Genomic DNA, 528,960 nt, shown 5'->3' on the forward strand with positions numbered 1-528,960 from the left:
TCCTCAAACCAGACCAGCCTGGTGCCTGTCACTTGTCAGCTTTATTGTTGTTGTGGATGCGTGCCGTATTTCACAGCAGTATATGTTTACCTGGCTCTCTCCTGAGAGCCATTTCACGAGGATTGCCTGAGAGGCAGAGCAGTCTCACCGCTCAGACAGGTTTTATGTAAACTTGGAATGGCAGAGCAGAGATAGAGATAACGTGGGAACACCTCTGATGAAATTACAGAAGGGAGAAGAGTTACTGTATGCAGGCCAGCTCTTCATTATCAAGAGAATTAATAGGTCGCCCCTCCCTTATTGCAAAAGAAGCTTTGCTCATTATGAATATTAATTGATATTTGTTGAATGTCTGAATCCTGTCTCATTTTGCTACACCAGAATTAATAATCTGGTGTCCATGTGATTATTTTTTTCACCCAAGCAAACCCTTGCAGGTAACTATGTGGTGGTGATGTTTATTTCTTATGATAATTTCCTTGTCCAGGTTTCAGAAGAAATTGGTTGATGATTAAAAGGAACTTTACTCAGTAGTTACATTTTGTATCAAGTTTTGTCAATAGAGAAGAGACACATGTGAACAGTATGACGGAACTTGCTTGTGAATTTGCTGCTCAAACAGGAGCCGCCCTACTCAGAACAACATCAATCTCTTCATTCTAACCTGTTCAGGGACTTTCCCCTGTCTTTAGAGGAGCAATTAAGCCAGGTTAGTTTCACCAAGTGAGTCAGAAGCAAAATCAGATAAGCCCAATACAGAACACAGATGATACTGTATATTTTAAAAACTTTAAAGAGATAAAAAAAAAAAAAGGTTTGTGCTGCTCACCCACAAACTCCACCCACAGTCAAGATGTTTGAGACAAACAAGGACATTTTAATTTTACTGTGGGGTAAAATCCATGTTTTTTCTGGTGTTGCACCCATGCTTTGTCTCTAGAGACAAAGCACTTGTATTATTTTGTCATGGATCTGTAGTGTGTCTGTGTTAAAGTTTAGTGATCTCATTGCTTTGCTGGTATTTCTCTGTGGTGTATTTTAAATGGTGTAATAGCCTATCAGGGCTGGATGAACTCACCAGGGGACAAAATAAGCCGTGGGCCTCTATTTGTAGTAATTTAGCTAAACAAAAAGGAATACGCATCATGTACACTTTGACACAAGCAGGCATTCCCAAACAAATGTACATAGCCTAATATAGCCTACATATTGTGTATATTATTATTGAAATAGCCTAGTAAGTATAGCCTTACTTTATGAAACTGTTCACTTTAGTTTAATCACAGTGGTACCAGCTGGGTTTTAAAAGTGAACAAAACAGTTACTTTGAACACATGTACTATTACATCTACATCTTCATTATATACCTACTATGTACTACTGTATGTACTGTACAGTCCTTGAAATGCATGGAAATCACATGAGGGGCTCAATATTCCCTGATGACTAAATGCAACATCACGGACTACTCGTAAACCCCATGACTCAAAATTGTAGCCTAGATACGACTTTCTGTGCTCGTTTTTACTATCATTGTTTTTAAATATATACTATATATTTCAATATGTAAACTGATCTGTAGACATAGCCTATGTCTGATGTTTGAATCTCGATATTAAAATACATAGTTCCTCAGTCTTTTTTCTTCCGGGGTGGTGCATTTGTCTTCCACTTGGTATCTCAATATTTCCAACAGTGCTTGAAGGCACCATTAGTTTCTCCTCCCTCCGGCGCGAGCTGCCGCGGCTGCGCTGTGCGTCGGTGCAGTAGCTGGAAAGTTTGTATCACTCTATAATATTTTGGCGAAGATATCACTCGATAATGTCGCATCCAGCTGAGGACAGGCTGCTTCGGAAATATTGCTGGTAGCAGGGAGAGGAAACAGAGCGGACATGGCCGTAGAAGTCGCTCATCTCCACCGAGCTGCCGTGCCGCGGGTCCGGGGTCAGTTTGTACCGAAGCTGAACGGAGTTTCTGCCGTTGGACACTGCGTACTGGCCTAGCTAACTGCCACCAGTAAAAACAACTCGGCCGGAGAGACGGTTCAACATGATGTTCAACATGATGCCCCCACTTTAGAGGACATTTCTCATAGTATCTGGGTTGGCTTTATCGGTCGCCACCATGTCTGATCAAAATTATTATTGGACTGTGTTGCCGAGCTACAAAACTAGTTTTGTGACTGGGGCCATGATGAAAAGATCAAAAAGGTAAAGACAACGCAGCCTGTTTTTTTTTTCTTTTTTAACAGCAGACTAGCTATGTGAAGGTATAGACAGAGCCATACAGTTGACATAATTGCCGCAAAGGGAAAACGTCTGCTCTGCTTGTAGTTGTCATCTGCTCCCTGCTGAGCTGTGCCATTCAGTGTGTGACAAACAGCAATTTGTTGAACGTTTATGTTGAGCTATTTGATTCACCAGCACGCAAACGTAACCCCTACTGTGTTTGCTAACATTATCAGCGTATAGCTCAGATTGATAATGCTGTTGTGGTGTCTGTGATAGTCTACAGTACGACACTGTATATGTCGGTTACATCCGCCCTAGTTTTTGTTTCCGACAGAGAAACGTGGCCATTGTAGACTGTTGTGTGTGTGTGTGTGAGTGTGTGTATGGTGTTTGTGTGTGGGCAGACTGCATTGTCTGCTGCCAGCTGTCGCATAAAGCGACACAAAGTCCCAGTGCTGATCGATACACTGATGTGGTTAGTGGGACTGTACTGTTGTAGACGTGGTTTTTATCTGTGAGATAAATTAAATCAGCTCTCCCAAAGCAGAGCAGTATATTTTGCCTTTCATGCCCTATGTCATTGGTACTCGGGGAGTTCATAGTCATCTTATCATAGTTTATGGCGTGTTTATCTCCCGTCATAACCACAATATTTCTATAATGAAGTGTATTTTTGCTGGTGCAGTGTGCATTTGTTGAAGCAGCTTTTAGTCAAGGGCATATAATACAAGCTCCATTACTGATGAGTGAAATCCTGGAAGAAAACCTATACCCTCATCTTATAAATCCATATAATCTAGTTTTCCCTGCTACCATAGGCACTTTTTCTATATAGGTTGGGCTTATGCACCAGTCATGTTACCCACTTAAACATAACATGGCTTTGAATGGAGCTCAGTGAGTAAATGCAGCTCCTCACCATCAGCAGACATGTGAAACATGCAGTCCTGCGTGGCTGTGGCCCATATTCATCATGCTACATGGCTGCCTGCAAAGTCCTTACAAGCCACTATTGTTAGTCCAAAATATGAGTAGCCTTATCACTCCTAACTGTTGATAAAACCCTCACATGGTCATGGTGCGATACGGTGATGCTTTCATGTAATTTTTTTTTTTTGGCCACTGGAAAAAAGGGTGTTTGTTTATTTATTTTCCTCTGATAAGAGTAAAATGGTGCACACTCAAGAATGTCATTCTGTGGTTGGAGCATTTTCATAGATGCTTTCAAGCAAAAGTCAAGCATGTATTGGCTCTCTCTTCTCTCTGTTGCTGTGCCGTCTCTTGCCAGTTTTAGTCTTTTTGGTTTGGGGGGCCATACAGCTGTGTGAATCTGCCTCAGCATCGACCCAGAAATGTCAGGTTCTGTTGTCGTCTCAGCCCCTCAGTTATTTTAGGTCACTGCCAGAGAGAAAGGGAGATGCCATCGACATCTCCAGGATGAAACAGAGAGTTGATAGGATTACACCCGGCTTCTTTTGGGAATGCAAAAACAAACTAAACAGGAGCCCTAATTATATTATAAAATGAGCGCCAGGTATACACAGGTACCACAAAAACATCCAGGAAGTGGACAAAATAATGTGAATGTAAAAGTAACAGCATCACAATGCTTAATCACATCACACTGGCGTCTGTGTGGGCAAGTCATTCTAAGAGAAATTATATTAGTAGTACCTGTCAGCCCTAAAAGAGCTCTGCTAGTTTCCACTTCCACCACAATAGCTTGTGGTCAACTGTTTTTGCATTTATCAGAAATACTGCACTGTCACAGTCTGGTAAACTATATTAAAATATAGAAACAGTTTGAATAAAATGGTACCAGAAAAGGCAAAGGCTGGTTTCAAATGAAGTCAAGCAGCAGGTCAGAAAGACATATGTTTTAAATCAAAACAATACAAACAATAAGTTTCAAATATAAAAGCTGTAAAAGGTCGCTTTATAAGTTAAAAGTTTGCATCCAAAGTTAGATGCACCAAACTTATTTATGTGTGGATAAAGATCCTGTTCGTCCATAGTGCGGGGTCTGTAACAGTACAGACAGTGTGTTATGGTGAGCACAGTTATGTCATAGGAGTCATTGGGTCCAGTGATTTCTTTGAATATATATTGATGTAGGCTATTTTATAGGATCAGGTGCTCTCAGGGGTACAAGAAGTCATACTTCCAGATGTTTTTCATAGTTTCACATGAAAATGCTTCCAGACACAAGAGATATCACAAGAAATATTCCCTACGACATAGTTCACACAGCTCAGAACTTGGTATGGAAATAGAAGACAGAGCATAAGTCTTCATTATGTTCTAGATATCCATTTATTCAGGTGTTTTCATTATTTTAGTATCTTCTGTACTCAAAAGCACACACGCAGATTATGAGAACACAAGAAAAGTGATATTCTCCAAACATTAACTCAAAGTTATATACAGTAACTGCTTTCTTCATGACTGTGTGTGTGTTCTTTATATTTACATACACACATGTTTGTATCTATGCATGTATGTGTACATATAAACACCGTTACCAGTGTCGTTACAGTTGCCTTCTTTATCATGATCAACAGGCCGAGTTTCATAGGTTGACCTTTATTTTTATTTACTGTACTGTTTACTGCACTGATAACACACTGATAATGTTTGTAATTGCATTACATAAGCAAATGTTTTTCTCTCTCCTGTTTGTTTTCCTCCTCTCACAGTTCCCGTAACAACAAGAGAAGGAGTTTGGCGGTCGGTACCCCGTCGCCCACACTCTCACGACCGCTTTCGCCTCTCCCATTGGCCACAGGTACTTGTGTGTTGTTTTTTAGTTGCGTGTCTGCTCAGCTCAGCGTGTGATACTGTTTGGCAACTTGACTGGAGGCTAATTAGACATACTGCACATAGCTATGATCACATGGAAAACAGACAAGTGGGTGAAGATGGACTGATGAGATGAAGGGGTTCATCTGTAGCAGCAGACCACTACTTTAGCTTTCTGTCTCGTATATGTGCCTTCAGAGTTGTTTGTTTTGATGCTGTAAGTCACAAGACTTGCACTGATTTCCCTCTGGTGTTATGATTAAGGTTTTCTTGCAGTTGGAACATAATGTGCCCACAGTATAGTGCATAAGACATTTAATATTTGTCCTCTTCAGTGTTTGTTTTTTAAGATATTTTTCATCTAGCTTCCTCTAGGCTAGCCATTCCTTCATCCAGCTGCCTGAATTGCCATATGGAGACTCATTCATTCTCAAAACCCATTTTTTAAAGTAGCTCAGGATGTGGCAGTGCCTTGCCCTCAGGGGCTGGCATAGAAACCCTTTAGTGAACCTTTCATGAGTATGTGGTGTGTTGTGATCAACAACAGGAGTCCTTGCTGTCTGCAGGACTGAGATTCTTTGATTAAGCCGGGAAAAGGCCTCATTATCCTCTATATGCCTTTTACTATAAACTTATCAAGTAAAACAAGGAAATAATTTAACACATAAACAGTCATATAGATACGGTACTTTCCTGATTTTCCAATGTTTGTAACTGATTGCGTGTTTCTTCAGCTGGCAGCAGTCCTTCAGAAAGCCCCAGAAATGTCTCTGCCAGCACCTCTGCCAACTTCCAGTTTGCCCGCAGGTAAGAACGAACTTAGATGTTTTTTAATATGGATGTGGTCTAAGGTAGACTAGTTCTTCAACATTACTACAGTAGTATTTTCCCTAATACTTACACTGGAAAAAAGTGTAACTGATAAAACTCCAAAACCCGGCAGATTATATACATCTTAACATTAATTTAGGTCCGTCTTTCTTCCTGCAAAGATGTGATCTGACATTTGCAGTTCAAAACATGAAGAAATAAAAGCTAGTGGAAATACGAATTGACTTTTCCGTTCATGATTCATTTAACAGTAGTAACAAGAACCTGCAGTGAGAGGTAGAGAAAGCCAAGCTGCTTCATTAGTGACTTTTTTTTCCAGCAGGGCTAGTAAATGCCAGACCAAGCCAATATGAACTCATGTGGAATTAAACAGAGCATCACCTTTGTTCACTTATTTCAAGCTGTAGCCTCCTAAAAAAAAAAAAAAAACATGCAAAATAACCTAAGAAACTTGGTTTTGTGGAGAAAACTGAGTAGCATGAATAATGAGCATGCCCTGACTTGTTCCCTTTTGCCCCTTTAGTAGAAATGAGGCAATGGAGAAGCAAGTCCAACCAGCTGAAAGGCCCCAGGGCCACTTGCTGGACATGGGTCTTGGCGTTTGTCAAGCCAATTAAGACGTTGAGTTGGTGCACACAGTCATTACTCAGGGCTGTTGTGATTATGGGCAGAATTGCAGGGCTTGCCCTCTTATCACGCTTCTTACAACTCAGTGGAATTTTAGAGGAACTGGCATCCTCATCCAGCAGTAAAAAATAGTGTGTTATTGACTGGCTAGCAAGGAGATTGTAGGCAAAACAGTATGCATACAAGTGTTTAGAATATGCTGCTTCTGTAGTTTTAAACGTATATGCCACTTATCTCCAAATATCATGTGTTGTGAATTAGCATTTTATGTTGCAGTGCAGTATGGCATATTGCACCATAAGCTCAAGGATAGAGAGGGGATGTCTCCTGATAGAATCACCTCACACGAGCCTGCATGACTCATCTAAATTTATTGAGACTTTTTAAGCTGCCAGCGCGGAGACAGATGCTGTGACTGCACTTTCGAGAGCTCCGCTGGGTTTATTTGTTATTCACACAAGCTGTATAGCCCTGCTGTTTGTGCAATTATTTTGTCATGTAAACATGGAATAGCCAGACACACAATAGTTGGCATTCAGGCGAAAGGGATAAAAAAAATTTAAAAAAAAAGAAAAAGTTTTTTAAATGCAAATGAGGGAATAACGAGATAAGGAGCCGTGCCCAAGGGGTGGGCATAATCGTTTAGCTGCAGCTCCCTCTTCACCATTAAAGATGCTTGTTTTTAACCTTGGGGTGTGAGTACTGCCAACGCACCGGCCCCTAATAGATTCTTTTCCCTTTATACCCCAGGCATTTATTCAAACACTGATTTAAAGCCTTGTTTTTAATCTTAGCCTCTATCCCCTTAAGCCTTGCAGGACCTTAATACAAGAGCCTAGTATCAGTTTAATAACAGATAGAGGGTGGCATACATATCCCAACCAGATGAGAAAACACACACGTATATAATACACCTCACTAATCCTAAATCACACTCAGAGCAGAACCATCACATTTCTTTGTGTCACCCTTTTGATTTAGCTACAAATTCCCCCAAGAGCTGGTTTCAGCAAGAAAACATATGACCATCATTTTTCATCACAGATTCGGGGGGGGGGGGGGTGTACTGTCATAAGTGGAAATTTTACACATAAAGGTTGCGGTTTCTGTTTGTTGCAGTTCTGGTCGTGTGTTGCATAGTGTAACTGTAGGCACTGTGTATGTGTGTTCTGTTTGTGTGTGTGTTACTATAATGAGTCACGAACTAAATGTCTGTGGGTCTCAGTGCTGCAGTATGATAGCAGCTTGGCAGGTGTTCAGCAGCAGACCGCCACTGGCTGCGTGCCGTGACAGACAAACAGGACTATGACTATGACAGCCAGACTTTCTCTGTCACTATCATTAAACAGTGTTTATTTCCTTTCTCACTTTTGTGTCTCCGCCTGCCCCTCCTCTTCTTCACCTCCCTCCTGCTCCGTTCGCATCTTCTCCTTTTTTCGCATCTGGGTAGCCAACTGGCCCGCACTGAGAGGTAAGAAAATGAGAAACTGGTGTTTCTTCTTTTCATCTGCACAGTTTCAAGCATCAGATCAGTTATCTCTCTTGGCCTTGCATGGTAAAATGTTTTATTGAGTTGAGATTTTGCAGGTGTAAAAAAAGCTTTTGAAGATTGGAGTCAACAGGATGTGTAGGTGACGTAAACGATGAGTAGATAACCAATGAGATGTCTGTTACTATTTTGTTTATGCAGAGCGGATGGCCGAAGGTGGTCTGTGGCGTCTGTTCCCTCTTCTGGATACTGCACCAATGCACCCAGTTCTTCAGTATCTGTAAGTTAAGTCTACGTCTCTGTTTCTCTCTGTGCCTTTGTTCTCATCTCACTGCAATCGTCAATGTCAGCAAGGTCTCTCTCTCTCTCTCTCTGTCTCTCTGTCTCTCTGTCTCTTTCCTCTATCAGATATTTAATCTCTGTCTAAACCACTGCCATGGGACCATTTACTGTAGCTCCCTGTGTTACTTATCCTCTGTATTAATCTGTTTACAGGGCATTGGTGTCTTGTAAATTTATGGTGCTGACGGACTGAACTGTAAATCCCATCAGATTATACACAGTGTAGGTGTTAGAAGGAAATACTAAATCTGCCTGTAAATGGTTCTTGATTTACAGTTACCTCATTTTAAAGTGAGTTCCTGTATAGAAAGCCTCTGCACCTGGACCATATTTTAGATGAACCGTGAAAGGCCCCGATCAGACAGAGCGCTTTTTGCAGGTAGCAAAACGCGAGGCGCACCGCACTGCCTTTTTTTTGTTGAAGCATACAATTCAAAAAAAGAGGAGCTGCGTCTTTTTTTTTAATTGCTGCTAGACAACCACCAAATCACCTGTCCTCAGCCTAACTGTTATTTTTGCTGTGAAATAAACTCACAGATCTGTATCTTTTTTAATTTTTTTTAGATTGTATTTCATCATGGTAACTACAGTTGCCACCACTTGTTTGTCTCTCATGATTGTTATCTCCACTTGTTGTTGTCACCGTCACAGAAGGCCCGCATCTCAATTCATCTGATTGGGAAACGGAGGAAAAAACGCAAACGACGTCAGGTGTTTTTCTGCTCTGACTTGAAGTTTTTTCAACTTGAGGCGTTCAGGGCACTCCTGTAAAAACGTGAGGCGCTCAGCAACACAAAAGCAGCGAGCAAAAAGCTTCACTCATTGAAAACGATTACAAAAAGCCGCCTCAGGCTGATAAAAAGTGCTCTGTTTGATCCGGGCCAAAGTGTGAGTTATACCACCTGACCCTGAACATACGTTACTTACAGAACTATAACAGTTTAAAGTGATATTTCACCCAAAATATATTTTTGAATATGAAACGCTCACCCCCTTGCATACTTGAAATAGCGTTGTGAAAAGTTTATAGTTTGCTCAGCAGGGGCACGATGTTACTGATCACAAGCTCAGCAGGATCACGTGAGAGGACTGAGACAAAAACAGTGTAATTAGCCATATCCTGGCATAAATATGTGTGCTTTAAACACACTTAGCATACAACGGACAACAGAAGTGGATCATGCTGCAAGAGAATTTTGAGAAATGTATTTGTTTTGATTTGTTTTTTCCTGCCATAAGAACCTGACTTTGTTGAAATCAATTGTAAATGTCACAAATCTGAGCTCAGTCTCTGTTCTCAGTGAAGAAACAAACTGCAAACATTTTTATAACCACTTTTCAAGTTTACTGCTGATGACAGATTTATATTCAAAAGACAGACCTGTGACATCTGTAGAGTATGTAAACCTAAATATGTCAGTACTGTTGAAATCATTTTTATAACCAATGCAAGTAAAGACACTGTAAGTACATTGTCAGAGGCCGGCAGGGAACTTTACACCATGTCAACATTTTAATATGACCGTCCGGTTGACCATCCTTTTTTGAGAAGCAAGTTGATTTATACAAAACAGCTGACAGGAGATGGATGTAATATCAATAATGACTCAGCGATAATAACAGGATGTGTCCAATGGTGATGCGTCCCTGCATCATTGGCCTTTTATCACGCTTTCCACTGCAGAGAGGAAATGGGAATGAATCCTCAAATACCTTCCCAGAGTTTTCCTGGAATGATTTTTACAGTAATAGTTATGATTGAAGATGAAGCGTTTTATACATACAGTACATGACAATTCAAATACACAAAATTTAACTCCTCTTGGTGTATTTTTCTGGCAACATTGTATTTTTAGTGGAAACAGAAAGTGATAGAAATTTTGCAGTAGTTGGAAAGTTAATATTTTACTCTATTGACAATCCTTATTAAATAAATGACTTCATACCACAATAATTTGAGCTGTACTCTGTGAAGCCCCTTTTGGCCGAAGGAAAGTACAGGAATAATCAGGCTAATCACTAAAATAACACAGGTCTTGTTGAAACGCACGGTTGCTTTTTCCTGGATGACATCATAAATGAAAAGGGACTGCACACCATTCCACATTTCCTCAATCAACTTTTCCTTTTGGGAAAAGCCAAACGAAGAGATTTGAGCTGCGTCGGCCAGCTACACCCATCAGATCTTTGATGACCGTTTCTGTGGTGATTATCTTGAGATTTGGTCTTAAAACTTGTTACTGAAACTGCAGTTAGCCATTAAAAACAATAGCCGGCTCCTCTGTCACGGCTGTAATTTTGTACGGCCAACCACATGGCTCGGAGATGGTGAGGTCAGCCCTTGCTACACAATGCCCCTTTCAGGGTTGCTGTCAGTGAGGTCTTTATGCTTGCTTTCGCTCGGTTCTGACACGTCTCTAGTTTCCTCCTCAGGGTGTCTTTCTCCCCCTCTCTCTATCACTTATTTTCTGTCTCTTCCTTGCTCTTTCGTTTTCTCCATCTGTCTCTTTTTTCTCTCTGCTTTCCTTTCACTTTTTCTCTCTTCTTCTTCTTCCTCCAGTCAGATGAGCCACTCTTCCCTTTGCTCTTCCTCCAGTGAAACACAAGATACCAGCCAGATGGGAGTTCTCATAAATTCCAGGCTGTGTGTCACACATTTTGGCCTGGAAAGAAAAAATGAATGCATGCATGGCCAGCACAACAGCCGTGCTGCCTGCCTCAGGGCATGCTGCAGCAGGAAAGACAAAAATCCTGCTTCAGGAGAGCAGAACACTAAAGCTCACAGACTCATTTTTTTTAAAAACTGGGATTTATGATGTTTGGCTTTATTGCTGCTTTCCTCAGCATGTCCTTGTCAAGTGTTAAATCTAATTCAGATCTCTAGTGGAACATGAAAGCTTTTAAGGCCCTGAGTATTAACAGGATAATGAGTGAATCTGAAAGAGCAGTGGTGCGAGTCTCTTATCAGAGGAAGCCTTTTAACACAGGATGTTATATCATCAAAGCTGTGGAAGCAAAACCTGACATTTATACAAATGTGCAAATAAAAGAAGACAAAAGTAGGAAATTGAGGCTTCGTGAATTTATTGTTTTTACATATTTACAGTTTTATTCCAGTACACTGACATCTGTAAAATATCTTTTCCCGCTTTCTACTTCTCTCTGCACATGCCCCCTTTCTCTTTATCCCCTCTTTACTTTTCTTTCCCAGTCCTCTTCTTCCCAGGAGTTATTGCACCAGTTGCCCTTAAAGCCCACGCAAGATGATCTCCATTTCCTGTTCAAACATTTCCGGAGCACAGAGAGCGTGGCAGACGAAGAAGGATCACATCCCTCGCCCCCTGTCAGGCTCCGCTCACGCAGTCTCAGGTATCCTTTTGAATCATACAGTAACCACAAACATTTCTGTAATGCAGCATTGCACAGGGGGGGAGATAATCTCATTAGTTGGGAACCAAATAATCAGACGTTTCCTGGCTGTTATCAGTTCATTTCAATACAACTTTCTTTAACCCTGCAAAGGCAAGCGTATGCAGCTTGTCACCAAGGTCAACACATACACACACAATGAATGGGTGAAGAAAGCTAAAACAATAAAAAGCTGTAATTTTAAAATTATGTTTGGAATTGTCAATAAATGCACTAATAAATAACGTTAATAATCCGAAATATCTAAAAATACACACAAAGACATGAAGCAGTACAAAAGGATAAAAAGACCTTCGAAGAACTGAGTAGACAGATAGCAGAGGAGATAAAGGACTTGGAAAAGCAATTACTTTTACAGGCAGGTAGAGCATAGTGGAGTCATAAATGCAGCGTGGAGAATGTACTGGTACCTGCCAAGATGTGGTCAAGTAGGTTCTATATGCTCGATTTTCTATATATAATACTGCTGAGCCTGTGATCTGTCCTTCCCTCATGAAACCTGGCACTGACTGAAGCCCACTGCTGACATTACTAATATTACTTTCTGAAACAAAACTGTTTCCCATACAACATCCTAACTGTAACTGTTTTTGTAATATAAGGCAAGGCAAGTTTATTCATATAGCACGTTTAAACCACAAGGGTAATTCAAGGTGCTTCACATAATGCAGTATGTAGCATATTCATACTGAAAAAGTTGCAAAAAGGAAATACTCAAAGATGTCAGGATGCATGCAAAATGTTTTTTTCTTTCTTTTTTTTTAAGTGTGATGTTTATGGACACTATATTTCCCACGATAACAATAGTAATGGAACAACTGGTAAAATTAGAATTTGAACCTCACGCTAGTGTGGCTAAACGGCAGCCAAATCCTACTTGTGTTAGCTTGGTTGTGTTAGCTAGTTAGCCAAGCTAACCTTCCAAGTTTAAACAACTCATCTAAGTCTTTAGTTCAGTAGGTAACTGAATCTCTAATCTGCTGACCATCAGAGCCATGACTGCTATTTGTATTTTTAGTTGTTTAATTCTTCCTTCTCTCCCAGTAGACTTTTTAGCTAACATTTACATGTCTTTTTTTGGCCCAGCTAAGGGGTATGTCTAACTAAAACTGCAATTTAATGCTACACTGTTCTTGGAAAATTCTGCTGCACTAATTGAAGATGCTAAGTGTGGAGCTCATATAAACCTAACCACATACAGGAGCTTAAGGCGTGCAATGAGCAAAAGTGACAGGCTCCTGTACACTTTCTCTCTATTGCACAGCTGCTTACCTAAACAGAACCCATTATAAACTAAATATCAATATAAAATTATTAAATGACAGAAAATGAACAATTACTAGTATTACAGCAATAAAAAAATCTACAGTTAGCATCAATGTGCTACGCAGTAGCAGAGCTGTAATCAGAAATGCAAACAAACAATTTTACATTTGGTCAGATTGTTGTTCAGCTTCAAATCAACAAACGTAGGCCTGATGTTCTATAACGTCTTTCATTTATAATTATAAATAATGAAATACTGGCTGGAAGGATTTGACTGTTGTTTGATAATTATTTTATGTGGTTCCGGATGAAAGCCTCTTTACTGGTTACTAGTGATCCCCTGGATTACACTATATTATTTCTTCATCATTTAGCATTGCTGTTCTCATGAAAACTTAAACAAGCCTTCTAAATAGTTCTAGCAGCGGAAAGTTTTGAGATTGCTGGAGGATTGGGCTGTGAAGGGTGTTGGCAGTGTTTTGATGTAGTTGTTCTCTCTGTGACGTGTCCCTGCATGTGCTACATATACATACAGGCCTTCCTGTGGTTGGCAGAAAAGCCTCTAGATGCGTGTTAAGTGTTCTAGGTTTGCAGAAGTGATCACTTAAAGGGGACAGATCACAGTCAAGGCTTGTGGACAAGAAGTTCATAATTATTTATGGATCTTAACATTTTAGTACTTAAAGTTGAAAATGTTCCAAATGGTTACATTTACTATGATGTAGGCTTGCTAGTGTTATGTGCTACAAAGAAGATGAGATTTTACACATAGTCTTTTGTATGGTTTGTAAATTTAACTGCTGACTGATCAGCTGTTTACTGATTTAACATGAGATTCCACAAACCCTCTAACAACTACAGACGTGTGACAAAGTAAAGCAAAAACCTGAATAAAGGAGCGGAGAAACTGTATAAAAATGCTGAGTGGGTCCAGTTGATCCTGACTTTGTATCAAGATGGCAAGAGGAAAGGGTGACTTTGAAAAAGGGTTCAGTGTTGGGGCATGAATGGCAGGAGCTTCAGTCACAAAAACTGCTCAACTGGCTGGTGTTTCAATAGGAACAGTGACTAAAATGATATCTGCAGATCTATGGGAAAGACATCAGTAAATAGAGTTGGAAATTGTGGTCGAGAGCGCACATTTGATGACTGTGATACTTGTGCATTAGTGCGATATGTAAGGAAAAACAGAAGAGCAACTCTTCCTCAGGTGACTGAGAATGTCAATGCAGGACATGATCAGACTGTGTCAGCAAGAACAGTCCGTCGACAATTACATAGAGAGGAATATTATAGTAGGGTTGCAATGCAAAAACCCCTCATTACAAAGATGAATGCATCTGAGAGTTCAGTGGTGCAAAAACCATAAGCAATGGTCTAGAAGGAGATGTGGCAAAAAGTGATGTAACTCATCCTTCACTATATTCTTGACATGTGGACGAGTGCATGTGTGGCGTTCACCAAGAGAACGGTACAGGCCTGAATGTTTGACCCCTACACTGAGGGGATCTGGTGGCTCTGTTATGCTGTGGGGGGCATTTTGCTGGCATGGTTTGGGTCCACTTGTCCCCTTAGAGGGAAGAGTCACTGTAAATCAATACAAAGTTGTTCTGAGTCATCATCTTTATCCTATGATGAAACATTTCTATCCTGATGGGAGTGGTCTCTTCCAGCATGACAATGCCCCAATTCATAGGGCACAAGGGGTCAATGAAAAGTTTGAAGAATATGAAAATGATGTGAATCATGTGCTATGGCCTGCGCAGTCACCAGATCTCAACCCAATTGCACACCCATGGGAGATTTTGGACTGACGTGTTAGACAGCGATCTCCACCACCACCATCATCAAATAATCCCTCCAGCAGAGTTCAGAGACTTGTAGAATCAATGCCAAGGCACGTTGAAGCTGTTCTGGCAACACGTGGTGGATCAACACCTTACTAAGATACTTTTTTTTTTTTGGCTTTTCCTTTAATTTGTCACCCGTCTACATTAAAAAGAAAACATCACCAGAGGTTTGCTCAGCTAGACTGTTGAGTTACGTAACTTATTCAATTAATGTGACAGAATTTTGCAGTGCTATTTAAAAACACATCTATATTACTCCCATGTATTTCCAATTGAAATAGATGACTGACAAGTGTCAATGTTGCTCTAAAATAGCTCCAGGGGGTGTGTGAAGAATTTCTTATTGCCCTCAAATAGTTCCTAAGAGGTTAACCGTTGAGGTTGCCCTCACATTAAACCACACTGCATGTACAACTGTTGTGGTAATCCAGAAATAGTAGAGTGCATGTCACATGTTGATATTGTTATTTGTAGTATGTGATGTATAGGGGCACCCGGGGCTGCTATTTTTAGTATTGTTGATGACAGTGCATTGATTTGTAACATGTATGGACAGTTTAAAAGGTGCCCTCTTGTAACTGAATCCATTTGCAGACAACAGATGTGGTCACGAATGCTGCAGATAAGAAACTGATCTGAATCACGTTAAGGTCGTTTTCAAACACGCTGTGTTTATGACCCGGGGTAGCAGTAAACGCTTTCAGTTAAGCATTTACTATGAATTCTTACAAGCAAGATTTATAATTCATAGATTTTTTTTGTAGCTTGAATAAAACAGTTGTGATTGATATTGTTTATTGGCTGGTTTGTTGAAAAACTGTCTGTTGATTTAGAAGGAAGGGAGTTAACTAAACATGCTTCTGTAATGTAAGCCTCTCCTCCATCAGTTGTCAAATCACTTTTATTGTTTTTTTTTTATTATTATTTGAGTTTGGCATCTGTAAATGTTTAATTTTATCTCTGCAAAAATACCATATGATATTTCTCAGATTGTATTTCATATCTGTTCCAACATTTTTCTTTTCCCTGTTTCTCATCCAGCCCTGGACGGACGTGTGGAACATTTGACAATGAGATTGTCATGATGAATCATGTCTACAAAGAACGCTTTCCCAAGGTATAGTGAATACATCTTGACTTCTTTCTGTCTGCTTTTCTCTCTGAGCTCTATTAGCTGAACATCATTAGTAAATAATCATTTATCATGGAAACCAGGACAGCAGATTTTAATGCTCCTGGCAAAGTCAAAATCTGGAGTCAAGTTTAAAGAAATTCTTAACACAGCACCGCTGTCAGGGTTATAAATGAAGTCTTCCATCTTGGTTGGTTCCCAGGCGACAGCCCAGATGGAGGGTCGGCTGCTGGACATCATTGCAGAGTGTTCCCCAGGCACTGCTCTGCCCCTGGCTGATGGTGTGCTAGGATTCATTCAGCACCAGCTGGTGGAGCTCGCCAGAGACTGTCTGGACAAGTCCCAGAAAGCCTTGGTCACCTCCAGGTACTTTGTGGAGCTGCAGGAGAAACTGGAGAAGCTGCTGCATGAGGTGGGTGTTTCCCACCTTCAAGAAATGTTTTTTCCATCTGATTCTAAGAAAGCACACATATAATTGTGTTCTCTTTTTTGTTCGTTATGCAGCCATTCAACAGCTCAGCCAGTGTTTTTTTTTCCCTTCTAAGGCACAGCCAGTAGATTTCTGATGGTTGGTAGCTCAGATTGCCCTCTGGGACATTGCATGTTATACTGTAGCTCTACTGAGAACATTGAATTGGAATTGCCTGTTTGATTGGTTCTCATTCGGTGCTGATTCCAGTTCACTGGCCAGTAATGGTGTTGTCATTTTACATTATTACATAGATTTGGGAAGTGGTCAAGTGTTTGATTATGTAATGATTTATTACATAACCTTTCCAGTACCATTTTTGCAACAGCAAATGCTGCCTTCTGCTAAATAGATTACAGCTTCTGCTGCAGACCCCGAATGACTTTTTTTTTTTTAACTCAGAAAGTTGGGTAATTTAACATCGAGTTCATTTATAATGTTGCCACAGATAGCACAGTTCATGCAGTGCTTTCTTGTCTTCATCCAGTCTCCTAGTAGCTTAGTTTATGCTACAGTACAACAGGGATAGCCATTATTGTGTCTATAATTTCCACTAAAACCACATTTCTGTAAGTATTTTTTCATCTTGGCCACAAAAATGATTTTCCAGCCTAGAAAGACTTTATTTTAGGTAAACGGTTCCTTCTGTCACACATCAGATTTGTCAGATTTTTCCTTGTGCTAGCTCATACTTCTCTGGAATTATGGCTTTTGTTTCATGCAGTAGTCCTGTTGTTGCTTTGTCATGGGTGATGCTTTAAAATTAACAATATGAGCAATATTAGGATATCCCAAAAACATTGTCCTGTACACTGGTTCAGTGTGCTTGAAGGACTTTTAGGAAAAATCTTAACCGGCTTGAGCAGCTTTATGGTGAGTGCTGCCGTTTTTTCCAACAGCTGTTGGAAGATGACACCTTTTACTACACATTTTGTTACAGGTTGGAAAGGGTAAGAGAAGGAGCCTTTAACCAGCTGACTAACTTGAACTCTGTTAGACATCGCTCTTTCACCACCTCTGAAATACAGTCTCTGAACCCGCTGTTTGATCAAGGCAAGGCAATGTTGGACTAAGATAAAGAGACAATGAGCGTTAATAAAAGCACATTTGGAAATCTTTTCTATTATTCATAAAACTGACGGCAGAACACAGAAATAAGTTACTGCTTCGCCGCAATTGATGCAAGATGTTGAAATACCTGCCACGATCCCTTAAATCACCAACAGATAATGTAAGAAGATGAAATGGATGCTAAAAATATGTGCCAGAGCAAAGTTCAGACAGCCTCTGTGGAAGAGCTGCGCTGCCTCATGGCTTGTGCCAATTAGATTACGTCACAATAATAATCCGTCATCCTTTGTCCTTCCCTGATCAGGCGTATGAGCGATCAGAGAGCGAGGAGGTGACCGTCATCATCAAACTGGTGAAGAAGATTCTCATCATCATCTCCAGGCCTGCCAGGCTCCTGGAGTGTCTGGTAAGACTCACTGGCAGTCGCAGTAGTGATCATAGCTTCAAGAGTGACATGATATCAACGTGATGCTCGCCAGCTCAGAGCCTTGAACAAAATATCAATCCTTTGAAATGCAGATGTCACGCTGTAGTAATTATAGTTTCTTCAGTAATAACACAGTCGGCTGTTGTGAGAAGCCAACAGCAGGTTTACCTTGCTGGACAGGATTATGTTTTAAATTGCAGTCACATAAGTTCACGAGTTCTTTAAAATTGCCGGTAAGCGTGTAGCAAGTCTTGAAATTAGCCCAGATATTCGTCACATTCTGACACGTTCTAACTCTTTCATGAGAACTGTATGTCTGTTGCAATTACAGTAACATTCATACTGCACGGTGCATGTAATTTTGTTAGTTTTATTAAATTTCACAGGAAAAACATTGTTCCAGATGTTGCAATATGTGTTTCCTGTCTCTTTCCTGGCATGGAGTTTGTAGCTTTTCTATCAAAGTATTTCTCTTGCAACACTTTTTTATTTGTTTTTTGCTTCAAAAGTCAAAGCCAAATAAATAATGTGTAAAATCCAATGAAACCACAACAAGTCCTTTCTTTCTTTCTTTCTTTCCTCCAGGAGTTTGATCCAGAAGAGTTTTACCAGCGTTTGGAAGCTGCAGAGGGTCATGCCAAGGTGGGCCAGGGCATCAAGACTGATATTCCTAGATACATCATCAGCCAGCTCGGCCTCACCAGGGATCCCCTTGAAGGTGCTGCATTGATTCCTCATTTAGATTTTTATCATTTTATACAATTTCAGGTGTATGTTTGTACTACAGTATTATCTCTATTGAGCTGTTACAATAATTACTTTATTCATTTTTTGCCTTTACTGCAGGCAAACCTTTGTCTTTGGTAATATAAGAATGATGATAAGAGAAGATCACTGATGATGGCAGGACTGCATATCAGCAGTTTTACATAATATCTTGCAGTAGAGTAGTATTAATACTGAATTTGAAACCCTTAATCACTAAACTGAACTGAAACCCTCTAAATTAATGACATAACAAAATGTTATGTTGAGTTAGTTTTATTGAGCATCATTAGACAGTCAGGCAGTTGATATAAGCACTAATTGTCCTCGCTGGTGTTCATTTAAGCTGAATTGAATTTGATCTGGTGTGTCTGCTGCTGTTACAGAGATGGTCCATCTGGAACAAACAAGCCCAAGTCACAGGGCGGCCAGCAGAGAGTCTGATGACACTGGAGAGGCAACACTTATACAGGTAGAAGCTTGCACGAAGTAGATAAAACGAATTGTAGTGTGACTCTGAAGGTCGATTTATGGTTGCTCAGAGACGTTTTTTTTAATTAAATCAAATGTGTTTATAGTCATTCAGAACGGCTTCACTCAAGGGCGGAGTGAAAAGCCGAGGGGAGGGGGGTGGGGGAGACTTGATATCGTTTAAATACGGGGATAACGGTGCATATTTTAAGAAAGTCTCTCCTGGAAGGCAGTCATAGTGTTGCACTCAGCTGTTCACATGAAAAGTGACATAAATAGTTTTTGTCAAGAATGAAAAAGGAGAGCTAGAGAGAGAAGTTCAAACCCTGACTCCTTTCTCACCTCCGGCCAGCTGGCCAATCACTGCGTGAAGTAGGTATGAATGTTGGCTCACCACCTTGAATGTGACAGAATTATCAGTAGTAGGTGTAAGACTGTTGAAGGCAGTCGCATTTGGTCATGGTGTTGAGCTAAACAACACTGTGTGCAACACAACTGAAGGGGTTGTCTGGTTAGATACAGTATAAAGGTTACATGGAGCTGTTGTTTATACAGAGACAAAAATACTTCATATTATCATAATAAAGTTATAAAGTGCACAAATTAATGCCTTTCAGAAGCAACTAAGTTCCTGTTATTCTCCTTCTCTCTTTTTGGCCTGTGTTTATATGTATGATTCAGAGCCGAGCAGCCTGTACCCCTCCGCGTAGGAAACCACTGGAGAGTGACTTTGAGACTATCAAGCTCATTAGTAATGGCGCCTATGGGTGAGTAAGACAGACTTCTTTGTTTGTGTTTGACTGACTCAGTTTCTTGCGGACACTGCAGAAAGCCCAATAAAAGCGGAAAAGAAACTAAAATGAGGATGTGCTGTTGTTGTATTTTTGTCTTTTGCACCGCAAATTTGTCCAGTCAATTTCATTTCATGTCTGAGCTGATGATCAGTAGTGATGCTAATGTTTCCTCCTCCCTTCTCCTGCCTTATTTTTCTTTCTGTTTTCTCTCTCCTATTCCTGTCTGACCTGTAATTTTCTCTCTTTCTCTACTTTTTTTTCCCCCCTTCACCCCCTCTTTACTGCCATGCAGGGCTGTGTTTCTCGTGCGCCACAAGGAAACCCGTCAACGCTTTGCCATGAAGAAGATAAACCGGCAGAACCTGATTTTAAGAAACCAGATCCAGCAGGTGTTTGTGGAGCGAGACATCCTCACCTTTGCTGAAAACCCATTTGTGGTTTCTATGTTCTGTTCTTTTGAGACACGGAGGCACCTCTGCATGGTCATGGAGTATGTGGAAGGTAAGATTGGTTTGGACTGTACATGGACACACATTTAGGTCTGTGTGTCCATTCTGCTTTATGAAGCACACTTATAATTTTCTATTTCAGTCTTCAGAAGCCTGTCCACTGCACGCTCTCCGTCTCACAGTCTCACACCAACTAAGAAAGCCAAATAAAGAATCTGACCTGATTCCTTTATACTTAAAGGTGGAGATTGTGCCAACCTGTTGAAGAACATCGGTCCTCTGCCTGTGGACATGGCCCGGATGTATTTTGCAGAGACGGTCCTGGCTTTAGAGTACCTTCACAACTACGGCATTGTACACAGAGACCTCAAACCAGACAAGTGAGTCCTCAGCCAGTTGCATAATGAGAATATTCCCACATATTGCACATTTTTCACTTTTCTTATCTCTGCTTTCAAGCAGCACCTAATTACTTTAAAGCTTTCATCATTTATAGACTTGCCATCATCTTTGAAAAACTTGCAATCTTTTTGAAGTTCGAGCAGAATCGTTTGAAATGTTCAGTCTTTGATATTTTTAGCTCAATCTGAGATTTTATGTTTTTGGGTTAGCGTTTGATGTAATATGAAACATTTCTGCGTTTCGTTCCTTTTGTAGTTTGTTAATCACCTCCATGGGACACATTAAGCTGACAGACTTTGGGCTGTCCAAGATCGGCCTTATGAACATGACCACCAACTTGTATGAAGGTCACATTGAGAAAGATACCAGAGAGTTCATCGACAAACAGGTTTGTCTCTTCACATCTCGTCTTCTCTTCATCTCGTCTGTTTGTGACTTCGGCTGACATCAGTGTTCTCTCATCCTCCTCTGCAGGTGTGTGGTACTCCGGAGTACATTGCTCCAGAGGTGATCCTGAGGCAGGGTTATGGGAAGCCTGTGGACTGGTGGGCCATGGGCATCATCCTTTATGAGTTTCTAGTGGGCTGTGTTCCTTTCTTTGGAGACACACCAGAACAGCTGTTTGGTCAGGTGGTCAACGGTAAGAGATCCTTTACTTTAATCCATCCATTCATCCATCTGTTTTCCACCACTTATCCAGGACCAAATCGTGGTGGCATCAGACTGAGTAAGGAAAGCCAGATATCCTTCTTCCTGGCAACACCCTCCAGCTCCTCCTGGTGGAACCCTGGCCTGGGAACGCTTTGGGATCCCCCAGGAGGAGCTGGAGGGCGTTGCCGGGGAGAAGGATGTCTGGATTTGCTTTACTTTAATGCATTATTGTAATTTATCTACACATACAACTTCCATTTAATCTTTTTTTAATATCTTTTAGTTTTGGGTTTTGAGTCGCCACCTTACGTTTATTCAGTGTTTCTGTTCAATCACGTCAGTCACCTTTAGATACATTTGATTCCCTTCATTGGGTCACTGATATGTGCTTCTTTGTCTAGATGACATCATCTGGCCAGATGGGGAGGATGCTCTGCCTGCTGATGCCCAGGATCTTATCACCAGACTGCTGAGACAGAGCCCTCTGGAGCGTCTGGGAACAGGTTGGTCCCACAGTGACTGATGATGGATGAGCGTATAGATGCATGCTGTGTCCCAGGTCGGACAAGAATAGGCACACACCGATTTTCTTGTCACCTTTACCCTTTCAGTTTTGTGGCCAGCTGAGACACGTCTCACTAGAGGGGAACAGTCAGTACGATTTAGATGTGTAGAAATGCTGGCAGTGTGAGCCAGTTTTGAGGCTTTATTCGGCAATCGCCTATACGCACATACGGTAGACCTGTCACCTGACTACATCCTACATCTGTGTTTTGTGTTCCCCTTTGACTGAAATTGAGCAACCAATGTGCATTTTTATGTTGACTTTGAAGTTGTGATCATGACAGTATTATAATGGCAACATTTTGAGCATGGAAGGGCTATTTTAAACCAGATAGAGGTCACGACGACCGATGAGAGAAGAGTATGGATGTTCTTCCAACAACGGAATATATTAGTTCTTAAATTGGCATAGGAGTAGCTGTACACCAGGCCCTAGATGGGCAGATATACAAACCCATGTATGTTTGTTTTTCTCCAGGTGGAACCACTGAGGTGAAGATGCACATGTTCTTCCTGGGTCTGGACTGGAACGGCCTCCTGAGGCAGAAAGCTGAATTCATACCTCAACTAGAGACGGAGGAGGACACCAGTTATTTTGACAGTAGGTGGATTTACTGACTGATACACATACAAAGCCATTTGTGAGGTAGTAGGAACTCATCTAACTACAATGCAAATATAAATCCATCCGCACACTCACAGACAAAACTAGACACACCTCTGTTAGAACCACAGGAGGACACACTCCAGTGAGAGTCAGATGTCAGGATTTTGATGTTTGTTTGTGGGGCAGAAAACTAATTTGGTGGTTATTTTGATTGGGGTAAAAAAAACTATGTCACCAGTTCTTCATTTTTTAATGCATCATGGCTGTCGCTGTGTTCCCTACAGCCCGATCAGAGCGCTACTGTCACATGGGCTCAGATGATGATGATGAAACCAACGATGATGAATCTTCTCTGGAGCTCCGACAGTTTTCCTCCGTGGCCCATCGCTTCAGCAAGGTACTTGTTCTGGTTCTGCTCACTTCACACAACCTCCATCGTTGGTCATGAATGGTATTTTAGATTTGAAAGACATATATACTGTAACTTAAAGTTATACGTAGATACAGCCTGGTGAATTCTTAGTAAAACACATCTATGTATGATAAATAGAAACCAAATACTCACTTTCCTCTTCAACTGTAGGTGTACAGCAGCACAGAACACCTGTCCACCTCCACGCCGTCCAACCAGAGCTTGTCGTCATCAGAGCGAAGCCACAGCGAGGAGAAGGAAGAGCGATGGGAGGGCAGAGGAATCCTTTCCCCCAGCGATGGACACAAACACTTGGCTAGTGGAGACAAAAGAGCAGATGGACACAGGGGAAGGTGAGAGCCCTGAGAGAGAAAAAAGTTACATCTTTGGTGTATGAAAGGAAAACATTAAAAGCCTTGTTAGTGATAGATTTTATGAAAAATGTGACTTGGGTGTGTGTGTGTTTCCTCAGTATGCTCTGGCATTCTTCCACAGTGCAAAGACATGCAGACTGATCAGGTGGACACATTTAAGTTGCTCATAGGTGTCCTTCCATTCAGTGCATTCTGGGAAATGCTCCAGTTCCCCCTGTTACCCTGAATAAAATTAACTGTGAAGTCAGGAATAGCTGACTTGACTTTTACCTAGAAGTTGTGATAAAATCAGTATTTCCATGTGATGATTCATGACCACAAGCTCATGTTTTTCCACAAAATGAATGTAATCTATTCTCTACGGAACAAGATACGTCATACCAGAGCTCATTTACTCGCACATATGGAAATGAAATACAAACTGAGAGAAATTAGGGTAAATCTTTGAATTTTGTCTCCTGTTGGTTTTTTTCGCCATAGTTGCTGTTTTCACTGATCACCCAAATTTGAAAAGAGACTCTTCTGGTGTATTTATTGTGTCCGGTGTATTACCTTGCAGTCTGCGTCCCCGTGCTTCATCCAGTTCCTCCCAGTCAGAGCGCAGCGCCAGCCCGCTGGTGATGAACAGCACCCAGAGCCTCGACGTCATGCCTCGCTTTGCCATTTCTGCCGAGGAGGAAGGTGAGACTGACAAACACGGACCTCTTTGCATTCTCTCCTTTTGTTATTTTGCATTCGTGAAAAGCCAGTGGTCTCACTCCTTTGCTTCCTGATCCTAGATGGGATGGTCTCCAACCTGCGGCGCATTCGTCTCCGGAGCAACAGCACAGGCACCAGGCCGTCATTCCGGAGAGGGGCGTCCCGACGCATCGCCCACCAGCTGGAGACCCCAGAGAAACCCAGATCGCCAGCTGGCAAAGTCCCCAAGTCTGCCTCAGTCTCTGGCCTGTCCCTCATTATTACCCCAGGTACACAGATAATAGTAATAATGTCTATAAAATGTAAAAAGGAGGGTGAGACAAATATTGTAAATAAAAGAATTAAATAATAAAAGAAGATAAGTACACTCACCCCATTGAATCTGGGATGAATACAACGTCATAAGCATGTTTTTTAACATAATCTTTTAGTAAGACGACTATAATCTCTTTCTGTTTGCTAAGACTATTCATGTGTTTACAGTGCCCTCTACAGCCCAAACACAAACCATAAATCCATACCTTACTGTTGTCAAGATAACAATAATGTTGCTTGAGCTCTTTGCTCATGATGTTTTCTCTTTTTACTGATTCAACTGAGAATCATACATAGAAAATCAACCACCATTTTAAAGATATTATCATTTTGGTATTTTTGTAGAAGCTGTTTTGTCAAATAACTTATGAATGGCACAAAATGTTAAAAAAAAAAAAAAAAAGTAGCAGTCAGAGTTACATATTATCCATAAAGTCTCTACTCATCTCTACTCACCTTGCTGATCATATTCTTCTCCCCATCCAGACGACTCGGCATGTCCTCCTACCAGCCCCAAATCATCTTTGTCCCTGTCCTCCAACCCCTCGTCCAGAGACTCGTCCCCCAGCCGGGACCTCTCTGTTAGCGTCAGCTGCCTCAGGCCTCCTGTGGTCATCCACAGCTCTGGGAAGAGGTTTGGCTTTGCGCTGCGAGCTATCAGAGTCTACATGGGAGACACTGACGTCTACACTGTGCACCACATGGTCTGGGTATGTGTCCTTATCCAAAGAGGAGCTTGTGCTGAGGGGATAATTATGTGTGAACTTCTCCACAGATTTAGAGTTTTGTGATGAGACGTGTACATTTAATTCTAGAAATTGTTTATTTTAAAAAATCTTGACGTGGCCTCATGTGGGCCATTTTTCATCATATTAGAACAATTTTGAATTCTTATAAATTTTAAGCTCCTGTAGGTAGTATCCAAGCTTCAGAGAAACTGAAAGACAACCTTTTAAAAGTTTTGGTGCCACCACTTCTGTACAGCCAGTGAATTAGACAGTTAACAACCTGTATGAGAAAATGTTTGTGCTGAAGCCTGGTTCATCTCAACTCTGTAGTTTCTGCAGATGCATTTTGACTCCTCTAAGGAGCTGCATAAATGCATCTGTTTTTTGGTTACTGAAAACATTGGTTACAATAATTGCATAGCTGAAACGTTGTTGGTCTTAGTAACAGCTGATTAGATTGTTGCTTGACCAGTAATTTTGATCTGAGGTTGTGTGTGTGTGTTTGCATCCACAGTGTGTTGAGGAGGGCAGTCCAGCACACGAGGCAGGATTGAGGGCTGGTGACCTCATCACTCACGTCAACGGGGAGTCTGTCCAGGGACTCGTCCACACTGAGGTGGTGGAGCTTCTGCTCAAGGTACAAAGATAATTCAAATATGATATAATTTTTCTGTACACACATTTATTTTGATGATCCTCAGTGCAGCCAAATGCTCTGCTGAGTTTTTTTTTTCTAAAACATTTTGTCATTCTTGTCTTAACTCTGTATCAGAAACAGAGAAAGCCTTGAAAATGGGTGTTTATGTCAATGATCTGTTTTCAACAGAGTGGCAACAGGGTGACCCTGCAGACGACTGCACTGGAGAACACCTCGATCAAGGTGGGCCCTGCCAGGAAGGCGAGCTACAAGGCCAAGATGGCTCGGCGCAGCAAAAAGAGCAAGAGGAAGGACGGACAGGACAGGTACATGAGGGGAGGATGCAGAATTTCTGTTGTGTTATTCCTGTCTGACGTTGTTTAACTGTAAGTCAAGTGATGGATTTCAGACAGACAACTTTCACTTCAATTGCCAGTGGCTTTAAGGAACAGCCATACAGTGCCGTTCTCCAAGTTTCTTACTTTTTAGGTGGTCTAAGGAACCACATTTGGACTAAAATCACACCTACCTGTAGCTTGACCATAGATATCTTGTCAGACATTCATGACACAAAACAGAGATGCATGTTGTAGTGAAGCGCTGATCAAAATTTCAGTAAAAATCTAATTGATATTAGTTTATAGAAGTTGTCTTTTTCTTTGGGCTTTGTTTCACCTCTATCATTTAATTTTGTCTCACTAAGTTAGTAGTCTTTGTTCTCTAATAAGCGTGGACTAAAGACATCTGACACCTTATTTTTTCTTTTGCAGCAGACGACGTAGCATCTTGAAGAAGCTGTCTAAGCATACGCCTCCTCCGCCCATGCAGAGCAGTCGCAGCTTCTCTTCAGGCTTCCACCAGTCATCTAGCGACAGCCTCTCTGGCTCCCCCACACAGAGTCTCTCTCCTGGCCCTTCCACACCCTGCCGCTCCCCTGCCCCCGACCACTCTGGAGGTGAGACAGGATGCTTCGTACCACTTGCATCCCAAAAAATTATGCAGTTGATTTCCTTGTGTGTTCTTGGTTGGAGGAAATATATTCATGCTAAACTGTTTTCCGTCTTTCTCTTTCTGTCCACACAGATTCAAGCTCTTCACCTTGCTCCAGCTCCCCTAACTCGCCTGTACCTCAGGCCCGTCCCAGTTCCCTTCATGTTTTGGGTCGCTACACCAAGGCCGGCCGCTGCAAGTCCACCAGCAGTATCCCCCCTTCTCCGCTGGCCTGCATCCCACCTCCTCAGCCCCTCTCTCCTCAGTGCTCTCCATCCTGCCTTCCCAGTCACCCCAAGTCCCTACATGGTTTCCATGGCAAGACACTGTCCCCTCCCACCATCGCCCGCCATTCTGTGCGTCCCCGCAGTGCAGAACCGCCACGCTCGCCGCTCCTCAAGAGGGTCCAGTCAGCAGAGAAACTGACGGGAGACAAGTCAACAGGCGGGTACCATGGAGATAGGAAGGCCTATAGCACCCGCCGCCACACCATGGAGGTGCCTCTGTCTGAGGGCGAGGGGCTGGAGGACATGGAGGGGGACACCGCAACCGGGTTCGTCTGTGTCGGCGAGCATGGCCGTCAGGGGCTGTACATAGGTGGGCAAAGAGGCCACCAGGACTTGGTTGGCGGAGGCAGCGAGCACCACCGCTCCTCCACCTCCTCACCACAACACCGCGGTGGCAACCACCACTCCAAAGAGGTGGTGGTGATGAGGAAGCTGGCTCTGTCGGAGCGGAGGGACTCCTTCAAGAAACAGGAGGCAGTGCAGGAAGTGTGTTTCGACGATTTGGAGGAGAGAGAGGCCACGCCGAGTCCCCCCATTCCCATCACGCAACCAAAGGCGTTCAAGGCGTCCTGGATCAACTCGGCCCAGTCGGAATCCAGTCTGAAGCCGGAAGGACGAGGATCACAGGGTACGACAGCACAGCAGAGAGCCAAGTCAAGAGAGAAAGAAGGGTTTTAGTTCTCTCACTTTGCCTGGGATAATAATCCTGCGGGAGACTCAGAAGTTAAGAGAAGTCTCTGACCTGCCACTGTACTTACATTCGAAGGCCTTGCATGTGTGTCCAGAAAACTGTGACCAAGTCCCAAATCAACACAAGCAACTGCGTAAAGACGGAAGAACAAATCAAATCGATGTTTCTCAGTAATATATGCATCCTGCTACACTGTTAACAGAATAACGACAACGCCAAAACGTTTACTTCCTAGTTGCTTGTTTTCTCTCTTGGTTCTCAAATCACTGTGGCACCTGTGACCGATGTATTTTGTAAATATCTTTTTTGTTTTAAATGAAGAAACTTATTTATGACTTTTTACACTCATCCTGTTTTTGGTTGCTGAAAATGCCTTCGGATGCTTTAGCAGTTCTTATTTCAGGAACGCAGCTGCCAGAAAGCCACGTGTGGTTTTACAGTAGGTGCAGAAAAGGGGGAAGTAACATCAGTCGTTATCGTACCATATTTCATTTTTTTTAATGCTGCAATGCCTGTCTAGAAGTGGGTTTTGTTTCGTGCTCAGACTGGGTCTCGGAAACAAACTTAGCGTTTGTCCCGTGTTAATGTATTATAGAATTTCAGAAGATATTCTGTGCTGCCTCTGAAAAGATTGTGGCGGTGACAATTCGGACTCATCGTTACCCGAACACGGCCCTGTATAAAATTTTTAACGGACAAATATTTCAACATCACAATACTTGGAAGCCTAGTGCTGGTGCCAAAGCATGGTTTAGCCATATGAACCATTTCAAAGAGGTACTGTAGTTGTACATAAGAAGCTTCACGCATGCCGGTTCGACCGCCACTCGCTGTCTGTCTGTCCTGTAGAAAAGTGCGTCTGCGCTGACACTCCTCCAGCAGTGGTTTAAATCATAGCGTAATCACCTTTGGAAACCAGACTGTTGTCTCTGTCCTCTAAATACCGTATACTGTCACCTACCCGCTCATCGAGTCGATCCTCCGTCCAGCTCCTAACAAACGTAGTCGTAGCAGAAAGTGTTTGCACAAGTCGTCGTAGCCGTGTTACAGTTAGAGCACTCTCATGTTTCAGGACGATCTCTTTCTTTGGGATTTAACAACTGTACAGTAGATGCAACAAGCAGACTGGCTCCCTTGGCTGTTTTTTTTTTTTTTTTAATAAATGTGTATTATGAATGAATGTTTACATTTTAGTGCAAATATGTGTACGTGTGTGGACTTGTCATGGTTTTTGTTAAATTATTCTGAAAAAAATTGAATGACAGGGAACGGCAGAATTCAACCAGAAGCCCTGAATGGATGAAGGAATAAGTAGAAGGTGATCTCCTTTTTGTATATTTTGATATGGAAACAGTCTTGTTGCAGTACTAATAACCTATGCTGTTGATGTATATTGTATAAACAATGGTGGACCTTATAACAGCTGTCGGTGGTGTTTTTTTGAAAGTGACCTTGTAAGGGTAGTTGGACTCCAAAATAATGTGTAATGCCATTTAAGTGGCAGGGTCTTAATCTCCTATTTCAATCAACCTCAAAGGATTGTGCATGCATCACATCCCAGTATAATATTCCCACTTTTTTTTTTTGCTTATTTGGGGATTTTTTTTAATTTTAGAATGAGTTTTGTGAGGAGATGTAAACATGTGGGATTTTGTTTTTCACATATGTATCCTTTCATTTGTATTTTTGTTCCCAATTTGATTTTTTTTTTATTTTTTATGGTTTTCATTCAGGAACTGTTTGGATCAGCAGCCAAACATGCTTCCCCTTTTATTTCAGATGAATTGTTACGCAGAATAAAATCTCCCTTGTGTTCTTAGTTTTATGACGGCACACATGTTTGTGTTTTGCAGAGTTTAGAGGACTGTTAATGTGGGAATTTATAATGGACGTTTAGCATATACTAAGCCTTGAACAGTGGTTATAGATTGTTGGGGTTCAAATTAGAAGTTAGAAGTTTGTTCATTGTACTCTGGGGAGAAATGTGTGTCTGTTGGGAATTGTCACTGGATTTCTGATGCAATATACACCGTGGTGTGTTTTTAGGATCTGTTTTTGTACCCCTACCAAACCATTATAGTATCTCTAGTGCCCTAAGTTGTATCATACTTTTTTTGAATGAAGACTTCATTTTTCAGATGTAGAAACAAAAAGAGATGTCAGCAGCAGTTCAGACCAGCGGTTTGGCATCACATGTCAAAATGAAGCATCACAAAAACTCCTCATCTCTATTTTTGCCTGTGTGTGTGTGTGTGATACACTCCATGTCTTTACACGGGTGCTCAACTGTCATTCTCCATATTTCCCTCACTTGTGTGAGTGTGTTTGTGTGTTAAAAGTTGTTGCTCCTCACTCCCCCCATATGACAAACTGGCCTTTGTGAAATTCCTACCATGTGGGTATCTGGTGCAGACTGGTGTGACATTGTCTGTTTTTCTATTGTCTTAACAGTGCTTGAAATAAATGAATTGCAAAAGGACTACAAAGTCCAGGACTACAACGTGTGGGTGTTTGTCATCTGTCCGTGTAACAGGAATATTTGCAGTTTAGTAGCACATTTAGATCAGATATTGATTATCTGATAGAGTAATAATCTTTCTTCAGCGTAGAAGCAACTATAGCAGTTTGTACACCAACCAACACAAATCAATACAACAATATTGATCAGACTGTGTAATGATAATACACATGTATACATATCTAATTAGACTGACAAAACTGCACTGATGAAACACTGGTTTATCCACGACACTATTAAAGCTAAACCAGTCACAAAGCTTGAAATGTAGGTTGAGAAAAGAGAGATGTGGACTTGAACTCGGTATGGAGATGTCCCCACGAAACCCAGCATGGGATTAGACACGGATTGCATGTGGTTGAGCACGTTTCCTTTTCCATACGAACAGGATTCTTTGTAATAAAAGAGAGCTTAAAGTTTTTTCGGGGGGAAAAAGCCTTACAGCTTAAGATTGTACGGTTCAAATTTCTATTATGAGCCGAGGCCATTCGGTGACCCCCTCCTTCTCCTCCTCCTCCTCCTCCTCCTCCTCTCCCTCCTCATCCTCTCTAAGCGTTCGGGTTTTTCCGGCCAGTTTCGTCTCTTTCCGCTCTCTTCACATTAGTTCCCACGCACTCTCCTTCTCTGCGCCGTGCTGAGCTGGAAAATGGCTGTGTAGGGGAGCAGGGAGTTAGTTATGAACGGGAAAAGAAAGCCAGAGCGAGAGAAAGAAGACGAAGCAAGAAGTTGAACGGAAGGGGTTTTCTACAAGTTTGCCGCACATTTGAGAAGCTGTCGTCCGCAGATAAAAAACACCGCACGGAGTCTTGTCTGCTAACTTGGAAGTGTTGAAAGCGCCGCAGTCAAAAGTGAGAGGAGTCAAGAAATATCCTCGGGTGAGTTTTTCCAAGTTATTGCACATTTCCAGTACAGCAAGGCAGCCACTGTACTGGAAAATGGTGGAAGCGCTGCTGCAAGTGTGCTGTGCGCACAACAGCTCCATGCTGCTGACTTGTGTCCTACTTTTAAAGTTTCAGCACGCGATTCTTCTCGTGTTTGTTTGTTGTTGTTTTTTCTTTAACTTATTGCACTAAAATCTGATGTTTATTCTCGCTGCGTGTTGCTCGGCGCTCGTCCACAGTTGACGTGTATGAAATGTTGGCAGAGTCCGTTATTGTAACATTTTGTTGTGCTTTAAAAAAAAGTTTGTTGCAGGACTTTGTTGTTCTCGAGGTTTTTTGTTTGTTTATTCCTGGTATGTCCACAAATTATGGAAAGTCTTTATTAGGAATAAACCCCTTGAGATGTACTATGTCGTTTTCAATAAGACAAAACATTTAACAAAAAACAAAAATAAGAAGAAGATCATTGGACGATACCAAATGTGACAAAAGACAAACAAAAAACAATAAATAACAATCATATAATAAGGCATACAAAATCAGAGCATGAAAATGGATCATTCATTCATATATTATAGAAAAGTATTCATGTCAGTGATAGCATTAAGTAATAAAAGTATAAAACATAATTATAGAGGTGTTATTATGGACTTGTACAAGTGATCCTGTCATAAGAAGACACAGAAACTCCTCATGTTGTCAGTTTATGCAGAAATTACAAACCAGAGTTCAGAGTTTTCAGCTAATTTAAGTGCTTGAAGTCAAAAGTTTGAAATGTCATCAGGATTGAGGACTGCAAGACTTAAACACAACAACAACAACAACAAACAAAATAAACCTTGCAGTATATTCTCTATCACATTGGTAATAAAGCCTTTACATTGACTGCAGACTGTAGGAGGCCTGTAGTGTGGAGGCCTGACAGAGCTGAAGGCCTGACATGATGTGTGTGTTACATCCCTGCTTTGAGGAGTTGGCATGCATCAAGGACTTAATGGAAATTGTGCCACTTGCATAATAAGACAGACCACTCAACTGTGTGGAGACCCCCCCCCCCCCCCCCCTTCTCTTTCTCTTGTAATTACTGAATCCAGCATTATGCAACCAAATGTCAATCCTCCATTATACTGCTTTATCAATGTGAAGCATGACTCGTGGCAAAGCCCTCATTCTTCTTCTAAATGTCTTAAAATGCTCTGAATGACTGGCAGCGCTTGTGTCATTAAAAAAAAAACTTCCAAAAAAGAAAGTGAAGCTTCTCAAAAAATGCCAAGTGTCACTTCTCAAGAGGGGTTTGGTGGAACAAAAAAAAAAAACAGGAGTTAGCTAAACTTCAAATTTCGCCAGACGCGGTACAGCTGTGTGTTATTTTTGTTATACGTCCTTCAGCTGGGGGGGACCCAGTTAAACTGAAATGGTGTTATTTGATCAAAATAGCAACAGAATACAACTTTAAGGCCAGTTGAAGCTCCACTGGAAATGCTGCAGACTCTGGATTGGGATTCGTACCCAAACATCTGTTCATTTAGCCAAAGTGTGATTTTCTTAACTCTACAGGCGAGATTTATACGAGGAAGGGTTTCGACATACAGAAGCATTTTTATGACATCATAATGTAACAAGACTGAAAGCCGGACAAGTGCAACCGTTAATTGACTAGTTCAATTGATTTGCTGTAGGTGCCACTTATTATTGCATCACCAACCAAGTATAACCGGCTCCTTATTAATCTCAGTATGTCACAATGGGATTAGTATTTCATTAGCCTGTCATTGCTGTGTGTTGTAATGGAGACCACCTTATGTTACCTGCTATATATATAAAATATATGCTCTATATAAATAGTTATGGTTGGGCTCGAGTGCAGAAAATATGTGTTTTCTCTATAATCAAGAGGAATCATTTGAGTGGATGTCATTACTCCTTTAATCGTGGAATAGAGCAACAAGTCTGGAAGCTGACTAACCACTTACTACATGCTAACTACGCAGCAAAAAAGGCTTGTGGCATTTTTCAACTCCTGCAGACTGGCTTTATCAGATTTTCTGTCTGTGTTGCCTTGAAAAATGTTGAGATTTAACAACGCGGTCACGTGGATTTCAGGAAACGTTTTATACTAACGGAGGCACGAGCCGCCTGCATCTTATATTTTCTGATAAATACAGCGAGTCCTCTTTAAATGTGGAGCCTTGTGGCACAGTTGACTTTTCAGAACAGTGCCGTCTCAGTGCTGCATAATCTTCGTAGCAGATGTTTCTATTTAGCAAAGTAAGCTTTTCGGCTTCATTAAGGACAGATAGAGTTCAGGTGAAGCAAAGTTAAATCATAAAACGCCTAAGCCCCCCCATTTTAGGCTGAAAAATAAGTCCTCACAGGCTCCTGTGTTGTTGGCCTGTCCTCCCTGCCTGTGGCGCAGTAGATTTTTCAGTTCCATGTGGACAGATGGCCCGAGGCCAGGCTGCATGCGTGGTGGCTCTGTAGTCAGGCTCCTCACCAGCAGGGCCGTAAAGGGCCAACACATACACACGAACTTTAAAGAAATAGCTGTGTGTTCATGTGAGGGTCAGTATTTTACACAATGCATTTATTTGTCCAAATGAAAAGTCATGTAAGGACAACAGAATACAGTGTTTTTTTCTTTGAGACATGGAGCAACTGTATCCATTTTTATCATATGACAAAGTCCACCTGAGCTACATGTTACGTTATTTTACTCGTCAGCTCTTTTTTTAACAATCATTACAGACTACCTCGGGGTAAACCGCTGCTGATATGTGGATTGGATATGCCGAGGCTCATTTTCCTTCAAACCCTTGAAGATATGGTAGAAATGATGGGTTCACCTCATTTTACGATGACCTACATAGATGTAACTGTCAATGAAACGCACACAAAAAAAAAAAAGTCACGACTGATGATGCGGTGCGGTGAAAAGTAAAAGAAGATGTGCAGCACAGCCTCAGGTCTACAGAGAAACCTGTTCATCTTCATTAGTTGCTGATAACTTGGTGATAGAGTGACAGGAGAAATGAATCGGTACATAGCCGACGTTCAGGTATTTTTATCTAGGTTTTGAACTGTTAGACATGATATATAGGCCTGTTGATTATTTTCTCAATCAATAAAGCGTTTAATCTATAAAATGTCAGAAAATAGTGTGAAAAATGCCTGTCATGATTTCCTGAAACCTAAAGTGTCCAACTAACACGTCAAAAAACCTGAAGATTTCCAGTTTACTGTCATTATAAGACAATGAAAAGCTGCAAATCCTCACAACATAGAAGCTGAAACAAGGACATGTTTGGCATGTTTGCTTGGAAAATTAATTAACAGTTAATCAAGGGTCAAAATAGTTACTAATTGTTCAATTAACATATAGTTTCAGCTCTAATAATATATAATAATAAATTGTAGGGTTGGGCAGTATGACCATATGTACTGTCAGATGACATGTTTGTTTATCTTGTATAGATTTTCATGTTTATACTGTTGTATCCATCATTTAAACATCAGGCTGTTGTGAATCAGTGGACGGGACTGATTAATGTTTTGGATGTTTATATGATTTTTCGTCTCCTTGCATCAACGTGATGAAGTACTTAGATTTCTTAGTGTCATGTCTGTAATAGAGATGGATTTCACAAAGAGAAGACCATCTTTAAGAGTTTTATCTGGAATCACACACGTCTGCGTACGGACTCGGTGTCTGTGTTACACAAAGAGCCCCCCGACTGTACCGGCAAGCCGAGCCCGACACAGTTATAGAGTTACAGAGCGCTCCGTCATCCTTAGAAGATTCGACCTTGGCAATTAATTGGTACATCAGTTGCCCCTTTTTTCATCAGTTATCAGTGTTTCTTTCCCGGAGGAGTCCCGCCTCTGCGTGTCTCGGCTGAGGACTGGAAGTCGAAGGTCGAATCGCACGGCTTCGTTTCTGATGACATTTCTACACCTGCTGGGAACACGAGGTTGAACACTTCGTCACACGAGAGTTATTAGTAAAAAAAAAAGTTTCACACACATGTACATGATCATAAAACAGTATAATATAAGTGTATACATTTCCATTACAGCTGGTATTTCATTTGCTGAATAAGCCAAAAACAGATATTCCTGTCTGGTTATTTTATCTGTAAACAGTCTATCAATTGATTTGACATCTTCTTTGACCAAGAATCCAAAGATATTGATTTTGCAATGATACTAAACACAGAAAAGCATCAAATCCTCACAATTGAGAAGCTGGAGACGGTTATTTTTTGTATTTTTGGGTTTAAAAAACAATGAATCAATTATAGATATAATTAGAGCTGCAACTAATGATTATTTTCACTATCAAATAATGTGCTGATTGTTTTCTCTTAATCAATTAACCATTTTGTCTATAAAATCTCAAAAGACTGTGAATAATACCTGTTATTTCTGTCATTTCTGAGAGCCCGTGGTGACGTCTTCAGATGTCTTGTTTTGTCTGATCAAATGCAAAGAAATTCAGTTTCTATCATGTATGACACAGAAAAGCTTCAGATCAACAACATTTGAGAAGCTGCAACCAGCTAACGTTTAGCATTTTTGCTTAATAAATGACTAAAATGATTATTGAATTATCAAACTAGTTGCTGATTAATTTTCTGTTGATCAACTTACCAATTAATCGACTAATCGTTGCAGCTCCAGATATAATTGCTGATAAATTCCTAATCTATAGTAACATATATATACAATACATATAGTGCAGATCTTTTTGAATATCATTTATTTGGAATATTTAATCATCTATAGTTGAAATCATTTCTATTGACATACAATAAATTCAGTTACAGCAACATGAGAGATGAACATATAGAAATGATGTTGGTTTTCAGCAGTGGCTCTCAGGTCACTTGAATGTGTTAGTGATGCTCTGAATATCTTATTTGCCGTTTTACATTATGCACACTGGTGTATAATGAACAGGTCAGAGCTACGCCGGCCGACTAAACACGTCAAGAATCATCTGACGTCTGTAGACAGCAGAGTTAAATCTAGATGCCATTTTGAGTTCAGTCGAGGTCTCGTTTCCCCCACAGTCAAACAAAATGTCTGTGAAATAAATAACAAGGATGAAAACACTGAAAACAACCTACAGTGACTGGAAACAGGTTCCCGTCTCACATATTTCCAGATTACTGTGTTATATTATAACACACAGGTTGTTCATATTTACTGGATCCTGCATTTCTTTACTAATATATCAGCAGCTTGTCACAACGTTCATGTTTTCTAAAGGCTATCATGTATTTCTCTTCTTTTTGTGCTTATAATCACGACATTATTCATCCTCTGTTTACTCTAAAAAACAAAAACATCTCTTTTCACCCCATTGCACGACTTGAGCATGACTCATGGAAATCTCTCCAATCACAAGCAGCCTCCAGTTTTTTCCATGTTATGTTCTTCATCATCTTCCTGTGGCAGTTTCAATTTAATCTAAATCATCATTTTCGTCAAAAGATGATGAGCAATGGTCCAGGATGCAAAGATGAAAAAAAAATCAAGTGTGTGGGGAAAAGGTGGAGTTGTTTGGGTCAGATGTTTGATCACTGCCTAGATACATTTTCTAATATTAGAACATTTCCTTGATTTGCCCGGCTTCTCTGGTGACTGGGTAGCACATGGCCAGAGCAGCAGCCAATCAGAGCGCGGGATTAGCTTTCCCTCTCTCTAGCAACAGTGAGTTACTTGCTGCCTATTCATTAATTATTTTCCTGTGGTCTCCCTCAGCCGTTTGGACTCTGCTGATAGCAAAGTGCTCCGTCTCTCTCTGTTTCACTCTGGTTTTTTTGTTGTTTTTTTTTTTGCACTGCTTTCTGTCGCCCTCTCCTCTGACTGAATAAAAAGTCTTTTAAAAAAAAAAAGGGACGGATCCAGTGACGGTGAGCTCGCCAGCTGCTGCTGCTGCTGCCCTGAACTGTGAGCTACTACAACACTATCAGACCAGGACTGTAACAGAGATGACTCCTCTCTCACCTCGTACGAGTTGCACCACTTTTTCTGCTCTGGAACTAAATAATAAAACAGGATTACTGAGTGAGAGCTCTCACTGCGCACTGCTTTTTCTTCTTCTTGGTCTTCGACTTGTTTTTGCTTCTTTTCTGCAGCAGCGGTCTGACTGTAAACAAATAAAACATGGCAACTGGAAAAACGACTGGACTTTTTCGCTGGCTGAGGATTGTGGAGAAGGAGGAGGGGGGGGGGGGGGGAGCGGTTGTCAGTTGGAGGCAGGACTCTGTGTGTGTTTTTGGGGGGGGGGGGTGGTTTGAAGAGCAGGTGGAGAAAGGACGGAGGGGAGGGGGGGGGGTTAGGGTTGGGGGGTGGGGTGGGTTGGGGGGGGGGGGTATGGTGGTGTGAGGATTGCGGGCTGTGGTTGGGTATGCCAGTGCCACGTGTCTAGCCTGGCACCTCTTGCTTCTCGACTGGAAGGATGTTGGACCGAGAGTCTGGCTGAGCCTGTCCGGCTTCTCTCTGAACCAAAAGTGGGGTGAGTGTTGCACTCTGCTGCATCCTGTTATCACGATTACTCTTAAACCTTTCTTTTTTAAAAAAAGATGATATTTTAACTCACGAAGGTTTGCAGTTAATGTACGTTCGCTTTCCGAAATGTCGTGGTGGGGGGAGAGAGGATAATCTAGAATAAGGTTCGAATAAAGCATGCACTTTCGGTATTCAAAGATGCAAACCAGAGGTTTATTTTATGCTCTCACCTCCTTTTATTTCGGCGTCTGCAATGCATCAGTCAAAACATTGTCCATTCATGAACGTTTATGAAATGATTGCACAACATTGGGCCTTGCAAACCAGGCCTATGGTTATTTGGATTTGGACGTTTTGGGAAAATCGCCCCAAATAGCTCATTACTCCTGGCATAGAAGAACTTCCTTCCTTTCCTCCCCTGTCACCTTCCCTCTCTACCTGCCTCATTTCCTCATCCTGACATCCTTTCATCCCGTCCAGAGAGGTTAACAGGACCATTGTCCTTGGTTGGTCCATAGACCACAGATGTCGTACTTAATCTGGAAACCCTAATCTCTCTCTCTCTTCCTCGCTCTCTGTCTCATCTCTCACTATAGTTGCCATTTTGAAATTAAACTTTCAAGCATTTTTATTTTTATTTTTTTTTTGCCCCGCTCAAATCTGAGATGGCAAAAGAAAGAATTTTTCCATATTTTGTTGATATTTTAGTCTAGTGTGTCCAACATTTTCATTTTCAAACTGAGTGTCTGATGGATTTGGTTACATGATTTGCTTACAATAACATTTTATATTGATAAAATCTGGCCTTTTGAAGCTGTTATGTTGCGGTAATAATTGGGCTCTTGTGTTTCGAATTTTATTGGGCCTTGCAATCATCTTCATCAGAGAATATTTGTTCTGGGTCCATGGATTGACCTTTTCTTTGTATATAGATACCATGATATGATTGAGGAGACGGAGTGTGATTTTATGCATGAAAACATTTGCTTTTAAGTGGTGTTTTAAGATATTGTGCCAGGCTTTGGGTTTTTCAGTTGACTGTTCATCCGGTATTCTTATCTGGCGTAGACTTCGTACAGTATGATTTAGCTATTTTGACAGAATGAAGCCGAAAATATTTCTGAGGCAACACAGAGCTGCCTTTTTTCTCTCCTGCGGAGAGGGAACTGTTGCAAGTGGTTCTGCATGTTTCAGAAAATTCTAGTTGCTCTACAGTCATGATGCAGGTCTTAGTTTCCTTCGTATGCTCGTTCTGCGAAAAAACCTTTCCTTCGCCATTTTGCATGAATTTCTTCGCCTACTGCTAATCGTACATATTGTGTAAGTTGAAGGGACGTTTATTTCACAGTGAAAGTTCTCGTTCCTGTGGAAACTGTGATGCATCAGTTCAGGCTGAGTGTGTGAATGTAGAGTGGAGGGAATGGAGGCTCCTGTCCAGGGACCCAGTCTGCTGTTGGTTATGACGCAGCAGCATCATCCGATCTCTCTGTCCTAACCGAAGACTGCACAAATGCATGAAGCTGCCGCAGTTCGCCATTTTCATGCACCGCTTTTAAGCTTCATTTCATTAGATATGTGCCGCTTTACTTATGAGTGTTTATCGAATAGAGGCTACACTTAAAGACGTTCACTTTTTATTTTTCACAAATTTTGTTTTCATCTTTGTTATTTTCAAGACTAATTTTGAACCTCTTTGGGGGGGTTTGTGTCGTGCAGGTGGGTCATAATCCGTGTCCAGAACATGTGGGCGCTTGAGAGAACCGAAGAGGATTAAAGACCTTCCCACTCTGCCACTCGTCCTCCAATCAGACCACTTCATTTGACCGTGGAGAGCCGACGACGCAGGGCCCTCGGCCGGCTAAATCTTTTACCAGGCTGCTCCAATAGCACCCAGCCAGCAGGTTTTCGCTGCTTGAAAGAGCATGTTGCCAACGCTCTCCCTCTGCTCCATCATCTGGCTCAACCGGGGTATCAAGCTGAGGAAAGTGCACCAGCCCACCAACACCGGTCAGGTCTGAAACCGCTGCCGCCGCAGTCATAACAGCAGCAGAAACGCCACCCTGTCGACTTTTGAAAATGCTTCTAAGCTTCGGGTGACTGCCCCCTTCTCCCCTCACCTCCCACCCCCCCCACGCCACAGGTACCAACACCAGACATTAGTGACTCAACAACCTTTTTGATTTCTGAGGAGGATTTCTGTACAGCTGAACCCTGTTGTCGCAGAGGGACTCAGGCTGCACCATCTAATCCTCTGTTCGGTGGCCATTTTGATTTTTCCTTCCCCCTAACAAAATGGCAGCGGAAGGTTTCCAGTACCGTGCCCTCTACGCATTTACCAAGGACCAGGAAGAAGACTTGGATCTGCAGCCAGGGGACCTCCTGACTGTGAGCAAGGCCTCTCTGCTGTCCATGGAGAACTACCAGGAGGGCTGCGTGGAGCAGCCTGAGTGCCTGGGCTGGCTCCTCGGGTACAACGAGCGCACCAAGCAGAGAGGTGACTTCCCAGGGACGTACGTCGAGTACGTGGGCCCCATCAAGATGGCGCTTCCATCCAGTCAACCGAGGTCCCAGCGGCCCCTCCCTGCCGCTCCCAGACCAGAGTCATCTCAAGGTAAGGGTCCTTTTCAGATATAGAAGTCTGTCACATGGGTTTTCTCAGCAGTGTAGATCCGCCATTTTAATTATGTGTTGTAGAAGTTCATATTATGCACATTACTATTGCTAATTAAAAAGGTGACCAAACAATATAAGGTTGCAATATTATAAAGTTAAATTATCCTATGAGAGAAATACATAGAAGCAGTAGTAAGTTGATTTGATGTATAAGAAGAACACTGGATGCTTTCTGTACATTTTATTATAAAACTATCGCTTTTCACTAAAACTCACCTCATTATTTTAATATTATTTCTCTATTCATATTTTTTTCTGCTCAGTTTAAAGTTATGATTTAAAACTCATATCAACATATCAGATTACAAACAAACATGTTCAATATTTTGTCAGTAAGCATCGAGTACGGAGACGATATCCAAACCAGAAAGCAGGACAGAAACAGTTACGTCAGGTTACTTCTGCACTTTTATTAATATGGATCTTCATTAATAAGAGGAGGTGTGATTTTTTTTTTTTTTTGCAATCAAAATTATTGCTTTTTTGTAGTTTTTTGCACATGATCACTGACAAATGTTCAAACACACGTTTATAAACTGCCCAGCTGTTACTGGCTGTTAGTCCCGTGTAGTCGTGGTGTCGCCGGTCGGCCACCTCGGGAGTTTTGATCGAGCTTCACATTTGGCGGTGACCTCGAGTTGACCTTTTAATCTATACTTAAAAGACGTCATAAGCCTCGCCTCCTTGGAAGCACAGCTAACCAAACTCTCTGCTGAATAATAAAGGGCTAATCCATCTACTTACTGGACTCTCCTGTACAGGTCTGGCATTGATTGTGTCCGTCTGTGTGGCCCCCTTTACATTTAACATTAACATGTGTCTTTGGCATCCAAACTGCTCTGGGCTTATCTGCACAAAAATGCCTGCCTCTCCTTCGCTGTGACTTGTTATTGACCTTCTGCTCAACTCCGGGTAAAGGATCGCACAGGCAGGAGGGGCTGCAAGTACTGTTTCAAACTGCAGTATGACCAAGTTTAGTGAGTTTTGGTGCATGAATTTTGACACTCAGATGTGAAACTTGTTTACTGAGAAAGAAAAAATGTTTTAATAGGTGCGTTTTTTTGTGGGTTTTTTTTTTTTTTTTGCAAATGGAGAGTTATTCAGTGGTTCGGGGAAAAGAATGTCACATTTTTTCCTCAGAGATAAGAGCTCTGTTCTTTCACACCTCGCCTCGCTCCCTTGACTTTGGGAAAATAGGCACATCTCATACTTATTCATAATGGTAACAGCCTTCGTTCAGCCGCATTAGCATCCAACTCAAACATACACTTGGCACGGATTGATCCACCTTAGCGAGCTCAGACTGAAGTTCCTCCACACTCCCAAAGATTTCCATCATTTTCTTCTCATTTGCACTCCCTTGCATTTGGCTTCAACTCGTTAATTTATTACTTCCTCGTATGAGATGCCAGAGACAAAGGTGCATAGTGCCAAAACAGATAAATAAAATCTTTTATATCTTTCTGCATATGAAACGGTGCATTCCTGCTCCGTCAAAAGCTGCATTCTCTGTAATTCCCCCCGCTGCTTTTTTGACAGATGGGCTAAGTACCACTCTGAGCACGTAGGCTGTGAACTCTGCATCACCTCTGGTCGAGCCAATTGGCTATTCATCGTGCACAGCAAACTACACTGGCCCTCATTGGAATTCATTAATTTGAATTCATTTCTCAGTTTTCTTTTCCGAAAAGTCTTCAAAAGCAGAGGATATCGTAACCGAATCGCAAATGTTTCCAAAAACTCTTTATCAGATGAGATTTCTCCGTGCCAGTAATATAATAAAAAACGTGAGAATGAAAGGCGTGTGTTAGTGAACAAGAGCAGGCCTTAACTTTCAAAAGCAAAGGCAGGTGAGGGGGACAACAGTATCCTCATGTTTGACAGACAGTGAGACAAACCAGTTGGGCAGCAGGCGTTTGTGTCTGTGATTTGGAGAGACAGGGGCAGTCGCACCAAGTGAAACCCAGAGAGAGAGAGAGAGAGAGAGAGAAAGAAAGAGTCGGGTGGTGGGAGGGGAGGAGAGGGTGCAGGGCAGCGGCTGAAGGAACGACACCTTGGTTTAGCAGCAAAAGTGCCTCGTAGATTAGAAATGGTCATGCCCAAATTTGTACATCATCATTTCCGTGAGGGAACAGAGGCCCTGGTCGTTTGGTTGAAAGGATCTATTGTTAGTGTGGCCCATTTACTATTCGCAGAGATTGTAACATTCGACGTAGAGCGGCAGCACCGCGGCCGAGTGGATTCAAAGGTCGCAGGTCGTAGCCAAACGTCCGTCCTTCAACGTGTGGATGCACTTTTAAGATTATAAATAATCAGGCGTTATTTCATGTATCAACATTATCTATTAGAGACGTCCCGAGACAATCCTCACTATAGGTGATCCCGGCATATTTTAATGGTATCGGCTAAAATATAGCTTATCAAATGCCGATCCTGTCTTTACTATACTTCACTGTGTTTGGTCCACCTCAGCCTGCTAGTGTTGCAAAGCTGACAGCCAGCACTACTGAGCGAGCGTTCTGCAGCGTATGCAAGTGAAAATTAGAAGGTGTTAATGTAAAAAAAATGATTCGGGCGCAGCGGTGCGAGTGACTCTGACACCCGGATTGGCAAAATACACAGATTGGCCAAGCTCAGCCGCTAACAAATCTTTTATCTCTGTCCCCTCTTTCTTAGCTTGAGCTTTTTATTTCAATATTGAGCATATTTTGAAAATGACAAGTTCTGTACTGACAGTTTTTTTTTCAAAATGTGGAAATGTGACTGTGGAAAACGAATCATTCAGACTAATTTATTTGAGTTTCAGTTTGGGATTTATTTGTTTTGCATACTGCTGCTGCAGAGACACATCTAAAGTCTTTATCATGCAAATGCACTCATGTAAAGTCTCATTAGAAACCCAGTTATGTGTGTATATATATGCAAGAAATTAGGTGAAGCAGGTTTCTCTAAATCCCTCAACCAAATTACACAAAAAAAAAGGTTTCTCATTTGCACTTAAAGAAATCAGGTTAGTGCAGAAACCCGGCTACTTAAGTTCATGTAAATGCACCAATGTTTTTCAGCAGCTGCTGACCAAAAGATGCAAATGTCTCAGCGTTTCTTCTCTCTGAAATAGTAAGAGGAGGACTCTGGTTTGACAGATGACGTCATATTTAGTTTGAATATTTTGTCCCGAAAAACAACAACGGAAGCTGCAGCAGTCACCTACACATGAATGTTTTATGCAGACTTTGAATGCGTCTCTTTGGGGTTTTACATAGAAATTAAATACACAGCGCCCTGATTTCTGACTGTGAATACTACATGGCTCAATCCTGTATGAAATTTATGCAGTGTGATCTTTTCTACTGGGCTTTTTTTATGTTAAGATTTTGTTATTTTGTTTTAGCCGTGAAACAGGCCATACTTGCAACACAACAGTGTCGTTTTCGCACTGAAAACTTGCTTGTAAGAATCTTTAAGTTACAGTTCAAGCTTTGCGGTGCACATATGGCTTTTAGAACAACTTTAATTGATAGGCGTAAGTACACTTTTTGAGACATATTGTGAGTAAAGATCAGTTACAGTCCCCAGACACAGAGGCAAAACGTTTCTCAACTTGCAACAGAAATTATTCTACAAACCCAGAGAGAGTTTTTTTTTTTCTTCTCTCTTTCCCTCCTTTCTCTCTCTCCTCTCCCTGGCCTCACTTTAACTGCCTGCTGAAGTGAACCATGGCTTGGCATTTTCGCAAACTCCTCCCTTCTTCCTCCCTCTCTCCCTCCCTCCCTCCCTCCCTCCTCTGCCTCTCTCCCCGCTTTCTCCCGTCCTCCCTCCCTTTTTTTTTTTTTTTTCTTTTTTTCTTTTTGCAGCCTCTCTCCCTCATTCACATACACGTCTGATACTGTCTCTGGGCAGCTATAAACCATGTAAGCGGGGCCAGTTCTCAGAAAGGAGAGGCCTCCACTCATTCTCCGCTCCCTGCGCCTTACCAGGAAAACACTTTCAAAGAACCAGTGGAGGGAGGGGGGGGTGGAAGAGGGGCTGAGACAGTAGAGAAAGAGAATGGGGAAAGATATGGAGAGGCTGAAAAGGGAGGGAGAGGAGGGCTACAGTGTAAGCCAAGGCCACCCTATCCAACTGCAAATATAGGAACCAGCTGTATTTGGTTTCTCCTCTAACCGTTGTATTATTCTCTTGGAGTTCAGTCAATTTAGCATGTTACAGTTTGCAGAGCTATAGCAAATTTTATTTTCTGGAGCATTTCTTTAGTGCCAGAGCAGTAAATGAGAACTCATTTAGGCGTGAAGTTGTCTTACTGAAAGATTAATGGCTTTAGTAAACCAGAAACAGAACGGAGTACATTTTGTACAGTTGCTTACTGTAGGCAGAAGCGAAAGGAAAACGCAATGCCTGTTTGTTTCTTCTAAATAACAATCGTCAAAAGGATTTTTTTTTTCTGACAAAAATGACAATTAAAAAAAAGAAAATATGAAGGAAATTATGCTGTAAAAGTCTTCTGAGGGCCAAATCTCTAACTTCACATGCTTGAATGAGCTGAAAACTGTGTATTTATGTTGTACTTTAAGACTGTCGAGAGTCAAATAACACAGAGTCCAGTTAGACATAATGCTACGCAGCCATGCATGCGGTTATAGATGACAAATCACATGTTAACATTTTTAAACAGGCCCAAACATTTGAAAACGCATTATCAAATCAAATGTGTTGTATTATGGTAACAACATTATCACGATTTCCCCCTCGGGTACATCACAAAACATCTACATAACAACCACTTTAGCTACATAACCAGCATCATTCACTGCACGAAGGTTTCACGGAAGAGGGAACGGCTGGTTTGCACACTGGTTGGAAAATGTTGACTCTAGGATTATTATTACCTATGGTAAAAAAGAAAGCATCTTGGAAACAGATGGCAATACTCATAAGCAAACATGCAATACACATAAATGACTACACAACTATATATATATACATATGTGGGGTAAACAATAATACTAAGCTCCCGCTGCTAAAACCTCACAGTTGCTTAAAATCAATTTTTAGAAATCAGGGCAAAGTGGTCACAGAAGAACCATCCACCTATTTTTCTAGGTCACCTTACAAGTCGTCACTCCAGTCCAGTGAAACAACTAATAAATCCACTGTGAAGACAAGTTAAGTCTGAGCAATATGGCCAAAAAGCTTGGGGTCAATTCACGATTTAAATTTTTTGTTTGCCTGCAAAATGCAAGATTGAAACATCATATTTTTTTTTTGACAGTTGAGCAAGAATAACAAAAGACCTGCACCACCTGCAAGGCTGTCATCATTACGCATAAAATACAGGTTATACTACACAGCTATTGACTGTCAGCAGCAGATGCTTCAGCTAAGTAGAGCATATCCAGCTGAATAATCAGTTTCTGCACAGACAGAGCAGAAAAAAAGTCTGCTCACTAACTGATCTGCTGCTGTTTGTGTTTCTTTACAAAACATCAGCCTGATATCTACAGATAGCGTCAGGCTACCCGGCAGGTAGTGACAAACCGAACAAAGTAGGATCTGGAGATTGTTCAGTCGACTCATAACTAGAGACGATATGTGTCATTTTCAGTCTGTTCCTCGTAGATGCAGCCGTTAAATTCACCTTTTGGCATAAAATAATCCATGTTTACATCTCTGTATAGACTTTTTAATACAATTGTTGACTACTTCAGAGGGTGTCTCATTGTGCCTGACATGATATTAAAGTGTATTTGCTCTATTTTATGATAAATCTGTAGCCACGTCGCGTTAATCATCTCAATCAACCTGCTATTACAGATTTTATTGCACATTTTTTGCAGTAATGTGTGAGTTGCACCTCAAGGCCTATAAAACCAGATCCACCGTCCTGTGCGGATCACCTGTGTTTGACTCGGGGGCTCATTTGCACACGTGTAGCTTTGACGTGTCTTTCACGTGTAGCTGTAGCATGTTGTGACAGAGGAATGAATGATGCATTGCCTGTCTTACATAGTTGGGATGCAGTGAAGACATGTTGCAGTGAAACTTGACCAGCAGCAGCACACACTGTTACACACCATCGGTGAGCCAGACACCAACTGGCCCTGTCACCACGGTACGCAACAAACACATTCTTGGAGTAACATAAGTTCAGAAGTGTTTTTGCAAATTTTATCCTTATTTGTTGTTTTGGAAAAAGTTGTTTACTTTCATTTTAGCCTCATATGAGTGTATTTGGAGGAAAGTAAAATCTCTACACAAGTACATCTGGTGAAATAATGCAGATAAAAAGGTGGATTAGGAAAAAAAACTGTAGAAATTTTCATGGTAGGCTTTAATAGAAAAGGGGAGGGCTGCAAATCTGATGTAAAATTAATATATATTAACTGTTGAGCGTGAAAGTAACTCACTGTTGACCTTGGAAATAGTTGTATGACAAAAATAATCTCCACTTAACGAGGCTTCTCTCTGCTTTGAACTGTGTGGACTGATAAAGATGAGAAAGATCTGGAAAAAGCTAGAAAGTGTTTCTTGAATTAAAATAATTTGTCAAACTTTTAGTTTTTAGTTTTAAAGCACAAATACATTTCTGATGGTTATTGTATTTTTCAACCACCTCAAAACAATTGAATTATGTTCTCTGAAAACTCAAGTTAGTTTTAAACACACTTTTACATATTCATTATTTCTATTTTTCAAGAGTATCTTTGATCATGATCACTTTGGGAGAGTAAAATGATTATTTTTGTAAATGGTAACATTTTTGTCATCAGTAGCCTAAAACAGGAAGTCAGTGTTTTGTCAAATGAAAGGGTGAATTCTGTATATTTTTTACAACATAACAAATGATGCAGTAATGATACAGTAGTATTGTTAGTGGTAGTTGAACTGCATATCCTGATTTAGTACTGTTTGATGACACAGTCACAAAAAAATCACAATTTTTTGAATGTATGAGTCGCATTGAGGAAATTCCAGAGGTTTAACTCAACCAGTGAAATCCTGTGAATGAATTTGTGCGGTATCTCTGCAACTTGGAGAAGTTTCAGTTCTGACACCGAGCTCAGAGAGGGGAGAATGCAGCAGAGCCAGCTACGTATTACATAAGCATACTGATGGAGAAGATACAGAGCAAATATTTTTGCTCCACATAGCTTTGCCTCATCCAGTCGACTTTTTGCCTCGCACCGAAAAAAAAAAAAACACACAAAGACAGGATCTGCAACATTCATCCGACCTTCACATTTTCAGCTTCATGTGTAGATAGCAGACGTCACACACGACTCTATAGGTCCTCTCACCAACGTAGATGGTGTTGAATGGCTCGGTGTGAATATGACTTTTATCAAAGCCTCTCTGAAGAGAAGCTGAAACACACACAGTCATGAGATTTTCTCTGTAAAAATCTCTTACGATGCATAAAGTAGACGTGTAAGGCCTCGAATGCACCAGAAATCACTTGTTCAAGTGCAAAGCTCCCTGTCATGCTTTTTTCTCTCTCTCTCTCTCTCTCTTTATCTCTCTCTCCCTCTTTTCCTTCTTTTCTCTTGTTTCTCCCACATCAGGGCATGTCAAGTCATATGCCTGTCTCCCAGTGTGCAGTCTGCCAAGGAAGTGGTTATAATTGACTAATGAGATGCTGTTACTTTATCTCTCTCTACTTCAGCCTTTCTCTCTTTTTCCATACTTTTCCAAAACCCTGACAAGGCTCCAGGGCTACAGTCGTTTTTGCGGGTGAAAAAAAAGAAGAGTCTAGTGAAATATACAGTGAACTAAAGGGTTCATGTTTGTTTGCATGTAGGAGTGAGAAAGTTCATTCCTCTTGGGGAAAATATCGTAAGTCATTTCTGCTTCCCGCTCTCCTCCCAAACTATTGGAATACATTCATTTCTTGTTTTATTGCCTTTATTTGTACTTTATTGCCTGCAGCCTGCCTGTACTTAATAATTACATTCTGCTTCCTAAAGCATTTTCATTATGGCATTTTCATGATGCCACATCTGTATTTCATGACAATCCAGTTACACTTAAGCAGTGTTTATTTATTCTGACAATTCTTCCATTCAACAAAGGCAGAGAAATATAACCACCATGAAGATTGAAAATTGGCCCAAACTGTTGTAAAAATGTTTCACGATACATAAAAACCAAGCAGTTGTGGTTTGTGGAGACTGTTCTCATAAGAAAAAATGACAACATCGATTGATTGTCTGCCTTTGTTTACATTTACCTGACAAGGACCTCCAGTGGTCGTGTGAATTATGACACTTTTCTGTCAGGAGCAAAGCCAAAATAGTGTGACGTCAAAACCTCTTAGGCCCTGTTCAGACTGATATTAGCATTTCATGAAAATACACAGCCTCCTCGTTCAGCCATATGAGAGATTTCACTAAAAAATTGTCCGGCAAAAAAGTCGAACACAATGCAACGACATCTGACAACACACCGAGTTAGTTAATTGGTTACATGCAAGCACACGCTTGTTGTTGACTGTTTACTTTGCGATTGTCGAGGTAGAGGATAAAATAATTGTAGCCCTGATATTTCCAGAGCTGAAAATGATGTTTCAAAGTATTATAAACTACTATCCAATGTTTTGGCCTCTCAAACCGGCCTTCCTGGAACGTATTTCATTGTCGTGACAATATCTTAAGCAACACATCCCCAAAAACGCAACCCTATGCGTTGTTTTAACTCAGTGCAGTTTTGGGTTTAAATGCCAGGTTAAGAAGGAGGGCAGGGTCCACAAACTGTTTGACTTTTACACAGGAGGCCACTGTTTTGCATCCAATTTCTTAGCAATGCTAAATGCTTATTTTAACCATGATCACGATCTTTCCTTAAGATTGTGCCTTAACCTAACCAATCCTTAACTGTAGCCTCGGCAGATCAGAAAACAATCCTACACATCTTTATTGTAATGGTCTCAGTCCTTCTGCAAGGCGATGACAAATTACTTTTCTTATAGTTTGGAGAATTTGTCGGGTTTGTAATTTTGTGTAAACAGGTATGTAAAAACTGCTCAAGTAGTGCACATCCAAACAAGCGATACTGTGATGAGAGAGGAGGGGGAGGGGCCTGCCAGCCAAAATGGCCAACAGGGATAAAGAAGAGGCAGAGGTCTGTCTGTGTGCTCGCTACCGGCAGGCATGAAGACAGAGAAAGAGAGAGAGAGAGAGAGAGAGAAGGAAAAGAAAGAAAAGAAAAGAGTGAGCAATTGAATAAAAACTTTAGTAAAAGAGACCAAAAGAGAGAACAAGAAGAAAAAAAAAAGAGTGAGAGAGAGAGAAAGTCCAGAAGAGAGAAGCAAGAGAAAGAATGCAAGAGAGCAAAGGACAGAAAGAGAGAGGGAGGGAGGGCGAGAGACATCCAGAGAAAGAGAGAACAAGAACCAGAGAGAGAGAGAGGGGAACGGAATGTGCTGACGCGGCGTTTCTTGTCTGAACTCCCCAAATTAATAATCAGCAGCGGTTTAGCCGAGCCGTGCCAGGAACAGGAGCCTACTGCCAAGTCCCGGCCAGGCCAGGCCCTCCCTGCTCCCAGCGTTACCCCCACCCCTCACTCCTACCTCCCCCACCCCACCCCCCCCACCCCCCCAACCCCAGCACACAGCCCTGCTCCGGGGCCGAATAGGAGGCGCTGCCTGCCTGCCTGCCTGCCTGTCCTGGCCGGGCCGGGCCGGGCCTGGCATACAGCCACAGGGCTTTTGCTTGTTCAGGAGTTTTGATTAAATCCTTTATTGTGCTCCACTCACGCAAAGAGCTAAGGCGAAACACCGAGCAGGACGGAGTGGAGGGGAAGAGAGAAAGCAAGAGGGGAGAAAAGAAAAGGGAAAAAAAGAGAGGGAGGGGAGGGAGGAAGGGAAATGGATCCCTCTTTTTTCCCCTCTTGCTTTCTACTTTTCTCTTTCTCTCTGACTGAAAAGATGTTTGATTTAGTCTGTGGGGAGTTGTAAAGTAGATAAAGTTTTTGCTCGCCATCAGCAGTTTTTCTTTTTTTTTTTTTTCACCCTTTTTCATTCTTTTGTTCATTTACTAAATTGTTCTGGTCTCACTGTATTATCATATATCTCACCAGCTAGACGACCACAATAACATGTATAACAAACTTTGCTTTACTTGGTGTTTTTAGTTTTTAAAAAATTAGAATAATGTGCAAACAAATGCAAAAGACCAGCTAATCCAGTATTTTTTTTTTTTGTAAAACAGGTGCGTCTCCTGCAAACCTTATCATGTTTTATAGTGTTCTTTATAGATTTTATATATTCTCACAACTTTATACACACTCTATATCCTCCAACTGCTCCTAGTTCACTGTGCTCTTGTCAGTGCCGCAGCACCCCCGTGGCCTTTCGGAGGCTTTGTGCCAGAAGTGTAACAGTGATTTGTGTTGTTGTTTCAGCTGTTTCTGTGCCGGACCTGAGTGAGCAGTTCACACCACCAGAGACGGCTCCCCCATCCCTCGTCAGCCTGATCCAAGCCATAGAGAAGAGAGGTATATCCGTGTCGGCCAGCCAACTCACTCGTCTGTCGTCTCGCTCCCTGCGCGCCTCCCCGTCTCTCTCTCTGTCTATGTGCGAGTGTCTCCCTCCCGCCATCTGCCTCTTGCTCCCGTGCCAGAATTCGCTCACGAGTAGACGTATAGACATGTGGATCCAGTCAGGCCGTCACACACATGTAGAAGTGTACACGCAGGTTCGCGCAGACTCACGGCAGCCACCACAGTTGATTAGTTACTGGAAGAAAGAAAGAATTTCAGTGGCTTTGATTCACACGTAACATTCAGTAGGACTCCATTCACAGTATTTGCCTCTTTTTTTTCTATCTTTCTTTTGTTTTTCTCTCTGTCTTTCACTCTCACACACACACACATGCACACACAGGCATTTGCACAGACAACTATGCTGATTGTAGACAACATTAGGGACACTAAGTCTGTGTCCTAGTTCCATACTTATTAATTACTGTTTACTGTATTAATTTTTTAAATTTTTAAGTCTATAAGATGTCAGACAGTAGAGAAAAATTTCTGACCAACAGTTCAAAACAGAAATATATTGAGTTTAAAATGATATAAAACAGAGAAAAGCAGCAAATCTTCACATAGGAGAAGCTGGAACCAGAAAATTGTTTGTCATTTTCACATAATAATGAACATAATTTACAGATTTTCAATATTCAGGTAGTTGACTAATTGTTTCAGCTCTAATGCACATTATCATACACATAGAGCTTCTCTTATTGTGCCTGTTATCCTTCACGACCTACTGACTTTTCATCTTAGAGATATCCTCTGAAAATGTCTTCCTGCTATTCATTGGGAAAAAATCTCAGTATTGATATCTACCAGAGGGGCGACAGGAGGTCTGTCCCTGAATGTAAATAATATAATGTAGCAGTGGTGTTGAAATACTTGACAGTGTGTGACACACACACACACACACACACGCTCTGACCGCACGGTGTGGTTTTCACAACGACCTGAGAGACTGGCTTGTCTCAAGGAATTGCCTCCTTGATGCAGGCTGTCTAGACCCAGTGTTCCCTAAATGTTGTTTAAACTTGGGAAATGAGTAATGTATTCATCCGGAGTTAAGATGTTTTCTGCACAGACATTTTCAGAGGATGTGTGAAATCTTTAACTCACGGAAAAGCTTAGTTAAATATGTCAGAATGTTGAAAAGCTTCTTCTTAACCACAACATAAAAAAATCATAAATGTAAGATTCTTTTTTCCTGGAGTTTCTCTTACATTAAATCGTCAGGACAGTTTGGCCGTTCTGCCGAAACAATCTGCTTCATCTTCACTGTTATGTTTAAGCATGGTGAGTCTTTCTCAGTGCTGTTTCAGATATTTTCCACCAAGAAAAGAACAAAAAAAAAAAAAAGAGAAACACTTGACACGGGAACATGTGTTGGCTCCGCTCTTGTAAATATTGCTTGTTGGAAAACATTTGAAGCAGCTCTCCTCCAACGGATTGATCACATTCTTTCAGTTGTTGGACGTGAGACTGAATTTAAAACAACACGCAGCTGAAATATTATGTTGGAAATTTGTATTTCCAAAACAAAAATGATCCGGCCAAGTGCTGTGTCACGCACTGGGTTTTGCTTACAAACTGAGATTGTCCAGCCAGTAGCAAAAATCACGTCTGCTGTTTGTTTGTCTGTATTAAATGTCCAATATTTTTATTATGCTCTATTTTCTCTCCTTTCTCTTCATACCATGTGTGTTGTTAGCGTTTCCTTTACTACTTAACAGTGTTTTGTTTTTTTTATACTTGACTAGTTTCTTTCTCTGCTGATCTCTGTGAACTTTCACTTACCAACACTATCTGACTTCCTCAGGTCTGGACTCCAAAACATTGTACAGGACAACTGGTTCCTCACTTTCAGACAGTCCAGTCTACAGCCTGAGTTCTGGTGAGTCTTATCACATACTAAACTGGATTTCATTCAAAGTTTCATTGGTAGGTTTGGGTAGTTTTCTGAGCCTGTGTGCTGCACTGCTCTTCATGTTTTTAAAGTTACAATACGTCCCTTACATCTACATCAATGACAGTAGTCGTCTACTGTTATGTGGTACATGTGACTTGTCTCTTACAATTCAGGAGAGACTGTAACCTGTTCACTGTCCCTGCCCCAGACTTAACCCAGACCTCATGACCTTCACGTCACAGAGCTGCATCTTTAAACCCAGCGTAGTCAAGAGTATAGAGCATCCAGATCGCTCTGTGGTTGATTGATTGATTTTGGTGGATTTTCCTCTCGTCGTACGTTGCCTCTAACTGTCCCAAATGTATATTCTGTGGTCCAGAGAGTGACATCGGTCAGAAAGATGTGGGTTTCCTGTCAGAGTGTGTCTTGCGCTACCTGAGAGACCTCCCGTCACCTGTCATCCCTGCCTGTATCTACCCTCACCTACAAACTGCTGTCACACTGCAGCAGCAGGTCCTGCAGCAGTCAGCAGGTAGGAAACGTTTGACACTTTGACATTTTTATGATTACAGTGGGAGCGCATCTGTATCTCGCTACCATAACGGTATGTTCATGGACATCGGTAGTGGTTTTTGCTGATTTAAACAGCAGATTCTGTAGATTACTGCTGACCATTTACCAAATGATGTCAATATTTTTCGCATTATCTTCTTACCCTCAACTTGCAAGCACATGAATAGGCAATTTATATAGCGGTCGGCTGCAATGTAGGAAAAATGCATTCACTGTATCAATCTAAAAAGTTATTGGATGCTTTGGAAAATATTCTGCAGAAGTGTCAAGTACACACAATCTGCAGTTAATGGGCTAAAACAGGCAAAGTCCAACATATAAAGCCAAACCGAAGTCATATTGCGCTAAACTGACTGTTTTATAGCTAGATGTAGTATCAATAAAATGCATGAAAACACTTCATTCTAGAAAATTCTTGGAACAAATTGATTTGTGAAATATTCTCACCCCGTTGCCATATTTTTTGCTTGTTTTAAGAAAATATTTTTGGACTCAACAGTCTTGCTAAGAAGGGGATTTTGTGCAGTGTAATTGAATAGCACGAGCCCAAAAATGAGCCGTGTGCTGCTGATGATGTTGTTTTAGCGAGCAGAATGGCACCTTTCATTGCTTCAATAACTGTAATTTAAGTAAAAGAATTGCACGAGGCCTAAACTGAACCGTATCTGCTGCTGATCGAGGTCAGCTGCGTGTCAGCGTTGAGAGAATAGAGTCAAGTGTCGGGAAGGGATGAGCTCACTGAGGCATGCTAAAAATGCTTCCGCTGATTCTGCTCTGCACATGGACACCATGATTTAATTTCCAATACAAACTAGACCTACATTATAAAAAAATACCAAGCAATACAGCGGACTTGAGGATCAAAGACACAGTGTTTCCGTTAGGATTTTTTTTCAGCAGTGATGCTTTTGCGCGCACGCAGGGCCCACGACGCCAGGACCCGTATTTGCACACACACCAGCAGTGGAATAACTTAAAATTACCTTAACATTGTTCCAGATATGTTTATCCATGTCCACAGAGTCATGTGTGTGATCATTTACAGCAGCATTTGACACCAGAAGGGCTCCAGAGGTTCAGATAAGTGTCATGGCAATAAATGTCAAAAAATGAAATGGATCAACACAGTCGGGGACTTTTGGGTTTCTCCCTCAAGAAAATGTGATGTTATTTGACTAAAAACGTTGCATTTTCACATCATATTGGAGCATTATCATCACAATATTTATTAAAAACAACACAGGTTGTAGTTTTTCACAGTTTCACTCAGACATTAGCAAGAAGAAAAGTGAAACAAATATGCTTACTGATGAAGTAAGCACTATGTTCTGAAATAATTTATCATTCAAAATCATCAAAATACTGAGCTTAGAAAGTGAAGAAAGAATAAACACAGACATCAGTCAGTATCAGTCATTCCTCCTGTCCTCTGTCCTCCCGCTGCTGCTGATGGGATTCACTGCCAGCAGGTACCCGCTGGTAGAGGGAGGGGGGCTGGGCCAGTAGATAAGTTTACAGGAATTTTACTGGTTTTAATATTCGTGGCAAACTAAGCTAAACATTTACAGCAGCTACATACAGACAGCTTTCATTTTAGCTTGTTCATAACACTTTCCTATTAGCTTAACGAAGGTACCGTGGTTGGCGGTAAAGGCGGTGGATGGGACACTGCAGACAAAGCAGTTAAAAATATTGCATGTTTGTGCTTGTTGAACAGGTGGTTTGATAAATTACTCTTATTGGCTTTTTACTCACAATGGTTTTATTGCACTTACAGTAACGAGTGTAGCTGTCATCAACTCGAGTAAAATGTTACCATTCACTTCACCTGGTTCACTGTCTCCGCTGTGGCCTCTCTGCTCTGCTGTCTGCTCTGAGTGTGTGTGTGTGTTTGTGTGTCTGAACCCCGCCCTCGGTCACACACCGACACACAGAGCAGAAGAGAGGACGTAGAGCTGCTGTGCGATCATACATGATACCAGTTCCCATTCTCTCCCCACTAGCTCCAGTCAGCTGCTGGAAGCGGAGAAAGTGCATGTGGTTTTCGTTCGTCGTGATTATTATGTACAAAGCGAAATTTCAACAGTGGCATTCATCATTTAGCAGTGGCGCTGCGCCGCTGTTGAAAGCATATAGGGGGGATTACTGAAGACAAGATTTCCTCACATGGGAAAACCTGATAAAAACTGCACGATTAAAAGTGAAGTCACAGTAGTAGTTTAAAGTCCGGATCCTCTTCATTCTTATTTGAATCCCTCCTGCAGATGGTGCGGTAGCTGGTAGCTATGACAGAGAGGTAAGCCTGGTCCTTGAGAGCTCCACCACCGTCCCTCTCCATCACCGTCTCACCCTGCAGTACCTCCTCACACACCTATCCAAGGTCACCCAGGCACAGGCCAGCAACGGCCTGGACACACACACGCTGGGACAGATCTTCGGACCGCTGCTGATAAAGACAGGCCCCTCCACCACTTGGTAAGTTTTTGGCTGATTGATATTTTATACAGAAATTGGCGAAACATAATGTATGTATGCAGTGGAGGTGATTATGTACAACAGGGCAACATTTAAGATGATCTACAGTATCACCTGATTGGTTGAATGACCATTTTGGGTTATTTTTCAGCACTATATAAATATGACTTTATTATATAGTGAGATCTTCCACCCTTAGAGGAATGAACATGAGCTAATCTAGAGTTTGTATTTATTTAATTTGTGAACCATTGTTAAATTGTCAATTCATTGCTTGACAGGTTGGATGAGGAGTTACCTGCCCTTGTGGTGGAGAGGCTTCTGATAGAGAGAACCACGGAGCAAGACCTCACTCCTCCAGGTATCTCATTTCTTGTTTTTACACTATAGTAGAGCACTAATTTTATGCAGTAAAACATTGATTAATAACTCTAATAAGCCACAAGGCATTTTAATTATACTTTACCATACAGACAACTTCACACTAGTAGGTTAGCAGTTTCCAGTGAAGTTGTTCTCAATCACAAGTTTATATTCTTACACTTGAGCTGTTCACTGGTTCACAATTTGGAGGATTAGTAGAGGAACTTCAACTTAATGTAATTAAGTGTGTCTATTCCATTAGTATAAAATGGGTTTAATGGTGATGTCTGTGTGTGTGTTTATGTGTGTGTTTGTGTCTGTTTCCAGTTCTTCCGGCAAAGCCAGCGAAGTCAAAAATGGCTCCATCAGCCATGACAGACACAAGCAGCCTGCTGAACGACGCTGAGTGGTACTGGGGAGAAATCTCCAGGTAAATTATGAAAACAGACTATTGTTGTTCAAGGGGAATTTGATCACAGTAAATATTGTGTTTCATAGATTTAAAGTACTGGATAAATACATTGTCAGAAGCACATCATTAGTTACCAGTTACAATATGTAACATCCTCAGGTTGTCCTCGCTATATTTAATAGATAGCGGTAAATTAGGATTATCAATAATTGTGGAAATCATGTTATTATCTTGCTGTTAAAATGCAACTGATCATGTTTAACGTTAATGAAGTGAATATGTTTCTGTATTTGCAGAGAGGAGGTGAATGAGAAGCTGCGAGACACTCCAGACGGCACCTTCCTGGTCCGAGATGCCTCAAGTAAACTGGAGGGCGAGTACACTCTCACTCTCAGGTAAAGCAACACTTCTGGTTTAAAAGTTTCTCAAGAACATCTGCAAAAATGTAGCAGCATTAAATGAAAACAAACCAGCTGATCGCTAAAAGTAAACAGACAATCTGCATACTTGCCCTTATTTTCTTTCCTTCTCATTTGGCTCTTGTCTCCCCCTGCAGGAAAGGAGGGAACAACAAGCTTATAAAGATTTACCACAGAGACGGGCGGTATGGCTTCTCAGAGCCTCTTACCTTCCTGTCTGTAGTTGAGCTCATCAATCACTACCGGCACGAGTCCTTGGCCCAGTACAACGCCAAGCTGGACACCAAGCTTCTGTATCCCATCTCCAAATACCAACAGGTTTGTGCTGATTGTCTAGCAGTTTGTTGATTGTATTTACTGCGCTGAGGGCATTTTTTAATCTGATTATACCAAGGCTTTAGGCTTATATACTTTATATATACTTATATTTTATTGATCTGATGACCTATAACAGCCACTACACTTTTTATTAAAAAACAACATCAGGAAAGCAGGATACGATGTCATACAGAGTAACTGCAGCTCAGTCTTTTCAAGAGGCATTTCCCTTTTAGAAGCTTGCATTTCTTTAGTGGTCGTCTAAGAATCATGTCAATTCATGTCATCTAATTCAAGTTCAAAGCAAAATCTCTCTGCAAGCCTCCTTTGAAATCGCCTGCTAGCCTTCCTAGCAATCTTTAGAAAAGTTTGCCCACAATATTTTTATGAATAACATTAAGTATGGTCTGTTTGATCTGAGTTTCATGGTTTCACTCATCAAAGTGGTGGTTATGCTTTCATCTGCTTTTTGCACGGCTTCAGTTGGTGAAGGAGAACAGTATAGAGGAGGTCGGAGAGCAGTTGAAGGTCTATCACGAGCAGTACCAGGAGAAGAGCCGCGAGTACGACTCTCTATATGAGGAATACACGCGCACCTCACAGGTATGAGTTCAACACACATGGACACACACGCACACACACACACACACGCTGTCCCTCTCACACAAACAGGGGGTGTCTTTATGAATCATCATTTGTATTGTGTTTGTTTTCTTCATATACTGAAGAAATATATAATCATGTACATACCAACATACATAACAACAAATACAGTATTAATTCACAGTATTACACCAAAGAGAGTACAAACAGGAATATGATCAATAACTTGTAAACATATGTATTCATTGACTTAGGGGTTAAGTTGCTGATCATTAACTGCAGTGTCCCTCGTTTCCTCATCATCTTTCCACTATCACTATCTAATAAAGGCATAAAATGCCCAAAAAATTCATACTCTCTGTTAGCTTTGTATAACAGTGTAATAGAGTGTAACTGTATATAGTTTTAACGTAGACAGGGAAAAGTTGTGGTAGTTGTGATTCAGCAGCTACAGACTTAATTAAAAACAATAAAACCTCAAATGGACAGTTACAATCTGTGTCCTTCTTTTCCACAGGAGCTGCAGATGAAGCGCACAGCCATAGAGGCCTTCAACGAGACCATCAAGATCTTCGAGGAGCAGTGTGAGACTCAGGAGCGCTACAGCAGAGAGTCTTTGGAGCGGTTCCAACGCGAGGGCAACGAAAAGGAGATTCAAAAGTAGGTTTTTGTGTTCATGGGATTCTTAATAATCCTAGTTTGAGCATAAACAGCATAAAGTTAAAGCAGGCAGATGCAACGGATGAATAAGATTCATTTTACTGGACCATAAAACTGAACTTAGCTAATACATTGGAAGAGCAATCTGTCAGATTTTCTGTTAAGCATTCACAGTCTTGGACTAATTTTTGTCAATTTGTTAACTCAGGATCCAGAGCAACTCAGAGCGTTTGAAGTCTCGCGTGAAGGAGATCCACGACAGCAAGCGTAAGCTGGAGCAGGACCTGAGAGACCAGGTCTCCGATAACAGAGAGATCGACAAGAAGATGAACAGCCTCAAACCGGATCTCATGCAGCTCCGCAAAATCAGAGACCAGTACTTGATGTAAGGGGAATTGATTAATGCACAGTTGCATTCTAGTCCAGTTTTTAGAGAATATCAGCTGTACATGCACACACCGACACTCACTCCGATTCACTTATATACACTCACTTATCAAAAGTTTCTATCTAAGTAATAAACTGTCTGCTTTCAACCTGTGGTCTTTTTGTTTTGCAGATGGCTCACACAGAAGGGGACGAGGCAGAAGAAGATCAATGAATGGCTGGGCATAAAGAACGATGCTGATGAGTAAGTGTGAGACAAACTAACAGTTCAGCAACTTGTACTTTGATGACCGGGTGCTCTACTATATCCAACTGTAATTTAGACAGTATTGAGCTCAATGTTTGGTTCAGAATATGACGTGTTCTTGAGTGTCTGCTGCTTTATTTCTGTGTCTCCAGCTCCTACTCGCTGGAGGAGGATGAAGGCTCACCCCACCATGATGAGTGTACCTGGTACGTGGGTGACATCAAACGCACCCAGGCCGAGGAAATGCTGAGAGGCAAATGTGATGGAACCTTCCTCATCCGAGAGAGCCAATCACAGAAGGGCTCTTACGCCTGTTCTGTAGTGTAAGTTTGATTTGTGCTCGTTAGGAAAAAATCTACCTAAAAAGTCTTATTTTCAGTCATTTCAGTAGATATAGACAATAAGTAATGTACATATTCTGGACAATATATAGCATCTTCAGACATGATCTTTGTCTTTCTAGTGTGGAAGGTGACACCAAGCACTGCGTCATCTACAAGACAGCCACAGGTTATGGATTCGCTGAGCCGTACAATCTGTATTCGTCCCTCAAAGACCTGGTGCTCCACTACAAAAACGTCTCCTTGGTCCAACACAACGACCAGCTGAATGTAAATCTCGCCTACCCGGTCCTGGCCCGCTCTCAGAATCAGAACCAGCACCCAAGATGAATTATCCACCAGCAGTGTAGGACGCCAACCAGGGTGGGGAAACTAAATCATTCACTCATACGCATTGGAAAAAACAAAACAAAAAGAAAGCTCTGAACAATGTTTGTTCATGTGTTTAAGTGGCGGGTAACATCAACACAACGGCCACGACGGCACGGCTGGAGGCTGGTGCTAATTTCCCTGATTGACCCCAGTCCAGCAAAGAGCACTCCTTGCTAACAGCATGGCTACAAAATAAGCACACTACTACTACCGATAACTAAGCACTGTACAGTTAGCCTGGCTGACGCAGTGAGTTTTAACGTGGGGGAGAGTGTCGCATTAGCCAGCCATGACTGTACAGTGTCAGTTATGGGGGGGGAAAAAAAGTGTGAGAAATTTACAAGAAAATACCTTTGATACAGAAGAGAAAAAAAAAACAGGACTTGATGTGTTAAAAGGAAGACAACATAAGCACACAAAAAAAATTCAAGATGGAGAGAAATCCTGAAGAAGAAGAAAAGAGGAGAGACCAGATGGTGGGATGTTGGGAAAAAATTTCAGGAGGCACTTTTGTTTTGTTTTTTTGCCTTGAACATGTGATCACTGTCCACAGACAAAGGCCCGATCTGTCATCCCCAGACTGCCTGCAAACTCTCCATAGACAAAAGCCTGAGCTGTCATCCACTGAAAGGACTGGCTTGGCTAAACTGGGCTGCTCGCTTCACACCTAAAGGCGGCTGAGAAACCGTGGACCAGGGGGTGTAGTCACTGGAGCCTGGGGGCTGGGGGGCTGGGGGGTTGGTGGGGGTGGGGGGGGGGGAGAGATTTCTTGGGGTAGATTTTTTTTAGGGGGTTTTAAACAGATCGTTTCAATTTAAAGCTTGCGCAAGTGCCATAGTAATAGCTTTGAATGACCACAAGCCTGTGTCACAAGAAGAAAGGGGGCACGTCGAGGTTGAAAGCAAGATGAGAAGGAGGGAGGGAACGAGCGGCTGTCGAAACAGACAAAGCTACAGCTTTAAAAAAATAAAAAATACATACATATAGGTACAGTATATTTTTATGAAATGTTCTTTATTTCCGACTGCTTTGGCTTGTTGCTGTCTCTCAGTGGGCCTCCCTTTGAATTGACGAGGTACAACGTTATTAATACAGAGTAGAAATGCATGGTACATATTTGGTATATTGTGAATACAGAAATACTTTTTAATCACAATACACTAGATGCAGAGGTACATCGATAAATGCAGTTCTTCATGATTCAGGTTTCCTTCTGACTGAAGTTGTGGAAAGACGCCTGCATCAAACTTGTCTTTGTTTCAAACTTCTTCCTTCTTTTATTTCATCCTCTTTAATACTGTAGCACCTGTAGCCATCGACTTAAGGCATAACTGTTAGTGCTCCTCTCATGTGTCTTGTTCCTATATGCTAAAGACACTTGCAGAGCATCAATCTATGTGATTATTGTATCTTCGGTACTGTATTTGCTTTGTCTCTAGTTAGATAGACTGTTTTAGCGCTACAATGTCCTTGCAGATGTTTATTGTCTTTTTTTTTTGTTTTTTTAATGCAGATTCACTGACGGTACTTCCCCTCTTTGCGCTTGACTGTTCATTTCGTCACAAGCTTGACTCACAGAGCTGTAGAACATTGATGTACAAAAAAAAAAAGAGAAATTCTCAAGAGAAGCAGTAATATAACTCGTGTACAGTATATTTCAGACACACATGCAGTCAGTGTATGTGACCTTGTGTTTCTTTATGTTTTCAGATTTTCGCTATGCTCTTAGATTCTGTTTAAGGATGCACAGTATCCAGCTAATGTGAGCCAAATGAAGGATGTCTTTTCATGTAGCAAGAAAGAGAAAAAAAGAACCAGTCCTTTTGCCATTTAGCATGGCCTCTGTGGTCTGAGAGATTATCTAGTACAGTATGCATGGAGTCCTTCGTTTGGGTTGTTGTTTTTTCTTTTTTTTTTTTTTCACCTGGCACCAGTGGTTGATAATTGTGCTTTTTGTAGTGCATATACAGTATGATGTGTGGTAGTACTATGCACAGCACAGTAGTATGTGGATAAGAGTAGGTTTTACATTTACAGACAGTTCTCAGATCAATTCCCGCCCTTCGTTCTGTTCTGTGGCAGTGAATTAATCCTCTTCTCTCATGTTTGAGATTGTACCATCCATGTTCTGTCTCGCTTTCAAAGCACAATTCACTTGTGTAGAGGCAGGGTAATTCACTTCTTTTTCTGTGGTCGATGAAAAGAGGCATCACATGACGCCGCTTTTGAAACTGATTTTCATAGTTGATTTCATGAGATGAATGAATATAAATGATCTCTCAAATTTCTTACATGTACTAGACACTAGATTGCCAAAAAGAAAAAAAAACGGTATTTTTGAAGAAGAGGAGTGTAGAGGAGTTAAAACTCATTGGCATTAGAAAGGGGTTTTTTTTGTAAAAGTTAAAGTGCACTGTTTTTAAAAGTTGCACATTTGGCATTTTGGCTTGTGTTTTATTTCTGTTGAGGAGGGATTGAAATTAAGGTTTTGTTCCAAAATGAGATATTCACCCACTCCTCTGGAAGTCAATTATGAGTTAATAACACAACTTTCTAACATAATATCATTTTTGTTTTTGAAATTTTGATTCACAAATTTCAGGTAGCAACATTTTTCCAAACAGACCGTTTTCAAATGAAACGAGAACCAACTTCAAATACTTTAAATCAAGATTTTGATTTCAGTCAGGAGGACTAATCAATTGTACTGTACTTTGCACAATTCTTGGCCCAAGAATTAAACTAGAGTTGACAGCAGTGCTTCTGATCAGAGGGCTTTAAAAACATGTGAGTGACAAAGATTAGAAGTGCCTTTAGACATTGTGATGAGCTCGTCTTCTCCTCATTGTCATTGGAGCGTTGCTCCACAAGATGGTGCCATCACCACCACATGTTGTGCCCCATGGTTCACACGTTTGCCATTTATCTAAGACTTAAGGCTATCTGGCAAATGAGCATAGTTGTTGTGTGATTGTGTGTGTGTGTGTCTGTATGTGTGTGTAAGAGTAAATCTGAGCATGTTATAGATAGAGAGTGACAGATTTTAGTCGTGCCTCTTTGTTGTTACATCTATAGTTGTTACATATTCCTTCTTTCTATTGGTGGGGGCTGTACAGTAGCTTGGTGCTCTCTCTCTCACTGTGCACCCAAGCTAGCTTTCTTTGATGTTTTTTTTTCTTTGATGGTATATTTTTGAATAAAACACAGATAAGATAGAAATGTGAACCATTACACATCCGTGGCCCAGCCCAGTTGTTTGAAGCTCTTTGGATAAGCTCTCAAGTTAATGCATGCAGCATTTCTCAGTGTTTTGTATTAGTGAGTTCCTTGTGAACTAGCAACCTGGTTGAGTGATCTGCCACTGCTGACGCATCCATTATCCAGTTTGTTGGACCAACACTTTTGTGACTGCACTTTTTTTTTCCTGTTCCACACACTCAGACTAGTGTGTCTAACGCCCAACAACCATAACTAACAGACAGTGGTGAAGCTCAGTTGTCAATAGTGTGTTTAGTTGATAGTTTTTAAGGTCTTTCCATACAGTATATCAGGAGTGATTGACTTTTTCTTTATGATATTTGAGTATACAGTGTACAGTATATGCTGTTGTTGTTTTGCGGTCGACAGCTGTCATGTAATTCTGATGCTTTTGACTGATTGCGATGTTTTTATTATAGAGTTAGTTTGACTTTATGGACTGTATAAATTCTGTAATACTTTTCAAACCAACTTTAAAGAGAGCTGCCGGCTCGTTATGCAATTTTGTCCACACAGCAAAATTGTCCAACTTAACAAGAGGGATAACGTTCATTTTCCTAAAGGGTCATTTCACCCAAACTACAGAAAGGAATTGTGGTATATAAACATGCAGATAGTTTTGGTTTTATCTGCTGAGGTTTTGAGATCTCACTCTTTTTAATTTTCTTTTGAACTACTTTCTACTGAAGAAATAGTCCCTGAGAAATTGTGCACAGTGACGTCTGTGGATTAACATTGTTTCTGTAAAGACACTGCTGTTGACTTTTCCAAATATGATTTTTTTAATGCTTTGAGCAGCAAATGCACCTCAGCACATGAAACTGAAAGGAAACGCATGGCGACATACCACTCAAACAACAGAGCAAGACAGTTTCAGTTTATTCCAAAACAGCTCAACTTTCAAAGATACTCATGAATCAGGCGACTTTGGTTCTGCTTCCATTCAAGCAATTTTTCTTAATGTTTTTTTTTTTTTTAAGTTGCTTCAAGAAATGAAATAGAAATGTAGAACCAAATAGCTTATTACATCACTTGTTAAGATGCACATTTTTGCAGTGTACTTTCATCCGCCATATATGCCGTGTTAATCACAGATGTTTAATAGCTAGAAGCAATGCAACTTTAGTAGCAATGAACCTGGTCGAGCAGTGAGACGGGCAGAGGACGAAGGTGTTATCGTGCTTTGACTTGGAGTTGAGACTTAAGTCCCACTTTCGGTAGACGTAACTCTGAAACAAAGCTTTCATCCTGCTCATCTATTAGAGATGCATTTGTGTCAGAGCTTCTTGAAAACGCATTTTTCTACACGACAAATGATCATTCAAGGAATTAAATATTTTTTCATCAGCTTTGGTACACTGTAAATGATATTTCTTGAAACAGCCTCACACACAAAGCACATCTTTCACTGACTACAAAGAACACGTATATTTGGTATCTATTAAGGTTTGAAGAATGAGAGACATACTAGAGAATAACTATTTTGAAAAATACACTTAGATATCTATATTTTTGGATGATGTAATTCTGATTTGGATTGTGCTTGAAGCAAATCAGAGAGAGGCTTTGATGTATGTGAACACGATCTTTTAAGACTTGCTCCAGGGCTGCTTTGTATTCCACAGGGTGAGCGGTTACTGAAAGCATTTTTACTAATCAGCTGCGGCGAGCTTCGTCGCGATCAGCGACAAACTTTGTGGTCACAGTCACTCGACATAAATGTAAATCTATTAAGCATGATTATCTGGTGCATTCAGAGGATGAAGCAAGCTCATGTACATGTGTTAATATTTACAGAGCTGAGTCTATATGTTAAATGCAGTCTTGGCTGCTTTGCATTTATTAAATATTAGAAAAGATTTTTTTTTTTGTTTGTTTGTTTTTCTCCTGAACGTGAGAATCTTGTTTTGTCATTTGAAAGATTCTGGTTTTGTGAGTAGAGGCAGTGTTAAAGTTGCACCACAAAAGAGACACTTATAAAGAGTGGAGTGAATTTTGTTGGAGGATGCCACAGAGATCCACCAGCAGACTGGACACTGATGTTGTAACAAAGTGAATCATCTTACCACTGTATGTGTTGGTAGATCTCTGTGGTCACGGATTTTTTTCTTTTTTTTTTGTGGCCTGATCTTAAATGCACAAGCAACAAAAAGAAGAAAAAAACAAAAGTTAAACTGACCAAGAATTTACACAATGCTAGAAAAAGGTACATGATTCAACGGTTCATGATCACTCCTTTACGCAGATCTTTGTACACAGAACAATGATGGCATTAGAAAGTGTTCTTTTATGGTGCCTGAGTATTTTTTTTTTGTAATTAAGCTTTTTAAAAAAGCTGATAGATTTGTCTGTCCAAGTGTTGGTTGTTTTTGTTTGTTTATATCTGTTGATGATAACCTTACAGAGCCTATAAAGAAAAAAATAAGCTAGCTTGAATTTTTTTTCCTCCATACAGAAAAAAAAAATACAAATGTTTACAATATGTAATTAACCAAATAGTAAATACGCGTTTGAGAATCAATCTGTCTGTCCCTCAAAGTGGCTGTGATAGATTGATCTATGTTTCTTTATTTCCTCTGTCATTTTAAACTTGAAAATGTTATGACTGCTTGTTCTGGGTTTGTTTTTTGTTTTTTTTCTGTTTCTGTTCGTTTCTCTTTTTTTTATTTTTACATGTGAGAACAGTGCTCCCTCAATATCAAAACAATAACTCAACAATATAGTTCAACAAGATTCTTTTTTTTTTCCATACTAATGCATCATTAGTCTTTGACTTTCTTTACCTGCTGACTACTTACACTGAGCCTTGTATATGCAGGACTGAATCCTAACTTGAGACGCTGTTGCATCTTTTGCCATTTATGGTAGATTTCAGTACGACTCATTTGAATGTTTAGTTCAGAGAGTCTTGTGAATAACAGGAAAAGCTTGTGACTTGGTGAAAAATTCTTGAGCACAGTTTTGGGTTAAGTCAACCGCATAAACAAGGTTTGAAATTCAGGAAAAAACTTGTCAAGAGGCATCATATTCTTGATTTTGCACTACACAGCAAGTGATACTCAAATGAAAAGGTGAATCAATTGCTCGGTTGGTTGGTTAAGACCAAAGGTCCTCCATTATAGTCTCAGCTTGTGCAAGATTTCCATGTAAAATATAATAATGTTGACAGCTGCACTTTCATTTCCCTTTTTCTGCATGTAAATCGCCATCTGCAGTTGTACTACACCCTCACCTCTCAATCCAGACTCTGACCTAAAAGGTTGCCATTTTTTTAATAATTTGATGTGAATGTTGTAGTATTTTTCACTGGTGTATAGTAGTTCATATTCAAGATCCAACATTGCAGACAAGATTGGCTGTGGTTCATTTGGCAACGACACGGGCAATGTTACAGAGCAGCAAGAACTTAAAGACACGCCATCACATTGCAACATCTTGGCTCCACCGTGTTGCCCGACAAGTGAGCTAGTGTATCACCAGCCTCAGCAGCAGCAGTAACAGATACACGGTTCTTAACACATAGTTAATAATGATGTGGTCTACTCTTTCTTTCAAAAATGGTGAATGGAAATGAATGGGGCAGTCAGATAAAGCTACTCTACACCAAAGTGCAATTGAACTCAGAGGGAGCACTGTTGTTTCAGCCAGTAGAGGCCTATTGGTTGTGGTGTGCCCAACCCCTATGCACGAAAAGATGGTTATTCTTCTTCTCTACTCTTGTGTTATCGTCCCTCTGTTGGTCTGTCTTAATTCAGATGCGACATTTCTTTCTTTATCGTGTACAGCTTGCTTCAGAGTTGTGTTTGTCCACAGACAGGTACTCTTTCATCTGTACGGTTCTTTCTTTAGGCTGATGCAATGATTTTAAAAGACAATAAAATATATATAAAATGAAGTCTGTTTCTGTCTGGGTTTTGTCTGCCTGCCCTGCTTTCACACTGCTTGATAATGAAATACTTAATGAGCCAATCACCACATATGTAGATAGGTACCATACTGTATAAAACTCTAAAATGTATCTAAAATCATTTACAGTGCATTTACAGCGCAGTACTCCAAGTGCCAGACTACTGATTTAGGATGAGATATATGCAAAACACAGGGATTTATTCCATTGCCCTTGTTCAGTTTTGAGGGTCAGCTCACCCAAGTTAAAGGTACCTTATGGAGTTTTTGACCACTAGTAGTGCTATGGAGCAGTGTTTTTAGGAGTAGGTCTCTGTTTTGTTTGTATCATTTATGTGCGCAATGAAGCACTTGCATGTGTGCTCTGCTAATAAAAGCACCGACAAAAATAGTGACGCATCAACAAAGGCAGTGAAGAATGATTACTGATTTAAACTTTGCAAATGTTTTAAGAGGAAGTAAATGCATTCAACAAGGAGAGGACTCAAGGATACATACAATGGGTTTTGGTAAAAAAAAAACTCTAAATGTAAACATAACTTTTCTATTGTTTACAAGAAAACTCCACAGGGTGCCTTTAAAGGGAAACTTTGGTATTTTTCAACCTGGACTCTATTTTCCCATCAACAGTTTTTGAAATTGGTCCAGTATTGAACAAGAACGCTTTAGCCAGCAGCCGCAAAACGGGCTGTGATGTAATCCTTGGGGGCAATTGCACCCCTCAATGTACGTCCAGTAAAAGTGCTTGTTTTTGCCACTGACAGGGTCAGATTGTTATTACAAGTGTAAATATTTCGGAATGGATTGCTACAGAAAAATAAAACGCTTTTCTTTACCTTTCACTTTATCCGGTCTGTTTGTTATTGCGTCTAACCAAGTCTCACTCAATGAGAAGTCTTGCTGGTGAGAGTTGAGTTGTTGCAGGAAGAGCTAAATACACTCACTCCTCTTTCCAACTCTCAGGGTGCGTTCCAATACCTATACTACCATGCTACGTAGTATGCCAGAAAAAGATTTAGTATGTCCCAATACAGAGTATGTTAAATGCAGTATGCCAAAAGTATCAGGATGTTCTACTTCCTCTGGTCGCATTTTGCAGTATGCAAGCGAGCATGCTTTTTTTGGCTATTCTGACCCACAATCCTCTGCACAGCAGAAGATATGTCACATCGACTGAGCCACTGAGAGAGCTCAGACCAATGACAGCACAGTAACAGTGCTATGATGGAAGCTAGTGCAATGACAGATGACAGCACATTCAAGCACCGGTCATTTTGTCGACAATATTCAAATTTTGCACTACAGACTGCGACGGATGTATGAGCAAGAGGACCACAGTTCAAGGTGCAATGTTATGACAAAGTAGTATGCCCCAATTGTATATATACTGCATGCAACAGTGTGTACTTTGTAAGGACAGCTACAGTACTAAAAGTAAAAAGTAGAAGCATGTGATTCGGAACAGAGCATCATTCACACATTAGTAAACAGTCCCCATTAGTCACTTAGACACAAAATGATGGGAAAATAGGGCCCAGGTTGAAAAATACTGGAGTTCCCCTTTAAGAAAAAAACTTTTTCTCACTGACTTCAAACAGTAAAAGTTTTTCTTGTTCACTTCCTATCACAACTTTGATAGGAAGCAGTTCTGTTGAAAACTGTTCATAGTGAGGTCTGTGGTGTTAAAAGCGTGACCACAACTTTTTTTCTAGAAGAGATAATGATGCTGACTTTTTAAAATCCTAATTTTAAATGCTGTTTGAACCACAACATTCGCCTCAATCGTTTTGGGGTGAAACTTCAAACCGGTAGGTATCTCAAAACCAGGACTAATAATACCACGTCTATCTGAATGGCTGGAGTCCACTAAAGAGAAGTGAGAAAATAGGTGTTCTGTGATTGAGTGAACTGACACTTTCTGATACAGTATAAACCAAATTAACCACTATAGGTAAATGTGGCAAAGATACACATTTAAAAAGCAGCACAGATGAATTACTGTACTATCTACACATAAAAACTGAAACAGTACACAAGATAGAGTTTCAACATGCTTTCATACTATCTGTTACACCAAGTCCAAACACAGAAGAGCAGACAGGAAGCAGAGTGAGTCATGATGTGTCTTGACTGCTTCGTTGTCTCTGTGACTTTGTTTTGGAGGAAAATAGGGAGAGATCATGTGAGAGTCACCAGGTAAATCTCTCACAATGTTCAAGGGATTATGATGATTTTGCTGTAGTGTGCATTTCTCATGACTCCTCTTGAGCAAGACCTATGGACTGAGGAACTGCTTTGAGACATGCCAGGGCTTTATAATTAGCCAGATGATCTGTCCATGCCACGGAGACTATGCCACAAAATAAGACTAACAACAAATTGAGTTCTGATCACAAGATCACAACACCTCCTAGAGATATTTTTAATTCAATTTCCTCATACTGCTGGATCTGTCCAAAAACAGTTCATCGACCAATTTGTTGACCAGAGTAAAACATATGGCTTTCACAGGTTTGTTAAGCATGTTCAAGGCTGTTTTTCACCAGTACATACTGTACATGACAGGAGAGTTGTGGTTCAGGCCTAAAATCAATTTAACTATCCATATGTTTGCAGTTTATCTGCTGCTGAACATAAAATCTTAAGAGGAAAACATAACTATCACTCTTTGCTTTTTGGGGTAAATGAACAACTGTTGTTTAAAGTTTTTGAAGGTTTTACATCCAGTGCCTCACTAGATTTGTGAAAAAACATGTTTTTGTGTGTTGTCTGTGTACCACATTATTTCGCATGAAATATCAACATTTTAGTCAGCAAAAAACCCCCACTGCAAATAAAATGAAATCTTTATGTTTTTGCAAATCTGTGCCCACACAGATCCGGTGACATTTAGATTAATATCTGTGGAATATCATGCTTCTCCAAAGCAGCAGCGGCGAGGTGTCTCTGCTAGCTACAAGTGACGCTTTCTTGATCATATGATCGAGAGCCAATCAAAATGCAGATAGCCTGCACGGGGAAGCACCGGTGCTGTATTTAAAGTTGTATCATGCAGTAGTTTGTGGGTCATTGTCGTGTTACTGCTAACTTACACTAAGTGTCAAACGTAAATCCTGCACTGCAACTGAAGATGAAGGCATCTCTGCTGCTGATTTTGACTGTTTATTTGCACATTCAGTCCGGCGGCGGCAATCTGTTCTCTTCATGCACCTACCCTCCATCACAGTGGTGCTCATCTCTGGACACATCTATCCAGTGCGGGGTAAGACTTTAAATGCATTTGGAGAGGTTTATACATGTTTTCTTGCTTTATGAACACGGAAAACGCCCTTTCTGAATCTTAGGATACCTCGGACAAACGTTAACTGTTACACAACTTCATATTTCGTGTCGAAATGTGTATCTTGAACCTGAGCCCAGCCTTATCTCCTCTCCTAACCATCGCCGAGCCCCAACGGTGGATGGGGCGCTACGGGAAACGCCATTTAGTTGTTTAACCGCCGTTCTAAATTACTGAAGAAACCATAGCAACAGAACTGATGCTAAGTTAACGTTACCAGATAACTTTGCTAACATACTCTCACTAGTGAAACTGACAACAAACTTCTCAACAGAAATTGTCCTTTTGAATACAGCTTCTGTTGCAGTAGACATGGTACAAAGCGCGATAATTCACACTGAGATGTGCAGATATAGAAAATAATGGTCTAATAGCGTTGTAACCTACGCCTCGTCCAATATATTCGTGACGTCATAACTATATAGTTGTGTATTAACTGTCACTTTGAGAAACGTAGCGGAACAGATATCCAAATGAGCTGTGTGTAGGCTGTAATGTTACACGTTTTGTTTACCGCAGTCATGTAGATAGCAACCGATTGGAGAAGTGGGCAGGGTCTTTTTTTTTTTTAGCTGGAAATACCTATGAAACAATTCAGCATAGGAACGAGGAAGTAAAACCTCAAGAATGTACCTTCCCTTAACATACTCAACATGTCTCCCTCGGTGACTGGTTTTCCTCTAACTCATAGAGAAGCACTCTAGAAATAACTTAACTTATAACTTAACACTATAAGTGACTTTCTATACTTTGTCAGTCTCTTATAGTAGACAAACAGTGCATAACAAAGAGTCCACGTCACAGTTTCATCCAATCAGAAATAAATGTGTGTGCTGGGCATGCTCAGTAGCATTGTATGTTTTGAACAGCTGATTTTTTGTGGCAGTAAGTGATTTGGATTTATTGACAAGAAAATAAATGCCACTTAACACCTACATAAATAATGAAAAAAAAAAAAAATGTCATCCTGGCCCCTCTCCTAGCATTGCCTCCAAATGGAAAATTCAATTCTTCCTCAGCTCTAAATATTGATTTAGACATATTGTGGTCATGAAGTCAACTGTCAAGGGCTATGCAGACACACACATTCAAAGAAAAAAAAACAGAGAGCTGTAACCTTCCCACTTTTGCTCCTTTGCGCAGGTTTTAAAGCAGTGCCTTGAGACTAACTTCACCAGGTCCCATCAGAAAGCAGCCCGTGTCGAGGTGGGGCTTTACTATGAGAGTCTGTGTCCCGGCTGCAGACAGTTTTTCGTTGGGATGCTCTTCCCCACCTGGATCATGCTGGCTGAAATCATGGCCGTGACACTGGTGCCCTATGGGAATGCACAGGTAAGAAGTGAACCAATCATGCAAAGCTATTCTAGTAGAGTCCCAGAATAAAAATATATAGCTGGAAATGAGCATAATAGGTCCCCTTTAACTTACCCCTTGCATTTATCATATTGTTTTTAACCTCCAGGAGAAACCTGACGGACAGAAGTATGTGTTCGAGTGCCAGCATGGAGAACAGGAGTGTCTAGGCAACATGATTGAGGTAAAGTACACAGAGGGTTAACTGCTGAATAATAATAAAACTACAATTTGGTACCATGTAATCTTCCGTAGTTTAGTAAAAATAAATACCATTCATCTTCCAGAGAATGCACTTTGAGTTCTTGTAAATTTGAATGTTTTGAAAGTGCCCTAAGTGCCCAGAGAATGGTTCAGTTGTAAATGATTGTTATTCATGTGTGTTTTCTGGCCCTTTCCCCTCAGACTTGTGTAATGAACATATCTCAGTCTTCCCCCTGGATAATCAACTGTATGGAAAGCTCCAGTGATGTCATCAATTCAGCCAAGACTGTAAGAAACTCTGTGTGTTTGCATGTTTGTGTGTGTGTGTGTGTGTGTGTGTGTGTGTGTGTGTGTGTGTGTGTGTGTGTGTGTGCATTTACTTCGTCAGTTGGCTGATCTGTTCGTCTGCCTGTATCTCTCCAACCATCTCCTTAATCATATTCACTTCCACAGCATATTGCTTCACTATTGAAGTTGATTTGTGATTATTTCATTTTACTGTTGTTTGTAGTGTGCAGAACTCTTCGACCCTAAGTTGAACTGGGACAGCGTCATGAGCTGTGTGAAGGGGGATCTGGGAAACCATCTGATGCATCAGAATGCTTTGATGACCGAAGGCTTGAAACCTGCACACGAATATGTGCCCTGGGTGACCATTAATGGGGTAAAGTTTTAATGCATTTAGCAGCACAACCTATGAACCTCTGTGGCATTCTGTAAAAAAAAAAAAAAAAAAACGTAACTACCTCAGAGAAAACACAGAAGTATAACACTTCAGACCTACAATCTGACTCAGAGGTAAAATACATGTTTGTTTAACTCTCTAGACTTCAGAAACTTCCATCTTTTCATGCTGATTTGTTTTGAAGTCACTTCTTCTGCGGCGCCCGAGTTCTGCCACTGCTGTTGATGCTCATTTTTAAACCAATCGTGTTACATTTACAGTGATCATTTCAACACCTGATCTGCCCCAAAACTCCAGTCTGTAAATGAAAGAGAGCTCAGTTTGTCAAATAAGACTTGAACAGAAAATTAGAAGCAATTTTGAATTGAGTTGCATTAGTCTTCCCCCTTCTGTATTTTCTTTCTCTCTGGTGTTCATAAAATTTTTCTACATTTGCTTAAAAGCAGTTTATGCACCAGTGGGGATCATGGGTGGCCTTACATTTCTTGACCATTGCATCACCATTGAATACATTTTCACATCCAATGACCATAAAATAGCTGTCTATACTAGGACTATACCCTCTACAAAACACTGTCATGAAGTCATGCTTTGGCTCTATCCAAGCATAAATATCTCCAGATCTAGGGAAAAGGTGAGCGATAGTTCATCAGATTATTATACTTTTAATCTCATTGATGATCAGGTACTGTGCTCCATACAGCTGATTTTTCATCTCTGTGTGCGGTCTTGGTGCCAGTCAGCCCTGAATTCACAGACATGTTGATTTATTTGTGATGCCTTAGATTTGTGACGTTAAGCAACCATCTTGTTGCATTCACATAGACCTGCTGACAAGCTTTGACATGCTTGTTTCTTTTTTGCCATTGCAGGCATTTTTATTTGTGCGTGCCACCATATAGATTTTTGAGTCTGCACACAACTTTGCAGTTGTTGTGACCAGTGGAATGTACAAGGATATCAAACGATTTGACCTCTTTGAAACTGTGTCTCAAACCTAGTTGGTGTTATTATTTACCTTTTTTTTATACAGTAAAGTTGGTGATTGTCATATTTCTGTTAAAGCTGACACATACTGCCAACTGACATTTATGTTTACCCTTCCTGTGTAGGTGACATACCAACTAACTTGTTTTTTTCCAAAGACTATTTGGAAAATACTTTTTTCATGTTGTGTTGATTTGTCCACCATTGTAGCTGTAAATTTGTGCCTAAATGCTACTTGTTTCCATCGCCTTTGAGACACTTTTTTATTAATATGCAGGAGCACACAGAGGAGCTGCAGAACAAAGCCATGTCTTCTCTCTTCGTCTTGGTCTGCGACCTGTACAAGGTACATTTAGTGTCAGTCAATTCTGAGTTTGACTCTGTGTGCTGCATTTCTTGATATCATTTTACCGTGTATGTATACACTTGTTGTTTGGTACAGCTTGACCTATGACCTCTAACAAGCTTTTTATTCTTTAAGGGCCCCAAGCCGGAGGTCTGTGGAGGAGAACGCCGGAACCACTACAAAAGCTACTGCCACAATGAGTGAAGGAGCAGTACTGCACATGCCTTTATGGTGCTGTGTTCCAGGTGTGGCCACTGAATAAGGAACACTGAGGAATGTCTTCAAATATTTTTTTAATCTGTGATTTTATAATCTGTTTCTATAAAGGGAAGAATTATGATCATTTCACTTTATAATTTGCAAAATATAAACACAATTTACTTTCTGAAAAATGTGTCATTATTGAAACATTATCTGCTGAAACCATGAAACCATAAGGGCTTATCTTTGAGCATTTTGACTCAAAGATATGCCTACTGGTATTTAAGTGTCCCTGATTGGTGAAAGACTGTGTCCTCATTGTCCTTTAGATGGCGCCATAACTCATACTCTCACTACTCACCCCTTGTTCTGAGAGGTAAAGAAAGATAAACGAACATCAACTTACATGTACATGATGAACTGTTAACCATGCCATACTACGGTCTTAAAATAGTTATTTCAAATTATTTACTAGATTATTAATTATTTACTAGATTCCTTTAGTCTGAATTTAAAATAATCTGCATGATCATCCTGAGAGATGACTTCATGTTCAGCAACATGTTATTAAAAAAAGAATACAGATTCTAAGTGCACTATACAAAAAGTAAAGGTAAATAAGCAAACCAGAGATCATAAGGCATTGAAAAAACACATGAGATTCATGAGTCATAACTGATATGTTGTTGTTTTTTTAATCTGTTTTCATGTGGGTGTGAGGCAGAAGATCAGGGTCATTAAAGTTCACAACATCTCCTGAGGATCATACCAAATGTTAAACATAGACTCATATTAGAACAAATCATATTAGATATAGTAGCTCTTATCCAAAGCTGTGTTTATGTTGTAAAAAAGTTACATGGAAAGACTGTTGACATCAGTTTGATCAAAGCCAGACTCTGGCCTAACCAGAAGGTCTGGATACATGAGGTGCTCTGATTCTACAGTCAGATAGACACACATGAATAATGGCCTGCCACGCAGCAACTCACCTCCAGCTAACACATGCACTCTCAAATATCCTTTCTTGTTCCACAGATGAATTTTTGCCATTTTCAAAAATACTTTTGGGTCTAATCAGGTTATAGTTTGAAAAAGGCAAGAGTAGAAATTTGAGATGCAAACTGAAAAAAGAAAGTTAGCTGTTTATCACTGGACTAAAGACAGCTGGGAGTTCTGAAGAGGCGGGGAAATAGTTGTTTTTAACAAAGTGACAGCCCAAGGAAGTATTGGTGCCACAGAGATCTTCATATCTGATCTTAAATGTGGTTCCTGTATCCTCCTCTCTTGGCATTTCCTTCCCAGTTGTCTTGTTCCCATGATACAGTAGCAGAAAGTATGAGGAGAAATAACTCATCAAAATTTTTCAACTTCACCGAGGTAAGGGTAATTAATGAACCTTTAAGAAATACTGAAGAGAAAAAAAATGTATGACAGTGAAATGGGATTCTGTGTGTGGCCTTGGATTCATAGTCATTATTTATTTTCTGACATCTTTTCAGAGCTCAAAAAACTGTCAGCTGGCTTCACAGTAGCAACAGTAGAGTACCAAAAACAAAGATGGCAGGTTACATGTCATCCATCTCTTGTACATTTTATGTAATTACATTCTTATGTGTTGTTCTGTGATTTTTTACCTTTATCAAACAGTTGTGGAGAAGGTTCCTGGAGCCTTCCGCATGTTAAAATAAGCCCTAATCTAATAGCAAGTTCAGGTTAATGAAAATAAAGTAATTAATCTGTCATGTTTATTGCATTAAACAAAATTAGTTTGTCAGCCATTCAAAGAGCATTTATTATTTATATCCATTCACTAGTAATAAAGTATCTAATTGTGTCACTGAGAAAAGCAATCAATTAATGACAGGAGAAAATCAAACGTCCCTTCATGAGTGAAGTTTGCAATACAGGAAATTAACAACACCGCTCTGTGTCTTGGTCAGCTTGGTCAGATATGGTCAACAATAAAACACGAGAGAGTGTGATGACAATTGTTTATGGAAAGGTGGAACTCCCTAGCAGATGGAGAGATAAGGTCACGGGATGCAGCGGAAAACAAAGACTCTTATCTGTTTTCCCTCAACACTGACGCTGAAAGAGCGATGCCCTAAGAGCTAAATCCCAAACACTATCTCACTGTGAAAACCGTCTATTGTGTCCAAGGTGATAGTGTGTGGGTCTCAGGACCTGAAATCAGATAAAACGTTCCAAAAATAATGCACAAGTGGGCTTTGCGAGGCTCGTCACATTTTCAGCAACAGCACAAAAACAGCCCTGTCTGCAACGTACCTTTAGATCTCTTTGGAAAGTGTTCTTTTTTTTTTCTTTCTTAGTCTTCTTAGAGGGAGTCCTCAAGAAGTTAAACAAAGGCGAAGCTTGACCTTTTTCAGTTTACTTATTTCTGAATCATTTAATTGTATAAATGTGGAAGAGAATATTCACTTTTCACTGTCAATGAAATCCAAGACAAACACGTTAGTAACTTTCTTCTTTGGCTTTTCCTCTTATTATTAATCTACAGTTCACACTTTATGTATTATTGACTTTTTATGTTTGTTATTGCTGTGATGTGAGATATTTAATCTTTTTATAACTCCATATTATTACTGTATGCTGTTTCCATGCTGTGACCCTCTTAGCATTTATTTTTGTTGTCAGAAAAATGCTTTAAATGTATCCGTATTGATGGTGTTAATGTCACTGAGACATAAAACTCAACAAAGCTCTTAACCAACTTTAAAAGAAGATGATCAGTGGTCGACTTTACAAGAAAATATTCACACACAGCAACTCTGTGTCTAAAGTGAAAGAGGTGTGCCGAGTTCTGTTCAAGTAGGTTAGGATATAGTCTTACATTTTACCATCACTGAGCTTCAAAAGGTTGTCAAACATTGCAGTTATGTCATTCATCTGAATAGCAATGAAAAAGACATACAAACCTTTAAAGAGGAAGTAGTGTGAGAGCTCAGACTGAGCTGTGTCAGCAGTGAGTAAACAGGTAATCACTAAAATAAGTACAAACCTTTTTGATTAACAAAGTATCATATTGCGAAAAATCTGGAAAAAAACGAATAAGTAAATAATAATTAAATATAATATTGTAATTATTATCAATCACATACTACAATTTTCTGTCATTGCCTGATTAATGACTTCTTATTTCAGTTTTATTACATTGTAGTCTGTGTAATAAACCAGTTTCCTCTGCCCTCCAGAGACAGTGGGACTCTTCGGAGCAGGCGGTCTGCGTCGAGCCTTTCCAAGATGTCAGATGTGCTGTTAAGAGGCTCTTCTCAGGCACCCTGCAGCTGCCCAGGCTGTCCTGCAGACCCTCCACGCAGGACCAACCCAAGGAGGGCCCAACGTCAGCCCACAAACACTCCTGGAGTCTGGGGACTCTGACCAGCCGCATCTCCAGAGCCTTGTGAGTCGGTGATGCTGAGTGTTATCAGTGTCTTTTCTGTGATACTCCAGCTGTTTATTTTTCATCATTCTCACCAAGAATTTAGAGCAACTGCTCCTACGTACATTCACCTACTGAGGCTCTGTTTCCTCTTCAAAGGGATTTGAGGGTGTTACTTTCAAATATTTCATTTTATTCTCACATTTTTCCCCCATATACTTTAAATGATTAAGTGTCATTAGTGACATCTCGGTGGTCATATTATTGACACATTAACTCAAGTTATTGTTTCTCTTTTTTAAACTTTGAAGTGAGTGAGCGCATGTGTCATGTTGGTTTGAAAACTGCCCACTGGGCACTTTTTCAAGGTTCAATGGTTACTGCTTATTTGTGATCAATCAATCAACTCCTTTAAATACACATTGTTGTGTTTTTGTAAAATGTGTTTGTTCATACACATTTTTACACAACTTTTCAGCACCTTCTTCCAATTATATTACCTATAAAGTCATTTGATGCCTTGGTTTGGCTGGCAAATATTCAGCAGAGCTCGATGATATATTTTTGTTACTGAACTGCTTAAATTAGGTAGAAGAATATTTGCTTTTTAAGCATATGATCCAACAAAGTGTGCTGCTTAAGGCGGTGCTCTCCCTTCTGTCACACTGCTGAACAATTATCACTATAAAAGATCAGACAAACAAGCCTCTTATGATTTTCTCCACAACAACATTCAAGCTGGTGTTGCTTACATGTCTGTTTTTTGCCTTTCTTCATATGTGAATGGGTGTACTGCACCTTTTTTCACATGTCCAAAGAATGCAGACAGACTTGTCTGATTACGTAGGTAGTTCAAGTGCACGTCAGAGGTAAACAGATTTGGATTTATTTTGGACATAGTTGGAGCATGTGTGGGAACAGTGACAGTGCACATTAGTAAACTTACCAGAGTGAAATAGGGTATACAGTAAGCAGACGATTAGCATAAAAGGGAATTTTAATGTTAATAAAATGACATGTTTTATAGAGGTTAACATTATGCTACAATTACAGGTACTACAGTCATAGTTTTAATCAGCTGCATATTGAATGTTGGAAGCTACACACTACTACATGGTAGTGAGATCAAAGAGGTGCAGGTCTTTTTGGATGTATTGTTGTTTGCCAGTATTAGTATTAATCTGTATAATGAGTGGATATAAGTTCTGGGATGTAGCCGGTAATGCCTGAAAGTATAGACAAGATCCAGTGCAGCTCATAGGCATCACGGCCTATGAAGAGAACATGAAGTTTAACTTTTTGTAACAAATAAAAGACAAATCTAAACAATTAAGTTGGCGTTTTCCTGCCACCAAATAATAGCATTGGCAATTTTAAATCCATCATTTTGTCTTTACAAATTTTTATTTAGGTGCAGTAAAGTGTATCACTGAAACCAGTCGACTGCCTTTCTCTTCAATAGGCTACAATGTAAAAAAATTACTTGATATAAATTGTCATCACGTCAGGGCAAACACAACAGCACACAGCTTCATCACTTTTAATGTGCCACGGCTGAAATTCTGCACAAGAAGCATCGGAAAATAGGTTTGTGCATTGTGATGATTAGGCCTTATATATTCTGTCAGTGTTTATACTCCAGCAGGTAAAAAGCAACACTGTCATAGACACAACCCTTGTGATGTTGATGTACTAAAAAGCCTTCCAATGTATTCCTTCTCCAGAAAGAGAGCCATGTGCTCGCCTGTTTACAAGTTGGTAGTGCAGTTTTGATGCAGCGCCAGAGGAATTGTTTATGGAGAGGCATTTAAAGCCACAGGTTGTTTAAACCTGACGATGTCACGTGTGTTAAGAAAATCAAATCAGAATGAATTTATTGTACTAGAATGAATTTGATTCAAGATTTTGTTTTATAAGTTCCGTCATACATGATACATGACCCGTTGTATCACCTTGAAAGATCTTGTAAAGCAAGTTGCTTATGGCTTTCTACCTGAAGAGGAAGATCCCCAGGAGACAAACCTTATTCTCAGCCAGGAGCAGAGCGGTTATTATATATATATATATTAATATCAGGTTATTGCTCACAACAATGACAGTCCGGCTTATCTCTAGGTGCACACACAATGTTTGACATACTCTTCTAGCTGGGAGTTCCTCCTCTGATTTCTTCCTCAGTGGGGTTGTCAGCCCCATTTAGAAAGGGAACTCCAGATGGCTTGGTTGGAGTCTGAGTTGGCATAATGCCCCAAAAGTTCTGTTTTTTCTCTTTGTTTGGCTTGACAAAAATTCAAGGAGATGAATCCAGGAGGGAGGAAAAAGCTTCCTAAAATCACAAGATAAACAAAGGTTCCCATGTTGAGAGTTGTACCATTAAAGGCTGTAGAGACATGACACATGTACAGTCATCAGAGAGGAAGCCTCATATGTGAGTTCTGTCAAGGATATGGCATGTGCCGCTTTAGAAAACTTGTAAACAGACTCTAGGTTGACTGTGCCATTAGAGGGAGGTAGCTCAACATTAAAGCCCACAGGAAAGTATGCTTTATATGCAGTATTTTCCATGGTGACCCAGTGGACGGAGCAGACTATTAGACCTGTCTAGATAAACGTAAACGTGGAACAAGTTATAACAAACGAATGGATCCTGTCTCACATCCCACTAGAACTGCCTCTTGATGAACTTGATCAACCCCACTCAAGGACCTGCGGGAGTGCCGCCACAGGAATGTACACTCTGTTCTGGCCAGGACTGCTCTTGGGCCCAGGATTATCCTCAGATGTGTTGAACTTGGGGAAGAGAGCATCTTTACGGCCTGGGCATTAGAACACAACAAAATAAAAGTGGCTGCAAACACTGGCCCTTGCACAAAGCTAACTTGCTTCATACTCAGGATATATTACATACGTTTGAAGGACTCAAATTGATCTGTAGTGACTGTAATTCAAGAAATCTAATCCACCAGAAAAGTGCCAATATTTATTCTCATTTTAGCTCCTTTTGGTCTCCACTAACTCTTGAGTGAAATATCTGGCTCTTTAGCTGCTAAATGATCCCTAATGTCGCTAACTTTGTGTGTCTGCTGTTTTACAGTGGGCAGGTACTGAACAAAGAGCTTTTTTTGCTGAAAACAGCTGCCTGCTGCTGGAAAGTTGATGAGAGCACTGGGAACTAAAAAAAAAAAAGAGTTGCTGGCTGTAAAACTGAAAAGTTGAAAGATGCTAAAACACTCTGTAGAGCTGAGAATACACAGTCCAAAAACTTCATGATTCATAAACCACTCTACAATTGTTCAAATATTTTGTTGGAGTAGGAATGATATGATGTGCCTAGAGGCCAAATAAAAGAAGCAAACTGCAGGTCAGTGACTCCGGATAGCACTCAAGAGAAAATACGATCCATAAGGGATGTGATGGTGAAGCTGAAGGGTTGAACCTCATGCCTGCAGAGTGTCACGGAAGTGATCAGGCAGGAAGAACAAATCCAAAGTCACATCCAGTGTTACACGCTCATTCGGCAATGGTGACGGCGGGTTATGTAAACAATCTTGACTTGCATTCAACACTCAAATGACAAGTTTATAGTGTTTGTGTTTTGTGTGGATGAGAACACTCTGTCTACAAGTACAGTACTACAGCAATGCTCAAGAATACATAAAGTGCAGTATCTGTGAGTGTATATCCGTAAAAAGCAAAGAATCGTTCTTCACTGCTCTCCCCACCAGCTGTTGGTCATAGGTTCAGTCCTGTGTCAGATGCTCCAGCTCCCTAGGTTATTTCAGTTACTCTAGACAGCACCGGTGTTTAGCTGTGAGTCCTTAATCACAGGAGGACCTTTTCTCACTCCCCGGCGATAAACAAAGAGATTGGGTGGGGGTGAAGCTGATGTTGCCCCTGGTCACAGATAGAGAGCGCCATCGTGACAGCACCCATGCTCTCTATAGCTTTTATCTACCTCTGCTTTTTATAGTCAGAGGCCCTTCATGTGACTCTTCCTGGTACGCTTGGAGCATGTGAAAGGCAAAGAGGCTGTCTCTGAGGAAATAGGCAACTTCACAACAAATGGCACCTCAGGGACCAGAGGAAAAGCCTGAGTATGCAAAGTCAGTTGGAGTGAGAGTAAGACAGCTGAGCTTGAGGGCCAAGCCGGGCGACAGCTTAATGTTTATACTCTGGAGGAACGCAGAGAGGAAGTAATTAGGGAATTATGGAGTACAGTTTAAAGTTGATTAACAATATGCTCAGTATGATTAGGGGTGAGGGAAGGGAGAGGGGCGGGAGGGGGGTTAGAAAGAGGGAAAGAGAAGTAGAAGGAGGTGATCTGTCATGCTTCTCCTCGTTGTAAATCAGACGTCCATATTTAGTTGGAGAGAGGGAAGGCCCAGCAGTAATGTAAACAAAGCCTGGGAGAGGGAGGAAGCAGGGAGAGTACATCAACACTAATGTTTGAGTCCATTGCCCCAGCACGGCATTCAACGTGGTCTTCAGGGAGAGACGAGCAGGACATGAAAGGGGCTGATCAGGTTTCAAATAAAGATAAAGAGTCTAATAGAAAGCCAGCTGTGTTTCTCTTTTTGGATTTTTAAATTTGTTTCAAGAGTCTTAAAGCTCTGATGAGTGCTTATGAGCAGGCCCAGACTTTTTTCAAGTGTGAGGAAGTGAGGATTGGACCAGAGGCACTATAGCTTTACCTGGATTTGGAATATCAAGACACACTGGATCACTGCCATATGTCATGTCACAAAAAAATGCTGTGAAGTTCATTTGAGAAACCAGAGAGAAACAGATCAGAGAAAGTTCCTGGGACCAAAGTCAGCAGACTTAACTATCCGTTCACCATGAGTGATCTGTGCTCTGAGAGCTCTGAGGACGAGCAGGCTGAAGTTGAGGAGAGGCAGCAGGAACGCAAGGTGACCAGGCTGCCAGTCATTCAGCTCATGCCCAGGTCTAGGACGGGCTCCCCGGGAGGATCTCCAAAGAGTTCGCCCAGGGATTCCCCACGTGGGTCTCCCCGAAACTCCCCGTTGCTCTTCAGGAAGCTGATGATGAACCGCAGCATCAACCTGCAGAGGCGCCGCTTCACCTTGGCCCACACACCCAGGTAGAGTCCACAACTCTGAAGATGGCAAAGACGATGGTGCTTTTTGTTTTCACTTAATGAACCACATGAAGCTTTACTCCAGGCAATGGTGCTATTTGTCAAATTTAACAATGCAAAACATTTTCACCCGCACTGGACATGTGAATATTTCTGTTGCTGCTGTCAGTGGTAGTGAATGAGCTGCAAAACCACCACAGTTACACTAAATTACATTCAAATCCCATCATTCAAGCATATTATCAATCATTCTCACATCATGCTGTCATCTTTTGTCAGAAGTGTTAGCAGCATGTGAAACTATCTCAGCAGCCAAAACTCACAACTGACTGTAGTTTTTCTTTTCTCTCCGTCTTGTACTTTTTTCTTATATAGTGCTGCTTAATATCTCAGTGGAATCTGCATGTTGCTGAAGGAGGAGATCGTTCTTGTCTTATAGCTGAGGGTCACTCCACTCAGCTGCACTTGTTGATGTGTTTTTGGTTTATTTTTGTGCAGGCAGCAGCCTTTCACACTACAAAAATGGTTGCCCTTAAGCTCATGTTATGAGATTCATCCCGACCACAAGATGTATTGCTGCGTTTCAGTTAAACACGCTGTCCTCTGCCAGAATCAAATCAGCCATTGTTTGAGGGAAGTTCTGCTAAAGTAATTTCTCATAATGTGAGGATTTCAGAGGTGCTGTTTCATCTTCTATATATGGATCAGCTGATATTTACTAAGAATATTACTGTACACAGCAGATGCAGGATTGTACCCTGTTGGTATTTTGCTGCTGGTTGCAACATTTATTAATTTATGACTGCTTTTTTTTGTTTGTTTGTATTATTAGGTTTGTATTAAGGATTTGGATTTAAAAACACGCTGTCAGTTTTAGTGTTTAATTTCCTACAGGTGTGAGTGTTCAAAGCTTTGTCCACCTTTTGTTTTCCGACAGAGTGGCATCATCTCAGCAAACACGTATCTCTGCTGTCACTGGATCAGCAGTTTGTTGTTCCACTTCTTTGTCAAGCAATCTGTCAGCTACAAAATAACCGTTTTTTAATTGCCGCACGACAATGAAACACACCTCTAACATGTAACCGCGTGTTCCTTGCTTACATATTTCATTTATTCTTCATTTTTCATCTGTTATTGTGTCCATAACTCTTGTTTGCAGAGAGCACAGCTGTCTTGCTGTCAGCAGGCTCTACTATGGTACCTACCTTAGTTTTATGAGCCAATATTGCATCAGGCCTGGCCCACGATTTGGGCGCAAATTAAACATTTGCTTGGTCAACGATGTCAAGGCAAGAGTTGTGTGATTAAACCATACTTGACCTTAATTTCTTGATAAAGGAAGAATAAACAAGGCCTTACACATACATATGTGTGGATGGATACACAAACAGACAGATATCTGTTCTCTTTCGCTTCGAGGAAACAGTATATTTCCTCCTCATGTGCTAAGGACGCCTGTTGTGGAAAATTTTAAGTACTGTAAAACCAACTTTTACGCACATGCCTCCTATCTCTTTGTCAGTGTTTACCCTTCACTCCTCAACATGTATACACTCGCATGTAGGCACCAAGTGTTTCTGGGCTGTGTCTGTACATTGTTGTAGTGATGTCAGATCACATTCACCTCAGTGATACAAAGTTAAAAGCCTTTAAGAAACTCTAGCTAGTGCTGTAAAACCCTGCCTTACTTTTATTGGCAAGAAACAAATATTAAACATTCCTGAAAAAAACGGTGCCTACTAGAAAAGTGTTTACAAGATCATTCACCTCTGTAAACTTCTCGTGGGGCCGGTAGACACGTCTCTTTTCAAAGGTTTACTGTAACTCTGCAGCCAAACTGTTTCATTAATTTTAATGTGTCTGTTGAAAATCTAAATATTAGAGGGCAAGAGTCCAGTCAGGATAAGGAGATTTCAGCCTGATATTCAACATGTCAGAGCTTTTACATTACACAGCTCCGAGGTCAGGCCACTGGAAGTGTCCCTCTGCAGGGTATGTGTAGTGTCCCATAATGTCACAGCTGAAATAAATGGATGGAGAAGAGTTACTGCAGGATGGCTCGCAAGGAGGAGAAATTAAACAAACTGGGGGAAATAAATGTCGCAGGGAGCTCAAATATAGAACATACACGCAAAGTTATTTTCACTTGGTGTCTAAGTTGATTAAGACTCTTTTTCCACTCTTGAGACACCACGTCAAATGGATTTCAATTGTGAAAAATGTTACATGAAAATTGTTTTTGCAAGCTATTCCCGGGGTGACAGTAAGTTCTGCTTCCATTATGTATTGCTTTATTTCAAAGGGTTTCGTAATCTTTTTGGCTCTTTTTTCAGTCAGAAGTATTAATGTCTCCCAAGGTGAATTCAGTAATGTTAACTCTAGCAACTGAACTTCTACTATCATAGCTTATACAGTATAATATTATACGCAGACTACATATAAGAACTGCATACACTGCACACACAACTGTTTATTATATAATAAAGTGTGTTGTCCTACAATCACTATATTTATCAATACATATCACCATATATGACAGTGTAAATGTGTTGCAACAAGCTACATGTTTGTAATACAATGGAAAAAAGGAATACATTTAAAGTGAAATTTTCTACAGCAATAGTGATATTTGTGCGTAGGGATTAGATATTGCTCAATAAATATACTATGATCTATAGGATACCATTTGGTGCTGGAGTATCAGTCACTGTCATTTCTTCATCCAGCTTTTGAAGGTTAAAGGTGATAACACTAATTCATATTATGTTTTATTTCTTTCAAGAATGGTCAGTTTAGTAGTAGCTTGGGGAAACAACATTATGATGAGCCTGAAGAAAACAAAACTTAGATCACTTTCACTTTCACTCTCACTTTCACTCAGGTTCTGTTTATGTTAGCACAACAAAAAAAATATTATTTCCAGGATATTCACAGATTTTCTGGATGAAAATTACTGTTGCATTTCCTGTGTTTTCCACTAGAGGCTACTATGTTGTGCAATGTGGACATGGAGCATCAGGTTGTGTTTAGTGATGGGTCAGAGTAGAGAAAAGAGTATTATTCCTTGGTTGATGTTTTACTGGATATAAACCCCAATATTTAATGAAAAGGTCCTTTTTAAAGGTCCTGGAGGTCTTTTGGCTTGATGCTTTTGAGAAATATTACTAAGTTAACATCAACCTTTTCTCTTAAATGCAATGGGTTGGACTGAATAACATGCTGCTGGTGGTTGAATAATAGTTTAAAAAGTTAAAGGACCGGTGTGTAAGATTTAGAGGCATCTAGCAGAACAGATTTGACAGAAATGGAATATAATATTCATAAGTATGTTTTAATTAGTGTATAATCCCATGAAAATAAGAATTGTTGTGTTTTCGTTAGAATGAGCCCTTTATATCTACATAGGGAGAAGGTCCTCTTCCAAGGAGCCCGCCATGTTGCACTGCCATGTTTCTACAGTAGCCCAGGACAGACAAACTAAGCACTTTGTCTAGAGAGGGTCTTTTGCGTTTTTTGCAAGCTTTGCGGCTTGCGGTTTTATCTCCTACATGCTTGGAAGGGGAGGAGGAGGGGTATTCATTTGGTTGCAATCCACAACCTCACTGCTAGATGCCACTAAATTCCACACACTGGTCCTTTAAATTACTCTCTGGTTATTGAAGGTCATGCAGAAGGTACAGTGTAATCTGTGTATTTTGGCCTAAAATTGTTAAAGTTATGTTTAATATCGGAGCAAGTTTAACTTGCTAGTTATCAGGGATCTGATAATCTCTGATATGTTGTAACAGATACTTCCTGTCCTCCTGCGTCCCTCATGTGATAAAAAAATGAGATGTTTCCATCCTTTACTAATCATGTACTCTCTGCAGTATTTTCATAGTCACGTATTTGATTACAGCAAATATTTGTTTAACACTGAAGAGGATATTGTGCGAATCATATGGATTATATCAAGGCATGAGAAGAGAAGTCAATATTAAAAAGGAAAATTGAACCAACTTTAAAAAAGCCCCCCACCCCAACCCACCCAACCCAACCCACACACTCACACACATAGACATACACATATACACACAATATTGAAGTATTGATTGACCAGTACACTATTGTTACTACTGGCTTGGAGGCAGGCTGGTTACACGAAAAGACAATCTGTATTGAAGCTCTCATTGGAAAAAAAAACAAAACTTGAAAACCTTGTACATGTTTCAGCCTTTTCTAATATTTTAATATAGCACATTGTGGTATGTTTTTCCTCTTTCACCTCACTTCCACTATTATGCTGTAACCCCAGTGCTGCTCACACTGGTCCACTTTCTCATGCAGTGACTGTCATTCTCTCTGCTCTCTCTGTCCTGTTGCTCTCTCTCTCTCTCTCTCTCTCTCTCTCTCTCTCTCTCTCTCTCTCTCTCTCTCTCTCTCTCTCTTCTCTCTCTCAATTTGCTCTCTGGCTGTGTCTCTCTCAACGAACCCAGCACCCCACCCCTTCTCTCTCCCTCCACAGTATCTCTCTCTTTCTCTCACTCTCAGGGGAGATAGTGTTGTTTGTTGTTTTAAGCCTGAGTTTGGTCCCACCACTCTCAGGAGAGAAGAGAAGAAGAGAGCAGAAGTCTGTTATGGCCCGCTGACAGGGACTACTTGGGACGGCCCTCTCCAGGGAGCATCTGATGGGATTATAACACTCTTTCCAGCTCACTTTTTTCCCACTAAGATTAACTCTGCGCAGTCTGTTGGTGTAGTATCACAGAGGCAACCCTTTGTTCAGATGGACAGCTCTGTGTCACGGTTGTTGGACCAGAATTTTAAATACAGAAAATACCTGGGGCCCATTGTTGAGGAATTCCTTTTTGTCATCTTGCAGTATATTTGGAAAAATTCAAGCTTGCTGTTTCCTATTTAGGAGTGCGAGGGGAGAGAAAAAACCAGGAGAGAAGCGTTTATCTTGGCACATCTGTGGTGAGCTGAAAGGAGAACGAGTGAGGAATTAGTCCCAGACGAACACTGACAGCTGATACCATCCTCAATTTCACTTGATTTGATTCAGCCCCATACTTCCACTGTCAGTGAGATGATTCGCTAACTCACTCTGTGATAGGTCTCTAACAGCCAAGACTCTTTGCCTTTTTAGGCTGTCCACACACACACGCTCATACACACGCACACGCACACACACACACGTACACACACACACACACTACTTTTTTGATTACTTCTTTTCCACAAAAACAAATGGACATATCCTTAACGCCGGGACCACAGCCACAATTTGAATTCCCACTTTGATGCACTTTGATTCGTTAATACTACACCGAGCTGGAAGCAGAGAGCTTCTAGCAAATAAGTTTTATGTGATAAATAAAGAGGGGGACTTAGCAGGCCTGACTTACTGTCTAACTGCTCCTATCAGGTGCAGTTGATGAGTCTTGTGTTTCGCTGTTTTACATTTGCCGTTCTTGGACCTGTTTTTCCTGCACCATCCTGTCAAAGGGACCTGTCTCCCAGTGCCATAACTTGTGACCACAGAGAACGTTAAAAGGAATTTGAACAGTTTCTCTTCCGTTTCACAACAGCATGGGGTGTTTTGGTCACGCCACAGAAGTTCACTTTGTTTCTCCCTCGCCTTCCAAAGCTGCTGTTTTGATGCTCCTCTGAACTCAACCAAACTCTTTTTTTTTTTTAACCTGCCTTTAAAATGATGAACAAAGACTCTCGCTTTTCAAGGAAGATGCATGGCAACTTCTCCACACGCAGGCACTCGTGCATTGGGTACGTATCCGCTTGTGTGTTCAGAGTTTTGTGATTGTGTGTGGCAGTGAAAGCGACACAGTACAGGTGTTTGCAGATGTTCAGGTTGAATTTAAAAACCTGATTTCACTTGTTTTATGTGCCTGGCAAGTTTTTCGTCTTATATAATGTGCTGATGGGTAATTATCAGACACTGCTACTCTGTCACTGTGTTAAGTATTGTTTTTTTTTTTATTATTTGGTGTTTTTTGTGGTTCACTCTGACTCTGTTGTGTAGTTGCGACGTTTCTAGCGCAGGTCTGGTTCTACCAGTTATATCACAATATTTAAAAAAGTAATTTTGATTTAAAACAATTTGACATGGCAGCGAATATCTCTGCAAAGTGCTGGTTTGGTTTGTTCCAGTGATAAGAAATACTTAGCGGTGAGATTCCACCTGTCTCCCATTTCAACACTAGATAAACTTATTTAACTCCAAATAAACATCTGCACTGTGGTGAAGCCGGTGGGTGTTGCTGTTGGTACGCCGGGTGCTGTGGATGGCAGTGAGGGCCTCGGGGGGTGACATGGTGGATCGATGGCTCTGTCCACTGATGTCCCTCCTTGGGGTCCATGGACCAGAGCCAAGTCGAGGCGTCCGTGACAGGCACGGTATGACTGTCATGTGGCTCTGGTCTTTTTGGGTTTCATAAGAGGACTGAAGAAATATCACCGCACTGTGGAAAATTATCTGTTAGAGCAACAAAGGGAGCAGATTTCATCTGTGTTTTCTATCTTGTCCTCAAGGAAACAAAACAGACATGAATAAGATAATGTGTTGAATTAACTCTCTTCCAAGAGGTAAATCATGGTAACTGTTGCACTCATCAGTGCTGGTCCCTTGTGTACACACTGATGAGACTGATTGACTTAATTGTAGTTGTAACTAGATACAACAGTGTAATCACCAGGCTGGATTCAAAGCATGAAATCTACTACAGCTGTCATAAGATCCCTGCAGGACTCAATGTTATGTAAGAATACATGAAATACAAGAGTACACATATACACAGCCAGCGAATATATACACAGGAATCTGGAGGCCAGAGTGACTACATATGCATTGTGAAAGGATGTATCATTAAAATAAGCTCTAAACTCTTCACAGATTCATAAAGAATCACCGTCCTCCTCCAGGAAAACTTTGCACTGAAAAAAAAAACCCAACAACATGGGAGAGCTATTGTGGGATTTTTTTTTTTTTAAATGCACTGTGCGGTGCGGCAAACTTTTCTGAACTCTGGGCATAAGGCATGTGCCTCGCGAGTGTCATCCGAACTCCTCCAGCCGTGAGCCTGTTTGGATCATATGAGGAGATCAAAGCAGGAGATTTTAGACCACAGCCAGAAATACAAAAGTGCAGAAGGGAACAGAACAAGCCTCTATTCTCTTATTACCTGATTTGAACATTGAGCTTCCTGGCTGGAAAAAACACACACACACACACACACACACACACACACACACACACACACACACGCACACACACACACACACACACACAGTACTCAAGTGGAGTCACTGTTGAGAGCTTCAGATCAAAAGCTCAAATCATGTTTTTCATTTTTAGTGCCACTAAAGACAGAGATTTATTTATTGTGTGATGATGGACATGATACCATTAATGTGCTTGTGTTTCAGCGGAAGTAGTTCTTAAATTAGTAGAGGTTATACTTAAATTCTTTTGTAAATAAGTAATTTTCTCTGCCCTTGTGCAACACACACGCAGACACACACAGACACCCTGAGACAAAACAGTCTCTTGTAATCCAGATTTGTCCATCACAATAGAGACAGCTCTTATCCTCAGTTGTACTAACAGTACCAGGGCACTATTCATCCTACCCTCTGACTACCACACACACACACACATATACACACTCCCCGTAACTTTCTCAGCAAGGCTTTTTATGGCTTCTCTGGTAGCGTGGGACGCTTGAACACACTGCATTAATTCGAACATGGCTGGAGATGAGAGCTCTTAAGTCGGTATCATGAGAAGATAGTTGGTGCCGGATCCACACTTTACATATTGTGTGTTACAGTTTGAGAAGATGGCGCTTTATCTGAAGTAGAGAATGATGGGAAGAGACTGAGCGAGGTGAGAGCAAAAGAGACAGACGCAAACGGCTGACTGACTGGAAAAAAGAGATAGTTCAGACAAAGAGTGTAAAGGCACAGACGAGAGGGTGGAGAAGACGTGATAGAGAGGACGCGCGTAGAGATAGTGCTGCTTTTAGCGCACAGATAATGACTGGAGGGGGGAGGTGGAGCAAGGGGGGGTTAGAGGGTGAAGAGAGAATAAAAAGATGTTTCTGAAGTAGACAAACAGAGAAGACAGTTTGTGACTAAAACAATAATGAGGAAAACCAACAAAAAAAAAAAGTGTCAAGTGAGGCTATCCAACCAAAGGGCAACAGTGTCAATGTCAGAGGTCCCAATATAGCTGCCAGTCCCCCCCCCCAAACATACACACCCAGATTAGTCAATAGGGCCTGTGTGGCTGTGGCGGGCTGGCTGCTGTGTGCGTCACTGCTGTACTCCATATTTTCAGCATGACTGATTTCCCCAATCGCCTCCAGAGCCTCATTGATTCCTGAGGCCGGCAGCAGCAGCAGCAGCCCGGGACAGCTCTAACACTCCCCAAGTTCAAAACGAGCAGCTCTACTTTATTTCCCACTCACAGTCTGACGGGACATAAAGGCCGTCTTCCCTTTATCAGCCTGTAGCAACAATAAAAAGATTAGAAATTATTAATTGCAAAGGAATCAAAGCTTTGAAGGCTTTGAAATGAGTAGCTATGTGTCCTGAGCGGATGAGCTGCTACTTTAGTCATTAGTCTTAGTAGAAGTTGGGACATTGAACTCTCTCTTCCAAAAGTAATCATTTGGTTAAAAAAAAATGCAAAATACAGTGTCACATCTGATCAAAAATATGTAATGTAGTTTGGCTTAAAAAAAAACTAAAACAAAATTCATTTTAAAACGCCATTCTCAATTCAGTTTTGATGAAAAACAACAAATCTCTTTAGTTTCAGTCATCAGTGTTACTATAGTTTAGCAGCATCAATATGACTGTTCATTGTAACCACTAGAGGGGGAAACTGACTAAGTTATGCTTAGAGACAGTTAAAGAGCAATGACCTGCTGCACACCGCTGCTGTAATAGCTGGATAGAAAAGTACCTGGCTTGTTTGGATTGTTGAATTATATTTCCATTTTTAGGCTGTTGTGTTTGAAAGAAGTTTACTCAAGATGTCAAATTGACCAGTTATGTTGATTTATGTGGTAGAATCAACTGATTATTTTTTTTATCCCTTTTTACTTTTAAAGGTGCAGTAGCGTCAGACTGACTCTTCTACACTCTGAAAAGCTTTAACATATTACACTTAATATTTACTTAGTAACATATGTTCATACTTAATTCACTTAATATTATCATTCTGTTTTTTTGTATTGTAATTCTACTGTTCAGTCTACTCTACTGTATACATTTAGCGTCTATTGAGTCACGTCTGTTCATGCTTGATCCTCCTGTCTGTTGCTCTTCATGTGGTTTCTTCTTTCTTTTGTCTCTGTTAAAAGATTGTTTGGTGCAGTTTTTCCTTTTAATCCAGATTGCAGATCGAAGGATGGAGGGTGTCATATGTTGTTTGCATTTTAAATCTCCCACTTGACTTAACTTGACACTCAATGCTGAGCTCCTCTGCTCTCCTGTTCCACACATTTAACTTGAGTAGTTTGTACATTGGCCACTTGAGGCAACAGTATACAGCAATAGTAAGTATTTCTCCACATAGTTCAAATATTTAGTACAGTGGAAATTACGTAACCAAACTGCCGATAAGTTCAGATACAAATTAATCGTTACGATACAAATGATTCCTAATTTCAGACATGACACCTTGACTTTACAAATAGTCAAATCATCCTTTCAAATTATCAGGTGATATTTTGTGTGACCAACTCATGCTCTGCCAATAATAATTAGATTTTTAAAAATGTATTTTTCAATTATATTTATGATGTTCTCATTCATACATAGAATATATTGCGTAATTCAGGAGGAGGCCAAAATGGAGAATTCATTTATTTTTGTCCCTCAATTTCTGAAAGCTAGAGATTTGTTTACAACTATACTTACTGCTATACCAACACATACAAAAGTATGCACACACATTTACAGTAGGCTCAACAGCCGGCCAGAGTGTATAAGCCGAGTCTTCTGCATTTTTTCTAGAAATGAAACTGAGACGTGACTGCCATGACATGACAGCATTTCATGTCGCTTGTTTTTCTTAAAAACACTTCCCCTCTAGAAGAGTGGCCACCTGCCACCTGGGGGTGCACACAGACCTATGTGCACCTGAATCTGCATTTGTCTACCTTATGTATGACTCTGAGTGAGTTTCCATGTCCCTGTACAAGTGCATGCATTAGTGAACTCCCATGTGCACACGTATCCCATGCCCTGGCCTTTCTGGGCCAGTGTATGTGTGTGTGCGCGTGTGTCTATGAGTTTGAGTGTGTGCGTTCGCATGTGTGCGTACAGGTCTGTCATCCACCCAATCCCCAAATCAGACGAGCCCCAAACCCCGCCGTCATGCTAGCAGATGGCAGCCTAATGAATCATGAGGCGACACACTGATAGCCTTTACTACAGTACATGCTGTAACATGACGTTTGACATCACAGAGACTCAGTTAAATATAGGCCGCTAGCAACAGCCACATGCTGACACCTGGTGCGGCTGCTTTGTTACGTATTTGAGATGACATTTGTACCATGCAGAAATTTGTTTCGGTTGGTTTGCTTTTCTCCTGCCACTGTGGTAATCACCTTTAATGCGAAATCATCAGAACAACTAATTAGTGAATCTAATATTTCTAATCTAGATATACTGCTGTGTCATTTAGTTCTGGGTTTGTACTCAGTTTGGTGCTATTATGATCACTGCCGCATATGAAAAGTCACTGTTTTAGTTAGAAGTACATTTGTTTTTTTTGTTTTTTGTTTTTTTTTAAAGTAGGCGTTCATTTGAGTGACTGCTTCCTTTGAGCAGTCGTGGGAATCAATGTTCATGGAGATCCTGTTACGTACGTAGATAACCATTGTGGAAATATGCCCCACTCATGTGAATATGCATGTGTGCGTGTTTATGTACCATATTCTTCTGCAGCTGCTTTTTTGACCTCTGGAAGTCTGCCGTACCCAACACAGGTCCCCTGACACAAACTCACATTGCGGGGCCAACAGAGAGTTATTTTAATTCTAGTAGAGGTCTGTGCGTTTTTAAAGAGCAAATGTATCACGCTGAATTTAGGAAAATGTGTATAAAAGGATGCTCAGTACATTTAGAATATTTCCACTTGATGCTGTTACGTATTATTTTGGGTTTGAATTATTCAGGGGTTGATTTATTTTTTTATAATACTGTTTTTAGACAAATTAAATAGTTCATATTTACTATGAGACTATGTTACAGGTCCAAGAAATGAGAGGGTTTTTCTAAATCGCTCATCACTTTTTGATATGTTAGAAGAAATTGTGAGAAACTTATGCTTCCAACTCATACCTCATAATCCAGTTATGAGAAATTTTGATGAATCAGTTTTGAATTTAATGCATTATTTAATTGCTTTTTCTTCTCATACACCGTTAATGAAGAGTGCATGATTGTGTTTCTGAAAGTCTACAGGTTTCATAAATATGTCAATGCCAGTTTACTCTTTCTTCTACCCTCTCAAGACATGAGCAGAACATACAGCATAATGTCTCAGCATATCTCTCAATTGTATTCATATTAACTTGATTGTTTCTGTGCCCATTTAAATCATCACTTTTAGTAAAAAAAAAAATCCACTAAATTGTTTTTGTTACATAAACTTTTGCGGCCCAGACAGCAAATTGAGGATTTGTAAATCTGCCTTCCAGTGTCTCATTTTATAGCTTCAATGAAATTTTGGAGAAAGAAGATACCAAATGTCAAACAGTTGTAGGAAAAAATCATTTCTGTGTTTAAAAATATGAAAAAAAACTCCAGGAGAAGTTTAAGAGGACAATAAATTAAAAGAAAATATCACTAAAAAAAAAAAAAGAATCTTAATTACGTTAACGGTACATTAAATATGCAAAATTATGTTTTGGAAAAATGACAGAACATGGACCATATTGCAGTTTCCACATAAGTAGCAACACAAAGTGACTGACCATGAGTTGCATGTCAAAAACACGATATAATCATATAAAATGACATTCAAGGCACTTATTTTCTCTGAGAATGTAAGTCCCTTCTGATTATGCTATTACAATGTTTTTATTTTATTGTACATTTTCTGATAGCTTCGTCTAATACAATTGGCTTTTGGTGGACAATATGACGGTGGAAGTTAATCAGTGTCAGTTAGCTTTACAAACAAACCACAAACAGACAGTATGTCCACTGACATGCAACAGCTCTGACACACAGCGCTCCTCACCAACTTCAAAACAGCTCATTATCCAGGAATGCTCACCATGCCTCTGTGTAGCCAACACATGATGTCATGAGGCCCCTTTGCAAATAATGGACTATTAAAACCGCAACCGAGGGGTTAGCCAGAATTTATGATGCCTCACCGTTTTATGAGTTTCAGAGATTACCTCGCCACATCGTCTCGGCCCGCAACGTCCAGTGTTTAAGAGCATGACTGTTAAGACGAGACGTGAAGATACTGAGCAGAACCAAACATTTCACGTCTGTCTTTCTTCAAACATCCACTCTCTTCCACCACGGTGACGCAGATACATGGAACACTGTGAAATCCTCTGGTATACTGCCAGCCAATGAGTGTGTATGTGTATGTGAATGTCAGTAAGTGAGTGAGCATGTCCACTCTAGATAACAAGGGATAATGCTCTTAAACCGTGTTATTTATGCACTTTTTTTTTTCTTCTAGTTCCACATGAAAACAATTTTCCTGTCATAAAAATGTGTGAGAAGTTTAATTCACAACATCCCTTCATCGGGTTTGCATCAGGACACTGTTCGTCCACTAATAAATTCTTCAGTTTTACAAGTCCAAAGTCAGATCACATGTTAATGTTTGTACAGTATGTCTTCACAAAAGATAGATGTGAGTACAGGGCCAGGAAACTAAACAAATTATTCAGTATATCAAGTTCGACTTGGAGAGTTTCTTTATCAAACCATCAAGGACCTGATTGTGAATCTGCACAGTCGATCCTGCAAAACCTAAATTGCTACCAGTTCAGTTCATTGTAGTCGTGTGATTGGATTTATAAACTGTTGCTGTTCCTGGTTCAGGCTCCAGAAAGCCATAATATACAGTAATATTGTAGGTCTGTTCAGTTTGTGGTTATGATTGGCCCTTTTTCGTGTGCACCTCTTCAGATTTCCTTAAATGGGCAGTTTTTCTTGACTACCGCAGACACAGAACCTTTGTATTATATTAAAGGATTATATTAAATACTCTGGGAGAGCAAACATAGTTAAATGATATGTACTGTATGTTGCAACCAAGGTAAATATAAAATTAAAAAATAAAACTGAGCCATATGAAAAAATATAAGCCAACTTTATCACATGTGCAGTAATAAGACTTTCATATGTAGGTAATGGAGCAGTGGTCCTGTGATGCAGTTTAAACTGCCTGGCGGCTAGAAGGGGTCCTGGCTCATATTAAAATACTACCTATTGACCCTCTGCTGTATTTTTTTTTTTTTTTTGCTTTGTCTTTTCCATTCTCACCTATTGTTGTCTCTCTGCCTAACATTTGTGAATTCCACGGTGATGAGGTGATGCTATTGATTGATTTGCCAATTTAATTGAACCATGTCATACTGCAGACTGTAGTTTGAAGTGCATATCCATTTATGGAGATGTTTTTCGTGTGTGATAGCAAAGTTCGCTAAGCTCCGTCCCCCTTAGTTACTGTTGTCTGTCAAGCTTTCTGTTCTCGCACATAAAGCTCTTGATAACGGTGGCAGGTTTACAAACTCAAAGTACCTTTTGAAACAATGGGTTCTGGATTTTAGACAGGCGGACAATAGCAGGGTTTCCTATTTCTAACTGGTAACTATTTTGCTGAAATGACAAGTAACTAGGAGATTTTCTCAGCTGTGGCTAACTAGCTAACTTTTTAATGTTTGCAGCTGACTAGTTTTAGAATTAGTTTTAGAATTAGTCTTGTTAAAGAGTTCTTAAATATGCACTTGATGGCTACATACTTGATATTGTACTAAAAGCTGAGGCTAAATCTACATGTCCCAGGCAAAAAGTTAGCATCCTCACATTTGTTGATCCATGTAGCCTATAAGACATGGAAGTAAGGAAACAGTGTTGTTCTTGTATTGCAAAGTGGAGCTAGTTAGTCCTAGTACCATTAGTATGATAAGGAAAAATGTAAAATCATGCTGTTATTTCGTTCTAGCATATTGGCTGCTTAGCGGAGGCACTTGTTCATATTCTCATACGGTGTGTTTTCACTTTCACCTTTTCACTTTTAATGTATCACAAGCAAAGGCTGTTCCAGTGAGAACTAACCGATATGTTGAGCAAACTTAACACTATCTTAGGTAACTTTGTCTGCTTAGAACAGACAAACACATGGTTTTTGGAAAGACTACAAAAGACCAGCTTTCAAACTCTTTAAATGTCAAGTATCGCTCTTATGGCCCCAGGCACACTGCTTTGGCGTGGAGAAATCCAAAGCTTGACCGGCCTGTGATGCCTAGTTATGGTTGCTACTCTATGATTGGACATTTGTTGTCCGAGGGAGGGCTTTAGCAAACAGTCAGTCGTTCAAAATAGGTAGTCAATGCACAATGCTGGATCACTGAAATAAACAAACTGTCACAAGGACTTGGCAAAACCAAAGCACCTGCAGTGCAGTCAGTAAACCTTCTTTATTAATACACGGGTCATCCAAATGAAAACTTAGAAAACTCTTCTTCTCTGGTCTAAAACTGCAAAACTGGGTACTGTATAATCTGACTCTGGGAACATAGACCTGTATATTCATGGCTCCTGTCTCATTTTACTGATCTCTTGTCAAATATTTCCTGTTTAAGTTTTCATATGGAGCATACAGAAGGTCGACCAGCTAGGGTTTCATATTTACTTTTCACATTTCTGGTCTTCAAAAATACATTGCCCCCAGCCATGGGTGACCTTGCATGCTCGTGCCTAAGCCTGTGCATGAGCACGTAAGTGTGTGCGTGACATGTTCTTCGTTCTCAGCAAGCTGTGTCCCAAGAGCTACTTACTGTAATACCATATCATACTCATCCTGTCATCAATCTCTTGCCTAACATAGACAAGACAAACCTGCCACACACACACACACACACACATATGAATACACACTCCATCTGGAGAGGATAATGGTACGGTGCCCAAAGGGAGAGTGCTGTCCTGTGATTGTATCAGGATCCTGTGTGTGTGTGTGTGTGTGAGCGAGAGAGAGAGCAGGAAGGGGTTAAAATGGCTAAAACATTTAGAGAAGGCAGGAACCATGCTGGCTCTGATCCCGCCCCCTTTCTCAGCTCTGACCTCACTCTGAAACTTGTTCCCCCATGTGTGTGATGCACACATACACACACACACACACACACACACAGACACTTGCTCAGTCACATGCCTACACACACACACACGCTTGCTCACTGACGCACACGCTCGACTGCTCACACACACGCACACGCACACACACACATGTCCGAGAGATCTGTACGCATTCTGTGGGGCGCTCGGACAAAAAGAAATTACACACACACACACACACACATATGCAGCGCAGGGCTACTGTGACAGACTGGAGCAGTAGAGCAAGTTTGCCCGGGGAAAGGAAAGGTCTCTGTTTGCTCTGTGATTAAAGGTGTAGCAGCCAGAGGGGAGAGGAGGAAGCAGAGACAGAAACAGAAGAAGAGTAAGAGAGAGGGAGAGAGAGGGAGAGAGAGAGAGAGAGAGAGAGAGAGAGAGAGAGAGAGAGAGAGAGCAGACAGGCAGAAAGAGAGAGGGGGGAAGAGGGCAGCAGTGTTCCGCCACATTTAGACCCAAAGCAAAGACAAGATGTATATGGGGGACCGATTAATGGAGCTCTGCTGAGAGTGATGAAAAGCTTTTTCTGCTGGCTGCAGGGCAGACAGACAGGCAGCAGGAAGTGTGCAGCTCTCACAAGAGGAATTCAGGTGCTCAGGAAGGAATACACTCCAAATTCATTCAAATTATTCAAGGAGAGGCAGATTTTGACCGGCATACAATAGCATGGATTGCATCGCCCTGGTCATCCCGGCTGTGCACTGGAGCCGCTGGTCCTAGAGCTGGTGTCCACTCCTGCCAGAGGTAATGAGAACTCCTGGGAAGCCGTGGAGAGCCGGACAGCCCGACAGAGCGAGACAGACGAGGAAGCGGGCCGGTTTTTACAGGGATGAGAGCAGCCACAAGCTGAGGAGAACCAAGAGAGGGAGAGCAGCGGAGCGGCCGAGAAGAGGAGGGTGAGGACGAGTTAAAAGAGAGTAGGCTAAAGAAAGATGAGTGTGCCGACGAACTGTGGGTTCTGTTACTCCGTGGAGCGGAGTATCACTGTGAGGAGTGGGAACATATGGGGATCGCCCTGTGCTGTCAACAGGCCTATTGACATCATACAGAAACGCAGGCGGTAATTAAGAGCTATCTCATTTACTCTCACTCAGTCTTTTGTCTTTCCGTCGTTGTCAGTGTCTCCTTTCATCTCTCTCGCTCTCTCTCTCTCACACACACACACACACACACGCGCGCACAAACACACACACACACACACACACACATACAGCGTGTGACACATGATACAGATCTTACAGTATATCAAGTTAGGAGCATGGATAGGAAAACAGGGCTAGTGTTAATATATAAATTCTTTTTCTTTTTCAAATGTATCCATTACTTTTACTATTAAGTACTAGAAATAGCAGCATTTGTATCAATGACTATCTGTATTAGTATTAATTGTAACAGGACAGTAAAGATGTCTACATGCTATATGCAGCGTATGCTATATTGGACTTACAGCACTATACTGGGACTTATTTTGAGAATGGGAGTCTTTCTTATCTTTTATAAATGAATATCTAAAATCTGTAGACAGCTTTTAGACCGTTTTTATCAGCTGCAATATTTACAAAAACATTCTTCTGCTCTTATCAGTTGTTTTTGGTTCATATCTACATTTCCCAAAATATTTTTTTTTCATCATATTTCCTCTTGACCACTTGTGGTGTGTCCTCATTTGTTAAACTGGACAGTGTTTTTTTTTTTTGACAAAGACCCCAAATTATTAATTTTGAAGGCTTCTTGATGCCGTCAAGAATCAACATGAGAACATGTGTGGAAATAATTTGGATCATTTTCATTTTTTTCACTGCGTCTGGGTAAAAAACCCTCCATGTAACTTAGAAATTAATACTGTAATTTAGTATATTCTGCAAATGAACACTCATGCCAAGTCACAGTTGTGGCTTAAGACAAATGAACTGTGGTTATACTCTATTAAGTAGGACAGCCAAGACTTGAAAATGAAGTAGCAAGCTGCACAGAAGAATAGCTGTAATTGTAAATGGAGTGTGGAAATGTGGTTGGTTGTATCTGCAGTTAACATTTTGTTAAATACCTGCAAACTTCTATCAAAGACAGTAAATAGCAGCAAAAATTTAGTAGATTTACATGCATACTTTTCAGAAATTTTCAGTTTCACTGATGAGCCCACTAGACATTTATGAAACACTCTTTTCACCTTTTGGATGAAGTCAGTCGTTAGTTGCAGTGAATTCACAGATGGATTTTACATGGTGGTTTAATTAAGGTATTGATTTTTGGTGCTGTAACCACCAGTCAGTCTGTTACTTCTCTAAACAGCAACGTTAGAACTTCTCCCTACGCTGTCACTTCGCAGTCAGTCACGACATGTGAACGAACCACATTCATACACACTTAAGACAAACAAAACCAGTGTGTGTGAATGTGTACAGTAGACACATCGTGCACATTTATTATACAGTACTACAAATCCTGTTTGTTCTCTGCGTAATATACACGTCCTCTTTCTCAATAAAGCGTATCTGTCTGCCACGTAGCTTCACTGCAACTGTCCTCTGCACAAATATTCTCACAGGAAAAGTCCACCATAACCATCTAGCTTCACACATAATCCTCAGTGCCAGCAGGGAGGCTGTGAGGGAGGACTCAGAGATAAAGTCGTGTTTACATTACGGTCCTCTGTCCTCTTTCTCAGGCAGGAGCCATGTTTATCAGATGTAATACAAAACATTTGTGAGCTAGGGGGGATTTAAAGGGCAGTTGTCCCTTCAATTACATTCCTCTGAAGAGCCGTGCCAAGAAATGTAATTGACTTCTGCTCTTAAACAAGCAAAAATCTCTCCTTACGCCAGACTTTGAGGGGTAATGTATAAGTATGGAAATGTCACACCACTGCTCAGATTACTTCCACCTGTGGACACTGAACCTAAGACCAATCTAAAAAAGCAGTCCACAATGCTGCAGTTTTAAAAGCAGCAAAAGACGACCAGTTAATGTGCCCATAGAGGGGAATCACAGACTGAGAGTAGGGAGCTTTATTTGGGTCACGGTATTGATCCTCTCGGGTACGCCGGTGATGGTGATGGAAGAGCAGACTGTTAGAGCCAGATTCTCCACCACCATTTTATTCTCTGGAGGAATAGCGAGGGGGGGGGGGGAGCAGTAGCAGGGGGAGCAGAGAAGCACGAGATTAACAGCCTTGTCGGTGACCATTTTGGGAATCTATTAATATCTCATATTTAAGAAGTTGACACTTCTAAAGTGAAAGATGTATTTATGTGTATTAAATCATCAGACAACAGTAAATGATTGATGGTGCTTTGATTGTAAATCTTCCTCACTCTCTCTCTCTCTCTACTCTCTTTATTTCTCCTTCTTTCTTTTAGTCGATCCCCCTCCCTCTATCTATTCACATAAAGCAGACCGCAGTGCTGGTAATAAAGTGACATCCAGAGAGCTGATGTAGGCACTCAGACATGTCGGCTAGAGTTCCTTTTGTATATATAAAATATATTCATGCATCAGTGCATCCTCACGTAGGCATTAGAAAAGCTGACAAGATGAACCTGCAGGGGGAGGAAGGATATAAATCTGCAGCTTTTGACATCAGACTCCAAACCCAGACCGTCTCGTGTGCTTTTGGTGCATGATTTAAAGCCCAATTATCTCAGTTAACTGTAGAAGACAACAGTCAGATAACAGTAAGCCTTTCTCCTTAGATGGATACGTTGGGTATGCATGTTTTTACATGTCTGTGAGCAAACTACACATACTATGTTTGTCTGTTAGAAATCTCTGGATGAGTGGTGATGGTTTATTTTGCCCATTTGGATGGTTATTGGCTTCTTTTCTCAACTTGTGGCTGTAAAGGTAACACTTGCTTTTCCTAAAAGAGGACAGATAAGAGGATCAACAGTGAATTTTCGCGAAAGTAGTAGCTTACTGGCTTTTATGCTGCATTCTTTTATCCTTTGATTGAATTTTATGGACCAGAAATTGGTTTTAAGCCATGAAAGCATAACCTGACGCACCAGATGGTTTGTTACACAGAACCATCTGAGAAGTTGTCCTTGGAAGCTGTTTGGGAAAAGGGCAGGCACCTTCAAAAAATACTTGGCAGGTGATTGGATGAACCATCTGTCTATCAGCGTCTCTCACCGTTTTACCTTGCGAGGCAGCTGGATTGACGAGATCACCCAAGAATCCTCATAGGATGCTGATTGGTCCGAACCCCCGGTGGTTTAAGCGCAAGCGCATAATTTGAAACCTGACAAGATGCATTATCACATGATGTTGTGATCTCGCGAATCCAGCTGCCTCACGAAGTAAATGAAAGCAGTCTGTAAGGAACATTTAATTTGATCTTATTTAGCAGCTAGGAACAGTGTAATGCTTATGTTTTTTTTGTTTGCCCCACACTGGCGTAATTCTGAGGATGACGATGTTGGTCAGGCAGTTGGTTGGTCCACCAGTTTGGTCCAGACTGAAATATCTCAACAATTATTGTAAAGACAATTCAAGGTCCTCAAAGAATGAATCTTTCTAGTGCTAACAGGAAGTTGACATTTTTTATTTTAAATGGCATCTCTCAACAACTATGAGATGGATCGCCATGGCATTTGGTTCAGACATTAAATGTTTAATCAGGATGAATTGTAATAAAGTCGGTGAATCCTCAATGTTTCATCTAGCGCCATCATCAGATCAAATTTTTAATTGGTCCAACATTAAAGGGTGTTCCGTTGTGCCATAGACCTCCATTGTTATCCAAATACTATTAAAAACATGTCAATAAGTCAAACCGCTGCACTGGGTGACATGTTCCTTCACCACAAAGATTATGATCACGGTAGTTTGTCTCCGGAGAGCAGTTAGACGTAAGACAGACGTCATGTTCTGTTTGCACTGCTTCACTAGCTTGTTGTGCTACATATCACAACCCCCTTGACTTTAATCTTTATCAATTTTCAATTAAAAGTATCTAACTTTATTATTTCACTGTTGGTTTGGCTCTGTACACGAGATTTGTTGACAATGAGAAAAACATCTAACCATATCCTTTAATTTTATAACCAAATACCTGCAGAACTGATGATACTCCAATCAGCTGTACTTTATGTTTAGTGCTAATTAGCAAATGTTAACAATTGTTTCACAATTACAAATAACTTTGTTTTAATTTTAGACTGAAAATTAAATGCTGATTAATTAGCTCTATCAATTTGAGCCATGTTACTTCTCTCAACTGCTCTCAAACCTTTTACAGTCTGCTGTATGTCCACAGGTCATTGATCCAATTTCCCTCAATACTTACCTGCTGAGGGCCAAGTATAAAATGAAGTGGCAATGACACGGAGCATTATGCAAGTTATGACAGCCAGGAAAGGAATGGAAAAATTCTACAGAGCCGTAGAGATTATTTCTAAATGAACTCTGACAGCAAATACAAGTATGAGCTTTGTTGGGTGTTTGGGAGTGAGGGAGTGTGATTTATGCACGGAGTAATTTAATATGAATTAAGAGCTTTACAAAGATGACAGTTCTGGCGGGTTGCATGTGAGTGAGGTAACTGACATTGAGCTTTAGAAGTGCATTTCTTAGAAACCAAATATTCTCCCCTGTCAGTTTGACCTGAGAGAAGAGGAGGGGAAAAGAGAAGTCTTCATCCGCTTGATTTATCGAAATCTCCTAGTGTGAATGTTGGACACGATTTGATATTTTAGACGCCAAAGTCTGTCAGGCAGCTTTTTGTTTTATTCTTGTTACAGATAAATTTGTGTACATAAACTCAGAGGTCAATTATTATCTAAATTTGCCGGGTCAATGTGGTCTTTATAAATGATTTCTAGCTCTCAGTCACAGTACGTGAATCTACTCATTTGCAGGCATTATTAAGTCATCTCATGCCCTCCACAGAGCATAACTCTGACTGGTCCTGGCAAAGGGGAGAAGACATCACAGCCAAAAGGCATTTTGTCCTAATGAATGTGTCTGAAAGTGTTTCCAAAGCATTTCTTAAATCATCAGCGGCTTTTAATGGTGGTCTGGCCCACAGGGAGCGTCATGGACCTTCATTTATCTCCCTCACAGACAGGAGGAACAGGTCGCTGGTGTTGGGTTGCAGGCCTCACACACGCAGACACACACAAACTTACACTCTACTAATGCGGGATATGATGTTCGGCTTGAACCTGTGTGTTCGTGCAAAGACAAACGAGTTAAGCCGCGGCTGAGTATTTGCAGTGTGACAGGACTGCTCTCCTAAAAAACCCCACAACTTTACTGTCCAGTGATGAGCTTTCCAGACACAGGAATCACTTTTTTTTTGTAGCACATAATTGTGCAATTACGTGCCTGTGTGTGTGTGTGTGTTTGCATGTGTTCTGTGCAAAGGTGTCTGATGGATTGCCAGCTTTTCTCTTGTGATATCCTGAGGAGTATTTGGCATCAGGGTACTGCAAATTTGTATTGAAGCTTTAAGCGAGAAGTACGTTTTGAAACTTTGCCTTGCATTCGAACCTGTAAATTTAGACCACATGTGTGTTTCATTTCCTAAAGTTGTACGATAAACATTGTTCATGTTCCTTGACTCACCTTGTTCCCTTTACTGACCTTGTATTTCATTTAAGGGTTCAGCATTTTACAGTAATGTCATCATCACACATTTAGTTCCTACTCTCTTCCCACCTGATGTCAGAAAAGTGTTTCTATGTGGCCTCTTCTCACTTTAGGGACTGTTACCATTAATACCTCCCGCTGATCATATTACGACTCTTTTATAGACCAGGTTATGAACTTCTCTCTCTCCCCTCTTTCTCTCTTCCTCTCTTCGTGTCTCTTCTCACCTTCGGACCCACCGCTTGCATTTTCTTTTTCCTCTGATTCTTCTCTTCTCACTTCTATGTTTTCTTTGGTGTGCTATACGATCCTGGAGGATAACAGAGACTGGAGTCCTTGGTGTGTGTGTGTGTGTGTGTGTGTGTTTGTGTGAATGTGTGTGTAGGTAGATGAGGACTCTCTTATGACTCACTGTAAATCTCTCCAGGTCTCCAACTCACTCAGGTTTATTAAAATGACCTCTGCTAGTGCTTCACACTTCACGCTGTTGACTTTTACACAGTGTTATAAGAAGTGTCCTTATTTTAAAGGGGTTTTTTCCCCTGTAATGGCATATTTATTTAAGATATAATATACTGTATGTCTGGCCTACTGTGCACTTCCACCTTAAACAATGGTCTACAGTGTAAAGGAGTACAGTATGTACAATATGTAGGATGTCCTTGGCTAACTGTCCACATATTATTCTACAGTTTGTCTTCCTGCCAGTGAGGCTAATTTTTAAAGTTCATTGAGGTAAAAGCAAACAGCAGTATTTGAACCAAAAGAATGCGTGTACAGTGGAAGATTGGTTATGCAAGCTTAATTTCATACAACAGGGACAAAAATGCAAGAATTTCTCAACAAATTTGACTGCTTGTAATTGTTGGGGTTTTTTTTTGCAACTGATAAGAGCTTATGCAACTAAAAACCAAACTGTAGATTTTTAGGAGTGTGAGAAAAACTCAACTTTCTTATTTAAAATGGACAAATCGCTTTTTTCTCTTGCTCTCTGCTGGAGGGAGATACACAGCACAACTGCAGCTGATACAATTGTCTCCCTGGTCATGATATTGCACCACACTACTGCTTATACTGTATCAATCGATCGATGATTGGGAGAGAGAGAGAGAGAGACTGTTCTCAGCAGCCACTTCATACTTCAAAGTGCATCAGAGGTCAGCGCACGCTCCACGTCCACCAGTGCAGGCGTTGTGACGGCGTTGTGTTGTTTTCCAAAGGAAAAGTCTGAAGTAAGAGGGTTGGGCTCTGAGACGGTGATTACGGCCGCCAGAGAGGGGGACGCTGAGACACTGAGAGTACAGCTCACATATAATAATGATTGCACACACACACACACACACGTACACTCGCTAGTTTTGTCTTTCTTTTTCTGTCTGTCTCTTTCTTTTGGCTGTTCTGAGTTCATAGTAAAATAAACTGTTCTGACTTAATCACAGTGGACTGACTGTATTATACACTCAAGTGCAGTAAGACAGTGACCACACACGTACACACTTGTTTAATTTATAGACCAGCTGCTGCTTTTGAAACAAGTCCGTTAGGTGACTGTCAGTATGAGTGTGTGTCTGTGTCTGTGTGCGCACTAATCTATTTTTGAAAAACAAATATTGCCTGACAAAAATAATTGTTTCTTCTTTTGTTCAGTTATTTTTTTTCAATAATCGATGCAAATATTCACAGAATCATTGTGTTAGTTAAAATAACCAGCTATTACTTAATCAAATTTCCATCCTGTCAGAGGGCAAACACTTCCTGTCCACAAACAAACAGAAACAAAAAGAAACAATGACATCTTTTTCACATCACTGGCTCCATACAAAGTTGTCCCATTATACCGTAAGCCTCATAATTCTGTTCAGCACTGACTTGTTTTATAAAAAGGTCACTGAAGTCATTATGTGTTCCTGCCTTTCTGTTGTGTCAACTACTGTAACACTGGCTCAGATTCTTTTAAAAACATTATTCGCTGCCTGATTCTGAACAATGGACATATATACATTTATGTTGCAGTTGCATAATGTCTAAACTTAGCTGTTATTTGAAAAGGTTGACGTATTTGCTCTGTTTTTGTTTCATACATGTTTTCTGAAATCACAGCAACTAAACTTTTAAATTCATTGTTTCATTGTTGAATGTATTGAGGAGGATATACGTATGTGTATATGTAGTGTGTTTCCTTCTTGTTTTTTAACAAGGGGGGATTAGTCAGTAACAGAGACAAGAGTGCAAACAGGGAAGGCAGGGAGCCACATTTAATGTTTTCTTGCAGGCTGCCACCCATGCATGAGTCGTACCACTGAAATTATATATCTATATATATATACACATATATATATATATATATATATATATATATATAGTAAGTATAGTAAGTAATCAGAGTTCATATTGCATAGTAAAAGTATTCCAAAGATACAACAGTCAAAGACAACCTGTCAGCTGTGCAGCTGTTTGACATCCAACCAAGACTTCATTACAGCTCACCAGCACGTAAGGGGCATAAAGACGGGGTACAGTAAGAAGACTATGGTGAGCTCATGTAGGTATAAACACATAAAAACACACTGGCCTCCATCAAGTTGCAGAGTGTGCAAATATTTTGATGTCACAGGAAAAGAGAGGAAAGGCAAGACAAACAAACAGGGTGGTTTTCCCTCTGTGTGAGGGGCCACAGGAACATTAGAGCAAAAACAACCAAACTACTTTGATCCCACAACGCACACTGCTGACTATTGCATTAAAGTAAACTGGTTAACATAAAAAAAATTTTAAATTTGGCCATATTTAACACCTCTGTAGGTCATCCTCGGTTCACTTTGTTCTGTGTCTTGAGCGTGTTCACTCTCAGCTGAACTCTGTGGTCTCATTAAGCCATTACTAATCCCTGTTTTCTCCAGAACATCTTTAATGTGTCATGCAGCGCAGATATATACAGCCTAGATTACAATGCTTAAACACAGCAGCATGAAAAAAAAAACACTTCTTTGCAGCTCCTCCTTCACTTCTTACTGCTATCAACATGCTCATTGTCACACAATGGTGAATAAGTGCAAATTATTTCAAATTATCGTAGGAAATACAATACTCTCGAGCGTCACAGAATGAGATCCACATTACGTCTAATAAGTGCTCCCTGCCTTCTTTAAATGTCTTTTGAATAAATGGCTGAGCCGGTCCTGCGAGTCTGCTCTGGTGTAACTAATTCTACCTCTGGCTGTGCCACAGCAAAGGCCTGGGAATGATGAATGAAGGTTCAGATGACAGCTTGCCCTGGTTTACAGGCCTATCTCCTCTCTCTCTCTCTCGCTCTGCCCCGTAGCTCCTGTATTTTAATGCTCCCCAGATGGGATTGACGTTGCCGTGACAGGCGGTGACGCAGGCGGGGTGTCGAGTATCAGGGCCACTGACAGGTTACCATCAATCACACTTCTTACCAGTCAGCCACTTAAATAACAAACGCCGTAACACACCTCTCTCTTTAGACTTTTTTTTTTTGTAAAAGGCTTTATGATGCTCAGGAATGCTGGCTCCAGTTTGGTCTTTAGATTAGAGAAGGTTAATCAGGTGTGTGCACCTCTGTCCGTGTGCATGCACAGGTGCCTTTGAGGCAGATTTGTGCAAATGCGGAGGCCAAATTAGGATGAATCTATTTAACCATATTGATCCCGATGAAGGTCTGCTGCATGTGTTTCAGCTTGTTTGTTATCTTTTATATTAGATTCATTCACCTTCTCTGCACATGGAAGCATTTTTAATCTTTCTCACTGATAGAGCCCGGCGATAATTAAATATTATCGTCTATCAACTGTCAGTGAAATTGTATTTGGATGATAAGGTATTGTATCAAATATTGTACTTAGACAGTTGTCTTAGAAAGTTCTGTCGTTCAAATTATTATTGATCCTGAGCAAATTGTGATTGAAAACTAACAAAATTAGTTTTGCTTTACACATGTGAACAGATTTTTTTTTCTGATGTAATGCAGTGCAATAGAATACAATGGCATCTTGTGTTTGTCATATCATATGACAGTTGTCACACTGAGATAAATTTCGATACCAGAAAAATATTCCTACTAATATTGTGATATAAATGTCATCCCAATCATCCAGTCATGCTCACTGATACACTGCTTATTTATTAGGGCTGCAAAGCAGCTATTCTTTTCATTATAGATTAATCTGCTGAATATTTGGTCGATTTATAGATATTTTTTTTGCTTCTTTGTTTTTAATAAAAGGTCAGAAAATAGTGACAAATGTCCATCACAAGTTTCCATAGCCCAAGTGGACATCTTCAAAATATTTAATTTGTCCGAACACAGTTCTAAACCAAAAGACATCATATCATATAAGACAAATAAAAGCAGGAAATCTTTATATTTAAGAAGCTGGAACCAGAATTTTTTTTCTGTAAAAATGACATAAACGGTTAATAAATTATCTGTTCATGTAGATCATTTTTTTACTAATAGATTATTCGACTAATTGTTTCATCTCTACAGTTTATTTCCATTTATCCAGATCAGGCAGCTCCTGCAGTCTTAACAGAGCCCAGTAGAGGGACCCTGTACTCAGAGTAATTGTATAGATTCATTTCAGTTCTCAAGACAGCGCCTACCACACATCAGCCATCACTCACCAACAAGTTTATCTAGTGTATTATTAAACAACACCCTCCCACTCAACAGGGTAATTTTAAAGAATATCCATTCTGTTGTTTTTATTTTTGTCGCTTGTGGCTGAGGCTGAGAAAAAGGGAGAGAGGGAGGGTGTCAGGGAAGGAGAGAAGAGGTGGGTGGGTGGACTGGTGCGACTGGTTGGCATGTGAAAGACACAAAGACAATGGAGTCGTATTTGAAGACCAGCCACTGTGCTTCTGTGGGAGCTTCCTGTCCAGACGACATGCACGCTAAGCCTGAACGCTGACCTTTGACCCCTTAAAAACACAAAATGCTTCGGTTGACATATTTAGTGTACATTTTGTAAACTGTGTGCTTAAAGACAATGGAGGTGTGCAAAACACAATGGAAGATCATGGTTTCACATTAGGAGCATGTTCACTCCGTCACTGCTCCCTGCATCAGAAAATACACTGTTTTTTCAGTATGAATTTAATATGTACAATAGTACAATATGAATTTCACAACTAGAGAAAAATTGGTCCATATTAAAACCGTTAATTTTAATAAGAATGGTCTGTTTTATTTTACAATTTAGCTGCTGTTTTGATGTTAAACTGGTTTAATGGAAAAGGAAATATAATGCAATCCAGCACACCAACAACAATACAAACGCCTTAAAACTGAATCAACACTCTGATACTGAACATTTTCACCTCCACATAGTTTATTTGGAAACCCCACTGGTTGTTACCTTGGCAACAACTACTCTCGTTGTTCATACTACTGTGTATATTGACGCCTTTATCCTTAAATCATATAAACCAAAAGGGAGATCATTTTGACTGTACTCCTGGGAATCATGTGAGGCATACATATTGATGTGTACAATAGTATTTTGTCTGTGCGCGTGTAAGTAAAACAAATAAATAGTCTAGTGTTATGAGTAAGTCGGGACTCTGTGCTGAACTCACAACAGCTGAGTGAGAGAGAAAGCGGAGAAAACTGGAAGTGAAACAGCAGCGAGGGAAAGACGTGGGCGATATTTTGATCTGTGATCTAATTTTAGCCCGGCATCGGCTTCAAATAGAAACCTCTCCATAAATATTCATGAATGGAGGGAAGAATCCGCTGCTCTGTGATGCAGAGGGAGCAGAGAGGGGAGGGTTAGGACTCTGTATTCTACCTGAAACCCTATTTTTAGCTGCATCGCTGCCTCTCTCGGTCTATTCCCCATGCACGGGGGAAGCTAAATTTAGCTGCATAGAGACAGAAGCGTGGCGCAGAAACAAAAATAGAAACGAGTTTGTGGTCAGAGTATGCAGGAACAGCCAGGGGTGCAGCATCATTAGGGAAGACAGAACGAGATAGATGGAGAAAACAGGAAAAGATAAAGAGTGGTGAATCTCTGAGCTACATGTGTACTCGTAGTAACCGTGCGGGCATGATATGAGTGCTGACAGATCAAAACTACACACATTACGGGTGTTGTTACAAGGTTGCGCGTTGCACCGCTGTGGCACATAAATACACCACTGACACATGTTAGACAGGTTGAATCCTTCCTGTCAAAATGATTATTAATCCTGTGATGTTCACACACACACACACACACACACACACACGCTTTCAAAATCCACACTTGCATCCTACAAACTCAAACCAAACTGGCACAGTCGAGACCAAAAGTCCCTCACTTACGTGTCTCAGAACAGGCTGTTCTCTCTTCCTCTTTGAAATTTTATTTACTCTCCCTCTCTCTTTGCCCTATTTTACCTCAGCCTTGCTCTCTTTCCTCACCCCACCACCCCGCTGTCTCTCCCCTCCCTCTGACTCCTCTCCTTGGCTATGTATAGTGCAGTCAGTGTGTCTGAATCTGTCACACGAATGGAGGAACGGGGGCTTCTGTTCAGCTGCTGTTACGTAATAGCCAGTAACACACCAACGTCTTGTCCTCATGCAGCATCCTAGGAGGGCAGCAGGGAGAAAGGAGTGGAAAGAGGAGTGAATGTGATGTTTGCATGCTGCAGTTGTTGTTACTATATAGTTGTTACTATGGAGTGCTGTAGAAATCAGCCTGTATTTTGTTGTAGTATTCAATTTTGGCTCTTAGGATGGCTGGTCAGTCGTCCACCTGACTGAAATATTTTGATAACTACTGAATGAATTGCTGTTAAATACATTTTTCTACAGACATTCATGGTCCCCAGAGGATAAATCCTAATGACTTTGGGGATCCCTTGACTTTTCCTCCTGCATCACCACGAGGCTGGTTTTTAGGGAAATGTCTTGGGTTAGACATTCATGTCCGCTTCAGGATGAATTTTAATAACTTTGCTGCTCTCTTAACTTTTCATCTAGTGCCATCATCAGGTCAGTTTTAAAAATGTGTCCAATACTTCCATTACAAAACTAATCTCCATCTTCCTCAGCTGTACTGTGTGTTTAGTGCTATTTAGCTAATATTAGCATGCTAACGCGCTAAACGAACATTACACCTCATAGCATTGTCATTGTGATCATGTTAGCATGCTGACGTTCGCATTTACCTTAAAGCACTAATGTGTCTCCATTCCTTTAAGTGTCCCAGTAAGCCATGTAGTAATACCAGTAATACCAGAGCCCTGGAACTGGCTTACCTAAATGCAACACAGTCATCATCGATGTTATTAATCCCACTTGTGCTTTTCCTGCTGTGACAAGTCAAATTGTCTGCTGTGAAAAGGATCTATTGATTGGTTTACAGTAATCTGAGTTCAATTAAAACGTGCTCTCATGGTAACACACAGGTGTAATTGATAGCATTAACAATGGCAGCATTACAGTTGTGCCAGTTACATGGCACAACTGTTAATGTTATTAATTACACCTACGCTCAAGTCAAAACATCTGCCTTAGAAAAAGGTCTATTCTGTTGAACAGCGTTGATCAAATAAAATCACAGTTGGCTTGTAATGTAACCTATGAAACTCACACAGCTGCATGTGTATTTAGAGCTGCGTTGTTCAGTACTTTGTGATGTAGCCTACTAGTGACTTTAATGATGTTTTGGTATTGTGTTACATTATTTCCCACACTTATCATCAACAGACATTTCCATCTTAACACTCGTGTTCTCAGTTCCAGTTTGTGTTTGCCTTGGGTTTCAAATATTTTTTATATTTGTCTATCAATTCCCCTGCAGTATTTATTTGAGAAAAGATTGAGTGTATTTCTTTGCATACGCCCGTCCAAAATCCTCCACGTTCTGCTAATGGTTGTTTTGCTAAAGCCTGGGTTTCTTTTCTGGAGATCCTCAGACTGTTTAGAAAAGGAGACGTGTTGCCAAACTGAGCTACAGGCTGACAGAGTCTCTCCAGGTTCACATGTCGGCAGAGTGGCTGTGGGAAAATAGAGATGTGGATCAAGGCAGAAACGTGCCCAGACTGTGAAGAGGGGCCATCGCCGTGCCTTTATTTGGTGTTTTTCTCCATAGTCAGATCATGTTTGATCAGGAGGAACTCCTCCTCACCTGAACGCCGGGCTATTTTTAGACTTACACTCACATGACCCCACGTCAATACTCTGATGCTAATTTTATACCTGCTGTTCACTCTCAGTCCTTCACCACGCACTCATGCAGACCTCCTCTGGATGTTCACACACCTGCATGACACTAGCCACACAGGCTTCACACCTTTAATGAAGCACACATCATGTCGTCCATGTTGTAACTGTTTTTTTTTTCCAGGCTGATCAGTATGTGATTGTTTATTTCAAGAGCGTGCAGACAGGTTGGCTTCCCTTGATTTGCTTAAAATCTTCGGAGGAAACAGAAGAGAGAGAGATATTTTCTGTCATCTACTCTTTGTTTTTTAGCATCAATGGTAGATTTGATTTAAATAGCTCTGTGCGTCATTTATGATCAGCTCAGCTGCAGCAGGAAGATCATTCACATGCAGCCAGCAGAATCAGAAGTGATTTATTGTCTGTGGCTCTCAACACTTCCTCATTGTGTTTTCAGTCTACTTTTGTTGTTTTTTCATATCACCATTGTTGTACAGATTTAAATGCAGTGCTGATTTTAGTCTACTATATCAGTGTGATAACTTGCATTCCCACATGTTTCACACTATCATATCCTTGTGGTGACCCTCTTAAATTATTCATTTTTAGCTCTTATTGTGGTCTTTACTGGTTTATAATGGTAACACTTCCTTCTAAATCAGTTTTTTCCCTGTTTGAGAGATAAACAGCTCAGTTTCTACACAGTGATGAAAGCTTGTGATATTTTTAAATCCAGACTATTGTATGTTCCTTGTTCGTTTTCTCCCTCTCATTGTCCACTGAAGTCGAAACTGGGATCTCTACACTGCTTTGTCTACCTTTTCAAGAGAGCTGCTTCACATGTTAGTCGGACAGTCGACGGCCACATAACGTTTTCATCACCAGATTAAATCTGTAGTCTTATCAACCCTTATTGATCCATTCATTGTCATGCAACTACATGCATAGGAGGAATTGAAACTGATTTGTGGGAAAGGACACCGCAGTCGCAGCTCAAACTGTAACATCCAGTCAGTCTGTGTATATCTTATAACATTGTTGACAGTTGTTAAAAGGTGATGTGCTGTGTTTGTTACGTCCAGAAACAGATTCATACAGGAAAACATGCTTCCTGTTGCATGCATGCACAGACGCTCTACAGGAGATTTGTTCAAACTAGTAGTAGGAATGTCTTGGATGGATGGATGGATGTTTCTTTTCCTTTCCTTCCGTGCTGTAGCATCTACAAGCTTTTTTAACACATTTTTTATATACTCTCTCTCTTTATCTCTTCCTCTTTCTCCACAGTTTTGATGTAGAGAATGGATTGTCGGTGGGGCGCAGTCCCCTGGACCCCCAGGCCAGCCCTGGCTCTGGTGTGGTCATACAGGCCAACTTTCCTCACAGCCAGCGGAGGGAATCCTTCCTTTACCGCTCGGACTCTGACTTTGACCTGTCACCCAAAGGTCCTTCCAGAAACTCCTCCACTGCCAGTGACTTGTAAGTTCATCTCCAACTCATCCGTCCACACTGTCGATGTACTGTATTTCTTTGTGAACGTGAGTCGCTCTCATACATAATGTATGATGTTTTATGTTGTAAACAATAAGTATTTTCCTCAATTTATTTAGGATTATGACAAGCTCTCAGAGTTGCCTCTAAATAGTTCTTGCCTCATACATGCTTTATTTTTATGTTGTGTGCTTGTCTTTCCACAACTTCCAAAAAAGAAATCAGATCTGAGGTCAGACTCTGCAGCCTTAAAATTCCTACTGAAATCATATTCCATTGCCTGATGAAACCCCTGTGATGCGCCAATGAATTTAAAAATTAATCTCACTATGCAGAGGTAAAGGCTTACAGCCTCAATATCAACAGTGCTGCATGTAGTGTGCTTCAGGTCATATACAAAATGAATGAGTGTACTGTATAGATGCAGCCTATACTCAAGTAGCATAAGACATCTCAGAAAGGTGAGATTTAAAGTTCATAATGCTTGGATATGAGTGAAAGACTACATACATGTTTGTTGTCTTTTAAACACCTTTTAAGAAAGGAAAAAATAAGTGTCTGTTTATGTTTTTCCCTTCTTGTCTGTTTTCCTTGTACTGAGAAGTTGCCACATTGGACGATTCATATATATGTATGTGTATATTGGTTTGAGGGTGAGCTCCCTTACAAGCTGCAGCAAACAGTTGTGGTCTCAACTTCATTTGAAAATTTGAAAGCAGTCTTTAAGGCATTTTCTTTGGATTGCCAGAGAGACCTCTGAAACCAGAGGACCTCACTGTTTAGTTGTCTTGCTTTCTCTTTCATGGCTATGTATTTCTATGTTTCAAATCTGCTTAGTTGTCTACCTGAAGCAAATTTTAGTGCATTACTTGTCCCCTTGTTTCAATTTTACTAGCTAAAAGGCAGCATTAAAACATGCAGTGCATTGCGTGTGTCTTAATCTACAGTCTTGAAAAGCCCAACATCGCAACAAACAGCTGTATTTCCTGTTTTTTCCCTAAATGTTTGCACGTCAAGTCTGCTCCACTGGGATTGCAAACAATTGGAAAGAAGGGGCTATTTTTTTTGTCTGTTGTTTAAATTTTTTTCGCTCTTTGTGTTTCCAATATGTCCCTAAACCAGTCCCCCACTTCATAATATAATGTCTAAACACCTTTAAGTTTGTAAAGTAAGCAGTCACAGGTCTCCTCATCGACTCTCGCCTATCTGTTTTTGAAGGGAAGAAAGCTTGAAGCACTGGGAAGTCAACTGGTTGTCATCTCGGTGAGACGAACATGATCCAATAAAAATAAGATAAAAACACTGACTCTGTTCCCCGAAGCCCTCTCCTGCATTCCCTGTAGATGGCTTCATTGCCATTTCCCACTTCCCTTCCTGACAAACGTGACTAAATATCACTTCACCTGTGACCCCCGTTAGACCCCCCCCCCCCCAAAACACCCAGTTCTGTTCTGTTTGTTTCTGCATGTGACGCTTAATACTGTAAGAGACAACCAAGTATAATAACTCACGTTGTGTTTTTATTTACTTGTGAGTATTTATCAGTTCATTTTACCCACCCCATCACCCACCCCAATTTGTTTCCTCACCAGCCTACGCAGTGCATGCCTTATTTGTTTTTGATGTAGCTGCATATTTAAAGAGTGATGACAAACGGAGCGCTAAACAAGGATGTCTGACAAATAATTATGAGAACTTATTAGCTGCCTGGTTAATCAGAGATTGTCCAACACCATATTTGTGATGAACTGCAAATGGAACCTCAGACTAAGGCGCTTTTTATTTTGTCTTAGTAAACATGTTGAGCCTTTTTTAACCAGCAGATAATTATAAATAGATCATTCTAAAAGATTGTGATTAAAATGTCAGATCTTGTACAGCTGATTGGTCCTGTAGTCAGTTTTATTTGTGTTTTATTGAGTGCAAAATTGAGCCATTTTCCTCTGTGTATTCTGTTCTGAATTGCAGACACACAGAAGACATGATAGTCACCCCATTTGCACAGGTGAGTCCTCTGCGTCCATTCTAGAAAAAACTTGTTTATTTTGTGTGCTATTCCAAAATATTTGCCAGATGGTCAAATAAAAAAGAAAAATCAGGTCTTTAAAAACTATAATAAACTCCAGATGGTATGAGACCGGGCTTAACTGCCTCACCGGAACAGCCCTTTAGCATTAAGTTGGCCCTGCGACAGGAGCAGGCATCCCACTGGCGATGCATGGCTCTTGCGTGGTATGTGCGTCACACTTGTGCTCACTTTACACAGAGAAAGAAGCAGTGAATCCAATACTGCTGGATCATGCTGTTTAAATGCGCATTCCGGCTGATAAGGCTCCTGCATGGGTCCGTTTTGGACACCGAATAGTCAGTGGACTCGCTCTGTGTGCTGAGTCAGTGTTTGGCTACAGATGGAGTGACAGACATGACGTAGAGGGGTGTCAGTGATGCCATCAAAACATCAAACAGGGACAGGGGAATGCCTCTGCGTGGCGCTTCGCCTAGGAGGATGAAAGCCACAGTGTCTGGTTTCAAAGGCGTGTCAGATTCATGTGAAGGAGCACTTGATTTAGTTCAAGGTGAATAAAGTGTAAGATATGTGCAAGCATGTAAGGCTGTTACTGAAGTGACATCTGTCGTTTTATTACATCAGAAATGTTATGTCCACCTCATTTGATGAACACATTTTGTATCATTCATCTTATAGGTCCTTGCCAGCCTGAGGACTGTCCGAAATAACTTTGCCGTCATAACTGGCCAGCAAGATCGCACAGCCAGCAAGTAGGTTGTTAGAAAATGTCCTTGGCTGCTCAGTGAATCTTTTAGTGACATCAAAATATAATAATGATATGATTATATTAGGATCTTCACTTGCTCTCACTTTGAATTTTCATGGTCTCTGTCTACAGGACGCGATCCTCAGGCAGCAACCCACCGTCCATGTGCAAGACCAGCCTCGCAGGTTGGTACCGATATATTAGAATGGGCTATTTGCTAATAAATATCCCATAATCAATATTCACCCTGGTCAGAAAGACAGAGAGGCAGAGAGGTTTTTTACGTGATTAAATTTGTAAAATGTGAAATCTGGGTTACTGGTAACACGTCACAGTAAATAATTTGATGATGAATGTCTTTCAAAAATATTGTACATGAAATTTCTATGTGTGCAGTATGTGAACGCTCTTGTCAGAGTTCAGTCCATCTCATAATGTCTTCCTGTGTTCATCTGGTACAGAGGAGCCTCACCAGCAGCTGGCCATAGAGACTCTGGATGAGCTGGATTGGTGTCTAGAACAACTGGAGACGCTGAAAACTCGACACTCTGTCAGCGAGATGGCTTCCAACAAGGTACTCTACCAGTATAACACACAACGCTAACACATTACCCACAGCCTGATGAGCAGAGTAGTTAGATACTCCAGTAAGGCACAGAGTGATTTATCCTGAAAACCACATCTGTCACAGGATAAAAGGTAGATACACCGTTCAGGTTAACATACAGCCAGGCTCAGCGCAGAACATTCACATGATCTGTACTGTGATTCACCTCCCTGAAGGATTTTATTAGTCATGTGTGTCTTGTTGCCATTTTTAAGGTAGTCAGCCAGGTTGAACCCAGCAAATTTTAAGAATACACATAACAATGAAAAGTAATATAAAGCTATTTTGAATCTCATAACACTAAAAACAAACAAGTTAAACATTATAAAAACAAATGCAGAATTTAACCAAAGTTTAATTTTACCCCCTGAATGTTAAAATATTTTTATAAATATCAAGGAATTGTTTCCACCACTGTTGCCACAGCAACAACTGCTTCAGATGATGCCGCAATGGCCAAAATTCAAAATTCGAGTTAAGTTAATTGAATTGTTTGCTTCTCTTTTGAACTGAATTTCATCATTATATTTTTTATTAGAACAGATATTAAATGCAATGCATAAGACATGTTAATAATTTTCATCATTAATGGATGGTAATCTTTGGCCGTGCACAGCTGTTTCCCGCTCAAATTAGAACGGGCTCCAAGTACAACAGTCAACCAGGGGATTGTGTGTGATGTACTGTAAGTGCAGTTAGCCTTCACTGATCCCTAAACAAAACTGAAAGCTCAGTAATACAGAGAATCCATCAGCGTCCATGAAAATATGAATAGAATCTCCCATCCGTCAGCGGATGGGAGAGGGGCTTACTCCATGAATGAGCGGGATGGCTTCATGCATGCAAATAGAGACTAGACACACAGACACACCCTTCCCCCCACTCATGTGCAGAAAAATGTGAATGAGGTAGTGGGAACTAAGGATGAAACGGTTACCCCCCCCCCCCACCACCAACCATCCATCCTTCCTCCATGTATCCCTCTCCTCTCCTCCCCCACCTCCTCCTTCTCTCAGACTGGAGCCCAGCACTCGTGTGATTCCACGATTAGACCGCCCACACAACATACACGTGCTCTTCATGCTAACACACACATACATGTCACACGTATATACTCTTCTTCTACATCACATACATTGGCCGCGTCACATACATTGCCTGCCTAGATACATATACCATTGCACACGCTCACGTGGCGGCGGCCAGAGAGTTTCGTGGGAGGCAAACACCCCCCCCCCCCTCATTGCTGCAGATCAGTCAATGAGCAGCTTCAGTCAATGGGGAAGAATTATCCATGCTGGCACTTGGGAACAAAGGCCAGAGCGAACATTGTTTCTGCATCACTGATGACCTTATAGAACGGTTTCGTTTAAAGTAGATCTCTAATGACCCCTGAAAATGTCTTTAAGGGAGAGTGAGACCTCTGTGGAAATGCTCGTTTAACCCTCTTTGGGACATTTTTCACCAGCTGTTAACAGTCACCGTCACTGATTTGGTGCTAAATTTTAAATCAAGTAAAATGTGACTTTGTGGTCCAGATTGTCATGGTTAAAGTGTATTCCACAAATAAAATGTTGACCAAATTTATGAGGATTAACTTTGAGCCACAGTGTATTTTTTGTCCCCAAATTGTGAGACTGTAATGTGCCATTGAAGTATTCTTTCATTTAGATTGTAACTTTTAATTCTCAGTATTCTGAGGCAGCCTGCTCTGAGCGTATATCTATGTCAACATATTTTCCATTATTTCTGTTCATGATCATCATAATGGTCACTGTTCCCACAAAATTGTGGTACATGGTGTACTGTTTTTATTTTTGGCTACATGAATGAAACCTCCCCTCATCCATTCAAAGCTTTTCCCTCATATCTTCTTCAAACTTGGTGCACATGGTGCATATCACAACCTCCGCCTCCAACACACTCAGCCCTGCCTATTTTCTACGTCTCCTGGCCAATGAGGGACCTCCGTCTCCCCCAGCCTCTGCTGCAGCAGGCGCTCGATTGGCCGCTATTCTTAGGCATTTTTGGAGGGAGGCGTGGATTAGAGTACCTCATTCTCCTTCTGTTTACACACATTCGGGAGCAGGCAGTAACAGAGTGAATGAGGGAGAGTCGGGGGGAGCGAGGGAGTGTGGCTTCTCTGCCTTGCATCCTCGCATCCCGCAGCTATGCTTCCACTCTCTTGTTCTTCCGTGGACCTCTAAACTGTTTTTTTTTCCCCCGACTGTTCAGCTCATACCGATCAAAGCCTCCGCAGCACTGACCAGCGGACTGTCTGCTTGTAGTGGATTTTGCTCAGGCAAGCAGTATAGGAGCACAAAGTGTCCCTGCTGTCTGTTTCTCTGTGAAACAGGCGTCTGTCAGAGGACCAACAGAAAGCCCAGCTCTCTCTTCTCTCTCTCAGTTTTATTTTTGCTCCCATGCTCGATTTCGCGCTGAAATGCCAGAAGTGAGTTATATCATCTCTGTGTCGTGGATGTTCATTCAGGTAAGGAAAGACTGGGGATGAACTGAACTGGGTGGGAGGGGGAGAGACTTCTCGAGGCTCACATGTTGCTCGCTTTGTGAATGAGTGCCAAGAAATGAACAGCTGCTGGTGGAGATGAGAGAGAGGACTTTCTCTGAGACATCTTCACGTTAGATTTGTAGATGTTGTTCGGCATACTTACGAGTAAAGTCATCCATGCATTTCTCTGTGTTCAGTCATTAGGCTCTGCACTGCACACACATGCAAGCTCCAAAGACACAGTCTAGGTGTTGTTGGTGTAGCAGTTCTGATTTATCTGTGGATGTGTTTCTTCTCCAAAGCTAACGGTTGTCTGTATTTAGAGCGACAACTTGTGCCTTTAAGCGCAGGGAAGTCAAGAGTTGTGAATTGCTTTTGTGGTTGAGTAGATATTACAAGTGCATCATTCCTGATGTTCAGCTTTGTCTGTGTAAAGCAATAATGCTCCACATACCATACATGTATATAAAACCCTAAAAGTCCAAGTAAAACCTAAAACAATTCAACAAGTTTGCATGTCTGAGAGAGAGAGAAAGTGACCAATGTGCAAAGTCTTTCTTCATAAGTTTGTATAAGTCATGATAAATGATGAGAACTGAAAGACGTCTGTCAACAGTTTTGCAAAACTATGTTTAATCAAACTCATGGATGCTTGTGTGTGTGCGTGTGTGTGTGTGTTTGTCTCCAGTTCAAGAGGATGCTGAACCGAGAGCTCACCCAGCTGTCAGAAACCAGCCGTTCAGGGAACCAGGTGTCTGAGTTCATCTCTAGCACCTTCCTAGGTAAAATACCTCAACTTTGTGTAATATATAAGCTGTGCATAAGCATATACTTTATATATGTATCAATCATAGGCTAGTGATCAATCCTTAAATTGCTATTTTGAGCTACAGTGTATTACTAGTTACATGTTACACACATAGAAAAAAGGCTCCTCTCTTGAACCTCCCTGAATATGATAAGAAGGAAAGTAAAATTATTTTTTAAAAAAGAGTTAAAACAATATAAAAAACTGGACAGTTATATTTTGTTCACAGAGAGAACGTGGTGTTAATATTTTGTCTTCCTACATCTGACAGAGAAGCCACATGACATGGACATCATGTCTCCCAGCAAGGAGAAGGAAAAGAAGGACGGCAAGAAGAAGCGGCTCATGTCCCAGATCAGCGGTGTAAAGAAGGCCACCCACAGCCCCAGCCTCGCACCCTCCACCATCCCTCGCTTTGGGGTCAACGCAAGCCAGGAAGGTCTCCTAGCCAAGGTACGAAGAGTGCTGTAGTTTAAGTTTGTCATTTTAATGCTGCACATTCTACACAGTACGCTCTCTCTTGTACAGTATGTTGTCGTGATATATATATGTGTGTGCTTATTGTTCACTGTCAGGAGCTGGAGGAGGTTAACAGATGGGGAATTGACATCTTTAAGGTCTCTGAGTATTCTGGGAATCGTCCACTGACAGTCACCATGTACACCATCTTTCAGGTAACACGTCTCAGCATACTTTCTTAAACAGAGTATGACCCTTGCATAACCTCAAATACAGTAAATAAGTGAGCAAGAGAGTAAACCAATGAATGAAACAATAACTTAACAAGCACATGTTAATAAATGATTGACTGACGTGGTGTGTGATGCGTTCTGTCTCACCTGTAGGAGCGTGAGCTGCTCAAGTCTTTCAAGATTCCAGCAGACACTTTCATTACCTTCATGATGACTTTGGAGGATCATTACCACGCTGATGTGGCATACCACAACAACATCCATGCTGCGGACGTGGTCCAGTCCACACATGTCTTGCTGTCCACACCTGCGCTGGAGGTAGACAGACGTTCTAATTCATCCAACAGAAAGAGCAGATATCTAAATTGATCGGTACCAAATGAAAACAACATACTAGACACCACAGACCAGTCTGATATGTACATGTCTTGTCATGTTGTTCTGCCACGTACACACATATATTGACTGTCCCTGCTCTCTTGTGTGTGTGTGTGTGTGTGTGTGTGTGTTGTCCAAGGCTGTGTTTACTGATCTGGAGATCCTCGCCGCTCTGTTTGCCAGCGCCATCCATGATGTGGATCACCCTGGAGTTTCCAATCAGTTTCTCATCAACACCAGTGAGTTTGCATAGCTCCACAGGGATTATGTAAACGTGCGTGGGTGCAGAGTGTATTTAACTATGCGGATGAGGTGTTCATGTGTGTGTGGAGAAGAGGTTACTCTACATTACTCTACAATAACCTTTTTTTTTTGCCTTCAGACTCAGAGCTAGCCCTGATGTACAATGACTCGTCAGTGCTGGAGAATCACCACCTGGCTGTAGGCTTTAAGCTTCTGCAGGAGGACAACTGTGACATCTTCCAGAACCTCAGCAAAAAACAGAGACAGTCGCTGCGCAAAATGGTCATCGATATGGTAAGACACTTTGGTAGTATTCTTAATTTTGATTGTACAAAGTACTGTACTTTTTCTAACTCAGTACCTTTAAACTATTAATCCTAATAGAAATGATCAATCAATTTGGTTGTTTTGCCTGCAGGTGCTAGCCACAGATATGTCCAAACACATGAATCTACTGGCAGACCTGAAAACCATGGTGGAAACCAAGAAAGTCACCAGTTCAGGAGTCCTACTGCTGGACAACTATTCAGACCGCATACAGGTAAGAACCACTTTGCAATTTAATAATCTTAAATTTGATATCTCATACCATTCAGATGGCTTTTATATCGTCCCATTTCACTTCTAAGTGTAATAAAACAACAAAAAAAATGTTTTTTTTTTATTGGAAATCTACAAACTGTACTTCTGTCACCGCAGGTACTTCAGAACATGGTGCACTGTGCAGACCTGAGCAACCCCACCAAGCCTCTTGAGCTGTACCGGCAGTGGACAGACCGCATCATGGTGGAGTTTTTCACCCAGGGGGACAGAGAGAGGGACAAGGGGATGGAGATCAGCCCCATGTGTGACAAACAGAATGCCTCCATAGAGAAGAACCAGGTACAGTATAGAAGCTGCAATACTTAATTCATAATAATCTAGTAAATCATCTATTTGTGTCAATTCTCAAATAAACAAGCAGGGAAAAAATTATGATTTTACAACAAAAAAAAGCGAGTTAAAGAAAATATCAACATCCTGCCTCTCTCTTTCAGGTGGGTTTCATTGACTACATTGTTCATCCTCTTTGGGAGACATGGGCCGATCTCGTTCACCCAGACGCGCAGGAGATCCTGGACACGCTGGAGGATAACAGAGAGTGGTACCAGAGCATGATCCCCCACAGCCCTTCACCCCACCCAGAAGGCCCGGAAGAGGGAGCCCTCTCTGGGGAAGCCTCAGCACTCGGTGGGGGCTCCACCTCCGCCGACAAGTTCCAGTTTGAGCTGACCTTGGAAGAAGAAGGAGAGTCTGACACAGAGAGTCCACCTGAGGAGGAGGAGGGCTACAGCAGTAACAGGGGGCTTGAACTCTCCAGAACTGATTCTGCTACGACTCGCCGACTCCCCAAAATGTTCACTACTGATGCAGGCAGGACGTTTTCTTTAGACTCAGATAAAGATATGGCAGAAGACAGAGAAACAGACCAGGAAGGCGTCTCTGGGGTGCCACGCTTCAGACTCGGCACATAGCACCAGTCAAAAGCTGTTTTTCTTTTGGCCTTTTTTTGTTTATTTTTCTTGATTTCGGTGCCTCATCCTCTGTCACTCCCCTTCTCCCACCCCAACCAAACACCGCCGCCTCTGGTTTCCCCCCGGACAGGGTGACAGCAAGCCTCGGGGTTGGGGAGTACGGTCGTGCGGGTGGGTGTGGGGGGTGTTAAGAAAGTCTGCGGTTTTACACAGCAGTCGCTTGCACTGGAGAGAGACAGATAGACTGAGTCACTGTTCCAGTAGAGGACAGGAAATCAAGTTTCTGAGCGGTCCTTTGTGTTCTGTGTCTTTGAGTCAGACATACTGTGGATAACGTCCTACAGAGACAATGAGAAGTTAAAAAAAAACTTTTTACCAGCCAACCCAAGGTCTACTACAACAAATGACAGAACTGTCTTCCTCTTCTGGAGTATTTGCAAAGAAAGCGAGGAAGTGATGAATGACACAACAAAGTCTTGTAAGACATCTTGCCAAACTTGCAATTTACAGGGACAATGCTGTTTTGCTTGCCTTTTAATTTTTTTTTCTCTCTTTTGTTGTTTATTCATTGTTTTTCATTTAGGGCCATACACACTTCAAAGCAGTGTAAGCAAAGTAAATGCAGAAAAGAGCAGAAAGGAGCTGTGCATGATTTAATGCAGGAAACTTTAAATGTAGCAGACATTTTGAGTGACTCTATCATTATTATTGTAAACAGCATGTAGCACTCCTTTCAGCTAGTGTTGCACAGTCCATGTAATTGTGTTCAACAGGCAAGTTACTTTAGAAGAAGGATATGATTATAATGAACTGGCTGACAGTACATATTTTAAAGTTTTCAGTTGTTTCCAGCTTATTGTTTCCATTTTTGTAATCCTAAACTATTTTATTGTCAGCAACAAAACTGAGCCAGGGTCAGTAGTGTTGGACAGTCAAAGAATTGCATCCAAAGTAATGTGGGCTGTGCACATGGTGCCTCCTGGTGTTGACAAGTGGAACTGAAGGTCTGGCATCAAAGGCAAATGATTTGCAAGGTTTTGCATAGGCCTACATGGAAAATACATTCAAAACGTATTTAACTGTAGGACTACCCAAAATATCAGTTACGTTTCAGTTTTGTTGCTCGTTTTAAATATTTTTCTTTCATTTTTGTAATTTGAAGTCACTAATGTTTTTTGGGTTTTTTTTTTTTGCATCCTTGATATTTTTGGCACCCATTTTTTATCAGTTTGCCTTCAAGTTTAGCACTTTAGAGTTTTGTTCATAGCTAGCCCTCATTGTGATTTTGAAGGGCTTGAGCCAAAACATTAGCACAATGGAGGATGTTGACTGAGAAACAGTTTGTTATTGGCTGTCATGCAACCAGCACGGACATCATGCAAACACTAAATGCTAAAGTACAGCTATCCATTAAAGTCCATTGTTGTTGCTATATAACGTGTCAAACACAACATCCACCCGTATATATTACTGGACTAATAAGGGCGGCCTATTAGACGTACACGAGTTGCAAAGAAGGATGTCAGCATCGTTGTAACTGTAAAAACCCAGAAGGTTACCAAGAGACAGTTTCCTATGCCAGAATTTTTTCATCCTCTTTCCTCTCATTGATCAATATTTCGCTCTTCACAGGGACATAGTCAATGACAAAACAAGTGCCAAGCAAGCATGACACAACCCGTACTGTAATTTCCATTTTGCCACTGGCTACTTTCCATCAGTGACTGATAAAGTTGGTTGATTGTAGCACCCTGTGTGCCAATCTGACCCTAGTGTCTCTGTTCCTTTTTTTTTTTTTTTTTTTTTTTTAAATCTAACTCCTGTTCAAACAGTAACTGAAACTGATATTGTCTTAAAACAGTGATGTGTTTTTGTGTGTGAGTGAATGACTGGGTTGACTTTTTTTTTTTTTTTTTTTTGGATGTATTTGCTAAGAAAAAACCAAAGCACTTTGTATGGTACTTTTACAGTTCTGCACTTCCAGTACAGTTGAACATGTATAACATGACTATTTCACTGTTTTTCTGTTGGCAAAAGGCCTGGTGGATGAGTTGAATTGCACGGGCTGGACCACTACAGCTCTTAAAGGTTGGCTGTCAGAGGGACTGAAGTTTTTTTTTTGTTGTTGTTGTTGTTGTTCTTTTTATAATTGACTGTACGGAAAAAAAAAAATGTTTTGTTGAAATGCATGACATTGGCTGCCAGATTCAAACAATATGAAGAGTATACGGAATACTTATACAAAACTTAGCCTGTGGAGAAACTTGTTTTATTTTATTACCACGATACAGTAAATCATGTTTTAATGTGTGAACGAGAAGGTTTTTTGTTTTTGTTTTTTTTTGGACGCCTTATTTTCTTTGGTCATAGATGTGTTCACTGACATGCTGGAGTAAAACATGTGCAATCCTTTCTGTAGCCATAAACAGCACCAAACAGACCAACACTCAAGGATGCCTTCAACTCTAAGGACTATTTAACAACAGCTTAACCAGCACAACATGCGAAGATTCAGCCTGACTCTCTGCGTGTCACTAATTGTTTTATTTTGTACATTTTCCTCACAGTGCTTCATGTACAGTTTATTTATTATTTCTATATTATCTGTCAGAGACAATGGAACAGTAGACTTTTTTTAGTCTGAGGTTTAGTACATATGTGTAGTTTGATTTGTGCGAATGTCAAACAGGACAGATTTCAATTATTACTCAGCTTTTTTTTTGTTTTTTTTCCTTCTCATTTCATTTCTTTGTGTCTGCAAATAACATTATGCATAAGCAAAAATACTCACTTTCATGTTTTTCTTGGTATAAAAATAGTTGAGTGACAGATTTCCATCTGTGGTTTTCTGGAACATTTCTCCTTTTTCTTGTCTTCCTCTGTTTCCTCTGATCTGGTCAGATCACGTAATCATGAAGGATCTCACAGTACGTGTGCTGATCTGAGACTTCTTTAATTCATAGTGAAGATGATTTAGTCGTACAGCCTCAACACTCATCCTAGATCAGTATTTCTTTTCTTTGAGATTTTATGAACATGGGTCATGAGCTAAGACTCTGCAGCTTTGACAATCCAAACTCTGCTGTTTAACTGCGGCTGTGTTCGCCCTCTCCAACTAGAACTGTATGCCTTGCCAATAAAGGAAAAACTCTTCACTCTTTGATGTCTTGTTCTCTGCTTTTATGAGGATACTAAATCATAAAATTAAAAGAGAAAAATAAAATAATCCTCTGTTTAACTAAGCACATGTTATGATTTTATATTATTATCATTATTTATATTTTCATTCCAACAAATTAATGATTCAACAAGTTCTTATTGTTTACAATTATTACACACAAATCTCTTCACATGCAGCAGCCTGCTGGTTGGCCAGTCAGTCAAACTAACGCTGTGATGACAAACGATGTTTAAACCCCACATAACTTTATTTTAAATTCTAGTTTCCAAAGATACTAAATATATCAGGCTGAATTTGGGGAAAATGTGTATAGAATATGCAAAAGGTGCAACCATGAATACATGGAGTTTTGCAGTTTGAATAGGTCACACAGTGTGAACATTATATAGCAGCTTCACTGAAGAGGAAGATGATACATGATAATGTCAGACAGTTTTAAATGAGGTGATTTTAACAACCTGAGAGGAAATAAAAAGGGAATATTGTATGTTAAGCAGTGGTGGAACATAACTAAATAAATTTACTTAAGTACTGAAATACAGTTTTGAGGTAGATGTATTTGACAGCTGTACTAGTGTTACTAGTTGCTTTGCAGATTTATATTTTACATACAAAACATATTATCAACCCCTTAAATATAATTATTTGTCATAGATGTATCTACCAAACAGTATAAAAGTAAAGTAGTTAGAATAAGCTCCACCTCAACCAGCTATAACATTAAAATGCTGCTGACATGTTAATGCATCTCAACCAATCATATAATACTTATAACAAAACACTGTGATGGTCATTCTACATAACATATACTACTTTGATACTTAAAGTGTATTTTGCTGATGATATTTAATAATTTAAATACTTCTTCCACTACTGATGTTCTGTTCTGCTCTCTAACGGTTCACAAAAACATATTTAACATTGTTTCATCACCTTGAAACTCCATGACTTAGAGTTTGGACTTTTAGATACTTAAAGTATAAAAAAAAATGTCCTGGAGCTCTGATGGAGCTTTATTACTAATAATGTCACTGTATTAACTGCTGTGTCAGGTGCGTAAATGTGCACAGCACTTCTTTTGTTTTGGTGTGGGCAGAAATATGTGTCACTAGAAACTGAATTTGAATCATTTATATTTGAATTTGAATTGTTCAATTTTAACAATTGCATTGAAAAACTGAATCTGAATAGCATAATTTGAAATGGATTTTTTTTAGCTTGGAACTAAATCCCAATAAAGTTGAAACTGAATATGATATATGAAATTGAATTCAGTTGCTCTGAAAGTGTGTATGAATGAAATGAATGAAAATATATGAATATCTATCTGAATTGCAAAACACACAAACATAATCTATATTTAGACTAAATCTCTCGAACATTTATTTTACAGGGTGAATGCGATGTACTAAATGCTAATACTAATGCAATATTTATACACAACTGTCCTTTCAATTTTAATGACATTATGAGTTATGGAGGCCTTTTGTACGTCACAATCGAATCTGGCTTGCTTTCACTTTTCTCAAAGATCACAGGAACAGCAGCACCTTTTTTTCCCCTCTCTGTCAAGCACTGACAACTTCTTTAAGCAACATGCCCATCCTGGCTCTGGGTGGGATTCTGGGCAATTTGGTCACTAAATTTGTGAGGAGACTCCTGGAGCCTTTCCTGCACAGGGAGAGAGAGAGGGTGACAGAGATGATGAGAACACTTCATTCTCTGTCAGACCCACTGACCAAAATCCACCTTATTCAACAACCAGCACCATGTACATCAGATCAGATAAGCACATAAGGACTACGTTACCTTTGAGGTGGGCTACGTCCCACTATGCAGTCTTGATGAGTGAAGGAAATGGGCAGAACATAACCAACCTGTTGTATTCTCAGTCTCACACCATTCAACAGAAGGCTACAAAGAATAGTATCGACAGGTATTTAAAAGGGCTGTATTCATTTATTTATGGAACTAGTACAGCTCAGGTGGAGCGTTTTTGACATGCAGATTTCTAAACTGAAAATATGAGTAAAACCCAATATAAATTGTAGTAATATAATTTTGACTCCAGTAGGGGGACCAGCATGTGTCTGCAACCAGTGGTGTGGCACAAAGCTCTGACCGGGATCCTTGCATATGCAGCCTCACTGGGGTCCCTTCCCAATTTTACTACTATTTTATTACTTTCCCAATCTCCTTCTTGTGACTTGTGACTACCATCTTTGTTCAGCTCAATGATGACTTTCCATTCATTATTTTGTTTCGTGCTGTTTCTTGACACTACAGTAATTGTCAGCCTACTGCTTGAGGCTGTGTCTGAGATTTTTACTCTTTTGAGATTGTCATCAGAATCCTCACATGAACTACTTTATCTTTCAAAGTTAGCCTTTTTTCTCCTTTTCTGGTAGCGGATCTGTTGCCAGTTGATTCCACTATAATCCCAATCATCATCTAAAGTCTCTGCAATGATTTCTACATTCACGACACAATTGTTGCAGATCTGCCAAAACCTTTCAAAATCGCTTATCCTCTGTTCACACCGCTCCACCTTGACTTTCAGATTCCCACCTGTTTTATTCCTCTGAAGATACCTTCTTGTTACTCTGGTTATTTCTCATACAAAAAATAGCAAACATGTCATTTTTTATGTTAGGGTATTAAATATTTACATGTTTTAGTTTATCAGATTTCACACAGCTGCCTCTGCAGACACAAAAGGCTTTATACTGCTTTTTTAGTCACATATAACATGTGGAAACACACACTGAGGTGGAAAATCAGTGGAGTGCATGAAAAATGCATGAAGAATCTGACTTAAGTAAAAATACATAAGTATTAGCAGTTTGATGTAATTAAAGTATTGCAGTAAAAGTAGTGGTTTGGTCCCTCTGACTGACATGATTATTAATACTAAAGCATCAGTGTGTAAGCAGCATGTTACTGTTGTAGCTGCTGGAGGTGGAGCTAGTTTCAACTACTTTATATATAGTTAGCTGGTTTAGTTTAGTGGTTCCCAGCCTAGGAGTTGTGCCCCTTCAAAGGGTCACCAGATAAATCTGAGGGGTCGTGAGATGATTTATTTCTCATACATAAATCTATTTTCAGGTTTTGGAATTATTTTTCAATTTGTGGTCAAGGGAAAGGTTATCTTTTCTGCGTATTGGGTTTTATTAAGGTCAGAAGAATATTTGATAAGGAAAATGTGTGTGATTTTGCAAGTTTTCCACTTTTTTTTTTTCACACATACGGCAGTTGGATGTGTGGGACCCAAACAATGAGGAGGTTAAGCCAATATGAACAGAACAGAACACAAGGGTGTGATTATTAGCTCTTTCTTATCAATAAAAATGATTAAAGCCTCTCAATAATATATAGCAAGGGGCGGGGGCGGGGCTCTGCGCGCTTGAGTGGCCGCTCTTCTCTGATTGGTCAGTTGTCCTGCCAGTCATTCTTACGCCGGGGCTGTCAATCACAAGCAACTGCAGGTGCAAAGCTGGGCTCTGGGCTAGCCGCTGCAGCAAGGCTGAGGACAAAACACACATTTCACGGTAAGACCTGCTCTCTTTTGTCACTGCGGTGCTCTGTGCAGCAGCGACAGATAGCAGGTGGATCATTTGTCGCTTGTGAGATCTGAAGAGACTGAAATTTTAGTGGTAAATAAGGAAGAGTAACCTTCATTTGACATAGCTGGGATGCTTAGCTAGCTCCTGCTGCCACTTATAAATACTGGTAACGGTGCGGTGTGTTAGCATTAAAGGTTGCGATGCCTGGTTGCATTTTTAAAAGGGTGAAAATCTGTTAAACGTATTACGGCCACCTCTTTAACAATCGCTTGATCGTTTATTTTGCGTAATGTAATATACAACAGCACGTATTGTGTTGCATATTCCTGCTCTCTGCTGCTAACATGATGCCAGACTGTCAGTATCAGGCAGCTAATTACACCTTCAGTAGCGAGCTGACGCTGATAAGCTCTGTGTGGATGTGAAGTGTCGTTTAAGCCGTTTAAACTGGGGGCATGTTGTGTTCACAAACAGTCGCTGACAGTTATTCTCTGTCTTTTTGTTTGCTGTGGCCTACAAGGTAAATTCTGGTCAGCCATATGGTCATTCATAATTGGCTGGCTAGCCGTGCTTCCCTGCCTCCCCTGGATGGGAAAAGATAGTCAGTTTAGCTGATGCTTAGCCCGTTAAGCCCCGTTACTTCCGTCCTCTTATCTTTTGTGGGGCTTTCCTTGTCCGACCAGTATTATTGACACACATTGAAACACTGGAGGCTGTGTGTGATTATTGGCTGCTTGTGTTGACACAGCCTCTCGGCGAAACGGTTGCATCATTTTATCCCCTGATTAAGTTATGTAAATGAGGCTGCTTCCTTGGGAACCATATGGAGTAGTCATAGAGCAGACTATGACCTTATTTAACTCTGCCGCTGGTTAAAGTATACATATGTAAGGCTGTTCAACACTAGCATATGAGTTCAGATGGTTTTCTACTTGTCTGGTTGAAGAATGGTGCTGATCTGCGCATAAGTCTCTTGGTATCCTTTGCAGATGTTCTTCATAATGGTAATAAGTGACTGCTAACACAGGGCCTGTCATGATGTGTTTCATGGATGCATATGTGAGTTTGGAAGAGAGCAAACCAGCCAAAATAGTAAAGCAATCAGTCTAGCAAATTCATTTGATATTTGACCTCGCTTGCTACATACTTTCTGCCTTGAAAAAGATGTGAAAATGCTCACATTTGTTTGTCAATTCAGTAAAGAAACACTATTAAATATGTTGTCATAAACAGTCCTTTCCTCAGGCTTGTTTTACATCTTTTAACCCTCTGAAATATGCCAGAAATGTTGCATATATGTGGTATAAGGTAGTTTTGCCTTTTTTTAGATAGTGATAGTAGGAAATGATGAGGAGAGAAAGAGGGATCGGTATGAGATACGTGATGACATACAACAAAGGTCTGTTGGGAGGGGATGAACTGATGTGCAGTAATTAACTGGTCAGCATCTTAAACCCTCAAGCATAATGTTTTTAATCATTATTTCTCATTTTGTCTACACAGTGTTTAAGATATCTGTGACTCAGAGGTGTTGACATTAACTTATAGCTCAGGAAAGTGATACCTAAATCTGCACCGTCTGTCAAAAAATCGCTTCAGAGGGTGTCTAAAAGTCATATCATAGGTTTCATCTTGCTAATCTGGATGTCACACATTTCTTTCTCAAAGGCCTACTGTGTAGTTTGTCTTGAAACACTTCATCCACAGACTAATTGAAATAAACTCTGTATGAACTGACAAGGGATGTGTTGATCTATCTTGTGTTTTATGAAATAGTAAAGAGGCAGGATTGTTCATTTTCTTTATTCTTTTTTACCAGCACTGAACAGGAAATGTTTCAGCTAGTTGCAGAGGAAATGTACTTGTATGACGCGCTCACACCTGCACAATCTAAACACAAATACAACTACTCTGCTATAAATACCACTTTGGTGACGTAAATAGTGTGGAGTTTTTGCTGACACTGATTTTAGATTGCAGTCGTGTTGTATCACCCCCCCCCCCCCCAGTTTCCTCAAGTAACTTCTCTAATTGATATGTGATCTCTATCCCTGTAATAGATGGCGTCTGCAAATGCCACATACGGACAGAAGGAGTCCTCGGACCAGAACTTTGACTACATGTTTAAAATCCTCATCATCGGCAACAGCAGCGTAGGAAAGACCTCCTTCCTCTTCCGCTACGCAGACGACTCGTTCACGCCGGCCTTTGTCAGCACAGTGGGCATCGACTTCAAGGTCAAGACCATCTACAGGAATGACAAGAGGATAAAGCTGCAGATCTGGGTGAGGAAGTGAACACGTTCACACGTTCACACGTTCACACGTACAGATGTGCGGAGGTCATCAGGTGCAGATCATCTAGCATTTTCCCAGAGCAGCTCGAGAGGTGTGTCTCGAGATGACAGTCCCGATCACATCCAGGGTTTTCTCTTCCATAGCTGACACTTAACTCTAAAGTTGGGGAAAGGAAATGAAAATTCACCGCTGTCCTGAACTGTGCAGTCTAGAGTCATTGAAGAAGGAAGGGTGTAGCAGCAGGAGAAGTCTATGGTTACACACTTATTTATTTTACATTACATAATTACAGATGTTGCGATCAGTGTTTAGGATCCGTGTGTCGTGGCAGGAATTTAGTGTACAACTAACAGCACAGACATTCATAATCTATATAATTCAATAATCCTGAATCAGAATTGAGGTAAATTTCCTCTGTAGCTGCAGATCATCTTCAATAGGAGCGCCTGTTTTTCATGCAGCCCCATCACATCTCTTGTTATCACGCATCTGTATTGATTACCAGCTTTTGAAATGACCCGTCCCGTCCCCCAGAATCACTCCATCTGCTGTGTAATGAAAATACCCTTGAAGTGTGCTTAACATGAGCCATAAAGCCTGACCCCGGGACCAACCGCTTATTACATGTGACACCAAAGGAATACCTAATGCTCTCGGGAGTTCGGCTGGATGTTAAATCTAAGCAATCATCAGGAAGGCACAGGCACAGCTATAAATTCTTTGCAGGTGTTTGGTCACAATGATCTGCAAGCAAAAAAAAAAAATACCAACACAATGCTGACTTGTTCCCTATTCTGCTTTTAGTATACATGGATATGGCAGCTTTTTAACTAGAAATAGTCTTCCTCAAGTGTGCAGGGTTTTTTTTATTTTTGTCTGCATGCTAAACCTGTCCTCTTCTAACAATAATAAATACTCCAAAATAACTGTATGTGTGTTTGTGTAGGACACTGCTGGCCAGGAGCGCTACAGGACGATCACCACAGCCTACTACAGGGGAGCCATGGGTTTCATCCTCATGTATGACATCACCAACGAGGAGTCCTTCAACGCTGTGCAGGACTGGTGAGACACACTTGAATATATTATACGACTGTGTGAAGGTGGAAACGTGACAATCCGCATCTGATTTCTTTCATTTTCTTGTAACAGCATGAATAGTCAGACAATCAGACAGGTTTTTAGACAAGTCTTCTGTTTATTCCAGTTAGTGAAAAGACAGATGAAAGCATTAATATTATATGTTATAATCACCTGTTTTTTGTCGTACTGCATGCTTGTATAACAAATACTGTGTAAGCACTTTAGGTTAAAGTTGAACCAGCAGCAGGATAGGTGTTTTCCCCAACAGTTTTTCATTTAAACAATCACCTTTTGTTTAGTTACTCAAATAAGTGGTTTCGATAATTGTGCCAAACTTGACTTGTTCGAAACCTGTCTGTTCGCTTGTGTTATTTGCCTTGTTGACTCTTGTGAAGCTATTTTTAGTAGCCTCAACAATTTTTTCCACACCTCAAAATGAAACTGTTGATTAAAGCATCATTATAACCACTAACGATGATGGTTGTAGGAACTGTTTCATTTTTATATAAGACAAAAATGCAACATGTGTGTACCATCATCCACTGCTTGAATCAGCCTATTAAAAAAAAAACTGCTTCAACATCCAAGAAATGTATTAAATATGCTTGTAAAGTTCAGTCAGTGAACCAGCTGTTTAGTAAATGCTAGTTTGAACACTCTGTATCTTCCAACAGGTCGACTCAGATCAAGACGTACTCGTGGGATAATGCCCAGGTGCTCTTGGTGGGAAACAAGTGTGATATGGATGATGAACGAGTGGTGGCTACAGAGAGGGGCCGGCAGCTGTCAGAGCAGCTGGGTAAGTAGAGTCGTCATGGGGTCTTTAGACGGCGGAATAAAAACTAGATACCATGTCTCCGTTGTTGTTCCACTCTGTGTTTATCTTCTCTCATTAATGATTACATATAATCATGAGCCATAAAGATGTCCTTTTAAAGAGAGATTATGTAGAAAAAAAATAGTGAAGTTCAGAATGTTTAGATTATATTGAAACTTGTCGGCCGTTTTGGAGGTCATAGTTGTTGTAAGCAACTAGTTTAGTATCACTTTATAATGCAGCGTTCTATGTTTAACATACCGTGCTGTATGTCTTCATGATTATACTTTCCAGTGTGCCACTTTAAAAAAATAATTTCACCATGTTTCAAACTGATGCTACAACAAGTCAGGCAGCAATTACTGTAAATAACAGTTAGAGTGCAAATGCAGCTATGCACATGAGTCATATTAACATGAGTCTTAACCAGGCCCATGTGTCAGTTTTAGAAGATAATGAGCGCTTTTAAGTTGCAGAGTTACAAATGGGCCTTTTCCACCACGGAGACATATAATAATAACAATACCTTAAGATGTAGCCATTGTCACAGATTTTGCTGTTTCCACTGAACTCCTTCTGCTTTTAGGGGGAGTTCCTGAACCTAAATTTAACTTTCTGAGCCATTCAGTCAACCTCCCACTGCATGTGTTACTGATGTTTAGAAGTAATCATACGTAAACATGAAAGAAATGAAATACTATTCACATTTGTCTTTATTGTGTATGTATATATAGTCCCTCTCACAACTGCACTTGCCTTCCAAACAACGCATGACAAAATAGGTGCTGCCTTTCAGTGTTGCCATTTCAATGACGTATATTCAAAAAGTTGTGGTTTGTAAAACACTGTGGAAACACAAGACAGAATCCAGAACCAACTCCTCACAGTTTTTATAGGTTTACAAGTTCAGGTTATGTGAAGCTGCAGGTTTTAGACACATTAAGTCTTCGTGGCGCATATGTAATGTCAAATACATGTCACCTGATGTTACTGTGACATATTATCGTTTGGTCAGACTGTAAGTTAGATTGTTACACTGTTATATGCAAGTTGGTTGTAATGTGACTCAATTTCAGGGCAACTTTCAACAAGGTTTGACAGTTAGGTTTGACCTGAAAAGAAAATGTTCTTCAGGCACTCAGAGGTGTAAACGCTGACCGGTTTTGACCTCACGCAGTCTTCATCAGGCTGTAAATAGTAGAAAAACAAGATGTAACATGATCTGAAAAGATACGATTGACTTTTCCAAGACTTTAATAAATGTTGACACTAAAAAAAAAAAGAGAGAGAGAGAGAGAGAGAGAGAGAGAGAGGGGTTACTCACAGTCTTCTTCAGGGCATGTAAAAACAAGTGACAGCTCACAGTTTTTACTTGCCCAGAAGAAGCCTGTGAGTTGAAACACGTAAGCACTCAGCCTATTTATTAAAGGCTTTTTAATTTATGCAAAGCAGCCTCTGTATTTTTGGGCTATGACTTTTTGTTCACAAAGCAAAACACAAGTCTAACCTCTCTCTCTCTCTCTTTTGGTTTCATATGTCCTTTGATCTAAAGAGCGCCTGGTTTTTGATACCGGCATTCATGAACTATCACTCCTCTACGCTGATCTACTGGCATTTGCTCCTTATAGACTTTAATAAATGTTATTTAAAGATATTTTGACATGTGTGATACAGAGGGAGTAATTAAGCATATTTGAGCTGACCGTAGCCTTGATGTGTCCTGACATGATGAGATAAGTGGATTAACTGGATCAGCATTGGAGTGATAGGTGTAACCACAACGCGTCTCTGTTCTGTCATCCTGGCAGGTTTCGAGCACTTTGAAGCGAGCGCTAAAGACAACATTAACGTGAAGCAGACCTTCGAGCGGCTGGTGGACATCATCTGCGAGAGGATGTCGGAGAGTCTGGACAACAACGACCCGACTGTCACCGGGAATAAACAAGGGCCACAACTCAACGAGCAGCCGCAAAGGTCCCATCAGGATTGCGCTTGCTAAACAACGAATGCACACACACACACACACACATACACACACACACACACACTCTGTCCTGCTGTCCTGAAATCCACACACAATTTCAGTTATTTTTCAGTTTGTCTCTCGCTCTCATACGCACATACACGCATTTATTCCACACAACACACAGCCATACAGAGGCACACAAAGCTGGCTGCTGAGATTCTGTACCCCTCTCACTACACCAAGCGCACCATCGTCTCCAGCCAGCTTTTCCCAAAGCTTTGGTGTTTGCAAATTAATATCACCAGGAAATCTCTCTTTTTTTTTTCTTCAGTAATACAGAGAACACATGATTATACTTACTTAGTCAGAGGGGTGACGAATGTTTAACAGAGAAACAATCCCAAGTTCTTTTATACTTGTACGTGTATACACACACACACACAGACACTATGCTGTATCTTAACAGAATTTTAAAAGGCCAGTCAAGGCTAGGACTCTTATCATTCCGCATTGAGGTGTTTGTAATTGGGTTTAATTGTAAAAGGCTGTGAAGGAGGGACATTTCACTGCCCCGTCTTCTGCAACCCTCCAGTCCCCCTCAGCACAAACGCCTCAAACCTAAATGGATATAAATCATATCAGAATTTTTAGTCCCGTTGAAAATCTATGTTTGTTGCTGTGGATAGAGTTGCTGTTTTTTTTTTAAACGTTTTTGAGTTGGTTGGGTGTGGTTTTTGAGCATGTGAAATCACCGGTCCGTCCTAGTGTTGTGACTGAGTTTCTACGAATATTAAGGTCTGAGTTTGACGTCCAAACAGGGTCATTTGAAAGTTAATCTCTCTTTCAATTTTAAAATAAACACAACACTCATGCATATCAGTTTGCTAGTTGAATCACATCGTTGTAGGATTCATGTTAGGCCCTTTCCCAGATTTTAAGTTGTTTTTGTTTTTTTAACTTCTGTATTTGAGAGCAGTCTGGATCACAGTATCAGTCACTTGGCTGATCTGGTCAGTGTGGTTTGGTGTTAGGAGCTGCATAGCCTCTTGGTGCCGCTAAATTTTAAATTTATAGTCTTGTTTTTTTTTTACTTTTTTGTTCAGATTTTTAAGACATACAACTAAATAAAAGGATAAGGGATGATATGAGTGTATAAATGTTTGAAAGTCCATAGATATGCATTTTAAGATGCATATATATTATATATATATATAATTCAAATATACAATAAGGATGTTGGATTCCTACCTGTGCTTTAGTGAGAGGTGCATGTTGTTGATGTTGCTGGTTGACTGGATGGTTATTTGTATGAGCTGTTGACGGCCTATTCCTAGTCTGACTTGCAGTTTGAGTACTTAAAGGTACCAAGTGGAGCTAAAGGTTTCACATGTTAAGCTCATGGCCCCTTCTCATTGTATTAACTTTCATTCTCTGCATACAATGTGCAACATGCGCTCACTAGAAAGGCATGTGATTCAGTATGAGCACTTTGTGCACCAAAGACCCACCATCTCCATCAACTTCCAAAACTTCTCTGTTATCATAGTGGATATTTTCATCTTTTATGTTTGGGGGAACATAATGTTTCAAGCATGTTAAATGTGGAATCTAAAGTTAGGGATTCGTCTGCTCGTGTAAACAGTACAAACCTCCTGTAAGTCCTGCGTTCACTGATGCGCCGAGGCATTCAAAAACACACACACACACGTTATTTTGAAATGTAACTTATTTATTTATTTTATATTATTTATAACGTAATTTATTTTTCAGATGGTGTTCTTCTAGATTATGCGTCGCAATCTGCTCTCTACTTTTTAAAGAGATGTTCAATAGTATTCAATTGCTTAAACTGTCCCAGCTTTTGACTGAAATGTACACGTGTTTACAGTGAATATAAAGCTTAAGATGCCTCCTGAAGAGGAAAGTTAAACATTCCAGTGAACTTCTTATCACGTCCACACGGATTTAGTGGGAAGTTTGTTTGTCTTTTGATATCAGTTATGTAACTTTTAAGACTTGGTAGTGTAACAGCAGACTGTTCTCACAGAGCAATAGCAGTTCTTTCTTCTCCACACCCAAATATCAGCAACACAACCCAGCTGAAGGTTTGAAACACACACACATACTGCGTGTGGGTGTGTGAGTGTACAGTTTGTTTTAAGTTCAAATGCAGTCTCTTAATAATTGTTCTTTCCAAAGAAGTCTCGACATAAAATAAAGAGCCAAAAAAAGAAAAGAGCTTGTTTGACAAACCTGTCTGGTAGTGTTTTTCACTCTGCAGTAGCTTCAGAAAGGGAAAATGTTTTGGGAAGTAAACTGAATACTCTGAACACTTCATTAAAAAAAAAAAAAAAGTTATTCTTACTGCATTTTCACTTTTGACTTTTTGTTGTTGATTTTTGTTACTTTATTTATTGTGTTTTGCTACAGCTGTAAACCTGCAGATGACTTAGGAACAAGCACCAGTCCTGTTCAGCTCTCCTTCTCCTCCTCCTCTTCCTCCCTTTCCCGTCATAAATCTGTAAATAGGAATTTTCTGCCCTGTCGGGTATTTAGTTGTGTGAATTGTGCTGTAATTCTGTAATGCCAGATTTGCTAAAACGAGGAATCAATAAAGAAATTCTACAAGCTGGAGTTGTGTTGAAGTGCGACAGTTATTTCCAAAGATAAGTGATTTACAAAATGTGTGAATATGAGAATTGTTTTATGTTTTCTTTTGCCCACCAGATGGCAGAATACAGCAATAATGTCTTGTTTTCTATCCTCAGAGTTGTTTGACCATCTATGGTTTGGTTCAGCTTCTCTATTGCACTTAATACACCCACAGTGTCAAACTATGCAAGAGAAGATAAATGTAAAGGTTTGAAGTGCATTTAATCCCTCGAAAGTTCCCTCCAAACTGTGTTTCAGTATGAGACAGAACACATCAGCTGTAGTAATGTAGTGAATTTAATAAATGTCAGGTAGAGGCTTGAAAGTCCATCACACATGGATACATGAGGCTTCTCAGCACTTACACATACATTCATGGAAGTTTGGCGCCTGAAGAACTACACAGCAGCCACCATCATGAAAAATACAATGGTTACTGTACACAAAAGCTACAAGACATGCAGTGTTCATGTTTTTTTGCAAAAAAAAAAAAAAAAAAAAAAAAGAACAACAAAGAAATAAGACCATATGTAAAATAAGAAATGTTTCAGTAAATAAAAAATATATATTTGTCATTGCTAAGTGCTTGTAAACAAGTAAGGCATTATATTACACAGTGGATGACAGCACTTGGTGACACCCTGGTGTTTGGTTGCACTCAGTTGAGACTGTCCAGCTTACACACAGATAGATGCTATCCTACACCAGTCCTGGATAGCACTTTGCTACATGGCTTCCCAAAAATTTAGGGCAACAAAAGTCTGTTTGCTGCATAACACTGCCATCATGAAATCAGAGGAGGCTGCAGCTCATACCTGCTGCTATAAACCTGTCATTTTCCAGTCATCGCGGCCTGGTCATTTCTACACAGAGCGGTATGTTTCTCAGGTACAGCTTTTTATCTGGAGGGTGCATTTACATTAAGTCTCTGATACACTTAAGGACAAATGGCTTTTTAGGTTATAAAAGACAAATCCGCCTCACAATACAGGCCTGTATCCTTAGAGCGTATTTGGAGCTGCAAAAGACATCCATGAAGAGCACCATGGCTGGAATTTAGTAAGCCTGGACCTGGTTTGGTAAGAGCTGGCATCCGCTGCTGACATGGTTCATCACCTTCTGCTTCAGCTGGGCCACTTGCTCCCTGAGGACGCTGGCTGTGGAGGCCAGCTCTGTATTCTGCGTTTTCAGGGTCTTGACCTTGTCCTCCAGCCGAGAGATCCTCTCAAGTTTTCTCTTGCGGCATTTGGAGGCGGCTATCCTGTTACGCAGCTTTTTCCTCTCGGCCTTGATGCGCTCCTGGTTGTCCATGTCAATGGGAGACAGAGGAGGGCTGTCCCCGAAGCTCTGCATGTCTGGTACCGTCTGAGGCTCGTCCTTAACCACACCGGCGGACTGGAGACGTGACAGAGCCGCCGCCGCAGCGGCCGCCTGTTGGTGCGCGCTGATGTGAGATGGAGGCGGCGGGAAGGGGATGGTGTCCGTGGAGTAATTGATTGTGGTGGCTCCGAGCGGACTGGCCGCATAGCCGTTCAAAGTGGTGTACACAGGAAGGTCTGACGTCTGAAGTCCTGCGGCGGATCCAACCGGGTTGGACGATCCGAGGAGCTCCAGTCTATCCACCGAGACGCAGCCCGCTTCGCTCAGCTGGTTCTGCTTGTGAAGATCCTCCAGCGCCTTGACGAAACCCTCCGCGAACTCCTGCTCGTCACTGCCTGACTTCGGGTAGAGGAACTGGGAAGTAGGGTTGGTGGTGCCGACCAGACCGTTGGACTGGATGATAAGGCGCTCCAGGTCCGGAGAGGTTAGTTTCAAGAGTCCCAAATCCGGGGAGTTCAGAAGTCCGTCTGTGTCCCGGAGCGGGTTTGATTTGAGCTCGGAGTTCTGGTCGTCCAGGTTCAGATTAATTTCCTTCTTCATCATTGTGCTCTGGGAATAGATGCCGGAGAGCCTCGGAGTATTCACCACGGTGCCTGGGTAGAGGGTTGTTTCCATTCTACACCCTCACATGAGGGAGTGTTGAATGTTACGCATTAACGATTGTTGAACAGTCACATCCAAACATCAGGAAATGAAATGACCCTTCCTTTCTGTGATCTTATTTCCTTATCTCCTTGTTGTGTATCAAACCGTATCCGTCGACCACTTTGAGCCGTGTTGTGCCCGAGGGTCTCTGATGTGTCTCTCCTGCGCGCGGATGATATTGTCTTTTCCCGATGGCACGACTGCTATGCGCAGCGCCAGACCTCGCTCGCTTTCTAGCCCTAAAAATTCCATTATGTCACTCCAGAGCGCGGAGATTGGCCCAAAATGACGTTGGTTTCCGGTTCAATTTGAATAAGGGGCCGAGCCGGTCTTTATTGCCATGGAGACTTTAGGTAAACTACAAACAGTGCAATGCATTGTGGTTTGATGTCATAGCATAAAAAAGCTCAGGGTCGCCAAGAGAGAGCAGAGACTGGGCGGGGAAGGTGTAAGAGGCGAAGGCCAAGGAAAGGAAGAACTGAGGAACAGGCCTTAGCGAAATCTTCCTTAAACTCAGGCAAACCAGTTTGAAAGTAGAATATAATAGATTAGTTTTACATTAGATTCGATTCTACAAGTAAATTCACAAACAAATTAGTGTAATCTGAACTGCTCCATGAGATTATTCTAAAATCTTAATAGAATTTAGAAGTATGGGCTGAAGTTATCTCCACCATTCACACTGCTATTTACTTCTCTATATCAGACTAATGCTATAACACAAACCACTGGATAACACCTCTTCAATGGTTACATTCAAGAGAAGGCTTGAAATGAGGTGTCGCAACTCCTGAAAGTGCTTCTAGGGAAATTGTGAAGTGGAAAAGGGAAGGAAACAGTGACAGTAGAATGAGGAAACCATGTGTTCTCTGTGATTGAAAGTAAAAAAAGCACGCGAAGGTTAAATGTCCGTCAGTGCCTGCTGAAATACAAACACATTAGGTTTCATAGCTTTAGAGGCAGATGTTGAGCTGCCTAAAACCTCTTTAGGCTATACAATCGTTTCCTAAAAATGTGCTCTTTTGTAGTCTAAATGATAGATGCAGAATACCTACTACACCCAGACTACTAGATGTCTGGTAGAATATGATATAATGTGGTGATGACACAATACAATACAATGTAATATAGCATAACACATTAGAACACAACATCCAGTACACTAGTGTACTAAATCTGGACTAGCACGGGGGCTGTGCGGTGGAAACTACAGTAGAATATTGTTATTCTGCCCATACACAGTGAGAACGTCAGCAGACTGTCTGCATCAGCACCACGGAGCAGAGAGGGCATCATTAGTTTCCATGGCAACACTGACATAGCGAGTGACGCAGGCAAGATAGAGAGGGAAAGGTGAATGGGTTGAGGGAGAAGGGAGGGCTGTTAGCGACTGCAGTGCAGGTTGTGTAGGTGGTCAGTGGAGGTGTTATTCAGCGTGTGCGTGTGTGTGTGCAGGGAGAGAGAGAGAGAGAAAGATGTGGTTCAGAGGCATGAATCAGTGTTGATTCTGTATTTTAAATCCTTCTCATATTCATCCAAGAAGAGAGAGAGAGAGAGAGAGAAAAAAAAAAATCCTCCACCCTATGGAGAACATATTTTCTCCACTGTGCCAGTTCGGAGCCACATAGGGAGCAGTGTCCAGAATGTGTGAGTCATTTCGCAACCCAGGGGTGTGGGCCGCAGCGTGCACTGAGAGTGAAAAAAAAAAAAAAAAAGAGCTGTTCCCTGTAAGGCGATATTAGATTAACTCTGCTTTCATGACAACAAACTGAGAAGAAGGTTTTTCCTGTAAACTGCAGGGAGTATGTCGGAGAGGTTGTGTAAGATACAATTTCTCCTCCCCTCAGCCGGAGAAATGTCCTTTGACTTTTAATTCTCTTGGGAGAAGCTAACTGGGCACTGCATGTTCAATTTGCAGCAACGCCCTGTTGTCACACTCACGCCGTCACAGTGCATACATTCACACCTGGGAGCTGCCCAGTAAAAACCACCGAGCGGCTGCACTGGAGCAGCTGGATGGGGGTTAAATGTTCACTCATGTGGGCTTCTCAACCTTTCTCTCTCTCTCTCTCTCCCCCTTTTCTTTTTTTTTTTTTTTTTTTAATTCGCTTTAGCTGCCCAGTCATAAACCTGCTTTCCTAACCTTTAATATGCGAGTGCAGTGCAGATGCTTGGTTTTCATTTTCAGTACACATGTGGCTTGAATTACATCCTATTGCATTACAGCTCTTGGATTAAAAGGATCTGTTTTCATTCTCTCCTCCCCATTATGGGAAACTTGTGGTGTAAATGTGAGGAAATTCATGAGTCTTCTTTTGCTGATCATTCTTATTTCTTAGTGTTGTTTCAAACGCATTATTTGTAAGATGAATTGCTGTGGATTGATTGATGCATGCCAGTGCAGCAGATGGCAGTATTATCCGTTTGACTTTAGTGTGTCATTTCCTTTCAACTCTGAGCCAGAAGAAGACAACAGCGAGCGTAAACAGTCCTGAGAATCTTGTTTGAGGGGGGATTTGATCCCCATATTATAAATATATGACAAATCGTGTCTTAGCAACCAAGGATAATGGCCAATAAGAAGAAAGTAATAGTGACAGGTGAGAGATTTTCATTGGATAAAAGGACTGGAGAGAGTTTTGTGTTAAATGATGTCTTTATTATAACTACAGTGCTGTTACAGCTCAGTTTTCCACTTAAGTCTGAGCCACACAGTTAATTTGTGTCATGTGATTTAACTATTATGTTGATATTCTAATTGTGTAATGACCCTGCTTTAAAACAATGATGTTCTACAGTAATGCTGTCAGGAGAGAAGCTCTGTTTGCGTAATGGAGGAAAAAGAAGAAGCCTGAATGAAAAACTCCTCCACTCTCACCAACAGAGAGAAAGAGAGAATTCATTCTGTGCATCTACTCTGTATCATGTGCTTGTTGGCAGCTAAAATTAATGTTTAACTTGATCCAACCTTTAGACTTTGAGTTAAAGGAACATACTTTACATTCACCCTTATCACTTTTCTCTATAACAGATAAGCATGCTCATTGGCATTGCGTATCATTGCAGCCATTAAAGAACCATCTGTGGTCATTTCTGATACTGTTTGTTTTTCTGCAGGGTTTGAGCCCTTTGGAGAGTATACGGTGAACTCCAGCTGGGTGGCGGTGCAGGTAATCAGTAATTAGCTTGTCCATATTTAACAGAGGTGCCAGTTAATGGCTTGCGTTTCACAAGCTTTAACTAAATATATTGATTTGTTTCATTGAACACACACATTAATACTTTGAATTAAGGCATTCACACTCTCACCGAGTACAATGACAACAGTTACTCAAAAACAAAAATAAAAAAATACCATATAAACAGAGCAGATGGCACACCACTTATAAATATAGCATTTAATAAGGGAAGCGAATTTCCAAATTTGCATTTAAGAGGATTTGCATTTTGAGTTTATTGTATCTAACACAGTAAAAGTGTAACTGATCCTGTTTGACATTACTGTCATTTTCAGTAATGTAGCAATATGATGATTATGATGAAAAAACTCCATGACATGCATCAAAAGTTACAATAAGCATTTCATTTTCCCCTGTGCAGTTTTAAGGATTTAAGGGAGTTATTATTTCATTTATTATTATTGTTGACCTGCAAAGCCCTTTGAGACTGTAACTGCAATAAAAGACTGTATTCAGTGTACTGTATGTTTACTTTGCTCACAGGAACTGCAGCGATTAGGGCTGGGTGAGGCAGTAGACCTTTATGTGTGTGAGGTGCCTGTTGAATACCAGGCTGTTCAGAGTCTACTCCCATCTCTGTGGGAACAGCACCAGCCTCAGGTAATACAGGAAGTATACAATACATACATGTGAAATGTTGCTAAACTCAATTGATCAAGCCAAAATAAAAGCCTTACTAACCTCATCCACCTCCACACATCTGCATCTTTTATCCTTTGAGCAGTTAGTGGTCCATGTTGGTGTTTCTGGGTTAGCTACCACAGTCACTCTGGAGCAATGTGGCCACAACAAGGGCTACAAACGGCTGGACAACCACGGCTTCTGCCCAGCTTCCCAATGCTGCACGGAGAGTGGCCCAGACTGCATAAACTCAGTCCTGGACATGGATACAGTCTGCAAAAAGGTCAATGACTCTGACCTCGGGGTCGCTGTATCAGTGTCTAAGGATGCTGGAAGGTTAGTGATGTCATTCGCAATATTCACACAATTCAATACAATTATTGAATTCAATGTGCATATTGGTCTCAATCTACTCATACGCCTTTTTCACAGCAGTCGTTTTGACTTGTCACAGCAGGAAAACCACAGGTGTTACACATAACATTAACGATGGTTCCGTTCTATTTAAGTGTCCCAGTAAGCCATCGTTAATTTTATTATTTACACCTGTGCTTTTCTTACTGTGACATATCACACTGTCTCTCATAAAAAAGGCCTACTGGTCTCAACCTAATCACTGTGTCTTGACTTGTTTTTAAACCTCTACTATAATATGAAATTCAGTAATAACAAAAGTCATTTTTCGTTAGAGTCATTATTAGTTGAAACTATTGCCACCGTTATTTTATATACAGAAAAATGTATTATTAGTATGCAGTAAGTAATAACATGATTCCCTACAATCAACAGCAGTGTGGTCTGACATGGCCAAAATATATTGGTGATATACAGGTTTATTCATCTTATAATAAAGATATGTTAGCTTTTTCTTCTCCAGTTTGGTCTGTGAGTTTCTGACATTTCTGACATCTTCCTCTCACAAAATATCTACGCCCACACTCACCGCAATTAATTTTAGTTTGTTTAATGACTAATCATGCTTTGTTTTCACAGCCAGAGGCACCTACTGTTTTGACTCACAGCCTTTGTCACATGGATTTCTCTCTGGCTCTCACTAACTTGTTTTCTCTTATCTGTCTGATAACGGTAAAATGTGATAACACAAACTTTACATAACCTAACGTCCATCCTTTGGCCCGCCAGGTATCTGTGTGACTACAGCTACTACTATTCTCTGTACCTGGGACAGCGCCGCGCTGCCTTCGTCCATGTGCCTCCGCTAGGAAAACCCTACAGCAGCCAAGACCTCGGCAGAGCCCTTCAGGCCATCGTGTGGGAGATGCTGAAACTGCTGGAGGTGAAAAATACTGAGGAGGAGGAGGAGGACACACACAACGAGCACTGCAACCACAAGCATCAGTAGCAGCAGCATGCCCACTCATGCCTGACTCACCTCAGTAGACACATCAATGAGCAAGATGGACTGCTGGCTTGTAGTAATGTTTTAGTGTGATTCTTGAGGCAAAAATTATTTTTTATTTAGCTGTGAGACTTATAATGCAGGTAGTTATGAATCGAGATAGTGGACTATTAACTCTGGAAATAAAGGGCATGAATTTCACATTTATTGTCAAGAATTGGGTGCTTTTAAATGCTATTTCAGTGCCAATTTTAAATCACATGGTGTATCTTAAATTTTACAGTTGTACAAGTCTGTTCTGGACACAACACACTGACTACAACATCTGTTTATTGTAGTCTGTGTGTGCAAGTTTGTGTTTGAATGTGTGTATAATGTGCAGGAGTAGCTGGCAACCAGTGAGTGTTTGTCATGTCGGCCTCTGATCTTCCATATAACTGTGAAAATAGATGTCAACACAATAACGTCTATGGACATATTTATGTTGCATCATGTGAAAAGAGGGATGTTTTGACTATATCAACATGTAATTGGTAGTATAAACACAATAGCAGCTGTAACTACAAGCTATATATGGTCACACACTGTGGGATTTCTTTACACTTACACTAACTTGCCACTAACTTGAGTCTGTCCTCACTATTTCAAGTATTTCTGTTTTCTTCAGTCCTGTTTGTAATGTTTGGTTGTTGTCTTGGAAATATGCCGTCATTCCCTTGTGTTGCTTGTTTTGCACCAGAGAAATGTGATGACTTTGAAATGAGCGCAGCTTAAAGTATAATTGAATAATCCACACTTATGATGATTTGTTTATCTCAGGGAAAGTATTGCACATGCAATCAGCATTTGTTATTTTACTAATTAGATGTTTCTGTCTCATGCATGTAGTGCAGCTTTGCAAGGCAAAGCCAGCTCAAAGCTGTGTAAAATTAAAACATTCCACACTGGGTTTTTTTCTGTCCTTTTCAGTCTGAAATCTGCTCTCCATTTGCACATTGCTGAAGCATTTATGCTCTTTTTTGTTACTCACATCCACAAGACAAGCTGATATTCCAATGTCAAACTCTCTCAAGGTTTTGGTCCATAGTGTCAGCAAATCATTTTAATGTTTTGGTGTGATACTGTGTGATATATAACAAAATCCTCTGACAAAATCAAAGCAACATGTGTTCACTAGAATCCTTTAGATTGTCTGTTAGGCTTTGAGTTGTTTTTATTTGATGTGTGTAACATCACTAACACTCCTCTTAGAGACAACATAAAAAATGGTGAAGGGCTTCAGTTGCAACAGAAACATGTTATGGTGTTACTGTACATGAAGTAACAACATTTCTTAGATAAGAGTTAATAATGTTTTTCAGATAGTTTTTGGTATGATTTTTGAAAACCCAAAAATGATTGCTTATGATTGGCAATTTAGTTTTATGGATACTCTCTTTAGGTAACAATTAGTGAATTTAATTAATCATTGCCCTCATTTGGTTTGGTAGGCGTACACATTCAAACAAAGGCAAAAAAAATGTGGTTAAAACATCTTTCAGAGTTCACACATTAGTTCATAAATAGATCACATCAATATGATTTTATAATTAATAATGATATCAGTGACTAATCCTAAAAGACACTTCTTTCACCTTACAAGTGATACATTCTTTAATAAGCAGGCAAATGTTATTTGACTTGACGTGTCATACAGAGAGCCACACCCATGTAATTTCACCTGCTAGGACAACTCTGTTAGTGTTTTTGTATCCTGCCAAAGTATTTATTGATCTGTGATCACAAAATTTCTTTGTGTACTTTGAGTCTGAAAGACATTTTGAAAATCTCCCGCACTTGGATACAGGTGTTACCTTTTTAAGTCAAGTCAGTAAGTTCAGTAACTGTTAGGCCACATGAAAACTGAGGTGAAGACCTGGACCATGACTAAAGACTTGAAACTGGCCATCGTCATGCTAATCCTGAATAGAGGAGAGGGACAGACAACACTGAACGAGCCCTTGACCGTTGTCAAGCAAAGGAAGGAGAGCAGTCAGGTCGAGTTTCAAACTCATCTGACACCAAATCAGAAGAATTATAACTGCAATCTTTAATTTCAGTCAAGAAAACAATACTCTTGTAAAACAAAAATAGCAAAGATGAGAAGTCAAAGCTGATTTATGATTTGCTCTGGTAGACTTTTTTTAATTGACTTTTGAAATGAAAAAGACAGTTAGGTTTCAAATCTGTAACTTGTCCATTGAGATATTTTCTTACAATTTCTCAGTAAGATGTAAAATATAATGTAATCTGCTCAGGAAACCAACCACTGCCTCGTCATGTGTAATGGTCACATCAGTTCTTATTTTACGGAGAAATGCTTTCGATTACTTTGACACCAGGTGATTTACGGTAACACTGGGTGCAGTGGTTTATGGTGTGACAGACCTGTTGAACTTGTTCTGACCTGCCAGATCAGCTGGGACAGAATGAAAGGATCATGATGTTACTGCAGAAGTACTTTACAGCACTTTAAAACGTATTAAGGTCTGCTGGAAATCTTGACATCAAGGCTTGTATTTATCTGGTGTCTCAAAGTGGCAAACTGGTTTTAAATGGCCCAAACATTTCTTACTGATGTTTGAAAGCATTTTATCACCTCTCTTAACTTAGGAAAGCACCAGAATTTAGTAGAAATTCAGAGCTATTTCAACATGTTAGAAGTCCCCAGCAAATGGAAAATTATGATAAAGTTTGAGTTGTGGGCATAAAATATTTTTAAACTGAAAGCAATGAATAGGAAAGTCCCTCAAAGTTACTGTTTGAAAAAAAGAATCACCTAAATAAGCAAAAATTAGCTGAGGTACCTTCACATCTGATTTAAAGCTCTACCACATCTGATTTAAAGCTCTACCGCAGCATTTATATACAGACTTATTTAGTATGAATTGTCTACAGTGTGTTATACTGTGGCATTATTTATTAGTGGATGTGTATTGTATTGATGTATATCTTAATTTTTATAATATATGTCAATTTTGTATTTTAGCATGTGTGTTTGAACATGTGGCTAGGGTCAACAGATGAAAATTAGCCCTCTGAGCTAACTATAACTCATTTACAGTTATTTTTGTTTTGTTTTGTCAAAGAGTTGTGTTCCTGTAAAACAAACAAATAAAAATATGAAAAAGCTGTATACATGCTTCAAATGACATCTTTATTTCTTAAAGATTAGACAAAGTTAAGGGCAGAATATGAGTACTGTTTTTAAGATTTGACCTTGTATATATGCATATACAAAATAAACTTCTTTGTGTTCTTAATAGAGTAATAGACTTTTACTGTACTGTTATCAAACTGGACTTTACATTTCACATCCCTCATTTTTTCCCTGCACTGGTCACTTTTATATATTTCATCAAACTGGACTTTAGATTGTACATTGCATTCAACCTCCACTGTTATATAATTACATTTTTATTGCACATAACACATTTAATTTTTTGCACTTGTCACCATTTCTTCATCTGTAGTTGAGTCCATATTTCCCTCATACAGTCAATATTTCATTTCAAGTTTTATATCCCATTTTAAAACTTTTAAAACTATTATTGCCTCATTCTGTAAATAGTTTTTTTTAATTTTAAATTGTTCATTTAATGTTAGTACTACTTTGCTTATTCTATTTCATTATTATTATTACCTTAGTCTTGTTATATTTGTATTCTTCTATGTTGGACACATTATTTGTATGCTGCATACTTGGCCTTCTGCTCTGCTAAACCGGAGCAGCCTTTCTAAACCGTCTGAGGGCAGCACAGACCCCTGACTCTTAAAAAAATGACTAAAAACCTCTCTGTTCAGGAAGGCTTATTCATCTTAACTCTTATATTATTATCTTCTTTATGTTGTGTGTTTTATGTTATTAATACTGTAGCACTCTGAGTTGAATGAAAAGTGCAGTACAAAAGAATTCAGTTCATTTCAATGGGTTTTATTGGCATAAAGGTTTTGAGAACAATGTTGCCAAATCATCAAAATACAATATATCAAAATGTTTGGACAATACAAAGTAACAATAACATGAACATTAACAAAACATTAAGACTGATAGCCTACATATTAATTATATTAAGATTGATATATTGATAAATACATATTGGTAAGCAAGATATACCCTGTCTCCTAGGAGTATTTTTAATTTTGAGAGGTCATTAAGCTCTGAAATCTGAAATTACAGAGTTGAACCTGTTAAAGTAAATGTTCCTTATTTCACTGAATGTTTTACATTGTAGGATAATGTACAATGAGTGAATGAATTTTACATTGTATTATTTATTTATTATTAATAAACAGATTCTTTTCTTTTTTATGTAAGCAATAAAGTGTCCAATTTCTGTTCAGTGGTGTGTCCTTGTCTCCTTCCCTCACCTCACCTCCTCCAGATTACCTTCCCAGTGGAAGTGAGGGAGGAGAGGGGACGAGCGGGGGGGAGAAGACAAACGGAACGCGGCCGCAGTCGAGGCTCTCTGTAGCTCTCTCTTACCTCCTGTTTCTCGTTTTCCCATTAATACTCTGCCTCCGTTATTCGTTATTTTCTTGAATAGCGACATTTTGTGAAATATTTATTAAAATATCGTTAATAACAAGGCAAAAAAACATGAGTGTCGAGGCGTACGGGCCGAGTTCGCAGACTCTAACGTTCCTGGACACCGAGGAAGCCGAGCTGCTGGGAGCGGACACCCAGGGCTCCGAGTACGACTTCACCGACTTCACCCTGCCGAGCCAGACCCAGACCCAGGGCCAAACCCAGAGTCAGCTGGACAGCCAGGTTCATGAGTCAAAAATATCAACTGTGTTGACAAAATGTGAATTAGCCAACGGTAGCTGGTTAGCATGATGACGCCTTCCATCCGTTGCCATGCTTTTATCCCGCTAATTGGCTAGCATGCTAGCTAGCGAGCTAGCAGAGTTAGCATGCCGAGAATAGCTACCATGTCAAGATTTAGGACTTTATTGCCGTACAAATAAGAGTAGCAGGGATTTGTCAGCGTGCCAGTGCGGTCATGAATGCCCATATTTATACTTACTGGGACTGAAATGTACTAAATACTTACAGTATCCATTACTAATAGCAACAATCACAAAGGTCAGTTAAATACAATCAGCGCTAGCTGTTAGATACATGTACACAGGCTTTGATGTTGCTGTCAGCAACATTGATATGACAGCCAGACTGTCGGACTCCAAGTGAAATATATGACCATGTAAGGCTTTATTTGTAATCCTGAGACAGAACGCTTTCACTCTCTATGGGGTTGACATAAACTTTCAGTTCATTTTCATGATTTTGCACATCTGTCTCCTCAGGTTAATGGTCCTGACGGGGTATTGCAGAATGGAGACGACCCTGTGGTTAAAGCCAGTCAGTTGTTGGCGGAGTTGAACTTTGAGGAGGATGAGGAGGACACCTACTATACTAAGGATCTTCCTGTGCATGCCTGCAGGTAAATGACAAGACTGATGTGACTGGTGCTGTGGCTGTCAACAGAGTGGGAAACTTATTATATAAATAGTCACTTATTAAATCACGTAATTTAATTCAGGGAATATTTACGCTTCTAATGCCATACCACATATCCACACAGACTTTATATTTGGTTTATATTAGATTCATCTTGTCCACTTCACTTCACTTCACTGGTTAAAATGGGATAAAATTGCATGTTCAAACCAGTATCTAAGGTGGTCTCTGTGTCCTTTGGGACTCATTCTCAAATGCTGTCCTTGATGTGCAACACACACAACCCTCCCTATTTTGCAGATGGCACATAATCTTCAGCAGTGCTGTTCTGCTCAAATCACAGTTCATGTACTGCCTAACTCTAAATTAGCTGTTAGTAGTTTGGCTGTGCCATAAAAAGTCCAGTTGGGGATGTCTGGCACGTCAGATACTCCATTTCTCAGCTAGATAAGATAAATACTCAGTGTGAGATAATTTGCTGTGAAAACAAAGTTTGTTGGACAGAATGAGAGCCTCAATTTTGTTTATAATGTTCCACCCTCTTCCTTCCAATGTTTTCATATTTGGAAAACAAATAATCAGGCGGGAACTTTGATACACATCAGCAATTTACAATCCAGACATTGTGATTTAGGCAATTTAGGCATGCAGCTAGTTCACTACTATCTGACAGGCTATGTGACAACTCAGTAAGTGTGTATTTTAGTGAACCAAGTGGCATGTTTATTAAAATTTAGAGGCAATCTGGGTACATTATTTCCTTAGGGAACAAAAGGAAGATTTTCTCAAAAATTGTCAAATTCTTTGTAAAACACTGACAGTTTTTCGAATTGTTTACATTAATATGCATATTCAGTTTCTTAAATTATATTCCAGCAAGTGTAAGTCACTCTGGTTTGTTAAATCCTGAAAATGGGAAATGAAAAATCTGGGAAATGAAGAGTTGCAGCTGTAGTCAGCTATAATGATACTATAAACTGAACTGCTGCACTACTTTAGTTGCACAGATTTGTGGCACCAAAGATTGTGTAGCATAATCTGAAATAAATCCATTTTTAATCAAGCTGGTGACAATTTATCACACATTATTTGTTTATTTTTCTTGTTTTGATCTCTGAAGCATGATATTTTAAACAGGTTCAATTATGACTCTTGTTTATTTTAGTTACTGTGGGATTCATGATCCAGCCTGTGTGGTCTACTGCAACACCAGCAAGAAGTGGTTTTGCAACGGCCGTGGAAACACATCTGGCAGGTAAGATATAGTGACTTCTCCGTTTTTTTATTGACCCTACCTGGTGGTGCACTTAGCTACGTTAACTGGGGAAGAATCATTTTACAGATACCATATCCTTATAGCAGGAGTACAGTGCACTGTTACTGTAATAATGAGTTTCTGCTGTGTTCAGAAGCCTTGGTTATAAATGTGTAGTTATTGTTTGGATATGTTGTTAAAAATATAATTTAATATACTTATGTTTACTGACTTTAAAGAGCCTCCTAGACTAATATAAAGCTACTTAAATCCAAAGTTATGTCTTTGAAATCGTAATTTTAAGTAGCCACATGTTTCTTTAATAGGTAAAACATTACCAAGATATTCTTCTTTTCCCAAATCAGAGAAATGTCATCTATATTCACAAGGTTTCCTCTTCTGTCTGATGGAGTTAATACAGTAGCTGAACTTTCAGGCATCGTTAGAAGGAATCAATCATGTACAGGTTATGCGTGACTGTAGCTGAATAGCTCAAGGCAATAAACACACAATAACACAGTTGACAATGATGTGAACCCATTAACACCACTTAAACTTTTGTTGAACTTGTCTTGCTAGTTGCTATGTGATAGACCTTTGATGGGCCTCTGTATTTAAAACTGTTTTACTAAACACATATTTGACAAAATATCAAAAGCTATCAAAAATGCATTACGTTATATCAGTGTAGCCGATGACTAACATCTTTTGGTTTCTGGGGTCATCAGTTTTCATCGTAACTCCTCAGTGCATCTTAGAAATATTTTTTAATGAATTCTTCTTGCAGTGATGTTTGATTTTGATTGAGTCTGAATAAAATAAAATAAATCAAGACATGTTGATTGTAGGTGAATCAATAGTGTACAGTACATCCTCACTGAACACAGGTCTGTAGTCTTTTTCACTTTCTCCTCCTGGTGCATTCATTGTCATTCTCTTAACTTTTAGCCACATTGTAAACCATCTGGTAAGAGCAAAGTCCAAGGAGGTGACCCTGCATAAAGACGGCCCTCTGGGGGAAACTGTGCTGGAGTGCTACAACTGTGGCTGTCGCAACGTCTTCCTGCTGGGCTTCATCCCTGCAAAGGCCGACTCAGTAGTGGTGTTACTGTGCAGGTAAAGGTGCTTTTATGTAGCTGATCACCCTGATCTCCCTGTTGATGAGGGTAATCAAAATGAATATAGAATTTCCTAGCATTTGCCATTTTTGCTTTTGTCGCACCACAGGCAGCCATGCGCCAGCCAGAGCAGCTTGAAAGACATCAACTGGGACAGCTCGCAGTGGCAGCCTCTCATTCAGGACCGCTGCTTCCTGTCCTGGCTGGTCAAAATCCCGTCAGAGCAGGAGCAGCTCAGGGCCCGCCAGATCACTGCTCAGCAGATCAACAAGCTCGAGGAACTCTGGAAGGTACTTTCAGTGCAGCTGTCAGGTGTTTGCACACACCCATAACTATATGTAAATATTTTGAACCCACATAACTTGAATTTCAGCGAAGGCTTATCTATATTGTTCACCCGATGTATTCATACAGTTGGGTGTGATGCAAATAACTCTACTGCTGGTGTTTTCTGAGCCATTACTCTCCGTTCAGTATCAGTTTCAACGCCTAAGTTCCTATTTTTTTTGAGCATTTTGACAGAAAACACTCAACTCTCATATCACTCTATTTTGTTTTTATAGCTTCATCTTAATCTGTCACTCATTGTTCGTTTGTGTGTTTGTGTTTCTGCTTGGCAGGAAAATCCTACAGCAACCTTGGAGGACCTGGAGAAGCCTGGTGTGGATGAGGAGCCCCAACACGTCCTGCTCCGCTATGAGGATGCCTACCAATACCAGAACATCTTTGGTCCTCTGGTGAAGCTGGAGGCTGACTATGATAAGAAACTCAAAGAGTCCCAGGTCCTTCATTTAAATAATGCCTCATGTTTATTATTTTTACTTGATAAAAAAGTTAAATCATTATTAGTTATCAAAATAGCGATCAATTCTTTTCATGTGGATTAAAATAATGAACAAATCCTTTAAGCTCTAGTTGGGTGTTTTTTATCACACTGCATGTAAAGGGAAGCTGTTACAGTCATGCATGTTGTATTTTAATTATGTAATAAAATTATTTTAAAGTTTTTTTTTATTGTCCATAGTAATTTTGACAACAGGAAATTTCTGTTGACCTTTAAGTGTTAAACATATTTTTATTGTTGCTTCTTAACAGACTCAAGACAACATTACGGTCAGATGGGACTTGGGTCTGAACAAAAAGAGGATTGCTTATTTCACCCTCCCCAAGACAGATTCAGGTATTTATTTGTGGTTCCACTTCAAGTTATTCTTACTTTGCATTCTTCTTGGTGTAAAAAACAAATATTCCAATTTCATGTTCTTTACATTTATTTTGATATTAATTATTCTGAAACTGTTGCTTTGGTATCTTTACACCATGCACTGTTGTATATTTACACAAAGTTATTTTCTTTTGTGTCTGTCTTATGTGCTGTCCTTCAGATATGCGACTGATGCAGGGAGATGAAATTTGCCTGAGGTACAAAGGAGACCTGGCTCCTCCATGGAAAGGCATTGGACATGTCATCAAAGTCCCTGATAGTATCCTTATAACAGTTAAAATACAGATAATATCTAACATGAAACCAAATACCCGTAATGTATATGGGTATTAAAAAAAGTTTGTCACTGGCATGCTGGCCTCTAAATTTGTCGTTTTCTCATGTGCTGTCAGTAAAATATGGATCTTTAACAACATCTAGTGGCAGACGTGTGAAACTACAATAACATCTGCAGACTTGTGTCCTCATCCTAAGTCCCCACTGGTTTTTAAAGCAAGTTCTATATTTAGATTTGGCTTCTACAGCTTACCATCTTTTAGTTAACTGGTAACAGTACTCCAGTAATAAGACACGTGGCTATATATCAGAACTATTGTTAGTGTGTTAACCCACCGTTTATAAATGTTATTCTGAAAAATATCAATAACTCCACCATGAAATACAAAGTAACTGAGATGAGGTGGTGCTACACTGAGCTAGCAGTATAAACGTACATTTGCCTGCCTGATGTTCAAAGATTAATCTGTGTACTTGATTCCTATATAAATTGACAAATGGCTAGTACATTATCTTATGCAGCTAATGTTGGCTTCTTAGGCGCTACATAAGTTGTCTAATAAATTTAATGTCAGCCCTGCGTCTGTGTGGGAAAAGTTTTCAGATTCCAACACTCTCTCCACCTTACAAACGCTGCACAAATGAAGCAAAACCAAATGCAGAGGCTCTTATCTGTTTCTAAAGCTTGAAATGTCAGCAGCCATTTAGGTAACAGATGAGTAACGCTATTGATTGCAATAAAATGTTTCTGACAGCACCTTTTAAATATTTGACTTAAAGGTATGGTTAAATGAAGCAGACTAGAGACTAGGCACATTGTCATAGCAGAATAATTTGTTAGAATAACTACAGTTATATGGTCAAATGTTTTGCCTCTTCCTTCACTCACTGTACCAGACTATGGTGATGAGATCGCCATAGAGCTGAGGAGCAGTGCCGGGGCTCCAGTGGAGATCCCGCACAACTTTCAGGTCGACTTTGTGTGGAAGTCCACTTCCTTTGACAGGTAATCAAAACAGCCACACACTTGTTCTTGTCTCTTGCTTTGATATCTGCCCATTAATTATGAAAAAAACAATCTTTGGCTTTGTACTTTATGTATCTGTTACATAAATGTAATCTTTTTTCATGTCTAAGGGTTAGTTAATGATTTAGTGTAAGCGGGAGCTGAAGTATACTTGAACTGCAAAGTATTCCATTCCACATATTCAGCCAACTTTGAAGAAGTTTTGGTGTTTCACTAAATTGTATGAATGTGTTACTTTAACCTACTGAAACATGAGTCAGATTTAGTGCAGAACATTATCTCAATATTTCTGTCTTCTTCATCCAGGATGCAGAGTGCTCTGAAGACATTTGCTGTGGATGAGACGTCAGTGTCTGGTTACATCTACCACAAACTGCTGGGACATGAGGTAGAGGACGTGGTCATCAAGTGTCAGCTGCCCAAACGCTTCACTGCCCAGGGACTACCTGACCTCAACCACTCCCAGGTAAGTTAGAGAGAAGACAACTCAAACGATGTTATTTATAGACTTTGGTAATACATTATCAGAGAAGTTATACCCTTCATTACAACAACACACACAACATGACAGAGATGACACACAGTGTAAAGATTGAGTTCACTTAAATCACACAAAATCACACATCTTGGGGTAAATCTAAGGGATGTGAACTTATGCTTGTATAGTGACTGCATGAGGCTTCCTAGGACTAGGCCTCCCAGGGTTCACATGGATGGGCTTTGTAATTGTAATTTGTAATGCAGGTGTATGCTGTAAAGACGGTGCTGCAGCGTCCCCTCAGTCTGATCCAGGGTCCTCCTGGCACAGGGAAGACAGTGACTTCTGCCACTATCGTGTATCACCTGGCTAGACAGGGCAACGGGTAAGACACATACAAATATTTTGACTTTTTTGTCAATGTGTGTTTACTTTGTATGTACAGGCTGGGACAATATTTGTGCAACTAAGTTATGATATTTAATTATTGGTATTTAGTTTGAATGTGAGTATTTATTCAATATTAAATGGAACATCTGGCTTTTAGGATATAATTGTAAGTTGTAAGTTTTTCATTGAAAGGTAATTAATTACAACTAACATATTTAAACATGTCTTGATCAACTGATTTTGTTGTTGAAGAATGAATTGGCTACATGTTATTTTGCCTAAGACAGTACTGTAACTTGTGTCCCTCCAGGCCGGTGCTGGTGTGTGCTCCCAGTAACATTGCCGTTGACCAGCTGACAGAGAAGATCCACCAGACTGGACTTAAAGTGGTGAGGCTGTGTGCCAAGAGCAGGGAGGCCATCGACTCTCCTGTGTCCTTCCTGGCTCTGCATAACCAGACCCGCAACATGGACAGGTAACACAAGACCAGCTATTATCAAAAGTAGTTCTTTAAAAGGACAACTTACTTTTGCAGGACATTTTTATGTGTGTGGTGAACTTGTGTTCACTTCTTAAATCAGATGCGTGTTAAAAAACTACAAGGTGCTAGGTTGTCCCAGCACTGATTTATAACTTAAAATTATAAAATAATGTTACTGAGCAGCATTGGCTGGAGTTAACATCATGTAGCAACAAAGGGAAATCCAGGAAGTACAAATATAGTCACTGGTGGAATAAAATGAATCCAGACCCCCCTTAGTAATACAATCTGTTACTGATGAATATTTGCACAACACTGATCTCCAACTGTGTTGAAATGATTTCTGCCCACAGTATGCCAGAACTTCAGAAGCTCCAACAGCTGAAGGACGAGACTGGAGAGCTGTCCTCCTCAGACGAGAAGCGCTACAGGGCTCTGAGACGCACTGCTGAGAGGGAGCTGCTTATGGTATGAAGACTAGTGTCACTGAACCCACAAGTGCTGATAAATGTTTTATTTATTTGTTTCTGACAGTTCTAGTCACAAAGTTGTACATCAACTAAGATATAAAGGTCATTAAACATCTAATGATTTGTTATTCTAAACCATTCAGGCCCACTGAAACTGTGTTATGAAAATGCTTTTATCTATTTTATTTTTTCCCTCTTTTCCAGAATGCAGATGTGATCTGCTGCACTTGTGTCGGGGCAGGGGATCCTCGTCTGGCCAAGATGCAGTTTAGATCAATCCTGATTGATGAGAGCACCCAGGCCACTGAACCCGAGTGCATGGTGCCTGTCGTCCTGGGGGCCAAGCAGGTAAGGGCACAGGGATATTTCTGAAGCCAAGTAAATTGATATAGAAATATTAACAAATTAGTGCATTAATATTAACAACCTTATTAGCACTACTGGTTATTTTTAATGTATTATGGAGATTTTGGTGAGAATTAAAGCAGCTCAGTTCCTTCTTGTTTGAGTTATGTCTTTATGTATCTAAGGAAGCAACTTTTGTCTTTGACGGGGTTAATATCACATTTATGTTCATCCACTTAAGTCTATTATTCCATTAATTATAAGCTTTATCATGATGGAAAAAGTGCTGTTATACCCCAATTTTTTTTGTCTTGATCATTTGTCCTCTTAACCTTTTAAATGATGTATTTTCTTTGTAGCTGATCCTGGTGGGTGACCACTGCCAGCTGGGCCCTGTGGTGATGTGTAAGAAGGCAGCTAAAGCAGGTCTTTCCCAGTCTCTGTTTGAGCGTCTGGTAGTTTTGGGGATCCGGCCAATTCGTTTGCAGGTCCAGTACCGCATGCACCCGGCCCTCAGCGCCTTCCCCTCCAACATCTTCTATGAGGGCTCTCTGCAGAACGGAGTCACTGCCGGTGAGACAAAAAGAAACTTTGTTTGAAATCTAATTTTGTGATGTTCAATTATGGCTTTCCCGTTTTGAAACTGCCCTCTACATTCCTGCAACTTAATAACATGATGCCGCTGCCTTACTTTTCCTTGACTGCTTTCCCCACACAGTTGACAATTTAAAAAAGGACTTTACTGTCCAGTGATCCTGTCAGATCTTGTAAACCGTTATAAATCCATTTTGAAAATTTGGGAAGAACACATGAGACCAAGTTACCTCACATCTCCTGCATGCAGCTCTCTTTCTGTTTTACAGTTTCTTGTTTGTATCACCTTAGTGGTATTTAAAGCACTGTTTGTTGTTGTAGGTTTGGTTTATCTGTATTTCAACCTCTTTTTAAAAATGTATCTGTAATAATTCTTGAAGCAGTCATAATGCACATAGTTGCACAAACAGACAGGTGACAAATTAAAAGAAAAACCGGTACAGGCCTGAATGTTTGACCCCTACAGTGAGGGGATCTGGTGGCTCTGTTATGCTTTGGGGGGCATTTTGCTGGCATGGTTTGGGTCCACTTGTCCCCTTAGAGGGAAGAGTCACTGCAAATCAATACAAAGTTGTTCTGAGTCATCACTTTTATCCTGTGATGAAACATTTCTATCCTGATGGGAGTGGTCTCTTCCAGGATGTCAATGCCCCCATCCACAGGGCATGAGGGGTCACTGAATGGTTTGATGAGTATGAAAATGATGTGAATCATATGCTGTGGCCTTCACAGTCACCACACCTCAACCCAGTTGAACACCTTTGGGAGATTTTGGACCTACGTGTTAGACAGTGCAGTTAAATGAATGGTGTTCATCCCTCCAGGAGAGTTCATAGACTGTAGAATCAATGACAAGGCACATTGAAGCTGTTCTGGTGGCAAGTGGTGACCCAACACCTTACTAAGACACTTCATGTTGGTTTTTCCTTTAATTTGTCACCAGTCTGTAATAGGTAGATAAATGCACATAAAGCCTGTAGCTGATCCAGGCTTATTCCACTTAAGTTGGTCTACTTTTCTATTCATCACCAGTCCTGAGTTATGTTTGTTTTGTCTCTCTGCAGGGGACCGTGTGAAGAAAGGCTTTGACTTCCAGTGGCCGCAGCCTGACAAGCCGATGTTCTTTTATGTCACCCAAGGCCAAGAGGAAATCGCCAGCTCTGGAACATCATATCTCAACAGGTTTCAACTTGCTTTATCATTATGTTGACGTAATATTTATGTTTATCCCTCCATTTCATATTAAGCCATATGCCTGAATGTGGCACTTTGCAGTGACATCACATCAATGTGTGTACTGTCAGTCAAACATAATTAAGTTCTGTAACATGTTAACATAAATAATTGTTCTCTGTCTCATGTCATCCTTCTTGTTTATGCAGAACTGAGGCAGCCAATGTGGAGAAAATAACCACCAGGTTGCTGAAGGCCGGAGCAAAACCCGATCAGATCGGCATCATCACCCCTTATGAGGGACAAAGGTCTTACCTGGTCCAGTACATGCAGTTCAGCGGCTCCCTCCATACCAAACTGTACCAGGTATAGTGACTAATATTTTTTCATTTTAAATGTGCAAATTGTGCACTTAAACAGATCATCATCATTCTTTCATTTCCTGAAATCCATTGAGATGTTAGGTATAGGTATTTTTTTTTTTTTAATTTGTGATGAAAGTACAACCAAAATATTTCTCACAATCAATAAATATATTATCCTAAATGCTGAGTCATCCACAAATTTCTCTTCACTGTTTGTGCAGGAGGTGGAGATCGCCAGTGTGGATGCTTTCCAAGGTAGAGAGAAAGACTTCATCATCTTGTCCTGTGTGAGGGCCAATGAGCACCAGGGCATCGGCTTCCTCAATGATCCACGTCGTCTCAATGTGGCACTCACAAGGGCCAGGTACAACAACACCTTTAATCCTCTGTGGGATTTTTGTCCCTAACATTAGCTTGGTACCATCACTATGGTGACTACTTATAACTTTCAATCATTAAGTCATTGATAATAATTATAATCTTCTTCTATCATGTAGGTATGGTGTGATCATTGTGGGAAACCCCAAGGCCCTGTCCAAGCAGCCCCTGTGGAACCACCTGTTGAACTACTACAAGGAACAGAAGGTCCTGGTCGAAGGCCCCCTGAACAACCTGAGGGAGAGCCTCATGCAATTCAGCAAGCCTCGCAAGCTGGTCAACACCATAAACCCTGTGAGTTTAGTATGTGTGTGTGTGTGTGTGTGTATTTTATACACAGCATACAGATTGCTCAAATCAGCGTGTCTTTACTGGGTTCCGATTATTTTTTTGGGACATGGGAAGGACTTGGGATGCAATTCCAAATGTACTCATGCACCTAGGATGAGGAGTTTACCTAAAACAGGCCTCAATGAATCTGAAGAATAATGACGTCTTGTAAATTAGCGTTACTTGTTTTGTGCTTTTACAGGGGGGTCGATTCATGAGCACAGCCATGTATGATGCCAGGGAGGCCCTCATTCCTGGATCTGTTTACGATCGCAGCAGCAACGGTGAGCGGTTCTTCATACAACACACAAACCTCCCTTAATGTTACACAATTTTTTACTAATAAACCCCCTGAAGGTATTGAATATATTGACTTTGCTAGTTTATTGCAGACAGGTTTTATGTGTTTTCTAAGTTCACCTGTGACAAGACGAGCTCCTCATACAGCCAAACAATTTAAAAGAGAGTATATTTTCTCTGCAGGGCGTACATCCAACATGTATTTCCAGACCCACGACCAGATTGGTATGATTGGCACAGGCCCTAGTCCCATGACTTCCATGAACATCCCTATCCCCTTCAACCTAGTGATGCCCCCTATACCTCCACCTGGGTACATGGGACAGGTCAACGGACCCACAGCAGGTGAGACAGACAGGAAGTTGTAAGAGCCCGGCTAAGAATATAGTTCTTAAAAGCTTACATATTCTTCAGTTAGAGCTGCGGTGAAACACTTTCTAAATTGTGTTACCGAACTCAATTTTTCTGCAGGTCGTGGTGGCGGTATGAAAGGCAAGGCAGGCAGCGGAGGAGGTGGTGGCACTAGAGGTGGCCGTCAAAGAAACCGCGGCAACATGGGGAACCACAGTGGAGGGAATGGAGGACAGCATGGAGGCCATATGAGTGGCAGCCAGGCCAGCCAGGACCTGGGCTCCCAGCCCTTCTCCCAGGGGCCTCTGACCCAGGGCTATATCAACATGAGCCAGCCGTCACAGATGAGCCAGCCTGGGCTCTCCCAGCCTGAACTCTCACAGGTTTGTTCATTGTGCTGTCTCATTGTGTAAACTGTTTGTGGTCTGTTTATTTATAACAGTTACTACCCAACGCCAGGGCTGCTTGCACATATATTCCAAATGTTTGTCCAGCTTTCCTTTTCAAGTACAAACTTCATCTTGTCTTAAAAGGCTTACTCATTTTACGACTGGAAAGGAATGAAGGAATATCTGTTGACTGGTCTCTTCCAATTTTTTGTTTGTCCCATTATAGGACAGTTACCTAGGAGATGAGTTCAAGTCCCAGATTGATGTGGCTTTGTCCCAGGACTCCACCTACCAGGGGGAGCGGGCCTACCAACACGGTGGTGTGACTGGACTGTCCCAGTACTAGACTGTAAGCAATTCCACAGTAGACTAAAGCAAAAATAACAACTGATGAAAAGTATCTTGTAATATTTTGAAAAGACTAATGAATATTTTCTCAAATAACAGTATATATTTGTTTCTTTGTCTTACAGGTTGCCTGAAAGGAGCTAGGCCTGTGTTAAGCTTAGTTCACTGGTATTTTAATCTGGGTAATAACAAAAAAGAACAAACATGGATACCCGTTTTCCACTGCTACAACCGAAGCACCACTGTGTGAAAGTAACAGGAGAGAGACCGTGAGAAACCAACCAATCACAAGAGTGAGAGCAAAAATGGGAGTAGAGCTGGACAGGAAGAGAGCAAGAGAGAAAGAGTGGGAGGCTGGTGGAGGAGCGAAGGCACTGCTGCTCACACGCGAAGACATGGCGAAGGAGAAAGCTGTCGTCGACGGAGCAGCGCAGTTGGAGAGGCGAGACCTTCGACAGGTCAAGGAGGGTGGAAGGTTCAAACGATTCTGGAGAGGGGAAGGGGGGAGGGGGGCAACTGTGTCATCTGGTCCCTAGTATGCCCCTGAACCCTCGGGGATCTCCAGGCAGTATGGTTGGAAATCTTGCTCCAAAAGCTGAGAAAGATGGAGAAGAGGTGTCTCACACATATGTCCTCCAAGCTAACTCAACAGGATGTCTTCTGTGACTTGGAGAGAGAGAGAGAGAGAGAAAACAAACAGGGGACACAACTCTTGAAGCAGTTGATATGGCAACTTTTTAAAACTCAAAGCTTGAATCGAGGCTCTGCGTTTGGTCACATCTAAGCATCTGGGAGAGGAGAGTGTGAACACACTGGCTATTCGAGTGAACTCAAAAGTGCTTGTGGTGTTGTGCCTCAAAGAGATCAAATGAAATTTGAGGATCACATAGGCACAGATCATTCACTTTTTTTCTCAGCTTTGAGTTGGAAAGTTTTCTTTAAAAAAAAAAAAAAAAAAAGGCTGTTTTCATTGAGGTTTTCAGTGATGTAAGCTAGTGTAGTGGGCTGTCTTTCTCAAGGTGGTCTGCAAAGAACAAGTGGTGGAATTAGCTCTTGAAAATATATTTTAAAAAAAAACAAAAAAAAAAAACAGTTTTGTCTCCAGACCTGAGGAGGTGTGCTCCAAGGATCTGCAGCTAGTGAGACAATTTTGTTTTTGCTCTTCTAAATATATCTTTTCAGTAGTTCAAAAGAGTGAAAGATAAGCATCATAACCTGCTTATAACAGAATGAAGCTGTCATTTTTTTTGCCTCATTCCTGATTCACTGTTGACCCTGAGGCCTGTAGAGCTAGCAGAGACGGATCATCATCAGCATAAAGAGCTAAATGCATCTAATAAGCCAAATCAAGAGGGCAGTACTCCCCAAAAAGTCACAAGTCAATAAGCATGTAAACAATGACATCATTTCTTTATGATGAGTTTTTCTGTCAGTTGAGTGTGAAGCACCTGATAAAACCACCCACTACAAAGAATGATGAAAACTTGAAGTGCTTTAGTACAATTTTTCCCATCTTTGAACCAAACTTGGTGATAGATTTCACCGTGTTGGACTGTGGTGAAAGATGCATTTTGGAAAGTCCACTGATTACCAGTTCAGAGGTTATATGGTGTATGTGCACTACATTTAGCACAAAAATATCAAATTATTTAGACACAATGTAATTTTTGTTTAGGCTGTAGATTCTAGAAAATGCCCTTTCACCTTTTCTTCCTCTAGTTTTTGTTCTTTGTTGTCATACAATCTTGAACTTATAGAAAAGAGTAAAACTGTCACAAGTAGTAGTGCGTCACATCAAAGACACAACAGTTAGTTAGTTTCGTAACTTTGGTAAACTTTGTGTTTCTGTACTGTGTGCATGTGTTGTTCTCATCTCACATTCTTTGGAAGGACACTTGTGAAGTTTCCACGCAGCTTGTTTTCATCAGTATTGGATCAGGAAGCAGAAGCTTTCCTTGTGATCCAAACTTTTGACTGAAATATCTAGTCATCATCAAAAAACAGTAGTGGTTGTCAAGAATGCAGCCACCTTCACGCTGACCCTAAAATACTTTAGATATTCCCCTAAAATGTTTGTTTCATCCATCAGTTTCACAGAGCACACCTGCTAAAAGTGCTCAGACTGCCAAAGTCAGAAAGAAGCCACAAGGATTTGAATGTTTATGTAAAACATGTCATAAATTCCATGTTCATCTTCCCACAATAATGAATTACTAGCTGTTATAGGTCATTTTACAGTCAACTCTAACTGTAATAACTGTGCAATAGTTGCATCTCCATCCTTCACAGGACATCAAACTGATATTTATATTCCCTTTCTGTATGAATTACAGTATCTGTAGATATTAGAGTTGTTGAACTTTAACATTGTTTATTTCTGTGCTGTTATTTTATGTAACATCCTGTCTGGATGTGGACACCATTACATGCTATCTGCACCTGATCACTGACATTTTTCAGGTCTAATTATTAAAAATGTCATATTTTAAGGAAACTTATCTTTTACCAACACATATAGTTTTTGCATGTCCTATGACTAGACGGTAACTTTTTGAGTTGGATGTTTTCCTCTATATTTGTTGCTGTGATCATCTTTATTTGGCTTTATCGCTGTTCAGAAGTGAAAATTCTGAAAATAAAGATGAAGAAGTTTTGTGTTGGCCACATGGCTGCTCCATTTTGTTTTTTCTGCCCACTAATTGAGGTTGACAGTTATGAAAATTATGCTCACAAATATTCTCCTGTTAATAATCCTGGAAAATTAAAGTTTGCTTCTTTTTGCTCCTCTAAGTGACTTCACTGTTTTATTTCTCTTGTGGGTGAAAATACTTTTTCTTTACTCATCACGCAGATAGATTGACACACTGCCTATTTATTAATATGTGAAGCTTTATTTTAATCTATGTGAGGGCATGCCAGAACAACTCTTGTTCTATTACAACTATAGTCCCTGAAAAAGCTGCAACATAACTAACTTAAGGCGTCTTTTTCAGGTCATGACTTTTCCTTCGGGACGATATTTCATTAAGCCTTTAAACTGGCAGCAACAAGCAGACCTATAAGATCTAGTTGGCAGTATGCACACATGCAGGCTCATTGGCTGCAGGCAGGTTGACACAGTTTCTCTGCCTCGCTGCCACATACAGCTGCAGCCGGTGCTCGGAGCCCGTAGAGCCAGCAGGTGGTACTCTGCTGCCGGCTGTGTCAGACTGTTGAATGCGAGCAGCCGGCTGGATGAAGAGCTGAAAACTGGAGAGAGGAAAGCTGAGCTCCGACCACCAGGACGGGGTTAGAGAGAGGAAAGAAAGAAAGAAAGAAAGAAGTAGCAGCTGTTTCATCACTGCCGCAAAATGCACACAGACGGGACTGCGGTCACTTCAGTCATCGAGGTCAGCAGCTCTGCCTCCGCCGGGCTTTGACTCTCCGAGCTCCGCAGAGGTGTCCGGCCGGACTCCGGTGACCAGGGCAAGCAGCGCGGTGCTGCAGCAGGCTGTGGTGTGGCGCCTTGCAGTGAACGACCCCCCCTCTGGAGAATAAAGCATCTGGAAGCTCAGAGAAAGAGGAGACAGCGGCACTTTCAGCGCGGAATTCATCTCAGAAACAACACAAGAAGGTTTCACACCGACATGGGGTGAGTGAGGCTGCTTCAGGAGCACAATTAATCAGGCTCAAAGTGAAAATTAAGAGCAAATAGTTTGCTGTTAATGAGCTGAACAAACTCTTCTAACCATTTTTTGTTTGAATTTGGCCCCAGTGCAAATACTTGTTGGGTTAATGGATGCACTGCTTCAACTCTTTCTTTCTTTTTTTTCTTTTTTTTTTTGTAGAAAAGAAGCCTCAGTCTCCTTGTAAGATGTATCCTCACCACAGAGAAAGGTAAGTACATCTTGAACCTGAGCTTGTCCTTGTTATTTCTTTTTTTCCATATGACATTTTCATTTCTTGTACTTGTGACCTTGGGATGCCAAACACCTGCAAATAAAAAACAAACAAACCTTGCTTTCAGAACAAAGGATAGTCAGAAAGTTAGATTAAGGTAACATAAATGAAGCATCACTCCTCTTGTGGGGTTTTTTTGTTTTGTTTTGCTCTGCAGCACATCTGGAGCAATGTTCTGCTTTCCTCTTCAGCTCTGCACTAACACAGATTCATTTCTAGATTTCACACTTGATGAATCTAAGGCAATCATCTTCTGTAATGTTTTTCCTCCCTGTGGCCGTCACATTATTTGATCCATAATTCTTACTAATGCGTTTATAGGATGTTTCTCTTTCAAGTTGTAAGTAAGAAAGGAGGAAGGAGCGATCGTACAATGGAGCATGGCAGGCATTATTAGTGTAATTTCTTTCCAATTATTGTAGAAAATGCACTGTCTGCTTTGTTAAATATGTGTCTAGTCACCAATAGTACCATGTAATCATATTTTTTTATTATTTGGTTAAAAAGGATTTACAATTTGGAGTATTAATCAGTAGTAGGACAGACGTAAACTGCTACAGACAAGCTGAAATCAGATATTGTTGCCTTGTTGTCTTTTTAGGTGGGTTATTTCAAGAGTGAATCGTTTAAAGCAGCCACTTTGTTTCTTTTTAGCATTAGCCAGTATAGAGGATTGGAAGAGTCTTTGCATCAGTTTATAAATCTGTCTTTCTAATGTTTAACAGCTGTGGTATAAAAGATTTAGAAAGATCAGTTGAGAGGGTGACAGGAGAAACCCAGTAAAGCAGATTGTGGATACTGTAGATTGTGGTGGGAATTAGTGGCTCTGTTTATGTGTAGAGACCCCCATTAAGCCCTGCAGGCCACATCCATCTGCTGAGGATGAAGGTCAAGAGACTGAAGATGCTGACCAGTTAACAGAATAATAATTTTCACACACTGGAAAGAGCAAGCGCTGACCGATACACACACACACAAACACACACACTGGCAGCCAATCTGTTCAAACATGTAGTCTTGATTGTGAACCACCAGCGACCCCACCGCAGGAGGTTGCAGGTTTGATTTCTGGTTGGATCGTAGCTCTGGTGGATCCTATTAGAGGCCTGATATTCAGTAGGAGACCACAGACCCTAAACCTCAGGCAAGGTCAAAGACTGACTTCATAACTGAGTGTGGGGACATTTTCCCCGCTGCCCTTCTGGACGGCACGATGAATTGAGTGACGCTTCGTCGTGCATCTTGTTTATCGTTTGGCGTCTCTGTCACTGACCTCATTCTGTGTGATATGGGCTCCACATACATGTATGGGAACAACAAAACACAGTGATACAGTAATAAATAAAAAGCTATGACCTCCAAGCCAAATAACCATCATTGTAAATATAAACAATTTTTAATCTGTAACTATTTTGATAATTAATTAATCATTTAAGAACATAAGCTAGTTCCAGCTTCCCAGTTGTCAAGATTTTATGCTTTTCTTTGCGTCATATGATTATAAAGTGGATATCTTTGGGTTTTCTGTTGTTGGTTGTACAAAACAAGTAATTTGAAGTTATCACCTTGGGCTTCAGGAAATTGTGATCAGCTTTTTTTTTTTTTACTGTTTTCTGACATTTTATTACGATTAATTGAGAAATTAATTGATGATAAAAGCAATTGCTGAAGATCTAATTATAGTCCAAAAAATATGTTGTATTTTTCTGGGAAACCTTGAATTTTCTAGTAAAATACTGTATCTTTACAGTACGTTACGTGATTTTCTCTGATAGTAATATATAGTTTGAATTCAACAGCTGAATTTCTTCTGCGGTTAAAGGGACACGCCACCAATTTAACACATCAAATTCCGTTTACTTGTGGTGAGCGGTAGCACTGTGAACCTGTGAACAGTTGTCTAAATGTCCTCTGTGGCTCTGAGAGGAGCTTTGTAAAGTCTGACCCTGATGATATCATCAGGGTTATTTTGAGGCAGGCTTCAAGTCCAGATGAAACGGCATTTCAAGAGTATCTCATTTCTGCATCATGACGAGTGAAACTGTATAGACAGGCAGGACAAAGCGTTGGGAGGAATTTGATTTGAATGTTGAAAAGTGGGCGTGTCATAATGTATCTTAGCTCTGTGCCGCTAAAAGTTGAAGATTGATTGATGGATGGATGTCATAATATTATTGGTTGAAATTGGTCGGTTCAAGCCTACGTAAGCACCCTCATATTTTGTTTTACAGGAGGAAAACATGATTGGATTTTGTATTTTTTTTGGCATACATTGTAAAATAGTTGCACAATATCACTGGGAATGTGATCTAAAAGGGTTAAAAAGACATTTTTCATTTCATCTCGACTTTAAGACTTCAAATATTTGACAGAAAACCTGAATTATAAACTCCAGCATGGAGTTTGAACGATGAGGGCATTTAACAGACAGGTAGGGTCTAATGAAAGATGCTATTGAGTTGCATCTTGGGAATTGTAGTATCCCACACTTTTGATGCTTGACCCATACTAGGGAGTAAAAGTCAGGATATCTCAGCCTCTGCTGCAATGCACCTTTAAATAGTTAAGATGGCTTTAAGTTGTACTGTGTCCTTGTTTGAGCTTGGAGAATGAATAGTATGTCAGCTCTTCACTAGCATCAGAAGTACTAAGCAGATACTTTATATCTTTATCTTTAATCGTCTGTTCATATACTTTATATATAAACTTTAAATTTAAAATGATCCTAATATGATGGCTGAATTATATCACTAGAAAGCCAGAGCACAAATCTCACTCCCAGCTTCAAACAGACTGCCCTCATCCCAGTGTCGTGTCCCGGTCAGACCTCAGATCAGATCAGTAACAGTGGTTGTAGAAGCTAAGGGAGGATTACTGTGAGATGAGAAGGAGAATTATGGCGCGGGTTATTATCAGACTGGAGTGAGTCGGCCGTTGAAATGCCCTCTGTTCATATCAACATCTTTGTTTTGTAGCCAGTCCTTGAAACACTGTGTATGTGTGTGATTGAAGATTGTATATGAACTCCATATCATGTTGTTTCTTTTTTATATCATGATCTCTTAGAGTGAGAGACACACACTCACAGACCGTTATTGGATTTTTGTGTCACTAATGGGGTCAGATATAAATGTACAATGACTCGCCAAAATAATACAGTTCTATTGGGAACAGCCACAGCAATTTACAATACTGCATAGAAGAAGAAGTGTCCTGGTTTTTTGCCATTTTCATACTTTAACTCAGCACCTCTTTCAGGCGACATTTTGATGAGGCGAGCAGCTAAGATAAGGCTGAAGAACAGCAGCATCTTGTCATAACGCTTCTATTCTTGAGTCTAATCACAGTGACTTTGTGTGTTTGTTGATTCCTGTTGATGATGATGACAATAGTATCTTAATAACTATTTGATAGATTGCCATGAAAAATTGTACAGACATTTTCCTCTAGTGCCACTAAATGCCACATCTAAGTTCACATTTGTGAATTGGAGCAAAATGTCTCGACAACTAGTGAACAGCCATGAAATCTTTTGCAGACAATCATGTCCCCCTCAGGATGAATTGTAATAACTTCATTGATCCTTGAATGTTAATCTAGTATGGCAGCGTATTGCTGTAAAAAATAGAAATAAAAATTTGCTCAGTTTGTCATTATAATGAGAAAAACAGAATCTAATATTATGAAAGTTATGCAGCACATTGCTGCTCTCTATCTGCTGATTTCTTCTCTGGTGTTCAAAAAGCTCATGAAGAAATGATTCATTGTGATATTTTTAATCAAAACTACAACTGGACCTGTAGCGTGTTACGAATAATAACAAACAGGTGGAAACCGCTACGTTTCACTCACTGTTAATGAGAAACTGCTAAAATACACAAACTGCACTGTTTTAACTGCTTTTCACTTTCTGATTGTTTAGGGAAAATCCATGTAACTTACTTGCTGATGCACATGTGTGTTACCATGGTTACGTATATATATACACTGCTTATACAGATCACTTCCTTGACAGTTCATGTCTAGAAGGTGGATTCAATAGTAGTGGTTGGTCTGCTTTGCTTTGGTGTGTTTGTCACAGTAATGGAAACTACTGTTATAATATAATAGTATATTATTATCTTAATATAGAGACACTTTGCATTGGTTTGTATAGGAATTTGTACCAAGAAGAAAACAGGCACTAACAGTTTGACAGCCTGCACTTTAACTTGAGTGACTTTCAGAGTGACATTGACTTTTAGTTTCATATTTTGTCATCTGTACTGTGCTTTACTTTATATCAAAGTGTGGGAATACTCAGCGCTGTCAATGAACAAACTCTGACACCAGCTGAGGAGAAAGAAGGAAGTCTTCTTTTAGCAGCCTTGCTATTCCTACCACATGACAGTGGCTAAACGGTTCCTCAACACTAGTGACTTTGTTGCTTTGATATATTTACCTCGTATCCTGGATACATCTCTGCAAATACTGGCAGGAGCAGAGTGGAGGGTGAGTGACTCGGGAGAAGGTTCAGAGCGTTTTAGTCAACATCATATTCCAGCTAAGTCACAGCTCTGTATGGCTGGTGAATGACGCAGGAAAAAGTGTGGGAGCAAGCCAGAGGATGGTTCCAACATCTGTCCCTGAATGGCAGAGAGAGAGAGAGACAGACGGATGCCCTGTTACGAAAGTAATGAAGGATTTCCTTTTCAAGCAAAAGACGGACACAGTTTAGGCAGGATTGTATAATGATGGATCTGTATGGAAAAAGTTAAGCTACATTCACACAAGGCTGGGTATGAAATGAACTTGGCAGGTTGAATACATGAAATTTAGTTTTTATAGACCATTGTGAGTGGGCCTGCGTGGAAAGTTAGACGCCTTAAAGGCCTTAAAATGATCAAATATTTTCTCAATCTGTTTCTGGTCCCTGGTTTGAAACTCGTTGGAAAAAGTTCATGTCACATACTTTATCAATAATCAATATTTAAATCAAAATCTGATGACAGTTTGTCAATCAAATCTGATCCGACTTAAACTCCTAATAAATAACACACAAGGATGTTTTTTTTTTTCTCTCAAACTTGAACTTTTACAGTTGTTTTCATTTTGAATATTTAATATAAGGCTATAGAGAAATATGCAAGATTTGAAACCAAGTCTTCAGCTGCTTTAAATAAAATCATCTCCTGCAGTTCAGTATCTCACTATCATCTCCCTGCGTTTCTTCCTCCAGGGAGCAGCCGATCTTCAGCGCCCGGGCCCATGTTTTCCAGATCGACCCCACCACCAAGAGGAACTGGATCCCCGCCAGCAAGCATGCAGTCTCCGTGTCCTTCTTTTATGATGCGAACCGCAATGTCTACCGCATCATCAGCGTGGGTGGGACCAAGGTGAGGTGGATGATAAAAACAAAAAAAAAATCATGATGATCATTACAACAGTGACAGTGTACAAAGTTTTGATAATGAAACATTTCATGCTGTGTGATTGGAGTGAAGATGGTGGCCTTGTCATTAAAAGAGGCTATTCAGTATTTGCAGCCACAGCCACAGGCCAAACAAAACAGGACTCACATCAGCATCACATCGATTTTCCTTTTCACCAACCATCCTCCTACCACAAAATCTGTAAGAAATATGCACTTAACAAAGCCATAGTTTGTATCAACAAACCAGCAGCCTGAGCGTGCTTCTGGCTGGCTTGTGGATTTAGATTATGAAGAAGAGGCCACAACAAGCGCTGCGTAGGAGAGGGGAGGTGGGGGGGGTCTATCTGATCTCTTCTTAACACCTCTGGTCTGACCCACATTTCTGCCTCCCAGAAGGCAGTGCGGGGCGGGGTGGCAGTTGTTCGGTCAGCAGCCCAATCCTGCCAGGACTGGTGTCTGGCTTCAGCGTAATCTTCACTGCTGCTGCCGCCACCGTCCAACATGTTATGTCAAACATGTCACCGCAGAAACGCAGACTTCAGGGTTCATGTAATCATTTGTTGGAGGAAAAAAAGCTTCCTCCTAAGCCGCCGCTGCCCTGCAATTCTGGGATTTTAAATCGGCTCCATTATTGTAATACTGGAGATGACGTAAAAAGGTTTACAAATAGGACTGCTGGGAGGGGAGGGGAGAGGTTTCAGCCACTTTCCTGAGAATGAGGTGATGAACCCAGTGGATGTGTATCTTTGCTGCTGCCCGTTCTCTTTGCCAGAATATCTTATAAATGTGCCTCTGCTCTGAATTTACTGCGAACAATAAGTGAGGTGGCAGAGCTGTGGTTTTTGATCATGTTCAACTAAAAAGAGAATAAACATGTCTCAACGGAGAAGCTGCTTGATAAAAGTTGCCAGAAATCCCAGAGGAAAACGAAGGCTTCACAGATGTTTTTCCTGTGTCATATTTCAGCAAACATTGAAGTGCAGTGCAGTTTTCAAATAATCATACAAAATTATTAATAGAAAAATGAATTATTTAAATTCTGATGTGTACTTTCTGTCATTGATTGCTGTGTACCTTTTAAAAGGAGAAATCCATCGTTTGAAAAGGTGAACGTTCTTTAACGATTATCAGTTTAAAAGCTTTATCTACAAAACAGTGGCGTTGTTAGATAACCTTTCATATGTTAAAATGGAAAAATAAGTGTTGTGTAATGCACACTAGGTAGACAGGCGCAAAGGAAAATGAATGAAGAAAAAATGCATGGATGACTAATGAAAGTCCATTACGGAAATGTTGCATCTCTAAATTAAACTTTCTCCTTATATGTTAAAATGGAGAAAAAGTAAAAATCGGTATAGTAGAATCTATAAAACTTTACTTGTACTTGTTTGCACTTTGCATTATTTTATCATCTTTGCACTTTTTTCAGCACAAGAATAAAAAAATAGCATTAAAAATGACACTGTGCAGATGTTGTTATAGGTCTTTAGTGTCTGAAATTAAGTAAAATGTTAATTAAAATGAGGAGTTTAATGAAAAATACTACTAATACTAATTATTCAGTGCAAGTGTTTTGTTTCGTCTGTTTTCATGTGTCTGTTGCTGAAATACAGATACACACCTACAACCTTCAGTTTTGTTCATATGATAAAATCCTGGAGGGACGATCACCTCTGTTGTCTCTGTGTCTGTAGGCGATTATCAACTGCACCGTCACACCCAGCATGACATTTACCAAGACGTCCCAGAAGTTTGGTCAGTGGGCCGACAGCAGGGCCAACACTGTCTACGGTCTGGGCTTTGCTACAGAGCAACAGCTGCACCAGGTAAAATAACCTGAAGTCAAGTGATAAATGCTTCAGGAATTGTGTTTTTATTTAAAAACTTTTCACTCATTGCGCATTTCCAAAGTGCTGCATTGTTTATGTTTCTCTACCTGAAACATTTTTATCATTTGTCCTCTTTTGAAAAGTTTTCAGAGAAGTTTAAGGAGGTGAAAGATGCAGCTCGTCTGGCACGAGAGAAGTCGCAGGATAAAGAACTGGCCAACACAGCCCTAACCATCGCTGCTCCTCAGGTGAGCTCCATCCTGTCAGGGAAAAAAAAAAAAAAAAACTAAAGTAGAGCAAGCCTCTGCAGGTGTCGGGCTCAAAGTGTAATAGTGAAAACTTTGCCATGATCCACTGGCATTTTAGGATTGAGGAGACACAGTGAGCACAGGCCAAGGTTACACGAATGCACCTGTGTTACTCCGCAGCAGTTCAGCTATTAGACACGGCCAATGCGAGTGAATCAAAGGAGGAGAGGAAAGAAAGACGAGAGAAAGATGAGCTGGGTCACTTCTCTCGGAGGGAAGCGAGAGTGAGGGAAAAGTAGGACGATGGTAAAATTATCCCACATGCCACCCAGCAGCGCACCCCATCTGCATTTTCTACTCACTGCTACCCAGAAGCCTCTGGCTCAAACGCTGTAATGATGAAATGTAGTCAGCTCAGGGTTTTTTCGATCAATAGAGAATAATTACCCATCAGTTACATCTGCTTGATCATGACGAACATGCCCATTTCCCTTTAATTCTACGGCTGAACGGATTCCAAGTTGATGTCTCTCACTCCACGTCTTTATCGATCTAATGAACACGTTGGAAAAGCCACAGCTCCAGAAAATTGCCAACTGTGTCAATTAATAGTGCTCAACTCTTGCTAAGTAGCGCTACACTGCACAACTGATCACACAGCTAAGTACTCGTGTGGTTGTGATATTTTGAAAAAGGTCATTATGGATGATGCTCTTTGTGATGACGTGTGTCTTTGTCTGTTTTTTCCTCCTGCTGGATTTCTTCTATAGTTCTCACAGGTGAGTCTTTCATTGTTGTTTTACTTTCTGACTCCTGAAATTCTGAGTTGTTATTTGGCACAAAAATATCTTTATTTTTCTGCCAGTCTGTCTCTGAATTTTGACTGTATTTATACCCGCTGTGATGGGCAGATAGCTCTGAATCTAGAAATTGAGCCTTCAAGTTGGCTAAGCTATTATTTTATCAGACCAAAACAGACACCATAACAATTTAGATATTTATTGAGTCCATCAAGACCTGAAACACCAAAGAGAAAGTGAATATTATTCTTTTTAAAGTAGTTCTGCTGTAAAGTTTTACTTAATTGTGTGTTTTTTAATGTAAACATGGAGCAGTTTTTACGTGGACTCTGTGAATTGGTTATTTCAGGTGTAAAAAGTAGTTTTCATGAAAGAAGCAGCCTCTCTCCTCTCTGAAAATCCATTTTAGCATTGAGATTCTGTCATTCCTAATACTCTGTGCAATATTAGGAAGAGTCCATTTACTGATGTATTTGTTAGGACCTCTCGGACGAACTCCAGTCTCCACCAGTGATGTGTGTGAACGGACCAGAGGATAAGCTTTTCCGCAGCCAAAGCGCAGACATCACCCTGTCTTCTGAGAAGGAGCGCATTAAAAAGATGCTCTCTGAAGGGTAACTGAGTTACACACACACACACACACACTCTTTTTTTCTGAGTCCAATCTCACTTTCTGTTCAAACCTTTAAACACGGTGATAGGAATCCCTTTGTGAAGGGCTTGTTTTGTGTAGGAGGAAAGAATCTCGTCTTAGTTTGGTAATTTTGTTCCTACTTGTTCTTTAAAACTCCTCCATTGTAAACATCCATTCTGCTCTGCTGCAGACAAACTTGACTAATAGAAACAAGAAGAAAAACCTCAGAAGTTATCTCCCACTTTGTTTCTTTGCTCACAAACATGCAAGGTTCATTATTGACCTTGGAAATAGAAGTTTGATATAAAAACATTCTTAGCATAAGGTCCATTTAATGGAACTTATTCTGAGCTTTCAGCCATGTGTCATGGCCTTCATCAGTGGATGGGTTTGCTGAGTTGTCATAGAGATAGTTCATTTGTTATCATACCTAAGTATGGAATTTCAGTCTCATGACAAGTGATAACCATCTCCATGACGACTGAGCAAACTCCATTAACTGATGAAGGCCATGAGGTGTGGCTGAAAGCTCAGAGGGATTTTTTTGGCTTTTGGTACAGAATTCTTTTTAAAGTTAAAAAGAACTTTTGGAAAATATGCGTATTCACCTCCTTGCCAAGAGATAGATGAGAAGATTGATACCTCTCATGTCTGTGCAGTAAACATTAAGCTGGAGCCAGAAGCCAGTTAGCCTAGCTTAGCATAATCACTGGAAGCAAGGGGAAACATAGCCTGGACAAAATCCAAATCAAAAAGTACAAAACTCTAAAGCTTACAAATGTACACGTTATATGTAAATTTGTTTAATCTGATACAAAAATCTAAATATTAAATAGACAGTTTGTGGTCTTACAGCTTTAGAGGTGTTGATCTTTGGAGCTGCTAGTAGGCGGACATTGTGGCCAGAACCATGCTAGCTGTTTCCCACTGTTTCCAGTCGTTATGCTACGCTAAGCTAACAGCTCCTGGCTCCATGTAAGAGTCATTTTCTTTTCATCTAACTCTTGGTGAGAAAGCGAATAAGTGTTTTTTACTTTACTTTAAGTACAGGTCATACTGTCATGTCTCCACTAGCAGGGTCGAAGACAAAGCTTAGACGTCATGTATTACAGTATTTCATCCATTTAATTTAGAAAACAGGAAGTCACATTTGTTGAGACAGAATACATACATCTTTGAAGGAGACTGACATTTTGAGAGATTAGTGGTATTATGCTTAGTAATTATGCAATTTTTTACCAATAGTCAATGTAACAAACAAATGGTATTTAAATTGCAGTTTGGAGAGTATATTATTTTGAACATAGTGATCTTCATGAGGTTATTACAAATGTCAAGTCATCCATCAGATTATACTTGAGCAGGTAATCTGTTACCTTTAAATTTACCTTCCAGGCACAGTCCTCTGAGTATTAACATGGTGTTCATTTCTTGGGTTAATTACAGTTGGACGTCATTCGATTTGTTAAGCTTTCTAGGACATGAAGAGGCCATTATTGAGGTGTTGACTCATAGCATCAAATAAAGCTTGTAAACATCCCTTCATTCAGCCCTTTGAGCCACCCACAATGCTTTTATATCCCGCAGTCCAATTATTACACCAGAAGCTGCTTCTGAATGGTTACCATGGTAAACTGTTGCCATGGGACAACCTCAAGCTTTCTACATGTAGACAGGCAGAAAGAAAGGAGGCCAAAGAATCAAAGATGAAGAGAGAATTTTGTTGATATTTTCTGCCGATTTTAACAAAATTAATTGAATGTGATATAATTTAATTATCTCATATACAGTTTATTGCATATATTTTGTAGAAGTGGCATTTAAGTGCACCCATAACCTGGGAAGAGGTCTGTTTTACTTGTGAATATATACAATGAGTGTATCCTATATTGTGACTGTATATGCAGTCCAATGTAAAATTTAAGCTACCTAGATAATAACACTTTATGCTCACAACATTTTTATTTAGAACCAAGGTCAGCTGAGACAGGGGGAAAAAAATGTTAAAAACAGGAGAGTCTATGATGCCAAATTTACTGGTTTTATTCATGTATTATACCAGTTTTCTAATGCTTACAAATGTCTTGAGTTTAATGATCCAGCATGGTTAAAAAGGCCTTGTCAGTACTCTTAAAGTGGCCTTTGAATGCCACAATCAGCCTCTCAGTGAAGATGACTTTTAAACAGTCATCCCTCTGAGATTAGAGCATGACTGTGGGAACATTTTGGTCTTGTTGTTTGCTCTCTGGGCATTTTAATGAGTGTATATTTGCTTTGTTGTAAGACCTGTGAGATGACCTTCACTCTGGGCAGTAGGTGTGCTGCTGCAGGCTGCAGTAGTGGCTCGGTGCTTGTGTTAACCAGGCTGTGTTTTCATCCAAACTCTAGAGATCATGATCATGTCAATCTCCTCTCTGATCCATCTTTTCAGTCTGCTGCACTCTGAATAAAACAGTTGTGTAAACTGTGTTAGTTAAGTTACACTTAAGGTTGTTGTTATATAACGAGGTAAACGCTGTATAGTATTAGCTACGTATCGTGTATCAATGCTTTCCATATTTATGTGCATGTTTTTCAGGTCTATTTGTGAGATGAACCTGGAGGCTGAGCTCTTCACCCTGCAGGACAGCAACTCCAAGTTGGTGGCAGCTTTGCATGAGGCTAATGCTAACGTGGAGCAGTGGAAGAAACAGCTGGCAGCATATCAGGAGGAGACAGAGAGGCTCAGAGATCAGGTGACACTCTGCTTTATTCAGTCTGACACTCAGGTACAGAAAAGCACAATCAAAGCCAAATATAATTCCAGAGTGAAAATTGATGTACTTATTCACTTTCTGTCATGTTAGCTAACACACCAGTGAAGGTTGTGTGTCTGTATCAAATACAGTGAGATAATTAGCACAGCTTCATGTCAGCCATCACCAAAACAGCTACCAAACAACGACTATAAAGTTACTATGAACATCATATTTCAGTGTTGTGATGCCAAACTACTTAATTAGTACAATCAGATGTGCAATAATTAATATTCCATGTTTAAGAGTGCTGCCCTCATATCTTCCACATACACACCCTCTAAATTTAAAAAGTCATAAAATGCAACTATTTTCACAGAACTAAATGAACTAAACCAGTGTCGTCTTTTTTAGAATGATTCAGTGCTTCGTTTTGTTAAAACAGCAGAATAATGGGGAATGTTGTTTTTAATCAGTTATGTTAATGATATTTTAAATTATTTTTTGGATATGCTTTATATCTAAATGATAAACAAAATGTACTTGGTATGATGCATATTTGTGAATTCAACATTAAGCCAGAATTTTCGTTTTTGGGTGAAGAGGAAACTGAGATTACCCTCAGATTTGGGATTTGTTGGGGTAGTTATAATATATTGTACACTGTAATACTATAGAACCTGTCCTGTAAACACAATGATGGTTGCCTAGGTAACTGAGCATCAGTACAAAACCCAAACTACTACTGCATCAGCAGCTTTGATTGATATTGAACAATTTTGCTTAATAATAGATAGAGTAGAAGACCTGGGTCCTCTGGATTGTCTGGTTTCCTCCAGTGGCCCAAAGACATGCATCTCATGTGAATTACAAACTCTAACTTGCCCGTAGGTGTGTGTCAGATTTGTAATAGACTGATAGACCTGTGCCTCTCATCCAATGCATGCTGGGATATGCTGAAGCCCCCTGCAACCCTGATCAGGATAAGCGGTTTAAAGAATGGATGGATGGATTAGCTGTTACGTGAAAAGCATTTTAGGAAAGTTGACCTCAATACTGTCCATAACATGTAATATAGAGACATATTTGCTAGCACCAGAGGTGACTGTGGAAACAGATCATGGCCCAAAAAAGCTTCATGCATCATGGAGTTATACTGAAAAGTAGTTGTTCTCTCTCATAGCTTCTGAACTCCTTCAGCCTCTTGTGTAGCTCAGTCCTTGTTCATTCTGTAGCAACCTGCGGACAGAAGCTGATGGTTAAGGTCACACCTAATTATCAATGCTGGAGCTGTGAAGCTTTGTAACAGGAGCAGACACACTCAGGTAACTGCTGACGGAAAGCCTTGCTCAAACAAGAACGAAGCGAGGCTGATGTGACGCAGTCTGTCACTCTGTTGCTTTCAGGAACGACCGTGTTGCACGAGAGAGGTCATGCTGGTTTTGATTGGGTCGTTGTTCTCAGACAATTCATTTCCTTCGTTTGAAAGTACTTGTTCAAAAAAAGAAAAAAAGGGGGCAAGTTAGTCAGGCTGGTAACACACTTCATCATTCTTTGACAGGACTTGTGCTGCAGGCATTTTCCCTCAAAAGCTTTAATCAAGGTGTTCTCTGTGCTGGTTGAAATGGTTCACACCCACCACTCTATGTGGTATATTCACATGGCAATGTCACATTTTACCACGAGGGAGTTCAGTCTAAATACACTGAGCCTCGAGAGGGTTTTACACTTGAATTACCTTTCAGGTTCCAGTGGATGCATATGCCCCTGCCCTCCCTACCCCCACTCATCAATAAAAGGTATTTTCAGGTTTGCCGGTAACTGATTCCTTTGGGAACGACCTCGCTTCAGGCTGACAATTACAAACCTCTCTGATTCAACGTTTTAATAGCTTGATCCCATTCTATTATAGCCCTGCTTTACAGTATCGACCACTACGTTTTAATTCTCTCTCATCGGATATTTCAACAGTTTTCACCATTTTGGTTCCCATCAACAAATGAATTCATACAAGTGAGAACTCTATCTCCTTTGGACCGAGCTCGTTCTCTCTATCTCAGGGTGGGGACCAGGTGGCTGAAAATGGTTCACGTCTCTGGGGGGGTGTGAGAGTGAGAGGGGTTTGTAGGACAGCAATATCCTACTTTCAATGCCCCAGTTAGGAAAAAATGAAAAATCACCAGAGGGAGCTGGCATCCACTCATTTCTCTCTCTTTTTTTCCCTTCTTTCTACTGCGCCTCCTAGTCTCAACTATACACGGTTTAAAATAATCCAGCCTGTCTCTTTCAGACACGGGAGCATTTTTAGAGGTGTCCTTCTATTTTTTCTGATTCATGGGGCCCAGATGACACTGCAGTGATAATGTCATTCCTGTTTACCTGATAATGGTATCTCATCTGCCTGTTGACGAATCTTAGCGGTAGATGAAGTTTTTGCATGTTTTAACTTGTAAGTAGAGTAGGGAAAATTGAGTCATGTTGTGCAGATGAAATTGAAAGAGAGGTGAGGCCAAGATTTCTCACCAGGAAATTGAATCCTGGAGGGTGATTAGCTGTTTGGTTGTGTTGAGAGGTCCTGATCTCTACGAAGGGCAGATTAATCTGTTGTTCATGTTCTATGCATACACTAAGATCACCGATATTGTCTTAAAGAAGCTTTGCAGAATTATGGAAATACAATGTTTTAAGCCGTGCTAGTGGTGTGGCTCAAGGAATAGCATTGTTGGTCGGTCCAGACTGAAAAATCTAAACTATTGATGGATTACTGTTTGGTTTTGTACAAACATTCATGTTCCCCAGAGGATGAAGCCTACTGACTTTGGTGATCCCCTGACTTTTCATCTAGCGCCGCCATGAGGTTAATATTTCTACTTTTGAGTTAAATATCTCAACAATTATTGAATAGATTACTTTTAAATTTTGTTCAGACATTCATGTCTGCTTCAGGATGAAGTGTAATAACTGGTGATCCCTCAACATTTCATCTATCATCAAGTCAACATTTTAATTCATCCAATCATGGTTTATGGCCAAATACCCCACAAATCTAATAATAATCCCATCAGCCACAGCTTTGAACAACACTTTGAATTTAGCACTAATTAGCAAATATTTGCAATGCTAACATGCTAAACTAAGACACTAAACATGGTAAACATTATAAACATCCACACATACTGTATATACCATATGGTACAGCCTCACAAAGCAGCTAGCATGGCTGTAGACTCCAAGTCTTAATTACTGATATGTTAATTCATGTTAATTCATGTTTTGCACAAGACTTTTATAATGTGCTATCAACCAGGCTTTAATTTTCACGATATAGAGTGCTGAGGTAGTAGTGGTAGATCATCGAAACTTACCAAAACTTAACAGGACTCTTTAATGTACCATGCCTTATTCATCAGAAGTTTTACTCTATCTTGACATCAGCAGGTTGATTTCTGAGGTTCCAGTTTGACACCACTGTGATGTTGTCAAAAATGTTTGGATGAATAAAACTTATGACAGATGGGGAAATTGAAGCTCACCTTGGTCTGCACCTTTTATGTGGAACAGAAAAAGAAGTTTGAATGGGAAGTGAGAGTTACCAAATTTTTTATGAAGCTGTGTCACATTAAATCTTTCTTTCTCTGTGTGTGTGTGTGTGTGTGTGTGTTTGTGTGTGTGGTAAGGTGGCAGACTTGGAGGCCCACGGAGGCCATGGCCCTAGTGACCTGCTGAAGGATGAGCTGACCCAGTCTCTGGAGGAGCTGGAGGCCCTGTTGAAGGCCAAAGATGAGGTTGGTACTTTAATATTTCATTTTATCATCAGCTTGAGCCAGAAATGGTAAGACGCTGTGAATATCACAAGTGCTGATGAATGATTCAGATATTAGATATCAAGGAGATCATCATACATCAGCAGAACTCTGATGGAGACCTTTCATTCTTTCCAGGAAATTCACATTTTGCAAAGCAAGAAAGCAGAGTACCATGAGATGGAACATGATCGGGACGAGGCCATACACAGACTGCAGGTAGGAGTGAGATTATTACAGAAAACGGACATGCTTTCATACATTTTGGTAACATTTGTTCAGTAATAGTCAAGTAAATCCGTTAACAGTCACATTTTTGTTTGCCTCCCCTTCACTGCAGGAGATGGAGATGCGTAACTCGGATTTAGAGCGGCGCATCCAGAACACAGAGCAAAACTTGAGTAACTCTCTGGAGGACCGAGATCGCACGGACAACGAGATCCAAAGGGCCGTCGAAATACTGGACATCAAGATCTTTGACCTTAATGACCTCCGCCAGAGCCTGGTTAAACTCATCGACAAGTAAAAAGGAAAAACGGAGAAATGCAACCCACGAGAGAGATGGAACAGACTGACAGGGTTGAAGTTGCCATGGCGGACGCAGTGGGGAGTAAACACAACAAGATGGAGCTGGTCCCTGTCCTCTTCAAGCACAAGAACCATCTCAGCTGCAGGAAGGTTACTCCATGTCTGTGCCGCAGCAGTGGCTGTGCCGTACTCAACAACATACTGTAGATGTTGGCCTAAGCAGCGGCTATTGCTTGTCCAATCTAATGTAACGCTTCGTGTTGCTTTCAAGGGTTAACATTCAATGCAATAAGCCAACTTTAAGGTAAGTGCTTAACAGTGCTAGATGTTTAATATTGAGACTTGGTGCTTGTAGTTTTTCATAAGTATGACTTTTGTATTAAAAAAAACACAGTGGAAATACAGTGTCAATATGAATGATAAGAGGCCTTGTTTTTTCAACTGACAGGTGATATTTACAACAAAATGAATCCATGCAAAAAGGGAAAGGAACCATATACTGAGTGAAAAGTGAATTAAAAAGGGACAAAATTACTTAGAATATTTGCCTATTTAATAGCCTGCATACAAGACAATAGTTAATTACTATTAATTCACATTGTAATGTGTGTTTGTAGCCGCTCATTCATAATGTAGCAGCTATAATATCAAACAAATACTGAACATAGTAAGTTGAGTACACTTGTACAAAGTGAAAGACAGAGTGGTTGAGGCCGGCGCTTTTCCACAGGAATAAGTAAGAACATTATGCAAGGTCAGTAAAATAGTCAAAAAAGGCATGGACACACGACTTGAACTTAAGATAGTAGATCTGAATATTGACACCAAAGATCAAATGTGAGAGTCATTGATAAGGTCTTTCAACAGCTATTATCACTTCCTTATTTAATCTCATAAGGAATCTTTAGCACTAAGATAACTCACAATAACTTAAATAATAAGTACGTTAACAGACAAGACATATTAAATAATTACATTTAGAATAAATAAGTGTTTTCCAAATGATATAACTCAATAATGCTATAATGTTATTATGTATTAAGAAGTTTAAGTCATCACTTAGTCTTACAGATAAGTTTAACTGATATTCGGACTGGTTCGGTCTGAATAATTGTCCTGTGTATCATCTCTTAACAAACCACTGACTTAGTAACTTACTTATGATAGCTTCACATCTTAATAAACGTCTTGCTCTGATCGACGTGACGCGCACCAAGGAAATTTAAGATACTTTATGCCTTCTGTCATTTTTCTGCACGTTACCTTTAGCTGTGGACAGTATGCCATAGGCCTTGAGAGTGTGAGTGTACTGTATGAGTAATGAATTTATTTTAAAAAACAACAGAATGTCTACTTCACTGAGTCTTTTTATCACACATACTGAATTTAACATAGTCTATGTGCTGTTTGTATTGTTTTTTTCAAGCCTTACTGTTCTACTTTAACGATTGGTTGTGAATAGTCATGTCGGCTCTATTTCTCAAACATGTTGAGCTGTTGTCATGACAGTTTGGAAATAAACGCAAAGAATACAGTCACTGATTGTAATGTACTTTTTTGTGTACATGATCTTCAATTTCTGCCATAATAGTAACCCAAATGATTTCAGGAAGTCAATGAAATTGATTTGTATTTACTTGTAACTTCAAGGGACACTGAACAGAAAGATTACAGTGTTAGAAACCACCATGAACACCTCATGTCCATTTAAAAGGTTGTAATGTGGTGCAATGTAAGTCCAGTTCATGGGTTTGTTTTGTTTGTCACTTATTTGGTCATGTTCAACAGGTGCTGTCATGGAGAATGACATTTGTACCATAAGGTTAGAGAAGCAGGCTTGTGACCAAAGGTTGACGGTTCAATCCCCGGATCAGCAGGATAAATCTTGGGGGGGGGAAGTTTAAGAGCTTCAACCCCTCTACCTTTACATACACTTTCACACCAGGAAGCTGCACAGTGCAGTCACAAGCTGATATGTTGGCCACTGATTACATTTCAAAGTCAAATTGAATCAAAATTGAAAAAAAAAAAGTATTATTATCACTTCTTTATGAATGAGACCTCCAGACTTTCACATTTGATACATTTCCAAATGAGGTCCAATCACATCATTCAGTTTTATGATGTGAGAGAAAAAAATGTTTAAACTAGACTACAAATTAGCTGACAACTAGAAATAAAAAAATATTATAAATAAATATTCTGAAGACAACTGTAAAAAGAAACCAACTATTATCTGTCTTGCTTGTCAAAGTGTTTATTTACAATATTGATCATTGATTCCAGCTGTCTACTTCAGCTTCTTCTTGGGTCTAATGTTATTGGTGTGTCCGCACTTCTTCTTGCGGCAGTTGACAGCGCATGGATGCAAGCGTGTGTAGCACCTGGTATGGGAGGAATAATCAATTAGACCAAAATACTGACTAGTTGACTATAGTGAGTAGTTGGTTGCTCTTAAAACACACAAAGAAAGTAACATTGGCCAAGACAGTGCTGTGAAGCTAGACACTCAGGATTTTAACCTGGTAGTTCTATCAGGTGTGACAGATGTGTTCCCAGTACACTCCAGTTTGCTTCAGCACAACAACACTCGGCCAACTCAACCATGTCAATCACCCAGCATGTAGCGTTAGTTAGTGTTGCATTATATGCATTACTTCCATCCGCCGTCTCATCACAACATTATGACCAATGTAATACCAATTCACTCTCAACCGACAGCTTGATTGGCTGACGTTAACTACAGCAATGCAATTAATACTGTCAAATTACTGTCTAGCTAACTGCAGAGATTTACATTGAGTTAACATAAAATACTTTTATCAGGTTGACATGACTGCTAAAGTGTCACAAAACCTTTACCTGATATGTGCCACTTGCTATGATCCTAACTATGTTATGTTTCAGCCAAATTCATGTTGTTTTGTTCCACAGTTTTCTCACATTATGAGTCCCCCTGCAATGGCTCTCTGCCCTCCAGGACAGGCCAGCCCCACAGTTTAAGCACCACTGTTTTTGGCGATTAAAATTTTGCATGAAAGTAGAAAAAAAAAAAGCATTAATCTAGATTTTGCATTTTGTTATGCAACACAGGCTGTTGTTTAGGGGTATCACATGCTCCCCGCTTTCTGTGAGAATGAGTTCAGTCGCACTATTACAACGTACCAGATTTGTATACATAATTGCAGCAGACCATCTTGTCACAGTTGTACTTTTGAGCCAGCTGTCTTAGAGAAGGCTCAATTATGCCCCCTCTGAGACGCAGGACCAGATGGAGGGTGGACTCTGAGGGAAAGAAAGGAATGGGCAAATATTCATCATGCAACACTGATGAAAAAGGCTGCAAACAATCACTTCTCTCTACCTTTACACATCAGTGCTGGCTGGAAGTTTCACCTACCCTTCTGGATGTTATAATCCGACAAGGTGCGTCCATCCTCAAGCTGTTTGCCAGCAAAGATGAGGCGCTGCTGATCAGGGGGGGGATACCTCGGGGAAAAAAAGAAAAGTGTGAATAGGTGTCAGGTATGAAGAGTCACTAAATGGTTACACCTGCAACACAAATGACATCCCTTCAAATGAGAGAACATTACCCGTACCTGTAAGTATATAATAGCTTTCCTTACATCGTTGAGATAAATCCTGCTGATAGCAATTGACCTTTGGTTCATGTACAACTACACTACATGCACACTTACACAATTCCTCTTTAATTAAATAGTTCTAGTAATAGCATCCTTAAGATTGGTGATAATGGACAGAACCTTATTACATTGTATTTGGTGTGATAAGGTTTGGGAAACCAATAAAATCTAATATATCTTGTTCTTGATCTTTATTTGAGAGTGAAGAGTATGTTTATTTATATGTGTATAGTACAAAAAAATCACAGATTATCAGATCAACACTGGTGTTGAGGGTAAAATATGGCACACTGTCATTGGAAATAATTACATGTACATTTGAGAAGTAAATTGAATGTTTATGAAGTAATCTGGAAACCATTCAGTCATTTACAAAAACATGGAGATGCAGGAAATCTTCATATATAATTGATGATGTGTTTCCTCTCATGCAACAGGAGATGCTCGGTCTTAATTTAGAAGAGAAATTATTTTATGAATTTAAATATCAAAGGCATGTGTAGGTTGTTATGTCTGTTCGGGGTTGCTCTGTCAGTAATTTGTTGATTGGAGATCATCAGAAGAGTTTCATAGCATCCAACACAACGCTCAATTGTTCTAACGATGTCTTTAACGCAACAAATCTGCCTGGTTAGACTAATGATACTGTCGGTGAGAGCCTTCCCATTTAGAGGATTTTCTTTTCACTCTCTAAATTTAAATCTGAAAGAGCGACGCATGACATTTGGGCAATTATACAGCAGATTTTATCAGGTTAGATCTCGTGTGAGGATAGGATGCTACACTGTTACCAAAATTATATTTAACTCCTGTGAATAAAGCAGGAGAGATTAGTATCCCTTTGAGGTTAATCAATAATGAAGTTACACAGGAATTTGTGCTCGAAAGAAAAAATAAAATGCGCCACACTTGCTGATTATGCAATGATGATAATGAACAACACACACCACCACTCTGTTAATTAGTGGATATCACAGAGGCTAGTTTTATTTTCTCCTGCTTCTTCTCATACTTAAACAGTACCTTCTTTGTCTTGGATTTTGGCTTTGACATTCTCGATAGTGTCACTGGGCTCCACCTCCAGGGTAATGGTTTAACCCATCAGTGTTTTCACAAAAATCTGCATCTTCAATTACTATGAAGAAGACAAGAAATGTGTTAGTCTATGATGGGTCAACAAATATAATAACACAAAAAAGGACAACTGACATATAAACATGTTGGTTGGAGTGTTCTTGTACTTTTAATAACAAGTTACTTCCTCATAATTAGAACAACTATCCAGGTGACTGTATCTGCAATACTCCACTTTTGCCAGAGGGCTGTTTTAAACAACTATTGCTGACTGATAGCTTACATTTACAGTATCATACTAATTTTACACGCATAAATTCTCTTCAAAATTACATTTATGCACATGCATAAAGTGACATACTGATAGTTACACAGTCGAAAACACAACAAATAATCAAATACTGCAGTTAAAACGACATTTCACGTATAATAAATTCCCCAAAATCTAACAAAAACGATTGTTTTAGAGGAAATAAAATCTGCACTTACATCGAGACCATTCACCAGCAGCTTAGAAAAACAGGAACTTAATAGTTTCAAGTCTGTGCTTAAGAGATGAAACAAACTCATCCAGGTTTTTGAATCTGGTAGCTGACGTGCACAGATGGAGAAGAGCTGGTGTGTAGCTCGCAGGTGCTGACAGTAAGATTTAATGATAGAGACGATTTCATGCAGGGAAAGACGACTTCAATTAGACTGATTCAACACTGTAACAATCAAAAGAGGAAAATTATATTTTTCAATTATTATAGTAAGTAAAACACTTATGTTTCTAAGCGTAATCGAACCATCATCTCATGGACCATAGTCAAAAGCGCTAACCGATCCGCCACAATATAGTAATCAATATTGTGTTAAGGGAAGATCAGGAGGGGAAAAAAAGAGAAGGATAGAGGGAAAAGGAGAGAAAAGGAGAAGAAAGGGATTTTCTTTTCATGGCCTAATCCTCCGTCACCTAAGTTTTTAAATGTTGATGTATATAATAAATTATAAAAGCCTTATAACGTTACTTCTATATCTGTAACGTTATAAGTTACATTTATATGAAAGAAAAGTTAAGTGTTAAGTTAAGAAGCGGCGTACATATACTGTACTAACTGTACATATACATTTCATATGAACAATTAAAACATTGTACCATAAGTTACTGTACAGCAGGACCTGCTGGTGCTGCGGTGTCGCCCTCTTGTGGCAGTTACAACGCGCTAACAGCGTTAACGGTTATGAGAGGCTGCAGTTGGCTGATCGTAGGCTACGTATAAAAATCCGTAAATAATTTAAAAAAAACTCGAAGGCACACGAGATATTAGAAGATAGTAGCTAACACGAAGCGAGAAAAGCATGGGTTGGGGTGAGTAACGTTACGTGTGACCTAAACTGTGAACTTTTCAGAGCTAACCAGACTGTCGAAAAGGAGCTAAGCTAATGTTAGCATAAACAAAAACTTAGCATTCAGGTGAGAATGCGACACGTTGATTCTCCGTATTTAACGCTGGCTAAATTAGTAACAGTCAACATAAAAAATGCACTTAAGATACAGTCCACAATGAGCTAAAAGTGAACAGAGAATTGACGGGCAAAATGTTAGTCACATTCATAACCGTAACTACACATATTTATTACTGATTCCTAAAATATGCGGAGTCAGCGGTTCTTCCACAAAATTCAATTTAGCGCTGACTGCGAGTGTTAGGTTTGACTATTAACGTGGAAAGGTGTTCAGTGCATATGTTAATTTGTTTCAAAACTCGTATAACTTATGAAAAATAGTACGAAAGTCACCACTAATGGAGAAGCCAGCAAATTAAATCACAATTGAAGCTGCAAGCAGCGTTGAACGGGCCCTCGCGCCTTTGCGCACGTTGGGTGCGGTGCAGTCCAAGGGCCTCTGTCAAGAGGCATGTAGATGTCTCCAGACCTGGGCTGACAGGTCTGACTTTACAAACATGTAAAGTTTGGTCCGACCGGAGCATGTACAATAAAGTTATAGCAACTTCCTCTGTCCTGGCGAAGCATCAAATCTCAACGGTGTGAGGATGAGAATTTTCTGCAGGGTGAGACATGTCTGTCTTGCTCACACCTGTGGCATCAAAATTATGCAAGTTTTGGGCCCATTCACTTGAATTTCAATTAGTGACATTTACCTTAACATAGTCATTGAGAAACACGAGCATGGATGTGTACACGACACACCCACTTTACTACATGATACGCTCCCCTTACCCCTAACCCTAATCCCACTGCTCATGCCTAAACCTAACCAAGTTGGTGTGTCGTGTACTGTACAGATAGACCTACTCGGAGTCATGTAGCATTAAATGGCCATGAAAAAAATGTCATTAAAGTTATTCAACTAAATTTTATCACATGAATAGTAGCTGTATGTACCTTACCTCTTAATGTTATTTCTATTAGGCTACACAATAAATGAAACTATTATTACATACAGGTTAATATGATGTTACATATCTATGACAGGTAGACATTACACTCAGACTGTGATTGTTCTTTTGGTCGCCACCAGATGGTGCTGTGGCACAGAAGAAGTTATGCAGCATCACCTTACGGTCTGTGATTATTACAACATTTGAATGGAAAGAATGGAAAATGTAAAACAATTAAAAGAGGACAATGATATGAAAAGCAAAATTTATTTTAAGGGTTTATTTACTAGTAGTAAATTGACACTTACAGACTTGTCTAATGATGGACAGTGGTTCAAAATCACACAAGAGCAGTGGATGAAAGAGTAGAATCACATATCAAATATCAATGTCTTCAAGCATCACAAAAGACAGACATAGAAAGAGTAAAATTATGACTTTACTTCCAGCTTTTAATTGTCTACTGCATGAATGTGACTGTTCAATGATTTCAAAATATTTAAACAACCACTTCTGTCTATACTGAGGTGTACATTAGCTACCTAGTTTACATTTTGTGCTATTGTATTATTTCTTATTTTCAACAATTTTGTTTTCAATCATGTGTTCTCTTAAATTGCCGAATGAGAACAGTGTGAAAACAATCTGCAGTTTTATTGGGTAGGCACTGATCATTTTCATGATTCCCTGGTTTTACTTCACATAAAGTCTGTTATTCCTGTCCATAGATAAATGACTTAAAAAGGATTACAGTGTAAACGCACTGAACACTGACTTGTGCACATTGGCCCACTGTTATCTGCAGCTGCCCCAGTGGCCTAATGGATAAGGCACTGGCCTCCTAAGCCAGGGATTGTGGGTTCGAGTCCCATCTGGGGTGTGTAGCAGAGTGGCGCAGCGGAAGCGTGCTGGGCCCATAACCCAGAGGTCGATGGATCGAAACCATCCTCTGCTATATCAGCATTTTTTCATGATTACATTCTCACTCTTTACTTGTCTAATTCCACTCTGAATTAAAAGAGAAGCACAGAGACGCCAGTATGCATGACCTGTAGTTCACAGGGAAATGGATCACATCCATCTTGTATTATTCAATCTGTAAACCATGGCTGTTTTGACCTTTAAATAGCAACACTTAGGCTAAATGTGAAAAAAAACATAACGTCTTTATTGAGCTTTACGCATTCTGTCGGCTACGGAGGCCCTGTGGTTGGTCAAGTTATTAAGGACACAGCTGTTGGTCAGCATGGACAGTTTGGAGTTCAGGGTGTCTTTACTTCTCTCCCAACTATAATCTCCTTCATGATCAGCACTTTCTTCCCCTCCTTTATCCTCCTCTTCTTCCTCGACCTCACTCTCTTCATCACTGCGTTCATCTTTTTCCAGCTGAGGGCAGAAGCAAGCACAAGATTTGAAATATAAGACTATAAACTATTCTAATGTTAGATTTTACATCTAAATGAGGGATAGACTCCATAAATTACTGTATCAAAGTCTCTTTCCTCTTTGAATAGTGTCTTCTATAACCTTCACAGTTGAGGTTAGGGTTTATTTTAGATTATTGTTATACATCATAGAGATAACTGGTTGGGATTTAGGGATAAGACAGGGTTCGGGTTAAGGTGAAGGGAAACACTAATCAATGATGCAGGATGAAACAGACTTCGACAGTATTTCCACATGAAAGCAACTATACAAGGATTGCAGAGAAGCCCCATAGTTAATTTCATCAATACTGCTGAGTCTGACTCTCACCTTTCCTTTCAGGAACTTATAGACCATGCGTAAAATCAATCCAGCCCAAAAGATGTGAAGAGCTTGCAGCACCATTAGCAGCACATTGAAAAAGTAGTAGCCTGCAAAGGGTTCAAAGACCTCCATGGACAGCACAAGGGTGGTGTGGATGATTCTGCACATCAACAAAGAATTGTTTGTAAGTATAAATTGTTCTTTTTTTTGTCAATAGATTTACATGTCACACATGATTTACAAAGTAGTTGTAGTACATGTTATGAGCAAAAATGGAAAAACATCTTACTTGCTGGGGAAAATCACCAGTCGAGTCACAAGGAAGACCACAGCAAACACAACAAAGAGCGTGTCACATGTTTTCCTCCAGCCGGTGCCGTAGTTAAACATCTTGGCAGACTGTAAAAAATAGGTATGATTGAACTGATCAAAGACACAATACACAAGATAATATCTTCAGCCAGGTGAAAATAAACACGAGCAGGGAATGTGTGCTTGATGTCAGCGCGGTTCACAATGACAGTGAGTGTGTAACATGAGCAAACTTCTACACAGTACAGACCAACACTATAACATGTTTGCAATGTTATCAGCATTATTAGTATGTCTTTATTGTTGTCTTTGCCGTGTGTTGTTTGCTTTCAATGTTTTACTAAGTGTACTGTTAAAATATGTTTGAACCTTGTTGTCATGCACAGTCTTTTGTTTGGTGCAGGTAAACAAAGGTGACCTCTGGCTGCTCAAGTCCCTTTAGCTATCAGGACTCAGTCACAGGATCTTCCTGCTGAAATAAAAAGAGCATCCTGTAGGCCGCTACAGAGATCTGCAGGAAGATACTAACTGTCTAAGAACAGCCTCAAGTGCAGCATGACCCTCTGACTGCAGTTTGCAAAATTCAGACGGCCAGCTTTTCTTACTTTGGTTGAGGTAGAAAATGGCTAACGAAGACAAATTATTGAGACTAATTCTACTAAAAGGTCCCATGTGGACTTTAATGGTACACATTATTCTTTAGAGTCCCACCAGTGTTACATTAAAGCAGATAGTGCTTGTCTACACATTCGTGAAAATCATTTTTTGCACAGCATGAAAGTACGTGAGATTCTTTGTTACCTCTAGCAGGATGTCAGAGGAATCGTGAAGCAACATGACCAAGGTGCCGATGCGGATGTAGTTGGCACAGTAGGAGAAACTGAGCAGGAAGATGGTGGCTAAATGGTGGATCACCTGTTCCTTAAAGTCCTGACCAAGAAAGCACATGTAGAGTTGCTACTCAGTAGAACAAAATGACCTTCATATGTGAACAGAAGAATTTAAATTCTTACAGTTACTTATTAACTATGTGTTCAGTGAAGTTACTGTAAGTCATAAAGTAATATATACTGTATGTACACCTTCACTTACTTCTCTAAAGAGAAAATGTGTTGTGTGTTGGAGGGAATCAGCTGTGTTTGATTTATGAATGAACATTGAGGTTCTCACCTTCCTCTTGATGTCCACAGAGATCCGGAGCAGCAGAGAGCCATAAAAGCCCAGCTCCAGCATGTAGTACCAGTAATGAGCTCGCTCCATGGGCTGAGGGAGAAAACGTGATTAAATAGTCAATAAAAAGTGACCTAATAAAGAGATGTTTAAACAATTGTTCAGAATATAGCTACAAATATAGAATAGGAATGACCGTATCATCAAACTTTGTTTATAAAGCACAATAAACGAAAGAGATGAAACAATTAGTCGATTCATCTATTTGATAATTGATTCATCGTTTTTAAATTTTAGTGAAGTAAATCCCTGCTTCAAGCTTCTCAGATATGAATATTTGCAGTTTTTCTTTGTCTTCTCTGACAGTAAACTGAATATCTTTGGGTTTTGGGCTGTTGGTCGGACAAAATGAGACATTTGAAGACCTCACCTTGGGCTTGGGGAAACTGTAATGGGCACTTTTTTCTGTTATTGACCAGATAAGTAGTCTGCAGTGTCAGACAGGCACTGAACACTTTCATGATTGCCTGGTTTTACTTCATATAAAGGCTGTTATTCCTGTTCATAGAAAAATGACTTAACAAGGATTACAGTGTAAACGCACTGAACACTAACTACAGCAGCCCCAGTGGCCTAATGGATAAGGCACTGGCCTCCTAAGCCAGGGATTGTGGGTTCGAGTCCCATCTGGGGTGTGTAGCAGAGTGGCGCAGCGGAAGCGTGCTGGGCCCATAACCCAGAGGTCGATGGATCGAAACCATCCTCTGCTATGTCAGAATTTTACAAAGACACTAAAAATGCACAGTATTTTCAGAAACTGAAACAGCTGTTTTCTGACATTTTTAGAGCAGTATAGAAAAAAAATCAGTAGTTGCAGCCCTAGAATGAGGTTGTAGTGATATATTGTGAGAGCAGAAATAGGCTGAGTTTAAACTAACAGGACAGTCATTGCTCTCTGTAGTATGAATGAGGAAACATTATTTCACCATTATGCTCTTGTTTTAAATTTCCTCTTTAAAACAAATTTAATTTGTTTCCCACAAACTCAGATTTCAGTCAGATCACTTTTAAAAACTGATCACAGGTTCATCATAAACAAACATGCAGCTTAAAGTAGTTTTCACCTGCACTGGGTAATGCCTCCAACATTCACTGCGGTCCCAGAACCAGGGTCTCTGTAGAGAAAATAGAAGAAGAAAAAAAAAACAGTAAAAATGTACAAAAGAATAGCAACGACACTGATTGCTGTAAAATGTTTTTGAAACTCAAACCTACATCAATCAAACATGCCAGTCCAACCATGAAAGCTGTGATGTAGAAAAAGAACCTCCACCTGCAAAAAAAGACAATACATGAGTTCAGAAATATTTAATGTTTAAACAAAGGGCACCACACACATCACCAAAGCTTGGAGGACTTTTTTTTTTTTTTTTTTGCAGTGGTAAATCTGACAAAATTGGTCAAGCTCTGAGTTTTGCAGCAGATGATGAAGGGACGCACTTACGCAGCTTCACCAAACTTCTTGGTTTGACAGGGCCGGTCCTGGTTCCTGCGAAGGCGGAACCAGGTCTCAATCTGCCTCTGGGTTTTGCCACACAGCGACATCAGACTAACAATTTCGCTCTGAAATCAAGGGACAAGGGAGACGTATAAGACGGGGAGGGAAGAAAAGCAGAAAGAGTCGAATGTGAGCGAGAACGGCAGGCGTAAATGTGGAAGTGACAGAAGGAACAAACAGAAGCAGAACATGTTATTATTTCAGATCTTCACAACTTCACCACAAACTAAACAGACCGTTGTGTGAAGTTATAAAACATGAAAATGTCTTAGTGTTAGCTGAACAAATGCTGCTCAAACAGATTAATGATCTTCATGTTTTAAACAAACATCCCTTCTGGGATTAATTAAATTTGGTCATGTGATGTGTGTGACGCTAAATTTCTCTCAATCTTTGGTAGTTTTATTGTATTTTTATGAAGAAAAACGCAAATATGAATCATTTTCTGCAATCACTTCCTGTTTATCCAAAAGCTGAAAGAGAATTATGAGATGTGAGGGTGACATGATGAAGATGAAGAGTTCGCCACACACAATATGATGCCATGTGGTGGTGTGTTTTCCCCCCCGAGGCTTTGTTACCATCACAACACCCATGTTCCTCTGTGCTTTTCACACAGAACAAATCACAGGAGAAAGATACTTAAGATGAACATTTGAGTTTTACAAGCTGATCCTCATCTTGATCAATTTTCAGTGTGCTCATAATAAACACATATGCTGCCATATAACCTGAGCATGTGCGTGAGGCCTTTTCAGACTTACCTGTGTCGGCTGTCTGCTCTGCCGGGTGTAAAACGACTCCAGCTTCGGGGAGGGGGCAGCAGTCACTTGTAATCTATTCTTCACCCCCAAACATCTGCCTATGGGTGGGGCAAAAAACCTGGAGGCGAGGAGAGCAAACAAAAGACAATTCACACACATGATGACATAACCAACGGCGGGAGAGTCAGGGCGACAAAAGCAACGTATATACCACTAAGCTCGACATATATTTGTGTTTCAGATCAAATTTTATTCATCCCCTTGAGAGAGAATATTGGGTAGATATGATATAACAGCAAGATTACACTTGATTACACTGATACTACTGTGAATGTTACAACAACAAACAGTGAAACCAATCAAAAAGCCTGAAGATAGTCTGTGTGTGTGTGTGTGTGTGTGTGTGTGTGTGTGTGTGTGTTTCACTGCACTGTTCACTCCCTCTTTATAGTTCTTCTTTTTTAAGTTGATAACTGGACATGTTTCATTAGATTTTGGAAATAATGTCCAAGTTTAAGGTGAAAATCAACAATGTGCATGTAAACAGGATTATGTCTACAGCTATAATGTAAAATATGTCTCATTGAAATCCTTTGTTTAGACATACACAGTCCCAACGCTCTCTCTCTTTCTCTTTCTCGCTCTGTCTGTCTCTCAGTCCCCAAAGCCTTTTTCTCCCTTATGATAACAAAGCTCGTTCAGCCAGAACACCTGCTCACTGCCCCTCAGCTCATGCGGCTGCAGCGTCCTCCAATAGATACTGGACGCTTGGTCATAATCAGGAAATTGTGTGTGATATTTTGAAACCTAGTCAAATATTACTGTTTTTTTTCAGTGACAATAACCTCAGATGATTGTGTTTCTTAAATAGCTGAATTTATATGTCTTTAAAGAGGGATGTTACAGAGCAAACAGATGAGGTGTGCTGTACCTCTCAAACACACAGCGCAGGGCGACAAAGCCCAGTGCGAGGGGCAGTGCTATAAGAAGGTCCTGGGGTTGTGGTCGATCAGAGTCCGCCAGCTGTTCCATGTCTTTCCAGGTCACACCTGGAGGAAGCCAGTAGTCCTGCCTCCATACATCTGGCAGCAGGTCCATTCTGCTGTGGAAGAGAGTAAAGGTGAAAATTTTGAAGATGACAAAAAAAAACCCAGATATTTCCAAATAGTTAAAGTCCTCCTCCACTCAAAAATGTTTTTTTCTTCTTGGATGTTTGAGCTTCACTGAGCAGAATGATGTATGTGCAGAGTTTGACACTAGAAGGCTGTTTTCACATTCATCTGCTGAAAGTGGAAAGTTTCTCTGAACTCACTGAAAATCCGAGTTACAGGTGTGAACCTACAAGCATGATTTGTGACAACACAACTATTTTGGAGCCATTCACTGGTAAGTATTCAACTAACATAAATGTAATGTGGAAACCTGAAGCCTCCAGTGTTCACACACTGAAAATGGACTTTACAGTGCAGTAGGACACATCTCGTGTCCATCAGTTACACTTTTGAAAACTGCGATAAGGGGAAAAGAGGACATGTCATTTTCAAGGAAGTAATTGAACTTTTTTTGTGGAAAAAACATTAAACACAAATTATTAGTCAAAATAGAGTATTTTTTATGTCTTTAAACATGTCAGGAGGGGATCTTTAAGCCTCAGTCCAACCACTTTATATGGTTTTAACCATGTGAACCAGATGAGCATAAACTATCTGAGGGTTTATATGGACAACATAATGCAGGCAGAATATTTTCCACATTTGATAAGTGTTTCTACTTCAGCTACAAACAAGTTCATCCTGTAAATTATAAGTTACAGCAAAACTAGGAATAATACACTACATTTAACATAATTTCTGGAAAACTAAGTCAATAAATCAGGCAATAAAACAGCCATATATAGTTAACAAAGCTGTAAAAGTCAACAGTGAGTAGCCTACATCAATAAATAGCAGATTTTTTAAATAAAAGCAAACATACAGTTACGACAATGGAGCAATTGTCTCTATAGATAAGAAGACTGAAAACAAACAGACCAGCGCAGACAGAAGCAGCCACATCATTTCCACAATGAAACATACAAAGTTGTGGTTCAAGCAGTTAAAAGAACTCACCTGCTCTGTTGAAATGATGAAGGGATCAATCCTGAAGACAGAAAGATAAAAATCCACCTGAAAGAAACTGCGCATTTGTTTCAGCCTGACTGCTGATGCGCTTTATCCCACCGACCACCGCAGAGAGAAGGTGAAACAGACGCTCAGTGACACAGTTAAAGTGTCGGGCAGTGTTAGACAAGATAAGAGGAAGCTGCGAGTAAAACCTTCAACATAAAACCACAATTTAATCCTGTCGTAACCCTGTGCAACACTTTGCATTTGAAGATTATCTGAACCTGATGTATCAACATCTAAATAATTTGTTTGGAAACTTTTGGGTGTTTTGTTCTCTAAAAGCTCTTTTCACTGAGACACAATACAACACATGTGACACAGTCGACACAAACAGCTGACTGTATAAATGTATTGAATACATGACTCAATCAGAACATATTTACCAAACAAATTAGATGAATAATTGACATCTTTCCATAAAAAACACAATTCTGTATCCAGTCATTTCTCAGTAAGTGTTTCTCAGGTGTACCTTTATTCTGACAGCTTCCGGTATATTCTGCTTTTCTTTGATAAAATGATGCAGCTTGATGTTTGCCAGAGGCGTCTCCTGCTCAAAGCCACGGTTCATAAACCATTTACTCAGCATGAGCAACAAAGAAAACGCTGAGCAGCTTAATTGATTCACTGTGGTGTCAAATAACACATACTGATATGATTTAGGCTACTAACAGGTTTGGAAACAACTTAAAACATATATTATCATCATTTAAAATGCTGAGTAGGCTACTAACAACCTTCGATATTCAGTCAGGAAACACATATTTACATTCAGTTTAACATTTCAGATCTTTTGCTTCACTGATGTTAAAGTCTCCCTCCACTCAAAAATATGTTTCTCCTCTTGTTCCTTCAGTCGGATGGTTGAGCTTCACTGAGCAGAATGATGTATGTGCAGAGTTTGACACCAGAAGGCTGTTTTCACATTCATCTGCTGAAAGTGGAAAGTTTCTCTGAACTCATTGAAAATCCAGTTTTAAGAGACAGGCCTATGAGTGTGATTTGTGACATCACAATTAGTTTGGAAGCCAATCTTGGTTCAATATTTAACTTAGACAAGTGTGATGTGGAAACTTGAAGCCTCCAGTGCATAAAAACACTGAGAATTAAACTTTACAGTGAAGTAGGAGACATTGTGTGACCAGCAGTTAAAAAATGAAATGAACAATATTTGCATATTCATAGATTCTGGATTTTTTTAATGAGGGAGAAGCCATTTTAAGGAATTTAACATATAATTGAACTTTTTTTGTGGAAACAAACATATCAGACACAAATTATTATTCAAAGCAGAGTATTTTATATACATCTTAAAACATGTCTGGAGGGGAACTTTAACATTTCAGGTCTTGTGCTTCACTGATGTTAAGCTGAAAGAGTATGAGCCTGTTGCATGTTCTGTTCCTGTTGACATTAAAGTGATACTATGTAAGTTTCGAAAAAATAAATAACACAGTCTTCCTTTTACAAATAAAAAATGCAAATCATAAGCAAACGCACCCTGTTTCAGTTCAATATGTTCGGGGATTTTGCTGCTGCAGCCTCACTTGGTCTGTTCTGACCAGCAGTGTGCGGTGGCTATTATTAGCAAAGACAAGTTATATCAATGAAATCAAATAATTGTTTGCTGACTTTATGACTTGTGAGCATAATTGGCTGCTGTTCAGAAACTTGGCTTTAAACTTAAGTTCAAATGATCTGCAGTTGGCTTACAGGTGCCTCCCATGTTATTACATTCAAATGATTATAACTGGGAAGAGACTAAACCATGACAGGAAATACACAATATAATATGTCTCATTACATTTCCCTATTTCTAACAGAAGAGGAACTTTACAGTAAACATAAAATACTCGACTCCTCTATGACAGGAAATCGGCATCAGAGACAGGAACAGTTTATCATATATCTCATTACATTTCATTATATTCCACAATAGGTTATATTCATGACATGATTCTCCCAGGTTAGCACTCTCAGCTGATGAGCCCACACCCACTGCAACAATCCAGGACACATCCAGGACTTCAAAGTTTGAAGGTAAACAGACTTCGTCAAGTGTGTGCATATAACCCGGCTTTAGCCTGAACAAATGTGTGTGTCATCATGAGGCCTTTGTGTTTCACTGCTATAACACAAACTCTAATGATGCACGGCCCCTTAAAACACACACACACACACACACAGATACACACACTTCTTCTAAACTAACCAACACACACACACAGAAACACACTCCAGTCCTCCTCACACCATCCTCCTCCTCAGCTAACACTCTCAGCTGATAGTATTGTCATGGGTCGAGATAAGCAGGCTGACAGACTGCTGCCTGTTGATAACATCACTTCTGTTATGCAGATGAGCCATTCTTCCTTTTAGTGTGCGCATCAGCCAGTGACACAGCTTCATTATGTGTGGATCATTTAGTGGTGTGCTATGTTAAATGTCTTATTAGTGTGTGTGTGTGAGAGCGAGAAAGAGAGAGTTTGTTTACATTTTACAACAGACAAACAGGATTTGCATGTGTCTGGGTGTGGGCTGTGCTTAACGTGTGTTTGTATTTGCGTGGGCATGTGTGTGTGTGTGTGTGTGTGTGTGTGTGGTTGAGGGTGTAATGTGTGTATGCAAATGTGTTTCTGTGCATTTCTGTTTGTTGGATAGAATACCGGAAAATTCGATTGTGCATATTCAGGATGTTATTTGCATACTGTACGCACCTGCCTGGACCGTGTGTACACAAACAGAGAAGGAAGACAGTGAGAGATACTGTCATATTTATTCTGCAAGATCAGACGTGAAATATAAGACACCTGAACCTGAAAACCCAGTTTCTAACAGACTTAAAACTTGTGTATTTTTAAACACATCCATTTTTAAACACAATCCCATTTCTGCCATTCATGTCAGGCGTGAGGTCATGTTTTTCCATGATCCAGCCACATTTGCATATCTGGGTGCACATGTGTGTTTGTGTGTGTGTGTGTGTGTGTGTACAGTGTGTGAGAGGGGGTGATGGGAACTGAGCGCCTTTGTTGTAAGTAAATTGTCAGAGCCCACTGAAGCACAAATGTGTCCCGTTAATTGCTGGACTAATGAGATGGCGGCTGTTGCACGGCAATTCAAACCATCTGTTGGAGCCTGATAAACTACAAACTGTAGAGGGCTGTTTTAGTCCAGTTTGCAAAGTGTGGATTTGCATGCCAGGTTTCTGACCACAGTCAGATAAGTAGCCCTCACTGATGGTGGAAAACAATATGCACTCCATAGACGTGTAAGTAAAGGTATAGAGGTAAAGCTTTTAGCAGCTTTAAAAGGTTTGGAGGGAGTTGTGAATACTTTCCTCAGGACTAAATGTGTATGTTAATGTTTCCTTTTGAAATGGACTCTTCATACACTGTGTATTCCATCATTTCAGCATATACAACTTTGAGTAAAGTATTATGTATGTATCCATAATGCACTTTTTCTAGCATTTATAACAACGAACTCATTTTTCCATAGTTCACTCAGACAGGCACATCCGAGCACCACCTGATTCCCACAGTATTTGTGGATATACTGTTGTAGTTGTTAAAGTGTCCAGAAGAGGTCATAGCTAACTTACTGAAAGAGAGCGCTAACAAACTGAAACTACAGGGAACTCTATCAGGAAAGAGATAGCTGAGAAGGGAAGACTAGGGGAAATCCCCAAATACAAATGGATTCAGGAAATACATTTAACTACAGATGAAACCGTGTTTTTAAACCACTGGGAAGCACAAGTACTGTCTTTGATAGTCACCCCATCCCCCTAAATCATAACAAGAACCCCAAAATGTTGTTTTGTATCTTTGCTTTTCTAATTGTGACTGATATGGATCTTTTGAAAAACTCTGCTAGTGAAAGAGCTTATGTATGCTGTTTTTCTCTCATCCAAACAAGCAGAGGGTTTTGATGAGGGTCTAAGTCACTCAACATGAGGATATATTTCATCCAGCGGTGAGCTGTGAGGGCCGATCCTCATGAATTAACTGGCTGTGTCTCTTTACGAGCCTCCGATTGATTATTCGATTGATTTCATTTGCTCTAAAGCTTGCTAATATTGATTTGAGGGCAGCAGTGAGGACAGCCTACTGCTCCAAGTAAAAGTTTATGTGTGTTTGCTTTTGTAGGTGCCATTTGCTGTGCTTGTGTGTGTGTCTTTATTTGTGTGTGTGTGTGTGTGTGTGTGTGTGTGTGTGTGTGTGTGTGTGTGTGTGTGTCTTTATTTGTGTGTGTGTGTTGTGCAGGTCTCTGAAGTAATTAGACTTCCCAAAAGCAAGACCAGACAAAAGCTTTTATTTCATTAAAAAACTGAATGCCACTTTAAAGAGAACATTAGGAAAATATCTAATTTCCTTCCTCATCTAAAAGCAAAAAGTCTACATCCAGGAAGTTGGACCATATACAATAGTTTGGTATTTTATTAAACAGCATTTTGGTCATCGTTATGGAAACAGATCAACTTTTCAGTAAATCAGTAAAATATCAATATTTCACTTTCTTTTTATAAAGAGCCTTTCAGAGCCACATTGCATAGGGCTTTACAGTATAACAAGGGCAGAAACAATATTACAAAAGAAGTGGCAAAAAGGAGCATATCAGCTTTTCTCATATTCCTACAGGCACTGTTGAACAGATTTGGCTGGTGCACTGGACGGGGCCTAAAGGCAAAAAGGATTAGGGGAGGAAATTGGTGTGCATGCATTTCATAATCATAACTTTATATGACACATATTGAGTCGGCGCCGTGACCCTCCGCACTGAGCCTCATAAGCCTCTTAAAGGGAATGGCGACGTCAAATAGCAAAACCCTAAATAAAATGTTCTGTATTATCTGTTATGTATTATAAAGTTTTGCTCTTATAATAGAATAAAACTGGATTTTAGAACACAGAGAAAAAAAGACAAAATCTGTGGATAGAAAAAGCTGCTAAAGCTCAGTTTGTGGAGGCGACTTAATTTAAGCGATTTTCTCAAATTATAGATGCTTTGGTCAATTAAAACCCATTTTACCTGAGGATCATCTTAGAGGTGGTAAGAATACCACATAATATCCAGCATTACTCATATTGAAAATTAAAAATTCAAAAAAGATGCAGAGAAGCTAAAACATCTTCTTAAATCTCATCTTCTTAACTAAAACATTTTTTTGGTTCAGAAAAATGAAACCTGTCAAAGAAAAATGTCATTTTGATATTTTAACAGTAAATCAACATATAAAGTTTAGAGTCTTCTGCACTAACAGAGCGTATTAGTCCTGTCTAAATGACTTCCACGTCCTAAACTCATTTCATTTCTCTTTTATTCAATTAGGTCATGTCCTGCAGTAACTCTGCTCTCTATTTATAATTCAGCCCTGGGATTTGTAAAAACATTACAGAATAGCAAAATGACGTGATAAACAGGAGTCATAATGTGATGCTGATTGTACTGATCGATACTGATCGATCTGACTGATACTGATCGTTGTAAGTCTAAAAGCTACACTATGACGTGCACACCACAAATCTCCAATAACACATTAATTACTGTAAATTAAAATGGATACAGGGCTTCTGGTGTGTCTTTTGTCCATATACAGTTACTGTTCAATGTTTTTGATACTGTATCTCGAAGAGGACAACTTGCATTACTCATTACCCAGACCAAACAACAAACATACTGCAGTTTCTTTCATTATCAGAGGCAAAAAGCTTTCAGAAGGGCAATGACATCATCATCAATCAAAAGTCCCTCAAATAAGAACCTTTCCACATCACCGAATTCAACCCTCGTCTTTACACCAGTGCATAATCAAACTGTCCTCTGTCCAGTCCCTCCTTATGGTCCGTCCACGATGAAGCCGGCATGCTGCTGTAGGGGTCTAACAAGATGCGGACACAGCGAACGAGGAGAAAGAGGAGCAGCAGCACGAGGAGGCCCACGAAACACAGGGCTGTTCCCTGCTCGGGGTGCCCCGCCGTGGGCTGCAGCACCGTCGGGCCCCTGGGGAACCCGGGTGGAGCAGGAGAGGAGAGATCATAGTCCACGACCCAGTAGTTTGTATCGCTCATCTTGGAAGTGGGAGGAATGTTTGGAAGGATGAAATCAATTACTTTACCAGCTTTGTTTTTCAGTCAGAAGCTATGAGGAGTGGCTTGGCTCTGCATGGTCATCTAGTGTAATTTCTAAACCCAGAGGAAGATCACATGGTGAAATATGACAGCTGTCAGTGGAGTCAGCAGATTGAACTTAAGCCCGGTGTTTCCCACAAGCCACAGGGCGAATAAGTTGTTCCAGCAGAAGTAACACGGGGCAATCAGTAGTGCAAATTAATAAGCCCGCTGGTGAGCCGAGCTGCAAGCTGAGGCATGCTCAGTGAGCTCTAATTAGATCAGAGCGGCTAGTGTTTATGTCGCCTTCCTTCTCTCTTTCTCTCTCATACACTCACAACAATACAATAGCGGAGGTCACTACTTCAACTTCAAATCATCTGCATGGTCCTCAGTGGCAGCTGCACATGTTTATTTGTCAATATTTTAAGTGTCATTCAATAGCAGCCCCAGGGGAGCGGGGGGGTTATTGTAATTACAAAATGAAGGTTGAGAGTGAGTATAAATCTCATTCGAGTGGCTGAAGATGTTCCATAGATCAATTGAAGTGCTTGCAGGCTGTAAATGATCCGTGTTGCGATGCTTCGGAGAATGTTTTTGTGTTCAAATTGCTTAAATGGTTTGGCTGCGTTGCACTGATTGGTTGATCTCCAGGGGAACCTCTTCATTTGGGGATAGACTCATCAGGATGCCTGAGAAAAAAAGCAAAGGTAACACACGACATGACATGAGTGAGTTAGTTTCCAGCATGTAGAGGTGCTGCATGGGGGAGAAAATCCTGATTGATTCAGGGGGTTCAGAGCTTGACATGAGCCTTGGAACATGTCACAGATTATAGATTTTTTTGTGTTTCAGGACCCTGAGTGAGGTGTTTTCAGGGGGCCCACAGCTTCTAGCAGTGTCCCCGCCAGCATTTATTATAAACGTTAGAAAAGTGAGAAACATGGTTTCACTTTAAAACTGTTACTACATATCCTGTCTAGTCTTCGAAGTGTTTCTCGTGAGAAAAATAGCTGAGACAAGGCAGAAGTGCTCTCCTGAACTCAGGTACAAGATAAATAAATCAGACACTGATGACGGAAGAGAAAAAATGTGGAGGAGCCCTTGGAGAGTTGCTGCACAGAAACACTCTCTATAGCCTCTTTAATGGGCCATGGAGTGGAGAGACATTTCCTGAGGTAGGTGCACTCCCCCGTCAGCAGATTCTATTCCAGGAGGCTTCGTCTCCCTCCTTACCACCCCGCTGATCCTCACAGAGACACGTTGATAGCTCCCCTGCTCTCCGGATGATGGGACTAAAGGGCCAAGCAAAGCTTTAATAGGAGACTGGAAGACTTAATGAAAGAAACTGCCTGCTTCAATATCAATTATCAAATGGGCCCGTGGATACATCAGACAGCTCAGGTAGCTGCATGTAAGGAGAGCAGAAGCTAAATGAACTCGACAGAATCAATAGACAATAAACAGACATGAAGTGGACATGAAGTTTACACAGCAGGACAACAAAGGAATAATTCAGTAAGCAGAAACCACTTAGAACAAATCTGCTAATGACAATCATTAATTAGTACTTCTGAACAACATATGGTATTGTGCTACATCTACAACTAATAATATCAAACTACCCATAAAAGACGGCATCACCCTGCTTTTCCTGCACAGATGATTTAGTTCCAGGATTTGACAGCTTTTATCAGCTTTTATCAGCTTTGCCAGAAAACAAACAAGTAATTAAAGTTGGATTTAACAGTTAGATCATTTTGAATTTCTGCTGAGTCAAGACATTTTCATGCCGAGTTACACAACACAGCCAAACTTTTTGCTTTTCACTGCAGCTCTACTTGAGCAGGATCCTTAATGTTACATTGTAGACAGAGTAGTTAAATCAATTATACATCTGTCATTTTTTTTAATCCATCATGCACCTTCTTCACAGGTAGGGAATCAAATAAAATGTTCATATTGTTCTTATTCACAAGCAAATCCAGCAGATCTGTTGCCCAGCACATAGCGGTTCACACCTGATCTGAGAAGCTACTGTATGTTCTCAGGTCCCTCAAAAACTCTAGAGGTTATCCAAGGTTATAGTGATATATGTACAAACACCACGCAGCCGAGGACGAGGATGGAAACCCTGTTGCCTTGAGAAGCAAAACAAATACCGATTTAAAGAATATAAAAGAATGAGCACACATCAATTTCATGGCTCATCGATCCTCATTGAAAGACCTGCTTTGGTTCCTAAGCAGCAGATAAATCACACTGTGGAGCTTCACCACACCTGATTTACACAAATTGACTTTTGACAATGCTGGAGACCAGATTGAAAGTAAAACATAGAGGAATGTCCCAGAATCATATCTTCTACAGTCGAAACGGCAACAAAAACACAACATACAAAAAAAAAGTGGATATTCAGCCTTTTATGAAAGCAAGGAGCCGATGAATTCTGACGCCAGAGCACATGCAGTGACATATGGTGCTCCTCGTGGCTGTAATACCTGTAATAACTCTCATATATGTCTGTGGATTATGACAGCAGCTTTGAAAATGTCAAGGACTTCTCCAAATAAAAAGGGTAAAAATGATGCTTATGAAAACTGTAGTAAACCCTGAATGAGGCCAAACAAAGCCAAGCTGATGTGAAGAGCTCAGTCATCTAACTTCTACTGATTGTATGGTATTTAAAAGATGAATAACACTGTGTAACACTTCAGTTTACATAAGGATGTTGCTTCCACCTTCCCTTTACCCTCTACAAAGACTTTCTGTAATCTGCTGTTTTATTCTTCTGGTAACAAGTAATAAAAACATCGTGATCACAGAAATGGTTTAATTTAGTTTAAAAAAAAGTCAATTTTAGATTTTGTCTAACTGCTGCTAGAAGAAAGGAGGAGGAAGCATATGATTATTCATTAATATCTTCCATTTCATCAACTGAAACTTAAACTATTGCACAGTAGGACCTAAAAAATGCCATAACAGCAGTAGTTGAAGCTGCCTTTATATCATTTTAATACATTTATACATACATATATTTTAAAATTTTGGTTATTTTTTGTAGCTTTAAACATGGACATTGGCTGTTTTATTGTGATGCTGTAGATGTTTCCATTGTATGAAATGTCAGTATAAGTAACTGTATAGATAAGGGATGAAAAAAATCTGTCTTTAAAATGTTGATTTTTTCACACAAGTTAATCAATGTTAACTAACCATCCTAACTGAATGTGAAATGAAGTTACACAATTTCACAAAGTTAAAGCACGACAACTTATAAACATGTGATTCATAAAGTGACCCACGCGTGACCTGACACTCACAGCTTCACACTGAGATCTACGTAGAAAAAAAGTTTCAACAAACAGAAGCATCCCTGTCACATCATCCCAACGACAAGCTGGAGGACGATTAGATTAGAGAACTTACTTTCCGGCTCGTGTCACATAGGTGAGGACATCTGATGAAGAACACAGTGATAGGATGATGATGATTATGAGGATGAGGATGATGATCCTCTGCAGCTGTTCAGCACCGCAGACAGCTCCGGGCTCGCTCAGTCTGAACACGGAGCTTCAGGTCTGTCACATCCTGCAGCACCTCCTCTGATCTGTCAGGGGTTTTAAGTCTTCTCAGTTTGCGGGATCCGCCCCACCTCCCTCCCTCCCTCCCTCCCTTTCTGCCTCTCTCCCTGCCCACTTATGACTGTCCCTCTTTGGACTGCACACATAATCTTTTCGTCTGGATGAGTAAAGCGCCCGAGAGCCGTGTTTGGCTTTTGCATTATGTAAGAGGACTGCACGGGGCGCGGACACTGAGGGGCCCTTGTATGGTAACCATGTAGTCAATATGGCACAGACATATCTAGTGCCAATCACTCCTCATCAGTGTTCATTATAGTCTAATAATTCTATCATTTAGGTGGAAGCTCCTATACTGATAAAAAAAAAACCACCTCCGGGCATAAAAAATAATATTGGGTGCATATATACAGAGAGGAAAATAGTTTCTCATTCTTTTTGTCCTGTTTAAGTTTTTTTCTGTGGCTCACCCTCATGCATATCAAGGGTCTAGGATCAGAGGATGTCCTAAGATGAACAAATTGTAAACCCATCTGAGATATAGTTGTGATTTTGGGATATGTAAATAAAATTGACTGGCACTCATATAACTTTAAATGAACTCTAAAAACTTTATACAATGGAGTTTTTACAAGAGAGTATGGACTAAGATGTTTTAGAAGACAAATATGATAATGTCACTGTAAACCTTGTAGGTTCAGGGCAACATTGAGGACATTGAGGCCATGTATTTGTCTGTATTTTGTCTGGAAATTTTGGAGTTTTAGCAACCTTGGGGGAGTTTTTACATTTAGAAAATAATATTAATACTACTACTACTACTAATAATAATAACAATAATAACATTTTCGGCTGACTCCAGTATTTCTAGACTCCATGGGGGTGGTATTGACTCATGACCACATGCCAAAACATGTTGGTCTCATAATAAAGTTATTCTTTATACTACAAGTGTTTCTGGAGTCACGACCCCTTCAGACTTGTGCATATACCCAAATCAATTTAATTCAATCAAATCACCACAAGTATCTTGAACATTAACAGTTTTTCAGAGTTGATGAATTGATTAAGTTTACTTCATATAGGAAGTCTTTGTTTGCATATGCTTGAAGAATTGTTCATTAGGTTGTGTAAGATGGTTTCGTCACAGCTAGAGTCAGGCGGAATTTCAAGTTTTGCTGAACTGCAAGAAAATTACATGATCAGGATGTGGAACAAAACAAGTGGAGCTACCTGATTGTGCTTGAAGCGGAGCCCCAGATACTTGCTGTGAGAAGTAATTAATTGACACAATTAAAACTGTACAAACACTGGGACAGATTGCAGCCCATACACATCCACATCTCCCCTGCCTAAGGCCGCATGGCGTCTCCCTGTAGGTTTAATTAATAGTCAGCGGATTGTAACGCTGTCCTGAAGGGACTCGTAATCAAATCACACTGAGCAGAGCTCCAGCAGGCCGCCCACTGAGGTCATAATTGATAAGAGTCTCCAGCTTGCAAGGTTATGAAATTCAACATTTCCATCACTATACTTACTGTTACATATGGGAGGTCAAGCTGTGGTTCAGGGAACAGAAGTAGGTTGCCACCTCAGGATACCTGGGCCTCATGACAGCAGGTGAGTCAGAAACTGTCTTGTAAGGCACTTGAGCCTTTGCTGATCTGAGTCTCCCTTCTTCAGCAGACTCTTATCACAACCAGGACTCAAACCAACCCTGAACTAAAGCTAAGAATGGCTGATGGAGCTTGTTGGTTGGCTTGTGAAGAAGTAGAGCCTGACAGGTTTAAATGAAGGCAGGTTGTCCCAAACCTCACGAACCACCAATGGTTCAGATCTCTTGCAAATAATTGGAAACTTGTTCTCTCAAACTATTGAATGTTACCTGGTTCATTCGGTCTGAATTTTAGAAGTTTTCTACACATTACTCTCTTAAGTACAAGAATTTCAGAAAAAATATGAAATCATTTGATTCATTCAGATCAGTCATTGCCACAGTGTTTAGAAATGTTATAAATGCACAGAAAGTTACATATGAACTCTTCCTCATTCAAATATTTCCAGTAGTTACCACATTTAAACAGATTACATCATCAAAATGATTGGATTATGATATATTCTATATCATATATCATTTTGATATCGGTACCAATATCAAAACCATATTCTTAAGACGTTTTTGCCTTTTGCTCACTGAATTATTCCTTTGTTGCCTTTACCGGTTGACTAATTTCATCAACCTCTGTTCAGGTTGTTCACTCAAGTTTTTGAGACTTGTGAAAAATGCTTTGCACCAAACTGAACTGATGCTTTATTAAATAAAATGAAAGAAAACCGCAAAGGTAAATATAATGATCAAAATAAGCAATATGAGTTTCAGGATATTTAAATATTGTATAATATCTGTTTACATAATGGTCAGACGTCGCCGCGCACACCACACTGAGAGCCTTTGTGTTATGTAGGCTAGAGCACAGCTTGGTACTGTATGGTAGAGTGCCACCAGGAACATGCTGTAACAACTAAAGAAGTGTATAAAGCAAAGCACTGCACTGCCTCCGAGGCCTTTTCTGCTTCCAGGCTGTTGTGTTGGTGCATCCAGCCTCATTCATTCAGGTACAATAGAAGTGCTCATTGCTCAGAGGGGCAGAACAGGGACATATTCTAGGAAGAAGCTCCCACTAAACCCTGTGATTTACATGGTTTTTACTGTTGCCCTGCATAGCACATTAAAAGAAACTAAACTTCTTGCAGAAAAAGGATATTGCTTAATTGCAATGATAAACTTTTATTACCTTTTCTTTGCTAAAGGGCAAAGAGCACGCGCAGTTGGTTTTAGTCATAGTCAAGAGAACTGAGTAGACTTTGGAGGACTGAAGGAGGCTAGTTAGTATAAGGACGTCCCCAGTCATTCATCACAACAGACAGCTGTGGGATGAGGTCTCCTATATATTGGCCCTGTGTGTGAATCTACAGGCGCGCGTTATTTAAAGCCTGATCTATCATCCCTATACTACCAAATCCATAAGTTTATCAACCAGTGTCAATGGCCAGATCCATGGACATCTATCAAAGCATGTCAGTTTTTAAATGAGAAAACAAAGGACACACACACACACACACATACAGTGTGCAGAGTTTAATTTTCTCTCATGAGCACAAACACGCACAATGCATACAAAGCTGCTGACTCTAAGAAAGCTTGGACGAAACAAGTCATAATACAGCGCTCTTTATTCTGCAGACAGACGTAATACAGGACAAAAATAGAAAAACTCATGATTGTATTTTTTGTTCAACTGAAAGATAAAATCACGAATGTGTACTTCAAAGATGGATGTACCCTTTAAATCTTACTGAAACATTTCAAATATGTATACGCACTGCACAGTACAGAGAGTTTGTGGCACCAATCAAATCATTCTTCCAAGTAAAATTTCTCATTTCCTAAAACTGTTGACATGTGTTATTTAGAAATCCTCACGAGTTTATAGTAAAATTATGTCTTTTTTCCGTGCAATTCAACCTGAAAACTGCTAGACTGTGGCTTTATTTTGTTCAATTAGAAAAAAAAATTGTACACATTGACAGATAGATGGATTCAATCTGGTAAAAGAAAAGTCTTATACAGTTTAATGGTACCTGGGTCATGTTTGTGCCTTGACTTCATACACACAACGGGACATCAAGACTAAAAGTTTAAGTTGAGCGTTATAAGAATTGGGCCAAAAATGAAGTTTCTCTTAAAGTGGAAAGGCTCTGCAGTCATTAAAATCATATTTTATGAGTAAATATTTTTTGATATCTCATGTGTCAATTGGCATTTCTGCCTGATTGTGGCGCAAATGGAAAGGGTTTGAGTAAGCTCAGTAAATTTCAGACAATCTGCCATTTTTATATTTGATATTTCTTGAGGTCTAGACTCAACAAAGATGCTAACTGAACTGTCAAACTGAAGTGCACATCTTATTGCATCTTATTGGTGTGTTTGTTTCCCACAAGAGTGATGCATATTCTACACAAATGTTTCCTCAGGATGTTCAGGAGGTTTCTGTATCACTGGTTGTCGTCTATCTCTTCAATATACAGATATCAAATCATCAGCACACACCAAGGAATCATGACAAAGCGATTTGAGCATTGTATTGATCAGGGATACTCATCAATTCTGGTGTTATTAGTAACAGACCATCTCACATGGTTTGACCATTAATGGCATTTATCACACATAAAAAAAAAACAGGCATAAATTGTGAGCCTCTTCACATTAAATTCTGATGATAATAACTTAAAGACATTCACCAGGATCTCAAAATCTCTTCACAAGTATGGACGTCTTTGTAAGTTAACGAAATAGTCAAGGAAAGTGTTACAGTACAATCACAATACGTTTGGTCTGCAGCGACACGTGAGTGGAGACCCATGTGGTTACACAGAATAAAGGCCAATAACAGTCAACACAGCAGTACAATAATGTACTCAAGTTTTCATCTTCAGCACGAACCCCTTAAACAGCCACATTTATCACAGTAAACAAAACATTTCAATAAGACAAACAGCTGAAGAAAGTGCAACATGAGATGGCAAAATGATCCTCGAACGATGAAGCTGCCTCGATGACATATTTGAATGTGGTCCCACCCAAGCTTACTGAGAAGCAACGCTTGACATTTACTATATTTACAAGGAGTTAAGAGTTTATATTAATATGTAGATACAATACATTTCTTCTTATTAATGAGGTATGTACACCGATTGACTGAGAGCGCCATGCACTGCAACCTGAGATGAAATACAAGCATACACTGTATTTCCTCCACTTGTTTGTTTGTTTTTTCAAGCTGCGGTGCATTGAGCTGTCTTGGCTGTGGTACATATGAACATACAGATCATTACATCCTATATTTTATGCTTCTGTCTTCATCTTACTTATTTTCTTAAGTATTTAGCTTTATGATACATTTCTGATGTGAAAGCCAGCAGGAACCACCATATCTGAATGTTGAAACCAGTGCTGAAGTGACTGAACATCTTCTAACAATCATTAGATGCAGCCTTGAAAAAGAAAACTCCCAACTGTTTTCTTACTAAAAATATAAAGGACACTAGAGTCTAAATGGCTAATTTAATCTCTTCTTACAAGTGCATATTGGGTCATTTTAAAAGTTATTGTGGGGCGCCCCAGTGGATTAGAGGCTGTGATGCTGACCATTAACTGTTAGGAGACCCTAAGTTGCATGCTACTCCCTAGCTTTCTCCCCTCATTTCCAGTCATCTGTGCATACTTTTGCTGGCAAATACAGTCTATGGTTAACATCCATGCTGTTATACATTTTGGGCTGCATGTGGACATGGACAGATGAAAAGATTTACATCAATGTCTTTCACGCTGTCACACTCGGCTGAGTTGGTTGCTGCTGGCTTACACCATCACACATCCAACAAGTCTCCATGCCGCTGCCTCAACTTGAATTTTCTGTTAACAGTATTTGACAAAAACAGAGGTGAGCGTTAAACTTCAGCTTCAGGCTTCAAAACAACCCTCTAAAGACCAACAGGTGACATCATATGGGCTATGTCCATTTTTTTTCCACCACCATGATCTTCTGGGATTTGGCCACCAGGATGGTATGGATGGACTGTACCATCAGATGAAGGAATGGTGGTGGTGGTGAGACTTTCGCCAGTTGGTGTAAACGTTGCTTCCATCCTTTTCAGAATTAAAGTTAATGTTCTATATTCACACCCCGCTCAGTACCTGGAAACCCAAACACTGAGCAAACCAGTGCAAGAGACAACACACACACACACACACACACACACAGTGGATGCACAGATTTCTACAGATATCTCATATCTCCATGTTCGTTTTTATACATCTGCACATGAATCCTCTGGGTAGCGATGGGGAAATGGGAGTGTGTGTGCACAGGAGCATATGTTTACTCTGCCCTCATTAAGTTAATGTATATACTGTATGTGTGTTTGTGAGCGTCAGTACGTGCAGGTATTTTCAGGCACATCCTTGTTTTCTTCTGCTCGGTCTTCTCAGTTTATGTGTCCAAGACGGATCTTTTCACCTGCGTTCCTCCTCCTCCTTCTAGAGAGCCTGCTCGGTGCTGGAGGCGGAGATGTCCAGGAGTCTCCAGGCTGCATTGGGGTTCAGCTCCTCCTGGTCACGACACAACGCCCAAACATACATCATCCTCATCACCTTCTCCTGTTGAGAGGGGGGGAACCAGAGGGTCAGAGACAGTATGGAGAAGTTGGAGGGCTCTTCTAGACTTAAGTTCACATTTCAGAGCAAGAGCAGTATCTTTCTGATTGGTGTTGAGGATGTACGATGCAGTTAGAGTAGATGCAGTTTAAAAACAAATATCAACTTATATCAGTTGACTTATAGTCTATTAGTTGTATGAAGTAAAACAGTCCAGAGTTCTGTTGCTACATCAAACATGAAATTCAAAGGAATTAAGACAGATGCGAATGGAGCATGATCTAATTTCATTTGAGTTGTTTACTTCCACTGAATGACTCTGACTATATCAGATTCACTATACTGGCACAGTAATCATGAGTGTACTGACCGGATCTCCTTCCACTATGTCTCCTTTGGGGCTGCGGATCACCATGACGACCTGAGCCTGGAAGGTGATGATCAGCACGGGGCCCTGGTCCATCATCTTCCCCATCGCTAACTACAACACAGAGAAAGGAAATGAACAAATGAAGTGAGAAGAAAACAACCAAAGAGCAAAGTCACTTTCTGCAGTAACCTGATTTATTAAACATCAAACACTGAAAAGTGACAAAAAGATAACAGTTATTACTTTGGATATTTGAGAGACTATGTGTGTGATGGCTGGTGTACATGTGTGAAACACTTACATCTATGTTATCAATGTCAAGGATTTTGGACTGGAAGAGCAGCCCCAAAGCTCTGGCCTGCTGGATGGGGTGAGCCAGCTGACTGTATGTCTGAAGACAGGAACATAAAAACACATTTGGCATGAAAAGTTATGCTTCACACATACTGTATGCAAATCACACTGGACAGATTTGTGAAGGAATTGATGTAGAGCTGGTTAACCCAAAGTGAAGAACTTGTCAGAAGACTGTGATGTCTAACACAGGAACATTTACTCAAGCTTGATTGATTCTGCAGTCTACTTCTGGAGTATTTAAACCCTTCACCAAATCCTTACTACCTCCAAATAAGGTTATTCTTCTCACATCTATGACTCTATGTTATTGAACTAACTATTAACATTAAGTGAAGTCACGTAGTCTGTATGAAGGTCACTTGCTATCCATTCTAACACCAGTCTGACCGTCTGCACAAAGCACAGCATATCTCCACCTGACCTTGGTTGCCATAGAATACAGCCAGCCTTATCAAGACAGCTGCTTTTCCCAGCCAACCTCAGTAGACAGAGAGATGAACCGCTCTAAAATAGACAGGTCATGACCTGCTGCCCCCAGGATAGAAAATGACCAGAGAATGACCCGGGGGAATAAATATTTCCCCCACCAGATTAACACAGTGGTTCTCTGTCTGTGAGGGTTTCTATTTCTGAAAGATTGATTAATATGCCTGATGTAAATACACTGAAATCTTGACAAAGATATGTCTGAAAAAATGTTAGATATGCAAATATGTTACAAGTTATATAAGGACATAGGGAGATGAAGATGATTAAGGCCTAAAGTTAGAGTTTTATTTAGAACTGATTAGGAACAAAAGTTAAAGGCAGCAGTATATAACTTACAGCTTCATAGCACCAGTCCTTTAATACGTCCAGCTCTCCACGGATCATAGCCTGCAGAAAGGACAGTGACACTGTTTATGATTGTTCACAATATTGCAGAGGTATTTCACAAGTGAGCTTAGGCAGCAAAACTGATTTATTTTAGTAAATTATCTTTATCACAGTGTATGCCAGTTAAATTACTATGGCAACTTATTACTTTAAATCAAACCTGTTCAGATGCAGTTTTAAAAATGGAAACAGACACCACATCACTGTAAAGATGGTAAGGTGTAGTGGGGAGTAATAGTAGTCTTGTGGTCTCATAGACAACAGATGTTCATTCCATTAAACCACAATCAGTGTGATTAGATGCCAACTGACAGCCAGGCTCCATCCCTGGTTTTAAAGCTGCAGTGCGGGACTTTTGTGCAGGACTTTTGTCTCCCTCTTCTGGAATTGTGAGTAATTACAAAAACAGTGTTGACACTGTCTGAGCCTGCATACAGTGGTCCCTAGAGATGATAAGATGACCATAAGGGCAGAGGGGAGAGAAACGTGATGGAGTTGTCAGATGAGGTAATTTGTAGCCTATCTACTGCCACAGAAATGTGTACTTCCAGCACTTCTGGCATGCCAGTGTGGGAAAGTCGCCACAGACATCAGATTTAAAAACTCTGTGTACTGTGAAGTACAGAGAGATTTATGTGGTGGTGATAGGCTTAATCAGCACTGTGTGAACTCGTTTGGGAAGAGCTTGAATGTAACAGACGTTCATTCATATGTACAAGTTCCACACTGCAGGTTTAAATGAAAGCACACATTATCTTTTTTCATTAGTATTATTATATGCTTGCAATTTTCATAAAACTGCATCATCATCTCTTGCTCTGTGACCATGAAGGACACAACACATTGTTTTGTTTCCTGCCATCAGTCATTTGAATTATGTTTTCATCTGTTCAGCTTTCTTTGAAATCTGACATTATTAATCTTAACAGATGAAGTCACGTTCTGCATCTGATCTAAGCTGGAGTATAGAAATCACACTTAATGAAGCAAGACCTTTATCAGTAAGTCTTCTCTCAGCCTCCTTAGTGAAATACCCCTCAGTTATTGAGCAGAAATATGAATGAAACAGGCAGAGTCAAGACAACTCAAAGAGAAAGAGAGAGAGAGAAAAAACAGAGAAAAGCTAGGCAAGAGTCTGTTCACCTCCAGTATGTTAGGGATGATGTCTTTCTCACACTGTTTGAGAAAAGAGTCTTTGTCAAAGTTGGGGTCTGCCTTCACGATCTCTGTCAGCACCTCTGACATTTCCGTCTTAGAGAAAAGACCACCTGGAAATAACAAACAGCGACAACATCAGCAGCAGCAACAAGAAACAGATCAGCTGGTACGAGGCATGGGATGACAAACAATTGTGCTTTTTCAATATCTTCATTTATCTAAAAAAACAGGCTACAACCTAAACATGGAGAATGTCTTTTATTCTCTACCATTGATTTAGAAGACACACTGATAGAGTCAAAGTAGATAGATAGATTGTGCAAGTGGATCAAAACACGTATGTGCCTGAGAACAACATGACACCTTTCTCTGCATTGAAGCAATGCTCTTAAAGGACCAGTGTGTAGGATTAAGTGGCATCTAGCGGTGAGGTTAAAGATTGCAACAAACTGAATCGCCCTCCCCTCACCCTCCCTTTCCAAGCGTGTAGTTCCCTATGTAGCTATAAAGGGCTCATTCTAAGGTAACGAAAACACGATTCTTATTTTCAGGTGTTTATACACTAATGAAAACATACTTCTGCCAATAGTAGTAGTTATTACTGTTAAAGTTATTGCTGAAATGGGAAAACATGTCCATGTTTACCTTTTCTGTTAAAACTTAATATTGAAATGGCCAAAACATTTTCACATATAGTTTATAAGGAAACATGATTTCTGGATAAATCAAAACTGAAAAGCCTAGAGTCAATTTAAAATACACTGGTGTCCAAACTTCTTTAAAAGTCAATCATTATTTAAAAATGAGGTGCCAGTAAGAACTATGTGCAATAATAATATCAACTACAGCAGGGCTTTACCTATGAGGTCAGTGACTCTGTCAGTCACAGCTCTGGATGCTCTGATGAGGGCGTTGTCACTTTCATCATATTTCATCTTCATCTCAAAGAATCCTGCAGGAAACAAAAAAGAAAATAAACAGGGATGAGGAGAAATTGTTTTCATTGTTTTTCAGTGATGATGGTGGATAAATCCTAGACCTGTGATGGCATATGGACCACTGTCAAGATATACAAGGTATACACCTGAAGCCTTAACTGTGTTAAATTGTTATGAAATCTACTGTATCTGGTGCCACCTGCTGCCTCTAGAGGCAATTACACACATCCATACTAAACACAACACTAATTCCTGAGTATCTTAACTAATAAATCCAGGGGATTTTCTTACTGTTAAAAACTACATTTTTGTCCTTGAAGTCCTTCCACTGTTGGTACCACTTTGAATCCTTGTGAAGAACAACACCCATAGCCTCCCTGCATCACAAAAATACAAGAAAATCAGAGATGTTTACAGCAGTTGAAGTTATGATATATCATTACAGGATGCTCCTTTAAGTAGGAGTTAGAGGGTAAACAGATTTGAGTCACTTACTCATTGGCCTCGAACACTCTGGAGTCACTGTCTGCTCCTTTAGATGAGAAATCGCTTCTCTTCCTTAGCTGAGGAGGAGCCCTGTAAGGGCCGGCATCACCAACGTCTATCTCCTTCTTCATGGTCTCCACACTCTGCAGAGATGACACACAGATTTAGTAATGGTACATGTACAGTATTGATACTGAACCGCTCAGTGAAGGACTGAGTTCAGTATGAAGTCTAGGTCTTAGCATGTGTGAAACCCAAAATTCAGAAGTGCAAGTTTGACCCAAAAATCTTTAGCAGTATGTTGGTTGTCGACTGTGTGACTGTAGCAGTCAGGTCAGCCCAGCTGTAGCTAGTTGTGATGGCATGGTGAACCATCCCAGACCTACTGTTTCAGAGAACCATGGCTTCCCAGTAAATTACAGCAACCGTGGACAAAGAGTAAATGGATCCAATGAAAACTCTATATCACTGTGTTATCATTGTTATGTCTCTGGAAACAGCTACATCACACATGCTAACTCATTTGCAACAGCATCACTCAAATATAAACTTAATTAAGCATTAAACTGACTGGCCATAACAATTAAACATATCCTCACAATGCTTGAGTTGAAGTGAAACTGACGTATTGACCTATACAAATATTTCAGTGCCTTCATTTGTACAGCTAGGATTTTGGCCCATGAGCCATTTTTCATAATAGACACAGAGAAACTTAATATTTGGCATTGCTGTATATTGTATTGCTGTATTGAAAACATAACAAATCACACTACATATCAAGCTTTGAATTTTTATAGGCAGCTGGACCACGAGGAAGAAATCAGACGTTCCATCATCAGCGCTGTAATTCAAAAGCAAAAGCGTGGAGTGATATGATCATCAGCTTTAGCCAGAAGGTATTCCTCTCTAACCTGTGAGATGGCTCTGAACGCGCTGGTCCTGCCAAGTTTTCCTCCTCCCTTAGAGACAGACTCAGCCGAGTGCATGGCTGTCTTGGCTGCCTCCTCCACACCTTCCTTGATCTTCTTCCCTATGTCAGTACGACTCATCTCCCCAAGACCCTATGGCAAGAGTGCCAATACACACACACACACAAACAAGAAAAAAGAACATTACTCAGTTAATAAGGGTAATTTGACAGAACATTACTTTTTCTGAATCTGAGAAGGCTTAACTTTATTTTCCCATTCAAGACATAATGTATTTTTTGACGTACACTTAAATATCAAATATGTAGCCATGTAACTGCATCATGAGGATGAACCTCTATTTCAAAATGGAAACTATCTGTCAAAGATGTGATGAATCTAGTATGCCATGGCTGGGTGTATGGATTCTGAGCAACTGAGCCAGTATCTTCGGATGAGTGTTTTCTTACTACTGTGCTCGTAGCTAATAACGTACCTCCTTCATAGTTTCCGACAGGGAGCCTAAAGTCTTCTTAAATACCTCTGAGGTCCGCACCGTCTCTGCCTCTATAGTTTTCTAGTGAAGGAAAAATATAAACCAACATGTAAAGCACCTACTGTTTGATGCAGAAAAATTACAATTGTGCATAAAAACAATTAAAAACAGGATGATATAAATCATTTTCTTACATATTTCCTGCGTGCCTGTTGGAGGGCATCAGACTCCTCGAGCTTCTTGGCCTCTTCTCTGAACTTCTTTATGTTCTCCTTCATCTCCTGATTCTTATTGAACTCCTGACGCAGGTTATCCACAAACTCTCCCAGGAAACCTTTACGCCCAGAAGCATATCGCACCTAATAAAACAAACAGATACCATATAGCATAAGAGTCCACGTACTAATTAGTATGAAATAGACATTTTTAAAAAGGGGACAAAGCAGTCTACTGACACAGATAAGTGAAAATACCCTTTAACTTTCTAACTAAAATGAATTCTTTGAAGTTACAAAAACAAATAATTATTTTCTTTGATGCTATCAACAGTGTCATTTGAAGATGAATGAGAGCTGTCAGTGTCTACCTGCACAGCAGCTGCTGGACTCCTGTGTAACCTGTAGGCATCTCCTCTCCACACCGAGGACACCAGAGACCTGGAGCTGAGGGCCAAGGCACGTTTGCCAACCAGCTGCAATAAGGAGAAACTTTCTGTCAGCTACAAACATCAACTCCCCCAACACTGGTGTGGATGGAGAATATATGACAGGTAGATGATGAAACATGCTCCCTAATAGGCCTAATAAGCAGTAATTCAGAATAATAACATATAAATAACAACATACGGGGAAAAAAAGACTAATTTTGTTGTGTTGCTACTTGGTTTTCTCCTATTTAACATTTGTTTTGGCAATTTACAGGGTGGTAAAACGTGGCTGTACTTCACAAGTTAGTAATGTTAGATTTCATAGCCTTCTAACAGCATATATAGATGGGTGACAAATTAAAGGAAAACCCAATATGAATTGTCTTGGAAAGATTTTGGGCTGCCATGAAACACCAGAACAGCTTCGCTGCTCCATGTCATAGATTCTACAAGTCTGATGAACACCATTTTTCCAAAAGATATTCCCCTCATTTGGTGTTTTGACGATGGTGGTGGAGAGCTCTGCCTAACACGTCGCTTCCAAATCTCCCACAGATATTCACCTAGATTGAGATGTGGGGACTGTGACAGCCACAGCATATTATTTTCGTAGTCTTTAAACCAATAAGTGACCACTTGTGCCCTATGAATAGTAGCATTTTCATCCTTGAAGAAACAACCATCAGAATAGAAATGCTTCATCACAGGATAAACATAGTCACCCATAATCATGTGGGGCACTGACCCTTCCTTCTAAGGATACATGTTGACCACAACACAACCATGCCAGGAAAATGCCACTCAGAGCCACACTGTCGGGGTCAAGCATTCATGCCCATGTATGTATGTATGTATGGATGTATGGATGTATGGATGTATGGATGTATGGAGTACATTATTAATCCCAAAGGGAAATTAAAGTGTTACAACAGCCACTTGACATAAATCAAAATACATAAACAGAGAGGTAGGTAAAAGAAACAAATACAATTAAAAGCTAAAATATATACAATAACTAAATCGACTGACTGTAATATAACAATATATAAAAAATAGAATCAATAAATATAGAATAGAGAGTCTTATAATCACTTTAACCGCTGTTACTAGTCAAACCCTCACCATTTAAATAGTCTTTAAAACTGAACAAGCCATATGTGCCCTGATAATAAACACTTAGTGAAAGTCTCTTCCTCTTACAATCCTGAAATAGGAAGTTCGGCTTTATTTCCACTACTAATGTTTTTCAACATACTTTATTTTGATGGGTGTTAGCCAAAATTTGTGATATATATATTTCATAATAATCAGATATACAGAGTAAGGGTGGGAGTCACCAGAGGCCCCACAATACGATATTATCAAGATACCTGAGTCACAATACGATATTATTGGGATTTTAAACATTTTGCGATATGCTGAGTATTGCAATAACATATATTGTCATTTATTACCTTTTTTCAACTGCAAATTATGTCCCCAAAGGAAAACTTTGTCAACATCTGTTTTATCTAATACTCTGTTCATCGCATTTCTGTAATTTTTATTGCAGCACAAACGGAGACTGTCAAGCAGACAGACTGACCGACACTGTCATAAAAACCTGTCATATAAATGTTACATACACCTGACAAACTGAACTGTATTATGGTCTGCAGAGTCTAACCTCTCTGAATGTAAATCTGTGTAGACTACTGCACTATTACAGGTATTTTGAACAATGCAACTACAAAACAGTTATGCTACCCCTTCAGCAACTGGGGAATTTGATGTTTGAAGTACTGTTAAACTGAAATTAAATTAAATTAAAGAGAGTCATTCATTGTGACAGCTGTGACAGCACAAACTGTATGGTACAGGTCGGTCTGTGTAGCAATAACACCTTAACTGACTACATGTGGTCCACACTTCACCCCTTCATATAGTTCATCCTCTATTACAGAATCTCATGGGTCGCAGATCTTGAAACCGGGTATTAAAAGTTGAGTCCCTTTAAATACTATAGAGGCACCATGTTTGGTAACAGCTGTTATCAACATGAATTATGTGACAAAGTATGATAAGAAAAAGCATTTACGTGCAAGATAAGTTAGCTTAAAGTCCTCAACAGCCCGTAAAGTCTGACTGGTCACAGGATTTTGTGTAACAAAAAGAAGACATTACATAACCTTATTATTAACAGCGAGATGTTGTCTCATAACTGTTCACCGAAACGATGCTTCAGTGCCTAACGTAAAAGACTTTTCTTTAAACACAATAATACTCGTTTTAAACTAACACATACATACATATTTCTACGTACAAATTTAAAACTAAACGTTTACTTAAGACGTGACGTTAAACACGAACACCACCGCGAGCCTGATGGAACACGGCCTGTTTCAAACCGACGTCTCGTGCTCTTGCTGCATTAAATAACGCCCTCCGGAATCTCCTCCACATAACTGGACATTCACAGACGAACACCGAAGCTGTTTATTAGCCGCTTATTAACTGTGATAAATAATCTGCTGGAGACATGAGAGCTGTAATGAAGGACATGAATGATTGTCTCACCTCGTAGCACCGACACACGGAGGCTGCCATCTTGATCTTGAAATGCGCGGAGCAGCCACGTGCATCCTTGCTGCGGCAGCTGACCTTCCGTTCAGCCAATAGGAGCCGAGCTGGTCCTTAGAGGGGCGGGGCCAGCTGTCAGCACGGCTTTAAAGGGAAAATAGCTCGATAGATAGATAGATAGATAAATAGATAGATAGATAGACCTTCATACATTTGTTCTTGTATAGATGCAAACATTTCACCTGCTGTATATAGCCACCAGAGAGGCCCATTAAAAGACCCACTGGACAAAAGTTTTAAATGAAGTATAGTGCAGTTTCTTTCTACCATTTTACTGTCATTTTGATAATACAATAAGTATGATCATGTAAGCAATTGAGCTTGAAGATGCCATACATTACAATAAAAAGCTGAAAGACATAATTCATAAAAATAACAAACAACAAGCTGCAATGATGAGTTGATTAAACGATTAGTTGATAGACAGAAAATTAATTGGCAACCATTTTAAATAAAATAATAATAACAATCAAATTATTTGTTTAGCTTAGTCATTTTTAAAGCCAAATTTCAAACAATTGATTATTCCAGTTTCTCAAATGTGAAGATGTAATGTTTTTCTTTGTTTTAAGTAATTGTAAACTAAATATCTTTGAGCTCTTGACTGTTGGTCAGACAAAACTAGACATTTGAAGATGTCATCTTGGCCTGTGGGTCATCATAGCCTACTGGGCATTTTTACAGTACTTTCTCATGTTTTATAGATTAAATGATTCATCGGTTCATTGACAAAGCAATTGGCAGATTAATCGAAATAATCATTAGTTGCAGCCCTAATCAAACACAAACACACAAAAGAGTTTATTAAAAGATACAAAACACACACAATACAGGATATGCTATTTCTATCCATTAAACAAGTAAAGGCTATTGTATGTTCCTTCTTAAAGTCCCCCTATGCTCAAAAATGTGATTTGCTTGTTATTACTTCACTTGGATGTTTGAGCTTCACTGTGCAGAATAATGTCTGTGCAGAGTTTGACGCTAGAAGGCTGTTTTTACATTCAGCAGCTGAAAGTGGAAAATTTCTCTGTACTCATTGAAAATCTGATTTTAAGGGATGGGCCTACAAGCAGGATTTATGACATCACAACCATTTTGGAGACAAACATGATCCAGTATGCAATTTACATAAGTGTGATGTGGAAACTTAAAGCTTCCAGTGCACAAACACTGAGAATTGAACTTTACAGTGAAGGACAAGACATCTTGGGTCCAGCAGTTAGACTTTTGAAATAAACAATAGTTGCATATTCATAGATTCTGTAGGGCGAAGGAGTAGATCTCATTTTAAGAATTTCTAACCACATGATTGAACTTTTTTTTATGGAAAAAACACATCAGTGACAAACTATTATATATCAAAACAGAGCATTTTCACACATCTTAAAACATTTCTGGAGGGGATTTTGAACTTAAAAGTAATTTTTTCCCACGGTTTTATTTTTAAATTGTTTTCATTTCTTTCCAGCCTTGAAGTGGCAAAAATATCCTCCTTATTTCCATTTATTTACCTTTAAAATAGATTACTTAAAATAACAACTTCACACATACACCATAAAACTTAAACAACTGAATGTTTTGGCACTACTAAGGTTTCCATGTGAAAGTGCGTTGAACTTTAATGATGTTAGTATTCTTTTGTCTCCTGACCTTGTTATTCTCTCCATGTGTTTGACTGTGGTCGCTATCTGTCGGCATGCGTGTAAAGCGCGCCCCCGTCAGGCAGCTATGTGAAGTGCAGGGACTCCTCCCCTCCCTCTGCAGAGTTGGGAGCTCTCCCTTTCTGCAGCCAGCTCGCCTTGACAGCCAACACTGGCGCAGAGTCTCAGCACAAACCCATAGGCTACCATATTTTTTCTGTTTTATAACGATAATTCACCACCTGTACTACTTTTCACACATCCTCTTCCGGAGACAAGCGTCGGAGCGGCCTCGTCTAGAATGGGGAACCGAGACGATGAATACGATTTCTTGTTCAAAGGTAAAAAAAAAAAAAAAAAAAAAAAAAAAAAGATGACTGCATTCCCCCTGTGCACAGGCTCACACCGACAAAGCTATGCTTTATAAATGCCTATAAATCTCTTACTGTGTCATTTTCTGTGGCAAGATTTGAATTTTTTAAGGAATCGGACTAATGTTTTTCATAGAAACTGCTCGGATGGCAGTCGCTCGGTGTTATTACAACATAATGCTGTCATTGTAACACTACAACGCCTGCAGCTATATTTATAGGTAGCTATAGGATGCAACACCCTATCCGTGCTCGGCCTTTTTATTAAACTTTGATCAACTCATAGAGGGGCATTGTTCGCTGGAGCCAGCTGTTTCCTCATCTACTGAATGACATTTGATGTTTTCTACTGCTCCTTCCACCTTATGAGGGTGATTAAAGCCAGGCCTATTAGCCTCTACTTCTCCTGATCAATAATCTTCCTCCTCAGATGCTCAGCCAGTTGTTATTGACATTGAAAAATGCAGCAACCTGTAATGTTGTGTTTTATAGCGTTATTATGACAGTCAGCGGGCCTTGTCGCCGAGACTGAGGCGCACTCAGGTCCATGTTTATCTTTGGTGCTCAGTCTGATCCAGAATGCCTTCCTTTGATCGTGATATCAGCTCCTGTGGCACATTAACATCCTGGGCCTGTAAAAGCCAAAAGGCCATTTAGATGTAACAAAGTATCCTCTGTGGGATGAATAGGGCATCTGCCGGAGGCGAGGGCTCCCTCTCTCCCTCTCTCCCCCTCTCTCTCTGTCTCTCTCTGCCCGAGCCATCGTCCCTGTACCCGGCCCGAAACAGGAAGGGCAAGGCGGCCTGAAACTGTCGATTCAGGTTTTGATGAAGCCTGTTATCAGCTTCCTGCAGCCCGGACCAGCACGATGTCGGCAGGGACAAAGTTCGGCTCTATTTCCTTTGTCTAGGGAAAGAGAAAACAAGAAGGCTCCACCTCTGCTGCTGCTGCTGCTGCTGCTGTGCTGTGAGCAGCAGCCACCTCAGGCCAGTCCTGACACCAGCTCAGCCCCGGTCCACTTCCCTCTAATGACTCATTACCACAGCTTAACACAATCAACAGGGCCTGTTAATGACCAATCTGTGTGGTCAGTTTATCCTGTGGATGCTATTCAGAACCAAATTGGGTCCGGTGACTTGTGGTGAACTTATGAGACTTGCAGATGTTTTTCTTCCTCTATCATTTATGTGCAATCCCCGAATTACACACATAATTGATTCACACAGTTCTTTCTTATTGATGTCTCTTGAATCTCTGAGGAAAGTCTTAAATGAGGGTTGGTAGATAACATCAGGGGTAAGGATCCTACAGTTATCTGTGTGGTCTCCTGAAGATGTTATTTCAACGGGTCATTTATTGAATATCAGCAGCCTCAAGGTGTGAAAAGTCAAAGTAAAACACTCTGTTAAGGATGTAGCGGGGGAAGTGAAACCCTCATTTATTTGGTTAGTTATAATCAGCAAATAACACTCTACCGTCTCGCTGATGTTTTTTCAGCTGGTCTAGACTTGGTGAGGTTCTCAACATTTTTGGTTTTGTGGGCCCCTAAAGGGAAGTCTTTCCACCTTGTGGCCCCCATCATAGGTTGGATATGGGTAGTTTGATAAGTATCAGAGCTGATGTACATTATATAAATATCTGCTATCACTTATATTCATTGAATAACAGAGAGCCACAGACTTTGTTTTTAGTGCCACCACAATCAATTGCCTCATGTTACTGTACGCAGAGGCCAGCACAGATTTTAAAACGGGGAAAAACTGGTATTCGATTAGGTTCTTGGTAACAGCAGATACACTAAGCTGAGTAGAGAAAAAGTAGGATCAGTGCATCCCTAAGTTCAATCAAAGAATGACTTGCAGTTTGTAGATTTGTAATGATCAGATTATTAGATTTTTAATGATCAGATATGACTGAAAAGAAAAGATGTACAGTATCAGATTACAGTTCATCATACTGAATCTGTTAGACAAGGCTGTGCTGTGTTTGCTGAGCTTTTTTCTCACCATGTCACACGCTGTTTTTGATGTAATGTAAAGATTTTGTCTTTTTGATAAACAGCGCTGAGAAACTACACACCAACTAACTAACTAACACACCAATGTTTCTGTCTTAAATATCAAAAATAGGACTTTTCATGAAGCTGAAGTGTATAATAAATTCTAAATGGAAATGTAAGGCACATTCTCAGGCCCTATTGAGTCGTGACACTAAGGTAATGTGTTAAATCAAGCCTTTGTATATGTATTTTGTGAATTGTTACACTACTTTATGGTATAAATGTGTGTTTTTAGTATCCCATAAATCATTTCATACACATACACACACAAAAAAGTGACACCCCTGGGGTTTGCTGAAACCAACATTTAGAGGCACTGCTTTATGCAATATCATCATTTCTTGACTCTATTAATACACGGCCCATCCTCTCACCCTCCCATCACACATACAGCATTTACACACACACACACACACACACTTGTCTAATATCTTTCCTCCCTCTCTCCTTCTCTCTCTCTCTACCACAGTCGTGTTAATTGGGGACTCGGGTGTAGGAAAGAGCAACCTGCTCTCTCGATTCACACGGAATGAGTTCAACCTAGAGAGTAAGAGCACTATCGGGGTGGAGTTCGCCACACGCAGCATCCAGGTGGACGGCAAGACGATAAAGGCTCAGATCTGGGATACAGCGGGACAGGAGCGCTACAGAGCCATCACCTCGGCGTGAGTCCGTCTCTGTGCAGAGCAGATAGTTCTGCCTGACACCTACTGTAAATGGCCTCAGTGTGGAGAAATACTAATGCAGTGCAGTCACAATTGACACTCTATCCTTCAATCTAGGTTGCTTAAGATGAGGCAGATTGTTGTGTATGATCCACAACATCCAGTTTAAGAGGTACATGCGCTTTCTGATCAATGAATAGAGGATCAATGAAGATAGAGGTTTAAATCTTGTTGAGTTAGACACTCACTGTCCTACAGTATACATGAGTACATTTGAAAATGTTAAACATATACAGTACCAGTCAAACGTTTCACCTTCCCATTCCCATGAATGAGGAAGTGTGTCCAAACTTTTGTTGTAAATGTAAGCTTAGATTATTTATATGTTTCACATCACATCATCAGTTTCACATCAGTCTTTCTAATTTCACATTGAACTGAATTTAAGAACAATTAAAAGAAAAAAAAAGTAGAATATGAGCCCACTTTAAAGAAAACATCTCATAACAGTTTTGAAAACCAGAGTTGTTAACATGATAACATGACGTTCACATGTGTTAAGTTAACCCCTTAACATCCACCCTTTTTATAGAATTTTAGCCCATTTGGCATACCCAAATGGAAAAGCTTATAACAGAAGGACTGTAAGGCCATGATGCATGTATTAGGCTTCATTTGACAAGTGACATCTTATAGTTTCTGGAAATGTGTTTGTTTAGCATGCGGCTAAAATACAAACAAAACTACATCAGTTCAAATAAGGCTCAAAAAAGTATTTTTGGTCCTCGTCTACGATGACTCATATTTAAATAACAATAATTAGGACATACTTTATGCCAGAACTATGCAGAACACCATATAACTTCTACATCTTGTCAACCTGTATAAAATTCCAGACCTCTAGGCCTAACTTTATGGGAGGTAGGGAGTTTTTAGTTTGTGGTGTCACTGGAGTCCCCGAACCTCTCCAATCATCTCTAATTGGCCAAATTGTGCCAATTGCTTTGACTCATTACTGTGTGATGCTACTGCTTACAACTGGCTAAAGCGGGTCGCCGGTGACCCGGTGGATGTTAAAAGGTTAAATGCTGCTGTATATTCTGCATTAGTCAGTGTATAAGCAAGAAAAAGAAAGTTGTCATGAGAAATATAACCTCTAATATCTGGAGTTTTTAGAATGATTTTTAAGACTAAACCATAGAAAAATTAGACGCTTTTCCTACTATGTCTAGTCAATGTCTGCTGTGTAAAAGGCCCGTTTCTCACCAGTAAAATGTGTTTGGATCCTAGTTGTCACCATCATCTCTTGGGTCTTTTTTACAGATACTACAGAGGGGCGGTGGGGGCGCTCTTAGTGTACGACATAGCCAAGCACCTGACCTATGAGAATGTGGAGCGCTGGCTGAAGGAGCTGAGGGACCACGCCGACAACAACATTGTCATCATGCTGGTTGGCAACAAAAGTGACCTGCGCCACCTCCGGGCCGTGCCCACAGACGAGGCCCGGGCCTTCGCAGGTACTGGAACTCACAAAGAGACTCGAGGACAGCTAAATTGTCGTATGGGCAGGATTTTATAGACCTTATACATGTTTTTAACTTGTAGCCTTTTGTTTATTGTGTGCACAGTTTACAGATATTTGATATGTATAACAATCTAAATTGTCAGTTGCTTGTGCTGCTGTAACACTTCACAATGAGACCAGGGACCAACAAAGTGTTTTCACTTTCAATGCCTCTTTCTCAGAAATCATTAGACCATCATAGAACCTTTTACCGTACTGTTTAAAACAAGAATCTGTTTAAAACATAACACTACTTGTTTCTCTTGTTGCCATTAGAACAATAAGCTTTTATTGCTGTTAAATGTGTTTTATTTTTACCCTGCAGAGAAGAACAATCTGTCATTCATAGAAACGTCAGCCTTGGACTCAACAAATGTTGAAGAAGCCTTCAAGAATATCCTTACAGGTATGCTTGTGTGCAGGGGTTGGACATCAGAACTACATTGCCGATATTATATTTCAGGAATAAGAAAGGAAAGTACTTTTACATTGTCTTTGTGAACTGAAGTCAGACACTAATACTTCCCAAACCTTGGTCTGATAACATACCGTTACTGTGTGGAAGATTTTACCTCACAAGCTTGTATTAACGCACTTTGTATGATGTGAGAACTGAAAGTTTAGTCTTCTGCAGTTTGTCCTAAAACAAGCTAATATTGAAAAAGTGAAGGAGAGATATTATGTGCAACTGACAAAAACTCATTTCTGGTAATTTGAACTTGTGTAACTTCCTCTCACTATAGGAAGTTCTTTTTATTTGTTGTTTGATCTGTTCCATGTAAAATTTCCTGTGAAGTATCAGCCTTTAAAATAATTCAGCCGTTTCCATCTCTGGATGTTTCTTTAACTTTTTCTGGATGTACTGGTATGCCAACAGATCCACCAGGTTTTTCAGTTCCAGGTATTTAATGTTGTTAGAAAGGTAATCTTGTAAAAGTAATTTTTGCCACCCAGAACAACAAGAGAGTTTTGTTGGGAAAAAGGCTGATTTGTTCCTCTCATCTCTTCAACAACAGAAATCTACCGCATCGTATCGCAGAAACAGATTGCTGAGCGGTCTGCCCATGATGAGTCCCCAGGAAACAACGTGGTGGACATCAGCGTGCCACCGACCACGGACGGCCAGAGGGGGAACAAACTGCAGTGCTGTCAGAACCTGTAACCCATGGCAACCGCCCCTCCTCACCTGGGTCGATTACTAATTGAAATCTACAGTGTTGGTATGCTTCCATCTGCCTGGGGTGCAATATTGTCTGAATGTGCACTTTTTAGATCAACAGAATTGGTTCCATTATGCCACAAAAGATCAATCCCAGAAGGAAGTGTTTGAATGGATTTCAAATTGTAATCCGACCCAGGTTCAGTCTGCTACATTCTAGTGCAAAAACAGGACTGATGGTACCGCGTGAGTAGCTACCACAGTTACCTTTGATAGCGTAGCAGAATAGCTTTGCCTGAGACCTTGTAAGCCTAGACATCTCCCTGATAGATGATTATTGCCACATGTTGGAGCCCTGGGTTTGAATCCTGCCTGTTTCAGCAGTACCAACAGTCCTGTTTTTGGGCTCCACTCCTCCCCGTTCAGTCATCATCTCAAAAGTGGTTGTGACGCTGCTGATGCTTATTTCATTTTTATGTAAAATATCTTTTTTTTTTTGTTGGTTTTGATTTTGATAGCTTGTCTGCTCACATACATTATATTAATGCCATGAAATTAAATTTTACAATATTACATTGCTGTGTCCGCTTTTTCTTTTAGCAAAACATACATAAAATGAAATACTGTACCTGCACATTGATCATACCACTGCACCAAAATATAAAGCAGACAGTGGATTTATAACAGTGGGTGATCTTTAGTGATTGCACAATCCAATGGACCGACCTTTTGATCAGGTCAGACTGTGGTGGCGGTGTGGTGAAGTGGTCATAGTCATAGTGTACACTGGGAGTCAAAATATTAAATGGGAAAGACAACTCTGGAAATGTAGACACCAAGAACATAAAATGGGTATGACCCCATTCACAGTGATTGATAGTCAGTGGTGGAAGATGTATTCAGATCCTTTACTCAAGTAAAAGTACTGCTACAACAATGTTAAAATACTCAACAAAATGTACTTAAAGTATCAAAAGTAAAAGTAATAATTCTTCAGTGTTAAATTACACTAGATTATAAATACTGATGCATCGACGTGCAAGCAGAAATTCACTGTTGTAGCTAGTTGAGTTTTAACTGTTTTATATACAGTTATGTAGTTTAATCCAGTGGTTCGCCCCCTTTTAAGGGTCACAAGATAAATCTTAGGGGCATTTGTGATTTGATAAATGGGGTAGGAAAGAACAAAAAAAAAACAAAAGTCTGCAATTCAAATATGTATTAATCCTTTCAGGACCTTTCTCCAATTGTTCATTTATTGTGAAATATTAGATAATTTCACCTCTTCGAGCCTCAAACTAGTTAAAGCACCAGTGTGTAGAATTCAGTGACATCTAGTGGTGAGGTTGCAGATTGCAACCAAATGAATACATGTCACCCTCCCCCTCTAAGTGTGTAGGAGAAGCTATGGTGGCCACGAAACATGAAAAATGCAAAAGGTATTCTCTAGAGCCAGTTTTTGGTTTGTCCATTCTGGGCTACCGTAGAAACATGGCGGTGCAACATGGTGGGCTCTGTGGAAGAGGACCCGCTCCCTATGTAGATATAAAGGGCTCATTCTAAGGTAACAAAAACACAATGATTCTTATTTTCAGGTGATTATACGCCAATGAAAACATACTTATGAATATTATATTCCGTTTCTGTAAAGTCTGTCCCACTAGATACCACTAAATTCTATACACTGCACCTTTAAGTGAAACCATTCAAGATGTTTAGTGAGGAAATCCTGTGTAAGTAAAATAACCTTAACCTGTCAAGTAACTAGTAGCTATAATTGTTAAATAAATGTATTGGAGTAAAGAGTACAATGTTTGCCTCTGAAATGTAGTGGAGTGGACGTATAAAGTAGCATAATGTGGATTACTCAAGTAAATCATAAGTACCTCAAATATGTACAGTACTTGAGTAAATGTACTTTGTTACATTCCACCACAGTTGATCATTCTATATATTTCCAAACACATGGAGATACAAACAGAATACAGAGGGGAAAAAAAACACAAAAACCCAAAACCACCGGATAAGTCACATTTCACATTGATTTGAGTCCAGGAGTCCCTCGTGTTTTATTGCACAATAACCCAACTTTCCAGGGGATGCAGCAGGAAGACTACAATAACACAAAATACTTTGTTTAGCATATGCTGCATACATTGATTGACATCTCAAAACTTGACACGTTTTTCTTTTGCACCTTTACTGAGTATCAGCCTGCCCTGATACATTTGTGTTTTTATAAGGACAAAAGTCTGTAATCTCACTATTTAGAACACTGTATTTCTTCTATTTAAAATTGCATCTCTTGTGATGTAGGACATTAATACTAAGTCATTGCTATGCAGCTCAATTAATGGATGGTGCATTTACAAGTGGAGCAGAGCCGTTGCTAATGCACTTTTATGACAATAGTAGAAACTTCACCCAATTCGAATGTAAACACTTCAACACCTTCAATACTATTTCCTTTTACATTACTGCACTGCCGTTTTACGGATGCAGTTAAGTGTTTTTTCCAAATACTAGAATCTTCACTGACCCCATGACAAGTGTGATATACGTGTGATGCCTTGACTGTTGTCTAAATAGGAAAATGACTTCATTTTCACCGTCTCGACAGCAATGATAAAGCTTTACCCAGAAAATTTAAAAGGGTTTAGATTATAGACAAGAATGTAGGTATGAGCGACTGTCGCCCTCTACTCGTCAAGAAGGAATATTCACAGATAGACTTTGTCAATCATTTTTTTTAGATTATTATCCTCCGCCGGGCTAATGGCTGCCCATTGTTCAAAAACAGCTAAATACATTGTGAAGGGGCATGGGGGGGAATTATAGGTAGTGAATATGTCTCATATTATACTGTAGTAGCATGCTGAATCAGTTATATCCTGCTACATTAGCTTGTGTCTTAGTATTTCATAAGTTTGTGTCACGGACATACAGTTGGGCTGGTTAGTGCATTATCCATGGTTTCAGTCGTTCACATCCCAGCACTGGCTGTCCGGTGACAACGGTGTATCAACATCAACTGTGACTCTGGAATGAGTTCTTCCCAAAACCACATCTGTGGTCGGCCAATACCGTTGTAGTTTACATCAAGTGCTTCGATAAAAGAAAAAAAAAAACAGAGGGAGGAAGTAGCTCTCCCCTCTCAGAATGGTCCATATGAAGTGCAAAGTTCATTAACATGATTAATTTTGTTTTTAGAGAGTGCTTCAGTGGGCTTTATTTTAAATATTCCTCTCGCCACTGCTCGGCACTCATACGATGGTCTCGTCAGTCATTTTCTTGGTCGACTTGGTCGGCACAGAACGCTGGGTGGTGTGTGCTCCTTTCATGTCAGGCATGAGCAGGCGCACTTTCTGATTGGTCCTCCTCCACTCTGAGTACAACTGACAGTGATACCGAAATGACACCTGAGATTGAATGGAAGAAGAGAAGGGGGGAGGAAGAGGGAGGGGCGAGACACGAGGCGACAAGAGGAAAAGACAGACATCAATAAAACTGACATGAAGATATTTGAGACAGAGTAGTACGGCTGCAGGACAGGAATGATATGCTGACTGAAGCTGTAACGGCTGGACGACAGGCGCTCTGAAGCAGAGCAGAAGGGCTACTCTTTCACAATTTGTCATTTTTAATCATTCTTTTACTGAGGATTACAGGATTAGGTTTCAGATTCATAATACATCCTATTCTTTAAGAACATGATCCTGTTAAGTATGACCTGTTAAGGTAAAATGAGAGTAAAGCTATTGTTACTCAGTTAAATAAAAGCATTAGAGAATCAATACATACATCTGTGTACATGCACACATTTTCTGGCCAACTTTCAAACAAATGATGAATGCTATGTGCTTGAGAATATCAAGTCACACATGCCCTAACGTCTCTGTTTCCTTTGACTTTGTTGACGTGCTATTCAAGGTCATTAAGACCAGAAAACTAATGATTGCAACAATAATTAAGGGAAAAACATACATCTGTGTGTTTTTTTGTTTTTGTTTTGTATTGTGTCTACACCAGTTTACGTTTGTTTTCCACGTCTACATGAGACGCCAAGACAAAGGGGAGAAAAATGTTCACTCACTAGCAGCATCTCAACAGTAGCACAGAAACATGTATGTTTTTAAACACAGCTACAGGACGGTAAATAAATTAATGCACTAGTTACCAGTGTCCAGAGGATGTAGATCGTGAAGAGGGCAATAGTGAGCGCTATGAGGCCAACAGCCTCGAGTCTGCTCTTCAGTTGCAGGTGGTCCTGGGCCCCCCTCAGACACAGCCAGCCAGAGATGGCTGCCAGGGGTGTGATGAGAAGGAAGCAGGCCATGTCGCACAACAGCGTGCGCTTCTCACTGCGGGGGCCGGGGTCCTTCAGCCACTGAGCAAGAAAAGAAAAAATTATAATTAATTATAAATAATTACTGCTGCCTTGCAAGTAGTTCCTCGGTTACACTCTGATTATTGCAATATGGTTATAAAATTCATAGTATCCATAGTAGATCTCCAAAAACACAATGTAATTTAATTCTTATATCATCTTAGCCTCTTAATTTGATTGATTGGTGCATCCTTAGCTTGCAGTAGTGATTACCACAAAATTCTGCCATGTAAAAGAGCATCAAAAAGTGTTAAATGACCTTCAGTCCTTGAACACACCTGCATAAATAACATGAATGCTACAGAAAACTAGTCCTATGAATAAAGTGCTCTTGTTACAAGAACAGGAAACCATCTCATCACTGTGAAGCACATCTCATATCCTGAAGATGCCATCTGTTGGCACATACTCTACATGATTAAAAAGCATCTCACAGATGCTTAAAAAATACTCAGCATTAAATATTCACTTCAGTCTTGCTCATTTCCATCTCCTTTTTGTACAAACAAAAAATACACTCAACACAAACAGTCTCTGTTACTTCCACCCATGTGTCCTCACAGTTAACACTCTCTAACCTGTGTGAGGGGTTGTGGCCGCCGTTCGATGGTGAACTCTGTGTGACAGAGTTCACAGTAGCTGGTGTTGGAGGAGGACAGCCACTTCTCCAAGCAGCTCTTGTGCACTTTACCCAGTGTGCCAGTGCAGTCGCAGGGTGAGAGCAGCGTCTCCCCTCCAGCTCCCTCGTGGCAAATCCGACACATCCCTACATCACTGTGGAGAGAGAGAGAGACAACGGAGCGGTGAGGAGAACAATGAGATGATTAACCAAAGTACAATGTAATTATGGTATATTCCTTTAGGTCCCCATGTGAGTTCCTCCCTCTCTTACCTCTGCAAGCTCACCGCTTTAACAACGGTGGAGAGTGGGCGGCCATCTTTGGCCGTAACCTTGGCAATGTACTGGGCCTGCGCAGTAGAATCAGACTCCTCCGAATCCTTAGAGGCATCAGATTCAGCGTTCCCTGAGTAATCACAAAGGGAGCCGGGTAGGTGGCAGCACCCCGACGAAGACATGGCTCTGTTGAGGGTGCAGGTGACGAAGATGATGGCAGAGGTGACTTCAAAAGACGGTCTGATCCCAAACTCCGATGTTCTTCTCCTCTCCTCTCTTCCTCTTTCAACTTAAAGAGCAAACACCTGATGGATGGTGAACAGGAGAACAAGCATAGGTGACTTAAAATGCGACTACACAACTGCAATATTGCAATAAGTGTAATATGATGTCACTCTTGTAAGAATTAACAGCTTCACCTCCCCATGCTTTATAGCCAGCCAGCACACATTGTTTTATATACATATATAAATCCTTTTTCTCTGCTAAATGAACTTTATTTGAACATACTCTATAATCTTTAATGTCTTAATTAATTTGTTTTAGATGAACCCATACACTTAAGATGTTTTATATTTTTTCTTGACACTTTTATGGTTTGTCTGATGCTTTGTCAGTTTTATACTCTGGTCTTGTCTTTTTTACAGCTGAAATGACAAAGTTAAACTTGAAATTGAACTTGAACAGTGCTCAGCATTGTCTTGTTGATACAAGGGAGGTTAACAGCCTATACATTAGGGGTGATATGGACAAAATCAAATATCACAATATTTTTGGCCAAAAACCTAGATATTGATATTGTGAATATTGTAGGGATGACTATTGGTGCCTTCAAAAAATATTTACACAATGAGATTTTTGATAAATATTCATAAGTAATGTGGAAATAATGACTAAGTGAATGCAGCCTTTAAAACCAACACAACACTTATGCCATATCACAATCTCATATCACAATATACACACTGACTAAGTAAGTTCCAGCACCAGGTCTCAAAAACCTGGATAAATTGTGTCCTGGTTTAAAGCAAAAATTCCTTAAAATTCCCCATGGACCAATTGGGCCCATCAAAACAAAAGCATGTTGTGAGGCAAAGTGCTTGATCACCAAAGAAATCAGTCAAATTCAAGATGTCAAGATTTCCAAAGATGGCAAATATATACTGAAAAATTACCAGGAAGCAAGTACAGACACGTGCACAAGACATCTGTTAATTTGATGCAGTGGTGGCACTGAAAGAAAATGTATCTGCTAAAAATATTAAGCTCAACAGAATAAATAAATACATTTAAGAGTGTGATATAGCTTCAATTAACTGTTGTGGCAAGCAAATGTAGAGTGTCTGCAGCATATTCCTGCGCAGTGTGAAAATGTATTTTGTTCAACATTGACAAAACTTTAAGTCCAAACATTTTGCCCTCCACTCAAAAATGTTTTTCTTCTTGTTACTCCAGTTAATGTTTGAGCTTCACTGTACAGAATGATGTATGTGCCTAATTCGACACTAGAAGGCTGTTTTCACATTCATCTGCTGAAGGGGGAACGTTTCTCTGCGCTGACTGAAAATCCGATTTTTAGGGACGGGCATGTGAGCACGATTTGTGACATCAACTAGTTTTGAAGCCAATTCTTATCCAATATACAACTTATACAAGTGTGATGTGGAAACTTGAAGCCCACAGTACACATTCAATGAGAATGGACTTTTAGGAGACATCTGGTGTCCAGCGGTTAAACTTCTGAGATAAAAAATATCTGCATTTTAATAGATTGTGACATTTTTAAAAGAGGGAGATGGAGTAGATGCCATTTTAAGGATTTAAACATGGTAATTATCCTACTTTTTGAGCAAAAATCATATCAGACACAAATTATTGCTTCAAGCAGAGTATGTTTTAATACATATCTGGAAGGGATTTCTAAAATTTAGATATTTGTAAATATAAACCTGTTGGTTCAGATTGTCCTGCCTGGAACATGCACTCCTGCCAGTCCATGCAACCTGATACTATCAACAACAACTTCCTTTAGAGATAAGGCATTATGACAACACACGAGCATGGCAACTAATCTGTGTATTTAATGTCCCTAACGCTGAAGCAAAATAAACCAATGTAATTCACTTCAAATTAATAATGCATTTTTTAAATAAGGTACCCCTAATGTCACCATATCACACGCTGACGTTAACCGATAAATGTATGTATATGTATGAGCACTTTAAATTCACATTTGACATTTAGACAATTAACAGTTGGTTAAAGGATAAACAGAGACAGCTGTATCGACACAGCTCATTTGGGACCGATATGGATTTACATGACTGACAAAGTGCCATTTAATGTGCAAACCGCCGACAAAAGGCTAAATTTACCTCAATACAAGAAAACCATATCCGGCAGCTGAACAGCAGCCAGCCGACAAGCTGATATGAAATGTTGGTTTATATAAAAACAGGTAAACAAGGTTTAAAAAACAGTCGTTGGTGTAAATTTACTCACCCAACGGCCTCCTTTTCTCGCTTGGCCTTGGCCCTGCGTTAAAACCAGACACAGGCTAGCTGAGCTAACTGGACAGCTCTAGCTACAAATTATGACATTGACATCTAACCAAAAGCTGATGATACGAGGGGAGACAAACGACGAACGGATGCGCTGTATCCTCTCCATGGTCTTGTAGTATATCTCACTCGGGTGGTTTTGTTTTAAAAGGTGGGGGGTGGGGGGAAGCAACGACTGTTTCTCCCAGAATTACTAGACACAGCTAACGCGGCTAACTGGCTAGCAACGGGCAAGCCTACCTCAGCATCCCTCAGCTGTGCACGGGTCATGTGACACAATGCTGCCTTCAAAGTCATCAGTGACATTGGAATAATTACCACATTACACAAATTAAGCAGCAAACAAATTGCAAATACGACTAGTGTGCTTGTGAGAACGACAGGTGATTTTATGTTATGTTAAAGTTGCCAGAATGAGATGTTTAGGTGGTCAGTAAACAGTTTTGTAAGATCTGATGATAAAAGTGGTGTATTTTATGACTTTTGTCCAACGAGTTCATTTACACATTTCATGCAAGAACTCATGAGCATTAAGTACCCTAAAACAAAACAACAATCACAAACTACCTGTCCTATGTTCATTTTACTGACTCCTAATGTTTTGTTGTCTATGATCAATGGCACAAATCCCACTTTCCGACCGTTAGCATCTGCAGATTACAACGAGACCTGAATGCAGCGCATATAACAAACAATACTAACAAAACGTGTAATCCTGCCTGTCTGGATACACTGTGTGGCTAAAATGTTTGAATTTCTTTTCCCTGTCAATACTGATTTGATTTCAATAAGGAAACGACCATTATCTTCCTTTGAGAGAACATCTGGAGTAAGTTATTTCTAAATAAAACCGCTAGGTGACAGTATTTAGTCAACCTTCTCAATGTTTTCTGGTACGTAGAAATAGATTGTTATAATAAATAGTTGGTCCAAAAATGAGACCTTCATGGATGATACCGCACTGACAGGATCATTCCACCTGTGCAATGACTGTTTTAGACTTCTGATACTTTAGTTTCTGTTGATAATCTTTATGGTTTCACATAAATAAGTAAAGGATATGAAAACTTCTTCCACCACTGTTTTACATGATACAGATATGATTGCTTGTCTGGCTGGCATTCACAATTTTCTGTTCTTTGGCCAGAGTAGCTGATGCAGAGGTTCAAGCAACAAATTAGTGAAAAATAGGTCGCTGGTTTGAAAACTAAGCAATAAAACTTTTAAAACTAAAGTCTCACCTGCTCTGGTTTGATTCTTGCAGACATCTGTTGATACTTAAGTGTTGGCAAATGAGGGTTTATTGAAGAGGCCACAACAGTCTTGTTCCTTTTACAAAGTACTATTTTTACTGTCCAGTAGCTCCACTGGTGAATGCTGTATAGCTGCCACCATATACTTTATCATACTGTACAAACAGAACTGATGATCAGCAAAAATAAAAACCCTCAAATGCTTGTTTTTTATTGACTTACTGAGTGAGTTGCGTTTTTGAATTAATGAAATTGGAAGCATGTTTTGATGAGCTGTAGGTCAATGACTTGTCAACATTTCTATTTTTACCAACAGTAGTCCAAAAGTAAACTCAGTGGCACAAAAAAGCCTGCAAAAGCAAACATTTTAAAAAGTCTCCCTGACCTAGCTCTTGACCAACTAATGCAATGCTCAGACAGATCTAGCTTCATTTCAGTCAGCCCATCATGCTTTTGCACCGCCTCCTCTGGACCAAACAGTGGTTCAAAAGTGTGTATTTTGTTAGTAGATGTACAAATATAATATTTAAATTTAATTCTTCTTTCTGTAAAAACATTCAACACCATGAGAAGGTTTTAAAATGTAACCCTTTGTGAAATCTAAAATGTCGATTTTGTGCAACCTAGAATAGCAACCCCCACATGTAATTTTCAACCATTAGTTAAACAGTGTCTATCTATTTTTGTCATATCAGCGTGTCTGACCCTCACTCCATGCCTCCTCCCTTTTATTCCCTTTGAACCCAAACACAGATAAAGACGGGGTCCACTCATGAAGAGTGTGATCTGAGCACAGTACTGAGAACGGGGATCATCTCTCTCTCTCTCTCTCTCTCTCTCTCTCTCTCTCTCTCTCTCTCTCTCTCTCTCGCACACACACATGCATGCACACACACACACACACACACACACCTCAGAGCGTGTTTCTCATTAGTTATCCTACCCGTCTGTTTGGTCAAAGTCCAACAGGAATCATGAGACTCTACCTCTTCACATGTTTGGAATATCATGAGACATGCATTAGTGGACTTTAACATGAACAGACACACAAGTGCACACACAATACATTTACATATCAAACATATTTCAGGTGTTTAAGCAGTTAATTAACTTTATAAATTAAGGTGTTCCTAATTTCAAAATCTAAGGACATTTTTGTTGACATTAAAATGAACTAACATTTCCATGATACAGCATTTCTGAAATATTTAGCATTGTAATTCAGTGAGTGTGTGTGTATGTTGGTCTGTCTTGTGTTTTGGCAATGACTGCATGATTCATGATCTATTGATGCTGTCACAAAGGAAACATGGTTTCTAAGGCTGGTAGAAACAAGGTTTGAAATTTTTGGACGACATAGTAGAGATTCAACAAGTTGTGATTTCGTCCCAATATTAGTTTACATTGTTGAGCTTTTTCCAGCCTGGCCTATACTGCTGCTCTCCTTATCATAAAGCCTGATAATGACCTGACTCAGCTTTCGGAGAAGCCTTCTTCACCTGTGTTGCAGTGTGCAGTAGTGAACATAAATTACATATAGCATCATCACTTTAGTTAACATTTGTTTGCTTTTCTCTTCTTTCAGCTGCAGTGTTGGATACAGAAACTTGAAGAAACTTTCTTGGCTGTGCGTAGTGACTTTCTTGAGTTTTTTCAAGACAGCAGAGACTCCAGGAGGTCACTGCACCTAGTTTAGAAACAGTCCAGCACAGTTAAACCACAATTTTTTTTTTTTTACCCTTCAGTTTTTGTACGAATTAAAGAAATGAAATATAACATGTCAATCAGTGAGCTTTAAAGGATGGATTTTTTTACTTTCAGACAGAGCCAGGCTAGCTGTTTCCCCCTGTTTCCAGTCTTTGTGCTAGCAAACTGTCTGCTGGCTATAGTTTCATATTTAATGGACAAATATAAGAGTGGTATTGATCTTCTCATCTAACTCTTGGAGAGAATTTGCCAAAATGTCAAACTATATCTTAAACCTTCAGCGTCTTGGTCAGATGTACAGACAGACAAAAACAGATGCAAATAAATGATTAATTTACAGTCATTTGTATAGCATTTAAGTACAATGTATTGTAAATTTTTGAAATGGGTCATGTTGACAGACAAATTGCATAACTTATTCACAGCGTTTGGCTTTCAATAACAGTCTAATTCAAGTGCTGCAGTTCCATCTCGTGATCCTTTAAACTGTCAGCAGGAGTCCTCATGAGCACCAGTGGAAGGCAGTAATTCAGTTTTTCTCATTTTCCAATGCCCTCTTGTCCTTGTGTGAAGGACACTAACTTGATCTTGCTGCCTTTCTCACACAACAGTTCAAAATCCAACGGTCCAATAGGTGCCATCAGAATAAAGGTATATTCTTAATTTTTAATGGACTTTGAGTGCACATTCAGCACTCTGCAGCCCTCCAGGTGTCCATTCATTCTCAGACAGTGCTCCAGACATTTTGAGTTATATTCAGCAGACCGTGAGATCAGTTCATATGAATAATACTCTGAATGTAAATCTGGTAAACTCATTCCATTAGTGTCTGTCTTACAATGTTTAGTTTCTGTCCATCAACTATAGAAGGTCATTTTGTGGTGGTTGAGGGTATTTACTTAATTTCACTTCTTATCACTCGTCTGTTCAAGTTGCAGTCAAAAATTAAAAATTCATGGAATTTCATTGAGAAAAATTCTCAGTATTACCCTGTGTTTATCTATCCATCATAGTGTTTATTTTTGATGTTTTGGACTTTCACCTTGTACTGACCGTATTGATCTAAAGATATGAATGGTCCTGCAGCAAAAACAATACATGAAGCAGCTTTGATCATAACATATTTTAAATCTAAACAGCAATCCAAATGACACTGTTCAATAAATACATATATTGATTTGAATTCCCTCTAATTGCTTTTAGTTCATTATATTTTTACAATATTTTTCAATTTTAGAACAACTGAAGCCTGTTTTGCTCTTAAATATTAATGTTTAATTTGAACAGCTAGCAGTTTTAAGACTTTATTCAGAGCAAGTGTTTTATGTTTTATGTTAAAATTTCCATGTGTACACATTAAACAAGGAAGATGATAGTTAGGAATATTATATTTGCATTACATTTTTCTGCATCTTTATTCAAGGGCAACCCTCATTCATTTCACCTTGGTTATAGCACAAGGTATGCTGTCCCTTTTCATCTGACGCCAAATCACTCTTTCAGCATCCATCCATGCGTCATGAGACCCACATAACTTTTCTAACTCAGAACATGCCATTATTGGTTTTGACTTTACAAATGTGAACAGTGAAACCATGCACATGATTCCAAACTTGTCATACTGTGCTCCCAATTACAAAACGGTGTGGATTCGTTCAGCTGCATTATTGAATCACCAACTGACTATTCTGAGTGTGGTCAGCTGATCGTGCAGCAGCTTTCAGGAAAAAAAAATCCAGTAAAGACAGACTCATGAATGAAACTACATCTTCCCTACCATGCAAAGTGCTATCAACGTGCACTTAAACAAAAAAAAAAAACCCACAATGGTTAAATACTGCTGTTGTGGAGCTGCAGCTGGACTGTTAGCTGTTCTGCTGCCTAACATGGCGACTGTTGGATGTGAATGTATTCATGTTTGTAACTCTTAAAACTCATCAGTCTGCCAGTAGAAAAGATGATTTGAATTAAATACTATAGTATTGGTCAGAGGTTTTGGATAGAACATAAAATTGTTCATTCAGATGCCTTTAACCATTTCTAATGCCCATTTTTATCTCTTATTTAGGAAAAATAACTGCATGTTTTTCTACAATCGCCTGAAACAGATCGAGTTTTAAAGTTAAATTTAAAGACTTTGGCCTGAAATCCAGTAGGCTGAGCCTAACTAATGTCTTCTTCAAAGGGAGAAGGTAAGAGCTAGTGTGTTTGGTGCAGCTTAAACACTTTGCTCTGTTATGCTTTTGTGAGTGAGAAGGGTGTGAAGTTGAACATCCTCAGCTTTATGTGTGATCATGTGTGATAGGGGAGGGTGATGTCGGTTACATATACATGATTGAAACATTCAAATGAGAAACCTGTAATAAATCAAATAACCAGAGAGGAATACCTGTTTTTGGCTGATTGAGGGAATTAACTACCTGACAAATCAAAGTACTTCATGATATTGATGATCCTGTAAATCCAATACTGCATCAAGCTGTCTTGCTAATTGATGCAACACTATTGCCAAAGACCCAATTCACATAGTATAAATAATATAGAAAAATATCTTGTCATCTCATGATTTAAAGTATATAATCAAATTACCCAATCCTAATGAATGACAGTGTGGAATAGTAAAGTTTTTGTACATTGCAGGGCTATGAGTAACTTCATTGTTCACTTGATATGAATGTTAACAACCTCAAATTTAAACTTAAGTGGCTGAACACTTCAACTTCATGGTCATTTGTTTTTATTTCACATCATATGTGTTTGCTTACAGAATGAAAATAACAGAAACTTTCCAAATACACACTGACCATGACATGACCCCTTCCTCCACCACTGTTATACACAATACAGATATGATTGCTTGTCTGTTCTTTGACCAGAGGAACTGATGCGGAGGTTCAAGCAACAAATGAGTGAAAAATAGGTCACTGGTTTGAAATCAAAGCAGTCCAACTTATCAAAGTGAACTAAAGTCTCGCCTGCTCTGGTTTGATTCTTGGAGACATCTATCGATATTTAAGCGTTGGCAGATGAGGGCTATAACAGTCTCGTTCCTTTTGCAAACTACTATTTTTACTGTCCAGTAGCTCCACTGGTGACTGCTGTATAGCTGCTACCATATACCATATACTTAATCATACTGTACAAACAGAACTGATGAGCAGCAAAAATAAAAACTCTCAAATGCTTGTTTTTTATTGACTTTATGGGTGAGTTGCACTTTTGTTGAATTAATGAAATTGGAGGCATGTTTTGATGAGCTACATGTCAATGGCTTTTTAACATTTCTATTTTTACCAGCAATCGCCCTAAAGTAAACTTAGTGGCACTTAAAAGCCTGTAAAAGTGTGCCTCGTGTACAATGTAAAGGTCTTCTTTGGCTTTGAGAGATAACAGGAAGGTTTCAGCTTGCACCTGCACAAAACGCACCTCTGATTCATTAACTGTGGAACATGTGAACAGTGCATGATCAGGGCGGCGTTGGCGTGTCGTCACGAGCCCGTCTGACCAATAGCAGCGTGTGTTTTCCAGCCTATGATTGTACAGTAAATACTATCAGCTCTGCCTCCTTCCCTCTTGCTGCAGCGATGAAAGCAGAGGAGAGAATCGAGACTAACCAGTGGATGTGCCACAAAAACGTCCGTTAGAGCTGGGAATAGCTTCTCTGCCCGCCGTCAGCCTTGGTGAGCTCGCAGGTCTCCGGTGGTTTAATCGAAGAGAAGAAGCTAGCTGTGTGTCAGAGAGAGAGAGGAACCAGAGCTAACGGAGACACAGAAAGGGGGTTTGTCGGCCCACTGCAGTCTGAATCACCGAAGACTCGCCCCGCCGCTGGTTCATCATCGACGTGCGCATCCTCACGGAACAAGAAAGCACCGGGAGGGGACGGGACCCGAGCCAGTGTTTGACCCTCTGCCGCAGCCCCGAGGTGCGCTGCTTGGCAGAGCATGCTAAATAATGAGCCAAAGGGACACACTGGTTCATTTGTTCGCTGGAGGGTGAGTTTAGTAACCAACCAACAAGCAACAAACATTTTATTAAGACAAAGGTGGTAGTTTTTATTTTAACAATCGCAACAATGAAACATGACTCGTTTGTCCATTTAGCTAGCTAACAAGAGCTGCGCGTGCATGTGTCACAACCCTGGCAGCGGTGCGCACGTCACTGTCAGAATAGTTCAAACTGAACTTCCGGTTAACACTCTAAAAAATTACAAATTTTCATCGTGAAATATTAAAATAAACGTGTCTAGAGGGCGGGTTTCTGTGTATATGTAGTGTTAATGAGTCCACCGAGGTATTCAACTGGACTTTTGTTTTTGTTTGCTCGTAAATAACCAACAAAGGGCTTCTATTGAAGTGACATTACTTTATGCTTATATTCTGAAGGAGAATGTCATTTTTTCCGGTCTCCGTGTAGTTTTCTCTCCAGCTTGATGTAACTCTACTGCAGTCACACTAGTGATACTCATTTTCTCCACAGACATTAATTAGGTGAATGAGACTGAATGTAGGTTACAGGTCAGTGCAGGTGGAGTGAACAGTGTAATTAAATTCTTTATCTTTATTGCTGCATATTAACAAATCACGTAACCAGGAACGTGGAAACTATTTTCTGGAAGGGAGTGCTGTTGGGGGGGGGGGGGGGGGGGGGGCATGGACTACCTCACCCGTCCACATAGACTACTTTATCCCTCACACCGTTATCACTTCTTTCATGGTACCCCCACCCACAGCAGTGCCGATTAGACTGAGCTATTAGGTTTTAATTTCAAATAATTTCAGAAGTATACAGCTATTAAGAAAACTAGACAGTAATATTTAGATGTTCACAAAGCATTTTTATTGTTATGATAAGAAAAAAGGGTTCATATCAAAGTGGCATAGCCTTTGTCATGCATGCTCATATCAATCATGAAACCTTAATAAAATCCTTTAATAAAAATGCAAAAAGTCATTATGGCAAATCGTATGCGCTTGAAGGTACAAATATTTGTAGCCTACTTGAACGAGAGACCACATCTGAATGAAGGCTTGCTATTCCATATAGTCATATATCTCAAAATAAATAGAGTGAAACAGAACATGAGACCACACGAAAATAGGCGAGAATAGAAAAACAGGTACCTGCAGTTAGGTCAGCTGGTGCGTGGAACCTCGCACATTTGGACACTTCAGAACTGTCAGCTGTTGTTTCTGTCTCTCTCTCAGGCGATTAGCATACTCAGAGGGAGGTTTTGAAAAGAAATCAAATATCCGCTTTTGCGACATTGCCTTGAAGCACTAGCCTAATTTGACCCCACTTGCTAGCTGACCAGGACAACGTGCACACGCATCGAAAGTTCTAACATGTAAAAATTGCTCTGTTTGTTTACGTCTACGTGAATATGTCAGACTGCATATATGTGCACATCATGTTAGTATGTGACATTTACTGACTGCAGACATTTTCATTCATTATTTTGCATTTTATGAATGCCCATATATGCTACAGCATATGTTGTATTAAACTTTTTCAACATGGGTCAACGGTTTTTCCTGCTAGGTTGTTAAGGAGCCCCTCTGGGCTCAAGATAATGCAAACCGCTCCGGCCTGTCTGTTTGTTTACATGGTTAAAAACGTAGAAAGTGCTTTGAGTAGGAGACAGGCTTATCATTTCTGACAATCACATCACTAGGTTATGAAAGCATATATTCTTTATGTTGTAAAGAAATATGAAAGTCAGAAAAAAGTTTGGTGCAGTAAAGGGAAGCTTTCGATGGCAGCCCTACTTCCAACGTCTCTGCATGTAGCTCAGTTTATTTCTTTGTTTCCAACACCTGTTAAAGTTAAGGACTTCCATATACTGCAGATGAGCATTATTGCCCTGCAGAGATTTATTTGATAGCATTTGGTCCCAAAAACCGTCATCTTAAACTGTATTGTGTAACTGTCCAAAATTTAGGTGGGAGTTAATTTTAGGGATTGAAACTCTGGTAAAATTCAAGTTTTCTGCTGTTTCTGAGAGGATCTGTTGTAAACCAGTGACGAATGCCACAAAATAAGGTTAGTATGACTACTATAGTTTAGGGATTTTCGCCCCATACAGTAGGTGAGCAACACTCCTCATTTACCATTCTGTGGACAGGTCTGACAACTTGTTGATCAAAGAAAATGTAAAAACAGACGCAAAATTTAGCAGTTTATTGACGCAGTACGTGTTTCTTGTTTTCTTTTTAATCCTTTGTCTTTAGTTTCTATGCGTCTGTTACCTCTTCTTTCATCTCTGCACCAAACCATTGACATTCAAATATGGTAATCTCACACCACAACTCTGTTATCTCTTTTGTCAGGGATTTCAACTCTGATAACAACACAGGACACATTGCTATCTTGAATAAGCAGAATCTGATTTACTTTCCCCCCAAAACCCTGAGCTGGAGGCCTAGGCACAGTGCTTTCCTCTCACAGCCCACAGCCGTTGAGACACACACACACATGCAGCAGCCGACATAGCCCTGAAAGTAGGCCAAGGGTCACTGCTGCCTGTGAGCATGAATGTGGGTCGGTCTTTTGAAAGGTAAATATAGCTGTTGCTGCTCAAAAGAGACTGCAAATAGAGGAATTTGTTGCAAGCTGCCAGGATGTCAGCATACACCGCTGTAGAGCTGCAACTAATATTAACATAACCTGACACACAGAGTATTTTTATGAGTTGTCTCTGCGATAGTCAACAAGCACTTTCTAATTTTTTGGTGGTTTTACTTTGAAGCTACTAGTCCCATTGTGGAAAGCACCAAGGTTCAACTAACCACAATAAGTGGCGCGGTGAGAGAACATTGTTTTGAGATTACGTCTGGCAGCCCTGGGCTTATAAAACTAGCGTGTATTAGTTTGAGTGAAAATGGATAATAAAGTGACATTTATCTGCGCTTCTTGCATAACGTTTTTAGATAATGAGACTGAAATTTCTAATGACTGGAATTAGTTTGGATTTAGTTTGTTTACATGCTGCTGGGTTCAGTCAGAGTTGAGGTCAAAGTCTAAGCAACGTGATCACGAGTTTCTTCGGTTCATTTGTGAGCAGTCATGTCTTTATTTACTTGTGTGTCTGAGTTCAGCGAGCCACCTGAACAACAGTCGAATATTCATAACACCTTATTTTCGCCCTCTCGGATGGCAAAAATCAATAAACTGGTTCCAGTTACACTGAGCCGTGTTTGTTTTCTGCATCATGAAACCAGTCAGATACTTTTAGCTGGTAGCTCAACACATCTCAGTATCTTGTGAATGACAACACCAGGTCATGTTGTATGGATGTGTGCCTACTTGTAGATAATTTTAGATTAGAATTTTAGCTCAGAGGAATAACAGATTGTGTTTTACTGATAATAGGGCGGTTTAAAAAACAACATCAACAAAAAAACACTGACAAAGGGAATAGGACTAATGACAATAGGATATGACACGGCCCATGTTCATATTAAAAGCTTTTTGTTTTTCATGCAGTTATTTTAATTTCTGTTCTCTTCTAGATGTGGAGGTACAGTGGGTGCTATTTTGACTTGTCCTCTGGAAGTGGTGAAGACCAGACTGCAGTCCTCCTCCATCACTCTCTACATCTCCGAAGTCCAACTCAGCACCGTCAACGGAGCTAGTGTGGCCCGTGTAGCCCCGCCAGGGCCTCTGCATTGTCTCAAGTAAGGAGAATGATGCTGAACATTCATTTTATTTTATTTTATATGCCAGATGACTGTGTGGTTAAAAGAGGAGCATAACCTAGTCTTAACGAAAGGATGAAGAGGTAGGATACTGATGTCATCTTTATTGTAATCAAATCTTAAGATTTTACTTTGACAAATACAGCTGGGTAAAATAGGCTATATTAAATTGTCAATTAGTATTGTTATATAAATATTGTTTGGGATTTTGTAATATTGTGATACAGCTTAATTTCACCCCCCAAACCACTTGTGATTGGTTTTCAAAATGCTTATGTGTAAATTAGGGGTGTATGGGTATGATCAGCTCATGGACAGCTTTATGCAACACAAAGCAATATGTAGAGGCAACTTCAATACATACAGTGTGCAAATAGAGACAAAGGTGATGTCTGATTGAGTTGAAAACGTGTTATCAGCTTGCAAGAAAATGTGTCACTATCTGAGTTTCATTACACATTCAGTGACAGTAAAGACGGGAGCAGAAGGAAGAAGGTCTGAAAGAAACAAGTGAAATTCGTTTTGTAATCAGTCTCTGAACTGTGACACAAGTTCCGAGAATTAGTTTATTAATGGCTACGCTCACGTCACATGTGTAATTTTTTGAAAAATTTTTTTGCCTCCAAGTAACTCAGATCAGATTTTTCATGGAAGGGTGAACAAACCAAGTCAGATTTCTTCATATCAGACCTGGGCCACTTGCATATGTGGTCCTAGATAGATTACAATGTCTCACTTCTCTGTGCATACTGCTCGTTGTCGTCATTCAGTGTGGGCCCCTCACAGCCCAGTAAAAATAAACGTGTCTCCTTCTCGTTCTCATTCCCCTGGTCTGTATTATCTTCTGACTCCCACAACAAATAATCCCGGGCATGTGCGCTAGCACAGCTGTGTCATCCATGTTCATGATTTTACTGTCACCGAAAATGAAATCATCACAGTTATATTTATTCATGCGTGTCAGTTTAGGACCTCAACGGTGTTCACACTGGAGCCGAATACATGTCACTTACAAACATGAATGTGAACCATCAACACAAAAATCGGATCTAATTAAAAAAATTGGAATTGTAGCATTAAGGCCTTAAATGTGAATGTAGCCCAAAAGACACAGACTCAGACAGACTATAATACTCTGAAGTGAACCTGCTTTGAATTGTAAAAGCACAAATAGCCAAAAAATACATTCGCAGTGCATTTAGTCTATACACTACCCCTTGTATTTCTCATTTTGCACGATCCATGAGGTTCCATTGCAGCTACTAACTGGAAAAAGTGTAAAACCCTCCCTGAAGAGCAGGTGACCTTTTAGACCCTTTTTTGGATTTTTTTTGTTTGCCACAGTGTTCTTGGCAGAGCTACTTGTTTGGAGAATCACTAAAAAAAAAACCCAAAATATTTAGATAGTACAACAAATAAAACCCAGAGACAAAATAAATCATTGTAAGCTTCATTTTGACCTCAAAGCTCTGTGCAGGTTTTGGGTGCTTTCTCCAAACAACTACTGGAAAGTCAGTGTTAGATATACATAATAAATTGTTCCTTTTTTTTTTTTGCAACCTCATATGTCGTCTATTATTCATCATATCATAAGACGCAGTGGAAAGTTACCAAAATGATGGGAAGTGAGAATGAAGGGGAGTCCAACATTGGTTTGCCGCTTATTTGGAACCGGCGGTTTTCACCTTCTGTGCCAAGTTGCATGATAAAGTAAATTTGATGCTGATTGAAAACATCAGATCTCAGTCTGATCTGCCTCACATGTTGCCACAGTATTTATGTGATGGTACAGGAAGCCAGTGTGGCTGAAAACCAGCAATCAGTGTTTGTCACTGAGGGTTAAACAGTGTTTAAGTCAATGTTCAACGTAACTATGGTGCTCTACTCTTGTTCTCTGGAAACCTATTTTCATGACTGGCACAGAGCACAGTGTTTAACAAAGTACATAATGTACAAGCTGCTGTGTGTGGAATTTTTCCACTGCCAAATATTTTTGACTAATTATCTTTTATAAATTAAGAATCTTTGACAAACTTGTCACGTTTGACTTCACTTGTGCTGACATAAACCAAGTTCTTGTGGTGCCCTTGAGATAAACAGCTGCTGGCAGAAACTTTACACCGCTATTACAGAGCAGAGTAGGGCAGAAGAGGAAAGAGCGGTATGGCAAGGAAAGGAAAAACATCATACAAGTCGAAGTGGGTCAACATGCAGTGAGGTGAAGGCCTCGTTGCATTTTAGTATGTTGATTAATGATTTGAGGGGAGGGACTGTGGGGAACACTGTCCCTCCTGCCTCTGTGTGATATATAAGTAAACGCAATTACTCTCTATACTCAAAGTGTGTCATACTGTAAATCACCCAAGTACATTTTTGAGTTGAAGTGTGAACTATGAACAGAGCGAGACAACTAGAGTATAAAAGCACAGCCAGAAACCCACAAACTGAACAAAATACAGTCACATAGCTAATCTTAGATCGAGGGCCCTTTTCTTATCTAGACCTAGATTTGCCTTTGAGGCAGGCTGTGTGAAAATGTGCAACTGCGTGGAGGTGATTTGTAGGACATGCTTCCTCTGAATGAGGTTACTGGGTTAGATTGGAGAGAGATGTAGTCTTTGATCTCAGGTGACAAAAGAGAAAATAAACACGTGAGTTGTCTGTATAAACACCACCAGAGCAAGGGCATGTGTCATTTATTTTGGGTCTCTAAATATGTTGATAGTGACCCTGTATTTAATGTCAGGCTGTATTGAGTGTCAGGCCCTGGCAGAATGCACAAGAAGCTAAAATTTACTGGCCCGTCTATTTAGGGGGCCCACATTGGATACAAATGGAGCCGTAAACAGAGATGTTGTGCCCGATGAAATGGCGTCTCTGCTATTTGACCTGGGACCTTGGATTTCCTTTCTATTCCCTATGATACTCTATAAACATCAGTTCTTAACTCTGTACGTTTCCTCTGATCATACAGCATGTGAAGGATTTTCTGCACACTATTATGAGATAAAGAACTGTCGTGTCTGTAATGTAACCTCAGAATGGATCCTGCTTATACGATTTCAGTTGCCTAACATTAAAAATAAAAGTCTTCACATACTTTTGTTGAGCATTTTGGATTAAAAGATTATGAAGCAACTGTTCACATAACAACACCTGCATGCACAGCCAAGACATCTTTGAAGTCTGCCAACTTTAAACTTGTGCAGAGGGTACGAGTTATCCTCCATCCAATCACATGATCATTAACCTAACAATATAATTTCATATAAAGCATATTACATGGATATTGAATGTACTGTATGCTTGTTGTATATTAAAACATGAAGTAAAATGTTTTCTCTCTCTGCAGGTTGATCCTTGAGAAAGAGGGACCCCGTTCACTCTTTAGAGGTCTGGGACCCAACCTTGTGGGTGTGGCACCTTCCAGGTATTTACCCTCTCCTGCTTACTTAAGCCTTTGTGATGTCTTACCACAAATATACAGAATAAAGACAAAAGAAAGAGAGAAGAAAACATCCTGCACTTGTATATCTGATAAGCAACACAGAAGGTCACCACAGTATCAGAATCGAACACAAGCAAGACCAGTTATCAGAGGACAAAAGTGTGTCTGTGTCATTTCCTTCGCACGTTACATCAAACCTGGGTGCACATTTTTGTGCAGTGCATTTGCTTCTGCTAGATCCTCTTAGATTTTCTTTTTTCAAGCTTCCGGCTCACTCAGAGCTTATGTTGGTGGCATAACAGCGAGCCACAAATACAGAAATGAATGGAGTTAAACTCCACAGCACTGCAATGTAAATCTGTGTTTCAAATCCCAGCGGAAATGAGCAGGTTCCTTCAGTCTTAGCTTGGCTGGTTAGAGTTACATAACTCAGTCAATTAAAGTCTGAATGAAACAGCAGCAGCAGCAGGCGGTAGCGGCCAGCTGTGACACCACCATCATGTGACTGCTGTTGTTGTTGTGTTGTGTGTTGTTATATTATCACAATGGAGTTCCTATAGGGAGACAGTTGTGTTTGTGTCTAATCCCCCTCCCTGACCTGTCTAGTTCTCCTTAGCTACAGCTGCATCACATGGCCATTGTCATCCAGTTCAGTCTCTCTGAGTCATCCTTGCCATACTCTCATACTCTCTCTCCCGCCATGTTTGTCATTCTCTTCCTATATTAATTCAGAATTGTTCTATGCTCGCGGTCGCTCGCAGTCTAGGCTGTCTCCCTCTGTCAGACTCAGACTCTCTGAGGGGCAGAAAATGCTCTCGGGTGTGTGTGTGTGTGTGTGTGTGTGTGCGTGTGTTTCAGTCACATGGGCTAGGTGTCCAGCTGTGGAAATGGCAGCTTGTTTCCTGGTCGTGGCAGCTATAGCAAACTGAGCTATAAGAACATATTGTTACGTAAGGAATAAACCAGATGAACTCAATGGCAACACATGATCTTTCTTTTTCTGTCTTATGTGTAGTTTTATGTAGAACTTGCTCTGTTATGTTTTTCTTTTAAAATCCTCCAAATCATATTCAGATCATTTTCCCTGGCTGTGATATTACACATAAAGAATATATCATAACATATCTATATTTTGTACCAAATCATACTTATATTGGGTTCAATTCAAGATGCAGTTAATTATGACCTCACTACTAAATCAAATGTAATTCATTCATTCAGGATACCTTTTTTTTATTATTTTATTCATTATTTTTTATTATTTCCTTTTTAATTCACACTTGTATATTTCTTCTAATTTTATTATCTTTGGATATGTGCAGCATCAAGGCTTTGTAGGTATGAAACGAGGACAAAGGAAATGCACGCACATTGACACAGACAATTTTGAACATCTCTGTGAGGAGAAGAAAGGGAAAACCTCGATGAAATGTCAATATGTTTAGAGACACAATTGTAAAGAACTCCTCCATTGACGTCATGAGTGACATTCTTATTAAACCTTCACACATTAGTCAGAGCACCCATAGTTCAAAGACTGTGACAGGTAATAAAATTTAATTAATTTTTGTAGCAAGTAGTTAAATAAATTGCTAAACTAATGTGGGTCACTGGGTAACGTGTTGCCATTGCGTTCTGAAGGTTTTCTTATTATAGAAGATGTATGAAAATACAACATGCATAGATGCAACATCTCCACTCAGATTAATTACAGTCTAATTTTGGTAATCTAATGCTGTAGATGCGATATAACTGAATTAAATAACAGATTTATTGCTTTTTTTAATCTACCAGGGGAGGTTTGGGTTGCTGGGCTGCAGAGTTATTCTCTCATGTTACAATTTGGAAACAGCACTGCGACTCTGATGCTGGAAAGCTAAAAAAAAAAAATCTTTTGATGCTAATGAGAGCATGGTCCACCGGGCATGCTGCTGGGCTTCATTAGCAACACACACGCATACACACACACACACACACACATGTGCATACAGGACAGTTTGCACCACCAGCATTACTCATTATGTATGAGAGATGCACATACACATTCAGACCTGCTCACATCATTCATCTCTCATACACGGAGCACTATGATTATGTTGTGCATGCATGCTCTCGATCCAGAACGAGGGCAGGGACGGGATGTCATTGGGTTTAATTCCAGTCAGCAGGAATATCGACTAAATCCTGTGATTTTATTTAGTGAGGAGCAGCTAGGATCATGGGAGATAAATCTGCTACTAAAGCTCACCATGAGATTGAGATACATACACACACACACACAGCACAGATAAACTCCTTTCAGTGGCTTGCTTTTATGCTACATATTAGCTGTGCTTAGCTCTATTGCAAGCCTTCATGTACCGTTTAGGCAATGTTTTATCTCAAGGCTCAAGGCTTTGCTATTCTTTTTTATAAATTATGCAGTTATTTAAAAAAAAATTCTGTTTCCCCTTTACTTAACTCATGGTCCCACTCAGTGAATTAAATTCCTGAATACTCATCATTCAGTTTTTGTTGCAGATTTGTCCTTTTGACCTGTGTTCAAACTGAAGAAGCTAATAGTTTGTAGGAGAAGCGTCGGCATTAGTCAGAGCATCTTAACCACTGTTCTTAATTTCTGGCTGACCTGTGTCCCCATGGTGTTATTTGCCACAGGGCGATCTACTTTGCTGCCTATTCAACAGCCAAGGAGAAACTGAATGGCGTGCTTGAGCCAGACTCTACCTACGTGCACATGGTGTCAGCTGGGATGGCAGGTAATGATGGCTCCTTCTCCCCCTCCCTTCTGTCTGTCTGTCTGTCTGTCTGTCTGTCTGTCTGTCTGTCTGTCTGTCTGTCTGTCTGTCTGTCTGTCTGTCTGTGATATCTGCCTGTTTGTCTGTCAGTCTGCCTGGGCAGTGTTTCTCACTGATGGGTTTTATATATTAAAAAAAAAAACATGTTAAAGAATTATTCAGTTTGTCTTCCTCAGACAGATTTCATTTTTCTTTTTCTTCTCATCAGTTTTTTTTTTCAGTTTGAAATATCCCAGAGTATTACTTCACCCCTTCCCCCTTTACTCCCTTTCCATATACATACATGTGTGGGATGGTGGGATCTTCACAAACTTAGAAGTTTGTTAATAACTAAAGCATGCTAAAGCTAAATAATATTTTTTGTTGTAAGTAGGCATTACTTACTCAGCTGTTTCATGTACACAAATATATCAATAGAGGGTTTATCAGAAAGCACAATTTAAGACTCTCAGGATCAGAATAACCTTGAATATAGATTGTGGTGCCAACGGCCTCAGTTTGTTTATTGTGACACTAAGCCATGACATTTACAGAAATCAATTTGTCAAAATCACTGCGCTTTCTATCAATTCATCAAATAATTTCAAAGTGAAGAGCTAAACTCTTGTCTGGCATTTTAGGAAAACTGTAAAAACAACAACAAAAAAAGCATCTCGAAGTGATGCCAATCACATCTTTACTGCTTACCTTTATCTGAGCATTTACTTTAACTGCACTGAGATAATACCGTATCTGTGTCTGTTCATGATGGCCTTGACAGCCCACATATAGTAGAGGAGGCAAGAGCTTATCTCAGCAGTCTCAGCAGATAAGACAAATCACCCAGGCATATTAAGCTGTATTGTGCCTTGTGTGTCACTGCTGACGTTTATAATACTGTATGCATTTTCAGCAGTTTGACAAAAAGAGTGACAACACATGGTCCTCAAAGTTTAGGTTGTGCTTTCCTCTTCTTTTAGCCCAGTTGTCCCCCATGTCCTCCTTTTTTTTCCTCCTCTCATCGCCCCTCTTTCCTTTTTTTTTTTTTTTTTTTATTCTTTAATTTTGAGCCCTCTCCAGAGGACTCTGTAAATGGTTTAACATCCCAGTTGTTACTTAAACAGTGTGGTCTGGGCCCCCTTCTTTACTCTGTGTGTATAGAGGAGAGAGCACGGCCCCCAAAGGTCAACCGGGGCCCCTGGCACTCGGGCGGACACGTCAGGTAGCACCCCATTTCTTTACACTGGTATGATGAAAACCATGGTGATTTTTATGAATATTAGTTAGTTCATAATGGTTATTCATTTGTAAAGATATTACCATTGCTTACGGCAATGTGTTTGCTGCTGGTTTGTAGTTTTAGGTTGTTATTATAAGGTTTTGTTATTGCCTAGTCTTGACACACACCTACCCCCTTCCCCCTTTAGTCTTGTTCTAGCAACGTAGTAACGAAAAAGTAATGACACATAATTCTGTGGATTTTATGTTGTCAGCACAAAAGAAATGCTAACCTTGTCACTGCTACAGAGGGCTGTAATCAATGTGCTTCATTTTTGTCTCTTGTCATCATCCATCAACACCATTAGTGCCTCAGTCATTTCTTTTCAAGGAGAATTGGAGTCACTCCATCATTCAAAATGCAGGCACCATTTCAACATGACTTCCTCTTTTCAAACTAGTTGAATTTCAAAGGAAGTGTGCCTCAATAATGCTAGCAACAGTTTCAGTTGTCTAACATACACAGTCATTGTTCTTAGAGAATAGTGGTTTTCTTCATGTTGCACACATTTCTTTATCAACATGGCAGTTACATAAATTTATCTTTATTACCTTGAATGAAATACAGGCAATGATTCATAACAACCTTAGCCCATAAGCTATAAGTGCTGAAAAACTAATGTTTTATGGTATCTTGGACAAACATCTGTGTACTTGAACTATACAAATATCTCTTTTTGTCTTTCACATGCACATATTTTCTGTATTCTCCCCAAGCTTGAGCAACGGAAGAGTTAAAGAGTTATTTTGATACAGTTCAGTGTAGATTCAGCTTGCAAGCAACACCAGAACTCTTGTGACTGAACAGTTAAATCGTAGCCTGATGCCTGGATAATTTTTTCCAGTCTTATAAAGTAACTTTGCAGAGTCACTGTCTCCCATGGCCTCCCCCTGCAGTGAGTTGTGGCCCTCCTTGCACTCAGGGAAAGGAGGCTACTCCCAGCACACTTATTTTCTCTTCCAGCAGTTAATCTAAAGCACGTTTGCCGTCTCTGAATGTAGGTCAAACTCCCCTGGAGAAATTGTGCAGGGATTATGTGCCTATAGAAGGATCATTGTGCAGCACATGCCGCGGCATGTCTATATGCAGATCCAGTTTCTCTTTCACGACCAGAAATGTTTGTGAAGTCACTTTGTGCCATGTCATAGAAGTTTGTGACTCCACCACTGTTGTGTGCTGAGGTTTAAATAAATACATTTGGTAAATACACCAATTAAGCTCACCAAACTTTATGTTGAGACATTCTTTATGTGTGTATTTTCGGCTCAGAAGAATAACTGATGATAAAACATGAAGATCATTTCTTTTACTTGCGGATATTTTACTCCATTGAAGTAATTAATGGGCATATGTTTTATTAAGATGAGCTATGTCATAAATAATGGATGCATTTGAGTAAAACATTCATAATAAACATTTTAAAAGAGCAATAAATGAACAAGCTACATCAGTTATACTGAGCATAAGTATGAACATTAAGCTGTTCATTTTACTGTAAATATTAAGACTTTGCATGAGAGCATTCGGCAACTTAAAAAAATCTGTGAAGATTTTTTTTTCCCTCACGTCTTGTCATTTTGTGTGACATTGAATTGGACTTGTTGAATAACTCTTTTAGGAGTTGTTTGATGTGTTGTTCTAGAAATAGACTGGCTCTTTGGAGTCACATTCTTCTCCTCATGAAAGGACATCTTAATGTTATTTTTAAATGTATCCCAGTTTGAAAGAATCTGGTTTGGTCCAGAGAGGTATTTGGGGCTGAGTTGCATTCACTGTTCCACTTGTGTGATCAGTAAGTTCATCATTATCTCATCACATGCTCATAAAATATTCCTCCTCCATGTTTCATCACCATCATCCACCGTGAATTGTCTTGTTACAAAACGACAAGGTTAGCATTTCCCCCCGTCTCTCTTCATTATCTACCTTATTATATTTAGCATTTGATGTCGTCTTTTCTCTAATATTTACATTATAAACTGAAAATGGAAGGATGGTTATAAAGACAACATCCTCAATTTTAATTCTGCCTTTGTATTTGCACTTTTGTTTTACCTCGCTCTTGTGAGACGGAGCTGAAGTTTTGGATTGGGTTGACTTCTGTTCAGTCAACATTTTCTTTATTCCAGTTGATTAAAAGGAATAAAGGGAGGGATGATCTGGGAATAAAGTGGAAGTAATATAAATGTAAAAGAAACTGATTCAAAGTATGAGAGTATATTAGAGGGGATGGGGTTTAGAGTTGGGATTAGAGTTTGGGAAAAGATGGGAGGGGGAGGTCCGTCCTTCACCTCTCATCTCTTCTCCATACACCTGTACAGAAAGTGGGTTGGGGTGGGTGGTTGGTGGGGTTGGGGGTGGATGTGACTGCTTGTGTGTGACTGTGGTACAGAAAAGCCTGTGTCTATTTTAGGGCTTTACTGTAAAGCTTTCACCCCTGCGTGATTGGGTGGGACACCCCCGCCATCTGAGCCCCCCATATCTGCAGGCTACTAGCTGCAGCGGGGAGGAGCTGGAGGAGCTTTGCCCCTCCCTCGTGAGTACACGCCATAGACGCTACTTCCTTCTACTTCCCTCTTTCTTCTTCTTCTTCTTCTTCTTCTTCTTCTTCTTCTTCTTTATGTTCTTCTCTTCAACAGACCTGTGTCATCCTCTCCTCTTCACGCAGTTGCCTTAACGTAGGGCTGTGTTGCACTGATACACTAGATGTGACTGAGGTCTCTTTTATAGACTTGCTCCGGTCTTAGCTGTGTTTTGCAAATGGCCATGTTTTATTTCTCTATGGTACATCAGTTGTATAAAAAAAAAAAACGTTTACACAGCCTTTGTGTCATTTTGTAATGATACAAAGTGCACATTAATTAGCTTTACGCCCATGTCAAGCTTTACATTACTGTACGTTGTCTAGCGTTCATACTAAACAAAAACCCAACGGCTGCTCAAAATATCATCACCTGTAAAAGACTCAAACATGCGCACACTCTCATGTGCTAAATATACATTGTATAAACAGATGTGTGGCAACTTAATTATTGACTTTTAAATTAGGCTAACATTAAAGATATGAAGGCAGATGTACATTAGAAAACAGCTGCCCACCACTTGTAGGAAGTAAAGGCTGCACTTAATTCCACGTCAGAGATTTTCCACTTAAGTCCTGTTGAATAATTGAAGAATTTCCTCCACGCACCATTTTCTCTCTCTGTGCTGTAGTAGTTGTGCTAGTATCAAGCCAACAGCCTGTCTAGTTAACTGCTGGTTTGTTAATGTCATAGAATAAATAAAAGACACATTCAGTGACAAACAAGGGAGCACATTTATATTGCTTAACCTAACAAAGACTTAGAGTAATGTCACAGCTATGTTGTGACAGCAGATCTGCTTAATAAAAGGCCTACTGCATGCGGTAGTTCTGTGTGTATTTGAAAGCAAATTAAAAGTGTAATGATACAAAAAAAAACAAAAAAACAGACCGCCTCTGTAAGCTCTTTAAGATGAGCTTATGTTATAATTGTGAGTGAATTTTATTAGAACCACAAGAGCTCTCATTAGCATTTAAAAGAAATGAATCAGACTACAGAATAATAACCATCTGCCTCACTCAAAGGCCTAAAATGAATTTGCTGCTTGGCCTCATTTCCCAGTTTCGCTATTAGATGTTTTTTAAGATGATAAATGAAACAATAAAGCACTCACAGCTGCTGCCTTCATGCACTGTTGTTAGTTAAGATACTTTACTTCAGGAAGAGAGCTGTTTGTTTACATGCACCTGAGTAGCATTTCACAAGAAGAGGATCAATATGTGAATAGCATATAAAAGAAAATATGCATTGAAGTCTGTAACTTAATTAAAGACTTTTTGAAAAGAGATGATATTGATACAGATTCAATTCATCTACTCATATGGGTATTGAAATCATAAAGCTGAAGAAAAAGTCAAACACCAGTTGATCCTATTTAGTGAAGTGCTTTCTCACTGTCCTTTTTTAGTATAGATTATTTAATGTGGATGAATAGACTGTGTATTCCCGAGTGTCTCTGCATCTGTGTGAACCTCTGCACTTCTCTGAATTTCCCAGGGTTCACCGCCATCACAGCCACCAATCCCATTTGGCTGATCAAGACCCGTCTGCAGCTGGACTCCAGGTGAGAAACTTTAAAACAGAACCCTATAAGCTACTTCCCTATTCTAATCAATAAGAAGTTGAAATTGTGTTTTTCGCCGGACTAATTCTAAGCGTCTCCATGACCGCAGAAACCGGGGAGAGCGGCGCATGAATGCATTTGAGTGTGTGCGGCGGGTGTACCAGATGGACGGCCTGCGAGGTTTCTACAGGGGCATGTCAGCCTCATATGCTGGCATCTCTGAGACTGTTATCCATTTTGTCATCTATGAGAGCATCAAACGGAAACTGTTGGAGGCGAAGGCCCAAACCAGCATGGACGAAGAGGTGGAATCTGTCAAAGATGCCTCAGACTTTGTGGGCATGATGCTCGCAGCAGCCACCTCCAAGACCTGTGCCACCTCCATTGCCTACCCTCATGGTAAACTCCTGTCTCATTCACCTTAGTTTTTCAATTTAGGATGAAGTTAAGGATATTCTTTACTTTTCTTATTGTCAATAAATCCCACGAAAAGACCAAAATCAACAGTGCATTACTCTGTCTCTCAAAACTTGACGCAACTCTTTAAAAACAGTCATGACTGTGTACTTTGTGGAAAAAAACAAGCTTAATGATTTCCTAAAGCTGGGCACTGTGGTTAGTAGCAAAGGTTATTCAAACATGAGTAAATAGCTAATTTTTGGGGGAGTATTTGCAGCCACAGATTTGGTTGTCTTGTGACTATTTCCAGCAGCAGGGTAGTATATGTAGGATTGATTTTAAATAAACTACAGTGTCCATGTTCATCATAATAAAGGATCATGTCACCTAGTGCAACTGTGTGGCTCATTGATAAAAGACAAGACTTTCTAGTACAATTAATTAATTGTTGGATTTGGTCTTTTCATGTGTTTTGTAAAACTAAATAAATAAAAATAAGACTTACAGTAGTTGATCTTTTAGTTTTGCCTATATTCTACTTTACTATACTGTCACACTTATTTAGTTAAGATACCCTCCATTGTGATTGTTTTAAGTCATTCTGGGACATGAAATAAAGGTTTACTTGAGAGTGTCAGAAATGGAAATTTAGCTCCAGGGAGACTAGACGACACTCTTTAGTCTGACAAGAACAACTCTTAGCCTTCAGTGTATATTAAACTAACTTTCCTTCCTTCTCAAATTGCAGAGGTGATACGCACACGGCTACGAGAGGAAGGCAGCAAGTACCGCTCTTTCTTCCAAACTCTGCTGACGGTACCTAGGGAGGAGGGATACCGAGCACTGTATCGTGGCCTAACCACCCACCTGGTCAGACAGATCCCCAACACCGCCATCATGATGTGCACCTATGAAGTGGTGATCTACCTGCTTGGCCGTTAGCCCACCGGGCATTCCTCCTTCCTGCTTTCAGAGGGAGACAGAAGTGGTTAGCAAATGGCTGAGAATGATGCCCTTTGGTGAGGAACAGTGGGAGCGAAAAGTCAAAATGAAGACCAAAGGAAAAGTGAAGATACTCTAGTGGACCAGCAAAGGACAAATGAAAAAAAAAGATGAAGAAAAAGGAAGGAGGAAGCCCCTTTTGTTACTACATCAGCATCTCCACCTCCAGATCCCTTTATCAGACTGCTGGAACAGATAGAGGGCGCTGTAGTTCACAGAAGAGGTATTATAGGTAGGAGAAAGGAGGCAGTGAAAGATAGAGTTTGGAACCTGTTAAACAGAAGGTACCTCTGAAGGAAACGATTTTAAGCACAATTCAGTGGCCTTAACAGAAAGAATTTTAGTATGAGTCGTTTTCTCTGAGTGAAAAGTAAAAAAAAAAAGAAGCCCTTTTCACTCCTACAGAGACGATATTGTGAAAGGGGAATTCTCGGAGACAGCCGCATTTGACAGGAAAGATGATAACTAAATGTAGGTCAGTTTCAAAAATCAAAGAATTTCCACTCGGCACTATTTGTCTGCACTGGTATGCTCTTGCTTCAGTGCTGTTAGACTACTGTAAGATTTGGTGAGTGGCAGTTGAGGAATGTTCACTGAAGGCAGAATGTGAGACGAATGTTTTCATTTGAAACAAAGATATGAGTCTGTTTTCAAGTCACCTACGCCGCCTGTCTTTGCACTACAGAAAGTATGTCTTCAAGCATTCCCCTCCGAACGCTGCAGTCGACCCCCTCGATGGCCTGAAGTTCACGCAAAGCAGTGCACTCACCGGCCAAACACGATGAAACACAATGAAGAGCTTGTGATGGCCCGTCACTCACATGCCTCAGAGTGTTTATAGAGTATATTGAAAAGCTGACTTTCTTTTAGTGTTTTTATTCCTCTACATGATCCGGTGCCTGGCGGTGACATGCTCCGGCTGAAGTTGGCCTTCAATGTTGACAGTTTGTCTTTGTGCAAACTGAAATAAGATGGAGGCCAGCTTCTTCCTGCACCCAGTCGCTGCTCAGGACTCTGAAATCTTTGTGTGAAAACATAAGACCAATGTGTCCTTTTTTTTGAGATGTGAAGTGTGTGACTGTCCAAATGGTACTGAGACTAAGTATCTACCATTGGAATGCCACTACTTGAATATAATGTGACAGTGTGGGGAAATGTTGGAGTGTGACAATGTTGGTGGGAATTCATCAGCACCCCAAAACCTGTTTGTTTGTGAGTGCGTCTAACATGTTGGTCACTTTCACAGTGCCAACTATGTTCAAGTGTGTGTACGTGTATGTGTGTGTGTGTGTGTGTGCGTGTGTGCATGCGTGCATCTGCAGTCATGCATGCATGCCTGCATGTATAATAAATATCTACTCCAGATTTCCCTCCACTAACTATTAATCTTGCAAGACACTGCGGTTGGGAGTGTGGAAAAGCTACTGTACAATACTGGCAGCTTTCATTCCCACTCTCATGTCAGTCCTTCCTTCCAGTGGCTTCCAACTGACCTGATAACATGCACTTTTGTGGCCTTTTAGGGCTTGTGCTTTGCATTTTGTGTGGACAGTTTAAACTTGTACATTGTAAAAGAAAAAAAAAGTATTACTGTATATCAAAATGGTATTTTGCGCAACTGTTCTTATAGCAGATATATTGTACAGTGTAGAGTTCTCAGTAGTTGTGAAGGATGTCCAGTGTGTGTGTACATAATATAGATACTGTATATGCATATCATTTGTTTTTTTTCTTAGGTCTGTGTATGATAATGTTGTATTTTGCATTTGCAAATAATTGTTTTCATTTTTGTGCAATTTAACCTCATTTTTTTTGACATGAATATTGATATTGCTTGACTGATTTAGTTTGTTTTTTGTATTTAGCTTTCATGCAAGCATTCGTGCTTACATGAAAGCTAACAAATGCTGCAGGAAAAATAGTTTAATGCCAGCATCTGTGCTGGAGTATTGGTTAGTCACAAAAAGTATTACGTGTCGCAGAGTTTCCATCATTTGTTTACATTGTTCCGTACTTTCTGTCAGATAATTTTATGGTTTTCTTAGCAACATGTTTTGACTTTGGAAGTGTTTTAATGTGAGAGTTCAAAAAAATGGAATTGTCTTTATTTAACACTGTAAAGAGTGCCACAGCTAGTTGGGACTGTTTAAAACATAAATTGGGAGATCCACAAATTGTTTAACAAATATGTTATTGGTCAGAAACAGTAAATATTCTCCTTTAAACAATCAGTTCATAAGGTTCACATAGCATATACAATGAATTATCTTATGAGGAAAAGTAGACGCTGAATTTTTTCAAATTCAATCCAAGCGCCTCATCTTCCTCTTTATTGAAAAGCCTTTCCTCCACAGCCTCTTTTATATAGCAACTGTGGTCTCAGTGCACACTCGTTCTTCATATGGAAATTATAAAGTCTCCTCTGTCCCAATTTTAAAACAACATATACAGATAATTGAGGTGCATTCAGGCATGATGTTGCTCTTGAACGCTCTTATTTTTCCTCTTGTTGCAGTTTAATTTCAGAGGCAAACCAAGGCCTGTGTTCTAACTCATAATAGTTATTGATTTTCAGTCTCCATTGACAAGTCGCCAGTCCAAAGTTGCTGTCTGTGCTGTTGCAAAAAAAATCGCTGACTCATTTTAATGTTCACATTTCCTGTAAAAACACTAATAGCTTTTATGTCTTTGGTTCCGTTGCAGAAATACTTGAGGTCAAATTACCAAAATGTGACATGAACAGACAACTGGACAAACAGTGCAAACATTTGACTTATTTTTTACCTCTCATTTCAGTGTCTGTATGCAATTCAATATCTTCGTCCTGTATGCTTGGACAGGATGCAGCCTCAAGCAGGGTTGAATGAAACCTGGAAAATTGGTTTTGCCAGCTCAATTGTTGATGTAGTTTTTTTTGTTTGTTTGTTTTTTAAACACAAAAGTAAATAAAAATCCATTTGAAGCTAAAATTGTATCAGCATTTTTATTTTTATTATATTGCACTTGTACACACTTGTTAGGATGTGTACAAGTATGGTAATGTATGGTAATGATGAAAAATCTAAATATTACACAGCACATAATATAGTCTTTTCAGTGGTCATAAAATAAACTAATTTTGAATGAAGAAACTTTCTCCATTTGCAGAATGAAAGTCTTGGGTGTAGGTTCCTATTACAAAATGTACAAAAATTACAAGAAATGTAAAAACTGTACAGAAAGCTGCATCCACGTTACTATTTTCTACTGCTCTTTATTACAAGTATAGAAAGTATTATCTATCCATTCATCCAGGGTGGTGAGGTATTTGTATTTACCTACTAGCACCACCAGGAGGAGCCAGATAACACCTGATAGATTTGACCAGTGCACAGGTTCATTCTACTGAATTCACTGATTTTGCATATCTGCTGGATCATTTCATGCTCTCATATTAGAGGCCAATAAAAACATTGATTTCTATTTAGCTCTCTCTAATGCACGTTTTCCGCAGAGTTGATCAATAAATATGGGTAAATGGAAATTGGGATAATTTCCATCATAATACATGTGGTGGCTGGATTCAGTAACTTATAATATAAAAAGGATGACAAGGCATTAGATTGTATTGATTCTATCACACAGCTGTTGGGGTTGTTCAGCCGATATAGTATTTATGTCATAATGTGTGTCCCTATTACAACTCGATGCAAATCAATCAGTGCTACAACAAAGTAGTCTGAATTTCAGTTATATCAATTGACTCTTGCTATAACTCAATAGACTTCCACTTAACAACTCGCTGATTTGTTTAGTGATAAAAAATTGATTGAAAACACAAGAGCAGAGAAATAAAACATGGGGATAATGATATATTAAATGGCTGTCGGAAATCTCAATGTGATAATTGTGGAAATGGCTTTTCACTTGATTAAAAATGAAAAGGTAGTTTTAAAAGTAGAGCAGATTGAAGGCTACATTTTAGAGTATGAATTGTAATCACTGTAATATAATTTAATTATTTAATCAAAAAAAGCACCTCACAAAGGTTAATATACTGTAACTGGGCATAGGCTACTAAATCTGCTGAAAATGTGCAATTGAAACATTTCCAATAGTCGAAATACTGAAAGAAGTTGAAATGAAAGTGGCAGCTCAAATACAGCCACTGAGAGGAGTTGAAATTGCTGTTAAAATTGAATAATGGAAATTGAAGTTTCAGTATAAGCTCTAAATGCAGTTGAAAGTGTTGACTGATGTGTGAGTTGCAGTGAAAGTGCTGAAAGGAATTGAAATTGAGTTGAAAAGTAAATGTGAGTGATAAATTGAGCTGAAAATGTTGTCTGAAGTGCAATCACTGAAAGCAGATCAACTAAGAGATGAAAGGCGCAGAATACAATATACTCTATAATTCAAACCAAATAAAATAGTGCAGAAACACTGGCAGGTAAAAAACAGCACCCCTTTATGCATGCTTTTGCTAGGTTTTGTACCATGTGACAGAAGGAAATGTCTATGCAAATACCGGTTTCAGTCGTCAATTAGCGTTATTATTATCATTGTTGTTGTTATTATTATTATTATTAGTAGTAGTAGAAGTCGTAGAAGTAGTAGTAGTAGCAGTAACTAGAACTTGTACAGCTATAGAGTTTGGTAAAAATCGGACTGCGAAGTCTACGAGCAGCCCATAAACGCACCACATCTATCCGAGGAGCCAATAGCGTCAGAGCAGAATTCTGTGTTGTGGTGGAAGCGACCAATCAGCGCGCTCGCTCGCTGCGGAGTAAATGGACACTCAGCATCGGCTCCCTGATTGTCTGTCTGTATCGAGCTGCTGTTTAGTGCAACAAAGAAACCGTCGCTACATCGCTGAAATATGAAATAACATCGCGGGAATAACATTGTTGTCATTAACCGAGAAGAGCAGAGGCCTCTAGTGTTCTTCCCGCGCCGAGAAATCCTCAGAGAAAAGTGTCGTTTGGAGACGAGTTGAGTTTCTACTCGGTGAGTGTTTCTCTGTTTACACCGGATGAGTTGCCCGCAGGATTCAGAGCACTAGGTTATGTGTAGTTTTAGGCAGACAAGCAGAATGTTTTGTTTTAATTTTTTGATTGCTTATTGATGAATTCACACCGATAAAACGACATTTCTTTCTACAGTGTGGTTTACTTAAATAATATGGTTGTCAGATAAAGTTAGCACAGCTCAAAACAAAGACTGAACACATGTGTGCCTTATGTGCATGAATTCATGTGCTTGCATGTGTGTGTGTGTGTCTGCACGATCACCTCTCTAGTCACACTGATGTCACCTCATCTGTCATCCTACGTCACAGTAATGAAATGCAAAGGTGGACTGTATCGCTGCTGCAGCTTTACATACATGTAAAACTCAATTCTTTGAACTGTCAGCACACTCCTGAACACATCACTAAAACACATTTCTGTACATTTTTTTCCAGTCATTCTGCGGTCTAATAAAATGACTCAGACTCAGTTCTGTCATCCTTAATAGATTCAGTTTGACATAAAGCTTCAAACAGAGGCCTGAGCTCAAGGTACATCTCCCATCTTCTCTGCTGGACACTGCTGTAAATTGCCCCCTGATTTTCTGCCTCAAGGCACATTGACACTCAAGGGACCCCATGGGGTCTAGGGACACTTGTGTGTGTGTGTGTTTGTGTGTGTGTGTGTTGAGAGATGAGCTTTTATGAAATATCAGAAGAAACTTTATTCATGCATCACAGGAATAAGAATAATCTGGTTCTTAACTGCTTGTCCAATAATCAAAACATTGTGACCCTTTTTTAAAGAGTCCTCATGACAGGTTTCTTTGAGAATTTCAACCAAAGTGTGATGTTTCCTATGCAGATTGTTTAATTTGAAGAGTTTTAGAGGGCTGTAGAGGTGAAACTCACCAGTATTTCATTCTAATAAAGCAAAGATTACATAAAAAGTCACAACATGATTATGTTGTAACACTTTGCGGGGGTTCTAAACCTCCAGATTGGGAACCTTGAGTTAGTTATATGAACATTCGGAATCAGCTGTAAAAATAGTCAATTTTGACTTTAACTGTCAAACGCTATACACTTACTATTACTCATACTTTACCTACTACTCCATCATTACATGTTTCGAGGATTGAACCTCTCCTGGCAGTACTCCGTGAGTGATCGCTTCTCTCCACAGCTACACCTTGACATTTACTCAGCTTTATAGACAAGATGGGTAAGGTGACAAGGACACAGGAAATGGAGAGCAGATGGTAAGAGCAGGGAGGGGAGGAGAGGAGAGGAAAGAAGAGGTGGAGTGAAAAAGATTAGAGAGGAGGAGAGTCTGAAAATTGGACAAGGTGAGAGTGTGAGAAGAGGAAAGGTGGCAAGAGAACAAAATTGAGAGAGAAGAGTGGAAACAGGAGCTTACTCACCATTCATGTGACAGGTGCAGCTCTTTATTTGGTTTACTAACAAGTAACGGGCAAAAAAAAGTGTGTGTGTGTGTGTGTGTAGCAGGGGTGGGCGGAGTCAGCTAGTTGATGGATGACCTGTCGAGATAAGGGAGGGAGGAGGGGGTGTCGGGGGGTATAGATGGAGGAGGAGGGGGATGGAGCATTGTAATTGTGACAGGGGGTCATTTATCTGTCTGCAAGATCTGACCAGACGGTCACTATGGGAGATCAGGCTGCTCACCAACACCTCCCCTCCGTTGCTGCCTGTGTCTCTTTTTCTTCCATCTTCCATCCTTACTTCCCATCTCTTCTTCTGCTTCCCAGGTGTAATTTTTCTCTTCTCTTAGTCCTGCCTCTTCTCTCACACATTATTTCTGTCTCGTACATCTTATCCATCTGTTCTGCAGCACATCTTTTTCTCTTCCTGTCCTCACCCTCGCTCTGCCTGTTCTTCTTTCCTGCCTCTTAAGCTCTTGAACTCACTTGCACTCAAGTGGAAGTGCAATATAACGGTCACTAGATTCTGGCTCCAAAAATTCCCCAATTCCAATTGACTCCCATTTAAAAAGTGTCAACATCCCTCTAGAAATACTAAGTCGTATTTTTTCTCAACAAGTCATTATGGTCTCAATTGTTAAATTTGGGGAGGAGGATGATTTTAAGCATTTTTACCTTTGGATTTTACTCTATCCCTGGTTGAGTGGCTTTTGGGACACTGCTTGAGTATTGAAGGTAGCAGAGGTCTCTGCAGTTTAAATGGACTTTACTCCCTCCCTTCAGTCATAGGTTTCCACTTGAGAGACTAGACTGCTACTAGGCTTGTTGCAGGTCTCATCAATGATGACTGTAGCAGATGAAATCTCCAATATTAAGAATGAGCTCTCCTCCAATCCAAGTCTCATAAATGATCTCCTCCAGCAGCAGTTACTGCTCCAAGATTGCTTGGCCTTCCTGGAAGTGCCTGGCGGTGGGGCTCTAGATGCTGGTTGCGTCCCACCAGCTCTCGGAAAAGCTGCCTCCTGGGTCTCAGTTGCAAAAGATAAACACTGAAGAATTTCGCTTCCCCTCTTTGAGACCATATGGATCTGATGAACATGACACGACTGATGATCCACCGTGCTTCAACTTCTATGCACCGCTCCAGGAGTTAGTGAATAGCATGCCCTCCTTACATCTACCTGAGCTTGCTACCCTGGAGGGATGGCGTAGGAGTCCCCGGTCCCGTCTCAGGAAGTGCTTTGGCCACGGCTCTTTGTCCAGCTTCTCGACTGACCCCTTTGCTTTAAACCCCAAAGCCGTTTGTCGCCTGTCACCCAGATTAGCCAAGCCAGTTACCACCTCAGCTGCTCTCAGTTCGCCTCCAGCTGCAAGTGCCACCACCTCCTTCCTTGCCAAGGTCGGCTACTTGTGTAACCTGCCAAATCCCTTCCAACCTCATAGTTTACACTGATGTGGGTAGCTCTGTGCCTGAAGTCTTGGTGTTGGGCGACTCCGTTGTAAGATTTGTTAAACTCCCATCTGTCTTCACATAATGTCTTGGCGGGGGAAAGGTTGAGATTTTTATTAAACTTACTCCAACACCCATTGACTTTCACCCCTCAGTCCACACTGTAATAGTACACGCCGGAAATAATGACATCAGCCAATTGAGAGCCTAGAAATAAAGCTGTGAAATGTCTGGCCCCATACCTACTTTTTCAAAGAGCATTGAACGTTTTGGTCGTTTTTTTAGCCTCCACCAGTGGCTGCTAAATTTCTATCCGGCAGCAGGATATAATTTTACCAGCAATTTTGATCATTTCTGGACTAAGCAGGACTTCTGCAAAATGGAAGGGAACCAAGCAACTAGTCTCTAATTTTATCAATTTTATAGCTTTTAAATCTCTCTGACACACATCTCAGCATGATCCTTTCCACAATTTAACTTCTCCTCAGAAAAGCCCGTTTTACAACAGTGAGGGTCCTGCTGGCCTTTTCTGTGATTTTAAAAGTACCATTCCCGTTGTGACCAGGGACTGAAGGAACAGGTGTTCAGCAAGCCGTCTCTCTCCTCATATGGTCACTCCATCTAATCTCATCAATCTCATTCACATTCCCTGCCGGCCTATGTCTCCTCCACTGCCCTGTGCCAAAATGCCAAATATATTCAAGAAAGGGATACTCAGTATATAAAATAAGTCATTTGTGATCTCCCATTAGTTTGCTAACCCACTAGGCCTAATACTCGTTTTGATCTCTTCAACCTTGTCTGTCAACCTACATTGTTAGAAATTGTCAACAAAATGAACCCTTCTTCCTGTGCTCTGGACATTCTCCCCCTAAAGAAGTTTTTAACACAATCTGTCCTTTTATATTGAACACTTTTAATAGGTCCCTTTCTTCTGGTACGGCGCCCGCTATTGCAAAAATGCTCTTGTTCAACCCCTAATGAAATCTGGACTCAATCCAAATGATTTCAACAATTTTAGACCTGTCTCTAAACTTCCATTTTTAGCCAAAGTCCTGGAGAAGATTGTTGAAAATCACCTTGTAGCATTAATGAATGATAACTCTGTTTGAATCTTTCCAATCAGCCTTTAGAGCTCACCACAGTACAGAAACTGCCCTTCTTAAGGTCATGAATGACTCGCTTTTAGCTGCTGACGGTGAACGTCCCTCCATTTTAGTACTCTAGATCTCAGTGATGTGTTTGACACAGTTGATCACACTATCCTCTTGTCCCTTTTAGAGCAATGGGTGGGCACCAGTGGTGCAGCCCTTGAATGGTTCAAGTCATACCTTACAGACAGGACTTTCTGTGTTGGTATTGCTGAGTCTAGGTCTTCCACCTCTAGGCTGAATTGTGGGGTTCCTCAGGGTTTGGTGCTTGGCCCAATTCTGTTCACCATTCACATGCTGCCTTTGGGACATCTCATAAGATCACACAACATCAGTTTCCATTTTTACACAGACAGTACTCAGGTTTACCTCAGCTGTGACCCCAATAACTTCAATGACATTTTTTCACCGATGAACTGTCTCGAGGACATTCATAAATGGATGATTCAAAATTTCCTCAGCTCAACTCAAAAAAGACCGAAATACTTCTATTGGGCACATATGCCTGCAACACTCAAATGACAAACACATTAGGTTCATACTCTCATCTTATTACTCCGCAGTGTAGAAAACTTTTAACGTTTTAATTGACGGCAACCTCACTTTGAACAGTCATATCAAATCCGTCATACAGTCATACTTTTTTTGAACTTAGGGAAATCTCTAAAATTAAACCATTTCTGTCTCCCAGAAACCTTGAAACAGTCATTCATGCTTCTATTTCATCACGGCTAGATTATGTCAACTCCCTTTTCTCCGTCTGCAGCAAAAAGTCTCTCTCCTCTCTACAGTTAATCCAAAATGCAGCTGCCAGGATTTTAACAGGTACCAGAAAATGAGAACACATTACACCCATCCTTTCATCTTTGAACTGGCTGCCTGTTAGTTTAAGAGTTGATTTTAAAATTTTACTTATCATGTTTAAAGCCCGGAACGGTTTGGCCCCAAACTATAATTCTGACCTTTTAACTCTCCATGTGCTGTCACGGGTCCTGAGGTCCTTAAATGCTGCTCTCCTGGTTGTTCATAAATCCAGACTAAAAAACAAAGGTGACAGAGCGTTTGCCATCAGGACCCCCAGACTTTGGGACAACCTCCCAGAGGAGTTTAGGATGGCTAAGTCTATCTCTTCATTTAAGTCTCTTCTTAAAACACACTTTTATAGTCTATCCTTCTTGTGATCCCTCTATCTTACCTTTCCCACATCATTGGTTTTATTGTTTTAATGTTTATTGTTTTCATGATTAACACTTTTATAATTCCTGTTGTTTTTTATTTTTATCCTGTAAAGCGACTTGTAAACCTTGTTTTGGAAAGGTGCCATACAAATAAAGCTTCTTCTTCTTCTTCTTCTTCTTCTTCTTCTTCTTCTTCTTCTTCTTCTTCTTCTTCTTCTTCTTCTTCTTCTTCTTCTTCTTCTTCTTCTTCTTATTATTATTATTATAATGGGTGACGTCACACTTTGCTACATCTGTCTTTACATCCAGTCTGTGCTTTCACTTGATCTATATTTACAGTGTGTTACTGTCTCCAGCGTTTCAACTTCTGGTTTCACTTGCTTTTCAAGTTCAACTGCTAACTTTTTTTTTTTTCTGACTCTTTAAATGACAGTTTAAGTACTTTCTAGTATTCAAATTTTAGCTCATCTGCTTTCAGTGCTGCTTTTACACTGTCAATTCAACTCCTATGGGGCTTGAACAGGAAATGAAACATTTTAAATACTCTTATTTAAATGATTTCAGCTGCTTTGACCTCTGACACTTCAAACAATACTTAAAACATTCTAAAACATTTTAACTACAGTGTTTGCACTATGAGCAGCCTTTTCTACTCCTGGTTTACGTCCTTTGCATTTTCTGTCTCCTCCTTTGCTCATTCAGCTCTCTCCCTCCTAATCTCTGTTTTTCGCACTGTCTTTATTTCTCACTTTCCCCTCCCTTTTTAAAAATCTTCCCTTCTCCCCTTTATCCCTCCAGAGGGACTAATAAGCAGCGTTATGAGTCGGTGTGAGAAGAGAGGCAAATGGGATTCAGCTCGTAGGCCAGATAAGGGTTTTTTAACTCGGCTGTGTCTTATCACAGCCTGTCACTGCTACTTAAACTGAACAGATACTGCCTGGCATTATGTATAAAGTAGTTAAAAAAAGCCTTAAATTGAGATGGCAGAAGTTCTGTCTGAAGTATGTTTGAGTAATCCCTGTGCAGAAGCTTGCCAATGATGTCAGAGTGCTAATTTAAATGCAGTGATGCAGAGATGGGCAACGTTTTCAGGCAAAGAACAGCACAGGAGTTTACTCAGTGTTATTACACATCAATTAATCAACATATTGCTCATAGAATAGACATTTTAATTAGATTTTAGGTCCATTTCTTCACGGTTGCAGGGCATATTGCTCATCTGCATCCTGCTCAGCGCCCAGTGTGACACCATGCTCATCAGTCAGTGACACAGGAGGCGTTTTTGTGACAAGACAGACAACATTTAATAGTCAGTATGAGCTGCTTTCCATCAGCCATCATTATTTTTAATTACTTTATTTCCCCACCTCCCCCACTGTGTTTGTTGTGCGCCACACCAGAGTACCACAGGAAGCAGGCTCTTACAGGAAGCAGACTCAAAGATCTGAACCTGTGAAGCCTCAAATTAGACTAAATCAAGGCGCAAAATAGATCACAGAGTGTTGTGTTTCTAATAGTGCGAGTCGTGTTTTGACGAGCATGAGCAAAGTGTTAAATTAGTGGTTTTTACATGATTTTGATCTGTCTATCTATGTATCTGTCTAGTGCTGCAACTAACAATTACTTTCAATATCCATTAATCATTACTCATTTTGTCTATATAATGTCAGAAAATAGTGAAATGTGGCCATCAAAATTTCCAAAGTGATATATTGAAACAGCTTGTGTTATCTGACCAACAGTCAAAAACCCAAATATATTCCTTTTTTTATATAATTTATGGTAAAGAAAAGTAGCAAATCCTCATATTTGAGAGGCCGGAACCAGGGAACTTTTGACATTTTAAGCCATGCTGGCGGTGTGGCTCTAGGGATGCTGATGTTGGTCGATCAGTCGATCAGTCAATCCGTCGATCCACTTTGGTCCAGACTGAAATATCTCAAATCTGATGGAGTTTCACATAATTTGGTACACATAGTTATGTCACTCTCAGGACAAATTGTATAGCTTATATAACTTTGTTGATCCCTTAACTTTTCATGTAGCTGTTTAACACCAGATGAATTGGAGAAGTGAAGAATTTCCAAATAATTGTCTTGTAATTTCTCTGGAAAGAACTATGTAATTTGGTAGTAATATATAGGGAAGTAGGAATGTCCTTGTAAAAAAAAACACACCGCATAAACCCAAGTAAAAATTGCTTCATCACACATTTATTATTTGAAACTTAATGTTCCATATGTTGTATTGTATCCTTGCTGTAGACAAATTTCAGTGAATTTCAGAAAACAAAGACAAAGTTCAGCTGACTTGCTGTGCCCTGTCTAGATCTGACTCTCTAGGTTATGCTAGCAATTAATTGGAATTGATTGAGTGGAAATGTACCACTTGAACATGTTAATTAGAACCAAATTTCATATGTCTCTCCAAAAATTACTAGGAAATTATTCAGAAATTACAGACTTAAAAATAAATGCATTAACCCATCTAGCACCATCATAAGATCAATAAATAAATCAATAAAAACAATGCTGATTTCTTCCTGTGGTGCCTACTTGAAAGTTATTCTTGTTCGGTAAATTTCTGATTTTAGTCAGCTTGGTGGAGACAGTTTGGCCAGCTGATTCTGACAACAGTTACGTCCGAATGTAGGTCGGAGTCGGTGTGGATTGAGCGGACTTAACGCTTCAGCAATGCTTATTGTAAACACCACTCATGTCTCAATTTTGATGGGGATTCCCAGGAAGTCCTGATGCATAAAAAAATGACTCGAACAATTAATAGATTATCAAAATAGTTAGTTATCTGATTAATTTTCTCTTGTTTGACTAATCATTTCAACTCTGTATCTATGTATGTATGTATGTATGTATGCCTGTATCTATCCACATATCTGTGAATATCTCTCTCTCTCTCTCTCTCTCTCTCTGTCTCTATATATATCTATATATATATATATATATATATATATATATATATATATGTCTGTGTCTTTCTGTCCTTGGACAACCATGTAAATATATGCATGTTATGCTGGCAGATGGAGTGGGAATGGATTTATATTCAGCAGCCTTTTGTTAAGTCAGTGATAGACTGCTGAGCTTACAAAAAATGTGCACACACACACACTTGCAGACACACACACACACACACAAACATGCAGACGTCACTCAAGGAAAACAGCTCTCTCATGCAGTGCTGTGCTCTAAAGTCGACGGCAGTGACATTAACTGCTGCAGAGAGGAACAAACAGGAAGACGACGTGTTCCTCCTGCCCTTGACAGGTGCTTAGTGTCTAAATGCAGTGTACAGCTTGTGTGCTCACACCTGTGTGCAGGCAGTGTTGTGACTGTGATTCACCGATGACTCACAGAGGCCATTAAAATGACAGGATAACCAAAGTAATGGTGCACTTAACAGTAATACAGGCAGATTTCCTTCTGGTGCTTGTCAACAGAGTAAATAGCAGAGATGAATTTAGTAAGTCATATATTTCCAGAAACCAGTCGTCGTGTGCAACTTTTCTGATGCATCTCCTTGTGTTATAGCTTGCTCATCAGTTTATTGGGTGAGGTTGACTTGTCATCTTGTTGTCATCCTGTATGATATGCGTCAGTTTTTCTAGGAAAGATTGCCGCAGTGAGTCGTTAATCAAAGTCATACTCACGGGGAATACCGACAGTAGAGTTGGAACCCTTGGTGAGACAAACAGACCTTGGTTTCAGCTAACGTCCGCTCCCCGTGAAACGCGTCATCTCAGCTCATTTCACCTTGTCCCTGTCCCGTCCTTTTGTCACGTATTGTTTGGCTACCTGTCGTTCCCGATCACCCCGTCTGTCATCTTGTCTGATCTGATCGGAAGTTTGCTCCGTCTTTTAGTTTCTGGAGAGTAAAGGGGGGACGGCATGGAGGGAGTAGCGGTGTGCTCATTTGCATATAAATGATAGCAGTGTCTGTGTGTGTTGCTGTGCTCCTGCTCACTTGGCATTTTGTGGTGATTCATTGTTTTGTGTGTTTGTTTGCGTGTGTGCTTGCCTGTGTTTGTGTGTTTTCCTCAGTTTTTGAAATGTTTCTTCTCTCCTTTTTCCTGTGTGTGTCAGTGCAGCGTCATTATGTGTCAGTGCCGGGACAATCAGCACCGATTCAGCTCTTACTGCCGCATTATGCAGTCTGCCTGTGATTTCATGGCTTTCGTGAGACTGTGTGATGGCTTTTCCCGGTCGGATAAAATCAATTGACTCATCCTGGAATGTAAAGCATGTGATCGTTTTGGCTAGAGGTAAAAAAACTTGAGATAATAGTGAGGAAAATGGGATGGAAAGAAAACAAAAAGCACTCTGGGTAAAAGTGTCTGGTTGGATGTTATTGAGATGATTTTTTTTTTTTTTGTTTTACTGAACTTGAAACAAAAGGATTTCCTGTCAGACACTCTATTTAAAAGCCCCAAAGAGTTCTCACATATCCTCTCTGAATGTTTCTGTAACAGGAATCCTTGCTGGCTTCTCCGTCTATTTACTTGTAAGTCCAAAAATAGAGCAGACAGCACCCTAAGGCCGGGTTACCACACATCATATTCACACTAATATTAGACTTGATATTAGATTTGTCCTCAGGCTTTAAAGGGAATGGGATGAAACCAGTGCTGAGGTGCTTGCGGAAAACCTAGACAAAGACATTTTTTGTACTTTAACATAGCTGTAGGGCTGGAAAACATGACCAAAATATCTATATCACAATCATTTGAGCAGACTTTTGATTTGTCACAGTAGGAAGAGCACAGGTGTTACTAATAACATTTACGATGGATGAACTGTTTTTCATTCTTTACACAACTACTTCTGCCACTTTTCCTTTGTACAAATGAGTTCACCACCATGAATGCCTTCAAGGAGGGACTGATTAAAAGTGTGCACTGTTATCCCCATTTCCTCTTGGTCATTTGGAACAGGTATAAACAGTTCTGCCTTTAGATGTGGTTGGATGACACGTCATGCAAACTAGTTCATTAGTTCATTACTCATCATGTTGAACTAGAGCAGCGTGGCTCTAGGGAAATGTCGGTCTGTCCTCGTGCTCCTTAGCACACACAATGCATTGCTTTCTCTCGGGGTACTTGAAGTAATGGAGCTCTTGGATTCAACGAATGCAGGTATTGGGAGCCTGTGAGTAAGCCATAGCAACGTCTTCCAGCGGCTAATGCTAGCTTGGAGCCTCGGTATGAGAGGAGTAGTAAGCCAGAAGTAGATTTCTCGTATTGATTGACAGCCATGAGCCCCCACCCCTGACTTTGGCCTTGTCTGATTGGTTAGAAGGGTGAGGCTCGCTTTAAAAACTTGAGAATGAAATATCTCGGCTGCCAGGTTGCTCAATAGGCCTGGATCACAGAAGTCTTTTAACAGCACTTCTTCACATTTAGATATACTTTGGAGCATATTTCAGCTAAAAAAATATAAGAGAAAACATACTGTAGCTTTAACTTAACCTTAACTTTTCATCTGCTGCCATCATCAGGTCAAATATTTTATTCATCCAATACTTTGCAAAACTAATGACATTTCCATCAGCCACAGTTGTGCCCTATGTTTAGCATCAATTAGCAAATGTTAGCATACTAACACGCTAAACTCAGATGATGAGCATGATAACATACCTGCTAAACATCATGTTAGCATTGTCAGTGTGAGCATGTTAGCATGTTGATGTTAACATGTAGCTCAAAGCACCTATGTGCAAACTCACAGAGACTCTAGCATGGCTGTAGAGTCTTGATGTTGTTTTAACTGACAGTTAAAAGCTTTTATCGAACATACCTGCACAAACCAAATTAGATCACTAACTCACTAACCAAAACACTAACCAACATGTGCAAGCATGGGCGCCTGGTTATGTTCTAAAATGGGGGAGCAAACTTGGAGAGATACATGAGTGGTGGTGAGGTCTGGGGGTCCTCTCCCAGAAAAAAAACGAAATTCCTGCATTTCTACACCACCTAACCTCGTGGATTAAGTCAAGAAACAGCCACCTGCACTATTCTAGATTAGTTAGATTGAGGTGTAACCTTAAAATTTCGTATGTTACCTAAAAACCTCGCAAGAATCGCAAGAAAGTTTCAGAGCGACAGAGACACAAGAGCGTCCCCGTAACCATAGTAACTCTCTCTCACTCCTGCCTGCGTGCACACGGCGCGAGAGGAGAGGGAGAGATGCTACTGCCAGAAGAGCCGTTGACTGAGATTACTCCGCACAGCATGCATGGGAATAAATTACAACAAATAACAGATTTGTGTATATTTCTCACTTTCCCCCTGATGGTCTGAATAACTCGGCTGCTGCTCGGTTCTGCTGTTTCACTGTGCCGCTCTGTCTTGTCTTTCCATGCGCTGTCAGTGTCCTCTTTCCGTGCCGCGACGTTATCAGTTATGAATTTGTTTTTCACTGTGTGAGAAAATGCATGTGTGGCAAGCGAGCATGTGAAAAGTGTCAATTGTGTGAGTCTCACGGTCAGTGCGTGAGAGTTGGCAGCCCTGTGTCAGCCTCAGTGCATTTTTGGTTATTCGCCCAGCTCTTCTTGGCAGATACTCTGAGCCAAATGGGGATAAACTGTTTTTCAACTCATCGCAAAAACAAATGCTGCCATAACTGATTATTGATTTTGACTCAGTGGACTGTTGAGTCTAAGATTTCTGTCCACAACTGTGGGTGAGAATCGCCACTGCCTTATATACAGTATATATGGTAATACGCCTCCATATACCAATCCATCGGTCATCAGTGCAACATCATATAACATCATGTAAACCCACAGTGGATAAAATTAACCATATTATCTTGTTTGCTCGAATATACATGCTTGAAGAAGCCATGCCATTAAGCAACTCTTGGTGTAGCAAAAGCAAAAAAACCCCAATGAAAAGCTTTGAAATTATGTCAAAACTACTCAATATCTGAATCTGTGCACCTAAAACAGTTAAATTCCTTGTCCTTATCTTATCAATGTAGCAGGTCAATGAGTCCAGAAATAGTCTCCAGCCTCTGTAGCTTTGACGGCAGAACTGCATGATAGTGTCGATATTATCTGCTAATGCTGTGGGACAGCCTGCGTTTTAAAAGTGTGAGGGCATTTCCTTCTCTGCCTCCCACTCTCTCCCTCTTTCCCTCTCTTTGTCTCTCTCCGTCTATTTTCTGGCCATAATTACAGAGCTCATGAAAGCGTTTAGGGTCTCATGAATATTTAGATCTCAGAGGGGAAGTGTCAGGGGAGACCCATGTGTGGCTGGTCTGCCCTAATTATGGAGATACGCTTCCACACACACTCACACACACACACATGCGCGCACTTAAAATGACGGAGGAAGGCCAGAAAATGATCAAAAGCTCCCAATTTGGGAAAAGTTAATATAGGCTTAAATAAAGGTATGACCATTCTGAAAAACTGGCACATGTGCACGCACACACACACACACACACACAAGTACACACAGCCGGCAGGGAGATAATAATAGTGCAGCTGGTTGTGGCTTGCAGCTGGTTCTTACTGCTCCCTATTGTTGAATAGTGAGCTAATGATGGACACCAGCCCGGCAGATTAGTAAAGAGCACTGGGTGTATGTGTGTTTGTGATGCATGCGTGTGTGCACGTTCATTTGAGACCGGGATCAGGGTTTGACTCAAGTGTGACTGTGATGGGCACCATTGAGTCAAGAGGAGACAGGAAGGTGGAGTCATGTTTTTTTAACTAAAGGAGGAAAGAAGGAAGTAGGTTTTACGAGGAGAATTATATAGAAATACAGAATCTTCATCGGGGATAAAAGAGGGATGAAAGCAGAGTGAGCGAAAAAAAGATGTAAGGGAATTCGGTTAAGAGAAGCGCAAGGCCGAATGAGACGGATAAAGAGGAAGGAAGGAGTTAGGATGCGACAGGGTGGGCGGACCGAGAGAGAGGAGGAGAGAAGAAAAGAGGAAGGAAAGACGGTGTGAGAGAAAGAAGACAGGTGAGAAGAAGGTGAGAAGGAAGCAAACAGGAGAGACGGGGAGGTGAGAGGAAAAGAGGTTTGTATTGTAATGAGTCATCCCAGACAGGGGAAAGACAGCAGAGGATGGAAGTGACTGGTGAGAAGAGAGGAGAGAGGTGAAAGGAAATGTGGGAGAAAGAGCGAGAGACCTAAACAGCATATGAGGAGGATAAGAAAGAGAAGAGAGGGGCATACTTCCCTGCCAAGGTGAGAAGCGAGGGTGGCGAATTAAAACACGAGCTCATGTTTAGTCTCAGAATAGAAAATAGCATGATGATGATATAAATGATTCATAGCTACAGTTAAGTGTATATACTTTATGAATTCATAAAGCTCACACACTGTAGCTGCACTGTGATCAAGAGATAAAAAAACAGTCCCTTAGGCTAACATTCATATTAGTATTTATGAGATCGCTGAAAACTTATGAGCGAGCTAGCCTCAGATACTGGATCATTGAATTACATAATAGACAGATGGGTGACCAATTAAAGGAAAAACCAATACAAAGTGATCTAGTAAGGTGCTGGTCCTCCGTGAGCCTCCAGAACAAGTTTAGTTCTTCCTGATGTAGATTCTCCAAGTCTCTGAACTCTACTGGAGTGATGAACACCATCCGTCCAAAAGATATTCCTTCAATCAGTGTCTTGCTGTCACATGTTTTAGTTGGGTTGAGACTGTGAAAGCCACAGTAAGCCCTTGTGCCCTGTATGTATGTAGGCATCTGTAATAGTTAGGTTTCTCCTCTCATTTATTCAGGGTTTTTTCTTTAATTTGTCACTCATCTGTATTGTTAAGACCCGGCTCAAGTGGCCACAACAAGAGGGAGACACACCAGTTAACCAAATGAAAGTCAGATTAAAAGGTAACTTAAGTAATTCAAGTATGAAGTGTGGATGTCGGCAAAGTCAGTAGTGTGATGTGAATGAGTGGAAGATGTTTGTGGGTGTTGTAAGGTGCATAAAAGCAAAGTAAATAACTAAAGTAACACATAACCAAACGGGAGGAGCAAAGTTGCAGCAACGCAAGATGACTCAGCAGGGATCATCATCCCCCCCGCCCCCCCTCCCCCCTTCCCCGTCCCCCCCAAGACAGGGTCCCAACAGGATCACTGGGTTCTAAAGCAAATAAACAAAACAATCTGCAAAACAAAAACAACCTACAAAGAAAACTCCCCTGGGCTGTTTAACCAACCCTGGCTGGTTCAAAAAGTTTGAACATTAGCCGGAGGATTTGAGGCTACAACAGCTCTCGTCATGCAGAGCTAAGTGAGAGTGTTTTATCTTACCACATGTGACAGGTTCATCAGGATCAGGAGTTTTTAGGTCCCTCTCACCATCCAACAACACAGCAGGAACCTCAGGAATGAAAACACAGAAACAGTTTCAAGCGCAGGAGACGGTTCTTTCATATCAGCCTGTGTAACTTCCAAATCTTTTCCTGCCATTTCACAGTCTTAAGATCAAATGCCCAAATGGTTGGCTAACAACTGGAATGGGACAAGATGGAGCAGGCTCAACAACCTGACTCGGTTCCCCAGCGAACTGGCATGTTTTGCACGACTTCACGTTTGGAGACATTGCTCTTTAACGAAGGCCAAAAGACGTAGCGCCAGACATGGTCATAAGATTTCGTTATCCCTTAACGTCCACAACCACCATGCACAGTTTTCAACACCACATCACAGAAGTTACTCGGCACAACAACCTGAAAAATTGCTTCACCAACAAAGTTGCCATCACAGCGCGCCCACTTTTCCACCAGTAGGTCTTCCAGGGCAAAGTACCCATGAGCAACATCTCTTACTTTTTCAACTGGAAAAACCTCATCCCACAAAGCAGACAGGGAGGAATCAGTCCTTTGGCCCTTCACCCATTTCTTCCTTGAAATATTTTAAGTTAGTTGTCTGACACTTAGAAACACAACTTGAAGACTTAAACCTCCCTTCCAAGCTCATCCAAGGCCAAGGTAGTTGGCACGATGAGCAAAGTCAGTGCTGCAGGGCATGTAACTCCCTTGTGTTTACACTTGATTACTATTATAGTAGTTTTAGATATTATCAAAAAAATACACTCTGTCAATGCAAGTCTCCATCATGACAGTTTTTGTTTTTTTTAAATAGAAACTAATATCATCAGAATAATTTGAAAGATTGCTCTATTCTATAATCACCTAAAATTTGAAATATGGTGGCTTAAAGTGCAAATTATGAGGGTTCAGGGACACATTAAGTCATTTTCCCATGTCGGCCATGTTCAGCCCAACAAGTTGCTACAATGTCATAATAGCTCATGTTTATTCACATTTTCACCATTTTAGAATAAAGCAACTTGCTGGAAATGTATTGTTAAGAGGTAGATTTGTATCTGGCACTCACTCTCACATTTCCAAAACTTTTTTACTACAATTTTCAACAAGACTACACACGTAGACAATCTCTCCATCGACTCTGGCTAGGTAATATAACACTACACCAGATACTGACAGTAACAACATGAACCGAGACTACACAAGGTTATCAGGTTGTAAGAAATAAACTGTGTCTTAAACCCTCAATGGACAGCAGGGGTTAAAAAAAAAAAAGTTAAAAAAAAGTAACATCAGCATTATCTGAAATTCCTGCTATTTGCTTGCTGCAAACGTTAAAAGCACAAAATTCTGGATATTATATCAGTAACTTCAGCATATGAACTATGCACACCAGTTTTTACATTTTTCCCCTGAAAAATTATAAGCACAAGGCAGTGATGTATTTCCATTTCAAAGCTATCATTCTGCCAATCCTATCAGCTGTCACACACTGAAACTCTAAACACACAGGAAAGCCAGATAAACTCACAGTAACAGTGTGAGCATCTTACCTTTTTAAAACAAGCATTTCTTCAACACCAGTTCCTGTGTTAAACTCTCTGTAACCTCATGGGAATCCAGTGCTCTGACCAGATTGCTCCATGCTAATATCTAATTATGCATTCTGAACTAACATGGAGGTTTCCCTCTCGGGATGTTGAACCTTTACCACTCATTACTTTTGTAATTCATGCAGTTTATGGCACAAAAAACCTTCCTCATGCTGATTTCCCCACAAAGCTTTGAGTCAATCTGGTTTGTTTTTTGTGCAACTTATAATAACATCACTCTGACATCTGTGTATATATTATAATTGCATTGAACTGTACCGGAGAGCAACTTCATTACCATGTGAAAGGCTCTAATTATGCTCATCAGTGTGGTCTTGTTTTTATGTGGAATATCCCTTTTGGATGGCAGCATCCAGACATGAAAGAAGAGTTCATTTCCATGACTACAGTAACCGTCTTCTTGTCACCGTTAAAAATCTGACACAGTCCTGGGAGTTCTGTCGTCTGGCCGTTTTTGAGTGCTGTGGTCACGACAGGAGATCGAGCTCGTCTCACCGCCACCATGTGTGAGCTTTCATCAGGCCACTTCACAGCCCTCTGAGCGGAAACCAGACCACCACCACATGCTGTGGAGGCACGCTGCTGCCTCACAGACAGTGACACACACACACGGGTATGATTATGAACACAGGCGCACACTCAAAGACACACAAACGCACGTGTCAGCGTCACTTATAGCAGACCACAGTTTGATGAGGTGTGTCAGCAGTCTGAGAGTAGCAGATCCCACTCTGGGTGTGTGTGTGTGTGTCAGAGAGACAGAATCGGTTAGCATTTAGTAATCACTTAATCATATAATAGCAATCACTCTTCATCAGACACCATCAGATAGTCACAGCACTGGATGGGCTTATAATTCATTCAGCAGCTGTGTGTTTGTGAATATCTGTATGTGTGTATGTTCAGCTCCCAGTGGAAGGCAGGAAGAGCTGGCGGAAATAATGTATTTATTTATAAATGTTTATGTTTATTTATGCATGCATTATATTAGCTGAGCATCGAAATGAATAAATCATTCCACTGTAGCTTGCAGTCTGTCAGAACGCCTTTTCAAGTGTTTCTGAGCGTCCTCAGCGCCGGATCTCGCTGAGTTTTAGAGTCTGGTTTTTGTATTTTCAAATGTGTGAAGATATTTGCCACTGGTTTCCATTTTAAAACCAGAGCTGTTGGATATTTGTGAGTCCAGAGGGGGAAAAAGAAGTTGTTATCATGAAAATGCCAAACATTACTTGTCAAATATCCAACCCTCCATCTCTTTCTCTCACACACAGAATGATTTAAGCCGCCAGTACGATTCAAAGGAAATGGAAATTGGTGTTTTTTCACAGGCGATACAGTGTAGTGGGAAAACAAGCTCTGCAGTGGGCTTTGATTGCCACAGTATGTGCAGAACTTTGTCTAATTCATGTAGAATTACACAAGTAAGAAGTTGTTTTTTTTGTTTTTTTTACACACAGGCTATCTATTGTTATTAATTAAACACTGGCTGGCTGGACCAATCTTGACACCAAGACTGTTTTTATTTTAAAACTTTCCATTCACACCGCCCATATAGCAATGCTCTCATTCATTAGAGCTTTGTGTGCACGCTAAGGTTAACTCAGAATAGAATAATGGTACTCGCACCTTTCAGGTAAATGTGGAGATGTACTGGCCTCATTTATCACGGCAGCACATGCATGAAGTCATTAAGGAACAGAAGCAGCAAGTCACTATCTGTACTTGTACTTTTGAGGGAGTCTAGATTATGATGAATACTGGTGATGAAGTGTCCAGGAACCTGGGATCATATGTTTGGGTCTGATTCATGGCCCTTATGTAGAGTACAGGATACTCCAAACTGTAGAAATACATTTCACATTGATGACACAAAGTTAATTCTTCTGTGACTTTTGGTTTTACAGTGTGATAGATTGCTTTTTCAACAGCATGGATAGATGGAGATTTTTAAACCACTTCACTGCTATTTTAGAGCAAAAACTAAACAAACATACGCAAATTAAAATGGCTGCAGCTCCTGAGCCACAATGACTATGTGCATAATTAAGGTCTTGCCAGAAGGGAAACCTTCCAAAGTTTCTTGTGAAAGTGTCAGAAACACACACAAGTAATACAGAAACAGAGCAGAAGGTCTTTTGAAGTCAGTAAAATTTGAAAAATCCGCCTAAAATAAAAAAAAAAGTCTCAAAAAGTTTTGTCTGTAAAGGTCAAAGACAATGTGAGGCTGTAAGCAAAATACCAGTGAACACCTGCCTCAAATTTGAAGAAGATAACACACAGTATGACAATTCTTCATTGTTTTTTTTTCTCATGAAAAGGCCCAGGCAGATTTCCAAAAAGAACATCTGGAGACTCCATATTTTTGTAAACACAAGATCTTCCTGATCACTGCAATACCACAATAGGTGTGACAAAGTGAGGTAAGAAAGGGAGAAAAGGCCAACTAAAGGATTCTGGTGTCCTCGTTATTGAAGTTAATGAAAGCGGTCACTTCTTTTGGAAGATCAAATGGCTGGCTGACTCCCTCCTTGTCCTCCGTTGCTATAAAAGAACAATTTCTTTATTCTGTCTCCTTGTTTGGTTTGGGGAACAGTTTCCTTGTCTTTTTTTTTTTGTCTTTTTTTGCTTCTGTAAAAATTGCACTAGAATTGGTCCTAAATTATCTTCCTCCTCCTGTATCATTAGCAGTGACATTCAGCACAGCTGGAGCTTCTGATGCTTTTGTTTGCGATTTCACCGCCGGGATTATTTCCAGCATCATATCATCTTCGTTCACCTTCCGGCATAGAGGACAGACCTCCAGTGGGGCATTTACACCTACACCTACCAGCTACACCTTTGACAGCCTTTCAGCACCACACCAAACTTGATTTCAAAATGAGAACGCTGGAGGCTTTTGAAAAGCACTCAGAACAGAAGTACTATATCATCCAGTCAGCACTTTGTGCTTTACTACTGAAATGATTCTGTGTGTGTGTGTGTGTGCAAGAGAGAGAGAGAGAGAGAGAAAGAGATGGAAAAGAGAGGAGAGCAGAAAAAAATACACTGCCACTTGTGGGGGATTACAAGAGATGAGCTCTCAGTGAAGCAGATGTGTGTGAATGAGTGGGGAATGTTTGCCATCTTTTCCTCTGCATGTGATGCCGAGGAAGAGATGGACAAAAGGAAATGGCAAGAAATAGAAAGTGCATCAGGGTCACATAACATGGAGCGCTTCTGTTGTTGCTTATGACTTATTTATTCATTCATTTTCAGTTTTTCATTTAGCAAGGATCTGGGTCAGACGCTGTAGAGAGTGTGTGTCTGTGTGTCTGTGTGTATATAAGAATGAGAGGAAGAAATTTATAAGGACAGATGTTTTTGTTCAGTTTTGAATACTGGAATTTAGCTGGACAGACAGATGAGGCTGTTGGCAGGTCAGTGGGCAGATGTACGTGCAGGATATGAGACAGGCTCAGAGACGAGCAGACAGACTGGCATTCAGATAGATGAACAGACAGACAGACATATGCGAGCCAGCTGGTTCTCATCCCCTCTCATCCCTTTCCGCGGCCTCTTGCTCGGGACCGAACAGGTGCTTTTATTCACATGACAGATGCTGACAATTTGTGGCAACATGTTGTGTACAAGTGTGATAAGAAAAGCATCAGTTTGCTTCAGGGGCTTTAGCCTCCGGGTTGGTTTATCTGAGTCGGTAACAGATCTGACTGATCGCCTTGAATAAGTCAAAGAAACAGGAGGTGGCAGTGAAACTTGAGGCTGTACATGCAGCATACAATGTGTGTTTGTGTGTGTGTGTGTGTGTGTGTGTGTGTGTGTGTGTGTGTATGTGTGTGTTAGAGAGGGTGATAGAGACAGCAAAAGTGTGGATAAGAGCTGAAACAATTAGTTGATTAATCTATTGACACCTATTCTATTTATTTACGATTTTCTGCTTTTCTTTGCTTTATATGATTGTAAACAAAATATCTTTTGGACTCTTGGTTGGACAAATTTGAAGGCGTCACCCTGAGATTAATCCAGAAAATAATCGACAAATGAATCAATAATGAAAATAATCTTTAGCTGCAGCCCTAGATTCAAGTTAATGTGTGTGGTTTGAGGATGTGTTGTAACACACTTTGCTCCTGTTAACCATGAAACTTCAAGGAAAAAATTGTTGACATAAAAAAAATCCTCTTTTTTTTTTCTTAAAAAAAGCAAAGAAGCAAAATCACACAAGATGTTTTGCCTTCATTTGATATTTTTTTTCCAATTCCAAAGTGCAAAGCAGTGACAGAAAGCTTGTACTGTATGTTCTACTTTCAAGCTGATTCATTTGCTAACTAGATACAAACTACTATGACTTGGCAGACTTGAGTATTCTGTGGTTGAGGTGTGGAAATTGTGGATTTTTTTTTTTTTAAGGAAAAGCTTCTGCCGACACGTAATCGAAAATTCCTGGTGTGATATATCTCTTTTGTACAGGAGAGTGGCCCTGGGGAAATATTTAGTCCTGTCGAGAGGGAAGGAGGAGAGGAAAAATGACAGGGAGATGGAGCGATGAGGAAAGTGCAGGAGATATGGAAACGATAGAACAGATGATAAGAAGCTCATTATTCTGTTCCTATATTTGGCTCCACATATCCTCCTCTCTTAGTCTCACGCCTACAGTGAAGACATCCTCTGTGTAGGCCTACATCCTACTGAAACCTGTCGACCGCACGCCTGTCTGTCTCTGCATGTATGTGTGCACACTTCCCCGGCACTATGTAGTTGTCATGGCAACATTAGATCGTCTGGCATATAAGGGTGTTTTCAGTGAGGTTGATGTATAATGAGCTGAGGTCTTTGTTTTCAGGAGGAGATATTCATCAGTTTGACCTTTACCCTCAGCGGAGCAGGGTAGCAGTTTGAATGTATGAGGCTCTTTCTCTTTCTGCGTCGAGTTTTTCTCACTTCTCTTGTTTGTAACAGCTCTCATCTTGTCACAGCGAGGTCTACCTGCGTCTGATTCACGAGTAGAAAACTGAAACGTATCACCTGGTGCTTGTAGGGTTTCAATGTTTACTGACGCTCTCAACCGCCACTGCTTGTGTTGACTCTTTTTTTTTTTTTGCCTGTGGGAGAGAATGCAGACGTCACATGCACAAAATAATCCATTTAAGGATCCTCAGTCAGATCCCATATGAGACAATAGTCCAATTAAGCAGCGTTCACATTTACACATTGTGTTTTTTTTGGTGAGGCCAGACAGTTTTAAAGTAGCATGCAAGGATGTTTCACAAACATGAACAGTCAGACAGGTTTTAAATTTAGAAATGTAAATAAAGGTGATCTTAACATTTTTTTTTTTTTTTTACCCAGACTGTCTGCTGTACACACAACACTGCACTGCAGAGCTGCTTGTTCAACTATGACACTGTGAACAGACAGGTTGTCTGTTCACTTGTGTTGTGATTCCTTTTAAGTTCTGTTTTAAAGTTGTGTCCAAATATGAGTAAAATATTATTATAACCAGGAGGCCAAAACTTCATAACACTCAGTTTATAAAATGATATAACTTTTCCATTTTCTGACAGTGGTGATCCTGTTTCCATGGTTTTTCCTCCGAGTTTAGAGTTGCACAGTAGAGCAGAGATATTTTGGGCACACAGGGTGCCTTTCATTTTCTGTATGGACTATGTTAAGTAAATGACATCACTTCTAAGGTTTGGATGGATGTGATAGTCTGGTTCTTTGATTTAAAAATAAAAGAAATTTACAAGAAATTTCCCAGCCTTATAACCCTGTGTACAAACAGAGAAACAGGGCTACGACTGCTGAGGCGCTTCAGTGAGAAACAAACAAACACATTGTCCACTACTAACAACGAGTAGAAGGTAAAGCTCACACTTTAGAAATCTGATAGATTCAACAACATAAAATCCTTTTTATGTTTGTGTTAGATGAAATCAGAAACGATGGCGCAGTGTGTTGTTCCCGATTGCAAAGACGAAGAGTTTGAAATGCTTCTTGTACTGCTGGTAGCTGAGGCTCATTCATATCTTTAAATGATTGCTGAAACACATCTACTCCTGTGAGAAACACTGAGAATTAAAATAAAACTTTCTTTTTTCGTTACCAGCTTAATATCAGAATATTGGTTTGTAAGAGCGTTTCCGACACACAGTGGTGAATGAGTTGTAGTAAGTTGGAGAGGTCAAGACAGAGATGGACGGACAGAGAGTGACACCTGCATAGAGCTGCTAATCCCAAAGTAAAGTAGATTACAGTAACAGCCTGATGCCCCACCACCCCCCACCCCAAAAGTCTGTCTGGAGGAAATGGAGCTGCCATAAGCTGCTGAGAAACTGCTGCCTGTGCTGACCAGAATGCTGCTCAATATCACTCAGCTCTACTCTGAACTTTTCGCCTCTTCTCTAATCTCTCTGTCATCTCCTTCGTGTCACTCTGGCTGCTCTGCTGTTGTACCAGGTCTGTGTGTGCGACTGCTGTTACTGTGGTCTGTACTGCGGATGTGTTGTTGCAAAGAGCCCTCGTCTTATTGAACAGCGTGTTTATATGTACGATGATGCTCTCGATGACACCTCAATTTCTGACTAATTATGGAATATTTAGAAAAAAATTCCCCAAGATGAGATCTTTTTTTCCCCCCCAAGCTGACATTGACTCACTTTTCCCTCTGGTTTCATCTTTATTTTTGCATTTATATTATAGCTCTATGCAATATGCAGTACATGTATACGATGGACATACTGTGCAGGTTACTTATCACAATTTAGCATAAGGCGCAATAATACCACTTGTATCTATTTTATATATGTAAATGTTTATACAGAGCTACAATACGACACAAGGGTGTGGTTCAGACATGGGTCGTAAGTTTTCCTTCTGTTTGTATTTTTGTGGGGCATTTTTAAGCCTTTATTACAGTGATAGTATAGACAGGAAAACAAAGAGGAGAGAGAGAGATGGGGAGGTGACATGCAACAAAGGTTCACTGCTGGAATCGGACCATGGATGTTGCGGTTATGTGGCATGTTTCTTAACCTGTAGACTACAGTTTTAAGTTTTGATCAAAAAAGAAGCTATTTAAGATTTTCAGCTAAAATAGCGCAACAGATTATCAAAAAAATTACACTACAGTAAACCTAAAGACTCAAATGAAAAGCTCAGATTTAGTCTGTATTAAAAAAATAAGAAGCCACACGTAATAACGTCATATAGAATATCAATATTCTGAAAGGTACCTGTAGAGTTTTTGACCACTAGTGGCTTTATGAAGCTCTGTTTTGATTGTTTGTACTGTAACTGTAGTCCTACTGCCAGTTGTATGCTATTCCACTTACTGACAGTTGGTGACGGTAATGTTGTCCAAAATTTTGGTTTTGGTTGTCATTTTTGGTTGAAAATCTGAATTTTCCAGGTTTTGGAATAGTGTGTGGCCATGAACCATAGTTGGCAGTTGTTCAGTCTCACAGGATGAGAGATGCAGGTGTGCGGATCTTGAATTATGGGTACAAATGATGTTTATGTTATGACATAGTTTAGTTTAGTTTGGTTTAGTTTATGTGCACACACGTGTATATATGTGTGTGTGTGTATATATATATATATATATATATATATATATATATGTATATGTTATATACACAAGACAATGAGAATTTAAAAAAGTTTAAACATTTTGCAGGAGAGGCTGGAAGCCAAAAATGGCTTGTGAAGATACCTCCCCTACATAAATATCAATAGTCATACTTAAAAAAGAAAACAAAACAATGATTATGTCATCACTGAAGTTTCAAGACTAAGCAATAATACAAAATTGATAGAAATGTACTATTTACCTTGAAGTTTGTTTACAACTTGCGATAAATTACAGTGAAATCCATGAAGTGTTATAAATCCTTACTAATTAGAGTCCTTTTCAGATGTTTTCTGAATAATAATGTAGATGTTGACATCGTTACAGCTCTGTTTCACATAAACAAGCAGAAATGTCTCGCTGAGTGAGACAGACGGAAACAGTGAATGTGTCACACTTTGAGGGGGGGAAAGACCTTTCTGTGGACGTTGGCAGCAGTGTTGTCACACAGTATGACAACAGAACAGACTGTGTGTCACCCCATGTGACAGGGCTAATATCACATTTTGTAAATGGGTCTCTTTGCAGTGTGACATGCAGTAAATGGCAAACATGAAACTCAAAGATGATGGTAGCTTTAATTGCTGCTCTGACTGACATTTTATGACCCACTGTGACTCTAAACGCACAACACATCAAGAAAGGAAAAGGCAGTAAGGACAAAACATGTTGGGTAAACACACAGGCATCTATATGTGACAAATTTGCTGAGTGTATTCCTGATAACGCAGTATCTGTGTCTGGTTTACTGATGCCTGTCATCCATGTAGTATATATATTTTTACTGACCTTTCACCTTTGGGTCCAGCTTGTACACTCACATACTGGATAAAGATGTGTCGATGTAGACTGAACACTGCAGGTGAACTGTGAGCTGGATATCTGCAGGATTTCAATCCTAAATATAATTTTACAAAGCTCAAAGTATACTGACTGGGTATTTTCTGAACCTTTCAGCCACCTACAAACCAAAGGCAGACAGACAAATAGAGTCGCAAATTAAATCAGTGTAAGAATCTGTAATCTTGATAGACACATTAACTTGATTCTTTTATACCTGTGTGTGTCACAGTTTGTTCATATCTTATTTGACAAATTTATCAGTGCCTGACAAGAGATAAAAGGAAGTCTGTTCTGCAATTTCAGTGTGATAGTGAAGGATATACCCTAAAGCCAACCTGACTTGTCTGCTTGTCTGCTGTCCAGCAGCTTGTTCTTGTGTGTGTCTGTGTGTGTGTGTGTGTGTGTGGAGATAATGTATCTGTCTCCACCGATTACCTCTGTCTCTGTCTGTATTTTTGTATCTGATCGTCTGTATGACTCTGACCTGGTTTCTTGTTTTGGAGTAATGACTCAGAGGCTCCAAAACAACAGTTGATTCTGTTGAAAAATGACTTGTTTAAAAAAAATTATAGATTTCCCAATAGCCGTATCCATGTGTAATTGTTGTTATAGTGAATGTGGGCTTAAAGCAGAAGGTGCAGACACAAAGACTAGCAGATGTGTCTGCACTTGATCACTTTGAGGAGGTGATGTGGTTTGTAAGATTCCATTTTCTGTGATGTCTTCAGAGTTATCAGACCTTGATGTGAAACACAAGATTGAATTTGATTTCACACAGTATGACGTAAATACTTTTGTATCATGTTGACAAGTCAAAAATGCCATGAGCCATTAAAAGATGACTAAAAAGTCTGTAAAACAGCATGCTGGAATGAAGTTGATGCTGTGAACAGATTGCAATAATAATGGTTTTGTGTTTTCCATCCCTGTGGTAAGCTACTGTATATTGTGATATGACAGTAATGTTGTTATTGTTACAGCGTGAGATTTACAATAGCTAAGTTAATGGGGATGTATCATGCACATTTCCAGGTCTATATTTATATTCTGGGGCTCCACTGGAATTAAATAGACATGATTTACAGTTGGAAAAAACACTGTATTTATATTTTTTATATATTATATATTTATGCAGCCCCTCAATTCAGTCTCAGTCTAAAACAGGCTGTTTTAGCTCCTGTCTCTTTAATGCCCCCTCCCAGTGAGCCCACCTTGCTCTGATTGGCCTCCCGAGCCTAACTTTTCAAATACAGCCGTACATGTTCGAGCCTGAAATATGTGAATGACCAACGTAAACAACCTTAGCAACAAAGGCTACCAGCGGGCGGCTGTTTGTGGGCATGCACAAACAATCTGACATCATCATGAGGAGGAAGTAGAGGTAACAAAGCGCGCAGAGCAGGCTGTAGCCCTGACTTTTGACTTGCAGGGAGCATTTTTATATATGTTCACCTCAAGTTCGGGGACCATGTTTAACACAGACATCAAACATTGTGACATTATAGAAATAACAGAAAATCACAAAAAGTATATGTTTAAAAGCTAAGAAGCTAAGTTTATAATACAGCTTTTAGGTGACAGTTATAACTTCTGGCCTTGCAGGTTGGCCAGTAAAAGAGATTCACTAATACTACTTTATTAATAATCATACACTTTTCAGCTGTTACTGAGTTATGTGATCTGTGTATTTTACTGAACACTCATTAGTTAGAAGATCTCCAGGCTACTTTTAGCACAGCGTTGCCTCAAAATCTGATGCCAGTATCAGCATAATGTGCCTGTAGCTATAATGTAATCAGCTCTTTTAGAGTGACAATCTTTAATCCATTGAGATTCTCTGCACATGTTGTCTTATCCCCTTTAATTGAAGGATTTGCCCTTTGTAACGACATTTAATTGACAAATGATACAGTAATGTAATAAGAGTCTGCAATCAGACATAGAATTTGTGTGCTTTTCACACTCTGTGGGAGGGAGGCAGCCACCTATCACGTGCTGATATATATATATATGTGTGTGTGTGTGTGTGTGTTAATGATTTAGGGTCTCTGTGGGACACTGAAAGGAGGACTTGGCACGTGGCAATGAGGGGTCAGGAGTGACAGACGCAGACCAGCAGCTGTTGGGGAAAAGGGAGGAGGGAGGTCAAATAAAGAGAGGAGAACAGAGAATAAGGGAGAGGAGAAAAGAGGAGGTTTGGCAGCTGAGTGAAAAAACAGTGGGAGGAGAGGAGTGGCAGGGGAGGTGCTGGATTGATGGACGGATAAGCAGAGATGTAAAGAGAAAGGGAAGAGAGGGTAGAGAATGAGGAGACGAAGGCGAGGAGGAAGCCATCGTGCAGCTATAAAGCAAAGGAGAGACATAAATTAAACTGAATTACATTTGAAAAGTCTTTTCTTTTTCAGCTTTTACCTTTTTAAACACACAAAACCGTGCTTAAACAATGCAAACAGATCTTGCTGTGGATACATTTGAAAATGCTGATCTAATGTAAACAGGAAATGCTGACAAATTATTGTCATATGATCCTAGGCCTCTGTTTGTCATGTGAAGAATTTTTGAGAACTTTGACTTGCTGACACACTCCATTCTTCAGACTTTGCAGTGACAAACAACCTTTAAAAATGGTGGGATACAGTTTAGGTGAAATTTGTCAAAACTGCTCGTTCAATGTCCAATAACAGAACAACAAGGTTTCTAGGAGTGTCTGCATTAGTGTAGACACAGCCTTAAATTGACAGAGAGAGCTGTATATTGTACAGAAAGCAGGGGATGTGGCACCCAGTGACGGTATAATTGAAGAGCCTGAAAGGGAAAGAAAACTGCATGTGTCCTGTACAAGTGAGACTGTGACTCACGAAGAGAGCTTTCCCTTAATGAAACAAGACATTGGAAGGTTGTGTTTTTAATGGACAGAGTGAGAGAGGGTGAGAGAGGGAGGGAAATGAAAGCAGCAGATCCCTGTCTTTCTGTCCCTCCTGCTGCCTCCATTTACCATCATTGATTGTGCAGCTGGGCTGAATTAATGCATGCCTGCTGTACTCAGATGGCCGGCATCTGTATCGATGTGTGTGTGTGTCTGAGAGAGAGAGAGAGAGAGAGAGAGAGAGAGAGAGAGAGAGAGAGAGAGAGAGAGAGAGAGAAAGGAGTAGAGTGCCCGTGTGTTTCTTTTGTGTTCACACAGTAAGACAGCTGACTGCTGGTGTTCTCATATTTCTGGTCTTATGAATGTCCTTACAGGCAGGGAGGGAGGAAAGGAAAAACCCTCTGACATGAGGACACCATTGCCCCTTTGTAAAGGTATTGTAGAGTAGGGATCAGGGTTTGGGGTTAAGATTAAAATTAAGATCAGATTTGGCTCACAGAAGGGTAAAATAAGGTTGGAACTCAGGTTTAGGTTTAGTGTTGGAGCCAGGATGAGGATTAAAATTGTAATTTTGCACTTAAATGGTTTAATGTCCAGGTTCTACTGTATATTGCTGAATAATACTATACATAGAAATAGGTTAATCACTCAGAGGAGGGCAACTGCACCAAAAAGGAAAGTGATCGAGTCAATATTAGAGGGAACACCAGTGTTTCTTTAATAAGAAACAAGCTTTCACTCAAAGATGAAAAGGGTGGATGAACAGTAATGTAGTTGGAGGTGTTTGGAAATTATAATGCAGATTATAACTTCATGGTTGATGTTAGTTTACAATTAAGAGTCAGGGTTAAAGGAACAGTCCTACATTTTGGGAAATTACTCTTTTTTTTGTAATGAGTTAGCTGGGAAGATCAAAACCACTGTCATGTCTGTATGGTAAATATGAAGCTACAGCGTGGTTACTGTTAGCTTAGCTTAGCACAAAGACTGGATATAGGGGAAACAGCTAGCGTGGCTCTATCCGAAGGTAACAAAATCCACCAATCAGCACTTTTAAAGCTCACTAATTAACATGTTATATATTGTTTGTTTGATCTATGCAGAAACCAAAGTGCAAAAACAACTATTTGTAATGTTAGGGGAAGTTATGTGCTGGACTGTTTCCTCCAGTGACTGACTGCAGTATCTGTTGGTTTCCTGGCAAACACACAGTGACTAATCACTAATTTGGCCAATAGTCCAGCATATAATGCCAGTTATCCCACAAATGGTATTGATCTTCTCATCTAACTCTTGGCAAGAAAGTGAATAAGCGAGTTTCCCAAAATATCGAACTATTCCTTTAAATTAGAAGTAAATGCAATTTTAGCTCAAGGTAGATAATTAGTGAATGAGCGCAATCATTGGAAAGTCCTCACAAGAACAAGCACAAGGACTGTATATGTGTGAAATGAAAGGCTGATTGTTTGAGCACAAGATCAGCACGTGTGTCCTTCATCACCGCTCTTTGACTGTTACCTTGTCCAAACTGGCCATGCTTTCTCTCAGCCATCTGTACATGGTAATTCTACCATCTACTGTTTCTTTTTTTCCTCTACCCCTCTAACTCTCTGTCCTCACCCTGAGGCTGGGCGTTTCAGACCCCTGGTCCTCCCATTTCCTTTCTTCTGCGCTCCTCTTCTCCCCTTCCATCCATCCATCCTTCTCTCCCTCCCTCTCTGTCAGTCCTTCTCCCCTGGGCCATGTGGACAGTTGGATGGCTTTGTGTTTGACACGTGTGTTGGCAGGAGTCAGTACACACACACACACACACACACACACACACACACACACACACACACACACACACACACACACTCCTACAAATGCAGATGCACACACACCTCCAGTTTCTATTGTCAGTAAGCTGCTCAGCTGTGAGGCCCCTAGCCCTAATTCTCTGTGTTGGGTGAGGACAGGGCCCCCATTGTCCTGCAGATTAACTCACAAACACACACACACACACATACACACACACACACACACACACGTGTCCCCAGACCCCATGGGGTCCCTTAAGTGTGAATGTGCCTTGAGGCAGAAAATCAGGGGGCAATTTACGGCAGTGTCCAGCAGAGAAGATGGGGGATGTACCTCGAGCTCAAGCCTCTGTTTGAAGCTTTATGTCAAACTGAATATTTGGTTTCCTGTTAAGGATGACAGAACTGAGTCTGAATCATTTTATTAGACCATAGAATAACTGAAAAAATGTACAGGAATTTGCTTTAGTGATATGTGCAGGAGTGTACTGACAATTCACAGAATTGAGTTTTAGATGTATCTTAAGCTGTATATTGAGCAAATAAAATAATACATAATACATACATTTAAACAGTCAATGTTTAACGGAGGGCAAGATGGCTGCCAACAGCAGGGGTGGTTTGTTACACGCCATACCTGCCTCTATATACCACCTTTTCTTGCCATTTTTGTCTACCTTGTCTTGTTTTGTTTTTGGCTTTTGTTTTTTCCACTTGGACAAAGCCTCAGTATGGGAGAGGATCAAACATCAGATACCATTCTTACTGGACAGAGCACAACTGAATTTTTTTGGCCATGGATACTATGCAAATTACTCCACCTGCGTGGTACAATAAGTGATAAGCTGACATAACAAAGGAAATAGCATATGGCACATCTTAAATACACTTCTATTCCTACTTCTGCTCAGTGGAGATATACAGCTGAACCCAAGTACAGCCCCTGACCTTATAAGTAAAACATCCAGACCGACAGTCCTCCACACTCGACGATAGAAATGCATACAGGTACAGATTGGGACTGTAAACCAAATTCACCTTGGTCTGCCTGGGATGTTGGAAACTATTCCTGGCCTGGCAGAAAAGAGGAATAACTGGACTATATTTCCTATGGATATCCAAGACATGCCGTCTTCTGAACAGCAACATCTCAGCGCTGACTTTCACAGGGAGAGACACGAGACAGTTATTGGTCGTGCTGCACTTAAATAAAAGGAACTCAGGTATTTTCAAACTGTAAACCATGCCAAGGTAATCTGGGACTTTAAGTCTAAACCAAAAGGAATTCTTGAAGGTCATTTAAATATTCAGAGTATTATATCAAAGGGAGTTAAGGTTCAACATCTATTGACAGACTCTAATTTGTATTTCCTGGCTGAGTGAAACTTGGCTGAACAATAATATTCCAACAACTATGACTGATGTTGCCTGGTATGCTTGTTATAGAAAAGACAGATAATCGGGAAAAGAAGGGGGAGTCCTGATCTACATCAGAGACATCCTCAAGTGCTCTGAAATTAATCTAGATACGTTTGATTTAAAATGTCTAATCTTAAATATTGTCTTGTTAACTTAGATGAATTTTAACATTGTAATGCTTTACAATCCTCCTTCTTGCAATGTCTTTTTATTGTAATTTACGTGTATTGTTGAAACTGTTAAATTGTCATGATGAAACCGTAATACTTGGAGATTTTAATATAAATTGGCTAGACAAAGGCAGTAAGCAAAAACTCAAAATGATCACACCAAAATATAAATTGCATCAAATAAGAAAAGGTTTAGATGACTTACATGAACAAGTAAAACACTTACAGATCTAATGTTTACTAATAAACCTGAGCGAGTGACAAGAACTTATATTGAACTTATAAGAACTTAATTTATTGACAGTTCTGTCTGATCATAATTTGACTTTGTCAGGAAACTGACGCAGAAAAACGTTTGCAGAGTTTTTGCAATAGACCAAATGTCAGTAATCACCAGAATGGGATTTGAGAGTGAAGTATGTGATATAAATTGGGATTCAGTTTTACAAACATATGATTTAAATAAATGTTGCAATATCTCCATGGATTCACTCATAAATACATCTCAAAAATGTGTAAAGGCATTCAAATGTGGTAAAAAAAGACCATCTCTGCTTTGGGTTAATAATGATATTCATCAACTAATGAAAAAGAAGAATCTCGCATTTAAAACATCACATTCCACAAAATTTTACACAGATACTCTTATTTTTAAAGGACTTAGAAATAAAGTGGTCAGTGAATTGAGAAAAGCAAAGATCGCCTATTTTATGCTGTTGATTGCACAATCGGGGGGAAGTAGCTCATCTCTTTGGAGACATATCAATAGACTTTCTAAACAAGAGTCTAATCAGAGAAAAGGAATAATTCAATTGAATGTAAATGGAGTGATCAGTTCTGATGGCATGGTAAGTGCAAATGCACTTAATGCCTATTTTGTCCAATCAGTGGAAGAACTGGCAGCAAACTTCAGACTGATAGAGACTTCAGTAAATGACAACAAATTCCTTTTCCATCACACAGACTGATCAAGGTAAAATTCAGCAAATAAGTGATCAATTAAATAATTCAAAGGCTATATATAGATATATTTGGGGTAGACACTGATTTTGTAAAAAAGTATACTGATACTTTGATAAGGCCTATAACACATTTGATACATTTATCCTGTGGAATTTTCTGAAATATTTAAACAAGGAATTATAAGTCTGGACAACCTGACCACACTTGTCATTATAGACCGATCTCAATTCTCCCTGCAATCTGGAAAGTTATTGAAATGTTTGTGACAGAGCAGTTGACTAATTTTCTTGAAAGAAACCAGCTTCCTCATCCAAAACAATTTGGGTTTCGACCAAGATATTCAACAGAAATGGCTACATGTTGTCTTAAAATAACATGTCGTCCTAAGATAAGATGAGCCAGAAATTATTAAGAAGTCTCTAGATGATGGTAAAGTGGTGGGAGCAGTATTTTTAGACCTGAAAAAGGCATTTGATACTGAAAATCATGAGATATTTTTAAATCCACTTTTATAAGCCAAACTCTTCCCAACAAGCTCTCAGCTAGTTTATCTGGCATATCTGGAATCCTGAGAGCAATGTATCAAAATAAATGGTATGACCTCATCCCTTCAAAACTTCAGAATGAGCATACCACAAGGTTCCATTCTGGAACCACTGCTCTTTTGCTTATACATTAATGAGCTACCAGACAGCTGGTACCCAAGAGGTTGGGTGCCAAATGTATGCTGATGATGCAGTCATTTATGTATCGATAAAGACTCCACAACAGGCTGCAAAGTTACTGGAAAGGCAAATGGTCAGTGTCTCTTCAAAATCACTTCCTACCTCTGGATTGTGCAAAAACTGTTTCAATGCACTTTTCAATAAGACAAAAATTGTGTGATGGCTTTACAATAACTATTGATCAGAAGGAAATAGAGAAAATAAATTAGTTCAAATATCTAGGTGTTGTCTCGGATTCTCGATTAAAATTTGAAGCACATATCAGGAAAGTATCCAAGACCATCAAGACTAACCTTAACTGTTTTCGACTGGTAAGATCTTGTTTACCCATAAAGTCCACCCAACTATATATGCACGCCATGCTTTTATCGCATCTCTCCTATCGTGTAACCATCTGGGGCCATGCAACCCAATCGGCAATGAAACCTATGTCATTAAACAAGCAAGCTTTGAAAATATTGGATCAGAAGCCAAAAAAATGGCACCATGGTAAAATTAGAAAAAAGTTTAATTTATTAAGCTTTGAGAATTTTATAAATCTCTCATTTACAAAAATTGATTTTTAAGTGTTTGAATGGCTTTGCCCCAGAACTTGTCAGTCAAATGATTTTAAAATATAATGGCAAATGGGCCACTATGAGGGGAGCAGTTAGTGGAGACTGAAAACCAGCAAAATGCAAAAATACATTCAGTCAATCCTCTTTTTTAGTTAAAGGCCCACAGATTTGGAATACCCTGCCATCAGAAATCAAAACATTTCCTGATTTTAAAGCTGTCAATACTAAGGCAAAACTATGGCTTAGACAAAGGCAAATCTGTGAACACTGAGATGCATGGGTTTATATAGCAGACATACTTTCTTTCCCTTTTTTTGTTCTTAATCGCAAAGTCAAGTATACTTTGCATCAGTTGCATTTTATTTAAATGTAGCAATGCCTACATGTCCCTGTCAAATAAATTAATAAATAAAAATATATTTAATCAGGGAACATTTGCCCCTCAAGTGATTTTAATGACCTACAGTATGTTATTGCTGTCATGCTGGACAGCACAATCCATTTTTGTAATCACTGGTTTGAAGCAAACTAAAACCCAGAAAAGCCTCTAATCCAATAGAATTAGGGGGATGAGTTTGTGAGTTTGAATTCTACATGAAAATTAAACTGCAAATTAGCAGCAGTAAAATAATGACATGAACCAGAAAATGTAGTTGAATGCCTGGAAATTCAAGCTTTCTTTTGGCATACTGTCTTTAAAGCTGATCCTTTCACAACTGCCTAAAAATACAAACAAGGCACTCCCTTATTTTACAGCGAAAAATAATCAATGAAATATGTCCCCAAACCATGAAACCTGACCTCACAGCAGCATGACTTTCAGATTCTTTGCCAGATTTCTCAACTCAGTTCTTTTCTCCCTACCTGTGTGTATTGTGTTAAGCCTACAGCGACTGCTCACATTCAGAACCACTGACCTACATCGGCTGGTGTCTAGAATAACAGGGAGTCAGTTAGGAGGTTGAGGTCTATATGTGTAAGACACATATGTGTCTTACCCATATGTCTGCCTCAGGTGATCCATGGCCGCCAGTGTGTGTTTACAGATCTGCAGTTTTAAGTTTGTGAACATTTGTGGAGAATAGTTACATTTGTTTCCACAATGTATATTTTTCAGGCTTCTTTAACTATCTTTTACTTTTTTAACATCTGCAAGAGTTCCAAAGTGTAGGTCGGTTTACACAGACTGTGAAGTGAATTTATATGTCCATTGGGGCTGCAACTGATGCTAATTTTCATTATTGAAATCATTTCGACAATCATTTACTTGGCTAATTAGTTAATTGTTAAGTCTGTGAAATTAAAAAAAATGTGAAAAATGCAGAATCAGAATTTCTTAGAGTCCAAGCTGACTTTTTTTGCTTGACCAACAGTTCAAAACCCACAGATATTCAATTTGCAGTGATATAAAACAGAAAAAAGCAGCATATCCTCTCATTTTAGGAGCTTGAGCCAGCAAATTTTTGGTATTCTTTGCTTTCAAAAAGACTGAAACAAATAATCTGATTGTCAAAATAGTTGCCTATTCATATTCTATCGACTGTCCAATTGATGAATCCATTCAGCTCTGATGTGCATTTGTGAGTTTTTGATGAGTGAGGGTGTTCTTTTTGATTGCACCAGCCCCTCTTTGTTAACTGCAGATGTCTCTTGAGAACGTAAATGTGATACAATGTGCAGATGTGATGTAATGATATGGTAATAGTGGGAAAAGTGATGTTGTGGGGAATTGGGTTTTCTGGTGGATGCAGCAATCCCAGGAAAAGGAAGTCCTTACAGGAAGTGAGTTACTGGGCCTCAGTCTTGCATGACTGCAAACACTGGTGTCTGTCTTAATACTGTATGTATGTTAGTGTATATGTATGGAAGAAGTAAGTGTGCACGTGCTAGCACATATACACGAAAACTCCTGTACATTAGAGCGTTAATGTGTGTGTGTGTGCATGGGCATGTTTGTGTAAATTGTTTTTAGATGCCACATGGAAGTGAAAAGTTCTAGGAGTGTAAGAGAAAAGACTCCAAGACAATATGTGGGTGTTTTTTTGTGTACAGTGTATACATTTGAGATTTTGTTTGGATGTCATCTGCTATTCCTCATGCTTTCCTCATTTCCCCGACTTTGTGAATGAGTGATGTAGCTGTGGGAAAAGGCTTCAACAAGGAAAGGCCAAAAAATGTTAGTCATCACATCACCTTGCCGTGCAGATTTGAGGACAGCAAAGAACTGGTAACACCGAGAGCAATAGAGCAGAACAAAACGGAGCAGATCAGAACATTTAAACAATGAATATAATGTGTTAATTGCAGAAATATAAGAAACACTTTGTACCATGCAACAGTAATCTGATATGGTGAAAATAGTACATTTTCTTTTAATAGTTTGTACATGTTACTGCAGATTCGTATAACTTTGTGTTCTTGTGTTTCACTTTCAACTTTTTGTGCATCCATATATGTGGAATACATGTCACATGACTGGCATGTTTCAGCTTGATGCCCAAAATGTGCCACATACCCTACTCGTACAGCATATATGGCACGTGTAGGTGTGTGTGTATGTGGACATGTGTGCCTCTAACAGGGGCGGGGGGGTGTTGGTGTGGTTGGTCCGCTCGCTGTGAGCTCTTTGTAAAGAAGGGGGGAGGTAGGAAGGGGAAGGGGGAGGTGAAATGGGTGTTTCTCTCAGCTGCCTACCAGTCTGGTTGCTGTTGGTAACTTTGCTTGATGAGATCAGAGGGGATCGGCTTTCAGCCCTTCATCTCTCTCTCTCTCTCTCTCTCTCTCTCTCTATCGCTCTCTCTCTCTCTCTGTCTCTCTCTCTCTCTTTCTCGGAAAGTCTGAGGTGGAACTGAAACAGGAGTGGGGCTGAAAGTCTGTTCGGAGCTGTAGTTGTCAGCGGAGAACATCGTGACGACGCTGCCTTGGAAACACAATTTAGAGTCGGAGTGCAAGTGTGTTGGGGGAAGGTGAGAGCAGTGGAGGGGGGGCGAGGAAGAAGTGATAGCCTCGGGACAGATAAGCTCCAGGGAGGGAAAGAGGGAGGGAACAAGAGAAGGAGGTAGGGAGGGAGTGGTGGGCAGCTCTCTGAGGAAAGAGGGAGCCTCTCTCTCTCTTTCTGTCTCTCAGTCAGACTTGCCGGCTGCTGCTCTCTTCTTCCTCCTGTCTGCTTGGGTTCTCTCACCGGCGTCTGGTCAGAGGAGTTTAGCTGTGTTTTGGCTGCTGACTGGATTGAAATATGGACTCGGGCTGAACAGCTACACGCAGCGAGACATGAGAAGAGTCACTGGAGATTCACTGTAAGCAGCTTGATCTGTTATGTTGTGTAAAAGGTGTAGTGTGTCATCGCTAAAACATGTCACTACTGAAAGAGATTTTTGCTATTTCTAGCTGATGCTTTGTGATAGTTCACAGTGACATTTAGTGGATCTCTGAGAGTTAAAGTAGCCACAAGTATGATTCATTTTTCATTGTGTTTACATTAGACACGAGCAGCTTATACGCTGCTGCTGCTGTTAACCTTCTCACAACATTTTCTTCTCCTGTGGATACTACCGTGCACTCAGCCTCTCCTCTTCCCTCCCTCTCTCCCCTCTCTTGCTCATCTTCTGTCGCCTTTAATTCTCTTAATGGTCTCAAGGCCCCAGCTGGCCAGCTGGGATACCCCTGTGTGTGTGTGTATGTGTGTGTGTGCGTGTGTGTGTGTGTGTGTGTGTGTGTGTGTGTGTATGCGTGTGTGTGTGTGTGTGTGTGTCTTTTGTTTGGGATAGATAGAGAGTTGAGTTAAGGGTTGAGGGATAAGCTATCCCAGGATTTCCCCCGCTCACATACAATAATAGGATAGATCCTGCTTTCTATTTTTAAACACAGTGTTTGTCTATATGTTACAAACACCCCTAATCTGACGGCTCGCTCCACTTCGCCTGCAGTAGCTTTTCTCCCAGTGTTGTGTTTAGTCTATGGATGGGTGGATTGGGGTGGGAGGGTGTATTTGTGTGGTCCATCCTGGGATGGAGAGATAGCAGTTCTCCTTTCTGACTTTATCCTTTTGTTTTGTCAGCTGGTGACCTCTGTTTCTCTCTCTTTCTCTCTTCATCTCTTTCATTGTTTGTGTTCTCTTTCTCTCTCTTTATTCGACTCAGATCCAAACAGCCCTGCTCCACCGCAGCCTCTGCCAGCTTTTTCTTAGTTAGTCCCTTTATTTAAATGATGGCTCTTTATAGGCACTGTTTTTAATCGCTTTCCTATCTTTCTCTTCATTTTCTGTCTTTCTCCGGATTTTTCTGTATCACACTTTGTGCCCTTGTATGTGTGTGGGCGCTTGTGTGGCTGTACTTTTCTCTTTTAAATGCCCTGACACAGCACCCTGTATTCCACTTTGCACAGAGCAATTTCTGAGAACACCGTGGTGACGGAAACAAGTTCCTCAATCATAAAACATGTGCGTCCGTGTATGTGTGTGTGTCACACAACTGCAGCTGGCTGCAATCGTTTCCATTATCTGTTGATTATCTTTTCGACTAATTGATGAATTGCCTATAAAATGTGAGCCCAAAGTGACGTCTTCATATTGCTTGTTCCATTCAGCCACCTGTCCAAAACCCAAATATCTTCAATTTACAATGATACGAAACAGAGAAGAGCTTCCCTGATACTGTATCAGACAGAGCTGTCAACTCATTACACTGCATTTCCATCTTCCGTCTGTCATTGCCTCCACTATAACTGATTTCTGTGGGGGGAAGGGGATTTGATTTTCCCTAACCAATCACTAGAGACCAACGTATCCACCTGAATCTAACGTCATTTTACGTCGACACTGATGCGTAGTCATGCCAACATACTGGTTTTGCCAGGGATTTAAGAGTGGAGTGGAGTGAAGTAAAAACAAACTAAGATGTCGTGTGATATTGAGAAGACATGCTGTATATGTAAAATAATTCCGGCGCACAGCTTGACAACAGCATTAGTCCCGCCTGTGGCACTGATTGGCTAATTGTTAGTCCCCCCACCTCATTTGATCGATTGCTTTTTCAACCGAGAAACTGCTGTTTCATGTCGTGATGACAGACTAGAATCAGTCAACTCGGTGGAGTGGGTGGATTCAAAGGTCTGGACCCAAGCAAGAGAAGATCAGCAAATCTTCACATTTGAGAAGCTTGAACCTGCAAATATGATTTATATAGTTTGCTTGATGAATGACTTACACTGTTAATTAATTATGAACATTGTTGTTGATTAGCCGATTAATAACTTTAATTAGCAGTAAATTAATCTTTTAAGCTCTACAAAGCAGTCTTTGCTGCTTAGTTTCCCTCTTTTAAACCTGCAGTAACTTATTTTTGGGGGCAGCCAAAACAAGCTGTTAGCACACTGACTTTTTGCTAACTTGTTAGCAAACAGTTGCCTCTTTACACATCCAGCAGATACAGAGCAACATTAGCATTTATGCGTGTTTCTTTTCACCAGATGAATGTAAATCCAATATTCACTCTGTTTTAGCTCTTTTTTGGTCTCCCTCAATCCCTGAGAAAAATATCTGGCTTTTAAGCCTCTAAATGCTCCGCTATGTTTATCAGCTAGCTGCTAACTTTTGGTGCTGGGCAGGTAGCATGCAGTCGATTTTTAGAGCTTTTTTTCTGAAAACAGCTGCCTGCTGCAACCGAAAACATCACTATGATGTTGATATAAAAATAATATTGTTGATATAAAAATATCGATTATAGCTGCTTCAAGTGTTGTAGTAAAACAACCAACAAATTTGTGTCCCCAATGCTGTTTTAGAAGCTATTCCGTCATGCGTGAAATTATTTCTGGTGTGATGTTGGACTTGTGTGGGTGTGACACATTTCATCACACTCTTGTGCAAGTGGGTTGGATGTTAAATGAGTAAGGCAGCGGCTGTGCGTCATATTACGACAGACTTAAATTCAGCTTCATTACTGCTAAATAAATATGTGTGTGTGTGTGTGTATATATATATATATATATATATATATATATATATACACACACACACACACATATACACATGTAGCACCTGGGTGTGTGTGTGTGTGTGTGAGAGAGAGAGAGATGAATAGGTTTGGTCCGTAAAGGAGTTCTCAGTCACTGTAACACTAATGGTCTTCCCTTGGGGCACCATGGATTTTAAGGTGTCACAGCAGGCATGTGATGAATATAAGAACTTAGGAGCAGACACTTGTGTGTTTTCATGCATCTTCTGTATTTCAGTCAATCTCTCTAAACACACTGCATTTTATTTCATTGGCAACTATTTAGTTGGAATTCCTACATTACAAAGGATGGAAATTCAGTACTTAAGAAATAGAGTGAGGGAGTTTTAGGAGGGAATTTTTATATCAAGAGAAGAGCCGATTAGAGCGAGCGGAGGAGGAGGATGTGGGAGACGGAACATGATTCATTAGGGAGACGACGACTGGAGTTACTTTATAAAGAGTAGAGTCTGTGGTGGGATAAAGAAAGGGTGGGATTCTGCTTTTCTGACTGGCATTTGAATTCATAAAAGTGATGCATCAGGGATATGTCACCAAAGGCAACTCGTGTATAAAGGTCATTTCTTCCACAATACATACATACAGTAAAGTACATAGTCAATTTCATTTTTGTGAGAGGGGGTTTGTGCCTGTTAGTGAGCATGTGTGCGCTTACTAGTGTATGGCTATGTTTGAATTTGCCTATGTTCAGTGTTTTGCAGACCATACTTTTCCTGCATGCTGAGCTCACATTGATTGCCTCATGGTAGATGCTGGGGCATTCGGTGGCAGGCCTGAGATAATTTGTACCAATTGATAGGGTGTCAGCTCTTGCTGTGGTCTCCATGGATTTACTAGTACAGTAAGGCAGAAAGACAGACAGAGACAGAGAAAAGTGGATAGGGGAATAGGGAAGAAAGCTGAGAAAAAATCAAATAGATGGGGAAAAAAGATAGAGAGTTGGTGAAAATAGAGGAGATACATTGTACAAAAGCAAAGAGAGATGGAAGAAAGACAAAAAATGAAACCTACAAAGGGAGACAGTGATAAAAGGGTAGAGATATCTCCCTCTACAAATGCCTAATAAGTCCAGAGATGTCTTTATGGGTTCTTCTCATCAGCTGCAAGATAAGTTTAAAGTCCCAGTCTGGAGTCTCTGTCTGTATTTTGACATCCCGTTAGCAGCCAGACGGTACAGTTTATGTCTAACTCTGGCATCTTCAGCTACCCAGGGATTTACCTCAGTAGGAATGAATGTCAGCAATGTAGAGACGATGGTAGTTTGTTTAATCTAGTGGGTACATCTGTTGCTATGAAGAGATATAATATAAATGTGTGCGTGTGTGTGTTTGTGGTTGCGTGTTAGTACTGTTTTTATACACTGTGGCGCCCAAATGTCCCCCCCCCAGGAGTGGAAAGTGGAAGAAGTGACCACTTTGTGATTCATTTTTCAGATGTCATAGGAATTAAGCATAGTTGCTATGATTTAGTATGACAGTTAAGGTTCATGTAAGGTCAGAGCTGGTTTAAAATCAGTTATGTAATTGTGGTGGTAAAGTTTGAGCATAAAAGCTGTGACCTTTTTTATGCTTTTTGTGGGCAAAGTGCCAATTGTTGGCATAATTTATGACAAATTCATTATCAGCCCACTACCATGCTGGCCCGAGGAGGAAATGATTTGGAGCTTTGCCTGTTCTCAAACTTTAAAATGTTCACTCCTTATTGAGTTTCACAGCTCTTTGTGATCCAGAAAATCAAGCCTGACCAACATATGCATATCCGAGTGAGCAAATTTTAAATTAACGCGCAAAACCTGATTCTATACTTAAATCAGAATTCACAACGACTGGAATAATTTGAGTTCAGTCACCCTTGACAGGGGAGTCAAAATGTTAATTTTGCACACTGCTGACATATTTAAATGCAGACTCATAGCATTCCCTCAGAAAAAGACAGACACCTCAATATTTCAGGAGGAAGTTGCTGAATTTCTTATGTAATAACCGAAACTGACACGTGAAATGTTTCACTTAAATGTTTCAATGCATGGACTGTCTTTCCATGTGAACACCAGTGGTGTCTCATTGGTCTTGGGGGCAAACACTTTGGAGTTCAGATTTGTTGAATGTTAAATGTCCGTTAACATTTGTATGTGTCTCAGTAAATGAAGGCCATTTTTTCCACGTTTTTCTTGTGAGACAACAGCTGTTTCTGCTGCTGTCACTATGTCTGCAGGTGGCTGGATGGTAACTTGTGGACCAGCTGATCTTGGATGAAAGACACACACACACACACACACACACTCAGAAAAGACATTCATGCATGAACACAGAAACAGAAATGTCTAGCCATGATCCTGTGTGTGGCCTTATGGCTCTCTGGCTGACCTTGATTGACCGTCTCAGACATACACAAACACAGTAACTGCAGCTGTATTCTGAAAACTTGGTTTATGTGTCATAAGTTGTTTTTTATGTAAACATGGTTTCTTGGATCCTCTGGAGAGTTGCGCATGGTTTCTGTGGAAAAGCTCACAGACATCTCTGGTCTATTCTCTGAGGGTGATGCAGTATGAGTGAGAGGTTCATCACCAGTTTCCTATCCCTGTGTGTGTGTCTGTCTGTGTGTGTGTGTGTGTGCGTGTGTGTGCGTGTGTGTGCGTGTGTGCGTGCGTGCGTGTGCGTGCGTGTGTTACTTCAAAGCCTGACTGCCCAGTCAGAATTTGTTGGGCAGTTTTAAATGAAACAGTCTGTGAGGCAGACACACTCACACAGTGTCCTCCTCTCATGCAATATAATACTCTTACAGACACACACACACATACACACACACACAAGCCGCCCTCACACACTTTGTGTGTGACGGGAGCTTGTTAGCAGTGCAGCAGGAGAAGCCAGATGAAGCCAGCCCACACACCAGGTGCACACTGCTGTTTGTCTGTATTCTATCTGCCTTCTTATCTTTGATGAGGCTTATAGAGTAGTTTTTACTTTAATGTAACATGTCTTTTAACTTTTATCTCACATTAAAAGTCCTAGTTGTCGCACCTTTCTCAATTCAACTGATCTTTTTGTTTTGCTGCCACACTTACTCTTCTTAGCCTCTTTCTCCCAGTTTTTCTTGTCCTTCTGTTCTTCCTGTTTCTCTTTCTTCCAAATTCCTGTAACATTCTGCCTTCATATCCATCCACAGAAAACCCCTTTGTGTTATTTGATATTTACAAAGTAATAACTTATCCCACATCACAGCATCACCAGCATTACATATTTGTGTGTGTGTGTGTTTGCTTGAGCATGGCCCCATGTAATCTGCTGTCCCCTCCGTACCTGTCTAACCCAGCTGCACGGGCAGATGAAGGGAGGAGAAACAAGTGCAGTCGGTCCTAAATGAGTTGGCTGCAGAAGAAGAGAGAGATGGAGGGAGGGAGGGAAAGTAAACAACAGATGGCAGAAGCATGTTGCTGCTATTCGCAGAAGCAGACACTGCGCCAGCCCACCAGCTTCTTGAGAGGTTACTATGCAACGGTGACCGTGAGGACACAGGGTCAGAGGTCAAGTGCCTACTTGAAGGCAGCCCATAATGCCAGATTGTCATCCACATGCTGTGTCAGACTGGGCCAACTGAGACACACACACACACACACACACACTGGAGAGTTTGTACAGTGTTAAATAGTGTTTTCTTCTGCTGAACGTTGGCAGTGGTGACTCTAGAATCTTCCAAGCAGCGTCCACCCTTAACACACCTGCCAGCCGTGATGACACACAGAGGCAGCTGTGTGTGTGCGCGTGTGTGTGTGTGTGTGTGACCTCACTCTGTGGTGTTGGTTGACTGGTTTGGTGGAAATATTTGTGCTTGTGTCATCAGTCTTTGGTTAAAAAAAGAAAACAGTGTACAAGCTTTGATATTAACTGTACTGCTTTGTACAGTAGCTTTTGTTTAAAATCGACTGTTTGAGGTGTATTTTCAGTTCAATAGTATTGACTTCACAAGCTCAGACAACTGGTCTGTGTTGACACTGAGACAAGAAACTAAACAGAGATACATCAACAAAGCAAAAGCCAGGATTTCTCCTATAAAAACATGATAATACTGTACTGTGAGTTTTAACCCTCTCTATCTTTTCTACCCTGAATGAATTGACATGAATTGCAGTGTTGACATGTAAATAAGCTGTGCATCACTCCTATCGGGGTGTGAGACACTGTTACCAGAAGAAGTGTCAGTTCAGCATAAAAATAAATGTGTGCCTTGTGGTGGGTGAGGTAAAGACATGCAGTAGATAGATGAGACACATAGAGAGTTGTGTCACTTCCCTGTCCGTCCGACGTGTGACTGTCTCTTTTCCTGTGAACAGGAAGCACTGCTGTCATTCCTGGAAGAGATCACTACGTCATTTTAACTCTGCATACGTATCTGTGTGTGATATAATCTTTACTGGAAACTAAAATAACAATGAATATTAGACTATGTGAACAAATTAAACAATGTCACATTTTAAAACTATAATGTGGTATAGTTGAAGTAAAAATCTAGTTTTTTGTTTTATGTATTTATATATTTCTAAAAACTTTTTATGTACACTCATTTGTTCATAATATGTTTTTTTTGTTTTTTTTTGTTTTTTAACACAGTGTCACAACACCCGAAATACTTTAAACCAAAAGTGGAAGTGAAACTGCAGAAAAACTTGCCCACATGGTAACTAACTTATTACACTGAAAATGACATCAAATGGAAATTTCATTCAAAATGAAACCATATGAGACGTCCCACCAGTCGACCTCACTAGTCTCTTTTAAAAAAGGCCTAAAAATATTTCTACTCAGGAATGCTTTTTCATCTTTACTCTTATGACTATTTTCTTTATGTTGTGTGTTCTATGTTATTAATATTGTAGCACTTTGAGTTTCACTATGAATGAAAAGTGCAGTACAAATTAAACATATTGTTATTATTATTATATTAACCTTGGTTATTACTCACTATACAAATCACTATCGGGATTTGTTGTGTACATAAACGTTTATGTATATGCTGGAACACAAACTACCTGCTGTTGATACGTATACATAACGTATCATATAGCTTATATCTATCAGTACAGTGTGAGGGTAAGTGTAAGTCAAGCTGACATTTTCAACTCTGTTACACTAAAGAGGGAAGATAAATGATTACCTGATGTTTTTGTTTTCCTCCCGTTGTGTTGATATTTTTTGCAGACTCAGGCGATACTCATTAAAATTACATTACCTAAATGAGAGCGTGCCAGCTTCAAATCCGGGCAGCGTTGCACAACTGGGGAGTGTTTGGAGGGTTTACATGCACGTGTTGGTATTGGCATATGAGTTTGCTGGGAGGATACAGGATGAGTCAGAGGAAATGTGTTTGTGCTAGTGTGTGTGTATATGCTTGTTCATCCTGTTTATTCCTATCAAAAGGGAAAACCTCACATAAAATCTGTGAAATACGTTTTGCCAACACCATTCTTCTTTCTCTTTCCTCTACTCTTTGTTTCTTTCTCTTTTCATCGTCATCTCTTTGTTCTCTCTCTAGCTCATTGCTTAGACGAATGATTAACAGTCAGAGGAGTTACCTCCCATGTTTTAATCTTTCTTTCTCTTTTCCTTCTCTCAACAGGAGCGGCAACAGTTCTATCTTTCTGAAGACATTTGTGGCATGAAACCAGATCGCGTAGATCTTTCATTCATAACCTCCTCCTCCTTCATCTCCCTCCACCACTCTTCAGATAGAAACTCTCAATTCAGCTCCGCCTTGATGAGGTAACGTTGAGCTCCACGCAGCGCAGCACCCACCTGCAAAGACACCATCCTTCCTTCCCTCCTTCTGTCAACCCTTCCACCGCAGCAATGGGCCAAAAGATCTCTAGCAGCATTAAATCGGTAGATGTACGCGGGGAAAGCGGTGGCTCCCCATCCTACCGGCCCTCGGCTCACAGACGGCAGCACCCGGAGTTGAGGGGACCAGATTTCTCCAAGCCTCCCAGGCTGGATCTCCTCCTGGACATGCCATGTGCTGGAATGGAAACCCAGCACCGCCATGCGTGGAACCCTGACGACCGCTCCCTTAACATTTTCATCAAAGATGAGGATAAGCTGACGTTCCACCGCCACCCGGTCGCTCAGAGCACGGACTGCATCCGGGGGCGGGTGGGATACACAAGGGGTCTCCACGTCTGGAAGATTCACTGGCCCTCCCGGCAGCGCGGCACCCACGCCGTGGTCGGGGTGGCAACTTCTGAAGCTCCTTTACATTCTGTAGGGTACACGGCGTTGGTGGGGTCAGACTGTGAGTCCTGGGGCTGGGATCTGGGACGCAACCGGCTCTACCATGACAGTAAGAACCGGGCCCAGAGCTCACTGCCCTCATACCCTTGTTTCCTAGAGCCGGAGGAGTCATTCACCCTGCCGGACTCTCTGCTAGTGATTCTAGACATGGACGAAGGCACGCTGAGCTTCATGGTAGACGGACAGTATCTAGGTGTGGCGTTCAGAGGGCTGAAGGGCAAGAAGCTATATCCCATCGTCAGTGCTGTATGGGGACATTGTGAGATATCCATGAAGTACATCAACGGCCTGGATCGTAAGTACCACATACATTTTGTTAACTACCAACACATGAGAGCATACTTGAGTGCTGAAGGTTAAGCTAAATGTGGATGTTTCATGGTATTTGTGTACACATGAAATTCATGATGAGGAAAAGCCAACGTTTTCTACTTTCAACAAAAATATTAAGAGCTAGGTAGCTGTTACCACCAGAATAGGAAACCAATTGTGTTAGCCAAATCTGATTCTGTCTCCACATGTCCGAGGCTGTGGTAAGACTGAAAATATATTATGTAACTCTGTGAACTCAAAGATTGTGCATATGACACACGTATTGGCAGCAAACTGGTTGAAAGTTTGTTTGAGTTCAGTGATAAAGCAGAAAATCCAGGTGTGACACTGGGATGGGCAGCACCAGTCTCTACAGGATAACAGTTTAACTGCTCATCATGTTTCATAATTCTTTGGTTTCGCCCAGTTTGCTGCAGAAATCTTTTCTATTCTTCCACTTTGAAGTTAAACAGCAGATGATTTGCCTTTGCAGACAGGATGTTGACTGCTGGGAAAGACGAAGACATCTTCCTGATAGTTAATTCAAAACAGAGTTTAGTTATTAGATGAGTGTAAAACCCTCTTTTTTGGTACATGATTGACATAAGTGAAGTTTCTGTTCTTTCTGTTGCATCTTCGACTCATTTATCATGGTATTACTGTGACTCATTAAATGAGAAAGCACTGAAAGATAATTTTTCCATATGTAGTCTTACAAATGGTGCCTGCAGGTGTCAACTGCATGTTATTTTGGCTGTTTCAGTGATTGTTTTCTGCTGTCTTGAACAGTCTGTTCTGCATTAAACAGTCCCTGACTGTAGCAACACTACATTTTTCTGTACAACTGTATCAGAGTACAATGTGTCTGTGTAAAATGAAAAAGCATAAAGCAGGAGACAAGTTAATATTAGGTTGCTTGCTTTAGTTTAGTAGGTGAATAAGGTATGCTGTGTTCTCAGGCAACTCTGCATCACTGTCTGTTGAGAGAAGAGTCAGGATTTCCTCCCATTGCAGTCTAAACAGTGACTCTTTGAACAGCTTGTTAGAAGAGCTCTTACACACATGGACACACACCTGCCAGGAAGGGAAAGTGTGTGTGTTATGAAAACATGCTTATGATCTGACTCTGGCCATCTCTCCCTCCCCCTCTGTTTGCAGAACCCCATGGGGCTTATTTGATATCCCAACAGGGTGTGTTTTTTTCTGTTACTCGGCAGAAAGCTGAAAGGAAACACATCTTTCTCTGTAGATTGTTACGTCTGATCACCTCAAATTTCTCTTCAAACTTTTACTTAGAAGTCCTCCGTTCTCATGGGTCACCATGGGATTTACCACAACATCAAGAGCCTGTTTTCTACCCTTTTAAAACAGGTCACAAGCTTAAATTGGATGTTTTGGTGAAAGACTTCAAACTGCAGCTGGCCAACCAAAATATGAATCAGAATGAAAAGACAAAACACATCGCTGCATTTTAAGACTTGCATTTCTTAACCTGCGGTTTAAGTCCCGTCTGACTGTATGTGTGATGTCTGGTAATCTCATACACTCAGGCTTAGTTCAAAGTTCATACATTAGCTGTTGAAAGCATCTCACCTCAGCCATTTTCCATTTATGGAACCATCTGCTAGATTTCACGGCGAGTCAGTGTGATGGGCCACCTCGGAGAATATGGAGAATATAGACTCTGCTCAAAGCCCTCAGTTGTACAAGCATATAGATAGACTTCATGCTGTAAAATGAGGTTTGACTGTTGAAAATGTGCAAAGCTTAACGCAGGCAGGAGACTGAAGGTTGAAAGGCTCATCCTGAGGGGAGTTTCTATAAGAGGAGGCAAGAAGGATTGTGTGTGTGTGTGTGTGTATGTGTGTGTGTGTGTGTGAGTGTGTGTGTGTGTGCTTGTATGTGTGTGACAGAGGAAAAATACACAAAGACAATTTAAAAATACACATTTGTAATCACAATGCAAACGAGATGAGATAAACTTGCGCAGGATTACATGCTGTATTGTGTCCTGTGAAGCTTTCGTATTTAGGAAGGCGATGTGAATGTACTGTATGAATGGTGGACTCCACCACCACCATTTAAAAACTGCTATACAGTGAAGTACTGAATGTAAATAGATTGAATGGCTATTGCAGAAAAAATGTTGACCATAATTAGCATCAACAATGGGTTTTAATTTCATGAAAATCTTAAAGGGAAACTGGTATTTTTTCAACCTGGACCCTATTTTCTCATCATTTTGGGTCTAAGTGATTAATGGGGACAAACATTTTTGGAATGAATGTGGTTATATGTGAAAGGAACGAGAAACCAAAAGTATTGTTTTAGATTTGGTGGTCCAATTGGATTTCCCCTACCTGCGGCCCGTCTCTCAATAAAGCCTTTGTCTCATCTGTCAGCACACAAACACATATGATTTTACTTATTTTGCTTATGAGTTTTGGTTTTCAAAGTTGCATAATAATGTCAAATTTTAGAAAGATTTCTAAAAGGAGACCATTTTTAGGTTATAATCCTTAAAGGGAAACTCTGGTATTTTTCAACCTGGACTCTATTTTCCCATCATTTTGTGTCTAAGTGATTAATGGGGACAAACATTTTTGAAATTGGTCCAGTATTGAGCGAGATCGCTTCTGCCGGCAGCCGCAAAAAGGGCTGCCATGTAATCCTTGGGGGCAACTGCGCTCGTCAAAGTATGTCCACTAAAAGTGCTTGTGAGTCATTTCACTTTGGCTGGTCAACCGTATTTATTTGAGCCGGAGGATACAAAGAGGAGCTAAAACAAACAAAAGAGGAAAAATAAAGAATGGAGGAAGAAAGGCAACAGGACAGTCAGAAAACACAACGTACAGGAACATTTACCTCAGAGAAACTGGGGGTTTGCCTGCGGTCACTGCTCTCCTGATGAGTGAAGAGGAAAACTCTTTTGGGACCTGTTAATGCCAGACTCAGAAAATCTAGAAGTGTTAACGGATGAGTAATCACTGCTGTGTAAATACTACAAATGGATTTACAACATTTATAAACACTGTCGTCCTGGAGACTGTTTCACCTCCACAAATCAACCGGCTGAAAAGAGCGAGGCCAGCTAGACCAAAAGTACAACTCAACCACGGTAAGAAAAATGTGATTTCAACATGTAACTGTGTGAGGAACTACAGTATGTAAGTCACTCACGTATTCATCCGCACATGCCTGTTTGTTCACATGTGCGAGGCTGATTTTCAATGTGGTTGGACTGTAAGGAAACCAAAAAGTTAGTCATAATGCTGCTACATGTGGCTAGTTCCTGTGTTTACTTTCGTTGTTAGACACTTACAATAACAACCTGAGCCTGTCAGTGGCAAAAAAAGCACTTTTAGTGGACGTACATTGACGGGCACAATTGCCCCCAAGAATACATTAGAGCCCGTTTTGCGGCTGCCAGCTGAAGTGATCTCACTCAATACTGGATCAATTTCAAAAAAGTTTGCCCCCATTAGTCACTTAGACACAAAATGATGGGTAAATAGGATCCAAGTTGAGTTTCCCTTTAAGGATTATAAACTGAAAACAGTCTCCTTTCTTGAAATCTGTTTCTAAAATTTGACATTATTATGCAACTTTGAATTCCAAAACTCATAAACAAAATAAGTAAAATCATATGTGTTTGTGTGCTGACAGATGAGACAAAGGCTTTATTGAGAGACGGGCCGCAGGTAGGGGAAATCCATTTTGACCACCAAATCTAAAACAATACTTTTGGTTTCTCGTTCCTTTAACACATAACCACATTCATAGCTGAGAGGTCTTTTTAGGATATTAGTGCTCCAGCAGGAGCTCTGAATCTGAAACAAAGACGTCTGGTGAGAGTAATATTTCAATATTTCACTCAGAGGTGAAGTAAATAGCTTGGAGGTTCTCTCTTTGTTGGAGAGTGGGCAAACAGAGTATGATAACAGGCTGTATAGCAGCTTCATTCAATTCCAGTTTCGACTTGAATCAGCTTGCCTGCCCTACAGATGACTCTTATAGTGAGAATGAGGTCATAATTACTGTCTGCCTGTGTGTGTATGAGTGTGTGAATAGCAAACCAGCAGTATGTGGTCAGCTCGACAACAGACATTGTATCATACCGCTGTCTTTTTCCACATTACTGGCTTAGTCCTTTTTGAAATGTGTGTGTGAGAGTTTAGGCCTCATTAAGTGTACCATATAAATCTGTTCTGTGTGTGTGTGTTTGAGTGTGTGTGTCTGGTCATGAAAAATCCTCTGGGTTGTTCGGTAATGACTTTGTCTAACAGGCCTTCCTATGAACTGCGACTATTGGATTGTTTGTGAATTATTGTTGTGAAGGGAAACAGCATGACTGCGGGGTATTAAAAAAAGAAATTTATAGAAGCAGCTTCTTCTCGCCACAAGCTGCTTGTTTTTCTCATCACTCCGGTCGGGGCCTGCCTCGCCACGAGCAGTTGATCATCCACCTCAGATCATTGCTCCCATTCCTGTGGTAACACAACACACACATGTGAGACATAAAAAACCAACAACACTCCAGGGTCAACATAGATTTGGGAAGATCAGAAAAAGCAATCAGGGTCAGATAAGTCGCTGTGATAAGCACTAATGCAAATAAATACTGAGCGAGATTCAAACTGCATTATCCTGTAAATGTGATGTAAATTATTCATCCATCCAGCCTTCTGACTTCAAAGAATTTCTTTCTTCCGTCTAGAGGTGAACTAATCCCTCTTTGCCAGATAGTGTGTATTTCACTTAATTGTTGCGGCATTACATAAACAGCATGTGTAACTAATTTATCTTGCTACCTTGAAGCACACTCTCATCTGCTTCTGTCTAACGTGTGTGCACGTCTCCCTCACTCACACACACACGCAGCTCTTTATTCTCTCTCATCTTGTCTCTATAATTGTACCAATTAGCGGTACTTTGATTCTCTACAATGGAAGCTGTCTTAGCTTCAGCCCTGATATGTGCCACTTCCTCTCTTTTTCCGTTTCCTCCTCTCTTTTCTCTTTGTACTCAAGCTCACACCCCAAACTCCATTGCCAAATCTGACAGTTTAATGTTGCCTTCCTTATCAGCTAATATACAAACCACCCAAAATATAATTTCAGACCTTTTCTGAATCATTAGAGTCCACTGTTTGGCTCACATAACTGTTATCAGGGGAAAACTTTGTAAATCCAATTCAGGGTATTGGTTTTAACTTCAGTTGAAGGATTACAAAGTCTGTTTCTTTCCTGATGTTGAAGCTAATGTCAGTGCAGTTTTTTTATAAGCCGCTGAGAAGTTGACATTAAAGGTTCTTCATCCAACAGCTGTGATATGATTCACCAGCGCAAGCCATTTTTCAGCCTCAGACAGTTTAGCTGACCAGAATACAGGACCAATCATTACCGTCTCAAAGTCTGTGAGGTAGGCAAAGCAAAGCGAAAACAGTGTGCAGCAGGGAAGTTAGGTTTAAAAGAGGAAAGATAAATAAGAAAGATGAGGTGGGGAGTGACAGAATGAAAGGGAAAGAAAAGGCAGGGAGAGTTACAGCAATGACAACAAGTAAAAGTAGAATGAGATGTAGGAAGAAACGGTGAAGTTTTATTAGGGGAACGGTGAAAGCAGGATACAAAGGCAGTGAGAAGGAGGATGTGAACAATAAGGACAGAAACTAGAGAAGGAGAAGACTTGTGCGGTTGTGTGGGATGATGTGAACGAGGCAGTGTGACACCGACACTCAGCTGATCAGCTGACTAAGAAAAGGTTACCAATCATCATATTTCCAAACGAGTTTTCTAAAGCTGCGACACACCCACATCTTTGCATTATCACTTTTCGTCTATTTTCACTGTACTATGTGAAAAATGACAAACACACATCAAGATCTCTGGACTTTCAAATGTACTGAAAGAAACGTGGCACTCGCAGCACTCAGACACTTAATACCGGGTTTTCTTTGGCAGTGATGAATTCATACTTTGTAGTTAAAATCACAACTACAGGCTTATTTAGGCGTCACATTCCAGCAGATCTGTCAACGAGAAGTGACCCACTTTTTTTTCCCCTTCTGTAAGCCAGCCTGACATTCTGACCTCCCTCCTTCTTCCCTACTGTTTAGTCTGCATCACATGAGCTCAAACACTCCAGGTCAGACCTAAACCAGATGCTGCTGCCACCACCGCTGCTGCTGCCGCATGCAGACACCCATTCACCAAAACTACAGAACACTGAGATCCATTCATGCCTGGTGGGTTTACATGAAGGCTATAGCATCCTGCGGTCCCATGTTTTTGTTCTATTCAGTATGGGTTGTCAGCTTCTATGGTTATGGTCGTTTTTTCTTTCATTTGTGGAACTCATGAATTACCTCAGCATCATTTACTTCTGGTAACTTGCAGTCAGATGTCATACTCTCCTCAAATTCTGCTCACTATAGGTGTAAAGAAGGTATGCTTGAAAAGGTCATGTGTGTGCGACGTGTTGTCCAGCCACATTGGAAGGCAGAAGTGAAGACTGTGTTCTTCCAAGTGGAGTGAAAAACCATCAATTATAGAGAGGGGGAAGATGCGATAATGGTTTACAAATGGGGATAACAGGGCCAAATTTTGGACAATCCTTCCTGGAAGGTATCATACAGTAATGTTGCACTCTATTCAACACATGAAAAGTGCCTGAAACAGTGGTGTAAAGTATGAAAAATAAGCATGAGAGAGTAGTTTGAAGCCTGCTCACTCTCTCTCTCCTCCATTGCAACCTGACACAGAGTTTCTGCTTACCTGCATGTTAGTTGTTGTTCTACCCAGAAATTAGTTGAGTCATGCAGATTTCCATTCGGTTTTATCTGCTGATGTTTTGGAGATATCCATCACTGAGACTTCTGCAACCACCTCAATACAAAGGAGGTGAATAAAATTGTGTTTTTGCTGCTCAAAGCACTCCTTATATTTGGAAAATTACATTTGGGAAAACCCAACAGCAACATCTCCTTCCAGAAAATACTTCTGTACGTTATGCTGTGTGGACTGTGAGGAGACTGTTGAATTTTTTCAAATGTAATTTTTCAGTCACCTCCGCTATATTCACATGGCAGCACAAGTTTCAGCACACAACCGAAACTATCTGACTAGACGCCGTCAGTGAGAAAATGTTTTGATTTGGGTGAACTGATCCTTTAATACCGGAAGCGTTTAGAAATATTTCTGTAAAACCAGGTTTCGCTCTGCTTAGTTTGGTTTGATGCTTTGAAGTTTCGCTCAGGTGTGTTCATCAGGGTTTGAATCATGACTTGACTTTCTAGTGGCAGCCTGGCAGTTAACAATCTCGGGCCGAGAGCTTCACACTAAACTGCTGGCTGTGTGATATGTGGGTCAGTGGGTTAGTGCTTCAGCTTAACTTAGCTGCTAGCTGCAGGCATAAATGGCTCTGCTTTTTATGCTTCCCTGATTTGTCTCCCTCTGCTTTTTACTGTCACATGTACGTGTCCGTATCTCTTCGGCTGCTCGTTTTTTTTCTCTTTCTCTGAAGTGTTGCCTTTCTGTGCATTTAGACAAGCTATCAGCAACTCCTCTGTAGAGCCCATGCTTTATGACGACACACAGAGAAAGGTATATGCTATGTGTTTATCTTATATTACCCAGCCTGGACTTTTAGTGACTTTAATGCACATTTTTAATGCATTTTACTTCAGGTTGGATTGATAATTTAAAATGCAAACTCTAGTTAATGTTCCCCCAAATTCGATGGAGCAGTTTGTGTTTGCACCTGAACTCTAAACCACAAAGCACATTACAGAAGTTATTTGTGCTCATTTGAATAACGGCTGATTCACTACCCAGTTACGTAGTAGCTTCTGCAAAATGTAAAAGTGAAGCTATGACTTCAACCAATATTCTCCCCGAACTTAACGTCTTTGTTGGAATGATACCTCCGCCTTTGCAACTATTCTCTGTGTCCTTGCTCTTCTTGACATAACAGAACATCATAAAATGTCAGCGATTGGTTGTTCTGAAACTGCACCACATATTAAATGACACAGAAAAGGCTCAGATGTATGTGCATGTTCATTCTTTATCCTCTGCTTTGAGATCTAAACACCCTCGGCTCCAGTGGGGAACAGTGGTGTCATGTCAGTGCAGCTCGTAATCAAATATTTAACAGCAGAGATGAATAGAGAAGAGAGGAGAAGGAAAAAAAAGAGGCAAAGAAAGATATGAAAAAATAAAATAAGACAGAAGACGAAAAGAATAGCAGAAGAGAGGGGAAACTGTGTGACATGCTAGAGAAGAAAGACAAACAGGGAAACATGTATAAAACAGAAAGCCTGAAAAGTGAAGATGGTGATTTTTTGCTTGCTATCTAGTGTCAACGCTTTCAGGAAAGAAGCCTACTGACAAAAAGGAGGGTATGAATAAAGGAGCAAGAGTGAGAAAAGAGAAAAAAGACAAACCGAAAATATACGGACAATGAGACAGGGGTAGCAGTGAGAATGATCAGGGATCAAAGCGTGGCAGCTGGAATGAAGAATGACGGAAACAGGATGATAAAAGACAAAGGCAGAAAGGAGAGACATTAGAGATGAAGAAGATGTGTAAGGAGTGAGTGAGGGGCAAATTGAAAGTCATGTCAAGCGACTGGTGTCAGTTCTGTGGAGATCACATGAACTGATAAGTGAAAGAAGAATCAAGGGGGAAGGCTGCTCAGAAAGGAGGGAGGCAGCAGAGAAACTGGGTGCTAATGAAGGGCTGCAAAACTTCGCCTGATTAGTGAAGCTAAAAACAATCGAAGTGTGAATTTAACACACACAGGCACACAGATTGTAATGACTCCGAACTCATATTAAACATTTGATTCAAGTAAAGAAGCATCATTCTCAGATTTTTTACTCAAAAAATCCAAATCATCACAATCACATTTAGTATATTATAGCTTATAAAATCCAACCTCTCCAGCAGACACACAGTAAGTATTTTGATTGTGCTATTTCATTTAAAAGCTACAGAGAAAAATTGGAGTAATCGTTTTCAAGCATTTCTCTGTGTGAGCAATTCTGCTCAGAAGAGTGAGTAACCTTGACAAGGTAACCTGTACTTATTCTTTCAGACCTGCAGTTAAGTGGTGCTTTTGCTACAGTTGTGCTACCTTTAATTGACTGTCTGAGGCTCTGGGTCGGCATTACAGACGGAGCACTGATCTGGTTCAGCTCCTGAACTTTAGGCCTGATTCCCAGAAAGAAATTAAGCCTACAGTAGTTCTGGACTGAAGAGGATTTATAAGCCAGATCAACTGCAGTGCTACTTGCGAAACCAGCTTAACTCCAACTGGTTTTCTCAGAAATCATTTAGGATTGATTTAGCCTCATCTTGAATTAATTTTAGAAATGTTCAGAAGTCAGATCAGAGTTATGTCAAGACTCCAGAAATCTGCTGTTTATGTTCAGTGATTAAGCAACCCACAGACACTATTGGCTTTTTATTGATCCAATACAGCTTTTATGAGAAGCATCTGCTCCTACTAATGAGGACTAACACAGGTGCTTGACATTAATCTAGTTCAAATCAGTCCAGGACATATTTGTTATAACTAAATAAATCAAAATAGTTTTCTTTCCCCTTTCAGAGAGTCACTTTGTGAACTAGCGAGAACTGGTCTAGATTAATTCCTCTTTACATTTACATCTTATCCAGGAAACCAGAGGCATTGCTATGATGGTGATTCACAGATATAACTGTCTCTATAGCAACCTGACTGCCAACACCTTCACCTGGGCGCCTTGCAGATATTAAAAGCTGGAAGCTTTTGTACAGCGTGGAGACAATAAATCAGAAATAATATGTGTTCCTTAAAATGAACCAGGAAACCTCTTTTTCACTATATTATCAGTGGATAGAAGTCAACTATGGTATAACATAGGAGAGTATATAAAAAAGATAAAGGATGTCCAGTCAGTTATCAAAGTGGTGTGTTTTGGTTTTGCCTGCAGGAAGGTTTGTGTGTCCTGTCTCTGACACACAATATGTGAGCTATGGTGTATTAAACGTTTTGACATCAGACAATATTAATATGTTCCTTACATGGACTTTGTGGATGTGTTTGTATGTGGCATGAGTAAAGAGTCCATGTGCAACACCATATATTCAGTTTGCTCTCTGGCAATCTGCTGCCAGCTAACAACCAGATCATGCCAGACGTGCTAGCTTAGTTACCAACTGTCAAGTGAATATTTTTTCCCCCTAAATATTGGACTGTTGAATAAAAACTGAAACCCTCACCGGAAAAAAGTTGGAAGTGTTTCAGCATTGCATCATTTTTAGTTTAGATTACCATTTATTGCATAATTTTCCATTAAAACCTTTTATTCTGCAAAATTATAAATCACATTAACATATTTGCATAAAACCTGAGCTACAGAGAGACAGAAAAGAAAGGGATGAGTGGAGATGGAGGATAAAAAGAGGTAAATTGACAGAAGGATGGAAAGGAAATGTCAGATCAGATGGAGAATAATATGTAGCTCAGGGAAAAGAGATGGCGGGATAAAGACGGACTAAAAAACAACTGTGAGAGAAGGAGGACAGAGAAGAAGTATGAAATTCTGTACACAGATGCATCCAGGGGAGTAGTCACGTCCTGAGGGAGCTAACAGGTTTACATTTCCCTACTGTACCACCTGTGTGTGTGTGTGTGTGTGTGTGTGTGTGTGTTAAAAGTCCCACTATTAGTTCTATTAGTTTCATGTAGGACAGAAGTGGCCCTGTGCCTTGAGAGACACTGAGAGAAGATGAGAGACAGACTGAATTACTGCAGAAAGAAAACCAGAGTGATTTCACACCTGATTATCTCTCCATTTATCCCGCTCTCTGTCAGGACCGATCCATTTCTCCTCATCTGTTCCACCCAGAGTCTGAGTGTGTGTATGTGTGTCATGCATAGAGAGAGAGAGAGTGAATCAAGACAAAGGTATTGCTATTGAATTTACTGTATTACAACATTACCACTCTGTCTTTTATAGTATTAGTCATTCTACGAGACACTCATTTAAATGCAATTAACTTCCAGAAATACACTCTAAACAGCAGTAAAAACCTTTTTGATGGATCTGTTTTGCTTAGCAGTCAGTTATGCACCACAAAACACCCGCCACCAGAGATTCAAGGAAATGTATGCAAGCAAGGAAAGCTGAGGGGCTGAAATCGGTTTTGAAAGCTCAGCAGTTGCTTTTTACAAACCCATAAATCCCACGTTTAACGCTGCCTCAGACTAGAATATGATTGTGAGCCACGCTTTTCCCAGACACAAATGCCCTCTTTAGATGAGTTTTTTTTTTTTTTTTTATAGAGTGAAAAGACTATTTCCTATACCTGTTTGATATTCATTGAAAAAAACAAAACAAAACAAGGCATTTTAATACAAGCCTAACTTGATTCTGAAGCTTTTGGTGACCACTGATTCAGAACGTCATTGTTTTCATTTATTAAATCCACCGCACACACACACACACACACACAGCCACATACAGGTCCAGTGTTATTAACGGGGCGATCCAATCACTCTCCATCCCCGTAATGAATGAGAGCAAGATTATCCTCCCCAATCTTCGTCTCCCTCCCTCTTTGTCCAGGAAGCTGTAGGATTGGCCTCTAATCAACACTTCAATTTGGCCTCCTGACATTGCCAATTTACCGACAGACCAGATTCCTTTGTGTCCTCTCATGGATTCAGTTCTATTTAAAGGTCTCTCGGCCCCTCTTTCCTCTCTTTGGCATTCATCTCTACCGTGAATGAAAAACTCACCCAATTTATTCAGCTGTTTCTTCATTCACTCCACTTCTTTTTGTGCTTCCACTGAATTAGATGTGTGACATGAGCTTTTATCAAAGCCCACTCTGTGTTGTTACACTACAAGAAAGAAGGAATTCAGGTAAAGCGACCTGTCGGCACTGAAAGCTTGTAGGCCATCAATGACATCATCTACTGTTTTATTCTTCATGGTGTTTCTGTAGTTCTGTTTTTCCCTCTTGCGACACATAAAGAGGAACTAAAGTCTGTCTATGAAGCGACTCGGAATTGCATCCATCTGTTGCTGTTGAAGACGAGTTGCACCATTTCCATGACAACGCTTCTTTAACGTTTCCTGTTTGCGCATTGAGTGAGAATGATGTCATGATTTCAGGCAGGTGAACGGGTTTGCCTTGGTGCTCAGGAATCCTGTCCTTTGTAGCAGAGAGCAGAGACATGATGTAATGGAGTTTATGTCCTTGAAAAACCTTTCTTTAACATTTTTTTTTTTTTTTTTTTGTCACGGAAAGTTGACAGAGTACAGTCACTCTTTTCCAGCAACTCCCTGTGTCACGGTCGTACGGTGTGACACATCACACCTCTGAACCGCTTTAAGTCTTCTGTTTGCCTTTTTTTAAAAGTCTCTCAGTGTTAATCAGACATTGGAGTAATCTTAGCCAGGTCAATATTGTAAACCTAAGGACTTGCCTTGTTCACTTCAATATTTTGCTTGTAATATTAAAAGTAAAGAAAGAAATTAAAACCATCTGTGGCTCAGTATGCAACTGGCCCGCACTCCCAATTGTTTTTTTTTCTGTTTGAAAGCTCAATAAACACACATTGGGCGCACAAGAAAACTCTTTCTGATGTCTACAATTAGTGTCGCTATTGCCTTGCAATACTCCAACAACTGTTTTGCAGGGCCGTAACCTTGGAGACCAGCTGCCCATAGTTGGGGCGCAGAGTCAAGTCTGGCCTCGGTCACAGTTCTCTCTAAGATCACCAACTTGCTCTGGCCTTTTACTCTCTTTCAAAACAGAAAATGAGTCAAGAAAAAAGCAAATGAGGACTTTCTTCTCACACAAAGAGATGACTCATAGCTTCTGTCACGTCTTTCACAAAATGTGGAATATTGAGGAATCATACTTTTAGGTTAGAACTTTCTAACATTGTGACATACTTTCCCCTCAACCCACATACTGTATATTATGAAGTCAGATATGGCGTAAAGGTCATGGCCTAAATCCTCTCTGGTATGCTCGTTCTAACCCAGTTCACCCTTTTTAATCTTAAATTTAAATATACATTAAACGAAAAATCCGTCTTACTCTTAACTGAAGAGTTAGTTAACTTCTTAAATACTTGAATGAAACTTTATTAATGGCACGGGAAAAGTAGATCAGAGTAGATCAAAGTGAGGTTTCTATGCAAAATAATAAAACTTATTCCTATTCAGCTGATTCCTCTTCAGCAGTGTGAAATTAAATCTGTCATAAGAGATTCTGAGGATGTTAAAGTTGTTGTTGTTCAGGAGAGCGCATATTTTTTTTCACCTTGACTCAAACTGCTCACTATTTGCCCTTCTCACACATGGAACGTGCAACACGGCTGGATTCAATTATCCTAGTAAGTTTGTGGTTTACACAAGCTATGTTGTGCCGGCTTCCACATGACGTGACCGTTCTGGATAGATTTAGCCTTTTTTTCTACACTCTAGGGGCCGCATCATTGCAGGGTGATTTCCTCCACACACACGTGTTACATCTGCTAACTAGAGATGATCAGCATTTCAATCTGGATCCCCTCAGTGTTGATGTCCTGTCAGCCGTGCAGCTGAGCAGCAGAGGACACATGTGATGCTTCTACATGTGGAAGGATCACAGAAATACAGTGAAAGGGGGGAAGGATACACCTTTTATTTGCTGGTTGACTTTTTGTTTCTGTATCTCTAGTGTAACACCAGAGAGACGATCGCCTTAATGGCTGTGAAGTTGTCATATCTTATAAGTTTTTGCGTGCTTTGCCTGGGAATGTTGCAGAAATCCTACCGGGTCCTGAGCAGATAAATCTGTGGAGCGTCAGAAAAACCAATTCTGATTTCTGTTCCCACATGACTGAGTTGACAGCTGGGCACCTTTGGAGCAAACACACACATTGTCATTCCAAATGTGATTAGAGCCTTATACCAGAAATAAATGAAAGTAAGTGCATCACAGATACTTTTGTCTAGTTTTCATCACATATGTTTTCTTTATATTTTTACTTATTTCTGCTTCAAAACTTAATATTGGCACAAGGTTCATATTTGAAATAGGAGGCTCTCATGCCCCACACAGTAATGTGTGCAGGGCTGAAGGTAATATAAGTATTATGAATCATTTCTTTGAGGATATTGTTTTACTAACTGGCGCCAATGCCTTTAGTGGTCTGTGATCTCCTGTAGAATCCATCTCTGCCTGTGTTTCCAATTATGTTTCCCTTCTCGCACATTTTTCACACATCTAAACACACTTTTCCTTTTATTATCTGTGAAGTTGCAGTCACGGATTTCGCTCTCTGTTGTCCACTTTGTCCCCTCACTCCCTCTGCTGCCCTCAGTGTCCCCTCTCTCCTACTGTGTGTCCTCTGTTTTATCTGTCAATCCGCCTCTAGTTATCCATCACGTTATCTCCGTCTCTCTATCTAATTCACATTGCCCCTTCGTTCCCCTCGCCCTCTGCTGGGCTCTGTGCCCAGGCAGCTACAGTAGCTCGCTCCATTGGCCAGCACTGCAGCAGACTGGTCCAACCCCACACTGCTGCCCTGTCCTCTCACAGCTGAAGTTACTCAGTGCTGCTGTCAGAGACTTGTAATTCTGGTTCAGTACTTATTATAGTGTAGCTCATACAGGTTTGTGATTTTTTTTTTTTTAGATGTTAAGGTTATGCTAGAGTACACTTTTGTAGGAAGAACTTAGATCGGCTGCTGCTCAGTCTGATCTCATTCTCTTCTCTGTGCACATGGATTTTATGTTCACTTTTCATGGCGCCTCTCCTCTCAAGAAGAATTGACTGTGACAAAATGGTGTCAGTGCTTTAATTGTGTGTGTTTCTGTGTGTATGTGATGGATTACTGTTATGCAGTACGGACATCCATTGCGGAGTGCGCCAGCGTGAAAAGAGTAAAGGAAGTCACCTTGCAGTGAATCATTATAGACCGAGAATGTACTGTAGCTGCATTGCAGCTCGTTTCACCTCAACGATCTCAAGTTGAACAGTGTTTGACTTGTTTAAGTAACTAAAAGTGGTGCCAGGTAATAAATAAATGGAGGCATGTCACAGCAAAAGTGAAAGTCTTTTTAGCCTTACAGTACATAAAGAAGCTACAACAATATCTGAAATGAAATTACACACCCAAGCAACAGCAAATTAACAAGTTAAAGAACTAAGATAAAGTGCAGCTCTAATTAAGACAGATTTAGAGTTAAAGTTGTATTTATTTTCAATTTCGATGAAACTAGGCTCATAGTTTAATAGTTACTGCCAGACTTTGCATGAAGTTAATCATCTTCTATTCTGCACACACAGTAAAGAAACTGAAATCGATCACATAAACAATTTTCTCCCTTTTCCCCTGCTGATGCCGCATGATCAATGCTTATTTTAGCCGGAGCTGTTTAATGTGAACTAGCTCCAAGAAGAGAAGAATGTAACCTTTGTGTGTAGTTAAAGTTTATGGTGGTGGGTTACAGATGTGGTTCACTAGGTCACTGGGTCACATTGTAATGCAAAACTGTGTCTTGTGAATATGCTACATGCCTGGAAACAAGCCTACTGTACCACAAAATAAATTAGAATAATTCATTAGAATTACATTTTACCATATGAGCATATGCGTGCTTTCTGTCAGTTGTTCAGTGTCAGATTTACCAAAGTGTTTGATAAAGTGGTGGGAAAAGAGAGAAGAATTTAGTGTTATTTAGGTTACTTTATTGTCCTTTTTTAGAAATGCATTCTGTGCTCATGGCATTCATTGCTAACTACAGCAACAAGACACAGATAAACTAAATAAATAACCAAGAATGCAACAACAGCATCAATCATCAGGACACCGCACAGTTCAGATTGATTGAACGAAGGGCTCAGTGAGTCAGTGTATAAAAATAAAATTTAACCCTTCTCACACACAACCAGTTTCTTTACTATGCTAATTGCTTTGAGAGGTTTATGGTCATTGTTAGTTTGGAAATACAGTTCCTTTAACTTTAAGCCTTATGGCAGCAACTCATATGTGAAGGAGAATTAGTTGCATCATTAAAAACGGATGTTACACAATATCAGAAACTGATCTGAGTCCATTCCTCAACCAGAGAATAAACATTGCTTAAATGCCTCCTACACATTTTACATGATTCCACAGAGAAATACATTTTTTATCTTAATCAATACAAGCTGAGCAATTGCGACTTTCTTCCCCTTGAGCTACTTATTGACCATTGACTGTTGATATCATGCAGAAACTTTTGAGTTAATGTATGTTGCTAGGTAACCATAAAGTAAGACAAGTTACTCCAGAGAAAGTAAAGCTTTACTGGACTGTGTTCAGACCACTGGGCTCCTTCATCTCATGCTTTCAAAGGGAAAGACACGCTGTTGTTCATCCTGTTGCTGCTCTGAGCAGAGACCATGTCTTGCACTCAGCGCTGAAAGTTAAAAATATTCCAGCTTTTAGCTAAAGAATACTGCATATCAAAAGGGTTGTCTGTTGTCTCATAGCAACAGCGGTAGCCATGACAAGTGCTTCCCCCCAGCAGCTGTTGCATTGCCAGCTACATAAAGGTGCCTCTGGATCCAACAGCCAAAGTTGTTTTTAGCTCCATGTCACACATTTTGGAGCGTTTTCTGTTACTATTAGCTCACTGTTTTAAGCTATTAAATATGTAAAATTGGTATTTCCCATTATTTAATAACTCTAGTGTCCTTTATTTTAAAGAGAAGAGGACTCCTGACCGACAGTGATCTTTGATATTACATAAGACAGATTACTGATAAACATTTCATTCAATTGGCCGTCATATAAGCCTATGTGACTGCTATAAATATTGTGTAATACATAAAAGGACAAGACAGTCTGTGCCCAGACTTTGTCATAATCTTAGATAAGTTTTTCATAGCAAATGATTAAACTGATAATGAGGAAGTACAGTAGTACCTGAACATATTCAAAGGTATCGCAATGCAGCCCAATAAAAACGATTATATCATATATAATTCCAGTTGGTTCATAGTGAGGTCAGATTTGTGACCACAGAGACCTTAAGGACGAGGGTGTAAAACCTTGATGCTCTGCGATAAAAAATATTTACAGGCACCATTTGAATGCTAATGAATGTTGGATGTGTTATACGTCAGTTCTAACTTTGTCTTTACGTGAAGGGTCAACTCATACTGTAGTTAAGAGGTCTTGTTAAAAAAGCTATTTCACTTTTCCACATCTCACATATGTTAAAGCCTCTGAAAACTTCAAATATTGAAAATGTCTCTAGAATGTTAATTGTTAACCACTAAATCACAAACGCACAAGCGAGTTAAACACGCAAAAACTCAACTGATCAGCTTCATCAGGAATGTGTGGTTTGATCAGATTTGATTGACCGTGGTCTGACAACATTAGCAAACAACCGAGCTGTCATCACATTTTGATTAAAATGTTGCTAAATCCCGATTGGTACACTGAGTTACATGATATCACCTTTCTCCAGCTGAGCCCTGGCCACTTCAAACCAGTGAAAAACGCACACACACAAAACACTAAAGCCGTTTAGCTCCCTAACATCCTCTAATAAATGAATTTCTTCATTATTTTTTGGCACCAGACTGCATCATGTGCCATCCCGAGACGTCCATATAGGCCTTGATCCCAAACAGACACTCTAGAAACTCAATTCTCTGACCAGAGAGGAACTGACTGCTGAAAACATCTGGTAAACCCTGGAAACATGTCTCTCAGTGACTCATGTCTGGACACACACAGAAGCCTTCTCGAACCAAAGTAGCAGTTTCCCATGCCTAATTAAAAGCTGTTCAGGAAAAGCACTGCTGCTATTGAGCAAAAAATGTAATGTACATGTGCTATATTCACTCTATACTTCTGTGTTGAAAATCTTTTCATTGCTTAAAATAATTAGAAACCATTCATCCACAAGCTCGGAGCATTTGGGCATTTTGGAAGCTTTTTACACTTACTATACAGGTAGAGAGAACTGAACCATTTCCGGCGTGAGAGATAGAGAGATTTTTTTATCTGATTATGTGCATTTGAAATGGACTTTCTGGTCTCGCCCGATGTGATGTTCCGGTCGAGCCTGACCTCGTTTGTTACAACATGACTGACCTTGCATGGCATCATGACTGTGAGCCAGAGATGAGGATTAACTGTCTGTGTCAGCTGAAGAGAGGCAGCAATTCCCTGAAGCCAATTGACAATTTGTTCAGATGTAATGAAATGGGTGACCGCGCGTCCCTCAACTCTGGCATAAAACCTGCGTGCGCTGACAGTGATTGCCTCATTTTTTTTGCAAATTGAAAAAGTAAAAAACATGAAAGAAGAATAAACACAAGCTCAGTACTCCGCAACTCGTCTCCTTTATCACAGTTTATTCTCTTACCTTTTTCTTGCATAACAGCTTTGTTTTGATACGTCTGCCTTTCACAAGCAAGGAAATTAGATTTTAATTACTTGAGCACAAGCGAGTGTTACATGTTCTCACGTTTCATAAATTACCAGCAGTATTTGGGAATGTGCTGTACATAATTAGGGAGAGTGCCGAGATCTGGGATTACACAATGTCTCAGATTCCTGATGATTTTAGAGGCAAAGGCAATCCAGTTTAAGCACGCCTGCTATGAAAGGCTTTATAATTATACAAACCTGCATGGGCACTGAATGTGCTACCAACAATAGATTCACCACAGAGCAGAGTGGTAACAATTCAAACTACAAGGCATGGAGCGGAAAAGAATTTCATTTATTATGCACTGCAGATGTATAATTTATAATGATACGGTGCCTAATGGGAGTTTTACACAGTTTTAAAGGTAGATGGGACATGAAAAAGACAAAATAGAGTCACATATGTTCCTCCTGCACATTAACCTTCCTCTCTTTCTTAGAGCGCAGTGGTCTTTGTGAAAGCAGCTGTGACATCCACAAGAATATAATGCAGCTCCTAAAGCTCAGTAAATATCTTCCAGGTTTATTGCCGGTGGGTCATCACATGAAAGTAGTTCTCATGGATTTAGTGTCGCAGCATAAAAGGCTAAATTTGTCACTTGTGACCACAGATGGTACAGGGTCTCTGGTTTAGAGTCATTGTGGCAGTTAAAGCTGAGACAAGCTGCCCAGTTGGAATAAAAAGAGAGATAGTGATCAGAGTTAGTTCAGGCACCCATTAGGCCGACATAGAGCCATCGTTTCAGTGTTCACTTCTCTCCTCCTTCTTCCCCTCCTTCATCACTCTCCCCCTTTCCTCCCTCTCTCCTCCACTGTCAGAGCCTGTATCCCATCCTTCCTCCACACTCGTCTGTCTCCTAAGCTCTCCCTTCACTCTCTCCTCCTCATCTCTCCTCTCTATTCATCTTCCTCTCCACACCTTCTCCCTTGCTCTTTGCTCAAGCTACCCTCCTGCTCTTCTTATGTCTCTAACCTCTGCTCCTTCTCCGGCTCCATTTTCACATCCATCTCTTGTTTTCTCCTCACACGTCCCACACCGGTCTCTGCCTCCAGCCGAGCCCTCAGCTCCTGCTCTCTGCGGCTCCACTCCTCCTCCAACCTTTGGTACATGTGAAGAGAGAAGTGCCATCCTCCGTTCTCCTGCAACATGTCCTCCACTTTACTCAACAGCTCTCTCACCTGCTCCTGCTCTGCTTCCTTTTTCCAGTCTGCCTCACTTCCCGTGCTCTTCCTTCCTGCCTCCTTGGCATCTTTCTTCCACCAAGTCTTTCCCTGTTTCCTCACACCTCCATTCACCTCCTGCTTTAGTGTTTCTTTCTCGCTGATAATGGTGGTTTTGTTGTCCATCACGTAGTATCGATAGTGGCACTTTTTCATCAGCCAACGCAGGGCGCAGCCTCCTGATTGGATATGCTCCTGCACGCTTTTCCCTCTTCCCCTCAGCAAGTCTCCAAATGTAAACAATACCATCGTGTGTCTCCACACTGCAGAGGTCAAGATCTCCATCCTCCTCTCCACTGCTCTCCTCTCTGGCTCAGTGAAGTCCAGCAGAGGGATCACTAACAGAACAACGTGAGGTCCTCCAGGTTCACACAGAGACAAGGCCCGCAACAGTTCAATTTTCTCCTCTCGGGGCACAAAATCCTCAGATGAACCCCAACCTTGTGCATCCACCACAGTCAAGTGACGTCCAGAGGTGATGGCACTAGCAGCTGTGCTGGCTCCACCTCCTCTGGTTTCAAAAACCTGGCCCTGGCTCAGCAGAGTGTTACCAGCAGAGCTCTTTCCTGTCCGTCTTGGACCAACCAGAAAAATCTTAAGTTCACTTGAGTCTGGTGGAAAGAGATCAGAAAAGTGCAGGGAAAGGAGGGTTTTAATCTTGAACCTTCTCTTACTTCATAGATTTGTGAACATCATATTACAGTTATTGAAGAAAAGTTTTTATAGATTACAATATAACTGGACTGATGGGAAGTGCTGAATCTTAACTGCCCACTAGAAATCATATGCTTCACCTCACATGAATCATATCCATCTTATTATCATCCTTATTTTTCTGCATACTTGTTTTCCCAGAAGATGAGTCACTGGTGGTTTACATGAGTAATACTTTTGTGAGAAATTTGTCATGTTGCTAAAATAATCCTGCCTTGCTTTTGACAGCAGAGCTGGTCTTAGATGTGGAGCTAAGCACTGCTGCTCCTGATAGTTAGCATGGTTCAAAATAAAGTGTATGATTTCTGGGCATGTGTAAAATGTACTTGGCAAGAAGTCTACTTCTGCTTAAAATTGTATATGACTTAAGCCTTTGTGGAATATTTCAAGAAATTTGTATCTCAGGGTTAGAAATTCACTCACCAACATTTCCAGGTGGGCTCCAGCTTCCCATTGTCGTTTTTGCAGATGATTCCTAGAAGCTGCAGAGTAATATCCTTCCACAACAGCGTTTGCTCTACATCAGCAAAGCACATTGACAAGATGAACTACCCTTAACGTGAAGTCTGGTTTGAGTACCATCTCACTAGCTGCACGCTCTTCTTCACTGACTTTGTATTTGACGTCTGTGCTGACACACCATCCTCTTATCAACACTTTTATGACTTGTAAGCAGTTTTCATTACCAACTCTGCATTCATGGGGTGCAAAAAACTATCAAAGCTTTTTATGATTACAATCAAACTGTTGCTTTTCTCTTTTTCAGGAAGGCTTCAGCTGAATTCTGTTTAGTTTGTGTCTTAGTCTTAGTCAGGCTGTATGGATGGTAGTGTTGCATTGTAACAGAACAATCATCCATCTAGAGTTGCATCTATCACGTAAGAAAGGTTTCCAGCACATCCTGGAGTAATAAACATGACAGAGTTATTTATTCATGTGTTTATTACTAAAACATAGGAGTGGTACATTACAACAGCATAGAGCATAACTGAAATGCTTTCACACATGCAGACACATGCATGTATGCATATATAATAAGCATGTACTAAAAGTTCATATGAGACGTCATAAAGTCATGAATCATTTGTCAATCATCAACTTCACAACACATCAGTGACATGCTGTGATTTATGACCAATAGAAACAAATGAAGCGTTGTAGTATAAACACCCTCGTCATCTGATTCTGTTTATTTCCACAGTAGCCTCGTGCTCACTTATTTACCTCCACCATCATTGTTTTACAGCCGTCGTAACAGCAACAGTTTCGCTTTCTTAAGACAATGGGCCTCTCACATTTTACACATCTTAAGGCTCTTCCACATGATGTGTTTGTGTGAATTTGCTGCTATCCTCATTCTCCCTTTCAGTATCACTACTCACATGTTTGGTCCGTCTGCAACCTTAATCTGAGCCCGTGCACCTCACAGATTATAGTTTACCTACCCTGACTCAGGATGTGTGCAGTTGTGCATGTGCTATGTGTCGACTTTTGTTTTTTGTGCCTGCAGTTTGATATGTGTGTATGACTCAGTGTATGCGCCTGTTTGCATGCATCTATGAAAGCTGCATCAAGCTGTAAACTTTATTTCTATTCTTTGAACAGGGCTGCATGTTGCTAGCTCTACAGTTAATTTGGCAGAATACTGGAATTAATCGTCTCGCATAAGCAATGTTAAAACCATTTAGAAATGATTTCGAATCATTTATTTGTTTGAAATTCCTGTTATAGAAGCTTAAACTTTACACATGAATATCAGTTTGCTCATTATTAGAAGCACTACTACCGTTGTAAAATGTCTTCTGTAGCTTTGGAAGAGCTTTCAAAGTTTAAGCTTAAACTACAAATCTATAAGAGAATGCCTGCATTACAAACAGAGAGATGCTTTCAAGTTGCATTATGGGAAGTGGAGGAGTTTGACCCATGGGGAGAACTAAAAGTCAGGATATCTTAGGCCTCTACAACACCAATTTTGACATTTCTTAAATCATTTTGTCCCCTTCCTTTGTTGAAATGCAATGCTAAATCACTAGAGTACCATTTTCAGGAAGAGTCCTGCTCACATGCATTCACTTGTTATGAAATGTTGGCTTTTACTTCTTTGTATCCACCTGTCTCATCAACTTACTTCAGTTTGTGAATTCCAGTATTACTCAGAATGACTGTGGGTAGTTTTCCAGACAGCAGGTATAAACTTGTTGCATCCGGCTGCAGGGTGTATTTTCTGTGGAAGTGGAGGTGAGCATTAATGATAATGATACATAATATACACCTCTCTTTCACCTCTTCCTGTAAATCAGCTGATTTTTAATTTAAAACAGGGGTGGTGGAATATCACACAATTTACACCTCTCTGTCTCTTCCCTCCAAACCCCTATATATCTCCCTCTGTTTGTCCTCTGACCTTCTTTTTCTGCTGCTTCCGTGTGTGTGTGTGTGAGCAAGCATGCTCACAGATAACCACACACACACGCTGACCTGACAGGTAAATCCGGTGAAGGATCAGCTGGGTTTTTATCCCAGTGTGACTCCATCAGGTTGCTGGTGAGAGCTCGCCTGCTGCATGTGCACACGTGTGAGAGCTCATGCTTGTATGCGTGTTAAATGCACGTGTGTGTGTGTGCGTGCGTGTGTATGTGTGTCTGTGGTTTTCCCACCTTTATTTACACATAATCGACTGAAGCTACAGTGAAAGGGAGGGGCATTCTGTTCTGTTTTGATCTTTGCGCTCTGATCTCTTCTATCTCACCTCTATCTCAGTTTCACCCATCTCTGTCTTTGTTCTTTTATCTGACACACACACACACACACCCATCAAGCTTTCCTAGTCATCCATATAATTAGGTGACCTTGTCTAATGAGGCTGCCCATCACATCTGGACGTGTTGGTCTAATGAACAGCATGTATGTAGATATTAATGTATGTATCTCCACATTCTTAAACAGTTTTGTCGTCCTTGAATGAATTTGTTATCCTCTATAAATGATTGATATTTCTTTCCTTTAAAAGGCTATTTTTCTACCTTCTACACTATCATTCAATTTGAAATCTAAAAAGAGAATTTTGCTTCAGGGCTGAAACATTCGGTCATCTGAAAGAAAAGTAATCTGCACAAATTTTGGAGCAGAGTCTACGATTTAGGGGGATCTATTGGCAGAAATGGAATATAATATTCATGAGTGTGTTTTAATTAGTATATAATCACCTGAAAATAAGAATTGTTGTGTTTTTGTTAGCTTAGAATGAACCCTTTATATCTACATAGGGAGCGGGTCCTCTTCCACAGAACCCGCCATGTTGCACCGCCATGTTTCTACAGTAGCCCGGAACGGACAAACCAAACACTGGCTCTAGAGAGGGCCTTTCACATTTTTCGTTAGTTTGGCAGCCAATGTAGGTTCTCTTACACAATTGAAAAGGAGGGGTTGCAATCTGCAACCTTACCACTAGATGCCACCAAATCCTACACACTGGTCCTTTAAGTCATGTTTTTAAGCAAAAATACCAACCATTCTCAGGTTCCAGGTCCTCAGATGTTGGTGTTTTTCTCAGTCCTCTATGATAGTAAACTGAATGTCATAAGGTTTGGGACTTTTACAGCTACTACTTTGGTTTGTTGACCAAATACATGCAAAACTAATGACATTCCTATCAGCCTCAGCTGCCTGTTTTGTTTAGTGCTAATTAGCATGTGTTAGCATGCTATCACACTAAACTAACATGGTGAACATACCTGCTAAACATAAGCATGTTAGCATGCTGACACTAGCATTCAGCTCAAAACTCCACTGTGCCAAAGTACAGCTTGACAGAGCTGCTAGCATGGCTGTAGTCTTTTACTTAAATTTAACCATGAAGTCTCTTGAGATACAATATCTCTTTTACAAGAGAGACCTCATAAATCTTGTTGTTCCAATTATTTACTGTACACTCCCATTAAAACAAGCACTGACACTCAGTGCCAGTGTTATTGACATTAAGTGCTAACAGAAATTAAGCTGTCACATTTCAACTACCTTATGAACGTTTTCCATTTGACTGTTTACACTCATCCTCTGTCAGACTGTGAGCAAGTTCATCTTGACTCATGTCAGTTTTGAAACGCACGCTAACAAAATGCCACAGTAGATCAACGTCAGCAGTTTCTCTGCAGATTGGGCACAGAGATGAGATGTTTTGCATAAACGATGGTTTATCATGTTTGCAAAACTGCACGTAAGCAAGAATATTAATTGAAGTTGTGCTTAGTAAATTATACCAACAGATTTCCTCTAATATTGACATTTTTATGAATAAGGGCTGCCTACCTGCAGTTTGTCACTGTCAAGGATATCTGAGGGTCAGACTGCTGCCTCTTCTCTCATTTCTGTCTCCTCTATTTATCACCCTCTCTCCTCTTTGTGTTCATCCTCCTCTTTCATCTCATTCTCTGCTTCATCCCCTCCCTGCTTACTCACCCCAGTCCTCCTCCTTCTCCTCCTCTGCTCCCTTATTTTTCCACCTCTCTTTCACATCTTTCCTCCTCCTGTTTCTCTTATCACTTTGCCTCTCGTCCCAGAGGAGACAGTGAACAGTGGATTTACAGTAATGCAGGATGGTAAAGAGAGAGCAGGGCTTTAAAAAGAAACACAGCCATGGCTTGTATTACCACCAACTCCTCTCTACTAGCCAGCTCTGCCCACAGTGCCTATCTTTCTGTGTGACAGCAATATGGCCGGTAAGATATGACTCATACCACAGGAACTATTTAAGCACCAAAGTTAGTTTTAGCCACATATCACAAGATGGAGTTTGCTCAGGGAGGACAAAAAAAGGATTTTCACACCCTCCTCTCCTAAATCTGTGTGGGACGGACTTAATGCAACTATGTTTGTAGCCATTAGTCCTCCCACCCTGTGGCTATATCCTTTTTTTTTAATACAAAAGGGTTTTCTAACAAATCCTACATGGATTGTGGCAACATTACTGTATTAGTCCTGCCTGCACAACAGCTGCTTCACTGTGTCTTAAGAGTGCGACTGTACTAAAAACTGGCAATGGCACAGTATGCTGGGGGAAGAGGATACGGGACACCAACAGAGGTGCATTAGTTATGGATAACGCCAACCTCCCTCGGTGGCAGTGAAGGACGTTGGTGTTTGGCATAGTTCAGCGTCTCGTGTGTTTGAAAAGGAGGATGCTGCGCTCAAACAGTAACGTTACACCTGCTGCTAATCCCCTCCTTTGTTGTGTTGTTCTTGCTTTAAATGTGGTTTGAATACGGTTATTTTCTTCCATTCCTCTCTTTGCTGTTAACAGAGGAAGCACTTAAGCCCACTTTTCTCAACAGTACTTTTTATGTTCACAATTGACTTTCATTTGAAACATTATTAAGCTGTTTTTACATTACATTGTGTTCTTCTAGTAATTAATATGGTTGTTGACTTAAGTTAAGATTAGTCACTGGTCCGCATGCAGTGCAGTAGAGCTATTACACATCTAATAAGTCAAATTTATCTTGTATTTGATAGCATTGCTGATTTACCATTTAGGTATAATGATTCCCAGCTTTCAGTTCTGTTTCTGTGTTGATTTGTGTTAAAAAAAAACTCCCCATCACATTTCAAAAATCCAAATGTCCTCCCTTCAGCTCTTCATGGTTCAAGTTGGTGTTTTGAGAGAGCAAACAGCTTCTGCAGAAACTTCGGCTAAAAGTCCTCTTTCTTAAACCTGCCAAATTTGTAGAACATTTTTAAATTGGCTACATAATTGGCTCTCTTACCTGTCTTAACTCAAAGTTAAGACAAGTAAGAATTAAGTTCTGTATTTGTGACAAGTGCTGGACACCCTAAACCATTAAGAACCTGCTCTGTGAATGTCTAGTTTAGTTTTGCTTCAGCTCATCTGCTGATTTTACTGCTCTGGAGCAGATGTAATGTGCAAAGCTGTAAACATTTATTTTCATCAGCCTGCTATAATGTGAGCTGTAGGAACATTTGTCTGCTGTATGACAAACCGATCAAACCAAACCCAGCTGTACTTTAACAGCCCATGTGGCAAAAACTGGATATCATTTGAAATGTTTGATTGATACTAGTGCTGATTTGATACCCAAGTTTCAGTTTTTTCAGTACCTTACTTTGAGGAATATAAACGTTTCATTTAAGAGGCCTCAGTTCTCACGTTAAATGCAGCCATACAGAACCTAAAGCCTAAATACAATACTCTAAAATTAGAAAAAAATGATGATTTAGAATGATCAGAAACACTTTTAAATATTTGGTGCAGACAGACACATTTCGGTTGGCACCAAAAAAGTATTGAAATAAGAAACCCAGCCCTACATGTGTCTCTATTGGACCTATTTGTCCTTGAGTGAGCTCAAAGCCTCTATATATGCATAGCAGGGAAGTGTGCGTGTGCGTGTGTGTGTTTACTTTGCACATTGAGTCTTTTTCGATCTTTCTTTTTATTTGAGATATGTGTGAGTGTCAGTTTGATTTCCTGTATTCGTGACCTTGCATACGTGTGCACACTTTGTGCCACTTTTCTTTTTTCTACTTGTCAACATGTTTGCAGGGCAGGTTTGTGGATTTCCTTTGTGCAAATGTTTGTACTTTTATGTTCCTTTTACTTGTTTCAGTGTACCGGAAAACCTGCTGCGGCAGGTCGATAGTATGGCATTGGATCAGCAGAGAAAAAGCTTAGCATTTGTATAAAATATGGTCTCATTATTGAGCTGTGAGTAGTTTCAACCTTGAACTGTTTGATTACATTGGATGTACAGTCAAAAGTTTGGACACACTTGCTCATTCAAGTGAATAGGAAGGTGTGTCCAAACTTTTGACTGGTACTATATGTACACATGCATGTGAGCAGGCACTGGGGTTGTGCATTTGTCAGAATGTCACCCCTGTTGAACTATGAGAGCCCTGTAATTGCAGTTTTTTTTTTAATTCATTTTCATATTATATTGACTTTAATTAAAGGATTAAAGGATTACACGCTCCTCTACGGGTTCACAAAATTCATCAACCTCTTGGGCTTAGAAAACCCTTCCAAAACCAACCGGATAATGATAAAAACTGCACTGTCAAACGCACCTGTTTTTCTTTCTTTTGTTGACATTTTGGAGATAATGAAGCTTTCACCCAACAGCGATGATTTCTAATGTGGCAGAGAAGATCTGACCTTGGAGAGTATAAAAGAGGAAAAAGATAAAAAGAAGAATGTGAAAGAAGGGCAGGGAATAAAAGAGATGAATAGCAGAGAAGAAAGCAGGCAGAGGGGTTTCTTCTTTGGTGGAGGAGCAGCATTGCAGGAGGAAAGAGGAGAGAGGTGTACTGTTACAGATGAGCTGTGGCAAAAAGACTTGAGAAAAAGGAGAGGATCATGTTTTCCTGAGCCGTCCTTTCTACATTATATGTAACGTGTGTTTGTTAGCTTCTTCAGTTTTACACAACTCCGTATTTCCTCTGCAGTTTTTCTTTTAAACTCACTAATCGTCTGTCAGGCTTTATTTAGCTCCCTGCCCTCCCCTCAGGTCACTTTTTACATCCATCATAAAAGCGATGCCACCGTTGCCATTTTCACCCTCACTCCCATTATCATAGTCCACAGACAATAAATCCTGCTCTGCGCTGCTGTGCGCCGCATCTCATTACAGGCGTCATGTCACATTGTGTGCCCCTATTACTGCTTGTTCCCATCGTAGCGGAACTGGGGTCTCGATTCATATCCATATAAAATGTCTCATCAGGGAAGAAGTTCTTCACTAGCTGGAATCACTTCACACATGGTATCGATCTAATGTTGCCCACTAGCGCTTGTCAGGAAACCCTCTCACAAAATTCATAGAGGTCTTTGGGTTTATATGAAGGCGGCTTCATATAAATGGCTCCGAGCAGATTGTGAGGGAGGGGAGGGCTCGTCACTTAAGTGTTGCTGGTTTGATTCCCAACATGTGCTTGAAGAAAGGCTCAGAAGAGGGGAGCAAGCGCTTAATGATTCTTGTTTGTGATCTTTTTTTCTAGATGTTTAGTGCCGTAATTGCCCAATTTTCCCACAGGGGTTGTTCAGGAATCATCTCTCTGTTCAGCTAACAATTTCTAATTCAGCTCTGGAGAGTTCAGTGAAGAATAACACGCTAAAACCTTATCTGACCTGATAAAACTCTGCACTGAAAGCCTATTTTGATAGCCAGTAACGTATTTTTGCCAGCAAAAAAGAGCTATTACAGTCTGACGACACTACAATAGCTCCACTGTGAAAGAACAATGTTGCAGCAATTTTCATAAGTTTAAGAGCTTGACTAAATAATCACAGCTCTGCAGCCTGATCATCTCTATCTGATGATTTTTTTTTACCAAAGATGACATACAGTCCTGCAGCATTTTGAAGCTTAATTCTTCTTAATGCACTGAATGTGCAATGACGCAGAGGTAAATGACCTACTGTATATTATCCACATTCTCATTAGCTTCTCTTACCACTTGAGGACATGCTGATAGTGTAAAACAATATATAAAAAATGTGTCATTAAGAATGAAATTCTATCGTTAATGCATTGAATATTCCAATAGAAGTTATTAAGCCCAGCTAATTACTTGTATAATGCAATACAAGGTCATTATACTCATCTGGAGGGCAGTGAATGATTCATGTGGAGATGATTGCAATTTATAACAAATAGCAGTTATTGGACTACCTGGAGCTAGAATAATATTACACACAGACTCCTGGATAATGCTTTCTCTGGAGCCCATTTGATGCATTACACTGTAACGTAACACATGTGTAAAGCACATAAAAGATGCGACAAGCTTTTATAATGTATTATGATGTCTTATAACAACAGCCCGAGGTACTGCATGTATGATCTCAGTGATTTACAAGATTAAACAGTTGCCATGGCCATCATGCTTTCCACTCACACAATGGTGGCAGATTTATAACCTGAAATTCCTAATCATTTTTTTGAAATAGGAACTATTTTAATGACATATTTTTTCTCAGTAACTGTAACCAATTACCGTTGCATTTATTTTGTAAGTTAATTTTATAATGCTGTTACATGTAACTAGTTACTCCACAGCACTGGCCTTCAGAACATCCTGCCCTTAATTCACTATGATAAAGGCCTATAGAAAGTATGATACATTAGATAATCATTAGAATTCATTATGCAGGTATTAATAATGCATTATACAGTAGATATGGGCTTCACAGAAAGTACTCCTTATACTTGACATTATCTGGCAGGTCATTTAGAGATAGAAATACCTCCTCTGTGAGGTGCGATTTCTTTCTTTTATTCTAGTAGAAGAGGTTAATTAGGTCTCTATTTAGGCTGTACAGACTTTGGGATACAGCTAGTGAATTTTTACTGTTTATGTCGACTTTTCAGTTTTACTATTTTAAGTTTTTTCTCCAGAGGGGAACAAAGAGACAGAGAGTTGACAGTGACTCCTTCCTCTTAGCAACCACAGTGATGTCTGCTGAAATTGTCTCCACATAACTGAGCACTAAAGAGCTGACGAGCATACTCAAATTAATTGGATTTGGTACAAAATTGCTCCCCTTGATAGGTACATGCACATGTCACAAACATACCCGTACACACACACACACACACACACACACACATGGCTCACTTGTTTTAGTCACAATTACCTCAAATGGATATTTTCTGATGTAGTCTTCTGCGGTTTCAGTTGACCCTTCCAGTGAAATAGCTGTTTTTCTCTGTAAGTCGGCAGAACAAATGAGTATTTTTCTGTAAAGCAGCTAATGAGCCAAATGTGCGTGTAGGAAAATATGGCTCATTTTGTTTGTGTGTCTGTATAAACATCATGTGTTCGTGGTGTTGCAGCATGCATACTTATATGCATGTACTTTTTGGTCTTTAAACATCATATTGCCACAAAAAAAGACATTTTCCTGACTTTTGTGCAAGTCTAGGTTGGATTCTACAAAAAAATACAATAAATATTTCAAATAAACAAATGTTTTTGTCCAGAACAATGAACAACTGATCAATATTCTGCTCTCGTAGCAAAAAGAAGACATTAGCCAATCAGAGGCAGGTGTCAGTACAGTAAACACTTTTTGTATCATCAGCCAGGGTGGCAGTAAAGCCAGCTTAGCATCACTGTTTATTTCTGTTGACTCTATATTTAGGGTGGTAATGAGGGCTTGTAGTGTTGTTTACAAGCCTTTATATTGTAACTACACTTACTATTAACCTGAACCTGTGTGAGCTGTGCTTTATTCCGTATATGTTGATACATGTTAGAGCTGAAATGATAGTTGATTAATTGAAGCCAATCTTAGCCTCTCAAATGTTTTTATTCTGTCAGTTAATGTCATTGTAAAATCAATACTTGATGAAACTGTGGCATTTTTATAGACTAAATGAATCATTGATTTGTTAAAAAATAATCAACATATGAGTTGAAAGTTCGAGCCCTTGTATATGTGCATCTATAAGTGCACAGATGCTGCCCTTTACACACAAATGACTCGCTCTGTGTGAATCACTTATCTGCTTCTCACTGTATCTGATGTTGATGCCACTCAGCCACCACACAACATCATTCATCTACTGTGTATCCTATTAATATGATGAGAGCACCTCTCATAATGGCGGAGTAATTGAGAGTCAAGCGGAGGTCAAACTAAAACCCGACACGGCGCTTGTGTCACTGTGACTGCACAAGTGAGGAAGTGTGTTTTCTGTGAGTGTGGATGAACATTGATGTGAGTGTGCACACTGACAGTCACGCTGAGGTGGATGTATGTGTTGTGTGTGTGTTTGTGTGTGTGTGTGGAGGCTGAGGTGTCCTCTGTCCTGTTGGTTTAACCTTGAACACACACACAGCAGCTACAAAAGCAGGTGGTTAAGGGCGTCCAGAATTACAACGGGTGATTGCAGTGTGTGTTTTTTTTACTAAACAAGGACAGAAGGAAGTTACAATTACAAAAATGTTGAGGGAAAGAATAAAAAGTACTGCTGTTGAAATCAGCAGACTGTCACAGAACAATTTAACAGCATCATTAGTGGTGTTTTAGTAGATTTCAGTGATATATAATTGTTTTCTCCCCTTGTGGAGGCAGACAGACTATCTGTGCATGACTCATACAACAGGTCTGGACCATTTGTGAATTAACCAAAATTCTGAGAAATTTGTTCTCTTAAATCACTCGCCGCTTAAGAACAAATGTTTGCAGACCTTTTTCCTTCTTTACCCTGCGTCTCTACTCCCGTTTGAATCCACCTTTTCCGTCCCTCCTCTCTATTTTTCACCATTTTTTTCTCTCCATCTCCCCCCTCGTTTCCATCTGAATGACTGCCGTTACTGTTCTGCCCCATTTCCCTGCGTGTTCCTCCAGTCCGTGTACTGATGGTCGGGTCCCATTGTGTTGGTGGGGGTCACTAAGTTCAAAGGCTGTTGCATGTATGGTGCAGAAAGCCATGTGTGTATACAGTACAGTTTGTTTCCTTAGGTGGAAGGGGTTTGGGGAGGGGTAATGTGTCCCTCTCCTCCCTCACACTCTGCTGTGCTGTGTAATTAGGTCAATCAGACACGGTCATTACTATTAATTGAAACTGATGATACTATAAAATCCATGTGGAGGAAGTTACCAGGCCAAGTTGTTAACGCCCAATGAAGGGAGAAGGACAAAGACTTGATAACTGACATTCAATGAGTAACTTCATGTTTGCAGTTTGTGTTTATTATTGTTTGTTGTCTAGTTTTGATTGAAGAAACCTGAATATCAGACCTTCCACATTAACAAATCATATCAGACATCACAAGACCCAGACCATCATCAAAATCTTATCAACTTATCCAGATTTCAGCCATGTTCTCCTACAAATAGGCAAAGCTTCATGTACAACTATCAAACTTTGTTGCCAGATGAAACACTGACATTAAGGGGAATCAGTAATGGTCAACATCAGTCACATTTTTCAATGATTCTCACTGTTACAGGCCTTGTTTGATTGTTGGTTGTTGAAATAGTGAAGAAAAGAACTTGATGCTGTAGTTTTGAGACATATATTGATATTTTGGAGTTGATATTTGAACATTTGAATGTTTCTAAATTAAATCAGACGTTTCTGAACTGCAATTTTTAGAAACCTATCTGCCAGCGTAGACAAATACCGATGTATCTGTGAAGTGTTGGAGTTCAAAAGTATTTTATTGCAATCAAATCCTTTCAAATCCCTTTTTGAATCTAACTGGATTTGGCTTTCAGCATTTGGAAGTAACAAAGTGATAAATAACTAAAACTCAAAGATGCCATTGATATGAAACAACAGTTTTGATTGGCTGCCTAATCAATGTTTACAACCTGAAAACGAGCTTAACAGCATGCTGATCAATCTGACACATTAAAATAACGAGTGTAGTTTACTTTGAGCTACTTGCAGACGTAGAAATGATTACTTTATGAACTTGGAATATCAAGATGATATACATGATGGTTTAACTGGAACATTCTCCTGAAATTGACGTAACAGAGACAAACAGACTGTAGAGAAGAGTCTGTTGGTCTTGTTGAGCTACAAAAACTCAACCATTGTTCACTCGCGGTCATAGACTGCTGTTGGAGTGAGATGTTTTTTCCCCCCTTACAAATGATCACAGCGGCCTGAAGAGAACACGTTAAGCAGACAACAGTCAAAAATTGGTTTAAGCAGTTATAGAATTGACATTAATTAGCCACAACTGATATAATCTGGTAATCTTTGCTATTTTAACCGGCAAAATTGACAGTCAGCGGCAGTGACAAATGAGAAGCTGATACCTGAATGTTTTCTATGTTGCTTTGTGCCAATAAGGAAGAGAAAGAACAGAAAAAAGAGCTTGAGAATCTGTATTTTGGTATTTTGCCAACAGGGAATTTGATCCAAAATGAAACCAGCAATCAGAACCCGACCATATATCTGCCATAAGCTGAAATTGTCAGATATATCAGCCATGCCTTTATATTGGCAGATACATTTAGTCAATAGTTTTTGTGGTTTACTTTTTTATGATAATGTAGATTTGTGAGTTTTGTAGATACCAATTACTGAAAGATTCACAGAGTAGAAACTATGAGACAACAACAACACAATTCAGACAGGCTTCTTCCAAAGCACTGAGCTGCCTCCTCCTGCAGTGTGTGTGTGTGTGTGTGTGTGTGTGTGTGTGTCCTGCAGCTCAGACCACAGCCTCCTGTATCAGTTACCTCCTTCACCCTCACGTTACGATGAAGGTCAGTGGAAAGGCTGACGAGGAAGTGGCAGTGTAGAGGGAACAACCTTAGATTTACACCAAACTTTTCTCTTCAAACTATGATACATTTCTTTTATCTAACAATCCAACTGAATGTGAAAATAAATGTTTCAGATGGATATACGGTGACAGATGGTGTATGTGTCTGTATCAGCTATTAAGAACAGGTGTCAGTGGTGGTGTGTTTGTGTGTGTGTGAGTGAGTGAGGAGGAGGAGTTGTAAATATTTAAAGGTGTGCAGCATCACTCTCTCCACCCCTCTACTCCTATCTCTCATTCATTCATGCATAACAAATATTAAGATGTATTATGCATGTATAAAAGGCAGAGGTAAACATACAGGTAAATGGATACATGCCCAAACAGTCAAAAGTTTGTTCTCAAGTCATGTGAGGCTTGGATCTAATGTGTTCTCTCTCTGTCCCTTTCCTCAGCCGAGCCTCTGCCTCTGATGGACTTGTGTCGGCGTGCGGCCCGTCTGGCGCTGGGTCGGGAGCGGCTTCAGGAGATCGAGAGCCTCCCTCTGCCCCAGTCCCTCAAAAATTACCTCCAATACCAGTGACTGACACCAGCAGAGCCGACTGCCAGTGCAAGGACACAAACCCGACCACCAGAGAGTCTAAAGATGAATGGATGAAAGAAATTGATTAAACAAAGAGGGGGATGATGAAAGCAGGAAGAACGTCCACACTGAGGGCACCACAGCTCTAGAAAAGACAAACCAAGGATAGGACAGCATCTTTTGGATTTGGAGCTGCTTTTTCATTCGTTTTGGACTTGAAATAAATTATTGATGATGGTATCCCATCAGTGTCTCTCTCATCCTGAAAGAAAACCCATTCTCTTGACTTCACAGTGTGGTTACGTGGTGAAAGAGGTGGTGGCAAGTCAACCACCGCCACCTAGTGTTGAGAATGAAAAACTGCGCTGAGAAAGCACACTAATCCTATCCCTGGAGGCCTTTATGACATACAGTCAGTGACCATATCATTGCTGTTGGATACTATTGTGTGTACCTGTGGTCTCCACATGCAGAGCCTGGATGTCCAAGAGGATTTTAGCACTAATGTCGTTTTTTATCTAACCGACTCTGGGCCCGACCAAAAGCTCACACTGCATACAGAGTAGATTGAAATGTGTGTATGCAAAGTTAAGTATGCAGACATTTAATGATAGTTCAGCCCTTTTCAGACATGTAACATTGCTGCTAATCTACCTGATAAACGTCTTTTTGTCATTCAGATTTGGGTGTCTGTTACGTTAATGTTCATAATGCTTGCATGATGGGGCTGCTGCTAAACAGCAGTGAGTTAAAAAGTAATAATGTGAAGGAAGAAGACTCTGTGACAGGCTACATAAGTGATGGATTTTTAAAACTTATTTTGCTTTGAAGTCTTAATTAATAACCATCGTCAGCGAGAGGGGAAACTCAGCACTCATCAATTTCCTAATTTATTAGTTAAGTTCATAAAATGTATTTTACTGCTCACTTTATAATGTCCCACAGTGCACAACAATAGAAAGGCAAGACATTAAGTTATGTAAAGTGTTGGCTGGATTTATATCCTTTCATCCCTGCAGTTGGCATGAATGATTTTATGGAGAAAGACTGCCATCTGATGATTACTGCTACTTTTAATGTTTGTTTTTTTAAACCTCTTTTTCAACTGCACCACAAGGGGTAAAATATTGTTATAGACTGATCTGACAAAAGAAGAATCACATCTTAAAATTGGCAGGTGGTTTGGATGTTTTTTTAAACCGATTTCTTTTTGTTTTGTGTGCGTGTGTGTAAGAAATTAATTAAATTAAGTGATACAGTTATAGCAGTGCTCTTAATCAAGGGTATAAGAAACCCATTTAATCTCATCGTATGCTGCTGTAGCCTTCACGTTAATATGAAAACAACATTCAATTCAGAGTTTAGCCACTCTGGAAGTGTTACTAGTTACAAGTCTATCTTAAAACAATAGTAAGGTGTCCACATAAACATTGCAAGAAGTTTTTAATCATTCCCTCTGTTCATACTGGACATTAAAATATTCTATCCTAATGTGCTTTCGATGTAAGTGATGGGGGACAAAATCCACAGTTCTTGTTTTGTGTTTATCTGAAGCCAGTTTGAGGCTTCAGCAGGCTGTTAAATCAACTGGATATCTTCCAAAGTTACAGTGTCTTCAGGGCAAAATTCCCTCTATGTATAACTGTCCATCCACCTCAGTTAAGCATGGAAACACTGTCCGTGCAAACGCAGAGAGAATTTTGGAAGATCCCCATTTGAGTTGATTATCTCAGCCTGCTGAAGTCTCATATTAGCTTTTTACACAAAACAAGGACAGTGGATTTTGTCCCCCATCAGTCACATTGTAAGTGCTTCAGGAAGAGATATTTTAATGGCCTTACAGCAAGAAAAACCTGTTCCAGTGTCCATATGGACACCTGACTGTTGTTTTAAGACTTTAAAAATTTCCTTTAAGGTGACGACATGAAAAAAATTTCAATCACATTTATGTTCCTCTTTTAACGAGCTGCATGTCTGAAAGGGGCTTTGTTAAAGAAACAAACAGCAGAAAACTGTTTGCCGTTTAAAGTTGCACTGAGAAGCATTTCCTCACAGGACACTAAATGTATTTTGATCATGACCAAAGTATTTCATACATGGGGTATATATTTAGGAATGTGTGTGTTGGAGCTGCAGGTTGTGGCCCAGCACAGTGTAAGTAGTGCTATCATGCTGTTGGCAGTCCAGGACAGTAAGAGGAGCCTCACCTGCTGTTGTAGCAACCTGCTGTAGCTCACTGGTACCAGAGAGAGTCTGTCTGCTCTCTGCACAACTGTCTTAAAGACCACAAACAAACAGACTAACAGGACCAGAGCAGATCTACTCTCACTGGATCTATAATAAAGGCTGTAGTGGGACGTAGGAATATTACTGCTACTGCAGCGGCGGAGCAGATAGAGGATGACCAATACAAACATAAACACACACACACATGCACACACACACACACACACATACTGTAGACCAATCATGTTATATTTCCTAAAAAAAAAAAAAAAAAAGGCTTTAGTCACTTTTTTTTACTTCTGAGTTTGTATTCTTCATCATTATTATTATTATTATTATTAATATTATTGTGAGTGTGGAGTCTGATTCTGATGATGGTAGGATGATGATGATGTTTATTTATCACAAGCTAGTTCTACGTTTGTTTTTTTAAGTGATCGTTGATGGTTACATTCAGGTAAATTTAATACAAAGATGCTGGTGATGAAGGGAGAGAGAAATCAAAACTTGTTTCTTCAATGCTGCTTTTATTATTATTATTACGATTATTATTATTATTATTATTATTATTATTATTATTATTATTTGTGATGGCGCTGGTCTTGCCTCCTGTTTCCATCAGTTAGGATGGGGAGAGAAGGGCCATTCAGAAAAGTAGTAGAATGTATGGACGGATGGTGCAGTTGAGATATGAAATGTGAATAAAAGCCAAGTGAATTTGAAAAATATGTCTGTAAAATATTCTTTGTGTCTCTTTCCCAACAAACTCTCTTGCATGGAAAATCAAACCCATGACTCATTTTGTGTCCAAAAACATCAGCCTGTGATTTTTAGGAATGCTGACTGAAATATACGCGTTAAAGCCATCCAAAAAACATCTGACACTTAAAAAAAAAACAAAAAAAAAACTGCAGTAAGATTGTGCAACCAGAGATGAGACTCTTGCAGCATTAATTGTGTCTGTGGGAGCCTTTAATCTTCCCAGCGAGGCCTTAGCGAGCAAAATCGGGCTGTAAAGTATTTGGCTGTGTGTTCTGCCTTTTGTCAAGTGTGCTGTTTCCCCTTCAGAAAGTAAACAGCTAATTCAGAGCTCATCAGCTCCTGCAGCTGTAAATACAGCTCACACTCTCACACTCAGCCAGAGAGCTATTGATGCGCTCAGAGTCCAAAGTAAAAACAGCAGGGCAGCACAGAGTGAGAACATCAGTGAGGCTTGACGAGGTTTCAGGCTTCATGTTTCCTCTCTGCACGATGTGGGATCAGACTTTCACTAAAGCCTCATCAGGTCTGGCTCAATGTAGTATCTCATCACACAGAGGACTGCTGCTGTTTCATACATCAATAACAGACAGACGCACAGTTTAGCAGGACCAGAGTCTCTGAATAAACATGTAGACTAGTGTAAACACACTCCATGTTTGTTTATCGTCTTACTTGCACACACTGACATGAATACTCAGAGGAATATGTGGTGCAGGCAGCCAAACTTTGATAAGGCTACACACACACACACACACACACAGCAGAGGACCTAGTGATTTACTGATGACAGATAACAATAAATAAAAAAGCTTATTGATGTTGCAGTTTGAAGGTGTATTTTACTTATTTCATCATGGTGGCTTCACCTGTCTGCATTTTACACATACTGTTGCATTTGTGCTGCAACTAAGGACCATTTTCATTATTGATTAAAATGACAATTATTTTCTTGATTTGTACATTTTTTTGTTATCTATCTAAAGTAATAATAATGATAAGAAGCAAATGTTCATGTTTGAGAGGCTGGAACCAGAGACTGGTTGGCTTTTGGCTTCAAAAAATGACTTAAATAACTGACATTATAAAAACATTAAATAAACTAAATGTCTACACGGGCTAAATTTGATGTTAAATTAACTAAATTTCTGTCGATCGACTAATCGGCTCATAGTTTCAGCTATATTTCTTGTTTATTCTGTCCAGTGCATAACTGATCCTTTCTCTCCATATATCATCATATATATCCATATAAATCATCTAATACAGTTAATCCAAATATTAAAGGTTAGAAGTCAGACTGAATGTTAACTCTTGACCTTGGAAACAGAACTTGGATTTTGTGGGGCTGCAACTAATAATTGTTGTTCCCGTTATCAATTAATCTGTCGATTATTTTCACAATTAATTGATTAGTACTTTGGTCCATAAAATGTTAGAAAATCGTGAAAAAAATGTATCTCTGTTTCTCAAAGCCCAAGGTGCAACCTCAAATATGTTGTTTTGTCCCGACCAAAAGTCCATAAACCAGATATATAAGATATTCAGTTTACTATCATACAGAGGACTAAAGAAGCCAGAAAATATTCACATTAAGAAGCTGGAACAAGTACATTTTTGTATTTTTTTCTTAAAAAAATAACTCAAAACAATTATTTGATTATCAAAAGGGCGGGCTATTGATTTTCTGTCAATTGACTAATTGATTAATTGACTGATTGTTGCAGCTTTACTTGTATTGTATCTACTAATGGACATTACTAACAAGAAGTATTTCAGCATTTCAGTAAAATCAATGTGTGGAAAATGAACCCCCAACCAGATAATTCTCCAACAATAACTACATGAAAGTACAGTAAACATTCAGCTCACAGACTCCAGAAAATAGTTTGACAGAGGATAAACCATCTCTAATAACTTTGGTTTAGAGTTTTACTTTTACAAATCTTTCTGGCTAAATAATGATTTAGGGAAAAGTTAAGAGTAAACAGCAGCAATCTTCTTCAGTATTTTGCCTTTCTGTCATCAGTTTTGACATAAAAAATATGTTGTTCAGGAGACGTGACTGAACTCACTGAACTGATGTACTGAGAGAAACGAACATTACTAGTTGCCAAGGTGGTTGAGTGAGCCAATGCACTTATCAGATAAAACTGTAATGACTGCAACCATCTGGGACTGCATGGGGTGTTTTGGCTCAATCACATCTACAGTAAACTACTTTGAGGAGGAGAAACTTCTCATTCTGCCTTTAAAACATGAGAATGTAACATTGTTGCAGAGAGAGAAAATTAGGCAGAAATCAGATGCATATCAAGCCTCTCTCCTGTTGAAATGTCAAAAAACATGTTTCACCACAGTGCTTATTTCAAGAATTAGTCATTTGTGTCCTACACACAAACACACACACACAAACACACACAAGCAACACCTCCTACAATTAAGCGACTCACAAAACACAGCTCCCCCAAAAGCAGTCGTGAGGAGGCGAGAGAGTCATTTCCAGAGAAAAAAAGGGACGAGCTGAAACAAGAGAGGAATAAAGGAAACAAGGTCCTACACGAGTCCTGATAGCAGGGCTGATGTCACTGTTAATGGTTGACTGTGTCACACACTTGTGCAACTGTGCATGTGTGTGTGTGAGTGCAAATGTGCTTTTGTATTGTGTGTGTGAAGGTTTTATAAAAGATCCTAAAACCTACACGAACAACCAGCTTTATATTGTGAAAATACTGCATGTCCTCTTATCACAAGACAACACACACGCACACATTATTTTCACTCATGTCCATTAGCAATTATTCAATCAATTGGATTGCGTCAAAAATAGTCAGAAAATAGTGAATAATACCCGTAACAATTTCCCAGAGCTCAAAGTGAAGTCTTCAATTTTTTTTTTTGTCCAAAACCCAAAAATATTTGATGTAGAGTCATAAGTGTGAATGAATGTTTGACATTTTTACTTAATAAATGACTTGAACAATCAACTGATTATCAACCACTGTCCATGATTATTGTGTCTGATTAATTGACTAATCATTTCATCAATAGACAGGTGCTTGTAAGTGTAGCAGATTACATTTCACTAATTGAATAAAAGTATGTCAGTTATATCAGTTAAGTACAGCTCGATCGATACAGGCTTTTTTAGACCGATACCGATATCAATATTTCAGATTTTAAAAATATTTGATAACAATAGCAGTTTGCTGGCTGATTTCACACATAATGTAAACATTTTTCATAAGATTTCTTACATTTGTTCTGTTTGTTTACAGAAATAAGCAGGTTTGTGACCCAGCTGAACACTGAGTCGACATTTTACAGTTGAAAAGAAAACCTGTCAGTGAACAAACTGTTCCTAAATGACCTCATACATATCATCAACATCAAACATTTATGTGCTGCAGGTTCTTCTTATTTATCAGCCAACATAGACGCTGATGCTGATACAGAATATCTGCAGTCAGCTGATATCAGCTCACATATGGCCCAGCTGACGTGAAATATTGGCTGAACTTGAATATAAGGTCATGCTTTGAGCTGAATGATTTATGTGACAGCCTCTGCTGTGTGCGACAGAAGCCGTACTAAGTTCCCCATGAAGATAATATTAGAGTAAAATAATAATACGAACACCTTGGTTTACTTCTCTAAAGCCAATATGCAATATTATTTCATTATATAAACTCTCATGAGACTCAACAAAAGAATTTCATATTTCACCAGCAGGTCTGTGGCTCCCATTGAAGACATTATGTCCTCATGTCCTTCTATAACTACATGTTGGGGGATTTTTAAGGTGAATATTTTTAGCTTCTTTAAATTTGACTGTTTTAGGCTAAAAGCTAAATAAATTGCAATTAAATGAGTCCAAAAGAAGAACTTCATTCACAGTTAAAACCATTTCAAATGCAGCTGACAGACAGCAAACAAGTTTCCACTGGACATAAAACCAACAACAGTCTCTGAATCCTCACTGTTACTGCAGCACACAGTCGCTGACAAAAGCAGCGAAAGTCAAATCCTTTCAGAATCTGTATCAGTCTGCTGATATGAGGATCAGGATGATGTTGAGTCCCTCAACAAAAGCAGCAGCAGCAGTGACACAAACATGGTTATTTCCTCTATGAACCAAAGCTTTCTTACAAAATGCTTTCTAAACATCTACACAAACAGTGGCAGTGACTTTCCAGGTGAACACTAGCAGGTGGCAGAGCTGAAAGTTTAAATACTGTTTCAGAGGGAGCGTTAGGTTTATGTTACAGTGTGTGCAGGATGTCATGTGGAGGCATGTCTGCCTGATCCAGCTATATTTGATTTGTTCTCTATATAAACTCCCTCGAATTTGCATAAATATCCTTTTAGCTCCAAGTCTTAAAAGTTGTATTTTTGTATCTAAAAAAGAAGAAGGTATGAATTATTATTATTATTGTGCTAATAAACTGAACTACAGTAGAGAGAGAAATAAAAGAAGTTGTGTGTAACTGTGCAAGTGTGGAGGAGGATGTTTCCGAAAATGCAGAAAAACTCTGCATGTTCAGAAAAACTCCTTTAGATGAAGGGAAAAAGAAGAAGAAGAAGAAGAAGAAGAAGAAGAAGAAGAAGAAGAAGAAGAAGAAGAAGAAGAAGAAGAAGAAGAAGAGAAGAAAAATAAGAATAAATGATCCCATCGAGACAGAAAATGAGAAACCTAAGAAAAACACGGATTACCATGTTCTTTAAAAACATATTGCCAATTAAAAAGCTGAACAAACTCAACGTTTACAACAAATAACAGCAATTAATCACATTCTTGCCAGTCTGAGGTCCATTAGACTGTTATTGAACATGTGGTGCTCATCAGTAAAAGGCACATTAAGCAACTAATTAGCTGATTGTATTTCTTCATCCTCAGGGAGCTGCTGAGTGTAGAAATGAAGTCAGCATTGTTGCGAGCAGAGAGCTGCAACACTTCATCTACGCAAGCTCTGGACATGTAATAGATTAACTAACGAAGGGCAGTGATTAATAACTCTGCCAGACTGGATGGATTTTACACAACCTCAGCTAATATGTCGATAATGTTTGTTGGACAGAAAAGCAAAGTATAATACTGTATTTACCTGCTGTACATAATATAGGGCAATTAAAACATATGTCATTAATTATAGGCATTGATTATTACATGTACATATACTGTGGTATAAAACAGAAGACTCTTTTCTATCATCAGTGTCTGAGTGTTTGAACTGCAGCTGATCATTATTTTCATTATCGATTAATTTGATGATTATTTTCACAATTGATCTTTTTGTCTATAAAATGTCAGGAAATAGCTCATAATCAGATCAATAACTGAAATTTGATGCACAGTATGCAAGTATTTTTTTTCCAATAAATGTTGCAAGAGATTATTTTTTATGGGTTTTGCTTAAATATGCTGTCAATGAAAGTCAAGCCAACCCTTCCACCTGCAGGGGTCAGTAAAGGTCTGCAGGTCAGTTCTTGAGGCTAATTGTACTGAATGCACAGTGATAACATTAAAATCCATGTTCTCATCCTTAATTTTACAGAATACCTTTAATTATTCATTACTTCTTATTGAAGTTTGCTATTTGTGTGGAATTTTCTAACAAATCTTGATGATCATGAATTGAAAAATGATTCCTTTCACTGAGCTGTTATAAATCTCTTCTAAACTGTTCTCATCCTTCTCCAAACAGGTTGTTACTGTTGGGCACAAATATCATATTATATTTGTATTATTGCCTTTTTATGTGTTTGTGTGACCTCATGACCTCTGTTGTTTCCCTCACAGCAGTCACATCACCCTGTGAAATGATCAAGACGATCACCAGATGCAACATCTCAGTGTGTCAGTGTGTATCTTTACCGTCACATTCATTCATTGTTTTTAAGCCAGTAAAGAAAAATAAATGAGTTTTTATTAGAATATTTTTCAGTTGGTTTTCACTGTGAGCCTGATAGTCTGTCTCTGTCCTCTTCACTGTTTGTACTGTGGTTTGTTTTGATCATTCTTGCCCTGAGAATAAAATCAATAGAGATACTAGAAACATAAATTCACTGGAAACATAAATACATATATACCTGTATTTATATACACATTATAGTGTGAAAGTTTAAATGAACTCAATTCAGATTCTGATTCACTTGCCGGTACACTTATTGCCAAAACAAATTCATTGATAAGTTTTACCTTTTACTTTAGTTAGTTTGTGTTTTTCAATTAATGAATCATTAACTAATGTGTATTCTGACTCAATCATCCTTAAACTAATCAATATCTAAAGAGAAAGGATCCCTAATTAAGGTCTAATTGTGCACATAAATTGTGAGAAATTCTACTAGTGATTTTTCATTTCCAGATGGTTTCATATGAAGGATTTCCCAGGAGTCCCAAAGAGAGGAAACTCCAAGTTTGTCTTTCTTATACCTTATGCCTCTGATTTATCTTATCTTATGCCTTATCCCTCCTTCTAAGGGAGTCTCGATCTCCAGGTTTTACAGCTGATTCTATACATGCACACATACAGTACGGTGCTGAAGTCTGTTTTTATAGCTATAATAAAAGTTATTAATTAAAGACAAGACTTAGCCACCTTAGAACCCTTTTTTAATATAGTTTAGAACTGATACCAAATGTCCTAAAATGTGCACTTTTTCTGTCTTTGTCCAAAAACAGATGCTGTGGTTTACAATATGGCTTCAAATATGCATTCCTTATTAATTGTAGAAAAAAAACATTTAGACATTATATACAGGAATACTTGTGAACAAATTCAGTGATGTGATGTACGTCATACACCCCTGCACGCCCGCTCTGTCCATGTAAGCTTATTATGTAAACAAATGAAAACCCAGTCAGCCAGCTCCAACATGTGATGAGTTCAGGCAGCTTGCCAACATCCACACTGACAGCTTATTTATTATGTAATTTAGAAGTCTCTCAGTTTGCCAACACGCGCACACACACACACACACACACACACACACACACACACACACACATCTGATGTCTGGTGCATAAACAAGGAGAAATGGAGAGACGTGTAGAGTCTAAAACAAGTCTTTATTGGTCAATATACAGAAAGCAGTGGGATGACCACTAAAGAGGGAGAAATCCCGACCATTTTGTTTACAAAAAAGAAAAAAAGAAACGGATATATAAAATAACTGTCTTGAACATTTTTACAGGGTTTGTTTTTATATGTAAAACAATCATTTTCTCTTTCAGAAGCACAATGTGACAAAGGGGGGACGAGGGGAAACAAGGCAGTTGTTTCACAATGATGACATCACAACCACAGGTGCTTAAAGGCCAAAAGAGGGAGGGAAAGGTGAACAGGAGACGTATTAGTAACACCCACTGATGCTATCCAGACATGAACGGGTGAGAGGTTTGGAGCTGATAATTCTGAGAGGGAATGTCAAAGAGATCTGAAGATACTTTTAGATCATTTGAACGATCATGAATTTACTCTGATTTTCTTTCAATTCATCTGTTGTAACGAGAAAACAAGATGGACCCATCATCAATAAAACATCCACTTCTGCTTGTCGTTGAAGTCTGCGTCTTTGTCACCTGACTTTAAAGGGGAACTCCACCAATTTTACACATGATCAGTTTACTCATTACGAGAAGTACAACTCATGATTGTTTTATGTGTAAAAGTCTTTATACAACTGATTTCATACTGAACTGTTGGAGGGAGCTTTCTCAAGTCTGAGAAAATAACCCTGATGATGTCATCAGGGTTATTTTCTTGGCTTGGACTTGAGACTTTTTTTTAACAGAAAGCCTATATGACAAACTGGACATGTAAAGTTTAAAAAGACATTAACCAGGCAGGAAGAGTCTAAGAAAAGATGCTGTTAAGTTGCATTATGGGAAGTGTAGGATCCAGTTTTCTTGGAGGCACTAAAAGTCAGGATATCTCTGCCTCTGCTGCTTCAATTTTGACCATTCTTCCTTTTTTTAATCTGTCTCTTGTAAGTTTGCCAACTTTAAATTGCTGGAGTACCCCTGTTTCTGCCTACTGTTTTTTTTTTTTGTTGTTTTTTTGTTTTTTTTTACTGGGCCCATAATTGCATAGAGGGCTCCCTTTAATATGTAGTTCAAAACAAAGACAGGAAAGACAGGATATAGATAACATGACATCTTTTTATCATTTCATCTGCTGAAAAAAGAAACATAACGGATCTAACCCTAAACAGCAACGGCTACATTCGGCCACAGTATGGATAGATATGTTAGACGACACAGATGCAAACAAACCCTTTTGGTCTCCAGCAGTATTTTAAAACCAACTTTACCCATTAGCTTAGTTGCTGACGGTTACAGTGATCAGTTTAGCATTAAAATACTGTGGAGAAACCAAAGGTGGAATATATCGAGCTGTTAATAATCCTGATTTGTTCTGTATGTAAATCAGGAAAAATGTGGAATGTTTACGATGAGAGATAAAGTGTTTCTCTAGTGTCCAGGCCTCTGAACCACAGCACTGTGATGCACGTGGAGAAACTCAGAGATGATCACACAGACTTCAAGGAAAGAAAAGTGTCAAGTTTGAGCTAAAGATGAAAAAACAGGATATACACTGAATTATACAGCTATATTAAACCGACCACACAGAGCAAAAATTATGTTAAAATATGCAAATGTTAAGTAGTTCTTGTGTATCATACATCTCACTGTTAAATTCCTCCTCTGTTAATAACTCCTGCAGATAATCTGTTTAAAAAATAAACAATACAAAAGTAATCTGAGAACATATTTAATTGCAAATATTAAATGTTGGGTGAAAAGCCCACACTATACTTGTGTTTTTGTAAGAAATGGAGTGAAATGGTGTCACCGTATTTAAGATCTGGCTAACGACTGTTGTAAAGTTGCAATTAAATTTTTAGCAGAACAACTCCGGCTGATTCTGCACATATAATGAGAAAAGACTGTGCTTGATTGATATTCATCATATATTTTGCTTCGTTGACTGTGATGTGAATAATAATGTACATGCTGTTAAGTTATGATCAACCAGATAATTGTTTTTCAGCGCTGTGGGACTCGTACAGTGATGCTGTAGTGCTGACTTTGTCCAGCAGAGGGAGATGTTTCATTAAAAATGACAACGTGGGACGATTCAAAGTGTTGTCGCCAGGAAATATTGTAAATCACTTTGTGGGATTTTCTTTTGAGTGTACCTGTAAGTGTGCATGAGGGAATGTCTGCATGTTGTATGTGTGTCTGTGTGTGTGTGTGTGTGTGTGTGTGTGTGTGTGTGTGTGTGTGTGTGTGTGTGTGTGAGAGAGAGAGAGACAGAGAGGGAGAGAGTGTAGAGAGAGAAATGAGTGTGTGTATGTGCAGATATATTTGCATTTGTGTATTTGTGTGTGATCAGTATGTTATGGAGGAACTGTCCCACTCAAGCTTCCCCTTCTGCTTCCTCTCCTTCGCCTCTTCGCTCTCCTCCTCTTCTTCCTCCTCGTCCTCTTCGTCACTGTTATCTGACTCGGTATTTATCATTCCTCCCACCTGTTCTTCATCCTCTTCTTCTTCCTCCTCCTCCTCACGCTCCTCTTCTTTTACCTCTTCATCGAGCGCCTGAGCTCCTCTTACATTCTAGAAAAAAAGTGTGATTTAGTGAAGAGCCCAAATCCAGTTTACATATGTAAAACAAACACAAGTGATCTCTTTTTGTGAGATATATCAAGAGGAATCAGTAGCCAGCTCATCAACATTCAATCACATCGGCTATTTTAAACATACTGGAGGAATAAAATGCCCGAAAATATCCTTAAATCCTCAGCTCAATTACCTCCATGGGGTTGACAGTAATGGTGAGTGCAGAGTTGTCCCAATCCACCTCAGGGTCTTTGACTCCATCCTCATCCTCTCTGGACCCCTCCTGATGTGTGGCGTGGATTCTGTAGACGCCGATCACCACAATCACCACCAGGGCGGCAATACAAACCACGATAACTACTGTGGCCGCGGGAGGTGCTGGTCCTGGAGGAGAGGCAAAAGATTATATAATATAATATATTTTGCATCTTATTTTGCTGTATGGAGCACTGTCTGCCTTTTTAAATTTCATTGCTGAGATCTGAAGATGCAGCAACTCTGTTAGAGCAATCTGTGATCAGGCAGGTTGCAAATAAATTCCCAGTTTCCCCAAAAAATACAAATGTCCATTATAATTATCCGTTGCACTGTAAAAGTGCATCCGAGCTCAGCTAAAGTAAGTACGATAGGTCAAAGTTGAGCCTGCGGGAAGGAAATCTAACTTGTTTACATGTGCAACAAAACATATATATTATTCTATGATATATGGTTCTGGGAATAAAAACCTTTGTAGACAGCTGGTGTAGAATCAGTAAGTACATGATCAACTATTTACATAATTATAGTCGTTATGAAAAAATATTCCAGTCTCTACAACGTTGAATTTTCACCTCATAATACCTTTAGCTTACCTGACATGTGTGAGTTGAGAGTGTGTATCATGAGTGGGTGGTGGACGGGTCTCATGTACTGTGGTTGAGCTGCCATATGGTTGACATGCTCCACAGGTGCTGAGTGGTGAAGAAGACTGACCTGCAGAGGCAGGACAAAGAAGAGCAGTATCCTCAGAAAAGAGGCTGTAAAACTTGTGTGAGAACAGAGAGACGATGCAAGCCAATCTGGTGCGACAGGTGAAGACAGACAAAATACACTAACTGAGCATTTGGAGGATTGATAATTATTCATGAAAAGACAAAAAGATAAAAGTAAGTGCAGAAGAGCAGCAAGACAAAGATGGATGACAGATGAAAGGAAGAAGATTAAACAGCGCTGGACAGAGAAAGAAAGTAAAAAGTTGAAATATGATGCAAGATAGACATCAAACTGACCTCCAGGTTGAACTCGTTGCTGGTGTAACGTCCGTTGAGTTCAGAGCAGGTGAGTCTGAACTTTCTCTCGCTCAGAGCCGCAGGTCGCCCGTTCCTGTAGCGCACCTGCCTAAGTGCCTGCTCATAGTGGGCCATGGAGTCCACACCTTACACACACAGGAAAATCAGTGTTACGCTACAGTCTGAAACCTGTCATGTAGAAGACCTGCATGTCAGCCGATATAATAAATATAACTGTAATATGTTATGACAGGACTGATTTTATTTACAGCTGCGTTACAGTGGATAGAGGGAATGTTAATCTCCTTAAATCTCATGACTACTGTTTAAAGGGGAATCTATTTTTAAAAGCGGATCTTCCTCAAAGTAAGAGGTGTGTATGTCCTACCATATATTGATATGCCAGAGGTAGAGTTGGTAGCATCCAGATGTTTTCCCAACAAAGCACTGTGATGAATCTCCAGACTCTCTCTCTCAGGATTCAGTTCCTCCCCAATCACCAGGACATCACAGTAGTCCAGGTTATGCATCACCTCCATCACGCCTGGCCTGCGGGCTGTATGCACGAAATCCCACAAATATTTCTCATGTGTGCAAATAGTTCTACCTCAAAAAGAATTAAAAATATATATTTACTGTCATAACACAACAACATCCTAGCAGCACAGGCAGCCTGTCCACTCACATCCACCGAAGCTGTCTCCCTTCATTACTGTGCTGGTGATGTGAAGTTCTTTGAAGGGTGCCACACCCAGTGGGCCCCGCAGGTCGCTGGCAGGCCTGACGAGTCGATTAGATCCTGTAATGGTGATTCTCGGTTCACTAGGCGGCAGGACCATAACTACTGCCTTGATGTCCGGGATGGAGAGACACGTGTCCTCCCCGAAACACCTGACACACAGGAGAGGAGGGGACACATGACGCAACAGCACCTGTGTTACTGCTTCACTGCTTATTTGATTTATCTGTAGTTGTGTCATGTTTGCATGTCTGTGGATCTGTGGTCTTTTTTGTCACAAATAATGATCATAAAAGCCAAATAACATAATTCACGATGGTGAGAAATTTTAATGTTCAGGATGGAGGAATACTGTTGTAGCCACAAATCACAGGAACAAGGAATGAGGACAGGAAACTATGAGTGTGTTGAGTTGCAACTGAGGTGCATGACTTTGGTTTTCCAATCATGTTACAACAACAAATATTAATCAACCCGTTCTGAGGTTTGTCTGAAAGTCGGAAAAGGCTGGGTTTTTTTTTTTGTTTACCCCTAAGCAATTCCTCCATACATAAATATATACACACATGCACACTAAATTAAATTATTCAGAGTAGTTACATTTGATCCTGTATTCTGGACAACATGAATATTTCTAAATTTTTACTGAAGCTAAAAATCACATGACAGAGATTCCTAACTGGGTGTAACAACATTAGCTCCATGTTATTCGAGTAGATTAGACAGCTTTATTTATATGTGCAGGATAACCACTAATCTCAATATTATTATTTTCTACTTTTGCCCCAAAAAGTGATGTATTTGTTTTCAGCTCTGAACCAAAAATTTTACATAATGCACCCTGAATTGTATTTGCTTTGCTATATACACCTTTTTTGTCTGTAAATTGTATCTAACAGCAACAAAATATTACATGTTAGATTCCCCATCATAGGAGACTAGCAATAACAATGGAAAACAGCAAAATAAATCAGACTGGTTACACTGTTAAGTGTGAAAAAAATAAAATGTTGCAATAAAGTGAAGCATCACTTTAAAGTCTGAGGTGAGTACCCTTTGGAAAATAAGCATAATATGCAAAAATTATGTTTGCTTTTAAGGTTTAGGATGAACCCAGGTTTGTTTGAAATGCTAAATCTATTGACCCTGTGAATACTCAAGTGGCAATTATCACTGAACTACTCTTTCTGCTCGTCAACACCTATAACACAAAGACAATAAACACAGCTATAAAACAACACAACTTGCTGCTTAAGAAAAGTATTAACAATGTGTAATGGGACTACATATTATTGTGTTTTCCTCAGTAACAGATTCAACATATCTGCTGACCGTAAAGCTGGATATCTGTCTTTATCTCGAGAGGGGCTGTGAAGGGCTGTCCAGCCTCTATTGCTGCTCCTCCAGCTTGCTTCACTTTATTGACCAGCACACGTCCAGGCTGATTTAACCTATCTGTGTTTGCTGCTCAACAAACAAACAGGCTCTACACGACTGTAGAGACGGGAGCAGACACATACGAGTACATACGCTGCGAGACACATGAACAAGCGCTCACACAAACACATATGCAGCACACACCTAAACACACGCTTACTGTACACATGTGGGCACACAAGTTGTGTGAAGACTAACAAATACTTGAAGAGTGAGGAAAGCAAAGAAGACACACACACACACACACTTCAGCACACACAGATTCTACCAAGCATGCTACATTCAATGTTCCTCAGTTTAGTGATTTGAGAAGGACCAGGTCAGCCATGAGACCTGTAGGGGAAATCCAGATCACGACTGTGCAAACGCTATTAGAAAATCCAGCTACCAGTTAGTTTTAAATTAGCAATATACTACATCCGTTTTTAGCTAGAATATAAATCTATATTACAACCAACAGTCAATAACAGTTACTGTTGCGTAACAAGATACAAGAGTTTTCGAATATAATGGCTCCAAGAGACAAGGAGAAGTATTTTCTCTGCTAATGTGTTGTTAAATGAACTGTAGGTATCAGTTTACAGGATATATATATACATGGCTGCACTGTTACAGTTATATCATTTGGTTCATATTATGCAATGAGAGGGAAATAAATCCAATTATGTCACTGGAAACAAGTTATTGAGACAATGTAACGGATGTTAGAGAAAATGTCAGTAGATCAGCAAAAACTTAAGTATTAATCTTTTGGGTGCCATGAAAATCCACAGCAAATATCAAGAAAATCCAGCCATTTTGAAGTATGCTGTTTTGGACCAAAGTGTTTGCAGATTTCGTAGCAATGTGGTGAGCAGATGTCAAGAGGTTTTCCTCCACAGAAGTGCTGGACAGAGAGACAGACATCGATTTCCTAAGGATGTGCTGCTAGTGGGCAAAGTGGACAAAGTCAATTCAATCAAGTCAAATCAGATAAGATCAAACCCAGAGACAGACCCCTAGAAAAACAGAGACAGAGAACAAAAGTTAGAAGGAAGAGTTAGATGCAAGCACTCAAGTCTTTCTAATCACCAGGAGGCTTAATGTCCTTAATTGGCCAGCTGGTGTGTTTGTGGTTTAATAGTTTTTGCACTAATGATCCATCCTTTGCCATCTCCCTGCGAGTTTTGTGGTATAAAGACAGACACATCTGACACAGCCTCCCCTTAAATGTTTTCACCACCAGCCCTGTGAACTTCTACAGAATATTTGTTTACCAGCTGGTTTAATGCATTAGGTACGCACCATTTCACATTAGTGTCCTAAAGATAGTTATAGACTTTGCACTTTGTAAAGAGTTAAGTCACGAGAGTCATAAAGAATGAAGATGTAAATCTTAACCTGCAAGGTAACCACTAACTCTACATCAACATTCACAGTAACACAGTAACAAGCTTTCTGCAAATCATCAGTCCCTGTACCTCCCAGTGACCCACTGAACATATGAAGCAAAGGAGAGAGTGAATTATCTAATGTTAGCTAATTCTAGGTGATGTACACAGGTATCATATTGTATATTTCCACTGCACAACCCGTGTGATGAAATACCACTGAGTCAGGTAAACATACAAATAAAGCCACACGGTACACACACACACACACACACACACACACACACACACACACACACACACACACGCAATATGAAGCAGCTGATATTTTAAAGTTTAAATTGATCTGCTACTGTTTCCAGCAGTTTGGATGTAAATAAAATGATTATTGTAGTCTTTGCCATTCTGCTGTACTTTTCATCAACATGTATGAAAGAGAACCAGGTAATTAGTTGGAGAATATAATAATAATATTCACTAGAACAAACGTCATTGGTCCAACAGAACAGTAGTTGGCTGTGAACATGGACGTCTATACAAGCATCATCGAAGAAAAAGGAAATGTGTGCCAACAGAAAATCCAATTTCTTTTAAGGGGGGAAACAGAGACAGGTTTGAGATGTCCAGTGCCCAACTACTCCAACAGAGCTGCTCAGTGACTGTGGTTGAACTGGACAACTCCAACTAATAAAATGTGTAAATGTAAATATGTGTGAAGATGTCTATGTGTAGGAGTACTCACTGTACAGTGGTGGTAATGTGTAACCGTCGGAGACCAGGCGTAGGGAACTGGCGAGAGTTTATGTAGGAGACTTTGGTCATGGCTGTATTGATGCTGTCCACATCCTCTCCTTCCACCACCAGCACAGACTGTGCAGGGTTAAAATGGAACTGGAAACAAACACAGACACAAAAACCATTTATCTTGAAAGCAAACAAAGATCCTGATTCAATTCAGAGATATAATGGATAAATACACCAAGATGAATGTGCCTTTACTGCTTAATAGTTAAATACGGTAGTTATTTAATTTATTTGACTCTCTTATTCATTTTCTCCTTGATCCTCTTAATTATGTCTGTGTTTTTATTTGATTGTAATTCTCAGTCTCTGTGAAGCACTTTGGTCAACATTTCCTGTTTTCAAATGTGCTCTACAAATAAATTGACTCAACTTGACTTAGTGTGACACATGAATCCCAAACTGGACACAGTGTCTTACTTCTTCTTTGCAAAGGCAGTTAGCAGTTACTCTACTACTAACCAAAGGCTGCAAGTGTGGAGTCTGTGTGTGTGTTTGTGTGTATTGGTAAACTCATCTTCATTTTTCCACGCACCTTGATGTCCTTAGCAAGGCTTTCAAGGGAGTTAATATCAAGGCCTTCTTTGCAGGCCTGCAAACAGGAGATAACCTTCTGGGTTTCAATGCGGCCTGGTCGGATTGTCAGACCTGACAGGCTGCCATGGAAATACTGGGTGAACCTCGGGGTTGCTACTTCACCACCTGATGGGAAAGAGGGAAGAGAGAGGAGGAGAAGAGAAGAGAAGAAACACATGCAGGAGAAGTGAGATAAGAGAAGGTTAAGGGCAGGAGTGGAAAGTGAGGAGAAGAAGGGCAGAAAAGGACAATAGGATTGAAACAGATTGACAACATCATGTATTATGTATTTTTCCAAGGGAAAAACACACACAGTTTTCTGAAAATAACATCTGTGAATCTGCTTCAGAAAAAGCTTACAAGCCCCAATAGATAGCAAGCTATGAAGAATTTAGTGGTTATTTTTTCCCAAGTCTACAATGGAGGTAAGAAAAGAAGCATGTGAAACAATTCTGACTCAAGTTCTGACTAGAAATAGATGTTTTTAAATTGTCTTGACACCGAAATTGCATTTTTCTTCTCATGTACATTTGTATGTACATTAGAAATTAGGATATAAATGTTCAACTGCTCACTGTACTTGACAAATGCAAATGTTATCAAAGACAGATGACAGTGAACAATTATTACCATTCACAAAATGCTAATAATCACTCTCAGTCTGTATGGCTTCACCCACATTAAATATGTTGTGGGAGCAGGTGGCAACAACTGTGTAATATTACTGAATAAAGATAAAAACCTACATACACGAGAATAGTTGGCACTGCATGAGTATAAGCAAGTCTGCAACAAATATTGTATGATAGACTTTCAACACCTGGCACAACAGCAGTTATTTTGACACTTCCTGTCAGGTTCACACAAGGAATTTGATGCATGAGGTGACAGATGTAATGCGTGCTTGACCTGAAATGCTCTGCAACTGTCACAGCAAGTAGGAAGCACATCCTTTCATACAAAATAAATGGAACCTCTAGTGCAAGCCAACGCACTGGCACAGTCTGAGTGTTCAAGGTATCAGAGCACTGAAGTCTGTGGGGTCTGCTCCATCACAAATTCAGTCAAGGCCTGACATCTCCTTAAGGGGTTTTCTTGGTCCTGAGCGCCTGATGTTCCTATAGGGCTGGGGCAATTTCTCAAATTCTGATGAAGTGTGTCATTTCGACCAAGTCATATAGATCAAGTCCACTTTACACAAATTACTTTCAGAGTGAATTCCTGAGGTCAGCTATGGTTCATACATTTTGAGAAATTCTAGCGATGGGTGACATTTAGGTTAAGTCTACTTTATGCAACTGCTACTACTTTATATACCAGACTTTAACATACATGTGCTTATACTATATATGATATATACCATATCAGTCAATTGCAAATATGTCACTGTAGCTTAATGTGAGCTTGTGGAAAATAGCCTGGTTCTCTAAATTACACATTTACATTTAGATAAGACTCGCACTTTATACTTACACATTTAAAATTTAAATGGTATCTTATAATGCACTTTATTAACTGAAATATCTGATTTGGACAATAATCTACATACAACAATAACATTATTGGGTCATTATTTTCAAATGCCAAGTAAATTGGACAAATGTTTCACTTTTGCAAAACAAATGTTTACTGTATTGGTACACAGAACATTCATGTTTGGTAATGACATTAAAGTGACAACTTACTTACTCACCAAGACTTAAATAATTAAGTTTGTTAACTACCAACAACTGGTGATTTTATTTTTTGTGTTGAAAATGACAAATTCCACAGTAAACTACACTGACAATCAATGCAAAACATCTCTTTAGAAGTAGAAAAATCCCTACTGTGGCTTTTGTTGACTTAAAAGTTTTCCCTTTTGTCATCAAAGAGCAGACATGATTCATCTGTTGTAATATATGCTCTTGCATGCTCCTTTTTCAAAGATGTTTCCATTAGCTTCATTGTTTATGCTCTTGATCTAAACATATTTCAACCTACTGAAAAATCACAAATTCCCTACTGTCCTACTGAATATGAAAGTGTTTGATTGTTGAGTTGATGGTTTTAAACACACTTGATCTTTTTATTGTCATCTGGAAAAAAAATGGAAACAATAACAACAAAAACTCAGAAATTTTGTTGTAGATGTTACCAACTCAGCTAACACAGACTAAAGCTTCTCCTGGAACAGAACTATTCTGTATAGCGGGTCTTGGGGGGGAAAGGTAGACAGATATTTGGAACAGCAGCTACCAGCCAGCATGCAGGGCTGGAGGCTTCTACTCTCTCAGCTCTGTCAAGGTGAATCATACAGGACTGTTTACACGTATGCAGAGCTGAGAGAGAAGATCCTGTCAAAGAGACACTGAATACTGCCTTCAGCACACTGGGCAGCAAGAGAGTTTCACTGCACATTTTGCAAAAAGTGAGGTTGAATACAAACCCTTTTCAATAAGTATCTGTTTTCATATATTCTTATTATTTATAACTAGATATGTCGAGGAGAAGAAGAAAGTTAGGCTATCTACAGCACAATAATAACATGTTAATTATTAAGTAACTTTAGCACTGTTTTTGATAGATTATTAATATTTTTGTTGTCTCCACCTTCTCCTTTTAGTCAGAGCACCAGTTCAGTGTGTCATTATGTTTCTGTCCTGGAGCTGTGAGATGCAGGGAAAACTCCAGTGGGTGGAGACGAATGATACTGATGAACAATGGTGCAGTTTTAGGATGCAGCTCATGTTCTCCAAGAACCATTAGGTCCAACAACCTATGTAAACAGCAATAACCATGCAAACAACATTACAGCATCTGGTATGCTTTAAAACAGCAGTAAATAGAATCAGTTTAAACAATCCCACCTTCTGAGGAAGGCTTCCTATCTCTGTTTAATGAAGGCAGGGACAGATACTATGTGGAAGTTCATCCACACTCACTCACCAACAAGCTGAGTGGCAGTGAGAAGTTAGACGAAAATCTTTGCTCTCTTAGTGGTCTAAACAGTTCATGAGCTTCATGACACTTTTTTGATTGTTCTGTATCTGTTTGTTTTGTGTTTTTATGCAGGTCAGCTTAGCCTCAAGTCCAAGAACACACAGGTGTAACAAATTCTCTCGCTTTTTCCATCCCCATTTCACTGATGACGACTTTTCTCTGCTGCAACAGTTCAAGGTGACACCCTGAAGCATTTTTTGCAATTTTACTTTTTGAAGACTATTTTTCAGCTATACAGTAGGACATCCAGAGAATAGTAACACAATGCAAAAAAGTAGCATATTGTTGAGCTTTGTCAGTAACTGAGCACTAAATTGCTGTAGTTGCATTTTACTGTAGCACTTTAACCTCTTCCACTCCCTGAGGATGCCGCCGTCCACGGGTCATATTACTGTCTTTCAGAAGCTGTAGCGCCCTCAGTTTTAAAGCTACAGTGAAGATACTTGTATCATATGAAACTAGGGTTAGGGTTAGGGGGCTAAATAACACAGTTAGGCTAAATTTTGCTGAGGGAAAAACTGGCATGGCCATTTTCAAAGGGATCCCTTGATCTCTCACCTCAAGATATCTAAATCAATCTCCCCTTTACAGAGATGCCCACTTTATGCTAATCCCGTGCAGTTTTGGGAAAAAACCATGCAGTTTTTTACAAGCAGTATAAATGTGTTATTCTCGCCTATTCTAAAAATGGCATATTTGAATATTTCTGCATACTATGTTCCCTAAACAGTCTTAGAATTGCATAAATTTGACTGGAAAGCTGAGACTCTTGTGGATTCAATGAGCCCAATTGTATTCATGTGTGATGATGTTAGTCCCCATGGTAGCCATTTCATTGTAGTGAGACCATTTTTTGAAACTTGAACTCATTGTATAAAATGACCTATTGTGACCTCTAGGATAATCACAGCCTCATAAAACTATGCAACCACAAACTAGAGACCAATGGGGTTTCTGAGCAATTTCCAGAACAGAAGAGTTTGCCATCCAATCACTGAAAGATGCAATTCTTACAGAAATCTCCAAATGTCAAAAGTTTTTGATACCAAATGACAGCATGCATTTTTCTATGGTGTTCCTCAATGTCTTGTAGTCTTAATGTGGTATTTTGGAAGGATTTTTAATATCAACCCAAAAATTGCTGCAACAACTTATGAGACATAACTGAGCATGGGAATGGCTGTCATACTTCCATCATAATGTTCTAGGCCCTTATACACTCTAAACTTTCAAAAATTGAATAGGTGCCTAACCAAAACACAATGTTCATTACAGGTTCATTACCAGAAAAACTTGACATACAGTGCTGAATTGCATCTCAAATTAATCTTCAGGCTCCTGGCTTTCAGATGATGTATACCACTTCTATGTGGCATATACTGTTGACCTGCTATCTCCTCCCAAACATCCCCTGTTTCCCCCATAAATGGGTCTATGGCAGGGGAGCAGGAGTGGAAGGGGTTAACATAGTAACACATCACGTACATATAAGATGATGTGGAAGTCCTGGAGAGCAGCAGGATTGTGGCTTTACCACCTGATGTCTGATGTAAGACTTGCAAACATACCAAAACTGACAAGTATTATTCTCATCCTTTATATCTGCCCATGCATTAAGAGCAGACACGGTAAGCACTGTGTTTTTGTGATGGTGGACGTAGGGCAGAGTGAGTCATACTCTGCCCATCATCTCCCTTTCTCTCTCCAAATGTAGAAATATTCATTTTCATTCTGTTCTTTATTCTCTAGTCATCTGTCTGAGAAATGCATTGTTCAAAGGTTTTCATCAAGGCAAGGTCTTTGTGTTTAATGAATAAGTGGGAACTGATATTTTTGATTTGCCTGTGTCTAGACGTGCATATGTGCATATTTATAGATCCATAAAAGAGAGAAATGAATGAAATGAATGAAAGAACAAGAGGAAGACGACACGTCACATGTTGTATGGCAGGTCTTGCATAAACATTAACATATTGGAAACCTTAACAGCTATGATCTTCTCTAAACAATTCTTTCTTTAAGTAAACCAGTGAGGAAGCAACTGGTGCTTTAAATTTAGATTGAACAGCTCCTTATCAAATTAAAACATGTTGATTCATTATTTTGATTTGATGCAATGAGAAAAAAAGCACTGTATGTCCAAGTAAACAAGGACATTTGCACATTTTAAGTCCTTAGGCTGAAGCAGTAAAAAAGATGAAAAATATTTTGTTTCTGTCTAATTCATTGGCTAAAGGCTGCACAGACAGACTGAAAATACTGCTGTTTGTCCTTTCCATTGTGGTTCCCTTTGGCAACACAGCCAAGGCAGTTACCTTGCAATTTTCTTACTTGCAAACACACATTCAGAAACCCATTTCAGAATAACACACACGCCCTGACATCAATTGTGAGGTTCAGAATGAAATATGACGCCAACGGCATTTTCACTGGATCAGTGTCACTGAGTCAATACATCTGTATGATTTCAATATTTTGAAGGTTTTGAGTGTTTCCAAGGACTTATACGCTCCTTTAACTGGACCATGTTCAAGCTTGTTTTCTTACAGAACCTTCTGATGACAGACATTATGACTCATCATACACCGGTGTAACCAATGACATTAATAACTGTAATAATTGTGATAATTTCATTTAGGTGTTCCAGTTCCTTGGCCCTTATATTGTGCATGCTGGTTCAGTGGCATGAAACAGAGCCATAATTAATCTTATTAGTTACACCTGTGCTTTTCCTCAAAATGAGAAAGGTTTAATAGATAACCTTCAATGCGAAAACAAATACTGTTTATGCTTGTCGCAGTGCACTGGGATATTAAATGTGACTGTTCATTTCTCATATCACAGTGTGCTAAAAGCATACTAAAAAGTAGCACTTGCCTCCCTGCACCTTTTGCTTTCACATTAGCCGCTAATTATCTAAATATGCTGATGAGGTATATTGATTCATTCTTTCATTCATTGCCTACATAAAATTACCCATGTGCCTTTCTGTTTTTTTGATGCCTTCACTTGCTTCTTTGGTTAAGTATTTGTATACTGTGAGGGTTGCTTTGAAATTTCACACCCACTTTCCTGTTGCATATGAAATGAGATAGCAAAGACACATTTCCCATCCAAACTTATGAGCAGCTTATCGCTACAAAAAAAAAAAAAAACTGCTTTAAAAAACCACCAACCACCAAACCATTTTCTTGTTAACCTTGTATGGCAACACACGTCTTCTTTTTGCTTCCAGGGCAGTGAAAGTACAGTCTGAATGCCTTTCATTCCACATGTCTCATCATTATGTTGTTAATTGTGGGGAAAAGGGGATGGTGAAATGAAAGACTCTGAAAGGCAATCTTGCTCACTAATGGCCTGCAAAGTTATCAGTTGCGGCTTAGTGAAGCTTAAAGCGGCTTCATTGGGATGTAATAGCTGGCAAAGTTGTCCTCCATTCACTCCAGCTAATCCTTCCTTCAGGGCTTTCTCTCACAATCAGAGATTCATGGAAAGAGGCAGCAAGAGAGGGCTGTGTGAAGCAAGGAAGAAAATGATGACGACAAAAGGAAAATTGCAATCAGGCACAGGATGAAAAGAAATTTAAAACGCCAACCAAAATGCCATCAGGATTCAAGCTTTGGATGATACTGGTGTTGTGTTATTGAGTGTTACGAGTGTGATTTAAGCAAGCTGCAGAACGGATCACTGCTGTCTCTATCTGTCCTCCTGTAAAGCACTTTTTTTTATAATTATTCAAGTCATAAACATGGCAGCAGGGGAGCTCTTATTCATCCCAATGCGATCACTACTCGCTCTTGTTCCCTGCTGCTGGAACTGACACGCAGAATTTCCTGCTTGATACCCACTCCGCTCGTGCCTCCCTGTTTCAAAGAAGGAATACTTGCAGCCCCGGGGCATAAATCTTAATCTCTTAATTTATTTTAACAATAAGTTTCTTGCTTTCTCTCTTTCTCTCTTTATTTGTGCTTCAAATGTAATTTTCAACATCATTTGGCTGCTGTTGATGCAGTATGTCGATGTTGTGCCATATGTCATCATCATTTTCCCTTTGGCATATACAAAATGCTGTTTTTTTGGACCAATGCACCTACAATTTGTGCATTGATCTCCTGGAGGCGAAATATTACTATGAAACTGTTGCATTACATATCATTACACAATATGATGCATTAATTGCAATTCAATTCCATTTTTGCTTTGAGTAATTATTTGCCATGTTGAGTATTGCAGAGTGGACTTACTTTTTGTCAAAGTAGTCCTATAAATACCTGATTTCATGGTTTTATGTGGAGCAAATGAACAAACACAAGTTGAACAGGCTGCTGCATGTAAAACAACTGTTATATTATAGCTTGTAATTACGCTATAATATATTAAACAGTCCCAACAACACAACGTTGTAGCACTCGCATCTTATTCCTGTCTGAATTCAGCTTCTTTTTTATGTCCGCATTATGCTAAAGCTACAGTACATGTTGTTAGACAGACAGGCGCACACACACTGACCTTGCCAGCAGGCGCCCACAGTCAGCTGCGTATCAATCTTTGAGGCGTGGATCGGCCAGTCATCCGTCACCAGGTAGGGTTCATAGGTCACACCATCCACAAATAGTGTCACTGCAGGAAATTCCACGTTGATCACATAATAGTGCCATTCCTTGTCACAGATCTGCAGAAGAGAAGAGAAAGGACATCATGACTCATCCACTAAGCTACAGTTCTTTCTGCTCTGTGTCCACTTTTTATGTATTCAAATAAGAAAATATTCTCGGGTTGGGCACGCAAAAATAGGGCAGCTTTAAAAATACATTACTCTGGCAACTACACCCTTTTTACGGGGGTCTTATTTAGGTTAGGAGCATTTTTCCGTGGAGGATTATGTTTATAGGGATGCTGTTATGAAGATGATGATGTTTACTCCAATCATGCAGCCGAAACGGTAAGAGCATCCTTGAACATTCCCTGCCTTTCTACCTTCAATGAAAGAGATGAGATAAATTCCTCTCGTCATCTCTGGATCATTTGCTCCCTGTCATCAGATAGCTAATGAGGTTTCCGTCTAATGAGCTCTTCATATGATGAGGCATATGATGAGTGACAAACACGGCTGCCGAGGAGCCGTGCACCATGAAACTTTTATCAACCATCGCAAACATTCTTTGATTATTTGGAAAACATGTAAAGACACATCCTGCTCTCTCCTTCTATCTCTCGTCACCCCCTGTCTCTCTACTCCACTAACAAACACAAACACACACTTCCCTCCTACCTGCAATATGTCATTACATATTTGCAAATATGTTATGATATATTCTGCACGTAAGTCCATGTGGTTGTTAGTAAGACAGAAAAAATATAAAACTGACCTGGCCAGCTGGGGCCTTTCTGTGTGGAGTTTCCTCCCATAGTTCAAAGACATGCAGAATTAGGTGAACTGGAAATTCTAACCTGCCTGCAGGTGTGAATGTCAGTAGGATTGTGTGTTATGCCTGGTTTCTGTCATATGGGATGTAAAATAGAGTTAGACAGATTCTTATGATGTGAGGGTGTTGGGTGTTTATGTGAGCGCTATTTAAGAGTCAGAAACTGGTAATTATAGTAACTCCAGTATGACATGAATGTGACATTAGCCCCTGTGATCAACTGCTGACATGCCCAGGATATACAGTACCAGTCAAAAGTTTGGACACACCTACTCATTCAAGGGTTTTCTTCATTTTTACTATTTTATACATTGTAGAACAACACTGAAGACATCAAAACTATAAAATAACACATATGGAATTATGTCCTTCATATTTTAGATTCCTCAACGTAGCCACTGTTTGCACACTATTGGCAATATCTTAACCAGTTTCATGAGGTAGTTACCTGGAATGGTTTTCAATCACCAGGTGTGCCTTGTCAAGTGTGTGTGTGTGATGGTGTTGGGGTGCTTTGTTCGTGACACTGTTGGCGATCTATTCAGAATTCAAGACACATTTAACCAGCATGGCTACCACAAGATCCTGCAGCAACAAGTCATCCCATCTGGCTTGTGCTTAGTGGGACATAATTTGTTTTTCAACAGGACAATGACTCAAAACACACCTCCAGCTTATGTAAGGGTTATTTGACCAGTTGAGAGATTGACGGATTGCTGCATCAGATGATCTGGCCTCCACATTCACCTGATCTAAATCCAATAAAGATTGTTTGGGTGGGATGAGTTGGAACGCATAGTGAAGGAAAAGCAGCCAACAAGTGCTAAGCATATGTGGGAATTCCTTCAAGACTGTCGGAAAAGCATTGCAGGTGATGACCTCATGAAGCCGGCTGAGAGAATGCCAAGAGTGTGAAAAACTGTCATCAGAGCAAAAGGTGGCTACTTCAAGGAATTTAAAATATGAAAGATATTTTGACTTGTTAACTACTGTTTTGTTTATTACATGATCCCATAGGTGTTATTTTATAGTTTTGATGTGTTCAGTATTGTTCTAAAATGTAGAAAATAGTAAAAAATAAAGAAAAACCCTTAAATGAGTAGGCGTGTCCAAACTTTTGACTGGTACTGTACCTTGCAGGGATAGGCTCCTGTCCCTCGCAACCCTGAACAGCACTAACAGATATAGAAAATGGATGAATGCAAGAATTTAAGATTTATACGTTATATTCTGCAAAATGTTCCAGATGTTATATGCTGTAAAATGGCTAAATAGAAAAAAATCTTGCTTTAAACTGTTACAAATAACATATAGGTGTCACAATGCCTGTCATTTATCTGAATCACAGGGAGGTGTGCAAATACTCTCAACTTAAATCACCTAAACTGTAAGTGTACTTCCTTTCCAGCACCGTTGGCAAACACAGTTTCAAAGGTTTTAGCAGCCTTGTTATTGTTCCTCCTGTCCTGGCTATAGCATCTGTTTTTCTGTAATCATTCTGGTGGGAAGGATTTGGTTGAATTAACAATAAACAATTTATTTGCACTAAAGGGGATCAAATCTGCTGATTTGAGATGCACAGAGAAAAAACAGCAGGAAAGCACACAGCATACTGATAGATTTTCTTTGGTTAGATTTCGTTCTAAGGTTCAGTGGCCACACACAGACATTCTACAACCACTAGTAGTTTATTTCAAGCTGTGATATGAACTAATGGGGTTGAGACCTGTGTTAGAGCAACCAGGAATCTCCAGGGATGTTCGATTTAGAGCCTAGACTGTCACCTTTTACGAGTGTGAAGAGACAGAAATTCCCACAGGACACTCTTCCCACACAGTGTCACATCTCCCAGCAGATACTGGGATGTCTCTGCCTACCTATTATGCTGTTGTATGGATCATTTCCTCTTGTGACAATATCATGTACATCTGTACCCCACATTTCAAGCTCTGACAGTTTAATTTCGTTGTAGCTACAATGCTTTGGTACTCAGCAAAACTGTTCTTTTTTTCTTTTCTTTTTCTGTGATAATTCATTATAAAAATCTTTTTTTATAATGAATTGGTTCAAACTGCAGAAAAATACGTTGTATAATAAGTGCAGAATAATATAAACTATGTAAATAAAGTTAAAGTATAATTTGATCTGTTTTTCATCTTCATGAACAGCACATAGATTGAAATATTATATTAAATGTTAATGACAATGACAGCGTGTTTTAGTTTCATCAGCTCACATTCAGGATTTTGATGTGTACTTGACTAGACAAGCAGAATAAATTGCTATTTAGCCACTGACTGCCTGTGGAGGTGAGTGCAAAGTTACATATCTCTACAATTATCTATTATTATGACCATCTCTGCTATACTGCACCTCCCAAAGCAGTGATTATGTTGTTTTTATACAAGCATGAACAGCGAATAGTTCAACAACTGCACAATACATGATCCCTTTAATGAAAGCAACACCAAACAAAAATCTAACAATGACAGAAAATTAGTCTGACAGTGAGAGAAAAATATATTCCTTGACATTTTCAGCTGCAATTACCGTCCTCTCACTTCCCCTCTTTCAGTCTATTCATCCAACCTTGTTCATCCACTTTGCTCCAGCTTCTCTAACTCCATCACCGTTGAACTAACAATAGCAGACTCCCTCACTGAATACTGGTGTTGGGTACCACTCGTGTCTGTGACCTCAATCAAAACACCCATGGTAGTGATAGGGGTGTAGTACTCATATTACCTTTTTGGGGCAAGTTCAAAAAGAGGTTTCACACACAAATCTATCAGAATGCTCTTTTAATCCTATTTTTTCCCATTGTCACCAGGGCTTGAAAAAGAAATTTAAAAAAATGTTCTGATAAATTTTGATGTGGGAACCCCTTTTGAACAACACATACTCCAGCTCTGTTTTTTTGACCTTGGATGAGCGCAAAGTTTTTAGGGATAAATTAATGCTGCAAGAGCTAAAAGGAATCAGATGGAAATACAAACCATCAAGTGGCAAAAATACTACAAAGCTCCACTTCCAGGAAAACTACATGAAACTGTCATGAAATTCAGGCGGCAAACTGAGTTGCATTATTTCTCTCACACAGTGAAGCTGATTGTTTCTCCCTTATTCTCTTATCTTGTGCTCTCCTATTTTTCCTCTCCGTCTGTCTAAGTGTAATGACTAATGGAGTGGGAGCACGGAGTGGCAGAAATAGAGGGGATGAACAGATAATGTCCTCTATGTCTATATGCTTGCTTAGAAATGCATGCACGGTGACTGCATTTGTAAAAATACAAGATTGTCCTTCCAAAAAAACATCACTTGTTTCAGCAAATGTCCAAAAACTACATTGATGTACAGTACCAGTCAAAAATTTGGAGCCACTTTCTCATTTAAGGGATTGGGAAGGTGTATCCAAACATAACTCTTGTTAGTCAGGAGCAAAGGAGTATATAAGGTGACATTATTATATAGCAATAAACTCTGCAGTGGGTTGATGGTTGTGTCAACAAAGCGTTGTACTTTCACACTTTCCCCTGCTTGTTTCCCATAACCTAATTACTGTCAACACTTGTTTCTTTCAACCATGAATGCTGCTGTTCTCTAACCAAGACCAAGTGGTTAATATTGTAACCATGACAATGAAGGTTCCCTAACCTTATTTTAACACAAAAAATGATTTAACCGACTTTGTGCCTAAACCTAACCAAACTTTAACCTGCCGGTATAAAATAAATAGTGGCTTCGGATCAGAAAATGCATGTACATATGTGCCGTTCTGGAAGTCATAGACCAACAACATATTTTGTTGTTTAATTTGGAAGATTTGTTGGAAAATCCTTACAGGGCACTTTCATTTCACCGAGTAATGCAGGAATGAAAACAGAACCAAATTATACAACATTGTTGGCAAGACCATAAGTCATCTTGTTATAGATCAACTTTACTGCGTGGCATGTAGTGCAATAACTTATGTGCACATATGTGACTACTATAACTACTCAATTTGTTTATGTTGCTGACTTGAGAAATCATACTGGCACACTTACAAATGCGCAGATACACACACACACACAAACACAGATCATTAGTAGATACCATCAGCAGTGCTCTTTGTGCTGCTGAGGCATGTTTGTGTACACTTTGCTTGTCTGAAGGCACATTAGTTCGTTAGAGCTTGAAAGTATTTCTCCTTTGCAACAGTGTAACAAGACACTGAATGCTGAAACACTGTAATGAGCTGGTCCCCAAGCAGGTTACAGGCCTGCTTAGGAAGAACACAATCACCTGATCCCATAAGGAAGAGAGACAATGAGACGGGGATAGAAACAAACAGAGGCAAAGGAAGAGACTAAGAAGATGCTGCTGCAATATGGATAAATTCTGAACTACATGTCTTTTGCTGCAATTTGGTCTTTCATTCAAACTTGGGTGATGTTTTTCACCTACGCGTCTTCTAAGGGGTCATATCAAGCACTCACAGTGAGAGGATCATTTTTGCTAATCTCCCACTACCAAAGTTGACTATTGCTACATTTTGCGATGAATGAAACCACTTTTGTGGACAAAACAAGGAAAAATAGTAATTCATGATAAACTCTAAAGTGAACACATTTGAAGCCGAAAATGTAATAATGGCCCACTTGAATAGAAGTGTGAAAAACAGCAACAGCATTTCCTCTGATGAAAACTTTGGAGATGTTCCTTCTAATGGAGCAGACGTTCACCCAACTACAAAACCCTCTTGACAGAATGAATAGCTGTATTTACAACAGTGCCAAAAGGGTGAAGAGCATTTGGCCTCCCAGCAAGGCAGGATCACTCAACTTGGACAAAAACTTGAACTTCAACTAAACAAGGTGAGTACAGCAAAAACAGAAGATGCTGGGTCACCATGTGAGAAATTGGATGTAAAAAAAGGTACAGGGGGGAGGTGAGAAGTCAAGTTTTTCAAGTCCTAGTTCTTAAACATGCTGGATCTTGAGACCAAGCAAAGACATTTTAAGACTGACAGGATTCACAGAACACACTTTTTACCATGTGATGACCCTTCTGAATTCCTATTACTTGCACAGAGAATGAGTTTTACAAGTGATTGCTTTTTTCTTTTCATGTGTCTTCTTAAAATTATTCCACTTAATGTGAAGAGTATATTAACCATGTTATCAAACATCAGGAAATGTCAGACCTTTCTTTAAGAAACCCACCTTCCAGACTTTCAAACCATATTAACACCCATGATATACCCACACAGGTGCTTTCAATTATTTTGTTTGATTAGATCTCTTCACAAGACTGTGTGGGTGTGTACAGCCTGTGATTGACTGACCTCTCCATCACTGACATCTTAGTTTTATTGCACCTCTCAAAGCAAGACAACTTACATCTTGTCATTGGATTTTTCACAGCAGACATTTTTTTAGATGAGTCAAAATAGGAGTAGTTACTCCTACTCTAATTAATGTTACCAATAATATTAATGATGCCTCCCTTCTGTTTCGTAACAGTTAGCCAGGACCCTGAAACTGAAGCATTTTAAGGGAATTCAGTCATTATTCATATTATTATTTCTACCTGTGCTTTTCCTACTGTGAGACATGTCAAAAGACCTTCTGTGACAAAGTCTTATTCTTTTTAGTGTGCAGAGTTTGGCAACATTGTGTAATTCTCAGCATAGCACCACCTACCCTAAACCTAAACAGAAGTCTAATCAGCAGGAATAAGTGAAAACACCTGCTCGAATGTGCTGGGCTTTTGGATTAACAAGAAGATGACGAGGGAGGGTGTTTTACTCATCCTACAATGCCAAAGGTGTGAGAGTAATTATATACACAGTTCTCAATAACAGATAAGAAGGACTGCTATGAATTTCTGTCTGACTTTGTTTATGTTTATGCTCTGACATTTCATATAAAACATATTTTTTTCCTAAATTCTTCTGTTGACTTAGCTACATTGCCCTCTTCTTTTTTGTTTCTTCCGTTTACTTCCTTTTAACAGTCTTTGATCCTAGCCTATGTTGGACAGGATCAAGGATTGTACAATTGTTATCCAGACACTTTCTGATGATTCCTCTATGCTGTAATACTCTTGCCTCCTTATAAAGATTCAGCCCGCAGACACTGCCGACTAAACCCAACCTTACTGAGTCAGATTCCCTTTGTTGAGTATATTACCATGCAATAGGAGTGTTTTTATTGCTGAGAATAAAACACCGGAGATAAGCCCGTTTATCTTGTAGAAATCTGTCAAGGCATATTCACGAGGAGCAATTACGTCTTATATATTGGCACAAAAGAAGGAAGCTCTTAACAGCCAGTTGAACCTAAAAATTACTGTACAGTCTGGAGGCTGAATTTAAAGGATCCCTGCAAAACAATTTGATCAACATTAGACCAACTTCTAACAGGAGGTGCTGAGTCCAAAATCTTTTTGTGTGTGCCAAACGTAGGTTATATGAATTAGGTAATAAACCAGACTGGTCTGGCTTGCTAGGGAAAAAAAGACTAACCAAATATAACCACTCATTCACAGATATCAATGTTGCATTTTAAATCTGCTGACATGAACTGAATAATAAGGATATTCTTAATAGGGTCAAGTTTATTTTGATGCACTGAAGAGGTTTGGGAGAGGGGGGTAGTTTTTAAAATGGATATTAATCATATACAGTATAATGATCTGTTCTTTGTGACTAACAGCACCCGACAGCGATGCCAGCTTTGAACCACTGAACCACTGGCCAAGACTCTCAGGCTCCCTGCTGATGTAAAGGGCATAATGACTGGTACGATGATTGACATTGACTGGGGCATGAATTTATTATTTTGATATTATACTCTCCAAAGCTATTAAGTATTTTATCATTTTTATGAATTTAGCACTCACAAGATTAATTTCAGTAAATCTGAAGGTTTGCCTTAAGGCACCACTACTCCCCCCTTTCCCTCATCTGTCCTGTGTCATGTGTCTTTGTCTGAACTGCTGCCATCCTTCAGCTATCCCCACCTCCATCTCATCACTCCCTCCTAACTTTTACCTCTCTTCTTTTCCCTTTCATCTCCTCTGTTCCTGTTCACATTTCTCTCCTCTCCTCTACTCTGCCACTGTTATGGCACTGCATTATTGATGCCCGCCTATTATATTTCACTGTGGTGGTAGAGAAGAACAAGAGGGAGTGAAAGAAAGAAAAAAATGGTAAAAGAAAGAGTGACAGAAAGAAAGAAAGGAAAGGGTTTGCTAAAATACTCAACAGCATGTGAGTAAAAACCTTTCTTGTAGTATAAAAGCAGCTCTGACACTGATTAACTGTGATGGGCACAAACCTAAATGTAAGATGTAGTGCACTCCTAAGCAAATCATGTAACACCCACCACTGTAAGTAAATGTCCTACTAGTTGGAAAGAAAGTAGATACCTGAAAAATAGTTTCATAAGTTTTCAATAAAGGGAAGCTACCTACAAGATCTGATTCATGTCAGTGATACAACTGAAAAAGCCAAGCAAAGAAAGATGTGAGGCCTAAGATTAACTAAGATCAATGCAAAACATGTCTGCCACTTCAAATCAGAGGTGTGCTTTGAAATTATGTTTTGCTGCAGGAATTTTTAAATCTCTGTCTGTCTGTCTCTTCTCTAATTTCTTCTCTGTTCTTACTTAGTTTAAGTAGCCATATAACAATGAATTATCTAAATTTCACCTTTAGGTTGAATGGGAAGAGCCTTTTTTGCCTAAAGTAAAGTCAGGTGTTAGAGCAGAATGGAAAGGAAATGAGACAGAGGGATGGAGAGAAAATAGGGAGATGGAAACGAGCTGCCAATACATTAGTATGCTGACTAAAGGCTTATGTGGTGCTTATAGAGCACTCAGCAGACATGCTGAGTGCTCTATAAGTAGCAAATAGTCGCATTAAGGGCCCCACCTCTTACACACACACATTCGCACATACACACAGTCACATCCATCACCCTGTAGTCTCAGCACGCAAACACACTGCAAAGACATTTACATTTAGCGAGATGCAGCAGCTCTACATAGAAGTAACAAAGGAAGCGCCTAAAGGAGACAAAGTACAGCTGAGCTCTCAAATGAGGTCATTTGAAAAATAGAAGCTAGAAATAAAATAAACACACACACACACACTGAAATGTATACGCTAGAGGCAATGCTCAATATTTTCTCTATTGCTCTGTTTTTTTTCTGTTTTGTTCTCACAGAAAATGAAAGAAAAATGTCTGTTTCATCATTGCCAGCTCATGCTTATTTATACTTCAGTAAAACGTGATGCATATTGAATCTTTGCAATAGGAAGTCTTGCAAAATTAGAGTGATTCATAGCTGACAATATTAACGCTGAAAAGGGAATAGCAACGCAGCAAAGCCAGAAAACACATGATGCTGACTGAAACGAATTACGGATTTCACACAACATAAAGCAGTCACAGAAAGGACTGTTTTACAAAAAAAAACAAAAAAACAAGAAAGAAGATCTCGTTGCACTTTTTTTCACCTGTGTGGTAAATAAACAAATCCCTCATGCACACTCATTCCTGCTTTTTGCTTTAAATTTTGAAAAGGTACTTTAATCTATACATATTAAGAATTAAATTGGGAATTACAAAGTGAACTGAAACATTTATCAGTTCGGCTCTCATGTTCAAGATGGAGCTAAATCACTCTGTGAATAGACACTTCAATCTGCCCTGATATCTGCTGCAAACACAAAGAGAAGCAATACAGACTCTCACACACAACACCACCAACACCATCCAATTAATCTCCTGAGAAACAAAGAGAGGCTTCTAATCACCACAGCACAGAGAACAAGCCATGACACAACCAAGCCTGGTAATAACAGGCAGATAAGACATATAATAGTAGATGCTGTATAGACAAGCAACGAAGATAATTTTGTACTACCCCCAACATAAATGATAAATGCAGGAGGTCTGCAGCTATTTCAAGAAATTGAAGAGTTTATCTATGATTCACAACACGTGATCTGCCACCACGCTCTGTCAGTTGTACAGTTATCTTGGACTTACGTGAAACAGCTGCCAACACAAATAAATCTTTGGCTGTCGACTAATCTTTTCCACATATCAGGCCTCAGCTGTGAAAAATGCAGTACATTTATCTCACCTCTCACCCCTCTGTTAGCATAGATTTGTTCCTTCTCTATCTATAAGGGCCATGCTGAGGGCAAATAACACCTAATTTGTAAGGGTTTGAATCAATGCCACATCACACCCACTTGTTCCTTATCTTACTAAGCTGGGCAAACTTAGAGCTGTTCAAATGTGAATATTAGGGATAAAAAGGCCAAGAAAGAGACAAATTACCTTTTTCTTTATCCTCTATTCTTGAATTTGTTTGCATGTTTGAGACATTTCAACAATCTCTTGCTAACAGGACAGTAGAGGAGTGAATCTTTATTTGTGTGGGACTTTTTGACTGTGAGTGAATACCTTTTGGACAGCTGAATAGGCTTTCTGGACTCAGGGAGAATGAATAATGTGCATAGAGAGGAGCGATCCATCCTCTAGTCCATTACCAAGTCTAAAAGAGAGGGAGGAAAATGAGTATCCTCTGTGTATATATATGGTTGTGTTCATATATACACTCACAAATAAGTTAGTGCTTGAGGATGCGTGTGTAAAGGCTTCTGTCAGATGTGACATTCCTTCACTGTGTTCGATCGACATGGAAAATGGAAGCCTCTTTCTCTCGCACTCTCTCTCTCTTTGCCAGCTTTCTTTCATCCCTCTCTGCCTCTCCTCTCTTGGGGTGAGAATTGCAAAATCAATAGAGCTAAATGGAGTTGCCGCGGAAGCCATTGACTGTCCTTTCTAAGTGCTGGAGAAACAAGGACAGTAAGAAACAGCTGTGACACCCCATAGTCACCTCTTCTCCTTCGTCCTCCTTCCTTATTTCCACCACAATCCTTTCTCAACAGTCCTTTCTGCTCTTTGAGCTTGTGCTCATTATCCGCCACTATACTGTAGCAACTCCTGTCCTTCATTCATCCTCTGTTTGGTTCAGTTATTCTCTGAGATAGGCCTACTGATCAAAATGTAATAATATATTATTTAAATAATAAGTGATACAATGAATGACATATATCAAAAACACAGTGAGGAATAAAGAAATGTGTAAAAATCTTTCATTCCCTTGGCTTCACAATTGGATTTGGCCTGTTAGCAGGTGCCACTATATGAGCTAAACTGATATAACATTATGATCTAGCACTGTGTATCTGCAGTGCTGTGAACCCACTTTTGAGTTTTGCTCAAGTTTGTTGTTAAACAACATGTTCTTAAAACAGAAGTCAATGGATCTGTGCTGTACTATAAATCAACTGTATATTATATGGAGCTTTACTATTTTTAGTTAGCATTGAGCTAAGTACTGCCTCACAGATCCGCTAGCACGGCTGTAGGCTCTTTGTATTGTTGTAACATTTAAGTAATAAAAATGACTGTTTTATAATGTTATTCTTTCTTATGAATACATAGAATTAAACAAAATGAATAACAGAGTGGTAAATGTGAACACTTAATCTAATCTGTGATTAAAAATTAGACCTGCTTCATATTTTGACTTGTCATAGCAGGTAAAGCACAAGTATAAGTAATAATATTAACAATAGCTCTGGTCCAATAAGTGTCCCTTTCAAGTGAGCCAGTATGCACAATACCTGGTCTCCGGAAAAGGCTCATCTAAATGCAGTGCAGCCCTGATGTTATTAATTACACCTGTGTGTTGTCATGTCAAAAAGTAGATTTACTGACAAATATATCATCAATATTTCATATCTACTGCTCAAAACAGGTTTTTAATTACAGGTGTTTATTTTTTATGAACCATAAAAAGCTAATATGCCAATAAAAGCAGATTTATTTACCAGATTTATTGAAATTTAAATTGATTTTATAGATTACAATTGAGAAACCATTCATTGGCAGTCATCAATTTAAGATAAAAGAGTGATTTAAGAAAATGCTGCATTCAAGTTGTCCAGTCCACTATACCTTATGTCATCTGCAACAAAATCCAAATAGAATATTATATGTATCGAGGGCTGCAGCTGTTTTCAAAGGCACTGTGCTCACCTCTCTTTGGCGTAAAACACCCTGTGTTGCTTCAGGGCACACATCAGTTCTTTAGTCTCAAAGAACATCGATTTCTTTCTAGACTCACCATTTTGCACTGAGATTCAACAATAACAGGAGCAAAAATCAATTGTAAAAAGAGGTAGAGACACCAGTGTCTGTTTTGGCCTTTTTTTCAGTAATGCAACCCAGCTGCAAGACATGTTGAAATCCACACTTAAATTCTCTGAAACAACATTTCACTTATCTGCTGTTCTTTCCACCTGCATTTCAATCCAATAGTTGAGTGAACAAAATGGTCAGGCTTTTGTCAAAAAAACATACATAAGGCAGGTTAAGGATAAACTGCACTGTACATGACTGAATGACGATATAACAGTATATGAGAATCACAAAGACCTTTACTCTGTCCTTTTGTGCCCATATGATGTCATCTTTCTTGTTAACCTCCAGCATTTCAGATCAGTTTCCATTTATGTTTAATGAGAGTCTCTGCACAAGTGATTTGTACTGGTGAGTAACTTGTCATCTATTCCCTTTGATTGCGCTGCATGCTTCCTCCATAGTCCTTCACAAGATCCAGTTAAAGGAGCAAATGGGATCTCCGCTATCTGTTCTGTACATGTGTGTGGGAGTGAATGAGAGACAGAGAAAGATAAAAAGAGACAGTGAAGAAAGGAGACTGAAATAGAACTGTCTTGAGGTTGTTTGCTAAGAAAACTCAGCAGTTGGCTACTTGGCTGCCCTTCTCTTTGTCACACATACCTCTCTAGGCCTCAGGAGAGAAGAACACTGGGCTGAGAAAAACAATTTTAAATCTACCTCTGACCTAGAACAAACAGCTATCTGCTTGGAAGGTACACATGAGAAAAATACATTTTGTTGTACCTGTGACCTACAACAAACAACTCTCTGTTTGGTAATTACACACAGGCACCAGAGATAGCACCAAGAAAACACACTCCCATGTTTGCATGCACACAGAAATGACTGCATTTGCACTAGACGCACACGCTGATGCATGGTAACACATGCGTAAGTGAGCACACACACAGAAAGACCCAAATACAAATCTCTTATAATCTGCTTAGTGAGCAAAACTCTTGAGAGCTTGCCATAATTATGAAGTATTTTGGATAATTTCAGTATGAGGTGGATATATGCTGTATCCCAAAGGGTAAAGAATTCGATTAGATACATCTATCATCCATTATTAGTGAGCTGGGGAGAGTCTGTGGAAGGGGGAGGCATGGGAGATTCCCTTACAAGATAGTTCATTGGCTTATCATTTAAATAATTTGGACTCCTTGAGCAAGACCTATATACTTCCAGCCCCACTGCAGTAGCGTTGTTAGGTGTTGTTATATATATATATATATATATATATTATATATATATATATTTTTTTTTTACAAAAATAAGAATAATAAAAAAATGGCCCCAGGTCTATTCATCTGTCATTCCGATCATGTATTAAAGCCCTCAAAAATAATGTGTTGATCAAAACCACAAGTACGTTTTGGGTCCTTGGGTCATTCAAGCAGCAGATCTACTGTTCTTCACACTACTTGGCACACGTGCATTTTGTGTGAGCGAGAGAGACAGAGAGAGAGAGCACAATGGTTTTTCATTGTTGGTGGTAGATACTTGCTAATTCACTAAGGCAAGACTTGAAGGTTATGGATATAAGAAGCTTTTTCAAAAAGAAAAGGATGAAGGCAACGGGGCTCAGATGAGGCCAGAGGAGAGTTATCGCCTGTTTCTGTAGCAGCAGATGAGTCGTGAGAGTGCCACGGCCCCATCGACAAGCTCAGGTTGATGAAGAAGAGGGCTCCTTAGCCAGCTAGCTAGTCTAGCTCAGTGTTTTTTTTTTTTGGCAAGACACATAAATAACATGTGTTTATGAAAAAAATAAAAAAAAATTAGAGATTTGATTAAGATTTTGGTGATTGCATCTTTTTGATGAGCAGGACAGGAGAGAGGAGAAGAGAACAGGAGGAGAGAGCAGAAGAGATAAGGAATACGACAGACAGATGACACACCAAAAGAGCTACTGGAGAGATGAAGAAGAGGAGAGTATCAGATAGATAGATAAGACACAGAGTTAACACAGTTTGTCACAGTTCAAAAGGAGCCCTTGTCACACAGTAGAAGCAGAAGCTATGAGACCAGGGTTGGTCAATTTTCAAAATTGAACAAAACACTGGCAACATACAATCTACCATATGACTGCATCCTCAACGTCAAGGCTCTTTTTCTCAGGGTTTTACTCCTGCTGCTGAAAATAAAAATAATAACGAAATTGAATGAGAACTCAGATTGCACTAATTTTGTTTATTTTGATTTCAGTCGGTTAGAGCACAGTGTCTCACATCTTATATTCATTTTATTGTGAAATAACGAGAAAATGGTGCAATTATCGAGTGGAATATAAAGATTTCTGGGCTGGGCTAGGATCCAAACAATGCCTCTGCCCTGCATGTAATGCCTTGAAAAGTTACAAAAATATGTCTTTTTCTTTATCTTTAGCTGAAACACCTGCCTTCCGTGCATCATGTTTGAAGTAATTCAGGGACTATTTATAATATCACTGTGTACATCTACACGATAATTCCAGGTAGAAAATGACTGTGCAACATTAAATCATGTTTAATGCACTTTTTTTGGCTAAAGCAACTTCATAGTTTGCAACTTTTTTCTTTGAAAGGCTTTATGCTGGACTGACACACTAAGCTTCACTGCAAATTAATTAAAGGACCAGTGTGTAAGATTTAGGGGGATCTATTGGCAGAAATGGAATATAATATTCATACGTATGTTTTAATTAGTGTATAATCACCTGAAAATGAGAATTGTTGTGTTTTTTTTACCTTAGAATGAGCCCTTTATATCTACAGAGGGAGCGGGTCCTCTTTCACAGAGCCCACCATGTTGCACCGCCATGTTTCTACAGTAGCCCAGAATGGACAAACCAAACACTGGCACTAGAGAGGTCCTTTAGTGTTTTTCATGAGTTTTGTGGCCACCGTAGGTTCTCCTACACGCTTGGAAGGGCAGGAGGAACGGAGGGATATTTAGTTGGTTGAAAACTGCAACCTCACTGCTAGATGCCACTAAATCTTACACACTGGTCCTTTATACAACTCTCCATGACATGACAGACAGATAATAATAGAGATCTGCTTCTGGGTAAGCTATTACCCATAACTAAACAGACTTTCCACTTTGGGTCTATGCTTGTGTGTGTATGTGTGTGTAAGTGTGCAGGATAACAGTATCTTCTACCCTCTTATATCCTGCAGTGAGCAGAAGAAAGTGATGGAGGACCTTAGGTAATTAAAATGGAGACCCTCTCCATTCACTACACAAATAATGATAGCCCTTCACCTACTGTGGAAAATCACACTGAATCTATGCTCGCACTCAAACAGGAGACGGATGAGCTCACACATGTACACACACACACACACACACACACACACACACATAGACGCTCCTCACCTGCTCCAGTTTCCAGTGGAACTCGGCAGGTCTGAAAGTGTCGACCTGAGTGAAATCTCTTCTGAGCAGGAACACCAGGCGGCAGTTGTGAACATACAAAGAGTAATGGTGTCGATTCATCTCTGCAACAGGAAGAACACATACATGGTCACACACACAAACACATGCACATAAATAAACATAATTATACTTTATGATTAATGAATGAATTAATATTAACAGATTAATCAACAGGATTATGGCTTCTGACCTTTTTGTTAAATACTAGAGAAGATATTAGAGGGATTAATGTGAGTATAAATTTTGACCATGTGTTTAGAAACTATTTGATAATTACACATTCCTATTGAGATAAATGCCATAAAAATTAATATGATAGTAATTTTATTACCAACGCTTAATGTTATCTGGCTCAGCCAGAGGAATGTGGGAATTTTTGTACATAGCTTTGCTTAAATGGCCCCAACACTGAGCCCTCGGACACCATTCACATCTTTTAGCCAAAACAATGTGAATGGAAAAATGGTTTAGAAGAGTGTGATGGTCTAACATGAACTGCTCTGCAGTTTTGCATTACAAGATCAGACTAGACATTTCCTAATCTAATAAGCCATTTGTGAGACCACTGTGAGAGTGTGCAATGTGCAGATGGCTTGCTTAATTACACAGTACAGCCAAGTTCAGACATACAGTGAAGAAAAAGGTTTAAAGTTTCAAGGAGCATTAGCCATTGTGGGCTTCAGACTTGACTTAGTTCCCTTGTTATTTTGGAAGAAGATTTTCATCATGCTGTAATCTTAGTGCATTTCTAATTCAATGGGCAGTAGGAAATCAAAGTCTAAAATGTTTAAACTTTAATAGAAAAGACCCTAAGCATCAGTAGTTTTCATTTTTCAGCCTCTAACTTTTCGTGATAGAGGCTGTCAGCACGTGTGAAATCGTTTCCTCACCGGTCTTGTCAGAGCTACACAGTAAGGTTTCCTTCTCAGCTCTAAGTCCTGGACTGGGCCCATGTTTCATCCATGTTGCTATGGTGAACTGATCTGTCAGGTTCTGGGGCACCACGTGATCTGGAACATTGGTAGCCTGGCGTCCATCGAATTGGTAGATGAGGTCGCTGTCTCGCCCACTGTCAGTCAGCAAACATGCAGTCCAGTTTGTTGAAGGGCTGGGGGCAGGAAGGAGATCGGTGCTGCCTGATGCTGCACCTGGATGAACCAATCAGAAGATACAAAACTGTCAAAACAGCTGCACAGAGAATAATCCTGGAGAAAAACTGCTTCTCCAGAAACACCTTCTTTTTTCTATATCATCTCTCTGGATACCATACGTTAGCATTCGTCTGTTTATACCCTAATATTGTTTGTGCATGTCAGCACTCTGGATTAAACAAACATACCTCTACATAAGGTTCAGGGCTTAATAATGGACAATATAACTGTAGTAATATTACTGGACAACTTGTGTACATGGAAACCTTTTTTGTGGTCTCTAAAGATGTATTGAAGCTCCCCTCCATTTATATCACATAATCATTCATCAATCATTTTGAGAGAAAACATTGATTTACAAAACACAGTGTGATTAATAACTTACTCTTGTCAGTGGAATAATGCAACATCTCATTTTTAATTGCTTTTCTACAGATTTTAATTCAGATTTGTGACTGGTCAAGGTGATCTGATCACAGAGGCTCAAATAAGGATGTGGTGTAAGAAAATCAAAAAGAGAAAATGTTTAAAATTATCATTATGCACGACAAAAAAACATGTAAGGCTTTCATTATTCCTCAGCAAGGAACTAATTCTAGTTTCTCAACAGGAAAACTCTCTCTGTTAGTGATAATATCAAATTTATTATTAACATAGTTTTACCAAGTGTTTCACATATTGTATATATAATAGCGCAAAGCAATGTTCCAGGGTATAAACGGGAAGCAATAATGAACACATGTCACAGTTTGGAATGGAGTTTGAAATTTAATTTAGAACAAAAAATGAAATTCAGAATAGTCTCCAGGATTAAAATGGCACACTGGAAATTGGCACATTAATATAATGGAGAGGTTGAGACGTCAAAAGGTAATTTCTTCTTTAAATTAAAATTTTTCTTGTCTCTCATCATTATTACCCTCTGCTCCTAAGGAGCGGCTTACTATTTCAACAAGGCATTCATTCCATCGTTTTCTTTTTTTTCATCCTTTGGATCGCACTCGTCACTTCTACTGCTACCAGTTTCTATTCTCTCTCTTCATTTCTCTCTACTCACCACAGAGTTTTTGCAGAGACTTTTCAGAGTATGTTTCCCGGTCGCAGCCCTTCCCAATGTGATTGGTCTGCAGCTCTACCATCGCCCTCACACCAGATAAGGGACCACCGCATGTTTCCAAGTGCATCTTGGGAAATAGTTGCTTGCTCCCAGTCCCTGGCTCATAGTCCACCCGCTTGTTCCAACCTTAAAGGGTCATATCAGTTAGTAATAGTTTATATACAATAAGTAGTTTATTTCAGAATTTCAGAGGTCTCATCTGTTGCAATTACAGATAATCTGATTTCACATAATTAACAATAATTAACTTGTTTTGTAGATAATTGTTTTGCTTTTAAGGTTACCTGAATGAATTTTTCACATTGCATAAAACATAATAATATATTGTGTATTTTTTGCATTTTTGTACTGTATAGAGTATGGTAATTTATACTGTATGTGACATGATCGTTTTACTTAAACTGACGTATCTGCAGGGTAGTATTCTAACTTGACATACACACTGATATATCTAAATATCATCTCCATTTTGTGTGACAACAAAATATTCTGTTTCTGACCTACCATAAGATCCTTTTATTCTACTGGTCTCTCTTGTTTCTATTTCTTTTTTTCCTTCCTACTTGTACTCAGCACTTTGTATTCATTCCAGCAACAACAGTAGCATCTGTTTGATGGTGAGAAACGCTAACTGTCCTGTTGTCAGACAGTTTTTGATATCCATCTTCTCTGAAAAAAGCTACAGGTTCACCACTAACCTTTCACTTTGTATAACAATACTTCAATTTAAAGCTGCCTCTCTGTGATGCTGTGTGTGGATCGTTTATCAAATTTTAAGGTTTAACTTTTGAAGAAGTTTGCAGTTCGACTCATATTTAGCTGATGTTCTATGAGACTTGTGTCCTCTGTTAAAAAAGAAATCTGTTGAAGCAGGATAAAATTTAAATGTTATGTAGTAATGGAGTGCTACCTTTTAAAATTATTAATATGAAATCGGTTTACTGTAATTTAAAGCATTATTAGACCATTCCACAGTAATGTAGGAGATACGATTATAAGGACTACTGTATGTGGTTTCATAATGAGTATGTTGATCATGAAAAGATGACAGGAAACCACACAGGATGGCAACTTTGGAGCTCAGAGTTTGCTCAGTGAAGCCTTGCCCTGTGTCAAGTCAAAATGAGATGGAAATGGCCTGGTAACATGACAGGCCTGGTAGAGAGGAGATTCACAAACACATTGTGTATAGATACATCTGTGAACATGTGTGTGTGTGTGTGTGTGTGTGTGTGTGTGTACTGCGCTGTCAGTGCACACCTGGCAGCTCTTGCCAAGCCAACAGAATGTAATATCATGTCTCCTGAGACAAACATTCACAAAGAGAGAAACAGACTGTGATTATGTAGGTGCGGAGGAGTGAGAGGTGATATACGTTTTTAGCCTCCATTTATGCCAGCGAGTCTTCTTCAATACTGGCCTTTACACACACAGACATATAAGGTTTTGTGTACAGAGATGTTCTATTCATGGTTTTAAGCTAGCATTAGTTAATGGCTTTACAACAGGATTATGTAGTATGGGCCCTTTTATGAGCCTAATTGCAACATATCATGAAACATTGATGAAGATGTTAGCAGGGTATAATAGTAAGGGTTTCTTTGTGAGTCAAAAGTGTAGAATCGATAACCATGTGATACCATCTGGATCTCAAAAATGATTGTGTATTTTTATCTAAGAGCAAGAGCATTCCAGATCCAGCTAGTAATATGTTGTCAGTTGTTTTATGTTCTGTAAATCAGTGTGTTTTGGATTAAAAAATGCCATGTATGTGTCCCTTCTATTCTTAAATTCATTCCTTCTTTCTTTAGGCCTGTTGTGATCAAATCAATTAGCCCTCAAAACTTTACATGAAGATGACATTTACATAAAGCTGAACGCCATTTCAGACCACTTTCTCAACACTGCATGACTCTTTTTTCTCTTCCCCTCTTCTGTGATGCGCACTGACATTTCTCTCAATGAGTGTGCAATTGTAAAGCCTAAACTCACATCCACGTCATTTTCAGTATGTGCTATCTTTGTACAAATGGATCTTGTCTGTAACATCGTCTTTATTAAGGCACACATGTGATTTTGTTGAACTAAATTATCTTCTCTAAAAACAACACAATATTAAATCATGGAGACATGGAGAGGGATATCCAGCATATGAATAAGCAAGTATCTTTAGGGTAGCTAAAAACATATATTATACACTTGGACCATCCACACTGCTCTAATCAACAGTCTGATCCTCTCTAAATTTAGATAACTGATAGCTAATAATCCAAAGATACTGATAGCCAAAAGAATGTAAAAAAATGGATGCAACTTTTGTTTGGTGAGTGCCATTCCGCGGTGTTCAGATGTATATGTAACTCTAAGCTACACCTTATTACTAAGTCCTATAGGGGTATTGCATGAAACTGAATGACTCAAAGACATATTTAGAAAATTCTCCATGTTAGATTATGTTGCTTTTCTATTGTCTAGCTGAGCAAATTCATATATTATTTTATATGCAAGCTCTATAAAGCTTCTTTTCTGCTACATGGTTTTAAGCATGAGAGATTAAGGACACTTAGAATACAATGCAAATAAAATAAATTGTTAAGGACATCTGGTCATGGACGGTAAAACAGCACTACCAGCTCTGATGTTTCAAAAACATGATCTTTCAGATTATAAAACCACAGCTTTGCAGAGAATTGTGGTTTTACTTAACAGTACGTGGTGAGATATAGCCTGATCAGGTCACTTATCTCCACCTGGGTCTTTTTTTTAAGACTTTAGGAATAACCATCACCTTTCTCCCTCACTGTAACTTTGTTCCTCTCTTTTCTCCCTTGAGTTGCCTCTTCATTCAGTCTGTTTCTTTATCTCTTCCTCCCTCCTTCCCCCCTCCCCTCTTATCTTTCTCTGTCTTCCTCTTTCATTCCTGTGTGAGCTTGACTCCTGAGATGCTGTCAGTGCTGACAGGTGAAGCAGCAGGGGAGACGGTCTGGCTCGAATGCCAAGCTGCTAGCATGTTGAAGGGGGAAAAAAACACACACACTCCAGTCAACTTGTCCTCTGGAGGTTTTTGTCAGGTCTTCTGATTCCTCATTCCTCTGGAGACATTCATTCTTAAATGAGATTGAATTCCCTTGAGGGAAAGGATATGCTCAAAACCGCACTGAACTGCTTGCTTCAATTTGAGTGGTATTAGTTTAAATTTACTGTAAGTACATTCAATTAAACTGTCAATTATTGCAAGGTAAATTTAGGCATTTTTAAAATATTTCAGTGGTAATTTCTTTAACTCCGACCTTGCCATCCAGGTTTGCAGACAGGCTTGACATCAATATGCACAGCTACATCCTCCCTTGCTTTCTTCTGACCGCAGTCAAAGGCCGTCACCATAATCTTGTAGCTCTGCTGCTTGTCGTAGCTCAGTCGCTCTGTGTTTCTGATGTTACCTAAAGGAAACACAAATCGAGAAGAAATGTATTTATTATTATTCACCTATAGAGAAAAATAATCAGTTATGCTTATTTGGCAATAATAACGTGAGAAAAACTTTCCACTGAGCAATGATTGAAACTGGCTTCGCATTAAAGAAACAGCTTCTTGAGAATAAAATAAGTCTTTGTACTTATTGAAGTCTTTGACTGAAAAGTCAAGGTCCAGTAACCTTGAATTGCATTTGAATATTAAAGCCTCTCTGTAAACACTCATGTAAAATTGCAATGATGGATTATCTTCACCTGTCACCAGGGTAACAGTGTAAGACTGAGGAGATGCTACAGGCCTGTGGATTTTCACAAACATGCCTCAGGAACAGATTGTTAAATTGTTGTGACCAAAACACTTGATTAAGTTTAATTAACTTAAACTATTAATCTTCATTGTGCACTCTGTTTTTTTTCCTATTTGCAACTCAAGCCAAATTTAAATAAACTATTTGTAGAATCGTGGCCATGATCCGGGTTGTAAAGGAATGGTGTCTCCACTTTTCCAGGAGTCAGCCGGCGATTTACAGATTTTGATTTAAAATGTGAACTTGTTGGAACATGGAGAGGTCAATAACAAACTAATCTTGCTCCCCAGGTGTGAGTGGCCCCAGGTGGAGTGAGGAGGTCTACTCAACTGTAACCACCAAGCACACGGCTTATATTTGTCAAAAGTCGATGGCACAGAAAAGCAATCACATACACAAATATATACAACGAGAGAGGAGGGAGAGAGAGGGCATGAGAGAGAGAAAGACTTCAGTGTATTTTATTGATCACTGGTCATTTTATAAATGGGATGCCTCAGATACCTTTTCCAGTTGATGAATAAACACATATTTTTTCTGAAACTACCATACAGATGTTCCTTAAGATAAACAACAGTCTTCAAAACAATGTCATATTCTTATTTCATCAAAGCTTTATTATATAAGTCATTGCCATCACAATCTGTCTCTGGACTTATGAGGAAAACTAAAGCTATTTTTGTTGTTAGCATTTGGAGGCTTGGCTGTATGAAAGGCTGTCACTCTGATTGCTGTCAGAGAAGAGAGGACACACGAGGAGAGAAAAGAGAGGATACAAGAGGAAACCAGAGGGGAGGAGACCAGAGGAGAGGAAGGCTCACTGAGGAAATCAGTCCAGAGCCCAGCAGTACAGAAAAGAAAAGAGCTGAGTTTGAAATGTCAGAGGGAGAAAGGTGAGGAGGCCAGAATCAGATAGCTTCTACAAAAATCTCCTACAGTGACTATTTGATCCGCAGCTGGTGTGAAACAGTAACAGTAACAGTTAAGGTACTAGATATCAAACAATTGCCACTTTTTCAACAACAGGTGGAACCTAAGACAATTTCACCTCTTGGTTTATTAGATAGCAGTCTCTCGAGGGATCAACTGCACCTACCTGGATTTAGGGTTTTCTTAATCATCAGCTAACTGACATAGGCTGTCCAATCCATTACAATCTATTAGAAGTGAAGAGTCTGTGTCATGTGTCACTGCAAATACAAATTATGTACTCAGTGCTGGGGATGCAAGCCATGTTATCCACATCACAAATTGCTATCATGTAAAGATATTTGCAAAGGTGCAGTTAATGAAGACTATCGGGGACGAAGAGTAGTCGTTATTGTATTAACGAGTACAAACAATGTATTCATAAATTATTTTCCAAATACACGAGCTACTCAGTGGAAACCAAAGTTTTTACACCCCCATTCTTGTGGTAAAGATAAGGAGTACATGTGAGAGTAAGTCTTCCACTTTGCACCCTTAAATTACAGATCTGTAGAGCAGTACACACTGCTGCAATAATATCAATGTCAGCTGTCCAAGAGAACAAAAAACTTTTTTATATTCACCAATTTAATCAACTCTGCTTGCAGGAAAGTAAGACAATTTGTGTATGGTTGATTTAAAACTAATTAAATTTATCTTTGATGTGGGTGTTAAACACTAAGTTAAACACTATACTATATGTAAGCAAACCATAGAAAAAAGATTTAATTCCAAACCTCAATTTGATTGTTGAAACTGTGCAAACATCTGAACTCTGAAGCATCAGTGCTGGTTGCGGGCCAATTTATTATCACCACTATGAACAAAGGTAGTGTTTCTGAATTCCTTTCTTCTTAATTCATTCTTAATTCTCTTTTAAGATGGACAATTAAAATCTATATCTAGCAGCGGAGATACACACTGCACATATACACATATACAGCCTATTTACTTCTACATTTTACCAAACTTCCCCCAGCACACAAAATTACCATCGTTCTGAAAAGTAGATCTACACAGTACGTTATGTCTTTGAGTTTCTCCCAAACAATATTACTAGTCTAGGAGGAGATCAAATCAAATGAACCAGACTACAGTAAAATACAGTGAGAAAAAGACCAGGAGGATAAACTCAAAAAGCAGTGAGACAAAATAATGAATATGACCCTGAGAAAGAGAGAGAGAGAAAAAGAGGGAGAGAGAGAGAGAGAGAGAGAGGGAAAGTGAAGAAAGCAGGGGGTGCTTCTGTCTGATCTATTTGTAGAATTCAGCATACACATACACACAAAGCCCTCCAGTCTCCTTCAGTCTGGATTACGCTGCACTGAGATCAACACATTGTGGATGTGGAAGGGAGAAGCCAGCACAAAGCCCAAAGCTGAAATTTTATATAGGCAGTTACGCTCAGAATAGCACTCAATCAGATATAAAATACATTCCTACAGTCATCTAAGACTTGTGTGAAGCCACAAATGTACAAAAGAAAACAAGAAAAAATAAAAAAGGACGCTGTCAAAGCTGAGGTTGAGTCTTTGTCAAGTAACTTTTGAGCTACGCACTAATGAAAAGCTACTTCATGGATCTCAACATTATTGCAGAGAGGAATCAGCCACAGTTGTCTGCTTGCTTTTTCTCTTCATTCTGTATTTATATTGGCGGGACCATTAGATATATTTACATTAATCTGTTGTATGGTGTACATCCATATGAATATATATATATATATATATGATTGATATAGTGCTTACTGTACAAGCAGACAGTAATAAAGTTAAAAGCAGTTTTCACACAATCACATAATCTTTGAACTTTCATTTTTCTATTATTTGACCACTTACAGACAAGAGAATGTGAACTTACTGCTGTAAAGTCGGTGTAGATAATATGATTTTTCACACAATTTTGCTTTCTATTTACTGTCTGCTCCTTGATTAATCTCTATTCCATCGTCTGAGTCTCCGCTCCCTCACGTCTATCTTTAGCAGAGACTTGTTCATGTTCATATGAGGTTCAGCTGGCTGAGATCATAGGAAGAACATATGCAAATTCAGCTGGTGCCATGGCTTTTTACTTTTATCAAGACATTAACTATGCTGTTTGTGTTCAAGTCAGGCACGAAGAGCACTGCTATTACAGTACAGACTATTAAGTGTCTCAAGTAAGGTTCAAATGTGTTTAAACCCAAATGATTAAATGATAATACTGTAAATATAAGAGCCTTGAAAATGACCATTGACTGTTACAACTTACAATATGATGAACATACGTACATTGCTGGTCCAAAGGCAAAATGCTTTCAACTATGCTGTTTCAGCTGAGAAAACAATCTCACCACAAGGTCCATTTAGTAGCTGTAAATGTTCAAATTTCTAGTACTGTGGGGGACTTTTCATTCATGTTGGCTTAAAAGCTGATATTCAAGTCATTTTTGACCTTATAAACAGTAATTGAAAACAGTCTCACAACAAGGTCGATTTACTTCTGTAGCCGTTTTTGTTTTGTTTTATTTTCTGACATTTGGTAAAAGCAAAGAAAATATTTAGCGCTTTTATTGCTGTCAGACCAAAACTCATCTAAGTGTAATGATAAATAAATACTTGTCATGGTCAAGTGTCATATCAATGAATGGACCTTCAGTGTAATTAAATAAATTCCCATGAATTCAGGCTCCAGGCACGCAAACTGAGCCTCTTTCTTTTGTTTTAGTTTCTCTCTCTTGCTATCGGTCCTAATTACATCACTATCAGCAGTCTCTATCCAGTCTCTCATTCAGCCCAAATTTAATCAGATACACACACATGCATACACACTTACCATTGCGGTCTATGGCAAATGGCGTCCCGGCAGTGACTATTTCATAGTTGCAGATCTGACTGTACTGTGGAGAACAGTCTTGGTCCCAAGCTTCCACCTGTAACAGTTCAATATCCAGTTACAGCCCTGAGCTTCAACAACTTCAGGCCAAGTCTCTTGTTAACCCGCACATTTATTTGCAAGGTTGATTCCAGTAATAAAACAATGATAAGAATACATAGATACATAAAAACATTGAAATATTATATATAAATACCTGCAAAATGCTGTCATAGATCTTTCCTTCTGTTACAGATGCCTTGTACAGTGGCTCCCGAAACACAGGGCAGAACTCATTGACGTCATCCACCTGGATGTGAACCACCGCCCTGGATGAAGGAGGGAATGGAAAGAAGAGAGAGGAGGGAGTGCAGCAGGGAAAAGGACAGAGAGATGCAAAAAAAGTGGAGTGGAAATGATTTATGGAGAAAAGGAAAAGTGAGGACACAAGAAAAGAAGAGATGGATGGAGGAAGAGACAGAGGAGAAAAGGAAAAATGTCTTTAAGTCATTAGAGATGATCAAAATTAATTACGACCTATTTCACTGTCTGGTTGAAGAACATTGGTTAGATAAAGGCAGGAGGGAGTGAAAGGAATAGAGTCCCTGATTATGGTAAAATAGATATAATAATAATAATAATAATAATAATAATAATAATAATAATAATAATAATAATAATAATAATAATAATAATAATAATAATATAAACTTAATTTGTATAGCACTTTTAAAACACATTTACAAAGTACCTTACAGAGCAAGATAAAGTAATACACACAGTCAGGATAAAAACAAAAAAAAAATATTGAAAACATAGAGCATAAGACCTGAACAAGAGAAATAAAAGTGATAAAAGAGGAATAGAAATTTGACAAACAAAAGATTCACTATAAAAAAAGCCTTCCTGTTAAATTAAGTTTTGAGAAGTGATTTGAAAGAAAGCACTGAGTTTGCTAACCTAAGTTCTTCAGGTAGGGAGTTCCACAGCTGGAAATGCCTGGTTACCTTTTGTAATGAGGCGAGCTGTGTGAACAGTTAGGAGGGTCCTACCTGAGGAGCGCTGGCAGTGGCTAGGCTCATAGGGCGTGAGTAAATCTATGATAAAGGTAGGAGCAAGGCCATGTAGGGCTTTAAAAGTAATAAAAGTTTAAAATCAATTCTACACCTAACAAGTATCCAATGTAGCGTTGCAAGGATGTGAGTGATATGGTCTTGTCTCTTGGAATTTGTTAAAAGTCAGACAGCTGAGTTTTGAACAGGCTGGAGAGGGGAGATGGTCTTTTGGCTGAGCCCCGATTACAGGGAATTACAATAATCCAATCATGACAAAATGAATGCATAGATGACTTTTTCAAGTTCCATTTGAGATAAAAGATTTTTAACTTTTGCAATGTTCCTAATTTGGAGAAAGCATGATTATACTACCTTGGTGATTTTTTGTTCGTCAAAAAAAACCTCAGAGTCAAAGTTCACACCCAAACTGTGGGCAGAGTTCTTAACGTTGGAGGACAGGTTCCCAAGATTCTTTTTCAAGTCATCAGTCAGGTTAGGGGGACCGAATAAAAGGACGTCAGATTTGGACTCATTGAGCTGGAGGAAGTTTTGTGACATCCAGCATTTGATATCAGAGAGACAAGCTATAACATGAAAGAATTTGTCTGTGTCACTACCAGTAAGCAGAACATAAAGTTGAGTGTCGTCCATATAACAGTGGAAATTAATATTTTAGTTATGGATGATCTAACCCAAAGGAAGCATATAAATAGAAAATAATACTGGACCAAGAACTGACCCCTGGGGAACATCATATGAGAGGAGTCTGGGGATGAAGAGAATTCTCCCATTACAACAGAGAAAGATCTGACAGAGAGGTAGGAGCGAAACCAGGCAAGAGCAGTATCCTTAATGCCAACACAGTTTTCTGGGTGATTTAAAAGGATGTCATGGTCGACCGTATCAAATGTGGAACTCAAATCAAGCAGAATTGAAATTGAACAGACCCCAGAGTCAGAGGCGACCAGTAAGTCATTGGTAACCTTAATAAGGCCAAATCAGGCGTTGCAGTGAAAATGCCATTCCTCCCGTTCATTTGAAGGGGGGTAGTACATTCAGTCTGTGGGCGTTTTAATCGCAGCATTTTGCGGTGAGAAAGTTGATCCAGAATCAACTTTTGGAGAAACGCAACCTGATGTCAAGCTGCAGTGGCCAATCACAGCCGGTGATCAGACTGATCAGAGCTGTAAAACCCTGCCATTAGAGGGTACAAAGACATTACTCAGAGAAGGGGAGGACATTTCTCTTCGTTTGATAACGTTAAAAGTAAAGTTAGGCTTTGCCGTCGGCTTCCCCACTCATTTTAAAACAGACAACAGAAAAAAGAGAGAGCACCAGCGAACGAGAGAGAGAGAGCAGCCGTGGTCGAGTGAGCTAGAGAGTGACTGACGAGAAAATAATGTTATGAGGGACCGGCGGTAGCGAGAAAGCTACCCTCGTAACATTATTTTCTGATTGTTTCACAGCAGTGATGTTCTAGAGTACAAATAAACACGCCCACACCTCCATACAACCCTGTGGCGGTGCACCACAATGCCTGATTTGGTCTGAATATGGCCTAAGAGCTGTTTTTGTGCTGGGCACAAAATCCTGATTGATATTGCTCAAATATACTACAGTTATTCATATGTGAGATTAATTGAGAGGCAACAGACTTTTTCTTAAAGTTTTAGATAAAAAAGGTAAGTTTGACATTGGTATAAAATTGTTTAAAACAAGAGTGTAGGTTTCTTCAGAGGAGGTCAAACTACTGCATTTTTAAAACTGGATAGGAAAGAGCCAGTAGACAATGAGCAGTTGATAATGTCTAATTGACAGGTGGAAGAATATAAATGGGAGATTCACTCCTCCAAGTCTAATATAGAAATTTGCTTAAAGTGAGGCATACTGGTAGAGGGTTCAGTACAGATGAGGACATTTCTTGTCACAGGTGTAATATGGAGCCTAATGTTATCTATTCTATTTATGAAATGGTGGAAAAACTACCCACATTTCTCAGTCATCGGCCGGCTAGGAGGAGGGCTAACCACTGAGTTGATTGCCTGAAATAAAACCCTGGGCTGCTTGTGGCAGCTACTAGCAATCAGACTGGAAAAACAGGAATATGTTGCTTCTTTATTCCTTAAGAACAGAACTGAGAAGAGTTGATAATAATGTACCTCATATACGGTCTTGTTTATTAGTGTTTCTTTGTGAAATGTGTTTCCATTGTTATCTAACGTCTATCAAACTTTTATTTAACAGGCTTGTCTACTGACACAGACTCATCCACAGCAGATGTTACAAAGCTAGATTGTTTTTCAAGATTTCTCTCTACTTTGTCTAAATTGTTCTTTTTTCTCTCCCTCATCTCCCTCCCTCTGAGACTGACACAACACACAATCTCATCTGCCAGAAGGGACTGCTGAAGATAATAACAAGGCACACTGATAACATTTGGGCACTAAAGTACATAAATGAAGCAATAATTCAGATGTATCATGAAGTTTTCCTTCCCTGTGACCTTCTCTCTCAACAACTTGCGGTGTATCTGAGGAGGCACATCTGGCTAATTAATGACATTAGCTTAATGAGGCCTATTTAGAATGTCACGCAGTGATAATGTCAGACATGCACACACGTACACTGTGTGTCATTCATCTTCCACTGGCGAAATTCATCACAGATCCCTGAGCTGATAAATTTCTCTCTCTCTTCTTCGTCTTCTCCCTTTAAGTACCAAGCGGCAGCTTATTTTAGCAGCTCCTTGTTTGTGACTGAAGAACCAGAGGGTTTGATTTGCTGCTGTCCATCCCAGTCTGCCTGTCTGTCAATCTCATTCACATAGCACTACCCCCCTCCCCATCCACACACACACACACACACACAGTATACCGATGGGCCATTAGGGGAACATATCCTGAGAGCAGAGCTGCAAGTCTCAGCTGTCACTGCTCCTGTACTGAGAGATCTCAGGGAAAATGAAAAATAAAAATGAAAGGAGAGAAAACAAAAAGCAAAAACAAGACCTACGGTAATTATCATTATGATTATCTTTCTTGTTTCTGACTGAGTGTAAATTATGAAGCCATAGTAAGTAACATAGTAAGAACCGAAGTACTGTGCTGGTATTTCTACCTATAAATAGAAAACTTTTCTAAAATATTTTAAAATAGTATAAATGAAATGAATGCAACTACTGCAACTTCTATCTTAGAAAAAACATGATATTTGGTGATTATGTTATTATAACAAATATACAAACTTTATTTCTCCTTGATATTATTTGTCATGCCTGCCTGTCATATATTGTGCTTTGTATGATTATTCTCTATTTTGTGTGGAACCTATGACAAGTAGCTGCAGTGACACTGGGGTAAGTATCTAATGGGGATACAAAACAGACCCACCCCAGCCTGCTCTCTCTTGCAGTGTGAAGCCACAGGTGTACAAATCACTTTTACAGCCATGACCTCACTGCAGTACGGGTAAAAGTGAAAGTGCATTTGTGTTTGAGTTGAAAATATATACAAAACCAGGGACAAGTACCATATCACACTTTTGTAAATTTCATTCCTGTTATTAAACTGTTCATGTGGATAAAGGAAATCATTATAACACACTCCAGTATTGTGTGCTCTTTGTACAGTAATTACAGCATTCAGTTTTTCTGTGCACTGCTTTGGATAGATGTTAGTTCAGCTGTGGTCATTTTAAGGCTGTGCTGTATTTTCTTGTAGTGTTAAGCACATATCCTGGTGTATTTCTGTTAATGTTGGTGAGGGGCAACTTATGACTGTTCTTCTTCTTTGTTGATAAAGTTTGCCTGCGCTTGGCTTAAGTTGTCATGAGAGTTGAGAACTTAATATGACTCATTTGTGCAGCTGCCTTTGTAACATTGATTTAATACTTCAAAAACAACATTTGTTTTTATGTCATGCTTCTGTTATTTTTACTGCCCCCTGTAAATCAGAAATACAATAGTGGCAACACAAGTGAGTCATGCTAAGTTAAAAGTATGTGACAGCTATAATACAGGGTCTGACACTCATCACTGTCATAACAGAGTTTTTAGGGTGGCATCCAGAAACTCTCAGAGATACAAATGAGGCCACATAGTCACTATCTGAAGTGTTGGTGAACTCACAAGTTGTGTAAAGATTTTGACGACTTTGGCTGCATCAGGAAAGAAAAACAGTGACCAAGGCTCAGTTGCTTAACAACATTATAAACTTAAAACAACAAGATTATAAGAGTTCAATTGATCACTTTGACATTAGTTCAACCCAAATTGAGCATTATACACTTCACAAAGGAAGAATCTGTTGCAGTGATGGTGTATTGTGTATCGAAGCCGTTGCTCGACTGCTGTGGGTCTGTGGCGCATGCACGACTCACACCTACGGTTGACTCACATCGTGCAGTGCTATAAGCTATAAGCCATACCTGTTATTTTGTAAACCTCTCTGTAGATGGTTATTTTTTCTTGAACTTCAAGTGTTAAGTTGGTATTTGAATTTCCTGTCAGTGGGAATTCTACCAGGCAGGGTCCCATGTGTTTTGTTGCAAAATTATCCTTATTGTACAACAATGTTCTGTTCAAATTTAAATAAAACACTGGTATGAAAACTAAACATTGCTCCAGTTCAACACCACTGTTGGTTTACATGCTCACAAAGCATTTTATACCATGAGATATGTGGACATAACTAGACCTGCTCACAAGTTGTGACATTAAACACAGAAAATTCCTTTACAGTAAATAGATTCATACATTCAGTTATACAATACGATATATAAGTTACTTTTATAAGTTCAGTTACTTAAATGGCAATAGAAAAACAAGTCAAATATTTACTGTCACAACAACTATTGACAACCACTGTATTTAACAGACATTAACGGATCAGTCTTACAAAGGATGGAAACCAGAAGCTCTTGTTTGGGTAGAAAAACAATTATCTGACTGATCTATCTTATTGACTCATAAACTAGAACTGAACTAAACACACACATACACTTGTACTGTACACACTTGTACTTGACTCACTTGTGAGATTTCTTCCAGTCGGCCCCGCTGGGTCCGGCTCCACAGTCGTAGGCCTGGATAATAAAGGTGTACTCCTTCTGGCTCTCACAGTCCACAGGGCTACTGGCTCTCAGGACTCCTTCTCCTGATGTGCGATTCAACACCACTGCCTCAAATGGAGCCTCCTGACCATAGATCTTAAAGGCACAAATCTCCCCTACAAAGACAAACAAAGAGAGGTATGAAGTCGTATACTTTCACAGTTACATTGACAAAATAAACAATTAAATATATAGCGTTTATTTTTATTTCTTCAGTAATGGACTATGCTCGAGGATTCCTTCACTAGACCTGAAGACAAAACAAACAATGAGAATGTGTCATCAAAACTTATTTCTTTCCCCTTTGTGTCAAAAATGAAGGCAGCATTTACATCCCACAGTGCACACCAATGTCATTTAGTAAGCCAGGAGCAAATTAAAAGGAAAAAAGACAAACAAAAACAGTGTGAAGACAGTCAGAGAGAGGGGATGAGATAAACATCAAATGAAAATGAAAAGAGCCAACACGCATGTATACTTTAGACAATTTTGAGGAGGAGAGTAGTTTATCAGTAGGATGTCTTGAACAACCCTTATCTAAATGAACAACATGAGTTCTAAAAGAGAAAAAGCAGAAAGAGAGAAATTATCAGAAACATAATTGGCTTCAACATGTCTGTCCCCCAACAGAGAGTGAAAACGTTGCTCAGCATATGTTGTCATCAATGGGCAGACAGTGAGGACTCTGGATGTTTAATATGGACGCCGTCTACACAACAACCATCAGACTTAGAATGAAAGATAAAGTCTCAGCCTGCATTTAATTTCATGTCTGCACTGTGTGAAGGAACAAACATTTCTGATAACTGGATTTTTTTCCTTTATTCATTTTTCTTTCATGATACTGCTGGTAAAAGCTTATTATTTTTCTTTTTCCTTTTTTTCCCCATCATCATTTTCTCACACCCTGCTTTAGCTACCAAACGGCTTGGATAGTTGAGGATGATTCAAACTGTGGCTAATGAAGTAAAAACTAACAATACACGCTGCTGGCATTTTCTTAACAGCACAGCTATCACTTCAAATCTCAGTCAAAGTCCCATTTCTGGACACAGTGATCTTTGTCAGCATGAGCTGCCCACAAAAACACAGCATACATCTCCTGGGGTCTAGTTAAGAGAAAAATAATTTCTGATTTTGAATTCTAAAAAGTACTATAATTCTTTTTTAAATTCGTTCTTTTATACTTTTAATATGCATATATGTTGAATATTAATTACTATTTCTATTTTTTTAGCCCATTCACAGCCTATCCTCACCTACTCACCCAGTCTTTCCTTACTTTTCCTCCCTATAGCCCAAGCTTAAGATACCTCATTAGGCAGATCATCTGACTATGAATATCAATATTATTATATCTTAAAAAAAACCCCCAAAAAAAACAGCAGTCAGCCCAGTGGATGTGAGCGGATATTGATCAGTAATGGTGGCAAATCATGATGCATTACAGCAGCAACAAACTTGGTTACTAAAAAAGGTACCACTTCGCCCATCTGGCAGTATGTTGGGTTTTGGCCAAACAAAAGAAGAGAACCAAGAGACACTTCTGAAGTGGTGTGCAGGATTTGTGCTAATGTAATCCTTGCCAGTTTCTCTTTAGTGAGATGGAGATGGTAAACTACCTTGAATTGTATTAGACCATGTCTAGCACAAGGAGAGGAGGAGTGTACTAGGTCAAGAATTGAAGCCCACTGGTCCTCTGCAAAAGACGCCTTGTTCTTGTTCCCAAATTGTCCTTACATTGTTCAGAAATTGCGGGTTGATATCATTAACTGTATCATAAACCGGGGAGATGGTACGCTTGAAACCAGCATTAAATTAAAGAGCATCTATGGGGGTACTTGGGGGTTGCCCTGGGAAGGGATGGTAGTCTTTTAGTATAAAGTGCCTAATTTGTAGGGACCAAAAGAAATGGGAGCACAGCAGTAGATACTTTTCTGACAATCGCTCAAATGATGCAAATCCCCTGTTTATATATAAATCCTTGACAGCTTTAATACTGTTCCCATGGCATGTGGTCTGGAAATATCAGTGAAATTGCCCTTTTGTCTGCTTTCATAAGCAAAATAAAGGTTTCACAAATCTGAAAGTTGGTTTAAACAGCGTTGAGGCTTTTGCTACAATGTCTAACACTCTTTCATGAGTGTAAATGGTGAAAAAACAGAGAATCCCCACTAAATATCATTATTTATGTTTCCCTTTGTTCTCTCAGGCAACTACCTGTCTTCGACTGTGTCAGTGATCAAACCAAACAGCCAATTAAAGGACATGGTCAGTACACAAAGTGACCAATCAAAGGAGCAGACCGTCTATTCCATCCCCACCTCCAAAGTCTCAAAAGTCAACTTGACGAGCGAGCAAGTGTTGAGCAGTTGCAAGCATGTAGGGACGGTTGAGCTTGCACTCGTCACACCTCTGTGCTCGCGGGAAGGCATGTGTGCACATGGCTACTGTTCTGTGTGCTCGTATCACATGCATGCACCTGTCTTTTATGTGCACGGGTTTTGAGACTAATTAAACACCATAGTTTTGCTGTGTGTAAATCTGGTTGCGAGTGTGAAATCATCTGTGGGGTTCATCCCCTGCACAAGTGTTCATTTCAGGGATTTGGGAAATCTCCTTGCAGAGGGAACAAAAGCTGCAGCACTCTGACCCTGTGCTAGCTGATATCTCTCAGAAGTCAGAACTCTGACTTCTTTTAACTTGATTCAACTTTTCAAAACTCCTTCTGGCAAAATATTGATGCTGCTAAACATGGTGAGCTCCAAGATTTGAGCCCCAACCAATTTTCAAAATGTCTGGACCTTATACTGAACGCCCTTGAGGTCTTATCGAAATGAAAATGTCCCCAATACGGCAGGGGAATGCGATGTGTATAGTATGTACAGAAAAATAATAATAAACACAGTGGGTGGTATGGAAGAAAAGCGATAAGCACGATGGTGATCCTGCTTGCACATATACACATTCATGGACACACACTGAGCAAATACGGTCTTAGATGGGACCAAAGAGAGAGGAATCTGGTTTGAAAATACCAATGATTATAACATACCACTGTAGCCCACATGCATAAACCTTGACTTTGTGGTGGAAAGCAGGAAAAGGCACTTCCACTTAACAGTTTGGGGTTGGATGCAAATCCATTTTCCGCTCCATCTGTTGCGGCAAATACATTTTTCTGGATTACATTTTACAGGAGAATGTAAGAGTAATGGAGGGGAGGAATGATAGAGAGAGCAATAGAAGAGGAAGGAGAGAGAGATGAGAAGGAATGGGCCAATGTATATGTAAATGGTAATGACAGAGATTTCAGACGGATTCCTACTATGTCAGCAAATATGTACTTTATGCATACACATACATACACACACTTTATTTCCCGCCACTTAAATTTGCTTCTCACCAGCCCCATCAGAGGGAACGCTATAATTTCACTCAGTTGCGGTCTATGGATGAAATAAAGTCTAATCTTTTGGCCTATATGTCATGAGAGAAAGAGGCCGCTTTTCAAAGTAAATATCAAAAGTATAGATTTTTGCTTTGGGGAGTTGGCTTGTTGCCATGGCAGATTGAGAGCAAAGAGTCAGCAAAAAATGGCTCAATAATAACAATCATCTAAAATAGATGGTATTCCACAGAAAGCTTTAGCAGCATAAACTGCATTGACAGAAAATGTCAAGCTGTCAAAGAGCATGTATTTCACGGGATGTTAAATTGCCAATATAATGGAAACAGACAAGATGGATAATTCTTTTTTTTAGATTATTTTTTTCAGGCTCTTTGCTTTTATTTGACAGACAGTGTAGAGACAGGAAACTGAGGAGAGAGAGAGATGGGTATGACATGCAATGCAGGTCCCCCGGTCTGGATGTTGCGGTTATGCTGAATGTGCCTTAACCATTAAGCCACCAAGGCGCCCCAAGATGGAATCAATTCATTACAAAATGATGCTCCACAAACTAACACGCTGTCACAAGGAGCTGAAGCAAATTTGTGTATTCCCACCATAAGTAACATTAGTTGACAGAGCATTTAATTTCTTTCAAGTTTGTTGGATTGAACAATCGATTTTACTTCATACATTTAAATTAAGGATTTAATCTTGTAACTTAATCCAACTGGCTCTGACTGGACTTAAACACTTTCTCTAAAAATTTCATATGTCTCTTAGTAGATATCATATTATACTTTCTGTGTTTTGTAATTTGAGTTTGTGCACATATTTGTACTGAGGCAAGTTTAAAAAACTTTTTCAGTATGTATACATGCTACATGAACTCTTGCATTCTGTCCACACAATTTGGTTTGATTGAATTAAATTTCATGTAATTAAAAATTAAAACTTCCAAACAGTATAACTGATTTATTGTGACAATACTAATGAACAACTGAATAATGAACACTTATAAACTTTATAATAAGGCACTAGTTCAAATTATGACATTTACTTTAAATTAAGGCAAAACTAGAGACTAACGCAACATGTCAGTATATGTGCTACTGTGGAGGACACGAGCTGAACAAAAACAGATCCTTGTCAAAACAGGCTTACAGTTGTTTGTACAAGTATTTTAATTACAAGAGACACTTGCAATAAGGCAATATTCCTCCATGACATTACCGTCAATATATCAGTCCTAATGAAGAGAGAATTTCTTAACTAGCACTGTAATTGCACTTCTAAATTTTCTACAGTGTTTCCTCCACTGATGAGTATTTTTTTCTATTAGAGAAGACAGGCCAAATGCAGTTAGGGATTTGCACAGATAATATACTGTATACTCTGTATGTACTGTATATTCAGATAACATAAGGATTGCCAGAGCAGGAAGAAAACACTTTCTTCCACAGTAGTTTAACAAACTGATTAGATCAGTTCTCCTGCACAGCACTGGATCAGCTGGTCATCTTACAGGTTATGTTATACTTACAGTATTACACTATGCAGGATTTTCATATGATTCTGATTCTGAAATTATTGATTAAATATATTTTATATATTACATAGTTGGGTGAAAAGTTGTATTTAACTTCATGGTCATAAATCAGCTTCCAGACCAACGAACTTACTTACTTAACTACAGGGTAGCAACAGTAACTGTTAAGAGACAAAATCATAAAGCAAACAAATAAAAATAAGGGTGGGCTGCTTAAAGTCAGTAGTGTTCATGGTGTTTAATCACATTTAATCAGCCACAGTAGTTTTGTTATACACAAGTGCAGAAATGTCCAATTTAGCACATTCATAAAATCTGATTAAAAAGTGCTTAAGAGAAAGAAATACTACAATAAAACTATAAAAAGAATATATAAATCAAATAAAACTATAAAATACAGATTAAGAAGACAAAAGAAGTGAGTTTTGACCTTGACTGGACATGAATGGATTCAATCATTCTCTTTAAGACTGTAAACAGGTGAAACAAATATCACTAACAATGGCTCTGTAGCATCCCAGTAACACTGAGCCAGCATGATAAAAACCTTCAGTTGTCAAAATGTCTGACAAAGGTCTATTATAGGGTAAATTAAAACTTACTGTACAGTATGTAAATGTAAAATGCTAAGTCTCTAAGGATGACCAACCTCTGTAAGTACATTAATTACAGTAATCTGAGCATCATGTATCAAATGCATGAAATGCTATCTTCAAATGACAGGGCTCATCTTAACAACACGACAAAAGCAACATGCTCCCAAGAATTTGGATAAAAAAACACTGAGACACAAGCATCATACATGGATCCCAGTGCAGAGGGGTCAGGAACTGTGATTTAAATTTCTTTCTTCGCTTTCAACTTGAGGTTTTGGGCCATTCACCCCCTGATGTCAAAAAGAGAATTATGTAAAATAGACAGGCTGCTCAAGTCCTTTGGGTTAAAGGAGGATTACAATTGTGTATCATCAGCATAAAAATGAAAGAATATGTCATGCTGTCCATTAATGTGACCCACATAAGTAGAAACAAATTAGGCTCAGCCTCAAATTTTTATTTGGAGTGACAATCATCAGTAATCAGCTTTCATTGGTTAATGTGATGCATTACCTTGCCTCATAATTATGATTCTGTGACCTGTACTGTGACATGTGTGACTTTAAAAACCACCGAAAGCCTCATCTGAACCCACTTTCTCAGTCAAGTCTCAACAGAGAAACAGAAAATTCAAACATGTTAATTCCTCTTCTTAATCAAATACTGTTGTGATTCCATCTGGTGTGTCTGTGCCTGTTTGTCTGTCTCTGTGTAGAGTATTAGACGCAAAGCTTCTGTATCAAGATTTTAGTGTGTGTATGCGTGTGTGTGTGTGTGTTAGTGGGGGAGCTGTAAGACCTTGATTAAAGTGAGTTTCTAAGCAGAGTATCAGGCGGTTTTAAGCCTTGATTCCTTCACTCTCCTGCCTTCAGTACTGAGCTCACATTCACCCCTGTTCCTCCCGTTTAATTAATGACTGGATTACACTTCATCCCACGACTGACCCACAGATACACCCTCACTCATATACACACACACACACACACACACACACACACACACATACGGACTATATACAGAATGTGTGCACACACTTATACACACACACTGTAAACTCCAAGAAACGAAAATTATTTTGAGGGTAAGGGGCCTCATTATATAGTCTCAGATTGTGAATTTAGAGTCTCAGCTTTTGCTTTGTGTCTGTGTCTTTTTGTGCTTAAAATAAAAAAATAAATAAATAAAGGCTGAAGCTCTTTCAATATAAGATACTCCTCTTTTAGGTTGCAAACAGCATATTGAATACATTAAGATTCTATTTAAATAGAGTAAATAGTCAGAAGTGTACATTTGGAACTTTCTGACTAAAATGTCAATTGATTCTGGTGAGTTTTTTTGTTGTTGTTGTTCTGCTAAGGTTTAATCTTTTATTCATTTCATGGCAGACATAAGAGAAATGAAGTGAAATAACCTTGCTCTAAATCACTTGGTGGCCTATAGAGCACATGGCTGTGTATTAATACGTTAAGGTACAATATGTATTATAAGTCTTCACTTGTTATGGTGATTAAATCACTCCAGCTGGTAACACTGAACAATGAAAGCTTCACAAAGGTCAGGTTTTCTTTTGAAATGGAAAGCATTAGACTGTATAGGTGTAACTAATTAACAGGTAACTCAGCGTACATTAATGATTGGTCAGATCCAGTTCAGGGAATTATACTCAATATTTTTCAAAATGTCAGAAAGTTTTTTGCACTATTTGCGTTTTTATTTGTGAGCTTTAATTCAGTTTAGCTAATGATCAATTATTTGTTCATTAGTCACAGTTACAGTGTATTCTGACTCAGTTGTGTATTTCAGGCTTCGTATTACATATCAAGGTTCTAATATCACTGTATGTAAGAGTCACACTGTGAATGTTCATTTTTTGTATTAATGTTAGACATTTTACATATCAATTTTATTGAAATGAATCTATATCATCCCAATTTTTGGGGGCAAAGTACTGTACTCTACTTCAAAATGCCTTTATAATGAATTTACTTATACCCTTACAATTATCTGGGAATTTCTCATTCAAAATACTAAAACTTACGGCACGAATCATTGGGAAAAAAAACTCTTAGCTCTAGTTTTGTGAGAGTGGGGGTAGAAGAAGAGGATGCAAAGGAAGAGGAGGAGGATGAAAACAAATCAGGGTTCATGGCCTTACACTAAGCCCTTCTCCTGTTGGCTTTAATGTGATTTTCTCTGAACTGTCTCAAGGTTTCCGATGAGTACATGATGAGGACACTGAGCGGCAAGCAGTTTAACTGGAGGATAAGTTGTCAAATGTCAGCGGTGGTTCTGGAGATTTTTGTCACTGCCTGACTTATGGCTTTTTAAATCTACACTCAAAGCTTCACTCTACCATGTTACACCAAAGAAACCTATGAAAGGAGCTACATTGCAAGAAGAAAAGTTCATCGATTATAAAGTAAGCAAAGCTTACTAAGTCCTGACATGAGAATTAGAGGTCTCTATAGTGGTCTCTAAATTGAAAAGCTGGTGATAGATAGTGCTACATGACTGCACAACATGATCTGTTCAAAGTTCTGCATAATGCAAATCCAAATAATCACCCACTCTTTGAATACTAGCAAAATACTAACTCTTTATATATATACACTCACATGCAAATAATTTACAGATATCCTCAAAACTGAGCTGTAACAGGAAACAGCCCCTGGTAAGACTATAGTCTAAGTCTATAGCTATGCTAGCAGCTCTATGAGGCTGTCCTGAGAGACAGTAATGCTTTGAACTAAATGGTAAATCAGCATGCTAACATGCTCACAATGACATGTTGATGTTTAGCTGGTATAATGTAAATGTCATTTGTTTTGACCAGATGATGGCGCTAGAGGAAAGTTCAGGGGATCAAAGTTATTACAGTTCATCTTCTGGACAGACATGAAGGTCTGTACCAGATTTGACAGCAATCCATGTAAAGATTTTTTAATAAAAAACTGAAATGTAAACGTTGTGGTGGCATTAAAGGAAAAGTCAAGGAATCACCAAAGTCATTAGGATGCATCATATGTGCAAAATGAATGACTGTACCAAATTTCATGGCAATCCCTCCAATAGTTGATATTTCAATCTGGACCAAAGTGGTGGACCACTGACCAATAGACAGACTGAGCTTCCAACATTGCCATCTGTAGCATGACTGAAAATGTCTTCTAATTCAAAAACATCAGCATCTATTTTCCCACCTCACTCCCCTCCAGAAAAGTCTCCCTGTAAAGAAATATGGAGCCTGGTTGGCACCGGCTAGTATTCACACAATGTGTCTGTGTGCATGGGTGCATGCATTTGTTGCTGCTTGTGACCACAGTGGGCTCCCAGTCAGTTAACAAGAGACATGTTGGAGCAATTCATCAGAGCCTCGCTGGGCTCCTTTAGCTAGCCGGCCACTTCCTAATTGCATTTGGGAGATTGTCGCACCATCCACTTGACCTCAGGGTGACAAATCAACAGCTCACACAGGCAAGAAGCACATGCACACATGAAAGCACATGCACATTTTCAGGTTATCTATTCACCCAGGACAGCTGATGCCTTGGACAACACAATATAGGAACGGGGAGAATTCAATATCGCAGACAATACACATTCATTCTGCTGGGGGCTTTGGTGGTCTGCAATGCAATTAGTGTTAATTGCAGCCTCTGAAGTTGTGGGATTAGAATTCATCAGATGAACTGTGACTGTCAGTGTTGCCTGTTAATTGAACTGCATGAAGCTCTGGTTGTGTGACTTAAATGCTGAAGAGGAGAGCTCTGAAAATCATTTTGGCTTAAGTGTTTAAAGTTGTGGAGTGGAGTGAAGTGGAGTGTTAAGAGTAAGTTGAGACTTTTAGAAAAGCTATAGTGCGCCTGAAAGATCACAGGTTTGAGTGTAATGACAGACTGTGAAATAACTCGCCTTCATCAAGGTGCTTAACCCCAAACTTCTCTGGTGGAGAAATGTAAATATGAGGAAATAAATAAATAAAGAGATTGTTATAGGTGATTGTTTATCAAGGTAGGAAATATGGATGTGCAGAGGGCCCAGTATTTGTATTTCTATCTGTACTTTTTGAGGCAGCAAAATTATTTGTATTTGTATTTGTATTCTAATAAAAGTGGAAAGACACTTAAAAATCCTGTTTTTGTTTTTATTACACTTTTAATTTTAGAAAATTTAAGTGTTACAATAAATGTTCATGAATAAACTACCTTACGAAGGAGGTCCCCTCATCAGGTCTCGAACTGGAGTCTCCCAGATCATAGACAACTACGCTGAATACTGAGCTAAAACTTTGCTCATCGCCTCATTGCAGACAGACCTCTACCTATTTATACACCCATAACACAGAGACAGCACACCGTGTAACATGTAGGGAAGAACTTCAAAGGCGATTCTTGCTTTGCACTTTTCATTTATTGCCTATTTTTTACAACGTAACTTTGTGGAAAGGAGAAGGGGAACAACACATTATGGAGAACCCCTTGAGAGCACTTCATGTGTGTCAGTAACTCAGTCGGGGAACACCTCCGACTCCGAGAGTGATGCCCAAATTAGGAAATGTGCGTCATGTAGCAGGTGGATGTGACTCCCCTCGTTGAGGTGTATCGTTTTGCGCTGGTATTTGACATGTTTTTTTGTCTTCCTGAAAAGAAATATTTTTAAAAATCTGTGTATGAAACAAATATTCATAAAAAACCCACTATTTGTGCTTTGCTGAATATCATATTTGTATTCGAGCACACCCCTAGTAGGAAACTGTGCAAATTGTGTGTATGTGTCTGGCAGAGTGCATCAAGAGTTGGACCGCAAAGAAAACACTGTGTTTTTTCATTTCAGTGGTTCACAGTATAACAAGAAATTCTAGAAATTCAGTGTCAGGGCATGAGTATGACAGTAGGGGAGGGAAACCCCCAAAAACGAAGTGAGAACACAGGAAACATGAGCGGTGGGGAGGATACCACTGACATGAGTACAGAAGGGGTCAAAGAGATACAAAGGAGTGGATTAAAAAGTGAGTGTGAGGAGATGAGAAGCTGCGGGGGACAGCGATAGGAGGAGGAGTAGAAGGAGGAAGGATATAGAGATAACTACAGTGTAAGAAATCGCTAATGCAGGTATAAATAGCACTATCAACCTCTCAAATATCTCGCTGTGCTTCCCCTCCTCCTCCTCACCTTCTCCTCCCCATGTTCCTTCTCCATTCCTCTGCAGCGGATTTCACAGCAGTAAGCAATTATTCAGCTCTTAACATCCGCACTCAGAGGCACCGCTCAACCTTGCCCTCCTTTACCCCTGACACGCCTCACCCACTCTTGTTCTACCCTCTTTCTCACCTTCCTCCCCTCCTCCTCTGTTCCTCAGTCATCTGCTATTTGCCATAGCTGACAGTCCACGGCTGTCCAAGGGTCACCAGTTGACAGTTAAATGGCTTTCTGAACAAGGGGAATTTGACATTTTGAGGATGTGTGTGCAGGTGCTCTCTCACAAACATGCACATACAGTACAGTATCTGCATATAAATACACACCCAAAAAAGAAAGGGTGCTATGCTAAGAACTGCTGCCCTAGGTCACACTCTGATGTCTACAGGACCAAAATTAGTAGTTTATTAAGTCATGTGAAGGATAAAGGACATATTTCTTCACATGCAACAGAAAACTCACCAAATCAGTATGACAGACTCTCCGTGATTGGAATATTCAAATAATGCATCAGTCAATGCCTGTCATGACATCTATTTTCTTTCCTTCTTTTTCCTAATTTGCAGCAGTGCTATGAGCTACTGTAAATGCTAACACATCTTAATTTAGCCTATTAGCATGATAACATTTGCTGATTAGCACTGAACGTGAACTATGGTACAGCTGAGGGTAATGAAAATGTCATGAGTTTTGCAGGCATTTGGTTGTAAAAGTATTGGACAAATTAAAATTTTGACTTGATGATGATGCTAGATGAAAAGCTGAGGGATCACCACGGTTATTACAATTCATTCATATCAAATTTCATGGCAATATATATTCAATTATTGAAACATTTCGCAAATAACCGTAAATGTCAACCTCATGGTGGCCCCAGGAGAAAAGTCTTGGAAATGTAATGTAAAGGCAATCCATCTAATAGTTGTCAGACATAAAAAAACAAAACAAAAATGTCAACCTGCTGGTGGCTCAAGAGGAAAAGCCGTGAGGTCACCAAAGTCAGTAGGAAAAAATCCTCTGGGGACAATTGATGCCTCTACAAAATGTCATCTTAATACATCCTATAGTTAGGGAGATATTTCATTCTGGACCTTAGTGCTGGAGTGACCACTCTGCCATCCCTAGAGCCATGCAGCTACTGTGGCTACAACGGGACAACGGGACTTTCCCTCTCCATGCAATGGAGATAGTTGTAACGTAATTTTGAATCATCATTTTTTATATTCCACAGAAGATGGGGAAAAGCTCTGTCTCATTAACAAAATCTCCCTTTGACCATTCTCTGAAGTCTGCTCTCCAGGTCAACCTTTTCATACTTAACATCATCTGTGCATTATCTTGTCAGCCCAATCACAACCCAATCCAAAGTGACATTCATACCCTTGTTGTTCTCTTTCTTTCTACATTTTCAACACCCTTCAATTGGACTGCAGGGTAGTACGGTTCTGAGATAATCACAGACTGCCAGGTATGGTGGGGAGTCTTCATAAGCCTCTGAGCTGTAAATGTCACAGTGGCTCCGACTACGACCTCTGTCAGCTCAACGGCTCACTGAGAAGAGAAGGACATGGCCCAGTGGTTTATAGAAGACGCACACACACACACACACACACATATTTATCCAATTCATTTTCTGACTCATGTACGTGCTTCACTGGATACAAACACGCACACATGTGCACTCACTGACACACATTTGCATGCAAGGAGGCACAATCAGTGACAATATTAGAGGATGGACTTAAAACCAGTGGAAACTAACAAAAAAAAAATTCTACTTACAAACTCTATGTGCATAAGTTATATACTGTGCGTGAAATTACAAATAATTGCTTAATATTAAATGATTAAAATATAAATAAATTGTTTAAACTGCCTTTTTAGATGCGAGTAACAAAACGTATTTTGCTTTTTTCTTTTGTGAAGAATTAAGAATACCTCATTAATGTTTATGACCTCAAGACGCCACAGTGACAGCGGTACTGAGCTGAAACTGCTCAACCACTGTAGTCTGAAAGATCCTTAGACTTACTACCTATGAAGTCATGTCTATTTCCCAAACCACTGTCACTACATGGCATGTCGACCCCTGCACTGTTCAGCTCAATAAATAACGTAAATAACTGAACCTTTATTCATTGGAAGGATAGAGGCTGGTGTATGTTTTTCAGATCGCAAAGCCCTCCGAGACAAACTGCCGGCTTTGTGCTAAATAAATAAAACTGACCTGACTTGGCAACTCAAGTGTAGACATTTTATTTTGAAATCTAAGGAAGCATGGATGAATTTTACAACTGGCTGGGAACTGGCTTTATGTTATGAGCACAACATCAATTCAACACATCAACCCAGTAATGAAGGGCATACTGGGATACATATGTGCCTACATGTTAAATTTTAAAGAAGCTGTCAAACAACCCAAGTCGATCCAAAGCTACCACTATTAATTTATCTCTGATCCTGACACTGTCGAGTTACTTTAATGATATTGTACAACCGCTACATTTATTTTAAAAATGACCTGCTGCTGAGTTCCACAAAATTCTAATCATGGATCCACATCCCACACTAAAAAGATCCGGACTCAATATAAAACCACAGCATACCTGGGCTGTGGTTTTATATTGACTTATGACAGAAATGCACTCTGCATATAAATATAACTCGCATAAAAATCCAATGGATGCCAAACTGTAGCTCCATCAGCAAGTCATCATCAAGTCATCAGATCTAACTAACTAAATAGCCAACTAATAAACCTGTTAATCACAATATACAGTCCGACATGTGACAAAGCTTTGCCAGACTGATCATAATCCCCCTTTAGTGCTTTGAACGCAAAATGAAAAAATTAAAGGTAAACAACAGCACTTAAAAGTACAATGTTTTTTTTACCACTAGCAGAGCAGCAGAGCAATGTTTTGATGATGAATTGGTACCCAAATTGTTTGATTCTTGTGATCTACAAGTGCACAAAAGAGAATAAATACACAAGAATAGGACTGAAGGGAAGCACAAAGGTGATGTGATATAAGTTTGTGCTTATTGCAGAGGGCAAAAATGAACAGTTAGTGATGTAGTTACTCTTTAAATGAAGGCGACAGTAGTGATAACAATAAAATGGAGCATGGAGTGCAATGAGCTTTGATTAAATTTACTATTAAGTTACCATAAATTATTGTATTTTAAAGTGTAACTGCACCTCTAGGTCTGAGCCTAACTCCACCCACTGGATAATTTTGAAAAATGCTAAAAAGTGGGCAAGGGGCTGAGGGGGGAGGAGAGGGGCGAGCTTGGCTGTGTGAGGCAGGAGGGCAGGAATTGCTCAGTTCATAATAATAATAATGAGAGGAAGACAAACAGCGCAACGACATTTAAACGAGCCAGAAGTCAGAGCTTGCAGCCACAAAAACGAGAAATCCTCCTCGCCTCTCGCCCAGCAGCTCTTTAACTCTCCAGCTGTCTGTTCCCGCAGTTATCAGCTGGTAAAATCTTATCTTAAAACATTAAATCTTGGTGTAACCAGAGCCATTACTGAACCTGTCTGACCGCAGCTCTGCAGATCTGCAGCTCTGCTCCGCAGTGGACATGTTCAGTTTCGGCGGAGCTGTTCTGCAGTGGACATGTTCAGCTGACAGACAGGACAGATAGTTTCGGCAGAGCTCCAGTTACACCGCAATTTCACGTTTTAAAACAAGATTTTACCAGCTGATAACCACAGGAACAGACAGCTGAGGAGCTGAAGAGCTGCAGGGTGAGATGCGAGGAGGATTTCTGTTGTTTTTGTGGCTGTGGCTTTATATACATTTCATGACTTAGAGACCTCCCAAACGGTCAACTCTACGTCAGCATTGGCCCCGCCTTTTCATGGCTGTTTTTTTGGGTGAGCCATTTTCAACCCATGAAATGCTGATTTTTATGAATTTCGTCAATATAAACACCAGCATTGATGTGTTTCATTACAGTACAGTCATATAATTTGGTTTACAGCTCAAAAATACACATTTTAGTGTGCAGCACCTATTTAAATAGGATGTTGGACTCTTTTCACCAGCAGCTCATTTACTTACACCGTCACTGTGCACTAAACACAGGTGGTGTACAGTCATCTTCTGTGAGCTTGTTTGCTGAGACTGGCTGGCAGCATCTTCATACGGTTTGCCTGGGACTGGCAACCCAAAACAATGAGATGAAATCAGCTGAAAGTACAGATGGGTGTGTCAATTCTCAGTGGGGTCGACACTACAGTCAACCCTTTCACTTTACACTGAGTCATTTGATTCATTGTTAATATTAAAATATTGTTTAATGGAGCTTTGAAATCATCTGGTGTTGTTACTTCAGATGTCTGTAGGGCCGTTGTGACTCTATGCAGTTTCATACAAACAGAAGGAGGCTTTGCTTATCTTCTGCTGAAGTCTTTGAACAGACCACCATGTGAAACTCAGCAGTGAGTTGAAATAAGTTTCCCTCTGTGTCTCTTGTGCAACTCTCTTTCTCTCCTCTCTCTCAGTCCTTCTGTCTTTATCTGCATTTGTTATGAATACTTGGGTGTATGATCATTTTCACATGATCTGTTATAGATGTTAAACTATAACATGAGTTAAAAGCAAACACAACATCAATGGAATCTGACAGGTGGCATTTGAGAACCCCAGGAGACCTTTTGCATGCTAATGCACACTTATTAAAATGACATAACTAAGCCATCAGTCAGACGGGCCAGCAGGGGTGTGGGCTGTGGGGTGAGACCACATGCAGCATTCATCAGGAAGGTAAATTCAGAGAAAACATCTTGAGAGGAGGTAATGAGCAGTGTACTTTTGATATTCTGTGGAGGTTAAGATAACCTAATCTGTCATCTTTCATTGATCTCTGCATGCTAGTTATGTTTGTCATAACAGACGGCAGGCAATAGCTCATGCATGCATCCCTGTCATGTTTGATCATTTGTCAGGTCGTCAGCTGAGGTAAATGTGAAGGTGTCTTTTTGGTTTTGAAAAGAACGGCTCCATTCATTCACACAGATTTGCTACATTGAATCACAGTGTGAAACTGGAGAGGAACAGCAAATTTTTGTGCAAACCAATGATTTTCATTCCCGGCACACATTAAGCTGTCATATCTACTTTGTCTGAACACTGTAATAACAGTATTTACCAGGTAGGAAAGGAACACCAAGTCCCATTAAACACAGATTTGAAAGAAAACATACAGTGGACACAAAGCACTTGAGTGAAAATCATGATCTTGGAATAATATTGAAGAACTGAGCAAAGTGCAGTTATGAGATTCTGAGCATCAGTGATTCACAATCACAGTTGTTAAACAATATTTACTCCCTTTCTCTCTGTATTTACTCTCTATCTAAATGTTTAACTCTAAACTGCTCATTTTGAAAATAAATAGATAAATGAAAATACTGTGTGTGTACAGTCACATGAAAAATGTGGATAATGCAACTGCATAAAATGCCAGAACAACACAATCCAATGGTCAAAGACCAGATAAGCATATGTAGATGTCGGACCATACAGAAATATCAAACAACAATATTCAATACAAAAGCATTATTTATTTACTAGGGAAGGTCACTGAAATAGCTTTTAATGTCAAACTGTAAACCTAAATTGAAACTGTTGAAAATTGGCTTTATAGGTTCACTTTGGAACATAATATACAATATACATTTATAGTTCACAAATATATATTGGCAAATAACAGAATATACCAATAAGGAAATATACATGAAGCCTGGTGTCGATCCTTTAGCTTCTGAGGTTAGTAGCTGTTTTTTTGTTGTTTTTTTTAATGGATTTTGCTCCACCACACTAGAATCTGTCACCCACACATAATACCCAACCCATATGGACTGTGAGCTGACAAAATCCTCACCTCGTAGCGACAGCCCCACTTGTGATAGAGTTAAATGACACAAAAAGGTCAGCAAAAGGTCTTAGAAGGGCAGGAAGGCTCTGGTATTAGACTGTCTTCATCTGTTCGTACCATGGGAGGTAGACGAACACAGATAAGGGAGTTTTTGTTATTCCCCTTTCCCTCCCTCTTTTTCACTTTGCCTTTATTCTCACTCACTCTCACACAATTAGCAGAGACAAAGAAATCCTTAGAGGTGTAACACTAGATAAAAACCTGTGAAAGAATACTAATAACACTAGTGGAAATCATAAGAGTAAATTAGTTCCTCAGCTGCAGTGCTGCATAGGTCAAGATGTCATGCTTTACATACTATGTCCATACAGTATGTATGGTGTACTGGTACGAGAAGGGAAAGATCTTGAGCACAGTTTATTTTATTTTATTTTAGTTTTCTTTAACTATCAACATTTACAAGAACTAAATCTTTTATTTATTCACTACCTCTAATTATTAAATACACAAAAAAACATAAAACTCTCTGTTCAAAGTAAGACAAGGACAAATTTGTCTTTTATGTATTTATCTTTCAATTCTTGTTTGTCCATGGTCTAACTGGAAGCGAAGCACTCAAAGGTCATTTGATCTATATTTACTCTGGGCTGATATCATTTACATTGTTCCCAAGGTTCCCTTAGGACATCAACAGAGGAAAAACAGCACTTAAGGATTTTTATTTGTGTTTTATTTGCTTCGTAATCATTTGAAGAGGTATGTACACCAATTCTCCCTCTTTATTTTGCCACAATTCCCTTCAAATGGCAGATGAGGTCGACTAATCTCAAACTAGTTCTTCATACAATATATGTGTATTGTGAATAACTTTTCAAAGTAATTTCCTGCTGCAGTGTTCCGCCTAGGAGGGAAATTGAGTCATTTGTAGGTTGTGCAGAGGTAGGAGAGTGGCTGTAAGTATATGTTAGCTAGAACTCTGACTTAGTTCTGTTCAGCACTTGACTGATGGCCCTCGCTGCCCTCATCCATTACTCTGTCACTCGTTTGAAATTGCCTTTCAAACGTTCTGGCACTTCTGGAAAAGTGAGCACTCCTCCTTTTTGTCTGAATAGCCGAGAGAGGCACAGTGGCAGGTGAAGACGCACAAAAATCTTATTTCACTTACACAGCTGTCAGATCCTGTGGGACCACTTCAGAGGTGATCTAACTCTGCACTGTGATTGGAATGCCATAATGTGAGCAAAATACACTGAGTGAAGAAATTAGAAAGGACATTGGAAAAGAAAAGACATGCGGACACACGCTGCAAAAAAGAAGACACGTAACTGACATACTCAGAGAAATTTGAACACAAGGCAAGCTGTCATTATATCTGATTTTTTTGACTTGATGTGTAAGTAGGTCCTGAGAAATTGGTAGATTTAGCATGAAATTCTGTGAAGATTTAAGAAACTATAGATGTGGACATTTGGCCTCTACTTCTGTTGTAAGCACACATGTATGTTGCCTGTAATCTTGATCTTATAGCCCTCATATTGCGTCAAGGGCACTCTCTCCTGCCTCTCACCCTCCACTGTGTCCCTGTATGTGGGCCTGGTGACATGACAGCTCATTTCTAGACACTATTAATGACGGATCTCCCCTTTTCTAGTGCTGACTATCATCTATCATCCAGAGCCAGACCGGCAATCACTTCTTCACTAAATTACAACTCGCTGAACGAGACATAAAATAGGGTAATGGGCTGAAAATTAGCCAATTACAATCATTACACTGCCATAATTGACCCTGGAGACCCTTGTCCAGCAGTACACACTCCGCCTTAAGGTTGGACCACGAGGATGAAATCTAATCTGTTGAACAGCAACAATCTAACAGCAAACTGGCTTTAAACAGGGAGCATTTCTTAGAGTTGAATAGCTGAGATGTTACCTTGCGAGGCAGCTGGCTTTGCAAGATCACGACATCGGGAGATCACGCAAGAATCCATCTTGTCAGGGTTCAAGTTACGCAACATTTTGAGAAATAAGGATCCAGCATCCTATAAGCATCCAGCTGCCTTGCAAGGTAAGATGGTGATAGACAGATGGTTCATCCAATCACCTGCCAAGTATTTTTTGCGTCTGCCCTTTTCCAAACAGTTTCCAAGGACGACTTCTCAGATGGTTCTGTGTAACAAACCATCTGGCGCGCCAGGTTAGCTGAGATGCATTTAATATAGAAAAGAGAAGAATTAAAAAATTGAAAAAATGAATCTAAGGGGAGAAATTGGCAATTATTTATTAACGAAGAACATGGCCGATAGATTCAGGCTCCAGAAAATCTATCATATGTAGAGTTCTCATCATTAAATATTCAGTGAATAGTTTTAGTTTCACAAGCATTTGGGGTCTCAGTATACTTTCAAGGAATAGTTCAACATTATGGGAAATGTCCTGAAGTCTGTTATGTGAGGTTGTCAGGCAACCAACAGAGACTTCAGGAGGTTACTGTGTCTGATCAAAAATTAGTCAGGCAAATAATCTCCCTTATAACCATTCGTCGTCTTTCCACACAAGTTTTTGTCCGGTCCAAGATACAGTATAATATATTAATTAGTGAGCTTTTGGTGGTAGTAGGCAGATTTTCTAACTTTTGGACAGAGCCAGGCTAGCTGTTCTCTCCTGTTTCTGGTCTTTATGCTGATCAAGCTGCTGGCTCCAGCCTTATATTTACCATACAGAGATGAGAGAGGTATCGATTTTTTTCATCTAACTCTGGACAAGAAGGCAAATAAATTTGTTTCTCAAAATGTTGAACTATATGTTTGTTATGTTTGCTTATTTTTATTTGGAACTTAACCACTAAACCACTAAATAGCTATATTACAGCTTAGAGCTGAGCTCTGTATGCTTTTTAAATAATAATTTGGTTATCTAATCCATCTGAATGGTAATTGCCATACTCTGCTGGAACTGTTAAATATATTTGTTGGGTCTCCTTGCTGCTAAGCCCAATGAAATCAACCTTCTTCACTTCAATAAATATTTACATTCACATTACTTGAACAACTGGTGGCATTATAACTGTCAGACCAACCACAATGAGGTGAAGCAATTTTCAAAGGCAACACTAGGAACAATAAATAAACAGAGGTTTTGGCAATGATTGATCTTAGAAGTCATGTTTTGCACAGGTTCTTCAAGAATGCTCTTACTTTTTTGCATGAGACTGAAAATGATGCACAACACACTGACAGTGTATCAACAATTTTACTTAAAACATTGGCAAAAACAATAGAGAGATAGATATTTTAAATTAAGCACGTATTTTGCGTGTGTTTAGTTACAACACATTATGCTTTCTCTGCAATATAGTCCATTTTATAAAAACATGGATGGTGAAAAAGAATAATATAATAACCCAGAGCAAACCCTTTGCCCTTCTTGTACCTACTGTATTAGTCCTTATTTAACCTTTCTCTCTCTTTCTCTCTCTCTTTCTCTCTCTCACTCTCTCTCTCTCTCTCTCTGTCTTTCTCTCTCCAAAACAGATGTTAACCTCAAGGTCGCTCAGTCTGAAGCATCACTGAGTGAAAAGGCTGTTTGTCTCTTTCACCTTGACAGAAAACAACAAGACATCCATCAGATTTTATTTTTCAAACCTGGTCTGTGACCCAATGTCTAAAGTGTAGTTATTCATGTTTATTTTGTAAAGTGAGAAAAAAAATCACCTCATAAAAGAGCCCATTTGCATTTGTTTCATTCATCTTTTGCCTGAATACTAAAGAATTTGTACACCGATAAATCCAAACCACCCCTCTGCCTCTGGATATTTACTGATTTGGGATCAAATGAAAAATTGCTTGATTGATTGTTGTGAGACTCTATGCAGGATATCTTTTGTACAAATACGCAAAGAATTTCTCCTAGCTTACAAAAATACCCTTAAGAATTCAGATCTATGCCACTACTATATACAATGGATCACCGTTTGTGATGAATGGAGATGATAAAAAACAGTGTTACTACTGTGTATGTGCTTCTTGACCCACAACCACATTGATTTAAGTGGTCTAAGTTTTACTTAGATAAATTAGGCTACATATTTAATTCTGAATAAACCATTCATTATACTGTGCAGGATTTTTCTTTTACACAATCCAGGACATGATACATAATGATGTCCATAATGATACACTACTGTATCATTATCTAATGTCTACACTATTTTATTGTAGCCACAGATTCTCTTGTATCATGCAGGTTATGTTAATTGCTTGCATTAGTATGCCAGCTGTAACAGATGACTGCAAATGTGCTGCACTTATCCAAGCATATTCAATGTGATATTAGCATATTACACCTGCATTATACCTAAGGTGCAAGTTTGAGCTGGACTGTCAGAAACATACTGTAATAGTTGAAGTGACATAAATATGAAACATGTCATACAATCAGTGCTGAGTCATTTTAGCAAGATTCAGACAAAACAAAGCACTCTGTGTCTCCAAAAAAGGCTGAAATGTTTAATATATAAGGACTTTTGATGACATTACTGTGCAAGTGAGAATCAGTCAGTGAGGTTACCTTAAAATAAACTCCAGACATTAAAGATGAGAGAGTTGGACTGAGCCAAATACATGGACACTGACTTGAAATATTGCCTTGGCTGGACACTAGAAATATTGGCATGGCATATTAAGAGTGGCATTATACATTGGAAATTGACACTGGAGTTTGTTGAATTATTACATCACAGTACATTACATTACACAGTTTAATTTTTTGTATCATATTTTTGAAGTGTTTAGCAATATTTTGGGGGAAAATTTTTAATAAAGCACTGGCTGTTTTAGAACCACAACCACAGCCATTCAGTTCCTATAGAGAGTATTTACATGCATGTATGAGTATTTTTATGTTTGCCTGTCATATTACAATGGACATAAAATATTTCTTTGTAAAAATACCATCTACATTTCCATTAACTTAGCTCAGGTGGCACTGCCCTGTTTACTTTTTGCAATTTGGGTGTGACAATGATGAGAGGGGAGATAGCTGAAACGGCGGGGGCTAAGATAAATGGGAATGGGAAAGGATGAGAGAAAAGGTGATAGAACAACAGAGGTCTAAGTCAGTTACAATGACAGAGATGGGGTGGAGTTGGGCCGGTGGAGAGGTCATGGATGATGGAGGATAAAGTTAGTCTGAGTGACTCTGATGTCGTACACAGGTTCAAAAGCCAGATTATCCTATTTTATGCTCACATGAACAAGGCAAATGGAGCGAGGAAGATATGCAAATTGATGTCTAATTGGCCTGTCAGGATACTGAAGCCCTGTCAAACCACTGTCGGAGAGAGAGAGAGAGCAAGAACCAGAGAACACAGAGAATTACTGGATTAGTTTCAGCTGCCACTCACTGCACATTTCATTAAGTAATTTCAGTTCACATCAGGACCATGGGTCAGCGCTCTATCCTTGAAGAGCAGGTATTTTCAGCCATTATTTTGAGAAAAGATAGGCAGCACTTCTCAGCAACGCTCTATCTTCCACCTCCTGCATGTCTCCCACAACCAAAAACACAAACACTGCCAGTAAACAAGTTTTTACTGGCTCCTGTCCTCTGCAGATGGCACAAGGAAAACCAATTTGAATGCTGAGGAGGTGACAAGAAACTAGTGTAAAACAAAATATTGAAAACAGCATTTTCTTGTATTTCAGTGTAGAGCTAGTTGGTCCAAGTTTTATAATTAGGACAGGGGAAAGGTGAGATGTGACTTATTTTGTTCTAACCCCTTTGGTTACTTAGCTTAACTTTCCCGAATCCTATAAAGAACAGGACCGGCTTCCATACAATAGTGAAAACCTGTGACAATTAGTCAATTAATCAATTGGTCAGTTGAAAGAAAAGTAATTGGCAACTATTTCATTAACTGATTAATTGTTTCATTTATTGGAACGTTTTGGGTTCCAGCTTCTCAGATAGGACGGTTTGTTGTTTTTCTTTCTTATAAATGACAGTAAATTGAATATTTCTAGGTTTTGGACTGACAAAATTGAAGACATCACACGGGCTCTAAGAAATTCAGAATGGCATTTTTTCATAAGTCGAATCCCTAGATGTGCTCTTTGGCCTTGAAAGTAACTATTCGTTAATACAATTAGCAGTAAACTAGTTAGCCAGATATGCTAATGTTTGCGGCTTAGCTGAAACCACAGTTTGATCCATTTCCTTTACACCTCTTTATATGTACAAAATATTTTTGCTATAAAATATTATAGCTCCAACTTGATTCAACGATCAAAATGATTTTTTTTCTAACAGATGTGGAATTCATGATATTTATACAATGATAAGTCGTTATGTATTGCTGTTGTTCTATATAATGAGATGTATGGGGGTCAGTTGGAAAAGTTTGTGTATGAAATGATACCTTTTCTTTTAATAAGGAAGCTGCTACTGACATGAAACAACTTCTTCAGTGGTTTCATAACGAACCAATGGACACACACACAAGCACACACATGAACACACACACAGCCTAAGCTCATTTAGAATGAACACACAAAAAAGAAAAAGAGAGCAATCGAGAAATTGAAAATCATCACATGGTGTCAAGAAATGAGAGACGGAGCCAGTGCAGAATAGAAAAAGGGGTAATAGGGTAATAAGGGAAGGGACTGGGTCCTCCAGAAAATCAATCAGAGGCTAAGAGGTTGTTTGACGCTGTGAGCAACTTGACAATGCATCGATGACAGAGCTCCACTGGAGCATTACTGGACATGTAATTACTCTGACCATCTTATATGGATCCAATTAGCTCGACTCAACAGTGGAGTGGCATTGTGATTCCCATCATATAAACGGGTCAGGTTTCATAGTTTGTCAGTGTGTTATACAAAACGTGTAAAACCATGTTAACTGTTACTGTATCTTTTCAGAAACTGTAAGAGGGATTACTGTCTTATCTGGCATTTTTTAGTGAGATACAGGTAATTTTGGCTATGTCCTCAGATCCTGAAACGATTTGTTGGATGATTACAGGTATCTATTATAGTAAAAAAAGGTCTGAGTAGATATGTGCAATGTCTTCACAAAGTGACAAAATGTTTCCTCTGTGCTTAAATTGGCTCTGTAACTTGTACTGTAGTTTGTGTGTTGTGGACCACAAGACCACAAAATGCTTCATCACTAATACAAAGTGTCTTTCTATCTCTTTCATCTTTCCATCAACTGGTTCTTTAATCAGGACTTTTCATGTCATTATGTAACAAGCCTCTATGAAATACATACAAACATTTTGCTCTTTGCTGCGCTGGTTTCAGTTTCAGTGCTATGATCCCATTTTGGTACAATTTCCATGATTAACTATCCAAAGAAAAATATCACAAAATATCCTTTAATTAAATAAATGTAGATTAAATGTTTCAACTGCCTGCAACAATAATGTGGGTTTCAGTGCTATGATCCAAACAAAGTGTGCTTGTTTAAAATGTAGATTTATGTAGATCTATGAACAGACCACACAATGGTTCCCCTTCCTCTGACACATTGTCTTTGGCCTTGGCTACACCGTAACATTATTAATCACATGTAAATATCGCTTGTCAAAATTCCATTTAACTGCAGCACTTAATCCAATGCAATTATTATTTAGGTATAATTCATAATATGTTGCTCTGTGCTTCTTAGTCTTTGCTGTTCTGTCCCATTACTTCCTCTCTTATAACAGGCTAATTTTGTTGACATCAACCTTACAAACTGGAATGAATATCAGGACCACATGCTAATCCCCCTGAGAATCTCATGGAGGAAAAATAATGGAGGGAGAACAGTTTACTCCTTTAATCATATTCAATTCTGAGGGAAATCTGCTGTACTTTGAAATTTCATTATAGGAACATTCAATCATTTAATAAAATTAACATTTAGAAGGTAAAATGTTAGTTTACCCTTTAACAGTGATTTGATCAAAATCTAATTTTTTTTAGATTATCAACGGTCTTCATGTATGAGCAGCAGACAACAGACCCTGCATGGAGACTGACTGGCAATCTAACAAACCTGAGGGCAAACATGTAAATACAGTAGATCAGATACAAGGCCAAGGGAGAGCAAAATCAATCAAATGTGACAAACACGATATATATCTGATTTGTTATAAGAGGATGTTACGGAAAGCATGACTGTGTGGAGAAGTTCAAAGGAGGATTCAGGTTCAGGGACAGAGACAGTGAGGGACAGGGAAAACCAGAAAAGGGCTTGAGAGGACTGATAAAAGGGAAAAAAGGGGAAATGCATCTGTCCTGCTGCAAGAAAATACTAAGAGATGGATGTGGAAGTATAGCACTGAAACTCATGTCCTAAGGCAAGGAGGAGATATCAATACACGCACTCTTAACAGTTCGCTGACAGCCAGTCTCCTGCCCTCAACAGAAAGCAATGGAGGGAGATACTGTACAAACAGAACAAGATAAATACAAGGAGAAAGGATTGCACAGACAAAACTGTACTACATCTCAAGAACCTCTGGGGACTTGTGTCTGGGCAAGGTACAAGTTTTTTTTAAGTGTTGCATCCTTTTTATGAACATTTCCATTTTTTGTGTCCAAATCATTGTGTGAGGTATAACAAACAAACACACACACACTGCAAAAGCAACTAATATATTTTTCCAATCTGTTTAACCTGAGAACCACTAATGCTGATGATACCAATTATAAATTGGTACCATTTTATAAATTATAAAGCCTAACTGACTTAACCAATAATATATCAGTAAAACTGGATTTATTTAATGACTCAACTTAGCACATTATTAGTAGTTACTGTAAGTATTGTATATATATTGTTTTGGTCTCCAACAACTCTGAAGGGAAATATCTCGCTTCTTGGCTATTAAATACTCCACTATGTTCACCAGCTAGTTGCTAACTTTTGCCTTTCTGCCATTTGGTGCTGGACAGGTAGCTGCTGCCCCTAAAACCAAAACAATGAGCTGAAAGACATTAAAAAGCTCTATAAAGCAGAGATGAACTGCAGAGTCTGTGATAGTTATTTGTGATTTTGTCACAATGAGTAATCCATTTCACATTACACATAGTCATTGGAGTCATTGTTAATAGAAAAATATTGATTAGTGCAGCTGTAATGATGTCGTGTTATTACTGTATTTAGGGGTTAACGTTAACAGACAAGCTTCTGACAAAATGTATATCACACTCAAGCAGGTCTGCTGCAGACAGATCTGGTTTGTAGGTAGGTGTCAGCCATCAAAAGAGCATCAGAATCTTTGATGTTCTGCATCTGTTTCATGTTGCAGACCTGCTTCACCATTACCTCATGACTAAGCAGCCACTGCAGAAATTTATCAGCTACACAGAGGCAAAGAGGACAGAGACAAAGAGAGAGAAAGAGAAAGAGAAAGAAAGAGAGAGGCAGGCAAAATGATATGTTCTTCATCTCGCAGACAGACAGACACCTGCGTGGTTTGATCAGACTGTCCCTTCAATACTCTCGCTTAACCTTTGATGATCCATCACATCATATCTGTATGTTCCCCCTTTCTGTCTCTCTCTCTCTGTCTATCTATCTCTCTCTCTCTCACACACACACTGCATATCCCAGTTTCCTGGGTCTACCTTTGTTTCTCTCTTTCATCTCTTCTCTCCCCACCTCCCTTTTTTCTGACATTCTTTTTGTCTCTCTCCCCCTCTGTGTTTTGCTTCCTTCTTTGCCTCAACACCTTTGAAGTGTGTCATAGCTTCTGCTTTGTTGGGTCCCACAGTTTAATTAGCACCCCTGCTTTTGTCACTTTGGTGTAGTTTCACTCTCAGGTAGTCACTGCAGGTAGACTGGGATTTGGCGAAGGGAAACTGACTATCATTATCGTGTGAAAATGAAACTATTGCTGTTATCAGTGGTACTGTAATATTGTACTTGAACTCCATCATGACATTAGTTTCTCTTCTTTATTTAGTCACATTTTCCATTCCGCTCTTACTGTCCTGTCTCTCTTTTTAGATTGTAATAATATGCCATTGTACTGTTTTTGAGCAGACGGAAAATATTTTGGTTGACACACAAGTACAGTACATCAGATGCTGTTAACATTGCTTCTGTGCTAAGAGAAAAACCAATACAGCTGCAAGCAGCAATTCAGGGGGTACAAGCAAAATAGCATTATGCAGCAATAAGAACTTGTCTTCCCACCTAACAGTTTGAATTTCTGTGTGTGTCTTCCTTGCCGGTAATAAAAGATGTGATTGTTCCTGACAGAACTGCAGGAAAACTCTTCACTCACAATACAAGAACTCAACAAACCTATTCAGCTGTCTTTCATTGTGACTCATTACAAGTCATGTACTGAAAATAATGCATGCTCACTCAATTCAAAGTATTTGCTTTTCATTAGAAAACTCAAGGGGCCAGATGCATAAAACTCTGATTCATGACTAAAACTGTGTGCACACAAAGCCAGAAATAAGCATACGCATTCTTTTCATCAGATTTATAAAGCCATGCATATGCACGGTTCTGTTTTATAAATCTCAGTCATTGAGCGACTAAGCGAATGTGCACAAGCCTCATTCCACTCCCACAATTAGCCATAAATGGATGAAGACAAACCCTGATCCAGATGTTTTCATATCAGTTGAAATGAAACCAAGAGGAAAGAAGAAGTGCTGTTTCACCGACTGTGTTGCATCGGCATAGTCTGTGTTTATAAATACCAGTTTATGTGCAGGAAATGGCATACACGTTGTTTTTGTGCGAATGCATTGTTTATGCAGCTGGCCCCTGCTCAAAGCACCCCAGTGGCCAAATGGTTACTGTGCAAGCCACATAATTGCAACATCCCTGGTTCGATTCCAGCCAGGGACCTTTGTTACATACCATACCATCTCTCTCTCCCCTTGTTTCCTTCTGCCTCTTCACTTTTTTTAAATCTCCTGCTCAACTGACTTTAAACTTATGATAATAAGTCATATAGTTTCCATATCACACTAAAAGCAATAAGTGGATTTTCACTGTGTGCTTGGTAAAAAAATAGGATGAATGGTGACAAAAAATATTTTGTCTTTCTAACAAAAGTTATGTTGAAAAAGAAAGCAACTTTCAACAGTGGAATATGTGTACGCATTTTCAACCCTGTTGCAAAAGTGTAACCAAAGCAAAAACATCTAATATCAACATTTTCTATTAGAAGCCAGTTATCCAATCATGATCAAGAGGTTTAGAGTTGACATGGTAGCAATGAGAGTGAAAGTAAGGACTTGATCAACTTTTGTAGGAAAATAATGTTTTTGGCCATTTTAAAATGGTGGTTGATTTCATTGGTTAAAGTTGGCCAGACTATATTTTCTGACTCAGATATGACCTATTCAGAATCTAAATGTAAATGTGACCTTAACTTTGGCCTGATGCTGGCAATAGATGGACTGTCAGGGGTTTACACACAGGTACCATGAGGAATTATAGTATGTATCTACTGAAGAACTCTAATCTTATTCAGGGGAAGAAATGCAGAGAAATAGAGTTTGTATATTTGTGTCTTCACCACCACACACATACAGTGGGGTTCAAAAGTTCACATCTGAAAATCTCTGATATTTTCACATAAACCTAGAAATAATCAGAAATTTTGAGGATTCAGAAACATTTAAAAACACAAGAAGCTATGACATTTAAAATGAGAAGAAATATTTAAGATTCTGCACTATTTCTAGGTCGGCTGTCAGATTTAAGCACATTTGTGGCATTGACAACTGGCAACTTAACTCCTTTGTACAAAAGGTCAGATTTCTTTGAGTTGCATTCCTTCCATTGAAGCATATGTTCAGATGACACTCAGGTGGATTTGATCTACTCATCAGAGGCTCGCTTAAGTAATTTAACTTGTAGCCAGTGTTCATCTCTTATAAATATGGCTGTGCCTCAAGTTTCCAGCAGATCATTGCTCACTAAGTAGCATTGCGATAGTGGGAAACATGGCATCAGAATTAAGTGCCAGTGTCAGAAGTCAGATTGTTATTCTAAGCAAAGAGGGGCTTTCTCAGCATCAAAGGTTTCTAAGAGGTCAGTGCATGAAACTCTAAAACGCTTTGCAGAAACTGGATCAGTTGTATCCAAAGCACGATCAGGCAGACCAAAAGTGACCACAACATTGGAAGATCAATACATCAAGCTTAGTTCCCTGTGAGATAGAAAAGCAACTTCATCACATATACAGAATTTGCTAAATAAAGACTAAATAAAGACTCCAATTAGCAAAATTACTGTCAAAAGAAGGCTGTCTTGTAGTGGTCTCAGAGGACAAGTGGAAGTTTCTAAACCACTTCTCAGGAGGGGGAAACAAACGCTTGGGGTGGACTAAGAAATACCAGCATTTCACAGTGGATGAAAAAAAGTCCTATTTATGGATGAATCCAAGTTTGAGATTTATGTCAGTAACAGAAGGTTGCATGTAAGGAGACAAACATGCGAGAGAATGATACCACATTGTATCAAACCTACAGTTAAACATGGTGGTAGGAATATTCAAGTCTGGAGTTGGACACCTGCACCGAATTGACTAGATCTTTGTGGTGAAGGATTCATACTGCGGCAGGATAATGACCCCAAACACACCTCAAAGCTTAGCAAAACTACTCGAGACTACTTGAGACCAAAGAAGACCAAGGAGTCCTGATTGTCATGGACTTTCCTTCACAGTCACCTGACCTCAACCCCACTGAACATTTATGGGGGCACTTGAAGACTGAGAAAGCCGAGCATTAAGTGGCATCACAAGAAGCTCTTTGGAACATTGTCAAATCATGCTGGGATAACATGGGTCATCAGGTTTTGCACAAATTTGTAGAGTCCATGCAAGCTTGAGTGCATGCTGTTATTAAAGCAAAAGGGGGACATACCTAATACTGAGATATTCTGAAATTCATGTACATTTTTCAAAGAGTCAACTCTTCACTCAAATTGTTAAGTTGATATTACCTTTTGTGATGAAAAAAATAGTGTTACATTTGAAACAAATGCAAAACAGAAGTATCTTGACTAGTGGTCTCAGTCTTTTGGACCCCGTGTGTGTCCAGCTGATTGCATAATTAAAATTCTGTTGATAAGTTATAATCAAAACATTCGAAACATGCTTTCTTTCATATACAATATGGTGACTTTGTCAACTCTGTAGGAGTGGAAGCAAGAGGTTTGCTCTTCACCAAACTAAGTAGTGGCTGAACAAATTCCCTGTAATTTACCAAATTATTAACTCAAGAAAGTCTACTGATATAAAAAAAGTCAAAGAAGTCCAAAATGTAGTTTGAATTTGCTGTACATCCTTGTTACATTTGTCAGTCGCATAAAGAGTCTTCAGGTCTATTTTCTTATGTGCATAACTACAGGTGTCAAAGTCAATTTTATTTGTATTATTTGCATTGCCTCATATCACAATCACACATATGCTTCAAGGGGCTTGCAGTGATTATGTATTGGACTGTGACCATGTCAAAACAGGTCTAAGCTGACAACAGTGCAGCTGAAAGCATCCAGCATAGACACTAACGGATGACTGCAGCTGCTGCATTGTTGATGTGCTACTTTCACTACACAGCAGGTATAGACAAGATGTTACTGGACTGATGATGCACAGTGCAGTGAATATGGATAAAGAATTCATTAAATATGAGGGATAAAATGGATGATGATGATCAAGTATCAACGAAACATAGTGACTCACACTTAAAACGCATTAAATTCAACAATATTACTGAGTACTATTAAATGCTGAGAGTTATAGTTTAAACAAACACACCCACATGCATACAAATAATAATTTCCAACCAATGGGAATAATTGTTCATGTTTCTTCATGGCCGCTGCTTGTGATGACCCTCTCTCATTTTCATTGTCCATATGTCTCTTCCATTTTTTCTCTCAGCTATCCATTCTCCCTTTCTCTACCATTTCCCTACTACTTTTGTTCCTTTACCCCATGTGAGTTCTGCAGAGGAAACACTGTACCACAGCACATTATTCTGGTACCGTGATGAATGGGGAGAATCTGTGCCTGTTGACTGTGGCCTTGAGATAAAGAATAAGCAAATGAAACTGCCTGCTTGCCTCGCAGCACCCCCGAGTCCACTGCCACCATACCTCATGCTAATTTGATTGAGAACGCTCGATCAGCACATACTCCTCTACCCACACACCTTTGCTCCGAGGGAGGCGCTGGGGGGGCAGAGGATAGAGAATGCCATCATGGCATGCAGTAATAATAATTTATCTCCAGGATGCCTGTTTCAGCGTATAATGTTCAAGTTAGGCCCACTGTGGGTAGTTTACATCAAAGTGAAATGTGGGGCCGCAGGAGAGGGCAGGACAGAATGAGAGACAGGAAGAAAAAGAGAAAAAACATTTAGATAAAAAGGTGAGAGGAGGTAAGAAGTGAGGGGATGAGATGTTATGAGAAGCACTACTGATGGAAGGCCAAAGAATTGGAGGTGAAATAAAGGATGAGGGGAGAGGAGAAAATAGGCAAGTACTAAACAATCCTGGTCTGCGTTCCCACACTACAATTAATGGGAAGCCAGAAGGACAGCCTACTCCTTTCTGCAGTAAAACAAAACCAGGATTGATGAGAGTGTCTGTAATGCATAAGCGACTGCCTGTACACACTGTAGGCTTGCTAGGAGCAAGGTGTCGGGATGGAGAAGAGGAGAAAGGATTGAGAAAGAAGAAATGTGGCACTAGGTGGAGAGAAAGACATAAACAGAGGAACGCATTGAGATAAAGATTTAAAAGAATAGCTAGACAGAGACTCCAAGAAGGGGAGGGGCGTTTGTGTGAGTTTGTGCAAAACAGAGGGAGAACTGTAGCAGAAGACAATTGCAAAGGGAGATAAATTGGGACAGAGCTGCTCTTTTGATGGCCATTTTTTCTGAGTCTCCTTGGTAGCTATTGTGAGGGTTTCATTCATTAGATCCCATGCAATGAAAAACATTCAAGGAGAGAAGTATCACCAGTCAGCAGCCAGAGCACAGCTCTGCTGGTCCTCTCAAATGATATTTCACCAGGTTTGACCTTGTCAACTCAACAAACCAAGTGTTAATCATTGAGAAAGACAATCAAATTTAATTTCCTCTTTTGTCTGCCTGCTTGTTTTGTTTTGCCATTAAACCTTCACTGCTCCTCACATAGGATTTGATTACTAAGTTGAGCTTTGTATTGTAAGGAGTATATTCAGCATCCACATTTGTGATATGAATAAAAGATGAATTAAGTTGATATTTTTCCGTGATATATTCTGTTAATTTTTTTCCCCTCCAAGGGATCATTAAATTTTTATATACAGTACATATGCCACATTATTTGGGTTACACTGTACAGTATTTGTACAATACAAGGACCTGTGAGGAAAATGGAAAAAAAGAGCCTTTAAACTGACTGTTTCACACTCTTCAAGGGCAGCCGTATTTTTCCATTATTTACAGAACAGCTCACACATAACATTGAAAAAGAAAAAAAAAGGTTGTAGCATTAAAACAAAATCAAAAATGGAAAATAGAGGGAGAACAAGACTACATAACCTAGTATATGGCTGGACCGTGTTTGGGTGTGCAAAATTGTGGCCAATTTGTTACAGGGATAGTCAGTGGTAGTGTCTATAATGTGAATTCCTGGATGTTAAATACTATTTTCTGTAGTGGACTGAAGCAGAATATTACATGACATGGTTCAGCTACGTTTGAGTCAAAACAAATGTTATAAATGCAGTTGCAACAACAATAGCCTACTTTCCACTCTATCTTAAGTCTATCTTCTCCTGTGCTCCGCTCTGCTCTCTGTCTCTGTTGTTTTCACAACTTTGAACTCACCCAACCTAATGGAGACCGCTGGGTCTAACTGTACTCAAAGTTTACTGAACGTACTGAACGTTTACTGAATCTGTGTTTCTCCATAATGACACAACGAGAACCCCCTCCAGGCCAATAAAATATTTTTTAATATTTGATTTCTGAATGAATATCCATTCATTCGGAAATCAATAGCATTTGGGAGTCTCTGTGCAGCGCTGTTCCGGTACGTAAGTCAACCTCTGTCATTGCCTGGGAAACTATTGGTAGCGTGGCTCCGTTAAGGAGTATGGTTGCGTAGCGAGTGGGAAAGAGTGAGGGGCAGAGAAGTGACAGTGGATGCGAGCGGGGCAGAGGAAAAGGTCAGTAGTAAGTTGTCAGTCTGGCAGTAAATGTACAGTACAGACTACAGTGTGTCAATTAATAAATGCTAAAAAGTCACGTCTGTTGTTTCCCTAGATGCTGGAAAAGTGAAGGGGGTTAGCTCCAAAGTTAGCAACAATGGGTTAGCCTAACCTGAAGACACAAAACAGAGAAATACAGAACAGAGAAATGTGTGTACTGTGTCCCACTCTGTCCCGTTACACCCACCCGCGACTAATCGACTAGTTGAAGATTATGTACCATTTTAGTCTACCAAGATTTTCTTTGGTTGAATGCTGTGTGTTTACAAACACCAACTGACAAATCCTGCATAGTTTTCCTTTAACTGTGTGCTCTCCCTCATGCCTTGCAATCTCTAGTAATTTGTAATAATTGCGGCGGTCGTCTGTGGTCTTAATCCAGTGTAAATCTGCCATGTCCGTAATTTGTAAAATTCTTTAAAAGCCTACATGAGTCTCATGTTTTACCTCCAAGACTTGTGTTTAGATGCTGTTGTTCATCGCTTGTGATGTGAAAACATCAGAGGAATAAAAAGTGTGTGTCCTGGTAGTAGTTGAGTTATAAAATCCAAACACACCACTGAGCATCTCTCCTGCCAACTTCTGACAGCACCGTCAGCAGAAGAGTCGATCATACTGGACAGTAGAGGAGGAGATGGCACAGACGCTGGTATGTTTCTGTTTAAAGAGGATTTTAGCCAACTTTGCTGCATTTAACAGAGGGGCTGAGAGCTTGGAGCAGGAAACACAGTTGCTCTGCATCACGCTGTCCTCTGTTTCCATTACAGTAATGTATTCAGGTCATTTACAGACAAGACTGTAAAATGTTGCAGCCTGTCATGTTGTCATGCATGTCTGGGGGGATAAAGTCAATAGATTCAAGTAAAATACAGACTTTGCTTGTCTGATGCGAATGTGCCGCACTGCACAAAAGTGGGTGGCCGGTAATTTCTAAATTGCATGAGGTCCCCAAGTAATATCTATTCATTGTATTTGGGATTTGTGTCTTATGTACGTGTTTTGTTTTGTAAATTGTGAACCTGTTAAAAATGAATAAAGGTTTTTCAAAGTAATATTAGTCATGTGTAAATAGGGTGAGTGGAAGCGCTGTAAACGCCCCCTGAGGACGTAATGGAAAATTGTTTGTGCCGATTCATTTTGAAAGAGCAACAGCCAATAGGGAAACTCTTACACTCGGCCAGCCGACCAATGGTGTAACTTCATCACTCAGCTACTCAGCTACTCAGTGAGTCACGTACAACCGCATGTGTAGGGCTGGTCCTGCTGTTGCGGTCCAGCCAAAAATAGCTGAGTATCAGTTTTCCATGATTGTCAGCGTTGGGATTAATAGGAGCCATTTTACCATAATGAGCTGTTAAGCATTAGCTGCCAAAAAGCCTCTTTGTTTGCCTTTGAGTCTCAGAATACTTTGTCTAATTATAACAGCTCTCTCCTTCCTGTCACTGTCAGCACCGCTGTACCTGCGTGACGGCTGTCTGATTTCTGCTCTTGTTAGACAACACAATCAACATCTGAAACAATCATCTGGAGATGAGGTTTATAATGATATTGTGCTGTCATTATAACATGGGTACCTGTTCTGTGACTCAACCACACAGCTTTGGGGTTCAGTCAGCACTATGCTTCCAACAACTGTGTTAACAAAACCATTATGGCTGGGTGGCATCTGAGCAGCAATAAAAAGTTAAACAGAAGAAATGTTGTCCTGGAGCTGTTTTTCACAGATTATTCAGGGAATTTTTACTGTTCCATTAAACTGTGGAAACCTTTTTTTCTTAAAGCTGCACTGAATACGCTGAACCGAAACTTGTGAAACAATGAATGCAGACCATCTATAAATCTAATACTACCACTAAATCCTGAGTATAAACCCCTCAGTTCAAGCTTACTGTGTTTTTGCACTGTATGATGATGCATTTCTAAAGAGTAATTTTTTGATTTAGGCATCAATTTACATGAGTTAAAACATGAATGTATACATTGTAGTTAGGATTAAAAAAACATTAGAAATGTATATCTATAGTGAGGCTACATTGCATATAGCAAAATAGCACAATCTGAAAAGAGATAAATAAATTTGGAATTAAATATAACTGGAGCTGGGATCCATAATAGGGAGCGTTGAAAATGGAATAATCATTTCAGTCATTTGCTTATGCAAAAATGCCAAATATTTGCTATTTTTAGCTTCTATAATGTGAGAATTTGTTGCTTTTTTTGTCGTGCATGATAGTAAACTGAATATCTTTGGGTTTTGGACTGTTGGACTAAAACAAGACATTTGAGGACGTCACCCACCGTCTCTTTTCACAAATTTTTGGCATTTTATAGACATAACGATTAATTGATTAATCGAGAAAATAAACAGAAGATTAATCAATAATGAAAATAATCTTTAGTTGCAGCCTTAATCCACAATTTATGCAAATCGTTTAGTCTAAAGCCTAATTAAAGGAGACATGAATGTCTGAAATAAAAGGCCCGCTCCACTTTGTCTGATTAAGATTTAGGTTCAAAAATTAACATTGTCATCATGAAAAGATGACATGGCATGCAGGAAAATCTTTTGAGAACATTCTTTTGGACAGGTAAAATGGGCCAATTTAGCAGCAAGAAAAAGGATGACACGCAGTCACAATTAGAGGAAGCCTTAAATAGATCCCTGTCGGGGGAGTGATGAAGATGTATGTTAACTCGAAACCTGACAAGATGATGAAAATAAATGCATTCTCATAAACCACAGCTTCAATCAGTCAGTTGTCTTTCCTCCATCTGCCTCCATCTTCCTCTTATTGGATGTTTAAAACAACTCACCCCCTAGTCCCAGGTTTCATATAAAACAGCACCACTGAAGTCAAGAAAGTTTAAAGTTAATGTATTTTGGAATTTTTATGAATGTTCATATTTAATCATATACTGGTGGTGCCTAATTTAAGCAGCGATGAGATGACAGCACTCTTTAAAAAAAGAGAAAATCGTTTGTTTTGCTTTGCTAAGGGTGATAAATGGAATTCAGTCTCCATGACAAACAGTGAGTACAGAGAACTGTTGGATCATCAGTTTTGTCCTGTGGTGTGAAGTTGCCACAGTTGCCTGCACAGAGTACTGAGGCATCCTTGTCTAATGTGTGTGTCAGAGGGTGTGTATGTGTGGGAGGGTGTTTACACTGCATGCGTCTTATTGTATACTTTTCTAAATGTGTGTTCATCTCAGTGTGCAAATACAGCAGACGTTTTTTCTGTGTACTCTGTGTTGTTGTGTGTCTCTCCTACCAGCATAGGGGACCGGGGCATCCTTGTCTAGAGCTACAAGTGGAGGGTCCAGCAGCACCGTGTCCATGTTCTCTGTGATCACACCATGGTAAGACGTCTCTATCCACGGCTTGTGCTTGTTGACTGTGGAAGAGAAGGAAGAGGAGGAAAAAAGGATGAAATACCATAAATGTTACTGTCTCCCTTTATAATTTTACTTTTTACTTGCGCATTTGACTTTATAGCAGTTTTCTAAGAGATGTTATTGTAACTCACATGCTTTTTTCCCCTTGTGTTCATCAGTGTATCTAAATGGGCCGAGTCACTCCAAGAGGACAGAGAAGTCAAACATTAAGTTGTGATCATCACCGTGGTTTGTGATTGATCTCTGAGGTTGTTACAGATGATAGACTGACTAATGAAAGTCAGAGGGTGAGTATTGTGGGGGAAAAAATATTGATTTTCCCTTTTTTTGTACTCACAGTGTTGTCCTTTATTATGCACTTAAGAGCTAAATTGTTGTTGTTTGTCCTTACTTACTAAAGGAAGGTGAAATGGAAGAAAAGCGGCACCACGTTTGGTCACATGCAGTATATGTATTTTAAGGTGTCCTTGTTTAGAGGTTACCCCTTTAAACCAAATATTGCAGGAGGGAATGGAAATTTATAGAAATATCTACTGCACCCGATTTATCACCGCAGATTAACCTCTATGGAAACTGGGAAAAGCAGGTGTAAAATCTCCATACATATACGGAGGTTGAGAAGCTATAGCCAGGTCAGTTCAGTGAGAGAGAGAGAGAGAAACACAATTTACATGACGCATTACAAAGTTCCTTTAGCTGAGCTCTCAGTTCAGCACCACATCAAAAGACAAAAGTGCAGTGATGCAATGGCCTGTTTTTTTTTCACATGACTTTACCTTTCTGTTTCCCTCAGGTCCCTCCTGCCTATTTTTCCTGACTTTTAATGGCCCACGCTTCCTCTGGCAGGAAGGAGAGCACATTTGCAGTTCCAGAAGTGTGTCCCCTTCAACCGATATTTCAAGTTCAGCGGCAGAAACCACTCTACTCTACACACGCTCCATTACTCTCCAGACAGGTGAAACATGTATCACAACAGTCTGCCATCAGATCTTTTTTAGCTGCACTTTATGCAAATCAGATGAACGGATGAATGGCTGGGCTTACATTTGCAGTCTTAGTAAATACCCAGGTAAGTTCAGAAATTGCAGGTGTTTAGTAAATAACCCCCTTGTCACTGATAACTCTCTCTGTTGGCCTGGGGAGGTTGTAGACAGTCATGTGTCTCCTCACCAATGGCTACACTGCCATTTGTGCTTGATGATTCGCTGTACATCAAGCACCAGCAAAGCTTTAATCTTCTATCTTGACTTAGTTGGGGAAACATTAGTCTCAGTAGTCCAGAAAATCTTTGTTGTATCCACCAGCCTTTATTTTTAGTGACACAGTTCTAAACTGTATTCTTAACCCAGACATACTGCCACAGTGAACTACAGAATCTATACCCAACTCTGTGTTAAGCTGTGTTTTGACCTCTACATCTCTGCCCTTCCTCCAGCACCATCATCCCTCTCTCTAGTGCTTTCTTATTGTTCCTTTTTTCTATGTGGTGTTCTGCAAAATGGAGAATCTAACAACTGTGCCACAAATGTGATTGAATAGTCGAGAAGATGAGCTAGAGATTAACGCAGATCACCATCACACGTAATTACTGCCAGCGTAAATTAAACTTCCTTCCACTTTCTCGTGGCGGGACCTCACAAGTAGATAGAGACCGATGCATAAGCCACAAGAACAACCATATGTGCATGTGCACTTTTGTTGACACACACATATACAGTATGCACACGTCTCTGGTGTACAAGTGTCACTCTCTGCTGGGAGCTGGGATGTCAACTTGACCTTTCAATCCACTGAAGAGGAAAGCTTTGTCTCATGCCAATGAGCAGATGACATGTCCAGCTGGCAGCGATTTAAAATGCTTCAAACTGTTCCTAAAACCTTCTCACAGCGTTTCATCTGTTTGGACAAATTTCAGTAGTTTTGTCCTACTATTCCATTTTCTCCCCCGCTTGTCACGATACTGTGCTGATATAACAGGGTCAAAGAAAAACAGGAAGTGAGTGTTATGCCTGCACAAAGGAAATTTAAAGCTATAAAGAAACTGCTGTGAGTGGAAAGATTTAAGGCAGCAGTGTCAAGTGAGAACCAAATGTAAAAACTTTTTAGGAAGTGGGAAAAGTGCTAGATCACATTTTATAACATTAAATGCCTTTTCAGTGGTTTCTATTGGTTATAACAACGTAAACCACACTAATTAGTCAACAATAGGAGATCATTTCGCTGGTGCATTACTTCTCCTGAACATTTGCCTTCTACTCCTTCAATCCTATGACAAGGGCCTACTGATCATTTTAGATGAGACTCTCGCCCTGCTGTGAGAGAGTAGAGAGTGGATATATAGGGAGCAAAAGAGAACCACAAGGGAAGACATTATTCATACTAGGAGTCTCATCTCATGCTCATGCAGGAGATAGAAAGCACTGCAACACACAGCAGGACTCTGCTCTGCTGGAAAGTGGAAAGAAGAGTGGAGGTCTGCGTTCAAGTGGAGTTTAGATATATTTACACCTGGAATATTTTACATATAATGGTTGAAAATCAGTAGATTAAAGCACACTAGCACACACACTTTTATGTCGTATTGTAGGTGCAGCTTACTCCTTTTACTTACGGCTTTCCTTGGATTTACTCTTCGGTGTTATTCAGCAGTGAAACTATATATTTTTTTGTGAAAAGCAGATATGAAATGAACTGAAATGATCTTATAAAGAGACTCTCCAAAACCAAGACCATAACAGATTGAACTGCTGAGGCAACTTTATAATAGACTATACAAATTGGCCTTATTCTAGTGATTTTTCATTCCTGTGCCACCGTAAATACATGTTTAACATCATGCTCACACAGCATTTCATTTACATTTGAAGATGTCTTCAGTAAGTTTAATAGCAGCCCACAGCTAGTGCAGTTTACTCATGGATGGCAGGTTCAATTTCTGGCTCAAGGTCTTACATTTATCCCAAACAAACTGGGTGGCGGTTGAGGCAGCAGAGCTGTGCCTCTTTAAAGGGAGTCTAATATAAGAGCTGTTTTGTAGAAAGAGCACACATCAGACCATGGAAATGGACTATTTCCAAAATGGCTTTCATGACATGTAGTACCGTAAAGCCATTAGTGATGCGTTCAAGGTATTCATCCCCGTCTTCCCAGTACTGAGCCACAGCAATGAAACAAAACTTGAGGTAAGCTTGAATTCAAAGAGAAAAAAATCAAGAGTCAGCTCTGCTACAAGCATATACCACACAGTTTTCCATACGATTATTTCTGATACTGAAAATTGTTGTAGCGTGTGGTTCCTCCTTTAATAAGTGTCACTGACTGCAACATCTATGGTTGTCTCTGGTCATTTCCTAACATCTGCAACCATTACAGCACTACAGCATCACACTGCACATTATGGACTAATTCACTTACTAGGACAAACAGTCTAAAAGTGGATCCAGAAGGGCACTGGGTAAAATCTGATATGACAGTAATGTGAACACAGAAACCCAATAACAAGATTTCCTGTAAATATCATTACTGCAGTCAACTTGTCCATTGTGGTACTAAAATCAAAATATCTGCTGGTGCCGTCGCTTGGGACTGAGATACATGAAAACATATTACTGTAGAGACACCGCCTGTTGATAATCTGTATTTAATTTGGGTCCCAACTCATATCCTAAGAGACCCTTTGTTACTGCTCCATCAATGTATTGATCAAGTCAAGTCATGTCTAATCAATTTCTGATCTGACCTTCATTTGATTACTATGATGTCATTTGTTGCAGTAGAATAGAGTAATCTTTCCATAGATACAACAAGAAGAAGAAAGTTAATTTACAGTACAAAGTGCCATCACAGACAGAAAAGCACAAGTTCAAATGAAAATAAAAGATATGTATATCATAAAAAGGGTAAAAAGTATTTTTAAAACGATGGAGAAAATAATGTGACAAAAAAGAAGAGGTATAAAAAATGAAGAAGAAATATAATGTAATTGTGTCTCAATAATTGCCAGTTGCCAACCTGCTTGGAGCAGCACAATATTTTGGTCACTTAATTTAGTGAAGGTCCTTCTACATCCTTCAACTAGCTGTCATGTGATCACAGAGAAAAACATTTTTATTAAAAAAAAAAAATTTTTATTCCAAAAGATGGAATAAAAATTAATGAGAGATTCTTTCTGTCCAGAACAGCTAGTGGTCTATTCTGACGGCCTTTACCCTAGTGATTCTCTTCATAGCCATCAGAAGACGGCAGGTATCTGTTCCATTTACAGTCTTTAATTGGAGTCATGTTCTGCTCTGTTAAAACACAATTAAGCACGCCAGATCTGCTGGTACAACCAGGCTGCTGCAGAAATAACCTCAGAAACCTCTGTGATTATGATCACACTTGTTGGTTATAATTTATTATTCTACATAGTTTCAGCAAATCAACGGGCGTGTCGGAGACTGATTGACTGAGTGCGAAAGCACTGGGTAACCTGGAGCAACATCTGCAAATGTAATCTTCTTTTCAACAACTCTGGCCAAACATAAGTCTGATGCCATATAACTTCCGCTTCAAGTCAGTGAAGATCGCAATGAGGAGGCAACTACTTTGTCCTCAGATTGTCAGCAATCAGCGTTGCATATAAAAGGGAAAATCTAACTAAAGTACACTACATTTTAAATTATTTTATTTTATTTCTGGTAGTGTAATGGTATTTAAGTGCAGATGGTTATTGGATGGATCATTGTGATGCAGTAATGGCCGCAGGATTCACAAAAAAAGAGCCCTACAGTAAATCATAATAACGCCAGTGCAGTAGTAGAGCACCACCAGGCAACACAGGGGGAAAGTGAGATAATGTACACTACGCACATGATAGAAATGTGAGAGAGGAGGATGAAAGAAGTGGAGTAAATCAGTAACAGGCAGCCAAGAATAGAAAAATAAGGGATGAAAACAATACCACAGACCGCAACAGCATTTCAGTAGTGTAACAGAATAATGATGAACCCTTGGTAGAATGATAGAATGAGTGGTAATTAATCTTGGGTGGGCACACACACGTTCACCCTCAGACCTAAATGCCCATGCACCAACACAGATAGATAATTATACAGTGTCCTCAGAAAAACACAGCTCTGCGATAATGGGTGACTCGTTGTGTGACTGTAGATCCTATAAGCTGCTGCTGCTCAAAACCAGGGATAAAAGTAGCTAATACAGATGGACATACTGCATAAAAAGAGGGAATGAGAGCACGTCATTATAAAATGTGGGGACGTGAGGAAAGTGAATGAAAAGAGGGAGAAAGAAAAGGGTTAACACAGAGATGAAAGTAAAAGAGAAAAAAGGAAGTAGCAGAAGCAGCGATACTGGAGGCAGTGGGTAAGGGGTGGGGTGAGGAGGGGGAGATAATAGGGGAAGGGAGTCAGGGAAAATGGGGCAATCAAAGATAGAAGAGAGGCATAGCTATCACTTCCTGTATGAAGAATAGGCAACTGCCTATAGGCCTTTACAAATCCCTCAATTTATTTTCCTATTAAAAATATTAAATTGAATTCCTATTGGAGACATTACATGCTAGATATCATACATCATTAAATTATAGCACTGATTGAAAGGGGCTCCATCCCTCGCATGTATGGAAAGACCCAGCAGCAGTATCAACGTTAACGTCCCGATCTCTGATCCAAGTGGATGGAGACCTTTGCCACGTTTCATTTTCCTCATGCACCCTGTGCTCCTTGTCTCTCTTTATTGTCAAAACCATCCAATAAGTGTAAAAGGTCACAAAAATAAAAAAAACAATGTCAACAGTAGTAGCCCATCTGTCCCATGTCATCACCCTTTCTCTTCCCTTTTTTCTTGTCATGCTTTTCTGTCAACTATCAAATAACAGAAAAATGTCATCAAATAATTTCAGATGTATAACAGAATTAGTACAAAAAGGCTGCAACAGATATCTTATGAGGCAATCAGTGATGACTTCTCTCACAAAAAATATTGTAAAGAGATATCTTAAAGTAAATCAAATGGTAAAAATCGTAAAAATAGTAAAGAAAGATGAATTTAAAATTTTGTTCACTTATGGTGTGGTCTTCATACATTCTCTCATTGTCAAGCAGAGATAAAGCCCTTCTCTAATTTCTCTTTCCAGCTTCATTAACAGAACATGAATTTGGTACTATTGTTAACTGACAGTATAATAATTTTACAGAAATTACAATCAGGTGAGAGAATTTAAAATAATTTATCTCACAAAGGGGATTACATATTAGTTTTCTGTATTTGAGGAAACTTAGAAATTTAGATTCTCCTCTGACACAGGATGGGTAATGCGATAATTAATCATAGTGTTTTTCTTCCTTCCTCTAATGAGGCAGTTAAAACAAATCATCTCATCCTAGACTTGTCTCTTATAGTGATGTGTCCATGTGGGAAAGTGTTTATGATGCTGTTAGTTTCATAATAAAAAGTGGTCTGAGAATTGAAACTGCAGATTCATATCCATTCAGCTCAGTTAGGAGGTGATAATTGCTTCAGTGGTAAACGGTGATTCTCATACCACACTTCTAAGATTAACTGATGGCATCTTAGTATCTAGGCTATGTAGGAGTTAATTATGTGTAGCAGTTATAACACAGCATGAGCAGACGAGATGGACAAGTTCAATCCAAGTCATTAGTGTGTCTGAAAATATCCCCAATATAATTCTTTCGATATCACTGATTGCTGTCAGAGAGGGAAGTAAGTGACTACAATACCTCTTTGTGGAGTTTACAGCATGGGGCCAGAGATCATTAGTATGTGATAAAATCTTTAATCCCTTGTTAGTGTATGCAGGGAAAAAATATCCCTCCACCAACCTAAGATGTCAATGTTAGGTGTCAATTAAGGCAACTGCACTGTACCTTCTTACTAATGTAGAGGACAATATTAAAGTCCCTCTCCGCTCAAAGATCTCTCTGTTCTTCTTGTTCCTTCAGTTGGATGTTTGAGCTTCACTGTGCAGAATGATATATGTGAAGAGTTTGACACTAGAAGACTGTTTTCACATTCATCTGCTGAAGGGGGAAAGTTTCTCTGCACTCACTGAAAATCTGAGTTTAAGGGGCGGGCCTATGAACAAGATTTGTGACATCACAACTAGTTTTGAGCCAGTTGTCGTCCAGTATGCAACTTACGTTGCATATGTAAAGTGTGATGTGGAAACTTGAAGCCTCCAGTGCACAAACACTGAGAATGGACTTTTCAGCTTTTCAGTGAATTAGGAGACATCTTGTGTCTGGCAATCCATCTTTTGAAAAGAAAAATATTTGCATATTTATTTGTAATTTTCAGTGAGGGAGAGGCAGTAGATGTATTCTTTATGGTTTTAATGGGGTAATTGGACTTTTTTTGTGGAAAACCCACAGTTACAAATTATTATTCTGAGCAGAGTCTTTCAACCTTTCTGGAGGGCATCTTTAAGTACTGGCCAGCAGTCAATGTTTTGATTTAACATAATTGTAAATGTAAAACAGAAATACAAGAGTAACTTTATATTTTAGTTTGCTGTCAATCAGCGACTGTGGGGTGTAAGATACTCTCCTTCAAGCTGCACTAATACCAATAAATATTTTTAAAATGAACCAAATGACTATAATGTGAAAGGGCTCACTTGTAGTGACAAACCCAAAAAAGCTCTAAAAATCCAAATGTACGCTACCTGCCAAGCACCAGATGGCACACACACAAAGTTAGAGACAAGCTGGTGAACATAGTGAAGCATTTAGCAGCAAAAGAGCCAGATATTTTTCTCAAGAGTTTGTCAGGTGGACAGAAACATGATAATGAATGCTAATGTTGCTCTATGTCTCTTGGATATGTAAATAGGCAATTGTTTGCTAAAACTTCCCCGTCATTACTTTATAAGGTCATAATATGTCAATAAATTAATGCAGCTTTAACCAAAATACACAACACAAGGTTAATTACTTTTTTAACTTTTTCTTTACTTCACTTCTTTATTTGTCAGGACACTTCAATTGATTTTTCTTTTGTTTCAAAGACCAGAAAGCATTCTTACCTGAAGTTACAACTTGCTTGCAAAACACACAGTTTGTTGACAATTCATAAATGTGTTTGAGGCCAGCACTGAGAAACACTGACATGTGCAGTAACATAACAGTTAAATGCATTACAGGAATGGCCGAGAAGGGAACCAACCACAACAGCAGTAGCACCCGAGAGAGGCGGGGGACAAAATCATTACATTAGGTCCATAAGTACTATGAGCATCAACTCTGACTTTTACAGTCCCAGTGCTCAAGTGCAAGATGCAGTAATTAGGTATATTGACTGCTGCATATAAGTGCTGCACTTTAAGCAGAACCAGGTTGGAGCTGGCCAGTGGGTCATTTTCAGAACATTAATTCTTCCCACTCACTCTCTCCCAGGACCCTTCCTCCTTGTACAGGCTGTGTTGTTGTTTTTAATGTTGTTTTTTTCTTAACAACTAATTAAAGGGGCCATAAACTCTCATTTCCACCATCCATGAGCCATAAAGCCCCCACCCCTCCTCTTCCCCCCTTTTGATTTAATTTGGCTTTGCCCACAATCCCATCAAGACAATTTGGAGGTTGCTTTCCTATCTGAACAACAGTATGTGAGACACAGATGTGTCATAATTGCTCTGCAACGTACAGCTCCCTCCTTTTACCTGTCTGTTGTGGACTGCATCAAAACAAAGGAACAAAGGAACAAAGACACTTTGTTTAATTGGCATCAAATATTTTGCACATAGCGGTGCAAAGTTTATAGACCTCCATAACTGCAGTTATTTGAGTATATCTGAGGACAGAGTGGATGTGTTTGTAGAGCAGACTGTAGGGGCTGGCCACAGAAAAAAAACTAATGAGAACAAATTTAAAAAAGTAAAAAAAAAAAAGTGATTTACCTACTACTGGAAGACAAAAGAGAGAGAAATACAAATAATCACAGAAAGAGAAAAGGAGGAAGAAAGGAATGAGGGAATAGGAAGTTAGTGGTCTGTGGTCGTATGTATCTCTTTGTAAGCATAAGATGAAACGCAGCAGGTTTCTAATTCTGGTGGATCTGATGAGTCAGTAGAATCCTATGGGGACTTGAGGGTGAGTGTGTGGAGTTGTTTCAGTAAATGACAACAATTCTGAACAGGAAAGAAATCAATTATCCACATCCAAAACAGAGAGAAAGGCAACCCATGCTCTGCTGTCTTTAAAGTGACTATAATGAATTTAATTTATGTTTAATGATGGATCACATGAATACTTGTGTGTGAAAGGAGATGTTTGTGGACACAGTAGGCAGCTATTTTTAGTGAAAAAGCTCTTATAGTCGACTGAATGCTACCTGTCCCGCACCAAACAGCATACATACGAAGTTAGCGACTAAATGGTGAACACTGTCCAGCATTTAGCAGCTGATGACCCATCAGGAGATGGTGGAGGTCCAGAACAGAGCTAAAAGGAGAGTGAATACTGAATCAGGTGGACACAAACTCGACTCTGAATGAACACATATGTTGAATGCTATATACGTGTAAATATCCAGATGTTTGCTAACACCATATCAACTTAAAAAGTGATCATATGTCACTGTTTTGTTCACAGCTTGTTTTTGCTGCCCTCAAGTGTCCGAAAATCAGTTGTTTAGGTTTAAATGGGATTTACCAGTCTAAGAATCATCAAACAGAAAAGCTACAGTACATCACAAATTAAAGGCTAACCTTGAGGCTCAAGACACGAGGCATAAAATAACTGTGAAAGACTTACCACATAACACTAAATATTACCATCATTCAAACATCAGAGTAGCATTCAGCTTATGAAAGCATGACATTCTGAAAGAATTATGGGACTTTTGATGTACTTTAAGGAAGATGACAAGTCTATACTTAATTTATCACTTTGCTACATTAAATTGTAAATTAAACTAAGTAGGTCCATTCCAAACAAAAGTAATCTGTGTAATTACACTTTAAAGAGGACCTATTATGCTCATTTCCAGCTCTATATTTTTATTCTGGGACACCACAAGAGTAGCTTTGCATAATTCACAGTTCAAAAAACTCCTTATTTATCTTATAGTGGCCCTTTATGCATCCCCTCAGTTCAGCCTCTGTCTCTTAACAGACAGTCTTAGCTCCTGTCTCTTTAAGGCCCCCTTCCTGATGAGCCCTCTCTGATCTGATTGGCCAGCTTTTTGGAAGTTGCAGAGGGGTGGCCGTATCAGAGTTGTGTTAACTTACTGCCGACCCAAACCCAACATTTTGCTTTTGCTTTGCTGTGCTGTGTAATAGACAAACACTCACAGCCTGCCAGCTGAACTCGAGTCATGGCTCGGCAAGACTACCCCTAAAACAATGGAAAAATGCCATAATGTTAGTGTAGTGGAGCAGTGAACTCAGGGGCTGTGCATCAAGCAGATGCCCATATAAAGAAATCTGTCACAAGTTGGCATCAGCTCAGGCTGAAATTAGAAAAAACCATTGGAAACCAAGTATTCAGAGCAGTCTGAAGCTGGTGCTTTTTGCTCACAGGGATTACTTCTACATATGTTTACCTCATTATTTGACATGTCAGCCACTTTTAACATGAACATCCAACATTGTAACATTATATATATATGACTGAAAATACGGAAAAGCATAATAGGCCCCCTTTAAGCACACATTCCAATATGTTTAACTCCACAATTATGTTTTTTCTCAGCTGTGGCTTTTCTTGATGCGATACCCGGGGAGTCTCAAAATGTCAGTTGTTTGCCTTTAGACTGCTTGGCATTAACTATAAGGAAATATTAAGCCTTGCTTAAAGAAACTCTGCCTGCCTTTCAGAATTTCACTCAATAATAAACCTTATTTGTTTTTCCTCCTTGTCTTCTCTTCTGCTTGTTATGAATCATTTGTTGATTTACAGTACAATGAGAGAGGGAGGCAGTGTGTCTTGGATAACCAACAATGGCTCTGATTAGTTTCTGCAGAAAAAGAGATGCAGAGTGCTCTGAGTGATGGCTTACTGTCGATTAGTTTCACTGAGTGGGCCAATGAAGAGGCACAACAGAAGGATTTGAAAGAAGTGAAGTGAAAATGGAGTGGAGGGAAAGGGCAACAAATAGAGAACAGAGAAGGGGATAGGAAGGAGGAGGAGGGAGGGAGTGATATCTCCATTAACAGAAAGCAGCAGGCGACTAGAGGAGCCAAGGTGAGGAGAAATGGATGGCAGTGTGACTGGACTGAATTAGAAACAGTTCTACTCTGGAGACTCAGGCTTCATGTGATGATCAACCAATGTAAACAGTCTACCATTTGCACTTATTTCAACTCACTTCAAATGCAACAATCTGCTAAACGTCAAAAAACTTTGAATGGAAATTCCACGCCCTGATTGGCTAGAGTGAGTGATTCCTCCATCTGTTCTTGTCTTCTTTTGCATCCTTTATTATAAGACTTTTTTTACACTTTAAATGCAAAGCAGGTTCTTTATGTAAGAATAGTCCCAGAATAGCCTGTTCTGTCTCATAATACCACTTTGTACCTCAAGAGGCAATAGTGAGTAACCGTAGTGTCCAGTCTGCCCTCAGTCTAACATGAGAGGATAAAGACATAGAGCTGCCCCAAGCAACCGGCAGCGATGGGGGAGATTTTGAGCCATGCTAAAAGCTGTATAATATAGTTGTGTAATCCAGGACCATTATTATGTCACTTCATTAAGTTTTAATATTTTTTCTGGTGAGAAAGTAACCATTTAGACTTCCAATATGTGGTCAGTTTATCCAAATAACACCTGTTTGGAAATTTGCACCAGCGTTTTTGGAGATGTTTTAGAGCTGCTGGCCGGATGAGACCAGCCGGTCATCTCAGCTGCTAGCAGCCCAACTCCTGAGATGATCGGCCAGTCAGCATTTGTTGTCATACCAGGGAGAACATGATCTGATGAACTGATCTGTGCAACTCTTTGGTAATTTACTGCTGGCTCTAATGTCTCCATAACATTTTGATATCTTGACAACATCATAGCACAGATTCACTCTTAACAGTAGGCTTCTTCATCCCCTCATGTTAGACTGAGGGCAGACTGGAGGTACTCTTGAGGTACAAAGTGGTACTACGAGACAGGACAGACTGAGGCCATTCTTATATATAGCACCTTTAAAGAGTGTGATCACTGAGAACACATTTTGACAGTTTGAAGAGATTTATATGGTGTGGAAAAGTTAAATGAAAGACATTTGGGAGAATAGTAAAAAAAAACAGCCATGCCAGTTCATCATGCGAAATAGTAAGAAAATATTTGACGTAAACTGACAGTATAATTGAAATAATTTAATGCTGTGAACATCTAGTTTATATCACCACAATAACTTTGTATGCTTGTATGTAATTATATCTTTTGATATAATTTGTTTTTGTTTTGTTGAACCCTTCAATCAGGCAGTTTCAATCTACAAATTTTGTGAAGTATTTTATGGCCAAAAATGGCAGCAGATGGTTTCCTCTGATGGGGTGAAAAGAAGCCCCTGATATCTCCAGCTATGCTGACTGTGTGTTGATACCAACAGGAAGCAATCTGGACAGTCTGCTCCATTTTGTGACTGCCAGTAGTTACGGTTCCATCCGACTGCTGCACAATTTGGAGGTGAAATTCTGAAGAATTGATAAAATGCAAATCAGTGTGAGTCTCCATCAGCTACTGCTCTGGGAAATATGTGTTAATGTGACAAGATTAAAGAATTAATCAAGCATCAATAAGTCACATCATGGCATTTAATTTCTGCTGTTTAATTTTACTCATAATTTAAGTTATTTGGAAATTGTTTAGGCCCTAAAAGCATATTTTCTCAATCAGCCTAATACTATTATAAAATTGGGTGCTACATGAACCTACAACTTTCTGCCAAAGTTACAACAGTCACATGAGAGATTGTATTTGGTTTTTTTCGTTGTTTTTTTATCTGTTCTCTTCTCACTGTTTTAAAGTGAACTCCTCAGTCGAAAAAAGGTGCTGGTACCGTACTGCATACTGTGCATCAGTCAGAGGGTAGCAATGTGAAAATGATGGAAGTTATTTAGTTAATTAGTTAGTTTACTTTTCTGAAATGACAGATATCACTGGTGGCAGAGTATATAATCTGTGCTAATTAATCTTAATGTCATTAAGCTAAAATTAAACTTTTGGCTTGCAAATGGTGACAGCTAAAGGTATTCAGACTAGTGATTTGAAAGGATTAGGATTCAATATGCAGCTTTGATAATAGTTTGGAATTCAATTAAATGTTCTGATAAATGCAAACACCAATCCTACATCTGGCTAAGTAGCTAACTAAGTGACTGTCATTGTCATTGCTGAATCCATTTTGTCACACCAGGTCAAAGATCACCAAATCAAAGAGGACAAGTTCTATCAGGTTGGTTAGTTTGACACCACACTGGGTGAGAGACACATCACTTGATTCAGACCAGTCATGAAAGTTGTGCTGTGGCAGACATCTATTTGGTTGCTGCCTCTCATATCCTTTTTGTTGCTGATTCACATCTCAGCTGTGTGTCTGACTGTCTCTAACTTTTCTTTAACTTTTCTTACCATCTGTCTCAGATCTTCTGTCACTGTCTGCCACGGTAAATCTGTCATCTAAACCCACTTAACTGTGTCTTTCTTTTGCCCTCTCTCTCTGTCTCTCTCTCTCTCTCTGAGAGAACGGCGGAGTGAGTGGAGCGTGGAGTTGCAGCGTGTGCTTCAGCGTGTAGTTTGCCTTGGTAGCATGGCTACCGGCTCAGTTGGCCAGTATGCCCGTTGTAGAGGGTGTTGCGGAGTTTGAGAAGCTGACACGCCATCATGCAATCATACTTGTGCCAGCAGTAAATTGTTCAGTGGAGGAGGCTACCTTAGCGGCTGAAGAGGTGATGGGTTGCAGCAACGTGAAGTCTGACTCCCGCATGAATGGAGCTATTGTTATCTTGCTGGATAGTGCGGACAAAGTTAGTGGTAGTCATTCAAGACACTTTCACTCCTGTTCTCCTGCTGGTTAGTCCGGCTAGAAAGATAACCATCTCTAATGCTCCCCCATCCATTAAAAATGAAGTGCTGGCTGAAGAACTGTCACAGTACAGACAGTTCATCTCCCCAACAAAAATGTTTTCTTTGGGCAGCAAATCGCCCCTGCTCAAATAATGTGGTGTGTCACTGTGGGCAGGTTTTCATGGTTCTCAAAGATAACACTGATGATCTTAATCTGTTTTTTCACTGTAAAATAGACAGGTTCAACTACATGGTTTTCGCCACGTCTGAGACCATTAAGTGTTTTGGTCGTGGTGGATGCAGAGCGACTGGGGCTGCACATGGCCCCCCCGGGCAGTGAACCCCCTGCAGGTGCCAGTTAAGAGCAATGATTAGCGACAGGGAAAGGATAGCAAGCAGGCTGACATAGTCAAAGAGAAAGAGTCAAAAAAACCCAACATAAACAGACTCAGTGTGAGAGCAGTTCAGAAAACACAGCTACTGTAACTGATAATTAACAAAATGAAAAAGTACATGATAATCTGTCAGTGTGTGAGGATTTTATTGAAGCCAAATATATATCTGATGATGAATTGTTAAAGCTTTCAAAAAAGAGGAAAAATTCAGAAACTGTCCAGAGTAGAAAAAGCCAAAAGCCATTAAAGTCACTGAAGGGACAAAAGCTGGAAAATCCCTTGCGGAGTCAGAAAGTGATTTCTCACTGACCCAAGAGGACCAGCAGAGTCAGTACTCTCCTGCTGATATCAAGAAGTTTCTGCAGGGAACTAAGGGATTCAGGCTTGTGAAAGTAGAGCATCACTTTTCAGACCTGAAACTATTTGTTGAGTCAGCTAGGCCTCCGACAAAAATATCAGGAAACTTTGGAGATGATGTCCTGACAGAACAGGAAATTTATCATTTGAAAAAAGTAATACTTAAAGTAAATCACGAATAATTGGTGCTGCTGCTGATGTTTAAACAAAGGAACTTGTGTTTCCTGTTATATTCTTCTCTTGTTGTTTTTTTCTCAAGCTTCTCTCTCGCCATGCATGAATTCAAAATAGGCAATTTGAACTCAAACAGAGCCGGATATGATATTAAAAGAGCTGCTTTCTTTAAGCTGATCGAGTTGAAGAAAACAGATGTAATATTGATTCAGTAAACACATAATAATATAGATAATGAAAGTGACTGGGGGATGTAATGGGGGAAGTCATTTTGAGCCATAAGTCCAGCTGTAGTGGAGGAGTGGGGATTGTGTTTTTCAAGAGTTTCTTGCCTTCTTCCTGTGAAGTGGAAGAAATGATTAAGGGCTGTTTATTGAAGGTTAAAACTCAGTATGAAAATGTTAAAATAGTTTTTATTAGTGTTTATGCGCCTACCAATGGGGTGGTTAGAATAGCAGTACTGAATGTCTTGTGTGATACCATTAGCAACTGTAGTAGAGACGAGTATTTGTTTTAAGGAGTTGATTTCAACTGTACTGAAAATCCAAATCTAGAGATAGACCAAGAGCCTCATCCTGCTTCATCACGCAGGTTCAAACAGTTGACTGAAGCACATGAGTTATCAGATGTTTGGAGGATTTTTCATAAAAATCACAGGCAGTAAACCTGGAGTCACTCTAAAGACAATGTGTTATCTCTGGCCAGGCTGGACTGTCAGCCTAAAAGCTGTCACATTAACCCAGTGCGCTTCTCTTATCATTGTCTTGTTTTTTGCTCTGTTTTTATAAAAAAATGTCCATTTACAGAGTGCTTATTGGCATTTTAACACTGCTCTGCTTTGTGACAAGGCTTTTAGAGCAGCTTTTGAATATTTTTGGTTTACCCACAGAAAATGTAACTCTGTAAATCTAATTTTGCCTGTGTCCAACAGTGGTGGGATTTGGTAAATCACAGATTAAACAGCTGTGTCAGCAGTTCACTCGTAATGTCACTAGAAACAAATATTTTTATACTTTTGGTCTGGAGAGGAAAAATGGACAGAAATCCAGAAGTGGCTGTACAATCTTAGATTCTTCTGAGATTAGGAAATTTGCAGTAAATTATTAAAGAGATCTATTTAAGAATGAACTAACAGAAAACCCAGATGTGTGCAGCAGCTTCTTTACTGGTCTTCCTCAGGTGGATGCTGAAGCCAATGTAAAGCTGGAGGCTCAGTTATCCCTTTATGAATTGTATACCGCTGTGATGAGCTTACAGAGCGTCAGAGCTCCTGGTATAGATGGTCTTCCTGTTGACAAGACCTTCTGGTCTATGTTGGGTGAGGACCTGTTGGAAGTTGTCACAAACAGCCTGAAGAGAAGATGGCTGCCTCTGAGCTGCAGGAGGGTGGTCATCACTCTCCCAAGAAAGGAGACCTGCAGGAATTGAGGAACTGGAAATCTGTTTCTCTGCTGTTCACGAATTACAACATACTGTCCAACGTCCTGGCCACCAGACTCAGAAAAGTGATGGCTTCTGTCATTCACACTGATCAGACATAATGTGTGCCCAGCAGGCTGATGAGTGACAATGTCACTTTAATTCGGGATGTTTTGGAGGTCTCTAGGTCATTGGCTGTAGACACTGGTCTGATTTCCATAGACCAGGAAAAGGGTTTTGACCAGATTGAACACCAGTATCTATAGCAAACTTTGGCTGCTTTTGGGTTCAACCCAGGTTTCATAGCCAACATCCAGGTTCTGTATAGTGACACTACAAGTGTTCTGAAAATGAAAAGGTCAAAAGGTCTGAGTGCTCCTTTCAGTGTTCAGTGGGGAATCAGATAGGGACTGCTCTTTGTCCAGCATGCTCTACACTCTGGCCATCAAGCCTCTGCTCCATAAACTAAGAAATGATCTGAGTGGTGTTTGTTTTCCTCACTGTGATGTCTCTTAAACTGCCGGCATACACTAATGATGTTATTGTCCTGGTTAACACACAGAAAGATACTGATGTGTTAGTGGATATTGTCAATCTGTTTGGTTGCATACCCTCTGCTAGAGTAAACTGGGGGAAGAGTGAGGCTGTCACGGTGGGGGTTAGGCTGAGGGATCGGCTCAGGTTACCTGGAGGTTTGGTCTGGAAAAAAGGAAGGCTCATAAAATGGTAATGGCTTTTACCTATAATGTCCTAAAGAGGTCATATCCTTGTAATCAATAATTTGGTATCTTCTGCTCTGTGGCATTGGTTGGCCTGCGTTGATCCCCCAGCTTCTCTTCTGTCACACATCCAAAAGGTTTTAGTTGATTTTTTCTGGGATAGGTTGCACTAGGTACCTCAGAGTGTCCTGCTTCTTCCTAAGGAGGAGGGTGGACAGGGTCTGGTCCATCTGGCCAGTAGGGACGCTGCCCTCCGCCTTCAGTTTATTCAGAGATTGCTCACTGGGCCTAAAGACCTGGTGTGGAGAACTTAGTCAATCCTGTTGGATTGGCTGCTCGGCTGGGAGTGAGATCCACACGAGTCATAAATCAGTTACTGAAACATTAGAAACATAAGCTGACAGGACATGACTGTTCCCTTTAACTGACTTTTGTGATGGTGCACTGCTGACCCATATCCTGCCATTGGACTGTTTCCTGAATTTAAAAATTGTTCTCGTCCTTTACTCAAGCCTGTCGCCCCTGTAGGTGCTTCTTTGGTGGATGCCTCAGGGAAGACTGTATAAATTGATGGTTAAAACTTTGAATCAGCGTAAATTGAATGGGCACTGTGACACCCTGTGGAGGACTTATCTGGACTTAGATCCTGACTTCAAACCAGCATGGAGGTCTTTGTATAAACCTCCTTTCACAAAGAGACATGTGGACTTGTAGTGGAGAATCCTACATGGCATTGTAGCAGTGAACTCCTTTATGTCTGTTATTAACGCTGCAGTAGAGGAAAAGGCCCCTTCTGTATCCAAAGAGAGACAGTGTTTCACTGTTTCTCAGACTGCCCTTGTCTGACAGCTCTGCTTTTGTTGTTGGAAACCACTTTTAGCAGATTGAGAAGTTTTTATGGAACAGGGTTTTATTCGTGGTTTTAAATACACTCGCCAGCAGATGAACAAATGTCAGCCATTGACAGGCAAAGATGGCGGTGTATGTGAGCTGGAGAAGGAAGGTGGAGGACGCGTTGAATGTCGATGTGGTTCCTGTTTTTGTGAAAATGGTGAAGTTCAGACTGCTGGTAGAATTCAGTTTTTACAGAGATGCTCATGACCTGGAAAGTTTTCAGCTGATTTGGGTTTAGGGTGGGCTGCTCTGCTATGTAAGAGATGGACAGTCAAGTTTTGGACATGTGCTGATGTAATTTTTATACCTATGTAAATATATTATGTATGTCTTAATTATGTTTTTGTACAGTGCACATAGTGGTAAGTAAACAGTTTTAAAAATCCCTCTTTTTCACTCTCTCTCTCCCTGTCATTGATACCAGGTAACAGGTGTCACCTGTCGCAATTGTCAGTCTGACAATTTGTCAGGAGTTTTTTCTTGGTTCCTACTGAAGACTTATATTAAATGTCCCTCGAAGGAGGAAGCTGGGAGAAATTAGAATGACAGTTGAGTGCAGTTCAGTCCAGGCAAAAAAAGACAACAAAACACATACTGTATGGGATGTCAATGGAGGTTGGTGGCTATAGCGACGATAATCATAACAATGACAAAGATGGAAGTGCATACTTCAAATGCACAAATGCATACTGTAATCATCTTCTAAACAACTATTGTGATCAATTACTAAAATACTATATATTCAAACTGTCAAACATCAGAAGGAAAACCAACTCAGAGAAAGAGGTTTCAACATCAACACAGAAACAGTTTTTCCTCAGACTTTTACTTTCGCAACAAACACCAATTCCTTAACTAGCTGCCCTCAACCTGCTTTAGCTGCTCCCTCGGCTCAGTTGCTTATGGAGAACGTCTAACATCTACAGATCAACCAGAGTAATAATGCATTAAAAAGAGCAGGAAGTCTGTTATATCTGTCCAAGCTGCAAGATGTCTGATTCAATTACAGCACAAAATCTGTTCCAATAGCTCTCTAACAAGGGGAGAGCAGAAAATTACTTCCACTGTGGTGTCCTCAACTGAGCTCATAGCAGCACACAGTGACTGCATCAGAAATACCCTTGGTCTAAAAATGTCCAGTCTGTTCCCTTTGTGTAGAAGATGGCACAATAATGCATTCTGAAGCATTCTCATTTTTAGCATAAGCAATAAAATTCACATGGCCTGAGACATACTCTCAATTAATAAAAAAATTGCTGTCCTTGTGATACATTAAAACCTTTTGTGCAAATACGGTGCTGACTGTACTGTATGCCTCTTACCCAACATACTCACCACCTTAATCACAATTAAATATGCTGTCACAGGTCATGTGGGTGCTATTATAACTACTTGTGTCTGCAAAGTGCCCTTAACAAACTTAATTTTGTTCACGGCTAACAAGTTCTTCAGCTGAACTTGAGACACAGTGGCTGAGGAATTGCTGTGTTTTCACAGTTCCAATTACCTTCTCCTTCTTTTTTATTTTCTAGCACCTATACAGTAGTTTATCCGTCTTCGGAAGCATTTATTCAGATTCATTTGGTGTGTAAAAATGTGCAATGGAATTAATTCAGAAGGCGAATACCGGCTCAAAGAACTTTAAATATAAAGGTATAACATATGGCTGGAAAATAGTTGCAAATCCGTGTATGGCACCATGGATAAAGAGTGAGAAATCACCCCAGGGAGGTTAAAGTTGCTGGCAGAGGCATTTTTAAAGCGGGAGAAAAGCTTTAGTCATGGCTGAAAGGGCCTATAAGCCCCCTTAGAAAAGTATGAGCATGAAAAACAGTCACTTTCCACAGAAGACTCATTTACTACACACAAATGTGCATGCAAACACCAACACACTGAAACTCAACAACACTGACAGAATTAGTAAACTACTGCACCACTGGGAGTGATTGTTTAAAGCTTTTAAGTGTCATTTTAGCACTGTTTCTCAACAGTCCTCTGGTCACAATGGTGTGCACAGTGGTGTATGCATTGTTGAAGCACTTGGTCTCAAAATTGAAAAGAAATTGTATGACTGTAAAATTGTCAAATTCCACCATCTGAGAGATGGGGTTGAAGCTGAAAGAGATACAGTCAAAAGTAGCGAGACAGTGATTTCAAACAAGCTTACATTAGGGAGGTTTCATTACATTATAATTTGGAATTCACATTACTAAGGAAAACTTTTTATGAGGAAAAAGTGCATAATAACTGAAATGTGGGTCTTAATGAGACTACAGGCTGAAACTCTGCCATAACAATATAATCAGACTGTAGCTCACTGTTAAGATTAACATTATGTATGTTTATTGTACCTTATCTGGGTAAAAAGCAGAATGAACAAACAAATGGATGAATGTACTAATTATTTTTAAAATAATCATTGTGTTGTGGAGGTGGATGTATATAATTCCCCTTTCAAAAGTTGTCTAAATCCTAATTGAATGAGCATCTGTGTTTCCTTTTTTTTTTTTTTTTGCTATTATGATTCCAGAATCAAATTTTAACTAGTACATTTGTTACATGGAGTTGCTTGTAAATGTGTTACAGCACATCGCTTAACAAGCACAACACATAATATTAAAGCAATGCTCAGAGTGTGGGGCTAAAACAATACATTCACTTCTGTTATTTATGATAACAGAAATCCTGGCAAAGTCACATACTTTTGGTAACACAACAAACATGCAGGTACTCCTCATTCTACACGAAGCTGATCACTGCTGAGTGTGGTGTCAAGTGGTCACAATCACGTGAATAACACCTTGTTTTGCTGTGTGTCTTTACAGTATGATATTTAATATCACTGACATGATCAATCAACGGCTCTGCATCATCCAGTATCGTGAAACTGCCAGACATCAGACCCATCTGGTGCAGTCGCACTGTAGCCACCTGCCATGTAACTCACTCACACAGAACTCAATCCTGGTGTACTTTGAAATAAATACATATGCAAGTGGATACACTCACAGAGAAACACTAAAGCACACATGCTCCTGTTGATAAATGTTAACACAAACGTGCAAAATAAAGCTGCAACTTAATCCGACACTTCATAAAACACATTTGCCTGACTCTCCTGGCATCACTGAACAGCAAGTTTCTGTGTGTAAGAACTTAATCAAACAGTCAGCTTTTGGCGTATGTGTATACAGATGGTGGGTCACGCCTTGGCGCTGGTGTGGATGTGTGTTTTGTGGGCAAAGGTCTCAGTAGAGCTTAAGACATTAATCATATTCCAATATGTTGTTTTTAATTCAATAACTGTATATGTTTAATCTTCACACTTGTTTTTCAAATGGCCTGTTTCACTATATATTCTGAGGATAAACTTTGTTGATGCTAGGGCCTGTGTGGAGCCATTAGGACTGGAATGAGGCTCTTACGATTGGAAAACTATTAAACTCTTACTCTGTTCGTAAATATTTTAGTATTTCCATCACTCTGAGTCTCCCTGTGTCTGTCTGTCTCTCCTTCTTTTATCCCTGTTCATTCTATGCCTCCAGAATCACAAACACACTGGCACACACACTCTCACACACTCGTAGCCTCAGGCTATATCCAAACCACCATGGTAGAGAGGACCAGGGGTGATGGACTATTGACTGATAGAGTTCAAGCAGTCCATGTAACTCTTGGTGTGGTTAGCCAGTCATTTCAGCAACAGCCTTGGGCAACCTGCTACTATTCACTGTATGTTTGCATGTATGAGAGAGAGAGAGAGAGAGAGAGAGTGTGTGTGTGTGTGTGTGTGTGTTGGGGGAGGGTGGGCAGTGTAGGGGGGGTATAAACACCGACCCTGTTGGGGCTATAATCCTCATGGGGACCAAAACCTGGTCCTAATGAGGCAAAACGTTATTTGTGAGGTTCTGGTTAAGGTCAGGGGTAAGGTGTGAATTGAGGCTAGGTTAAGGTTAGGGCTAGGCATGAATTGGTTATGGTTAGGGGGTTAGGATTAGGGTTAGGCTGTCCACCATGAATGGAAGTCAATGCAATGTCCTAACAAGGATAGCTGCGCAAACTTGTGTGTGTGTGTGTGTGTGTGGGCGCGCATCAGGATTTGTGTGTTTCTGTTTTGCTGCAGACTGATGGTATTCCCAGAAGCCTAGGAGAGTGACTGGGAGGATGTCTGACAGGTTAAGATAAAAGTGGACCAACAGCCAATAGTGTGGAGGCAGTGGGCTTTATAAGCACAACATGCCACACAGCATACATTGTCAACTCTGCATAAAAATTAACTATGTATGGGATTTCAGGAATAGGATGCTGCATTCACATATGAGATGGGGTTGGCAAAGCACATTGGCTGTACAGGTATGTGTAGGTTATAAAAATGTAAGTGCGTGTGTTTGTTTTAGTGTGTCGAGTGAATGCGACTAGATGGGAACTCAGGGAGGGGAGTAATTGCAAGAAGGAAAAGGAAAGAAAGGGCCAGAAAAATGTGAATGTAACAGCAATGAAACAGAAAGATGAGGGTATATATCAGGGATTAGTTACGGAAGAAGAGGTAGAGCAGAGCGGTGGATAAATCATCACCACCTCGAGGCATCCCGTGGGGTGGGGGGGTAGGTGGGTTCAAGGTATCCCTCATGTTTTTAGATTAGATCGAGAAGATTATTAAATTGTTAAAAAAATAAATAAATAAAATAAATTATTAAACAAGATGTCCAATTCAAGAGTCAACACAGAAACATCACAGACATCTGGATTACACCAACACTGTTGCCCCTAGAACTGCACCTGATCCTGTTATTATACGTTGTCAAGTGGCTGGAAGAAGGGAAGAGTAGCGGGATCATAAAAGGCTAGGAAACATAGCCTTAAGCTGCAAGTGTCATGGTGGCAAGAGACTTTCATCTTTTTACACTATCTTAAGAAGACACACTGATACATTTAATCCATACTACTGCACGCTGCTCCTATACCACTTTACTTTACTTTACCCTTAAGTACCAACCCAGATAAGAGCAGACACCATTAGAGCCTTCCCTTCAATAGAAGATCACACACACACACAAACACGCACACACACACACACACACACACACACACACAAGAGAATCCTGATAGACTGATGAATGCACCCTGCCATGACAATAACAAAGGAGCGCACTGTGTGTATGTGGTGTGCGTTTTTGTGTGTGTCTGTGATGTCCATGTGTCATTTTTCATCTCCTCTCTAAGCAGGTTTGGCCCTGGATGTCTACATAATCTTGTGTACTGAAGGCTCAATCAGTCCCTGTAGGTGATCAAAGGAAATATAACAGTTCACACTGGTATTAGTCTAAAATATTGCACACAAACTTGTCTGTAATACAAGGCTTCTTTGTATTGAGAATATCATATTTTCTACATGGAAGCATTGTAAAAAAAAATAAAGGGTAACAACTGCAGATGTTATATAGCTATTATTAAGCAATCATAGCCTCCCTGGTGTAGATTTTTACACTATCACTGTAAGCCAGAGGTGGTGTACATTATTCCCAGTTCCCGAATCTCCTGCCTTAGTGCCTGTATTTCCTCTTTAAACACAGATTTCTTGTAAAGCCATGTCCAGTGAGACAGGTTCCTAGCTCAGTAGTCATGCTCCTGGACGTCAAGTGTGTGTCTCCCCACCCATATACAAGTGTTCCTGGCTGATAACAATTCCAGTCAAATAGAGGAGGCACAACTCCTTTCACCTTTGAAGTCCCACTCTCCATTTGGAAAAATAATTAGCATTTTAATTTGTGGGCTGTTTACAACATTCACTCTAGCTGCATTTTTATGGACTGTGGGAGGACACAGGTGGAAGAGATCATATCTCCACACAGAAAAGGTCAGGGCTAGGTTCAGGTTGGGACCCTCCTATTCTAGTGGTTTGTCCTGGTTCAGTTGTTTGTCCTGCACTACAGCTCCTCTGAGTGTTTGACCAGTCTTAACGAACTGGACCACACTGCCCAAACACCGCAGCTCAAATTTGCTTCACCCAACAGGTTTTATGTTAAAGCATCCTTCATAAATAAATGTTCACCTTTTTTCTGAGCATCAGACTTCATTTGACTGTGGAAACAATAGTGTGACAAAAAAAAAAAAAAACCTCAAGGTCCACTTTACCTGCAAGTCACAATCTTCCTCTTCTTCAAACTCCACTGACGAAGACTGTGAGTTAGAGGCAGTTAAAAGCCCTGGAAAAAGCTAATAAGTGAACTTCCAGTCGGGAATGTAACCCAATTAAATAGCTTTTATTACCTACTATTTACAAATAGTCATTTCAATTCTTTAAGAACCTGCAGACATATTGGGCTGGTGTGTGTGTTTGTGTATGTGTTTGTGTGTGTGTGTGTGTGTGTGTGTGTGTGTGTGTGTGTGTGTGTGTGTGTGTGTGTGTGTGTGTGTGCGAGAGAGAGAGAGAGATAGTGAGAAAGACAAAGGAGAGGTAGGGAGGGACCAGGCCAGCTAAGATCTATGAGCTGTCAGTAACACTAATCAGGCTTTCCTCAGCAGCATTCATCTCTGGAGCAGCACCAAGAACTGGGCACTGACCAGCAGCCAGCCAGCTACAGTAACTAACCATGGGCAGCCATGGCTACAGCATTGCCTCAGCCCGCTGATAACAAAGCAAGAAGCATATTATTTTACAGAGATGACACATCATATTGAGTTGCAGCGGCTTCAAACCTTTGTTGATCTTAGTTATGTTCTCATTTTGAAAACTATGTGTCTTCTTGAAAAAGCTTTTTGCCTTTTAGTTGTCGCCAAGCTGCCCAGTGAACTCATTGTTAAAAGACAATAAAGGAAGTAAGAGCCAACAGGGTATTCTGAGATTGTGTACCATACATTTTCAACAATAACATGATAGATGGAGAATGAGACAACATTGTGAGAGTGTGACGGAATACCATGGAAGATACAGTATGTGAAATATGTGCACTGACTGACTTCAAGGATACAATTTTAAGAAAAACAGTCCCTCAGCATTGCCAAGCTAATATCATCTGAACCCTTTTCATGCTTGTTGCTCTACAGTTGTGCCATTTCCAAAACCTCTCTGCCTCTCCCTGCCAGCCTTATACTCACTTTCAATCCTCTGCAGTTTGCATCTGACTTTGTCAAAGTTGTCCGCATTACATTACATTTGAAAGAATATGTCATTGGAATAAAAAGGCATGAGGGAGGAAGGGTGGGGGCCAAAGTAATCAAGGGAGCTGAAAAGCGTGAAAGTACCATTACTCATAATGCCATATACACATAGCAAAGATAAATGACTGCAATCCAATGGCAGCCCTCCAATACTGGATCCAGTTAGGCGGAAAGGAAGAGGAAAAACCTTCCCCTTGCCTACCATCTTACCATTGTTTCAAATAATTGTTACATATTGGGAGCTCATATGAAAACACGTTCTAAAAGCTGTGTGAATCAAAAGGACTTTAAGACAACAACAACAGGTTATGGCTTTTAAAACCAAAGTCTGATTTGTGATACCTGTTATCCACTATCAGCATGTCTGGCTGTGACTCTTGTATACATCCCACAATTTGCCAATATTGTCACTTTCAGTAATGTTATGGATTTTTTGAGGCTACAGTATTTGCTGTGGATGTGTCACATGGTTGTGGCTGTCAAGGTAAGGCTAGCAGCCCTGATGTAAAGACTGCAGAACTCTCTCTGTGAAGAAACAGAAAGTGAAGCTGAACCTGCAGCAGACAAGACAGTCCTTCTTTCTTCAACAGCTGTGGTAGCTTCACAGGTGACAGTTATCTCTGCCTCAGGCTACATGTTCTCTAAGGATAGACAGCACATCAGGATGAGCAACTTGTGCTGGGGGAAGCTGCCCAACTTAGGGGGGAAGAGTATGAGAATAGCAATACACTACCACACTGCCTCAAGGATTCTTCTGCCCAGGAATAGTTGTATATTGTAGAAAACAAAACAACAGAAAGGATTGTGAAGCCATATTGTAAGACAGCAAAAACTATCCGATTGATCCTGTTTGTTATACTGACATAAAAACTTCACCAGTGTTTGACATGATATGAAAAAACTACTTGATCTATTGTAAATTTATACATAGGCCCACTGACGTTAACTGGTACTGTGATGTCAACTCTCTAAACTAAACTAAACTAAACAGAATTTTTTCGTTCTGATAAGCACACTCATTTTCTCAACAATTACAGTGATTTGAGTGAAAAACAGTAAAATACACACATAAAAAAATTCACATTTTTCAGACACTTTAACTCTCACGAGCATGCTGTGCCAAAATCGTGTTAGAACTGTGGTTGATGTCATTTAGTTGTCATGGTTTGTATAATGTTGGTTAAAAACAACAGCTCTTGACATGGGTACATGACACAGTCACACACCTCCCAGTGTGATTTCACTTCTTCAGAGGTTTTTTGCTGCTGAGAAAGAAAGCTGTGGGAGTTAGGGGGAGGTAGCAATTGCCAACAGCAAGAAACTTTGAGAAACAATAGCGAGAGAAAGAGGCGTAAAGGTAAAAAAAAAAAAAATACTCAGAGGGAAGGAAGAGAAATATGGAGAAATAAGGAGAGTTAATTAGGGACTACTTGAAGGAACCATGAGGTTCACATAATGTGTATTGAAAGACAGAATAATACTCAACTGAACTAATGTCAGATACTGAAAACAGCCTGCAGTATCACTGAGTAACAATGCAGTGTTACATCATGTTTCTTTCTGGGCTTTAACACAAAGGTTCCCATCATGCCACAGCAGCACCTGGGTTAGGGTTGCAAATTAAACTCTGCCCATGAAATGATTGTGGGGACTTCAAAGCTTGAAGTTTTCCAAAAACTTTATTTTTTTATAAAGATAATTTACTGGCTTTGCTATTGCTCTACACCTGCTGCAAAGGTAAAAATGTTTATATGCTAGCAGGGAAGCAGGTCTAAAAGAAAAGGTGTTTCATCATATTAGCTTACACAGTAATCTAAAATACTTTTAGGGTAGAAGACAAATCCAAATTAGAAAGAAATCTAAAACAGCAAAATGAATCTGGATATTAAACAAGTAATTCTACAATTTAGCATTGCACTCCCATAAAATTGTTGGACTTGCAATGGATAAGTTTTTCATTCAACTTAATTTTCAAACTTGTCATCTTCAGCCCAACCGACATTAATTTATCAGACTTTGTACAGCTTCGTCTGGAGCCGCATAAGCCTTTTTACAACTTTTTTCACATATGCAGTACTACTTTCCAAGACCTGTAAACAGACTTTGATGTAAAATCAGTGGAGGTCCCCTTTAAATAAAACACTTTTATCTAGCTTTGCTTGAGGTTTCTTCCCGTTAAGAGTTTTTCCTTGCCGCTGTCACCAAGTGCTGTTCATGGGGGAATTGTTGGGTCTCTGTAAATGAAAGAGCATGGTCTAGACCTGCTCTATGTGAAAACTGCTCAGAGATAACTCTTGTTATAATTTGGCGCTATATAAATAAAACTGAATTGAATTGAATTGAATAGTTTTGTTTGCCTCACTGATAAAGGCTTTATTGGTCTCGGTTACTGACATCACAATGCAATGAAGTACATTCCTCTCTGCCCCCCCTCGTTCTCTGTGGGTCTCTTTCTCATCATATTCAGTCTTTTAACACTTTAAACATACAGAAGATTGGTCTGCCTATTATTGTAGTGGCTGGGTCGGTAAGATGTACTCACAGACTCACACATGGACTCACTAAACACACAGAGATGGCAACAAAAAAAAAAAGTACCACTCATTTTCTCTTGATTTCCATTTAACATGAAGAATAAATCTTCTAATTAGCCATTTTATATTGTTTAATAGCTCTGTTTTGAAAAGGTAGAACAATGCCTACATCAAGCAAATACAAAACCCTGACGAGTTACTGCAAATGAGAAACAGTGGGACACATAAACACAACACTTAAATACAGACAACCACACAAAAAGCCAAGCTACTATATTACACACTCATACAGCAGCTACATACACCTCCAGTGGTCATCCATCCTCCCATAAAAATTTTAGTGAGAGCAGCGTTTTCAAACTCCACCCCTCAGGCAGAAACAGTGTTGCTTCCCCACACAATGTGTTCTCAGAGGTGAGGAAATGATGTTTTCCTGGAAGGAAAACTTGGCCTGACACAAAGCTGACTGGCCTGGATACACCTGTAACTGTGTTCCAGCCAGTTACATCAGCAGTAGAGGAAGTATAGTTTGCCATTTACCACAAAGAAACTCAAAAGACTTTTTTTCTTGATAAGATAAGGAAGACGCTCTTTAAGGTCTGCTTTGTAATATTTTCTTCATTTATCTGAGTCATCTATGACCTTGTTTCAGGTTATTTCCAAAACCAAAAAACTGTATATCAAAAACATTCAAACAAGCTGGCAGACACACAGGAACCACCACATCACAGGCCTTTACAGATGCTGCTGTCAATCAGACACAGACACCGACACGCTCCTCCAGCTGGCTGACACAAAAAATAAGCATTTCTGATATTTTCCCAAAGACTAGTTTTTCTTCTTTTAATAATAAGAAGCTATTCTATTCAAGAAACATGTTATTTTTGACTGCAAAAAGGGATGAAAAAAAAGTGATTTCATTATTGATTGAAAAATGGAAATGGACATACAATGAAAATCCATGGACCTGACCTCGGTGCTCACAGTGGTAGTTACAGCCTAATATACGACAGCAAAAAGGAGGCACAGCACAGTGTGAACACCAGTCAATAATCCGATAAGCAGAAGGACAGACGGGACAAAGTCAGTGACGAGTGAGCTGGTCACACAGAGTCAGTGTTCATCACCAGAGTGCTTTATCCAGAGGAATTACAGCACTGAAAGGAACAGAAGTGTTTTGAAGTCATTGTATTGCTCTTTTGCCCAGCTCACACTGTGGCATCAACCAGCTCTCAGCTTGCAGCTGCTGGTCATTGATTCTCTCTCCGATCTTTTTTTTTTATCAAATTCTATTCCATTCCCTTTTACTGTGACAGACACCAAGAGAAAATCTGGCTTAGAGTGGAAATGTTAGAGGAAAGAGGTTGATGAGAGCAGGCTCAGAGCGTCATTTTGAAGTGGTCACTGAACAGGAAACTCTGTTTTCCTAGATCCACCTCTTTCAACTCTCAGCACTGATCAAGACACAACTGACTCACTCACTAGCGTTACACGTACAGGTTCTAGTTTGGGTTATATTTAGAGCCAAACATTTTCCTGATTTTCAAGCTTTCAAAATTCATCACTATGTAATAGGGCTTAATTAATTATGAATTATTCTAAATTGTTTTAAAACCACAATCAAAACCACAATTTGAAAGATTGCAAATTTCAAGGAGCGATGATTTTAATTATAATTTAGATACAGTAATTAACAGAGCCTTAACATGCTGTAGCAAGTGAAAGTTTAAGCTGACGACCATTGCTTTCACCAGCTATAATGACAACTCTCATTAATAAATTTACTGAGCTGTGGCTAATTAACATCATTTTGAGAGTTGGCAAAACAACAAAGGATAAATATTGGCCATTGTCTGATTAATATGTAAATATAACATGTTCCCTTCATGCCAATGTCAGCCGAGTTTTGAGTCTTTCGATCTAGGTCAGGTCACTTCAGTTTCTGATAGCTAGCTTGGAAGTTGAGGAGTGTAAAAGACAGGCCGCTGGTGACCAGTCATTATCACCAAAACTGTCCAACTATGGAGCTATTATCAAAAAACCTAACATCACTTATGAATTACTAACTTAACTTAATAAATGTGAGCTAAATAGGTATTTCCCTCAAACTGTTTAGCTCTAACATGTAATCTTTATAAACTGCTTGTAATCCTAACTCAAAGCTTTCAGCAATTTAAAATCCTTATCTTAAAAACTGACAAACTACAATTTGACAAACTGTCAAACAGTTTATCAAACAGTTATGGCTATTCAACTTCACACTGACTCATTGTACAAAAAGCATCTGATGAAGTCCCAAAAGCTATTAAGCCACACACAATATACATAATATATTATTCCCCTTTTCATGTTTATACCCAACTAGTCACAGTGCAGAAGAAATACATAACAGACAGGTTTCTGTTTCTCTGCACTACACATTTTTGGCATTTTAATAGACCACAACTGCATGTGATTTGCAATGGGAACAATATTGTGCCACGAAATAGTTATTTAGCTGGTATTCACACTGCTGCTACCTTTGCACATTTTTGGCTGCACTGCAAAAGTGGGGCCAGCCCTATAAACACAAATGTCCCTGACTGACTGACTGATGAAGTTACACCATTGGTTGACCGAATGCCACCACTTCCTGTATCCTCTTCAAATTAAAGGGCGACATTTCAAATTAAAAGCCCTCTAGCATTTCATACACAGTCCAGCCATATATTAGGTTTTGACCTAGTCTTGTTGGTATTACGTTTAGCCTGCTGCTTCATTCTGTGCTCCTGAGACAGCAACACAGTGGTTGTGTGCTACTCATTAGGCCACTGTGTTGGTAGAGACTACACAGTATCACTGCATGGCAACTGCTTCACAGACACTTGATAAAGGCATCGGGGCCAGAATACAAATAGGTCTGGAGTTTTCTTATACCAAAATGTATTTGGTACTGTGGACACAGATTCTGTACACTGCTGAAAAACTGAGCAGATGACTCACAAAGTCTAATGAGGGGAGGCCAGCTTCTTTTATAGCTACAAGTATGGTTTAAAAGTTGCATGACTATGTCTATGGTGTCTGCTGCAGAGATATGAGGTCAATTCAAGTATTTTAAATAAGATGATTCCCTCATTGGGGAACTGCATCTCAAAGAAGTGCAGAAGTGTAGTCATTCATAACACTCGCTCACTTATTCCAATACTGTGCCTGTGCATAAAGGTTTAAAGTCAGACATCTGTGTTTGTTTTAGTCTCACAGCACAGAGGTCTTTATATCCATCTCTGGCTGGCTTCCACTTATATGCTAACTGAGATGCTGTGTGAGGGCTAAAGCCAGATAACACAATCTGAATTTATGTTTGGCTTCTCTTTTAAAGTGAATTTCGAGAAGAAAAAAAAAACAAGAGATTCAGGGGCAAGCTGAGGTAACACTGGTCATTGCATTACATCACTTCTTGCCCATCTTTGCAGGTAAACAAGTACCTTTGTAAAAAAAAAAAAAAAAAAGAAAAGAAAAACAAAAACAAACAAAAAAGGAACCACCTAGAAATAAAGGCATTTGCAATCAAGCCGTCAAGGGGTCTGAAACAGCTAATTCGTGGCTATTCAAGGCAGGGTGGGCAGTGAGCCATTTGTTAAAAGAAAAGCAGTTTCAGTTATTAAAAAGGGATTGTTATGCCATGAAAGCCGAACAAGTGGGAGTAGAGCTGCCACGGTTACCGCATTACCGCCCACCGCAGAGTCAAGCTGATCACCGCTTCACTGCTGAATGAGAGGCTCAAGTGATGGGACCTTAGTTATTCTCTCAGGCCTGACATAAAGAATGATGTGCCTGCCGAATGCTGACCAATATTCCTGCTGCAAAGTTGGCCTCTTAATGAAGACACTGGAATAAAGATAGACATTTAGACTATAGAGACTTTAAAGAATAGACTAGTATAGGAATAAATGCATTCGAAAAGTTTACCGCACTGGTCCAAATATAGAATTTTTTTCTCCCCTGGAAATATTCAGGGTCTAAATAATTACATGTTCACAGCATCAGATATTCTTTTTGAATGGATAAAGAACCGGTGTAAAACCTTGCATTATGGGTTGTTTGTAGCATTTATGTTGCTCGGCTAGTGATTGTCTTAAGTTTATATTGAGTGTGTTAGAGTCAATTAGCCCTAAAAGTGTTTCATTAGTCAAGTTTAACCTGCAGTTTCTGAAAGCAACGTCTTTTTCTGCCACGGAGGAAATAAATTCATGACGAGTGAAAAGTCCAAAGGAGTCCAAAGCGTCTTCAAACGTCTCTACTGCAGAAACGGAATATGTCAAGCTGCCAAATACCACTGTCACAGATGATGAGGAGCTCAAAAAGACAAACAGTCTTATAAATGCTAAATGCCAGAGATAACAGAGATTATTTTTGACTGCTTCCAAGAGCCTGGTAGCAAAGTATGTAACTATACTATGATGTAAGTTATATTCATTCATTTTTCCCAAAACAGGTGTTGGAAAAGATGGCGGGGGCGGGGGGGTCATCTATAATCAGGGTTGCCTTATATTCAGGTCAATTATTTTATAACTTTTTTTTTTTTTTTTTAAATTATGGTTACTGCAACAGTTTGAATGACTTCGCTAATTTCTGCGGTAAGGAAAAAACCAATACCGCAGCAACTCTATGTGGGAGTGTTACTCCAGGCCAAATGCCAGACAAGAAATTTCATTGAAATTAAGCTTTCCACCATGGTGGATGAAAATGAAGCCAACAGTGTGACGAAACCATCTGATACATATGAGGGGGCAGAGAGAACATGAGGTAGAGGGGGAAGGGAGCATTTGACCAGCCAAGGTCAGAGAACAGGAGGAAACTGCTTAATAGACAAACTATTCAGGTGGTAAAAGTGTGTGTGTGTGTGTGTGTGTGTGTGTAAAAGAGAGAGATGGAAACAGGCAACTAAAATCAACTAACAAGATGAAGACAGAGGGGAGGGGGAGGGAGATCAACGTCAAAAGATGAAACAGGTCATATTCATTTTTCCACATAAAATCCCTCTGGCTGCCCCCCTCCTTACCCCACCTGCACTCCGCCCATCACATTTTCACTGGCTTTTGGCTCTTGATTTGAATTTAGACAGGGAGCAGTGAGCAGAGAGCATGGCTGAGGTTTGCAGCGGGTGATTTGTCCTCGCTACCCTTGGAGTCAGCCAGAGGGACAGAATTCAGTTTTTTTCCAGCCAGGCCTGGCAGCGGGCAGACCAGAAACTGAAAGGCATGTAGAGGTAAAAATTGTGTGTGCCAGGAGGGTGGCCTGATGGAGAAGGGGTTTTAAAGGGGACCTATTGTGCTTTTTGTGGTTTTCTGTTATTTATATACTGTTATGATGTTGGATATCTATATTAAATATGGTCAAAGTTCCAAAACTTGAGGCTCCCTGCAAGTCAAAAGCCAGGGCTTCAACTTGCTCTGACAGCTTTTCGGGCTTTTTTTTGTAGCTGGATATAATTTGTAGAATATTAAAAAAAATGACTGAGGATAGTGATAGTGAGTTACTTGCTACAGTTGCATTTATAGTATTGATGAAACAGCGAAAACATGAAAAAGACGAAGGGTCTAGGCTGTCTTCTCCTCTGCCATTTCAATCAACTGACTTGCTGACTTGACTAGCTGACTTTGCTATGAGCTGATTGGCTGTTGAAACAGGTGACATGCCTTATTTTCTAAAACCCGCCACAGGCGACTTGACAAGCTGAGTTGCAGGCAACGCCATAAGCCAGCTTCAGTCGAGCTGAGATGGGCCAGTTCACACTGCGGCAACTTTTACCTGCAACGTTCTAAAACATTTTTGTCTCATCATGAATCTTTGGTCTGAACTGGGCATTGAAGAGAAAGGAGCTAAAATGGCCTGTTTCAGACAGAGGCTGAACTGAGGGGCTGCATAAAGAGACAGTATAAGATAAATTCGATTAGATTTTTTTGAACTGTGAATTATGCAAAGCTACTCTAGTGGAGTCCCAGAATAAAACTATAAAGCTGGAAATGAGCATAATAGATCCCCTTTAAGACGCTGACAATGAAATCACAACATTTCTGGTTCATGTCTGGCCAGGGATCATTCCCCATCTTTCTCCCCTAATTCCTTGTCAGCTCTCTGTCACCTATCTACTGTAATAGAGGCAAAAGAATTATGTTATACTTAACAAATCTGCAACGCATGATTTATGTCCAAAGCCAGCGCTCAGTGTTGAGGCAGAATGTAGTGTGCCCTTTATGGAGTGAGGTGCAAAATATGTGCATGGTGGTGTAGACGTGTAGCACGTCAAACTTTGGAGTCCAGAGTCTGCATCCCATCACAGACTTGCAGTTAATTCTTGCTTTCTTTTAAAGTCAGACTTAAATTAAATTGCACGTTGTTTTCTGCTACAGCATACATATCTACTCTGTAAATTCACTTTTCCTGTGTTCTCCTTTGAGAAAAAAAAAGAAACCAAAAGGGAGAAATATATGTCATATTTTTTGGCTTCATAATCATGACTATCTTTGCATTATTACAGTTAGTTCTTGGTCTAAGTAGATGAAGAATCTGTTTTCATACATCCAATCAAATTGCTTCATTGTAAACCATATTTGCACGTATTACACAAGTATTTGTGATTTTTGTACACTGACATTCAGCTGAAATCAAACAAGACACCCACATGCCTCTCCAGCCACTGAGATTTCCTCATTTCAATAATAAACTATAAACAATACACTTAAAAAAACACATTGACATTATTTTTGAAAGCAAAAAGACATGACAAAGCGTAACCATAAACAAAATCTTTCCCTAACTTTAACCACATGTTTTAGTTACCCAGCTGTAACCATTTATTTGTCATAACCATGATCATTCCCTACTGTAACCACACCATAGTTGCCATGTGCAGTTATTGTAGAAATAAATCATCTTAAAAACATTGGCATTGGGAAGTAATCTGGGGTTTTGCAGAATTGTCCAATATCAATTTCAGTATGTGTGTGTTTGTGTGTGTGTGTGTGTGTGTGTGTGTGTGTGTGTGTGTGTGTGTGTGTGTGTGTGTGTGTGTGTCAGACAACAATCTTCTTCCTGTCTACTTTGCAAAAAGAAAAAAGTTGCAATCTAATATACTGTATTATTAATTGTAAAGCCAGAACAAGGTTAAAAAAACTGATGTCCATCCAGCAGCGTACACATTGCTACACACACCAAATAGTACATACGTAAATTTAAAATGAAGACATACCAACATGGAATATGCTTCAGTGGCTACCTTTATTGGAATTTACGAGAGAAATGCTGTATTTTCTACAAATAAAATGGCACTGGGGCATTCTGGATTTAGAATAACATTTTGGTAAACGACGTGAGAGAGAAGACTGATAAGGAGAAAGAACTAGAAGGGCAAAAGTGACACCAACAGTGGGAGACTGCGCTGAGGAAAACAAATTGAACTATGTTGCATTTTCTTCAGTAAAAACTTGTAAGTAACAGTTGCTTAGGCAGCTTAAGCCAGTCACACTGCGAACAGTCTGTCTATGAACCAAAGGTTTTATAATTGAGGGTAAAATAAGATGTTTGTTCTTCAGTGCCTTGGCGACAGAACAAGAAATAAAACATTTTGTTGTCTGTTTGATAGATTACCATCTGCCCACTATTCCCTCAGCATGATTCTTCAATCAGACACAACCATAGATCTTTCTAGATAAATCCCCTTCTCTAATACTGTAAGGGGTAGAGGGGTGGGGGGACAGGAAAAACAAATCTAAAATCTAATTTTTCTCACAAACAGTAGAATGTGTACATCAGATTACAATCAAATTGAATTTCCTACTCCCCATCTCCCAAGTTGTCTTTTTTCTACATCCGCTTGTACGCAAACCTCCCTGAGTTTCACTGTTTGCTTTGATGTTACGAGACATCAGTTGGGGCAGTCCGTGGGGCTTCCCTCAGCACATACTGAGCACTCTGATGCTTTTTTGTGTGTCTTCTGACATTTTCATTTTCAGATGGTAGGGTTCAAATACTTTTGCAGCTACAGCGTTCATGAATACAATAGACACTAATCATCTGCAGGTAATTTCCCAGGGTAGAGAACTAAACTCAAAGATTTCCCCTGAGGTAGCTGTCTAAAAATGCTCCTACTTTTTCCAGTTCCTGTTTTACATACTTCCTATCTTTCTCATGTTTTCATCATCCTTTCCTCGTTGCCCCCTGACAGACTCCAAAATCAGTAGCAGTATTTTTGGAGTAGGTGCAGGACTCAAGACTTTGTGCTGTTGGGTGCGCATTAGTCATCTATACAAGTTCATTTAAAACACAAATATATTTAATAATTTTGTAACATAGAGTAGCTTCCCAAATAAAGTTAGACACACATTAAAGCTTACATTAAAAACACATTTTGTATCTGCTTAGAGCTGTTCAGAGTGGGAACTTTGCAACTACGTGTGACCTGTGACATCTCAACAAAAACCTAATCTGAACTTTTATACTACAGAGACACTTAGCCCAAATTCTTATGTTTGCATGTGAAAATAGACACATGACTAGACAAGTATTTCCAGATTGATTTTGAAAAGATCTCTGAAACGCCAGAACATTAGGACCCACACCTTGTTGATGACTTGGTAGGCTAATGATTTTTTTTTTTGCAAAAACACTAAAATGCCATGCCAGCGTTTTAAGATTTATCCATTCTCCACACAGTTTTGAAAAAAAGCTTTTTGTGGGTGTCAGAAAAGACCAGCTTAAAGACAGCTGAAATTAAGAAAAAAAGACCAGAGTACTGTTGACATACTCTACGGTACATTTCTCACCACAACTATGATAGTCCTGTATAGGTTTTCCATTCTTTCTTGGTTGACTTTTTAGCTTTAAAAGCAAATCTTGATTACAAAGCAACAAAGGAGCCCTCTAAATTTCTTCCCCCTATCCTTCCATATATTGTTGGTTTTGCCATCAATAGGTTCCGACATTAATTAAACTGCATCAAATCAGGACTGAGGATCTTACTACATATTGCTTGTGCAGCTCCTGTGAAGCGATAACGGGTCATGAGCTTTATAATAGAGTTCCAAGGTTGAGACCTAATCATATAGACCTTGTGTGTTTGTGTGCATGCAAGTCTTTACAAAAATGAAGGGCAGGCCCCGAATACAAACAGACTCGCATTAAGCATTTAAAATAAGCTTTTGCATGTAAACCCTAAACTCTGGAAGCCCATAGTTAAATACTTTCTATGTTTATGGATTGGGGAAGGAGCAGAGTCATGAACAATCCCAAGTCAGTGACAAGCTGGTTCTCTAAATTATAATAGTTGTGTTGTTAAATTAGACGAAGAATTGGAGACAGCTGCGTGTTTTATTTTTAGTTGTGTTTTTAGAGTATACTCAAAAATAGCATTAACTTTCAAGCTGTAGTCAAAAGTGTCATCTCTCAATCAGATCTAATTTTGCATATCATCTCCCTCCATCCCTTTACTCTCTCTCTCTCCCTCTCATATAGTGTACCACCGATATTGTTTTTTTCTTTCTTTTTGCTGTTTCTCTCTTTAGCTTTAAGAACGATCACATTAGGGGACCCATTAGGTCAGAACTGAAAGGAGAGAAAAGGCTGCTAGCAGACAAACTGTTAACACAGCAAGGTCAGCAGATAGCAATCAGACTGTTATCAGGAAAGGTTCACAGCCTTAATGCTAATATACGTGCATTTGTGTGTGTGAGTGTGTGTGTGTGTGTGTGTGTGTGTGTGTGTGTTTGAATTCATTATCAATTTATTGTGTGGGAATGAAAGATGTGAACACAATGTAGCCTTTCAATGCAAAGGATCATTTAAATTTCTCTCTCTATCTTTTACCAAAGTTTATTACCTCAAATAAAGCTCTATTCTGTTCTGTTCTGTGTTTCTTCTGTGCCGTCCAGATAAACTGATACAATAGGAACATTAGCACTCTGTCTTTCACGCTAGGTTCCCCCAGGCCTGAAACAAACCAGACACGGAACAGTCCTGGAACACTGCACTTTGGCATTGATGTTAACCAACCAGAGAGGAAACAGCAGCGGATGCCATATGAACACTCTCTTTACCAGTCATATCATAACTGAATCATATATCATAAGAATAATAGTAATACATATTGAATATATCTAGATTTTTACTATTGTTGTGGAATAAAGTGCAGAATTGATGTCTCATTTCGATGTATTGTGACATTTGCTGCTGTCACTTTTGAGAACTTGGTCTATTTATTTTTTTAACTTTTAAAGTCAGTGAAACGGAGCTTGTGGGCAGCACTTCAAGGTTTCACTTCAGTGGTTTAGTGGTTGTGCCATGAAAATGTAACCTGGTGGCAATTAAGAATTAAGTGTACTGAATACTCACTGAAAGAAGTGGCTGTTCTATGCATTATGTATTTTGCAGGCCACCGCTCATGTGTCGGTACCATGTGATACTTCACACTGCACATCTGCTGTGTCCGTGGTCTTAGTTTCTTTTCTTTCTCTTACTGTGTTTTTGTCCTCTGCCTCCATCAGTCTGTTTATTGATCCATCTATTTTAAGTGTCTTGCTCACTCTCACATTCGTATAGCATCAGGGTGGCAACCCTACCATCTGTCCTCTGTACACTCCTTCCCTGTTTGCAGCTTGCTAATTTGCCGGTTAATTATAGAAATGCAAGGGGATCAGTGTGGTCTCTTCATAACATAGGCTGTATTTATTGTCTTTGGGAAAAGCTGAAACTAATGAACTGATCAAACATTTGGCGTATAAGCCAGTAAGTCAGGGAATGGATTAAAGTATGTGCACATTCATATCCACCTACAGTGCAGATTCTGTCGTCAGCCAAGCAGGCCATTCCAGGAGAAGATGAGTAGCTTCGGTAAAATTGCTTGGGCAGCTGAATTCCAAATTGGTGTTGTGAAGCTAGTTAGCTCATTTGTAAAGTCCTTCAGATGGCCCCAAAACATGCACTGTAATAAAACAGCATGTACTGTACTGTACCCTTTTGCAAAGTACACCCTCTGAATCTGTGGGTTTATATCATATCCTGTAAATCTGTATCAGGTCACTCTGAACAAGTACAAAATGCTTTCAATTCCTTTAAAAAATGACAATGGCAATGACAGAGACTCAATAAAATGAGTCACAGCATGCACAGTGTTTTCTTTACTGTCATATCCATCATCACCACAGTTTTCTTGATTCAGCAGCATGACAAGCAAAGTGTGTAGGTAGCAATGGAGCACGACTGCTTCTTGGCTCTGCCCTCTGCTTCACAGCAGCTTTCATTTGGTGTGATTTAATTGAATGTTTTTCCTAAAAATGTGTTGTGAAAAAAATGAATTTTGATTAAAAGTTTAACCGAGTTAGTTAAATTTAATTAAACCATTTCATCTTCATCTTCACAGGCAGAAAAGTTGCAATATTGCTCCTGACTGGCTGACAACTCCGGCTCCCCGAATAGATCAGAAACGTTTTCCGACTAAATAAGGAGCTCCACTTTCGTCACCTCATCCAGCTTGTGTAAAATGAAAAGATGATACAATAATGTGCTAATACTCACCAAAGGGATATCCGATTTTCTATTTGGTAAAAAATGGCATTTGTGTTCATCAAAAATATGCCAATACATTATAAAACAATGTACATTACTAATTAGCAAATGGTTAGTGAAGTAATACAAATGTATGCTGTTTCAAAGAAGACACACATTTGTTGAAATGAGACATTATTACAAATCTGTTTTGTCATTTTTGAGAAGACCATTTCAAAGTCACAATGAAAACACTGAGAAAAAATATTCCACTATCTTTTGCCATATAGTTCTATTTAGCTAAAATAATCCAATCATTTATTTTATACAGAAAACATTTTCAAAACAGGCAAAAAGGAACCTATATGAAACCTTACAGAAACTCCCTGAAAAAGGGGGTCATTAATTGACAATGTAATAACTTTAAATTAATCAATTCAAACAAATTGAAAAATAAAAGTTTTTTGACCACATATAAATAGATAACTATTATTATTATTAAAACGGACCTGTAAGAAAACAGGCAGCAGTGCTTTCAGACATTTCTGTGCTGTAGCTGAGGTTATTTAGACCTTGGGTTGCAGGTGGGATGGCAGATGTCTGACGATGAAGCTAATCAGACTTCCTGCTTGGTCTAATGGCTGAATAATTGTCCCAGCCTTAGCTGTGGTCTGATAACGCCCTATCAGCCCGGAGTCGTCTTACAGAGTGGACAGGGATGGAAAGTAATGCAATAGGGAGAGCGGGCAAATTTTATTAGAGATGATAAAAAATGGATTCATAAGTCTGGATGGAAATAGCAAGAACCAGGGAGGTGCTCATTGCTCTGAAAAAAATGCCTCTCATCCTGACCTTTCAGATATAGAGTGAAAGAGAAAGAGGATCTCATTGTGTGTGAGGAAATGTTCCCTTGTGTGATAAATTATTATCCTACGCACAGCCACATACAGACTATTGTATTTCTCTCCTATAAAAGCCGAGCAAAAAGGTCTTCAGTAAACACGTAGACGTTGTTAAGGTATTACACTGTAGTCTCTGCAAGCAACATCATTTTAGTAATTAACCACATAGAAAGACCTCAAACCTAAACATTTCATTAATGGCACTTTTTACATAGAATAGTATTGCTGAGGTACAATATAGTTCATGGAGATAATATGGTGATGATATAGCTGTAGTTGAGGGGCAAGACAATGTCTTTCTTGTGACATTTCATAATATACATGTAAAATGAAACAATATTTCTATTTCTTTACTTTTACATGCAAATTCTCTTCATCCCACACTATAAACGTTTAAGTTTAAGAAATCTTTCCCTTTGTTCTCATTTGTTCCTACAGTAACACTATATGCAGTACAGAAAACAGAAATACCAAAAATAACACATATCCATTCATTTGGAAATCCATAGCGTTTGGGGGCCTCTCTGTGCAGCGCTGTTCCGAAACATGAGTTAACCTCTGTGTCGTTGCCGGGGAAACTCTTGGTAACGTAGCTGCTTTAAGGAATAGGGCAGTTTGTAATGTGTGTGCATAGTGAGTGCGTGGTTGAGCAAGCGGCAGAAAAGTGAAGGTGAATGTGAGCGGAGCATGCCGCTGCCGCCACCGCTGCCACCCCAAAGCAGTCAACAAAGGGAAACACAATCAAAATTCTCTCTAATGGTACAGAATGAAGATAGGACCGTGTCAGTTGACTTAAAATTAAAAGAAAATAGTCATGTATTGTTAAGACCAATGAAATGGCATTTTCATGAAGATTCTCATTCATAAAACCCTATTTCAGTGCACAAATGGCTTTGTCCCAGATTTAATCTGCCCATTGATCAAAAACTAACAGCAGTGGAGTCACGACCAGGTGAGCAACAACTGTAGAGTTCCAAGGCACAGAACAAATTTTGTTTTTTGTCATCTTTTTCACAACTACAGTATGGAAGTCCTAAAAACCCATACAAGTTTAGAGTTTTCAATTCGTAAACAACAAAGATGTGAACATTGAATGTGTTTTGAATGGATCCACTTGTGACTTATAGTACACATATGCCTACCCATACCTATACTCACCCACACATACTTTCACACCTATATGTCAAAACATATACAGTCATGTTCAGTACATACACACATAGACGCATGCACACAGTCTTTGTCTGCTGTTGTTTTCATATCCTGAATCTATTTTATACATTTGTTTATTTAGTTGTTTTAACCTGTATTTAAAAAGCTAATGAGGGACAGGGGCAACAAATTAGTTTCAGCTAAATTTCCTATATACTGTATGTTGCATTACTTCCTCTTATGTAATAATGTTTATCTGTACTGAACAAATAAATAAAAATAAAAAATAAAAACTCTAACCCTCGATCATTTCCCCTTACAATAATTCTCATTACTGCTCTCCTCAAAAGCCTCAGGGGTAATTAGATTTAAAAGAAATCTCTCTCTCTCTCTCTCTCTCTCTCTCTCTCTCTCTCTCTCTCTCTCACACACACACACACACACACACACACACACACACACACACAATTTGTTTCTACATTTTTAACATTAAAATCCCCTTACATGTTGGCAGCATGCCACTTTCTCCTTGATTAAATGAGACATTTGAAATAAGCTTAAAAGCATCTTGGTGAAAAGCTTAAAGCGTTTAAACATTTGTGGCACCGAATATTAGATCACAATGTCAACTTGTGTTGTTTTGCTTTTCTACAAAAAACATGAGATTAACAAAAGACTTTGACAGTAGCCTTGGTGCTTTCGCCAAAACTTGAATTCAATCCAATTGTCTGTTCTTTACAGTATTCAGTGTTCGGTGTGAGGGCTGCATTCCTCACAGCCATGAGCAATCCTCATGGCTGTGAGCTGATTGTGTAACAGCATAATACGTATTATCTCTCTCCGCCAAACTACACATCAATTTCTCCAATTTCACTGAGCTTCCTCGGGCCTGTGTCTTTGGAATTTTTTACAGTACATTTTGTGTTTTTTTAAGGCTGTGTTTAGCATGTGGCTGCAGTGAAAATTCATGCACAGTCTTATCACCAGCTCACATGGTTAACACACATTGTAGACAGTGGATAAGAAGCATAGATGTTGGATACGCAGTGTTTGTTCGACTCTATGTCTAAATTTGTTGAACGGTAGCTTGTGTGACTCATATCCACAAGAGAAAAACACATTCATTTAAATCACCATATTTTACTTTGTTCAATCATGCCTCGCCATCTCAGTGACATCAAAATAGTTGATGTAAGTAGATATTTGTTTTGATCTGCTACATTTACACTGCAGACAGACATTGAAGGTCTGATGATTTTTATGCAGCCTTAATAAGAAACTATATCATCTTAGCAGAAAATTACACCAGCAGACAAGATTATTTTTTTGTTTTGGTTTTTGTGTTTGAATTCTTCAAACCAGTCTGCATGAACTTCATCAGTTCACTTAAATTAATAAAGTAATCCTGAATCCAGCAAGGTCACGTTAAATTCAAATACAGCATATAATCAAATTATTTTAAATATGACATCAGTCAAAAGATTATTGCATTCATGCTTTCTTGCATCTCATCAGCGGTTTAAAGTAGCTTTAAAGTTTTGTAGCCAGTGGTGAGCCATGCTTCAGCAGAGTTCAGGCAGCAGCTTATTGATGGGCTAAGGCTGCCAGTGTCACTCACTGATTTCACTGCCACAGGGAAAGAGCAGTGATGCAAGAGCAAGAGAGGACAAACCACCCAAAACTCTACATTTCAAACATAATGGGGCGCCCATGGATGCAGGTACTGTACGCAGGTAGATTCTTGTAGAGCTGCATATACAAATTGAAGTATGATTTATTGTACTTCCTCCTGTTCTTCATCATATTTTAGACCAATTTATTTTCTGTTAGTTGTATGACATTAGTCATAGACAAGTCTATTCTTCACTATATTAATCCAATTCATTACTGTTGAAAGTTGGCTGTAATAAGCTCATGAATCTCAAGCAGTAATTTTTAGAGCATATCTGTTTGTGGTCAAACAGGTATCATCCTGCCAAGCCCCCCGCCTTTGTGTACCACCTGACTGGCAACACAACAGACTGCAGCACCCTGCCTTGTGGGGGGTTGGTGCCCATATGCCTGCAGCTCCACAATGCACCCATTTGAACCCAGATAAGTGGCAGGGAATGGATTAATGGATCAGCTTTCCCACAGTGTTTTACAGTGGATGTGTCACTCCTTTCCTTCCGCTAACGTAAGAGGAAATTATAACTATGAAATATAATATTAGGTTTTATAAGCTTTAGGGAAACCAGCAGAGGTACTACATCAAACAGCAAAGGCAACATTTGTAATGTAAATGTTTAAACAAATCATTAAAAAATCCATTGATAACGAGGTGGGATGCATCAGGATCTGTCAACAGATAATTATTTGATCGATCACATGGTATGACTGCATCACAGTAACTGATCAAAGCAGCAGATCACAATGTTAGGAATAAAAAGTAAATCGTAGTTTTTACACATTGGGATAAACAGCTAACTTGGTTATATTTGAGTGCTGATGTCTGAGAACAAAACTTGCTCCGCTGCAGGTAAGACACCAGGCTGAAGTTTGATTATCACCAGTTGGACATGTTGTACCCAATAGGCTTTGCATCAAGTTGAAGTTTTTGTCTTTCCTTTTAAAGATTATTCATTGGCATTTTTGCCTTTATTTGATTATTTGAAATTAGAGGGACAGTAAACAGGGGTACAGAAAAGGGTATTTTCTGATTTATTTTTTACAATCATACAGAACACAAAACACCAAAGAAACCCTAATTCCCTACCCTTCCTATATAGGCTAAACCTAGAAAAACAGAAAAAAAGTGGGGGGGGGGGGGAGGAATAAGAAGGTCAGTGCACAGAGTGAAACACAAAGAAACACTGCACCAACACAGTGTTACATCCTTTAAAGAGGCCTTCTGGCTAACCAGAAATGATCACATCCCTATGGTGGGGTCAGTGATGTGCCTATATGCTCTAGATACGGCTGCCAAATTTTCAGAAAGGTGTTGTGTTCCAAAGACCATCTATCAATAAGGAGAGGAGAATCAGATTTCCATGTCACTGTCGTACATTTCCTGGCAACACATAAAGCAATTTCCATAAATCTAATTTGGGAATTAGTTGTAGATCTACTGACACTTGTGAAATCCCCCAGTAAGCAAAGCTCAGGCTCTAATGTGATCTTGGTCAAGGGTTAGGAAGTTGTACCAAAAGGGCCTCCCCTTTGTACAAAGCCAGGCACAGTGCAGGAAGGAGCCGACCTCTATACCACATCTGAAGCACATTTCTGACAATTCAGGTTTTTATTTATGGAGTGTCTGTGGGGTGAGGTACAGTTGATGGAGGAAATTATAGTGAACCAGTCTGTACCAGGCATTAATAGTAGCTGGCAAACTGCCTTGACATAAATCTGACCAGAGCTGTTCATCAATTGTTATGCTTAGATCTGATTCCCATCTCACTCTAGATTTGTGCAAACCTGGCTTTGGGCCCTCATTCAGCAGTAAGGAGTACATTTTAGAAATTAATTTGTATACATTTCCCTAATGAAGCAGTTTCTCCACACCAGTAAATTTAGGTAAAGTCATTCCAAGGGACCAGAGTAGTATATTTTCATAGTTAACTCTGTCAATTAGAGTAATGGGCAAACTCATCCATCTATGTAGATTATCTTCAATTCTTCTAAGCAATGGGAGGTAATTAAGCTTGTACAAATTTTTAAGGTCATTATCTACAGTTATTCCAAGGTATTTTATACCATTTGGAAGTACAAAATTATATCATCTACCAGAAAATTAATATAATGATTTGTCTGATCTACTTTGAAAGCCTTTATATCAGGATCCTGTGTAACTGCTTCGGCTAGGGGTTCAATAGCCAAGACAAAGAGACTGGAAGACAAAGGGCAGCCCTGTCTACTCGACCTACTCAAGGGAAACGCTGTTGAGATCTGTCCGTTAGAGAGAATTTTGGCCCGAGGTTCATGATAAAGAGGTTTTTACCCAATTAATAAACAACTGTCCAAACCCAAGCTTGGCCTAGACTTTAAATAAATATGGCCACACAGCCTATGGAAGGCCTTTTCTGTATCTAAAGCTACAGCTATACTAGGCTCAGTCTTAAACTTATAAACTTATTAACTTATAAAATTAAAGTGCCTAGATAAATTGTTGGCTGACGAACACTTCAAAATAAAGCCACTCTGGTGTGGATTTATTAATTGTGGCAAGTATTGGCCAAGCCTATTAGCCAGGGCCTTAGAGATCAATTTAAAGTCTGAATTTAATAATGAAATAGGCTGAAATGAAGAGCACTTGAATGGGTCTCTATTTTTTTCTCTTTTTTTTTGTGAATCACAATGATTATGGCAGAAGAGAATGATTCAGGGAGAGTTTGAGTTCTAGATGCTAAATTAATCACATCCATGATGAGGGGGATGAGTAAATCTTTAAATTCTCTGTAAAATTCAGTGGGGGAAACCATCTTCCTCTGGTGATTTATTAGATTGTAATGAGCCCAAGGCCTTTTCAATTTCTTTTTGAGTGAAGATCAAGATCCTTTTGGTTTTCTTGGCCAAGTTTGGGTAGTTCAATAGTGGACAGAAATTCATACATTTTAGATTATTTGTCCCCTTAAATAAGCTTAATATAAAACTATTGGGAGAGGAGGCACAGTTTGTCTCATAGAATAGCTCTATCTGGTCCCTAATAACCTTGCAGAAATCTGTTTTTTGAAGAAGGGTAGGATTTAAACACCATCTATATGAGTGAGTTGTTTTTTTCTGGCATCAAGATAGACAGGGTCAAAGGGGAATGGTGAATGGACTGCACTTATATAGCACCTTTCTAGTCTTCTGACCACTCAAAGTGCTTTTACACAACAAGCCGCATTCATCGATTCACACACAAGGACACTTCAACACTGGAGGAGCCAGGAATTGAACCCGACCTGATCTTTCAATTAGTGGACCACCCGCTCTACTTCCTGAGCCACAGCCACCCCGGTATGATCCGACAGGGTTGTAGGTAAGTATTTAGATTCTAATGTTCTATGAATTAGGTGCGTTGACAACAGTAAAAGGTCAATCCTAGTATTAGAGTTATGAGGGCAGGAATAGAAAGAGTAGTCTCTGGTTTGAGGGTGCATTTGGCTCCACACATCCATCGAATTTAGATCTTTCATAAAAGCCAACGTAGTTTTGGCCACTTTTGTTTTGGATACTGGTTGTACAAGGTTGACTTATCCAAAATAGGATCCAAGCAAAAATTAAACTCGCCCTACAAGTATATTTTGTCACCCTTCTGATACCTTGAGAAAGATATCATGAACAAAGGAGTCATCATCATAGTTGGGTGCATATAAATTTAAAGTGTCCAGGGTTCTGAGTAAATGTGACAATTTACTAATAAGTATTGGCCTGATAGATCAATAGTTTCTCCAATCATCTGGAGTGTTTTTATTTATCAAAGTAGCCACTCCCCTGGCTTTGGAATTAAAGGATGATGATAATATATGTCCTACCCATTCTGTCATAAGTTTCTTATGGTCCTGTGTGGTAAGATGGATTTCTTTCATAAAAGCAATATCTATTTGCAGTTTTTTCAGGTATGTAAAGACTCTTTTCCTTTTAACCAGTCTGTTTAGCCCATTCACATTAAAGCTAACAAATGTCACTACCCTGTTCAGCAACAATAAGCGTATACATCAATCATGAACTACTCCTGAACATTCGGCACCATCTACCCTATCAAACTGGGATGTGCACTTTGCAATTATCAAGCATGACGTGTGTCACTGATTCATAAACATCTTGTCCAGCCCAAGGTTCTGACTGAAAACATGAATTCCCATACAAAATTATCTAATTTGATGAAACAAGAAATTATTACAAATGTTGAAAATACCAATTTCAAAAACTGTTACTATGCAAATTAGTTGGCTTAAGCTGTTTTCCTTCATTATATTTGAGTCACGCAGGGATGCCACCGTTTCCTTAGAAGTAGGGCAAATGGAGTATCCTTAGATGGAAGCTCCCTCTTAATTTGGTCATACTCCTTCCTGCATTTCATTAAGTAGGTGCTCAGGTCGGGAAAAAACAGCACAGGCTTATCATCATACGATAGGATCCTTATTCTCTCTTGTAGGATTTTGTCCCAATCTTGATATTTTAGCAGGTGTATCAGGGCAGGTCTTGGTTTCAGGTCTGCAGGTGAACGGGGTGCGAGAGCCTGATGTACTCATTCTATTATCAGGGGCTCAGTGAAATGCTCTAGTCCAACGGTGGCTGGGATCCAGTTAACAAAAAAGTTTCCCTCACAGCCTTCCCGAAGATTAACATGTCTATTGTTGCTTTGGCTGTAGTTTTCCAGTTGGTCTACTTTCTCCATTAAAAAGTCAGTTTCCTTACTCAACTTGATAACACGAGAGTCAAGTTCCATCAAATGGACCTCTGCCGTGCCAATATACGCTTTTCTGGTTCAACTCTGCAGTAGCTCAGATTATCCAGCATAGTTTTCAGTCCAGAGACAGGCTGATTAATTTCTGTGGTTTTAGAGTTGAGTCTATGAGAGGGCTTGATTACCATTTCTTATCTCTTTTTCTTTTCTCTGCAGATGTCAAAATTTGCTCACTAGCTGAATTTAGTTGTTTGTTCATGGGTCTCAAGACCAGCAGCTGTCTTACCAAATTAAAAGTGTGTTTGGGTGTTTGTAAAGGTTTTAAAATAAATTTGTTTGGAGAGCCCCTGGGCTAGTGTCTACATAGCTTCGCTGCATCACGTGACCCCCCATCAGGTGAAAGTAATTTCTTAATTGAACCTGCTGCTGTGAAATGGCTACAGCTATTTAATAAAGTCAAAGGAAAGGAGCCTGCATTCTAAATTTGTTTGGTCAGTGTGAGACAGTGTCTGAAAAGCGGATTTTTAATGCTTAAAGTGTGAGAGTTGGCAACGTGATACTGAAGGAGATGGAGCTAAGCTCCAACAGGGTGCAATTTGGATAGCAGGAGGTGGAGCTCCAGCCCACTTTAACCCCCAAGTATATTAGTAGTACAGAATTAGTAGTAATATAGAAGTAGGAGTAGTTGCATCAATTTAGGACAATGTTATGATAGTATGCTTAATTTAGTTTTTATGCTGCAGAGCAGTGGAGTGAGTTTCTCAGTTTCTCAGATTTTTTGTTGGGATAAGAGCTGAAGAAATGAAAATCTTATTAAACTCTAGAAACAGTTTTCATGGACCATGATTTCTGTACTATATCTCTCAACCTGCCTTTGTAGCTCTTCGTTCATGCAATAATGTTATTTATAAAGGCTAATGTTCCAAGACGTAATCTTAAAAGCTGCCATATCAAATTACAGTCTATGGGTGCGTGTGTGTGTGTGTGTGTGTGTGTGTGTGTGTGTGTGTGTGTGTGTGCATGTATGTGTAACATCATTGCCCAAGAAAAAACATGTATCTCCAAAATTAGTCATTGTTTTGGTAAATTCTCAGAAAAACTGAAGGATTGAATGCTCCTTTATGAGCTCAGATGAATGAAATGCTCCTACTTCTGATATAGAAAAGCAGAAAACTGTCAAATACTGAAATCTGACATCAAATGTCACCTCAGATTCATAATCTTGTTTACTTATTCTCAAATCAAACACACACACACACACACACACGCACACAGGAGAATAAACGCTGAAACATGACGTAGGTTTACAGGCTGGAACTTCCATGTATGTGCAGGGGTGTGCTGTAACATAAAGGCATACACAGGCTTATATATACACAACAGGATTGACCACACTGCATTAGTAAACATCCTGTGTATATACGTGCTGAAAATTCTGTTTTTGATGTCCCTATCAGTGGGGCATCCAACCACAATGGCAGCTGGAGGTGTAAAAAACGTCTCCATGCATCATTCTCACTATGGAGAGCCAACTACAGTGATTTGAAAGGTTGGGATTGAATAAAATCTATTAATATTGCATAAGGTAGTTTGTTTTCATTTAGTTTTTTTTGACATATTTCTGTTTCTTGTTCAGCTTCCACCTCTCACATACCAATAAAACATATTCAACTGACCTTAAAAGGTGAATGTCATTATTCAACAGAAATCAAGTTAAATCAATTAAACCAACTTGTTGGTAGTATGTGTGATTTTGTGATTGAATCTTTGATCAAGAATATATGCTGATATGAACATAACTGTACTGGATGAATTTGGGAAATAAAGCTTAATGACTGTAATCACTAAGGCTGCAACCAGCCAATGATTGCATGAAGTGGCACAACTAAACAAATTGATTTTATATCTGAAACAACAAAAACTGATCCTAAAACCCCAATAGGACATTGTGCACATTGCAACTGCTGCTTTGCCAAAGTTTTTCACTGGTCTTCACTTATTCAGTATTAATAGGGGAATTTTCACTGAATATTTAGTTGCACATTTCACTTACAACATTATATCCCAATTCCAACCTGTTTCCATATGCATCCTTCACGCACCACTTGCCTACAGCCACGAAGATACCAATATTGCACCTCAGCTTCCTCTGCACACAGTGCACTTGACTGTGCTTCATGCATTCACAAAATGTTTCAGGAGTCTTTCATTCTGACCTAAATAAAACATTTTTTTGTCTGGTACACAGCAAAAAAAAAAAAAACATGTCTAACTAATTTATTCATTGTGAGTCTCTTAAATCAAATTGTTTTGCAAAATGTATGCTTATTTAAGTATATATTACCTCCCTAAATGTAGACCTGGTTCAAACCTTTAAGTAATGTAAGTTACATTTGTAGAGCCTGTGAATGCACAGTTCTGTAAGCTCAGGTTGCAACAAGGCAGAGTGTTGTTAGTTAACCCACAGTAATCAGCCTGAAAATGGTACCGGCCCACCAGGATTTTATCCTTATCCTACTGATTACCACTCTGCCACAGAGCTGAGCTATAGAATGCAAAAGCAATCTAAGTTGAGTTAAGCTGGTTTCAAAGTCCCACAGTTTTGGTACAGGATGGTGATTAACAGAGTCGTATTGGTGTAATGGTGTCATTCCGTGAATATGGTGAAAAGTTCTTTATTAGTGGAAATATTGTTAAGAGGAATTAATGCTATCTAGATACTGTACACAGGAATATATCACAAAGCCTTAGCCTTGGTGTTAAAATATTGGTGTGTCATACAAGCGGCACTGCATTAACTTGGGCTGCCGTGTGTTTTGTTATAGTCCACTGTGATGTATTGGAGGTTCTGGTAGACTAATGGAGTATATGGATGACTCTGAGTAAACATGCTGCAGATGATAAAGCTCCTGCATCCAGCAGTGATCTATTCCTGGATAGGAACACATTCTGTTTCTACTGCGACAATGCACACACACACACACACATACACACACCTTTACAAACAACCATACACACACGCACACACCCAGCTATTCCTGGACACACAGCCAGACAGAGGGGCTGGCCATGTCTGGCTGGCACCACCAGCAACACAGCTGACACTGCAGCAGGGTCTGTGAGTGTGTGTGTGTGTGTGTGTGTGTGTGTGTGCTCTTGTAAGCCTATCTTTGTGAGGTCCGGTTTGTGGAGCATTAGGACATTTTGAGCAGTCTTCTCTTCTTCAAAGCTCTGTTTGAGGGTTAAGACTTGACTTTAAGTAAGGGAAATCCCACATTTCAATGATGATCCTGACTAGTATAGTACATATACACATACATATAGTGTGTGCATGCGCATGTATTTAAGCTTTTGTTTCTTTGTTATATGGCACTTACAGTAACTCCATGGCCTCAGGGTGCATTGGCCTAGATAGTGAAGGTGTATGCAATCTAAGATGCATAGCTCAGTGAAAAGTAAAAATGGAGCACTGGTTTCTGGGGGAAAATAATTTAAATTTTAATGAAGACAGAAACTTTTCACTCTAATGAGCAATAACTCCATGCAGTTGTGAAACATATTCAACCCACTGTTCAATACTTGGCCCAGTCGCAGATTTAAGATATTGTTTCCTAAGATGAAAAGAGTAACAGAGTTTTAATGAATCTTTATTTGCAGAAGAAGGTTTGCAAGGAGGTTAAATGGGAATAGTAAAATCCCAGACGAGTTTCCACATTTTACAAGAGTGTATCTTACCCTGTTAATCAGTAAAGGTGGTGGATGTGATCCCAAAAATATAAAAATCACTGGAAAATATATTTGTTCTCAATCAGACTACACTAGATAAATTAAATGCTATTTAAAATGAAAATCAGCGTAGATATCATTAGTTTTGGGGCATACAGGCTTATTTTTGGAAGGGAGATGAGGGAACACTGATTTTGGTGGAAAAGTTCAAATAAACAATAATTTCCATCTATTATTTGGTGTCAGTGGAGCAGCTCCAAGGATTATCTCATTATTTTTTCATGAAGGCATGCAAATTAAAAGGTGGTTGATATTACAGTGCAGAGGTGTTAATACCAGTAAAGCACAGCAGACAATCATGATGCTCAAAAATCTGAATAAATAAACAACTGACATAGATTACAGATAATATAGATGTGTGGAAATCACTTGTTTGTATGATATCAAATAACATAACTTTATTTAAGTTTGTCTTAATTTGTTAAATTATATGGATTCCCTAAAATTGGATAATTGTGTATTCCCATAATAGTAATCTGACACAAATGTTAACATTCTCAAATTAAAGGTGAAAGTCAGCACTTTAATTGACCAATCAGAGCTTTGTATGTAGGAATGGGGAAATCATATTCCAACATACCTGGCTACCAAGCTACAGCCAAGAAAGTAGCAGCAGAAAAATGGCCAAAAAAATGGATGAGAGTCAGAAAAGTAACAGAAATTAAAACTCTTGAATGGGCATATTTCTTTAAATGGCATGAAAAACGTTAACTGCATCTTGCAATAGTGTCAACTAAATAATTTTGTCAGGATGGGTACATATTCTCATGGTATTCTCACAAAGACTAATGTAAGCAGTGCTATGACATGGGTATTTTTCATACCTAGAAATGTGCTTTATCTAGTGTTCATGCTTCAACTTTTCTGCTAACAACTTTTCTGGCAGAAATCCTGCTGTATTGTCTTAATTTACTCCTATTTGGGGTAATGAACAGTTTACACCTGGTAAAAAGGAGGGAGGATTTAGGTCATGGCATATAGAAGGTATTTGGAAAATGATGGATCTTTATGTAGACAGAGTTTTGCTTTCCTTTGATCAATTATGTCAATAATTAATTGTTTAAATATCAAATCCCTAAAAACACAGTCTCCTAAAAATATTTACAGTTAAAAAGCTACATCATCAAAATATGAACAGATAATGTGTATACCACCTTTATCAAAACTTGAGGAAATAAAACATGTAAATTTAGAAGGGGAAGGCCACGTATCTAAATATAACAGTATATTGGTTGCATGTAGTACTGAATCAACACCAGATAAATTAAATGCTTGGAAAATGAATATACAAGACAACACTGACAAGACAGGTTGGAATAATGCTTGTTTAAAAGTGCAAAAACAGACAAATACAAGATTTAAATTGCTTCAACATAAATGGTTAATGAGAATGTATCTGGAATGTATTCCAGATGTTGGTAGTAAATGTTTGGATGAGAAAGGTACTCTATTTCACTGTTTATGGGAACGTCCAAAGATCCAAAACTTCTAAAAGGATGGGATAAAATGCTTGTCAGAGATGTTTAATACCAAAGTGCCTTTAAATGTCAAACTCTGTGTGCTTGGAATCTATCTGAATGACTTTATACAAACATCAAAATAAACATCTGGACTTTGGACTTCTTCAAGCCAGGATAGCTACTGCACTATGTTGGAAGAGTATGGACGCTCCATCATTGAGAATGTGAATAAGGGAGCTTTCAGATTGTACTGGTCTGGAAAGACGACCTTACATTGCTAAGGGCAAGCAGAAAGACTTTGTTCAGCTCTGGGAACCCTACATGAATATCATGAAAGATGGAAATGTAGGCTTTACCTGAAAGGAAATTGTAACAATGTAGGGAAATATTTAGTTTCATTTGTATTCTATCTGATATCGGTGCAAGTTGAGTGTGTGTGTATGTGTAACGTATGTATTTCTGATCTCAAACTGTTGTATTGTTACTGTATGTTTCTTTAGTGAGATGTTATAATGTAAGAAAATTACCATAAACATGTTGTGGAAAAAAAGGAGAGGAAAGGTGATGAGGTGCTGTAAGGTAACGTTGACAGTCCTGTCCAGCCAAGGTTCTGCGGTATTCATGGATATCAAGGCCGTATGACTATGGATTGCAACCTCATGCTGTTTTGGCTGCAACAATGTCTCCTGTACTCACTGCAGAGGAGGTAAGAGCATGAGAACATCCTCGGCAAGTAGAGATAATGTAACTTGACTTAAAAGTTTGACATTTTAGGAAATACATTTATTCGCTTTCTGCGTTGGAAGTAAAGATCAATACTAATCTCATATCTGTCGGCTGAATATGAAGCTACAGTCAGCAGGCGGCCAGCTTAGCTTAGCATAAAGGGGCAGCTGTGTCTCAGGAGCTAGAGCGGGTCGTCCACTAATCAGAAGGTCAGTGGTTTGATCACCGACTCCTCCCATCCACATGTCGAAGTGCTCCCAATGGTTGTGCCAGCACCAGACCTTTTGTCATCAGTTTGTTTAACTACTTCTGAAGTTATGGAACGATTACTTGTGTTGAACGCTACACCACAAAATTATTTTTTGAAGACTACCCAACATTGCAGGACCAATGTGGCATCCTGATAATGTGACAATTTCAAAATGACCATACTTTGCCGACGGCCCGTCTCCATTTTGGTAATGCTCTCTGAAGTAGTAATTTTTTTCTTCACCTTATGCCTTTGGTTCAAAGTAAACTAAAATTGAATATTCTCTTCATTGTACCATAGCAGCAGTACTGTAATTACTGCCTTTCCAAAAGCAGTTGAGGGCAATAGAAGAGCAGAGTGACTGGTATCACAATGTACTCAAAAAGTGCAACTACATAAAACTACTTAGCAGTCACAGTACTTGAGCTACTTCCCGACCCTCGTTACATCCCAACTTTGCTTTTTTGCTTCAATTTATAAACAGGGGAAGAAAAGTGGGAAGATAGATGGAAGGAGGTAAAGGGGGCAAGTTGGAGTGGAAGGACTGGAGAAACGCTGCATTATTAAGATTTGAAATGAGTAAAAGGGAAGGAAATTAATGTTGAAACATTAATGAATCAGGCAAAAGTTTGTTTTAGATGATGGTAAAAGGGAAAAAAAGACTGATGTGGGGAGTTTTTGCAGGCCATGTTTTCAATTTAATATGGATGTAACAGTCAGGATATCTGAACGCTAATTCTCTGCCTTGTGACTATTGACAAGAAAAATATAACCACAACATTGCAAAATGTCCTTCTGCTGAATAGAGCCAATAATAAAAAACGATGTCGGTGAAATGTTGTGTGCATGTGTGTGTGAGTATGTATGAGACAGAAAGAGAGAGAGGAAACAGGGTGGAAAGTGAGCTGACATGCGAAAACCTGCACTCATTCAAAATAGCGGAAGCTCTAACCACGTCTCAAGACAAGTAATTACATTATCTCTGTAAATGTTGTATTTTTCATTGTAGATAATTACTCATGCAAAAGGCAACTTGTTTTCTGTCTGAAATGATTAACGGCCTCCCTTTGCACTCCTGCAGTTTGTGTTAGATATTTTCTCTCTCTCTCTCTCTCTCCCTCTGTCTCTCTCTCTCCTAAACCTTTTTCTTCCTCAAATTTTGGTAGATTTTTCATAGACAATCCTGGCATTTTAAACATGAACTCTGATCGGAGATGATATGTGGATCGTCATTGACAGAGGATCAGAGTGGGGACTAGCTATATGACTCATACACCTGGGGAGAGTCAGAATGTTAAATAGAGAGAAAAATCAATGGATCAAATCAACTTTTCCAGAGCAGATTGTCGTACAACTTGGAACAAGTTACATTGTCCACCACTGCCCATTCCAGCCAAAATGAATCAATTTTTAATAAATAACTGGGTCTAACAACTACGGATCATAAAGAAGTAATTTCACAGAAAATAGTGACAACAGATGTTATTAAATGACAGACATTTTACAACTATTGTTCACTTTTAGCTGCTTTGTAAAGTCAGCCTTTTACTGCACACCTCCATGGTCAGTAACTATTTAAAGAATGTTTTATAATTGTTAGAAAAAGTGACCTGATTTGCTAGTGTCACCAAATAAAAGAAGTTAAATTCACTGGTCACACTCTCATCATTCATTTTATTCTGTATTCATCTATTTATTTTGTTTGTTTTAAGAAATTCAAAGGTAGATATTGTGTGACATTGTTTAACTTTGTTAAAACTTTGTGGGTGCAAAACCAAGTCACATGCATTGTTCTAGAATAGAGAGTTATGTTTCACTACATTTACATCTAAATTAACATTTTTTCAAACATGGGCATTAGTTTGAATTATCTTAATTTCAAACATCAAATTTACCACGCTGTGACAAATTGTGCATAAAATAATCTATAGCAGTAAATTAGGTAAAACATGAATCTGAATATTTCTGTCACTGTAATTTAACTCTATTCTTTAATTTGATGCAATGCTATCTGCTCTGTCCTTAACATGACCCAAATATAAAATATAAAACTGAGGACTTCAAGATATTTTGATGATTCTAGTAATTCTGTCTGAGGAGGAGGAAGAAACAGTTGTCTGTTCGTGCTCCCCAGCCACCTTTGTGCAGTCTGAAAAACATGCAGAGATCTCTGAATGGAGAGGTCAGTTAGTTTTGCCATGCTTTTGTACAGTAATAGTCCAGAGCTTTGTGGATTGATTGGTCTGACACTTTAATCACTTTAGCTCAAAGCTGCATTGACAAAGTCATTATCTCTCCATCAATAACATTAATTTACTGAAGGGAAGTGGATGTTGTGTTCTAAAAGGTAAAGTATACGTGCACAATTTCTAATGTAACATTGTTCTAAACTGTTTGTGCTTTATATGAATGCCAGATAGAGTCCTGGTACGATTATAATGCAGCATTTACATATAGTTTGTTTTACCAAAACTATGTGATATAAGTGGCAGTAAAGAATTATCAAATCTTCAGCAATCCTCACACAGAAATCTTATGTGACACTTATTATTTAAGCCAAATATTGTATAAATTGAGATGTAATTCATGTTGTGCAAGTAGACATTTGTGTGGGATTTACCGAATTAAATTTAAAAAGCAGTAACAGACTATAAATGTGTCTCGAGGGACTTCATGAAATTCTCTCCAAGCTCCTTCATGTTTTTGTCATATTGAAATGTGTCTGTGTGAAGTGGAGTGCGGCAATGTATCAACATAATTGTCTTTCAGTACAACTTTAGCTGAGAGTGACTTTCACACACAAACAGACAAATATTTTTCAAATTCATTCATTCAATTACAACTCCAACCTCCCATTTCAACCAGGGTAACGAGTGTCTCTCACAGATGTGCACACACATAAACGCAGACTCACGTACACTACATCTAAATATCATTCTACAAGCAGAAGCCAAGAAGTACTCATTCTTTGTCTAATAGGATTGTTTCTGTGAGGATCAAAACAATTTCCTGACTAATGAAAAGAAAATGTATATATCAGATACAATAAATATAGAAGAAATCAAAATTTTAAGTCTCAGAAATAGGAGCAAGGGTGAGAGAATAAGTAAAATCTAAAGCTTTACAGCTAAGGTGAAAGGAAAGCGAGAAGATGATGCGAGAGAGGGATCTGTCTGGAAAATAAAACCTTGTAAAAAGTATTTATAAAGGAAAATATGTAGAGGTGACAGCAGGTGGAAAACAGAAGGGCTGTTCATCACCACCTTGAGCAAGAATAGATGCATGCTGTCATGTACCGTGGACTAAAATATACAACAGCGAGAAATGTATTTATTTATTTACTTATCTATTGATTGAAGTTACAAGAAAATCAACCTCTAATGGAATGGGGTTTATTTAAAGCAATCGCTCAATGTAAAATAATAATTAACTCTCGATCTGTTGACTTAATCATGTCAGTTCTGAAGTTTAGAGTTCAACAACAGGTGAAAAAAAGACAGCTCATTACTAAATATGATTAAAGAGACTAATAATACACTATAAGGTTAAGTTTACATAGCGCATAGGCAGTGGTAGCCTGCTGAGACAAAAAAAATGAAGATTTTTCTTTTCACTTTTCACAATATTCAACATGAACGATGAGTGAAATAAAACAGAGCATCTGCAAGTTCTATAACAGAGAGACATTCATCACTGAAATACTAAATGTGACAACCCACCCCCACTGCTCAGCCACAGAGTTGTTCAGGGTGAAGGAACAAAGAGAGACAGAGGGGAGAAGAAAAAAGTTCAGGAAGCAGGGAGTGAAGGATTATTTGTTTTTCTATCCCAGGCTGTTCTGGTCTGCCTAACTCATTCTTCCAGGAAGTGAAATCAAATCAGGAATCATTCAGTTGTCCAACAATATATTTTACTCTTATCTTGTGTCAGAGCAGAAAAAAAACACATGGCACAAAAAGACAGAGAGAGGTTAGAAACCCCTCCTCACAAAATGACTCAGAGGTTTTGTTTCCAAAGATAGACCATCCCATGCTTTTCTGAGTATTGAGGAGACATTTGAGTTGCACATGATAATATGCAATCAAGCAATATACTGATGAGGGGAGTCATAAAAATGAACTGTAACCGGTAACTATTCTCCCAAAGAAAACTGCCTGAAGAAACTGATAGGTTTACACTTTTTCAAGTCTACCTCAAAACAATATTCACACACCCCTACAGTATGTACTCTGAAACAGTTTTCTGTCACTGTAATTGTCCTTACTCTATATTAGCCATGAAGAGATCCCTCCCTAATGCTATTCCAATGTAAGTGAAGGGGGGCAAAAATGACTTTTATAGTTCAACTGAAGCGACTAAAAGGCTTCAGCAGTCTGACAAATCAAGACAAGTCAGTTGGTATTAACTTTATTTTTTCTGAAAAGATCCCTCTTACTATCCCTCCAGTGCAGCTCAACAAGAAAACAGTGTCCCGGAAACACAAAGAGGAAGATTTGCACAAAAAAGACTAACTGGACAATATCCATTTGATTTGTCTGACTCAGACTGCTGAAGCCTACTGGCTTTTATCCATCGTCAATTATTTTAGTTACCAATAACTGTTTTAATTTACATACGGACATGAGGATTTTGTTTTAAGACGGACTTGAAAAATTGTGAATCAATCATTTAATGCAGACTAACAGACTGGGCTTTTTAGGTAATCCTGTCAGCAATCCTCCAGTCAGCACTTTGCAGTACACAAAGTGAACCTGGTGATGTCTAAAAGCAGCAGTACAGAGAGTGATGAGCCCCAGGCAAGCCAGAAAGAAACTCTTATTTCATTCAACACTAGCCCCAGAAAAACCCAACAGCACCATCCGTCGTTACTGCTACCTCAGCTGACAAGGACAACCCTAAACCAGACGAGAGGCCAGTGCACCACACTTCAGGGATTCCAGATTTGCTCTAAGACCCAAAATATAAAGATGGTTTATTAAGACAAAATTATACAGTGTTTCCCTATATTCATTCAGCAGCGGCGCACCGCCACTGCAAAATTATGAGCGCTGCTGCCAAAATTTCAGACGATCATTAATATCAACGGGCTACTAATGATTTTCACTCGCACACTGTGTGAGCACAATAACACCATGCGTTATTGTGGATTTTCTTTAGTCATCTTCCCTCTCTTTGTTCTTCAAAGGACATCTATGTGAAAGGTACAAGAGTAGCATAGCTCCGTTAAGTAATAAGGCAGTGCGTGTGTGTATGTGTGTGTAAATGTGCGTGTGTAGTTGCGCGAGCGCAGAGGGTGAGCGGCAGAAACATGACGTGAACACGAGCGGAGCAGAGGAAAAGTTTAGCAGTAAGTTGTCAATCTGGCAGTAAATGTACAGTACAGGCTGTTTGTCAGTTAATAAATGCTGCAGCTCCTCAAGACAAAGAAAATACTCATCTATTGAAGGGGGTTAGCCCCGAAGTTAGCAACAACACGTTAGCTTAACTTGACCAGGCTCACTTAAGGTGGACTGACTTTCAAGTTGTCCCCCCTCCAAGGCAGTCAACCAAGGGGAAACACTGTTATATTTAAGTAAATTAATGTGATATTCAATAATAGGCTATGTCTGTGGTTAATACCTAAGGACGTTTTCTCAGGTATATTGAACTTATACACAGACCCCAAAATGGAAGCTCAGATGAAAGAAATTGTTGTATGTGGTCTTTGTTGCTCATGTTTTGTTGCTTTTGTTGGTGTAAGTTGGTTCCAGTTGTCATGATGTGAAAAAACTTAATTCTTAGACATGTTATGTTATGTTTTACTCTCAAACTTATAGTATTTTTTACAAATTGTCAGAAAAAAATGACAAATTTCTCCATTTTAATTTGATATTAACTGGTATTGGATCAAAAAGAAATTCAGGATTTATGCCCAATCCCAACAAAGCAAGTATGCAGCAATTAATTTTATTTGGCTGGACTGGCCATGGGCTAGCCCTATAATATGTCTCTCCATCACTGACTAGCTGACTCACTGACTGACTGAGCAATGAAGTTACACCATTGGTATGGCCGGCCAAGTGTTGGAGTTTCCCCATTGGCCATTGCTGTTTCAAAATTGGTGCGAACAGTTTCTATTACGTCATTAGGGGGGCATTTACAGCAGTTCCACAACAGTTTTCAACTACGTCCTCAGGGGGCCTTTATAGCAGTTCCTCTCATAACTGCAGCTCATTCCAAATTTATCACAAGAGAACATTTTGCTGCTCTTGGATATAACAACTGAAAACTAAACACTTCTGAATTCACTGAGCGGACCATTTTGTCTATCTCTCCAAGGTAAGTGAAATGCTTCATTAAGTTAGTATGTTACACATTTACCAGAAACTTAAGTTAAGATTAAACAACTGTGCTTTAGCTTCTATGATAAATGTGGCCGCATTTTGCTCCCAAAATCCCAGTAATTTCAGCGACACTGACAGTGTTGGAAGAAGTACTTATTAACAATAAAATGCTGTTTATGTATTGACTCATCAGAATTAATAATGTAACATTACTTTGTTAAACGGCTCCCGTTTGTTCTGTTGTTTGCTTATAGCGTTTAATTAGTCTCAAAACCTGTGCATATAAAAATCAGGCATGTGCATGTGATAGGAGCACACATAATAGTATTCGTGAACGGAAGAGCGCAAGCTCGACCCTCCCTACACACTCGCAACTGCTCAACACTCGCTTGCTCGACAAGTTGCCCTTTGAGACTTTGGAAGTAGGGACGGCATAGACAATCCCAATCCTTTGATTGGTCACTTTGAATACTGACCATGACCTTTGATTGGCTGTTTGGTTTGATCACTGACACAGAAGACGCCAGGCAGTTGTCTGACAGAACAAAGGGAAACATAAATAATGATATTTAGCGGCTGATTCTCCGTTTTTGCACCATTAACACTTATGAAAAAGTGTTTAGACATTGTAGCAAAACTGAACACTGTTTAAACCAACTTTCAGATTTGTGAAACCTTTATTTTGCTTATGCAAACAGAAAAAGGGGTGACTTCACTAATATTTCTCCATCCAGACCACATTAGACCAGGTCTAGATCAAAAACCACTATACTTAGGTAGGAGACTCCAGAGACTCATTAAAACAGTTTCAGATTTGTGAAACCTTTATTCTATTTGTGAAAACTGAAAAAGGATGATTTCACTACCTTTTTTCCCCATTTAGACCACATTAGAGAGATTAGAAAATTTACTCTATAAAGATTTTGTGTGACTGTATTTCAAATGGTAAAAATAACTTTTCTACCTTTGTTTTTATGGAGCTCTACATGGCTGTAACCTGGAGAGATGCGGAATCGTGCTGTGAATTTCTAGCCACATCACTGAAATCACCCTTTTTTGTGTTTTCACAAATAGAATAAAGGTTTCACAGCTGTGTTTTAATGACTCTCTGGAGTTTCCTTGGTAATGTTGGCAGGCTTTATGGATGTAGTGGATCTGAAGGAGAATACTGTCAAACAGAATGTTAGACTGCTAACACACACAGGAATCACCAATTAATCAATCAATTACACACAATGAAGTAGTAGCAAAGTTACTAATAGGAGGTGCCGGTGAGGACGGTTCTACATTTCGCATTGCCAAACATAATATCCAGCTTAAAAGTAGCAACCGCAACAAGGTTGATGGTAACGGCCTGTAAGAATCTATAATTCATAACATTAATTCAAGAAATTGTTTCATTGAAAACCTTACAGAATCCATATTACAGAATGGTGCAGGAGAAGATATAGTAAAATCAAGTCTGTACTAGCCTGCTAACTATTCAGAACAGCAATGGAAAGATGCATTTCACATCCTCAAAACAACAAAACAATATGACTTAGAATATTTTGGTGATTTAGCCATTCTTAATTGTGCCCACTCAATAAAGAATGACATCTTGCATATCAACACACTTTGGCAGATGGAAAATACCAGTGCCAATAAATGTAATTTATGCTAATGCATAAGATTCATCTAATGTTAGAGACACCAACATTATATTGGTGCAAGCTCACACTGGCAATCATTTTAAAGTTTGATTCTAGTATCTGACAAAGATATTGAATAAACAATTGATTTGGCAGAGGCATTTAAACAAAAGCAGTATAAAACTCCTATACATTTGAAGGACACCTTGACCCAATTGAATGACAACAATATCAAAACCAAATCACCCATGACTATGGCAGGAGTAAAAAGGAAAGAGTTTTCATTATACAACTTAAGTGTACTCAAGAAAAGAAAGGAGGACCGCACAACAGATCTATTTGATCAGTATACTGAAGGTATGCAGAATGTGTGCAAGATCCGTCATAAGCAGTTTAGAAATTTGCTAATACGCTTGCAGAAATCTCAAACATGCCAAACTCATTACGACATGGATTCTTTACAAAAACAAGCCATGGCAAAACAAAAATCAAAAACATACTGAAGCTCAGGCTTCTTACAGGCGAAGGCAATTACTGGAATATCGAATCGCACTCAGATGAAAATGTGATAGAGCAGGTCGCTACCAAACAGAAAATATAGAAAAAGATCCCATAGGAACTAGAGCCAAACGTGCTAGGGGGAAAGCAGCTACAAGACAACATTTTCTAGAAAAAAATACAATTCAATATAGATTAATTACAGCAAAACAAAGAGCAGCACAAAGAGGGAAGAGATTTGACTATTTAAATGAAACCCAATTTGGTAGAATAAAACAGTTCAGAACAGATGTGAGAGATGGGCCGACATTTGCTTGTGTCTGCTCTAGACGAATTCAGTTTTACAACCAAGTGAAAAGGTATAATGACATGCTAAAAAATCAAATAATTGAAAAGTCACATATCCACATATATTACGCAGTGCTACTGGTGAAATTCATGAAGACATGAAAGTGAAGGATGATTTTTGGATATGTCATGACGCTGCAAAAACTAATGAAAAATCAAATTCCTCCTATGAGTCATTTAAATTACCTTGGACTGGTGAATATCACAGACTATGAAGAACTCAAACTGTCTGAATCAGAAAATGCTCTGATTGCTAGAAATATTTTCATTCAAATACCAGCTTCCCAAGTTGAGGTGGATTGTAACCAAAAAGAAAATAGTTCACATCCCCACATTTGAACAAGATATTGTTAATACAATAGAAATATTACTTGCTTACTACCAGATACAGCTAGAATTGTAAAAGGTTCAACTCTCAAGAAAGATGTCCACGAAAAACAATCACAATGACCAATGTATTGATGTTTTCAAAGACATGCGAGCCCTACAAATATTAAGAAATGTGGGAAATCCCTACTACCAATTCACCTTGACAAATTTCAAATGCAATGTCTGGAGGAGGATCCCATTGGTTACAACTCCTTATTTAATATTGACAATATAGATAATGAAATCATTGACCAAAATGTGTAAAAACAAACTGATGGTAGCCTTCCCAGTTGTAATGATAATGTTGAAAGTGCTAATCCTTCTGACTGTGATGATGAGGAAGCAGACAGATACAGGACCAATGACCTCATTCAAAAGAAAAGACTTGACACAAACAGACCAACAGTGTTTCTTAATGACTATCCAGAAGTAGATATAAGACACAACATAACCTACTCAAGTGAAGACTCTGCCATCAGTTGCTCACACTCAAATGAACCCAATGAGTGTGATTAGGATGTCAAGTCATTCCTATGTCTTCATCCAGACGGCAAATATGGCTTACATGATAAAGAGAGATAAATTCCCATTAGTATGAAACAATATTTTCAACAAAGACTACTAAATGTTGATAAGAGATTTACTAACACTCCCAGCTATGCCTTAGCAGTTTTTGCTTATAATCAGCTTGAAAGAAATATATCTTTCCTAAAAGGCAAAAAACGTAAACAAGTACTGGAGGCCTGAAATATACACTAAATGACCCATACAATGTGTTGGATAATAGTCCTGTTACACCTAGATATTTACAAAAGAGAGAACTAGAATTAATCTCTAGACACCCTAAGCTGTGCAGAAAAAAGGATGAATGAAAATTTTACACCTTTCCTGCAAAAACACCAATTTGAATATCATGTTGAAAATGGTCAAGAACAATGTTAAATTGATGGCATACCTTTGCAAGAATTCCTACAAAAAGAAGAAAATATCTATATATATCATATAAAACATGAATTCAACAAACAAAATATTCTAACTTGTCCTCTTAATTTTGATCATCAAGTTTAGAGTTTAAACACATCGTCATGAATCATCAAAGCCCATTCTCTGTACAATATTACAACTACAGAGTTGAGTTTTAGCTTGGTGGTGCTGCACACATGGAACATTATGGTTTAACTGGTACAAAAACGTCAAGAAATTGGTGGGAGAACAAATTACACAGACAAAATAACCCTGGTCAGATAAATGAATTTGAAGAAACCTAAACTGAAACAACAAAATCACTCATAAACAATCCTAGCAATATAAAGCAATACAAAACAGTACTTCAAAAATTAAAGATGAGGAATTGGGTACAACACCAGAAACAAACAATGCCAATCAAAACCTGACATCAGCACATTCAGAAGTAGCTACACACCCAACCAGTGAAACACAAGCCAATAACCCTTCTGAGTCAGATGTGTCTATTACAAGTAGTGTTACTGTACTGCCTAAAAAAAGATACAGAGGTCATGTCACCATTCCATTTCACAAAACCAACATTTCAAAAAATCCTGTCAGAAAAAAGGACCAAACTGTAGATTCCGTTTCCCACGAATCCCCTCAGTAAAAACTCTGATAACAGTTCCAGCAAGAATTAAATAACCTAACAATGCAGAGGTGAGGGAAAAAAAGCTTACTGAGTCATGAAAATACAGAAAACAATCACAAGAATTTTAGAAAATGAAGACTTTATGAAAAAGGCAGTGGTAAAACACCAGGGAACTATAGATACTTATCTAAGACTTTGTGGGCAAGTTATGGTAAATGAAAACATCTTAAATGAAAGACAATTCATACAAGATGAAATCTTGATAACTGAACTCAATAACTTCACTGCATTAGCATACACAACAAGTTGGCAGCATATCATCTCTAATGGTCTCAAATAGTTCATCAATTTGAAAAAAAACAGACATAGAAGGCATTCCAATTAATCAAACAAACAAATCTTGAGGGGAACTTTCACAAGAAACTTTCCAAATATGAAGAAGCTCTCACTCTATCATCTTCGGGATATGAGGTCATTCTACAGAGATATTGATTTAATAATGATAAGTAATTATAACCCAGAATGCATCAAAGCATGGAATGTAAATATGGACGTGCAAATATATTTGGATTATTATGCATTAATCACCTACATCACAAACTTTAACATGAAGGATGAATCAGGAACAATTTAATTTATTTAAAAAAGCTTTAGAAACTGAAGAAAATGATACCCTGATATCCATTTTGGAAAACTACACCAGATGAACTTTTAAAGTTAGTACCTTATCATATGCACAATTTGTTCAAAGATATGAACCCTGCAGCTCTGCACCAGAAAACTATGACATAATGCAAGATCTTTATAAGGAAAATACACATGACACTGAAAATATGTCTACAAATCTGCAACATATTTCAGAAAATTAAATAATTCATCAGTATCCAATCTCTACCAAAAAGAGACTTCCAAAGTACATCCCTCTATACACATCCACTCCAGGACAATATACGTGGTGAAGCTTTGATCCACAAGAGACATCCGCAGATAGAAACAGATGAAAGCAGGAGGATTTAACAGATAATTAGAATAGTTATAATTAGAATTAAAATAAGTTCTCTTTCAAATCAAACATCCCAAGATATGAGTGGAAAGTATTGTTTCTTGCAACTGCATTTATACCCTTTTATGACTCAAACGTAGCTTAACCATGTCATGTGATGTGCTACGTCAGCACACTTTCACAACAAATATTACTGGGATCACTACAGAAAATTGCAGATGAACATTTAATATCCAAGAATTCATTATAGACACTATCACTGACTATCCATGTAACAAATTGGCCACAATTTCACACACTGACCATACACGGTCCAGCCATATACTAGGTTTTCACCTAGTCGTTTTCATCATCTTTGCCTACTGAAAGCAATTACTGCTCCCAAATCATTCTACTGGGAATACCTATCCTTGGAGCATGTCGATCTGTGTGTGTGTTTGTGCCTGTGAGAAACTTTTTATCTGTTTGTGTCTGTGTCCTTCTTGCAGTTTGAAAGTCAAACACTGGCTGCCCTTCCCTCCCTCAGAGTTGGTGGTGTCTGTCTTCCCACCACCTGCTGGCCTGCCTTGTGTCTCACTCAGTCTGTCGGTCTGCCTTTGTAATGTGGTAATTGGTGGCCTGTTTTATGAGTAGGTTTGTCACAGTTTGAGTGATAAGGCTCTAGTGTAATTGTGAAACTCTACTATGTTTATAGTGATAGATACCTTCAAACTCATCCAATATTGTTCACCAAACAGAATCGCTCTGGGGAGGATTTCTGAAAGCTCAATGTCAATTTCCTCCTTATCGACATTTAATTTAATAGTGCAGGACAGCACTGTAATTCTGCAGAAACAGAAAACAAAAGACTACAACAACAATAAGGTCAACAAAGTGTGTTGGAAATTGTCCATTTATTAAATCTGACATTAAGAACAAGAACTGGACAACACAAACATTAAAACAGCTAATCATGTCATTATTTCCAGTAATGACTTTACACTGTACGTACAAATAATGTACACAGAGACGAAGAGAGAAGACTTTTTGACAGTTTTTTGTGTTGTCAGTCTTTACACAGAGGCACATACTGTTGTACATTATATTTTTAAAGCAGTGTGTTAACTCATGTTTGTCATTATTCTACCATACTTTTCATTCATCTTGATTAATGTATTTTTAATTTATTTTTTATTTCATTTTTGTGGTTAAAAGTGGAATACAGACACTTTGTCCATCTCCTGGGTCATAACTTGATCAGAACAAAGAGGCATTTTAGGAGAGTGAGGTGTAAGAGAGAAGTGATTATGAGCTATTTATCTGAAAGCTCCCACCTCCTTCACCTGATCATTAGAGTAAACAGGTTCCATTAATGTGTCTTGTTGACCAGATACTCTCAGGGAAACTGACTGATATTGTTCAGTGAAATGACCGTGATTGAGGTAATCACAGCTGCTTCCTTTTAATGCTTCACAACAGCTCCCATGTCCAAATAGCCCATTAACCGTTTGAAATGGAATGATGCCATTACTGGTGAAAGAAAGGGCACTCTGCAATTTGTTTTTTTTTCTGTTTATGGAAATAATAGCAGGGGGTGTGACAATGTTTTTATTTCAGCATCTGCTCACATTATGACTTGAAAGATGTTTCAGGTTTTACCACAGCTGCACTTGCTCTCTCTCACACCGTTTTGCATCAGTGAAATGCAGCTTGATGTTTGAAGCCTAAACAGGGGTGAATCACCATGAATAGCAAATCAGTTTTCAGACACTTAAGGCAAAGCACTCCATCTATTAACTCTGATAAGGTTAGACATTTTCATGGTCTTAGTTCAAAGGGAAGGCTATGGCTGACTTCCAAATATTATAAAGTGGTGAACTGGAAGTGTGTATGCAGGGGTCCCAAATGGGCATAATTTAGCCAAACATTTAAACCTTGGCTTCATTACAGGGCCCAACAGTTGAAGGCTGCAATTAGTAATCGATTAATTATTATTTTACTCTATCAAATGTTAAATAGTGGAAAAAAGGAATTCACAATTCCTCAGGTCTTCAGTTTGCTTGTTTTGTCTGTCTGAGCCTAAAATGTTAAGATATTACATTTTGCTTGTCATATATGACAGCAAATCATCATATAACTGTTTTGTTTTCACACAATTTTGTATGTGTGTTTGTGAAGCACTTTGTAACTCTGCGCTATATAAATAAAGCTTTACTTACTAGATATGTTGCTATTAGCATACATATTAGCTAATAAGTAACTATAACATGACAGAAATGCCACAAATATGCTTGAAGTAATTTAGAAACAGTCTTACCATTAAAAAAAGTTTGTCCACCAGAGAGTTTATTATTAATTGTAAAATGTTGGTCACAATCATCTAATAACCTAATCTAAGGGATCCTAATCAAAAAGTGTTTATTTACATAATGTGTGCATGTTAAAAAACAAACAAACATATCAGAGGATAAATCATTAACAGATTTTTTTTTAAATCTGGAAAAGTCCTATTTACCAGAACTGGGAGACAGTAAAACTGTAGGAAATTCTCTCTGTGGAAAATAAGATGCTATAAATAACATAGAAGACAACCTAGTTAAAGAAATAAATAACATTTTAACAAGTTACATATAATGTGGGCTATAACTAGGCCACCTAATTATTTTCAAAGGGAAATTTGAAGGAAAACACTGACTGCAACAGTCGTGTTCATGAGGTTCAATTTGTCATACCTTGCTCTCACCTTGAGTGCAGTCGTTTGATGTTAAGAATGTGAGCGTAGGTGTAGGTGTTGATGACAGCGTAGGGCTGGCGAGAAGGTGCTGATTGCTGTTGGTATGTGTGTGTCAGCAATACAATTAACAACAGAATCAGCTGAGGGAACAACATTACCTTGAAAGAAACAGAAATTAGAGGATTTTTTGCAAAACACAGACAGGAAAAGGGCACACACACACACACACAAGCACACACACAAACGCACACACACACACATGTCAATGATTGTGCATAATATCATAGAGAGATGCATACAGTACACACATGCTGCTAAACAGCTGCCCAAGCACACTGTCAGGATAAAAAAAAAAATTTAAATGACGTTCTGCACTGTTTGCCTCCAGGATTCTGCTGACAGTGCAGCACTGCAGACGGGTAATCATATCCCAGAGCACCTAAGGGCACATAGCAGCACGCTAACACGCTAATACTTTCAGTAATATGGACTGTCAACTGAGTGATTACACTAGATGATGACTTTGACAGTACCTCCCCTGTTTAGGCACACAGTTTAATAGATATTGTCAACATGAAGCGGTAATTTGCATCTCTTATTTATCTTTAACTTATTGTCTTTGGCATCTTTAGATATCATTCATCAGTAAACAAGTGTATCCAGTTGCACAACATCTTTAAATCTCTATACATAGTCTTAACTTTGTCTTTAAGAGCAGTAAATGTAAAAAGGTTTTATGAAATCAGCATAGCTTCAGCTAATATCGCAGTACATTTATTGGCAGTAGCAATTGTCAAAGGACAGCAAAAGAGTATTACTTCATCATATAGACATCAGTTAAGTGGACAATCCATCAAACAATTTGATGGATTGAAAAAATTATCAGTTGATAGCAGATGGACAGAGCTGGACTTATTTTTGAGACGAGCAGTTCCATATGCTATACAATATTCATGGAATGACAGCAGTACGAGAGAATGGCACTGGTTTTAGCTCCAGCCTTGGCAGACACACCACAGAGGTGGTCATTAATCATTTAAAACTCCCTACCACCACACTGTGCATTAGAGACTTGGTGTACAGGAACTGCACATGACTTTAAACTGTCTCTATATGTGTGTGTTTGTGTTTGCTCCAAAACACCCACCCACAGAAAGTTACAAGCGCTTGGGTTTTTTCCTCATATACACATAAACAACACTGGATTTATGAGCAAAACTGCTGACATTTGGACAAACAAACACTAGTGTTCATCAGTGCAACATGTGTTCTGTTTTCAGAAGAAGTGAAAGGTGGCTGACTGGGATTGTAACAGAGAGAAACATAAAAGAGATGTAAATGATCAAGGTGAGACATGACAGCAAATACCACAGAGAAAGTCACAAACATGAGAAAGGTAAAGACAGAGAATCACTAAAAATGAGTGAGAGGGAGGAGAGAGTCAAACAGATGAAGACAGAAACTGACATTTGACATTAAGACTTCTTTAATGAGTCACTGAAGTTTCGTGTGACATGACAGACAGCAGAGGGGAGTAAAAATAACCAAAAACGTCAAGCAAAAACATACCACCGGTTTGTTAATATGAAGGCAACACGTCGTGTGGCCCTGCAGAACAAACAGCATTACCCACATACCAGACATTGTCAAGAGTCGAACAGAAAAAGAGAAAAGACAGAAACATAAAAAGACAGACATCCAGACGACACAGCAGACACACAACACAGGTTGATGTGACCAACTAGAAATAGTGGCAGCCTCCGCCTCGGGTGTGCCCAGCCCTGCCTACTGTGACATTACCTGCCTACCACCACATAATCATGATGAATCGCTCTGGGGCTTGCCGCCGACCGCTCACATTGCCAAACAATGAGTGGCAATGGCAAACATCACCACACCACACAGCCTCTCTCCCTTTATCTTCTCTCTTTTTCTGTCATGGTGTTCTCATTTTTTTCATTATTTTTCTTATCTCCGCCTCTCTCTTTCTCACCAACATCTTGCTTGTCTGCTGTCCTTGCCTCCTATACCCTCTCCACATTGTCTTTTTTTTCCAGCCCTCCTCTTCTTGCCTGGTCTGACTCTTTTCTCTCTCTTCTGTGTTTTCTCTGATGCACCTCTGTCCTCAATCTCTTCTTTCAGATTCAAGGAGGGCAGGCACCAGAGAAAGGAAGCTGGAGGTTTGATTAATAGAAGGACACTGTATGTATGCAAAACAAGCAGTATAATTATACTTAACCTGATGATATTCAACAATTTCAGCAAGTAAACTGTGTGTTTATAGTTAGCAGGCTATCAAAGAATTTGGAAAATGATGTCAGCCTGCTGCAATTTGAAAGTATGTCAAACCATATTCACTCAGAATATCGGATAATTAAGATGCAAGTCAACACTTCAGACTTCAGTGAACTGTAATTCTGAGGCAGGAAAGACATTTACGTGAAATTTCAGCAAATATTTTCCTCATGGCATTTGTTTTTCCTACGTCATCTCTCAGCATAAAAAAATTGGGTGGTGAGGTTGCTACAGGGGGGGAAATGTGATGTATTATAGTTATACTTCCACAATATCATAAGTTGCAAGACTGTGGAGGGCATTTTCAGAATTTAATACCAAGCCAAACCACATTACTTCAAGCAGCACTTTTGTTTGTTTGTTTTAATCTACCACAGGGATCAGGGTGAGAAAGAAAACATTGTTTATCATTACTTTTTCTCCTAAAATCAGAATCTGACAATGGGAATGAATTACATATTCAGCAATAACAAAGAGGGTAGCATCACTGCTTTATATTTTTTCAAATCCCACCATGGCTACAAAATTGTTCTCATTTCTCAAACACAGTTGAAATAACACAGAACTAAAAGAACAGAGTCTGCTAAATGGAATGATACGAGTCAACAGAAAGCCTGTAAGAGCTGGTAAAATCCAAGATAGTGAATTTCTGTCACGACTTCCCAAGCAATTACCAGTGTTTCCCCTTCACTTTACCCCTCTAGGCTACTGTCTAAATAAAGAAATGAAGCTTGAGAGGTAAACAGTGTAGCTCTTTAATATTGTATGACGCTTCAGCCTCCTTGCTAGCGATGTGAGTAGTCCTACAGTACAGTATCAGTCATCCTAGTGGGGAGAAGAAGGGAAGAGAGACAAAAGTCGTGGGGTTAACAAGACGAGTAAGTTGCCCATCCTCTCCCTGATTTGTCTCATCCGCAAGCATCTGTCTGATCCTTTGTGGAGCTGCCATCTTGGAGCGCTTCACCCACAGCTGATCCCTATTACCGGGGAGGACAGCAGCCTTATTACAACGGCTGAGGAGCTGCTAAGTGAATGTGTATGGGTGTGTATGTGTGTGTACGTTTAATTGTGTATGAGGGAAGGAGGGAGGAAGTCAGTGCAAGGGCTATAGGGGAAAAGGGCAGTTGTGGGAGAGAAGGTAGAGAGGAGACAAACGCAGAGACACCATAGACTCGTGTACAATAGAGGCAAACAGCCATTACTGTAGGTATCTGCTAACAGGAACACTTTCCCCTCTGATGACAACTCAGGACCATTTTCTGGCCAATTACTTTAAATAAAGTATAATGGGTGAGCGGTCACAGAGGGAGACAGGAGAGGAGGGGAGGAGAGAGGATTGATGATGTGTTTTAATGCTAATACATCCCAAACCAATACATCAGCGGTGTGATCAGCGCTCTCTTATTCACTTCCACACACTTTGATTCCAGTTATTTCATCTGTGACCCTCTCCACCCCTCTCCTCCTCTCTCTCTCTCTCCCTCTCTCTCTCTCTCAACACAACGGCCTCTGGGAAATACCTTTTAATGGCTCCTCTAAATTTGCTTCACAAAACACTCTTCTTTTTCTACACACACTTCTCTCACTAAATATCTATCTCCTGTGACATATAATAAAGTGTAATCATGGGTTCAAAACAGCAACAATGCCAGGTTTAAATGTCAATCATAATTGATATTCAGCAAAATGTGTAACAGTGTAACATAAATACTACATTTATCATCGAGCTCAATGAGCTCCAATTCACCACATTGCTTTATAAAATGTACAACATATTTCAGTAACATAGTCGATGTTGCCAGTGGATGACATAAATGGTAAAATGAAAGTTGTAAAGTTTTTATTGCCTGTAGAGTTGAATTTACTCATCCAATAATCTGGGAGAGAAAAGCACACTTCTGACTATATTGTTCTGTTGAAAAGTATATTATTTAGTCTCAGTAGGATATAAAGAATAGGTTGCCATAGCAAGGATACTATTCTGTTGATAGTTTCAATTATTCCCTGTTCTTGTTTTTAACTATCCAAAGCCATTTTTGCACACCACCCTGATGAGTTAGTATGGTGGCACTGTCATTTCAACTCAATACAATAAAGTTATTGTCTGCTTGTGAAGAAAATTGACTATAATTACAGAGGAAAGGTGCCAGAGATACGGGGGTGAGCAATTCAGACAAAAAGCCTTGGCATTTTAATAATAATTTAACAGTTCAGTCGTGGGTTAATTGTGACAGGTAGACTGAAGAGCACATTCTTACTTTAGATATGTCTTCTTGCCAGGCTTTTTGTTTAGAAGACAGTCATTTCTTTTATCTGACTGCCTTTGTCTCTCAAACACAATACAGAAAAGTACACAGAGAAGGAGTCATTTTACTGTCTTGCAAAAAGATAATACAAATGTATTTGTCTGTTGCCTCCGTCTAATCAGACAGAACTGACTGCTTAAGAGAGACAGACAGCGATACCAAGAAAACTCAAGCTCTTTATTTACTCTTTCGTTTAACAAAGCCATTCAGACACTAATGCATAAAAAATTATGGTAATTATTTAGCTTCACTACTTTCGCCCTCAACAGAAAGGCAACAAATGTGCAAGAAATGAACATCCACACAAACAAATAATGCAGAAGCATTAAGAGAGTCTGTGACAGCCAGCTATCATCCAACACAGAACACTAACACCTTATACAGGCAATAACAAGTCCTCAGAAAAAGAAAGAATCACAGTTGAGCCACGTGAAGCAACATCAAACTAGAAACACTTCCTCGCGGTTGTGTGCCTCTGCCAACCAGTCAAGTAGCAGTTTTCATCTATGTCTGTTGGATGACTTTGAAGGAATTTAACAAAAAGGTATTCAGTGTATTTTCCTTGTATGTGTTCACATGCTTGGTCAATAAAGCTGATTCCAACAGAACACAAAATTTTAGCCATAAGAGTAGACGATGCTTCAGATATGGACGTTGCTGCAAAGAAGCATCAAATACTAATATGTGGATGCTTCACACACATCTTCATCCCGGCAGAACAGAAGATCTAAACAGTCACCACAGTTTCAAGGTGAAGACCCAAGATTAGTGTCACCAATTCAGTATCTGACCAAATGTGAAATATGGACACAATCTCCTCTTCTGTGACTTATGGCGTTGAATAATGGCCAGAAAAGTGTTTTTGCAGAACATAATGATGTCACAGTGGAGTTAATCTTTAACCTTTTGGATATAAAATGTCATAATTTTATCTTATTAGACATTTATGTGAAATTTTGTCATAATTAGCATATGAATTCTCGGGTTATGGCCAAAAACGTGTTTTGTTAGGTCACAGTGACCTTGACCTTTGACCACCAAATTCTAATCAGTTCATCCTTGAGTCCAAGTGGGCGTCTGTGCCAGATGTAATGAAATTCCCTCCAGGCGTTCCTGAGATATCAGGTTCACAGGAATGGATGGACAGAAGCCACGACTGTTGCTGGCATGGAGGCATAAAAACATGATTGTCAGTGTAAGGACCCCACATTTTGTCATTAACAAAGCTTCAGTTAAGCAAATATTCATACAGTACCATCTCACCACAAGCACACACTTACTGCATATCCCTACTATATAAAGTATGAACTACGTGGTGTCAACTGGAAATAACACCCTTCTCAATCTCTCCTCATCACCTTGTAGAGGGAAATATCACCTTAGACAAAGACATCATTGTCAAAACTGGTGTAAATGAGCGCAAGCTTGTGTGCGATTTTGTACACTAAAATACACAAAGACCCAGTGGATTTCTTGCTGATTAAAGGGATGTTTTATTTTGCATCCACTATGACAAATGTCAATCGATTATCAATAATGAGCTTAAAAAAACCTGGGTAAGCACCATGATCAGTGCAAAAACAATGCTGAACCTGCAAAAAGATTAATAGGATTTTTTGCTGACAGAGAACAGAGTTGTAATAGCAAAAGCTGTGGACCATGAATAAAATAAACAGAAAATGTCATTACACCAGAATAAGTAAAAATTAAAACTCATCTGTTGTGACATGGACTTGATGGGAAATTTTGCTATGCTGACACAAGAGTGGTGGGTGGTAAAATTTTGCTCATTCCTTAGGGACAAAGACAGAAAAACAGAGAGAGGAAGAGAAAAAGTAGATTGTGTGTGTGTGTGTGTGTGTGTGTGTGTGTGTGTGTGTTTGTGTGTGTGTGTGTGTGTGTGTGTATGTGTGTGTGTACCAAGGATTCCTCATGTTATGTGGACATATGGGGACAAAAACCAGTCCCCCTAACATAAATCATTAATTTTAGGGTGAAGACTTGGTTTAAAGTCAAGATTAGTTCATGATAAGGATAAGTTTAACAGCTTGGTGGAGCACCAACAGCAAAATAAACTCTGCAGTCAGGTTTTAGTTGAGAGGCCAGATGAACATATAGGAAAAGTATAGAGAAGGAGGAGCAAATGACTTAGAGGACAACAACAGACAATACATCAAAAATACTGCAAATGGAAAAAACAAGGCGAAGCAGGGAAGTAAATTACAAATCCGAAATTGAGGCTCCGTACTCTCCTGACACGTCCAAATTTATGGATCAGGGGAAACATGCAGTAGATGACTCACAATCACACAATGTATTTATGTTTCAGGGGAAAACGGTGTAAATAGACTCATAAGACCTATGCCTGCAGTTCATCTTCCACGTAGACAAACATACACAACAACACACACGCATGGACTAAATTATACTTTAAAGTATAAAAAAGGGGATAACACAAATGAGGTCATTAAGTCCCTGGAGAACATCTCCTGTTACCGTAATCGTTGACTCGGAAAAGTCAATATTTGTGCAGGTTGTGAAACATAGCAGAGTTGTATATGGGGAGGACACTAGCTTAAGGACTGACAGACACTATATTCAATTTGTGGATTTACTGTATATATACAGTAAATCCACGCTGTATATCTTACTGTATATCTTATATTTACACTTCTGCAACACCCAAATGAAGTAAACTCAACGTATTTTACTAAACTAAGAAGATTTTTTATGTGGCATTATTGTATGTATTTTATTTGCTGCCAAAAATGCATATTATAAGAATATTTCTAGAACACTAGATGAAAAACACAGAAGAAAGTGGGTTTTGTCCAGAAACACACTTTTTTAAAAGACCCAGGATTTTCGAACGAAGAGAAAATAAACTAGTTTCTCTTATTCCCACTGGTCTCTGAGAATCACTTTTTAATTAAAAAACAAACATCTCCACACAAGAATATTTCAAAAGAAACATTGCCCATTTCTCATTACGGTGTGTGATGACTTATAAACTTTTCCCAGTTCAGTGTGGATCCATTAAGTATGTCAGGCACATGTTTTTGTGCCTGACAAGACTTTAATAAATTAAATGTATTCCTTTGCTATTCCATCAAAGAGGTCATAATTTTGCAGAAAAAAATTAAATTAGGAAATTAGGAAAACAGAATTAAATACATTTTCTACCTAGGTTGTTTTGACAAGAAGGTATAAAAAACTTTTTGTTCTGTTCTTGAGTAAACAAACAAATCTACTTTTAATTTGCCTTCATTTCTTTTCATGCAACATAACATCACATTAGAAATATAATCTAAACCCAAGAAGCATGAAGCACCCTATTTTAGCAAATGTCTCAGGTAGGAATAGTGGTACATGATGAGTTGCTAAAAAGGATTTCGCACAAACAATCCATTATACACACAAAAAAACGTCACACACACACACAAACACAACTGATTTGGACTCAGTAATGTCACCTCCAAACACAGTTAACTACATGATAAATGATTTGCAAATGCACCACTGCAACACTAGAAGAGACTGAGAAAGGAAGGTTAGAGGACAGAAAGCAGACGAGGACAGGACAAAGACAAGAAGGGCAAAGACAGAGGTAAAGTCACCCTTTCTGTAGCGAGCTGAGGCTCAGGACTGGCAGCTTCACAAAGGAAGGAGATGAGAAAATGAAAGTCATTTGAGAAGAGAAACAGGGATATTTGCACTGACACACACATCCAAATGTCATATCTAATGTGCTGCTTCCATGAGGGGAGGAAAAAAGAGAGGAAAAGTCAATGACAGAAAAAGACAAGTGGGGTGGTGGAGAGAGCGTCATAGAGGAAGAAACATGAGGATAGACAGAGAGAAACAGAGATAACTCCTTTGACTGATGACTCATGAAAATTAAAACCGTTCGTCTTGAGGACATGCTTTCATTTTCCGCCCCTGCTGTGATCCCTTTCTTCCTGAACTGTGATTGTAGCTGCAGGTACACCAGGTGCATCAATCTGTGTATGCATACGGACGTGACTGAAGGTGTGAACGAAACTACGCAAACTCTGTCTGTCTTGTCTGTGTTTCACACACACACACACACACACACACACACACACACACACACACACACACTTGTGTTCAGTCTCCTCTCAAGGTATTCTTTTGTTGTTTTAAAAGTGATTTGTTTTTCAGTCACACACTGAGTTGCCTTGTAGGCAACTCAGTGTGTGACTTTTATTGGAAAAATTTTTAAAGAATTTCCTTTGGCATGACTTGCTGCAACACCAGTTATGTTGCACTACGTAGTTTCACTTTGTAGCCTACCTCTCCAGTGTTCACTGAGACCTGGGGTTGTACAACATCTCCAGAATCATACCTCCCGATGGAAAATACATGACTGTTTCATGGTTTCAACAGGAGGGAATCAGAAGCAATAAAAAAATCAAATATAAAGCCATTTGAAAGAGTATAGTGAAGCTTTGGACTGACTATACAAGCGAGCAACACAGGACAACTTGAAAGGGAGATGAAGGAGATGACTCAATTGAATCTGGCTAACATAAAAAGAGCTTTGTGGGTGCATGTGTGTGTGTGTGTATCAGTGTGTATTTTGTTATGATATTTTTGGTTGGAAATGAAAGCACACATTTAACACATTTTATTATGTGTACAAATACACAACAGGCTAATAAGTTTGTATTGGAATTATAATTAAAACAGTGCGCAGTGGTGCATGTCTTCATAACCTCAGGCTTTATCATGAGTCACAACTTACAGCCGTCTATTGTTTAATAAAGGATTGCTGGGCCTGTGTACATAGAGAAAATAGATAACACTTCAATGACACCAGCTCATGGGACACAGCTGAAGCACAGCACCTCAGTTCAGTCTGTACATCACTGTTGAGCATTGCTCTGTTCAGCCAAACTGATTGAGAACAAGCCATTTTTAAAATTGGTACAGTTTTGTATGCTTTTCTGAAAACTTAAAAATAGCTCACTTTAAGGGAAAATGTGTCCAGTAACACAAAACCTCCACAGAAGTTAAAAAGCACTTAACTTCCTTCTTATTTGCCCTAGGATCTTATTGGAGGACCATTGGAGGTTATTTTTACTTTAAGAGAGATTTAAAACAATTAAAATCTTACCTTGGGCTAGCACATTCATATATTTAATAATAAAGAAAATCAAGGCTACTATTATCAGAATCCATTTGCCATAACTTGTTTTATGTTTCTTGGGGTCACAAGTACAAAACTCAAGCCTAGAGAATTATTCATAAATGACACATTCATTTTGACACACTGAAATACCACTACCTGCCACTGATTACCGGTCTGGAACAGAGAGGCTCGGATTACAACACACACAGAGGGGAGTGTGACTTTATTCTCTGCTCAGGACACCATTACTCCACTATATCTTTACACAGCAAATACTTGTTTTCTGACATCTAGTGGGACTGAATGTCATATATTGCACCTTTAACAATATATTTCATTTGTTACTGGCTTTGTCTTTATGTATATAGAAAAACTTGTTTTTGCTACAGAGAGCCAAAATGAAAACAGACCATCTGGGTTATGTTTGCTTTGACTTTGTATGTAATTGCGCCTCAACTAAAATTTGATTACCACTACCTGCTTCTGATTATATGTAACACAAATACATATAATCTATGCCTAAAATGACTGAAGTTGTAAAGTATATATTAGAGATGCCCCAAGTCTATCCTAACGATCAGTATCAGGGCCGATTCGAGCATATTTTAATGGATTGGTATCAGATCAAATTCTGATCCTCTGCTGTGTTTCGTCCACCTCAGCCTGCTAGTGTTGCAGTGCTGCTCTCCTTTAGAACAGCAGGGCTCAACAGTATAAGCATTTTGAGAGTGAAAATTAGAGCATGCAAAAAATTATTCGGCCATGATAGTGCGAATGACTCTGAGTTCTGACACTGAGGTTGGCAAAATTTCGTAACGCTCTGACAGTAACAATTATCTTATCACTCCTCTCTCTTTCTTATTAACTAAGCAGCAATTTAGAAAAAAACTTTCAGGTTGCATCATTTTTAGCCGGCGCTGACCATTGCTGTTGCTGGTTAGAACGACAAACATCACTGCCAGCAGGTCACATCAGTTTGCACTAATTAACGTTAATTCTGTGAGTAACTTGCTGACAGGCAAAATTTTAATTTGTCTGTTGTCAGGTTTGTGATCTCTCTCTGGTGTCTGTACTAGGCTAAAAATCATCTGTGAGGAGAGAGACTCCACTCCACTTAAACAGAGAGAATTTCAGGAGTGGCGCTCTCCCAGTTTAACTTTCACCGATGTATAATATCAATAATTTAAGCTTAAAAACCTAATAAAATCAGGATCTTCAGTATCTGGATCATGAAGCTCATGAAAATTAAGGTGTGCCAAATTAGTGGGCTACAAATGTTATTTTAATGTGTCCCATTTATACATATTTAATCAACATTTAGGTAAATATGAGTATCTGATCGGACACGGTATATCCAATATTAAAAGACTGAAGATTGGGATCAGAGACAAAAAAGGTAGACTGGGCATCCATATGTGTTCAGTATTGCTGTGCTATCATTGACTGTGTTTGAGAGATAAACACATAACTACAAACACTTCATAACTACTTTTCACCGCTGTCATTCTGGACAAATTTCAGTATCCACTCGATATGGCTCTGTTGCATTCAAGCCAGCATGCCAGTGTCCGCCAGATGTGGCATCTCAGTCATGGCTCATACGCAGCTCCTCTCTCAGTTCCGCTATCTTTACACACCAGGTCTATTTTTGAAGGAGCAGCTCGCATCTCTGAAGAATGAAATTCACTCTTGAATGTTATAAATGTCTACATTTATTGACAATTGACATTAAATAAATATTTTAAAAGGTGCAATATATGATATTCATCCCCACTAGATGTCGCATTACAGCACGAGCATCTCAGACCAAAACAAATGTACGCATCATTTCCTCGGTAAAGTTGGGAAAAAAAGAAAGCATCCCCTGAACTGACAGCTCACAAAACTCAGATCAAACTGTCAAACTAGGCAGTGCTGCTCAAATATGGATGAAGATTCTTTTACTGCGTTGCCTATTTCTCACCTCAAATATTTTCAGAAACATAGTTTAGTTTACTCTGTAATATTATAAAGTTTGTGAATTGGCCGCCATGTTAAAAACGGACACGGGAAGACATGGAGGGACTCACATGCACGCGCAGCCAGGCCGGTTATTAAAACAAAGAACAGAGAGGCTATATCTTTACAGCAGCAAATACTTGTTTTCTGACATCTAGTGGGACTGAATGTCATATATTGCACCTTTAACAATACATTTCATTTGTTATTGGCTTTGTCTTTATGTATATAGAAAAACTTGTTTTTGCTGCAGAGACCCAAATTGAAAACAGAACATCTGGGTTCTGTTTGCTTTGACTTTGTATGCAATTGCGCCTCAACTAAAATTTGCTTTGCTCTCTGTGTGAACACGCTGTAATAACGCAAATTACTAAAAATCCAGCCTTGGAAAATAGCTTTTCTCAACACTACATTGTGTTGTTTACTCAATATATTTAGACAAGAAGGGAAATTTTAAAAAAAGATCTAATATCTTTGTTTATTCAATATATCTGTTTAAGCAGCCTATAACAAACTGTATTTCCCATATGCCCTAGACAATCGTGGGTTAAACATCACCAGATTGAGAAAAGAGGCGAGCCCGTTTGTGAGGCGACTGGTCACAGTTAGTTCAGACGTGTTCAGACATGTTCAGACATGAAGAAGAGGTTTGGTCTTTGAAGAAGACTCTCTCTGTCTCTCCTCTACCGCACCAACTCAGTCGTTTACTGACAACCGGCCACCTGGCACAGCTTCAAGGGAAAAATATGTGTCTTTATTAAGAAATAAAAAAGTGTTTACTCAGATAGTTTTGAAGTAGAGGAATGTCAAAGTGTGTGAATGTGTGTGTGCATGCATTAGTGAAAGAACGGGGAACAGTGTGTGAGGATATCTCTCAGAAGTCAGCACTGCATGCAATGTTTATCCACCACATATTGAGCAGTGCTGACCAGAAAGCCCCAACGGGGCCATTGGACCAGCTGGTGTAATACTGGCATACACAAAGCCCCAAACACAAACACATCTCTCTCTCTCACACATGCACACACACAAACACACTTACTCTCTCTTCAACACACATACATCATCCTATGGCAGCCCTTCCATTTCACTCCTCTCCTCCACCTTACGCCTCATCAGACATATTATAATTAGCCGTGCTGAGTAATTAACATCCAAATTAGGACCTTCATTTGCATATCTGCCCTCATTTGCATATACTTCCAGCAGCACACAGACCTGACATTCCTCCACACACTTATAAATGCCAGTACAAAACACAGGGGTACTCAGTCTTTTTCAACACAATTATCTGCCATCACAACGCATGCACACACCTTTTCACACACAAGAAACACACATATTCTTTCCTTTGAAAGCTGTTAGAAAACATGAACTGGGAACAGTAAAGGACAGAGAAGGGTCGGGGTGCAGAGAGGTGGATTAAAGCTAAAGGAGGGTTAAAAGAAAGAGAAAATCAGCACAGGCTAGCAAAGAGGGGGACTGAGGAGGGGATAGTAATAGAGGTAGCAGAGATAGAGTGGGAATGTGACACACTCCAGATGAGAAAAGGCAAAGTAAGACAGAAAGAAGAGTGCCTCGCCATTTATACATCTCACTTAAGCCCATAAACTTTGGAATTGAATCCATGGCTGTGCAAAGAGAGAGAGCAGCAAGTCTGGAAATCAGAACGGAGGCTGTTCAAGCTTGGAAAAAGAAGTGAGAGGGAGAATGACGAAACACTTCTCGCTCTCTGTGACATTTGCCCTCTGAATGGCATCAGCCCAACGGAGCGGAGCAGCAAAGAGTGATGCAGAGTCAAAAGAAAAGACAGAGATAGACAGGGAGAAAAAACACAAGTGAGAAAAGCAGAAGAATGAAAGACAATGGAAAGGGCATGAATGACAAGAGGAAAAGAGCGACAGGACGGGCAGAGCAGTTCCCGTCAGACATTCTTTCACCAGTCATTGCACAGAAGAGGAAAACCTGAGTTATGCTTCGGCGTTTCACATCGCTCTCACGATTTATGTTCTGGCGAGGATAATGCAGCTAGACGGCTCTGTTGAAAAGACACTCATAAATCTGATCTTGTTTTCGATTTTTTTCCCCCCCTTTCTTTCTCTTTCAGCGCCCCTAAAATCCTCTCAGTCTGTATTCTTTGGCATTCATCTGCTCTGGTCTATTTTTCGGTCTTCTTATGTGAAGGTATTCAGCAGCAAGCCTTTGTCTCATGTACATACAGTATTCTGCTGAGCTTGTAGAGCTTGTAAATACAACATATAAAACACCCTCACTTACTGTGTCTCTCTTGTGCAGCATGCCAGTACACAAAGGCCTTGATCTATTCCTCTTCAACTGTTAAGAAGAAATGGCTTTACTTAACAATATCAAGAAAATTGCATGACACACCGAGTCAAAGCCAATCCGGTAATTTCATAACATGCTGAATAATGTGATATTTGGCCTCAAAACCATATTATGTATCTGTGCATTGCATAGCAAGTGATGTGTGGAAACATGCTGGCAATCACAGCTGAGTTCACACATCACATTCACCTTAGAAAATTGAATGGGTCATTGAAGTCTCTGCAGAAAACAGGCTCTCCTCTAAACTCAATCTAAACCTAGTTAGCCGTCCGTCTGGCTCACAGCCATATTGAGGTCTGTTATAAACAGGGAAAATAATGATAATATTTGGTTGAGCGCAGACAGCCAGTCAGCCCCATGCTCTCACTCCAGAGACCCAATTAATACCACTGTAAACCGCCGCTGCCCTTCACAGACAACACCAGTCGGCGCTGCATGTGTGTTTGTGTGTGACAGAGAGAGAGAGAGAGAGAGAGAGAGAGAGAGAGAGAGAGAGAGAGAAAGATGTGAGAGTATCACATGGTGAGGATGTGATTGAATACAACGCCCTGACCATCGTTGCCCTTCTCCAGCACTAATCGATTATTATTGTAGACCTAAATCATCTTTCAGATCGCTGGCCAACCAGCCAATCATGACCAGCAACGTAACCGCTGATATCCTAAATAAATGTTTATGGTGTTGATCATTTTAAAAGAAACTGGGGCATGTGAGGTTGCCTCCTGAACATAACATTATGAGGAGAAGAGTATCCTAGTAACCTTTCAGCCTGACATTGATATTTAGCTACTATGTGATCTTCTAGTGGCTTAAAGGGTGACTCCACCTGCGTTGCTTTCCGGGTTATTCAAGTGAAAACGCCCACTCAGCCGTAAGCAAAAAGCAGTGACATGGGTTAGAGCCAGAGCGCTGATGCCCCCCCCCACCACACACACATACACACACACACACAGAGTTCGCTGACACAGTGTCTTCCTAACATACTCGCTCGCTGTATGTTACAGCATGAAAAATTGTCCAGATATCCTACGAGCGATGTCACAGCCCTGAGTCTGAGTGTGTGAGATGTTTATAAATGCACCGGATGGAGCGGAGGGACAGACAGCTGCTTGGTGCCTGGAGCTCTGGAGCTTCAGGATGAATAACACCCGCGAGTCACACCGGATTCTGCTCTGATCCGGAGGGAGAAGAGCTCAGAGGTTATTTTTTAAACTTTGAGCAGCAGCAACAGCAAGTTCTCAGTCTGTGGCTGCTGGCTAGGCGGACTAGGGGGTTTGTATCAGTTTATATGTAGCAACGTCATCATGCAGAAACCTACGTCAGGTCACGTGGGAAAAAGTTTTTAGACGGTCTTGGGAAAATGGCATTTTGACACTAAAACACACTTCAACCAAACTTTGAATTTTCAGATTTGAATACATATGGAACAATAATGTGAAGCTACCAAATGATATAAAAACCTCAATCAAAAAAAAGTACCTGCCCTTTAAAGTGATGGGAAACTGGTGTGAGTTATTTGAGATTAAATCACCAGTCAATTAATCAATTATTCAACTGGGAGAGTTTCAGAATTAATCTCAGAATAAATCTGCAACTATTTTTGATAATTTGATGATTTTTTTCAAGGAAAGATACCAAAACATCACCTAGTTTAAGCCTCTCAATTATGTTAGTGTTGAGAAAGGAAGATCTTTTCAAAAGCACCTGCACCTGAGACAGTCAGACGTGCGAATATCTCCTGTGAAAAAAGGCTCATGTGATAGTAAATTGAGTATATTTGGACTGTTGGTTGAGAAAAACAAGAAATTTCAAGACGTTACCTTGAGATTTAGGAAATTGCAATGGTCATTTTTGCAAGGCTATTTTCTGTAGAGGGGGTAAATGATTGATCGAGAAAATAATCGATGATGAAAATAATAGTTGCAGCCTAATGTCTATATTGACGGTTATTTATCCCACTAACGTATCACTGTATCAAGCTGTAACTTTCCACCTAGCTAACTGTACACCTGTCCCGTTAATTGCCCTGTCAACCATTACACACGAGCCCCGACTAACCGTTAGTCAACAACTGCCACGGGGGGGAAAAAATATACATCAGGTCAACAAATATTCAGCACAACTTAGCTAAAAAGGGACAAAACAAACAAACAAAATACCCTAAATACCTACGAAGTTGTTAGACGGACCGTTGCTGCCAACTTGAGCAACTCAAGGGCAAAAAAAGCAGCAACATTTTGAAGCCAAGTTGATTTTTCTTTTTGCCAAAATCTTTTTTCTTTTTCATGTTCCTTACCTTTTCCGCCGAGAGCGCAGGAGTGGCCCCAGAAAAGCCCAGAAAACAGCAAAAAAGGGACCCCGAGTGTCTGCATGGTTATCGGAGCTGTGTTGCCGGGTGATGTCTCCCCGTCCTCTCCTCCTCTGAAAACCTGGATCACCTCCTCAGCGCGAGGGTGTTTCTCAACGAGCCCGGCAGGTAGAGAGACCTTCACTGGAAACTGGGAACAGGGAGAGAGAGAGAGGGCGTCAGTAGAGCAGCGTAAATGAAGAGGAGCTTCCTGTTATATGCTTTCAAGATAAAACTCTGTCTACTGTTATTGTTATATAACGTCAAATACGAGTACAAAAACATCGCTATATTTATACTAGATGTTTTTTTAAATCGTATTGTCACATCTTAATGATTATGGAAGCCTCGAAACAAGTTTTTATATACACTACTATTAATACTACACTTTTATATTGAAGAAAATAGCTTATTTTCCGGTATCAGTATGGCTTAATTGGGTTAACTTGACTGTTAATGAGGCAGCTCCCTCAGACCAATGAAGAGAAGGAGCAAGTGGTGAAGACGGGGATGTAAGTAGGGGGATCTGTCTGAGATGAGTGTGAATGTGTTGAGTTTGGTGTTAAGAAAGGGGAGGGGGTGATTTTGACACCCCAAGAAAGAGCTGCTGTAGCTAATGGAGAATTTGCTCCATGTGATTGCACTCCTCTACAGAAATACAGCTACAGTTATTCAATCAGTTCAATAAACCCCAAGCCATAAGGCACCAGAAGCTTACCACACATCCCCAAAGTGAAGTGATTTTTGGTAGCTAGGGGGGGTCATAATACCACGCATACACAGGGAACATTAATTCCTCTGTGATTCAAGTTTTTCAACACATGAAACAGCTTCTAAATCAGTGTTTCCCGACTCCTCTGGCTTGTGACCCCCTTAAAGCAAAACGATGTGTATTACAGCACATTACAACGTGTACTACAGCACTACTACAATAGTCTACTACTTGGGAAAAGTTCAAGCAAAAAGTTATATTTTTTCTCCATAAGATAAGATAAATTCTGTGTAGATAAATTTTCTTTTTTCTGGTTTTCTATTGTGTTAATTCTCTTGTGACTGCTTAGATGCTTAGATGTTAGTGTCCCAATCCCTTGGTTGACCTTCAGACTCATTTTGCTTGACATTTCCTCATCATATCAATGAAAATGCAAGATCAGATTTGATCTCAGACTGACTGGTATAACAGGTGCGACACCTGAATACCTAAATGGCCATTTCGGTATTCAGACAAGTTGGTAACCCATGTGCATCCTTATATCAATTTATGAAGCTGTTATCCTCCATTAGTTGCCTGTGTTAGCTAGGCATTTGGGAAATGTAAAAAATCTGTCACTTTGATTTAGTGTAATATGAACTGTGGATTTTTGCATCTTCTTACAGCGATGTTCCTTTTCTAATCGAATGAAGCAGCTGCTACAATATGATGTTTTTCCAGCTGTATCCTCCTAACAAGAGCCCAAACAGCACAGCTATACACCCCCTCACAGATTTGAGTCTTTCAGTTTACACCCTGTGGCAGAATCACTGGTTTTCTCTAACGGCCGTATGTTCTTCAATTATTCCCCCTGTTCCTTCGTCTGTTGGGTGTGGGTGTGTGTTCTGGGGATTAGAGAGAGGGGGCAGACCTCAAGTGAGTTAAGAGGATAACAAAGATAGAACACACACACACATACACACAAATGCAGAGAAAAACATGCAGGACCACATTTACATGTACACGCAGCCACTTACACACATACTCCCAACTGGCTGTTTCCATGGCTGGTGGCAGCTAAGTTACAGCAGGGGGAAAGATGCATTAGGGAGCACATTGTTCCACTACCTGCAGCCAAGTCCTCAGGTAAGCAATCATTTAGAACAGGGGACATTTCACGGTGGCATTACTTAGGTATTGCATGTTATTGACGCACATTTTACTTTCAACATAACACATATTTCTCATATGGATTAGGCTGGTTGCCTTTTTGACTTTTGACTTTTTCCAGCATCTACTGTATCCTCCAGCAAACCCAAACAGTTTATGAGTAATGAATTATTCAACTGTTTATGACTCCTAAATTATTAATCTTATTAAGGTTTCATTTATTAAGGTATTGCATCCTCACAATGGTAAGGACTGGTAAGAAAAGCAGTGAATATAAAAATATTAAATTCTAAGATCTCAGATAGTATAATCTGTGTGTGCCAATGTGGAAAAGTATTTTTCATACCAACAAAACAGTGAAACAAGATATTTACCTGAGATGCCATCAGAACATAATATCTAGGCATCTAGACTCCATTAAAATTAAAGTTCAAGTCAAGTTCATGTTGCATTAGAATTATCCACAAAAATACCAAAGCAGAAAATCTTCCTCCATCTACAGAAAATTAATCTGGATGCTGTCTTCTTTTTTTCTCTATCTGCACCAACACTGGTGTGGCATCACAGATTATTGGACAAGACAAATTCATTTCTGCTGGTACAGAGGGCAGTTGTGGATTTTAACTGAGACTGACTGAGCAGTCGAATGAATAACAATCTGAAGTTTCAACCTAGAAGCATGATGATGATTGTTTCCTCACACACACACACACACACACACACACACACACACACACACACACACACAGGCATGTATGCATGCATCCACACTTCTGTTCACCACTAATCTTGCTAATGAAATGCACGAATGAATGACACTGAAAGATAGGACTCAGAAACCAGCTTCCACTGTACAGACCTGATACTCAAAGGGCCTAACCCACAGCTTGTTGTTGGGTGTAGTACTGACAGTAACAATAGTCACAATACTATGAAATAGGCTGATTAAATATGAAATTAATTATTTGTGCGAGCACATACAGCATGCACGTTTATGTAATTCCTCTTGCCATTACTGTCCTTATTGGGCAGAGTTAGTTCTATTTTCTAGTGGTACATGCCAATGGTCTCTAAAACACCAAAGGACTTCCTTGAACCTTCACATTCTCTCAATATTATTCTTGTTCGTCTGTGACAAAGAAGAGTTAT

At 39.6% G+C, this 528,960-nt stretch overlaps 18 protein-coding genes, 2 long non-coding RNA genes and 3 other non-coding genes across 37 annotated transcripts; 15 read left to right on the top strand and 8 right to left on the bottom strand.

The window, feature by feature from the left end:
- Positions 1-1,726: 1,726 nt before the first annotated feature.
- mast3a (microtubule associated serine/threonine kinase 3a) lies at positions 1,727-30,299 on the top strand. 2 transcript variants are annotated; one of them, XM_067605493.1, is made up of 27 exons: positions 1,727-2,210; positions 4,928-5,016; positions 5,765-5,837; positions 7,939-7,959; positions 8,179-8,257; positions 11,531-11,688; positions 15,906-15,981; positions 16,199-16,408; positions 17,841-17,942; positions 18,549-18,681; positions 19,115-19,200; positions 19,881-19,966; positions 20,286-20,494; positions 20,684-20,822; positions 21,100-21,232; positions 21,319-21,484; positions 21,897-21,998; positions 22,538-22,660; positions 22,951-23,063; positions 23,250-23,431; positions 24,012-24,133; positions 24,232-24,420; positions 24,953-25,176; positions 25,709-25,831; positions 26,021-26,157; positions 26,602-26,786; positions 26,915-30,299. In XM_067605493.1, the coding sequence occupies exons 1-27, from the start codon at positions 2,125-2,127 to the stop codon at positions 27,784-27,786; spliced, it is 4,218 nt and encodes a 1,405-aa protein (XP_067461594.1). In that variant the 5' UTR covers positions 1,727-2,124; the 3' UTR covers positions 27,787-30,299. The 2 variants fall into 2 exon arrangements, with proteins under 2 accessions (XP_067461594.1, XP_067461595.1); XM_067605494.1 differs by lacking the exon at positions 7,939-7,959.
- Positions 30,300-30,877: 578 nt separating this feature from the next.
- Positions 30,878-67,137, top strand: pik3r2 (phosphoinositide-3-kinase, regulatory subunit 2 (beta)). Of its 2 annotated transcripts, none has more exons than XM_067605495.1 (16): positions 30,878-31,192; positions 39,428-40,322; positions 50,780-50,872; positions 52,725-52,799; positions 53,194-53,346; positions 55,652-55,862; positions 56,144-56,223; positions 56,553-56,655; positions 56,934-57,032; positions 57,194-57,374; positions 57,858-57,977; positions 58,495-58,637; positions 58,846-59,022; positions 59,197-59,268; positions 59,424-59,594; positions 59,735-67,137. In XM_067605495.1, exons 2-16 carry the CDS (start codon positions 40,004-40,006, stop codon positions 59,940-59,942), a joined length of 2,205 nt encoding a protein of 734 aa, XP_067461596.1. In that variant the 5' UTR covers positions 30,878-31,192; positions 39,428-40,003; the 3' UTR covers positions 59,943-67,137. The 2 variants fall into 2 exon arrangements, with proteins under 2 accessions (XP_067461596.1, XP_067461597.1); XM_067605496.1 differs by lacking the exon at positions 30,878-31,192 and adding an exon at positions 37,584-37,718.
- A 3,036-nt stretch (positions 67,138-70,173) lies between these two features.
- Positions 70,174-74,455, top strand: ifi30a (IFI30 lysosomal thiol reductase a). Its single transcript, XM_067605513.1, has 7 exons — positions 70,174-70,410; positions 71,632-71,820; positions 71,951-72,025; positions 72,247-72,333; positions 72,557-72,709; positions 73,995-74,063; positions 74,199-74,455. Exons 1-7 carry the CDS (start codon positions 70,279-70,281, stop codon positions 74,265-74,267), a joined length of 774 nt encoding a protein of 257 aa, XP_067461614.1. The 5' UTR covers positions 70,174-70,278; the 3' UTR covers positions 74,268-74,455.
- Positions 74,456-82,037: 7,582 nt separating this feature from the next.
- pde4ca (phosphodiesterase 4C, cAMP-specific a) lies at positions 82,038-127,084 on the top strand. 6 transcript variants are annotated; one of them, XM_067605502.1, is made up of 16 exons: positions 82,038-82,768; positions 114,198-114,389; positions 115,620-115,664; positions 116,370-116,406; positions 117,106-117,179; positions 117,308-117,360; positions 117,637-117,749; positions 120,980-121,073; positions 121,371-121,552; positions 121,675-121,773; positions 121,945-122,109; positions 122,309-122,408; positions 122,552-122,706; positions 122,831-122,953; positions 123,112-123,294; positions 123,450-127,084. In XM_067605502.1, the coding sequence occupies exons 1-16, from the start codon at positions 82,506-82,508 to the stop codon at positions 123,924-123,926; spliced, it is 2,355 nt and encodes a 784-aa protein (XP_067461603.1). In that variant the 5' UTR covers positions 82,038-82,505; the 3' UTR covers positions 123,927-127,084. The 6 variants fall into 6 exon arrangements, with proteins under 6 accessions (XP_067461603.1, XP_067461604.1, XP_067461607.1 ...); XM_067605506.1 differs by lacking the exon at positions 82,038-82,768 and adding an exon at positions 87,318-88,531; XM_067605504.1 differs by lacking the exon at positions 82,038-82,768 and adding an exon at positions 98,092-99,045.
- Positions 127,085-130,539: 3,455 nt separating this feature from the next.
- Positions 130,540-139,467, top strand: rab3aa (RAB3A, member RAS oncogene family, a). Its single transcript, XM_067605515.1, has 5 exons — positions 130,540-130,655; positions 132,731-132,955; positions 133,914-134,032; positions 134,725-134,849; positions 136,676-139,467. Exons 2-5 carry the CDS (start codon positions 132,731-132,733, stop codon positions 136,864-136,866), a joined length of 660 nt encoding a protein of 219 aa, XP_067461616.1. The 5' UTR covers positions 130,540-130,655; the 3' UTR covers positions 136,867-139,467.
- Positions 139,468-139,764: 297 nt separating this feature from the next.
- On the bottom strand, positions 139,765-141,752 carry LOC137194003 (transcription factor JunD-like). Its single transcript, XM_067605512.1, has one exon. It carries the CDS (start codon positions 141,478-141,480, stop codon positions 140,542-140,544), a length of 939 nt encoding a protein of 312 aa, XP_067461613.1. The 5' UTR covers positions 141,481-141,752; the 3' UTR covers positions 139,765-140,541.
- Positions 141,753-142,951: 1,199 nt separating this feature from the next.
- On the top strand, positions 142,952-147,679 carry LOC137194008 (pyroglutamyl-peptidase 1-like). Its single transcript, XM_067605517.1, has 5 exons — positions 142,952-144,110; positions 144,628-144,680; positions 145,233-145,349; positions 145,474-145,706; positions 146,514-147,679. The coding sequence occupies exons 1-5, from the start codon at positions 144,080-144,082 to the stop codon at positions 146,731-146,733; spliced, it is 654 nt and encodes a 217-aa protein (XP_067461618.1). The 5' UTR covers positions 142,952-144,079; the 3' UTR covers positions 146,734-147,679.
- Positions 147,680-151,186: 3,507 nt separating this feature from the next.
- LOC137193998 (regulator of nonsense transcripts 1) lies at positions 151,187-166,316 on the top strand. The gene is made up of 24 exons (XM_067605501.1): positions 151,187-151,540; positions 152,080-152,216; positions 153,399-153,488; positions 154,437-154,604; positions 154,716-154,896; positions 155,227-155,388; positions 155,702-155,786; positions 155,992-156,090; positions 157,005-157,113; positions 157,441-157,600; positions 157,879-157,997; positions 158,313-158,477; positions 158,837-158,951; positions 159,158-159,301; positions 159,658-159,871; positions 160,957-161,074; positions 161,275-161,431; positions 161,652-161,794; positions 161,928-162,102; positions 162,341-162,422; positions 162,622-162,783; positions 162,910-163,172; positions 163,405-163,527; positions 163,652-166,316. Exons 1-23 carry the CDS (start codon positions 151,370-151,372, stop codon positions 163,522-163,524), a joined length of 3,339 nt encoding a protein of 1,112 aa, XP_067461602.1. The 5' UTR covers positions 151,187-151,369; the 3' UTR covers positions 163,525-163,527; positions 163,652-166,316.
- Positions 166,317-166,408: 92 nt separating this feature from the next.
- On the top strand, positions 166,409-184,993 carry LOC137194002 (homer protein homolog 3-like). 2 transcript variants are annotated; one of them, XM_067605510.1, is made up of 10 exons: positions 166,409-167,157; positions 167,354-167,402; positions 172,684-172,840; positions 174,573-174,704; positions 174,851-174,955; positions 176,236-176,369; positions 178,968-179,124; positions 182,802-182,909; positions 183,066-183,146; positions 183,268-184,993. In XM_067605510.1, the coding sequence occupies exons 2-10, from the start codon at positions 167,380-167,382 to the stop codon at positions 183,451-183,453; spliced, it is 1,083 nt and encodes a 360-aa protein (XP_067461611.1). In that variant the 5' UTR covers positions 166,409-167,157; positions 167,354-167,379; the 3' UTR covers positions 183,454-184,993. The 2 variants fall into 2 exon arrangements, with proteins under 2 accessions (XP_067461611.1, XP_067461610.1); XM_067605509.1 differs by having other exon boundaries at positions 167,154-167,402.
- Positions 166,980-177,309, bottom strand: LOC137194011 (uncharacterized). 4 transcript variants are annotated; one of them, XR_010930908.1, is made up of 5 exons: positions 177,243-177,309; positions 172,656-172,809; positions 171,907-172,090; positions 167,392-167,498; positions 166,980-167,068 (listed from the first exon to the last, which is right to left on the bottom strand). It is a non-coding gene; the product is annotated as an uncharacterized lncRNA (long non-coding RNA). The 4 variants fall into 4 exon arrangements; XR_010930906.1 differs by having other exon boundaries at positions 166,990-167,075; XR_010930909.1 differs by lacking the exon at positions 167,392-167,498 and having other exon boundaries at positions 166,988-167,075.
- Positions 184,994-185,487: 494 nt separating the features above from the next.
- Positions 185,488-198,387, bottom strand: LOC137194001 (ceramide synthase 2-like). The gene is made up of 15 exons (XM_067605508.1): positions 198,219-198,387; positions 197,042-197,209; positions 196,111-196,228; positions 195,293-195,411; positions 195,064-195,121; positions 194,913-194,963; positions 193,789-193,881; positions 193,420-193,548; positions 192,596-192,705; positions 192,313-192,466; positions 189,956-191,943; positions 188,663-188,809; positions 186,856-188,234; positions 186,621-186,740; positions 185,488-185,839 (listed from the first exon to the last, which is right to left on the bottom strand). The coding sequence occupies exons 2-11, from the start codon at positions 197,206-197,208 to the stop codon at positions 191,725-191,727; spliced, it is 1,218 nt and encodes a 405-aa protein (XP_067461609.1). The 5' UTR covers position 197,209; positions 198,219-198,387; the 3' UTR covers positions 185,488-185,839; positions 186,621-186,740; positions 186,856-188,234; positions 188,663-188,809; positions 189,956-191,724.
- On the top strand, positions 189,318-194,039 carry LOC137194009 (uncharacterized). Its single transcript, XR_010930905.1, has 3 exons — positions 189,318-189,524; positions 192,325-192,490; positions 193,809-194,039. It is a non-coding gene; the product is annotated as an uncharacterized lncRNA (long non-coding RNA).
- trnar-ccu (transfer RNA arginine (anticodon CCU)) lies at positions 191,365-191,437 on the top strand. Its single transcript has one exon. It is a non-coding gene; the product is annotated as a tRNA-Arg (tRNA).
- trnar-ccu (transfer RNA arginine (anticodon CCU)) lies at positions 194,411-194,483 on the top strand. The gene has a single exon. It is a non-coding gene; the product is annotated as a tRNA-Arg (tRNA).
- On the top strand, positions 194,487-194,558 carry trnam-cau (transfer RNA methionine (anticodon CAU)). Its single transcript has one exon. It is a non-coding gene; the product is annotated as a tRNA-Met (tRNA).
- A 4,189-nt stretch (positions 198,388-202,576) lies between the features above and the next one.
- On the bottom strand, positions 202,577-207,990 carry LOC137193996 (cortexin-1-like). Its single transcript, XM_067605498.1, has 2 exons — positions 207,818-207,990; positions 202,577-205,080 (listed from the first exon to the last, which is right to left on the bottom strand). The coding sequence occupies exon 2, from the start codon at positions 204,347-204,349 to the stop codon at positions 204,074-204,076; it is 276 nt and encodes a 91-aa protein (XP_067461599.1). The 5' UTR covers positions 204,350-205,080; positions 207,818-207,990; the 3' UTR covers positions 202,577-204,073.
- A 3,195-nt stretch (positions 207,991-211,185) lies between these two features.
- LOC137193997 (mitochondrial import inner membrane translocase subunit TIM44-like) lies at positions 211,186-223,107 on the bottom strand. Of its 2 annotated transcripts, none has more exons than XM_067605499.1 (13): positions 222,981-223,107; positions 220,365-220,469; positions 219,973-220,137; positions 219,779-219,859; positions 219,286-219,435; positions 218,381-218,514; positions 218,177-218,262; positions 217,807-217,899; positions 216,933-217,057; positions 215,739-215,789; positions 214,858-214,947; positions 214,557-214,667; positions 211,186-214,189 (listed from the first exon to the last, which is right to left on the bottom strand). In XM_067605499.1, exons 1-13 carry the CDS (start codon positions 223,008-223,010, stop codon positions 214,070-214,072), a joined length of 1,341 nt encoding a protein of 446 aa, XP_067461600.1. In that variant the 5' UTR covers positions 223,011-223,107; the 3' UTR covers positions 211,186-214,069. The 2 variants fall into 2 exon arrangements, with proteins under 2 accessions (XP_067461600.1, XP_067461601.1); XM_067605500.1 differs by lacking the exon at positions 222,981-223,107 and adding an exon at positions 222,633-222,651.
- Positions 223,108-224,799: 1,692 nt separating this feature from the next.
- LOC137194007 (ras-related protein Rab-11B) lies at positions 224,800-231,077 on the top strand. The gene is made up of 5 exons (XM_067605516.1): positions 224,800-225,027; positions 227,586-227,781; positions 229,105-229,298; positions 229,671-229,751; positions 230,362-231,077. Exons 1-5 carry the CDS (start codon positions 224,988-224,990, stop codon positions 230,505-230,507), a joined length of 657 nt encoding a protein of 218 aa, XP_067461617.1. The 5' UTR covers positions 224,800-224,987; the 3' UTR covers positions 230,508-231,077.
- A 1,467-nt stretch (positions 231,078-232,544) lies between these two features.
- Positions 232,545-238,607, bottom strand: LOC137194005 (E3 ubiquitin-protein ligase MARCHF2-like). The gene is made up of 5 exons (XM_067605514.1): positions 238,289-238,607; positions 235,784-236,091; positions 235,470-235,665; positions 234,682-234,891; positions 232,545-233,923 (listed from the first exon to the last, which is right to left on the bottom strand). The coding sequence occupies exons 2-5, from the start codon at positions 235,966-235,968 to the stop codon at positions 233,768-233,770; spliced, it is 747 nt and encodes a 248-aa protein (XP_067461615.1). The 5' UTR covers positions 235,969-236,091; positions 238,289-238,607; the 3' UTR covers positions 232,545-233,767.
- A 6,253-nt stretch (positions 238,608-244,860) lies between these two features.
- On the top strand, positions 244,861-265,018 carry LOC137194012 (solute carrier family 25 member 36-A-like). The gene is made up of 7 exons (XM_067605518.1): positions 244,861-245,299; positions 248,816-248,980; positions 252,354-252,431; positions 255,105-255,205; positions 260,582-260,648; positions 260,758-261,047; positions 261,796-265,018. Exons 1-7 carry the CDS (start codon positions 245,259-245,261, stop codon positions 261,987-261,989), a joined length of 936 nt encoding a protein of 311 aa, XP_067461619.1. The 5' UTR covers positions 244,861-245,258; the 3' UTR covers positions 261,990-265,018.
- A 1,767-nt stretch (positions 265,019-266,785) lies between these two features.
- LOC137194013 (SPRY domain-containing SOCS box protein 4-like) lies at positions 266,786-349,969 on the top strand. 3 transcript variants are annotated; one of them, XM_067605520.1, is made up of 3 exons: positions 266,786-267,032; positions 311,789-312,751; positions 346,890-349,969. In XM_067605520.1, exons 2-3 carry the CDS (start codon positions 312,019-312,021, stop codon positions 347,015-347,017), a joined length of 861 nt encoding a protein of 286 aa, XP_067461621.1. In that variant the 5' UTR covers positions 266,786-267,032; positions 311,789-312,018; the 3' UTR covers positions 347,018-349,969. The 3 variants fall into 3 exon arrangements, with proteins under 3 accessions (XP_067461621.1, XP_067461622.1, XP_067461623.1); XM_067605521.1 differs by lacking the exon at positions 266,786-267,032 and adding an exon at positions 303,232-303,451; XM_067605522.1 differs by lacking the exon at positions 266,786-267,032 and adding an exon at positions 310,799-310,849.
- On the bottom strand, positions 331,540-334,453 carry zgc:136870 (uncharacterized protein LOC664693 homolog). Its single transcript, XM_067604642.1, has 2 exons — positions 333,610-334,453; positions 331,540-333,083 (listed from the first exon to the last, which is right to left on the bottom strand). The coding sequence occupies exons 1-2, from the start codon at positions 333,638-333,640 to the stop codon at positions 332,212-332,214; spliced, it is 903 nt and encodes a 300-aa protein (XP_067460743.1). The 5' UTR covers positions 333,641-334,453; the 3' UTR covers positions 331,540-332,211.
- Positions 349,970-357,055: 7,086 nt separating the features above from the next.
- Positions 357,056-526,223, bottom strand: clstn2a (calsyntenin 2a). The gene is made up of 18 exons (XM_067605523.1): positions 525,900-526,223; positions 441,064-441,186; positions 404,850-405,045; positions 398,983-399,094; positions 398,727-398,823; positions 394,453-394,602; positions 391,103-391,288; positions 389,785-390,042; positions 388,835-388,956; positions 373,310-373,472; positions 365,778-365,944; positions 365,184-365,332; positions 361,581-361,786; positions 361,284-361,451; positions 360,896-361,041; positions 360,479-360,599; positions 359,821-360,011; positions 357,056-359,624 (listed from the first exon to the last, which is right to left on the bottom strand). The coding sequence occupies exons 1-18, from the start codon at positions 525,973-525,975 to the stop codon at positions 359,400-359,402; spliced, it is 2,856 nt and encodes a 951-aa protein (XP_067461624.1). The 5' UTR covers positions 525,976-526,223; the 3' UTR covers positions 357,056-359,399.
- Between the last annotated feature and the right edge of the window lie 2,737 nt (positions 526,224-528,960).

This window comes from Thunnus thynnus, chromosome 12 (genome assembly GCF_963924715.1).
Source record: "Thunnus thynnus chromosome 12, fThuThy2.1, whole genome shotgun sequence".
Taxonomy (NCBI): domain Eukaryota; kingdom Metazoa; phylum Chordata; class Actinopteri; order Scombriformes; family Scombridae; genus Thunnus; species Thunnus thynnus.

Excerpts from the sequence above, each read along its gene's own strand:
- mast3a (XM_067605493.1), top strand. The coding sequence starts at position 2,125 with ATGTCTGATCAAAATTATTATTGGACTGTGTTGCCGAGCTACAAAACT. Across the intron at positions 18,682-19,114 it reads CACCAGGGATCCCCTTGAAG|AGATGGTCCATCTGGAACAA; the intron begins GTGCTGCATTGA and ends CTGCTGTTACAG. Across the intron at positions 23,432-24,011 it reads GCAGATGGACACAGGGGAAG|TCTGCGTCCCCGTGCTTCAT; the intron begins GTGAGAGCCCTG and ends ATTACCTTGCAG.
- pik3r2 (XM_067605495.1), top strand. The coding sequence starts at position 40,004 with ATGGCAGCGGAAGGTTTCCAGTACCGTGCCCTCTACGCATTTACCAAG. Across the intron at positions 50,873-52,724 it reads CCAAGCCATAGAGAAGAGAG|GTCTGGACTCCAAAACATTG; the intron begins GTATATCCGTGT and ends TGACTTCCTCAG. Across the intron at positions 58,638-58,845 it reads AACGAAAAGGAGATTCAAAA|GATCCAGAGCAACTCAGAGC; the intron begins GTAGGTTTTTGT and ends TTGTTAACTCAG.
- ifi30a (XM_067605513.1), top strand. The coding sequence starts at position 70,279 with ATGAAGGCATCTCTGCTGCTGATTTTGACTGTTTATTTGCACATTCAG. Across the intron at positions 70,411-71,631 it reads ACACATCTATCCAGTGCGGG|GTTTTAAAGCAGTGCCTTGA; the intron begins GTAAGACTTTAA and ends TCCTTTGCGCAG. Across the intron at positions 72,710-73,994 it reads CCTGGGTGACCATTAATGGG|GAGCACACAGAGGAGCTGCA; the intron begins GTAAAGTTTTAA and ends ATTAATATGCAG.
- pde4ca (XM_067605502.1), top strand. The coding sequence starts at position 82,506 with ATGAGTGATCTGTGCTCTGAGAGCTCTGAGGACGAGCAGGCTGAAGTT. Across the intron at positions 117,361-117,636 it reads GTGCAAGACCAGCCTCGCAG|AGGAGCCTCACCAGCAGCTG; the intron begins GTTGGTACCGAT and ends CATCTGGTACAG. Across the intron at positions 122,707-122,830 it reads GCAAAATGGTCATCGATATG|GTGCTAGCCACAGATATGTC; the intron begins GTAAGACACTTT and ends TTTTGCCTGCAG.
- rab3aa (XM_067605515.1), top strand. The coding sequence starts at position 132,731 with ATGGCGTCTGCAAATGCCACATACGGACAGAAGGAGTCCTCGGACCAG. Across the intron at positions 132,956-133,913 it reads GGATAAAGCTGCAGATCTGG|GACACTGCTGGCCAGGAGCG; the intron begins GTGAGGAAGTGA and ends GTGTTTGTGTAG. Across the intron at positions 134,033-134,724 it reads TTCAACGCTGTGCAGGACTG|GTCGACTCAGATCAAGACGT; the intron begins GTGAGACACACT and ends ATCTTCCAACAG.
- LOC137194003 (XM_067605512.1), bottom strand. The coding sequence starts at position 141,480 with ATGGAAACAACCCTCTACCCAGGCACCGTGGTGAATACTCCGAGGCTC.
- LOC137194008 (XM_067605517.1), top strand. The coding sequence starts at position 144,080 with ATGGCCAATAAGAAGAAAGTAATAGTGACAG. Across the intron at positions 144,111-144,627 it reads GAAGAAAGTAATAGTGACAG|GGTTTGAGCCCTTTGGAGAG; the intron begins GTGAGAGATTTT and ends GTTTTTCTGCAG. Across the intron at positions 145,350-145,473 it reads GGGAACAGCACCAGCCTCAG|TTAGTGGTCCATGTTGGTGT; the intron begins GTAATACAGGAA and ends TCCTTTGAGCAG.
- LOC137193998 (XM_067605501.1), top strand. The coding sequence starts at position 151,370 with ATGAGTGTCGAGGCGTACGGGCCGAGTTCGCAGACTCTAACGTTCCTG. Across the intron at positions 151,541-152,079 it reads AGAGTCAGCTGGACAGCCAG|GTTAATGGTCCTGACGGGGT; the intron begins GTTCATGAGTCA and ends CTGTCTCCTCAG. Across the intron at positions 152,217-153,398 it reads CTTCCTGTGCATGCCTGCAG|TTACTGTGGGATTCATGATC; the intron begins GTAAATGACAAG and ends TGTTTATTTTAG.
- LOC137194002 (XM_067605509.1), top strand. The coding sequence starts at position 167,305 with ATGCACTGCTTCAACTCTTTCTTTCTTTTTTTTCTTTTTTTTTTTGTA. Across the intron at positions 167,403-172,683 it reads TATCCTCACCACAGAGAAAG|GGAGCAGCCGATCTTCAGCG; the intron begins GTAAGTACATCT and ends TTCTTCCTCCAG. Across the intron at positions 182,910-183,065 it reads TGTTGAAGGCCAAAGATGAG|GAAATTCACATTTTGCAAAG; the intron begins GTTGGTACTTTA and ends CATTCTTTCCAG.
- LOC137194001 (XM_067605508.1), bottom strand. The coding sequence starts at position 197,208 with ATGGACCTGCTGCCAGATGTATGGAGGCAGGACTACTGGCTTCCTCCA. Across the intron at positions 193,882-194,912 it reads GGAGGCATTACCCAGTGCAG|CCCATGGAGCGAGCTCATTA; the intron begins GTGAAAACTACT and ends TTTCTCCCTCAG. Across the intron at positions 192,706-193,419 it reads CCTCTGACATCCTGCTAGAG|TCTGCCAAGATGTTTAACTA; the intron begins GTAACAAAGAAT and ends TATTTTTTACAG.
- LOC137193996 (XM_067605498.1), bottom strand. The coding sequence starts at position 204,349 with ATGAGCGATACAAACTACTGGGTCGTGGACTATGATCTCTCCTCTCCT.
- LOC137193997 (XM_067605499.1), bottom strand. The coding sequence starts at position 223,010 with ATGGCAGCCTCCGTGTGTCGGTGCTACGAG. Across the intron at positions 214,948-215,738 it reads AGGACTGGTGCTATGAAGCT|ACATACAGTCAGCTGGCTCA; the intron begins GTAAGTTATATA and ends TCCTGTCTTCAG. Across the intron at positions 214,668-214,857 it reads TTGACATTGATAACATAGAT|TTAGCGATGGGGAAGATGAT; the intron begins GTAAGTGTTTCA and ends TCTGTGTTGTAG.
- LOC137194007 (XM_067605516.1), top strand. The coding sequence starts at position 224,988 with ATGGGGAACCGAGACGATGAATACGATTTCTTGTTCAAAG. Across the intron at positions 227,782-229,104 it reads TACAGAGCCATCACCTCGGC|ATACTACAGAGGGGCGGTGG; the intron begins GTGAGTCCGTCT and ends TCTTTTTTACAG. Across the intron at positions 229,299-229,670 it reads CGAGGCCCGGGCCTTCGCAG|AGAAGAACAATCTGTCATTC; the intron begins GTACTGGAACTC and ends TTTACCCTGCAG.
- LOC137194005 (XM_067605514.1), bottom strand. The coding sequence starts at position 235,968 with ATGTCTTCGTCGGGGTGCTGCCACCTACCCGGCTCCCTTTGTGATTAC. Across the intron at positions 235,666-235,783 it reads AAAGCGGTGAGCTTGCAGAG|TGATGTAGGGATGTGTCGGA; the intron begins GTAAGAGAGGGA and ends CTCTCTCCACAG. Across the intron at positions 233,924-234,681 it reads TCTACATCCTCTGGACACTG|GTGTCATTTCGGTATCACTG; the intron begins GTAACTAGTGCA and ends ATTCAATCTCAG.
- LOC137194012 (XM_067605518.1), top strand. The coding sequence starts at position 245,259 with ATGAGCCAAAGGGACACACTGGTTCATTTGTTCGCTGGAGG. Across the intron at positions 260,649-260,757 it reads CGTCTGCAGCTGGACTCCAG|AAACCGGGGAGAGCGGCGCA; the intron begins GTGAGAAACTTT and ends CCATGACCGCAG. Across the intron at positions 261,048-261,795 it reads CTCCATTGCCTACCCTCATG|AGGTGATACGCACACGGCTA; the intron begins GTAAACTCCTGT and ends CTCAAATTGCAG.
- LOC137194013 (XM_067605520.1), top strand. The coding sequence starts at position 312,019 with ATGGGCCAAAAGATCTCTAGCAGCATTAAATCGGTAGATGTACGCGGG. Across the intron at positions 312,752-346,889 it reads GTACATCAACGGCCTGGATC|CCGAGCCTCTGCCTCTGATG; the intron begins GTAAGTACCACA and ends CCCTTTCCTCAG.
- zgc:136870 (XM_067604642.1), bottom strand. The coding sequence starts at position 333,640 with ATGGGAAGCTGGAGCCCACCTGGAAATGTTG. Across the intron at positions 333,084-333,609 it reads GAGCCCACCTGGAAATGTTG|ACTCAAGTGAACTTAAGATT; the intron begins GTGAGTGAATTT and ends TCTTTCCACCAG.
- clstn2a (XM_067605523.1), bottom strand. The coding sequence starts at position 525,975 with ATGCAGACACTCGGGGTCCCTTTTTTGCTGTTTTCTGGGCTTTTCTGG. Across the intron at positions 391,289-394,452 it reads CTGCAAACCTGGATGGCAAG|GTTGGAACAAGCGGGTGGAC; the intron begins GTCGGAGTTAAA and ends TGACCCTTTAAG. Across the intron at positions 388,957-389,784 it reads GTGTAGCTCTGACAAGACCG|AGATGAATCGACACCATTAC; the intron begins GTGAGGAAACGA and ends TTCCTGTTGCAG.